A 528,041-nucleotide genomic window follows, 5' to 3' on the forward strand; every position below is an offset into this window, starting at 1 on the left:
AATACCTCTTGTTCTTGTGGCATTGAATCAATAAAGCGCATAAAAAAAAAAAAGTGTGTTGTAAAGATCGTGAGTGAAAACAAAAGAAAAAGAAAAGCTTACAGCAGCACAAGTCGTGACCGTCATGTTAGCCTGATGGGACCAAACTTCCTCTGTAAGTGATTTTAAAACATAAGACAGTACCCAGATTAAATTAAAATTGAGACAGTAACCAGCGGTTATGACCAGTATTATAACTAGCCCCCCATAGTTAATGCAACTGAGTACAACTTAACTAAAGTCAGGCAGTTAGTCAGAAATCTAGAATCTCACCTGATGTGCTCTATACTCCATCTAACCTGAGATCTAGTATGCACTTAACTCTGGACACAGATTTGCGGAAACATACGTCTTCACTTAATTTCAGAGTAAGTCAGAATAAAATCAAATGTAACAATTTATTATTAGTCAGGTAAATATGTATTATGTAAATTACATGGCCAATTCAAAGATATCAAATCATATCAATACAAAGCATCAGATTCTCAAAGATAAATCCAAGAGTAAAAATGCATACCTGACCTTAGAAAAATACATAGTAGAGTTATCACCTTTTGGGACAGAAGGTAATTTGCATGAAAGGCACTGGGAACTGACCCACCCTCTACAGTGTACAAAATATCTCTAAACTCTTTGGATCTGTATTACCTTTTAGTTTACTTCTTGTAAGAATGAGACCATTGTACCAGACACCCTGAGACAATTCAAATGATACCAAACATGACTTTTATATTCTACTATTGACCATTCTGAGTGAGCTGAGTGAAGGGACGGATGTGTGAGGGGAAGGAAAGGGATGAAAAGGAACTGATGCATATGTGAGAGAGGCATTTTCTCTCAGTGGGATGTTAATACACTGTGTGTGTGTTGTCCATCTCAGAAGTTCAAAGTGTCTGAGGTTCTGTAATTCTTACAGAGTTGTTACCTGTAGCAGAAGAACCACTTCTCAATATTATTAACTCATCGTTATCTTTAGGTCACGTCCCAAAACCATTCAAGCTGGCGGTTATTAAGCCTCTTATTAAGAAACCACTACTAGATCCTAGTGAACTGGCAAATTACAGACACATTTAAAATCTTCCGTTTATGTCTAAAATTTTAGAAAAAGTTGTCTGCTCAATTGTGCTCCTTCTTGCAAAAAAATGATCTCTGTGAAGAATTTCAGTCAGGTTTCAGGCCCCATCACAGCACAGAAACTGCACTTGTTAAAATTACAATTGACTGACTTCTTGCGTCAGACCAAGGCTGCATCTCATTGCTAGTTTTACTTGATCTTAGTGCTGCGTTCGACACTATAGATCAGGGGTCTTCAACTAAAACGGCTCAAGGTCCAGTAATGAACCCTCCCCACCAGCCGAGGTCCGAACAATTATATATAAAAAAACAATTGATGGTTTTTGCCAGGCCAGGGTATCTGCAGGATATTTAAGCTTAAATTCAAGACTTTTAAAGGCCTTTTTTTTTTTTTAAGACCTGCACAAAAAATAAAAATAAATAAAAAATTAAATGACTGTAAAAAGCACGATTTACTGTTCAGATGCAGGTTTTCACAAAAACAATCAAGTATTATATTAATTAAATAACACATAAATATATTTTACTGCCTTAATTGTTTACATTTTATAACACATCTTCTTGTTGATCCACCAGTTCACATTTACAACTCTGCGTGTTTGCTTAAAAACATGGATTGATTTTCACATTGGCCTTTGACAACAGCAGACTGTACGGGCTGATTGAAAATGGAAAATCATTCTCTTCCAGCAGGTGGCGCTTTGGGAATGGCAGTACACAAAGCCCAAGAGACAGACTCCACAAAGCAGCGAAGCAGATGACTTTGAAACGTGCAGCGCTCATATTTATTCAAAGAATAGCGCAATTCTTGTCTTTCAGTCCCCACATTTAACACCTCCTGAAATCATAATTAAGACTCTCTTGTAACATTTAAGATTTTTAAGGACCCGTCAACTTTCCTTATTTTAAAAAAAATGCCATTGCTTTTCACCCACTGAAAGTTTCATCTGTCTGCGCGCAGCGGGCAGCTCTCTGCTCTCATCACTGCACGCACGACTGCACCCAAACGGCTCTAGAGCTGACCTTGATCTGCTAGATATAAATTTGATGTACTAGAAATTAGCGTTTGGTATTTATTTCATTATGTCAAAAGCCTTCACGGATTCGGACCGGTGTCCGCTACCGTAAAGACTACAAAAGCTGCGCCAGTTGGAATAGAAGCTATGTAGGTCCAGGTCCAGATAAGACGGCTTCTGGGTCCGTACCCGGACCGCGGTCCGCCTGTTAGTGACCTATGCTATAGATCATCACATACTCATAGATCAATTACAAAACTATATGGACATTCAAGGGCAGGCTTTAAGATGGTTTAGAGATGGCCTACCTGTCAGATCGCTACCACTTTGTTTATTTAAACGGGGAGTCATCTCAATTATCACCAGTAAAGTATGGAGTACCATAAGGATCTGTCCTAGGTCCTCTGCTATTTTCAATATACTTGTTGCCCCTTGGTAATATTAGTAGAAAATACGGGATTAGTTTCCATTGTTATGCTGATGATACTCCTCTATATATGTCAACAAGACCAGATGAAACTTCTAAATTATCTAAGTTAACAGAGTGTGTTAAAAATGTGAAAGATTGGATGACCAATAATTTTCTCCTATTAAATTCAGATAAGACAGATATATTACTTATTGGACCAAGAAACAGTACACAGAATCTCTTGGATTACAATTTGCAACTAGACGGATGTACTGTCCTCTACAGTCAAAAATCTGGGTGTTATTTTAGACAGCAACTTGTCTTTTGAAAATCATATCTCCAATGTTTCAAAAACAGCATTCGGTTTCACTTTATTTTGATGGTCCCTTTAACACATTCTGTTGACTATAAGTAACATTGCACCTACATTTCTACTAACTCTCATTAGATTGTTAGTAGTGTATTAGTTGACTGGTAGGGTTAGGGTTGGAATAAGTTGACATGTAGTTGCAAAGTTACTTCCAGTCAGTAGAGTGTATGTTGAGAGACCATCACAATAAAGAGTTAGCAGTTATGAAGCAGACGGTCTACTAATAGAGAGTTTGTTGACATGTAGTTACAACATTACTTAGTGTCAACAGAATGTTCAAAATGGACCATCAAAATAAAGTGTTACCCAGCATTCTTCCATCTTAGAAACATTGCCAAGCTACGAAACATGTTACCTGTTTCCGATGCAGAAAAGCTAATTCATGCATTCATGAACTCTAGACTGGACTATTGTAATGCATTGCTAGCTGGTTGTCCTGCATCTTCAATAAACAAGCTACAGGTAGTCCAAAATGCAGCGGCTAGAGTCTTTACCAGGTCAAGAAAATATGATCATATTACCCCAATTTTACAGTCTCTGCACTGGCTACCTATTAAGTTCTGTATCAGTTACAAAATATTATTACTTCCCTATAAGGCCCTAAATGGTTTAGCTCCTGCGTACCTAACTAGTCTTCTACCACGCTACAATCCAACCCGCTCCCTAAGGTCGCAAAACTCTGGAATTTTAGTAGTACCTAGGATAGTAAAGTCCACTAAAGCAGGTACAGCTTTTTCACATTTGGCTCCCAAACTCTGGAATAGCCTTCCTGATAACGTTCGGGGTTCAGACACACACTCTCTGTTTAAATCTAGATTAAAGACGCATCTCTTTGGCCAAGCATTCACATAATGCATCATATAATCTTGTACTGCAGTTATATCTGATCAAACGCACATTATTATTTAGCTTGGGTTGAACAAATAATTTTTGCTTGGATGGAACAGCAACTATGCTAATTATGTCTCTATATGTTTCTCTGTTTAACATTCTGTGGTAACTAGGAATTACTGAAGCTTCAGTCTGGAGCCAACCCTTAAATGATCTGAGATGACCAAAAACCTGAGAAGAGACGATGCCAACTCCTCAGCGGACCTCAGAGAATGCCAACCCTCCGACAACATACAGAATTACCAAATTTTGCCACAAGTTAAATATATTAAGTTTCTACAATATATAATTATACATTTATTGTAGAAACTTAATTTCCTGTAAAGCTGCTTTGCAACGATATCGTAAAAAGCGCTAAACAAATAAACTTTAATTGAACTGAATAATTTATACTGTATATTAAATATAATTTGAAGTGGGTAAGTGACGTGACGTGGCCAAGTGACCAACTCGGAATTTGTGCTCTGCATTTAACCCATCCAAAGTGAACGCACACAGCAGTGAACACACACCCGGAGCAGTGGGCAGCCATTTTTATGCTGCGGCACCCAGGGAGCAGTTGGGGGTTCGGTGCCTTGCTCAAGGGCACCTCAGCCGTGGTATCGAAGGTGGAGAGAGCGCTATACGTTCACACCCCCCACCTACAATTCCTGCTGGACCTGAGACTCAAACTCGCAACTTTTGGGTTATGAGTCCGACTTCATTAGGCCACGACTTCCCCACATAAACGTTCAAATCTGTAATTAAAAGGCCTATAAAACATACAAAATAAAACATTTTCATGTCAATGGGATCTTCATTTTCATAAAACAAAAAGGGAAAAAGTTATATGTTGTAGGTAGGGACTAACCTTATATAAGTTTGGAAATTGGTAACTTTGGGTGGGTTCAGTCTCAAGTGGGTTCTATTTGCTGAATATCACTCGAGGCTCCTTTATGTTCAGGCTAATCGGTCACCCAGTTGTGCTTGGGAGCTGACATTATCCAGGATAAGTGTCTCGGTTTCATCTAGCTTTTTCTCGGTTGAGGAGATCTTTTTGCATAAAACGTTGACAGACGTATCAATTGCATTTACTTTCTGGTGCAGGGAAAGCGTTATGTTGTTGATAACCCCTTCACTGATTCCAGCTATCAGAGCATCTGCATCATTAGCCGATGCTATGCTAGGCCGCTTTGGTGTTGTCTTTTTCAGTATTGTTTGGAGAATTCTTGCATTACTCCATGATAGTGATCACAAATCAGACAAGAGACATGTTTGGCTTTTGTTTATTGCATCTAGTCAAAGTTTGTGGACATTATACACGAGACCTCGTCGAATACATTCAGCTTAGTCGTCTCACTGCATTACACCTCAAAGTGCATCATGACCTCACGTCGGACTGTGTCTGTTTATCTCATGTACATTTTCTACAAGCTTGGTTGGGTTTATCTTGCCAGGTAATTTCAGAAGACAAGCGTTCTCATCCACTGATCTGTAATCAATGTTCTCCACTTTATTTTCCCCCAATCGGAGACGGTGCTGGCATAGAGGAATCTCTTTTGGGACTGAGAGGATTAAACAGAGAGCGAAAAACCTGGGCCATCAATCACAGTGTCACTCCAGCATAGTTTTACGACGGATATATCCCTAAACAAGCGCAGCGGCTCGTCTGCTTAATTGCATGCCCCAGTGCTGATAGCATGGGAGTAATTGATTGGGGTATATTAGGTTGGCCTAACTTGTGTTCGCACTTGTCTCACAGTCAGTTCCTCGTCTCTCACCGTGGCCCAGCATGGTCTATTTTCTGCAGTGCATCAATATTTCATTTCAGCCCATTTTTTCTTGGAAAGGACTGTCATCTCAGGAAAAGGTTGGACCTGTTTTTGATTATCTTTCTTTTCACCTGTTTCTCAGTGAAGATTAAGATGACTTGGACTGTCACAACTATCACAAAATGTATGTTTTGTTTTACCAAAAGGCACATGGAAAGGCAGTACAAGTTTCAGTAGCATAGGCAATAGTAGCATAGGCAGCTGAACACTTTTGGTTATGTTTATTAATTGCACAGAAAATGACCTATACATTGCCATTAGAGTAAAATTGCTGAACCTAAATATAGAAGCCTGATAAAAATGCTCCTTTTCAAGGAAAATGTAATCTGAACATATAATACATGTATATTAATTTTATTATTTATAGTGTATGTGCTTATTTGTGTGTATACATATAATATTTTTAAATTATTATTTTTGAATTAATTTTTCTATATTGTAATGCATTTTAAATGAAAAATATTCTATGATTGTACTTTCTTTAAAATAAAAACAAATATTGCAATTAATTTGTTCATTTTAAACATTTTTACATATTTTAAATTCTTATTCATTTTCTAATTTTTAATTAACTTTTTATATAATTACATGTACAGTATACATATAATATACATTGTAAAAAAAAAAAAAAAATCATCAGTTAATTTGTTGCCTCTTTGGAGTATAAATCCACTATTATAACATTCCTTTGCTAATTGCAAGTGGATGAATCCAGAACATGACAAAGGAAAGTACAGTCAATGAGAAACTAAGTCAACATTCATTTAGCACAATGCAATAATGTTGCTCATGCTGTTAATTAAGAAAATCAAGCATTTTACAGTCAGGAATCCATGGTTTTGCTTAGAGTGTGAGTGGGAGATCTCTGGGTCAGAAAAGGTTCAAAACCCCCTGAGCTCACAAAGTCAACCTTGTGGCCACAGGAAGAGCAGAGCTATAATTCATGTGGTTGGAAGTAGTGCACCATACAAGCTCAAGCTCCTGTAGTGTACTGTAATTCTGAATTAACTGTGTACTAATTAGATGTGTCATCTTTATTGCAACAGGTTAAATCAGCAGTTTTGCATATGCACCCAGATAATCAGATACACTCACACGTCGCCTGCTCACAAGGTTCAGATATGAGACAGCACAACCGCTGGTGGTCTACAGAGGATACCTCATTATGTAGAACTGAGCTCGGGGTAGCAGAGCTAGCTGCAATAATCCCATGCCTCACTGCTGAGCTCATTCCAGGATAACACACCTAATGAGCTCACGTCTTCCCCCTTCGCTCATGCTGAGATTGCTGGCTGCGTGTGTGCGTAATATGTGTGTCTCGCTCTCTCTCCATGTTTCATCACAGGATCAGAGAGAGAAAGTAGGAGTCGAGCCCCCTGAAGTGAACAGCCTCAGTCTCTCGGATGCGTTTTCGCTGTGCAGTTGACACGCTAACCCAATTGTGCCTCCAGGATACGGAATCAAATGAGGCAGTCAGACACTGGCAGCAATGCAATGCAAATAGTTAGTTCTCATTTAAAGGTGCTTTTATGAACGCTAACATCAACATTTCAGTAATCTCCGCATCAGACGGCACACTAACAGTCCATTCACTGACCGACTGATGTATATTACTCTTAAAAATGGCAAGCACTGACTGAAATTGCCAGTTCCAATCTTATTGGCTGGCTTTATACAACTTCCACAGGGCTTTTTTTTTTTTTTTTTTATCAGTTTGCCTATAGAAACAAGTTAAAAAGTTACTGGGTTGATGCAATGTGCACTTTTTAGGAAAACCTAGTTTAGTTCCAGTGTCAGGTTAGCTGGACCATTTTTTTTTTTTTTTAAGATATTCAGAGTTTTGTTGAAGGCACTTAGGAATAATTAAAATGGTAAATTAGATATCCACAGGCAACCCAGAGTCAGATGATCCTTCAGAAATCATTCTAATTTGCTGATTTGGTGCTCAATAATAATTGTATGAATGTTAAAAACAGTTGTGCTGCTTAAAATTTGGTTGAAACTGATCTTTTTCAGTATTTTTTTGATAAAAAGTGCAACATAAATAGAATTTTTGTAACATTAATGTTTAAAAGTCTTTAACTTTAGATCAACGTAATGCATCCTTACTGAATTAAAAGTATCAATTTATTTAAATAATAATAATAAAAAAAATCTTTCTGATCTTTTATCTATGTGAAACAATCTGGAAAAAAATATATAATTTCTCTGTTTTATTTTTTTTGGACAGTAATTGATTTATTCATTATTAATTTATAATTAATTTGTAGTAATTTATTAATAACTTTATTAATTAATTTAACTATTTTTCAATAATTGTCTCTAAACTGCATGCGAAATCTAACTGTGGCTGACCACATTTCATTTAGGTCTTTTTCTGTCTATGTGTGTTGTTTGTTTGCCACAATAAGCTACAAGGCGAAAAACTTTTAGTTAAAAGTCTGATTACCCAAAACTAATATTTCAATAGTCCTGAAATTATAAACACGCCTCAGTTGAACTTTTATCACTTATCCCTTAAAACTTTGGCAGTCTTCTTCTGTTTCAACACCTAGCCTATATGACAATGATCAGCAGTGTTCCATCAACTTTGCTTGATGTATCACCATCTGTCTGCTTATCTCTGGTGACATGCTTGATAATTAGTAATAAACACGGCTAGATTTAGCAATGGCATTTTGAAGTGCTAACATGTGCGACAGTTCCTTTTTTAGATTGTGGCTAACATAAGCAATTCTGTACTTCATTCAGTCTATCTATCTATCTATCTATCCATCTATCCATCTATCCATCTATCTATTCGCATCTGTGTTCATTTGCTTTCCCCATCAGTGTTACAAGTCAGATTAAACCTTTAAGACAGATATAGCTACAAAAAAAGCGAAGGTGTGAAGGTTGCTTGTCCTACTCCGCAGCTGGCTTATCATTATCGCGATATTACAAACTTATCAAATCGTGATATTTAAAAAAAAAAATCTTTTAAGTAATTGTCAATTACAAAAAAATAACCGCATTTAACTACATGTTTGACTAGAAATACGTAACCATGGTTACGTGCATAGAAAGTAGTTCTTATAAGGGTGCAGGTCTCGTGCATGTGTTGTTGTTGAAGCTTTCCTATGACAAATTCTGGCAGCCTGAATGAGTATGAAGTGCTTGTATTTTGCAGATAAGAAGATCAAAGGCTGTGGAAACTGTCGCCCACTGACTTGCCGGTGGGATTTAGGAAGGGTCTCTTTTGTATCTGCTGGTCACACGTGAGATCTTCAGGTGCGTTTCGCTGCATGTTCAACCATCCATCTGTGAGCAGCTTGTTCCTGGCAGCACGAAGTCAATGGTTTTCCACAATGGTGGTGCTAAATTTTTTACACATCGCCACTGTCCGTGGTGCTGAAAGATTGATTATATGGCCACCTGACATGCCTGTTACCCAGAGCAATTTCTTTCTGGTCGATGGGTCCCATCATCAAGGTGGCTGCCGTATTGGACCGTGCCATAACGTAGCGAAATGCTTTGAACGAGGTCTGTACTTTTAAAAAGACATAAAAGGCAGTAAAGGATGGGAAACTGGCCTGGATATAATTACTTTGAACTTGGAGTTGCCACTTGGCTGCAACAAGTAATGCTGAGCTACACCAGCCTTGCATTCAAAATGAAGGTGAAGATTTTGTAACCACCATCTTTGTTTCATAATATTTGGTTTAAACAGTGTTTTTGGTATGACTCATTAAATGTGAGCATCTCTCTGTTCATTTGCCTTCCTCATCTGTGTTGCAAGACAGATCAAACCTGTAAGACAGAGTACAAACATTTGAGTCAAATATATCAGCTTCTCTGAAAGGATCATTTATGATTCGCACCTCAAGAAAATCATGTCACATTACTTACGCAAGGAAGATTTCCCTGATTGCTCTACGACCACTTTTAACTTCCATTAGCAAGTTATCACTCTTGTCAACTCGCTTGAATCATCTGACAGGGACAAAGGAAGTTGTAAAGAGATATTTAACTGAGTTTTCCTCTAGACTAGAGATTTTTAAAGACACTGCGGGCCAGTGAGGCTTTAGAAGAACATATCAGTTGAACAATCATCTCTATCCATTAAATCTATTTTGTTTTTCGTTCTTGTTCAAAAAATAAGCATGAATGGGTCTGAAATTGTCTATATTTACTGCCATTTAGGCATTTAGGAGTAAAACGTTTTTTTTTTTAATTATTTGTATTAAGAAATTCATGTTTTAATAATATTCAACAATGATGCATCGCAGCAAATAACAGTGACAGTAAAGACATTTGTAAAGTTACAGGTTAAAATTCTACTTATAAGTTTGGAAGATTAAAGAATGCTGAAAAAAAATGTAGCATAGTTGTCACTACAATATTAAGCAGAACTGCTGTTTTCAACATTGTTAAAAATAAAAATTATTAGAAATATTTTCTGAGCAGAAAATCAGCATATCAGATGGATCTCTGAGGGATCATGTGACACTGAAGCCTGGAGCAATGGCTGCTGAAAATTCAGCTTTGCCATCTCATGAATAAATTACATAAATCACATTATTTTTGCTTAGATAAATGCATATATCAAAGTTTAGACTTTCTATGAATTTGATAAATATGAATGGGTCTTTATACATGAAATTATATACAGTAGCTTTATTTATATTTAAGAAGGGGGTTGTCGCAAGGGGATCATTATATTTGGAAGTTCTTGGCATTAAAAAGTCTGAATTTCATCTCAACTCGCTGCATTGGACATTTTAATGAATGGTATTTTCTCTTGAGAAAATGATCTGATATTCTGGAAGATCTTGAGCATTTATCATTGAACATGTTTGCACAGTGGGCAGCCGGATAAAGAGTGGGGTGGTCCCGGGGTGCTGAGTGGCCCAGTTTACTGGCTTTCCATAATGATAGAGGACATGTGTTGCTTTAGAAACATTAGCGGAAACACACATCTTATGTGGTATTTTGTAATATTTATGTACTTTATTTCTTCACCATCATCCAGTTGTGAGTCTTCTCACTCCTTGGAGAAAGTGGCTTTAGTTTAGAGAGTTGTAATTGCTGATGGTGCATGTCAATAAAAACAGAAGTTACGCTTAATAGCATTTAATTCAGCTCATAGTGACAAAGAAACAAACACAAAGCACAAAACAGCTTAGAAAATCATTAAACGATGAACGAAAGTGGAGCAAATCATGTTCATGTTTGAAATTCAGGAACATTCTTTTCATATTCAGATTAGGGGCACTGCACAGCCCTCTTAATTACTTACAGCCAGATTCTCTTTTCAAGCCCCATTACCAGCAGGGGAATGAAAATCATAATGGGCCTGGAAGTAGAGTTTATCATCTCACTGCAACCTTGAGTAAGTGAGATGCACAGATAGATACGACGCTCACAGGGCAAACCTCTACGCTGGATATAGCGCACACACATCCATCTACTGTTAGCATCAGTTGCATGAGCGAAAAAAGACAAAAGTTTTCTCCAGAATGGGGTGCATCATTCATTTGCTTTTTAAAAAGTAGGGCAACCTTGACATGTTCCCTACATTAAGGAGAGATCCTGTAGTTGTCCTACTGACACTCAGGGCAATTTATTTCTATTTCATGTATGCAGAGTGGAACGAAAATAATGAGACTCATTTGAGCTGCCACTAGCCACTGCAGAGCGAGTCTCATATTTTTTTGTCATTGTTGTTATGAGGATTCTTTACATGCTTTTTGCTTTTGGCTTCAAACCTTGCTTTTGCTTTGATGTGTTTGATGCAGTTTCATATACTGTATATTTATCGTTTTAAAGGCACAGATCCTCACCTTTAAAGGTGCACTAAATAAGTAAAATGTAAATCAAACATGTAAATCATTTGCAGGGGAAGATTGGGGAAGATGTTGTGCATATTTCAGTATTTAGAATGTGCAGGATGATTATGCATCAACCAATGTGTTATTATAGGATAACATAGCACAAAATGTAAAATTATTACTGGGGTAAGATGTTCCCCAACTTATTAATTTTCTTAATAATTCTTATTAATATGTATATATTTAAGTGTATAGTGTGATTAATATAAAATACTAAATCAACTATTTTATGTCATATGTAGAAATATGTATTCTAACATGTGCTTTAATATCAACACTGTGAAAGCAAACGCAATCATTTTACTCTATTAGCCAATAGATTTTAATGAAAAGCAAAGGTGTCTGAAATTTACATCCACATTATGAAATATTAAATAATAACCCCATCAATTACAGCAAGTATTACATTTTAAAATAATAACACTAGTAACAACATACCACTTAGGGCCTATTGTGTCAATTCTGGAGGCCCGAGGGTCTAATTTTTTCAGTTCAATTTTTACTCCACAAATCTAAAACATTAATGTGCCCACAAATCCATCATTAACAAACAGAGCAAAAAAAAAAAAAAAAAAAAAAAAAACTGTGATATTCAACCTAATGCCATAGATCACTATTTTCCAGAGATCCCAAATTAAATTAATTAACCTCAAAACCGTTTCAACTGACTAAATCTCACAAATGTTCATATTCAAAAGACATGACAAAATTAAAAGTACTGAGATGAGATTTTGTGCCGTCTATGGTCTTATCCTTTTTTATGTTTGAAAATGAAATATGTTCAAAATGGTCTGTACTTCTGGGCCTGTGTGCATCGGCTAAACAACTGCTATTGTGATGAATGGAAACACTAACATATAGCTTTCTCCAGGTATTCCAGACCTCCTTGCAGCGAACCATGAATATGTAATTACTTAGTGGACCTTGAAGTTATTGATTTAGTTTGTTTGTTAAAAGTCAAACAGACTTCTGACTTAAAGCATGTGCTTTATGAATCATTGTTTGCATTAGCTGCACAGCAATGCAACTTTGCAATTGCATAAGGAATTTTTGCAAGGCTCCATATCATAATAAATAAAAGCACTGTATATTTTCATAATGCTAATTAAAATGTATTTATTTATCTAGTAGACAGTTTTCCTAACCCATTTGTTTCTTACAAATTAGGTCACCTTTTTTAACACTTAAGTTGCTATCAAGAGTGCTGAACATATGTTGTATTTGGGGGAAAAACACATTGTTTTAGGAGAAGATTTGCACCTTGATGTTCTCGCTCCTGAGTCATCAGGAACATTTCTCAGCTCCTTTGAATTGATTTGAAGAAACAGACAAAAAGAAAAGGAAAAAGTGACACAAGTTTGAGAGGCTAACTTGGTTAAACTGCTATTCAGATCAAAATTATTTTTTTAATGTATCCTTTTAGTTGATTAAAAAATGCAAACATTATATACATTGTAAATATTTAGTTTTACAGTTTAGAAGATGTTTTGCTCTTTTGATGATTTTCTCATCTGTGCTGCTTTGTCAAAGCTCAGTATAGTCACTAGTGAAGTGTATGTTTAGTCGCATGACATTTTGGACCAGAAATTTTATATTAGAAATCACCTAGGACTATCCATTTATATGATTGGGAATGTGAACAGATCACTTTCTCATGATTTCTTTGGAAAAATATTAGTTTTAAAACCTGTGAAGAATTGTAGAGATCCCAAAAGTTAGAAAACCGTTGTAATTGGACCGGATTGAGAACAGCAAGTCTATCCCAGGGCTGGGAATTATGGCTAAAAAGGTTGGGTTAGGTCACAGAAGGTTCTCTCTTGGTCAGGTCCAAAACTGGGTCACTAGTTATTTCCCCTCACTTGAGAATCTTCTCCCTGTAGAAGCAATTAGGAGAAACTCAGTGCAGAAAGACTGAACTACTAGCCACTTAAGCTGAAGTTTCTGCACCCTGCCCTTTGGCCATTATAAACAGCCATTATACAGCAATTTTACCGCGGTTAAGAAGTGCTGTTAGGTATGACGTGAAGTAATGCACCTTTGTATGTGCCTCATCCAGTCAGATGTCAAAGTTGAGCACATATACAGTAACGTACACTTTAGAGGTTACAGAGAATCACGTCCACATAAAGCCCATTTAAGAAGCGGAACTTGGCCTTGGCCCTCATGTCAACTTTAAGGCACAATTTACTACTAAATTTTACTACTGCCAAAACAATTTTTATTTTGTTTGGTTTTTAGGCACTGGTCAATTTGAGATTTTGGCCTATTCCATAATGTTTTTTTTTGTTTTGTTTTTTCAGACTAGTGGAAAGAAAACATACAAAATACACATTTGAGTGTTTCTTTTATTACCTTGTATTTGAAGATTTCAATTACAATGCACATCTTTAAAATAAAACAAGAATTTTGAACTTGGCTTGAACTAATGTCCATGATTCTGTTCTGGAAATGTATGCAAATTAGTGCATATTTAATTCAGCAAAAATAGCATATTTAGACACAACATTTCTGAAAACTTGTAATACAAAACAAGAATTTTAGTGTACTGAGATTAATCAGTTGGGCAAAGTGTAGTAATGTCTATTCATTACTTTTTTTTCTTTTTTTTTTCCTGTTCACCTGTAGAGTTGGAAATGGTTTGCAAATGGAGCTTCTCTAAGCTCCTTAAGAAAAGGAAGGAGCTTCCATTCTCTCCTGTGTGAGGTGGCATACATAGAGCTGGTTTGATGTGTCATGGGTCCGTCTCGCAGGCATTTACTTTCTCCAAACGAGACTGCTGCGTTCCCCTGTGAAGCAATTTGCAGTGGTAGCTCATCAATTACTGATCGTGCCAGGGATGTCACTTATTAGCGACGGGTCAGTCTCTGATTGAAAAGTCCAGATGTGAAATGCAAAAGGTTGGTTTGCCATGTTTTTTTTTTACCATTCAGAGACACTGCTCTGAATGCAACGATTCCCATCTGTCCTTTTTCAGCATGTCTAACTGGGGATCCTGCAGTGCTATTTAAGAGGTATTCATTTCTTCACAGTGCAATTACTCTGTATTATTCTAATGTGAGAACATTTGCTGGCAGGAACTATCTTTCTGAGAAATATTAGAATAAATGTTTTGGAATTTGAATTGAATTGGCCAGAAACAGAAAGCTGGAATTTAAAGTAGGATGACAAATGATTTTACTGAATTTATTTACTGAATATATATAAAGTTTGTCCTCTAATGTTTTTTTTTATATATATATAGTTAAAAAGGGCAGTTGACTTTTTTGTTTGTCTGTTTGAATTTCAATTCATTTCAACTCATTTAAATGGTGCACAACTCTGCTGCCCAGCACGTTGCTACAACACTATACAGTATATTTAGATTGTTATTGTATTGCTTTCACTGTAAAATGTTCAGTTCTCTTTTGACTAGGACTAGAAGTGAATCTTCCTTTCACGAAGCATTCACCTTTTCAAATAATATCAAAGAAATGGCCAGAGACAGTAAGCTTTCGGGCTGTTTCATCTGGGAAGACACATACTCTCATGCACTCAAACACAAAGACAGGCAGAAACTCAGAATGTGAATTGCTGTGTGGTATCCACACAGTCCAGTGCATCTCTTGCAATATCTCTCTGACAGCAGGTAAGATGAAAGCCATGTCTCTAGTAGTGAATCCCTAACCATGCTCAGACTTTATATGTGATGGCAGGCTACTAAAGGCCAGTGGTTCTCAAACTGGACATGACACATGGAAAATTACAATATAACTTTATCAAAATTGCCATTTTTATTTTTCATTTCTAATCAATATACGGTTTTCTATTTATTCAATTACTCAATGTGTCTTAGACTTGAATGCACTCTTCTGCAATGAAAGATTTGAATAGGAGACTTCAACATACCATCTGCATGCACATAAAAACCAGCAAAAAACAAATTATTGACAAGGTGGGACGTTATTCCATTTACGTTCAAAGAAAGAATCTATTATATAATGTCTATAAAGTAAATGTATATAAAGTAATTTAAAATTGTAATATTTCACAGTGTTACTGTATTTACTATATTTTGATCAAATAAATGTAGCCTCGAAGAGCATTATTGACTTCTTTCAAAGACATTCAAAAATCTGATGTGAAAAATGTGAGAAAATATTCAGTTTACCCACAAAGTAAGCATCTATATGCTCAATTTCATTTCAAGCTTTTAGAGAGGCCTGTTATTGACTCAAAAACTGAATGTAGCTTTTTGAGCATCATGATAAATTACCCAGCTTAACAGAAGAGTTTCAGTTGCTTCTAAAAAGATGGGAGAAGTTTAATAGGCCTTACAACTCAAAAATAGGCAAAATTAGACAATTATGCAAATTTGGGCAAAATAGCATACAAATTAAGGTAAAAAAAAAAAAAAGTTTTATTTGAAATATGGCATGTTGCTCATAATTTATTTTTGCTTGATCAATGCAGAAAAAAATAGGAACAATCGTTGATTTGACAAGGGCTTACCACTAAAGTTTAACAAAGTTTGAGAGCATCTGGTTTGAGCCATAGTTGCTTTAAAAGAAGTATCTGTATGAAGCTGATTCAAAGTCATATCTGAAGGTGTATGATTTACTGTGACATTTATATAAGGATGTATCTTGTCACATTAGGCAAAGAAAAGGTCAGTCTTTTTTAAACCTTTTAACTGAGGCCCTTGTTCTCAGCAGAGAATGAGTGTGTCGGAGTGTGTTTGCCAAGTGACACTTTGGGGATTTGATGACAGCACACATGACTCTATATGTGTCTGTGCTGTACTGAGTGTAAATGAGCTGCAGGAGCACAAAGGGAAGGTAATGCTACACTTTGAAAGTTCATGCACTAATTGGAGTACAGAGGGACAATGCAACAATGATCACAGTACGCTGTAAGCTAACTGCATTACATTGGACCAGAGGATGAAGAAAATGTTACAAACCAGGGTGTTTTTCAGTGTGCCTATGCTTTTCCTGATAATAACACAATTCAAGAAGTATGTTGGTGGCTTCTAGCGAAAAAATTGTTTTATTAAGAAATCAACCGAATAGTTCACTCAAAATAAAATATTATTACAATTTAAAATAACTATTCTATTTTATTTTCATATATTTAAAAATGCAATTTATTCATGCGATGGCAATATATATAATTATCAGTTTTGGCAACTGTTGTGCTGCTTAATGTTTTTGTGGAATATGACACTTTTTTCATGATTTTTTAATGAAGGGAAAGTTCTTCATCAAAAAGAACAGCTTTTATTTAAAATATTTTGGAATATTGCAATTGTTTTTCTTTACTGTCACTTTTGATATTCTTAATCCATCTTTCTTAAAAAAATATATTAACTCCTTCAAAATCTGGTTGTTTTCTGTTTCTTTGTATCTTGTTGATACATTTTGCTGTTTCTCTTTATCACTTTTTAGACATTTATGAGAAATAAAAGGCACCCACTGTCTCTCATAAAGCAATTTGTACATCGATGTAAACCCAGCGAACAGTAAAATGAGTAAAACGAGTCCCGGTTGGTTATTAAAATGTAGAACTTCGGTCAAAAGCGCTACAAAATCACCCACTAACCAAAGCCTATTCATCTCCACCCACCTCCAGCACACTGCATTAGGAGTCATATTTAGAAGAGGCCAGATAGGCGTAAACATCAAAGCGAAGTGAAATAATGTGTCGAATCAACACCCTGCCACTGTAGTCTGTGTAAAAGTCACTTTCACCATCAACCTTCAGAATCATATAACACTCCTGAGCCAGTCATTCATCTGCAAGCTTCAGCAGTATCAGGAAGTTCATTGTGTAACGCTCGGCGTCCCACCGGATTTTGCGGTAATTACATGAAAGGAATATCTTAATTGTATGAACGTGTCTGATAGCTGTATATTTGTCCTGGGTGTAGTTTATATTCCTGGAACTCTTTGACACTCTCTCTCTTTCTCCCCGTCTTTCCCTGTAGATAATGAAATCGAGCTTTGCGGTATCCTTGCCATATCCTTTCTATTTCCGTTGGTGGTTTTTCGCTAGGGAACTTGGAGTATTGATACGCGAACAGTCAGAGCTCAAGTGATACCCTCCAGAGGACAGTTCTTTGCATACATGTCCCTTCAGGTTATAATCTGTTATGTTAATATTACTTTAATGTGCTTTTATACCTTGGGTGCCTTTGTTGAAAACTAAAAAAAAGGACAAGCCGACCATCTGCTTGCTTCCACACGTTTGGGAGATTGCAAGGGTCCTCATCTGTCTGCAGGAAAGGGTACAGAACCCATCAGAAAAGGTCACAATTACGATGGAAGAAAGTACAAAGAGACAAATTCCCTCATGCCAGGTCTTTTCCAGCTATGAGGATAGAAAACCACTGAAGAGAAATCTGTCTCTGACTGTGAGAGTTTGTTGCTAATGATGGTTGGAATTGAAAGACAAAGAGGAAACCAGACATCTTTTCAAGAGTCTCTTTTCAAGGAATAAACCAAGGAAAGGTAGTTTCAGCAGCTGGCCTTGTGGGACGTGAGCAGGAGTTAAGTTAAAAGACTTCTTTGAAAACACAGGCCTGTTACAGCAGTATATTTACAGTATATTAGATAACACTAAAATGACTCATTGATACGCATTTAACAGTGACAACGAACAGATCAGTGTAAATACAGTATACATTTATTTCTAATTCATACAAGTGAAACAACTTCTTGTGAAATGTTTTGCTTAAAGTCAGTTTGAGCTGTATTTGCTTAAAATAATTGCCACTTAGTTTGATTATTTTGTTTCAAAATACAAACTTTTTTTTAAACGTAACCTGGTGATATTATTACATGGGTTATATTATATTATATTACAATGATATTCTTTTGTTTTTTTTAAACTTTTTTAAAAATAAGTCTCTCATGCTCACCAAGGCTGCATTTATTTGATTAGAAAATACAGGGTAACACTTTACAATAAGCTTCCATTAGTTAATGTTAATTAATGTTTTAACTAACATGAATACACAATGAACAATACATTTATTACAGTATGTATTAATCTTTGTTAATGTTAGTTGATGAAAATACAGTTGTTTATTGTTAGTTCATGTTAATTTACAGTGCATAAACTAATGTTAACAAGCACAACTTTTAATTTTAATAATGCATTAGTAAAATGTAATAATAAATTAGAAATATTGTTCATTTTTAGTTCATGTTAACTAAAGTATTTTTTTTTTTAGAATTGTACATTTTCTTTAGAATAGTATTAGAATCAGAAAATATATTTGAACTTGTAATAGAACTACAAAGGTCACATGTCTAAGGAATTATTAAATCATAAGCACCTGCAAAAAAAAAAAAAAAAAAAAAAAAATGGTTTATTTACACGGATATATTCCAAAGGGTTCAGTTTAACCTGTCTTTTGTTGTTTTGGCTGTGACTGAAAATAATACTCTTTTCACAAATAAATTTCGTGCAAAACACTGACCTCATGGCATATTTTGACACCGCAGACCTGACAGATGAAACTTAAAAATGTGCATATTAGCCTACAGTATGCGTATGGATAAGGACTAGCAAATCATTTCGACATCACAGGTAGTTCATTTAGGTGTGGATTTGAACAAACTAATCGGTTCCTCAATACAATGTGCGTGAAAATATCGTGTGAAGCAGGGGAGGGGTTTCGTTCAGTTAAGAATAGCCTACATGCGCTCTGAGAGGAGACAGGCAACAGTTCGGACAGCAGACCTCACTGTGTCTCCAGCAGACCACATCGCTCCCCACTGTCTCCATTCACGGCATTTACTGGAACCGAGCTTGATTTAAAGGTAAGGCGATCGATTTCATTACTGCAGTGTGTTTATCCAGATATAGATTATGTGTTTAGTACATCTAAATACCTGATTAACTGATGTTATGTTGTATAGTGCGCTAATACGCGCGCCACGCGTTTGCTGTGTTTTATGACTTCTATCCAGCGAATCACTTACCTGAAGGACACTTGTGTTCCTCGCGTTACTCTGTAGCGTCAAAATATCGCTCATTCAAAGATCTTGTGAATTATGAATTAGTCACGACCGAGTTCTTCATAAGTTTAAACTCGTATCTGTTTAGATTTCTTCGGTGTAGCGTTCTAAAATACACATGTGACAGAACTGCGCGTGTATCCGACCTGAAATATGCGTCGTACAGGGCGCGTTCTTGGAGCAAGACGTTTACAACGTTCTTGCGACGCGTTTTTAAAAGTTGTACTGTTTTTTAACAGTTCTGCCTTCTTAAAGAGACAGCCCATACCAAAATCATCGTTTCCTCGATCTCACGACGTTCCAAATCAGTATTACTTCAATTATGTTGTGGAACGCTCTCTCGGTCACTACTCAATTTAATTATATGGGGGAAGAAATGGACAGCTATCACCTTAAAGCTGGAATAGCGTGAGACGCGACGCATCGGCCAGAGACGTCTGTCTGACGCATGTTTCAATGATAAAAATTAGAGCAGACGGAACGCGTCCTCTGTGAACCCTAGTGCTTTATTTTGGAATATCATGGTCTTCTTCATGAGATCAGATGGACTGTTACACTTTGCCATTGAATGAAGATGTTAGAGTGATTGTTGTTACTTTTTCAAAGTCTGTTCAAATCTAATGTATAATCAGTGGAGATTTGAGACGACTATAAAGCAGTCCAGATCATGCCATAGAGGGATATATGAAGGACCATATAGTATCACATCTGTAGCTTTGTGTTTATTTGCATTATATTTCTAATCAAGTTTTATATTACCTAATGTTTCGAATTAAAGTAGTTGAACTGTGAACTTGAAACAGACAGTTTGTGTGTTAATAATTACGTTTACAAACAGAAGTGTATTCATTGTTCCATTGTGTGTAATCTTTATGTGTCCAGTTGATGTACAGTGAAAAGTGCTTCAGATGTGAAAAGTTCAAGGCCATTATATTCTAGTTAGGCGAACAGGTTGTGTGGATGTTTTTTTATCAAATTAAACAAGAGAACCTGCTGATTCAGGTGATACCAGTTCTATCATCCATTAACATGATCTCAAAATAAATAAAGCCAGATGTGACGGTATGCTTTCTTATCACAAAATAGTTTTTGTGCATGTATTAGTATTTCTATTTCCGCAAATCCTCTATATTGCTATAAAACGTTCCCTGCATTAGAGCACTTACCAATCTCCTTTAAAATTTTCAGCTCTGAATGATTCTGGGAGGATGCTTGAGATTCCCATGCGTGTAAATACCAGAAGCTGAATAAATAATGATTAGGACGAGAGTGTGTGCGCACTTGCTTTTTCTGTATGTCTGATGTCATTCTGTACGGTTGATTATTGAAGTACAGCAGCTTCTCTTGCCATGTCTCCAGATGGTGTTGAGTGTATAACCTTATGCTAACATCTGCTAATAAAGCAACTTTCCAGAGAGATAACTCTTAACGTATCATCCTCCCCCAACCAACACACACTTACCAAAGCTATGATTTTGAACTGAGAATGCACTGCACTTGCTCCTTTCTGCTGAGTATTTGATTTGTATTAATAATAATAGTGAACTGAAAATGTTGGACTAATTCACAACATGTGCATACATACGTGAATTTGTTCATTATTCTAAATGAGCGAGATCCAAACATCAATCCTCTATAGGTCTGTATAAAAGGTGTTAAACTGATTTTGAGGATGGCACTTTGCATTTTATTAATGGATCTCACTGTGTATGCTATCAGGCAAGAATGCATCCTTAGAGAGCGTCATCTGTTTGCTGTGATGTAATATTGCTTAGAGAACCCTTATATGGATATGGTTTGGGTGTGTTTTATGCAAATTCTCTTCAAATCTTAGGCATGCAGTTGCTCATTTAGAATACTCAAAATTCATTGACATTAGAATGAGGTTATGAGTAAATTCATGTTTGTACGCACATGTTGTGAATTAGGCATACATTTTCCTGAAAAGTTCTGTGCATATAAATACGAATAATCTATGCAATTATTAGTGAATGAGAGCCACTGACCCAAATTAACTCCTGCAAAGCTTTAGGGCTATGCTTTATTTGTATTACAATAACATTGTTTATTTCTTTCTTTTATATTTTAATTTAGTACATTCTGCTATTTTGCTGGATTTTTATGATGGAAAACCTGGAAAATCTGAGAATTAAAAAAAAATATTATGCTCATGCTATGCTATGCTCAGTTGTAAAATATTGAATATTTAAGTACTGAATGCCTATTTGGCTATTGGTTCACTTGTGTGACGCAAGTGACATAAGTGGAAATAGAAAACAATTTTGGCAAGTGTATAGGGTTAATTTTGAAATCATGTTAGTTTAAAAGTCCTAAAGGCTTGTCCACACCAAGGACGATTACTACAACGAAAAAGAAAACAAAATAATGAACTCCACACCACAATTTAAACAATGATGTCATGGAAGAACAATATTGTTGGAATTACTTTCAGAGCTTTTTTCCCCCCTGTTGATAAGTGATAAAAAACCTTGACAGCCAATCAGAGTCATCCAACTTTAAAGAGCTTGAGCATTTAAAGGGGACCTATTATGCTCCTTTTTACAAGATGTAAAATAACTCTCTGATGTCCCCAGAGCGTATATGTGACCCTGGACCACAAAACCAGTCTTAAGTCGCTGGGGTATATTTGTAGCAATAGCCAAAAATACATTGTATGGGTCAAAATTATCCATTTTTATTTTATGCCAAAAATCATTAGGATATTAAGTAAAGATTATGTTCCATGAAGCTATTTTATAAATTTCTTACCGTAAATATATTAAAATGTTAATTTTTGATTAGTAATATGCATTGCTAAGGACTTCATTTGGAACACTTTATAAAGGTGATTTTCTCAATATGTTGATTTTTTTGCACCCTCAGATTCCAGATTTTCAAATAGTTGTATCTCGGCCAAATATTGTTCTATCCTAACAAACCATACATCAATGGAAAGCTTATTATACAGCGTTCAGATGATGTATAAATCTCAGTTTCTAAAAATTGACACTTATGACTGGTTTTGTGGTCCAGGGTCTCATATGTGAAGTTTTAGCTCAATATACCTCACAGATAAATTTTTATAGCTTGTTAAAATTGCCACTTTTAGGGTATGAGCCAAAACGCGTTGAATTTGAGTATGTTGCTTTACATCCAAAAGAGCTGTTGCTCCTGGAGAAGAAAGCGGAGCTTCAAGAGCTCAAACTCCAGCATTAGCAGTGTTAGCGTTTGCAAATAAACATTCCAATATTAGTACAAACCTGTTATCTTTACAGAAAACATGCTCTGTCTCAAAGTCAGTCATCTGATTATACTGTGCATAATAAATTCGCATTTATGAATTACACAGATGGGGAGCACGGCAGGATAAAAATAATAACATAGCTGGTCTCATGCTGGTCACAAACTTTATAAGTCCCACTCAGAGGTTGCGTTAGACTTTAATATTATCCGTCATTTTGACTGACAGGGTCGTAAAAATTCCGTCATAATCTATTATTACCCGTCATTTTAATTTTCGTATTTTAATTATAATAACCCATTTAATTGCTTTTATTTTTGTTCACGTTTTCATTTTTAATAATGAACCTAAAGGACGAGCATATTGGCTTATGCATTTATTTATTTATGAAGAGAACAGATGAACAGAAACTGCATCAGTGACAGCGGAGGACACTTAAAACAACAAAATATGCTAGTGCTGGATAAAAAAAAATAAATAAACTAAAACCGATTTCTCTGTTTTAATAGATTCTTATTTTATGAACCAATATCGTTTCTTAACTCCCAATCGATGCTGTTTTCATTTGATGAATGCACAGTAACGTTAGGCAATCGGCTAAGGTTTGTGCGTTGTTACTTTTGATATGAAATGCAGTCTCAGGTTTCAAATTCTGTCCATTTTATTAGGAAATTCAAGCAATAAATACCGTTTTGGCGCTCTTTAATGTGGCGCGATAGATCACTGTAGACACCTTAGATCAAGCGATTCGCTTTACTATACTCGCCTGTGAGTAATCAAAGACATAGCAAAAGACCTTTATTTTTGTTCTGGAGACGATCGCGCGCTCTGCTGCCTCACTGGAGTGCACTCGCCACCAACTGGACAGGGCTGGGAATTACAGTTATAAATTACAATAGATCACCCTCAGTGTGTGTAATCTGCCAAAGTGACGGACGGCCTTCAGATTTTTCCGTCACTGCTAAAAAAAATTCTGTCAATGACGGAGAATTTTCGGTTAACGCGACCTCTGGTCCCACTTTATAGCACTTGAAGGCAGTATCAGTGAAAACAGGCAGAGACAATGATAGCTGTAGCAATTAGCCTTACAGAGTGCCAAGAAGCTCTTTCAGAAAGGCAATTTGGAAAACAAACGCGTGATACTTACTTTGTCTGGAGCTGACGTTCGTGCACAGAGCGTTGGTATTGATTCGCAAACATTTAGGGGAATTTACCGTTTTTTTCTGGGATATTTCCTTCGAAAATGAAATTTAACCACAGTGTCCTCGGCTCTGATGAGGGGAGATTATAGCGATTCCTATGTTAATTAGTGCATCCCAAAACACAACACTTGTAATGCCTCTTTGGCACTGACATATATCTCCAGTAATGGCGGACCACAGCTTCTCACTCAGGGCTGTGTTTATGCTAATAGGGTAGAGAGTGTCACAAATGGGCGGGACTTTTTCCCCTCCGTGACGTGAACGGAGGGAGAACCTGAAACAGCTCGTTTGGAGAGACTGTTCATGATTTATTGGTTTTATAAAACAATGAGTTGGTGGATTTTTAACATTATAGGCTGGTTGGTTTCACACACTGCAGTCACACAACTGTGTTCAGACACCTTATAAAAGTGATTTTTGCATAATAGGTCCCCTTTAAAGTGGTAGACAACAAAACATGAACACACAATTTTAATAAACAGAACCTTACAGTCCATTCCTGTGGATGGTAATATAATTATCACTATAGCTGTAATTATCACTATAGCTGTTGTGAATCGCAATTATAAATGACTGAAAAATCAGAGAAGATCATTGGTCAAAAGTATGGAATTGGAGATTTTAGCTCTGGAATTGTCTGCTCTTCTTGGTTATGAGTGTAGATTACAAGCCACTCCAGCTGTGGGATTGAAGTCTACAGGTCTCATCTCCAGCAAGGTGATAGTGATCTTAGTGATAGATGGTACAGCACTGTGGTTGAGCACCTCCAGCAAACCGCTGTCTGCTCATGTCACCACTCACATATCATAAGCAGCTGCCTCCAGTCGGGTGTCAGTCCACCAGTTCCCTTTGAAAACAATACATGCTTGTAATATATAACAGGATCCTTAAATGTTGGAAGGAGCAGTGATTGTGTTACATCTGATGTGACAGATGTCTTCAATGTGCAATATTAACCCTTTCATATCTTTCATATTTGATCTGTAATTTTCTAAGGCCTATAATCACATTGATCAAAATATGTTATCATGTTATTCCAGCGTGTTATCAGTGTTCAGTTCAAAAGCCAGCATCTCTGATGGTATGGGGTGCATACGGTATGGGCAGCTTGCATGTTTTGGAAGGCACTATGAATGCTGAAAGGTATATAAAGGTTTTAGAGCAACATATGCTCCCCTCCAGACGACGTGTATTTCATGGAAGGCCTTGTGTATTTCAGCAGGACAATAAAAAAAACACATACTGCAGCTATTACAACAGCATGGCTTCGTAGTAGAAGAGTGCAGATGCTGATTTGGCCTACCTGCAGTCCAGATTTTTCACTTATAGAGAACATTTGGCACATTATTAAACGAAAAATATGTCAAAGATGACCACAAACTCTTCAGCAGCTTGAAACCTATATCAGGCAAGAATGGGACCAAATTCCAACACCAAAACTCCAGAAACTCATAACCTCGATGCCCAGACGTCTTCAAACTGAGATGCTACACCATGGTAAACATGCCCCCGTCCCAACTATTTTGAGACCTGTAGCAGGTATCAAATTTGAGCTCATTTTGTGCATTCTCAGTTTAAACATTTGTTATGTTGTCTATGTTCTATTGTGATTAAAATATTGGTTTGTGTGATTTGAAATTTTTTTAGTTTTCATTTTATTCAAATTGTAAAAAAAGTCCCAACATTTCCGGAATTCGTATAAATATAAGGAACTAAAAACTGCAGATTTTTGATCATACAACATAAAGCATTTAATTAGCATCTTACCAAGACATATTATTGGGAGATACAGAGTGACAACTGATATTTATATGCATCTTCTGTTAGCATATTCTATACTGTTATAACGATCTCGTTGATTTACAATACAAGCTTTCAGAATTTCATTTTACTTTTTGGTCATGTGAATATCAGCAACTGCACAACATTGCATATTTTGCTCAGTTTGGGTCTCTGAATACATTTGAGCTCTATATTCTCCTATATCATTGTATATGAGCCATGAAAGCCTGATCTATCAAATATGTCAAAAAATCGATTTTTCAGACTTTTATTTTATATGTCAGGCCTTACATGTTTAAAATAGAAAATTATGTATTGGATCCAGACGTGGAGCCAGATATGCATGTTATGTGACATTTAACAAGCATTTCCCATGGGCGCTGATATTATATGCTTAAGGAGGACATTTGAAGGTACGTGGAGAGGACATTTAGCTAGTTTTTTTGGTTTTTTCGCAGGAGATGTGATTCTGCTGCCCTAAAAGCCAAAATATTCCAGTAGACCACTATAAACACTAAAAGGTATGATTGCTCGGTATACAAGCCCAACAAGATGATGAAATGCCCTAATAAGAACCACTCTCCTCAAAGAAACGTGTTTCTATTTCTGCTAGAACAAAGATTGGTGCTCTCCAAAGTGTTTCCCAAGGTGAGTTTTGAAGAGTGAGATGCTTTAATTGGTTCATGTTGAGACAAATAGTTTTTCCAGTAGAGTTATGGAGAGGGTGCCAGACATGCCGTGTCCACACCTTGGTTTGATTTGTTTTGAAACTGTAATTTGCTTTTCTCAGCAACTTTTTTTGGCGCCCCCCCCCCAACCCTTTCAGTCACTTGCTCCGATTTAATGCTTCTTGGCAGCATGCACAAGGTTCATGAATAAATCAGAGCCCTCACTGTCAATGCTTAGAGCAAGAGGGAATGGAATTATCATGTTCCGTACAGTTTTCATCCGAAAAGTACTTTCATCATTCTCTTCTTCCTCCCGTGCTAAAAATATTGCGAGTGGTTAATGCCACAGTACGTTAGAAAAACACGGCTTATTGGCAGCTTTATAAATATTAACCTGCATCGTATTTTTATTCATCCAAATAATAGTATTCGTTATCCATTAATAATCCAGGCTTTGAACCAAACAGCAACTTTTTGAGATGTCACACAGCTTCTTTCCTGTGAGAAGGCTTTCGAATTGTCCTCTGCCAGTGGTCTATTTTCAACTGTACATCCTTTGAGATTACTGTGGTATCATCCTTTCTGAAAAGGAAGGTTTGATTTATGGTCCTGAGGAAGAAAAGGAACTGGTGAAAGGCTTGCCATTGTTCTCCCTGAACAATAGTACTACAAAAGGACATGTTTTACAATGCATTTCCATGTTCACATTTTTAAATGGTTGCAAAATCCTCCCTGATATCTTGGAGAGTAACACCAAAAAACAATTTAATTGGAATTATTGGGAGCAGAAATGGTCTAGTAAACTATCATGGCACCAGTGAAGTATGGGTAAAGAACCATGGCACCATAATTAAGTTTACAGCTGCAGGCTCGAGTGGATTTACTGTTTTAAAATGCTTTTGAGGTCTTATAACAGATTTGGTTTGGAATTTATATCCATATTTGCCATAATTTTGGCTTTGTATGGCCATTAAAGTCAGGAGAACTTGTAACTCCTCACACACAATGGCGTCTGTTGCTTCAGGGGTCCATGAAAAAAGTTCAAATTGAAGGATATACCCACCGAGTGTTTCTAAGATTTGCATGCAAATTTCTCCCTCTAGCCTAATGATTTTGCTCTAACAACTATTCAGAGGCTTGCGAGCCTCATTTCAACCTTTAAAGAGTTTACCGGCTCATCTTTGGGATGCATAGCCAGCAGTGACAACCGGAAGAGCGCCTTTGGAATTTTTTTATAGAAAGTCTTTCTTAATTATTTGCAGTGCAAATAATGTATGTTAAGAGGATTATAAAGTTTCCTGTTTAATTTACATTGCATTATTGGTGCATTATGAGTAGAAACAAAGTTACGTTGCAAACTTAAAAAGTTTATTTTTGTTATTAAACTTTCATGTTGCATTCAAATATACTTCAGAAATGAATATAATTCATTTGTTTTATTGCTTTTAAGGAACAGTTTTTTTTTTTTTTTTAGGAATAAACATGAAGAGTTCCAGCCAGAAGCAGATACAGTTGGATTGTGTGTGTGTGTGTGTGTGTGTGTGTTCTTGGGAATGGCCTTTGGCTAATATAGTTGACTTCCATGCATGGTTTGAATCACTGTGCATCTTTATTAAACATGCAAGCGCAACAACGTAAACTCATAAATGTTTCAGTGCACCATTTCTAGTGAAGTTACTGGAACATAAAAACTGTTACTGAAATGTCCTTTGTGGCTGGGCTTTCTCACAGGGTGTCTGACCCTTTTTAAACTTTATGCATGTTTTAGATGTATAACAAACAAAGGCCATTCATAATGTAGTCCCATCAGAGCGTGCTTATCACAAACTGCATGACATTGATTTTTATTGTTCTGTTTGTGTTACGAGTTCTGACAAGTTTTATCTAAAGCATTCACGCTGCAGAATCCCTATGTCCCACTCCAATGTGCAAAAATCAAGCATGTGCCAGTCAAAATGTCATGCCAGTCAAAATGACTCATCGGGCTTAGCCGTGTTTCAGGGGATCGGAATGGATATGTGTGGACCTGCGCGCTATTTTTGTGTGTAGGTTAATTCGTCCAACCTTTTTGTAATGCAGTCATCTTCAGCACAAGTATTAACATCACATTAACTCCGAATGAAATTTCTGAGCTTCACTCCACTGCGGAGCGACGGGGATGTAATTGAGAAAAATCCCACAGGAAACGGTTGGAAAACTGCTAGTCTCGTATTAACTTTTTTCATCTCTTGCTGCAAATAGCTTAATGTACCATTGCAAAAGGGAGGCTTCATTCATTCCAGTGATTCCCCATGTTACCACTCGGTTCCAAATGTCCAAATCAATCAGTGTGGTGTGTGATGAAGACGATGAGCCTCTATTTGACATATTTTGTCGAGATAGAATCCATGTCCGTGGAGGTAAATTCCGACATCATCATGGGTTGAATTACCGAATCCATTCTGCTAAGTAGACTGATGCGAGCCTGGTCATGATTCGCTTTACTGGAACTTTTTTCTTGTCTTCACTGATGAAGTAGCCATTAGGGATGAGCAAAACTACATATTTTCAAAATCGATTAGCCAGTGGGTTGCCTGTACAATTAGTTGACTGAGGAAAACCTAGTGTATTTGACTAGTTTCAAGTTAAATCGATGCTGATCAGAGGTGTAAATATTAAACGATCAAAAATAGCATGCATGTATGCACACACACACACACACACACACACACATATATGGGTAGTTGACAAATAGGCAGTAAAAAAAGCTTCTTTTTTTTGTAAAAAAAACAAAACAACCTTTTTTGAAAAAGAAATGTATATATTTATGTAGTGTGAAGTCTGATCTTTGAGAAAATATAAAGGGTCACTAACTTTGTCAATTCTTTCACTGCTTTTTTTATTTTTACTGAACTGTACCATAAATTTGTCCTATGGTGTGACATAGCAAAAATTAATAAAAACCTCTTAATAATACATAAATAGCAAGAGAGAGATTTATCTTCATTGTTAGACACTTATTTTCATATAGTGTTACTGTTATTTATTTAATATGAAATTATAATTAACATCATTTTTTCCCCATGACTTGATGGATAATTTCAAGACAAACTTTGACAATAAGACCAACTTTGCTGTCATTCGTTCAAAACTGCTGAAAATGTATACCATTTTAAGATGAGTGATATTTGTATCTCCCCTATTGCAATCCTCAACTCTTTTTTAAGACATTTTGAGATACAAACAAATCTGTGTTTATTTGTGTCACACCATAGGACATTACGTCACACTAAAGGACAGAAATTAAATTATTTATATTTAATTTTGAACATGTCAAAGGAGAAAGAAAGTTTAATTTTGATACAAACAATATCAACATGTATTTTAAATAAAACAAAAATATTTTCATCAACAAAATTCAGTCTCATAGTCAATCAGTATGTGTCTGAAACTCTTCTAACCCCAAAAAACTTAACACTTTTGTAGTGGTTCCAAAAAAGTTAAATATTTGAAAAATTCTGAGACAAGAATTTACCATCTGCTCATGTCATTGGCTGTAATTTATTGAACCGTGCTTGAGACATGCTTGTCACACCATAGGACAATTTTGAGATTTGGCTCAAAAATAAATAAATAAATAAATAAATAAACACTGCAGCTTTTATAACAACAGGTCCATGTAGGACAAATAAATGTTTAACCATTTACTGCATTTTAAATAATGACAATATTAATTATATTCATTTTATCTTATCATTTTATCTTACAGTGTGTGTATATATATATATATATATATATATATATATATATATATATATACCGTATATGTATGATTAAAATGATTCCATTCTATAACTTAGTCTTTGTTTGGTCTATTACAGTTGCTGCGTTCAGCCAAACAAGCTGTGAACCAATTAATGTGCATTGATACTTGACATTCAGGTGTACATAATGTGACTGAAAGGAATGCTATAAACTCCATCTGTTGTATTAATTCTGATCGTATGGCTGTGACAGTCCTTTTTTCTAAAAACCCAATTGCAAATGAATGAAACATTGCACATGGAGCTCGAACAAACAGAATGCGTTAGAGACACCCGTAAAGTAGGTTAAGCATTCTCTAAAATGTGAATCTGTAAGATTAGGAAAGTGCTGCTGTCTGTAAGAAGTGGCATTATCCATGAACCAGAGCTCAAAGTTTCATTCTTATCTTCTCAGTTTTACCCTGCATTCTTATACTTTTTAAATCACATTCTGTTTTATATTTTTTGAGATCATTTATAGTTAGCTCTGCTGCTGTTGGTTTGCAGATCTCCCTGCAATAAGATGCAGTTCATAAGCTAATTATAGAGTAAAGTACAGCAGCAATCTTTGATTATGAGTAATGTATATAGCCACTGTAGGTGTGTATCACATGCATCTCTGTTTTGCACATTTATTTAAGAAAAATCCACTAGTTGATAGCACGTAAATCTGGCACTAATTCAAACCTGGACTTAAACCAAACAAAAAAAAAAAAAAAAGAAGAAGAAAAGTAAAACAAAGAACAAGTTATGATATATAATGAATAAGAAATGGTAATTAATGGTAAAATTAATAGTGAAATTCTCATTTTTGATTTTTCTTTTCTTTTTTTCTTCTTTTTTTCGGCAAAGAACTCAAAATTTTGGGACCCTAGAGGTTTGGAGGGCCCCCTGCTGGCCGCAGACCGGATCAAATGAATCATTCTGTGTTCTGATCTTTTTTTACATAGTAATTTAACACGCAAACAGCTAATCAGGACTTACAATAAATCATGTCACAAATTCCTTGGTGGTTTACAGTCTAATGCTACCAAATGACAAACAGAGAAAATACACCGGAATTGGTTAGTTTATTAAGTGATTTGGTGTTTTTGTATCCATCTTCTGTCGTGTGCTTTTTGAAAGACGAAGCAAATTAGCACTTATAGCGGTGGACGGCGCTCATGGATCAATATCCACAGCCATTAAAGAGCCCACAAGAAAGGAATTGCATGCAGCTCTGTGTACTCAAACCTGAATTTTGCTTGTGGCGTAATAATGAAATATCAACAGGAACTCATCAGATTGACTTTTGCATGATTTGTGTTTACATCACGTTGACTGGATGCAAAAATGTGTTTTGCTTGTTTAGTCGTGAAAAAATATTAGATGGTCTGATCAACTCAAATTGGGTTAGCATACGACATCTCAATCAATAGCTTAGGAAAAAGTCCTGAAACGTATGTTAGAGAGATATTTAAAAAGTCACCGTCATGATTAAAGCTGTATACACCAAATAGATTTCTAATGAGCTGTTTCTCTGATGGATTGCTTACATCTGCAATAAAGCGAAGCCTGTCCCTCTTAGTGCTAATCATTCAATCAGAGAATTTGCACACTGAAACGGCATAAGAGAGGACGGAGGTGTGTGTGTGTGTTTGTAAGGAGGAGTGTTGATTATCCATGACTATTAGTGCTGCAGCAATGGTCTTATGGTGCCATTTTACTTGACAGCTGAAAAGGGAACAGAGGACAAATTCACTAAGAATGAATTGCTGGTAGCGTTATTTATTTGCGCATGCTGTCAGTGTTAGAGTCACTAAAGGAATTGTGCAAATCATGAAACGTTGCAATCACGGCCAAAAAATATGATGCTGAATTCCATTTTGTTTATGCTACGAGTTAGCAAATTAGTTTTTATAGGGGGACGTTTAGTGAAAAATGAATGGCTAACTATACGTTATCACTGTTTTTACATGGCTATGTAACAATGTAATTGATATATGAAAATGGAAAATGGTTATTTTTCTGAAATATTTCACTATTGAATGCCACGATTGGCCAATCAGAATCAAGTATTTCAGAGAGCCATTTAATAATTCCAGTTATATTGCCATTCTCTAAACTTTAGTCATTTTGAAACACTTTCTACCAAAATTACTAGAAAATGTTCACAAATATCTTAAAATTCCTTTCCACAGATAGTATTTTTCATCTGTGGAACACACAAAAAAAGATATTCTGAAAAATGCTTATCTCCATATAATGAAAGCCATTGGGGTCCAGTGTTGTTTTGGACCCCACTGACTTTCATTATATGGAAATAACAATCTTCAAGAAATCTTTTGTGTACTACAGAAGAAAGAAAAGCATATGGTTTTGGAACAATATGAAGGTGAGTACCAGAATTTTCATTTTTGTGTGAACAATGAGTTTAAATATTCACTGTATGGCATTATCTCTCGGTAGACTCATACATTTTGAACACAAAAGTGTTGCAACTTTTTATTGAAGTACTACTACATCTCGTATTCCATATGGTCTTTGACATTTTCTCTGGCCTATCTCGAGCTGTAGTCTGCGTGCTCCATTCATCAGCACCCGCTTGTTCTATCGTCAAAACGTCTCCACTCTTTATTTTCCAAGGCAACACAATGTTCCGCCGAAGTGAAAAATAACTCATGACATCTGTGATTATTCCGAACCTTTAAACTGTCTTTTTCTATTACACTTGCATTGGTGTGATTGATTTAACTTTATCTTCAGGGCCACAACGTGCCTTCGTTTTCTCCGCAGTCGGCTTGTTTATGTTTGTAGCGGTTTGGGGAAGCCTTTTTCTCTTTCTCAGCACCGGATTGGATTCATAATGTGACCCAAAAGCATGACAGGCTTGGCTTTGCGAAAAGAAAAGGCTTTTCTTTCTCTTTCTGTTGCTGCCAGCACTTCTGGTTCAAGACCTTTGTAGTAGCCTTCATTCCTCTGATTTATGCATTGTGGTTTCATTGAGGTGTAATGAAAAAAAAGATCAACACAAAGGCTTTGAAAGCTCGCAAAAATTGTCCTCAGATAGAAACAGGCATATCTAAGCAATGCTCTGGGTTGGTAGAAAGTATGTCCTGTAAACACAGGTAATTCTGAGGATCTACCGTCCTGCCATCTGCACCTTCACGTATATAAATCACAATCTGATCTTTTTTTTTTTTTTGCTTAAGAGATAGCGGCCGTAATGCAGTCCCCAGCTGGTACTGAACCAGAACACAATGTTCTTGGCAAGGGGATCCTGATTTCCCAACATGGACCTACGATTGCAGTCCATAAATCATTTGGAGCGCCTAGTTGGAAGTGCCTCCTCCCTTTATTGGACGCATTGGTTATTGTGCACCAACTTTGTCACTGGTATTGTCCCTGCGAGAAGTTGTAACTGCTTGTGGCATTGCCTGAATATGCTCGACTATATTACATTGCAGTACGCTATTCGTCTTCGCATCGCACGTATTGACTCGTAACTTTATATTGTAACACCAAAAAAAAAACACGAGTTATGTCTGGCCAGCCTCTGGAGCTCATTTAGATTGGCTCTGGAAGAACTTAATAACTGGATTCTGGGTTGGGACCTTCTGGATCCCTGATGAGGACCACAGTCTAGTCCAATGATGAAATCTGGGAGAGTCGCTGGAACCAGGATGGATGGTCCGTGAGCACAAGGTCTTGGAGACAATGGTAGCTCACGTTCCACTGGGGTATAGAGATGATGGCTCATTTTTGGCATGGCTTCACAGAGTAGAAGCTCATTATTTTGTGCTTGAAAGAATCTCACAGATGGAGACTCATTCTCAGGTTTAATGTGGATGTACTAAAGGACGAGTCTTGTATGGGATTCCCACGGGAGAATTGTCATGGGTGAGTGGGAGTTTTTGAGAACAGGCTACAATCTACCATTATGTGGAATGTGTCCCGATGTGTGCCAATTAGACCGTAATCTACCCGTGTGAGGGGGAGAAAATTATTAAAGGAGACATTAAAGTGTCAAAGGGCCAATAAAGGAACTTGGGGCTTAACAAGTTAACAGCTGAGGGCGACAACACCACTGATAACTAGACACACCACTAGTGCACTGATACCTAGAGTGAATATATCTCTGATAATGTATGTTGAAAGTGAGATTCTCTTTTTTCTGATGAGCCACTTGCCGTTGTTTGTTTAATTCTTGACCACATTTCAAATATATGATTGCTGTGTTGCTGTGTTAATAAAAATTAACATCATTTTTTCCCCATGACTTGATGGATAATTTCAAGACAAACTTTGACAATAAGACCAACTTTGCTGTCATTCGTTCAAAACTGCTGAAAATGTATACCATTTTAAGATGAGTGATATTTGTATCTCCCCTATTGCAATCCTCAACTCTTTTTTAAGACATTTTGAGATACAAACAAATCTGTGTTTATTTGTGTCACACCATAGGACATTACGTCACACTAAAGGACAGAAATTAAATTATTTATATTTAATTTTGAACATGTCAAAGGAGAAAGAAAGTTTAATTTTGATACAAACAATATCAACATGTATTTTAAATAAAACAAAAAAATATTTTCATCAACAAAATTCAGTCTCATAGTCAATCAGTATGTGTCTGAAACTCTTCTAACCCCAAAAAACTTAACACTTTTGTAGTGGTTCCAAAAAAGTTAAATATTTGAAAAATTCTGAGACAAGAATTTACCATCTGCTCATGTCATTGGCTGTAATTTATTGAACCGTGCTTGAGACATGCTTGTCACACCATAGGACAATTTTGAGATTTGGCTCAAAAATAAAATAAATAAATAAATAAATAAACACTGCAGCTTTTATAACAACAGGTCCATGTAGGACAAATAAATGTTTAACCATTTACTGCATTTTAAATAATGACAATATTAATTATATTCATTTTATCTTATCATTTTATCTTACAGTGTGTGTATATATATATATATATATATATATATATATATATATACCGTATATGTATGATTAAAATGATTCCATTCTATAACTTAGTCTTTGTTTGGTCTATTACAGTTGCTGCGTTCAGCCAAACAAGCTGTGAACCAATTAATGTGCATTGATACTTGACATTCAGGTGTACATAATGTGACTGAAAGGAATGCTATAAACTCCATCTGTTGTATTAATTCTGATCGTATGGCTGTGACAGTCCTTTTTTCTAAAAACCCAATTGCAAATGAATGAAACATTGCACATGGAGCTCGAACAAACAGAATGCGTTAGAGACACCCGTAAAGTAGGTTAAGCATTCTCTAAAATGTGAATCTGTAAGATTAGGAAAGTGCTGCTGTCTGTAAGAAGTGGCATTATCCATGAACCAGAGCTCAAAGTTTCATTCTTATCTTCTCAGTTTTACCCTGCATTCTTATACTTTTTAAATCACATTCTGTTTTATATTTTTTGAGATCATTTATAGTTAGCTCTGCTGCTGTTGGTTTGCAGATCTCCCTGCAATAAGATGCAGTTCATAAGCTAATTATAGAGTAAAGTACAGCAGCAATCTTTGATTATGAGTAATGTATATAGCCACTGTAGGTGTGTATCACATGCATCTCTGTTTTGCACATTTATTTAAGAAAAATCCACTAGTTGATAGCACGTAAATCTGGCACTAATTCAAACCTGGACTTAAACCAAACAAAAAAAAAAAAGAAGAAGAAGAAAAGTAAAACAAAGAACAAGTTATGATATATAATGAATAAGAAATGGTAATTAATGGTAAAATTAATAGTGAAATTCTCATTTTGATTTTCTTTTCTTTTTTCTTCTTTTTCGGCAAAGAACTCAAAATTTTGGGACCCTAGAGGTTTGAGGGCCCCTGCTGGCCGCAGACCGGATCAAATGAATCATTCTGTGTTCTGATCTTTTTACATAGTAATTTAACACGCAAACAGCTAATCAGGACTTACAATAAATCATGTCACAAATTCCTTGGTGGTTTACAGTCTAATGCTACCAAATGACAAACAGAGAAAATACACCGAATTGGTTAGTTTATTAAGTGATTTGGTGTTTTGTATCCATCTTCTGTCGTGTGCTTTTTGAAAGACGAAGCAAATTAGCACTTATAGCGGTGGACGGCGCTCATGGATCAATATCCACAGCCATTAAAGAGCCCACAAGAAAGGAATTGCATGCAGCTCTGTGTACTCAAACCTGAATTTTGCTTGTGGCGTAATAATGAAATATCAACAGGAACTCATCAGATTGACTTTTGCATGATTTGTGTTTACATCACGTTGACTGGATGCAAAAATGTGTTTTGCTTGTTTAGTCGTGAAAAAATATTAGATGGTCTGATCAACTCAAATTGGGTTAGCATACGACATCTCAATCAATAGCTTAGGAAAAAGTCCTGAAACGTATGTTAGAGAGATATTTAAAAAGTCACCGTCATGATTAAAGCTGTATACACCAAATAGATTTCTAATGAGCTGTTTCTCTGATGGATTGCTTACATCTGCAATAAAGCGAAGCCTGTCCCTCTTAGTGCTAATCATTCAATCAGAGAATTTGCACACTGAAACGGCATAAGAGAGGACGGAGGTGTGTGTGTGTGTTTGTAAGGAGGAGTGTTGATTATCCATGACTATTAGTGCTGCAGCAATGGTCTTATGGTGCCATTTACTTGACAGCTGAAAAGGGAACAGAGGACAAATTCACTAAGAATGAATTGCTGGTAGCGTTATTTATTTGCGCATGCTGTCAGTGTTGTTTTAGCTCCAGAGTCACTAAAGGAATTGTGCAAATCATGAAACGTTGCAATCACGGCCAAAAAATATGATGCTGAATTCCATTTTGTTTATGCTACGAGTTAGCAAATTAGTTTTTATAGGGGACGTTTAGTGAAAAATGAATGGCTAACTATCGTTATCACTGTTTTTACATGGCTATGTAACAATGTAATTGATATATGAAAATGGAAAATGGTTATTTTTCTGAAATATTTCACTATTGAATGCCACGATTGGCCAATCAGAATCAAGTATTTCAGAGAGCCATTTAATAATTCCAGTTATATTGCCATTCTCTAAACTTTAGTCGTTTTGAAACACTTTCTACCAAAATTACTAGAAAATGTTCACAAATATCTTAAAATTCCTTTCCACAGATAGTATTTTTCATCTGTGGAACACACAAAAAAAGATATTCTGAAAAATGCTTATCTCCATATAATGAAAGCCATTGGGGTCCAGTGTTGTTTTGGACCCCACTGACTTTCATTATATGGAAATAACAATCTTCAAGAAATCTTTTGTGTACTACAGAAGAAAGAAAAGCATATGGTTTTGGAACAATATGAAGGTGAGTACCAGAATTTTCATTTTTGTGTGAACAATGAGTTTAAATATTCACTGTATGGCATTATCTCTCGGTAGACTCATACATTTTGAACACAAAAGTGTTGCAACTTTTTATTGAAGTACTACTACATCTCGTATTCCATATGGTCTTTGACATTTTCTCTGGCCTATCTCGAGCTGTAGTCTGCGTGCTCCATTCATCAGCACCCGCTTGTTCTATCGTCAAAACGTCTCCACTCTTTATTTTCCAAGGCAACACAATGTTCCGCCGAAGTGAAAAATAACTCATGACATCTGTGATTATTCCGAACCTTTAAACTGTCTTTTTCTATTACACTTGCATTGGTGTGATTGATTTAACTTTATCTTCAGGGCCACAACGTGCCTTCGTTTTCTCCGCAGTCGGCTTGTTTATGTTTGTAGCGGTTTGGGGAAGCCTTTTTCTCTTTCTCAGCACCGGATTGGATTCATAATGTGACCCAAAAGCATGACAGGCTTGGCTTTGCGAAAAGAAAAGGCTTTTCTTTCTCTTTCTGTTGCTGCCAGCACTTCTGGTTCAAGACCTTTGTAGTAGCCTTCATTCCTCTGATTTATGCATTGTGGTTTCATTGAGGTGTAATGAAAAAAAAGATCAACACAAAGGCTTTGAAAGCTCGCAAAAATTGTCCTCAGATAGAAACAGGCATATCTAAGCAATGCTCTGGGTTGGTAGAAAGTATGTCCTGTAAACACAGGTAATTCTGAGGATCTACCGTCCTGCCATCTGCACCTTCACGTATATAAATCACAATCTGATCTTTTTTTTTTTTGCTTAAGAGATAGCGGCCGTAATGCAGTCCCCAGCTGGTACTGAACCAGAACACAATGTTCTTGGCAAGGGGATCCTGATTTCCCAACATGGACCTACGATTGCAGTCCATAAATCATTTGGAGCGCCTAGTTGGAAGTGCCTCCTCCCTTTATTGGACGCATTGGTTATTGTGCACCAACTTTGTCACTGGTATTGTCCCTGCGAGAAGTTGTAACTGCTTGTGGCATTGCCTGAATATGCTCGACTATATTACATTGCAGTACGCTATTCGTCTTCGCATCGCACGTATTGACTCGTAACTTTATATTGTAACACCAAAAACACGAGTTATGTCTGGCCAGCCTCTGGAGCTCATTTAGATTGGCTCTGGAAGAACTTAATAACTGGATTCTGGGTTGGGACCTTCTGGATCCCTGATGAGGACCACAGTCTAGTCCAATGATGAAATCTGGGAGAGTCGCTGGAACCAGGATGGATGGTCCGTGAGCACAAGGTCTTGGAGACAATGGTAGCTCACGTTCCACTGGGGTATAGAGATGATGGCTCATTTTTGGCATGGCTTCACAGAGTAGAAGCTCATTATTTTGTGCTTGAAAGAATCTCACAGATGGAGACTCATTCTCAGGTTTAATGTGGATGTACTAAAGGACGAGTCTTGTATGGGATTCCCACGGGAGAATTGTCATGGGTGAGTGGGAGTTTTTGAGAACAGGCTACAATCTACCATTATGTGGAATGTGTCCCGATGTGTGCCAATTAGACCGTAATCTACCCGTGTGAGGGGGAGAAAATTATTAAAGGAGACATTAAAGTGTCAAAGGGCCAATAAAGGAACTTGGGGCTTAACAAGTTAACAGCTGAGGGCGACAACACCACTGATAACTAGACACACCACTAGTGCACTGATACCTAGAGTGAATATATCTCTGATAATGTATGTTGAAAGTGAGATTCTCTTTTTTCTGATGAGCCACTTGCCGTTGTTTGTTTAATTCTTGACCACATTTCAAATATATGATTGCTGTGCAATCATTCCAGTTCTCATATGGCCATAAACAGGTTTCCAGGACTTAAAATGGTGCTGGCAAATTTGAAAGAACTGTAATTTCAGCTGTAGCAGAAACGTAATGTTAGTGTCCTAATTTCTACTCATCACATTTCCATTTACAGACATACAATTACTCACCAGGCTTGAATCAGTCACTGAGGTAAATTGTTTATCTGGCAGAGTGTCACTTGAATATGCTTAACTGGTCACTTTAGTCAAGCGGTATGGCTGCTATTGGATTTGATATTCAAATTGATGGTGATGATGAAGAAAAAAAAAAGGCACTTTAGTTTCAAGAATATTCATAATTACTTAAATGGTTAAATGATCTAAACCCTAAAATAGACTAAAATAATTAAATATCTAAAATTGGCTGATTCTGATTCAAATAAATACATTGATGCAGATAATATTGTGCCTCCCTGCTGTTTAGTACTTCTGTGAAATATGAACACTGCAAGTATTATTTTCTATAAAAATATCTAAATATCCTAAATGCAGGATTCATTTGCTTAAGAAACAGAATGATGTAAGACAAGGGTTTGTAAACTCTAAGGATCCCCTGAGATTTTAAGTATTCAACCTAATTTAGTAATAATAATAATAACAATAATAATATGTTCTAATTACAAAAATGGAAATACAAATATTGATATAATAATATTTTATTAATATTTCAATAAATAAAAGCCACAATACTAATTTAAGTCTGAAATTCTTCGCTTTTCAAACATTCATTCCTTCAATCTTTCAACATTTCAAATTCTCAAGCTTTTATTTAGGTGGAATACTACTGAAATACTGTAAACATTTGCCCACAAAAAGATGTGTTTTTGTGGGCAGGAGTTTGCAAACCCCCATTTGGGAAACCCTGATATAAGACTTCAAGTCTTGTTTTCAGGGAAATCCCAAGCTTTTCACCATCGACTATCCTAAGCTGTGACGTCAAAGGCAGAGGACAGGGAAAAACGAAAGTCCATTTTAATGCATTTAAGTGCATTTCAAAAAGAATCAGGCAGTAGTAGAACATCTGCTATTATATAATAATATTTTGTAACAATACACAGATATGTTTGAGAGGTCATCAATGGATAAACATGCTCTTGAGTGCCAGATTGTGTAGTTCCGGCATCTACCAGCAGTGGCAAACTGGACCAGTGTTTTGTAGAGCTGTGACATTAACTAAAGGATGCTGGCTAAAAGGTCAAATCAATGTCCAGATCCAAGTTCCTGTTTCAATAGGAAATATGTCAATATAGAAAAGAAAAGTCTTGGGGTGTACAGATAGTCTGTAGTTGCTGCAACAGCACTTTTGCTTGCTCAGGAGTACTTTCTCAGATGAAAGCCAAGCTTTTAGCGAATGACTAAAGCTAGAAATAATAGCCTGTTAGATACAACTATTACATTTTATAATATTTAAGAATCATGTATTCTTCATTTTCACCATTTCTTGCTTTTTTGCGGTTTTAATTTAACTATAAAAAGCTAATGATAGCTTGAGGGACTTTAGCTGTGAGCTTAGCCTTCTTAAGATTCAGAGTTTTTAACAGCAATACACACCCTGCTGCTTTTATATGAGCATTTACATGGATTTATTAGCATGAACGTATATTCGGCGCAGTGTATCTACACATTTTTGATGTTTAAATATGCATTATGTGATTCCCAATGTGCATAAAATGCTTATGAGCTTATATCGAGCCTACATTTATAAAGAGCATATATTGCTTCCTTGTGGGCTGTTACTGACAACAAGATAATTGAGGTTTTTAGCATGGGCTAAACCCCACCGCCATTAATGGAGCAGAAACAAAAACGCCATTTCAATTATATAATCGTCTTCCACCAATAATCCTTCCTCTTTTTTAGAGTGAATGAGTCTTATATAGTGTTGATTCTAGACCTCATCTAATTCCAAGCACTAAAATCTCATTCTGCTTTTGTTGGTGTAAAACAGCAAGAGGATATGAATTATAAATACTGTCTCGGCTTGAGCGAGTGCAATTTCGTCTACACGCATATCAATCCCATGTGTCCCAAACAAATATGCTTGTCACTTTGCATAATGTATAAGTTACAGGGCAGACTGGTTGTGTCCGTTAATGTAATGAGGAGCGTTACCTGAGATCCCCCCTGCCAGCAGTGCAAAATCCGATGGTGGAAACTCAATCTAGTCGTTTGAGAATAGCAGGGTTGATTCGATTTCGGTTTATTGTCCAGAACCAGTTGGTTTCAAGGACTAATTTTAAACCTTTGGAAGTGAAGGGTGTGTGGTTTCATTCAGCAGTGTGCTGGTTATGTGTTTCTGGATGCTTTGGTTCGTTGCCTCATATTGTGGTTTACAGAGAATTAACTTTAAATTAAGTCTTTCATATCTGAAGATTCTGAGTGTTGTTTGCTTCGTTCTTGTGATTAGCTTGAAAATTGTGACAACAAAGTCTCGGCATGTGTCTACTACAGGGAGGAAATGGACCACATGTGTATATGCACAAAATTATTACACCAAAGGATGCATTAAATTTATGAAAAGTGAATCAAGAGACGTTTCCATTGTCACAAAAAATATCCAGTTCATGTAAACTCTGTTCATCTATAATCCTGAAAAAATTAAGCCGTATAACTGATTTCAACATGGATTGAGCACCAAATTATACTATCATTGTATACTGTTGCTTATTTGAAATCTTACTGTAATGTACTTTTGACCAATCATTTGGGGACTATAGAGTTTGTAGAGTGGAAATGATTTCAGTCACATTTCTTAAGGGTACTCTTTGCTCTTTTATGTGCAAAACTCTTTAATTAGTAAAAAATAAATACTGAGTGCACCTTTTACCTTTCCATTTGGGTGACATAAAATAACCCAATGTGCATTTAGAAAAACACTCTCTGTTACAGTTTCAGAGAAGCAACCTCTCTGTTTTCACCATGTAAATCTTGTGCAAACTTGTGTGATTACTCCACACAGTCAACTTGCTGTGGGAATGTAAGTCTGAATGAGTCTAAGAGCTGACCTTGCTGCTCAGATGCAGCCAGATGGTTAAGTGCAGTAAACACAGAGAGGGTCAGAGCACACAGAGACCTCTGCCACATGGTGCAGTCAACACAGCGGGATTGCACGGATCAAGGCACGCGCTGGGCTCTAATGCAGATGGTAATTCCTGTGGAAATCCACATCAGAGTTGAAGTTAAATATGGTCTGATCTGCCTGACTTTGACAGGTGTTGAAGATTTGCAAACATTTGGGTTGTACACCAGCAGAGAATGGCAATTCTTGAATTTGAAGTAGCAGAAACAGAATAATATTTTGAATTAGAATTTAAGGAATTAGAATGAATTGTCATTAAAAAATTAATTAATTAATTAATTAATTGAATCTCCAAATTATTGTAAAAACAACATAAAGACTATATATTGTAAGTATTTATACTACGGGGCCGTTGAATGCTTGAATCTGATTGGCTGCCGAACGTTCTGAGGTGTGCAATTATTTTCAGGGAAACGCATGGCGAATGTAGTTCCATGCAGCTCTTGACCGCATTACATGACCATATCACTTCGCCAAACGATTTCTGTTATTTCAAAGGTCTTTCAAACCAAAACCCACAACTACACTGGCCAAACAAATAAATATGGTAAACAAAAGGATAAAAACGACAGCCCATGCCCATGTTTTTGCCACAAAATTACGCTTTATTATGAACGGAAAGCACATACTCTATCTCTCCCGCTCTCTCTCCCTCACAGACCACACACACATAACAGTTTGCACACACTAGCATACATCACGCTAATGTTGTTAGCGCTACTCTGACGATTTTATCAGTAAACAACTTAAAAACTACATGACTTCTCACAAGTGAGGTAACAACGGCGCTGTTCGTGAACAAAAGGCACTAAGTTTCACTATAACTAGAGACATTGCTGCCGAACACTATTGAGAGACGCACAGAGGTAATCTCTCTCTCTCTCTCTCTCTCTCTCTCTCTCTCTCTCATAACTTAGTTATTAACTGTATTATTAGTCTGTTATCAACGGCTCAAGCCTCCGTTACTAGGTTTAAAATGACATTTAGGAATTAGCAACGGAGGTGTTGGATAAGATGCGGAAGAAATAATCCTACTCACAATAGCGATTTAAGTAGAAATATGGACGAATGCCTTGAAATATATCGTCTGATCGATGTCTTGAGGTGTGGCAACCGTAGTATAAGTGGAATAATTGTCTTCGGTCCGTTGAATTATTAGAAAAATAATGCACACCCGAGGTGTAACGGCCACTCCGCTTCGCATCCTGACCGCATCACCACCTCGGGTGTACATTATTTTTCTAATAATCCAACGGCCCGTCATCAATTATTCCTTACTCGTATAATGGCAAATATCAATATTAATGGCTGATGTCTCCATTAAATCTTTCCTTTATTTGACCTGGTTAGTTCCCTTTACCTAAATGGCAGCGTAAATAAACAAACAAACCAACCAAGCAACAATATGAGTAGAACCAATGCATTTGACAACTTTTCTTTTAAAAAGTCTTTGACTTCATGAAACCATTTATTAAAGGCACCAGACTTTACCCAAATTAAATTACATTTTGTTGAAGTGTATGATTAGATTGCAGTTTACAGCATTTATTTTCATTACTTGTTTCGGTACTACCTTGACAGCTGGACTGTCCCATCAGACTAGTGGAAATAGCATTCAATGCAGCACATGTACACCTGACAAAAAGGCAGATTTTTGTTTGTCATTTGTCATGAACCAAAAAAGTGTGAAGCACAGCTCTAGCACATCCAAAGCTCCGAAGATGTCACACAATAAGAAGTAAAAATTGTTTTGAGCCTGTTTTGGACCTGTGGTGGAGTGAAATGTTTAGCTGCTTTATTTAATCTCTTTTTACGTTTGATATGCTGTAGGTAGTAATCTGATTGATGTGGGTACAATACTCATTACAGTACTCATATTGTAGGCTTTTGTACACCTACTGTGCCAAAGCTTTGATGAATTGTTAAAGGATTAGTTCACCCCAAAAATTAAAATTTGCTGAAAATCTACTCACTCCCAGGCCATCCAAGATGTAAGTGAGTTTGTTTTTGTATCAGAATAGATTTAGAGAAATTTGGCATTACATCACTTACTCGCTAGTTGATACTCTACTGTGAATGGGTGCCGTCAGAATAAATGTTCAAACAGCTGAACATCACAATAATCACAGTAATCCATAATAAACCACACAATAATTCGCAAGTAATCCATACCACTCCAGTTCATCACTTAACGTTTTGAAGTGGAAATCTGAGTGTTTGTAATAAACAAATCCACCGTTAAGGTTTTTTTAACTTCAAACTGTTGCTTCCGACTAAAATACGAATCCTCTATCCATAATATAGATTTTTTTTTTTTTTTTCAATGAGAAAGTTGTCTCATCTGAATCAGGAGAGAAATATGCACAGACTTCACTGGTCATGTGGATTACTTGTGGATTATTGTGATGTTTTATCATCTGTTTGGACTCTCACCCATTCACTGCATAGGATCCATTGGTGAACAAGTGATGTAATGCTAATTTGTTTTTGTTTTTTTTTGTTTTTTTTTTCGAATCGGACAAAACAAACTCATCTACTACATCTTAAATTAGCACATTTTCACCAAATTTTGAATTTTGGGTCAACTACTCGTTTAAAAAAAAAGCGCACTTTGTCAATAACCCATTGAGGGTATTTAGACACTATTTACTCACATTAGTCATTTCATGTATTTTATGGAGCTAGCTAAACATGAAAAGACCAAGTGTAAATGCACTCCAAGACACAATGGTAATCCGAGCTCCTGAGGTGGTTTGAGTGCGTGTTGTGTGGGAATAGTAGATTGGATTTATATCTGTTTTGCAGAGATGCATTAATGTGGTCAAATGTAAATGGAATATAGGAAAGCAATGTGTAAAACTGCATAACAACATGTAAATATGTCCATTATGTTTATGTTAATTGTGTATTTTGGCAGTATATCAGCTAGTAATGATAGACCTGCTTAGTTAGCTTCGGTATCAAGTTTAGAATCTGCATAGTGTTATTTTACATCTTTTTCCAAATACACCTTTTGTCACATGATTGCCATCTGCTCCAGCTTTTTGAGCGATCCTCCCGTGCTCTCAGTGCCATCTAACAGAGCTGTCGGCTGGCTTTCCCATTGACATGACCTTGAGTGGAGGGATGCCATGCTCTTCATAAACTGGAGTTGACAGAGCATGGATCTAGAAATGGCATCCACTCAAATAATCACAGTCTCCTGTTGGACAGGTCCTAGCGGGTCCCCATAAGGACAGTGTCTCATTCACCTAGAGATAACATTTGAGTGACATTAGCTTTAACAGGAGCCAAGGCGTCTGTTCTCATAAAAGCTGGGGGAAAATCTCCAGCCATGGCAGAAGCGACTGTCCTTCAGCTTTTATCTCGCCTGGTCTTGCTGTGTGTTCTGGAAAATATTATAAGACCTGGCTTTACATTTGATGTATTTAAATGAGCATGACATCCCCAGACCAGCTAAACCTCTGCTATCCTGGTTCAGGCTTATCTTCCTATAGACAGATGAAACCACACTTGAGAGTACTATTTATGCAGTGAACATCATTGATATGGTGAGAATCTCACTTTTGCAGAGTTTAACCAAATTTTGTAAAACAAATGCTTCAGGTTGAACAGTGGCATAGATAAATTGATATTACTGATCAAATAATTATGAATCTAATTATCATAATAAAAATTATCAAAAATATTTTTATTTATTAAATATGTATATAAATTCTAATATCTATCCCGAAGACTGGAGTAATGGCTGCTGATCAGCTTTGCCATCACATAAATAAATGTATATATTTTAAAATATAAAAAGGAAAAAAAAGTTGTATTATATCATATTTTTACTATATTTTAATATGTTTTAGTTAAATAAAGCTAGTCTTGGTGAGCATATTTTCTTTCAAAAATGTTACAAATAATCATGAAGATTCTTCAAATATTTTAATTATTCCAATTTCTGTAATAAAAAAAAAAAATTGAATGAAATTAAAAATATACCAACATACAATATCTATAATTTTTCTTTGTCATCAAATGTGTGTAACAGCGTGAACGTGCAGTTCCGGTCTACATAAATTTATTAATGTATTTATGTTTTATATTTGTAGCTTTGATGTGGTTTCTTTAAAATTAAAGTTCAAAATATTCTAGATCAGGGATGGGCAACTTCGGTCCTGGAGGGCCACTGTCCTGCAGATTTTAGCTTTCTAGTGATCTTGAAGACCTTGATTAGCTGGTTCAGGTGTGCTTGATTAGGGTTGAAGCTAAACTAGATTCACTGGTAGGGTGTTCTGTATGCCTGTGAGGTTGGATAGATTACCATTCGCCTCTGTGTCTAGCGTGCACCGTCAAGGTGATAAGTTCTCCCTATTAAGGGAGATAACTTTGACTAATCATACTGAATTGCTTTCATTAGGGTGACTGAATTGGAAGCATACATATAAAAGACAGTCTCAGCATCTTCTCTTAAACACATTGCACACTGTTCGATGGTTTTGCTAACACCCATGCTGGGCATTAAAGAACTGAACATTCAGGACATCAAAGGTGGTTGTAAAAGCAAGATGAAATAGGTCAGTCATTCTGCTCAGCATTCGTGTGATTTCAGTGCAGACATGGTTACGCAACTCACCAAGACAAAGTTGTTATTATTCCTTTGAACTTAATTATGCTTGATGATATTAGGAAGCTTTCAGCTGCAAGAAATTGGTGTGTTTCATTTCATCGGATAAGGAGAAGCTACAAGTGAATGCAATATTAAAGATTAATTTCCTGAGATGGCCAAAAGCATTTCTCAGGAGTCATTATGAAATAATGCATAGAAAAAATATCACAGCAATAAGACTTTTTATTTTATTTTATTTTTTTAAAAATAGAAAATATCAAATGGTAGCAATTGTCTTTTTCCGTAAACACATTTTGGCTGGCTTACAGTGGTAATAAATTCATTCATTTGACAATATGCCAGCACTATTATTTTGTGTATATACTCATGTCACCCTCTAGCACCGTCTGTCTCTTTGCATGATAATGATTGCTGTAGAAGTCTGTATATGGTTTTATGGGAGGGAACTCTTTAATATTCATGTCTGCTCATGCTGCTCACAAAGCGTTGGAAGAATTTTGGATCCCTTTTCTTTGACTTGGCCAGACATACCAGACTTGTCAGAAGAATTTCTAAATGATGTCAGTAAAATGAAGCTGCAGGCATTTCTGATTGAATTCCAGCTTTGGGTTTTGTATCTAGTTTGTAAGTGTATTGAACTGTTTGATAGTTACCTTGTACTAATAAGCTCTTAGTAGCAGCATTTAAAGATTTAAACGGAACATTCTGTCATTAAGTTCAAAACAACATTTGACCACAGTGACCTTCATTATAAGGCAAAAAAACACACTTTCTATAAAATATGTTCTTTTGTGTTTCACAGAAAAAAGAAAATCACAGAATTTTCATGAACAGTCATATTAAGGTTGTTTTATACATTTTCTGGCCGTGATCAGATGTTGGTTCCTGAAGTTCTAACAAAGGTCAAATATTAATATTGAGGAAGAACATATTTTATTCTTGTATCTGGATTTGTGCAATTGAATATTAATATTCACAGTCACATCTGAGGCATTTTAATTATAGCAAGACGCATGCTTTGGTTTCTTTGGATTACGGATTTAATGACAAATGGTGGGATACCCCAGGGATTTGTCCTTGGAGACAGTGTCTGTGCAAATTCTCACGATGAAACAGTTTATCCAGAAATGAAAGAAATTGTCATTTCTCACCCACAATTTTGTTCCAGTCCCATATGCTGTTGTTTTTTTCCCCCTGTGAAACACGAAAAACAATTTTAAAAGAATCTTCGCACAGGTATTTTACACATATGCACTACAGTTAACTGTGATTTTACTGTGTTTTTGGTCCTTGTTGGAGCTTGACAGGCATGGTTACTGTAGACCTCAGTCAGGGTAGTGCCAGGTTTAATTTTGGACAGGACTGAAAACAAGGCTGTGAGGAATAGAAGTACAATGCATTGAACAGATTGTACTGTTGTTTAACAACATTCCAAATATTCGGCTCATGAAACGTCTTTTAGTGAAAGATTTTAGACAAAACTCCATAAAACAGATTTGAATGTTGCAAAAATTAAATGATCTAGAACCTTTTCACAATGCCTGCTGTTGTAAAGACTGTAAGTCTGTCCCTCATCCCATGTGTTAAATTCAATATGGCATCTAACCCGATTATGGTCTATGGACTGTCGTACACTCTCAGAAAAAAAAGGTAAAAAAGCTTCATTTGAGTGCTGCCTTATCAAAAGGTACATATCAGTACCTAAAGTGTACATATTAGTTCAGAAATTGTACCTTTTGAAAATGTACCTGCCCAGTGACAGCTTTTGTACCTTTTTTTTCTGAGAGTAATTGTAAAAGAGCTGCATGAAGATACTTTACAGACATACATACAACTACATGGCATTAATTAAACGACAAAATTTTCTTTTCTTTTTTTCTTGTTGTTTAGAGGGAACTGTTCCTTTAATTCACAATGTTTGTGATGGGCAATCAAACACAACTGTATTTCATGAGCATAAGCTTTGATGTTCATTGTAGTGCCGTTGCTTGCCATTCATTTCCTATGTGAAGGAGACATCAAGAGAATAACAACTGAATCTATCCAACCCTTAAAAAGCAAACTAGTAAAAAGTAAAAGCAAAGCAGTGTGCTTTGAATGCAGCGAGCACACGGTGATCTCAGACGGTCCACAGACAGTCTTTCTCGGTGTTCTCAGGTTGCCCTGTATCTCCGGATGAATAGATGTGATTGCTCGTCTGGGCTGAGAGCTCAGACTTCTCCTGAACCAGGCTCTTGATATTTATAGTATTTGTAGCTGTGCTGCAGGATGATTGAATATACTGTGGTTGTAAATAATAAAGCTCTCCTAGATGCCAAGCACATAAACAAGAGCAGAGTGCATGCACTGAACCAAAGAATGAGGTCAGGTTACTCTCACGGGTGGGGAAGGTTTTTTTTTTTCTCGAAACAGTCAATAACAGGGGCACCTTCCTTTCCTCGGGGTTTTGATGAAGATGAGTTGTTTTTTGTTTATTTTTGTTAAGTCTAGAAAGTGCTTATTTAGGTCAAGATTTGGTTGTGGTTTCTAACGTTTAATGATTGAAATGTGTATAATACCCTTCAAATGTTTTGGTTAGGTAATATTTTTTCTTATTAAAGAAATTAATACTTTTACTCTGTAAGGATGCATTAAATTGATCAAAAGTGACAGTAAATGTCAATGTAATGTGGCAAAAGATTTCTATTTTAAATAAATGCCGTTATTTTGAATTTCTATTCATCAAAGAATAGTAAAAAAAAAAAAAAAAATATATATATATATATATATATATATATATCAAAAATGTCAAGCAGAACAACTGTTTTCAACATTGACAATACTTGAGCTGCAAATCAGCATGTTAGAATGATTTCTGAATGATCATGTGACATGTGAAGCCCGGAGTAATGTAGAAAAAACCATGACTGGGACCATTTACATTGTATTAAATGTATTAAAATATAACTATTGTTGTTGTTTACTTCTAATATTTTTGTTTTGTTTATTTCTAGCTTTTCAGATTTTCAGTGTAGTGTCAGACTTTTGGACTCCACTATATCTGAAGAAATTTTCTCTCAAACCTTTACAGTGCATCTACAAAATTGAACTTCTCATTTTCACAACTATTTTGCATGTTGTTTGGTAATTTTTTTCATGTTTGTTTTCAAATTCTGAAATGTCACAATACGTAATAAATATTCGCTGATAAAGGTTAGGCAAGGATATGCATAACACTTCTGCTCTTAAAATCAAAAGATATATCCTTGATCTCTTTATTCACGAATGAATAAAGATGATATTTGCCTTTCAAAACTCTCAATTGGTTTAGCGTCTTAAACCACTATTTGAATGAAGCATCTCTTTCAGTGGAGTCTTTCCTTGATGTACACTTGATGTCCCTCTATCTCTTTTACACACAGAGACAGTTCTGATTCCTCAGAGGAAAAGCTGTTGAAGGACTGTGCAGTCGCAGTTGGATCCTGTTCTGTACTAGTAATGTCAAACACAATACTGATGTGTATTGCCCACTTCAAAAAAGAGTATTAGAGAAACAAACTGGATTAAGATGGTGACGCTTCAATCCAAATAAAGTCTGATATATTTTTAAAAGGCATTGTTTGAATAAACACAATTTATAAAATATAAAACTTTTTATATTCTAGAAAATATACATTTCATTTGTGATTTCCGTAAAAAAAAAATGCCACCATGATGCTAGTCTGATGGTTATGTTATTGATATATCATAAATAATATATTATAAATAATAAAATTGTATTTTCTTTTATTTATTTATTTTAAATACAAACAAAATACACAATATTTTGCCCAGGTTTATATATTCCAAATTCACACATTTCTAGCAGGTTTATGCATATAAAGCAATTATAAAATCTTCACATTGTGGATCTAAAGCTTTGGAATGAGTAAGTGCTTAGAGGAGCCAGGCAAAGTTATCAGTGATTTAAAGCCAGGCGGAGGTTTAATGGCCATTGAAATCCTGATCTTGGTGCATAGCTGTTTATCACGCTGGCTTTCTTTCTTGCTTTCTCTCTGTCATGCAGACCATGTGTCTTTTGCTGCAGTTTATTTATATCCGTCCATGTGCAGTTGAAATAGACAACAATATGCAAAACACTTCACAAAAATATAAATCAACGATGAGAAGATGTTAGTTTAATTTGTTTATACATATGTGTGTGTGTGTGTGTGTGTAAATACTTTTCTTAAAGGAATAGTTTACCATTTACTCTTGTTCAAGGTGAATTTTTGAGGTTAATCCTGTCTATTACTTTAAAAAAAATGAAAGTGAATGAGTAATGGGGCTGTCAAGCTTCCTAAAGCATGCAAAAAATATCATAAAACTGATTTATTTGACTTGTGTGCTATATTCTAAGTCTTCTAAAGCCATGATACGGTAACTTGCTTTAAAGAGTAAATAATGACAGAAATTTCATTTTTGGGTGAACGGTTCCTTTAAAAATTGTTTTGTCATCCAGGAAGAAGTTGCGAGCACCGCAGTCCTGAGCCATGACAAGATCACCAGAACTCTAACAGCTAATTGCTTGCCAAATCTTGCTTATATAATACATTCACCATCCTACTGTACATCCACAATGCAAATTCTTTCACTCTAATTGTCATTTTGCTGAAGCACACGGAGGATTATACCAGCCAGCAGCTGAGGAAGCATGCGTTCAGCATTAGCTGCATGGGTGGCTGTTGTTCAGCGTGCTTCAGGCAGAGCACTGCACGCACATGATTGGCATCCCTTTAGCCAGAAGCATTTTAGTGCGTGTTCAGCTTCCCGCTCTGTTCCGTCCCAACGATCTCTGTCTGAAAGCTAATTGGCCTTTGCGTGAGAGCCAGGATAAGGCTGGCAAGTCTGTCAGGCCAAAGAAAGTTATGATAATTGTTACAGTTGCATTTCTTTGTTCAAATGGTGGTTTCACTGTGCACTGTAATGAATAAAATATGATTCGGGACAGTGCATCAATCTTTGTTCGTTTCACGTCCTCTTCTTTACAGTACATACTAAGAGAGGAGCTTCTTATGCAGTGCTTCACATAATGCATCTCAGTTTGGATTTTATATATATATGTTATAATGTACACTACTGTTTAAAAGTTTGGGATCAATAAAAGAAATTAATAGGATATATTAAATTGATCAAAAGTAAGAGTAAAAAATGTTACTTTTTTAGTAAATCTGTGGAGTTTCTGTGTGTTTGGATAATTATCAAGACGATTAACAGTTATCCAAAAATATGGTCAATTAAAATTGTAAATCAAGATCCTCAGATTGGATATCATTTTTTCCTGTTTTAAATCTTTCAATTTTAGAATGTGCATGCTGCAAATTAAATATTATTTACTTGACACTTTAAGTTTTTAGTACACTTTTTTTGTTTGTCTTTCTGTCAAAAATTTGGAAATATTAGTATGAAAGCTTGTTTGGGTTTGTGTGGTACAAAATGCCAGGCAACAATAACACAAGGCACCGATAAAATCAATATTTTTTTCCTGTATGTGTTCAAAATTTAAACAATGTCACAGATTATTTGTGCATTTTTACTCCATCCCCACTTGTTAAAGTATAACCAGAGAGCCAATCACCTTCTTACAACGGTTTAAACTCGTATCTCATTAGAAATGGCTTCTCCTTCCTGCTTAATCCCATGGATTTCTGTGACCGTATAGAAGCGCTACTCCCGAGCAGAAGATAATGGAACCAAGAGCGATGCTGATGCATTATAGAGACCCGTATCAGTCCCTGACTCTTTTAGAATTAGCATGTGAAATCTTTTTCTGCTATGTATTATCTTTTTCTTAGGGCGCTGTATCATACGAGAGCTTTGCTTGCTTACAAGGCCTACAGGGTATTTACTGTGTTTACACCCTGCCACTGGATCCAAGAGATTACCAGAAGAATCCAGCAATACGACACGAGCATGCCATTGTGTGGCATAATACAGCACCTGTCTTTTTATTTCTAATACTGACATTTATTATTCAAACATTGTTCTTTTTTATAGTTTGGTTGGTTTAATGTAAAATATTTATTTATTTACTTACTTTTATTGATTGCCATTATATAGGCTACTGTATAGAACAGATGATGGGTTCCTTCATTACATTGCAATACTTTTGTTCCTAAAACTAACCCTTTCTCAGCAATGTTGTGTAGCTTTCTATAATGATGATCAATATATACTTATACAGAAGACACTAAAAAAATCTATGTTTGTATTGATATTGACCAGAATTTTCAGTCTAGCCGAATTAGCACAGATTTGCAACCAGTTGCAGCATTATTGACAGACTTTTTTCATTTAAAGATAGAGCCATAGTTTTTTTTAGTAAACTGCTGTTTAATAAATGAACTGTTATTTTTGTGTATCTTTACACAATCCCTAAGATTCTGAACTTTTTGCTTCATATCATGATTGTTATATTTTTAATGCATTTAAACTCTGAATTCCTACAATTGTATTGTAACTTGAAGGACAACATTTTCCAATAATTTAAATATAGATTTGCACGTTCGCATTTTAAATAGTTAATGTAGTTTGAAACCTTTTTTTCTTTTTTCAGAATTGAAGGTGGAAGGTAGCTGACAGTTCCAAATGGACAAAAATGCAATGAAAGTGTAGTCCAATGGCTGTTCCTCAAACAAAGCTGCCATATGGCTTTAGAAGAAATGGAATATAATCTGCGATTCTTATGGGACACTTTTATGGTACTACTTTGTCCTTTCCAGAGCCTATTACTATTCATTTTTCATTGCTGGACAAAAAAGTACAGTAACTTGGACATTAAGCTAAATAACTCCTTTGTGTTCCATGGAAAAGAAAAATATCAGGTTAAAACGACATGAGGATGAATTTTCATTTTTCCGTGAAATATCCCTCTAACAATGGACTGCAAGGAAAGAAAGAAAAAAGAAAACGAAAGAAAGAAACTAATAGCGTTCCTCACTTATAGGAGTCAGATAGTTGTAATTGAACCTTATTTTTTATGTATTAAAAGCTGCAGGCTCATTGTTATTGGCTCGCCGTTTCTTCCTGCTCTCCACACTCTGTTCAATTTAGCTGCCTTGTACTGTTCTGGTGTGATCATTCCTGGTTTGTGCAGGGTTGATAAGGGGCGCTGAGGTTCATTACAGTTTGTCACAGGCAGCAGACATCATGTTCACCATCCTACACTCTAATCCTTTGCATGCAAATCTCCGGCCATGCGGGTCTCCAGGCAACAGAGCCGACTTTGAGACAGAAAGTGTTCGGTGAGTTTATTTAGCGCAGTATAGATGACGAGACTTACCTTATAGGAGACTATAGCCACCTAAACACAAGTCAAGGTGCCCTGCAGTGTTAGTTCACCCAGAACATTTATTCAGTTACTCACCTTCATGTTGTCCCAAACCTGTACGGCTTTATTTTGTGCAAAATAAAAGGAGGTGATTAGGAAAATATCCCAGCTGTGTTTTTTTATTATTTTTTTTTTTCTCCATACAATGATAGTGGATGCAGACCTGGGACTGTAATGTCTGCCATTTAGTTTTAGTGTATGGAAAAGAGCAGCTTGGACATTGTGCTAAATAACTAACTAAATAACTTAAAAATCTGAGAATGACTTTTTAGATAAATGAGATATAATGGCAAATTGCAAGTTTCTTTAGAAGTTGAAGTTTAGAAGTTGAAATTCAAAAGTTGAATTTTAGTTTAAGCTTTAGTGGTCTTATTTGGACATTTTTGTATAATATTATGTATAATTAGCTTTTTTTATTTAGTTTCAGTCATTTTAGTACATCAACTTTTTCATCGAATATCTATATTTCAGCTTTTTTCAGTTAACAAAAAATAATTTTAATAGTAGTTATTATCACTGATAGCGCTCTTCTTTCAAATATCAAGTATAAGTATCATATATGGCTTTTGCAAGTGGTCTAAGAGTTTGTTATTGTTTTTCAATGTCATTTTTTAAGCTATACAACTATACTGATTATGCTGAAAAACAGGTGGCAATCTATTTTTGATTTATCTTCATTTGAACCTGCAAGATATTACATTGTTGCATTAATCCTTAGAAATGCAAGCTGTAAATAATATAACTGAATAAGTATGTTCACAGTTTACATGAACTTTTTGAACTAAACGTAGTCTCAATTCAGAAAAGACACTTTGAATAAACACTTAATTAGAGTCATTAATAACAAGTGTTAGAAAAGCTTCCATTTATTGTAAAGTGACCTAAATTACATTCATGCATTTTCCTGACAGCCAGGCTCATCTGCTATGAGCTTAGAATATCTGTGTGAAGTACCAAGTATAAACAGACTTGATTTTCTTTTTCGTTTTTTTAATTTTATTATTTTTTTTCCCATATAGTCAAACGTGTGATCAGAGAGCATGTTTCGGTTAATGATCACCTCTGGCTAACTGCAATCAATTAAACCACCATGTGAAGGTCCTCATGGCGCTCAGTGCGGGGGGACGTGTAAATGAGGCTTGAGACCTAAAACTGAACTAGTACTTCCACTCGTGACCAATAGTGTCATCACAATTAAAGGAGGCTTTCACTGAGAAATCACAGCGAGAGGTGCAACATGCTGCTATCGAGACTGAGAACTCCCATATCCAGAGGTATTGGCTATAGCCGAAGGCCAACAACATTGGAGTTGGAGTAAACCTTGTCTTGACGTGTAAAATTTCTGCAATGATTTCTGAATTCCAGTTTTCTCAAACACTCCTGCTGGTCAGACAAATAGATACAGATAGTCCCGTCCCAACATCACTGCTTGAGCAAATGTGTCGGTTTGAATGCATGAACAAACAGAGCACTGTTTTGATAGCGCCGGAGTCGCAGTGTTTACACTTTTTGGGGGAATCAGCATACAGATGGCTTACTTAAAGTTGTCTGCATATTAAACTGGATTTTAACATAAAAAATAACACACTCCAGCTTTAACTGATAGCGAAGAGATCAAAGCTGTAGAAGTTAAGCTGGAATAAACAGATAAATGTGTTGTAATTCCTTATATCAGAGTTTTGCTTTGAGACTTGCAGGAAATGCAAACATTCATTGGGATGAGAACAACCCATGCAAACATGCATGTGTACCAAGACGTATGCATATAATCTGCATGCCCAAGTGGTCTGGCTGTCTAGCAGGATGATATTCGACAAGATCTTTCACCCCATATTTTCTAGGAATGATGTTTGCTCTTTGGAGGACATGTTTACGTCTTTTAGGATGGTGTTTACTTTGGGTTCTGGTTTTGCATTTACATCAGTCTAACAGCAAGAGCCTAGATTGCATTCAGAGATTTTGGATCTTTCATATCCTGTCTGATAAAATAATATGAGAAGCTGTAAAGCTTTATGGTTTGTATAGTTATACCACATTGTAATAATTCTGTGTAATGTGAAAGTCAACATGAAACAGCATTCGCAAACAGTTCTACTCCCATAATGTGACATTTCAGAGTGCAATAGTATATTCAGTGAGTAAGAAAAATGGAATGGCAAGCAATTTTACTGATTAAATAGAATAAAACAAAGCCAACACTCATTTCTAAGGAGGATATCGTTTATATTAATAGTAAACATATCACTTTTCCCCTCTTATTTGGCTTAGGTGGCATCAGCAGAAAAGTAAAGGCGGATTAGAGGCGGATGCACCATAAGATCAGGTATGGAGGATGAGAAATGAATAAATACATAAATGTAGAAATACATGAAGAAATAAAAATAGAAATAAATTAATTAATTAAGAGTAAATAATTAATTAAATGCTGAAATAAATAATGTAGAAATACATAAATAATTAATTAAATGCTGAAATAAATAAATGCAGATATGCATAAATGAATGAATGAATTATTTTGTCAAGAGTGTAATTTTTAATTGTATTATTTCTGTACCATTTGTTATACTACATTTATTTCTGCATTTCTACATGTATTTATTTCTGTATTTCAAACATGCAGTAATTCTTTACAGGTTTTATGCATTCCAGTGTGCTGCTTTTCCGTTGTTATTTCTTTAAACATGCTTGCAGTGCATAAGCTTAAAGAAGTTCAACTCGCGTCTTGTAACTTTGCCTTATTTTACCATTCTGCTGCCGGAATCTCATGTTTTTCAATGCAAATACCCATGCTTTGTGATTTAGAGATATGTTTTATGTTACCGTTTTCTCTATCATTGGTGTATTGTCAACATGTCTAATTGTAATTGTAACATTTGCGAATATTTTTACCCTATAAATAGGGTCAGTTTTGTTTTAATTTTGACTCTGTGCATCCATTCAACAGACAAAACAAAAGCTATTTTTGGTGAATAATTGGTGCTGCTTGTTATATAGTGCTACCTCATAGTCATACTGTGGTTACATACAGAATCAAGACAGATAATTGTGATAGTCTTGCTGAGTTTTGATTTGAAGCAGTGCTACTCCTGTGGTTTGAGCCTGACAGGTGATCTGTATTTACTTCCACATGAGCCATACACTATTTAATTATGTTACCTTAAATTCAATCAAACAGCACTCAGATTTGACATTTAATCACTTGTTTTAAATGCTGCTCAGTGGGAACTATTTGGTTAACATTGATTTTCGCAAGTAAGGGGAGATATATCCGAACAATTCCTCCTGTTAGACAAAATAATGTTGAGAAATGCATGGTAATGGCAACATTCCAATAGGGTCCCATGCACCTTAAGGTCTCGCTGGCCAAGAATGTCTTAAACCGGTTCTAATTAAGACCTCTGAGATGGAAGGAGCTTGAGTTGGCTGTCTATGAACAGTTTCAGCATTCAACTTTTTCCATATGCAGCTGATAAATATGGATGTGCGCAGAGAGTTTGCAGTGTGCTTCCACAGCCGTAGTATTCGTATAAATGTTTTAAATCCTCACACTAGCGGGGATTCTGACTAGCCAAGCCATTTGCGGAGCAACAGCTGGTAAATGAGTTGCATAGCTATTTTATGCATGAGAACAATGTGGGAGGATATTTCATTTGTCTCTTCTCTTGACCTTCAAAGCTATCTGATTGTTGAACTTTTTACTACAAACCCTTTAACATCTAATCATGCCACTCTCGACCTTGACATGTTGAAATGAGAGCCTTTCGACTTGAATATCGAGTGCTTCTAACGTTGCCCTTTTGATGTGCTGATACGCTATAGATTCACCGTCAGGTGGGTTTGTGGGTTGGGAAAAATGTAATAAGTGGCACCCTTTTAGTTCATTCAGTTTTCTGATTTAAATTCAGCAGGAATTATATAGTGTTTAAACAAGTGATGTTTAAACATGCAATATAAGGTAACATTTAATAACGGAAAATATTCATGTTGTTTCTTAACCAGAAAATAATGCACAAGATGGTATTCCAATCCCTATAGTTATTTTCTAGAGGAGCAGAACTCATTGGACATGCTGACCCTCATTTTTTTCCCTGTGCCATATGGCTGCACTTTGTCAAAGGCTCCTGTTGTGGGGACCGGTCACAGTTCACATCTAACCTTTAGCAAGATTAGTCTCTGAGTGACCTATCCTGGATGATGGACTTCCCCTACTCTCTGAAATACCAGCCCTGTCTGTGGCATTATTCAAGTGAATGACAGCCCATATTCCCCTGAGGGACCCGCGGCCCGGCTGTGTTGACAGAGCTCGGCACCGCTTTGATGATATTCCGCAATGTGATGATGCCTGTGTTACAGCATCAGCACTTTGTGATTTGATGTTGTTTTTTCTGTTCTTCTTACAACCCTTCATCTCCACAAATACTCACAGGGTTTGATATTTGACCCGAGGCAATTCATTATTTGCTGTGCATCAGGTTCTCACCTTGAATTACTTTTTAAAGTAGTAGGGAATAATGCTGTCTGATCGCATATGATTTTGTCCTTTATCTACTTAAAATTACACATTTAGCTAAGCCTTTGCCTGTTAGGTTTTATTTCTCACATTTCAGCTCTTGTGTATGATTGTTAAAGGCATTGGACGCAATGTGCGGTAGGTGACAAGCATGCAATCTTGTCTCTCTTTTATATGTCTTGTTTTGAACACACAAAGACTATGTTGTGTGATTTGGGGAAAAATATAATGGCAATTTTTCAAATAAAGATTGCGATGCTATGCTTATCTGTTGGTATGCAACATTTGGTGATTTTGTGAATATATATATATATATACAGGTGCATCTCAATAAATTAGAATGTCGTGGAAAAGTTTATTTATTTATCTCAGTAATTCAACTCAAATTGTGAAACTCGTGTATTAAATAAATTCAATGCGCACAGACTGATGTAGTTTAAGTCTTTGGTTGTTTTAATTGTGATGATTTTGGCTCACATTTAACAAAAACCCACCAATCTCAACAAATTAGAATACTTCATAAGACCAATAAAAAACACATTTTTAGTGAATTGTTGGCCTTCTGGAAAGTATGTTAATTTACTGTATATGTACTCAATACTTGGTAGGGGCTCCTTTTGCTTTAATTACTGCCTCAATTCGGCGTGGCATGGAGGTGATCGGTTTGTGGCACTGCTGAGGTGGTATGGAAGCCCAGGTTTCTTTGACAGTGGCCTTCAGCTCATCTGCATTGTTTGGTCTCTTGTTTCTCATTTTCCTCTTGACAATACCCCATAAATTCTCTATGGGGTTCAGGTCGGGTGAGTTTGCTGGCCAGTCAAGCACATCAACTCCATGGTCATTTAACCAACTTTTGGTGCTTTTGGCAGTGTAGGCAGGTGCCAAATCCTGCTGGAAAATGAAATCAGCATCTTCAAAAAGCTGGTCAGCAGAAGGAAGCATGAAGTGCTCCAAAATTACTTGGTAAACGGGTGCAGTGACTTTGGTTTTCAAAAAACACAATGGACCAACACCAGCATATGACATTGCACACCAAATCATCACAGACTGTGGAAATTTAACACTGGACTTCAAGCAACTTGGGCTATGAACTTCTCCACCCTTCCTCCACACTCTAGGACCTTGGTTTCCAAATGAAATACAAAACTTACTCTCATCTGAAAAGAGGACTTTGGACCACTGGGCAACAGTCTAGTTCTTCTTCTCCTTAGCCCAGGTAAGATGCCTCTGATGTTGTCTGTGGTTCAGGAGTGGCTTAACAAGAGGAATGTGACAACTGTAGCCAAATTCCTTGACACGTCTGTGTGTGGTGGCTCTTTATGCCTTGACCCCAGCCTCAGTCCATTCTTTGTGAAGTTCACCCAAATTCTTGAATCGATTTTGCTTGACAATCCTCATAAGGCTGCGGTTCTCTCGGTTGGTTGTGCATCTTTTTCTTCCACACTTTTCCTTCCACTCAACTTTCTGTTAACATGCTTGGATACAGCACTCTGTGAACAGCCAGCTTCTTTGGCAATGAATGTTTGTGGTTTAACCTCCTTGTGAAGGGTGTCAATGATTGTCTTCTGGACAACTGTCAGATCAGCAGTCTTCCCCATGATTGTGTAGCCTAGTGAACCAAACCGAGAGACCATTTTGAAGGCTCAGGAAACCTTTGCAGGTGTTTTGAGTTGATTAGCTGATTGGCATGTCACCATATTCTAATTTGTTGAGATTTTTGTTCAGGTTTTAGTTAAATGTGAGCTAAAATCATCACAATTAAAAGAAGAAAGTAAAAGCAAAACATGAAATACTTCTATTATAATATTTAATCGTTAAACTGTAAAATTTAAATTTCTAATCTTTATGGCTGTCTTAATTTCTTAATTATCAAATGTTAAACCTTCAAATTGTGAAACACTTCACATCAAAACATGCAGCACATATATTTTTTTTAATTAAATCACAGTTTTTGTAATTTGCTAATCGCATAGCCTTATCGAGGGCTGCACAATTTGGAGAAAAATATAATTGAGATTTTTTTTTCCAGTAAAAATTGTAATTGCATTTTAAAATGCGCTTGAAAATCTGTGCTTGATTGTACATTTTGTGATTATATGTCAATAATAATAATAATCATCATCATCATTAATTATTATTATTATTATTAATAATAATAATTATTATTATTACTGTTATTACTAAATAAAACAAAACAAGAAATATTACTATTGTATTATATTCAATGTAAAATACAAATTTGTATTTATAAAAAATAATAATAAAACAATAGTATTAATTATTATTACTAATTAATATTGTAATTATTTTTATTATTATATTTTACATTGCATTGTTATCTGTTGTTAATTTAGGCACAATAAAAGTAAAACAATTCTACAAATGATTTCCCTTCAGGAAACCTTGTTGCTTAAAGGCCGTTTTACGAGATGCAGTGTGAGGGTTGCTGATGTATTTCGTGTACAAGGAGAATCAGCTGGGGATGGAAGGGCCAGCCATAACTCAGCTGAATATTTCGGGGTGCCATAATTTGAACGAAATAAATTATGCATGTGCGCTTGTGTAATGAATGTAAAAAGAGTTGCCCTATCATTCATAATCTGGAGGGAAGGGGAAATATGAGCGCCTGGCTTGGGCACTTAGTGGCGTTTCTAAAGGGCTGGGTGATACTTGAGCCGCGGGGGGCAGAGGAAGAGATAGAGCCCTTTCCTTTGTGCTCACAGATTACAGCTCCAAATATAACACCTCGGACACTGAGAATGCTGCATCTAATGCACGTTTAAAGTGAGACGGTGACTCGAACTGACAAGGTTTTAGATGTTGCTGGTGCCACAGGGATAAAGAGGGAAAGCCAAGGCTCCTGAGTTTGTTAAGGGGTGGCTTATATCACGTAGCCGCTAATTAGTTGTACTACAAATTTGGCAGAACAAGACTGAAGTGTGGTTGTGTTTGTGTATATGTCCGTTGTCACAATACGGTAAATCTATGATCCGGCTTCCTAGTCGTGTAACCTTGTAGAGAAGAGAGATATAGCTGGCGTTTCTGATGACCTTCAATCAGAAAAGCTGTAAAATATTACAACCATTAGTATCCAGCACCAACATATAAGTGAAAATGATACACATAAGGGTGGTAAGATGTTATTGATGGTGTTTATGAGATCCCTTGGGGAGTGTCATGAAATACCCATTCACTGTCACCAACAGACATTGAGCATTGATTAGAAAAGGATCATGTGTCCTTCGATCACAAATGCTATTACGCAGTTGCCAGCTATTTGCAGCTTGTGTAAAGCGTGTCAATAAAGCATTTTGTCACCTCGTCCCTGGTGTAGACCTTTTTAAGACTGTTATTCCTGGAAAATGAGATAATTAGCAATAAGCCACAGTAAGGATGTGCGTTACAGTGATTTTACCATTGATACTGGTTGTTCTTGGGAAGTGGAGTAACCCTTTTAAACCAAAGTGCAACCCTTAACTGTAGTAAAATCATTATAATGCCCCATTTGCACTGACAAGAGCTTTTGTAGCTGGAGGTCACAAGGTCATTAGAAGCTGTTTCTGCTGCTGGATGCCCATTAACGCTATTAGTTGGTTGCATCACATGATTTGAAAACCATAGTTGAGATGTATCGAATGTACAAATAAGATGTGTTTTCTTGCTGGTAAAAAAAGTGAATGTTTTGCAAGCAAGCTTTGTGTATATGTTTTATTATTTGATTATTTTAATTTATTATTATTTGTTATTTTTAATTACTTTTTATTCACTGCTTATTTGAAAAAAGTTAAACTTGCTTTTTTGTCTTGGTCACTGTTGCATGCAGTATGTTGGTGTAAACCGGCAGCACTTATTTAGAATCAATAACTTCATGTTATTTGATTGTTCTGTCTGTGTGAATGTCACTTAGCTTCAAGTGGCTAAATGCTGTTTAAAACCTAAAGAAATGTGATAAAAGACACCAATGTTCAATATATACTATATGTGACCCTGGCTGTGAAAACCTCTTTTTTTATGATTCACTGTTTTCTACATAAAATCATCCTTCATAAGGTAAAGAACATTCTGAGAAAATGTATCCTTGATATCTTTAGTATTGACTGAGTAAGGCCATGTCAAATATTGAAATCATGGTGAAATTAATGCTTGAAATCAAACTTTGATCATAATTATATTTTGAGACTTTAGACTGGATTTCACAGACAGGGTCACATATTTTCAAAACTAACATAAAAAATATAAACATAAATTCATGTTGTAAGCTGTTTATAGTTTCAGGACAGCATAGCAATGCGGTCCATTTACTGTATATAGAGTTCAACTGATATGCGATCACAAGTGTGCTTATATCAGCTTTTATTTATTTATTTATTTATTTATTTTTAATGCAGCTTGTCCATTCAAACATCAGATGTATTCATGTTACATTCATCATATAGTCTCTTGTTTTATATATAGAGATAAAGGTATTGAATTGTGAAAGACCAATTAAAAATAAATAAAAACAATAACTGAACTGAAAAAAAAAAAAAAAACATTTGTTAAAGTTTTGCATACTGCATATGCCCACACTTTCTGCTTTGCTAGAGATGTTATAGATGCTTAACTCAGGCTTGGTGCTTGCATTTCTGTGGCATTTATAAGGTCAGCAAAGAACCATGCTTGATGGGAATGTTTCTTGACAGAGTGGGCATGTACAGTATGAACCCTTTAATACATGTTTTTCACTTTTAAAATCAATAATTGTTGTTTTGCTAATCAATAAACCTTGTTAACTGAGCTGATTCAGAGCACTTTGCCTTCATGAATTTGAAAATTGAGGTCACGAACTTACAGTATATGGGAAAAATATGAGATTATTTTTTTCTATGAGCTATTTCGTCACCCTCCTGAGAACTGGCACGACTTCTTGGTTCCTATGTAAGCGCTCCTCCATAACATCCACAGTGTTGATGCTTTTGTTTTATTATTCATAACAAGTCAACAACTTCTTGTTTAATGGTGTTCTCTGAGAGGCTGGCGAAACTGCAGACTGCATGTTTTCTTACAAGCTTGCCAGCAGGCCCCTATTATAAGAAGGGGGGGGGCGCTATATGCAGAGTGCTTTTTTATTAGGCCACTGCAGCCTTCTCTCCATCCACCTGCTGAAATGATTCGTCTTTTTTTGATAGCCCTGCTGGAGTCTGCCTGCGCAAGGAAACCAAATTACTGTAAGTAAATGGCCTTGTTGGTGTTCGCCTAGGAATCCAGGTCATGTGTATATGTGTAAACAGTGGTCCTGAATCCACCCCTCCAGGCATTTTTATCAAGTAATCTGCCGTCGGAGTCGAGCCCTAGTGGCTAGCGGATGTGTGGCAACACTTTGAAGTCAGTTTGTGTCTGGCTTCAACATAACAGCAATATTGGCTCAACCAATGGTGCTATTTTAAGCTTTCATTATGTATTTGCAGTCAATTGTGTGTGTGTGTGTGTGTGTGTGTGTGTGTGTGTATGTATATATATATATATATATATATATATATATATATATATATATATATATTATACAGTTTTATTTAATACACATGCATGCATGTAGACATACATACATATTTAAAGCACACAATAAAGTAAATGCATAAAAATTACTAAAATGTTGTTACATTAAAATATTCAATACAAAAACTTATTGCCCATTTGACCTATATTCACCCTAAAATATTTACTTAGATATTTTTAGTTATCTTAAAAATATTTTAAAACAGATAGTGTGCATTTTCCATCTATGAGCTCCATAAATGTTGGCACTAACTCATTGAATACATTTTTGGCTTTCTTGTTGAACAATGTCAGTGATCTCTAAATGGTCAAATATCAGCCAAAATAATGATCCATAACAGCCTTTGAATAGAGTTGTGCAAATGTGCATTGCCCTGCAGTATTTTGCGAAAACAGTACATCAAAATCTTTTTTTTTTTTTTTTTAATTTGCATAATTTCAGAGCATCTAAAATTGTGTTATTTAGCATGGCACACAGAATCGAGCAGGTTGTGGGGCAATGAGCTGGCAGATTGTGTGTGGTTGAGGCTGATAGCTGGTTGGTTGGTTGGTTTGATGGAAGCTGTCTCACTGAAGCCCATGTTGAGATTCCGTTCACATCGGCTAAACCCAGCCGGCGTTTCTGCCTCTGGCTTCTGCAGGATGGTGTGAAGCTCACAAAGGCTCTTTGAGGACTCAATCTGCTGTCAGAGACCCTGTGATTTATCTAATGCTGTAAATGAAGGTGGAGGCTGGATTTTTATCAGGCCAGTGTGAGTTAAGGAAGCATGCGTCATGGCTTATTGAGAAGCACTATTACTTAGGTTTTAGGCAGCGTTTGACATGTCTGGATATTTGGGTTGGCTTTTGACTTATGACAATATTGCAATGTTTGTAAAAATATGTAAACAGAAACAGAAATTTCAGTGTAACCCCCCATTTTCTATGGAGTAAATATCCTACATTACTTTAAAATATCAATAAAAACAGCACAATTGTGAGTGTGATATTGTTATTTTACAACAGTTTAATAAACAAATGGATATTGAGTAACTGCATTTTAAACACAATATTGCCAGATTCAAACTAGTAGTGGGTTGTGAGTACTTTAAAGTTTTAAATTACCTTAGCTCAAATGAACAAAATTACTTGAATTAAGATTAGTTTAATCATTTTTGCTGAAAAAAAATTCAATGATCCAGGTCAAAATGACATGATCTACCCATAAAACATTGTGCGTTTCAATGTTGTTGTTTCATTCCTCAGTGAATCAATGTGTTTGAACGAATAACTTGAGTGAATGATTTAGTGACTCAAATCATAATAAATATATATGTATATATATATATATATATATATATATATATATATATATATATATATATATATATATATATATATATATAATACTGTATATACTTTGTGTGTAACAGTTTAGTAATAATTCACCCAAAATGAACATTTGTCATCATTTACTCACCCTCATGTCGTTCCAAACCTGTATGAGTTTCTTTCTTATGTTAAACACAAAAGAAGATATTTTGAAGAATGCTGGTAATCAAAAGATTTGATGGTCAAATCAACAACTGCTTGGTTCTTCAGAATTCTTTAAAATATGTTCTTTTGTGTTCAACATAAGAAGGTTTGAAACGACATGTGGGTGAGTAAATGATGACAAAATTTTCACTGTTGGGTGAACTGTTCCTTCAACCTGCACTGAAAAATATATAATATGTAAAATATGTTTATGTAGCCACTTATGTTATAATATCACCTATTTACTATTACTACTGCTTATAATATAATAATTTGTAAAGCCACTGCTTCCTGTACAAAAAGGACTCTTTGATCATTGTCAGACCAACCTTGGCGCAAGTATTCTTACAGTTAGAAGCACAATTTTTATGCCATTGTCACCGGAGAAGCCTTTTTTTTCTTGTACAGCTGTACATTTAGCTACAAAGTCATGAAGTATTCCTTCTAGATCACATTACACTGTGGTGTCCCATCTTTTTTCACCACTCTCGCCCACCATTTCTCCATTTTTCCAATGAGATTTGAACTAGGCTAGCTCTGCATTTATCGCTCTGGACACAGGCAGCATAGTCATGATAATTCTCATCCCATTTCATAATGTCTGCTATGCAATCTCTTCATCTGCCGCCAGTGGAAGGGGGGAAGCACATTATCTATGGCAGAGTATTATAAGAGATTATCCCTGACAGATCTTTTCCCTCGCAGGCACCATTAACCAGGCTTCGGCCCACTTGATATTTCTACCACCTGTGACCGTCATCCGCTGGGCACAAGAATTATTGCCATTGTATTTTTTTCCCCGCTCTATAAATTAATCATGTAAGGAACTACTCTGAATCTGGTTGGACAGTGACCAAGAAACTCCCTCCCTCCTTCCCCAAAGATGCCAGAGACACTATGCATCATTAAAACGCGGCATGCCATTTGACACAGAGATAACTCTCACATTTGCCCCAGTATGGTTTGATGCATATTATCATGCTGTAGGCAGAAACAGGAGGCTTTTTCCTGACTTTGAAATGTTTGAGAGCCCCGGATGGACCACAAAAAGCAAGCTGACCTCTCTCTGAAGTGAGAGGGGACTGCTGACGAGACTGAAACATAAATTAGCATTGATCATTTTTGCTCAACATGCCACATTAATGACTTGAGCCTTACAGGGCTTGTTAGACATCCTTTGGAAATAGATTATAATGGTCTTACTAGCTGTCCCAGAAGTCCACCAACTCGATTGTTTTACAAATGGCACATGGTTCTCGGTACATCCAAGGACAACATTTTTAGAGTCATTAATGTTGTATTCCCCCAGGGACCTTTTTTTTTTTTTACATAAGGACGTGTATTAACGCTGGTGGATATTCAACCATTTTTTTGTGTGTCTTAAAATAGGTGTCATTTGTATAGAAAATTTTACCCTCTTTTAAATAATGATACAGTGGAGCAGCATGTATATCAGTTATCTAATACAAGCGTATTAAACACACCTCAAAGGATGGCGGTTCAGGGAAGTAGGATTGAATGAATTGATCTGAAGAAGTACGAAAACAGGTAGCATGCAGGGTAGAGGTCTGCATTCCCGCGGCTGTCCCGCGGGAACCGACCAGATTTCTTGCAATGCGGGATTAAATTCCCGAATAAAACGCGGTTGCGGTCGGTAACTCTGGTGCAATTTGAACGGGAGCAGGCGGTCTAGCAATATCCCGTTCCCGACGTCTTTTCAGAACAACATATCTGTGCTTTATTCAAGCACCGGTACAGCCTGCACGCGACTGTTATGCACGCGCTGCACGCATGAAACAGTGCTTTGTTTTATTTGCGAGTGTCTGTGCGCAGCATGTGCATAACGATGCTCAGAGCAGGCTAGCCTACCAGTGAATATACGGCCCACAGACAGAACAGGCAGGTTGTCGATGAGTGACAGAGCAGAATAAAGATGGAGCAAAGTGTGGATGCGCTGTCCTTAAAGAGCGCTCAACTCGGTTTTGTTTATATTTTGCTTAGCCAATAATTTTAAATGACAGATGTCGAATTTATTTATTTATTTATTTTTCTTCCGCAACACTTTTCCTAGGCTAGCTACTGTGTTTACAGCAAGATGTTAAACGAATTTAGTATTTTGACAAGAGGAATAAAATTATAATAGGCCATTTTTGTACAACCTACATTTTTTTTTCTCTGCGACACTTGTTCCTATTGTGTTGTAAATGTTAAACGAATTGTATCCTGACAAGACGAATAAAAATAAGGAATACAATTTTTGTACATTTTTATTTTCTCTGTGACACTTTGTTTTCCTACTGTGTTGGCAGCAAAATGTTAAACGAATTTCGTGTCTTAAGACACAAAATTTGTTTAATATTTTGCTGTCAATAAAAAACTCTTGACGACGAATAAAATAACAAATACAATTTTGTGCAGACTACACTTTTATTTGTTAGCCTATCTGTCTTTCTTTCAATAGAGGAAATTTAAATGTGTGATTCTGGAAACGAGATCTAAATTTAGCGGGAACGGTCGGGTCGGGAAGAAAATTATTCAAAGCGGACAGCGGGTGAACAAAGAGTAAATATATCGCGGGAGCGGGCGGGTGCGGGATATAACCTCGCGGGAGCGGGACTTAAAAAACAGTCCCGCGCAGACCTCTAATGCAGGGAATCAAATGTGCAGGTCAAATTAAGTTCTTCCCCCATCGCGCAGCTATAGTTTCATCCTTTGTTTCGCATGCTCACCGGTTATAGATCACCCTCATGCATCTCATAAGGAAAGACATCAAACAAATATCCGGCTATTGACCTCTCCTCCCAGACTTGATTGAGACTCATAGCGGGCTGCAGGAGCAGAATGACAAACAAAGGAGGCAGGAGGTTAAAAAATGGAAACCAAATCGATAGAGATGACTGAAATGACGAAGGACTTGAAGGTCAGAGCTCGTGGTCCCTTAGAGTAGATAATACAGGAACATAATCAATCTCGTCTAATTTAATCTCTCCCCCCATCTCAGACCTGATCTGCACTCATTTTTTTTTCCTTCCATGATCAAGTCTTTTCATTTTCTGCCCAATGACTGAGCTGCTCTTTGATAGCAATGGTGGATCAAAGAAGTTAGTTGAATGGGTTCAAGAACAATACTGACACACAAAGACCGAAATGGTGTTTCATATGTTGATTATTTAGAAATACAATGTTGCTTTGAAAGGATATTCAGTACAGTACTTCAGAATGGACCTGACTCTTCTAAATAGTCTGATGCTTCAAAGCAATTTTGTTTCAAAATTCCAATAGCTCAGCGCAACAGTGATAATTCAAAACTGATCTTTTCTGATTCTTCCACAAATAGTGATGTTTCAAAAAATATTGATGCTTTTAAGCTGTACTGATGATTCAAAATAATTCTGAATGAACAATATTGATGTTTAAATACAGTGTTGATGCTTCAAAGCAATACAGCTTAATGCTTCAAAGAAATATTGACACTTCAAAGCAATTCTGATGGCCCAAAACAACAGTAATCATTCAAAATAGAACTGATGAACTGAAGATGATTCAAAACATTGTTGACATTTTAAAGCAATTCTGATTATTCAAAACCATTCTGAATATATAATGATCCTTCAATACAGTGTTGATAATTCAGTGCATTACTGTTTCAAAACATCTGAGGCTTCAAAGCAATTCTGGTGTCTTAAATGTTGATTGTTTCACAATAATACTGATGCTTTAAAGCAATTATAGTGGTTTCAAAACAACAGTGATAAATGAAAACAGATCTGATGCTTCAAAAACAACTGATGTTTCAAACAGATTTGATGCTTCAAAACTACTGAAACTTCTAAATGATACTGACACTTGTAAAAATTACTGATGCTTCAAAACAATATTATTTCAAAAAGACTACTTCAAAGAAACACTGATATTTCCAAACAAATGTGGTGCTTTAAAAACAATGCTGATTCTTTAAAAAACAATGATGTTTCAAGTCAGATTTGATGCTTTAAAACAATTCTGACTAAACCAGGTTTGGTATTGTTCACAGAAAATGAAGAAATGTCTGAATGTTACACATGTTATGTATCACAGTGACTTTCAAGGCTTATTCGAAATGCGATGTCCCTTGTGTTCCTATATCGCTCATAAACCACAAGCTGTTCTGAACTCAGAAATGTCAAGAATATTACGCTCATTTGCTAGACATTTGTTACAGTTTGACACTTAAACCGCACATCCCACCAGGGCCCATATTTGTAAAAGCCAACGCGGCGACGTTGACCCTCATAAATTAAAGTGTGTATTCGACAACTCTGATGTGCTTTAAAGAGTATTGAATTCCTGTGAGGTGGATGAATTGCATGCCGCTGTCTCGAAAAGAGGGAGGGCTGATGCCGTATAGCTTACTCCTCTATCATATTCACTGCCCTTTCAAAGTGTATCACCTCCCCTATCGAATCATAATCCTGTTCCTGAGATACGCTGGGCTGAAAATGAAATATGTTTGCAGGTTTGTAAATGTATCACACATTTTTCCCAGTGTAAGTGTGTAGAACCAATACTTTTAGTACAATCCAAACATTGCCTTTGGCAGCTGAATATGTGCCGAGGTTTTGCTGCCGTAAGCCACTGAGGATTTTTTCATATCTCTCTTAGGCCCTCGCTCTTCCCAGGTTTGTCTATCTCTCTCCGATTCCCTTGACTCCTGAGAGATATATTGAGGGTAGGCTTGGTATCCAGACTGCAGTTGATCAGCTGTAAACAGGCCCATAGGCATAGGATCCTGTCTGTCCTTATTTGGATGAATGAATTATTAATATTTCACTGGTTTATCTGAAGTTACAGCTCCTCTTGCTTGTGTTGTTTTGTTTTTCTAATCTTTTTTTGTCTTTCTCTCTTTCTCCCTCTCACCCTGTCCCTTGCTCATTCCGCAGCTAACAAAGCTGACTTTACATAGGAAGAACACGACTTGCTCCTCTTGCAGTTGAATGGAAATAAAAGAGATTCTGTGACCTTGGAAGATGAAGATGTTGTTGCCATGGGAACTCTTAATCCTGCTGTCACTCAAGAGCTGCCTAGCAGGTACGATATCCCCCGACTTGCCTTTGATAGCTCACCTGTTCTGCATAGTCCCCACTTCAGCAGAGAGAGTGGCTTTTCATGCCTCTGTCTAATCATTCTCATTCCTCTAGAGACAGATACATGCTGGGAACAAGCTCTCGTGGTTGCCCCAGCAGGACATTTGTCTTGACACAGTTTCTGATTTTTCTCTTCAGCAAGAACTTCACACAACTTATTTTGACACACTTTGCTTGTTCATAACAGACTAACATTGGAAACTTTATTCATGTTTATGTAGCTTTGAAGAATCTTCTAAAACAGTTTAGGTTTGATGTTATATTGGGCGTTGAGCGGCAACCCAACATTATTTTTCGATCTTACTAAAGTTTGACATTTTTACATTTGTTAATATTGCATAAGTTAGTATTTTTTTAACTTGTTTTACAGTATATAAATGTATTTGAGAAGCAACATTGCATAAGAATTTTCACTTTCATAGATTGCACTGTGAATTTAAATAGTCTTACTGCACTGGCAGTTTTTCTTTTTTTCTTTCTTCTTTTCTTTTCTTTTCTTTTCTTTTTTTATATTTATGCTTAAAACAAGTGAAAAAATCTGCCAGTGCAGTAAAAAAAGAAAAGAAAAAAAAGAAAAGAAATATAGCCTTATTAAAGAGATTCTCTGGAAAAAAAAAAGTTGTTGTTATTATTATTATTATTATTATTATAAATAATCTTAACATTTTATGTAATGTTGCTTCTCAGGTAACTTTATCTCGTTTCAAGGGTTTTTAGATATTTTATCTGAAAAATTTGACAAAAATACTTGTAAGGATGGAATTATTATTATTATTATTATAGTTAATAATTAATGTATAAAACTAACTTAAATAGATATTATACTGTTTTTGTATTTTTAAAAACCTGTTTATTTTGCTATGTACAGTATATTGCACCATTATATTTTGTTTCATTATATTATTTGCATCATCCATCACTTTGAGTTGAAGACCATTGTTTTACAGAATACCGAAAAAGTTATTGATATTATTTACATCTACTTATAGCACTTTAGAAATGCACTAAAACTCTCCATATGCATAATCAGACCCTGTCAGCAGTGAAGTGTTTCAAAAGTCATTTAAAGTTTCCATTAAAAAGTGCATATTATTTCTCCAATGGTTCATGCAACTCTCAGCACATACTGCAGCGCTGTAAGGAAGAGGCCGTCTGAAGAGGCAGGTGCCCTATTTAAACGAACCAATGTCCCCCACTCAGTGCCGGTGCTCCAGTTATTGCCGTTGTTGTGCTACAGTAACTATGCCAACTCAAACGGGCATTTGCATTCAAGCCACAGGTGCTCTTTTGATTGCACAGCTTGATATTCAGAAAGCTTAGCTGGAGAGTGGAAGTGCAGAGGCCAGACAGCCTCAGATGGAAGGGCAGCAGCTATTCAGCGCCGAGGACCTGAGGAGACCGAACCCACATATCTAACAACCTGCCATATCGTCGCTTTGAAGACAGATTTTAAGATTTTTGTCTTTTTATTGTCAGTTACGGTGCTGATGAAACACTGACAAGCTGTGCGGTAATTAACTGCAGTAAATTTCCTGTCGGTATAGAATTTGATTAGATCTCTTGAAGATAATTGGTAGTAGTGTCAAGAAATAAATAAATCTCATGTAGCCTACACATAATCAGAAATAATTCTCATTTAAGAAAATAGGTTATATTGAGGGAAAGAATAATAGTGATCTACCAAAAGTGAAATGGTTATTTAACATTCAGATACTGAAAATGAATGTAGTTAATATTTAAACAATGAATGGATCTATAAGGATGTGGTTATAATAATAAGCATAGGAAGTTATTAAACTAGGTTGGCTGCCCTCATTTTAAAGAACCCCTACTAGAAATTTGGTTCATTGTAAGTGTAAGTAAATTATTAATAACTTTAATAACATTACGATTAGAAATAAAATGTACAAATTCATTTCACATGATCTTTCAGAAATCTATCTAATATTCCGATTTGGTAACATTCAAACAAATAACAAATTGGTGATTTGGGGGTTAAAGGAACACTCCACTATTTTTGAAAATGGGCTCATTTTCCAACTCCCAAAGAGTTAAACAGTTTAGTTCCTAGCCATATCGGCCTAGAAAATCGCAACTTTTCATTGCACTTTACAGGATGTAACTACAGAAGTGTCAAGTTTTAAATAGGAAAAATATCGAAACTCTTTGGTCATTTTTGAGCGAGATGCTAACGGTCTAATCAGATTCAATGATCTATGCTAAGCTGCAGCTAAAAGTGCTCCCGCCAGACCCGGAGATCGGCTGAATGGATTCGAAAACGGTAAAACTCAACTGTTTAACTCTTGGGGAGTTGGAGAATGTAGGTATTCAGGTAACAACACAGAATTAAGAATCAAAGGGATGTAAACTTTTGAACGGAGTCATTTTTTATCAATTTCAACGATTATTTTATCTTGTGGACTATATGTAAACATAATTTTTATGTGAAATATCTTATTCAAGTCAGTACTAAATAAACAATAGCATTCTACAGATTCTGAACGGGGGTTGTAAACTTTTGACCTCAACTGTATTTATGAAGGAATTTTCCATATTGACATATTTTACAGGTGTTTTATTTTTTACAGGAATTTTGCACTTTATTGCATTTTAGGGTTCACTGTTTTAGGCTTAATGGAAATGTCCGTACAATTACTGGATAATGTCCTGGCAGAAAATGACCAGTACATTTTCCTTTTTTTTTTTTTTTATTCCCCCAGTGTGCTTGGAATGAACAGTCCTGCTGAAGAACTGTAGATGCTTCTTTGTATTATATTCATCCCTGTTTTAAATTCCATAAAGGGGTGGGGGCAAAATCATCCATGACAAAAAGTGATGGGGACGTGTCCCCTTCGTAAATGACGGCTAAATGTGGACTACTGTAAGTGCGCTACTCCTCGCTCTAAATGCTTCATTAATTCCCATCGTTCAAAGGACACACAAAAGGGAAAGTGAAAAAAGGTAGCATCTCCCACAGCGTGAGGAGACAGGGGTTCACCCCAGGCAAACACGCCCGGACACTTCCATTAGCTTGATGATGCGGGAGGGTCATTTTTTTTTTTTTTTTTGTCCTCGTCAAGGTTAGGGACCTGTAAAAATGAATTTCATTCACTCAAAGAGAACAAGGAAAAAATTACAGGTGAGTTTTATTGAGGAAAAAAAAAGCACAATTCCTTTCTCTGTGGAGAGGCAGACATGTTTCTGAGAGCTTGTTTATTCATTTAAGAAATGATACATTTCACTGGAGTAATTACCACAACATGGGGTAATTAGGGAGGTGGATTGGTGTCTTGGCAGCAGTCAACCGAAACAACAGACCTAGCCACACTGCCATGCGTGTTAGGGGCCTGCCAAAAGAAGGACGTCATGTTGATACGGTTTCTGCTACAAGAGGGGAAATGAAAGCTGTTCCTCTGGCACGTGTTTACGTTACAGATTTAATGAGCTCGGTGTGGGAAGTTGCTGAAAATAAATGAATAGTGCACATTAGACATAATGCGGACCTGATGTGTTCACACCTGTTTTATGATCCAGATTCATGTTCCAGATTGTGGATTATGAGCTTCTTGTTTTTTCTTCTAGAGAGGATTATTCGACATGGCCCAGTGTTCACCCAAGAGCCCAGTGACAGTGTTTTCCCTTTAAGCACAGAGGACAACAAGATATTCATTAACTGCAAAGCCAAGGGAAGTCCAGCACCACATTACCAGTATGACAGTTTTCCTTAATATCTTCTCAATGCAAAAGTCTGAGACCATATTGAAGATATAGTGTTTTTTGTTTGTTTGTTTTGTTGTTTTGTACTCATTTATGCCTAGAATTAAACAAAATTGGAAGACTTTGGAAACATTAACAAAAATAAATAAATAAATAAATAATGGAATGGAATTTAAAATTTGAACGTCATGCATTTAGAACAATATTAAATCATATTTGAATAAACAATTTTCTTTTTAACGAGAAATTATGACAGTTATTTAATGTTGCAGTTTATAAAAGTTTAATTTGTAATGGAACATTTTCTCAGTAGTGTCAGACTTTTGAACAATGTTATTTTGATATTATTAATGTAGTATTATTTATATTTTAAAAATAGTTTTTTATTTTCATTTTAGTTTTTGTCATTTTTGTGCTTTGTCGTTTATATATATTTCTATTTCGTTTTTAGTCATTTTATTTCAGTTTTAGTAATTTTAGTACTTTGTTTTTCAGTTATTTGCCAAGGCTACCAACATTTAGTAGCCTTGGCAACTAATTTTATTTTTCTTTTAGTTTAGTTTTTTAGTCTAATATTTATATTTTATTTAAAAATAGCTTTAAACATTTTTAGTTTTAGTTTATTTTAGTGATAACATTGCTGCTTTTGGACTCATTGTACATTTTATTCTAGATTTAAATAAAAAATTCTACAGAAAATATGTGTATATTTTAATGCTTAAATTTCTTCTCATCATCATTATCCTGTGCCCATTCCACCTGTTTTCATATTTAGGTGGAAATTCAACGGGAAAGATCTTGATATTGACATGGACTTCAACTACAGCCTTGTTGAGGGGAACCTTTTGATCAATAACCCTCAGGCAACTAAGCACGGCGGTGTTTACCAGTGTATCGCCACTAATGCATTTGGAACCATCCTGAGCCGAGAGGCTAAAGTGGAGTTTGCATGTAAGTGCGAATTAAACCATATGTATTGTATATGTGGATGTTTGAGAATAGCATCTGACAGTCTCCGCCACTCTTGATTACTATTACTTTAACTACACTGTCTGTATCCTTTGGAAGCTTTAAATGCATAATATGTCAAAATGGCCACTGTGTTATCTTTCATATTTCATGTTGTCATTTGGTCCATTAGTGGGTAAGATATACTTTCTTCCCTGATGTAACAGGCTTTTAAACTGACAACTACATTTTCCTATCTAGAAGATTCCATCAGGAGATGTCCAGTGGTGCTTAACTAAAATGCAGCCTGTCATGGAAAATTGAAAAAAAGGGCTTAAATCAACAGATAATCATAACACAGCAAGTCTGCTTCGTTCATATTGTGTGTATATCTAAAAAAACACATTGTTTATTCGAAATTTCACATTTAGATGGGATGTCTTGAGGGATGCAGGAAATTGTTGTAGGACTAATTGGTGGTGTTTCACTGGCAAAATTGGCATTTACAGAGTGGGAAAAAGCATTTTCCCGATGATTTACCTTCTCACATAGCCGTCAGTTCTGAAGTCTTGAGAAATACATTTTATTTCTTAGCTTATATTGAGAGAAGTTTTTCATTATGTGTTTTTATTTCTTCTTCTTTTTCATTTTCATGCATTTGGCAAACACTTTTATCCAAAGAAACTTATATTGCATGCACAATATACATGGAATTGAAGCCTTTTCCAAGAACGTTGTTCTTTGCTAATCTAAAAAATATAGATCTGACCATATGCAATTAACATAGTTATCATGACAACCACATGTCTACAGAAATCACCACTTTAGTCTGCATGTTAGAATGTCTAAGTGGAATTTGATACATCCAAGTTTTTTTTTTTTTTTTACCCTACTTGCAAATTCTTACCTCATTCAACTTTTTTTTTTCTTGCTTTAAGCATAAACCTCACTAAATTTTAATACATATTTTTTTTTTTTTTTTTTTGTGATGTCTGTTTTATTTGCACAAAACACAACTCATTTTACACAGGCATACATTCATGAGGCTTGAGAGCTGATATTTGAATAAACACCACATCTTTAGCCCAGTGTGGGATGTCATTTTTGCCTGTCCCTTCCTGTGCTATAGAGTGGCATTTCTAAAGGTCCCTGCTCTGTGAGTCGTCTGTTGCATGTCAGAGCGATGACAGTGCCTTTAATGAAAAGTAATGGTGATCCTATTATTTTGTTTTCGCAGACCTGCAGAATTTCAGCAGCAAGGCCAGAAGTCCAGTATTAGTGAGAGAAGGACAGGCTGTTGTGCTCCTGTGCGGTCCGCCGCCCCACTTCGGAGGTACATTTTATTGTATTCTGTATGAATCTGAATGTTATTTATTTCGTGCATCTGGGTTTTTTTTGCATACAAATACACAAGCCGCTCTTCTTTAAAGTTATCGCTACTCTTCCACTTTGCTTTGTGTGAATAGAGCCTTTCATACAAAGCAAGAGTGACAATTGTTCGTAAAACCCGTTGACCTCTTTCCACGGCACATTTTTTATCAATTCAAGCTTTGTGTTTAGCCTGTGGAATAATGCTAAGCAAATCCAAGGTCAGGAATTGACTGCAAGTGGCAAACCTCTCTCCACTCTGCTCACTTAGTATGTATGGGACATGTTGGTTCAGATTGTATCTTAATCATCTCATATTGTGAGCAAATCAAGCTTTCAAATGACCGGAGCACAATGGCACACTCTGGAGCTGGCGTTCTTGCATTCATGCACCAACCTCTTGGCATTTAGCTTCCCCTCCTCCTTCCTAATGGCACTTGTGCCCTTGTAGTCATTTGGAAAGGTTATTTTCTTAAGCCTTGGCCTTCTGTTGAAAGGTAATAAAGGCATGTGGTGGCTGGTTTAAAGCGACGTGTCTCTTTATCCTCCATTCCAGCTGTGCACCTCTTCTGTGTCTGTGTACAGCTGATTAGCAGCCCCTCAAAGAGCCACACACACATGCGCCAGAGGTGCAATTTCACGCCACTGCACCGCCGTTCTGTCATTCCGCCACATTTCCAGTCAAATCAATGGTCTTAAGTGACCCACACCTTCCCCGCTCCCCACCGCAACCCTCCAGCTTCTATTTTCCTTCCCTCGTTCTCCCGCCACACCACCCTTGACTGTTTGCCACATTCTGTAATCCAAGGCTCTTTCATATGGATAATGCTGCTTGGGAATTTATACAATGGCTAGGTACCGCAGCTCAGTCCTGGATGTGGTTTTTATCAGGGGTGAAACTATGGAGGTCTGTATATTACCTGGGGAGAGCTATCCGTTAGCATTCCTGCTAATCTCAATGGCAGTTGCTTGGCTGGTGAAAAACCACCTGGAAGTGTGCAATTTGAAATCAGACATTTTGCTTGTTGGAATTACCTATATATATGTTACATTTCTACATTTCTATGTATTTATTTATTTATTTATTTTTGAATAATGTGCACAATAAGAGGTCATTTTGGTTGATTGTTACTTCAGTATTATTTTGATGTTAAATTACCGTTGGTTGTTTTCTAGACAGTTTGGATCATTGAACTGAACCTTGTGAATTTCAGAGACAGCTCTCCAATACTGTACAGTAGTGGTCTCAAACTCAATTCCTGAACGGCCACAGCGCTGCACAGTTTAGTCAAAGCCACTAGAAGCCAAGCCTGCAACCATTAGCTGAAAACGCGTAGCGTAGCTAAAGCTTATGCTTCCGGTCTGTCAGTACGTGGGAAAGGAGACCAGAGGCCGTTGGTTTTTTTTAATGGATGTCAATGGAGGAGAGGCTCCACTACGCTGAATAAACAGCTTTTTAGGGGAAACAGCTTATCATTTAATGAATCAACAGCCTATCTGCTAATATTCAACATGTTTTACACCAAACAATACTTTTGGATTGAACTATTTTTAGAGTTTACCATGAAAAAAATGCCATTTTATAAGAGAAGTCACTAACTTTTTGCGACAGGTGGGATTCAGTTTACGGCGCTTCTCATTCATTCCTATGATATCCGTAAACGGTGATTGAGTGTCGCACAACTCTGGCTGGAATTCAATGATGTCAAGGCTGTAATGTGATTGGTTATTAAGGGACACGTGGTCCAAGTTAGCCATTACGCTTTCTCAAATAGTAAGTAATACAGACACTCTCATCTCCCTATATTAAGAAAATCTCTGGTTTAGTCACAAACAGCTCCAACTCACACCTGCTTGGAAGTTTCTAGTGATTCTGAGAGCTTGATCAGCTGGATCAGGTGTTGATTAGGGTTGGAGCTAAACTGTGCCGAGCTGTGGCCCTCCAGGAATTGAGTTTGAGACCAATGCTGTACAGTAACTACTACTTAAAGTAAAAAATAAAAATAAAAAAAGTCAGTTTTTACTCCTAAATAGCCGTGTTCATTGGTCTGCTCTGTCACATGGTTCCAGATTATAGTGGCTGTGAATTTCTTTCCTAAGAGACCAAAAGCCTTAAGCACAGTGCCCAGTAATGACGAGAGGTCCCTCACCTTGTCACCACTCCATTTATGATGGTTTTAATTCACTTTTTTCTGTCTTGAAGCCAAATGGTTCTTTTTCCTCAATGCTGTACACTCTTAGATATGCTGTTTGAACCTTAAATAGCCCTTATCAATCCACATTTCAGCCACTCTAACCCCCTGTCTGCCCTCTAATAAACGCTGCTTAATTTGATACTTTCATACTTCATTTCATACCACAGGCCTTGCTGTGTGGTCTTCCTATATTCCTGTCTCATTAAGAAAGAGAGAGAGGTGACATGAATGAATGGAGATAGAAGAAAAATGATGAAGGCTATTACAAAAGGAGCTTACGTCACAAAAAAAAAAAAAAAAAAGACTGTGAAAAGCAAAATAATTAAATCGAAAACCCATTCATTTGCTTTGGGTTGATTATAAAACATATTTGCTGAACCATAATGCTATATTTTTCTGTAAAGGTGATTCTAATTAAAATAAGCACAAACTTTTACTTTTCTTCTTTATTTATTATTGTAGATGAATAACTACAACAGTAAATGTAGATACTTCAAATCAGTTAAGGGTTGTGTTAATTAAGCCTTTAAAATCTTGTATTATTAAAAGATATTCGCATAACTTATATAGTTTTATAGAGAGTAAGAGAGAGAGAGAGAGAGAGAGAGAATAATGTGAGCACATTGTGTGACAATATTTAATTTCTCAAAATACTCTAATTTAGCCCAAACTCTTCAAAATGAAGGCAAACAGCAATATATAATAAATTCATATTTTTGATTTCAATATTTATTTTTATGAAGATGTCATTTTGTGGTGGGAAATTGAAAGTTGTTTTGATGACCGTTGTTTTTGAGAAATATGCCATTTGCCAGCATAATACAAATACATGTATTTTGCCTGTCTGAAAATAAATAGTCAAAATGAATGATTTAATTATTTATTTTGTCTTAAAACTTCCTCTTAGCATTGATTATATCAGAATGCTTTTCATATACACACACACACTTGTAACATTTCTGCGTCACAGGTTATTTGTAATCATGAAGAATGAATGCAGATTTTGAAGAGCTGTTTGTACAGCCAGAATATGCTGTTTTCATGGAACAATATTACAGTAGTTTTCAGCTCCTGTTGCTTGACTGTCAAAATCGAAACTGTATTGTTTTAACCTTGTTATATATAAACTCCCTTCCCACAGCTGAGCTCTAACAAACTGAGAACATACGCATCTAAATTTCATCCACAAATGGTTGAATTTAATTAAAAAACTATTTTAAACAGTTTTCAAATTTTCTATTTCATAATGCACCAAGCTATACACTAAGTAGGGCATGAAGTATGTTGACTATATATCTGAATACTGTCATCTAAAAATGTTTCTCCTCAGAAATCAGATACTCCTGGATATTTAATGGCCGCCCCAGCATTGTTGTTGGGGACAACCGACGATTTGTGTCTCAGAGGACTGGAAACTTGTATATTGCAAAAGTTGAGACGTCAGACGTGGGCAACTACACGTGTGTGGTAAAGAATGTGATGACCAACACGACCGTCTACAGTTCCCCAACTCCAGTGGTGCTACGTCGGGACGGTGAGTAGCCTGGAGGAGCTGCTAACAGTGATGAATCAGTAGATTTGAGCATGACAGTGTTTGGTTTGCTGCCACTCAGAGACATAGCATTTGTGTGTTCATAGTCTCTGAACCATGCTCAGCCAACTCTGTGTGTGTGTGTGTGTGTGTGTGTGAGAGAGAGTGAGGGAAGGACGGAGAAAAAATTCTACATTAAGAAAGAAGACTTCCATCCTCACACACACACACACACACACACACACATGCACGCATACCCCGGGAGGCTCAACATCACCAGTCATTAGTGTCTGTTTAATATTCACCCAGACAAGGTATATGAAGTAGGGCGGAGAGGTTTTGAATATTTTGAGTTCATGTGAATATTGAATATTTTTATCTATGAATATTTTGGGCGAAAGACCACTGCTGAACTCTTACTACTTTACTAATTCTTATTTCTTACTTTTCCTTGTGTTTGATCTACGTTCCCTGCTGAAAAGACCATTTTAGGCCGGCATAAATTTACATGATTTTCTAGTTGGTGCAAGTCGACCAGCATAGCAAAACTATCAGGATCTTTAGCTAAAGCTGGTTGACTAAGAAAGTCTTGTTGGCAAAGCAATGCGAACAAAATTAGATAATAAAAGAAATCATAATTGACCTAATAAAACACTGTTATCACATATATCTGTTTTATATAATGTATTTTATAATGTATGGTTTTTTTTTTTCATAAGTTTGGTCAGGGTTTTTTTTTTTTTTTTTTTTTTTTTAACTTTAAATAAGTATTTTTGTGTACTAAAATTATATTTAAACATATATAGGATATTTATTAACATTTTCAGAAATTTTCAGAAAAGTACTCTCAATTATTTACCTTTTTATCTGTTTTAATTTTATTCAGTTATCTATTTTTATCAATCTATTGATCAAAATTATATTTTTGTCTACTTGGTATAAAAGTGTAGTTGAGTCAAATGGACTAAAGCTAATGAATATGACATGACATGACAAAATATTGTCAAAAGACAAAACTATAACCAAAAAAAGTCAACTTTGGAAAATGAATAGAGTTGTTAACCTAGTTATAAACCTACTGAGAACATGAGCATCCAAAGAATTATACATGCTGGTGACCAGCCATTGTCTGTTCAGCAGGGTTTCTTGACAAACGGCATGTGTTGTGTCTTGTTTGCACATAAAGTGATGTATGTACTATAAATAGTATAATCATATTTGAATTGTAGTGCATTTGTTTTACCCTAAAAGACTTGTCCATCCTCATTTTCCAGCTGTGATGGGGGAGTATGAGCCAAAGATTGAAGTCCAGTTTGAAAAAATGCTTAACGTTGCCAAAGGATCATCAGTCCGGCTGGAGTGTTTCGCTTTAGGAAAGTAGGTCTCTTCTTTACTAACAGATGGACTTCTTGCCTCCAGAGGGTTGCTTTGCTAACTGGGGATTGCCACACTTGGCACATAGTACATCTTAGCAGTTTATTTAAGAGAAATGTCTCAGAAATATACAGGATCCTTTAATCTTAGTGAAGTAGTAGGAAACAGATGGAGAGGGGAAGGCATTATTTTTAAAAACAGCTGCAGACTATGATCCAGGGGTGAGACAGGGTTCTGGCCTTGGATTGTCCACAGGTAATGTGTTAAGGGATGCTGGGATTCTGGAGGGCTATCAAACATAGAATAGATATGCTGCCAGGCCATTTAATTTTTAGATTTTATTTATCATTTAGTTTAATATAAATTTAATAAAGCTTTGGAGTAATTTTTGGGGTCGGTAAAAGTTTTTAATATTTTTTAAAGTCTTTTATGAGACATAAAAGCTCTGTTTGTTTGATTAAAATACTTTAGAACATTAATATTGTGAAATATTATTACAATTAAAAATAACTATTTTCTATTTTAATATATTTTAAAAATTATTCCTGTGATGGCAAATATGAGTTTTCAGCAGCCATTACTCCAGTGATCCTTCAGAAATCATAAAATTGTCTTATGTTGGAAACAGTTGCGCTATTTAAAAAATGTATGGAAACCATGATACTTTTTTTTTTTTTTTTTTTTTTTTCAGGATTATTTGATGAATAGAAAGTTTAAAATAATAGCATTTATTTGAACTGGAAATCTTTTGTAACAATATAAATGTCTTTAGTGTCACTTTTTAATCAATTTAATGTGTCCTTTCTAAATAAAAGTATTCATTTATTTCTTCCAAATAATAATAATAATAATAATAAAATAACATACATGCAAGCGACTGGAAAATATGTCAAATTTGAATTTTAATTGTGCAGAAATTGATTGTGTGACATGTTGACTAACTAGTAACTTTAATGAATCATGTTAAGCCTCCATCTTTGCACAGTGTGATGTTAATATGGTGTCTTTTCTTGACTTTTCTCAGTCCAGTGCCTTCTATTTCCTGGAAGAGAGCGGACGGAAGCCCCTTCCCAGGAAAAATGAAGATAAATCACTCGAATGGTGTCCTAGAGATCCCATATTTTCGTCCAGAGGATTCTGGACTTTATGAATGCGTGGCCGAAAACTCCAAAGGACGTAGTATTGCAAAAGGACGTCTTGTATTTCAAAGTAAGGTCAAATACTGACTTAAATATACAGTACATAGCCAAATGGTCAAAATACTTATTGGATGATAATTTGCCCATTTTGCAAATATTTAGTCAGCTGTGTCCCAAAAATTGTGCGCAGAGTATTTTTCACAATGTTAAAAGACCTTTCCTTATCTCTCCTATCCATGCAGCGTTTTGTCGGCCATCACGATTACCGCAGGAGAATCAATAAAAGAAATTTAAATTTTTAATGAGTCAGATAACGGATCACACAGCAACCTGTGGTAAATAATAAATAATGAAAGAATAGATTTTATTGTCAATTGTCAAGGCAAGACTAATTAGAATGGCTATAGCAGGTGTTGTTTAGTCTACCCAGAGAGCCCACAATATATGCACTGCTTCTGTGCTCCTCTACAAGACAGGAAGAATCATCTAGAATTAATGTGCACAGAGTAACCTCATTTTTCGGTGGTTTATAAAACACAATGCTTTCATCATTGTTGCAATGCATTGCAAGGAGAAAGTTCAGAGAGACAGCCGTTGTGTTAAGGCAGGATGCAGACCTCTGCATTTGTATTATGGTAGTTCATTGCTGTTCACACAGATGTGGAACACCTGCAGTGGTCGCAGACTCTGTATGACGCAAACATGGCTATCGAGTCTGATCTTCACTGGGAGTGCAAGGCTAACGGAAAACCTCAACCTGTTTACCGATGGCTTAAGAATGGACAGCCTTTGGTCTCTCAGGTGATAATACTAACCACCAGAATAACACCCCTCAGTGTGAAGTACTAAGACTTGAAATATACTGGCTGAATGTATATGTTGAAATGTTTATGTGTTGGAATATTACATATCTAGGTTATTAGTGGAGCTCGCAATCTGTCCTGACAGTTTTGTTTATGCTCAGGACAGAATTCGTGTTGATGGTGGCGGGTTAACCATCTCCAACATAAACCTGATGGATTCTGGGATGTATCAGTGTTTGGCAGAGAATGATAACGGAGTCATATATGCAAGTGCTGAGCTCAAAGTTGTGGGTAAGCATCTTTCCCTGACATCAAAGAGCTAGTCTTTCCACATGGAAATTGTAGTTTTCAGACCTGGAAAAGCCTTGGAGATTAATGGAATTTGGTTCTGTGTGACCATATGAACGAAGTTATGTTCTGCTCTAAAATATATTTAATGAGGTTGACATATCTGAGAATACAAATGTACAACCACCACAGAAATGTCAATAAAATATTTTAAAACCATATTAATAATCATGAAAGTATAGTCATGATTTCAAGAAATGAACCGATCGTCCCTTCTTTTTTGTTACTAGTTAAAGCATGAAATTAACATGTATAAACATCAGAAGGTCTGCTCAAAGAAACAGTACTGAAATGTATTATGTCTCATGTAATCACTCAAATAGGGTTTCAACCGCAGAAAGATGTCAATAAAACAGCTTGTAAACATTACATTTACCTCGGGAAAGCCATTCAATTTCCATAACCTCATCAGATAACTAGGAAAAAAAAAAAAGTTTACTAAATATATACACTGTATTACATATTTGTTATATTTTTACCTAACGTGTTAGTGATATCTTCATTGTATAAATGTGTCATGGAAACAAGTTTTAATAACAGGCGCTGTTTAAACATTTTTATATTTCAGCAAAAAAACTGGAGTAGAAACATAATTATATAATTAAAATTAAATAAAAACTACCTTATGTGAAGTTTAAATCTTATTATGCAAATCTTTATATGATTAATTAATTGATTACTATTTTTTATTTTCAGTTTTGCTTTTTGGATATATGAAAACTTTAATTTTGGTTTTGTGTTTTGATTAAAAAATATATAATTTCAGTGCATCACTAAAAAGTTAAGACAATTGATTGGTCAAATGTGTGTGAACCCTGATATTCAGTATTTCTAGTGGCGAAATATGTCTGATAAAATCACAAATCCCTTGTCTTTCAGCCTCTCCTCCAGACTTCTCAAAAAACTCAGTGAAGAAGACCACGCTGATCCAGAGAGGTGGGGAAGCTATCATTGAATGCCGGCCGCACGCATCCCCCAGAGCTTCGTATTCTTGGAGGAGAGGCAACGAGTTCCTGAAAGACAGCAAGAGGTACGGGTCAGCAGACCAGTCTCTAATGAAAGGTGCGAAATGAGCCGCTTGCACTCCAGTTGTCTCCAGAGCCTTTGGGTTTGTTTGCACCGCAGTAATGCAGGGTTCTGGTGAAGCGTCTTAGGGCCTGTTCACACAGGGTGCGTTCTTGCATCCATCTGCATGGTTTTTAATAGTATAGTTAACTTTATTCCATAATATACTTTTTTCCAACAAGCAATGTGGATTGTTTCTTTATATATATAATTTATTTACTGATAAATGCAGAGATAAAAACCTCTCCTTGTTGGGTGAAATAGGGGGTATATCTATCTACAGTGCACAGGTGTTACCAAGGCTGCATTTATTAAAACAGTTATATTGTGAATATTGTGAAATATTTTTTACAATTTAAAGAAATCTTCAGAAATCATTCTAATATGCTGATTTGGTAATCAGGAACATTTCTTATTATTACTATCAATGAGGGAAAACAGTTCTGCTGTTAAAGAATTTTGTTTTAGCAGAACAAAAAAGTGCAAAAGAACAGCATTTATTTAAAGATTTATTTAGTGTGTATGTTTGAGCATAAAACGATCTACAAAGTTACAAATCTCAAAGTCCACTCCAAAGGGAGATATTTCGTTTTAAAAAAATCCCTTTTCAAGAACTACAGCGAACGGCTCGTTTGGACTACGAAGTTGTTTTCCTGTATTTGTGACATCACAGATTGTAAATCCCGCCTACGGAGATTTTAATGGTTGGCGGGTGGAGAGAAGCTTGGTTGAGCTCTGCACGTTTCAAAATCGAAACCCAGTGCGGGTGTTTTCATATCACTGTATTTCTGATGGAAACCAACTGTTTTCAGAAAATTTTGGATGTCATTTTCATTTCATCTTGCATATAATGTCTGATAAAGCAGTGTTTGTGAGCGGAGCTGCTTTGTGTACAGCGTTACCGGGGAAACATCGCTCTCTCCTGCTCTAACAGGGCCTCCTGCTGGCAGAGAATTAATTAGCATATATATGCAGCCACAAAAAGTGTAAGTCTGTGGGACTGTGGTATAAATAAATTCAACTGTATAAACATGCAGTTTCACTGCAATTCATGTTATAATGTTAGAATTAAAGAACAATAAACATAATACATTACAGTTGCACTTATCTGTACATAGTAAATGCAGTTATTTTTAAGCTGTTGTTGACATCCCATCTAAACCGTGATTTAGCCAAAAAAAACAACAACAAGAACATTACCACTTTAATATGTCTTGCAATATCCATGCGTGCAAAGGTTCTGCACGATCCTCTTGTTCAATATTCTCGAGGTCTGAATTGATATGGCAATATTGACGAACTTGCTGTTTTGGCAAGGGGCGGGGCAGTACTGAAACGTCGTCTAAGCTGTTCGCCAATCACAACGCACTGGGACAGCTAACCAATCACAACACATTTCATTTTTCGGAAGGCGGGCCTTCATCAAACCCTGAACTAATCGAGCCGTTTGTGTCGGGCTGGGGAGAAAGGTATTGTAATAATGTAAATTATGTGAAAAATAATGCGATTTTCAAACCACCAAGCATGAGAGCATGTTCTAGTACACCCCCAAAACAAAATCAAGACTTTGTAAAAGAGCATAATAGGACCCCTTTAAAATAAAAAATATTGTGTAACGTAATTGTTTACTGTCACTTTTAAACAGATTCATTGGCACAAAACTCCCAATTTTGATTTCCTGGAGATTTAAAATGTCAAAATAATGCTGATGAATGGAAGTAAATTTAAGTGCTTAAATGGAATCCAGTTGTGCTCAATTATATGTTGCAGTTACTTCCCGTAAAAAATAACAATTTATAATGAGAATGCATTTTTTTTAACTCCGTTTCCTACATTCTCTTTCTTAGCTGTCATTATTTGCAAAGCATCAGCCCACTACTGTGTGATATTTTTCTAATTTTTTTTTTCAAACATAATTGCCTTTTCTTTCTTTTTTTGTCCATACCGAACACAAGTTGCTAAGGCACAGATGTTGCACATTCAAAACCAACAACATCCTTCCTGATGGCACTTTTCACACAAGAGTGAGTGCCTAGTGGAACACTAATTAATACACCCCTGGTTCTGCCTCTTTCCTGTGGGGTTTCAATGGGACAGAATCGTTCTAGCATGGCCATGTCAGAACAGGTGGCAGGAGGGACGGGTGTATGATCTCCAGTAATGGATGGGGATGGAGTGATAACCAATGGGAGCTCGCTCTGTGCACTGTGGTCCATGTGGACCTGAGTGAGAACACACATGCCATGACTCACTGATGCTGCCCAGAGTCTCCGTGGAGTGATGTGATTATTGGATGAGGGAGAGGGGGAGCGATAGAAAGGGGGAGAGGGAGTGGAAGTTAGAGCGAACGGAGGAAATGAGACAAGAGGTGCAAGACTGTGTATCAGATAGTGTCTATCAGAGGGTCAGGGTAAGCCTGAAATGGAGTGCTAACCGACTCCTAACTCCGTACTTCACAGTAAGTACGGCACGCCGCATACTGCTGTTTTGTAGCGTATGCAACATTATGCAATATGCCGAAAAGATTTCAGTAAACGGTGAGTGCAAGTTTAATTTAGCAAGTGGCATCCAGTTATCATTTTGCAGTTATTTACCGGTTTTAAGAAGTTATGTTTTAGCTTTTGACAGTCCACTCAAATCTATCAGGAACGAAACGGACGGTCAAGTCAAGAGCACTGCATTGTGGGATACATTATTGCACATTGTACATATTATTGATTTAGAAATAGTAGCCTATATGAAACAATCTACACAAATAATCAGTGCATGTTTAATTCGGCAAATGGCATCTAGTTCATTTTGGAAATTGTTATTTTGTTGTTATTTTTAGATTTTGAGTAGCAATGTTTTTGACAGTTCACCTAAATATGTTGAAGGAAATGGAGGGTCAAGTCAAGTCCACTGCATTATGGGATACACTATTGCACATTGTGTGTGCAATAGTGTTCATACTTTTAGGAATAGTAGCCTACATGAAACAATTATGCAGTACGTACAAATAAAGAGTGCATGTCTAATTCAGCAAGTGGCATTTAGTTATTATTTTGGAAACAGTCCAGTCAAGCACACTGCATATATTGTTGTCGGAATACTGTTGTTTTAAAAATGCTTGAAGCTATATGCATAAATAAACAGCACATGTTTAATTCACCAAGTGGTATCTAGTTGTTATTTTGGAAATAGTTATTTTCAGATATTGTGTAGAAATATCTCAAAGGGATAGTTCACCCAAAAATTTAATGAAATCATCATTTACTCACCCTTAAGTTGTTCCAAACTTGTATGAGTTTCTTTCTTCTATTAAACATAAAAGAAGATATTTTTGAAAAAGTGGGTAACCAAACCGTTTCTGGTCCCGATTGACTTCCATAGTATGAAAAAAAAAAACACCATGGAAGTCAATGGGGACCAGAAATGGTTTGGTTATCCACATTTTTCAAAATATCTTTTGTGTTTAGCAGAAGAAAGAAATTCCTACAGGTTTGGAAGAGCTTGAAGTTGAGTAAATAATGACAGAATTTTCATTTTTAGGTGAACTATCTCTTTAACTTCTAACAATCCACTTTAATGCACACACACTGTGCACACTGTATAATAATGTTTTACATATAGTAGTCTTTGTGAAGTAGTATGGAATATGCGACAAATACTATTCCACACAATGTGCTCTGGTTAGTTGTGTTTGGAATGAATCATTAGTATACTGCCTGCTGCATAATGCATACCATTTAAAATATGCATTTTGTAAAACTGAAAATATGCTGCAAAATGTTTCAAACAGCATGGTTCAAGCAATATTGTTATTGTAAATTACGTTTATTTCAGCAATTGGTGTCTAGTCTGTATATTACGGGGGCCGAGGGAGCTCAACGCGCTGCAACTTCAGAAAACACATGCAAGTTGTTTTCTTAATTTGCAGGTGTTTTTTTTTCTATTTGCAGCATGTTGAGCTCTCTTAGCCACCGTAGTATATAAAAAAAAAATAAAACATTTTAATCTAATTTTGTACTCTTAACAGTCCAATCAAATAATTTTACTTCTAGTTCATTTGTTACAATGGAAACTGAATTTTATGGTGACAGTTTTCTCACACAGTGTGCTCTGCTCTATATTGCTCATTTTGACAAATGTAAAGCAGTATGGTTATATGTTTATTCCATGCATGGAGCACATTTGTATACTATGCTTACTGGAAATATAGCACCCTGCAAATTTAATGTTTACTTTTTTTTTTAGCAAGGACATACTATATTGATTAACCATGACATGAGATTAATAATAAAATGATTTCTGCTGAAAATTCAAGCTTTACCATCATAGGAATTAATTACCTTTTAAAATATGAAAATAGAAAAGTTATTTTAAATTGTAATAATATTTCACAATATTACTGTTTTTACTGTATTTGTGATCAAGTAAATGCAGCCTTGGTGAACATGAGACTTTTTTTCAAACTTAAAAAAAAAAAAATCCCAAACTTTTAAAAGGTAGTTTAGGTACTATGCCCTTCTGAGGCACACAGATAGATGCTTTGTGGATAAATATGATTGTTAAGTCTGAAATGTTCTCACGGCAATCTGATTTACTTTGAAGCAGTGCAAACACGAACATTTCAATCGTGTTTCATCTCACACTCCTAAGTTTGTATCAAGTCAATATGTGTTGCACCGTAGACTTTGTGATTGTCTGGACGTGCCTCAACATGCGAGGAGAAGCATCGATTAGTCATCGTATTCCACAGGGCGGTCAGGAGAGGAAGGATCAGAGACTGATTACAAAGCCATCATGTCTTGACGCACATATAAATGTGGCTCCTTGTGGTCAGAAGTTTCGTTCCGTAAGCAGATAGCTCTTGCCTTTTTTCCTATTGGTTTTGCAGCTCATTGCTCACGGGTCGTCTGGTCGGCACGCTTCTATCGCTCAATGTTTGATATTTTTGTCAATAAATCAGAGGAAAGCTCTCGGCGTAAAGCATGTTCTCTGAGCCATAGTAAATACATATTTATTTTAAAAAGCGGCGGCTGAAATTGTTTGATTTCTGAGCTGGCAGGTCTGCTGCGCTCGTGCTTGATTTGTTCTGGGAGAAGGTCACAGCGGATCTCAACGTTATATATTTACATTGCTCTCTTTATTTATCTATCTATCATTTCTTTCATTTTATTCCTAGTTATTAAAAGCAAAGCAGCATTGTTTGTTGATGTACATCAAGGTCGATGAAGCACTTCTGAGAATTGTTTTATGAAATCAGTTGCAGGATGTCTGACAAGTTTCCATTTAAACAAAATATGCATACATAATAAAAAAATATTATACTTTTTACAATTTCTGAAGAAAATGCACATATTTTGCATAACAACAACATAACAAATGCATAAATTATCACTTGCAATGCGCTTATCTTACACGCCTCTCCTACACAACCTACGTAATTTTAGCTATCATTCATATCTGCCAAATACACATTTAATACAGAGGGTTAGGGGAGGGTTATGAAAAATCCATAACATGCGTATGAACAAGCACCACTAATAAAAACCTGTTTGAATAGAGCAAGAGAATCTGTTTTGTTTGTGCTGTTGCAGCTCTGTTACGAAGTCAGATCTCTAGCCAGGTTTGCATTTCATTCAGACGCTATCAACATCTCCTCACATGATCCAGACAGCCTTCTGCAAGAGCTCCATAATCACATCTGCTCTTGCTGCCTTTTTGGAAACGCTTTTTAATGTGTCGATAGCATCTTACATGTGTTGGATAATGATAAGGCCGCAGGTAAGAATTCAAACCAGCTTCCCTTTTGCATCCTCTTCCCTTTCACTTTATTCTTGCCTTAATATAGCAGTATTCACTTGTGAATTTAAAGGTTTCATCTTTTAGAATCCCATTAACTGACTGTATCCTGTTGAAAACTCTGTCTATTTAAGCTGAATGATTTTCTACAGTTTTCAGACTTTAAAAAAAAATAAACAAGCATACCAAGAGAAATATACTGGTTGTTTTTGTGTTATTCTGTCTGGAATAGTTGGGCTGAGACTGTGTCTTTAAGAATTTATTTTGGGGAGGCAAGAAGGAAGGAAGGAACGAAGGAAGGAAGGTTGCTGTATCCTTGAACATTAAAGCTCTGATCCAGTACCTGAGCAGACTCTGTGTGTCAGAGAACGTGTTGGGTTAAAGACCATCTTTGCTTATTCTTTCATCTGTTCCAGTAGACTGTCAGTTTCACCACCCAAATACATTTACTCTTACTTAACACAGTTCTATAATACATAGTTGAAGATTTTGGATGCTTATATATCTCACACACCTCTCCTACATAAACTACATAATTTTAGCCATCATTCATATCAGCAAAATACACACTTAATAACAAGGGTTAGGGGTTATGAAAAATGCATAACCTGTGTATGAACAACCAGTTCTAATAAAAACCTGTTTGAGGAGAGTGAAAGAATCTGTTTTGTCTGTTTTGGTATACACACACACACACACACACACACACACTGTTCAAGAAACTGTTCAAAAGTTATTTTGTTAAATATTTTTACTGTCAAAAAATAAAATAAAATAAATAAATAAATAAAAATAAAAATATATATAATATACTATATATATTAGTGCTGTCAAACAATTAATTGTGATTAATCGCATCCAAAATAAATGTTTTTGTTTACATAATATATGAGTGTGGACTGTGTATATTTATTATGTATATATAAATACAAACACATGCATGTACTGTATATGTTTAAGAAAAATATGTAATGTTTATATATTAAATATATTTATATATATATATATATATATAATATAAGATATAATTATATAAATGTATATACATGTAAATTTTTTCAAAATATATACTGTATGTGTGTATTTATATATACATACATAATAAATAAACACAGTACACATACATATATTATGTAAACAAAACTTTTATTTTGGATGCGATTAATCGCAATGAATCGTTTGACAGCACTAATACACATATATTTTTTTTAATATAACATTTATTTATTATTTAATAAACAGCATTGTTATATGAAGATTTCATCGGTTGTTCCAACAGTTTTTATTTACTGTTGTAGGCGGACCATCTCAGAGGACGGCACCCTCAGGATCACCAATGTTACCAAATCCGACGCAGGGAGGTACACTTGTATCGCCAGAAACCCCTTCGGTACATCCAGCAGTTCTGGGACTTTAGTCGTCAAAGGTAAAGCACCTTTCACATTTCACAAACAGCACATTTCTCTTGCTTCTAAGCGGACGCCTTAAACCGGATGAGAACCAGTGGAAAAACAGTGAGCAACCCAAGCATGAAATTGATAATGAAATATATAGTTGTTTTATGTTCCTGCCGGTTTGACAGAGGTATAACTCATCCAAGCTTTTGTCATGTGTGAGTTATTGGTCCAGCCGTTGGTGTAAAAAAAAATAAAAATCTGAGCCGTCCACAGCACCGGGAGCGGATTTCATCCTCGTCTCCCCAGTCGCTTTCTGCATGTTTAATTAAAAATATGCTGCTGTTGCAAGTTTTTTTTTTCCTCAATTTACTCCTTTAATAACTTATGGCATTACATATGCATGTTTTTTGAACACTTTGTAGGGTTATTCAAATTCAGGAATGAATAAAAAAAGTATAATTTTGTTGGTGTTAAATTTAAAAATTTAAAAATTCTCAGATTATCTTTTGTGATGCCTAGTAAGTGAATCAACAAGTACCTGCTGAATAGAACAACTTCATCTATGAATTTAGCTGGTTTAAGGTGGTTTAGGCTGGTCTGGCTGTTTTCCCAGGCTGGTTTTCAGTTTGTTTAGATGGTTGGCCGTTGAGTCTCCAAACCTGAAAACTCTCATGAATTAATGCATAACTAAAGACCTTCAACAGTTCTGTCCTAGTCCTATCTTCCCTTTATCTCGCTTAAAACTTTTTTTTTTTGGCAGAACCGACCAAGATTACAGTCCCTCCTTTGAGTATGGATGCCACAGTGGGAGAGAGCATTGTCTTGCCGTGTGAAGTATCTAAAGACTCCACTCTACACCCCATCTTCAAGTGGTTCTTCAACGGCAAGCTCATCGATTTCACTCGACACGATCACTTCGGGATGATTGGAGGGGTGCGTTTCTGTCAGTCATTATAATTCAAAGCTACAAATGCTGTATTTCTGAATTACTGTAGCCTTGGATTCCTCTTTGAAATCACTCGGGGTAGAGGAATGCGAGTGAGGAATGATTGGGATCTGGTGTTTTAACATTTTTTTTAGCCCAGCTAGCAATGGGGGGAACTTGAGTACAAGGGCACCTGGCTGCTCTGTGAACATAGAGGCACAAATCTGTCTGATTACAGGATTTGCATCGTACTCTGTTTAACACACAGTGAACCTCAAATAGCAATCCACAGGACCCACTCTCTCACTGTGTAGATCATCTACAGAGCTTTTAAGTTGCCAAGTATTGCTTTTGACAACCTGGAGAGACCAATGAACAAATGCATAAATGGCGGGCTTTCACTAACAGCAGAAGGATTGCTTGTCCAACGAGTTAAAAGAACCCTATCTGAACTGAAGAGCCAAGCAAATATGAGAGCTTTTTGCTACTGCTATTTGTTTCTTGATGTTTTTCAAATGTGATGTAACTACAGAAATGAAAATGTATACTTGATTTTAGAGACTTTAAAGTTTCCCTTTAAGTACCGCAGTGATACCATAAAAATACACACTACCGTTCAAAAATTATTTTGATTTTTTTAAAGAAATTAATACTTTTTTCAGCAAGGATGTATTATATTGATCAAAAGTGACAATTAGAATTTTACAAATTTGTTTCAAATAAATGTTCTTTTGAACTTTCTATTCATCAAACAATCCTTAAAAATATACAGTTTTCACAAAAATATTAAGAAGGACAACCATTTTTAACAATGGAAATAACAAATGTTAGCAATTTAGCATATTAGAATGATTTCTGAAGGATCATGTGACACTGGAGTAATGGCTGCTAAAAATTCAGCTTTGCCATCAAATAATAAATTGCATTTTAAAATATATTGAAATACAAAAAAATACATTCACAATATTACTGGTTTTACAAATGCAACCTTGGTGAACATAAGAGACTTCTTTCAAAAACATTTCTAAATAGTAGTTTACAATAAAGTCTACTATTTGCAGGTTAATGTTTTTTTTGTTTTTATTATTATCTTAATTAGGTGGGTTATATATATATATATACATATTCCATAATACATGAATGCAGCAATCAAATTACTGGATGGATGGATGGATGGATGGATATATAGATAGATAGATAGATAGATAGATAGATAGATAGATAGATAGATAGATAGATAGATAGATAGATAGATAGATAGATAGATTTTTTCTTTACAAATGTTTTATATAATATTCTTTGTTATAGGGCTCTTCTGGGGATCTTATGATCAGGAACGTGCAGCTGAAGCACTCTGGGAAGTACGTCTGTATGGTGCATACAGCAGTGGACAGTGTGTCTGCAGCTGCAGACTTAATTGTCAGAGGTATGTGAATCTCCCCCCGCGGAGGCTGTTCAGTATTCTACACTTTTCTGAGCATTTATCAAATATAAATTAAAAAGGCCTCACAATTTGCCCCGCTATTTCTATTTTATTACGTTATTCAGCTCTTGAAGTAATGACTACAGGAGTATCTGAAATCAATGCATTAATTCCCTGCTTCGTGCTCTTTAGAACCTTTTGTATTTCCATCATCAAGTGAAGGATCTCTCTCCCTGGTTCTGAATATTAAGCATGTCGCCTTTTGTGGGCAGACTTGTCTCACATCGCAAGGTACTTGGTCACCTTGCTGTGCCCTTCTCTGATGAGGATACGCAGCAAGTTTGAGTCCTTTTTGTCTCTTTGGCGGTGATGTTGTCAGGGCCCCCTGGTGCTCCGGTGGGCGTGTTGGTGGGGGACGTCACAGACAGGACTGCTCAGCTCTCGTGGGGCCCCGGACTTGACAACCACAGTCCTGTTACCCTCTACATCGTGCAAGCCAGGACCCCTTTCTCTATCGGCTGGCAGGCAGTCAAAACTGGTATAGGACTCTACATACTTTCTTACTGAATCTGGGTTCATTATAGAATATTGTTGCAGGAAGCAACTGTTCATGTGCTTTTTACTGTAACTTACAAAAAAGTACTCTGTAAGAAATGATCTTAATTTTAATGGTAAAAACTATACAAATGCTACAATAAAAACCTGTTAATTGGTTAATGTAAATTTACTGACTGTATACGGTAAAAAAAAAAATTGAATGGCATTTCCTGTAAATGTACAATAAAATACTGTTAAATTTCATAATTTCATAAAATTTCAAGACACATTATGAATTAAATTGACAATCCCACAATTTTCACTTCACATTTGATGTAAATACAAGTTGAAATAAATATAAATTTTGTGTCTTTTTTTACAGTGTACTTTTATCAGATGACAATACCATGATACTTTGATACTTTCTATATACCATAGTGCCATATTCATATAAAATGAAATTAATTGGCACAATCATATAGGGATGAACAGACAATATTTCACCCTTTCCCAATTATTTACTCATGTGGCACAATAATGTTTCTTTATAATATAGTGCCATAGTCATATAATATGAAATTAATTGGCACAATGATATAGGAATAAACAATCAATATATCAATCTCTTTAGCAACTTTTTTCCAATTATTTACTCGTGGCATAATAATGTCTTTCAGTAAACTTAATTTGGGGGCTTTTCTTAATAATTGCATTGTTACGTGTAATTATTTGTGATTAGATAGATAGCAAACAGAAAGCAACTGTTCATATGTTTTTACTTAAATGTGATTTATGCAAATGCTTTTTTTTAATACACTGTGAAAGATAAAAACAGAAACAGGCAATTGCTAAGACAGACCGAAATATATCTGCATAAGTAAATGCAAAATAATTATGCTAGGCTACTCATTTGCGCAGATGGGCATTGATGTGTTTTTCCATTCCAAATTTTTTTTAATCCTAGTTCCTGATTCTGTGCCTGGACAGATGATTCATGCGACGGCGGTCAATCTAAATCCATGGGTAGATTATGAATTTAGAGTTGTGGCTATCAACAACGTGGGGATGGGGGAGCCCAGCGTGCCATCCAAACCTGTTCGCACCAAAGCTGCAGGTAAGCGTTCATCCCTCCCGATTCCATATCTGTCATCTCTAATACATCAGGAAGGAGAAAATGTAATTTAATTCTATAATTAGTTTAAATCACCAGGAGTGACTCCTCGTAATAGAGTTCAGGCATGAGAAATAAACACTCGAGCATTCACACTGGTTTTCCTGGGAACATCCAAATTGCAAAATAATTTACAGACAATTAGGACACAAATTAAGTGCGCCGAAATCGGAATGGCATCACAGAAGGGCTGGCATTTTTAGTTAATTAATTTAAAACCGCAAGAAATTGTGGTTGCATGGAAATTTAGAACAAAATAAAACATGTAGCTATATTCTTTAACGTTAGATCCAACCCTGCTGCGCTCAACGGCTGGACATAAGCAATCAGGAAATGCAGCTATCAATAATTCATGTCGACATCAACAAAAATTGAGTGGACTTCTCCCATATTCTGAGGCAGTAACACTTGAAAGGCTCTATTTTAAGCTCAGGTACTGTGTGCAAATGCTTCGATCACTGATTCACAAATAGGCGCAGGCTTCATCACACAATCCCGAATGAAAATGACATGCAAACAGCTGTTGTATTTCAGATCCCAATTATTCAGCAAAAAAAAAAAAAAAAAAACTTAGTTCAAAAAGAGACAGTGCATTTGCTAGGATTTTATGGTATTTAACATAAATCAAAGATATAGGTCATTTTCTGACATAATTACTGATAAATAGTTAACATATTGCACAGTGGGACAATATTGTAAATAGTTATGAAGTGTAAATAGTCATAATCATGGTTATTAGTCTTCCCTTTGGCTGGGGAATTGGCCATTATTTACTTTTAATTAATTTTCATCCAGACAGTGTAAATATGTTACAGTTTAACACTGTTCACACAATGAGAAAATAATATTTAGCAATGCTTAGTGACTGACTCCTTATTTAACTTTCAATCTACACTATATGCATATAGATGCATTATATATACTGCAAAATAAACCAGAGCATACTAAAAAAAAACAAATGCAAATACATAATTTATTCATAATTATTCAGTACTATGCACATTACATTAAACATTGCTGAGTATTAACTGATTACAGTACGTGTAATCTCTATTATGTAATCAGATTCCAAAAATTAAGACTGTAATACATCTTAAAATGCTCATCATTAAAATGCTTTTTATCAATGCACAAAGCTATTGCAGTTCTTACATTAACCCCAGTTTGGCAAACCCTTGTATAATGTAAAGTTTAATGCATCTTATGATGTTGATATAAAAAATTTGAATGTTTTATTTTTCTTTACTTTTTTATATGAATATGGTGCGTTTAATGTAAGTTTAAAACAAGTTTGACAAAAGTAATCTAAAAGTAATCTTAAAAGTAGTTGAATTGCATTACTAAAATGAGTACATTACTAACTACAGTTTTTATCATGTAATCTGTAATCAGTAACGGACTACAATTAGTAAGTAATCTACCCAGCTCTGACGTTAAAACTTCTTAAACTAGCTTGAATGTGTTAGATTTGCTGGTCTTAAATTGGTCTAACTGGTCTTCAACCCTGCCCAAGCAGGTGTTCAGCTAAAAAGTGCACAAAACCCCACTAAAACCAGGCTGAGAAACATATGCTATGACCAAACATTCATTTTCATCAAGAAACTAAAAATTCTACCTCATTCAGATTCTTTGAACCATTTTGAAAAGACCATTGAGCCGCACCTAAGGAAAAGGAAGTGTTCGGATTTGCCTCCAATCCCACAGGTATAAAGCCCGTTTCTTCTGTTCTGTTGTGTGTTCTCTGTTCTGGCTGGCAGATCCTGAAGTCGCCCCGGCTAACGTGAGTGGAGGTGGAGGAAGCCGAGGCGAACTGGTGATTGTTTGGGAGGTGAGCTCAGCATCTTTATTGTGACAGGAGCATTTTCAAACCAGTCTTCTCTTGTGAAGCGGATTCTGAGGGAATTCTCCACGGTGACGTGGTTTAAATTAGACAAGGTTTAATTAAAAGGCAACGCTGTCGTCTTTGCTCTTTGCCTCAGTGGGATTGCTCCCTCTGGTATGTAAATCATAATGAAGATGCAGATATGAGACAGCTTTCATACCAGTAAATCTGAAATGACAATGTTTATCAATGGCTTTCTCTTAATCTCACCGGCTGTCACGGCAGATATTCAGCGGCGTGTTTAAACACAGTATTACTTTCAAAATACGGCACATTTTTCACTAAGTCCAGAGGTTTCTTGACTGACACAGTAGTGCTTAAATCTGTCAACCTTATTTACTTATATTCACTGTATTTCAGATTATGTAAGCAACAATGTAAACCTACCACGGAAAATTACTTGTCAACTTGCACTAATGTAACGCCATGTCAGCTGAATGATTTTGCTTTAATGCATTTTTGAGGGACTAATATTATTGCTCACACCTTGAACAACCCTATTACCCTATGAAACTTTGCCTTGTAAATTGTCCTGCATCGTTTGTGCTACAGGCATGAGTGACACCTCAAATAACAGGACTTTGTTGAAGAGAGCAGCACTTGCTATTGTTTTTTCAAAGCGTTTGTTATTATAATGATAAAATTACTCCTACAGTTAGCTCCGGTGCTTGAATCTGATTGGTGCCCACTTTTTAAGCAGGTACAAGACTGTGTACTTAAAAACTTTAATGAAGGAAAGAACAACATTCCCATAAAGCAGAGAAGTACAATTCCATAAAACTATTCATTTAAAGTTGTTAATTATATCTATAGACACAATATATTTATTGCAAAATATGCATATATGTATACAAATATTTAAATTTTTATATAAGTCATGGGAGAAGCTTATTGGTGGAAATTTCTGCACAGCATCATAGGTAATGTAGTTTTTCATCACGCATTCCGCTGTTAAACACGATTTGATCAGGTAATAAAAATATTTGAGTAATATTTTTATCCTTGTAATATTAAATATTTGCATGCAGATTTTGCAACAAAATGCTTAATGGGATTGCAGTTCTTTCCCTCATTAAAGCCGTTAAATACGTGTAAGGCGCTTTGGATGAAAGCGTCTGCCAAATGCGTAAATGTAAAACCACAGGAACGAAACAAGTGACTTTCTTTATTGAATCACGTAACATTTTTTAATTCTCATCTTCTTTTCTCACAGCCTGTGCCAGAGGAGCTACAAAATGGAGAAAAGTTTGGCTACGTGGTGGCATTTCGTCCACTTGGCACCACAACATGGAAACAAAGCGTGTTGGCTTCAGCAGATGCATCACGATACATTTATAAAAATGATACATTTCCACCACTCACTCAGTTTGAAGTAAAAGTCGGCGTCTACAACGAGATCGGAGAGGGACCGTTTAGCCCCGTGGTCAATGTATATTCAGCAGATGAAGGTTAATATGCTTGTGTTCTGTGTTGATTGTATGCAAATTGGGCAAGGACATTATTGGACATCGCTTAGGAATGACAAAAGTTGATGGATGCGTTTTAAGTTTTAATTACACTCCCTCTACAGCTGTGTTAGTGCACTTTGATGGTAATTTCTTTATTCGCAAGTGTGCTAACAGCGCAATTAGTTCTTGCAAACAGGTGGTACATTTAAGCACCAAAGACTGATGTTGGATGAATCCTGTAAACTGTCTGTTCTCATTATCTGTTGTTTTTCACATTCTTTCCCCGTTTTTAATATGTCTGACATCAACAGAACCCTCAGTAGCTCCTCCCAGAGTCTGGGCCCGCACTCTGTCTGCATCTGAGATCGAGGTATTCTGGGAACCTGTTCACCAAAGCGGCAGCAAAGGACGGATAACAGGCTACGAGGTACATAAACACCATAAATGGAGGGAGGGAAAAAAAGAGGCTCTGACCTCACACTGCATCACCTCAATCAGATTCCTTAATGTATGCACTGATGGCAGGGTGTGCAATTTCCTGTTCCCCAACAAGAGTCTGCGATCCCCCGGCCACATTTTTCACAATCTCATCTGCAGAATGAAGAGGTCTTCTCACAGCTGGTCCTGTCTCCCGGGGAGCGCCAATACCCAGGCTTTCTGGGCACTTATATAAATCACCTTTCAGATGTGTGGACATCATACATCAATTCCCCCTCCTGCAAACACTTCAGCTGCTAGGTCGTTTCTCACTGCGTGAGAAACCCACAGGATTCTGCCCATTTCTCTCCTTCCAACCCGAACGAGCCTCCACGAGAAATCCCAGGTCATGCGGTTGTTCCGTGGTGAAACCACAAAGTCGTTCACAGCTTCGGGTAGTAAAAAAAAGCACATATGAAAATCCACAAATACTTCCAGAGTCCCTTGCTGCGGTGTGCAGATGTTTATTGAACGTAGTAAAAAAAGAAACCGAGTCACAGTGACTTTGTCACAGAGTTAGTGTATCGAACGCTAATACAGGAACAAAAATGACATTCTTCTCAAGTCGATTTCTTAGCTGCGAGGTTGGAAGCACACGTACTCAAGCAGAAACATCATGCTCATTCAAACATTAAAATGAATATGTGCGCGTGTGTGTGTGTGTGTGTGTGTTAAATTTGACATATCTTTGTTTCTTTCCTTTTCAACATGTGACTTATTTTGGGTAAAATATTCATATTTCATTAGCAATTTCTTTACCATATGATCACTTTTAAAAGTACTTCCAAAAAAGTTTTTTTTGTTTTTGTTTTGCGAGCTGCTAGATGGAGAACTTTAATTATTGTTTATTTAATTATTTATGTGTTGTAAAAAGTGAAATAACCTATTGTCTCTTTAAATGTCACCTTCACTATTACAGGTGCAGTGGTTGGAGGATGGGTTACCTGAAAGTGATGCAGAGAGAGTAAGGGTCACGGAAACCTCAGTCAACATCACGGGTCTGAAAGGAAGCACGCTTTATCTGATGTCAGTCAGAGCACACAACAGTGCAGGCACCGGACCCTCCAGCGCACCCATCAGCATCACCACCAAGAAGCCACGTAAGTCATATGGTTATTAAAAACATGATTTCTAACCAAATACAGTAAATGAGTAGATGACATGAAATTATTTTGAGCATGGCATGCTATGGCTTGGCAAACTCCATCTAAAACTTTTTAACGGCATTGTCCAAGTCCTCTGTATTTATTATGTATGTAGCCTTTATGATAGACTTATGGAAACCCCTTTTCCGCCACTGAATAAAAAATCTCACAATTCTGTGAAAAAAAAAGTCTGAATTGTGAGATAAAATGTCGCAATAACCTTTTTTTTTTAAATTCAGTGGCGGAAACGGGCTTCCATATAGACTACATGGACTATTTGCACAAAAAGTGAAAGTAAAAAGGCCATTAATAACAAAACTTGTCCAGTATAATATTCAGACTTCCAGGGACCTTAAAAACCTCAGGCTGTATTTTTAAGACTGCCAGAAGAAGCTGAACGGTGGGCGCCTCACTGCAAACAATGCAAGTTAGGGCCCTCAGGCTTCATATACAGCGTAAAGTAACAGCTATCACCCCAGGCTCATAGCCACATACAGTGTTGGTAAAACACACTAGCTATATATATAGTATGATTTTTTAAACCGCGTGTGAATTGGTTTATATCGCAGCTCAGATGTGGCATGAATGCATTAACACTTCAATTGCATTTGCATAAATAATGTCATTAAAATGAAAGTTCACCCCGTTTGAAAGTTCAAAAAAATATATATTTGTCAGTTGATGTAGATAATATTTGCCAGATTAGGGGCCCGACAGGATCATAGTCCTACCCTCTTAACGTCTTAGTGGGGTGTTCTTAACACTATTAGAGATTAAGGTGGCCTTTGTTAAACTACCGTGGCTAAATAGGCTCATTATCTGATGTCAATAATCAAGAACAAAACACTGTGTTTAACTGAGCCAGAAACTGATCTGATAAACTATGACATTACTATGGAGGGAGTCTTATGGCTATTTTCAGCTAATAGACTGAGCATACAATTAAGGGCGCTTTAAAATAAAGAGCTTGACAGATCTCTTTCTTTGTGTCGGAGCAGATAGCCGGTTGTCCTTTTTCCTTTGTACGGCAGATTCTCTGACTAAACATACTGTGATACCGCCAACCACTGTTATGATCTAGTATAGTTATCATAATAGCATGTATTGTAGACTTGGTGGGCTCGGTATCATTAGTTAAATTGCTTCAAATTACGATAGCTATTATCCTCAATTTTTTTAAACTATGAATACATGTTGCACAAAGTCCTAGCCATGAAATTTGACGAGAAAAGAGATCAGATTTTCAGTGGTTCAGTGCTCAATTACCGTTAAACTATGTATAAATTCCTCAATTACTGTGAAAAGTAGAATTGTTTGTGTGGGCACATGGCCAGGCAGTGGCAAACACAAAATTTATCAAATTGCTCCTAAGCAACCCTACATCAGGGGCAACTATTTTACTGTTAGGGAGTTATGGAAATAAAGGAAAAAAGGGCATGCTGACATTCAAGCAGCATTAAAATATGTCAGAATATCAAAAAGTGTAATACATTACAACAGCATTTTTTTTTTTTTTTTTTAAAGATGTAGATTTTTGCCTTTATTTCTATGTGAACGTCTCTGTTTGTCACCCGTAATGAATTAAAACTCATTATTTACTGTCAAAATTATGAATATATAAACAGAAATAGCTGAATCTACAATGAAAATTCAGGCATTATTTATTCATCCTCACATTGTGCCAAACCCAACATTTTGTTCTTCTAAGGAACATAAAAGGAGAGGTTTTGAAGATTGTCTACTCTATTTTGTTGTCTTACAGTGAAAGTGGATGGGGACCTGGCCCTGTCAAGCTCCAAAAAGATAAAAGCATCATAAAAGTAGTCTATACTACTCTTTCACAATATCAAAAATCTTTGGAATCCATACAATTGCGTTATATGAGAAATAGACAGAGACAGAATTATTGAGGTGGTCACCATTCAACATCACTGAATGGAAAAGATCAGCTTGGACAAGCTGATGAGGGATTTGAAAGACAAGAGTGAATAAATGATCACAGAATTTACATTTTTGGGGCGAGATATTCCTTTGATGTTCCGCACAATGTTTCTTTGTTTCATAGCAGTTTTTTGCTGCTACATAAAAATGATTCCTAAAGTTCCATTTATAGTCCAGCTAATTTAAAGTGAGAGCCAAGCTGAATTGAATCCGTGCCAGTGAGCTTTGAAAGTCTTAAATTTAAATGATACCTCAGCTGGTGCAGTGCTGATTGTTAAGATTGCAAAGGACAAAATATACGGGGGATGTTGTTCAGTCATATTACACAAGTCGGAAGTAAATTAGAGTATGATTTATGTCTTTTAGCTCCAAGTCAACCCCCGGGGAACATTGAGTGGAACCTGACAAACTCAAAGGTCTTTCTAAACTGGGAACATGTGAAGGCAATGGACAATGAATCAGAAGTAACCGGCTACAAGGTAATCTGTTTTTTTGCTCTCGTTCTTCTGTTGCTTTGCTGATAAACATGCTGTATCAGTGTGCCACATAAGCTGGTGTTTCACATAAAACAACTCAGAGATAAATGACTGAGAACATTACCTTTGAAAGCTGCATTATATACTATGTTTTTTCATTACATTTTTTATTTGAAGTGCTAGTGAAGCCTTTCCAGATATGCTCATGCAACTCCTTTGAACTTCTTAGTTGAAGTGCAAATCGTTTTGCATAGCATTGTATTTAATACTAGTTTCGTATAATTGGTTCTGTACAGTACTTTTTTGTTAAAGACATTTTTCTTAATGTCCTAATGTCCATTAAGACACTTCTTAAAAGGGAAAATCCACACCAAAATTAAAATTCGGTTATCATTTATTTATTATGTGGAACATAAAGAAAGATATGAAGAATGTTCAGTTTTGGTTCCCATTGACTTCTTTGGGAACCAAAACTGTATGGTGACCAACATTCTTGAAAATATGTTCTTTTATGTTCTGCAGAGGAAAGAAATGCATTCAGGTTTGGAACAACAGAACTACACCTTTAACGTGCAACTTACTGTAAATTCTTACTCTACAAACCTAGAAATGTTAGTTATCATCTTGAATTGGATTTGTTAAAACAAATCAAATCTCTCTTCTCAGCAAAGGCCACTCTTTCTCCTTTTTGCGAGCAAAACTTTTAGTAAAATTATGAAAAACTCTCATAGATACTGTATATGCTTTTAGCAAGACCCTTAACAAAGAATATAAATGATAAATGTTAAAAGTAATGAATTCTGAACAAATATCTGACTAGACATTAAATGAAAAGGTATTTTTAAATATATTCAATGTCCAGATTTGATTTCCCCTTTAATGTAATCTTTAACTTTTTTTTTCAAATTTCCTTTCACAAGCCGCAATAAAGCGCTTCTACACTCAAGGTCATACTTAGAGTTCAGAAACATCTGAGGCTTTTTTCCATTTCAGAACAAGCTGCTCTGATCTCCTGCTGCGCTCAAAACCCGAGTCATCTGTAGTGAGAGTTCACACAAAATGTTCAGAAAGAGGATTAAAAATTGTCCGATGTGATTCATTTCTTTTGAGCAAATTAATTTGCTGCAGCGTGCTGCCAGCTAATTGACGGCAGCCTCTCTGAAATGTAGAGGTTTGTAGGGTCGGCGAACAGCTGGACGGCTCTGATGCTATCCTCCATCTGGAGCGACGAGCTTAGCGAGGGAGAAGCACTATTCATTTGCAGTCCAAACCGTCCGCTGTGAGGCGCCTGCAGAATAATGCAATCAATAACCATACATTTTCTAGTCTGTATGAGTAAGAAAGAATATCAGTTTGGTGGCTATTTGTTTTGCATTGTCAATCTGAAAAAAAAAAATCTTTAAATGATTTATGGATTGTGAAACCTATTTATTTAATTTTTGTCACTGCAAGATATGTCAGCAAACATACTAATAATCCTCCCACTGAAAATCAATTTGAAATTTGAAATGTATAATGATTATTTAATTTGTATTCTCTCTTTTACCTGGGTTGTGAAGATTGCAAGGAGACTGTGTAAAACAGACTTTTATACACTTTTTTTTTTTCTTTCACTTTTTCTCCAGTACTGCTTTTGGTGATTTCTTTAGGGGGACATTAATATTAAATTATTTTATTAAATGTTTAATTTTTATGTTATGTCATGTGTATAAAAAATTCATATTTTGTAATAAAATAGACTAAGATTCAAATGTTTGGGATTGGTAATTTTTAATTTTTTTGAAAGAACGAAAATATTATTATTTTTCAGCAAGGATGTGTTAAATTAACAAAAACTGATGGTAAAACTTCTATTTCTATTTTGAATAAATGCTGTTCTTTTAAACTTTTTATTCATCAAAGAATCCTGAAAAAAAGTATCACAAGAGTTTCAACACTGATAATAAATCAGCATATTAGAATGATTTCTGAAGGATCATGTGACTGAAGACTGGAGTAATGCATCACAGAAATAAATTATATTTTAAAGTATATTGAAATAGGAAACCAATATTAGAAATTACAAAAACATTTCACAATATTACTGTTTTTTTTTTTCTGCATTTTTGAACAAACAGTTTATAGTTAATTAATTGTTTTCTAATGAACTGTTTTATAAACTTACAAACTTGACCTATTTTAATGAAATGTTATGCTTAAAAAAGTGTGCTATTTTTCTTCATAATAAATGCTTTTTTGTTTGATATTCTATCTAATCAAATTCCAACTTTTTATATCAAAATTAAGTGTTCAAATATGTTTTGGGGCCGCTGTACATCGTTAAATATCCTTGTTGTTGTTGTGACTTATTTATTTTTGAGTGTTTTTAGCTAATTGGCACAGACTAGCTGCATTTCACTGACCCACTTTCTCCCGCGCAGGTTGTGTATCGTCAAAACTGGCACAGAGGAAGCAGCGTCGTCGAGACCAACAGGACGTCCGTGGAGCTTCAGTTGCCGTCAGAAGAGGACCTGCTCGTTCAGATCAAAGCCCTGAGTGACGGAGGAGACGGCAGCAGCAGCAGCCCCATCCGTATTCCAAAGATGTCAAGTAAGGCTTCATGTGAGCTCATTAAGAGCAGTGCACACTGATTTCTGAGCTTGTACTCACAGAATCGAACTGCTAGCCTGGCAATTGCTTGACACTTGTAATGGCCTCCTATGTATAATCCTGTCTGTGATGTCTTTGTGTTCCTCTCCATCACAGGCCTGAACTCAAGAGGATACTTCAGTTCAGACGCAAGCAAGATGGCCCATGTTCATGGAGTTGTGTTTCTGATCTTGTCATGGTTGTTTTCATAGATCTTGGCCTTTATGTAAAGCTGAAGTGTGTCATTTCCGTGCCGCTGTTGTCACCAATATGGTTTCCCAAACAGATAAAGGCAAAATGGCTTACTTAGAATTGTTGCATACACACTTCAGCATTAATACTTTAAAAAAAAAAATCTGATTGGCTGGATATAGTTACATTTTATTTTCCTTTTTGTTTTGTTTTTTTGTTTAAAGAAGTTAAAAATTGGTGACTCAGCTCCATTGCCTTATATTGTGATGTTTTTTTTTACCTCTTTGTCAAACTATTCGTCTTTTGTATGTAGATTTTATGCAAAAAAGCAGGCTTTCTCTTGTAGCTAATAATTTTGCTTAGGTGTTCAGAACTGAGATTCAAATTGAGCACAGTATTAAGTCCTGTAATGCAGTAGTGACCTGGAATGTTGGATCTTTAAGAGAAATCCTTGAATTATGAATTATACCCATGGTGTTGTTCCTTCTACACACGTCAGTCAAGCCAGCGACGCTGTGTTTGTGTATGTAAAAAGGCCTTTAGATAGATGAAATGCATTATGTTGTTTTGCATAAGCCCTGAGAGATATTATTGTTTTGAAGAATAGCGACAGTTTCTGGATAATTACACAGATTTCTTGCTGCTAGTTAGTATGAATTATTGTTTTGGACAATTGTGAAGGTTTATCATTTGATGAGTTCTTATGAAACCCGTTTCTCGTTTCTTTAAATTCAACCCATAATTCATCAGGTCCATTATGATTTCTTCTGTCATTCACATTATGCTATGGAAGATAGTTGAACAGTTTTCCTTCCTGATATCTCTCAAAGATTCTTCATCATCTTTGTTCCTGTGATAATATTTCTTGCAAACATCTGCGGAGTTTGTACGCTTGACGATGAGACCAAAGTGTGTCATCAGAACTTAGCTTATTAATCAGATATTCCCTCTGTTGGTTTCATGTTTTCTAAATATCACAATTCATACATCTGAAAGAAATGTTTTATTATTCTCTAGTTTTTTTTTTATTCATTTTTTATTTAACTTGATTATTGCTGCTTTTGACTTTTATTTAATTTATATCATTTTTATAATTTTATTTTTTATAATTTTTATAATTTATAATTTATTTAGTTTCTTTATATTTGTGTGTTACTTTTTATCATGAACATTTGAAATAGTAAATCACCTGATAGTATCCACATTTTTGCCTTATTTAGAAATTTTGCATTTTATAAATGTAACATATTCATCTGGTGTTTTCTTTTGTCGTTATGTAATCATTTTGACCTATTTAATACCTTTGTATTAACTCTGTACAATCTCTGAGAGATAAAATAAATAAAATTTCATATTGAAATATATGTAGAGCTAATATATGATTAGCTACAGTATCAGTAATAGCCTCCAACATGCACTACAGCATTTTTGATCTGGGAGGAGACGGTTTATTCTAATTTGATGAATGGAATAGAGCTTGGCTGATCTATATGGTTGCCTGGAGACGATTCCTTCAAACACTTGCATACTGATTGGTAATTACCAATAGACTGAGATTAGTCTCTGCTGGATGAGAACATAAAGACGGCAGGCATACTTACTGACAGTTATTTAAATTACAAAAAAAAAAAAAATTATACTGTGGATCCAAAAGTCTGAGTGTGCTAGTAAAAATGCTATTACTATTTTGCATTTTTCTAATTAAATGCAACTATCTTTCGGTACAAATTAAATTATCAGAGTAGTTGAATTGAAATGTTGAAGTGCAACATAGCATGAATTTCTTCATATTTGCATGTCCCCCATTAATTGAACTGATATGAATTCAAGAAGTTTGTGTAAAACATGTTGATCATCTAATCCAGCATCCAAAAAGCATTTTGTGCTTCAATGGAAATTAAAGTAATAGTTCACCCAAACATGAAAATTGGCTGAATATTTACTTACATTCAAGTCATGCAAGATTTAGATGAGTTTGTTTCTTCATTAGAAAAGATTTGTAGAAATTTAGCATTATATCACTTGTTCACCAATGAATCCTCTGAAGTGAATGGGTGCCATCAGAATAAGAGTCAAAAACATCTGATAAAAACATCACAACAATCCACAAGTAATTCACACGACTCCATTCCATCAGCTAAGGTCTTGTGAACAAACAATCCAACCCACTATTAAATTGTTTTAACTTTAAAGTATTGCTTCTGGCCAAAATATAAGTCTACAATCCATAATATGCTTCCTTCAGTGAAAAAGTCCATCTGTTGTCCCCGTTTCAGACTGTTTTTAATTATAAATGTTTCTTGATATGTGTATTTTTTTTTTTTTTTATTGGAGAAAACAGTATTATAGCGGACTATTTTAATGAGATTTTTTTCATTTTCGGGGTGAACTATTCCTTTAAAGCATCTTAAACTTTTTTTCAAAGTTCAAAAACGTGCTGTTTATTTCTGAATATAAATGGGGGGGAATAATCCCAGATTTTGGACTCCATTATAAATCATAATCAATAAACTGTCCTTGAAAGTGCTGATATTATAATTACCATATATTCAATTATGATATTTTAACCGTTTGCAATGCCAAAATAGTGTAACCTCAGTCGCATGTTTAGTAAACCACCATAAAAAAACCAAGTAGCCACATGTCTGTATCTTTTTTGGAAGTTTCACTCAATAAGCAGCATCCTACATGTTTATTTACCAACATTTGACATTAAGTTATGAAACCGGGCTACGGCTGGGGTGTGAAATGGAGTTTGCTAAAGTAGATTTCACAGTGAAGGTGTAGGAGTTTATTCCAAGAGCTCAGAGGAATAAGCTTGTCAGGAACACTGACAGGTAAGTGTGCGAACACGGATGTAATCTCCCGAGAACCGCTCCGACTTGTTGGGCTACCAGGGGATTTAACCGTAAATACTAGTCCAGCTGAAACGGGAGCAGTCACAGAGCCTTTTGGAAGTCCTCCTTGCATGTCATTTGGTGCCCTTCAATAGTGCCTGTGAGTCTGACCAAATTTCGGTAGGTACTGATATTTCTCGCACTGATCCTCCTAAATTAATGGCTTCACTGGAGCTGTAAAGACCCATATGGAAGCGAGACATGGGAAGGCTGCTGCCTAATCACTACTTTTGCCAAGCCAATGTGTCTGCATAATCTCACAAAATGGCTGTAATAAACCCTTGTTCACTTTGCAAGGGAGTTTTACCTTATCTGATTGCAGTATGATCCCAGTATGGCATATGTCGGACACTTTGAGGCCCAGAACAAAGGCATCATTGCTCTAAAGAAAAGAAATCGTTTCAGTTTCCATTTGGATTATGTCTTTGTTTTACTTCGTGTGGGGGGGGGGGGGGGTTGATTCTTTAAAGAATCCCAGATTTTTTAATGTGGTCTCATTTGGACCCAACTGTAGACATTTTGCAGCCCTTCTCGGCCCCTTCTTATCAATCCTAGCACTGATAAATAATAACCACCTTCCTTTTTGACAATATTTTCAAGGTAGGCAGAGATGTGCTTATTGAAGTGGGGCAGATTACAAATTCTAGCCCGCAGCGATGTAATGGATCTTATGCAAAAATGAATGGAGAAAATGTGGCCCAGATTTTTCAGAGATAGCCATAGCGGTTTATAAAGGCCCTCGGATACATAAATGGAGAAATAATTGTGAGGAAACCTTTGGATATTCGAATTAATCATTTCAATGATAGAATAGGGCTGTCATAGTTCACTTGTTAGTGTGCGGCGGCACAGGGGGGAAACTGGTAAGATAATGAATGGTTTAGAAGTTCGGCATGTTAGAGGGAAAGGTTGAGAAGACGGTCGTAGTATTGAAGGGGGATGAGAGACCTGGCGGCCTATTTAGCTGGTTTCAAGTGCAAGCAGGCGAGGGCCATAAAACACAAGGGAGACAAAGACAGAAGTATATATGAGTCCGTGGGAAAACTTAATTGAGATAAGAGTGCTAATATGTTCTAATTATAATGAGGACTATTGCATCACTCTTAAAGGAATAGTACAACCAAACATTACATTCTGTAATTCCATATGAATCATGCCAGGTTAACATCGGTGATGATAAACACTATTGGTTCTCACGTTTTTTGTAATCAAAATGCATTACATATGAAGAAAAATTATACTTGAGATTTGATTTTTTTTTTTAACAAAAAAAGAAAAGTTTAAAAGTCATAAGGACTACATTTAAGATGCTTTGAAATCAGAATGAAATGGAATTGACTGACTTTATTTCTTACATTATAAAATGATACAAAAACCATTAAAAAGTTTGGGGACAGTATTAGTATTAGTATTATTAATAATAATAATTTTAAAGTAAATGAATACTTTTTTTCAGCAGTGATGCATTAAATTGATCAAAAGTTGCAGTAAAGACTTCTTCATTGTTACGAAAATGAATCTATTAATTGAAGAATCCTGAAAAAAAGAGTATCATGGTTTCCACAAAAATATCAAGCCGTTTTCAACAATGATAATTTTGATGTTTCTTGAGCATCAAATCAGCATATTAGAATGATTTCTAAATGATCATGTGACTGAAGAATGAAAATTCGGTTTTGCAATCAGGAATAAATTACATTTTAAATTGGAATGAATAGCATTTTATAATAAATGGCATTTTAATTTGCATGGATGAATCATTCACATAAAAACAAACAGCATGCATTAAGAAAATAAATAGGGTTGATTTTGATTTCAACTTTATTGCTGGTTTTTTATTTTTATTTATTTTTTTGTTATTTAGCAGCATGTGGTTACTATACTATTATGATGTATATAAATAAGCAGTGTGGACATATTGAAAAACATCCCTTTTGTGTTTACTGAAAGACATGGGGATGAGTAAATTATGACTGAAATGTCATTGCTGAATGTCAGAATTAACATATTTATATCATTCACTCATAACCACACGTCTAAGTCATAGTAAAAATGATTATTTATCATTAAGGTAACACATAAATCCTTTAATGCAATATCAAAAAAAAGAGAGGAGGTATATCAAAAGAACTCATCCAACATATGTTCTTTTAAATGATATTGTTTAATTTCAGAGGTGCCGATATCTTTGCTTTAAATGCTGTAATTCTAAATTTAAACTCTAAACTCTTTATAAAGCACCCAAGACTATATTTTGCATTTTTATTTTGTTTCTTAAAGATTTGTTCTAACTGAATTACTTATGTTCATTTTTTATTATTATTAAGTGTAAAAAATGTGTTATAATATGCTTTAAATATACAACATGCTTTCCAACATCGTAAACATGACAGATTCTATTTAAACGATATTTATGGTGTTATAAAATAGATTAATTTTCCAAAAGCGTTATTTTAGATGCATCTACAGTATAATCGCAACTTATCACGTTACCTGTGTGCCTGCAGTAATTCATAAGTGCAATCAGCTCTGTAATGGCAGTAATGTATTCACACCGAGAATTCCTCACGCTCTCCCTTATCAATTAATACGCAGATGTAAGTGGCACCTGATCTAAAGAGAGGCTGCCATCATTTGCTAATTTGCTGCATTACTTACATGTCATGCGGCAATTTAAAGACATGCGTGAACGCCAAGGAGAAACCGTCCTTTTTATTGCCCTGTGCCTTAGAATATCTCTTAATTTGTTCAACCACTTCAATCAAACTGATCACGGCCTTATTTGGTATGCAAAACCAATCATTTAATTTGACAATTGCACACCAACAGAATGTGATGACATGGCAGCATAAGAAGAGCGCTCTGTGTTTCATGGAGCTGATGTGGTCACGACGTTTCTGCATGTAAATTCACATGAAAGTGACACACGTAAAGGGGGAGGGTTAGAAAATGTGGTCCGAAGAAGATAAACTAGACGAAATTACCAAGAGGTGTGGAAAGCCAGGTTAAAGCATTCATAATCTGCAAAGTAGAGCCTTGGGCTGCTAGGCCTGTAAATTGGCGTGAATAGAGAAGGTTGCGTGTTTACAAAGCTTGTCCCCAGACTCCGAGCTGTGGAAAAGGCAGCATCCGAGGAGGAGAGTAAACAGGATTAGAAGTTAGAGGAAAGATGGGCCATTTCTTCACCTGTCAGCTGAACAGAGAAAACGGCTGAGAGAGACTCTTACTTTTGACATCATGGTGAATATTAAGAACAGGCACACAAAACCTGATCAAACAACATAGACTAACGGTAAGATCCTCTGAAGTGTTAAAAAAAAAGAAGAATAAACAGACCGGTTTTGAAACTCAGCTTAGTTTGCCTATATAATTTGAAAAACTGGCAAATCTAAACATGTTGATTTTCTTATGAGAACTTGGTTCTATTACTATTCAATATAATTTGAAATACTACAATTTGTGATTTGTCAAGGAGGGATTTCTGTGAAACTCTTTAACTGTTTTTACTGTAAATTGTAAGGTGACATGTATGAAAGACATAGCATTAACAGTATTTTATTGTACAAAAACTGCATGATTTTGTTGAGCAATAACAATTTTCACTGTATGGTTATTCACACATTTTTTACTTCACAAAAAAAAGAAAAAGTGTGGATTATTTCATTTAATCTAAAATATATTGCATTTAAAATATATTAAAAGGACTGCGTAGTAAAGATTTTCACTGTTATTCACACATTTGTCTTTTTAGAATAAAAGTGTGTATTATTATAAATCTAAAATATATTTAATTGAGAATATATTAAAAGGACTGTATTATCTTGTTGAGAAATACAAATTTCAAATTTATGGTTATTCACACATTTTTACTTCCAAAAACATATAGTGTGAGTAGAGTTTAGTGTGCATTATTCTGTTAAACCTAAAATATATTAAATATAAAATCTATTATATATATATATATATATATATATATATATATATATATATATATATATATATATATGCACACTGTAAAAAATCCGTAAAATTTACAGTAAAAACTGGCAGCTGTGGTTGCCGGAATTCTACCGTAAAATATATACGGTAGCAAGGTTTTACGGTTTTAACTTAAATTTACAGTTAAATACCATAATTTCATTAACTCATATAATGTTAATATATCAACCTATTGAAGTACTGCAATCTGTTTTGTACCTTCTGTTTTGTACACTGATAACCACCAAATGCAGAAGGTGATGAGAGAGTCACATGATGAACCAAAGCCCATCACAAACAGCTTTTAAATAATAACATATATAGAAGGTGCACAATGTCATTCACACAAGCACTAAACACCATCATGGTGAGACTCATTAAACTGAAATATGCAATAAACATTAATTTAACAACATTAGATGTAACATACAACCCTAATAAACATAACTGATTTAAAAAAATTTTTTAAAAAGAAACCTAGTTATTTCAAAGAAAAAACATCAAATTCAAACAAAATTTGAAATGCAACGCAGAGAATTCTGGGAATGTCAATTTACGGTTTTTCCCTGTAAATTTTACATTCTTTTTCACTTCCAAAAGCGGTATTTCACTATAAAATTGTCTGAAATGTCTATTACAGTTTTTCACCGTATATATTAGGGGAACTTACCGTTAACCATTTAACAGGTTTTTACCGTAGCTTTTTCACAGTTTTTTACCGAAAAAAATCACAGTTATTTTTTACAGTGCATTTTTTTTGTATTTTATGTGAATCTGTTGGCTATATTTGACATTTTAGAGGTATTCTAAGTATTTTCAACATTTGTTTTTTTACTACAGCACTTTCTAATCATGTGCCATTAAGGGAAAATTTGACAAACTGGAGTTGTTTCACCGATTGTTTCAGGTTTTTCACCTGTCATCAGTTATTGAGAGCATGTCTCAAGGAATTCATTGCAATGTGGGAATATGTTCACCCCGAGAAAAAGGTATCACTGGTTCAGTCATTTTGTTTGGTGTTTTTAGCCTGTTGTGAGCAGGTTCTTAGCCCCGCTTGACATTTGAGATAATTAAAACGGCTAATCCAAGTAGGGTGCTGTCAAAGCCCTAGAAAATGGTCATGGTTAATTTTAGGTCAAATTAAAACCTCTACATGAATTGCCTACCTGCAGCTTCCAGCCAACAGCCTAATCCATAATAATGTGTGAGGTTTATTAAAAGACTAAAATGAGGTTAAACATAACAAAAAGCTTCAAAGCCAATGTGTTAGAGCTAGTTATTTTGCCATGTAATTTCAATTCATCAAACTTGCTTGCAAAAGATTTCAGTTTTAATTTTTAAGAATTGTTCAGTGCCAGTATACAGTGAAAAGTTATTGGAGTATTTGTATGGGTTTCCTCTTTCTCTTGAGAGGAGTCGGGTGGATTCTCTCCCCCTTTTTTCTTGACAGTTTATGACGTCTCTCCATGCATAGGTGTAGTTTGTCAGGAAAGTGACAGTGCGTGAGTCTGAGCCAAGCTCTAAAGCAGGGATAAAGTGTGGTGATGGACAGAAGATTCACAGAGAATTAAAAAGACTGGGAGCCCCCTCTCCCCACAAGGAACCGGAGAAGATGACTGACAGTCTGCAGGGTTATTCTCTCTCTCTCTGTCTTCTACATTTGCCACTTTCAGACTGCCCTAACCACTCTTGTGATTTTGCAAAGACAAATATCTGAAAGCTGTCCACCTAATCAAGTAATTGTTTAAGTCATTCTGGGTGACTTCTATTGGATACAGACAGTGTGATATGATCATTGTTATTATTTATTTATTTATCAGTAAAGGATGATAGATTATCAGAGAATATATTATATTGACAATCTGTTGCTTGTAAAACTAAAATAAAAAAACAATAGCATCAAATAAAGAGTATATGACTGCATATTAATGGATGTCAATGTATACCTGCAGGTGCTAACTGGCAATATTCACCAGCCAATGCCTGATCCTGAATCCCCAATGCCTGGTTAGAAATAACAAATCATGGTTCACGACTGCAATGAAAATCAAAGACTATTGGCTATTTTAAAATGTAGGCTGGCTCTTTGCTTTGTCCCCCAAACTTTCAAATTCAGTTAGTAGGCCTATGGGATACAAAACCATGTCAGTGTTTCTAAATGTTTTTTTAAACCTACCAGTAGGCTACCATACTGAAATCTGTTTGTTTACAGATTAAAACAATGGATAAACGTATTTAATTAATAAGTGTTTCCTGGAAGAAGTTTGACATTTTTTGTATTTAGCCTACATAAAATATTGGGCCAACTTTTCAAACAAGAAAATTCATTCCAAGACAATCTCGCCGTACATATTCTTTCATCTTTCATCTCCATGTACGCTTTTTGTTAAGGTAAGTGCAACCCTCGGCTGAACCTGAAGCCATGAACTCAATTTGAACCAAAGACTGTGAATCCAATCTTCAGTTCAGACTTTACATGAACACGCACTGCTGTTCACCATTTACACTCTACTTGTGAATGAAATAATGTGAGTGGATAGGTTTATTTTCTGTAACCTGGATTCTTATTTTCATTGATATGCTCAGTGTAATCAACTCTGCTTTAGAATCTATCCTAACTAATTTTGATCTCTTTTTAAGATATGTTTGTAATAGGTAGGCAGATGGTTTTAGGAAGTCATATTTTGGTCTTTCATAACTGTCCTGTTTTGTCAATAGCCACTACTACAGAAGATGGACATTAACCTTTGGCTTATTTTCGTCATAACGTATTTGATTTTATAATAAGAGATTTTAGTTGCTCTCTTAAGTGTAGAGTTGGCAAAGGCTCGTTTGGAAAGTCCGAATCATTGCAGGGAATTGGTTCGTTCATAAAATACGATTCATTCCAATGGATTCATATTGATGGAGTGAATTGTTTTGTTTGGAAAGTCCGATGCATTCTGGTGATTTAATTTATCCAAAACAGTATTCTTTCTCATATGCTGTGTTGTAAAGTCTGATTCATAATAGTTTTTGGTTCGTTTGGACGGCTAATGAACAAATTCCAAAAAAGATTCATGAAGTCCCTGCCTGGCATTGTAGGTCATCTTTTTTCATACCGGAATATTTAAGTAGGGCCTAAATGCTGTTGTTCATCACTATGTTTTGACGTTGTGTAAATTAGGGGTGTTCTAATTTTTGTTCTCTGTTTAAGCTTGATGTTATGATATTTTTTCTCCTCTTATAGAGCTGTGTGCACACATAGTTCATTTATATAGTGTAATTATGTGTGCAGTTTGTCAGTCAGAAAAACACGGGCCTTTGATATGGCTATAGTATTGCATGAGACAAAACGTCTGAGGAACACTGATGCAACTTTTCTACCTTCAGTTTTTGGCTTTCATGTGTTATTTATTTATTCATTTATTTATTTTTTAGCAGTATATAGTGTAATTTTCAAGCATCAAGCGGATTTAAAGATTTGCATTGCATGATGAAGGACGTGTCATAAGCCTTGATGAGAACTGACAGAAACACAGTATTACAGTTATATAAAGCACCTTAGTGTACTCCAGATTAGCCCGCTGCATTTCACAACTTCCGATGTGTGTGTCCGCATTATTGTCATATTTATCAGTAGATTAAAGAATATGTATCGTGTATGTATTTCATAATAGCATAAAACTTGTTTCTTTCGTTATATTCTAAGCTTTCTGTAAAAATAGATCAAAGCTTCTTTCCAGACTCTTGAAAGAGGGAATTTTTGATGCAACAGTATATTTGTTATGATAAATGTCAAAGCATATCTTTTCAAGATGATACGATTTCATTGAAATATTTAAGATTAGATCTCACACCTAAATGTGAAAAGAGGCATAAAGCAGGCTTCAGTGTTTTGTCATTTGTATTCTTAAACATTTTTGTAACTCCAATTATCTCCATAATGCATTTTGACATCCCAGCCCTTATCGTATCTGTATTCATACCCATGCGTATGGGTTCTTTATGGAGATTAATGTATGGAAGTTGTAAGAATGGCCCCTAATCTGTACATTTCAAAAGCTGCAGCGGAAAACCAGAGACGTGACGAGGTTGAGATAGTAAAATATTCCAGCTACGACACTTGATTAAAGTAATCCTGTTTGTGCAACAAGAACAGAAAAGGTCTGAGCCCTATCTCCTCTAAGCAGCTGCCGGCTCTTCAGCAAATTCCACGTCTTATGTTGGAATCAAACGCTATTGAGAACAAACTGATTGCACTGAGCATCAATAACGTGGAATAATTTATTTGAAATGAAGCGTGGTTTATGCACTTTGTCATCATTGTGATACCTATGGCATGACGGCTTCTTGACTGGAGCTGATTGTTTACAAAATAACACCTATCTAGTAAGGGAAATGAAATTTGTGTGCGTTTCATATTAATTAGGAAACTGAATAAGCCTCATTTACATTCTCATTTACATTCAGATTTGTTATAAATCAGTTCCTCTGGCTTTATCACAGTCTGATCCTGCAAAATTCAGAATTGAAGAATTGGTCCTTGCTCGATTTATCTATAAATTTAAATTAAATCTATACTTTGTTTTTATAGTTAAAATGATGGTTTTATTTTATTTTATTTCTACTTCCTTACATTCAAAAATGTATGCATCCTGTTTCCTGTTTGCTCGCTCTATTTCAGTAATTGAATTTTAATTACACATACACACAATCTATAAAAAAGTAACTGCAATCTGATTATGAGCATTTTAAAACATAATATTATCCAATTGCATGTACTTTGCAATTGGATAATATTATGTATAATATTAATATTTTTTAATCAGATTACGTAATCCAGATTACATGTAATCAGTTACTACCCAGCATTGTGTGTTTGTTCTTAAAAGTGTAAAATGGATTTACTGTACATGCAAATTATGTGTTCAATTTTATGTGTTATCTTCTGTCCTCAGGTCCTGCATAAAACAAGATTGATAGGCCAGTCTTTTACAACTCCTTTGTCTTGTAAATAAAATAGAGGCATAAAATAAAAATTGCTAAAAGACATTATCATATAAGCAATGGGCCACGCTAATTCCTCTGGTCATTTTAAGTTAACATTGAATCATATTGGTCATGTTGCTGACTTTTTTGCCTGGACCTCATTGATGGGATCACTGTTGTAGAACATCCCCTGTGGAGATTTATGAGCATGAGCTTCATTGATTAGCTTCCAGCTGTTAGCGCTAGCATGTTAGAAACTCTCTAAAAGCTCCGCTTTATCACCGTTAATGCAATAATACCAAGAAACATCCAGATCAAATTCTACACGTCCTTTATTATTTCAGCACAGTCCGGAATCATTCAACCAATCATGGACGCTGAGGCAAACAAGTGTTGCATGCAGAGGAACATGGTGATGTATGGCTCCTCAAAGCTGCTTTGCTCTGTAAATTAAAGTGCTTAATTGCTGCCTTATTGCTCGGTGAAGATGAATAATAGTCAGGAGACTTATCATTGGCAGCAGACCGTGAACCAGCCTCCTCATACTGAGCCCGACATCCCCCCTCAGACGCTCGCTTTCAGTAGAGACTCTAGCGTGGAAATGATGTAGTGTATATATATATATATATATATATATATATAGTGAAATTATGAGAAGTGTCTACTTCCTAGAATGACAGTTTTGGGTGTAAAGTTACGAATGACTTGCAAATGTGATAATAGTTTTTGTTACTGAACTTTATTGTAGTTGCTTGCTTTCAAATCTTTGATTTGTTGCATTAATATCAATAACCTCATACAACTGGCATATGCCAGATACAGGCTCCTTGTGCACCTCTGATCACCACCTCTGCTTAAATTGTAAAAAATGGCTTGGGCCCCAAAGTGGTTTGCCTGGCAGAAACAACCTCTCAGAGGAATTAGTTTTGGGTCTTTCCTGTACCGTGCCTACATTCCGCTACCAATCAGAATGTCAGTTGAGTGACTCCAGGGAGACGTATCCAACAACATGATTGAATGAGAGTAAATTATGAGTGAACGGTGCCATCTCCCTTATGGGCCCTTCTGTTTCAATTTGGCAGATCTCTGGACAAGGATGGAGAGTGATAATGCTGAGCAGTCTCATTGGTCTCAAAGTTCATCATTTGTCAAGAACACATTCAGCTAGTTTTTTTTTTTTTAGAGAATTTGCTGCATGAGTATGCCTAGTTTTCCAAATCACTGATCTAGGATGGATCTAAGTTTAAATGATTGGACATGTTGAACTTGAACTTGATTCAAACTTGAGATTGCTCCAAGTTTACATCAGTAATACATCAGGGAATACAATGCTTTTTTTAAGCTGTTCCCAATCCAGTCTCATGAGAAAAGTGTTAGTTACTTGTCATTGATGTACTATTATAGTTTTTGTAATTATTTCAAATTTGATTATATTTTCTGTTTTAATTTTAATTTGATTTTTAATGTCGGTATTTTCAGCATGTTTTCAGGCACATTTACATCAAGAACGATAACTATAAAGATAACTATATTAGCATCCACACCAACATACAATTTTTATGGTTTTCAGTTTTAAATAATAATAACCCTGCATCAGTGGGACGGATTCACAAAATGATATGGTACAAAATCATACGAATTAGCCGCTAATTCATCAAAACAATCAAACAACAACAAAACAAAGCTATCATATAGCTTCAGAAGACTTGAAATGAAGCTCATGAAGAATATGGTCTAATTTTATGTTAATTGTATAGTGCTTTTTCTCCCATGTGGCTGAACCGTACTTTTTTCATATACTACAGAGAACTTTTTACCTGCATATGGACAAATATAGAACTGTTAAATCTAATTTTGCAATATTAATTTTGTCACCTGTATGAAATTGAATGGCCTACTGTAGTTTCACCAGAAGCCAAATAATCCCTTAAATCATGAATATTTGATGAACAAATATTAAATCATTTGGTTGACTGCTTTAACACTGGATTATCCTCATCTGTAACCCTGACAAATGGCTTAAAAATAAAAATACAGTTCACAGCTTTATGCAGACAAATAGTATAACCTCATTATATGTTGGTCTTTGTTTTACAGATGTGCACTAGTCTGGGCCTAAAGCAAAACTGCATTACTAGCATAAATGTCTGCTTGTGGTAAACAATAGGATGGAAATTAATGCTATCTCTCCCGTGGTTACTGTCTTCTACTCACGGTGCAATAAAATTACCTTTCACAAAGTTGACAAACTGCAATCTGGGCACTTTTAAACTAAAGTTATCACAAAAAATGAATTAATATCCATTTGTTTTGCCTGTGGCAAGAACAGCAAGCATCCATTTTGCCATGCAACATGTCCGTCAGTGCATCTGTTTCTCCTGAGACGTGATGTCAAGGGGCGTGTTGTGTAGTCGTGCTGATTACAGAGTTAAGGCTACACTCGTAATATCAATCTTCGCTCCTGTGAGAAAAAGACATTGATTGGGTGGAACCCACCCAAAGATTAATGACACCACATTCGTAACGTGGCATTTAGTCTTTATTATTGCCAGCAGGCATGGAGCGTCACACACAAATGTGCATGCACACACTCCAGAAGACACGCAGCATGTGCTAACACTCCTCTAATCCAATATAGCGATCTCCCTGCTCTCGCATCCAAAGGAAAGCTGCCTGGCATGACAGGCTCATTTCAAGCAGCTTTTCACCAGTTCCTGAGGGTGTGCGGCCAGTTCAGGGCAGGTCTTACTTGGGGAAATTGTGTTAAATGGAGCATTTTGACCTCAATTAATACTGTTCTCCTCAGTGTCTGAAAAGAGCACAACCTCTGCCGTCTACGAGCAGGATTTAATCTGTTGTATGTCTTGTTACCTTTGCCAGATGATAACATAATCATAACTCCAGCAAAAAAATGTTTTCCTCATTTTTTTGTTTAATTCCCCCCAATTCCTCTCACTCTAATTATGAGCTCTGCAGACTATGAACAACTAATTCTAGCTCAACATTATTCACAATTCTATAGGGGAAAGTTGAAGAATCAGTCTCTGTGTGTGTCCAGGGTGTTGATAGTTCTCTGTAGGCATTTCAAGACGGTTGAAGACTGTGATAAATCCAGTGTGGTGTTGATTGCTATCAGTAATAGAATATTCCCTGTGGGCTTAAGGGATATTTCACGTTTTGATAATTTACACACCCTAATATAGTTCTTCTGTGGCATTCTTTTTTCTTTTGGACGTCTCTGGGTAGACATTTTTTGTTGTTGTTATTTTGTTGTCTGCAAGAGCAAGTATATGGAGATAACCTGAAGAGGGAAGCTCTCCAATGGCTTTCATTCAGTCTTTAAAGCAAAGGTTCCAAATGGGGGTTTCCAAACAGATGACATAGAACCATTTTTGTTTTCACAAAGAACAGTTCTAAAAGAGCCCCCCACTCCCCCACCCCTTAGTGTGAAGAACATTTGTTGAAGTACAACAGAATATCCGGTTCAGTTTTCCGTATAATGAAAGTGAATGGCAACCAGTGATATCAAGCTGCAAAATTACTGAAGAAAAAGCGTTATGTAAAAGCGTATGCAAAACAAAAAAGTTGAACAAGTTTCGAATGACGTAAGGGTGAGTAAATGATGACACAATTTTCATTTTTTAGGTGAACTGTCTCTTTACGTTTCAAATAAACTTTTGAATTGACTGTTGTCTAAGCCTAAATATAGATAAATATAGGTTATTGAGGGGTGCGGGAGTGTTTGTGTTAAACCGCTAAGCCTGGGGCTCTTATTTTGTGCCCTGAATCATGACTAACACTTAACACGTCTGGCATTAGTGCCATAGTAAGAAGCCATGACCACCATTTGAAATTTTCCAACTGACTAACCAGAATTCCAGCAAACATTCATCTCTTCAAATCCTCTTTATACAGAGGCAAATGCAGAGATGTGTGCAAGAGCAATCTACAGCCAACTTGTCAACAGCTTTAACACATTATAGCACAGAAGAAATAGCCTTCTGTGTGTGCGAGACGTGTGACTGAGAGAAATGCATAAAGTATAGAGAGTGTAGTGTCATTGTGATTTCCCACCTTATCATTTCAGAGGCTAAATGTGTCTTACCTATTAAGAGGAAAACAATTACTCATTTTCAGTAAATCTTCAAATTATGTAGTGATGGCATATATTTTGTCTCCCACTTTTTTCCACATTGTTTTTCTGTGTTTAATGGCCCTGAATTAAACTTGAAAAATAAAACTTGTGCATTTACTGTTCAGAGATTGTAGATGTCAGTAGGCCTATTTAAAGCATAACATATCTCTTTTGCTCACCAAGGCTGTATTTATTTGATCAAAAATACAGTAATATTGTTACAATTTAAAATAACTTTATTTCATAACGCAAAGTATTCCTGTGGCAAAGCTACATTTTCAGTAGCCTTAAGTGTTCTTGAAATTTCTGAAATTATTCTAATATGCTGATGGTGCTCAAGAAACATTTCTGAATGGTTGTGCTGATCATTATTTTATTTATTGATTTTTTCTAGGATTTTTTGATGAATAGAAAGTCGAAAAGAACAGCATTTAGTGGATGCAGAAGACGTTTTTAACATTGTAACCATTATAAAATTATCTTTACTGTCTTCTTTGATCAATTTATTGCGTCCTTGGAGACCAAAAAAAATGTGTTTCCTATGCTGTGGTTTAGCCACAGTACTTCTTGTAGGGGAAGATTCAGAACTCCATTTGTCATATTCTGAGTTCGTGATTTGCGATTATTCATGTTATAATACATTTCACCACAGATAAACTGGAGAGTCCACATGCGCTGTGAAACTGACTGGTTTTCTTGTTTCCAGAGTCGGCGGACTTGCAGACTGACAGCTCAGTGGGCAGAAGAGCGAAGTCACCTCTCATACTTGATGAAGACAAATGATCTCTGCATAACACTCTTACCTCGTGGATCAAATATAAAGAAATGTGACACTGACAAATGGCTCTGACTGAAATGTGTCACTTGATTGAATGGTTCCATGTTCATTTTCTCATCTCACCCACTCAGAACTGCATTACCATTCATACAGTTGCTCATAAAGCAATTTGCATCCACCTAATTTGTGCAAATGGAGTAGGAATTATTGGGGATGGAAGTCTAAAGAAATAACACAGATGAAAAAATTGAATTCTGTGTCTTATCGTCAACTTAATCAAGGCTGTGTCATATTAGTATTTCCATCTCGTCTCTTGTAAATGCCAGAAGACGGAATTGGCCTGTTTTGTGCTTCAAGGTTTTTCTGCACCACCCCATTGTATTTGCCACAATAAAATCCAGGGACTCTCTAAGAATTATAAAGTTATTCGATTTCTTCTTCCCCTTCATAATGTATAGTTGGCACCAATTTAACAAGTGCTAACTTGATAGGCTACATTTAGATGGCTCTCAGTGCGGCAATCCTCCCTCCGGCTACGATGGCGTGTGGACTGGTGAGGCAGTAAATGCTGTTTAAGCATCACTGAGCAAATATATCCAACCAAGTCATAGCTCTTTTGTTCAAGGAAATACAATCTGTGGCCCTCTGGCAAATAACAGAGTGAAAATCAGAATAACCAGAATTGGATTTGCGATGGGTAGACATATTTTGTTGTTTATTTTGTTGAAACCATCTGCAGGAGCAAGTATATGGAGATAACCGATGGCTTTCCTACCTGGCTCAGATGAGTTGGTTTGCATGCTTAACTTCAAAAGTACTTGATACATGCTTAAACACAAATGTACACACCACTGAGGTCTTCCAAACATGAAAACTAGTGAAGACGTTGCTTATACTATGTGTATGGTGTTTTGATTGATTTAACATGGTTCAAAGATTTCAAATAGTGTGGATGGCTTAGTTCTGAAGTTGTCCCTTACATCTTGAGTAAATGTAAGCATCAATGATTGTCTGTATTGTTTTCTGTGTGACTGACAGCAGCCATTCTTGCACTTGCTTGTATATAGCTGTGTTTGTTTAGTGGAACTGATGTCCACTGACAGATACATGGCTTTGTTGCTTGCAAAATGATTTATTACATGAAGCAAATCAGCCAGAGATTCCCGGAAATGATTTTGCCTTCCATTATTTATCTTTAATCCCATGCGGTTTCAAACAACAGCTCAATATTCATCGAGCGTGTTTGGTGCTGTGAGATTGCATATTTAGATGATGAAAAATGTAGACCTATAAAACAAGCACCTACCAGCTTTAAAACAAAGATGTGCATTATATCACAGCATAGATTGATAGAAACGGGCCTGAGACTAGTTATGTCACAAATGGCCAATCTCGGCCAGGCTATTTAGCCTGTGGCGGTCGGCGCATGGCAAGGACCTGTCTGCATATCTGGATTCTGCTGTGCTGTGTGGATTGTTGCTCCTCAGAATTCTTCCCACTTGCCCATTGCAGAGAAATCACAGTCCCACAGTTATGTTGGTATGTAGAAAATTATTTGACTGCTTTGCAAGTGTTTTCTCCCCCCTCCCCCCCCCCCCCCACATTTATTCATAAACATAGTCATGTAACTTTTCCTGTACTCTTCTTTCTACAGATGAATGATGCTTCACAACATGCAGAGTCTTGAGAATGATGGGGATGGGTTCTTTTGAGTTGGGTTGGTAAGCAATCACTCACACAATCATCCACCCAGAAAACTTTAGCAAATGCATAGCAATGTCCTGGCAGCACTCATCACAGCATTGTAACAAGCAAGTTTTGACAAAAAATACAGGGCAAGACTGGGTAAGATGACCCCCAGCTTTTTTCTCTCTCTTGACCATACAGTAGATGGCATAAAAATCTCATCTCAACACAATTAATGAACTGCTATGCTCTTCTTATTTTTTTCATTTTATCTGAATATCAGTATTTGTGAAATGCAGCCAGATTAGAAGTTTATTTGTCTGATGTTTTGTCTCTTGAAAATAGGGATCTAAAAATTGGGAACATAATTTTTTTTAAATTGTTTTTTCTTTCTTTCTTTCTTTCTTTCTTTCTTTCTTTCTTTCTTTCTTTCTTTCTTTCTTTCTTTCTTTCTTTCTTTCTTTCTTTCTTGCTTTCTTTCTTTCTTTCTTTCTTTCTTCTTTCTCTTTCTGTCTTTCTCTCTTTCTTTCTATGCCCATTTTCCACAAGTTGATATGATTCTTTAGGGTCCTAATGAAAAGTATATAACATACTTTGGTAAAAATTTCTCAGTGGTAGTGTAAAACAACACCCATTTATCTGGCCAAAAACAGCTCTGCACACAGCAACCTGTTTTGTTGCATGTCTCTTTAAATACTAATGAGCTCTGCTCACCCTAACTAGCACTTTATTAGGAAAGGTGATTTGCAAAGATTCATAAAGCTTTATACTCACTTCTTCTGTAGGTGTGGCTGGATCACAAATGATTTGCGACGACTGATATGTTCATTATTACATCCAACAACAAAACACCTCAGTCACTTAGGAGTCATTCTTGTCTACCCCTGCTCCAGCATCGAAACAATGGTGGACTGTTCACAGCTCACTCAGGGCTGGTCTATGCTTGAAACGCTAGTGTGAATCAACAACATCGCGGGAGGGGCCTGGGTCTGTGTGACATCACACAGCCAAGAATCTGAGAACAGCTTGATTTGAGAAAGGGGATATTATTATAGGGATTTAAAAAAGAAAAAAGCACTGGGTGGATTTTTATCATTATGGGGTGGATGTGTAACACTGCCAACACACATTTATGTTCAAACGACATGTAAAAGTGAATTTTGCATCCGATGACCCCTTTAATAAAGATAAAACTAACCCCAGAACAGGTAATGAAGGCCCTGAGTGGTGAGTTGTTGTGTAGTGTTATTATTTGTAAATGTAATCCTAACTGTAATTATTATTCAGTTATTATTATTCAATAGGTCCATAATTTAGATGTACATTACATGTACATAGATGTAAAGACATCTTCGCTAATCATTAATACCTGTAAGTACGTTGAGTGAAATCATCAAAAAAAAATTTCACAGTGTTGCTATTGTGACATATTCTTTGTCTCTCATCTAGTTATTCGGTTGTTCCGAATAACCGATGAGTTAAATTGTTACTTGTTAAATTGTTAAAAATACAGTTTTAAATAGAAAAGTTGATTTTATGTTAGTGACACATTAAATTTTTTTAATTAAATGTGTATATAATTAAATGTGTGAATGTATTACAATTTAAAACAAAAGTGCACATTTTTCTTGTGGACAGCATCTTCCCATAGTTATAATCATTATTATACTGTAGATTTTTTTCAGAACACAGCTAATTGTATCTAGCTTCTTTTCAGTCTTAATCAAGAGAAAATTTGACATCTGATTCTGTACATTGCAATTACAATAATGAGACAGTTGAGGGGGCAGTTGTGGCCTAATGATCAGACTTGTAACCCGAAGGTTGTGGGTTCGAGTGAATAGCCAGCGCTCTGTTCCACCCTCAATACCACGACTGAGGTCAGACCCTTGAGCAAGGCACCGAACCCCCAACTGCTGTGTGTGTTCACGGTGTGTGTGTGTGTGTGTGTGTGTGTGTTCGCTACTGTGTGTGTGCACTTGCATGGGTTAAATGCAGAGCACAAATTCCGAGTATGGGTCACCATACTTGGCCACATGTCACTTGACTTTCACTTTCACTTGAGACAGTTGAGACAACATTTACTGTATAGCAATAAAAAGACAATATATTTGAGAGATTGCCATTACATTTATTCTAATTTATGTGTTTGTATTCTGTACATAGCAAAAACTGTTCAGAAGGGTCTCATTTAACTGAAAATATTTTTACACTCATAAATTCATATTGAATTCAAATGACTTTGTTACCAGGCACAACTAGTGTAAGAAAGTAAGGGTCAAATTCTGTAATAAATCGCCATTTTGCATTCAAGATTGATTCAATAAACCATGCTTTGCATTTGTATTTTAATTGTTGTTTTGCAAACAGCTGCAGTGGCGTATTACGATAGGCAACAATGCTTTCTAAATTTGAATAACTATGATTCATGTTCCTGCTGGTTGAGTTATAACCCTCTAGCAAATTAAGAGGTCTAATTAAAGCTAATAGCATTAGCATTCAAACTCTACAAACATTACTTAATGAGCTACACCTATTCTTTCAAATTAATGGGTGGCACGTACTGCAGGTTGACACAATTTAAAGAGCGAAACGCACAGCACGTCCAGTCCGATGAATATATCGCCCTAATGACTGACATCAGCATGCGCTCAGCGTTGATTAGGCCACACAAGTCTTAACGGAGTACGTGGCTGCGTGCCATCGTCCCCATTATGTCTCTCTATTACATAGTTTGAGTTCTCTGGTGAGTGTATGTGTCTTACGACAGTTTTCTCGGTTCGCTCGCACACCCCCACCTGCCGTGACAATCATCATTTGGCTTATGCCTATCAAAGCCCACTGTCACAATGCTCTGACTTTTTGCCTCAGGTGCCTTCAAACACTCACTGCTTCAGTGTCTTTCACCATGAGAAGGTTCTTATAGAAAAGCCGGTGGGCTGGTGGCACCTGGCGCATGAATTCGGTTCACACTGCGCCCAGCCGAGCTTTTCAGCCTCATTGTATTCGCTTTCTTAACACCCTGCTAACGTTGTCTCATTAACATCAGGCAGGTCGCATGGCTGCCGAAGCGATTGGTTGTGTCTTTCAGAGGTGAATGGTATCTGCCCGCCATTCCCGTTTTCTCTCGGCGTATGTGTGGGGGGGTTGGCGGCCTGCTGTCTGTATGAAAGACCGGGGCAGCCAGGTTTATAAATAAAACTGACAGTGTGCACCTTGCCCAGACCATGACCAGAATGTTTAAAGCTTAGCAGCTCTAGAAAGAGATGGAGACTTAGGGAAGGCTGAAGTCTCAGAGGCGGGGTATTTCGAGGCGGCGTGCTTGAAAGAAAATGAGTGGCGTACAATGATTCTTCACCTAAAAAAGGCCAACCGATTCAGTTCTAATCCCCTCTATCTCTTCAGCATGTGACCGATTACCCCATCGCGGACAACTAACGGCAGTCTCCGAGATGTTCGATCTGAGAGCGGAGTGAAAAAAATGGCTCGCTTGTGCCGATCAATATTTACCAGATTCTCACCTCAACCTTTGACTCTTTTCTGAAATGTGCGTGGGAGGGAGTGATCAACAGCTGAATTGAATCTGCCATCCAGGTACGATCTATCCAGGAAGTCACAACCGAGAAGACAGAGGCTGCCACCGCTTTTGACGTACACACTCTTTCACGCACACAAACGGACAGGTACACACCTACGAAATGACTCAGGGGAGATATAGCCTTGCCTCACGGAGGCGATAAATGTGGGCACATTAGGAATTGAATCTTTGTTTTGAACCTGAGCCCTGGCCTGGGCTGTTTTTGTTGTGACATCTGGAGGGCGATGGAGATAAGCTATCAATCATAGTCGAGCTGCACTCCTTTTAAAGACTACCTGAGACCAGAAAAATACACAGGCATTCCAGCAGACAATTTTACGGCGTTATGTTGGCTTAAAGGTGACCGTTAGCATTTAGCAATAACATTCACAGCGCTCTGTTGATGTGAGTTTAGACCACCAAACTGAGATAAGCTCTTGCTTTAGGCAAGGGTAAAAGAGCAAATACAAGACTGCTAATTCACTTTAGCGAATAACATTGCTGAATTGCTTTAATAAGAGCAGCCATGTGAAAAGATTTATTTTTTACTTTCCATCCTCTGCAGATTTTTTTTCCCTGAATGATTCGTGCTTTGAAGTAATCCTTTTCCACTGCTAATACACCCATCTCAGAAACTCCTCTAACTATTATATGACTGTTGGTTTGCTTTTGCCTTTTGCTATTACAAAAGGATTCCGAAGAATTAAAAGCTAATATTGTCTTATCATTATAAGAAGTCAGGTTCCTTCACAAAATATTCAAACCAAGTTTGATTTGCTTCTAGAAGTTATTTCGGAACTTGTGATGACTGGACCAGGGCAGTCACAAAAGGAGCAACACCATAGCAACCACCCCAGGTACCCTGGCAACCACCCTCGGTACTCTAGCAACCGCATAGCAACACCATAGAAATAACTTTGAGTACCCTAGCAACTGCATTAGAAACCACCCCAAGTACATAGCAACACCCTAGCAACCACCCCAGGTATCATATGAACCACATCTGTTTTTCTGATAGACTGTATTGCCAAAACATTCAAACTTTAAAACCATTTTAAATTTCAAACTACTTCAAACTGAAAACCATCAAACTTTAAGCTTTTAAAAACTTTTCTTTCTAGCTAGGCTTTTTCAAGTCAACTTAAAGTTTGTCTACAAACTTTTCAGTCTAGTTTTATCTTAAGTGTTTAATCACCAAAACTTGGAAGTGACCGTAACTGAATATGTGGATTCATTTTTTTTAGGTGCCCTGTTATATGTACCTGACAGGCTGACAGAATCCTCTGGACCAAGTTAAAAATGCCATTGTTGTGATGTTTTGGTTCAAAACTAAATCTTAAAAATGTTTATTTACAGGTTTAGAGGGACACTATGGAATTCTGGGCTCTCTGACAACATCTGTGACTGAAACATCAAATTCCAGATGATTTGCGGAGCACCATTTTTTCCACTTCAGTCATTGGATCAGTCTGATAGTTTGATCATATCATAGCAGATCTGTCTGGCTACTTGATCACAGACAGTAGGACGACTACAGACGTGTATTTAAATATGTCTCATCTGAGCAGGTAAGTATCACATCTTAGTAAAACAGCCATAGCAGTCAGACATTTTAGGACTTTATGATGAGAATGTGCAAAGCCGAACAATGTAAACCTAAACTATTAGGCTAATTTGAACTAACAGCTATTTTTAAACCAATATTGTAGATTTACCATATTTGCTTTGGGTAAAGCAAACATATGAATGTGAACATAGATTTTTGTTTACCAACTGGCTCAATTATTTATTTAATTTGATTTATTTATTGATTATTTTCCATTCATTCATTCATTCAGCTTTATTTTACAGAAGATAACAGTTGGACTCAAACCCGAGTGTGCCAATAATGAATAAAATATTCTGTTTTGTTAAAAAATATAGATGAATTAACTTTTTTCAACCTCTCTATATCAATTGAAAACTATAAAAGAGAAATATATTATTTATAATTGTACATTCTATTCTATCTTATCCGTGTAAGCACTTGAGCAAACAAATTGTGATCTATAAGGGCTATAAAAACCCAGCTGGCTACAAACCTGACCACTAAGCATTCCATATGATATATGCAAACAAAAACAGCTGCATCTTTACCCCCATTCATAACATAGAACATAGAGTCATAGAACTCCATTTCCCTGCTTTCTGAGGTTTGCAGTTCTCTGGAAGAGCAGTGTTTTTTAGGCCAGCCTTCAGACTATGTTTAACTTATCACTGCCTAAAAGTTACAGCACCTGTTCTAAAAGAGGAAGCAAACTTTCATTTCCTCAGCCCCAGAGGCCACCGATCCTTTATAAGATTTGCTGGGATCCTTGAAGAGAGTGCCGCTTCCATCTCTCACCCTCCAGGGGGCCTGCTCCACTCCACCTCGCTCCACACTCCTCCTCCCCATGTGTCAGCTGATTATAACACACTGAGTGTCATAGGCAACACATTATTGTACTCGTAAGGACATGGAGACACGCTCCAATAAGTCCTCAGTTGGGAAACAGAGCCTCTTTTGCATAATAATGACCTGGGGTCAGTTTCTTAAGATTGCGTTCCTGAGGAGGTGGAAGAAATGAGAAGGAAAAGAGAAATTGACCGAACAGTGGAATTATGAAAAAAAGGGAGCGTATGCAGGTGTGTCCAGGGTCCAAAATTAACTTTTTACTGCACCTGCCAATGGTGGATGAAATGAGAGCGTTTACTGGCTATAAGTATTTCTTACTGACCGTGAAATTGTATTTTGCATTGTTTTTTTACTTAAAGCTATATTTTTTCAGTCCATAGCAGCTGAATTATTTTGCCGTTTTTACATTATTTGTAACCAATAGTGCATCGTTTCGCTCTGAAAATACTCATATTCTTTTCAGGGTCAGTAAGATTTTTATTAAAGAAATTAGTATCTTGCATTAAAATTGCATTCATTGTTTAAAAGTGACAGAAAAGTCAAAAGTAGCAATTTTAAATTGCAATAACAATTTTACAACATTATGATGTTAGAATATTCTCAAAATTACAGTTTTTAATGTTTTATATACAGTATATATATATGCAGACTTGCTGAGAATAAGTGAATTATTTGAAAATCATTTAAAAAAAAATCTCTGACCCCAAATTAAAATAATAAATGATAAATAATTCATTCATTCATTCATTCAAAATATAATCATTATAATAATAAATTATTATTATTATTAAATTAAAACCAATTTGTAGCACCTTTTTGTAGAAGTAGATTTTGTGGCCTGTTTATTATTTAAATTGGTGGTTAATAAGTGTTCGTTTTTGTTCCTTGGGTGTGTCTAAACAGGGGTTTATGGGAAAAGAACAGGAGTGTTTTAAGGATGTAGTCTTGAATTCCAGGCATGAGATAATTTAGATGATTGACATGATACTGTAGCATGGTCATATACTCTTTCAATAAAAGCGTAATTGTATCTCTTGTTCCTTTTGTGTTGTAGCTTTGTCAATAACTCAGACATCAGCTCCCCTTCCAGAGAGGACAGACACCAACCACTTAAAACAACAGAAGTGGATAATAATACACATTATGTTCCCCATCAGCTCTTCCGATGACAAAATACTCAATGAACTCTATGAACGCCTTGAGTACCCCCACAGGAAATAGGCCCAGTCTTTGGTTCACAAGAGGAAGCTTGGGCAAAAGAGGGAAAACCTTAAAATACCAGTGTAGTTCTCGCACAGTTGAACTCAGCATAATAGCTAAATGTCAGTGTGGAGTGCTAATGCTCACACAATTGAGCAGCTCTCCCGTGAGACCTGATTAAGAGACGGTGAGAAGGCAGATAGCTTACTCTTGTCTATAATAACGGGATAAGTCACATTTGAATGTCCTCATTATCTTTTACTAAGGGGAGAGGAGTGGCTGTACCCAACTTCTAGCCGTGAAGATGGAGTGATTCAGATTTCAGGGTAAAAGGGACACAGAAAGCAATTTGTGAGGCATCACATAACTGTTTCTGAGTCAGACAACCTGAGTGTGATAGTTCGAACCATATGCCAGTTTCACACTTTGCATATGAAGTGATCTTTGAGTTCAGATCCTGCTTGCTTAAGCACTTTCCAAGAGCTTTACCTAGATAGACAGGAAGATGTATTGCTGTACTTTATTGATTGCATTGAGGAAATACAGTGCAGACGTAAAGTACACAAATACTCACAGTTCAGTTACAACAGACAGTGCAAGACTTTATTTACACTGTAAAGTCTGAACATAATATAAATAAAAATGAACACTTGTTAAATGTTATTAAAAACTGAGTAAAAACTTGCTGGTTAAACTTTTTTAGGACCTGGAGAGTTACATGGTTTAATGTGCTTAGGAGGAAAGCTAATTTGATCTTCATACAGAAGAATACAGCATTGACATTGCATTCAATTTTGGATGGAAATACAAATTGTAAAAGGTTTAAGATGGATATGTTTTGCATATAATTATATTGTATTAAAAAATTATAAAATTATTGTATTAAAGTCAAGTGACTTGTTCTAAACATAGCAGCCTGATAAAAATGCTAATTTTAGATGAAAATTTCAGATGGCACTTAGAGGCTTTTGCATCTGAACTCTTTATATATATATATATATATATATATATATATATATATATACAGTATATATATATAGTCACGAGTTGACTCCAGGGAAACGCGGAGACGAGGAACTTCGGGACGAAGACTTTATTTACAATAACCATAAGACATCTACATTGACAATAGCAACATTAGACAACTAAGACCGAACACAGAGGAGAGGGAACACAGAACTTAAGAATACTAGGGAACGAGATAATTAATGACACAGGGCTAGGGACTGATTAACTAATGAAGACAAAAACTAGGACATGGACAGGAACTCCAAATATGGTCACAAGAGGAGGGGAAACACAAGACGCTGAGACACAGTCTGACAGTACTCCCCCCTCCCAATAGGCGCGTCCCGCGCCGTACAACATCCAACGGGGAGGGGGGGTGGGCGCTCTGGAGGCCTCAAGGGGCAGGGTACCAGGATGGACGGCCTCCAGGGCAGATCAGGGGACTCAGGAGGCCATGGTGGATCAGGAGACTCGAGAGGCCATGGCGGATCAGGGGACTCTGGGGGCCAAGGCGGATCAGGGGACTCTGGAGGCCAAGGCGGATCAGGGGACTCGGGAGGCCAAGGCGGATCAGGGGACTCGGGAGGCCAAGGCGGGTCTGCCACCGAGACCTCGGCCCCAGCCCCCACCTCGGCCTCAACGGCATGGGCCCTACTAACCCTCCCCAAAATTTTCTTGGAGAAATTAGGGGTATCCTTAGGCTGACCTTCAGGGGGAGCAGGCTCTTGGGGGCGCTCTGGCAGCACGGGCTCTTGGCGGCGCTCTGGCAGCGCGGAGATAGGGAGGCGCTCTGGAAGCGTGGAGATAGGGAGGCGCCTTCGTGGCACAGGCACTGGGAGGCGCTCTGGAAGCGCGGACCCTTGGATACACTCTGGTGGCGGACTAGGGCGGGCCACAGACGGCGGCGGGCTGATTCCGACTCGGGATCAGACACTTCCCAGACACCAGTAGACCCCTTCCTGCCAGCACAATCCTGTGGTGTCTGGGAGGTCCACGGGGCGGTGGTACGAGACCCTGAGCCGGAACAGGTGGAGGATGGCCGCGTCGTCCAGCGGCATCCTCCTGGCGAGCCGAACGAACTCCGCCGCATACTTAAAGACGGGGAGATCACGTCGGGCAAAGGCGAGGATGGAAGCGGCAAGTTCCATCTCTTCAGTTTTGGTTCGGTCTTCTGTCACGAGTTGACTCCAGGAAACGCTGGAGACGAGGAACTTCGGACGAAGACTTTATTTACAATAACCATAAGACATCTACATTGACAATAGCAACATTAGACAACTAAGACCGAACACAGAGGAGAGGGAACACAGAACTTAAGAATACTAGGGAACGAGATAATTAATGACACAGGGCTAGGGACTGATTAACTAATGAAGACAAAAACTAGGACATGGACAGGAACTCCAAATATGGTCACAAGAGGAGGGGAAACACAAGACGCTGAGACACAGTCTGACAGTACTCCCCCCTCCCAATAGGCGCGTCCCGCGCCGTACAACATCCAACGGGGAGGGGGGGTGGGCGCTCTGGAGGCCTCAAGGGGCAGGGTACCAGGATGGACGGCCTCCAGGGCAGATCAGGGGACTCAGGAGGCCATGGTGGATCAGGAGACTCGAGAGGCCATGGCGGATCAGGGGACTCTGGGGGCCAAGGCGGATCAGGGGACTCTGGAGGCCAAGGCGGATCAGGGGACTCGGGAGGCCAAGGCGGATCAGGGGACTCGGGAGGCCAAGGCGGGTCTGCCACCGAGACCTCGGCCCCAGCCCCCACCTCGGCCTCAACGGCATGGGCCCTACTAACCCTCCCCAAAATTTTCTTGGAGAAATTAGGGGTATCCTTAGGCTGACCTTCAGGGGAGCAGGCTCTTGGGGCGCTCTGGCAGCACGGGTTTTGGCGGCGCCTGGCAGCTGGAGATAGGGAGGCGCCTGGAAGCGTGGAGATAGGGAGGCGCCGTGGCACAGGCACTGGGAGGCGCTCTGGGCGCGGACCCTTGGATACACTCTGGTGGCGGACTAGGGCGGGCCACAGACGGCGGCGGGCTGATTCCGACTCGGGATCAGACACTTCCCAGACACCAGTAGACCCCTTCCTGCCAGCACAATCCTGTGGTGTCTGGGAGGTCCACGGGGCGGTGGTACGAGACCCTGAGCCGGAACAGGTGGAGGATGGCCGCGTCGTCCAGCGGCATCCTCCTGGCGAGCCGAACGAACTCCGCCGCATACTTAAAGACGGGGAGATCACGTCGGGCAAAGGCGAGGATGGAAGCGGCAAGTTCCATCTCTTCAGTTTTGGTTCGGTCTTCTGTCACGAGTTGACTCCAGGGAAACGCGGAGACGAGGAACTTCGGGACGAAGACTTTATTTACAATAACCATAAGACATCTACATTGACAATAGCAACATTAGACAACTAAGACCGAACACAGAGGAGAGGGAACACAGAACTTAAGAATACTAGGGAACGAGATAATTAATGACACAGGGCTGGGGACTGATTAACTAATGAAGACAAAAACATAAATATATATATAACAAGTCACTGCATTATTCTGACTTTTTTTTAGCAATTCAGATCCAAGATATTACTATAAAGTATTTGTCTTGGAAACCTGATGTTTTTCTTCTGAACACCACGGATGCATATTTGATATTTGTTGCATAAAGCCACTAAAACATAAATATGATTAGCAAAATTCACTAAAAATAATGCAAAATATAGTTTTATTGGCTGGTAAATGTCATCCACCAGTGGAGTATTGTAAAGGCGTGAACAGAATGCATAATACCTGAAAGGAAGTAGAATGTTAAGATCCCAGTTGCGCTTGTTAGAACACTGCAGTGGATGGACCCAGTGGCTAAAGGTGATGATAAACAGAATTGTTAATGATCAACATAATTTCTGATTCTGCTGGCTCTTTATAGCTTGCCTATACTGGAAACTAGTGTGTGTGTGTGTGTGTGTGTGTGTGTGTATATATATATATATATATATATATATATATATATAATATACCTATTCAAACAGAGCGTTCCGATGAGGGGGTCAAAACAGGACAGAACATAGCCTATTAAAATTTTAAATTGTGTTTTGTTTTTTGGTAAAAATCTTGATAACATTATAAATGGACCACATAGAACAGTACAAAATAAAAAAAACAAAGGCAGTTCATGACCCCTTTCAAGTGATAGTTCACAGAGTTCTGCAATCATTTACTTACCCATGTCATTTCAAGCCTGTATTATTTTATTTTATTTCATTTTCATTTTCATTTTGGAGAAAGTCATTGGGGTCCATTGTTGTTGTTTGGACCCCACTGACTTTCACTGTATATACAAGAACAGTTGAAACATTCTTCAAAATATCTTCTTTTGATTTCTGTAGAAGAAAAACGGTCTTACAGGATTTGGTACAACATAAGGGAGAGTAAATGATGACATAGCTTTATTTATTTTATTTAATTTTTTGCATGAACTATACATTCAATAAGCAAAACTAACGATGATGCTTGTCTTAGCAATTACCACTAATATCAAAAATAATACATGAAAAAAAAATGTACTTGCTAACTGTACTTGCTTTGTTTTTTTTCTGTCATAACCATGGTCTATCAATTAGTGCACACCTGACTGTTGACATTTTCTGCCCCCACACATCTTTTGCTGTCTTCTCCCTACTGCACCATGAATAGTGGCAAAGAGTTATATGTATTCTTATTTTGGTCTAAATCATTTATAAATATGTCATGTGTCAGGTATTTATACCTTCTTAAATTGATTTGGACAGTGTCATTGTGGGCCAAAAGCTGTGACTGTCCATATCATGTGGGCACCTTTTGTCTCTGTCTGTCCTTCTCTCTCCTGCGAATCTTCTCGCTGTTTTCAGCAATAACCGAAAACTCAAGTCTGTCTCTCTTTCATTCTGTCTGTCTGACTCTGATTACAGTCTCTTGACAGGTGTTGGCTCATTGAGTGGTAGACAGGCCAATGTCAGCATCATCAGTATGGATCTCCTTTGAGATTCTGACACACAACCCCCATCTTCCACCCCGAAGCCCTGCTCTATATCTCTCTGTCTCTGTCTTGAGCGTTCTCTCGCTTTCTTTCTCCTATAGGACCTTGTCGCCTACGGCTAATCTCGCAGGCATTCTCCCACTCAGTCCAACTTGATCCACTCAACTCTGCCCTGTAGAGGTATGCCATTGCCCTGTAATTAAGACCCAGACTTTTCACCTTCCTGTCTCTGTGTAATGAACAGCTGCATTTCTGACAAATGCGCTCAATGCTTCTACTTCAGTTATGGAAAGGATTGTTATTAGCTTGGACAATGTGCATACTTTCTGAGGCACAGCTTTGACAGAAATGTCAGTCGGGTGAGAGATAATTGAGTTTGCCTCACTTCCGTTAGGGGCAGCTGGTCAAACTTTTTCCATCAAACATTTCTTGCATACTTTTGAGGAATTGTGTCTTCTATTCGGTTTGCCTGTGCTTATGAATGTGAGGTTGCAGTTCATAAACGACAAACTCACATAAAAGTTTGTGACCGGGGCTATACAAAATTTTCATAGTATGTTTGTGAGGATTTTGCTAGTGATGTAAAATTAAACTACAATGTGAATATTGTAATGATTTAATGTGCTTTTTCTGTGACCATCAAAGATGAAAAAGTCTGTAATTTTGCAAAAACAGTTGTATTCAGACAGGTTTCCCAGATACTCCCGTTGTCTGTCATTGGTCAGGCAAAAAGACCTAAACTCACGCCATTGGTTGACCAAAAGTCTTACACTTCAAAAGGCGTTAGAATTGGTAAATTAGGTTTATTTTTGGGAATCAGCTGAAACTGTTAACTTTATTGAATTGAATCAAAACTCTGCTCAGTGATTCATTTGCATTATCATCAGTCAAAAAGATTAATGAATGCACAGCATTATAATATTAAATATATATATATATATATATATATATAAAATGTGTGTGTGTGTGTGTGTGTGTGTGTGTGTGTGTGTGTGTGTGTGTGTGTGTAACCAAAGCAAATCCATAAACACCTGGATAAATAGACAATGCTGGGTAACACTTTGCAATAACCTTCCTTAATTAACCTTAGTCAACGATTTAACTAACAATGAGCAACACATTTGTTACAGTATTTATGAATATTTGTTAATATTAGTTCATAAAAACATACCTGTTATATATATAACATCCCCTAGTTTTATTTGTTTTGTTGATTTGGTGCATTTGTGGCACAGATCATTATTAGAAACAATTTATTCTGTATCCAGCCAATCAGTCTCCACCAATATGCCGCATTTCGTCTGCTCCAGGGCAAAATACTATGCCTGCAGTAAAGAATGATCTCTGTTGTTACTCAGTGAACATGCAGTACCTCATAAGCAATGCTCATTTACTGTCATATAAATGGCAAGTAATGTAATTGAATGGTATTTTGTCCTGGAAGCTTTTATTTGTGCTCTGGGGTATAAGTGAAATCTAAAAAGGCAAAAGAGCAAATCTGGTAAATGTCATTTTTCTGTATTTCCCCATTTAAGGAGTGGCTTTAGTTCAGATCCAATAAAGAAGCTCATACATATGTTCTGCCAGTAAAGCAGGTGTATTTCCTATTTCAGAGGCAAGGCATTAAACCTTCAAACCCAGTGTGTGGAACAACTGTAGACAAGGTTTGAACATCCTTGTTAAACCTGTAACCAAACAATATCTTTATTCTACCTTTCCTCTAACGTAATCTCACAGAACATAAGCAAACAGTAATATATGAGAGAAGAACCATGAAACAACTTTTTAAAATCCCAAGAGAAATGAATTCAACATTTGCATTCTGTTTTATATGCTAGAGGGCACATTATTTGTGTCAAATGATTTATGCAAGACACGTACAGTAGCTTGAAAATACAAACTCCTATAGACTGTATTTTTTCATAGACTGCAGCTTCCTATAAGTATCTCTGTTTAAAAACAGCTCATACGGTGTATATATTCTCACTTAGATTAATGCGCAATGAAAGACTTATTTGCAATTAATAAGAAGAAGATCTTTGTAATTAATTACATTGAAATGAAGAATAACATGGTCCCTTATAAATCAATATTCATAATTTTATTGTTTTCATTTTATGTGCACTGTTCTTGTATATTTACTTTGGTGATAAGCATATTTTAAATGAAACAACATCTTTTTTTGTAATTTTGCAGGAAGGTTCCCTGTGTCAACCCAAACAGAGCAGTCCTGAGGAGTTTCATTAACTCTACCATATGGAGGCTAGAGAAATTTCCACTTGGCTCAATGAGCAGAAGTCTGTGATGGATTTAATGAATCGTTACTATAAAGTGCAAGCGGTAAGTTTTGCTAATTGCTATTCAGGTTGGTTGCCACAAAATAATAATAAAAATAATAATTTTCCATTCGCTCTTGCAGTGGTGTGCAAAATGCCCACTTGAGATTGTCTTAAACCAGCTCAAGCCTTTCTAGGACCTGTTTGTGGTAAATATTCCAATATCATTTATCACATATTTTTAAAGAGACAAAAATGTAAAAATAGAAAGGAAGCAAAGAGATGCGGGACATCTTATCAGTTAAGTGTCACCTTCCAGTGTGTGTCCACTCTGTTTTTTTGTTTGTTTGTTTGTTTGTTTTATTTTATTTGTTTATTTTTTTGTTTGTTTTTTCTGTTATGTGTTGCAAAGGAATCTGATCGTGTGTCCTTTTCTCCGATCTGCAACAGGAAATTTCTCTGTTCGTCCTTCGTGCTCAGGCTGAGCATATGAGCAGATGTAATTTCCACAAAGATCTGCGATCACCAAATAACTCTGACTCCACAGAATGGCTGAAATACAATCCGTGCTATTTGTCTTTTTGACACAAAGTGACCCACACTGTAGAAAATAATTTTTAGACCAAGTAAATAATCCTGAAAAATGACCAAAGATTTACATGATAATTGTTTAGTTTATTGTTTTGAGGTTTGAGCAGTGTACAATATTCAGAAACACCTTTTCCTGTTTTGCCGTTTACAATACTGTATTTTTTTAACTGAAAATTATTAGTCACTTCAGTTCATAATAATCCAAAAATATAAATATAATTATAAAATAAAAATTCAGTTCATCATGAGGTAATTAAGTAAATTAAGGCCATGCAAACTGATGCCTGTAATTAATGAAAAATTCTACCAACACATTGTATTTATTTCTAGTGTATTCTCTCTCTCTCTCTCTTTTTCTTCTAGAAATTACTTTCAGGGTTTTAGAAATTACAGTTTGCTACTGTTGAACATACCAGTTGCAAAATAGACACGGGATTCATGACAGTGGCTTTGGATACGCTGCACTGTACTGTGGAGCAGTTTGAACGTCCGTTGCGATGCTCAGGTGGAAATGTGACACCAACTGTTAGTGGTGGCTTGGGCCTTATCTGTTGGGACAGCTGAGCTTGACACAAAGTGCTCATCACGCTCCATTACCCAGCAGCGACATGCTGCTCCATAAAGACAATTCAATGTACCTATCTAAGAGCCACACAGGAATGGACTGCATGCACATCTACACTTCGGCTGATCCTTCTCTGATCTTTTTGTTTCAGTGTAGGTGCTGGTCCAATCACGTGTGAAATCAGCGTACCGAACATCAGATGTGAACGCAATTCAACTATACTGTCGTTTCCAAACAGAAATGGTCCTTTTTCCATGCATCCATCCATCCATCTATCTATCTATCTATCTATCTATCTATCTATCTATCTATCTATCTATCTATCTATCTATCTATCTATCTATCTATCTATCTATCTATCTATCTATCTAATCTATCTATCTATCTATCTATCTATCTTTTTCATTCTTTCATTTTATGATTCTTTTGTTCTATCTATCATTCTATCATTCTCTTCTGTACTTCTTTCGTTCAATTTATTGTTCCATCCATCCATCAATTCATCATTCTATTGTTCCATCCATCCATATAGTGTTATGTTGTTCCATCAGTCAATCCATATAGTGTTCTGTCATTCCATCCATCCATATATTGTTCTGTCGTTCCATCCATCCATCCATCAATTCATCGTTCTATTGTTCCATCCATCCATATAGTGTTCTGACATTCCATCCATCCATCAATTCATCATTCTATTGTTCCATCCAGCCATTGTTCTATTGTTCCATCCATCCATCCATCCATATAGTGTTCTGTTGTTTCATCAATCCATCCATATAATGTTCTGTCATTCAATCCATCCATCCATCCATATATTGTTCTGTCTTTCCATCCATCTATCCATTGTTCTGTCGTTCCATCCATCCATCCATCCATATATTATTCTGTCATTCCATCCATCCATCCATGTATTGTTCTGTAGTTCCATCCATCTATCCATTGTTCTGTTGTTCCATCCAACCATTCATCTATTGTTCTGTCGTTCCATCCATCCATCTATTGTTCTGTCATTCCATCAATATATTGTTCTGTTGTTCCATCCATCCATATATTTTTTCTGTGGTTCTATCCAACACGTTCTCACTCCCAACTCATCATATATTGAAGCTTGGTCAGGACCACCCTGCAAGTCGAAAAATGACGCTAAAGGGGTACCTTGAGCGTCAAAAAGCAAATCCAGGTGGTCCTGACTAAGCTTCAATATGTGATGAGTTGGGAGTGAGAAGGTGTTGCAACTGCAACATTCCATCCATCCATTCACCCATCCATCCATATATTGTTGTCATTCCACCCATCCATATATTGTTCTGTCGTTCCATCCATTCATTCTTTCTTGTTTAGTCTTGCTGTTTGGCAACCATGTTGCCAAAAAAAACTAGAGTAAAAGTTTCTCATAATGCTCAGGCAACCCATCTGATCTAGCTATGCTAATAAAACATTAAAGTGAACTTAATTGTAAACTCCGTCCACCAGCATATGCTATTCACCCAGCTCAGGTAGCAGCTGCCACAGCCTGCCATCTGCTCTTTAATTGGTGAACTTGTCACTGATGTTATTTTTCAGTTTTCCTTCCTTTAAGAACAGATGGATCTTTAAATCAAGTCCCTGCAGTCCACCGTAAAAGAAAAAAAAAGTGATACGAATGCACACATCATGGTCTGCATGATCTCACTGGGACTATTAGGCTCTTTCTAGATGTTGTGCCATGTTTGTCTTTTTGCTCCAGTGTGATTGCAGGCGCAAAGGAGAAAATATTTGAGTTAAATACAACTATAGTAGATGTATTTGTTTTCTGCCATTGGGTTTTTCCATGTAATTAATTTCAAATCATGTTCCCTTGAGTCCAGCAGGTAAATCCAGCATTTGTTTTGGTGAACAAACCCCAAATCGATACTCACCATGGCCACCATCCCTTACTATAAGAGCGATGTCACTGATGGGTGGGAGCAGCCAAAAGAGGAGAGGTCGAACTCTTCTCTCTGTTTTTTTCTGCAGCCCACCACCTTATATGTTAAATGACTTGTGTATCTGGTTTGTAGAGATAGGCTCTTATCTGTTATTGAGAATGCTGGCAGCAGGTGGACTGATCTGGGTGTGTGGTGTCCAGTGGAGTGGCTCATCTAGAGGCCAAAGCTTCTCTGCATCGCTAACACTCCCCTAAGCTCTATCCACTTACCCTTTGAAAGCTCCAGCGGAGCACACCATCCTACCCGCAGTCCCAGCAGACTTCGTTATCCCGCAGAACAGACGATGTGTTTGCTTCTGCGAGAAGAGCTGTTTTTATGTGAAATGACAGCACAGGGAACTTACTGGGCTTGTAAGTGTTGTTTTTCACAATTATTAGGAATAAATGTTACATGCATTTATACTCTATAAGAACAATTGACTCAGAAAGTTTTCACCAAAATATTAAAATGAAGTTATCGGTCTAAGTGCTGATGTTATGTTTTGTATATTAAAATACTAAGCCATAGCACACATCAGCGATATTCAATATGGTAAAGTTGGTAAATGGTTGAATTAATGCAGGCATACTCAAATCTGGCTTGCGAGATCCACTTTCCTGCAGAGTTAAGCTCCAACCCTGATCAAACTCACCTACCTGTGGTTTTCTAATGATCCTGAAGACACTGATTAGCATGCTCAGGTGTGTTTGATTAGAGTATCATCACTGCATTAATGGGATAAACATTCTTCCACCTAATCATAGATTCCTCCCATTCTCCTTTGCAAGACCTCTCAAGCTCCATCAGGTTGGATGGGGAGCGTCGGCTTTCAGATCTCTCCAGAGTTGTTCAGTCAGGTTCAAGTCTGGGCTCTGGCTGGGCCACTCAAGGACATTCACAGAGTTGTCCCGTAGCCACTCCTTTGTTATCTTGGCTGTGTGCTTAGGGTTGTTGTCCTGTTGGAAGGTGAACCTTCTGCCCAGTCTGAGATTCTGAATCATTATCATTAATGCTATCTCAATATTTTGGTTCACTGAGCTTTTTTTCTACTCTGACGAGTCCCTCAGTCCCTGCCGCTGAAAAACAGCCCCACAACATGAGGCTGCTACCAGCACACTTTACTTTTGGGATGGTACTTTGCAGGTGATGAGCAGTGCCTGGTTTCCTTCAAACATGATGCTTGAAATTGAGGTTTATCAGACCAGAGAATCTTGCTTCTCATAGTCTGAGGGTTCTTTAGGCGCTTTTTTGCAAATGCCATGTGTGTTTTCATATGTCTTCACTGAGGAGAGGATTGAGTCTTGTCACATTGTCATAAAGCCCATCGGTGCAGATCGATTTTTACAGAAATTTTTCTGTACCCTTCTCCAGATCTGCGCCTCGATACAATCCTGTCTCGGAGGTCTACAGACAATTCATTGGACTTCATGGCTTGGTTTGTGCTCTGACATGCACTGTTACCTGTGGAACCTTATATAGACAGGTGTTTGCCTTTCCAAATCATGTCCAATCAACTCAATTTACCACAGGTGGACTCCAATCAAGTTGTAGAAACGTCTCAAGGATGATCAGTGGAAACAGGATGCACCTGAACTCAATTTTGAGTGTCATGGCAAAGACTGTGAATACTTATGTACATGTGATTTTTTTCGGTTTTTATTTTTAATAAATTAGCAAAGATTTCAAACAAACTTCTTTCGCATTGTCTTTATGGGGTATTGTTTTTTTTAATGAATTTAATCCATTTTGGAATAAGGCTGTAATATAACAAACTGTGGAAAAAGTGAAGCACTGTAAGAAATGATGAGGTTGCTGACCACAAAAAGTTCCATTTCAGGCTTTAGTATAGCAAAAGTGTGAGATTTTATGTGACTTTTATATTTGCAAATACTGAATTAGTGTGAGGGACATCTGATTAATAGGAAAATGTTCGTTACAAATACATTTTATGATCATATTCAAAGAGCTCCCTAGTGTCCCTAAGGGGGTTGAAGATTAATAGTGCCCGTATCTTAAAATAATGACCAATAATAATAGGAATTTGATGCCTGAGGTGGGAAAATATGTTTTTCAGGAAGTTAAATATGTCATTAATGCTGTGGGGTGTTCAGAAAAGTAATATTTTTTGGTAAAAAATCTAAAAATGTGTAAGTTCGAATCGTACTGGTTTCGTGGAATGACTCGTATATAGATCTAGGTTTTGTACAGCACTACTGGGAAAGTCAGAATTCAATACCTGTTTGTAGCTATCAAGGACATCAAGAGCATCAGTGCATGTTTTTAAAGTTCTCTGGCAGTGCTCACTATTTTCTCTGAAGGGGAAAAGCTGCTTGAAGCTGTGGAGGGTGAGCACAACTGAATATCAATCAATAAAAGATCTTACTTGGATAAATAACTCTCAAGTGCACATGAAGTACAGTTCCAGATTGTGATGGAACTGACCAGTATAATCTGAGGTTAATGGAGAGTAATTCCATTATCCTTAACAGTGTCATGCTTTGGATTTTTATGTGTTTTAAAAGGCTCACAAGATGTAACTGATCTCTGCAGCTACTGAAGTACACACTGTCATTCTCATTATATCGCACACATTATGTAAATCTAAAGCTGTTTATATTCGAAACAACTTTGTGGGCACACAATTCTCATTTTTAAATAACCATATGAATGTAGAGTTTATATGCAGCATTATATTTTTCCTTACACAGTATGCCTCATTGTATTTAAATGTCCTGTTTTAAACACATTTCCTCCAGATTAATCAGAAGACAGAGAAAGAATACAATTCTCTCTAAAAAAAGCAAAGGCAACCACTTCATCATTATATAGGAGGAGGTGGTTTTGTTTGTCCTTGAAGCTCATCCAAAGTCAGATGACTTGTGTTCTGGAGTGAGTCCTGTCTCTGTCTCTGATAGAGAGAGTGGAGGCACAGAGTGTTAGTCTGGCAAAAACCCTTGCTAAACTCCCACACATAAAAAAAAAAAAAAAAAAAAAACATCAGCGGGACTCATGAATCAGCCGACAGCTTCTCAAGTAGGTAATTGATGAAGATGAAGAAATATCACAGAACTAATCATGCTTAAGCTCAGCGTAAGACCAAGCGTAGCAGGAGAGAGCTTAAAGGAGTAGTTCACCCACAAACGAAAATTCTGCTTTTAAAATTCTCCAGAGTAAGGGAGCATTTTCAGGAGTAACAAAGTAGTATTTGAACTATTGGAGAAGTGTTTTTCCCCCTCTCTCTCTCTCTCTCTCTCTCTCTCTCTCACTCAATTCAGTTTATATACTGTAGCTTTATTGGCATGACATACTTAAGTACATATTGCCAAAGCATTGTACATAGCAAAATACAAAAAACAAAACAAAACATATAATATACATCCATAAATAAATAATAATAATAATAATAAACATAATACATGTAAAATACATCCACATAGGCTTTATATACTTATATTTATATAAACATTAATGGTACTACTAATGCAGATGTGTTCACTCTTTACTTAGTTTGTGGCATTTATAAATATGATGTGCTACCAAAGAGGAAGTAGGTCCTTCACCAAGTAATATTTTTAATTTGTCATTTTCATGAAGTGACTGGAACTCAGGAATAATCTGCTGTATTTGACTGTACAGTGCATCTCTTAAGGATGTGTATTTGTCACAGTGGAGGAGGAAGCGTTCCTCTGTCTCAACTGTTCCAGATCTACATTCGTTACTGATTCGATCTTCTTTAGGTATAACCACGCATGACATTAAAGTTGTCCCCGCAGAACACTGTTCCGTGGAAGACTATAGTTTAGCAGTTGCACAGGCTGTTGGCCACAGAAGTGTTCTGTCCGCATCTGTCCAAATGAACAGCGCAAATGTTTTGTTCTTAGATGATGTAAACAAAGTTCAGGGCTGTTTCTAGCCATTTTGACGCCCTAGGCCAGATCCCTACCCTCCACTCCCACACCCAAACAAGATAATTTAAGATTACAGGCAAAATAACATAAAACTGATTATGTAAAAACTAAAATCTTAAATAGCAACACTGATACATTTCAATGAACAATTATGGCCGATGCCGAAATTGACATTTAAAGCCAATATCGGGCGATTCCGATATCGGTCTGATAATATCGTGCATCCCTAACTCTAGAAAGATTCAGCTGAATGGAGTGACTCCTTTCTATAAAGGGGTCTTTAGAATATGGAGCCTATTCAAGAAAAGAAGAGGGGCTTCAGAGTTGTCTTTATATCGGTTATTAGAATAACTGACTGTGTTTGGAGCTAAATTTGATGTATCAAGTGAAACTGCATGGGCTTTTGAAAATGCAATGTGTAAAACAAGAAAAGTTCAATTGTCTCACATAATAGCTGCGGGAGGTCCTGAGTTTTTATATTTTCTGTTTTGATTTTAATTTTATTTAATGTTAGAGTAATTTTAGTTTTTAAAATAATTAGTTTTTAGCACAAAAAAGTCTACATAGACTTTAAAGTTTTTATGATTTTTTTTCCAGTTTATAGTTATTTTATAGATCAAGTTAAAGTACAGTACATGAAAATGTGAAATGCTGAAATAAAATACTTTTTTTTTTAAATAAAATGTTTATTTCAATTATTGTTTTTTTTTCATCTGAAATAAAATGTTTGTTTTTATATTTTATTTGATTTTATTTAAAGTAATTATTTTTTATTATTGTTATTTTTGTTTTAAATAGTTTTAGTTTACAATTACCCTCTAAGGAAGTGTAAACCCTGTAAAAAAAAATTATTATTATTTTTTTTTTTTTTGGTCATTGTTTGGATGTTTGGACACCAGAATTGTATACAGTTCATCCTCTTTAGTAATGTTTTCATAAGCCATCCTTTTTTATACAAAAATATATTTTATCAGGTATGGTCATGGTGAATTTTCTTCTATTGTGATATCAATAAATTTTACAAACCAATAATGATTATGTAATGTAATGCTATTGATAATGTAATATTTTAGAGATGCATTCTAAGAGGGGTTTTTTTTATTATTGAAAATGTTTTTTTTTTTTTTTTTCATAAATATACAGGAATAATTGACGATGGGCTGTTGAATTATTAGAAAACAATGCATACTCGAGGTGATTAACCTAACCAACTAATACCATTTTTTGGAGGGGAGAGGGGGGATATGTTAAATATAAATGCATTTTTACATTCCTGATGTGTTTTTCATCATTTGCACACTTCCGCTCCACTAACTAACAATTTCATATCCTTTCAAACGGATGTGCGCTAATCTTTTCAAACACGTAAGTACTTGTGAGAAATGAGAACAAGCTTCTTATTGTCAGACTTCTTTTAAAGCTGACGCATACTGCTAATTGGCGATCAGCCTAGTGTGACTTGAATTTGCAGCTGCCTTTCTAACTATTACTTCAAGGTTACTTTGGTTTCGTGTGGTGCTGGTCTATCCTCTGTATTCTCAAAGATTTGACTTTAGTGCAACTTTTAAAGCTGATATCTTACTTTTGTGCAAGAGGTTTTTACAAAGGAATCAGATTTCAAATTTGATCTATTTCTGATGTTGATGTATATGACTTTTTTCTCTCCCTGGAATTAGGTTACACAGTAAGATGGTGTTGTTCTCTGACCATGACTGAATATCAATTTCAGTTAAGATCTAATAATGAACAGTATTTCAATTGTGCATGACACATCTCTTATCATCTTGTCACAGAATTTCTGTTGTCCACTCCAGTCACTTCAAAATAAAATTGAAGCTGAAATGTTTCTGAAGTGTTCTCTGGGGTGGCTTTATTTGAGATTTATTTGAAGACTTTGTCATAGAACTGAATGGGTTATTATGATAATATCTGATACACTCTAAAAAGTGATTTTTCTACCCAGGGAAAAATGCGCTTTGAAAATATTTTTTTGTTGGAGTAAATTTTACAAGAAAATACAATTTCAGTACTGCTACTCTAAAATTGCACATTTCATTCAGTATGTTACTTGCCATTTCTTTGTAATTCTTTGATGAATTGTTTGTAAAAAAAATAAATAAATAAAATAAAATAATGTTTCTACACTGTTTTTTTCCATGTATAAAGGCCATGCATATCATTTTATGTTATTCATTTTAATGTTATATAATATTTCAATCAAATATTTAATAAAATATTTTTCCCAATACAGTTTATTTAGTTGGGAATAATAAAATATATTCTAGAATGAAATCTAAACAGTGTGGCATCAGCTGAGGCAATCGAGATGAATGCTATTTTTTGTTGTTAGCGTATATCGTATTATACTGTATGTACATTATTGTGGCAATCAAATGATTTATTTATACTACCAAGACTACGAATGCATAATAGGAATGCCAATGCTGCATTAACGTACATCATTCTATTATTGTGATACCCTCAGATACTCTGTAAAAAAGTAATTTTTCGAAGTTGTTTTACAAAAAAATACTACATTTGCTTAAAAATGTTGTATCCGAATCTAAACGTTCAGTTTGTAAGACTAAAGCAGCTTCACTGATGTGTGCGAAATGATTTTTGATGCACAAATGTGCTTAATGCTGCATAAGATGTAAACAAGTTTCCACTGTATAGACAGCAGCTTTCAGGAAAATGGTTTTCAAAGTTTCAAATACCTCTGACACAATGTTGATATCGTTTGATTTAAGACACTTACATCATAATCCGCTTGTGTTCACAACAAAAGCTGAAACCCCTTGTAAAGGATATGAAAGGCTTTCTCGATCTGATTTCCTGTCTCAAGGCCTCGTGTCCTTGATAGCCATATTACAAGTATGGAAAGAACTCCCTAAAACTACTCTGACTTATCTAACATTCTCAGATTTCAGCCTCCGCTGGACACAATTTCTTGCACCCATCATGCGAATGGTACAGAAATCAATACATTTGAGAAGTGGTTAGAGCTCCTTTATCTTGGGCAGCTGATGATTTGGAGGTATGAATAATTCATTCCTAGAAAGCTACGGATGCAGCCAGGGAGTAGATAGGACGAGGGAAGAGGAGGGGAAATAGTGCTTTACCTTATCACTCTTAATCTTAGAGGTTGCAGTAATGCAGTTCTGAACATTTAGCACTTAATGGTGTGTCAGTGGAGCAACATGATCTTGGACCATTAAGGCCATCTTGAACCGGCTCACAAGACGATGTCACTCATTCTTTTCCTAGGCAGGGTCATGTGAAAATGGGAACGGGGTGGTTAGTAGAAGACTGATGTCAGTGGCTTGGACGTTCAAGGCAAAACATCTTTTGATGGGTAAGTTATTTGTGTGCACTTTGTGCGTGTGTGCGCTTTAGCGTTTGCAATTAGTTTGAGCCTTGGGATAATGGTGACCCTGGGTGAGAACAATGTTGCTTCATCGCAGCAGCAGAAACAGAAATAGAAGCATATTTTAAACTTATCGTATTACACTGTAAAACTTTTTTTTTTTTTTTTTTAAGTTGTAAATAAAACAAACAGTAGTGAATTACGTTTTTCAAGGAAATGCTATTTTAGTCTTTCTACTTCTAACTTGGCATTACTTGTGAATTTTACCAGTAATTTCTGAGTGAAAATTGTTTCTACTCCATTTTTTCCCCAGTGTTGTTTTGGAAGGCATGTGAGTAATATTTTTTTAAGATGATGCATTTTAATGCATTGCCCCTGTGTTTTCAAATCAACACAAGGAATAGACAGTGCACACGTATGGTTATTAATTTAATCATATTTGTTTTATTTTGATAATATATTTTTCAATTATTGTTTTCAAACAGATTATTCAGTTGAGAATAAAAAAAATTTAAATGAGAAATGTACAATGTGGCCTCAGCTGAGATAGTATATATATACAGCATATATATATATATATATATATATATATATATATATATATGCTACAGGCACACACTGTGTTGTTCTTGCATTATTTAGAAAACAATTTTATCCAAATGAGATAATTCTCTTCAGAATAATAAAGTAAAACATAAACGATGTACATTAATGTGGCAATCAACTGAGACAGTTATTTATTCGTGCTAAGACCACAACAATAATAATTGCATAATTCAACTGCCTCAACTGATGTCGCATTAATGTACATTATTCTATAGAATATTTGTAATGTGTCATTGTCAATTTATTATTCTTGTTATTATATATATAATGGTCAGCGCAAGCTGCGAATAGCCTACTGCACAAATAACATCAGCAACAACAACATGCTTCTTGATAACAAATGTCATTTGGTTTGACATGCCCATTACGATCCTTATAAATACGGGCTGATATTGTAGTTCATGGGCACGAGTTTATTGGTCGGCCTAAAGAGGAGAGTAATGATTATTTGTGCCATTCACATTAATGGCATTGGGAAATGAATCCTGATGATACCAGTGAGCAAACTCCCTGCAGACCAATTACAAAGGTTCACAAGGTTGTTCCTCATATGCACAATGACTTTTTAATGAGGCTTTGCCGTAGCCGGCCAAAATATTGCTTTGCTTGTTTTGTTGCTGTCTGCTCGCAGAATAGAGTATAGTTTGGCCATTGGGGAAATGACTCACAAATTACTACATTTCAGCTGTCAGGAGCCTACTGTAAGTCATTAGCTCAGCATTTGTTATATTTAAATGAGAAACGCAACGCTTGTCATGCCCCTAATGTTTTCCGAGGATGGGCTGAGCGCGCATCCGGCGGGTTTTAGATGAAGTCCCCTCTTGAGGGGCAGTGGATTTAATTTCCCGCTGAGTACCCCGGATATATCTCTGCGCATTAGTGCATGTATACTCTGCGCGCGTACCCTTGTTAGCGTGTCCTCTGCCTTCGGTGTCGTACCGCTGCCTGCGTGACACCGGGGGACGAGGCAGTCGAGGCAGCACCTGGAACGGTCTGATGTGGTGAGACGTGCTACAGCGAGCAGGGAAATTAGGATCAGCGTGCAACCCGGGGGTGATGGCGAGAGCGTGGCGCGGCGCGCTCTGTTCTCTCTTTTCCCGCCGATCCCCCTCCACTTTCCCGCTTCTTTTTATAATCTCTTCAAATCTAAAAACCCATCACTGTACTCGCTGGTGCGACATGGGTTTATCCAGCACGGATCCAGCAGTCTCTACTCTCTCTCTCTCTCTCTCTCCTTGGCCCAGAGCCTTTAATCTGTGAAGCTCGGAGTGTTCATGTTTTTTTTGTTGTTTTTTTTGTAAAAGAGAGGAAAACTTGCTGTGCTGCTGTTGGCCTTACAGAAAAGCGCTTTTCCTGTTGGAGTAGTAATTGGCCTGCATTCTTTCCGCTATTTTCGCGCAGCTCCATTTGAGAAGTGACTAATAAAAGAGGATTCCTTGTTTGTCTGTTGCTCCACTCCAGGAGAAGCAGCGGCTCTGAACTCTAACTTACCAATCATGTGTTCAGAAAGGAGCTATGTGAGAGCTCTACAGAAGGCTATTTCCTCTTCAAATGCGTTTCTTTCGGAAGCAAATGGGGTGTGATCTTCCTAGGTGACAGATAACAAAATCTCTCATGCAGATTTAATAGGTTTTCCTTGGAACAAAGGAAAATAATAAGAAGGATGCAAACATCAAAGCCTTCAGCTGAGTAGAGCTGTCTAGATTGTAATCATATGATGCGCTGTTAGTGGATGCTGAATTATCATATAGCCCTGGCTTTGATGGCAGATTGTTTATTTTAGGGTAGGCGCAAGTGTCTAGAAGTGCTCAATGTCAAACTATTTCCAGGAGGAAATACATATTTGTTCTGTATACAAAAACATTTTTTAGAAACTTTTTTAAACATTAAAAAGTTTTATTGCAAGCAGGATTTATAAAAGCTACAAGGTAGAACCAGTATTCGGAATGACAATTTAGGCATAAACTGGGACATCTTTGATGTCCCAAACAACAGAACTGGTATCTTTTTTTATATGAATTTGTTCTCCAAGTGTGCTGAATGGTGCATGTCTGAGAATGAACTGAAAGCTTTGTCTTTCATGCATACAAATGCATTATATTATTTTTGTGCTCAAAGAAATTAATGTAAAATGCATTGTGTTAAAGAAATGGTTCACCCAAAATTGAAATTCCTGTCATTCCTCACTCTCATGTCATTCAAATCACTTTCCCCCTACTTTTTCAAGAAGCAGTTCACCCAAAAAGGACCATTTTTTGACAATTTGCTCACCCACAGGCCATCCGAGATGTAAATGAGTTTGTTTCTTCATCAGAACAAATTTAGCATTGCATCAGTGGATCCTCTGCAGTGAATGGGTGTCGTCAGATTTCTCCAAATCTATTCTGATGAAGAAACAAACTAATGTACACCTTGTATAGCAGGAATTTAATTTACATTATTACATTTACAATTTTAATTTCCAAGTGAACTATTGTCTTAATGTCTGTTTTAAAGTTTGATAGTCAATGATCACTGTGGACTTTTGTGCATGGTGACCATTTGTTTGAGCAATCGGACCATTGTCTTGAAGGTTTTTTATTAAATTAGAAATAATCATCTCGGGCGTATGGACCTCACTGTATGGGAATATAGTATAACATACATACTTATAAAATATTTAAAAGTTTCCCCCACTAATTTAAGTTGGGAGGGAACTTTGTATCAGCTGACATGTAGCTGGCACAGTTAGCTTAGAGAGCAGTGCAAACATCTGAACGTGATCGAGCCAGAACAGGTGTGAGTAAGACAGTTTTGCCAGCTTGTGTTGAGAAATGTTTCACCATGGATTTAGCCCAGTTTGGGTCTCGGCCAATAAAAAAAGGGCTTCCAGGAGAAACCGGGCAATATTGGACACAGGGGTCTGTGTCAACCTATAAAGCAGGCAACTTGCTAATGACTTTTTCAGAAACTAATTTTCTTCTTTGCCGCACTGGCCATAAAAGGTGGTTATCTCCTCCATCCAGGGATAGATAGAGATTTAACTGTCCTCATTGTTTATTGTTTTCCACTGCAGATTTTATGTGGTACACGGCAGGCGCACCAGGAGAAAATCTCCTCAGATTTATTTCGGTCTATGGCTTGAGCTGTTCTCAAATAGTTTCTTAATTATAGGCAATGATAATATTGCACAATAGCACTCAATGCTAATACCTCTGTGAAAAATGCCAACAAGAGTGCTCTAGTTGACAATAGATCGTTTCGCTGTGGGTCTTATTAAAGCCGATGTCTACCTGCTTAGCAGCTCAACAAGACAGCAGTTACAGTAGAATAGAGCAGCCAGGCCACTTTGTAACAGATGAATAGGTCAGGTTTTGTTAAAAATGAAATTATGAAAATGCATGACTGAAACCTCTAGTTGGTTTAAGATGGCCTTCAGATGGTTTAGCCGGTCTTGCAGCATGACCATGCCGCTGAAAAGGGCCCAAAACCCAGCAAACAATACATGACGAGACTGGAAGGCCAGTTTAAAGGCCAGCAAACCATCTTAGGCTGGTTTAGGCAGCATTTATCCAGCAGTGTAGTTTAAAAAATGGCATACCTTTAATTATGCTAAAATGTTTTTTGGTCTTAGCTGGTCTTCCAGCCTGGTCAAACTGCTCTTCTGGATTGTTCTGGAAAAGTTTCAGGGAGTTAAAACTGGTTTAGGTTGTGTTGTAGCAGTTTAGTTTAGAAGCCTAAGCTGGTTTCCTGGTTTTAGAGGGGTTTTGAGATGGGAGTTCAGCCAAGACCAGCAAACCAGTTAAGGCTGGTTTAAGCAGTGTTTTTCCAGCTGTGCAAGTTAAAATGTTGTTTAAAAAAAAAAAAATCTTTAACCAGCCTAATTTTTATTTATTTTTTTTGTCTCACAGATTGGTCTGGATTGTTATAGAAAATTGATTTTCAACTACCAGACCAGCTTGATCTGGATTAAGTCTAAACTAGTGTCCTTGTTTTAGAGGGGTTTTGGGCTTTTTGACCAGCTTGGTCAGGTTGTGAGACCAGCTAAGACAAACAGACCATCTTAGGCTGCTTTAAGTAGCAGTGTAGTTTAAAATATGAGAATATAGTACTGTGTACCCTGCTGCTGAAGAAAAATAATCTTTAACCAGCCTAAAACAGTTTCTGGTCTTAGCTGGTCTCCAAGACTGGTCTGTAGGATTGTTACAGAGATGTTTTGGGCAATTTTCCCATATAAGAAAACCAGTAGTGCAGTTTACAGTAGCAGCCTAAACTGGTTTCTTGGTGTTAAAGGGGTTTGGGGCATTTTGACCAGCATGTCCAGGCTGTGAGACTAGCTTAGGCTATTGTACTGTTGTGTTTTTAGCAGGGTTTTTTCATAGACTTCAAAAAAAGTATTTCTATCTGTATTAAATCAGGAAAGAAAATTATTACCCTAGACGTAAAATCGCAATAAAGGATGTGATTGAAATCACCCCGTGCCCGATCTGACCCCAAATAACTTTGTAGATTTGTTTCAGCTGCGCTGTCAGTCTAAACTATTGTATTACTGAATGCACGCCGTCAAGAGCCGTAATGCAATTCCGAATGGGAAGGAAACAGGGCTCATCATTCAAAACGACCCTGTGGCCATCGATAAAAAGGCCTGATAACGTCACGCTTCCTGTGTATTCCCAGCCCAAATCTGCTCTTCCTGAAGCGAGTTCAGCTAATGCTTAAAATCACTCTGTGATCTGTACGACACTTAAAAATGCACTAGAGCAGCTCTTCTCTCAACATCATTAATATTCTTTATTGCATTGCACAGTTTATAATCTCTGTTGATCAGGAGATCTCGTCTTAATCATATAAAGCCTTTAGTGGATGGGGAATATTATGTATTAATGAGCTATCAAGATCCACAAAGCCCATGCAACCTGAATATCAATACCCCTTGAATACTGCATCAGACGATAATTGATTTACCCGCGTTCAGCACGAGAAAAGTCAACATGGTGTGGAGTGCAACTTTATTTCACGGTGCAGAGGTTGTAGTTAACCGGAGCACGGACAGTTAAATGCCTCTGTCCATGAGTCATTAGCGGCTGCAGAGTGACACCAAGCAGACGAGTCCCCAAAGAGCTCGGCCCAGGAGACGCTGAGACTTTACAGAGTTGGAGGTCGGCGTGAAAATGCTTAGCCTTGAACTCTAAGAGAGATCCAAGAGAATCGGTTGCTTTCTTTGAATTAAAAAAAGCCTTTAGAGACTGACTTCAAGTCTGAGACCATATCTGCCCACATACAATACTTGTTGAGGTTTGAGTGCACTATAAATCCCTTAACAGGGATTACGGGCTAGAAACCCTTTGCAATATTAATGTTTTTTCCCCTACCCAAACTACAACTGAGGGCTTGCTATAAAACATCTTACACTACCGCTCAAAAGTTTAGGGACAGTGATTATTATTATTAACATTTTTATGCTAACCAAGGCTGTGTTTATTTGATTTACAAATATCGTAAAATGGTAATATTGTAAAATCATTACAATTTAAAATAATTGTTTTCTATTTTAATATATATTTATAATGCCACTTATTCCTGTGATGCAAAGCTAATTTTTCAGCAGCCCTTACTCCAGTCTTCAGTGTCACATGATCTTTCATAAATCATTTTGATATGCTGATTTGTTGCTCAAGAAACATTCATTATTGTTATCAATATTCAAAACAGTTGTGCTGATTAATATTTTTTGTCCTTGTTACATGTTTAAGGTGTCCTTGTTACATGTTACATGTACTTACTATTATAATAACAATTAATTATGCATAATTACATGCAATTAACCCTAACCATAACCATATGCAGTAAGTACATAGTTAATTAATATTACTCAGTACTTACATATATAATTACACTGTAACAAGGACACCTTAAAATAAAATGTAACTGAAATACCATTTATTTGAAATAGACTTTTTAAATAATGTAAAAGTCTTTATTGTTTGTTTTGATCAATTTAGTCATTATTGCTTGAAACTATTCATTCTTACTAAAAACTTGCTGACCGATCTTTTGAACAGTAGTATATATTTGTAATTATTTTATTTATTTTATATTTATCTTATGCAACCTGAATTGTGTTCATTGTCAATTTGATATATTTTAAGATAATTTATGATTTAAAAAAAAATAAATAAAAAATGATTTTTGTGATATATTGCAACATTGTGTTCTGTCTGTGTTTAGCTCAATAATGATCCAAAATGAATGGAAATTCCTTAAGTGGCCTAGTTGCTATGGTTACCATCCCAGGTGAATGATTTCTATGAGTATCAGGTGACCCTGACTAAAAAATCTTTGACTTTTAAAAATCAAACTCTTAGTGAAATGTTTGAAAATCTTATTGGAATTTGTTTATTTATATGTAGAATATATGCAATTTCTTCATTAATAAAAAATAGTGATTGTTTTCAAACAGGTTTCCCAAAGACAACCCCCATGTATTAGCGGTCAAATAAACTGGAAGCTCCACCCTCATATGGAGAATGGCTTCTTTATAACAAACAGGGGGACTGTTCTGGAAACCTGTTCGGTAATAGTCATAATGACTGCAATTCCAGGCCCATAAATTACATAGTTCATCTTTAAATAGTCACTGTAAGTAGATATGCATATTTTGTTTTGTTCACATGCAGTCAGCCTTGCTGCAGACATGGTTTTTATCTTTTTGTGATTTAGCGATTATGTATGCAGCAGGAGAAGTCAGCAAATGTGTCTGAGTGCACAAAGACAGTGGAGAAGCTGCTGTTCGCTGCTCTCCCTTCAAGGCTGTTGCTCTTTTCCTCGCTGTCTTTCCTGCAAGTTAATCCCATCAGGAATTCAATTTACTTCTCTTTTAATTATCGCCTTTCAATTGACTATTTTAAAAGGAGAAGATTTTCTCCAATCCCACTTACTATAATTAGGGCTTATGCACGGATAATGAAAATTTTAAGGGATCAAAGGTGGAATTCATTTGTCGAGGGGCCTGAATCTGTTTAATGTAGTTCTTTGCAGTGTAATCCTGAGATTGGTATGCAATACAAATTTGCACAATAATTATGTAAATAAAAAAATTAAGTGACCAACTTAAATGAATGGAGCTGTTAGCGGTAACGCTAAATTTTTCCCCCAAACAGTCAAATATGAGCAGTTTACCCGTATTTGAACAGCCAATGTTTGACAACAGGCTTGTTAGCTTGTGCCACCTAGTGGATTAGCACCTTCCGTGTGGACATGAGGTTACGTATCTAATAACAAACGATTGATTTCCCTCCCCGACAGTCTCACAAATTGGAAGCTTTACTGCATTAAAACTGCACCTGCCCTAAACACACAGCCAGAGCATCTGGATGGTCGTAGCGTGTCCGCTAACAGTCGATATGAATGCAATCTGCCTCCCTCGGTGATGATATGAGTGCTAAGGAAGATGGATTCATTGTAGACCTATTTCTCAAGCAGCTGTGCATGAGAAATCGCACTGCTAGTGCACTGCTGCTCCTGCTCCTGTCTTTGAATTGCGTGAACATATGCAAAGCAGCTATAGTTACACAGCAACACACACAGACGTGCACAGTGCACCTAACAACCCCGTCACACCAGTGTCAAAACATGTCACGCTCTCCACCTTGCCGTTCTGTCACAGCAGACAGAGGGTGCCATCGGGAGTTAAGCATGTCAATAAGCCCCTAACATTGATCAAGACACTTACTGAACAGCTTATAAACCCCCTGGCGCAGGTGTCTGGATAGATCAGTCTTCTGATCCAACTTAATTGAGGAAAATGTGATAGCATTGAGGGAAGGAGGCGGAGGAGACTAAACTCCAATCATGACATAGAGCAATGTGATCTCATTAAAAGACATATACATTATTTATCAGCTAATGCAACTGCTTCATAAGGGTTTCTCTTAGATTGTATTTGGCAACTGTGCTCTCTGCAAACCACTCATCAGGATCTGTGCACTTAATGCTGATGTTTTGTTTGGGGTCTTATAAGACATGCTTAACATCTACGAGGTTGATATTTCATGACTAATGTTATTAGGACTATTTATAAAGAATATTTTAACTTGATGCATCATCCTGTATCAAAAATGTACATTACTTCTTTTTGGGGTTGTGGAGACTGCACATATACAGTGAAACTTGAATACTCTTCTGCTAGTTGTCTAATTGGATTTGTTTTATTGTATTCTTCTAGTGTTTTTGCTAGAGCCAGATTGGGTCCAAACAGAAACAATGTTAGTCTATTGGATAAAAGTGCTTTGTGAGTTAAAGCCTTAATAGTTTCCGTTTTCTGGGTTTTGGATAGGTCAGAGCAACAAAATAAAAGAATTGAGGTTAATAAAAGAACTTGAGGTTAAGTAAATATCATTACTTCTATGTATTACTTTGGTACCTTGTTCAATAGTCATACAACTGGGAGAATAGAGTTTTGTACAATGTACAATACAATGTTTTGTAACCTCACCCAGATGACAAGGAACATTCTAGAACTTTGCTAATGTTCTGGCAAGGTTCTCTCAAGTTTATGAACAAACTTTCTACCAGTAACGTTAATAGAATGTTTGTTCAAGTGCACTGTAAAAAGTGCTAAGTTGACTTAACTTAAAAAAGTTGAGGAAACCCGTTGCCTTAAAATTTAAAAAGGATAATTTAAAAAAATAAGTTAAGTGAATTGTCAAGTTCACTTAACATTTTTTTATTTTTTTAATTATTATTTACTTAATAATTTTAAGGCAAAAGGTTTCCTAAATTTTTTTAAGGTAAGTCAACTTAGCACTTTTTACAGTGTGGTCTTTCAAAGTGTTAGAAAAACTGTATTTTTTTTTTACGTAAACACTATATAAATTCATTCATTTATTTGTACTTTATTCATGGAGCATTTTATTACTGAAATGGTTTAGTTGGACATTTCTCTAACGTTATTTAAATGTTACATTTTTAAATATATTGAATGTTTGCAAAATTATAAAATGAAATATTCCTCTTAATGTTTGAATGAATGAATGAATGAATGAATATGTATGTACAGTATGTATGTATATATGTATGTAAAAACGTTTAAAAACTAGACATTTGGATTAATTGAACATTCCAAAATAACATTTTTATAATTTAAGGGCAAATTATGCAGAACATTCTTAGAACATATTAGCTGGGCAGCTGCTTAACTGACCTTTAAAAATGCCTTTTTTGAATTTGTTTTGTTATTATGAACATTGTTATTATGAATTAGTGACAACAAATGTGGTAATATCTAAAAGAAGTAATATTTATTAAGCAGAATCAACATTCATATTTAACATCAGATTGTGTAGAAAATCAAGTACCAGCAGTCCACTGTAATATTTTGTTAATCTACCATTTTTGTTATAGTAAGTTTTTAACATCCAGACAAATGGATGGCACAAGGAATTCAGAGAATGCCAATTCGCCCAATTATTTTTACAACGTAATTTTAATATTTTACCCTACAAGTATACATATTGCCTTACTGAACATGCATAATAAGCTACACGTTTTCTCCTTAGATCATATAGTGTTTTTTAAATTTTTTATTTTTATTTTTTTCAGTAAAATTACATATATGGTAGCCTATGTATATTTATATATAGGCTATGTTAAATATATTTACAATATCTGTTATGAAACAGTTTTTTATTTTTTTTTTATTTTTTTTTTTTATTACTGACATATTTACAGGGCATATTTTTAATCTTTGCAGTACACCCAAAGCATCCCGCCCTCTTGAAAGCCAAATGAATAATAAATGGGCACATTTTACTGCAAGTTTACGTTTCTGCCATATCAGCTGTGTCCTCGTATCCCTAATGTCAAAGCCTCAGCCCTTCGTGACACAAAGATGATGTGATTTGTGTGACTCTTTGGGAGCCCTCCAGCACAGTATGTGGGAGGTGCCCACCCCGTGCCACACGAGCAGCGCGGGCTCATGTTGATCTAATGCAGGAATCAGCGGGGACCGTGTGTGGATAGCGCGATATCTCCAGCTAAGCGCTGGCGCTCACATCTTCTGCCATTAAGCGGCACTTTTTGGAGATCCGCTCCGTGTTATTCGGATGCTCGGTTCAGTGAGCGTCTCGCAGAGAGCCCGCATCACTCTGAGGAAGGGACGAGACTCGATGTATCACAGTAAGTGCGTCTTTAGTTATCAGCTGTGCATCGCTCAGTCACGCTGAACTCGCGTTTATATTGCTGCTCTATCTGCACTTTAAACATATGCGGAGAGTGAGTATGCCGTTGCACGTTTCGTCTTGTGTTTTTGGTCAGTATTCACGTATTTTCTTAGGCATTTACTTCGAGAAGGGACACATGCTCACTTTGACGACTGCTTAGACGTCTCTCCATTTATTACAAGACATTTCTACGCACGCGATAGTCGAGCAAACCACAGAAGATCAATTAATTATTATTTAGCATTATAATTGTGAGTAGTAGTCCTAGTAGTAGTAATAGCATATCTATATAGGCTACATATTTCTAGTTGGAAAGGCAAAATATACAGTAGTGAACTAAATGATTAATTGGAATGACTAGTACTAGTAGCAGCAATAGAACAGTATCAGTAGAATTGTAAACTGATTGTTAATTATCACTAGTAAATGTGTATGTGTGTGCAATTGTGCTCCAATATTGTTCCAGTGTTATGTTTACTGGGCACATTTGGTATATGGAAAATAGTTTACCTTACAATACTGTAAAGTATGTAATAACAGTAAATAAATAAATATTACAGCATTCTATAATGTTCTATAATTATTTATGTTTATTCTTTTTTTTGTCTTTATTTTTTTTAAGCTGTGATTACATGCATGAAACCAAATCTCATAACATTTTTTTTTTTAAGTTTTGCATTGCTTCAAAAGTAATTTTAGTGCAGTAGCTAGCAAGAATACTTTGTATGTTTTTATGAATTCAGACAGTTGTTTGTTGGCTATTGTCGCTAAAAGTGACCTTCTTCGGGATCATTATTCATCAAATCCTCATGAGCACTGCAGGTGTCATGATGGAGGCAGGCACAGGAGTGTACCTTTAGATTATTCGCTAAAAACTGTATCACTCACAGATCATTTTGCATTTCAAGTCATTTCAAGTTCATGACAGAAATGATATGTGAGTGGGTGAGTTGTTTACTCTGTAACGAGTCTGCCCATTTTCTCTAGTTTGACACATTTGGGCCGGTTTGTGCACCTGTTACGATAACATTATGCAGCTGACGGTGCGATCAGCCAATCACGTGGAGGCACTGCCTCATATCACGTGACTTTTCACTTGTATTTTTTTGTTGATGATGAACATGTACAGCATATATATGAACATATACAGTATATCTATTGTTATACAGTATGTATGTGTGTATGTTCATCATGTTGTTCATTATATTTTCTACATATACTAAGGCTAGTCATTTATTTCAAAAAGTAAATATTTGTTTGTCGCTTTTAATCAAGTGAAAGTGACAAGCATCTTGATGTTTGCTGTGAAAGTCATCATCACTGTTGACTTTTCAAAGCTTGCTCAAATTGATCTTACTTACTGAAACAGCTGGTGTTGGGTTGTGTACAGAGCGCATTAACGTCAGGACGGGTGTGCATTACCGATGCTTCGAGACATGTTGCGCTGGGCTTAATAATCTGATATGCTCTGGGTTTGATTCGGTTAGAGAGCGTCATGTTGGAGACTAGTGCCTCCGCAGATGTTTATTAATCCGCTCTCACTGTCCCTCCATCGCTTAATCTGGCCGGATTTACTGATTATTGCTGTCCACAAACTCCATAAACCACTCAGAATTTATTTTTTTATTTCCCTTGAAGGATTTACTTTCTGCATCACATGTTAAAAGTCATAGCTGTCTTATATTTTGCTCCTTGTTTGATTTATTTATTGATTCAGCCTCTACATGGCTCACAATATTCTTGGTTCTGTAGGCAAAGATGAGCGATCTAAATAAAACCGAAGTTATAGACCTCATTTGTATATGTGGTTGGATAGACTTATCTAGCATCTGTCGCTCAGCATCCCAGACTGCAGCTCCCTGCGTTGAGTACAATCTCATCTCGTCTGGTGGCCAAGCAGATGAGGTTTTATATGGATCATATTTAATGTTAATCACCGGTCAGGTTATAACAATGCAGGACATGTTGTATGATTATCTTTCGCTCACAGTGCAGGCTTTTCTTTCAAAGCAACCTGGTTTATGTTCATGTCGCAATACATTAGAGACAAATTCAGTGTGATTGCATGTGTGCATGCAAATGAGATTTGTATAAATCAGGCTAACATCTAATGTCAAAACACTGCTGATGGGAGAATATGTTGCATAAATATTGTTTTGGATAATAATGTTTTGGCATTAGGCGGAGAACTGAAGCCGTTTTGGATGGCCTTTTGATATACTACATGGTCACAAATAGTTACCGGCGTTATCAAGACGAAAGTATGAGAGTGAGTGTGTTCTTACGGTAAGCATGGTTGCCTGTCAGAAGTGATGTAGTGCAAGTGACATTAAAAAGATTCTGGGGTGGATGCATTTCATAAAAATTTCAATGGATGGTGTCTGCTGGTGGAAGCACTGAGAAAATCTGTCAGGAAGGCCACTTCTATATAACACATACTTTCCTTCTCGTTGCTGAGAAAAGTTAGTTATATGAGTGGTGCAGTATGTGCATGCGGATCAGGGCTGAAGAGTTTTACAGGTCGTTTTCATATTACACTTCATTTTCACTTCATTGGCAACAGACATGTGAAAGCGACTAATAAGTAAAATATGGTGACATTAATTGTAACTTTTGTGCGTAGAAGTGTTAGCAGGGATTGTGATCACTCTGTTGAAACTTGTGAAACCCTTTTTTAATAATAAAAATATTCAGCTTTTACAGGAAGCATGCGGATCTGAGATGGGTACCATAATAATCACAAGCCAGGGTGTTTGTTAATTATACAGCAGGTCAACCAGAAATTAATATTATTTCATTTAATCACTTTTTTTTTTTTTGGTTATTCCAAACCTGATGTTTTCGTTCTGTGAAACACAAAAGATTTTGAAAGTCAGTTGTCTGTTTTTACACTTTCTTCAAGATATCTCCTTTTGTGTTTATCCATCAGGTTTGTAACAACACACTGTCAAAATTATTTTCAAAGTTAATAAAACAGATTATTTGAGTAAGTTTTTCTACTTAAGCATTTTAATTTTTTTTTAGTGTGTTACTTGCTTTTTCTGAAATTTACTAGCAATTTTTGAGTGAAAATTGTTTATGCAACCAATTTTCTTCAGTGCATGACTGAGTAAATGATGTGCACTGTCCCTTTAAGTGTTTTGATTGATCTAGTATTTTGAATACTCATTGTCTTTGCTAGGAGATTTACACCATGTTGCTTCCTTCAGGGAAATGTAGAGCCCCTCGGGACTCTCCTGTTGTTACTGTATCCTCCTAGGTTTTACGTTAACATAGAGCGAATGTAGTGGGCAGCCTGAGTTAAAAAGCAACAAAGCAGTCATTTACATGTGGGCTAGGCACAGCTGGCCACTCTCACGCCAGGCAAAATAGCATTTTGGACAGTGTCCTGAGAAGTCCGTTAGCGTCTAATCTAGGGGCTCTCGTCTCCCAGCGGACTGCGCGGTAAACCAGGGTGAAGCCCGGCAAATAAAGACAAATGCTCTCTGTCACCCGCCTTGCGCCTCCAGTAAGAGACTCTCCTTTTGGCGCTGCACTCTGTAGGTTTTTAAAAGCAAACAGCGGCGTGCGATTTTTCAAAACATTATTATGCACAGAGAGGCTGTGGGCCCCTGATACTTCTTTCGCCCGTGCGCATGCTGAGACTTGTAAGCCTCTTGTGTCATATTAAGATGAATTTTTTTCCCCCTCCCCATCTAGCCGTTGTGGATTCTCAAAGTCGGTTTCTTTTTTTTCGCTCTCGCTCTCTTCCACCCCCTTCTTTCTTTTTATCGAGAGACAGCCAGTGTCTTAGCGCAAGCATATGCTGAGTGCCTTTGACACATCTCTGCTATGGAATTATTTGCATATTTGCCAAGCATTGAAATTGATCCAGCTGACATCACGGATCAAAGCCGGGTATACTGACAGCAGCGTACTAATGGATCTAAGATGGCTGTCAATTAGGAAAAACAATCCCTCTGGTGCTAGAAATTATTATTTCTCAGATACCTCTCGAGAGTGTGTGAAAAGGGTGTATTGAATGCACTTGCTCACAAAGCACTGGTTCCGATGGTTTATTAATAGCTTTCATGGTGTTTAGCACTGATGGCTAAAAGGCTAAACTGAAGACATAAACGCTACTGAGAAAAATGAAGTTTTGCTTTTGTTTTAACACCTCATGTTTTATTCCATATTGGCTCGATGTTCAGGAAAGCTGACAGTGGTGTGTAATAGTGCAGAAGACTCTTTCACACAATTGCACTTTTAAAAAAAAATAAGCGGAAACACTTTTTTAAGGGTTCAGGACCGTAGATGAGCAAGGTAAAGCTGTGTTGTTACTGGGATCAAATGGAGTTAAGGGAAACCCTCAAAAAGTGTGTTTTGTGAGAAATTGCCTTGAAGAAACTGAGTGATTTTTGAAGACAGGTGAAAATGTAAGGTTAAGGGTAGTGGAGGGGCGTCAGTGTAGTACTGTTTTCTTTTTTTTTCCACTTCCAAGCTTCCCGTCTAAAGGAATTGCTGTAAAATCAAATCTTTGGAGTAGGTTTGTTATGCTTGTTTAATGGGACTAAAGCTATTGTTTGGGCAAATATGCAAAGTATTGAGTGAGGGTGCATTCAGTATTCAGCGTGTTGAAAAAAGTTCCCATTAAAGCAGTCCTCTTCTTTTATTCTGCTGTTATCACTACCACTTAATGTCTCCAAGCTGTATTTTTAAGATCCTCAGCTTCATGTAATGATCCTCATACATGATTGCAAGTAGACCAGCCACAAACAGTGCCATCATTCATTTTAATAACACCGCCATTGTGCCTTTTTATTATGCCTTAATGTCCAGTTATGTGAATGGACTTGTGAGCTGCTTTTATTTTCAGATTTCAGGGTTACAGGCACATTAAAATGATGTGGGGTTTTTTTTCTTTTTGGATTAACGGCCTAAAAAATCTTATAAATGCTTTTTTTTTTCTGTATCACACTAGTTTTAACAATGGCAGTACCATGGAGAAGCAATGGTAATATCATGATACTTTTAATATATACTGTGATACTGAATGATTACTTAATGTGTTTACCAAAGATTAATATATAGTAAGGAAGGAATAATTAATGACGGGGTGTTGAATTATTAGAAAATTGCACACCTGAGGTGATTATTATTTTCTAATAATTCAATGGACCGGAGTCAATTATTCCACTTATACTATGTTATATTTTATATTTTATATTCTCCAGGTTTTTTTGTCCTTAAAACGCTTTTGTGTGTAGGATTAATTTCCGCATTATCGCGCATCTCATCCCACGCATCCATTGCTAATAATGAAACGTAATTTTAGACCTAGTAACGGAGATTTAAGCCATTGATAGCAAACTAATACAGTTATTAATGAAGTTATTAGAGAGAGATTTAAGTGTGTCCCTCAACAGTGTTCGGAAGCAGCATCTCTACTAATAGCAAAACTGTAAGTTTATCTTCTTCAAGAACAGCGCCGTTACTGCCTCGCTTGTGAGAAATGTCATGTAGTTTGCTAAACTATTTTACTGATAAAAATTGTGAGCACTGACAACAAGCTTCTGTGAGAGTGTGTGTCTGTACTGTATGTGTGTGCGTTTATAAGGGAGAGAGAGTGGGAAGAAGAGAATATGTGCTTTCCATACATAAAAAGGAATTTTGTGGAAAAAACGTGGAAATAATTAGTCGTTTTTTTCTTGTTGTTTACTATATTTATTTGCTTTGTCAGAGTCAATGTGGGTTTTGGTTCTTTTGCTCTTGTAAGCTGTAAGGACCTTTGAAATTACTGAAATTGTTTGGTGAAGTGATATGGACATGACTGCCTGCTTGAGCTGTGCGTTTATATAATATATATGTATATATAATGTTGATGTGTACATATTTTATGTATGTCATATGAAACATGGCAACACCATATTACTTTTTGGTTTAGTGCATCGATATTTATCTAGCACATAAAAATAAAGTGAAAATGGGTTTTGTGGGTGGTTTAATAACCAGCACATCTGTCTCTAATAATCTGTAGTTCTGAATTAGTTCAGATTCACTGAACTGTATCCCATATCTGCCATTTCTAAATGTGTTACAGACCCATTGTCTGTTGTTTCTTATGCAATCATGGTGCAACATATTCCTTTGGGAATATGGGTAATTGTGGGTTTCATTAGCAGAGCATAACATGATAAGGCATTTATGGAACTACTGGTGCTGTGATTCCGGTTTTATTATTTACCTTTAATATGCTCCCTGATAGTTCTTCCCTCTAGTAAACTTAAGACGTCAGATAGAGATGTCGTATATGATGTGCTTTAATGATGGCCATGTCGGGCAAATTGTTTAATCAGCAAAGTGCTGCCAAACCACATGGGTGTGTTTTGAAGTGCTTATGAGAAATCTAAGACAATCTTCTGGGGAGTTCAGATGGTGCTAAAAACATTCTACTACTTTATGCTTTGGAAAGCAAACGTGAGGCTTCTGTCCATGAGGAATAAAGCATACTGAGTGAGATTAAAGTTTGGTTAGATGATAAATTGGTTAACTCAAAAGTATGTGTGCCTCTGAGAGAAGTTATGATGTAATCTGTTTTAAAAAAAAGAAAACTGCTCACAAGTAAGCAGTGGTTGTGCTGGTGCATGGTTTTTACATAAAAATTATTAAAGTTGTAACACAGATTTTCATAACATTAAGGAGCCATATTGGGTATTTTTCCCCCTTAGGTCCACTTATAATGTTAATATTTCTTTTCCAGTGCTCAAAAACACTATAATTGTCCTATAATTTTATTTTTCATTACAATTTTCCACCCTCTCTCTGACCATTACACCATGTCCTAACCAGGCACAATGTAATTTGTCTATACACACTGAAAGAGAAAATGCTGTGTGATGCAGCACATTCAAAGCCACTGAGAACATATATGATATGTAAGGGATAATCAACGGCTAGCTGTACATTAAACGATTTGAATGCACGACGTGGAGGCGAAGAACCGCCCGACGCGCATTATCCTCTGCGAATTATCCCGTTTATGCCATGGTCATTTCCCAGCATTCACATATTAAAGATGTTAACAATATTTGTGCTGCAATATTTGACCGGAACGATAAAAATGACGGTTATTTTCGTCTGTATTACTATTCAACTGTAACTGTATGTTACTATGGTTACCAATGTTTATAGGAAGCGCATTAATATAGAACGTGATTAAACTGACTTGGAACGAACTGCCAGTGCCAGCCAATCAGAATCGAGTATTCAGACAGACCATGGCATAAACAGTTATAGTATGAGCAGAGGTTTTTCAAGCAATAAAAAAATAATAATTTACACACATTAGTGCTTGAGAAAGATATGTAGAGCAGCAGGCAGTCATATCTTAATGCTGACATCAGAAATCCAAGACTTTCAGAACAAACCATTTTTGCTGTTTAGGTTCTTTGGAAAGTCATTTTGTACTGTGACGTACAGTAACCATATTAAATGTTATGATTTATTTCATTCATTTTCTAGCCAATATTGGCCAATAAATATAAATCTGTGAAACATTAAATGAAAAAATCCCCATTAATATTGGTCCGTAACTATTGATATAGATATATTGTGTATCCTTAGTTTGATGATTTGATTGTGAGCACTTGCAATGTATATTTCACATTTTCACCTTGAAGAAAGGCAGACATATGCGTTTGGAGGGTAGTACTACTATAAATTACATAGAACTCGCTGTCTTCTTTGGTTATATGATACCCGTGCCATTGTGTGTCCTCACATGACTTCTCAGGTATGAGAGATTACTCCAATTTTCTGAGCACTTCTGACAAATTGTTGCACTGAAGCAAAATCCAGGCCCTCATGTCTTACCAGTGATAGAAATGTGGAGCCTTTTACTCTAAATACATAATTTTTAGCTCTCAAAAATATGTCCTGAAGGCCTGAGGCAATTCACAATATAATCATCTCCCAGTGGCTCAGGTCTGAGAAGTAGCAAAGCGATTCGCTCGCTATAAAAAAAAGCTTTGAATTATATTACCATGTTGGATTGACTGTCATCTCATCTTATCTGGTCAGATAAGTCGCCTTGATGTGAATTATGGTTGGACCGTGATAATGAATCAGCGGCTGATCTTGATTTGACAGGCTGATGGAAGGCTACTGAGCATTTCTTTGTGAAATGTGGGATCCAGGGCTGGAGTTTTCTAAAACCCACAATTTAGACAAGCTGTGCAAAAATGACATTTAAAAAATGCATTGTCTCTGAGGGGAAATATGATGGAGTGATACTTTCAAAATGTAGGCCGCTATCCTGCAGAAAGCAAGTGTGCATATCAAGACCAAGTAGCCTTTATATAACAAGTGCCCTTTTCAAAATGAGCACAAATATGAGCACTTCCTGTCTAAATGTTACAGCAGGCTACAGCATGTGTTAATGTTGCAGACGGAATGTTAGTTATTGTCCACTACAAACATCAGGTCTAATTCACTGCATACACTTATATATATATATATATATATATATATATATATATATATATATATATGAAATATTTGTATGTATGTGTGTGTGTGTGTGTGTGTGTGTGTGTCTGTCTGTCTGTCTGTCTGTCTATCATTCTATCATTCTATCTGTCATTCTATCGTTCGTTCTATTGTTCTTGTGGTCTATCATTCTATCTATTGCTTGTTCAATCATTTGTTCCATCATTTGCTCTATTTATCTATTTTTCTGTCTGTCATTCACCCATTCAGTCGTTCGTTCCATTATTCGTAACGAATGATGGAACTAATGCCTGAATGAATGAATTAAAGGTGATAATGAATTGAATGAATTAATGGTGATAAAGTTGAACTTTCTAACACTGTTTCTGATCATTTTATAGGCATCACTCATTTTTGCAGCTTAGTTTCAGCATACTTTTTGGACTAGGAAGTTTTGGGTTCTTAATGTTACAGTATGTTTTCATGGTACACAGGAAAATTTGATTTTTAATCAGTTTAATTCTAAAAATGACATGAATTTGGCCTTTGTTGGTTTACACAGTCTGGCTGGCACACATCAGCCAGAAACAAGGGTGGCTCTGTCGAGTCATTGGCTAATCCAGCTCATCATTGGCACCGTGCTAAATAGTTGGAGAGGCACAAGAATTTGTATTGTTCCTGCCATAATGGTGATGTAATGGTGGCGGTGTTATGTTGTTGATGCCATTATTGTTCAAGGCTCAGGCTGTAATACAGGACCATAGCAAAGGCCTTTATGGGGTAGCGAGTTGCAATTTGAGCAGAGTAGAATCAGTAAGCCACTGTTGCAGGGTTAGAGGTGTAACATTAAAAAGAAAGAACTATTTCAGCACTCTTCCTTTTTTTAGACATCTTATTATTTTTGGGAATAAAAAGTATTGAAAAGAATGAACTCAGTATATCCGTAACAGATATAAATCAGATGAAGCGCATTTATGACGTGGTGACATTTACATAAATCAGTAACAAGCAGATGAGTCATTAAATGAGATGTCGAGTACTGCAGATTATTAAGTGTTGGTACATTTAAATTTGAAGAAAGCATCTGAAATGGGTCCATGTATTATTAAAGCATAACAAGGCACTTGCAAATGGAAGTATCATTAATCTGAGACGTGCTGCAAAATATTTGTATCATTTAAATTCATCTAAAGGTAGTGATAACAATGTTAGCAGGGCTTTTGTGCTTTCAGGTCAAATGCTTTTTAAGTAATCTGACTTAATAGAAAACCTAATTGATTTTGGCCCTCATTTAACCCTCTATTGATGTTGGTACTGTATTTTTGTGACCTCACTAAAAGGGCAAGGTTTCATTCTGTGACCTCATCGCGTTAAGTCTGTGCGTTCATTTTTTATCGCTAATTTCTGCAGATCTCTGGTGCTAGGCATGGGTTCTGTGGACTTTGCAGCGTATTAGTTGTGGATTTATTGTTGTCAGCCTAAGATACTGCTATGGCAAAGAGTGTCCAGTGCACCAGAACTCACAGCCTTGGGCATTTGTCAGCTGTCGATGTGAGATCTTGTTTGGTAGTAAAGCTGAAGGCACACTGACTGCAATTTCACACTCCCAGCTACTGCTTATAAATCTTGTAGAACTTTCGAAAATATGACTTTGGTGCTGTATTTCGTCTTGTTTTAATGAATCTGGCATTCCTTTACTTTATAGTTGTGGTGTTCTTGCCAATTTATTCTTGCAAAATTAAAATGTGCCCATTTATATCCATGACATGTTGTTCACAACCCATTTTACCTCTGTACTGTGACTGTTTACAAATTAAACCATTTTTTCCCCACTTTGAACATTGTTCCATGTATTCAATAAGATATATTCATATATTCAAAATTTATTTGTCAGGAATTTATTTGATAGGAAAATGTGGGTATTACATACCAAAATGGAGCCATGTGCGTTGAAAAATAAGATGGCTGAAAAGCAGAACTAAGCAAGTTATTAAATTTTGATAAAGGTTTATGAGGATAGACGTTTATTTTCTTTAAAAGAACATGCACAGATGAATAATGCACAATAAAACCAGCAATGTGCATTTAAAAAGTAAATATAAGGTCAGCTGTGATTTCATGCTGACACACCATGGCTCCATTCTCATCCATTTTTGAAATTAGAATAATATTTGCGCACAGTGTGTACACAGCACGCGTAATACCTGACTGATTATATTTCAAGGATGTTGAAACCTTGATAATGATGTGTCTCGATATTTATGTATTTCTCTGAAGTGGATGGTAACTTCTTGTATTGATCAGTGAAACTATTATTTGAACTGTTGTCAAGCAGATTCAACAAAAAATAAAATACAATTATACAAATGAAAAACAAAAAAATGCTTGTTTAAATAGCCATGTTTACCACAGTGCTTTAAAAAATCAACACTGTGCAGCATGAAGTTTAATAATGTTAATTTATATGAACCTGTATTAGAATGTTTTAGTATAGCACAATAGTATAGTGTAATTGATAGCATTATATGTGTGTGTGTGTGTATATATATATATATATATATATATATATATAATACATTAAAAAGGACAGTAAACTCCATTTTGAGTTTTCTTGAATGCTTTACAAGTAGGCTATGCTTTAAACACAGCTGTGGCCTCGCTGATATTCCTTCTTCGATGTGCAAAATTCGAGCCAGCGGGCCAGCAGCCAGTTTAGGTTGTGGATGGGGAAAAGAGATTATTAAAGCTTAAAGATTATGAAGACCAAGGGTTCAAGGTTTGACTGGTTAGCATGGCTGTGGCCCCTATTCATATGTAGATGCTTTAACTGTAACTATTAACAGCCAAACAAAAGCAGCAGTGTAATTATTTTGTGATCAATGACTAACATTTCATTTCAGTTATAGTAAGTAGATGTTTTCTAGTGTCCAATTCAGCATTGCCATTATGTCATGTTCCTGCAGCTCCAAAGCAGTTTAATTAATATTGGAACGATGAACAGTTCATGATAAGAGCAAGAACCTTCATTATGAAAGCTAATAAGGTCAGTTTTGACTTCATGATGACATTTAGAGAGTATAAATAGTATTTTACCATATAGTATTTAAGGAAAGGAAGGCAAGCTGACAGAGACCGTGAAGAGAAAGTGAAAAAGCAGGCAGATCTCACTGAAACTTTGACTGTGAATCCTATTCGGCTCCCTACATTGTAATGAGATTGGCGAAGACAGAGTGGCTCAGCCATGAAGGTTACATCCAACACAAAGAGCTCAGCTTCAGAGAGAGGCAGCAGAAAGACTTTTGTGTGGCTTTGCGTTGCAAGCCATAAGAAGACATTTTAAGCCACTCTCTTTATATCAGCCATTGCCTGAAGCTCCGTGGAGCAGCGGTGACTCTTTTTTTATGCCCATGTGTTCCCTCACCCATATTTCTGAGTGCTTGTCATTGATGCACCAATGCATGCCTGACTTTCAGCACCCTGGGCTCCTCTCTGGTTTGGAGAGAGGGATTTTCTGGACCAAAAAAGCATGAAAGATGGAGGCATGTCACTTAAGCAACATATAGCCACTTTGAAAACAGATTTTAAAAAAAGAAAGCAAAAGGGAAATGCACGACCCCCCTCTGAGGCAGCTCAAAGAAAAAACAAAATACCACATGAATTTATTTTTGAGCTGTTTTTGACCGTGGCAGTTTTTGAACACCCACGCAAAGGACATTGATTGCAAGATAGATTTGCAGATAGAACTCCATGGCGCCACTAGACAATAGATGATAGCTATATATGAATTACATTAGTCATATATCAGTGAATGCGTGTCTGTATGAACGCAGTGAGAATAACAAACAAGTTTTAAAAGTTAAAGGAAAGCGTAGCAGCATTTCAGGATGCTTTTTTCCCCAAGGAGCACATGTGCTCCTATGTTGAATAATTTAGAAAACTTTAGGGATGCCACGAAAATGTGTCAAATGTGTTTTCCTTAATAAATGGATACAAGGAGATATTTATAAGTATAACATATATAATGTGTATCCATGTAATTCTTTGGATAATATATGTGAAATAATGTTATCAGCTACAAGAGTTAACAATAAATTAAATGGTTGATAACCCAAATCCAATATTAACCAAGAAAAAAAATGTGGGATTTTATCCATAATGTGGAACTGTTAATTATAAACTAGTCTGAAATACACTGGGACTCTTGTTTTGAAATTTTTGTGCTTCTGTGCTGGCTGCACATCCAAAAAGATGAGGGAGATAAAATATGGACTCTTTCAACCAATTACAATTACAACAAGTAAACATCATAATTCATCAACAGTCGATAAAATGCAATCATTTGGCATAAAAATGATCTGTATTCATTGATTATAAACTGCTCTGAAACCACAAGCCTGCAGAACGTGCAACCGCACTGCGTTTTGAATTTGAAAAGTGCAGCGATCATATTTATTTAATGAAATCATAGCATTTTGAAGTGTATTTATTAATTGTGTATTAAGTGTATTAGATGTTTGTTATACAATTTTAAGATATTTAAGACTTAAGAAAAAGGAATAAAAACCTTTTTATTCACAAGTACGCTCCAAAGTACATTTTACAGTTCGCTCACATATATTTTTAGTCGTAATTATGAGTAAAATACTTGCACAGTTGAGTACTGAGTTTGTGGAAGTCTTGTGTCGGCAAACTTCTGAAATTGTGATGTGTTTATGTGACACAAGACATATGTAGTAGATTCCGCCTTAAAGGGGTCATATGACTTTGCTAAAAATCGTTCTGAGAAGCGAGGCGTGCTCTAATTGGCCGAATACCTCAAGCGTGAGATGGAAATGTTACGTCCCTTACTGTGTTGTGATGCCGTGTCCCGGCGCAACGAGACTAAAACAATAAAACCCATTAAAAACGAGGTATTTGCTGCATCCAGTGGGGACATAATTACTGATTATAATGACTTATACTGTCTTTTTACGTGTCGCGTTGCATCACGCCACGTAAACATTACCATGTCTGCATTTGTGATCGGAGAAACGACAAACAACAAGCACTACTCTACACAGCTCAAAACTCGCGTTTATAGTCAGTGGCAAATTCTTTAAATATGAAAACATACTTACAGGCTGTGAGTCAGAAGCACCAGACTGTCCTTGCAAAGTTGGAATTGCCCCACTTTATAGAAACAGTCTTTGATCATAGCTGGCGGGCTACTCCCAGGTTCAAGAAATAGTCCTCCGTAAAATGTGCTGCACACACTCTAATATTTGGATTGAACTGTTCTAGAACAGTGTTGTAAATACAACTTAACCACTGATTTCTAGTTGTGTCCTCTTTTGGAAGCCCAAACAAAGTACTTTCGCTTTCACAACGAAACACAGTGTCTCCAGGACATGGCGCCGGCAGCAGCAACAATACTACAGCGAGAATAATAGTTTTGCCTTCTTTCTTTGCATATGCATTTGGGCGGTGTTTTGCAAATCTCCCCACACCGTGACATAAACATGTGAATGAGCCGTTTTAAGGGGGCGTGGTCGAGTCTTAACTTTTATAAAGAATATATCTTTGGTTTTGAGACTTTAGTCTTTGCAACTTCAGGGATCTTATCTATGCACAAACAGCTTGTAACACTCCAAAGAGAAAGGAAAACTTGAAATCGCACCATATGACCTATATTTTGTTGTATATACATCAGTTGCTTATCCAGACAGGCTGTGAGTTTTTGGTGAGGATTTTTTTAAGAAACAAAACATGATGTCTATATTAGTCGGTCCTTGAATCATTCACTCGGTTCGTTTAAAAACGCTGATTCATTCAGGTGTTTTGTTTACAGATGTGCAATGATTTTATACAGGCTTTGTTGGGAACTATATTTATTAGCGGTGCAAAAAGAGACTGGGAATATTGTGTCTTTATGTAAGTTATTCAATATTAACTTTATTTATTGAATTGTATACTGTAAATCAATGTCAAACTCGAAATCACGTTGTCATTTTCTTTATGTTGTTTGAAAGTCACTACAGGAAGGATTTATGAATGTGTTGCGAGATGTTCTTGACTAAAAGATTAAGCATTTAATTTGTGAACAAATTAGAGACAATAAAACAATTCACATTGTAAGTTGAGAGGCATGAGTGCACTAGATTTGATCAACACATGTCTTGAAATAGCGCATTAACCCCATCCGCTGCTGGATCAATTGTGTAGCTTGTTCTGCGGTCTGGATTCTCCACCTCATTTGTTGGCCTTCTCAGTCATGTCTGAGTATCAGCTACAAATTAAAGCTTGTGGTCGAATCAGCATGCCTGTGATGGCCAAGCTCAATGGTCCTCATCTAAATGCTGTTTTTGTCCCTTGACCCCTTGAAAAAAAGAAAGAAATGGCTCGCATTTGGAGGGTTTCAGTGCAAGCGTATCATCAGATCGTTCACATTTGTGCTTCCAATCAATCACAGCGTTAACCTGTACTTGGAAACAGTATGCTAATGGAGACATGCCGTAAGGAATATGTTCAAGAGGATTTTTTTCTGAGCAAATTGTTTAAATTGCTTGTTTTTAATGCTTTCCAAGGCTGTGTTTATTTAATTGATTAAAAACACAGTAAAAGCAGTAATATTGTGAAATATTGTTACATTTAAACAAACTGTTTTCTGTTTTAATATATTAAAAAATATAATTTATTCCTGTGACAGCAAACCTGAATTGTTAACAGCCATTACAACAGTCTTCAGTGTCTCATGACCCTTCAGAAATCATTCTAATATGCTGATTTAGTGCTCATTTAGTCTTCCATTGTAAAATATCATTGAATGTTTTGCCCAGCATCTCCTTTTTGTTCAATGGAAATTATGGAGAAACAGAATGAAAGTGAGTAAATGATGACAGAAATTTCATTTTAGGCTGAACTGTTTCTTTAAATTGTGATAAATACTAAATTACATCAAAATAGCAAGATGACAACTTGTGCCAGAAACACACATCACATTACATATATTTTACAGCAAAACTTCTCTTAAAAACGTTAAAAAAAAAAAAAATCTATCACTATTCCAAACTTTTGACTTGTAGTGCATGACATATTTTTAATGATTTTTAGCCTGTCTTATGAGAGAAATAAACCAACTTTTTATCCATTATTCACTGAAAATCTGATTTCAAATTTAATTAGTGCTTCAGTATTATTATAATATACATTTAATGGTTTATTTTTTTAATTATAGTTTTATGGTATCACTTATGGTGCCTCTTATCACTTTATAGTTCTGCTATTTTGAAGCTTGAGATCTCTTGTCCCTCTTTATTTATTTATTATTTATTCATTATTTTGTGCCAAAATTAAAAAAAAAACAACAACAAAAAAACAAAAAACAGCTAGGATATGCCAAGAAAGAGAGCCATACAGGTTTGGAACAACATGTGGGTGAGTAAATGATGACAGAATATTAGTAGTGTCATTCCTTTTAAAATGACAATAAAAATATCAAGAATGTAAATTTTACTCCTTTATCCGTTAGAACGATCCTTTGTCTTCTTCCAGGGGTAAAGGGCATTTCCAAAGGGCACAGTAGTGATAGAGGATCTGCTATTGACAGATCTTGATATAGAAAAAACCCATATCCTCACATCACATCAATGTAGATCCAGCAGATTTTGAGTCTGAAGCGTAGGCTGTACTTGGCCGCTCTGGTTTCAGATGAAAGAAAATATCCCTCTAAACCAGGTACAGAGAAAAGAGAGCTGGTATATGAGAGCAGATTAAGGTGGAGCTGGGGTTGAGGAGGAGGGGTGGAGGGTGACCTGGAGATTGGACTGATTGAAATACAGATAAGATATTAGACATGATCTGCGTCGACAAATCTTTAGCTTAAGTTGTTGACGTTACTTTTCAGGAAATAAAGTGGATTCAATCTCAGCAACACTTGTGATTTTCGATCTGGAATTCTCTTTGGAAATTATGCTTCCGGATATTTGAGTGGAAAGGTGTTAGCATCTTTTTCATTTGGGCACTGCTGAATTAATAAACTGCAAACTGCGACACTTGTCCACTGTGGCAGTTATGCTTTCAAGCCGTTTTCATTCCTGCTCTTCCTCCTTGTAAAGCAGAACTTGGCTTTTTCTCAAGGCAACTCTTGACATGTTCCCTCTCACGATTGCTCTGCTCACTCTGTAGAATGCTGCATAAATCACACCGTGTCCCATTTACATCTGTCTTTCTCAGCCGGTAGTTCAGAACCGAACGCCCCTCAATTCACCCTCCCAGACAGCCGGTCTGAACAGGAATCTGAGAGTGGTATTGAGGAGCACAGTGGAATCCATATGCACTTCAAAGATTAGATTGATCTGTGTTTTATGCTCTGATTTTTCAAGTTTATATTGCTGCCAGTGTAGCGAAGTTTACTTATTTCTTAGTTTGTTTTTGCTCACTCCAAGGTTTGGACCCAAGCTTCTTTATCAGGTAAAGTCTGGGGAATATTTCACCACAAAATCAAAAGAAAAAAAGAATATAAACAAAACAAAGCTTACTCTCTTAAGAGTTTATGCAGTGTGACATTTTGATAAAGGAACATATTCTCACCAAATTATCATTAGTGTAATGTGAAGAAAATCATATACTCATTGACTGAATCTCTTTTTTTTTTTTTTGGTAAATGATTTACACAGAATTGTGCCTTACCTATGTGTGTGTGTAGTTTTTTTTTTTAATGATTTTATTTTCACATACTGTTACAGTGCAAGAAATCTTAATGGCTTTAGTATGCATAATTTTCTTTAGGAAAAATATTTCTCATTTTGATTTTGGTGTGAAATATTCGGATGCAATCATCTCTGCTTGTTTTTGTTATATTTACTTAAAGAAATGATGAATCTTTAGATAAAAATATAAAATATGTTGTGCTCTGATTGCCTAGAATACAATACAAACACATTGAAGATGTCTCTTCATTAAAATCATCATTTGTTTCACTACATTAGGACTATTTTAAAGAAGACACAAGTCATGCTTCGGGATTCTGAGACTTTACAGTAGACTCCATTGATTTCCACTCCCTTTCCAGCAGCTTTTGTGCTTTGCACTGTCAAAGGCTTGAAACACATAGAGAATTACTCCTTTCCTAGACACAATGTGCGCTTGGTCCCGATTCCATGGTGATCCCTATGGGACTCCAACTGAGAAGTAAAAACAGAACCAAAAAACAACGCTTCCTCTCCTCGTTCTCACTACAAACATCCCTCAACCACACCAAGCACACAGTAGATATCGAAATTTGCTATGTGAAGATTCAACAAATGTATTCAACTGTACTGAGTGTGAAAGAAAGTGTTATTTAACCTGGGACTGATATAGAAAAAGCTCCACAACTTACATTAGAGAGTATTGAATCAAGACCCATAATGACACATAACTTAATGGCATTTTTGCCAGATAAGACATTCTCGTTATAATAAACTTAATGAACTTGGTGCTTTACAAGCTAGAAGAGATGAATTTGTATAGATTTATGCAAGATTAAAGGGCTAGGTTACCCAAAAATTCTGTCATTAATTACTCACCCTCATGTCATTCCAAAACTGTAAGACCTTCTTCAGAAAAAAAAATTAAGATATTTTCTATGAAATCCGAGAGCTTTCTGACCCTCCATAGAGAGCAATGCAACTGAAATGTTCCCAGGCCCAGAAAGGTAGAATTAAAATAATCCATGTGATATCAGTGGTTAAACTGTAATTTTACAATGCTACAAAAATACTTTTTGTGGGCAAAGAAAACAAAAATAACAACTTTATTCAACAATGTCATATATATATATCATATATTGTCCTACATGTAGAGACACTCTTCACAATCCAATTCCCAACCTCCTGATGTTTTTTTTTTTCTTTTGTGTTTATCCAGCTTCAAGTTGGCAGTATGTCCAGCCCGATCTCACAGCAATACGTACATATTTTATGAGGTGGTTAATTCGTACAAATTGATAAGTTTTTTGCTAAATCGTATGTATTTTATGAGTTTTGTAAGAATGACCTACACCTAACCCCACCCCTAAACCTGTCACATGTTGACCCAGTTTCCTTAGTTCTCCTCATTAGTTAATTAGCTCCTCACCTGTTTCTGTTTCCCCTTGATTACGTTTTGTATTTAAAGCCTGTGTCCATCCTTGTTTCTTTGCCTGCTATTATTTGATCAATGTGTTTTGCTACCCCTTGCTCCTGGATAGTCTCTGTTTCTTGTTTTGGAGTTTTATTAAAAGACTCTGTTTTGTTTATACTCCTTGTCGTGCGACTCCATTAGTATAGCAAACCGTAACAAAACCTACCCATCACTGGGGTTTAGACAAATCGTACAAAGTTGAGTGAGGTTGTGCGAATTCGTACGAATTAACCACCTCATAAAATACGTACGAATTGGTCGTGAGATAGCATTGGTATGTCACATTACAGAAGTTAAATACACTGTAAAACAAATGCTGTAACAGTTTTCACTCAGACGTTGCTAGTAAATTTCACAATTAAAAAGAAAACGCAAGTAACACACTGAATTAAGCCTGAAATTCTGATGTAGAAAAACTGAAATAGTACCTTCTTGTAAATGTACTCCAATAATCCAAAAATATTTTTTACAGTGTAGGTGGCGAACATAATTTTATAATGAAAAGCAAATTCAATATGTTTATTTCAGGTGCTAAAAAGAACTGAATCAGAATTTAAATACTGAGACATTATGGCAGCACTGCATTTTAACTCTGTCAACTATTACTAGAACTTTACCAGAGTGGAGGATCTTTGAATCAAACTAAGCACCTAATTTTTTGTGTTTCTTGCAGAGTGAAGAACGAGAAACCACAGAGAGGCCTCCATACCTTTGTGATTGGATGTGAGTTGACTTTGACCGTACCAAAGTGAAGATGAAGTTGCTATGGAAACTACTGGTTCTGCAGTCATTCCTGGGGTGCCTTGCAGGTAAAAGTATCTTATTAAGAACTTTTGATGCGTGCATGGCAGCTCTTCTTTTTGAAGTCTGGTTCCGTATTCCTATGTATATAGGCCAGGGGACTGTCTGAAAAGACGTCACGGAGATTGCAACCAACTCGGATGCAATTTATATTAGCGAATAATAGGCCTAATCATTAAAAAGGAGAAAGAAAAGTCCAAGTTGCAAAGAAAGGACTGTGTATTTCAGTTAATAGGAGAGCAATTGTTAAAGTAAATAACAGGATCCAGCGGGCAGATCCGAGAGGAAGGGCTGTCGGCTGTTTGCTTGATAGTTTTGAATATAAATTAGATGATCGGCTTGCAAGATAGGATACTAAGATGAAAAATATTAATTTGAATGTACTGATAGCTAAGAATGTGAGATTTAATCAAGAGGGAGAAATCCAAATCTTTATTCTTTGTCAGACTGATATAATTTATAGCAGTCTGAAATTAAATTCTGGAGAATGCTACTGACCCAGAGGTGCTCTGTGCTGCACAATTGAAAATGACTTGTTACAGAAAGCCAATTACTGAGTGTTACTTTGAGAAAAGCAGAGCTAAAGAAGTGTGATATTAAGCTCTTGTCTTATCAGTGTTACATTAAGACTGATTTGAATAATTGACTGACAAATTGATTGATTGTTTGATGGGGTTTCAATGCAATTTTTTATTTTAGTCATAGTTTTTGTATTTTAATGACAGTGTCCTTTAAAATGAGTCAAACATGTATTTAATTTAATTTAATTTAATTGGTGTGTAATTTGGTTCAATTTAACCTGTGCATTTGCTTCATTTTCTGTGCAATGTAAGTTGTAATGTTTATATTTTGTGTATATTTAATATATATATATATATATATATATATTAGTGCTGTCAACGATTAATCGCAACCAAAATAAAATTGTGTTTACATAATATATGTGTGTGCTGTGTATGTTTATTATGCATATATAAATACAAACACATGCATGTATATATTTAAGAAAAATATGTTATGTTATATATTATATATATTTATATATAATATAAAATATAATGTAAATATTTTCAAAATATATACTGTATGTGTGTGTATTTATATACAGTATATATAATAAATAAACACAGTACTCACACATATATTATGTAAACAAAAACTTTTATTTTGGATGCGATTAATCGTTTGACAGCACTAATATATATATATATATATATATATATATATATACACACAGACATATTACCATCATCGTCAACAGTGTCTTGTAATTAAGATTTTAATTCATCACAATGAAGTGTATTTTTATCTCATTCTCATATCACTGAAAAATGTTTTCATTTCTCACTTTAACAAGATTAATCTTTGTGTTTTGTGAGGTGGATGATTTGAGGGAAATACTAGGTAAATTGTTCCCCAATGACTTTTTAGTCAACACCAACTAGTTACAAACCTATAAAGTTCATACCCTGCAACGCCATTGAAGTCAATGATCCTTCCCACTCACAGTGTCTCAAAAGAGAAAATTAAGGCTGTAGGGAAGTAAAACTCACCCCCCTCATCTATCTCTAAAATCTTTGTTGTTAATTAAAGTACAAAGAGAAGAAATGGCGATACACATGTATTCAAAATCGTATCTTGAATTTATTTCATATTTCATTAAGGAACAATTAAGGTGGCTATTATCTCTATTAATACTTTCTTTTTTACCTGAGGGCTCTTTTACATCAATCATAATCTTATTTGGAGAAGCGGTCCCATTTCTCATACTTAACACTGTCTGTGTGAAATTAGCACTTTTTACCCTCTTTTAAGTATTTAATCAACTAATGAGATGACGTCCTGCTAATTATCTACTGTAGTTTACATTTAAGGAACGAAAGAGAAAGATCCACAGGTGCCACAAATGATCACTAATGTATATTTAAAGATCTTTCTTCTACCTATCTTCTACTTTAGTTTTGGTAATGCAGATGTGGCAGACTTTTTGTAAGTTTTGTAATTTTCTTTTGTTTTGTTTTGTTTTATTTTATTTCTTTTCTTTTCTTTTTTGAGGAAAAGAAGCCAGGCATCAGCCAGAGCCCAAGCATCTGAGGATCCTCATTAAGTTGGTTGAGAGAATGTCCTCAAGGAGTGTTGATTTTGAAGAAGCTAAAATTTTAAATAGTTTCATATATTATTCTAAATGAGGAAAGGAGTGAGTAGGTGTGTCTTTTAAATCTGCAGTGTATATACTAACGCATGACAGCATTGAAAATGCAGTTGCAACTTTTCAACTGCTGAAAGGAGCAGAATAAATTCCACGAAAATTCTCTGAACTTCACTTTTAATGTTGTCAAAATGTGTATTTGAAGACTGAAGTCCCCTTTCAAAGGGAAATTCACTCACCTCATGTGAGACTTCTTTTCTTCCACACTGGCCGCTCTTTTCCATGCAATTACAGTGAATGTGAATGACATGAGGTTGAGTAAATAGTGACAGAATCTTCAGTTATGGGTGAAATATTCCTTTCATCTGTTCAGTTACATTATCTCCCAACACATGCTTGGATCAGAAAAGACACTGTGTTTGGTGGTACTTGACTTTCTTGCACTGAGGGATCTTTGTTCTTGCCTTGTATTTTCAGTTACTGGTGGGTGGCACTGGTTGTTGTAGTGTTGTACTCCCTTTTAATGCTGAACTGACAGGAAAGGTCGTGCAACCTGCCGAACAGCAGAGACGAGGAAGGTTTGCCCCTGAAAAGACGAGGCTTGGCAGGGCGACTGCTCAGAATGCTGAGAGGGGACCGCAATGATCTCCATCCCCTGCTAGGCATCTTCCTTTGTTCTCTCACAGCAGTGCGTAGTGACAGGGGCGAGCTGTCTGCCACACACACACACACACACACACACATCACTCCACCCTGATCGCCCACCCTGTTAGCATGTGATTACCTTAGCATCACACACACTTCAACCAAACACACGCTGCATTCTAATTGCCTGTCTGTTTCTCTTGTTCTCATTGACTCAGAGCCAGGCTCATTATTTTAGATTTGGGTTTCTTCAACACGCTGTCATGATTCAAGGAACACTTCAAGCAACATGATTTCCCTTTCTGGCAGAAGATGTGGCCCAGAAATGAAAATTTGACTTCTCATGTCTTTCCAAACCTGTATATCTTTTTTATACAAACAATGGCAAAGTCAGTGTGGTCCAATATTGGGCAAAACATTCCTCAAAATAGCTTCTTTTGTGTTCTACAGAGGAAAGAAAGTTATACATGTTTGTAATGACATGGGGGTGAAAAAAAATCTAAAAATGGTAATTTCTGCCTAAACTATCCATTTTATTTATTTATTTATTTTTATTATTAACTCAACCTCATGTCGTTCCAAATTTGTATGATTTTTTTTTTCTCCATACAATGAGAGACAATGGGGTCCAATGTTGTGCACAACATTATTTGAAATATCTTCTTTTCCTGCAGAGGAAAAAAAAATGTTTTGGATGAACTGTCAGTTTCTCCGAATAATGGTCCATTTATATCAGGGTATTGGCATTTATGAAATAGAAAATTTATGAAAAAGAAGCGTCTCGGGTTACTTGACTGTAACCCTGTTCCCTGAAAAAGCGGGAACGAGATGCTGCGTTTCAATAACGCTAATGAGAACATTCTTTGTTCGACCGGTTGTGAAGCATGTGTGTCAAACACGCCAAGAATTGGCTTAAATAACCTCGGTGAGTGACGTCTTTGATTACGTGCACCTACAGGTTATAAATAGACGTGAGACGTACACAACTTCAGGTTAAACCTTTGTCTGAAGAGACGTCCAGGCACGCCTATAGTGCGGCATTGAGGCGCATCATCTCGTTCTCGCTTTTTCAGGGAACAGGGTTACAGTCAAGTAACCCGAGACGTTCCCTATCAAAAGCTACTCTCGATGCTGCGTTTCAATAATGCTAATGGAAACGAGAATACCAACGCCGCCGCACTGGAAGTGTCTGGACCCCCCAAGGTTGTGTAGTGTGTGCGCACAAACAATGAAGAGGTCTCAGACATGACTCTAGGATGTTGACTCAAGGACATGCGAGCCCGGAGTAGCATGGACATCCAACTATTGAGTCTGACAAATGTGTGCGGAGAGGACCAGCCTGCCGCAACACACACTTGATGTAAGGGGAATCCTCCTGCTAGAGCCTTAGGATAGGATGCAACCCAGCTTGTCGAATGGGCCCTAACTCCTAGAGGTGAAGCTAAACCGAGCGCCTCGTAGGCTAGGGCAATAGCATCCCTCACCCAATGCCATAGCATATGAAAGACTCCTCTGATTTAAGCCACTGGCTAATGTGGCGGATGTAAATCCGAAGAGCATGTACTGGATACAGTGAATTAAGTCCTTCTTGCTCCGGTGTACTAAACGGTGGAGGTCAGTGGCTTCAAGAATGACCATAAGATAATAGGGTGAGGATGCAAGATAGTTTGACCAGCCCAGGGGCAACATCTAAGCAGGATGACGAGACTGACAGAGCCTGCAAATCCCCAGTTCTCCTCAGAGAAGTATTAGCCATGAGAAAAAACATCTTTAGAGTCAGAAACCTGACAGGCGCTGACTCTAGTGGTTCATAATGGGGTCCCAACCAGACCCCTTGGGCACTAAGGCCAAGTCCGTCGACGGGACTGTTGCTCTGGTGTGCGGCCTTAACTGCTGAGCTCCATGAACGAAGCGGGCAACTAGAGGGTGCTTTCCCACAGAAACACCATCAATCAGAACACGGCAAGCCAAAATGGTGTCTGAGGACAATTTCTCTTGCAGGAACTCCAGCACTGAAGTAACCTGGCAGTGAACTGGGTCTGCATGGTGTCATACACCAACTTTTGAAAAAGCACCATCTGAGGGCATAACTTCTCCTAGTGGAAGGAGCCCTGGCAATCAGAATAGTCTGTAGTACACCTGCTGGAGTAAACCCAGTATCTCTCGAGATGAATGTTCCAGGACTCAGGCCGGGGATGAAATACTGTCCCCTGTGCCTGAGATAGAAGAACTCTCCTGACCGGAATTGCCCATAGCGAGCCGTCAAGGAGGAATATTAGATCTGAGAGCCACACTCTGGTCGTTCAAAGGGGCGCTATCAGTAAGAGGTGAGACCCACGTTGACATATCTTGGCCAGGACTCCTGGGAGCAGAGCAATCGGGGAGAATGTGAGAAAGAGAGGGGTAGTTCGCATGCCCTTCATCTCTCAGCCAGCTTGACACACGCGCCCCACAATCGCAACGAGGACGAGAGCACTCCGATCGAAGTGATTACAGTGCTTGCACTCAGCGTCCTCGAGGGCAGCAACAGCATGCTCCAAAATTCGGACAGCGAATCATTGCTCCAACATACATATGCCCCAGAATGTAAATCGTCTTGATGGACTAGAACTTGTCCCACATACAAAGCAGAACCTGCTGTGCAAGCCTTTTCCGGCGGCACGGATGCAGTTTGCCCTGTCAACCTATGTAAGTGACTATCACAGCCTTGTCCCCCCGCACTAGGACATGGTAGCCACTGCTGGAGGATGTATTTCAGGGCCTAAAATACAGCCATCATTCCGAGGCAATTGATGTGCCAATCGAGAAGATGACCTCTCCAGAACCCTTGGGCTGGACGGTTATCCAAGACCGAACCCCAGCCCGTGAGGGAAGCGTCTGTCGTTAGCATCTTGCGACGACAGCACGTGCTTAGAGTGGGACCCAAGGTCAAAAACCGGGGTCTGAACCACATAGAAAAGGGTACGTGGCCCTAGCGCGTAACCCTTATATGCCTCTGGGGATTGGCCCTTGGATTAAATCCCCTGGCTCTGAGCCACAACTGTAATGGTCTCATGTGCAAGACGTCCAAAGGTTTCACGTGGATGCAGTCGCCATGAGACCTAGAACTTTCTGAAAGTAATGTATAGTAGCTTTCTGGCCTAGCCTGAAATCCTTCAGGGTTTTCAGAATGGATTCGATACGTGTAGGAGACAGCTGTGCCCACATTATGATAGAATCCTGTTAACCCCTAAATACATTGTGCCCTGGGCAAGAGAGAAAACGCTTCCTTGGCGTTTAGTCTCAATCCCAGATAGTTAAGATGAGCAAGGATGACATCCCGATGTCGAAACGCATGCTCTTAAGACTGGGCCAAATCAGCCAGTTGCCGATGCTAAAGTTGCATCTATACATTTTGCATATGTGCGGGGTGATAAGGCTAGGCCAAATGGAAGAACCCAGGTAAGCTTAACCCCCAACAGCAAACCTCAGGAACTTCCTGCGTTGTGGCAAAATTTCTTAATGAAAGTATGCGTCCTTGAGATCATTTGTTGATAACCAATCACCTGATTGGATCGGAGAAAACAATCATAGACTGTCAGTATTGTGAACTTGTACATTCTTAGAAAGCGGTTCAGCCCTGGACGCAATTGACTGGACGCAACACCCCTCTCAAAATATTGGCTATAGCAGCTGGACTCTCTGTCTAGGAGGAGAGACGTTCTACGACCTCCTTATCCAGCAGAACTTGCATATCCTGTGTCGACGAATACACTTGTTCCGGTTTCACGGTAGTGGAGACCACGCCGTTGAAACACGAAGGATGATACACAAATCGTATCCTGTAGCCCTCTTGTGGAGTCCTTACGACCCATGGAGAGATTATTTGGCAGTAGCTTCCACGCTACCAAATTCTCTGAAAGGGAGACTGTCTGTGACACTTTGATTTGCTGGGAGGGGGGGGAATGTTGAATGTTTGGTGTCCTGAAACACGGCAGGAGACAACTGAACATGTAACATCTCCTCTAAGGGTGCCGGGAAGGAGCCCTTACTCTCTTCGTTGGAGTTTTCCATGGCACTCCCTGAGGGGACACGCCCATTGTCCTGGGCACAACCTCAGGACTTCCTTCAGGTCATAAAGACCATTTTTTATTTTTTATTTTTAGGTCCGGCTCCCTCTTGGCTGTTGAGTGCTATGAGCTGTTCCCCAGTCTTTATGAGGGGGCGCATAGCTCGCACACTCTAATTTGGGCTTCTTGCCTCAGAGGAGCTGGCCGTGTTGGGACTGGGTGGCCGACAGCCCCGACACTAGAGCACGGTGGGGGAGAAACTTATTGAAAGCTTTCTTGAGCTTCTTGCCTCCCTGCGCGCAGATCTTTATGAACGTCGGTCTGATGTGCCTGCAGAACCGCTGTGGTGTGCAGGGCAGCACCAGCATGACCTGCTGCATGAAATGCTCTCCCTACAAGTGTAGATGTTGCTCTACATAGCTTGGTAGGGAGTGTTGACTTTCGTGTGATGATGCACCCCCCGGGAAGAGATAGCTCGCTAACGTGTCTTCCACCTGGGGTATCATCATGTAGCCCCGTGCCTTTGAATCCACAATATTCGAAAAATTCAAGGACAAATAGGGCTTACTCCATGAACAAGTTCTCTCATCATGGAGGTCACCAAAGGAGGGGAGAGACCACACTGAGGTCGCTCCTCCTGACCACCTGACAGAAACCTGTCATCTAGTTTGGAGCGTCTAGGGGTATACTGCTCTTGTAGCCAACTTCCAGCTTTAAACTGATCACACTGCAGGAGTCATCACCTTGAGTGACTCCTTATTTGTTTTACAATCAACGGGAGGAGCGCTCGGGAGGTGGCGCTCTCAATTTCCATTTCAAAAGAATCAAGAACTGCAACATTCGCTGCCCAATCCGAAGAAATGCTAGGACACGCTTTGGAAATGGGCGCGAAAACTTCCCGATCTGGCGAGAGCACGAGAGAAAGGGGAGGACCCGCCTCTCGAGCCTCAGCCAGATCAAAGTGCGATCTTAACGAGGGCGCAGCGGCTCCTTCTTTGTAAAAGAAAGCGAGCTGAATGCGAAGCACGCGGATAGGAAGTGAATCGCAGTGCTCACAGTCACAGCCCTCTAACTCAAGAGCAGCATTCTCTTACCCCAAACACTCAAAACAAAGTCATGCGAGTCATCTTCAGAGATGACCCGTAAAGGAGGCATGCATCTCTTGCGGATTAACTCGACAAGCTTTAACGTTCACTTTCACTTTCACTTTCACTTTCACTTTTACTTTTACTTTTACTTTTACTTTTACTTTAATACTGCTTTCAGCATGACACACACACACAATGCAGTCTCTGAAGACAAAGAAACCTGAAGTTGTGTACGTCTCACGTCTATTTATAACCTGCAGGTGCACGTAATCAATGACGTCACTCACCGAGGTTATTTAAGCCAAATCTTGGCGTGTTTGACACACGTGCTTCACAACCGGTCGAACAAAGAATGTTCTCGTTAGCGTTATTGAAACGCAGCATCGAGAGTAGCTTTTGATAGGAAACTGTGTATTAAACAACCATGTGGTAAAGCCTTTTTTTTTTTTTGATAATCAAGTGAATTAACCACTTTAGTGCTGTCAAACGATTAATCACGATTAATCACATCCAAAATAAAAAAAATTGTTTACATAGTAAATGTGTGTGTACTGTGTATATTTATTATGTATATATCAATACACACACATGCAGTATATATTTAGAAAATATTTACATGTATTTACATATATATATATATATATATATATATATATTTATATTCATATAATTTTGTAGCAAATTAGCTTTAAAGGGAATTGTATATAAATAATTACAATTAATTATGATTAATTACAATTATTTATATCGGCTGACAGTAATAACTGTAGTAGAATTAAATTGCTATCAACTGATCTGTTCGTCCAGCGACCATTCAGTGTAAGTTCATATCAACTCTAAGAAAGGATATTTTCGTGGCCACAGAAAATACTTTCTTAAGTATTAATGCATTAGAGCATGTAGTAAGGATCAAAAATCGTAAAGGGACATTAATTTGCAAGGCAGAACCAGAAACTCATGTAATTTGTGCACACAACTTTTATTAACTAAACGCTAACACACATAACTAATCTAAACAAACAAACAAACAAACATACATACACTCACGCGTATATACAAAAGGGGAGCTAAAGTGGATGAATGAAGCCATTAGAGAAAACAGAATGCAGTTATGGAAAGAGTCAGTTAACCACCTGAGTAAAACCATCAGCGCCGTTTATATCGGGGTCTATAACTTATACTAAACCTCTGTTTAGTTTAGTTAGATGTACCATACTTGCACTTCCATGGCTGTTGGCGTATGTCTGGAATGCAGTCTCGGATGAAAAGTCTTGATGGTTTCAAGGCTTTGGACTCGCAATCACGTTCTTCCGGGTTGAAGAGTGATGAATTCCAAAGATGTTATTCTGGTTCTGAGGTCTGCGGAGCTTTGGTTGAATGGAAAGTCAAGGCTGCAAGGCCTGGCGCAAAACTTAAAGTTTCAGAAGAGTTCTAGCTCACATCCTTCTAGGATCTAACAGAACCGCAAAACTGAGATATGTTGGAGCCCACCAGGCACGCCAGTACCAGCTCAGGCTCTCCACACGGGCAGCAATCCGGAGATTTGGCAGAATAGCTTTTGCAGAAGAGCTTGCGAAGGCAGAACTGTGCGTGAGCCCTTTAAGGTCTGCAAAGAGTCACACCTCTCAGGATGGGCTTGACCAATGAGAAAGGCTGAATTTCCAAGCAGGAGTTTGCATTCCTTTGAGCAATAAAACTAGTGTTATCTGATGGGTTGCCATGGGACCGGGGGCCTGAAGTCCTTGACAGTCCTACTGGCACCGGGTATGTGTATTGGGTGAGGGGTCTGTGACCATTTGTTAATCTAATAACTAATTGATTTGTTAAATGAAATGCAAAATTGTGTGTCTGATTGGTCCAAATGCTACAATTTATATTATATATAAATATGTTTAATATATAACCGTAACACATTTTTCTTAAATGCATGCATGGGTGTGTAGTTATATATACATAATAAATATACACAGTACACACACATACAGTATCTCACAGAAGTGAGTACACCCCTCACATTTTTGTAAATATTTTATTATATCTTTTCATGTGACAACACTAAAGAAATGACACTTTGCTACAATACAGCTTGTATAACAGTGTAAATTTGCTGTCCCCTCAAAATAACTCAACACACAGCCATTAATGTCTAAACCGCTAGCTACTGGCCCTAAACCGCTGGCCCAATTTGCCATTGTCTCTCCCCGGTGTCATGTGACTCGTTAGTGTTACAAGGTCTCAGGTGTGAATGGGGAGCAGGTGTGTTAAATTTGGTGTTATCGCTCTCACGCTCTCATACTGGTCACTGGAAGTTCAACATGGCACCTCAGGGCAAAGAACTCTCTGAGGATCTGAAAAAAAGAATTGTTGCTCTACATAAAGATGGCATAGGCTATAAGAAGATTGCCAAGACCCTGAAACTGAGCTGCAACATGGTGGCCAAGACCATACAGCGGTTTAACAGGACAGGTTCCACTTAGAACAGGCCTCGCCATGGTCGACCAAAGTAGTTGAGTGCTCAGCATCATATCCAGAGGTTGTGTTTGGGAAATAGACGTATGAGTCCTGCCAGCATTGCTGCAGAGGTTGAAGGGGTCAGCCTGTCAGTGCTCAGACCATACGCCGCACACTGCATCAAATTGGTCTGCATGACTGTCATCCCAGAAGGAAGCCTCTTCTAAAGATAATGCACAAGAAAGCCCGCAAACAGTTTGCTGAAGACAAGCAGACTAAGGTCATGGATTACTGGAACCATGTCCTGTGGTCTGATGAGACCAAGATAAACTTATTTGGTTCAGATGGTGTCAAGCGTGTGTGGTGGCAACCAGGTGAGGAGTACAAAGACAAGTGTGTCTTGCCTACAGTCAAGCATGGTGGTGGGAGTGTCATGGTCTGGGGCTGCATGAGTGCTGCTGGCACTGGGAGCTACAGTTCATTGAGGGAACCATGAATGCCAACATGTACTGTGACATATTAAAGCAGAGCATGATACCCTCCCTTCAGAGACTGGGCAGTATTCCAACATGATAACAACCCCAAACACTTGCTAAAGAAGCTGATGGTAAAGGTGATGGACTGGCCAAGCATGTCTCCAGACCTAAACCCTATTGAGCATCTGTGGGGCATCCTCAAACAGAATGTGGAGGAGCGCAAGGTCTCTAACATCCACCAGCTCCGTGATGTCGTCATGGAGGAGTGGAAGAGGACTCCAGTGGCAACCTGTGAAGCTCTGGTGAACTCCATGCCCAAGAGGGTTAAGGCAGTGCTGGAAAATAAGGGTGGCCACACAAAATATTGACACTTTGGGCCCAATTTGGACATTTTCACTTAGGGGTGTACTCACTTTTGTGGCCAGCGGTTTAGACATTAATGGTTGTGTGTTGAGTTATTTTGAGGGGGACAACAAATTTACACTGTTATACAAGCTGTACACTCACTACTTCACATTGTAGCAAAGTGTCATTTCTGCAGTGTTGTCACATGAAAAGATACAATAAAATATTTACAAAAATGTGAGAGGTGTACTCGCTTCTGTGAGATACTGTATACTACGTAAACAAAAACGTTTATTTTGGATGCAATTAATCGTTTGACAGCAGTAAACCACTTTATCTCATTTGATTTATTTATTTTTTTATTGGAGCTTTTCATTGGGGAAAAAATCTGATTCATAAATGAGAAGTTTGGCATAAGTGCAAAATCATGCAACACTTCATTTAAAAACAAAATACTCAATGTAGTAAAACAAACATAAAATGAATTGCATCCTATTCTGTATTCCCAAATTACTTTTTTCTTTTCATCACTCTTACATTTTATTCTTCACTTCCCACAGATACAGTATGCTCTCTCTCTCTCTCTCTCTCTCTCTCTCTCTCTCTCAATAGCCAAAAAAAAAAATACATTGTATGGGTCAAAATGATAGATTTTTATTTTATGCCAAACATCATTAGGATATATTAAGTAAAGATATTTTATAAATTTCCTACCATAAATATATCAAAACTTCAATTTTGATTAGTAATTGCATGCATTGCTAAGAACTTTGTTTGGTCAGCTTTAAAGGTGATTTTCTCAATATTTAGATTTTTTTTGCCCCCTCAGATTCCAGATTTTCAAATAGTTGTATCTTGGCCAAATATTGTTCAATCCAAACAAACCATACATCAATGGAAAGCTCATTTATTCAGCTTTCATGTGATGTATAAATCTCAATTTCGAAAAATTGACACTTAAGACTGGTTTTGTGGTCCATGGTCACACACACACACACACACACACACACACACACACACATAAACACTGAACAAAATTATAAACACAACACTTTTGTTTTTGCACCCATTTTTCATGAGCTGAACTCAAAGATTTAAGACTTTTTCTATGTACACAAAAGGTCTATTTCTCTCAAATATTGTTCATAAATCTGTCTAAATCTGTGTTAGTAAGCACTTCTCCTTTGCCGAGATAATCCATCCACCTCACAGGTGTGGCATATCAAGATGTTGATTAGACAGCATGATTATTGCACAGGTGTGCCTAAAATGTGCAGTTTTATCACACAGCACAATGCCACAGATGTCGCAAGTTTTGAGGGAACGTGCAATTGGCATGCTGACTGCAGGAATGTCCACCAGAGCTGTTGCCCGTAAAATTGAATGTTCATTTCTCTACCATAAGCCGTCTCCAAAGGCGTTTCAGAGAATTTGGCAGTACATCCAACCGGCCTCACAACTGCAGACCACGTGTAACCACACCAGCCCAGGACCTCCACATCCAGCATCTTTACCTCCAAGATCGTCTGAGACCAGCCACCCAGACAGATGCTGCAACAAGCGGTTTGCATAACCAAAGAATTTCTGCACAAACTGTCAAAAACGTCTCAGGTAAGCTCATCTGCATGCTCGTCGTCCTCATCAGGCTCTCGACCTGACTGCACTTCGTCGTCGTAACCGATTTGAGTGGGCAAATGCTCACATTCGATGGCGTCTAGCACTTTGGAGAGGTGTTCTCTTCACGGATTAATCCCGGTTTTCACTGTACAGGGCAGATGGCAGACAGCGTGTATGGCGTCGTGTGGGTGAGCGGTTTGCTGATGTCAACGATGTGGATCGAGTGGCCCATGGTGGTGGTGGGGTTATGGTATTTGCAGGCATATGTTATGGACAACGAACACAGGTGCATTTTATTGATGGCATTTTGAATGCACAGAGATACCGTGACGAGATCCCGAGGCCCATTGTTGCGCCATTCATCCACGACCATCACCTCATGTTGCAGCATGATAGTGCACGGCCCCATGTTGTAAGGATCTGTACACAATTCCTGGAAGCTGAAAACATCCCAGTTCTTGCACGGCCAGCATACTCACCGGACATGTCACCCATTGAGCATGTTTGGGATGCTCTGGATCGGCGTATACGACAGCGTGTTCCAGATCCTGCCCATATCCAGCAACTTCGCACAGCCATTGACGAGGAGTGGACCAACATTCCACAGGCCACAATCAACAACCTGATCAACTCTATGCGAAGGAGATGTGTTGCACTGCGTGAGGCAAATGGTGGTCACACCAGATACTGACTGGTTTTCGGACCCCCCAATACATTTTAGAGTGGCCTTTTATTGTGGCCAGCCTAAGGCACACCTGTGCAATAATCATGCTGTCTAATCAGCATCTTGATATGCCACACCTGTGAGGTGGATGGAGTATCTCGGCAAAGGAGAAGTGCTCACTAACGCAGATTTAGACAGATTTGTGAACAATATTTCAGAGAAATAGGCCTTTTGTGTACATAGAAAAAGTTTTAGATATTTGAGTTCAGCTCATGAAAAATGTGGGCAAAAACAAAAGTGTTGCGTTTATAATTTTGTTCAATATATATATATATATATATATATATATATATATATATATATACAGTGAGGAAAATAAGTATTTGAACACCCTGCTATTTTGCAAGTTCTCCCACTTAGAAATCATGGAGGGGTCTGAAATTGTCATCGTAGGTGCATGTCCACTGTGAGAGACATAATCTAAAAAAAAAAATCCAGAAATCACAATGTATGATTTTTTTAACTATTTATTTGTATGATACAGCTGCAAATAAGTATTTGAACACCTGTCTATCAGCTAGAATTCTGACCTTCAAAGACCTGTTAGTCTGCCTTTAAAATGTCCACCTCCACTCCATTTATTATCCTAAATTAGATGCACCTGTTTGAGGTCGTTAGCTGCATAAAGACACCTGTCCACCCCATACAATCAGTAAGATTCCAACTACTAACATAGCCAAGACCAAAGAGCTGTCCAAAGACACTAGAGACAAAATTGTACACCTCCACAAGGCTAGAAAGGGCTACGGGGAAATTGCCAAGCAGCTTGGTGAAAAAAGGTCCACTGTTGGAGCAATCATTAGAAAATGGAAGAAGCTAAACATGACTGTCAGTCTCCCTCGGACTGGGGCTCCATGCAAGATCTCACCTCGTGGGGTCTCAATGATCCTAAGAAAGGTGAGAAATCAGCCCAGAACTACACGGGAGGAGCTGGTCAATGACCTGAAAAGAGCTGGGACCACCGTTTCCAAGGTTACTGTTGGTAATACACTAAGACGTCATGGTTTGAAATCATGCATGGCACGGAAGGTTCCCCAACAACCTCCTTCCCTCAGTTAGAGCATTGAAGATGGGTCGAGGCTGGGTCTTCCAACATGACAATGACCCGAAGCACACAGCCAGGATAACCAAGGAGTGGCTCTGTAAGAAGCATATCAAGGTTCTGGCGTGGCCTAGCCAGTCTCCAGACCTAAACCCAATAGAGAATCTTCGGAGGGAGCTCAAACTCCGTGTTTCTCAGCGACAGGCCAGAAACCTGACTGATCTAGAGAAGATCTGTGTGGAGGAGTGGGCCAAAATCCCTCCTGCAGTGTGTGCAAACCTGGTGAAAAACTACAGGAAACGTTTGACCTCTGTAATTGCAAACAAAGGCTACTGTACCAAATATTAACATTGATTTTCTCAGGTGTTCAAATACTTATTTGCAGCTGTATTATACAAATAAATAGTTAAAAAATCATACATTGTGATTTCTGGATTTTTTTTTTAGATTATGTCTCTCACAGTGGACATGCACCTACGATGACAATTTCAGACCCCTCCATGATTTCTAAGTGGGAGAACTTGCAAAATAGCAGGGTGTTCAAATACTTATTTTCCTCACTGTATATATATATATATATTCACACACAGTATATACATACATACATACATACAGACACGCACTCACATAAGAGCAGCAAAACCAGCAGAGTTTGACATATTTGAACCGTCAACCCTCGCCTTAATTCCCCTTTTCTGTGCCATTTGATTTATCCATCTGAGACACCATCTGAAAAGATACAAAGTGACATTGTAGCATTCCACTGGGGTAAATCAAAACAGAAAATGATGCAATGAAAGGAAATTGGAGAAGGCATAGGTGACTGTAGCTAAATCGTGATTTGGTTTTACATTTGAGCAGGTGAGTTGAACTTAAAATGCCTGAGATGTTTGTTTCTTGCTCTCAGTGGTTTATATGAAGCGTGCGTGTGGAAGTTCAATACTTGAGCCTTACAAACAAACCACTTGACATTTTCCCTTACCAGCTGAGCTGTTTAATTTGCCCACCTTTTTCGTCTTTGATTACAAATTTCTTCCAGACAGTGAAGTGCTCTTTGCCATCAGCTGCTACTAGGAAGCAAGATTTTTGTAAACAAAAAAGATGCAATTCCTAATTCCAAAAAAACATCTGAGCCATTGGATATTTCAGTTCTGAAAAAAAAAAATATATATAATAATAATAATACTTTGAAATAAAAATTTTATTAATTCCAGACATGTAAGACTTTCCCCACCAAAGTTTACTATTAAAAAATAAAGGTTCTTTATTGGCATCTATGGTTCCATGAAGAACCTTTAATATCCATTAAAACTTTCTTTTCCACAAAAGGTTTTTTAGTGGGAAAAGGTAGTTTAGATTTTTAAAATGTTCATCACACCAAAAATGGTTCTTCTATAGCATTGCTGTATTTCTTGTTTTGTTTTGTTTTTTTGTGCACAATGTCTCTTTTTAGACTATGAAAATAGAAAGCAACTGGTGCCATTAAGTGCTAAATTTGACAAAAAGTGTGCTATAAAATTCATCATCTTCTAAAACTTTGAGAAGGTTGAAATTAAAATAGTTTTTCACTGAAAACGTCTTAGGTTACGTATGTAACCCCAGTTCCTCGAGGGAACTAGACGCTGCGTCCGAGAATGCTAGGGGAACGCCTTCAGCGTAACCGGCTCTGAATACAAGTGAAATCCGTCCAATGAATTGGCGAGACGTCACGGGCGAGGTGACGTAATGACCAGCTGGTACAAAAGCATATGTGGTGAAACCAGCCTCAGTCTCTGGAATGAAACAAGTGCCGGCAGGGATGCCGGAAGTGTGGCATCAAGACGCAGCGTCTCGTTCGCTCGAGGAACTGGGGTTACATACGTAGCCTAAGACGTTCCTCTTCAGGAACTCGAGCTGCGTCCGAGAACGCTAGGGGAACGAGATATCCACGCTGCCAGACTTACCAGTCCCTTTCCATTGTGTATCCCTGCGGAGCACATCTAAGGCGAGAGGATGGAAGAGCCTGGAGTGGCCCGCATGTCCAGGCCATAGAACCATGGCCTGGTTGACCATCGTAGACCATCCCGCAGCGTTGCAGATGTCTTAAATTGGGACACCTGCAAGGAAGGCCTTGGAGGCCACCACACTCCTAGTGGAATGAGCCTTGACTCCCATCGGCGAGGGGAGGTCAGTGGACTCGTAGGCCGTGTTGATGGCATCCACGATCCACCGACTGAGAGTCTGCTTTGTAGCAGGCGGACCCCTCTTAGGGGGACCATAGCAAATCAGCAGTTGGCGATCAGAGATCTCCTCAATAGGCTCGAAGGGAGGCCTACAGAGAGCATCCAACTCCACAGCCAGGTCCCAAGGAGGAATCCGGGACCGTTCTGGAGGTCTTAGCCTCAGTGCACCACGGAGGAAACGTGTAACTAGGGGGTGTCTACCCACCGACTGTCCACCGAGAGAGGCATGGTAGGCCAAAATTGCCGCTACATGAACCTTCAAGGTGGAGTGGGTTAACCCTGCGGAGAGTCGAGCCTGCAAGAACTCCAGTACTGTACCAACCGGGCAGTTAACTGGGTCGAGCTGGCGATCTCCGCACCATGAAGTAAAGAGTCTCCACTTCAGGGCATACAGTTTCCTAGTTGAGGGAGCACTGGATTGGAGGATGGTCCCAACAACCTCGGCTGAGAGACAGGAAGCTATGAGCTGTGCCCCCTCAGGGGCCACAACCCCAGCTTCCATAATTCCAGGCGGGGGTGCACAAGGGTGCCTCCTGCCTGTGAGAGGAGATCCCTCCTGACGGGAATCTCCCATGGAGAGGCGTCGAGGAGAGAAATCAGGTCCGAGAACCATACTCTGCCCGGCCAGAACGTGGCTGCTAGTAGCAGTCGGACCCCGTCCCGGCGCACTCTCGCCAGAACTCCGGGAAGCAGAGCAATCGGGGGAAAGGCGTACAGACGAAGCCTCGGCCACGCCTGTACCATGGCATGCAGCCACAGTGGAGCTGGATGAACTAGAGAGTACCAGAGGGTACATTGCGCTGTCTCCTCAGTAGCGAAGAGGTCCACCTGTGCCTGGCCAAACACTCTCCAGATCTGCTTCACCACCTCAGGGTGAAGCATCCATTCCTCAGGCCACGGCCCCTGTCACGACAGGATGTCTGCTCCCACACTGAGATGCCCAGGGATGTAAACTGCTTTCAGTGAGAGGAGTTTGCCCTGGGACCACACAAGGATCTGGTGCGCCAGCCTGTACAGGGAGCGTGACCGCAGACCTCCTTGGTGGTTGATATAAGAGACCACCGCTGTGTTGTCGGTGCGCACCAACACATGGTGATTTCTTAGGTCTGGGAGAAAGTATTTCAGAGCCTGAAACACAGCCAGCATCTCCAGCTGGTTGATGTGCCAAGCGAGATGATGACCCCCTCCACAGACCGTGGGCAGGGTGGCCACTCATGACCGCTCCCCAACCGGTGAGGGACGCGTCCGTCGCTAGCTTTACACGGCGACACGGAGCTCCCAGCACCGGGCCCTGAGACAAGAACCAAGGTTGTCTCCGCATGTCTAAGGCATGTAAGGCACCGCCGCGTGACCTTGATCATGTGAAGCGGGTTTCCCCTCGGGGAGAACCCCTTGGTCTTGAGCCACCACTGTAGGGGTCTCATGTACAGCAGGCCAAGAGGTATCATGTTGGACGCAGCTGCCATCAGACCCAGCAGTCTCTGAAACTGCTTGACAGTGAGTGACTGGCCCTCCTTCACTCTCCTGACTTCCGTGAGCATCGACTCGATCCGAGCAGGGGACATATGTGCCTGCATCGTGGTCGAATCCCACACCACACCAAGATAAGTGGTTCTCTGTAATGGAGAAAGCACACTCTTCTTGGCGTTCAGTCTTAACCCCAACACTTTCATGTGAGCGAGAACAACATCTCGATGTTGAGGCGTCATCTGCTCTGAATGAGCGAGAATCAACCAATCAACCAGTCAACAGCGTCACCGAAAAGTCCAAAAGGTGACAGCGGGGCGTCCAAGAGGAAGACCCTGTTGCGGTCCTTGATATCCGACAGGGTCAACCAGAGATGCTTCTCTGCTGCCACCAGGGCTGATGGCACGGGCGGTCTCCTTGGTGGCGCGGAGAGACAAATCAGCGGTTTTGCGGAGTTCACTAATATCCTCCGCACTAAAACCCTCGCCCTCATCTAACTCCTTGAGCAGGTCAGCCTGGTATGCCTGCAACACCGCCATGGTGTGCAAACACGAGCCAGCCTGACCTGCTGCCGCTTACCTCTTGCCCACCAGCGCTGACGATGTGAGCAGCGGCTTGGAGGTGGAGTCTTAAACCGAAGAAAGCGCTCATCCAACTTGCCTCTCTGTGGCTCGACATGACACTTGGCCGGCCAGTCGAGACTTAACTTGGCCACCGCACGAGTGACCACCTCCACAAGCTCCTCATATTGGGGCAAAAAAGAGGGCGCAACGTCTTCGACTTTTCCCGTGTCAACCTCCTTGAAGGAAGATAAGCGAAACGCAGTGGCCGCTGCCCAATGGGAAGTATCCGCATGGTGGGCTTCTGATCTCGGGGAGCGGTCATCGGATCTGATGGGTGAGGATGGAGATAGAGACCCGCTCGTCTCCGATCCCTCCATCAGATCCCGCTGCGAATCCCACGAGTGCCGCTGCCGCGCCACCGCGCCGACTCGCCGCCTCGCCTTATACTGGCTTTTTGACATGATAAGACAGACAACACCAAATAAGACGCACAGAGACACAGAGCGCTAGCTGAATGACAGAAAGCTGATGCCGCTTTCACCGCACGTGCTTTTGTACCAGCTGGTCATTACGTCACCTCGCCCGTGACATCTCGCCCATCCATTGGACAGATTTCACTTGTATTCAGAGCCGGTTACGCTGAAGACTTTCCCCTAGCGTTCTCGGACGCAGCGTCTAGTTCCTGAAGAGGAACTTAACCTCTGCGTCTCTCAAATGTCATTCACACATGGATTTAAAATATACCACTCTGTTAATTAACTGTGGGGCTATCATAGTCCTTTCCTACAATTTTCGGTCTTTAACGGGCTGTCAGTAGACATTTGCTTGAACTGTGGGTGTAAAATAATTTAAGTGCATCTTCTTTTCTGATTAATTTGGGGGTTAGATCATTCCGATACAGCAATCAGCTCAGACACAGTCTTTGTTCCTATGCTTTTATTTTGTATGTCTGTTTTATATAGACCACTCACAGGTGAAAAGGCAGACAGCGGGACCCAGAAACCCATCATTTGGTGACCAAGTTATTCATGGCTTGTAAAGGCGAGGCCCAGTGGGGATTCTGTAAACAGCATTTTCACAAAACAATTTTTGCTTTCCGTGAGGTGTTATGTTCTAAGAAGCACTGTCTGCCCAACCTACCGCTGGCACGGCGCATACAAATGCTAATAGAACACCAAATGACTCGCCTCCACGACTCTCTATATTGAAAAACTATGCAATCACATTGTGTGATCTTTTTCTTCAAAGCTGTTGGTGTGCAGATGTAGAGCGTGCGTATATCCTGAGTGTTTGTCTTTCTACTAGCAAGAAATAGTGTAGTCATTGAGCTGTGTATCGTATGTTATCACATTTCACACCACATATTCCACACGCCTCTGTGCTTGTGAATATGAATTGGTAATATGAATCTTAATTGATTCGCATGCGTGTGGATGTGTATGTGTGTATCTGTGTGCGTGTGAGCTTTACCTGACTCTATACCAGGTGGAATACATGTTTGGTTTTCGTGTGTGATGAGGATTTGTAGCTTATCCATTGTCTTCATTAGTATCATAGACAAAGGCACTCTTATTATATTGCATAGTACAGACCAGAATTCATATTTTCTGCTCAAATCTGATGTTTTTTTGTGAGGTTGTGGACATGACCTTTTAAATGTGGCCCATATCAGACACCGGGCAGAACAGACAACTGTGTGACCTGCATGCATAAAGTTTAAATTTTTTATATTTGTATCATGTAATGTTTTGTTTTGTGGTCAGTAAGATGTTTTTTTTTTCTTTTTCTTTTTTTAAGAAATGTATACGTTTATTTAACAAGCATGCATCACATTGATCAAAAATTACATCAAGAAAATTTGTAATATTACCAAAAAATTTTAATTTTAAAATAAATGTTGTTCTTTTGAAAGGAAGAATTATTTTTAATCTAAGATGTTTTGCATGCTTTGATAAATTGAGTTCACATGGAATGATGAAACTATGAGTAACCACTGTACTGACATCAGTAATTTGTTCTAGTGACACTTCAGGTTTTTATGCATCAGGGGTTTGATTGCCTGTGCCCAGATTAGTGGATTGAGTCCACATGGTATAAGCTTTATTGATCTCCAAAGATAGACACTGAGAGTTACGTGAGAAAGAATAAATCCTGTGTCTATTTGATGTGAGAGTAATTTGAGATGCTGTAGCTTTTTCAAGTGGGCCTGAAACCAAGCCTGTTGGTTGGTTAGAAGTCTGGTTTGCTTTCATGTAATTGATTGATTTAGTCACTACTAGTGTAGGGGAGTTGTGATGTAGCAGTATGTAATGGTAGCAATGCTACAAATTAAAAAAAATAAAAAATAAAAGCTGTCTTCAAAATGGTGGGTTTTTTTTCAAGATGCTTTTTCTTGTGGTGTATCAAGACAAACATTTTACAAAAATTCTGTAGTCTAGTGTCTAGTATGTATAGAATTGGTTAGTTCCATATTTACAAATGAATTTGTTTAAAATTTGATTCACTGATTCATTGTGTCTGGGTTACATTTGTTTGGTTGGTTATTTATGTTTTTTTTTTTTTTTTTTTTGAAAGAGATGAATACTTTTATTCAACAAGGATGTGTTAAATTTATGAAAAGTATTAGTAAAGACTTAGTATCACAGGTCCCAAAAAATATTAAGCATCACAACTGTTTCTATCATTGATAATAAATCAACATATTATAATGATGATACTGAAGACTGAAATAATGGCTGATGAAAATTCAGCTTTGCATCACAGGAATCAAAGATATTTGAAAATATATTAAAATAGAAAACATATTTTAAATTGAAGGTATATTTCACAATATTACCTGTTTTTATGTATTTTTGATCAAATAAATGCAGCCTTGATGAGCATAAGAGGTTTATTTAAAAAACAAAACAAAACAAAAAAAAAACACTAAAAATCTTACTGATCCCAAACTTTTGAATGGCAGTGTGTGTGTAATATATGTATTATTCCTTAAATAGCTTCAGTGTACTGTTTTGTTTTTGTTTGTTTTTTTGTCCGGAACTTGAAGTGTTTCCTTTTTTAACTAAACAAACAACTAAATTTCATGTTATTTTTCATTATTTGCTTCATCCAAAAATCATTTTTTACTTTGGGAGTGTGCTGTGTATAAGATAAGCATATGGACTGTCCACCCACCAGATGACTAGACAGAGAAAGAGCGAGAGAGGGATAATGTGAGGGTGAACAAAATCAAAGGTGTCACTGTGGCATGAGAATTCTATGCAAATAAATCCCAACATTTGGCCCCATGCAAATCCCTTGTCACCCCTGAAACAAATTGAAGTCATCAAACAGATTCCTGTGCCAAGCTCCTCTGTAGTGAAAATATGCTTGTCACTCATCCAAAAAGCCCAGCTCATGTCTTTATATTTCCTGTGATTTCTTATTGTGCCTCTTTGTCATATTTTGAGGGCAGGTTTACACAGCTGCCTGTTGTGAGAGACTGGGATATGGGATCTGTGTGGTTTTGCTTGCTGATTTGCTTTACGTATTTGTTGCTGTTCTTTGAGCCTCTGGCTGGGTGATGCTGCTTTCATGCAGATCAGAGGGCCACTTTCTCCAGACAAGTTTCTGTGTCTCGTGGGAAGGCCAATAGACTTTGCCTCGGGCAAGTGTTGCTCACAGGCAGAGACCTGGAACTTCGAAACAATATCCCGACAGAGGAGAGGAAGGGGTTTTAGATGAAAAAGGGGTCAAAAAGAGCACTTTGTCATCCAGTTGGAAGATATGATGTTTGTTCTTGCTGGTATGCCAGTCTTAGAAACACACACTGAAAGGAGAGCTGTGTGTGTACTGCAGAAGTAGACCAAGATAACTTTGTGAAGAAAAGGATGGACAGCACTGGAAAAAGTTTACTTACAGTAAAAACAGGTCTAACATTTTTGCAGAAAAGAGCAAGTTCAAATGTTGAAAAAAGTCAAATTTTGCACATTTTTGCATTATTTGTGACATTTTAAAGGCAGTTACATTTTCCAATACAATTCCCATCACCATAATGTCCAAACATTTTATTTTTTTTATCAGTTTTGTGTAATTCTTATAATTTTTAATGGTGATTCTCATTATATTCTCAGTACTTTAATACAATAATAGTGTAGTACAAATAGTAATCTTAAAAGTCCAAAATATTGGCTTCATTTTAATTTCTTTAAAGCCAAATATAGTGAAATATCATGTAGTAAAATTTATTATTTTTATTCCTTTTCATTTTTTATTTTAGTATTATTTGTACTATTGCAATATCTATTCATATTTTGAATTAATTTATTTTCATATTTTCAGTTTTCATTTTAATTTAAGCTTTAGTAATTTTTTTTATTATTTGTTTTTGGAATTTTAATTTGGAAGCTTAATTTTTTTTTTTTAATTATATCATTTCAGTTTATTTCACTTAACAAAAAAAATATTTTAATAGTTCCCTCTCGCAAATCTGTTGTATGACTTCATGTTTGCTGTACTTTTTCAGTTTTGTTGAAGCTTGAAAGCCACGGGTCACCATTCACTGTTGTGTTGACAAGAGCAGTTTATTAAATATCTCTTTCCGTGTTTTAAAATGCAACTAAATTACATTTAGGATTACTGAAGAAAAAAGAAAGTCAGACTGAAATCTGAATGGTCACCTTTCCTGCAAGCAATATGCATTTATTCAAAGCATTTTTTCCACATCTCAATATTTAATATAGATCATATCCACATGTGGCTGAAGTACTCATATCTATATCTTTTTCTTTCCATTATCATTTATCAACCCAAAGATGGATATTCCCCTTTGGCGCCGGACTAGCCCCATCTCACAGAACCCCATTCACTCTAATGGCTCCCGCAGAGCATGAACAATACGGGCAGCGTTTCCATCGTTCCCTGACCTTGAACCAATTTATATAGCTTTCTGTCGCTCCCTTCCCGCAAATGCATGATCAGATGTGTTGGAGGCTTCATCGAGCATGGAGGAATGCGTTTTCTCGAAAGTTCACCAGGGCACGCCGTGTGTCGTCTGCCATGGTTGGATTTACAGATATAAAAAGATGGTACCGTATCTCGAAGTTCAGCTTTTTCCAAACCCAAGGGAGAACAAGCACACAATTGGCTTCAAGTCTGGGTTCTAAACAGACTTATCTGCCCATATCTATAAGAGCTGAGCGTGGAAAAGCTGCTCTGCCCGTGGCTTATGGTGTGCGGAAATTAATGCAATAGATTTTGGATTTTCTAAAGAAGGTTTTGCCTTGTCTGCTCGTTGTAATTTATTCTCTATTCACATTGTGGTTTGTGGTGAAATCTGTACATTCGCATGGTCACCTGGTCACAGAGATTGCGGTTTGTGTATTCGGAATGGGATTTTAAAAGTTTAAAGCTTGTAAGCACTAATGGCTTTCCTTTAAAAGACACACTGAAATCTCTAGCAATGCGTGTGTTTTCAATAAAACGGATTACATTTCCCTGCAAATCTTGAATTGTAAAGTTGACGTATACAGTAAGTAGCCTTTTGTCTTCAATACAAGAGACAAGTGCTCTCACTTTGATGTTCTCACCTTGAGACATCCCCTTTTTACCATCATACTTTCTTTTATCCTTATGAATAAGACTTGAATCTTCAAATCCACACTCAGATGAGAGAGAGCGAGAAAAGTTAACTGGAGTTTTTGACTTGGTGCTCAATTGATCAATTCCGGCTCTTTGCCAAGCCTGATTTCGAGACGTGGCATATGAGGTCACCGTCACACGCAGACTGTGTTACAATTGTAAAGGTAAAAGTACTGTATGTTGTCATGGTGACAGACACTCCAATGAATTGAATATAAAAGTGTCGCATTCTGCATTATACAAGCACTCTTAAAGTTTGACATTCTTGAGATGTCTGACACTTGTCATTTAGTGGTGGCGTGATGGACATATGAATAGAGAATGTCAGACTTAGAAATATGCATTTAAGCATGCATTTTCATGTATTTAATATATTAAACTATTTCTATTTAGCCATTCAGTTCAATCAAGGCATTTTAAAACAGATGACATAGAGTATTGCACCTGCGTGGGAAGTTGAAGCTGAACAGTTAAGGCAAATGATTACATTAATTGCAGCGTTCATTATTGTGATGATTGATATTACTAATAAATGTAAATTCTATAATGAATGTGTCATACTGCATTTATTGTCAATTTATGAATGCAATAAGCCACTCAAGGCTATGATTTACAGTGATTTTACCATAGTTAAAGGATCGCTTGCGAGTTTCATTTGAATTTTAGTAACTTTGTTTTGTGTTTTGGTCATTTTTATTAGTTTTCTATATGCCTATATTCTGTAGTTTCTGTTCATTTTTAATGTAGGTTTGTTTATTTTGGTACATTAAGTTAAACTAAGTGAAATATTGCCTTGTTAACTAGCTGAAATTTTATTTTAATTTTTAACACTTATTTTTGTCACATAAAATGTTTTTTTCAGTTAACTATAATAACCCTGTTACCAACTGATACCACAGTGTCACTCCAAGAAAACCATGGTATTGTGTATTTTGTGTCCAAGAACATGGTAGCATGCCTATAAAAGCACATCTTGGTACAGTTTTGTTAGTGTTTTGTAGCTTTTTGCATTATTTAATGTCCATTCGCATCATCAAAAATAATTGGTCTTGCTCACAAGACTCTGGATATTGGTCTTCTTGCTCCAATACATCTCTTGTCATTAATAAAAGCAGCTATAGCTGAGACTTAGAAACCTTTAATCTGATCTTTACAAAGAGTAGTGCAGTGTTAAGATTAATTAATACCTCATTAATCAAACACAAACTAGTCTTAGCAGCTGCCGCTACTGATTTTTCTCATTATCATGCATAGTTTGTTATATATTTTGGCTGTCAGAAACACTTGAGAAGTGAATTATTTCAGCTGAATTATTGACAGCCCATGATTTAGCCACACAGCGGAACTAATACTCTCAGGAGCAGATTTATGAAAGCCTTCAATACATGTTGGAATTTTTGCTCATGAATTTTCAGGGGCTTGATCAATGATTGGAGCGTGTCAAGAGCCCTGAACCAATCGCAGGTCCTCTTGCTCTGCATTGATCCAGTATTGCAGTGTGCATGCTGACAATGTCCCAGTAAATTATGTGTCATAGAACAGAACAGAGTTGAACAGGGTAGAAATGACAATGAGATATTACTATCAGAGTTTGCCATGTTATTACTATAATTATTGCCTTATTTTTTTATATTGGAAGCTGCTTTCAAAACACTAATAAATAAATGTGCTGAAAAACAAACAAACAAAAGAATATTTGGCAATAATTTTAAATAATAATAAAGTTTATAACTAAACTTTAGGAACAAAAGTGAGATTTTACAGAGACTCTCTCTGCAAATTACACTGATAGACCAGTAGGTGGCGACAAGTGACTCACTGCATCCGAACTCGAATACAGCATGCCAAAAGAATAGTATGTCCAAAAAGTATTCAAAAAAACAATAGGTGAAAAGTAACCAGATGACCTACTACATCCGTCCAGATTCTGAAGTGCACATTCGATGAATAATTTTTAGTTTCCCATGAGGCCATGGGAATGGATTTGTGAATGTCAGTAAAGCGACACAGCTGACACTGGTAGGTCACGTGACAGTAACATTGCGGATGTAGTACATCAGAATTTCAAGCATAGTACCCATATTTATAGAACATATACTGCCACTCAAGTTTTATTTTGCAAATCATTTTAGACTTAAATGTTTTATATATATTTTTTATTTTTGTGAACTTTATATTTAAGAAATTATGAAAATCTCCCGTTGTCTTCACAGAGACAGAAACTTCAGTAGTTCAGTGATGCCGTCATAGTAATATTTGCATCCTGAATTGCGATTGGTCTCATTTCGGTCCACAATTTGCATTTTGATTGTGATTGGTCTTGTTTCATTCACATTTAACTATTTATAGTCACCTTTTCACTGCACGTTGACTTTTATTCTATTTATTTGTTGTGTATTTAGAATGATTTTTGTATCTTTTTTCTGGTCCTAAGAAATGCATTTTATTTTCCCCAAACTCTGTTTTACTTTTTCCCAAATTAAATTTTTTTTTTCTGTATTCCATTTTAATAGGTACTTCAAATCCTAGTCATTAAAAAGCATGTCTAATTCATTGAAATCATGAAACGTGCACAATTTAACAGCAAGTTATTAAAAATGTAATAAAAATTACATTATTAAGGCCCTATTAAATCTTTTATTTATTCCTAAATTCCATTTTATTTTCCCCAAATTCTGTTTTGTGTAATTTTTCTGCTTTCCAAAAAAAAAAAAAAAAAGTATAATCAAAAGGCATGTCTAATCAATTGAAATCTAAAAGTTGACACAACATGAAAATCGGACTTTTTCCGTGTTTAAGTGCTATAATCGGGTACCTGGTGCATCAGCCAACCCAGAAAATGCGAAAAAAACAACAACACTGTATTTATTTTTTTTTTGGGTAAGCCTTTCTGTGCAAGCTTGTGAAAAAACAAGCTGCTTAGATTTCACTCCCCCCCGTTACATAGAAAGGGGATCTTATAATAATGATTATAATATTACCACCCCACCACTTAATCTGCACGTTTCCACCCACGGCGCGCCATTGTGTTTTGGACAACGGTATGCCAGTTCTAATGCCATGGGGAAAGTTCAAGGGAAGCATGCTAACTTTTCTGTCTTTGGCTGCACAGACGAGCACAGAACACTATTTAGATTCCCAGCCTCAGAGGAGACAAGAGAGCAGTGCATTTATGGATTTATTTACTGTATATTACGCTGCTGCCATACGGATCTAATATAAACATGCAATTTCTTTCCCAGCTGTTTACCTTCACAGACATAACCGACTGTTTTTGTAACTTGTGTGTGTTTTTAACATAAAGTTGTGTGTATTTGAAATAAGACAAGGAAGAGAATTTAGTTTAGTAGCCTACTGACATGCCATGTGATAGCCGCTTTTTGTGCGCATGCTTCAGATATGTGCCCTCAGAAAACCGTAGATCAGAAGTTTAAATTAATACAGTTTAAAATGCATGATGATGATAGACGTGATAATCAGCGCCAAACAGATGTTTTTTTTTTCTTATCTGAGATGAGAGCTGTAATGGCACAGCCCTATTCTTGAAAAGGGGGTGGGGAGCAGCAGCTCATTTGCATTTAAAGATACATGCACAAAAACGGCGTGTTTCTGCTTCCACTCAAATTAGGCATTTTCAAAATTATACAATGATCTGTGGTATTTTGAGCTGAAATTTCACAGACACATTCTGAGGACACCTGAGACTTATATTATATATTGTAAAAAAGGGCATAATAGGTCTCCTGTAAAAATTCTGCATTATATAGTAAATTCCATTTTTATGCCTGTGTTTCCCATTTCCCCCTTTTTATCTTAAATCACTGTAAACCTCCAAACAAGAGGTGAGAGGAAATGAGATAAGAGAATCTTGCAACCTTTTGTCATGTTATTGCTCTTTTTTCCCACTGCTATTTGCACCCTTGGTTGTTCGATAGATGCAATAACCTTTCTGTGGTCAACGGCATCTGGTCTACGCCACCCTGTGTCCCGTTGCCAGGCCAACACAGCCCTGCGGACTCCTCAAAAAGAGCATCTAGCGGAGTACAGCTGCGGCTGTGATACAGCGCTGTCCTGATCCTCGTCCACGTCTGCATTTCTGCAGCCTCAGCCTCAGTCTCTCCATCTGGTCTTTGAAGGAGACCAGAACCCCCAAGTAATCAATTTTTAGTGAGACACTCCAGCGCCTGTGATATTTCAAGTACCTCCTGACTTTGTGAAAAATAATCTCGCGCAGGATGACGTCTTAATACCGGGCCGCTCGGCTTCCTGCAAGTGACTGCATTAAAGGCTTTCATTAACTTTCATTGCAGTTCATTGATGACAGTATTAGCGGGGAGCTGACTTCTTGTTGATGAAAGCCAAGACTGTTTCTGAGTAACAGAAGCCCTTGTTTCGCTCCAGGTGGACTCACCTGCTCCATCTCTGGGGATGCAATTATTCTTCTCGTGGCTGCATGAAGACGCACGCATCCCTAGATGGCTGCGCAGGCAAGCCCTTGCTAATTGGTGATGTCAGCGATTCACCGCTGGCCCTGTTTTCTTTCCTACCGTTCTCGGTTCTCGTTTTTTTTTTTGTTTCCCTTTCTGGCACCTGCTTCATTTTGTTGTTGGTAGCGCTTGCTCGACATTTTCTCCTGCATATGCATACATCGATAAATGTTTTATTCATGGAAATTGCGAATGGAAGTTCCTACCTTCTCTCGCTCTCTCTGACTTTCTCCTAATGCTCATAGCATGTTTGTCAGAGCAAGCCGAGATGTTTTCAAGGAGCTAATGTAATTCAATGAGGAAAAATGTGAGTGTGACTAAAGTTTAATCCCTGTCGTGTTTCATTTGTCTTTCTTGACACTGCAGGGATCTTTTAATGAGCATGCGTTGTTAATTGACTGACTGGGATATGCGGTTGATCGCAACACATGCTGGTTGAAGAACAGGAGGTGCACTCTTGCAGTTTTGAACCCACTTTTCATCCCAAAGGATGCACGCACCTGTTCTTGAGTAATTGTGCTGGTGCCATCGTTTAATTCGACTTTAAAGATCTTGGTTTTAATTAAAATGTTAACTTTGTTTACTCTTTCATGTGTTAACCTCAGATGCAAGTTCTCATAGAAAAGTCTTGTCAGTACTAGTGGTGTTGTTATTCATTGCTGTACGTTGTCATGGAGCAAGACATGATGCAAGGCTTGTGAAATATGTCTCATGCCTTGTGTCATATGTCCTCTGGATATATTCCGTTTGTGTTTGTACAGGTGATTGGCCCCTCTGCATCCAACATCAACAGTAACATGTGACAGTATAACACTCCAGTGTCAAACATACAGGATATTTTTAGACTTCTCCCTCTGGAATTGTGTACATACTGGCTGAAGAAATCTCTTATGGATTGAAAAGTGTTTTTGATAAATACTCTCTTTTGCCCCAGTTATTAGATTTGGCCAAATAGTGTAAACATTGTGTCTGTGGTGCCTTAAAAACTCTGTTGATTTGATTGGCTTGATAGGTCAGCTTTTATCTGAACCCTTACTATGAAAACATTTATGTAAAATATGAATAGTATGTCTGATTTTTGTATAAGAAAATGAATGTTTTTTTTGTTTTTTGCAAGGATGGATTAAATTGATCAAAATGACAGCAAAACCATTTCATTTCAAATAAATGCTGTTCTTTTAAATTCATTTATTCATTGAACTTTTGAGTTCCATTTTGAGCAGTAAAAAATTAATAGTAATAAGAAATGTTTTTTTTGGGGGGGCAGAAAATCAGCATATTATAATAATTTTTGAAGGATAATGTGACACTGAAGACTGAATGACTGCTAAATATTCAGCTGCCGTCACAGCAATAAATTACATTTTTAAAATATAGAGGACAGCTATTTTAAATTGTAATATTTCACTATATTACTGTATTTTTAATCAAATAAATGCTGCCTTATTCAAAATTCCTATCAAACTTATGAATGGTAGTGTATATATTCATATTATATATTTAATAATTCTATTAGTTTTTATTATATTTCAATTTGTATTCTATTTTAGTGGATTTTTATCCTTTTTTATTTGATATCATAGTTGAGATCTGACAGAAAAAGTGGAGCTGAACCTGGATCAACACGTCCAGTATCTTTAATTGTGCACATTAAAATCAGTAATAAAGAATACATTTTGATTTCAGGTTGAATTTTATATCCTAAAAACCTACTCATATTTTGCCAAACAGGTTTTGTAAATCCAAACAGTGTTTGTGGAGCAGTGTTTATCACCGGGTACAGAGGGAATGCACCACAGTGTCTCTGACACTGAAATAAGGGGCTGTCATTGTCATGTCACAGGCAGAATTAGTGGAGATAGTTAGAGCTGCGATGAAGTATCTGTCTGCGTGATGGGAAGCAAAACAAGCCCAATTAAAGCACCCGGGACCTAGAGAGCAGCCGTACAGGTGGCAGAGATCCACACACACTCACCTTGCTCTTTTTATCTTTCAGTTTTATGCACTGTGGATGAAATTCTACTGTGTTAATGTGTAGACAACTGTTCAAGCTTGCTCACACATACACACCCAATCCAACAAAGTGAAAATGAAGGTTGCAAAATAAGGCACTTAGTACCGAATTCGCTCTTTGCCGGTGATGTAAGTATCCACTTACCCCTGAAAGACACATCAGTTCTTACAGAATGGATGGTGAATAGTGACTGACACGCAATTTTGAAATGAAACAGAACATGAGAGCTGGTTATCTTTTTGATATTTGATCAAGTTACAAAGCTTTTCATTTGAAAAATGTTTATACGTATTTTCAGATTTCCTTAGATTTTACATATGTTCTCAAATTTATGCTGATTTCAAAGCAGGTGCTCACTTGATTTCACTTAGCAAAATTGAACATATTTTTGTTTGTTCAATGATATAAATTATTTCCGGACTTTTATTTAAATCACAATTTAATACAACAAAGTCAATTAGTAATATTTTTGGAATGTATTGTATCAAGAGTGAAATTGAAATATAGGAAATAAATCAAAATAATCTGTAATCTGTTATGTTTAGAAAGATATTTGATAGAAATGTTGGAACTGACAGCCTGTTGTATGGATTTAAAGTTGTACTGTTGTTTATTTTATTTTATTTCATTTTCAATCTGAATTGTTTTTCAGATTCTTATATGGAGTGAGCTGATACCCTATTTTTAAATCAATTTTGGAACATAGGAACATATAACTGATGTGTTTCACAAAACAAATTTGTCCTTTCATTTTTGCATATCCAGAAGAAATGTAGAAATATATTTGTAATATATTAACTATTGGATTTTTGGGGAAGCTGACAAATTTTGAATATTATCTGAGGTACAAAGTACATTTACATGGCTTATGGCAAAAACATTATGCAACCAAGCTGCCTAAGATGAAATAATGTTTTAGAAAAGAAAATCCAACATTTTGCTCCTTTAAAGAAGCTTAAAGTTTATCTCTCACTTTGTCTCCTGCATGCAATACAAGCTCTCAAACCAGAAAGCATTTTTCTGTAAATGGAATTAAATGTATTTCGCAGAAAAGAACCCAAAGAAAAAGGTTAGGATTTCTGCTGCTTTTTTCCCCTATTCATTGCTTGTTTAAATAATGTTTTGAATATTTTTTAAGCTGCTCGTATTTATTTAATATGCTGACCACGATGTGCTGACACCCCCTGCCGCTAAAAAAGCTTTTTTTCCTGTTATTATGGAGCTGAACCGTGCGAATGTTCTCTGGTTTTGGTCAGAAAATGCTCACTCCTGCTGCTTGTTAGAGCATCTGATGACCTTTAGAGCTTTTTATGGCTTCAGACTAAGTTAGTCTCAGTTCTACTTCAGAGTACTTTAGTATCAGTTGGTCAGAGATCCAGCGAGGTGAAGTGCAATACTTACGTTTTCTTTGCACAGAACCAACTAACCAACAACATATAAAAAGATATAAAGCACAAATGTAATCAGCTAATGCTGTAGGTGTAAAATGATAGAAAATGATAGTTGCCACTTTATAATATTACTTCAATTCACTTGTAGATTTTGAGACGTGGGAAAAAACATGCACAAGGCAATTTACCAGGCATTGTTTTTGAGAATAGCAACATTGCTTCTATGAAAGTGATTAAAGCTGATCACTAGATTGTGTTTAATACTGTATATTTTATATTCTCTTTTACCAGAATTATTCATTTAATTAAAATGATGACGTTTTTGTTTTATAAATAATTATTTTTTTCTAATATTCAATATTTATGTATTTGACACATTATTTTTGTATCTGATGATGTTAACACGTATTGAGTGAGATTTTGTGAAAAAGTAGAAGAAGCATTAAAATGTAAATGAATATCTCTGAGTATATTTAACAGATTGATCCAAAATAATATCTTGGTGCTTCGTTTTATTTTCACACTAATCCTGTTCGGTCCCATGTTTCAAAAACCCAAAAAGAAATGCAGCTTTAACTGAGTAGGTTGCGTGAGCAATCTCAGTGTGTCACTTCACACGAAGAGCCTCAAATCACAACTGAGAGGCGTTTACCGCACGTCTAATTGCCCGAGCGTTTTCCGTTACAACTGCGCTGCCATAGCGAAGGTTAAAAACAGACCACAGGGGTGACAGAAAGTGATGAACGCGTGTCCTCAAACCCTTGTTCTATAGCAATCAACGGCGATTCCATTACAGTTGCTGTGGTGTTAGTTGAATTAATTGATATGTTTTGTCTGCTTGTGGTTTGACTCTCTAATGCCTTACTAGTGCTGGCCTGCTCAGAGCCACCAGCTAATAGCTTGTTTTGCAAGCAGGTTGGGTGTCTGTAAGTGGAGCGTGCTGATCGCTCTCTTTTTCTCCTTCTCTCTCTCTCTCTCTCTCTCTCTGTCTGTCTGTAGGCAACACGCTGCAAAGCCCTGTGTTCACAAAGCAGCCAGGCAGCATTGTGTTTCCAGTAGACTCCATGGAGAAGAACAGGGAGGTGGTTTTCAGCTGTGAGGCACAAGGTGACCCTCCTCCTTTTTACAGGTGAGTTGACTGCCAACTTGCCACCGCAAAAACACTGCTGTTTGGTCATCTGCATCACTGCTTCGGTAAATTGTACCTCAGTCCCCTTTTTTACGATTCCAGAAATACATAGGCTCTTTCGTGCCAGTGCACATTGGCATCAGTAGCTTTACACCGTGTCCTAAGCATGTGCGACGCGATAAGCGGCAAAATTTTAAAAGTTTTGTCCTTTATATTTCTGCAGCATTGCACTGGGTTGCCCCGCCCACAATGAAATCTCATTGGACCAATGTTCTGCCCGTCATAGCTGTACATTAAACATTTTTCTTAAAAATAGTGAGTGTTTTCAGACAGGTTTCCTGAATGCTGCTCACATCTGCCATTGGTTGACCATAAGATAGTCCCGCCCCAAACTCATGCCATTTGTTTGCTCAATATTCCTGTATAGAATTTTTTTTATAGAATACAAATGTTTTAGTAAAAAAAAAAAAGAAAAAAAAAAAGTAATTATTAAATTGGTGCATATAAAGGAAAATTGTGAAGAAAGATAAAAATTAAACTGATTGCAGATTCGTGTAGTGGAAATTACTTTTAATCAATAAATTATTTAAATTTTTAGAGGTACTTACATTAAACATGTTGAATCTTCTTGGCATATTTGAGCTGTTTTAAAAAAAAAAATCATAATTATTGAGATATGTTCTACCGTTCACAAGTTTGCGGTGGGTAAGATTTTAAAAGATGTCTCTTATGCTTATCAAGGCTACATTTTCTATTTGATTTTTTTTCTTTTTTCTTTGATGAATAGAAAGTTCAAAAGAACAGCACTTGTTTGAAATATTTAACATTTTCTTTTTGGTAAATACATATTTACTTTTTCTTTTGATCAATTGAATACATTACTAAATAAAAGTATTAATTTCTTTAAAAAAACAACAAACAAGCATTTTCAGGCAATACATAATTGAAATATATCTTCAAAAATATTGTCAAATGACTGAAAATAATATTTTTATAAATATTTAGTTTTTAGTAATATACCGGCCTGACCCTGTTTTCGTTCTCCTTCACATGCTGTGATTTCTCAATAGTTAAGTATGTTTTTAAGCATGTCAATGGATCGTCTGGTTCGATGGCTTCAAATTAACGTGTTCCCCTGACACATGTTCAGATGTGCTGCAGAAAGACGGATATATGTGCTGTTCTAGAATTGATCAAGCTTAATGGAAAAGCTAATCAGTAGCTTCCTCTTTCCTGTCAGGAAGCTTGAATCATGGAGCCTTTTGATGAATGTCCTTCTCTCGGCAGCTCTAGTGTCCATCACTTTCAAAGTGCATTAAGTTCAACCTCATAAACTACTCTCATCCCTCCCCCAATGCCTCCATGTCTTTCTAAACCTATATGACTTTCTTTATTCTGTGGAAATGGATAGATTTTAAAAATGTACTCGCCATGCTTTTTCATTCAAATAATGAATCTTCAAAATGAAACTTCACAAAGTATGCAGAAGCACCATAAAACTTTTGATTGTGGCAGTTCTCTAGTTAATTGCTCACAGGAGGCGGACATTTTCAGTGAATAACAACTTTTCAAATTTTTTCCACTTATAGCTATTGTATTGTATAATTGACTTTAAAGTGCACAAGTCAAACGGACCACTTTTACGATACTTTATAGTGTTTTTGTGCCATTTTTTAAAATTGAAAGCTGTCGTTATCATAGTAAATGCAAATGTTTGGTCAGTACATTCTGAAAAATTAATTTTTGTGTTCCACAAAGTCATACGCATTTGAAATGACATGAGGTTGATGGCAGAATTTTTATGCTTTTAGTTGAACTACCATTTAAGCTCATGCACAAGCTCAGAGGATAATCAAAACTGCGATTGTAGCTTTTGAGCTAAGGCATCTGGTGTGTGTCTACCTTCTTGGAAGAAGGTTTTAGTTAAGAATGTGTTACGCAGAAAGACTTAAAGTGTGCAACAGATCCTCAAACCGCCTCCTGTGTCCTGAGCCAGATGGTGTTGTATAGTCTGCTACGTAATGTCTGTTTGAGCATGAGCACGTAAAGCATGTGCTCAGCAAATGGAGCGTCTGGTTAAAGCTGTCACTGCTGCAAGGAATTTGATGTTGTGATCCTATGTAATCATACCTTAGTACTATTATTTTTATGTCAAACTACACTTAAAGTAAAAAAGTGCCTTTCTACCTGATCTGGCCCATAAAAAATACTTTTGTTTGTATAACCTAGTGCAGTCAGATTGATTCAGTCATTCAGTAAACAGAAATAAAAAATATAGAATAATATTTTTGGCTTAAGTAAGCAAGGAATAATGTGCTGTCAGCTGGTCATTATTACAAAATAAACCTTGACAGGGCAATTGCTGTATATTATTTAGTTTTTTTGTATGGCTACTTATAAATTAATGGACATAAAATATTGATTTGAGTTGCAAATATTGTGCGGTGTAACAAAAATAGTTCATTTTTTGGAATAGTCAGCCTTAAATTCGATTTTATCACTGCCACGCAACCATTGGAATCACCTATTTTCCATTTTTTTCATAGTATACATGTACTGTTAGACACATTTTAGGTTCTAGAAATTGATATTATTAATGCTTGTTTAATTTTAGCAATTTTGTGTACATGTCGTGAGCCTGAATTATATAACACTGCCAGTCAAACATTAAAAACGAAACTTTTTTAAAAAGTTTTATTTTCCAAATTTGAATTTTAGAATATTAATAAAATATTTAAAGTGTCATTTTGTAAATACGTGAATACACTACAGTTCAAAGGTTTTGGGTCATAAAGTATTTATTTATTTATTTAGGTTAAAGAAATTTAGATTTTTATTCAGCAAGTTGCATTAAATTACATAAAATGACAATGTTACAAAATATTTCTATTTCAAATAAATGCTGTTCTTTTAGACTTTCTATTCATGAAACAAATTTGTGGAACTATTTTTAACATTGATAATAAGAAGATTTATTTCTGAAGGATCATGTAACATTGAAGACTGGCGTAATGTCCGCTGAAAAGTCAAAATTTTAAATCATAGTAATATTTGTCAATAGTACTGCTTTATTGTATTTTATTTTGAATAAATGCAGAATTGGGGAGCGTAAGAAACATCTTTTGAAAAATAAAATGTAGGCAAAATTCATATCTGACTAGAAAACTAATTTTAAGCAAGCACAAGGTCAAAGGTTTTTTAGTTTGGAGTCAATTGTGTTTAAACTTTTAACTTGTATTAGATGTTGTGTGAGACATCACATGTGATGCATGGCAATGTGATTTTCCTTAAAATACCAAAAATAAAACGCTAAAAGATCATGGTATATCATTGAACAGTCTGTTAACCTTCCATGGTCTGACGCTTTGTAACACCTACTCCTTGTGGAGAAGGTTGGAGAGGCAGCATAATTGAAGTTTAACAACTTATTGTAAATGACACCGCTTGGTTCTCTTGATCTGAGACGACAGCTGCTCCTTATACTTCAGACTTCCCACCTTCTCTCTCTTAGCTTCTCATTCTAATGCACTTCTCCTCTTTTACCTCATTTCAAGAACCTCAGCTTAAAACATGAAGGAGACTAGAGAACACTATAGAGTATCCTTGCATCACCTCGTCGTGAAGTTGAGGGAGAATTGTCAATCAAAGGAGAGCCCGTAGCCATAGTTACAGCAGCAGATGGGAAGTGGCCGTTTTTTTTTAACAGTTACACAAAGTTTCTTGACATGCTGTCATATACCAGCATTCTCATTTGTGTGCTGATAATTGATCTTTTGAAATGAAGTTGTTACATTTTCTGGGAGAACACGGTGGTATTTCTGGCCCCCACGATGAAACGAGAACAAAGCATTGGCGTAGTGTGAAAATGCAAATGTGTCACAAAAACTTGGAGATAAAGAGAAAAAACACAGGCTGTCTGTGACACGAACTGGATGTTTTGTCACCCAAGATGGGAACTGTAGGTGGTGAAATCTCAATTTCTTCCAGGGACAGGGGGTTAGTAATAACTGATGACATCCATTCGTACCCTTCTCTTGTTTCAATGCCATGCTATTTTATATAATTAGATGTCTTAGAAGCGATATATCAACCGATGTTTCTTTTACAAGTTTGATCGCACTTGATGTGGTGTTGTCATTATTCCTAATTGCAAGTGTGCTTTTACACTTCACAAATGGCCAAATCAAGAATCTCAAACAATCAAACTGCTCGTCCCTTTTTCTTTTCATCAGTCTCTCTAAGATCAAACAGAGCAGAAAAGGGCACTTGGAAACTAACAGGAAGGGGAAATCATCTTATTATTGAGCCTGAGATTTGGAAACTCTCCACTCCTATCAATTACCGGCATCTCTGAAGACTGTGCAGTATCATTGGCGGTGGGCTACAAATATGAAATATTTATTGCGTTTTTGTCTTTTGAAAACACTCGGCGTGGGGACGGGAACGTGCCGGCGTCTTTTATTTAGAGGTACTAGATTCAAATTAGACACAAGAGCAGAAGTCCTGAAAGAAGCGATGTAGGGCTACACCCATATTATTTCTGAGCTTTGCATAGAATCGCAGTCGCTTCCCGGTGTGAAGAGTCTTTGTGTGTGCAAATGACCCACCTCTCAGAGGGCATTAGTGAGATTCAGTTTTTGTTTAGGAAAATAAGAAGCATCTGTATACAAATGTGAAACAGACAAAGAAAACAAGATGTCGAACTACAAACACCATTTAGAAAAGCACGTGTTAATCTACCACATGCTAAACGGAGCGATTTAACATTAGATTTCTCGCTAGTTAAAGGGATAGTCCACTCAAAAATTCTGTCATAAAATATCATATACACACCCCCAATTCAGATAATCTGAAGAATGTTGTTAACTAAACAGTTCCGGTTCCCATTGATTTCCATTGTATTTTTTTGTCCATACAATGGAAGTCAATGGGAACCGAATCTGTTTAGTCGCCAACCTTTTTTTGTGTTCCACTGAGGAAAGAAAGAATTTTTGGGTGGACTATCCCTTTAAAAAGGCACACAGCTATCATGTGGGCCACTTTTTTGACTTCATCTCAATAAACCATGAATTCAGAACTATGTTAGCTTTGAAATGAGTGTACTCCTAAATGTTTACAGGAAATAATGTTATACCAATTATGTTATGCTCTTCTGGGAAAAAAAAAATGATGAATTAACTTGCACCAGGGATATATGTACATTATACCAGTTTTAGTCCAGTAAAAATGTTGTCTACTGCAACATCTGCAGCTGAGATTGGTGGAAGGTGCCCTGCTTTGTTCCTGACAGGCGGTCGAGGACGTAACCCTAAACGTGCCGCTAACCCTAACCATATTGAGCCTGTAAGGCTAATCAGCCTGTCAGACACAAAGCAGGGGCACCTTGCGTATTTCGCAGACTACCAAAGCAAAAATGGTTTATCATGTGTCTTGAACTGAAGGTTGTTGGCTATATAGAGTCAACAAGAAATCCAAACTGACCCCATGTATGTTCTAATTTGGTTCCTGATGTTATTGTAAATGATTCAGCTGTGCGTGTTATTCCAAAGGTAAAATAGTAGTTAGTTTTCAAAATTTCTGTTTAAAATTTTGAGCTGCTGTCACCAAGCTTTAGATTTCAACCCCTCTCCACCAAGAGACCACTTTTCACGATTTAGTCAATTACTGATGGATGAAATCATCTCACACCCTACTTTTTAAACATCCTGTTTCACTCAAAAATATGTCCCATCACATTACAGACGTAAATCTGGTTGTAAGCAGTCTGGCAATGATGTAGTGATTTGATATTGGCTAAAAAAAAGGATAAGGCCTTTGATATGTCAACATGTTTAGGAAAATCTGTTTAACATATTTTATGGGTTCTTAAAATGGGGAGTAAAGATGCTGCAATGGGAGGTTTTAAGAGAAGTTATTGTTTATTGAAACAATATTAAACCTATATCACAATTTCATTTTCAACTCTCATAACACACACATATAACCTCATGAACGAAATGCAGTCATCATCCCATACCACTGTTAATGATGAAAAGACAGCGATATTTCAAAGTCTGCTTTATATGTGAGTATTTGTATTGATTTGGCAGCTTGTTTGTTTTAATAAGACTGTTTGAAAGGTAGGAGAATCCGATGATAACTTAAATGAATTCTATCCCTCAGTAATCTCAGTAAATTCCTGTAGTAATCACACTGCATGCTATAGAATATGGGGGTGCTCACTGCAAATATTAGTTTTGATTGTTGCTCTGCCAAGATAAAGCTCACATTTGATGCTGTATGACTTTGTGTTCAACAAGATGGATGGTCACAAGCCGTGCCATTCTGGGCATTAATCTTGGTATGGGGGGGGGGGGGGGAAACAGGCTTATAAATTTATCAGGACTACAGCTGGTTGCTTTTCATTTAGCAGACACTTTTTATGCAAAGCACTTTACAGTGCACTAATTGCAAGGACAATCCCTTTGGAGTTAGTGTAGTGTACTAAGTGCTTTACTCTGGAGTCTAATAATTGTGGATCTTAGTAACTCAACACAGTTCACTGGTTCTCTTTATGTGGGATCACACTTGGAGGTTTTGTTTTAACAGCCCAGATTTGTACCCAATGGTCTGATGACACTCAATAGTTGTGCAAAACAATTGGTAACACCAATTCCACCCTGCTTCCGGCGATGTGTTTTCTTATAAAACTTTATTAGATGAGATTGACTGCAATGTTTGTAACCCTGAAGATTTTCTGTATTACTTCTTATTTTTCTTCTTATTTTTTGTTTTACGTTTTATTCTGTATTTTACAAAGTGTATAAATGAATTTGCTAATGAACTACTCAGAAATACATTCAGTATGTTCATTCAATATTATATAGTTGTCCCAAAAACTTATCTCAACAATATTTCTGTTTTTGTAAATTATTTTTTGTTAAATTAAAGTGTTATGTCTTTAAAATAAATGATCCTTTTTAAGAGTGGCTTAAGTGTCCAAATAGTTTTTATAGCCACTTTATATTTACATTTACATTTACACTTAATCATTTAGCAGACGCTTTTATCCAAAGCGATTTACAAATGAGGACAATGGAAGCAATCAAAATCAGCAAAAGAGCAATGATATGCAAGTGCTATGACAAGACTCAGTTAGCTTAACGCAGTACACGTAGCAAGGATTTTTTTTTTTTATTATTTAATAAATAAATTGAAAACAGATAGAATAGAAAAACAATAGTGCAAGCTAGGTGTTAGAGGCCCTTTTTTTTTTTTGCTTTTTATTAATTGTATAATAAATAAAAAGAAAACATGTATATAATATATAATAGGTATATGTATAATATGAATAATATATTCATAACTCAATATTTAAAGTGATTTTTATTGCTCAAATGTTTATTTTTCATACTTCAGGGGACTTGAAAGAATTTGAATTGAGGAATATTTTAAGTATCAACTTTGTCTCAGATGTTTGTACTAAAATTAGAAGAACATAAAAAATAATATAAAAACATATGCTCACCAAGGCAGCAATTATTTAATCAAAATACAGTTTAAAAAAGTAATATTTTCAAATATTGTTAAAATTTTAAATAACTCTTTTTCTATTTTAATATATTTTAAAAATTAGTTTATTCCTATGAAAAATCTGTATTTTCAGCAGCCATTACTTCAGTCTTCAGCATCACATGATTCTTCAGAAATCATTCTAATATATTGATTTGGTGCTTTAAGAAGCTTTTATTAATATCCTCAATGTTGAAAACAGTTGTTCTTCTCAATATTTTTGTGGAAACATCATACATGTCTTTATTGTGACTTTTGATCAATTTAATGGGTTCCTTCTGAATAAAAGTATTAATTTCTTTTAACTTATTTAACTTATTTTTTCTTTTTTTTCATATATGCTCTTATTTTTGAGAATAAGCGAATACAGCTACAACATAAGCTTTGTTATGACATTTAGGTCATGGAAGGTCATGATGAGAAATGTATGAGTTCATATTGAAATCCCTGAACTGTGAACTCCTTTGTGTTGTAGGTGGAAGCTAAATGGCAGCCTGCTCAACCCTAAACCCGGCTCCCATCACAGCCTCTCTGGAGGCAACCTTCGCATCAACCATCTCAATAAAGACGAGGACACTGGGACGTACCAGTGCCTTGCTTCCAACTCCTTCGGGACTATTGTCAGCAGGGAGGCCAGCCTAACCTTTGCCTGTAAGTCACATTCTGATCTCTGATCAAACCACAGCAGCACACATCAGGCCCAAACAAACAGGACATTGCAGACCTGATGGCACACACTGGTACGCTGGCCCTTGTTCTCCTCGCTGATAACATGATCAAAATGGAAATGTTTTCCCTGAGGAGAGCCTGGTTTCTTTCTCACTCTCTCTCGTTCTTGTTTCTCTCTCACTCTGTCTGTATCTCACATACGCACAGGTTGTTCAGGGGCCAGATTCAGTCATGCAGTCGTCATTTATATGGGCTGATAATGAGATATCAAAAAAGGAGATTCAGTGAAACACATTCAGGCCTTGCGCTCCTTGTTATGGCTGTTTTGAAAGAGACTACTGCCAGCTAATTGGTTTAAGCTCCACCCTTTCCACACACCACAAAAAAAGCTTTATCTAGCATATAAAATAATGAGACTGAGGCTATGTTCCAAATAGCGTACTACCATACTAAGCGCATCATTTCTTCAGTGGGCACTGGACACAGTATGTGAATTTATTTTTTTATTTTTATTTTTTTAAATATATAATTTAGTTTTATTTTAATAAGAATAAATCAGTAATAAATATAATAAATAATAGTAATAATACATACTTTTTACAATTTGTTTTCTCGACTGGATTATATTGCCAGATGTTAAGCAATTTTCACTTTAACTTGGAATTTAAAACATGCTTAAGAAAGATTTTATTTCCAAGCCAATAATTGAATTCCACTGCATTTACATGCAACATAGCAAGTGTAACATGTGACAGTAATGCAGCATATGACTATGCCTTACAATGGCAAAATGCTGTGGATAAAATTCAAATTTTATATTTGAATTTGTATAGATTTTGTCAATTTTATATTTGAATTTGTATAGATTTTGTCAATTTTACACTCCTTTTTCTTTGAATTGGAATGGCACTGTTTGAAATAATGTTTTTATAATAAATACTTTTTCATATACTATGGGAAAAAAACAAATTTACACGGCAGTATACTGCACACTTACGCTAGTATGCTATTTTAGAAACGAGGCTATTGCTAATGAATAAGACATTTTTCTCTTTTGTTAAATATATCACATCTTTTATTATCAGTCAATTTTATTATATTTGGTTATACATTGGCAAGTTAATATGCATAATTTTGACAATTTTCTACATTTAGAAATAGGACAGGCCCTAAAAAATTATCATGTTTTACATATCTGTCATTATCAATGATTATCATATTATGTCATGTATTTATTTCTTTTGCGTTTAAAGCCACATTTTTGCTACTGAGTGAAAGTTGCAGAAACTAGATAGTTGATCTTTATTGCCAGAAAGTGGCAAACACTTGCCAAACAGGTGAATAAAAATGTGATACAAGCTGTAATAAAAACTTATTTTCATGACAGATATTTTTTTCAAACGTACATTAAAAAATGAAGACAACAGGTTAAGTAAAAATATAATGAATATGTAATATAGTGCATATATTTATAAAAATGTTAATTTTTAGCATTTTTTCTAGTTGACTATCAGATTAATAGTCATTTAATGGCTTTTTTGTTTGTTTTATTGACGTCCTTCCTTATTTGAAACATTGATTGAGTGATTATGTGAGACATGATACATTTCAGTAAGTTATACTGTTTCAACAGACCTTCTGATGTTCATTCTTGTTTATTTTGTGCTACAGTTTAACTGGTAGTAAAGTATTTTTGTGCACAAGATGATAATTTCAATGATTTCAGCCCTACAAAACTATTTCTGCCAAAAAATTGCTGCTTCGGACCAAAATTTCCGGTTACCAAAATTTTGGTGCATCACAAATTTGCATAGTGCAAAAACAATATATTATACTTTTGTTATAATTTCATTAAGGAAAATTGTATGGAAATAATTATTGCTATTGCTTTATTGCCCAGACCGATTTAGAAATGAAAGTGTTTTGGTGAAACTACAGAATTTCTCTTTAGCAGGACTCTGATTGGCTGACCCGTTTTTGCATGCACTGATAGCAAATGACAAACAGACTTTTCCAAATGAATTCTGATTCACCTCATTCCCAGCAAGACCACTGCCTGAAGACGATGGCACTATATGGCAGGAACAATCCAATTCTGCGGGGAGGAAGTCCGCTGTCATCGTAAGACGATTGGCTGACAGATCCATCAATCGCTGGTCTCTGACCTTACTAGGCTTCAGTTGTTGTCGTGTGGTGGGGGCACGTGTCTCTGACTGCTCCACATCCATCTTCTTTATTACTCTCTCTATAGCTTAATTAACTCCGCTGCATGATGGAGTGGTGCAGGTTCAAGAGAATAATTTAAAGGGCAGCTGATGTTATTAGATGGGATATTTTCTAATTTGGTATCTAATGCGGGAGAATTTGTAGGCGACCACGTTGTGCATGAGAATGCATAAAGGTGAAGTCGAGAAGCCACATTTCCAACTTGAATTCATCAGATGTTTTAATACTGTAAAGTAGATTAAGGAAGATGTTGAAAATTCAAGGTTTGTGGAAGTTGGTATGTATAAGCTTTGAAGTCATTTATATGCGAGCCTAAAAACTGACCAAATTAACAAACATTTGAAATCTATGTTTTAAAAATGAATTACAAATATTATAGACTCCTCTTGTACTAACAGGTATATTTAAATTTTTCTCTAAAAATGCTCCCTAAAAAAAGCTAAACATTATACCTGACGTTTTTCATGGAAATATTCTTTTACATAAATTACTCAAATTTAATTTTTCGACAAAATCTGTAAATTTAATTGAATCTTATCTCTCTTTCTGTTCTCAGGTAGTAAAAATTGATAATTATAAATCCAATTCACTATGCCTTTCAACTGGTGTTCCACAAGGGTCTATATTGGGGCCAATTCTCTTTAGCATGTGTATTAATGATTTACTCATGGTGTGTCAACAATGTAATATCATAATGTATGCTGACGATACAGTCATTTTCACGCATGGTAAAAATGCAGAAGAGGTTGCAAATAAGTTGACAGATGTTCTGGCAAAAATCATATCCTGGCTCAATCAGTGTTATCTGAAATTAAACGTGTCAAAAACAGCTTGTATGTTCTTTTCTAAAGGACATAGTATTGATATAAAACTAGATATTTTCATTTCAGGAGAGAGATTACAGGTTGTTTCAGAATATAAATACTTAGGGGTTCATTTGGACTCATGTCTTGGTTTTAAAACGCATATAAAAAAGGTATGTAAAAAGGTCAAATTCAATTTTGTTAATTTTCAGTTTATTAGAAACTCTTTATCAAATGAGGCTGCAAAGGTATATTTTCATTCTATGATTCTTTCTCATATTACTTAGTGAGTGTGTTTACATGGACCCTCTTAATGCGATTATAATGAGATTTGGCAATATTGCAAACTTTACCTCATGTAAAGGCAATACTTCGATCTAAATAATGCGATTAAGCTCATAATCGCAGCAAGCATAATCGTATTAACATAGGTGGCGTACGCCGATTTTAATTGAAATATATAGGCATTATAAGATCATGCATGGTTTAGCTCCTCCTCCTCTGGTTGATTTTATTCAATTTAAATCTATTGAAAACAGAGTAACTAGAGGTGCAGCTAAAGCTGATTGCATAATTCCACATACACTGTAAAAAAAGACCGTGATTTTAACGGTAAAAAACTGTGAAAATGCTACAGTAAAAAACTGTTAAATGGTTAACGGTAAGTTCCCCTAATATATATACTGTGAAAAAATATAAATATCTATAATAAAACACTTGACTACTAGTTATTTATTTACACTTTGCTACAATATATTAAAATATATAGAATTTTACGTAGTTTCAGAGTGTTGATAGACTAACTCAGTTACAGCATTTGCTCTTAACATTTCTCTGAAAAATCTGTTTTAGGATTATGTGTAATATACTTCATGACCACAAATTTGGCAATTAAACACTTTTTTAAATACATTTGAAATCACACTTCTGGTTTCTAAATACAGTAAGTATAGATCATTCCTTAACCTGAAATTTAGACTTCTTAGTGGTTCTTTTAATAATACATTGAAGTTATCATTAAAAACATTTCTATATGGAAAAAAAAAAGAAAGGTTTTACTTATGAAATCAGTCCCTTCGGCTGTTTTTAATTCCTGTTTCAATAAGAAATGCATTAACACAGGAAAGAAAACAACATTAATGAAGCCATTTCATTGGATTGATTTGTCTTTTTATAATTTTATACAATTTGCTCAAGTGTGGTTTTTATTCATGCAGATTTTTAGCAGCCTTCTGTCAGGACTAGCTTTAGAAATAATAGGTGGCTCGTGAAGTAGTTTGCATCTCTTAGAATGTATTTGTCTCTAAACACCTCTGCCTTTTCTTTTCAAATAACTGACTGTTGAAAATCACTTAATGTGTGAAAATACATTTATGGTTACTTTGGTGTAAGCTTGTTACAGTGCCTTTGTGTGCTTTCAAATTATCAAAAGTACAGGTTATAAAAGAGACTTTCATTGGATGTGATAAAATGGTTTTTTTTTTCATTCTCTCTGAATAGGACTGGATGAATTAGGCAGATATTGAAAGGGTTGTCAGTAGATGCATAGGAAATGAGAAAAATTGTCAGTGTCGATGCACCAATCCCTAAAGCAGTAATTGCATTCTGGGGAATTGCAGAATGTTTTTAATTAAAATGCCACTGATAGACAAGGCTGTGTGCTGCGTCTTAATCGTATTTCACATATGTACCATCTTCTCATTTTCATATTTGGGTCCTGAAAAAGATCTCGCTCTTAATGGGCAATAACAATTAAAGTTCTTTTTGACTTTGTAAGAAATTAAACTGCAGAGTTAACAGCATGTTGAACATTGTGGTGACAGGTTGAAAGAATATTTTGCAGTTCAACTGATGTTATTTGATGGGTAAGTGAATACTGAAGACATTACCTACTATATATAGTCAAGATACCAGGTCTAGTTGTCACAAGGGCTCAGAATCTCAGTAAAAGTGAGGTTTGGAGTCACAAATACTTGTTTTTGTCTATAGAAGTAGTTTCGAACGTCTAGTTTTGACCAAAATTGACTTAATTAGGCTTGTTTTTGTGAATGCGAATGTTATTAATCGTATAAGAAATCCAATATCATTTTCTTTCGAAGAAAAAGGGAACTTCACTAAACCATAGCGTTATACATTAAAGCAATGATGAACTACTATATATAATGGTGGCTGAACTGTGTTCAATATGTTTATATTGAGGCAAATTGACATTTCATTGGCTGAAACAGTGGTTTGATATTTTTTTTGTGCTGCCTTTTACATTTTTGCTGTTTTTATTAATCGTTTTGTGTTTCATAATTATTGTGAATTCATTAAATAGTCAATAATACATGGAAATAATTTTTTTTTTTGTAAATTAAACTGATTATTAGAGTATGTTTTAGAAGAAAATACTATTTCTTTCTACTTCAAGCTTTCATGTTTACATTTACATTTACATTTACATTTAGTCATTTAGCAGACGCTTTTATCCAAAGCGACTTACAATTGGGGAATACATCGAGCGATTAATCTTGAAGAGGCAATCAGACATACGAAGTGCTTGCAACACCAAGTCTCAGACATTGTTCAAATAAATACAAACTACCAAAGGAAGGAATAAGTAAAGAATTTTTTTTTTTTTTTTTTTTTTTTTTTAAGTTTAGGATGAAGTCAAGTGCTGTCGAAAGAGATGAGTTTTCAGTTGTTGCTTGAAGATTGACAGGGATCCAGCATTCCGGATAGAGGTGGGAAGATCGTTCCACCAGCCAGGAATGGTGAATGAGAATGATCTAGAGAGTGATTTTGCGCCTCTGTGATGGTATCACGAGGCGTCGCTCACTAGCAGATCTCAGATTTCTGGAGGGGATGTAGTTTGTTAATAGAGAGTGCAAGTAAACGGGTGCTGAGCCAGTGGTTGTTCTATATGCAAGCATCAGTGTCTTGAACTTGATGCGAGCCGTGATTGGTAGCCAGTGCAGGGAGATAAAGAGAGGTGTAACATGGGCTCTTTTGGGCTCGTTGAAGACCAGTCGTGCCGCTGCATTCTGAATCATTTGTAGAGGTTTGACTGTATTAGACGGAAGTCCAGCCAGAAGAGCATTGCAATAGTCCAGCCTAGAAATGACAAGGGCCTGGACAAGAAGTTGTGCAGCATGCTCTGTCAGAAAGGGCCTGATCTTTCTGATGTTATATAGTGCAAACCTGCAAGATCGAGCAGTTTTGTAATGTGGTCTTTGAAGGTCAGCTGATCATCAAAGATTACACCAAGATTTCTGACCGAAGTTGATGGGGTTATTGTTGATGAACCTAACTGGATCGTGAAGTCATGCTGTAGAGTCGGAGTGGCAGGGAGGACAAGAAGCTCAGTCTTTGCCAGGTTGAGCTGCAGGTGATGTTCTTTCATCCATGCCGAGATGTCCGCCAGGCAACCTGAGATCCTTGCAGTTACCGTTGGATCATCTGGTTGAAAAGAGAGGTAGAGCTGTGTGTCATCAGCGTAGCAATGGTATGAGAATCCATGTGCCTGTATGATGGGACCCAGTGATGTAGTGTATGTGGATGTTTAATTCAGTGTCACTTGCTGTTTTTTTTTGTTTGTTTTTTTGTGAGATTTACTAGCAATTTCTGAGTGCAAATTGTTTTTACACCTTTGTACTTATATATGATAACATTTGGTTCAGGTATAGTGTAGATACTATAGTAAAACTGGTGTTTTTCTCAAGAATAAATTGAATTGTGTCAACATGCCCCACTGCTGGTTTTCACGTTAAATGAAACATTTATCTTTTTTCCTGACCTGTAATGGTTCAATAGCTTTTTGTAGCTCAGATTTCAAGGTATGTATCTGTACAGTAATTGACTTTCAAAATTAAACCTACCCTGAGAAATATTCACAGGAGTAAAAATACGACCGCTAATAAAGAGGGAGAGAGGAAGCTGTTAATCAAGCATTTGAGGGATTTCTTTTTATTCTGTCCCAATTGACAGTGAAAAACAGCTGGAGTTCCTCTGCCAGTCTGATTTGAGTATTATATCTGCTTCCTGTGGAGGGAGGGTCACATGTATCACCAGTCTTTATAAAGACACGGCGGCTCACTAGGACTATGATAAGTTTTGCTGGCATTTACAAATCACCCACGGTGGCGGCTCTTGATAGTCAGGTTCATTTAGATTACTGTACATCCCATCAGATCAGTTTTGCATAGCTGGAAGTTCTTCAGTGGTGTCGTTTTTCTTCATTTCGAACTGTTATGAATTGCAGAATTGGAAAGTGCTCATGGGACATTGCATCACGGCAGCATCAGGTCTTCGTTTTCAGTCCAAATGCATGCCTGTCATTCAGGTAAAAACACATGTTGTTAGTGATTTGAGATTAAATAAATTCCCATTAAAGTTTTTATGAATAAAATTGAGACATTCCCCATTGGAATATAGCAACAGTTTGACACTGTAACACCATGGCTGATCAGGGAATTGAATTGCTGCTGATTTGGGAAAAGAAGTATTTCTGGGGTTTATCAAGGACATTCTGAAGTTTGAATAGTTTTATTTGTTTATTTATTCATTAAACTGTACTTTGGACAAAATTTATTTATTGATATATGTGACCCTGGACCACAAAACCAGTCTTAAGCCGCTGGGGTATATTTGTAGCAATAGCCAAAAATACATTGTATGGGTCAAAATTATCCATTTTTATTTTATGCCAAAAATCATTAGGATATTAAGTAAAGATCATGTTCCATGAAGATATTTAGAAAATTTCTTACCGTAAATATATCAAAACTTTAATTTTTGATTAGTAATATGCATTGCTAAGAACTTCATTTGGACAACTTTAAAGGTGATTTTCTCAAAATTTTGATTTTTTTGCACCCTCAGATTCCAGATATTCTAATAGTTGTATCTCGGCCAAATATTGTCCGATCCGAACAAACCATACATCAATGGAAAGCTTATTTATTCAGCTTTCAGATCATGTATCTCAATTTCAAAAAATTTACACTTAAGACTGGTTTTGTGGTCCAGGGTGACATATATATATATATATATATATATATATATTTTTTTTTTTTTTTTTTTTTTTTTTTATTCTACATTTTACATTACATTACATACATTTTATTTAGTTTTTATTTAATTGTCTAAGCTGTACTTTGAGCACAATTTATTTATTGTGTATTATTTTAATATTTTAAATGATATTTTATTTACTTATTTTTATTTTTTTAATAACCTAACTATGCTTTGGGCACAATTTGCTAAAATCAATTATCCTCAGAGGCTATAAATCTAAGAAAACCTTCTAATGACATCCTCTACATGACTTATTAAAAATTTTAAAACACACACACAAACACACATACATTTGTTTTTTATGAAAACAATTTACTTCTTATCCTTGTTACCATTTAGACCAGTGCTTCTGAACTGGTTAGTTGTGGCAGGTCTGTACGTTCTCCTATTCTTTTGCATATTTGCTGCTGCATTTACAAAATTATTAATTTGTCAAGTTTATCATTATGCATGTTATTAGTTAACTGTAATATTCATAAAATGACTAAATGTAAATGTAAATATCCACATATGATTTTAAGTACATGATCAGTTGTGTACTTTAAACAGTTCAAAACGATTTGGGTGCTACTTGATGTTTAGTGTAAAATTGGCGTCCTGAAGCCAAACCAGTTGACAAGCACTGATTTAGAGTATGCCTGAATGTGTTAAATGCGTATTTACCACATTTTTATTTGATAACACTGCATTTCCTTAGCCTGAACTGTTTAAATGAATACCATCTGGATCCCCCCCAGCCCCAACTGTTTATGGGGATGCGTGTGCGTGTATTCTTTTTAAAGCCGTCCCTTCATGTGAGTGGCTGGTGCGGGATGCTTTTATGCCACGTTTCTTCAGGGGAAATAAAAAAGTGAATGGTTTCAGCTGTGTATATTAAAAGAAGCATTTGTTTAAGTACTCCCCCCCCCCACTCTTCCTTTCTATCTATTTCACTTTCTTTTTGAAAATCCTCAGCTGTGTGCTATCCTGACGGAAACAGCCCGCTGAGTACTTTAAACAACAATAGTCTCTTTGCTCTTTTCAGTGTGTGTTTATGAAGCAGGGAGCACCACTTGTAACCTTCCCCAAAAAAAAGGCAGACAAAAAAACTATAGTGACATCAGGATTGGGATTGTCAGTAGCCCGATAAAGGTAAAACCGGCTGCGATCAAACCTGGTGTGCCCCACTCTCGCTGTGGACGACCATATGTCCCCTCTCCAAATCACTCCGGCTTTTATCTCTATCCAAAATATACCCAAAAAGACATTCTTTTCTTTTTTTCCTGCCTCAAATTAATTCAGTACCTTAGATGTTGAATGTGTTTGTCCACTTTGTTCTTGTAGGCTCTCAATTTTATGGCTTCTGTTAGTCTTTTATCTAACATCCTGTGTTTCATTGACATGAAAGTGGCAGTCCAGCCCTTTGTTGCCTTCCCATCATGTCTAGATTGAATCCAATAGGGTTATAATCATGAGTGCTCAAGCGCTCGCTGTTTGGTTTGCTTACTGGCCACACTCCAGGTACTACTCCCAGGATTTTCCGTGAAGTTTGGGTAATGTGTAGACTTAACTTTCTGTAAATATTACTAAAGTTAAAAATATACATAAAAATATAAATAATATTTAATGTTCAGTTCCAAAAAGCAAACTGGAGTCGCTTTTTGGAATTCAAAATCATTATATTGGTGAGCATTGATTGTGCATATTCATTTAATATTCTTATTCAATAAGAATAATTAATTCTGTTATTAATTCTTTTTATTTTAGTTTATTTTAACTGTTTATGAAGGTAGTAGCTTATAAAAGCTTTTTTTTTCCTTTTGTCTGTCCATCTGCCAGAGTAGTAGTGACAGAAGGACTCCATTTGTCAAGCCTGTTTTTCACAAACAGATACTGAATCAGAATTTTTGTAATTTCCTTCCAAAACAAAGACTTTAACATTGTGTCACATTAAGATGAACAAATTATGAATAATTTGCATGCCTCATTCCCAGCTATGCCCTGACATTCATATGGGTAATTAGCCTGCAAGTATTACAAGTATTAACAGTCTGTCAATAAGCTTCATACAATTCATGACACATCTGTGACTTTAATTCATTTCGGTGGCCTTTGGAAGCTGAGCATTTGGTGGGCTTTAGGGAAAAAGGCCCAGCTGTACTGATACAAATTTTTTGTTTAATTATTTATTTTTTAAATTTAACCACTTTTTTTTTTCGCACAAGGAGGCAATTTTAAAAACACAATAAGTTGGACCAGTTACTAAAATCAGTGTGAATTTCTACTTAATTTAGTGTCATTTCTAACCCATTTACCATCATCCGTTGAAAAACAAAATAACCAGCACTGATGCTGATTCTCTGTCCCAGCGAAAAAGCAATTACATAAATTACTCCTTCATTACAGACTGCTCATGTATGAGGTGTATGAGCCTTTACCTCAAAGTCACATAATAATCTGTGAAAAATGCACAGGAATTGCTTTCCCTAATAGAAGACCAGTGTTTCAAATTGCCACTGACTCCCAGGGTTAAAAAGAAATTTATGTTTTAAGAAATAATTAGCCAAAGCCTCCTAATAGGCTTGTCCTCTAGCCAACATGACACATTCTAGCTGACCTTTTAGTCATCTTCATAAACCACTGAGCGCCATAATTTCGCATTTAAATCTAACCCCGAAGCAGAACCAATCGCTGGTCTGTGTTTAGGGGGAAGTGAGGAAGATTTAGCATTGATTTAGCCTATAAAGAGCCACTTCATCTCTGCATCAGTGCTCCAGGTGACACCACAGAACCAGGATCATTGGAGATGAGGTTAATGTGGGTTAATTCTTCTGATTTGTGCAATGTGTGCCATTAAATGTCAGCGTTAGCATGTGGCGTGAGACTTAGTGCTGTCGAATACAGCTTTGTTTAGAATATCCGACCTATATAAGAGCTCCTGGTAATGATTTTGTTGGATGAGGCCAGTTGTGAGGTGTTCTTCAACGTGAGTCACTCAAGTAAAGGGGTCTCTGAACTTTGATGTACTTTTCAGCTGAGCGACTGCAGAATCCCTTTGAGGAAGATGACAGCGGGGGCTCACAAAGCTGACTTCACGCTTTCCAATTCAAAAGCGTGCTAGTCTCGCAGAAATTTTTTACATCAGCATCTATATTTTTGATCCCTGAAGTGCAACAGGGATGCCATTAAAAACTCTCTTCAGTGATTTAACGTCAAATAATTTCAAGATTATTCCAGTCATGTTGAGAGCAGAATTTAGTGGTGGGTTTTAGGTATGGGAATTAAGCAAATTAATTCATGAAGTCTCTCAATTTCTTCTTTTTTTTCAGTGCGGATGTTTTCACACTTTAATCCAGTGAATATTTCTCATGGTACTGTAGGTTTATTACTGAAAGCCAATTTCTGGATAGACACATTCCTTCACCAAAGACATGCTATTTTATTATTATAATAGTCAGGCATGTTGTCACATTACATGTGGTAAGCTGTCATACTGAGAACCTGACACTGAATAAACTATTGTAGGCTTTTCAGCTCAAATTAAACATTTCAATAATTATGAAGTAATGCAAAAAAAGGCCCTGAATTATTAAAAAATATATAATTTTCACACATATGATGACCTGCCTATATATAAATGTGACAACTTTTCTCAACCTAACAGTCTGTCTTCATTATGTTATTGACTTCCGTTGTCTTCAGTGTGTTTTTATTTGTATTTATTTATTTATTAATTTTGGAACTTTAGTTTTGTTGGACAGAATTTACAAAATGGTTTGAAACCAACATACAAAAGCAAAACTTCCCTGTGTGACAGCTAGCCCCAGTGTCTAGCCTATTGCATAGGCTCATCATCTAATTGTTCATTTTTGTTTCTGAAAAACAATAAAGGATCCTGTAACGAAGCACATTTCAACAGTTCCCACCTGAGACTTTACAAGGCACCCATCCATGCATTCGATCTGCCTGTGCGAATTACCTTTCCCAATGATTTTAGGCAACAATTGCGCAAGGGACAAGCAGGAAGCTGTTGTGGCTTGTTATTGTTTTCCGTCAATTGTCAAATCTAAATTAGTTTCAAAGGAAAGGAAATTCAGTTTCTGATGCGTTTTTGGAACGGCTTTGTAATGGTTGCCAGCACGATTTGTGATGAATACAACTCAGAAGGGGCCTGATAACTGCAGGAGCCATTAAAAGCACTCATGTGTGGTTCACGCTTAGCAAAACACCACCACAATTGGGCAAGATCACTCTTCTGTTTGGAGGGACCCATTGATTTTGTCCTCATCTTTACTCCAAATCTGTTAAATGTTGTAAAATTACATTGCTGGTGATTGTAGATTTGATGTTTTGCGATTAAGGTCTGTCAGTGAGCTTTTAAACACAATGCAATCTTTAGTAAGGAAATCCTAAAAAATAAAGTAAAACTAAGCCTGATTGTTAAGCTTGGACCACACTGTTAGTGCCACAGACATTATTGATACATCAGATCATGTGACGATGCAAAAGAAGATATTTTGGAGATCGCTTTTGTCCTTGCTCTGAAAATTTGTAGGGTCCAAAATATCTGTGGACCTATTGAATTTCATTATATTGACAAACAGACACTGAAAGACACACATAAAAATTGCGTTCCACAAAATAGAGAAAATCATACAGAATGACATGATTGCAGAATTTTCATTTTTGAGTGAACTGTCCATTTAAGAATAGCAATCTGACTTAGGACCACTAAACAGGTTTTAAGAAATGTTCTTGCCAGCTTATTGCTTCTATTGAATAACCCAGGTTCAATAGACTGGAAGGTTGGAAAAATGTGTCTGTGGCAACATTTCTGCAAGGCAATATTACGTTGCGATATTCTTGCACCTTTTCGTGACGTGTCCAGTGAGTTTGCTAAACGCAAATTCAAAACAAAGGAATGTAAATCTGCAATATTTTATTACATTGGTTGTACGAATTGCAGCAGTTTGGAACTGAAATGTCCGGCAAGTGGCACAAAAATGCTAATGCTCTTCTGTATATTTGAAAATAATGTACCAACTACACTAAACCAAACCCTAAACTTAATGCTTGTGTTAACAAAAGCAAACCATGCCTTTTTACCTTGCTTCTACAAGTCTTCTCTGAGCTTTTTATTGTGACAGTTTGCATCACAAGTGAAATGGTTTACCAGGTGGGCTACCAAGCAAGTTTACTACATCAGAAAAGCCATTCATTTAAAGCTGGTTATGTGATGCAAACATGTATTAGTTTACGATTCATTCACTATGGTATCTGACGTGGCATTAGACATGGCATTTTTTGAGTTGATATTGAAGTACCTGTCTGGGGGACGTTACCAAATGGCCACAGAGTGAAATGACTTGCTTTAAAGTGCCTTTGAAACCACCTAGAACACTCTAGCAACTGAATAGCAATGCACTATAATCCACTTTCAACACCTTAGCAACACGTGGTGGAGTATTGTATGAGAAAGAAAAATTCAGTTGCACTATAATATTCAAAACACAGCAGGATGTCATGAATGTCAGTAAAATGTGCTTGACATTCTCCCAGCCCCTCAGTCTCTTTGGCCCCTTCTTTTTGAATTTAACTTTCATCCCCAAACTTTTTTTCCCATTTATTCTAGTCTGAGTCAGCAAGAGGCTCAAACTCTCTCCATAAACAGACGCAATGGGTGGTGATTTAGCCTGCAGTCCAGCTGAAGGCTATTTACCACGTCTGTATAGACACTCCTCCAAGGCTTTAACTTTGTGTGGCTCGCTGATTGTAGCATAAAATAGTTTTTTAAGAATAAAAATACAATCGCGTTGAATGTGCTGCATATATTTTCATGAATCTACAGTCTATATTAGCATAAGTGTAATGTTTTTTCTGTTTTTTTCAGATTTGGAAAACTTCAAAACCCACAAGCGGAGTTCTGTGTCTGTCCGGGAAGGACAAGGAGTGGTACTTCTCTGCGGGCCGCCCCCTCATTCCGGAGGTCAGTACTACTTCTTGCTCGTTCATATTTCATTTACACCTCATTTTTCCAGAGGAGAGGTCTTCCAGCAGTCTCTCGGCACTCGGTTGTCCAATCTGCAGATCATATAATCCCATCAGCATCTCTCAATTCTCTGACAGCATGTGTAGGCAAGCCCAGTCGCCCTCCGGAGACGGAGCTGTTTGTGTGCAAACCCACTTCCACCCTCACCTGCCTCCCTGAAGCGTCGAGCAGCATCCTTCCCTATACCAAGCGAGGGATGTGGGTCAGAAAGCCATAAATCACGATCGCTCTCTTCCTAAGTTACACGAAGACCCTGAAGCATTGAGCATTTCATCCATGCTGGGCTGCTCCTCCCCTGTATTTCTCCCAGAGTTTCTCTGCCGAATCTCGCGTCTCTACCTCCACCGTGAAATGTTCATTAACTCTGCCATCACTTTGATGGCCTCTATCAATTAATCCAGCTGAGTGTGATTTAACTGCTTATTAATGGTGCCAACAGTGTTGCTTGTTAGAAGAAGTGCTTTGTGAGCGTTTATTGCACAATAGGTGCTTTTTCACATGGCCTTTTTGACGGGCGACATGGATCCAAAGCATTCATACTTTTGTTATGTGAGCTAATTAACATTGTGAAATGGGGGTTTCCAAAATAAAATCTGAAAAAAATTATAGAACAGCATTTATCTATCTATCTTTAAATACCCCATATGCCTAAATGTGTGATAACATTCAATCCATATAATCATATAATTATTACTTTTTAGACCCTGGTGGATAAACATCATTTACATTTAGTCATTTAGCAGACGCTTTTATCCAAAGTGACTTACAAATGAGGACAATTGAAGCAATAAAAATCAACAAAAGAGCAATGATATGCAAGTGCTATAACAAGTCTCAGTTCGCTTAACGCAGTACACATAGCAAGGTTTGTTTTTTTTGTTTTTTTAATTATATAATAAATAAAAAGAAAACAGATAGAAAAAGAGTAGAGCAAGCTAGTCTTAGAGGCCTTTTTTGCATTTCCCTCATACTTCTTTAATTCTACCTCATGAATTGTAAGTGAGGCAATCTTTAAAGTCTGAATGGTGGAGTTGCATGATAAGACTGATTTTGAACAATGGCACAGCACACATGTATTACACAGATTGGACAAAGGAAAGACACTGATATCAAAGTGATTAGCATCAAGCTCTACAGAGCGGGTAGAGCTAACATTTGTAAGAAGATTATATAGTTAGTAAAGCCTGCATTGAGATATTTTAGGATGAAATCAGTCAATAAAAAAATCAATAAATCGAATTAAATCAGGTGACCAGAACTAACTGTTATAATCTGTGCTGAAATGTAGCAGATGCGTGGGCTGTGTCACATTCAACGGGGTCTGCTTTCTAAATTTGGCAGCTACAGGAAGTGGCAAAGCAACAAAGAAATCAGATTAGACAAAGACTCTTCCAGCTATGGTATAATGGTATAATTCATTATTTTTTCTGACGAGCCATTTATTTAGATAATTATGTTTTGTGTTAATGGTGATGCTAGTTGGTCTTTTATTCACAGATGTTGATCGTTTCTTTGTCTAAGAGTTAGAAGTACTGTATGTCATTAGGTCATTTGCTGGAAAAATGTGTGGTTGTCTTGTTAAAGAAATGGAGAAATTGAACTGAGTCATTTTTAGCAGTTTTAAATAGTTTCTTTGTAGTAAAATGGTTGAAGTAACCAATAGACATAACATTTACAGTATATTAAACAGATTGTGTATTGTGTAAGCATACTATTAGTATAGAGGCTGGTTAAAAAACAACAATAACATTATAATATGATATGGAACTCTTAACTGGATCTGTTTTCTGCAGATACCGCATTTATTTATTTTTATTTTTTGGTCTGCTTTGAAATTGGTTCACGAGTTCTCTGAAGTTCAACAACTTCTTGTCTTTGGATTTGGCGAGTGTTTTCCTGACTGTGTGGCTGCTAGTTGGTTTGCCAAAGCTTCCTTTCAGCTATCCTCATAAATTAGATGAAAATTCGTTTTGGTGTTGGAGTGTGATTTTTCTTTGACTCGTAGAAGGAAGGAGTACAGGAATACGAGACTGTCTGAAAAGGAACTGTTATTCCGTGTATAACGTGTCTGGATTTAAACAGAAAGAAGCCTTTGTATGTTAACTTTTATCATGTCCTTGTCTCTGTGGCACTGTGGAAGGAAACACTCTGTGAAAGGAAGCAAGACTTTCTCTGTTAACTTTACAAAGAAAAAAAAAAAAATAACTGTAAGAGTTTGGCTGAATCTTTCGTAAGTATTTTGGAGACTATAGAGTTGTTAAAAAATGCCAAGGTACTAAGTTGCTACTAAAATAATAACAAATGTAACAACACCCGTCTTTCTGAATTATTAGTAATGACTACATTTGGTTTCTTCACATTGTCTGACTAACATTTAAACGCTCTGAAAAACCATGTATGTGCTGAAAATAATAAAATAGAAAATGTTTGTATCGTTTACAAATACGTTAAATAAGTACTGTAAAAATGTTATTTTCTTCTTTGGCAAGTGCTTGAAGGCTACATTCTGTTCTTTTAATTTAATTAGTTAATCATTTTATTTGTTTATGTACATTACATTTCAAGTTCAGGAAAAGTCAGATATTTTATTTCATTAAAAAAATCATTTCTGCTAGGATGCATCAAAAGTGACAGTAAAGACATTTATAATGTTTAAAAAGATTTCTATTTCAGATAAATGCTGTTAATTTTAACTTTCCTTTCATCAAAGGACTATAAAAAAATGTATCATGTTTTTGCTGAACTGATATTGAGAATCATGGTATTGGCGATTGAATTTTTGGTATTGTGACAGCCCTATTAGCGACTATAAAAGTGTTGTACAGCTGGACTGACTCAGTGCTCACACAAATCACCCCAGATTTTCTTGTACAAGCTGTAATAAAAAAGCGTTTAGTCATAAATAATTAATGCTGTAGTATTTCGACATCGATACACTTTAAAGACGAGTGTCTCCAGTTCGTGTCTGCTTTGGAAAAAGTGACTTCCTGTGACAGCTGATGATGACGTTGATCATTTATGCCATCCATCTCTTTCTCCCCCAAGCATCCTCCGCAGTCAAACTTGGCATAGTCAGTGGGTGGCGCAGTAACGAATGAATATCGCAGCATAGTGCTATTCATTACCTTCTGCACTCTGGGTCTGAATGACTGGCTACAGATTTGAGGACTCATATGCTGCAGAGAACCTCTCGTCAGGAGCAGGGCCCTGCCTGCCAGAGCAACTGTCAGGGGAAGCATAAGGCAGAGAAGACAGCTGGCCCCCTGTTTCCTTATGCCGCCCGCTGCATGCCGCGGATGCGCTCGCACATGCTGATTGAGCTGTATATGATCCACTGGCGAGGGAGAAGGCGAGAAGAGAGGATTGGGGTGTGATTGGAGGAGAAACTGTGTGCTGGCTCTTACGCTGCTCCAATACAAATGTGATAAGATGTGTGGCCACGTGCAACAGTGTGAGCATACATTAGCATGCCAAACCTCCCGAGTGTGTATACATGTGTAAGCTTGTGACTCAGACTATGAAATGGAAGCAGATGATCTCTTGCACATTATCTGCATTTTTGCTCGGTTAAATCAAAAGGATCTCTCATGAGGTTGAGAGCTAAATGTTTGGTAGATCATAGTTTGGTAGAAGATCAAGGGCATGGGCTGTGCTTGCTAGGGCTGGGTATCGTTCAAAAATTTTCGATATCGATACCGATACCTTCAGTTCGATATCGGTTTCTGAACAATACTTTTTTCGATATCAATTTTATGAAATCAGTTTTAACAAGATTACATTATCTCAAAAAACATTTTTTTCAGCTTGTTGATATTTATACAGACTCAAAGCCTCATCTCCTGAGCCACTGCACAAAGGAACAAAATATATCCAACACAATAAATCAGTGCAAACAGTTTTGATAAAGTTCAAATAGTTTTCAGTTTACACATCTGTTAGGCTACTTTACACTAGTGCGTGTTTGTTTTAAAACGCATAGCTCAGACAGAATCATCATTTCTATTCATTTATTCCAGGTTGTTAAAGACTTAAAGAAATTTAAAATCTTTATCCACTTTCATAAGTGGGTGTTTTATTTTCTTTCATCATATGTTTTATTGTTATTAAATTCTGTGTTGTAGTATGTCTAATTATTTGAATGCATAAAAACTTATGAAATGTTTTATTTTTCCTCAGAAATTCTGTGTTCTGTATCTGGTTTTCAAATGAAGTATTTAAATGATTGAAAATCAAACTTTATTTATTTATTTTGGCAAACAAAGGGGGTTCGCTATTAAAATTAAAACATGGAAGAAATGTTGTGTGATCATTACTTAAAAAAATAAAGTTTTAATAATTTTAATAGTAGCCTAGTAGTAGATTCTGCTGAACAAGAGTAAAATAATACTGCCACAGTGTCTTCCAAGTTAAACCGAACTTTTATATTGACGGGTTGAATACCTGTACAGTTGTGTGTGTATATGATATGACGCTAGTTTTAAGCTGACTGCACACTAGACGATTTTCAAATTTTAACACCATGGGAGACCACAGACAAGAAGACAGTTCAACCGATTTTTAGCCTTATGCTTCTGGCGCGCATTCTGTTTCACAGTGAAAAACAAAGTATAGAAAAGAATATGGGTGATATTCTCTGCTTTCATGTCATGTTTGTGGCTGCCAAGTTTCAGCCGTAGAAGCACGCAATATCCGGTGAGTGACGCTTGCTCGCTCTCATTGGCTATCGCAGGTATCACCTCAGAGGCAGCCCGATCAAGAGTCGTAAATATCAAACATGTTCAGCGATGCTCCGTCTCGATCGGGAGCAGATAAATAATCGTAATGACACCACACAATAGAGGATTTTTTGGACAGAAAATCGCTTGCGACAAGCCACACATAGATAGATTACAGTGACAAAATAAACTCTCTTATGAATCTTTTTTAAATGCCATGAAGCTCTTTTGATTGGTGATTACACTCAAGGAGTCTGAAGGCATAAGATTCTATATATGTATGATCGGTGAATAAATGAGGAGCAATCTGGCACCATGCATTATGGGGCTTAAGTCATCATTCACATGGGTATTTCATCATACCCCCTCTACTTAACATCTGGACATGCTGTGAATATATTAATTAAAGTCTGATACAGAGCAATTCAGAATGTTCAAAATCAGCCTGTTATATGAGGAGCAAATGGCTTGTTAACTGTATTTGTTTCAGTTACACAAATCAAAATTGACAAATAACATGTCACTGCCTTTTCTCCAGCATTTTAGGGTAACATTGTATACATGTTAGTGAAAAGGCCTCTATTTAATGTTTTCTCCCCATTGTAATTATACTAATAATTTGAATTAAAAGTTGAGTTGACAGTATTTTATATTTTATTTAAAACTCAATAAGTTTGTATAAAACCTAATGATCATGTTCTCCAGCATTTTAATCCAAAGTTGTCAAAGTTTCCCTGACAGTTGCTCTGTTTGGTCACCAAAACGTTGACTTGTCATAACTTTTAAAAAACAATTTTCTTGCATTTTCATGTTGCTGTTTGGTTGCTAGTGTGTTCTGGATGGTACTGTCCCATGTCAAAAGAGCCCACCTTCAATGTCTGCAAGGGTTTGCAGTAGTTTGCCAAGTGAAAAATGTAGGTGTGATCACTAGTAGTGTTCATTTTATCCTGTTTATAGTATCTGATATACAATATGTTTAGTATTTACTTCATTTGTGTAAATGTCAGCACATAAAAGCTTGCATGAAGCTTTAGTGGCGTGTCAAAAAGGCTCAAAACATTTCGACAGCTTCAAGCTGCCCCCCGTCTCTCCTTGCTGTCTAGGTGTCAGTAAACAGTGTGTCCCTCTCCACTGGACACCAGTCACACATTATGACGTCCCCAAGGCTTCCTGCTAACAAACACCCGCCCCCACACACACACACATTTCCTCACCCATACACAATCCTTTGGGAATAAATTCAACCCTGCAGGAATACACTGCCACTCATTCCTAACAACAAAACAACTGATTATGTGCTAGGCTCCTAGGCTAAGGCTTAGGAGACTCAGGAGCTGTGCTTAGCGCCGTCTGCCTCGCATTATGTCTGTAAATGAAATTTCTTAAAGCAGTCACCAAACACAAATTGTATTTAAGCAGTTTACATCTATTGCATTGGACCCTGATTGTGGAATATTGAATAGTTCAACAGCTTATTAATAAAAACAAGATTTTTGCAGGTTGCTGTTTGGTAGCTAGTGTTCTGGATAGATTCTAATAAAATAGGCATATTTTATTCAAAAAAATACTATATGACATCAACATGCTTTTATCATTCTTACAATCGCCGCCAGAATGTCCAACTTTGATGAAATTATTTTTCCTCAACAGTTCTCCTCACAAAATGAAATTCATTTAAAACACAAATTTAACAGCAAAGCTAATGTTTTCTGTTAGTTTAAGCACAAACTAAGAAAATAAAACCAAACTTTGTGGCAATAATTAAGACCAAACTGAACATGGTGTGTGTTTATGGTGCATGTCGGCAATGTTGTCTTGGAGGCGGAGGGGCGTGGTGGAGACGATATTATCGGATATCGCAATTTTTAAGGTGATTATCGATAAGATATTTTTGACATATTGCCCAGCCCTAGTCCCAAAGCAATGTTTACAGCATTTTTTAGGTTTATTTTTATTTTATTTGTTTTGAATTTTATTATTGTTTTTATAATTTAAAATATAAGGATATTTTGTCCCTACATATTTACTTCAATTATTTAGCTTTATTTTTTTAATATTATATTTCATGTTTGTTTTAGATTTTCTATTGTATTTTATTTTTGAGAATTTGTTATTTTATTTATTTTTATAATTAAACAGAGTGGTACTTTACAGCAATATAATTATTTTACTTTCTCATTCAAGATGAGACCGTTTTCCTGATCTCATGTTTTTCATGTGACAGACCACCTGTTGCAAAACGTGAAGACACATTTTGACTTTGTACGTGTTATTTTCATTTTGGTGGTTTAATATGAGAATTATTTAATACATTTGCCAACACATTTTTTTTTTTTCTGGAGAAAAAAAAACATCCTGGATAACCCTGATTATATTTTTTTTTTCACTGTTAGACATTTTCACACACAAGCAGTATGTGTTATTTTCATTTTGATGGTTTAATATGAGGATTATTTAATATATTCGCTATCACATGCTGGAGAGAAAAAACACCCTGCATAACCCTGATTATATACAGTGGGTACGGAAAGTATTCAGACCCCCTTAAATTTTTCTCTGTTATATTGCAGCCATTTGCTAAAATCACTTAAATTCATTTTTTTCCTCATTAATGTACACACAGCACCCCATATTGACAGAAAAACACAGAATTGTTGACATTTTTGCAGATTTATTATAAAAGAAAAACTGAAATATCACATGGTCCTAAGTATTCAGACCCTTTGCTCAGTATTTAGTAGAAGCACCCTTTTGATCTAATACAGCCATGAGTCTTTTTGGGAAAGATGCAACAAGTTTTTCACACCTGGATTTGGGGATCCTCTGCCATTCCTCCTTGCAGATCCTCTCCAGTTCTGTCAGGTTGGATGGTAAACGTTGGTGGACAGCCATTTTTAGGTCTCTCCAGAGATGCTCAATTGGGTTTAAGTCAGGGCTCTGGCTGGGCCATTCAAGAACAGTCACGGAGTTGTTGTGAAGCCACTCCTTCGTTATTTTAGCTGTGTGCTTAGGGTCATTGTCTTGTTGGAAGGTAAACCTTCGGCCCAGTCTGAGGTCCTGAGCACTCTGGAGAAGGTTTTCGTCCAGGATATCCCTGTACTTGGCCACATTCATCTTTCCCTCGATTGCAACCAGTTGTCCTGTCCCTGCAGCTGAAAAACACCCCCACAGCATGATGCTGCCACCACCATGCTTCACTGTTGGGACTGTATTGGACAGGTGATGAGCCTGTTTTTCTCCATACATACCGCTTAGAATTAAGGCCAAAAAGTTCTATCTTGGTCTCATCAGACCAGAGAATCTTATTTCTCACCATCTTGGAGTCCTTCAGGTGTTTTTTAGCAAATTCCATATGGGCTTTCATGTGTCTTGCACTGAGGAGAGGCTTCCGTCGGGCCACTCTGCCATAAAGCTCCACCAGTCGGGGCTTCATGGCAGAGTGGCCCGACGGAAGCCTCTCCTCAGTGCAAGACAAATGAAAGCCCGACTGCATCTCTGGAGCTCAGCCACAGTGATCTTTGGGTTCTTCTTTACATCTCTCATCAAGGCTCTTCTCCCCCGATAGCTCAGTTTGGCGGATGGCCAGCTCTAGGAAGGGTTCTGGTCGTCCCAAACGTCTTCCATTTAAGGATTATGGAGGCCACTGTGCTCTTAGGAACCTTAAGTGCAGCAGAAATTTTTTTGTAACCTTGGCCAGATCTGTGCCTTGCCACAATTCTGTCTCTGAGCTCTTCAGGCAGTTCCTTTGACCTCATGATTCTCATTTGCTCTGACATGCACTGTGAGCTGTAAGGTCTTATATAGACAGGTGTGTGGCTTTCCTAATCAAGTCCAATCAGTATAATCAAACACAGCTGGACTCAAATGAAGGTGTAGAACCATCTCAAGGATGATCAGAAGAAATGGACAGCACCTGAGTTAAATATATGAGTGTCACAGCAAAGGGTCTGAATACAGCTTTCCTGTAGCTCAAATAGTAGCGCATGGTGCTAGCAACGCCAAGATCATGGGTTCAATTCCCAGGGAAAGCAAGAGCTGATAAAATGTAAAAACTGTAACTTGAATGCAATGTAAGCCGCTTTGGATAAAAACGTCTGCTAAATGCATAAATGTACTTAGGACCATGTGATATTTCAGTTTTTCTTTTTTAATAAATCTGCAAAAATGTCAACAATTCTGTGTTTTTCTGTCAATATGAGGTGCTGTGTGTACATTAATGAGGAAAAAAAATGAACTTAAATAATTTTAGCAAATGGCTGCAATATAACAGAGTGAAAAATTTAAGGGGGTCTGAATACTTTCCATACCCACTATATATATATATATATATATATATATATTTTTTATTTTTTTTTTTTTTATTATTATTATTTTATTTATTTTTTTCACTGTTAGACATCATGTGAGATGTTCCAGATGTTTTCAGTAGAAGCCAGTTTGTTTATTTTTGAATTCAATTTAAACCTTGTGACTGTTAATTTTGTTCTTTTTCTAAGCCTAAATACGAGCAATAGTATAGCGATATGCTTCCTTTGCAGGATATCTTGTGCATGAGACACAAGTTAGCAGTCAAGCCAAGGACAAAGTATTTGTGTTAATGGAGAGATGTTAATAATAATAATAGACCATCTCTTGGCTTCTGGCTATTTTAGATTCACCGCAAAGACTCAACAAGGTGTCATCTCTTTGTCTTTTGTCCTCCATTCCTTGTTTTACCATCCAATGTCCTTGCATGTCCATAAAGCACAGAATACAAGAGAATCTTAGAGGTCGCGTCTGATCGGAGCTGTCAGCTCTCTTCTAAGATGCGTATTCCTCATCGCTAGATTTGGCATTATGGTTATGAGTAAATGTTTGTGTGTGCGACTGACTTGAGGAGTGCCCCGAAATGTGCAGCGTAGACCCAAATCGAGCCTTCCATGCTGCCACAGTCAGGTCGGATCAGTCACGCACAAGCATTTGAGCGGCTGCTACCTCCACCTCAGCCTCCGAGCCTCTCTGCATTCAGACGCCGTCTGCATCATTCAGCCTTATTCTCCGTATTACTCAATAACTATGTTTAGTGTGGGAATCTAATGCGGCTGACCTCCATTTGCTAATGGAGCTCAGCCCTTTCAGGTGTAGCGAACGCTGAAATCACTTCTTTTCTGCTCTGCCGCTAACAATGGGCATGATGGCATCTGCCCCGGAGTCGCGTGGCGGTGAGAGCACAGAGCATGTGCACTCTGTCTGGTCCTGTTAGGAGAAAAGAAGATGCGATATTCTGGAGGCCTTAAGCGAAGAGCTTCTCAGACTGCTGCTGTGTTTTCTGATTTCTCCTGCTCTTTCAGGTTCTCTCTTCTCGGTTCTTACTGCGACTGTCAACACAAGGCCAGACAGTAAATGCTGCACTCGGACAGTCCATACAGTGGATAGTTTCTCTCTAAGGAGGACATAAATGGAGATTGGAGGGTCAGTTTAAAAATGGTTAGACTAGGTCACAACATTTTAATGTCATTACTAGCAGAATTACAATGAAGTCGTGCATTTACATTTAACGTTATTCATTCATTTGGATTCTGTTATCCAAAGAGATTTACAAATGAGGAATGCAACGAGATTCATCAAAAAGTGGCAATTAAAATGAGAAGTGCTAGTAATACAAAGTTTCAGACATCATTAAGAACTCTACAAGCTAAAACAAGGAGAGATTTGGGAATAGTTAAAGCATAGTTTGTTTGTTTCTTTTTGCTCTCAGCAGGATGCAGTTAAGTGCTGACAGAAGAGATTAATTTTCAGTGGTTTCTTGAATACCAGGGATTTGGTGTTTTGGATAGAGTTGGGAAGATCATTCCACCAGCATGGAACGGTGAATGAAAATGTTCTGGAAAGTGATTTTGTGAATGTATAAATAAATTTTTTTACAAAATGTGCTGAAGATTGACTGTCTGAAGTCTTTCTTAAAAATGTTGACATAATATTAATACTGGTTATTATTAGTTTTGCTGCTTACAATTTATGTGGAAAATGATTGTTGTTGTTGGTTTATTCTTTGATGAATCGAAAATTCAAAAGAGCAGTATTTATTTAAAATCTATTGTAACATTATAAATGACTTAACTGTCATTTTTCATCACTTTATTGCTTACTTATTGAATAAAAATATTACTTTATTAAAATATCAAAAGTATTCATTTATATTTTGTTATGAAATATTTCTTGAGTACTATATCAGCATATTTTCGAAGAATTATGTGACACTGAAGGCTGTAGTAATGGCTATGGAAAATCAAGCTTTGCCATCACAGGAATAAATGGCATTTGAAAATATAATAATAAAAAAGAAAATAATTATATTTAATTGTAATAATAGTTCGCAATATTACAGTTTTACTGTATTTCTGATCAAATAATTGCAGCTTTGGTGACAATATGTGACCCTGGACCACAAAACCAGTCATAAGTCGCACAGGTATATTTGTAGCGTTAGCCAACAATACATTGTATGTGTCATGCCCCTGGACTGTTTTGTTGTGTTTTTGCTCCCCATGTGTTCCCTGTGACCCAGTTTTTCCCGTCTTGATTGTTTATTTGATTCCAGGTGTGTCCCCTTAGTTCCCTCGTTATCCTGTCATTATAAGCCCCAGTCCATTCAGTTCATGTTTGTCGGTCTTTGAGTGTCTACCCTGCCTGTGATCTGTGTTCCCCTTCGAATTAAATACTCTCCTTTTGTGAATTCCTCGTCTCCTCGTTCCCGTGCTTCCCTTGAGTTGTGACAGTATGGGTCAACATTATCAATTTTTCTCTTATGCCAAAAATCATTAGGATATAATATATAGGATAGGAAGTAAAGATCATGTTCCATGAAGATATTTTGTAAATTTCCTACCGTAAATATATAAAAACTTAATTTTTGATTAGTAATATGCATTGCTAAGGACTTCATTTGGACAACTTTATAGGCAATTTTCTCAATATTTTTTTTTTTTTTTTGCACCTACTTTAGTTGTATCTGTGCCAAAAATGTCCTATCCTAAAAACCATACATCAATGGAAAGCTTATTTATTCAGCTTTCAGGTGATGTATAAATATCAATTTCGGAAAATTTACCCTTATGGGTTTTGTGGTCCAGGGTCACATATGAGAGTTCATATGAGAGTTCTTTCAAAAACATTAAAAAAAGAGTATAATTATTCCAATCTTTTGACTCATAGTGTATGTATATTTAAACTTGATTGCAATACTGCTAGTAATTATTTTTACTTGCAGGGTGGTGATTGATTGTCATATCTTTTTTGAAGTATATTGCAGTTATTAAATGTGCTTAAATGAATAGTTGACACTTGCCATTGACTTTCATAATATGGATTAATAAATCCATAATATTCATAAAAATATTGTGGAAGTCATTGTCTATCGTAAACTGATTGTTTACCAGCATTCTTCAAAATATCTTCTTTTGTGTTCAACAGAAGAAAGAAATTCATACAGGTTTAGACCAACTTGAGAGTGAGTGAATGATGACCGAATTTTCTTTTTTTGGGTGAACTATCCCTTTAAAAAGTCCTCATTTACAAACTGGAAGCAACCTTTATTCTTTGATCACTGTTGTTTTTATGATTTATTTATTTACTTAATTATTAATTAATCAATTACAACTTTTTTCATATATTTGCCAAGCGGTAAGCTTGTGTAATCCCAGCCTCAATGATTAAATATGCATACTGTTGTCACAACAAGTCTCACATGTATTATTAACAGGCGATGATCAGGCAGCTGTGATGCTATTAAAATTCATCAAGAGCATTCGCATCGATAATGTGCGATTAAGAGGCAGATATGTGCATCTTTTCATAAAGCTTTATTTCCTGCTTGCGGCATGACAGAGCGTAAAAATAATGAATGGATCTCTTTGATTGGAACTGAGACTGGTGTTTGCGGTGATAGATGGTTTATTTTGTCTGCAGATATGTCTTTTCTTTCTGTTTCTTTACCAGTGTAATAATGGTTTCTTACCGCTAAAATGAAATATGATAGTCAGATTTTTTTTTTTTTTTCAAATACTTCCTACACCAGTGTTTTCCCCTCGTTTTCCCCCAGGCTTCCATGGCTGGTGCAAATTGGAAGGAGAGGGATTGTTGTCAGATAGACCGTTTATAGTATTCAGGCGGGCACTATGACCTAGCCTAAAGTCTAAAACATCTATTTTCTAATTGCAGTTCCAGTACTGTCACACATCAGTAGTGCTTGTGTAAGCACATTAGATCATTTGTCTTTGAGCCAGATTACACTGTCACCTTCATCATGTCCAGTTAATGGCAAGAAAAAGTACAAAACAAATTGATTTAATTTAATTTAATTTTTTGGTCATGGATATGTTAATAACTGCTTATAGTCATTGTTTTGCTAATTTATATTTAGAATTGCTTGCTCAAAAATCTGAACAAACCTCTAACCAAAAATATTTTTTTGTGTGTTTGTGCTCTCTTTGTGCTATAAACATGAATGATACCTCAAATTAAGTGGTTTTCTGAGGAGAGGTGTGTTATTTATTTATTTATTTTTTGAGTGATCAGACTTCCAGTTTTTCACTCACAGATAATCAAATGTTCAAAAGTTTGGGGTCAGTAAGATTTGTTTAATGTTTATAAATGAATTATCTTCTGCTCACTAACAGTGCATTTATATGATCAATTTTATAGTAAAAAGAGTAATATAATGAATATTATTATAATTTAAAATAATTGTCTCCTGTTTTAATACATGTACATTACTTTAATACTTTACATTGTCTATTTTAAAATGTCTAATCTAATTTGCTGATTTGATGGTCAAGAAATGAAAAAAGAAAAAAAAAACTTGCTGGCCCTGAAAGTTTTGAATGGTGGTGTACCTAAAATTTAAACAGAATTGAAGAAAAATAAATAATAGGTTTCTCATCTGTCCTGATCCCGTGTGCCATTGTAATCAGGACCTGCAATCATCAGGTAATATCACCCCAAACTCATACTAGAGCTATAGTATTACACCAATCTGCAGATGACATTTAATATATATATTAAAAAATATATGCATCAGCTGTAAAAATGTATTCCTGCAGAAGATGTTAACCCCACCATGGAAAATCTCCAGTTTTGTACAACAGACCTGCCCTTAGAAAGCAAAAATTTGTTTCCTTCATCTTTCTTAATACTCTCCACATGTCCGTACAATTTGCACAAATCTTATACGGTCTATTTTTTCCCTTTTCGTTTTATGTTGACTTCTCTGCTGACTTTCTGCAACCCCAGCATTCTTGGTATAATGCAAACTGAGTTTTGTCAGCATCTGACATTCCCCTCTAGGGACCCTTCAAAGTGAAGAGTCTTGGCTTCTTACACATCAAATTTCAGAGTGAACCTTGAACATTTCACATACTGTATGGAAGATTCTATGTAGCATTTATAATGTTTTTTTAAATCTCTTATTTTGGGGAAAAGCCCAGCTGAGAACCAAGTGCTTTATCAGCAAAGGTTTCATATCAGGGGAAAAATGTGAAAACTTTGTGCTTTGATGTTATATTTTATCTGCTTGGATTTTCTCATTTTGTTGCATTATGTACAAGTTGATTTCTTTTTAGACCTTGATATCAAACCATATGAAAAAACATAAATCTAAGGGTTTGAATAATTGAGGGAAGAAATAATTTGGGTTATGTTAGGGTTGCAACAACAGCTTTTGAGCAACCATATATGACCTTTCTTTGCTAACACAAATCTTTGTTTTGTTTTTAAAAGCAGTGTTAACGCCTGCAGCAGTAGTGGGTTAGCATTTGAAGTTTTTACCTTCGAAATTAATAAAAAATTCAGCATTGTGAGGAATGATTGATTGAATGCATGGATGGCAGGATTTAAGTCAGAAAGCAGATCCTGTTTTGCCATGTGCGATAGCACAAAATCACATTACGCTTTTCAGCTCGTCCTGAGCACCAGATGTCTGCGTGCAGGTATTATATTCCTCGCAAGCGACTTATCAGACATTTTCAAAGCACAGCACTAGCATAAACGAGATTTCAAAAAAGAAATATCAAAATTAACTTCAAGTTGGCACCCTCATGTAAGCTAGCACTGAGCCACAGCTAACTTTAGTGGCTTGTTTACATCTTGCTAGCCTTACTGTTAATTTTCCTGTTAATTAACACTTAAACGTTTAATTAAAACTAAGAGTTTAAGTGCTTAAGCTTGACCATTGCATATTTCTGAAAGTTTTGCTCATCTTTTTTTTATAGAAATACTTCCTTATATTACAGTTGTATATTACAGGAATGATGTTAGCTTAGCGCTCAGGGTTCATGGGGAAACCAAGCCGCTCAAGCCCCTTCTGTGCGCGAGATAGCCGAAGCCCACAGCTATGGATCAGATCAAACTGTGATAAATGACCAGGGCTCAGGCAGGAATCCTTCAAGACTGTTTTGTTTAATTAGCTAACGAGTGAGTGGGTTTGATTGGGCTAAGCCGGGGAGATGCTATGTGCCTGTCGATTAAATGCGCTGCTGGGGAGCCAAAAGCCTTGGCTGAGTAGAACATTACAACGTTCTGCAAATGGATTTATCATTAACGGCGCAAATGGAAAGCTCACATGCCAACATGTCTAACCTCAGAGTGGTTTGGTTGAATAAGATGTAGGTATGTGCCACAGAAACATGGTGACAGGAAATGCACATCGGTTTATTAATGCTTCAGTGCATTGTTCTTCCACAGATGCGGTTAGATGCTTATTAGATTGACAGCTGATTTCTTTATTGCTGTTTTTAGCAGCAATTAGATTTCGACTTATGCAAAGCCATTATAAAAGCACTCCTTTTAGTTTAGAGCCTTTCTCCAATTACAAACATGTACTATTCTAGCAATTTCATGTAAAAAGTCAGCAGTTGAATTACTATCAGAAAGCGCTTCCTCTGAAAGGAAAATTTCCTTTATTGTTTTGATTCACATATGGATAATAGAGAAATGTTGGGTTCACCTTGCGCTTTTTGTGGCTCATACTTGATGGTGGAACTTGGAGAATGACAGGGATTGTAGGTAATTGAATCAGCAAAAGGCAAAACAATTGTAACTCCTGGAGGTCAGCTTTGAAACTGTTTTTCTGTGCTAGTATAGAAACCGACCACTGACAGATGTGACATTAAGTGTATGCTGACATTTCGAGGAGAGGAACGGCCAATGAGAATGCTACACCTTCAAAGTCTGGTCAACAGCACTCCTCTCAGAGTTGAAACTGTTTTATTTCTTTGTCTGATATAGTGTGAAATAGTGTGTTGAAAACTATGTAACTGGAAATGACTGCATTACTATTTCCAGCTTGAGCTAGAATAAGAATAAATTTAAAAATGAATGAATAAATAATTAACAAACAAACAAACAATATTTTTCTTAAATAAAAGGAAACCTAATTTGGATTCTAATATTACTTTCATGACAATTAAGTACATTTCCATCTCAATTATAAAAATAAAAAAAATCTGTTAAATTCAAATAATATATATATTTTTTAAACTGCATCATAAATCTTAATGAAAATCATTATTTCTGGATATAAAATATTTTTAATTACAATAAACTAAATACAACAGACCTAGAATAAATAGTAATGTGATTTGTCCTTAAATTTTAAGTATTCTATACTTTAAATTTATTTTACAATGTACCATTTTTGTCATATTACTGTGATGTGAAACATATGTATTGTTCACATTATAGTGGGCTAGTAAGAATTGGATTGTCATGAAAATAATGTCAGTAGTCCTAAAAATAGGCGTCATATTATTTTGGCAGAACAAGGACATCTCTTGACAGTTTTTGTGAGATTCGCCCAATTACGATAGCTGGACATTTCCATTCATCTGTTGTTAAGATTTCTTTGTTGTTATCATTAAAAGCTCTCTGCTTTAATGAATTAGCTTACTTGTCACCTGATTATTCATTAACTGGCCAATGTCAATGAATAGCGCTCTGGATTTTTGAACATTGGTTACATACGACCACTTTCCCACTTGACTAGAGGCCAACTAATCACAGGGCACTGGTTATCCTTTCTGTCATTAATTCTCACCCCCTAAGCCACACAACCCTCCTCAGGCTGATTAATTTTCACCCTAGCATGTAGCCCCAATGCTAATTTAGTAACTCTAGGGAGGCGCAGATTCATGAGCAGAGCCCACATATGCCATTTAGGCTCTGCTGAGAGAGGAAATGTCACCGTGTACTCTAGTTATGTTTATGCAAATGTAGTTTTCGGGCAGTAGAGTGACCTCTTTCTACTCATGTGTGATGTTGACGGTCTTTTCTCCATCTTTCCTTTTGCCTCTAACAGCTTTGACGTTCTCCTGGATTTTTAATGAGTACCCGTCATTCGTGAAGCAAGATTCTCGTCGGTTCGTGTCCCAGGAGACAGGGAATCTATACATCGCTAAAGTTGAGCCATCTGATGTGGGCAACTACACCTGTGTTGTGACCAATACTGTCACCAAGACACGCGTCCAAGGGCCGCCTACTCCTCTGATACTGCGCAAGGACGGTGAGGATGCTTGTTGGTGCCTCGATATATACCATACATTCAATCCTACATGCATTTACGGAATTACGTAACTAAAAGAAATAAAAAGATGTGAAATATATGAAGAATACAAATTTTATTCAAAGGTTAATAAGCTGTTTCTCTGCAAATTTTAAGATGCTGTGGCAGCATGTTTCGGTGCCTCTAGGCTGGCATTATCAAAGGCCCTCAAACTGAAAGGTCATTTGTCTTAGGCTGATCTAATTGTTGCTTCTCTGTGGATTTACAATTTGATCACACTCATGTTCAAGGGTGATAAAAATAAATTGTCAAAGTCCTAATAGACAAACGGAATCTAATTTATCTGACTGATAGCATGAAATAAACTTCTTTCAAACCACTCTGTATTTTTTATGAGAGGTAGACCTAATGGTTTTTCGGTGATTGATTTTAAAGAAAAAAAAGGATTAACAACCATTCTAGTTTTAAAGAGTGAATTATGATAGACGTAAGTAATTGCCTTTTAATTAAGCAATAATCCTAACAATATTCTTATTTATTTTAATATTTCATTATTTTTTGCCTTGCCTCCACCTAGACTTTATATTAACTTTTACATGATTATCTAAAAAGTAGTCTTAATTGGTGTCATTAAAAAACCATATTTGAGAATTTTAAGGAAAACATGTCTTTTTGTTTTCACAATAGGCGTTAATTAACTGCTGACAAATGTATTGCTTTAGTTAGTTCAGTGTTTATTCTTTTTTTTCCTCTCCAAGATATGTGATAAATATATTAGTAAAAGTTTCATTTTTTTAGGTTTTTAAGATCAAAACTGTCCTCAATCATATTTATGTCCTTTTCACCAAAATTTTAAAGCTCATTTAAATGCAAATGCACTCACATATATAACATTTTTGTATACAGTATATACATTCAAAAGTTTGGGGTCAGCAAGTTTTTAAAGAGAGAAATTAATACATTTATTAAGCAGTGACACATTAAATGAATCAAAATTAACAATAATGCTGAACTTTCTATTCATTAAAATATGAAAAAAAATGTATCACATTTTCCAAAAACATATTAAGCAGAACAACTGTTTTCAACACTGATAATAAGAAATGTTTTTGAGCACCAAATCAGCATACTAGAATGATTTCTGAAGGGCACTGAAGATGTTGAAATATTTTTTTTATTGCAGTTTTATTATATTTGTCTCTCAAAAACATTTAAAAAATCTTACTGTCCCCAAACTTAGCCTTGTATATTCAGTATATGTACATACAGTATATACCACAATTCGAGCAAGACACCAGTTGGACCTCAAAAAGGAAACTACAGTTTTATATTTATATATTTTCCATTTTTAAGGTCCACCTGACTGAGATGCAACCGATGCCTTGTCTGAATTATGCTGTAAAACATGCTTTATAAAAGCCTGATGTTTCTATCGGTGGTGTATGACCAACATGAGCCGCTCAATGACTACTGTCACAGTGTGATCTCCAGGCACAATTTCAAACCCCATTGTACATGTCTCTTTACCTGGGATGCTACAGAAGGAGATGATTGCCTCTCTTCAACCCTTCCCATTTGGCAGCGCTGACATAAACGGCCAGCGTTAGACATTACAGATAAGCATCTCTTTGAGTCCCTCAGACAGCTTAGTCGCTAGTCCGATAGCACACCTCACAAAAACACAGAGGGAGATATCAGGGCTCCCTGCTATCCCAAAAGCCTTTCAGAAGCTACAAAATAAATCATGCAATAATAATGAAAGGGAAAATAAAAGATTGGCTGCTTTTGGAATTGCAGTTTCAGATGGAGTAATTGATACCTTTTGTTGGAAATAATTGCGATTTTTGCTTGTCGATTGAGTGTTTCTTTTTTGTAGGTGTTATGGGAGAATATGAGCCAAAGATTGAAGTGCAGTTTCCAGAGATTGTTCAAGTGGCCAAAGGTTCAACCGTGCGTCTGGAGTGTTTTGCACTGGGGAAGTAAGTATTACAAAGATCTACTCAGTAGAAAGAGAATGTAATCAGTCTTTGAATTACTTTTTGCGTTTGTGTTTGCAACTTAGTCCAGTACCGTCCATAAGTTGGCATCGGGTTGACGGAGTCCCATTCGCCCGTAAAGTGGATGTAAGGAAAACCAGCGGTGTGATGGAAATCCCTTACTTCCAGCAAGAAGACGCGGGAACGTACGAATGTGTGGCGGAAAACACCAAAGGAAGAAACTCTGTGCAGGGAAAGCTATCTTTCTTTGGTAAGTTGTCTTGAGCTGCATGAATATTTGAACACCGAAAGCTGCATGTCATGCCCATTGAAGTGAAGGACATGATGCAGGACTCTGCCTTTACAGCCGTCAACCCTGACCAGCAGAAAATCAACTTACGGCCGGATGTTGTACTTTAACAGTGCATCAAAATGATTAAAGCCTCCCGGATGTGATGGCTCTAATATTTTTATCCAGATTAAAAAGATGAGAGGGTGACCTTGAGCCTGACCTTCTGTTTGTGTGTGTGTGTGTTCCGTTCTACCAGATGGCACTGTGATTGGGATCCAATTTGACTCCAGATCAAAGCTGTTAAATTTACTATACTTAGATGAGGGGCACATATGCCAGGAAAACACTCAGCAGAGCAGCATCTGGATCTATGATGACTTCTGATTTTTTTGTGTTTATCAAAAAATTGTTGTTGATTTTAAAACATATTTGGAGACTCTGGACCCAAATGAAGATGTTCAGAATTAAAGGCTCAGTAGAGCTTGCTTGTTTTGCGTTATGGTCATGAATGATACATGACATTGTGTGGCTTATTAGGAGAAGCTATTATTTTGTAAGGAATAGGATTTATAGTTTTCACCTAACACATGATAAATGCCATAGACTTGCATTAAAGACAGGACTCGAGGCTCTTTGGACCTAAACAACTATCTAGCCTAGCAACTAGTAAGTTCAATCAAAATGGTTCATAGCAAAAGCAGTCTTAGAGTTATTTTCCATGAATGAGTTCAAAATGTTTAATTTAATTGTCTGTTGTCCTGTTTGAATTTTTAGTACAACAGTTTTTCAAAAATCTTAAAAAGATGTATTAACAAAATACAAATGAAATACTATTCTTCTTGTGTTCTTTTGGTGAAAAAATAGAATGGAAAATATGGCATAACGTTTAACAAGATTTTTATATATTTACATATTTTTAATATACTGTATATTAACATGTTTTTTTTTTTACTGTTCAAAAGTTTGGAGTCAGTTAGATTTTTTTTTAAAGATTTTTGAAAGAAGTCTCTTGTACCTTCTAAGGCTGCATTTATTTGGTCAACAAAAACAGTCATATTTTTTTTTTATATTATTAGAATATATTATTTCAATACCTTTTAAAATACAATTTATTCCTGGGATACCAAAGCTGAATTTTCAGCAGCCATTACTCCAGTCTTCATTGCCACATGTGCCTTCAAAAATCATTCTAAATATTCTATGATTTGGTGTCCAAGTAACATTTCTTAACGTTATCACAGTTGAAAATGGTTGTGCTCCATAATAAGAATTTTTGTTCATTTTTGTAGAAACAGTGATACATTTTTTAGGATTCTTTGATAAATATAAAGTTCATAAGAGTTTTTCATAACATTTTACTGTATATGTATTTACTGTCACTTGTAATCTAGTTAATACATCCTTGGTGGAAAAAAAATAATAATAATTTCCTAAAAAAAAATTCTTACCACAAATTTTTGAACAGTAATGTATATAGTATAAATCAAGTTATTCTGTCCTGATGGAAGTCTATTAGATAAAATAGTAAAATAATATACCTGCCACAGCTTTGTATTAGTCGTAAAATCAGTGAGAGAAAAAAAACAAACTTGTAAAAAAAGACATTGAATATTAAAACATGGAAATCCCTTTTACCTTCAACCCACTTCTGTTTACCAGTGCAAATTGGCATGAATTGTAAAAATGAGACCCCAATGGCTAGGCCTGGGTTTCTAGCAAGTGTATCGCGACTCAGAGGCTTATGAAGAGAAGCATATTAAATATGGACTTTAAAATGAAGGGTTCATAACCTTCTCCCTTCACCGCCGTGTTGGCTCCGCGGCATTGTTCATACAAGACAGCTACCTATTAAGTAAGTACCTGTAGGCTAGAGAGCAGTGGGATTTATCCTCCCCTTATGGGATCTTGCACTGGCTCTAATGCTGTACCTGCATGCCCAGTGGCCCATTTACAGGAATAGTCTGCAAGGAGCTCACTGAATGTTTTATTATTCTTGTTGTCTCATTGTTTATATTCCAAACAATGTGGAATATGGGGGGACAGGTTCTTAGAAAAGGGAAGTTCTCCTAATGGGCTTCCCAGATGCGCAACGTAGCGGTGATTTATAAATGTATTAATTAGATAAATAGCTTGGGCATATTGTAAAAGCTAATGTAATCCAGCCAAGGAGGCGATTCGTCGTAGGTGTGGTTGTGTTTCACTAATGCTCTCGCTCCTCAGCTCTAATGCCCCATTCTGTTTAGGAGAGACTTGATATTTATGATAATTCGCCTCGGTTTTCGCTTCGCTTCTGCTGTTCTTCAATCGTTTCCACCCCCATCTCACCTCTTCTCCTGTGTATAAGTCAACTGCAGTATAAGGAGAAGGAGACAGACCTTTAACGTCTGGTTAAACTGGATTGCCTGAGGTTACTGAATATGACGAGAAATATCTCACACTAAACCGGCATTGATCTCATCAACAAAATCATTGATGAAAATGGTTCATGAAAAGATTTTAGATTTTGTCAATGATAACAAAGACAAAATGTGCATAATAAAAAGGTCATTTTTGAATTATATTAATGTGATAATTAAATGATTTGAAGTGTTGATGAAAATATAGCATCGCAGGATATTAACAATGCACTAACAATTGCTTGACGGAGAAGAACATGGACAGTTTTTGTTAATATAGATACATTTTAAAAATAACACAGTACTGATCGAAAGTTTGGGGTCAGTAAGATTGTTTTTAAAGAAATGTATACTTTGATTCAGCAAGGACACAAAAAATTGACTAAAAGTTATGGGAAAGACTTTTAGATTGTTGCAAAAAATTATTCAAATCAAATAAAATAAATGCTGTTCTGAATTTGATATTCATTGATTCTTTGATATTCAAAGTTGAACAGCGCAACCATTTTAACACTGATAGAAATGATTAATGAGATATTACTTAAGCACCATTTCAGCATATTGTAATGATTTCTGAAGGATCATGTAACTTTTATAATATATTAAAATAGAAAATCACTCTTTTTACTGTATTTTTGATCAAATAAATGCAGACTTTGTGAGCATTCTTTCAAAAACATTTTAAAACATTTGCCGAACTCAAACGTTTAAATGGTAAATAGTTGATTTTATTTCCCAGTTTCTTGTCAACTAAATGTCATTTGAGTAATTTGTCTAAAATGAATAAATATTACATATGGCATAATGGAAAAGTGTTGACAATTTAATGGATATTTTCATTACAAAACAAAAACCGTGACTTAAAGTGTAAAATTTGGTCAAATTGAACTCTGCAAATTAAGGTTTCAGTGTGATTTGAGCCAAATATATTTTTTTTGATGGTTTGACATATCTAATTGAAAGTTTTGAGACTGTGGTCTTTCCCCATTCAAGTCAATAGGACTGTAATCCTATTAACTATATCAGGTGTCAGCTAAAATGGCCACGAGTGAACTGACTTTGGCCGCATTCATCTACCAGTTATCACTCATTCTATGCTTTAAGCTATTTGTAATTATTTACAACACATCTTAAAGCCACAGAAGGCCTGAAAAAAGCAGCGACGGGTTGACGTTTATCCTGTTCACAGCTCTGGGATTCTTCAATGGCAGGATTAGCCTACGGACAGACCTCTTGACTTACCACTCAGATCTCTCTCTCCCTTCCCCTCTATTTCTGTCTCTGTGTCTTATTCTCTTCCCCAACGTTTTTTCGTTTTGCCAGCCAGGTGATAAAAATCTGTAATCTTATTTTGAAGTCCCATGGAATTAGGCCTACGAGACATTCGTCAGCAGAGCGGGGGAATGAGGCGATCAATAAGTGTATCTCATGTTTATCACTTCCACTGGCAGCAGCAAAGCAGGAGGAGACACTCAAAGCCTTTCATTCTTTCTGCTTGCGTTGGCTTGATTAGCAATTGCCCTCAAATGTTTTTGTTGCCTTCATTAGTCCTGTTCTTTGCTAAGCTATGAAGATTGTGTATCTGGTACACATATAAAGAGATGTTTTGTGTGTATGAATGGGGTCACTTCATACATTTTAGCATTTGTTTTTCCAACGTACTGTGTTAGTCAAGGTTTTTATGCATCAAAACAGTAATTTCATTTTACTTGACCACTTTTCACCCCATATCTAATCCTTAAAATTAATTGATTGTGCTGCTGTACATTTATTAAAGAAATCATTCACCTAACATGAAAACTCAAAAACCAAACAAAAGGGGATTTCTGAAGAATATCACGGCCATATACTGAAAGGAGAATGAGTCTGTCAAGGGACAAAATGACAAAAAGTCTTACTGGACTAGAAAATTTAAGGAAAGTTTGGATTTTCTTGATATGAACACTTTAAAGAGACATAACAAATGGTTTGAATGTAGTATTTGGCAGGTAGGGTTGCGTTTAAGATCATTTAAGTTTCACAAAATGGTTCTTACATCCAGAGTTTCCCTACACAGAAAAACAGATGTTCTTCCATAGAGTACATTATGATTGCTAGGGACACAGAAAACATCTATCTATCATAATCACAGTATGCCACTGAATAAGCGTTCAGTTGGTATTAAGGATGCTGAGAGCTCGTTTTGACCTCTCTACCTCTCATTCCTCTCAAGTTTGACTTGTGGGCGTGAAATGTTGAGAGTGATTGTGTGCCCTGTGGGCAAGGCTAAGTCAGGCCCTGACTGCTTACTCTCATTTAAACAGTGGGGTTTAAAAGTCAATACTCTCCCAGTGAGTGCGAGATAGACTGAGTGGCAGTGACTAAGGGATCCAGGCAGCACTAGTGGATGGTTGACAGTTTGTTACTTAAATGTGGCTGTTTTTTTTAATAAAAAACCTACAGTTCAGCAAAAAAATTAAAACCGTTATCATTTGCTATTGTGTCGTTGTATCAAACCTGTTTGACTTTCTTTTGAAGGATTGTCGTCACTCTTTACAATGCAATTATTGCCTAAAGGATTGAGGCTTTTCAAGCTTCGAAAGGATGCAAAAGCACCACAAAAGCAGTATTGTAACCAAATATTCACAATTTGGTGGGACCCAGTGTTAAAGCGTCAGTGGAGGCTGCTTAAGATGTATTCCAAATCTTCTGGAGTCATACAATGGTTTTGATAGCAATAAAGAGACTAAATTGTAAGCTGTTTTTGCGAACAAATAATTCATTGAATAGATTTGACTCTAAAGAAGAACATCACTACTTCCCATTTCCATTTCCTATGGAAAACAGTCACACTTGTGTTTATATATTTTATTGTTTGTTTGTTTGTTTGTATGCCTTCTAGCCATTCTTATCTGTCCTTTTAGTGTCCTTTTAGGGGAAATGCTCATAAATGAATCTTTAAATGTGCTCTAAGTCAATTATTAACTAGGTTTGAGTTACATGCATTTAAAAGATAAAGATCAATACAGTTTGTTTATAATTAAGCCATAATTTACCCTAATAGTATTGGTTAAGGTAGTTTATGGTACTAGCTTTTAGACAATACTAATATACTAGATGTGCTTTCCTTTCTATACCCATCTAAGTAGAAGTGTGAATCAGTTGCACCAGACTGCTGTTGTTTTCTTATGTGCCATTATTGTGATTACATCAAACCATTTCCCACAGTTCATGGCTCTGATAATGTAAGTCCGCTTTGAAGGACACATAGCAGGTAATAATCAAGGTTAAAGTAATTCTGTGTAGTCATTACCTCTGTTGTTGGTTGTTTCAGCCTCCCCCCAGCTAATTGAGAAGCCTCAGGATGTGCAGAAGGCCATCGATGACTCTCTGGTGTGGGAATGCAAGGCCACAGGGAAACCTAAACCCTCTTACAGGTGGATGAAGAATGGAGAGAACCTGGAGCCCATTGAGGTCAGTTCACCTCTTGACTTTTGCAACAGTAGTAAAAATACTGACAATGACATAATAGAAATTGTATTAAAAATTACAGCTCACCCAAAAATGCAAATTGACTTGCTTTCTTCTGTGGAACACACAAAAAAATAGATCTTAAAGGGATATTTGTCCATGCATGTTGTTTTGGTCCCCACTGACCTTCATTGTATGGCCAAAAACAGTTGAAACATATCATATTCTTTTTTTGTTCTACAGAAAAAAAGCAAATCATAAAGATTTGGAGTAAATGGTAAACCCATATTTTGTATATCAAAATATAGGTTCAGTATTAGAAGAAAGTTAAGAAACTTGTTATTTATTGCCTTGTTTTTAGGTTATATCAGTGATTTGGTAGCAGTCATCACAGTAGATCTGCCAGCCATCTTTATTAACCTTGTGAGACCACTGCTTGAGAGCGTGTTCCTTAATGGTTTTTCTATAACCGTCTAAATCAGAGTGAATCCACTGGAGTACCTGATATGTCATTCTGTGGACCCTCTATATAGGCCACTCCAGAATTATCGAAACAATAGGAATGGACAAAATTGAGAACATAAAAGCTTCCAAATATCCACCACTTGTTCTGGCAATGAGAGGGAATAGCTCCCCAAAAATGCAATAAACTCAAGATGGCAATAGCTAGCAGAAAGCACTAGCAATTCTCTCTAACAACACATTTTAAAGATTGAACCAACATATTTTCATTTCGTACCTCTTCCTTTAGATGCGACTTCTGCAGCCCATTTTGCTTCCATTGTGTGACTTTTCAGGATGTTTAATGTGGAAAAAAGTGCTTGATTTTTATCCATCAGAAATTTATTGGAATATGAAAAATTGGCACTTCAGGTCTTTGCGGTTGAGTTTTGAAGGCTACACCTCTCCTGAAACACCGACAGCACAAAACTTCAGCAGCCTTTGTGAGGTCAAATTAAAAGTCATTTGATGTGGAGCAAGTTATGCCATTTTGATGAAACACAGCCATTTTTTCTTTGGAATAACATGCTCTTATGAATTATGCACAATAAGACCAGTAAAGTGCATTAAGTAAGTAAACAGGACAGTTTTGATTTCATGTCGGCTTTAAATAAGGTGCAGAGAGGAGCATGCTAATTACAGCTCTTCTAATCATCATTACTGCTCATCATTACATAAACATAATTACTGGTTTACAACCTACAAACATCACCAAACAACACAAGCTCAGAATATGAAGGACATTTAAAAAGTCCTTAAATAAAGTAAAACACATTTAATGAACATTAAGGCTTGATTTAACACAGTCTTTCAAAGCCGTGGACACAAGATACAAGACACTTAGCAATCTCCCATTAAATCCTCCAATCTAAAACAGCAGAATTTGAGCCTGTTTCCTTGAAGGCCATTAGGAGAAGGCTTATAAACCTTTACTGTGTACCAGACAGGCTCTTATTGTTTTGTCTTTCTCTGAAATCCATTTAAACTATAGTGAAAGAGGTGATAAACATTTATATGTCTCGACACTCTATGTAATATACAACCTGTCTCCACTGAGAGCATTTCACCCAGAATTCCAAACTCTTAAGCGCATGAAGTTATTTTTAGAGACTAGTAGCTCTTCAGCGCAACTATGGTGTGGTGAATAAACAAATCAGTAAACTTCATGTAAATTAGCCTTGCTATGCGATGCGGGTGCAAACAAGCAAAAGATATTGATCCATTTAGAGACTGTGTATGTGTTCAGAGACATGGCCACTTGTCTTTCTTCATCTGTCACTCATTCTTTTTCATCTTTCACACCACCGGATTAGAATATCTATCAGCGCTGCATAATTAGCAGTCTGTCCATTTTATTGTTTTGCACTTTATTAAAGAACGGTTCCAACAGAATATGCCGCAATCAAAAAAAAAGGTTCATTTATATGCGTTGGACCTCAGGAAATCATTGCTAATGCAGATTCTGCTGGTTAGGCTCCACGTTCGTTGAGTGAATTTGTACTAGAAATACCGAATTTGCATAATGATCAATGTTTTACAGGTATATTTGTGTGCCAAGGTAATTGCCGAAAGGTACACTTGAATTTTAAATGCAATAAAATCTTTTTATTTTGCATTTATGGTTGTAAAAATGATTTGAAAGACCTTGCGCCCTTTCTGGAAGCACGTCTCTTTGAGCATTGAACAAATACCACTTGGTTTGTACTATGACAGACTAATGTCTCAAGGGCACAACAATCTCTTGATTGAATCATAGCCCTAGCTTACATTTTGATTCCGAAATGTTGATTTTCAATGTATCCCGGTTAAATGAATTAATCAGTGCAGAATTATTACAATCTCCAAATGTCATCGTCAACATCAGAGCTTTAATCAATTGTATAACTAAAGGTCACTGATGTAGCAAAAGCATGGGTTGTTGACTTATACCATTTGTTATTTTCACTGTGCTTAATCAATGGGGACCTTTCATGTTCTTTCTGCCTTATTGGAACGCAGCATTGCTAAGGTGACCAGCTAAAAACCTCTTCTTTGTAAATCACTGTGACGCTCCAGTCGCTGAGAAAAAGGGATATGATATAAGGCACACACCGTGTCTTGGCTAATCTAGTAATAAACGTGTCAATGATCTTGTTCACCCGTATCATTGTGCGTTTTTGATACCAGCTCATACTGCTTACGCAGAACATAGCTTATGTTTGTAGTAGTTTGATTTAAAATGTACCACATAATAGAAAACGAAGTGTTTACAACTGCCACGAACTGGTAATGAGGCCTAACATGTACGGTGTTTTGAACGAAAGGTGACATTATATTATTTGTTTTTTCAAAGGCGCAGATTTAAATCAAGACTTATGAAATGAAAACGTCCATGCAGCCGTGCACACGCACTTCATATCAGGATGAGATTTGCCGTGACTGTAGTCATGCATTGCGGTTTATGTCCTGACCTGACGGATTTCGAGCAGTGACATTGCCAATCATGGCATTTCAGCGCAGACGTGCAGATGGTCCCCTCCCTTAGGACCCGCCACGTGCAAAACTGCTGATTTAAGAGGAACGTCACGGTTAATTAGTACAGTAGTAAAGTGAAGCATCGCCTCACTCCGAACTGCTATATGCCACTATGTGATTTTCTGTGCGGGCTTATATGTCCCATATTGTGCATTCGTCCCTTCCTTCTCTTTCCATTTCAAAGTACACCGATACAAATCTCATTCAAGCTCAGATTATCCTGAAGACCAACTGCTGTTTTATATGCCGTGACTACAGTAAACACTTTATTGACGTTATAGGATATTAAAAACGTATTACTTAAAAATATGAGCTCCCTCAAAAATGGAAGTTGTGTCAAGTTGTGTACAAGGAGGTACATTAGGATATACAGAAAAAAATCTAATCAAAACAAAAATAAACCAAAACATTCACATATATGAATGCATTTTACAAGGTATTGTTGAACTCTTCTGACTTCAAAATTAATTTCCGCCAATATTTACTAAATCATTCATTCAGGAACTAAATACATGACTGACTTTATGAGTCTGGAATCTTTCACTCAGCGATTCATTCAAAAAACTGAATCATTCAGAAACAAAACCCACGACTGTCTTAATGAATTAGTCATTGAATCTTTCACTCAACCAGTTTATTCAAAAACATTGATTAATTTAGGAATGCAACTACTGCGTTTTGCTTAGACATGACCAACAGTGGATTTCTCTTTGTCTTCATTATTTGGAGTTTTCATTTTCATTGTCAAAAACACACAACAGGTTACTCAGTATTAACTTGTTTATTGAGCTATTATATTAAAGAAATACCACATTCATAATTGTGCTGTTGGTCTGAATGCCAACAAGGCTGTGATGACAGGCTTCTTTTTTGTGTGTGTGAACTATTCCTTGCATACGAAGAATAAAGTTAAAGGGCAAAATGTGAGATATGAAAGGACAGAATACACTCTAAACCACAGCAGAGAGTGTTCTGCCACTTTTCATGCCAATTTTTAATATGAACCTGTCTTTTTATGAGCCTTTAAAATGTTGTTTATGCCCATTGGAAGGAAACATGAGGTGGAAACTAAATGCTCTCAAGGTGACTGAGGCTGAAGGTTTATATATTTATTTATAAATACAGTATATATACATCTTTGATTGCAGTGTACTGGTGTTTTAAGATGTCTTTGGCATTTTAAAACCTGTTTCCCTATTTTATGTTGTTTTATACACTATATTCTTCAAATAAGTTTGGTTAACATCAGAAGACATGCAAACTACATTGCATCACATATTAGAAATAGTATAAAGCTGTCAGCTTTAAAATATTAGTCCAGCTTGTTTATAATGGCAAACATCATCCAGCCTCCCAACGGCTTGTCCGCGGAATACAGAGGCTTGAGCTCTGGTTAAGAAGTAAACAAGCCAGGGCTTTATTTCCATCTCATAAACACACAGATTTATTGCTGTCGTTTTTGAGCAGCCTCCCTACGCAGTGTCTCCCATTAGTAATGAACACTCAGATTTATGATCGTTTCCATCAACCTCCAAACATAATTTACCTTCCCAGACACGTTGTGCTTTTATGCAGATTAGCAATCTCAGTAAAAGACTCTTAACGGAGATATCCTGTTTCCCACAGGAGAGGGTGCAGGTCATTAATGGCGCCCTGTCCATCACTCGCCTGACGCTCTCCGATATTGGAATGTACCAGTGTGTGGCAGGAAACAAGTATGGAGAAGTGTACTCCAATGCTGAACTGAGAGTTATCGGTAAGTGAAACCTGGTTAATTGTGTTTGACTGAAATATTAGTGTGGTTTGTAAATTTACAAAGCACAAAATAACGAGTGCATTAATATAGCTTATACTCTCTATCTCAACTACATGCTCCTGATAATGGCCACTTAACAGTCGTATAATGTAGTTAGATGTGTAATATTGTTCATGACGTGTACTTATTTTGTTCGTATTTGGAGGTGAATTTCTGTCAAGGAGATTTTTGTTGCTTAAAATTTAACGATTGGTTCAAACAGGCTTTTGAAACCCTCCCTCATCTACCATTAGTCAGATACACTAAAAGCCCCGCCCCACACTCACACCATTGGTTAAGCCAAGTAGTTAAGGATATTCTTTTAAAGTATTTTATCTTTTAAAGTATTCTCAACTACTTATTTTATTACCAACACCAAAACAGACACAATCAGTATAGCATGATTACAGAATAAGTTGCTCTTATGAGTCGTGAATTGTATATAGCAGTGTAGTCTGATTCCTTAATAAGCGATTCATATGAGATGGTACTTTTTTAAGTGAATCAAAAACATACATCTCAACCAGTATAGTATGATTTCAAAAGGAATGACTCATATGAGCTGGATCTTTTGAGTGAAGTGCAAACAGTCTAGTTCGGTTACTGAACAAATGACTCTGAGTCGAATTAGTGAATCAATCAGTTTACCAACAGTTGCTGATTGGTTGTTCTTATGACAATTTGTAGTGGTATTTTATAAACATAAATAAATAGATGTTATTACATGTTTTTGTTATTTTAGTATTGTTGTCTAGGCTAGTTATTGGATTGCATTTGTGCTGCAACATCGAAAGTCTGTGTAAACGCACATTTTCAAAGGTTTATTTTAATGTATTCATTATTGAAACATCAGTAGGCTATGTAATTACATTTTCTGTTTCCAAATATACTGTATATTCCTTAAAAGTACGAAAAAAGAATCGTTGAACCTGCACCAGCTCATGCTATTGTTTGAGCCAGAAGCTGACAGGTTGGGCTTCTCAAACACACAGAAATGTTTTGGAAGCTTTGCAGTGTTTGCGTTTATTCAGGAAGTCAACCTACAAATGGCTTACTGCAAAAGGTTTCTGCACATTAAATTGGGATTGCGATTGTTATGGCCAGTAACATGCATTACCCCGCAGAGCTGTGTTTACTTGCCGTCTACATCCACATTCTATTCACCCACGACTTTCTTTGTTTATTGTTTTGCCATTAAAATTCAACCGCCAAAGTGGCCAAGAAACTGAACTCACAAGAGAATAATTGTCAGTCCCTCACACAGATAAAATAATTGAAGTGCCTTTTAAAAGACAGAGTGTGAAGATTGTAAAGCCGGGGAAATTATCATAATAAAAACTCATTTGAGTGGAGAACGTTGAAAAAAAGAGGAAAGGACATGACATTTTCCCTTTGTTTTTCTAAGCAAAGAAACGGAGCGTGTGATAATTAAAGTGTGCTGAGCCTCTGCTCTGCCATCTCTGTTTCTGTCATACGTACCCGCGTACACGTGTCTTCCTTTGAAGTACAGTGATTAGAGAGGATGTGCTCTAAATAGTCCTTAATCCTCGCATCTGCGTACCTGTAATTATGGTCAAATATGAAGGGAAAAATTGGCCTGATGCACGATGGTCTTTGGTTGTTAAATATTATTGTTGTTAAATATTTCAACAGTTCTTCGTGTGTCCTTTATTTATTGGCACAATAAGATATAGGACAGAAAATAATGGGCATAAAAGGGGGAAATGGAAAAGTCACAAACCGGATTCAAGCAAACCGCTATGCCACAACTAAGCCTATACTGTTTGCACAGCAACATCAATAGTTATCAAATTGTTTTTTAAGTTGACTGAGATTGACATAATTAGACATGCCATTTAAGTTTTCCTGTGACACCGATTCATGACACTCGGTCAGTGCTAATTACTACGGAAGCTTATTTATCCTATGGATTCAAAAATGAAATTGGAATTTGGCAATTTTCACATCACAATTCTGACTTTTTTTCTCACAATTGTGAGTTTATATTGCTCTATTGAGATTTTTGTTAACAGAATTGAGTTGATGTTTTTTCTAAGATATAAACAAGTCAGAATGTTTCTATTCCATAGCAGAAATAATATTCCAAAGGTTTCCTTTTGAAATAAATTTATGGTTGGATTACTTTTTTTTTTTTTAAATCCCAAAACATTCCTTTATTTTTATGTATTTAAAAATAGTTGCATGATACATAGTTTCAGCTGTTATTTTTTTTCTTCTGTGTTTTCTGTTGATTTATGCTCTTACTAAAATCTAAAACTTGTCTTTCGTTTCAGCTGTCGCTCCTGATTTCTCCCAAAACCAGCTGAAGAGCCACACTTTAGTCAAAGAAGGAGGCGATGTTCTCATTGAATGCAAACCCAAGATGTCTCCTCGAGGCATGATCTCCTGGCGCAAAGGCAACGACGCCCTCCGAGAAAACAGCAGGTAACTCCCTTATCCCACTCAGATGTCATTAGTCATATCTGCGGATCCTTTCCTCTATTTCAGGCTTTTTACATAATGCTACAAAACTAGAGCTTTTCCCGTCTGATGCAGAAACAGGACTGTGGGATGATGAGCCCACAATACTGCGCTTGTGCTCCAGATCTGGTTTTTGATATAATGTCTATGTCAAATCATTTCTGTTATTCACAGCAACAAAGCACTGCCACTGACTTTGGCCATTCATCTCTGCCTGTGGAATCCCACTACAGCAGCCAGAGAAAAAGCATGTCTCAGCATGTCTCTGCTAAGGGTCGCAACAATATGTCTCTGGTGGGCTTTGTGTTTCAGTTTCAACTGCTCTTTTCTCTTTCTTTCATTCTATTTTACTATCTCTTTCTGTTATTTGCTCACTCCCCTAAACACAAGAGCCTCATAGTGGGCTATTTTCTGCAGACGTGTATTGCGGATCTCTAACGTGTGCCCTGTTTTTAAAGATACTTCCTCAAAATATTCGTAGTAAACTGTGAAATATTATATGCATATACAGATATTGTTTGTAAATGCATATAATGCAAATAACCTCATATATTTTATTACTTACACTAAGATGGTCTTTTATTAAAGCACTTTTATTAAAAATAAAAGTGCTTAAAAGGTTCACCATTTTTTTAGACAAAAAAGGTTCTTCTATGGCATCGCTGTGAAGAACCTTTTAAGCACTTTTATTTTTAAGAGTGAAGGATGCATTAAGTTGATCAAAAGTGACAGTAAAGACATATATAATGTTACAAAAGATGTTTGTTTCTAATAAATGTTGTTCTTTTGAACTTTCTGTTCATTGAAGTCACTGTTTCCAAAAAAAATATTAAGAAGCACATCTAAAATGTAACATTTATAATAATAAGACAGCACCAAGTCAGCATATTAGAATGATTTCTTAAGGATCATGTGACACTGAAGTCTAGTGTAATTACACTGAAAATTCAGCTTTGCCATTACAGAAATAAATTACATTAAAAAAAAAAATGTAAAATAGAAAAATAATAATATTTGTAGTAAATGTTATTGTTTTTACTGTATTTTTGATCAAATAAATGCAGCCGTGGTGAGCATTATGAAACTTCTTTCAGAAACATTAAAACGTCTTACCAGCCCAAATTTTTAATGGTAGTGCACTTCATACCCAGACAGCATTTCATGCATATTAAACCAGTCTAAAACCAGCCTAAAGTGGTTTATAGTGGTTCATCTGGTCTCCTGGATCAGTTCATGTTTAGTTGTTTTGACAGGTTAACCAGTTGGATTCCCAGCTTGACCAGCTGCCAAGTGGCCAAAACCTAAAACTAGCAACCAGACCAGTCTAACTATCTCAAACTGGTTTATACTTTTTTTTTTTTTTTTTCAGCAGGGCTATGATGTCCTAAAATACTTTAAAGACATTTATTTCTAATTATAAACTGACTACATTGGCATATTTGCATGCAGTGTATTTTTGCACCTAAATTTTGCCTAAAAGATGCACATTTCATGCAGAAATCAGTGAGCACACTCAATTATTCAAATGAAGCCTGATGTTCTTATTAACAGCTCCAGTATGCATCACACAGTTGCTCATAACAGGACTCTGCAGGTTTAGCAGGTGACCAGTGGTGTCCCCTCCCGAGCAAAGGCAGGGTGTTAATCAACTTCTCTGCACTCTTAGTAGGAGGTCAGCGTCCCTGCCAGACCAACCTTTATCAACAAACATATGTCCCTGTCTCAGCTGTAGAGTGGCAGCCAGACACAGCTTGATACAAGTGCAGTATGTCACCGACCTGGAGCGCTTGCGTCTGACCACATTGGGATAGGCAAAGTTCAGCGCGTCTGTGTGTGTTTGTGTATGCATCTGTCAGTGTGTGCACACCACGGTTGCCCATCGTTTACATATACAAAGTTGGTGTTGGTGCTCATCAAACAGAGTGGCGGGCCGTTTGCATAAGGGTTACGCTGCCAATGTCCTTGAGCTGTCCTGTGTGAGAGGACAGCAAAGCTGACGAATTCTTGATGTCTGCACCTTGAAGAGTCAAGGCAGGAAATTGATTTGCCATGTGACATCTTTCTTCTTTTCACTTTGTTTTGCCTCTCATCCTTATTCTTTTAAACGCTGTATTCAGGGATTTTATTCACAAACAGATTTGAATATAGAGAATATGTTTGTTATGGTTTAATTTTCGGAAATCTTGCGCACTGCTTATGGTTATAGAGAAGATAAAGTGGCCTTAAAAAGTGTTTGGCACTTAAAGTAAGTGACACTTAAAAATGCCTGAATGTGATTGCATTCAATGACAAAATATCAAGTGGCGTTTATTTTCAAGAAGGATAGAGCATGCATCCTTTTCAGTCAAAACATTAAAAAAAAGAAAAAAAAAAGAACTTTGTTAGATTTTTCATGATAAAACAAAAGCATTTGGATACTTAATAGCTGTCATACTTAATTGCTGATCACTGACTTCGTAAATCCACTAAAAGTTATAAGAAATAATTGTTCATAAAAGCTAGTTTGATAATTTGTTGTCTAATGCAATGAAATTCTGACATTTTAAGTGTGGCCTTTTTGGGGCAGCTCTGTCTTGACCTTATTATAGAAGAATTTTTTATTGTCCTACTTGGCACAAAAACGTCCTAAACCCTACCACTTTAAATAGTCTTTGCTGTGCTTTATTTGCTATAAATATGGTGTTAGGCAGTGCTTGTTTTCTTTTGGGGAACCAAGTGTTCTGTGGTTACAAAGATTGCTAAGAGCCTTATTTGAATTTTAAGGAGCCATTTAGGTGCCAAATGGGTGTTTTTGTGTTTAAGTGGTTGCAAAGAATTGTCTTTTTAAAAAATAAATACATAAAAAAGACATCATACATATCTAACTAGATATTTAAATAATAAACTTTGCCACTCTGCCTGTGTAGTCAGGAAAAAAAAATAAGACAATGACTAAGTATTCATTAATGGTAAATCTATTTATACTTGGTGCAAATAGCCCGCCTTGTTGGCAGAGGCTATTTACACTAACTCCGCCCACCAACGTGTGATTGGGATAGTCAACATAATAAAAAACAGCTATGGATCAGTAGCTCCAGTGGTGTGGAGGGTAAAGCGTGTGCCGTGGTCTTTTTGACACGATCGACCAGGGTTCGAATCCGCCTTTTGCCAAACTTTTTTTCCTCCCTTTTCAAATCTCATATCACATCGTAAAGGCATAAAGAAATAACCAAAAAGTTGAAAATAAAGTATCGGGTAGGGTTAGGGTAGGTGTAGGGAGGGCGTATAATTTGAATTAAAATTATAATTTACACTCGATACGTTATTATTGCATACTGTTTTATAATGTAATACAAAACTGAAGTGCAGATAATTGCCACTATTTGCAACAAGTAGTATAAATAGCAGAAAATCCTGCTATTTTAACATAGTGTAAACAGAATCTATAGCTATTTGCACTTAGTGTAAATAGCATATCGCTAAAAACACTGCTATTTTCACTTAGTGTAAATAGAATCCATTGCTATTTGCACTTAGTGTAAACAGCATCTATCGCTAAGAAAATATGCTTTTTTTCACTTAGTGTAAATAGCATCTATCGCGAAGAAAAGATGCTATTTTTCACTTAGTGTAAACAACATCTATCGCTAAGAAAATATGCTTTTTTTCACTTAGTGTAAATAGCATCTATCGCGAAGAAAAGATGCTATTTTTCACTTAGTGTAAACATCTATCGCTAAGAAAATATGCCTTTTTTCACTTAGTGTAAATAGCATCTATCGCTAAGAAAATATGCTTTTTTTCACTTAGTGTAAATACCATCTATCGCTAAGAAAATATGCTTTTTTTCACTTAGTGTAAATAGCATCTATCGCTAAGAAAATATGCTTTTTTTCACTTAGTGTAAATAGCATCTATCGCTAAGAAAATATGCCTTTTTTCACTTAGTGTAAATAGCATCTATCGCTAAGAAAATATGCTTTTTTTCACTTAGTGTAAATAGCATCTATCGCTAAGAAAATATGCTTTTTTCACTTAGTGTAAATAGCATCTATCGCTAAGAAAATATGCTTTTTTCACTTAGTGTAAATAGCATCTATCGCTAAGAAAATATGCTTTTTTTCACTTAGTGTAAATAGCATCTATCGCTAAGAAAATATGCTTTTTTTCACTTAGTGTAAATAGCATCTATCGCGAAGAAAAGATGCTATTTTTCACTTAGTGTAAACAGCATCTATCGCTAAGAAAATATGCTATTTTTCACTTAGTGTAAACAGCATCTATCGCTAAGAAAATATGCTATTTTTCACTTAGTGTAAACAGCATCTATCGCTAAGAAAATATGCTATTTTTCACTTAGTGTAAATAGCATCTAATTACTATTTACACTTAGTGTAAATAGCCGCTGCCTATTTTTTTAATGCCGTTTGGGCCCTCTCTGTGGTTTAGAACAAAATAATGCTCTTTTTCGCTTTTGATAGGGAATGGATTTCCACATAGACCTCCTCACCTATCTTTGACACACAGGTAATTAAAAAGAAAAATGGATAAATCACAAGTTTGCACGTACATGTCCCAGGTTGTATTGTGGCCAGCGAGGTCTGGTCAGAATGTTTGATTGCATTGTCAATAGATGGAAGCTAGCCAGGCAACTTTCTGCAGAATTGAATGTATTTCTGGAAAATGCTGACGTTCTTTCAAGCTCCTTTGGTGATGTCTTACACGCCTACGCACACTTATGTACGCACACTTCTAAACTGATATTCATTACAGTTACTTGTTATAAAAACTGCATAAGCTTCATTATGTACAAACAAATTTCACTTCCTGTGAGATGTTAGTTTTTCAAATTAAAGTACTTTCTCTAATCACTTTAGTATCCTAATAACATTTATAGCTAGATTAGCCAATAGTGTGAGTTTGGGGCGGAACTACATGTTCAATGACCCATGGAAGACAGGAGCTTAAATATATTAGCTCACATAAAATTATATATGTATTAATGGTATACAAATATTGTGTCAATAGAAAAATGCAACAATGTATATTGTGGATAGCAACAAAATTGTGTAAAGTTCACTCAAAAAAATAATGTTTAGACAGATTTATTTTTATTCACATATAAATAATAATCAAAGAGTGCATCAAATATGGTAAACCCGTAAGCTCACACATTTGAGCTTCTATGTTTATTAATTATTATTAATAAATGAAAAATAAAATACATTAATATTATACAACATTTAAAACTTCTCAAATGTATGTAGTCAGGGACAGTGCAAGCTTATGAGTCTAACATAATTCTGTATTTTTAGCTAAACAAAATCATGAATATTTATAATCTGATAAATGAACACATACATTTGCTACCTGTTTATCATGAATAATAATAATTTAAAAAATGAACGTTTTGTGAGAGTATTGATGAGTATCGAATAGATAGATATTAGGGGTGATAAACTCATACAATAAACTCATGTCACGATTATATATACTGTATGTAATTGAATTTTCTTATAATCCATTGACAGGTCAAATAAATTCAAGTCCCATCTTGTTTTCTTTTTCTATGTGATACATGTGAAATTAAAAGGATTGCACATGCGGTTTCATGTCGGCTTTAGGATGTGTTTTATTCCACTTATTTATATTGCGTCCCTGTCAGCTCTCGCTAACCTTGTAAACAGCAGCAGGTATAAAGACACCACTCTCATTAAGTGGAAATGCCATTAGAGACTAATTCATAATCAGATGTATTGTTTTATGCAAATGGGTGTTAGCGTGTGCGTGTGTGTATGTGGATGCATGCTGAGTGCAAGCACCTGTCTGGGAGCCAGACCTAATCAAAGCAGGGTGCATTTGAACTCCTTTTGTGTAAGATTAATTGGCATAATTGTGCAAGCTCTCCTTGATGGCGGAGAAGGAGAGGAGATGGTGTCACCAGCAGGATAATCCATCTTCATAGCAGCAGCCCTTTTTTTCTGCCGGAGAGGAGAGGAGAGGAGAGGAGAGAGATCGAAAGGGAGGGAGGGATGGATGCTGTTTCTGTCTTATTTGAAACTGATGCGTCTACCTGGACATTCTGTAGATCAGTGCTTCTAAACTAGCAGGTTGTGACCCTTAAATGGGTCGCAGAACTGTTCTGATAGGAACATCTACCCTCGCTGTCACAAACTAGTCATTCTTTCATGCAACAGTTTCTTTTCACAGTAACATTTTTTTTTTTTTTTTGCTTTTCAAAATTGAAATATATGTGTGTGTGTGTGTGTGTGTGTGTATATATATATATATATATATATATATATATGAATCTCACAAAAGTGATACTGCAAAATAAACATTTTAGCTTAAAGAAAATTATGCATATGTTCATGGCATATCCATACAGTGGCAATGAACATGATTTCCATTTATATTTTATATTAGTAATTAATTTTTAATTTATATATATATATTGTTATAATATTATTATATATTATATTGGGCCTATGCTGTTTATTGTCATATTAATAAATATTTGTATATGTTTTAAATATAATTTTTTTTTGTAGAATAAACAATGTTGGTACTGTGCTGGTTCATCACTTGATGTCTACTTAAATGACATCGGTGGCAAGAATGCCGCTGAAATGGCAGGATTAATTTCTTTTTTCTTTTTTTGCATAAGAAGATAGTGGCAGCTTCTGAAACGCACACCTTTTGAAAGTCATACACTGCAGTAAAATAAATAATACCCATAGGAGAAACACATAAATAAAGTAGATAGGGCAGGGGATTTGTTCTAGATATACAATCAGCTGTTTTAGGTAGGACAGGTCAGAGGATGGGCTGATGTTTTTGAGCTGACTTTGCTGCATCCGAGTGCATGTTTCCGAGGCTGATTTTGAGTTGATTGTACATGACTGCTGTGCAATAGTGTACAGTCGCGGCGGTTGAGTTGACAGCTAATTTTTGCCTGTGCTGTGCTAATGTGCACTTGTTTAACAAACAGTAAAATATAATAGGTTTGTGTGCGGCTCGGTGCAGCCCAAGGGGGGTTATTAACAGTGGCTAGTTGTTAGATACGATAGCAGCCACTATGTGTCTGTGTGGTCTGCTGGTTGTGCAGGTTTTTTTACTAATAGCAAATTATTTAATTGCATTGAACATAATATTAGACACATGTATTTGAACAAAGGGTTGCCTGTGGTTTCAGACAGGAAAGGTGATTCATTAACTGATTCATAATCTGAAATCTGTACACGTTCGGTACTAGGTGACGATATTAGATGTACGAGTTTAAGTTAACACAAAGGATCAAAGGTTTTCTGTGGAGGCATAATTTGTAAAAGACAAACTAATGGAGAGTTGACTCTCTTTTTTCACAAAGCTGTGTGTCTGAAATTGCCCTCTCTCAAAGAATAGCCTTTTGAAGAAGATGAAAGGTTGCCTGGTATATATGATGGAATGGGTTTTGGAGGAAATTTGGACTGTCTTCTTTTGATCTTCATGAAATTTCTGGTTGTGGACTATTGCGGAGGAAGTAGACAGGAAAACCAAGGCCAAATGTAAATATGGGTGAATCTCACAAAAGTAAGTGCACCCCAAAATCAGAAGAAATTTTTTTGCTTAAAGAAAATGAAGCATGTTTTATAATACAGTACATGCATTGTGACATTATTTGGATGGCAAGAAACATAATTCAACCAATTCCCATGCTAGAAATTTTATATATCAAAGTTATTTATACATTAAAGTAGTATTTTTGTACTGCCTTTAATACTGCTTTAAATGATTAATTTATATAAAAATAAGAGATAATGAGAATCAACATAATCAACCATAAAATGTCATTCATTATTTCTAACAAAAAATGGACTTTGATTGGATTGTTCCTTAACTAAACACCCAAAGAAAAAGTTTCACTTTGCACTGCCACACAAAAAGAGAAAGATAAAAACCATACAAAAGATAGATTTATTTTAAAGTTAAAAAAAAAAATAGATAGTGTTCATTTATTGAAGTTATTGTAGGTAAAACTATATCACACACACACACTATCCTAGATATATATATATATATATGTGCTTAATTGTCTAATATAAAATATAAAAACATGGCACAGTGGTTCTAAAATAGGCTTTGTTTTTTATATAATTTTTTTTCTAGTATAATTATTTTGTTTGTTTGATTTTGGCCTGTGACCTGTTTTTCGTGAACATAATTATACAAATATATAAAACCGTTTGCCGAATGTCTTGTGGTAACACACTAATGTTGAGTTAACTTCCCACTTGTAGATGCGGTCGGTGTCTTTACAGAGCGAGAGCGAAAGATGAAGCAGAAAAGCGAGGAGGAGTGGGATGAGTACACTCTATGAAGTGATTGCTTGTCAGGATGATTTCCATTTAAAAGCGCGTCTGCCACTGAAGGCTGCGGTGCAGGTGAATGAAGGGCGGCGCGCTATCAATTCAGAAAGCTCCATATAGGAGAGGTTGTGGAGGCAAGCACAGCTACTGTCATTGCTGATATAGAACACATCTGAGGGCCGGGATGCGTTTACTTATCTAATTAAGCCCACTTTCCCTTATCTTGTTATTGTAGAATTAAGCTATAACTTGATTTTCAGTCTAATGCTTAAAAGCATTTGAAGGTCTTTGACGTGTCGCCTTAACCACCCAGAACCAGGTGTTTTAAGATAATAACCAAGGTAAAAATACACAATGTAGGCAACATGCTGTTGCATTTATTAAAAAATAAACTTTTTATTATTCTTCGATGTCGCATTCAGGTTTTGTTTTTTTTTTCTCGCCGAAGCCCATTGTTCTGTTTTTTTCTCTTTTTAATCTAATTGAACACCTGTTTGGAACTTGCCTTCTCATGGACACAAAGATTGAACATGATGCCGCCGTAAAACAGAGCGTTTCTCACAGCCAAAAATAAATACCAAATACATTTTCCTCATTAGCTCACCTTAAGGCTCATCCGCCTAAACTGTTGTGTTGCCAGCTCATATGGTTCATTTTAATTTCATATTCCTCTCTCACCAGGGGAAATTAGGCGGTGTCAGTCAGCGGAATGTCATTTGAAGGGGAATGGGCCCACCAGCAGAGATCTGGAACATGCCCCAAAGCTTCACATTCTTGGTTAAAACCCAACCATAGAGGGTCTCTATCAACATATTACCCGCCCCTTTAAATAGAATGTCATTTACTTAACCTCCTATGGCTGTGTTTTGCTAATGTTGGCTAAAAGACTCTTTAACTAGCAGAGCATAATTTGATATGCCGTGTGGCGCAGCCGTGCCACAGACAATCTATAGGTATAGATTTGCACGGCAGACAATTGGTCAATCAAGATGGTGGACAGCACATCGATTGCCACTAATGTTATGTTTGCAGTCTCACACAACTGATGCACAGCTTTAATTCAATTCTCAATGGGACAATTAGTATTTTACTTTTTTCTTAAATATACATTGGGTTGCAAATGTCTGAAACCATATTTGAAAATCTGGATGTATTTCTTTACATTTAAACCCAAAAGGACATTTTAAATAGTAAATATTTAAGACTTTGCATTATTTTTCGTCACTTAACACTTTGATCGAAAAATGCAAAATATACAGTAAGAATTTTCACTTGCAGTTTCAGACTTTTGGACCATAATTTATATGAATCCTCTTCCTTTTCACCGCAGCAATAACTCTCTTCAGAAGAAATTAGTTTCATTTGGTGAATTAAAACTTGCACCAGAATGCAAATGGATGCAGAGATTTTGCCGTGATTAGTTTGGCGCGCTCTTTACTAGTCTAAGTGCCATGTTAGACTCGGCGGGATTAGTTTTATCTTGGGGGACTGGAGGCTAATATCATTTTTCAAAGAACGAATGTGCCAGCGCAGCACCAGTAATCCATCTTGGTCCCTTCGCGCATTTCGGGCTGCACATGTGTGTTGCTTTTTATTCCTAGAAGGAATTGTGTGCATATGAGTGTGAGAAAAAAGAGAGATGAATATCAGTCTGAAAGAATGAAGCTGAAGAGCCATTTGTGATTAAAGGAGCCCGGTTTGAGTACACCCACAAGCCCACCGTGTTTGGCCCTGATAAACACTGTTTCTCCGCAGCTGCTGACCCTGGGGATAGATATTGCTGAAATTAAAAGCCTCGCTTACTACTGGAAATATGCCTTGCACTGCAAACATGAAATGATACAATTTTCATGTATTTTCATTTTTGTTTCTGTTTGGGGCTTTTTGTGTTCCTCTGTGTCTGTTATTATTATATTTAATCTATTCTTGAGTACTGGGACAAAACAAGCTACTGAATTGAAAAGTGTACGTTTATGCTCTGGAATTGTTTTGGATTCATTTGTTAAACATGTCCTGCCGCTTTCATTTTCTCACCAAATGTGTTTTTCTTGTCTAATGCTCAGAATAGCTCAATATCATATAAAAATAATGTGTCAAATATTTAGCATTTAGTATGTATTGACACACTTAGCAATCAGTTGAGTCAAAAGGATAGATTCAAACTGTCACCACAGATTGAAAACACACATTTTAAATGTATCACATTTTGTTCTTTTGCTTGATACTTATAGAACCTTAAAAATACCAAACTATTTATTTACAATTTGTTTAATGGATTTAACATATACATTACTGTTTAGAGGTTGTCGGTAATATTTTTAAAAGTTTTAGAAAAAAGTCTCTCACCAAGGCTGCATTTATTTGATCAAATATACAGGAAAAATGGTAATATTGTACAACTGAAGATACTTTTTTCTGTTCTAATATATTTTAAAATGTGATTTATTCCTATGATGGCAAGGCTGAATTTTCAGCAGCCTTTAGAAACAATTCCAATTATTATTATTATCAGTGTTGGAAACAGTATTTATATGACAGAAGAGCACCATGTATTTGATATAAATATCCTTTGTAACATTATAAATGTCTTTACTGTAAGGTTTGATCAGTTTAATTTAAGTACTTGCTGGATATATATTCCAAATAAAAAACAGACCCCAAACTGGCAGTGTATAATATATATGAACATCTTTGAGATGTTTCAGGACATAATAATGTTTCTTTTAACTTGTATTTAATTTTAAAAGTGGAAATTTTAAAAAGGAAATGTTCCTTTTTTCAAAGCTAATGGCAGGTTAGTTTGTTTCCCATAAATCAGTTATTTATTTTATATGTAGAATATGAGTGGCTTAAAGCAGAGCATAACATATTTCTGTGCACATTATTTAAGTCCATTTCCCACACAACTGATTTGAAGCTAAATTATTACGCCAGCTGGTGCCGTGTTGATTTATTTCGCGTTGAGAAATGACATAGAATTATCTTGTGGAATGGCAAGAGCCGAATGTACCCATACTAAATCAGCACCTTGAATAATTGAACAGCGTTGAATGTGTTAAGAAAATTACCTCAGGATAAGTGGGAAGGCAATGCAAGCCTCCTTTTAAGGTGGGGAAAAAAGTACCGGCATACGTCGCAAATGATTCTCTACAGGGAATGTATCTTGACGTCGCCACTGACACTCAGCTCTGTGGCTCGAATATAAATTTGGCACCGGTGTATTTTGGGTTTACAAAAGTAGACATTAATACTTCTTCCTCCTTCCTCTCTTCCTTTTTCATTTTTACAAATCTCCACATTGCCATGGAAACTTAATGCTGGTCCCCCAGAGACGAGGGGTCAACGTGCCGAGCGCTCGCAGGAAATGTCACAGCCGCTTTAGCTAGCAACTCAGCCGTTCCTTTGCTATTTTAATATCGTAAGGAGGAAAACACTATTGTACACAGCTGGTTGTCTAAAACACCTCCTCTTTGAGCTCGGTTAGGTGTCCTTGGCTGGATGCTTCTGTCAATCATTTCTTATCACTCCCATTATATCAAAATTGCCAAGCCCTTTGGACACCCGCGGAGTGAGCGACACTCGCATTATTAAACCCAAGAGCCGTCTCTGACTGACAAACCAAAGAATGCCCATCACAAAGACTTAGATAAAAACCACGGGTGAATTCTATGAGCCAATTTCAGCCATTTCTCTTGTAAATACGCCCAAATTTGGAGCATATTAGAGTTGTTGAGCTCATGGCACATTGGATTTACTTCATAGTTTTGCCTTTATATATCAATGTATCTCATAGAAATCAATGTCTTTCTCCATATTTCTGATTTATTGTGAATTTAATCCATATGGCCTGTATTATAAATGCTACTATAGCACATTAAGTCAGTAAGTCAGACCGATAGATGCTGTAATTCGTAAATGTTTGACACGTTTATGTGAGTGTCAGATGCTGCAATAATGAATGTTATGTCTTAAGAACCATTGACTCGTATACACTAAAAAAAATCAATATCAATTACCTGGCTATTGGAAAAGTGTCAGAAGACAACCTTTCCATGTCCCATTTTTCCTCTCTCCTCTTTTTCCCTTGACCAACAAGTGATTGCTCTGTTGTTCTAGTGATAACGGTAAAACTCATCGGAAGGCTCTTTTTTTTTTCCTCGTGGCAGTAATTGCCGACTAACCTTGAGGTTGAGGAGTCGAAAGTAGAAGTACGCTCATCAAGGTGGCTTCCCGTAAACAGATCTCTTGACAGAGCGTGATCTGAAATGACCTGTTTCTGCCTCCCCCGGTTTATTTATCCAACTGACAAGGTCGTCAGTTTATCAAACGCGCTTCCCAGCAGAAGGCCTACTGAGATATGGACACATGATCCATCTAAGTAACGCCAGGAGCTCTCTCACACCCCTCTTTAGGGTATTAGCCCTCAACATAGATCAGCCCTTCACGTTTGGGTCAACCCTCGCGCCCCATTTGGAGGATAAAACGACCTATGGTCCTTCTGTAGACGCTGCTTTGCCCCGCTACATAACCCTCCCTCTGGGTCCTCGGTAAATGTTTTTAAAAAAACATCACTGATGGAACACAACCTCCAGGTAGGTCAAAGAAGGCCAGTTAGAGCAAGAGAGTTGCAACCCGCTTAAATGCACTGTCCTGGGTGATATCTGCGAGCTTGTACAAATGTGCAACATTATTTATGGGCTTTTGCCTTTACACTTGAGCTCCGTTCACACTGTTAGTGATTCAAATGCTGCAGGTTGGCGAGTCTCTACTGTTGGTCACTGGTTGGCAGATTCTTCTGTGCTCCCGTTGATAGTCGGCGCATCACACTGCTGCCTGTTTGCAAGAGTTTAACTCTTCTGAACTTGGAATGCCAGTGGTCACTGTCACTCATGATGCTGCCAATTGAAAATTTAATGACTTAGGTCGCTTTGTCTGCAAATCGCTGTCAGGATGAAAGCTCCTTTGCAGGAAACTCAAGAGAGATGAAGAAGCAGAGGGTGAGCGAGGGAGGGAATAGGATCAGGAGCTAAGACAATTTAGATTTTAACCTGTCAGAATATGCACTGTATATTCTCTGAGAATATTTATAACAGCATTTTTTTTTTTTTTTTTTTTGCATACTTAAAAATTTATTTTTTTTATTTATTTATTCATTCATTCATTCATTCCAGCTTTATATATTACATCAGCACACCAGTAGGTGGCAACAAGTGAATCATTCAATCAACTGAATTAATTTGCTCATAACATTGATACGTTCAGGAATGCCACTTTTATTTTATTCTAATTTATTATTTTTATTAAATGTTATTACTTTGTTGCTGTTGTTTACACTTTTTATTATTCTGGTTTATATTTAGGACATTTTTTAATTTATATTTGGCCCATATTCATATCATATATTTATATTTTATATTTACGTCATCAAATCAAACCGAAAATGACTAATTGTTTTATTTATGAAAACAGGGATGAAATTCTTGTTACTTAGAATATTTGATTATTGATAGAATCATAATTTCAGTTTCCTCATTTTTGAACGCAAATTGGTTAATAAAATATCCTGTGTAACAGGATCTTTTTATTTCACCTTGTTTAAGACTGTTCTATTTGACCTAGCGTTAAGTGGAAGAAGTTCTGAAGAGCGTGTTTAAGAGCTTGTTGAAGTTTATTAAGTGATGCGCTCAGACTGCAAATATCTCAACAAAGTCAACAGAGTTTTTATAATTCCACTCATGCTTCATTTTCAGAAGCAAATGTTTTGAAATGAAAAAGAATATACTAACAAATATTAAGGTCATGTTCCTTCACGCATTACAAGATTTTCAGAATTATGCCTTTAGTATTGTCCCATTCTTACAAAAAAAATTCAAAAGAGACCCAAGAGGGGGCCATTAACCAATTCATCAGTAAATAAATGATAATTTAGGCCAATTCACAGAGCTTTCTGGCATAGACTTTTGGCCAGAAATCAGCCAGAGGAGTCAACAAGTATTTAGCCTACACTGTCCAGTTTGTGATTTCCAGAGGAAAGCTCCTACAGGATGTCTCTAAATAATGCCTCCTATCTGTCTTCCCCAGCAAAACATAAAAGGACATAATAGCTCGCTTTTGCCTCAGTGGCATAGTTGCCTTTGTACCAACTCTAAGTACACTTCTGGGGAGATTTGAAAATTCCCTGCAACATAGTGCCTCTCTTTAAACTGCTCACCAGTGCCATGTCATACAGGCTTGTATCCTGCTAGGAGATTTACAGCTGTCCTTATTAGCTGTTACGAACAGGAGATGAGGAGACCAGCACTCAGGTTCATCTCGCTGGTGAATTATTGATAGGTTTTCGTTCGCTCAGGCTGGATGGTGGGACTGGTGTGCTTGTCCAAGAATAGACGCTTTCTAAGTATGTTGAAGACTACAGACTGCACCACCAACCTTAGGAGTCTCCTCTGTTTGAACCCATCAGTGTCAGAATGAATCTGTCAGGTTTGCTTACTCTGTTGAAAATATTAGCATAGGAATTTTCATGCTAGTTTATACTGGTTAATGCTATTGCTGGTTGATCAGCGTAGCCAAATTTTGCTGGTTAAACAAGTTAAAAAGGCTGCTGGAGACACCAGAATCCCATGATGATGGAAAGATGAAGCTCAGATGTTGCTTAAGGAACACACAAAAAAATTGGTTCTTTAATGGTTCTTTGTGGTAGTTGAGGTGCTATATAGCACTGCTAAGTGGTTCTTTGGCTTTTAATTATAGGGGAACCAGTTTAAGGGCTATATAGCACCTGTAATGGTTCTTCAGTGGTTCTTTGGGCTGGTACTATATAGCACCATCTTTAAAGATATAGGTGCTATAGCACTTAAAGTGGTTCCCCTGATTACGAGCCAAAGAACCACTTTTAGTGCTATTTGGCACCATTTTTTATTTTTGGAGTGAAATTTCAAGCCGTTTTAAATGTAGATATCAACTTTTGCTCAAATGTTTTTTCTAAAATTTCCTTGGGAGAAACAAAAATGGACTTTTAATTTGATAGATATGCTGAATATTTAGTCAACATTAGACATGTTTGCATTCATATTAAGATCTCTGTCTATTGTTTGCGGGTATCTTGGCAAACCTGAGCAGTTTAAAATATTTTTTGAGAACTCTTCAGCAATTTTATAGAAACCATGTGAGATAAAAGAAGATAAAAATGAGTCAGGGTATAAACGTTAGGTGATGAAAACCTGAGAAATCAGTGGCTTTCTCCTGGAATTGCTGTCTAGGAGAAACAATTGAGATATTGTGGTTTTTCATTGCTGGTGTCCCCACTTTGTTTTCCAACACTGGTATTTGAAATCCACACATCCATATGTCAAAGTACTTTTCTCTGTAAGAATTGTCTGAAGGTTGAAAGAGACAGGCAGAGTAGCGTTATAAAGAGATGGGCAAACAAATGTATCTCATAACTCATAAAACATTACCAACAGCTGTAAATGCCGGAGAGCTGCACAAAAGCAGGTCATTCCTTGATCTAGATAAGACAATGTGCTGGCCTATTTGTTGGTAGTCTCTGGAGGTAGGGTGCATAACAGAGGAAAGAAGGGAAAAACTTCACTGCTATCATTGATAAACTGTATTTAACCTGCTTTGTTGTGACCTGCAATTGTTGTGCGTATCAATGTCTTGATGTTCTGGTTTACTTTTTGTCTGTGATTATATATGTGCTACCATTCAAAAGTTTAGGGTCAGTTAAAAATGAATACTCTATTCAGCAGGTGTGCATTGATCAAATGGAGCATTAAAGACGTTTAGAATGTTCTGTTTCAAATAAATACTGTTCCTTTGAACTTTATATTCATCAAGGAGGCGTGAAGAAACTGTATCATGGGTTTCCTCAAAAATATTAAGGATGAGAAATTTTTCTTGAGCAGCAAATCAGCATATTAAAATGATTTTTGAAGGATCATGTGACACTGAAGAGTAATGATGCTGAAAATACAGCTTTGCCATTGCAGAAATAAATTATATTTTAAAATATACTAAAATAAAAAAACAGTCATTTTAAATTGTAAAAATATTTCACAATATTACTGTTTTTACTGTATTTTTATATTTTAAATAAATAAATAAATGAATGAAGAACTTTATTCAATATCATTAAAAATTTCTTACCAACCAAACTTTTAAACAGAAATTTTCCACTAAGATAAAAGATGTGTGACAGATGCTGAAGGCTTTCCACTAGATGTTGGAACACGGCTGCAGGGATTTTCTTGGCACTGAGGTCAGAAACTGATGTTCCAATTCATCCCAAAGGTGTTCAGTGGGGTTCATGTCTGGGCTTTGTGCAGGCTAGTCAAGTTCTTCACGCTCGGTAAACACATTTTACTAGTGCAATCCTATGACAGTGCCATGTGCAAAATTACTGAGCTGTTCGGTACACTCTATTCTACTGAAAATGTTTGTGTAAGGAGATTGCATGGGTGTATGTTTGATTTTATCTGCATGTTAGTGAAGCTCAAATCATATGTTTTGTGCATGTGTGCAGGAAACATCATATCTGACCGTTGTGTGTTTTAGCCATTTTTTCTTTTCTCTCTTTTACAATGTGTTTACCAGTTATTATTACATTTGCCACACTTCAACAGTGTTAATTAGAAATATATTATTTATTGGGGTCCCCCCCAGAGTCATTAATGAAATCCACAGTTTGTGGAAATGGATTATTTATATTCAATGTTTAGTCCACACCAATTAAACATTTCTTCCCCCAAGCTATCACAGCTTTTCAAAATAGCACCATCTATAATATGGCACCATGTTGTTGTTGTTTTTTTTTTTTTTTTTCCTCCCTCATTTTCTTTTTTTATGCACACTCATAACATTATCATGTATAACTTTCTTATGGCTCACTCCTTCTTGAGTATCGTGGATAGAATAATTAGAATGCCATCATGAATTAATGAAGCCCTCCCTATTTTTCTCCTTCATCCTCAAGGTCTCCACATCATGTGTTTTATCTTTGACGATGTGTTTTTAAGACCCTTTTATGTGCGTATACACTACATGGTTTAAAGGCCGGTATTGTGCAAAGATCATTTCGTATTTAAATTTTTGTACTGATTTTTTCATTGACCTACATAAAAACAGGTGTTAAAATGTACATTGGTTTGATTCAGATTCAAGGATAAGTATTTGAATATATAATTTTAAACGGCTTATGGAAAATATCCCAGCAGCATGAGACTTGTCCAAATACTTCTTCCAACAATTTTCATTCTTTGTGAGCAAAGCATTTAAGCATTTCAGTGCCACTCTTATTCCTCTTAAAAACATGTTGACAGCAGTTTGTTGAAGGTGAGGATTTGAGATCTGACAAGACAAAGGATTCTTAGCAATGTGCAAAGGCTGAAAAACCTTCAAAACTGTCCCGAAATTGCTCTCTTTTTCCCTGAAACGCTCTCTGTAAGAACGTCTAGATCATCTTGCATCACACACTTAAAATCTCTCCAGAAGTCTCAAGTCTTAAATAGCTGCAAAACCGGTTGTCTTACTTTTATCCTGTCAAAAAAATAAATTGTTTTTGTTGGTTGTTGGTTTGAAGTCACAGAAGCACTCTGAAGTAATATTATCATGTGTGTGTATGTTTGCTTTGCAGAATTGCTATTTTGGAGAGTGGAAGCCTTCGGATATCCAATGTCACCAAATCTGACGCTGGCACATACACGTGTGTTGCCCGTAACCAGTTTGGTGAGGCCAGCAGCTCTGGGAACATGCTTGTTAAAGGTATTTGCTTCAATTCAGTCATTTTGGAGTCTTTGAGGATAATATAGCATCTTCTGCCGTATATTTATTGGATATTTGGTTTTATACAGGACATTCTGCATCATACATCCACCTCACTTATATTATAGCTACATAGTATATACTTTCCAAAGCTATCCGATCTTAGCCAAGTGGAATCCTTTTATTTCCCAATGAGATGAAGGAGTGTAGTGCCAGAACAGCAGCATGGGGAACCCGGAGGGACCCAGATCACACTTGTGTTGAGTCACTGGAGCAGTGAGTTATTATGCTGTATTAAATATGAATGAGAGGTGGGTGTGCGGTGCCGAGCATGTTCACTTAGGAGTGTTCTAAGGCTGGGGGGATTTTCGGGATGTAAGCACAACTCAGTGGAGGTCTCCATACCCTCTGCGACGTGTGTTTTACCTCCCTCATCGCTCTCTTTCTTCCTCTTTCCTTTGAGCAATATGTGGGCAGATTAGTTTTCTAAACAGCATTTGAGTTACAGTTAATAAGACACGATGATTCTTATTCCATGTAGAGATTCGGATGGAATTGGAGTCTGTAATGATGTGCAGGGCTTTGTGAGAATTGCAAGGTTGTGTCAGAATTGAAATTTTTGTTTGAATTTAGGTGTCAAACAGGATGCATACTTGCAAGTCGAATTTGAATTAAAACTACTGTATATAAAATCCAAACTAGTGCTGTCAAACGATTAATCGCGATTAATCGCTTCCAAAATAAAGGTTTGTCTACATCATATACAGTATGTGTGTATACTGTGTATATTTATTATGTATATATAAATACACACACATACAGTATATATATTGAAAATATTTACATGTATTTATTTACATGTATATACAAATATATTTAATATATAAACATATTAATATATACATGCATGTGGGTGTATTTATATATACATAATAAATATGCACAGTGCACACACATATATTATGTAAACAAAAACTTTTATTTTGGATGCGATTAATCGTTTGATGGCACTAAAATATATACATGTATGTGTAGGCATTTATATAACAACAAATTTATACATGTATGTGTGTGCATTTATATATACATAATAAATATACACAGTACACACACATATATTATGTAAACACATTTTGTTTTGGATGCAATTAATTGCGATTAATCATGTGACAGCACTAATTCAAAGACATTCTGAAGTTAAGTACATTAGCTGCAGTTTTTAAGTTGAGAAAAGCTTAAATCTTGGCTGGACATCCTTCAGTTTCAGATGCAATTCAAATTCTGATTCAACTTCCCGTGGGGTTTTGCCAATTCATTTCCAGCTGATTAATTTAAGAGACTAATTCTTCATATCTGAATTTTGCACAAACCTGAAGATGGGAGTGTTTGGGCATTACAGAAGGTTGTAAACCCACTGAAACATTCTGAATTAAATCACATATTTGATTAATTGTAACCTTATGCATTAAGGGAAGAAATTAATTAAGGCCGTATTGAGCAGTCCGGATTCTCCTTTTTGATTTAATTCTGTTTTTAAATTGGATGGGATGCCAGCAGTACTTGAACCACCAACTGTTAGTTGCCCAGAAAGTTGGCAAAAATTCATAATGAAGGTAAAGCAGGCAGCACGATGACAAATTTAGCTTTAGTTACAGTATTTGGTGAAGGTCAAAATAAATGAGGAGAAGGGCTGTGAAAAAATAATATACCAAAATCACAGATATTTCTATCTGGTCAGGATTAGATTTTTAAGAGGTCGCCCAAGGTGGCTGAAGAACAGCGGCTAATTTGCTCTGTAATTTTTTACTAAGGAATAAAATCAAAAGTGCAACTGTGAAACACGATTTTACCTAAACTCCTCAGGGAAAATTAATTTTGTCCTAATAGTGCTTTTCCTTCGTATTATAGTTTATTTATTTAAGATAAGTAGCATTCTGGCCATCACCACATATTACTGTATCTTTACAGATCATACACAAAAATAATTCAACTCCTTACTGATATGCAACAATTTTTTATACCAGCCTTTTCCATCACAGCTATCAGAAGCACTTAGTAAAAGTGGTTTCCTACCATTTTAAATAGAAGTCCTCAACAAACATTCAGAAGGTTCATTTTAATGTGATCCTGCAGAAAGCAAAGTTACGGGTCTATAAAAACCTCTGTTTATCACCTCACTCACATAAAGTTCTATTAAAAGTGAACAATTTCTCAAACCGCAGGGTTCTTGTGCCTTAAGTGTGACGTTTTAGTCTACTTCATTAACCTTTGTCAACCATTGAAACCCTAAATCATTGTGTGTCAAGGGGAGATCCATCAAAAACTCAATAAATATTGAATTTCCTTCATTTTATATTCGTATGTGTTATGTTATCAAGATATTGACATGACGCAGGGCAACATGGTGTGAGTAAATGGCATTTATAGATAGATGGACTGGGGCAGAGGACCTTAAACACGATTGATAGATAGATTCAATGACGCTGGGCGCTTTTCACTTGCCAAACATGTCAACTGAAGTGATACGCCACTGGCAGCTATATGTCAACCTCCATTTTATCTCCATTAGTATGTCAGATGGGTGTACACATGCTGCATCAGCAAGGAAAAAACATAATTATACCATACAGTCAAAACTACTGTAGACAACTTTTGAGGGAAGCAGAAACCTTACTAAACCTATTTCTTTAGTACTTGTTGTTTTGTCTTGTTTGTTTTTTGGTTTTTTTGTACACACATAAATGTAATCAAATCTTTTTTCTTTTCTTTTATATATATATATATATATATATATATATATATATATATATGAAAATTGAGATTAATTCAGTTTAATTCATTTTAAGGTTGTTTACCTCCTTGGACATTTAAGCTATTTCTTTTTTCTCTGTAAAAATAAATTGGAGAGTTAATTTAAATTAATAAATGTAAATGTTTGTAGAGTAAAACATACGTGTACGTGTATGTGTGTGTATGTGTGTGTGTGTGTATACATTTTTACTACATATTATTATTCATGAATGCAATCATTTTAAAATCTTTTTTTTAATATATATAATTCCAGGTTTTTTACAAAGGGTTTACATTTTACATACATTGTTGTTATACGAATCAGTATCTGGCCAAACAAAAACAAAAAAGCATGTGTACGTTTGAACACCTGCGAATAATAATGAGATCACGTAGTCCACAATCCACGTGTTTGTTCTTGTTCTAAGTTTAATGTAGTTTTCTCCCCCCAAAAACCAGTCCGACATAAAAACAAATCTGTTGTGACTGAGCTCACTGTCATGTTTACTTAAAGGTTCAATCCATTTTTGTTTTCCGTCCGCACACGTGAGTCATCTCTAAGGCCTTCAGACACAAGCTCAACAGCTCTCTAATAAAGCACCTTGGAGGTAGTTCTCCTTTTAGTGGTTGCTATAGTGACCGCTTTGATTGTTGCATTTGCCCTTTTTTAAGATGCAAATGCAAATGTCTTTTGCATGAGTCATATCATAATTCTTTAACGCCGCTGATTCCTCTATATTTAGCGATGATCCATAAGGCCACCTGGTGTAAATGTTTTCCATAGGGGAAAACGGTGAACACATTTTGTGTTGTAACACAATGTCTGTGTCTCGATTTCAGATTCCCTAATGTAATAGGAATGTGATAAATTGGTTTAAAAATGTACGATGCATAATTAATTAGTAATATAGTAGAAATATATATTGTTTATTGTTATGTTTAAAATATATATACTTCTATTTAAACATAAACATTTTTTATCATTTGCAGTACACATTTATACCACTGTATAATTTTATAATGTGTATTGTTTACATTTACCACTTGTGTTGCCACTAATATATATATATATATATATATATATATATATATATTAAAATGATATAATATAAACACCTGGTATAAACAACTACTGTAAATAATAAAAATAAATTATGTTGATAAGTACAGTATATAATGAGTATATAATAATATGATATTTAGGGGCTAAAGATTTGTAAACAAATTTATTATAGTGTATATATATATATATATATATATATATATACACACTCTAAAAAAAAAATGGTGTTATATAGCACTAAAAGTGGTTCTTTGGCTCGTAATCATAGAGGGAACCACTTTTGGTGCTTTGGTGCAAATCTTGGTGCTTCAGTGGTTCTTCAGTGGTTCTTCACCGGTTCTTTGGCATAGCTGAGGGGCTATATAGCACCGCCACCATATACAGAACCTGTTAAGCTCCTGTATGGTTCTTCAGCGGATCTTCAGTGGTTCTTTGGGGTGATTAAGTTGCTATATAGCACCACTGCCGTACAAAGAACCTATTAAGCCCCTTTAAAGGTTCTTTACGAGCCAGAAAACCACTGTTGGTGCTGTTTAGCATCATTTTTGTTGAAGAAATACAATGCAATATGACACCTCTTCTACATAGCACCATTTGACAAAGGCACATATAGCACCAAAAGTGGTTCCCATATGACTGCGAGCCAAGAACCACTTTTAGTGCTATATAGCACCATTTTTTTTACAATATATATATATATATATATATATATATAATTTTAATATTTACATTTTTTATATTTTAGTTAATTTTTTATTAAAAGTTTAGTAATTGATACTGATCTGTTACAACTAACATTTTCTGGTCAGATATGATATTTTTTAATATGTAGATGAAAAGCTTGCATGTTATACACTATATGAAATCCATTAACATGATCACAAATCCAATTATAGTTAACAGTAAGCTCAAAACTGTTTTTATGATAGCGATTTCATCCCTGTAGCTCATTTTTAATTAGTTAAACTGATGGCAGTATTACATTCCCGTTACCAAAATGCCTATTTAGTCTATCATAAATCAAATATTTGTTAATGCAAACAAATCGTTTGTTTTCTCTGCCAGTTACTTGTAAAATCTTTATTTGTCTGTGTTCACAAAGACTGGTTAATAATTTAAAAATGAATTACTTTCATTATAGATGATATACGGTTGCGGTCAGAGTAGCTTAGACAGAGAGAGAGATGGATGAGTATCTTATAAGTCTGTTATGTTGAGTCTCCACTCCATGCTTTCATCGAGAGACCCTCTTTTTTTCTCACCAGCGCGAGTGTTGTACAGTCACGCGGTTTTTCACTTTCTAACACTGACATATTTAATTAATCAAGAGTGAAATTCTTTAATCTGGAGATATTTAATTTAAGAATGAAACTCCACAGATCATTTCCCATCGTAAAGGTTGAAAAGCTGGCTCATAATTATTATTATCCGTCTCTAAAAACAGAATTATCTCTTGAAAGGATGTTTTATTTCTCATTTGCGGGACTTGGATTTCACACGCAAGCAATAACTGCTCTTTCAACTCAAACCCGAGTCAAAAAAGAGCCTAACAGGATGGCGATTGGCTCTCAGCCTGCCTCATTACTTCGAGTCACCGTCTGCCCCGTGCATGTTGTTTGTGCATCGTGTCATCTCGCACCTTTTATTCCATTATTTCTCTTCATTAACGCAGTCCTCAAACATGTCCGCTCTGTCATTATTGATGACATTTCTCCAGACACTTTGTAATGTGTCTGAGGATGGGGAGCGGCCCATTAAATTGGTTATCAATCAGCCTGCGGAGAAAGATGCATCTTTTTTCTATCTGGATGAATTGTACGATTATCTTCAGATTTATTTTTGAGAGAGAGCATCACCGGCGTCTATTTGACACCCACCCTGAGCGTTTACTCTGGATTGTGCGTCGCTGCATCCTTGCTGACGTACAAATGTTCCCCCTATATGATCTAGCACCTAACTGTCACTATCAATAAGGCTCTGAGACTAAGACAGGGACATTTACATCTGCAATTTCATTTAGGAGTGGAAACCTGGTTTGCCCGTGTACATCAGCGTCTGCCGTAGCCCTTATGGGAGATGACAGTGGTTTATTTAAATTGACTGCGGTGATATGAGGACTGAAAAATACCTGTCACATTAGATTCCCACTGGATAAGTGGCACGTAAACCTCCCAGCAAACAGCGGTTGGAAACCAAGCATTGTGTCAGCCCTGGTGATGTCCCAATCATCAGAACGCTGAGAGGATATTACCCAGATTAATTAGTCGTAATTAGAAATTGGTTTTGCTAGACAGAGATTAACTGAGGATCAAATCATGTGTTTGGATGTTGGACAATGATATCAGAGCTGTTGAGAGATCATTCTCGTAATGAGTTCCCTCGCTGTTGCGTGCGATGTTCACAATTATCCCACCAGCACCTTGACATTTAAAGCTGCAGTGCACGCACTGACACATAATCAAAAAATAAATATGTTTAACCATTTTTTAACACATAAACAGTTGTAGTATGGTATAACATATTGCTTATATTTTAAAATAAATAATAATTCATATTTTATAAACATTATAAAGTTTATATTATTTTTTAGTTTTTAAGCAAAAAATATGCATTAAGAGCCGGGGGGTGAAAACTTTTTGAATTTGAAGATCGGGGTAAATTTAACTTATTTAGTCTTCTGGGAAACATGTACCCATCTTCTGTAGCCTCTGAAGGGCAGTACTAAATGAAAAAATATGATTTTTAGACAAAATAAGAAAAATGTACACATCTCCATTATGTTCAAAAGTTTTCACCCCCTGGCTCTTAATGCATGGTTTTTCCTTCTGGAGCATCAGCGAGCGTTTGAATCTTCTGTAATAGTTGCATATGAGTCCCTCAGTTGTCCTCAGTGTGAAAAGACGGATCTCAAAATCATACAGTCATTGTTGGAAAAAGTTCAAATACACCAAAATGCTGGAAAACCAAAGAATTTGTGGGACCTGAAGGATTTTTCTGAAGAACAGCAGGCAGTTTAGCTATTCGGGACAAACAAGGGACTCATGAACAACTATCACAAAACAGAAAAACAGTCATGGATCATTCAGGAAACGACACACAGTATTAAGATTCAAGGGTTTGTAGACTTTTGAACGGGGTCATTTTTATAAATTCAGTTAATTTTTCTTCTTGTGGAGTATATATAAACATCTGTTACATGAAATAGCTTATTCAGGTCAGTACTAAATAAAAATAATATTCAAGTTTCATGATCTCTCTTATTTTGTTATTAACATATTTGCATATTCTGCAAGGGGTATGTACACTTATGAGCACAGCTCAATTTGACAATTAAATTCATTTTGACTGAAATAATTTTAGTTAGTTAAGGCTTTTATAATTGTTATGTTATATTATATTATATTATTAAGATTAAATAATATTATTATATTATATTGATATTAAAGTTTTTAATATTGATTTTACTTTCAGTGGTGTTCAGTAGTTTCATTGTCAGCTAGTACTGTTTTGCTGTGTTGTTGCACATTTGACAAGTAAATGTTCATTTTGACTGAAGTCATTTTCATTAAAGGCTTTTATAATTGTGATTTGATGGAATTTCGCCCAAGGCTCTTTTGAAAAAGGACTAAATCTTTCTCAGATTGCGCACATATCCAAGAGGCTCTATTTCAATTATTACTTTGTGATGTTTTCGACCCGTGTTGTCTGAGTACAAGCTTCAAAAAAGGGGATTGCAAGATCCGCAAGGTTATCGCGGAGGGTGGAAACTCAATTGGAAGAGGTTGCAGTGGTCAGGTCTTTTGTCAGCTTTCTTTTGGTGCTTTTCTTTTGGTGCAGAGGTATTGGAGTGAAGATAAGGAGCCCTGGTCATTTCTAAATTGCCTTTGGAGTGTGCATGAAGAGAGGAAAAACGCATGGAGAATGGAGACAGATATATAACAAATTTTAGTATGGTATAGATTTTATTTGTTGGTCAAGAATCATGTCAAGTACTCTTATATTTTTTCGTAGGCGATTTGGTAATCATGTAGACGAATCTCGTGACATTTCCTGATCCTTTTCCCTGCTTTTCTCTCCATTGTTCTCTCCACTGAGTCTCTAAAAACTAAAAAAACGGAAAAATGGCCAAAATAAAAATGCTTATCTATATTATATATAGGTAGTCAATTGTCATCTTCAGTGATGCAGTTTTGTCCTATTTTGTGTCTTTTGAGTTTTATTATTCCTCCTGTGGAACAAAATGTTGTGATGGAAGCTTAAAATTTTCCATAAAACACACAGAAATCATTCACTTTTAGTTGTTTTATCTAGTTTTACTCAACCTCAGTTCTGCATGACAATATTTTCTTGGACGTTTTGAGGAAATGTTTTTAGTTTGCTTCAGTGGTGGCTTTTTTATTGCAGATGAAGAGCAAGTTGAACAAGTTCAATATAATTTCATATATTTATTCCTAATTATGAATTTTACAGAACCACTGTAAAACCACTCATACTGAAAAAATATTGCCTTTCCTATGTTATGCTATTTGTTGCTATACAGTATAAACAATGATACTGGTAATGTATTATTATTATTATTATTATATAATATATGTGACCAAGGACCACAAAACCAGTCATAAGGGTCCATTTTTTTTAAATTGAGATTTATACATTAAGCTGAATAAATAAGCTTTCCATTGATGTATGGTTTGTTAGGATAGGACAATATTTGGTCAAGATGCAACTATTTGAAAATCTGGAATCTGAGGGTGCAAAAAAATCCAAATATTGAGAAAATTGCCCTTAAAGTTGTCCAAATGAAGTCCTTAGCAATGCATATTACTAAGCAAAAATTAAGTTTTGATATAATTACGGTAGGAAATTAGGAAATGCAACATGATCTTTACTTAATATCCTAATGACTGACATGAAGGAAAAATCGATAATTTTGACCCATACGATGTATTGGTGGCTAAAATATACCTGTGCGACTGGTTTTGTGGTCCAGGGTCACATATGTACTATGGCTTTATTGTTTTATGTAATATAGTATATGTCATTAATTTGTACAGCTTCTTGTAAACATTATTTACTGAGAAAAAAAAAAAAAAGTCATACTTCAATGACAAGGTCACAGGTGTTTTTTGCTAATAGTCTGACCTTGTTTGAGTTTGATTTCTTGACTCCAGCCTCAGCAGGGGCCTGTCGCACAGATCTGTGCATTGGCTTTGCTCAATTGCTTTTGTGCCAGATCATTGTGAGCCTCCCAGAACACTTGACCCGTATGAGACTGCAATATTCAAGTAGAAATATTAGAGACAGACGAATACCTTGTAGTCTAGCTCTAGGATACTTCCACAGACCATTTAACCATGCTCGGTCGTTCTATAGTAGTGTTTTTCTGTTCCTGTCACCTTCCTTCTATCACTATGAAGCGCGGTGTTAGCAATATAGAGGATGCTGCATTCATTCAAATCTGTGAAACATCACTTTTGAGGTCATTGATGTTTCTCTTCAAGAGCAATTCGGTCTGAAAGCTTCCACAGGTTGCCCTGTTAACGCATAGGCTCTCGTCCTCTCTCGACAGCTTTAAAGACAGACGGTAACAGTAACAAGGTATTATGCAAGATGGATATCACTCAGATTATGCCAATGAGAGCTTGAGGGCGTCAGGTCTTTAAACGAGGTTATCTATGCAATCTGTCACAAATGATGATGGAGCAGGGTAATAAGAGGCATTTTCTCCAGTTCTACAACCTCAAGAGTCAGACAGCAGTGTCAGCTTTGTCTTGAATGAATTCTCAGGTTTCACTTCAGAGATTTTCTTGCCACCATTCAGGGCTGCGGAGACCAGCTTCGCCCAGCTCTGGCCCGAAGTGCAAATTTGCGCTTTCCCTCATTGAGGCGCATTTCATCCATTACGACTACAATAGGAGGTATTAATAGCTTCTCGTTGGCTTACAATGGTAATTTTTCACCTGTTCGGTTCAGGCTGATGCTTGTTTAAATATAGACCGTAGAGGAATCCACCTTGTTTGGAGACCCCAAGCCACTTCCACGCAAAAGAACAAAGGGAGCCGAGGGACAGACAGCAAACAATAACATGAGAACATTACAAGGAGAACAGCATGAAAGTGGCGAAGGTATCGGGGATGGAAAAGAGGTACATTATTCAACGAATCCTCCAACAAGTGTCGTTCCTGCAGGAGAAGAGCGAGTAACATGCACTCTTCTGGGCTTCAAGGCGAGTGCTGTTGAATTCTGAATTAAATTGCCAGGCTAAGAGTTGACAGTAGAATACCAGTCAGTGCCGTATTGTCATCCCATTGTGTGAATCTGACAGACAGTCGGAGAGGGATCTCATCCAAACAATAAAAGAAGCGGGCCTCATCCGACGGCCCCTCATTGTGTTCCACACAAAACCCATAGCAGTGCACCTGTTAGCTTTGCCTTTCCAGTTTGATATCAGTCGAGATGGGGAAAGGTTGTTTCTTGTGTCGTAGACCTGTAATTCTAGAATCGAATCCTCACACATAGATTGGAGCTCGTGCCGGGCGCTTTCTGCATAAATTTGCACTCGTCTGGGGTATCGTTCACCGTGCTTAATTTAGTCCGACAGATGCTTCAGTGGAATACACACAGCGCCCTCAAGAGGCGCTAAAGTGAACTGCAGCTGATTTTTTGCACCTGTTCTGCACAAGGCCGCTGCTCTTTGAAAGTGGAGGAGCAGGCGTGCTTGTCGTGTTCCCTAGTGCAATGGCATCAGTGTCTGTGTGAACCGAGACTTGGAAAGAAAGTGAGCTGGGCGCTGGCCCTGCCACGGCTGCTGGTGTGTTATCTGTTTTTCGGAGTAGTGCATTCTGGGAGAGCAGATGGGACTTTAGGGGCTTAGCAGAGATCAGACAGTGACACATCGTGGAGCTCATGGACCGTTCATGGGATATTCACCTCTCAGTCCATCCTCAGATATTGGCCTGTAAGCTTTCCGCCGTCTGTCATGGAGCTCTGAACTATCTTACTTTTAAGCAATGTTCATTTGTAGTTTAAAAAAGGTTGTTATTTTTTAATAAAATAATTACACGATATGCTAGTTGATTAACTGAAGTTTATTTTCAAAAGTTCAAAAGTTTGGGTTTGGTAAGATGTTCTTGAAAGAAGTCTCTTGTACTCACCAAATATTAATACAGTTTAAAGAAGCTGTTTTGTATTTTTTTATATATTTGAAAATGTAATGGTTTTTTCTGAATTTTCAGCTTCATTACTCCAGTCTTCAGTGTCACATGATCTTTCAGAACTCATTCTAATATAATGATGTCCTCCTCAAGCAACATTTGTTTTTTGTTTTTATTATCAATGTTGAAACAGTTGTGCTGCTTTTTTAGGATTCTTTGATGAATAGAAAGTTGGATAGAGCAGTATCTATTTGAAATATAAATCTTTTGTAACATTGTAATTGTCTTTACTGTCACTTCTTGACCAATTAAATGCATCCTTGCTATATAAAAGTATTAATTTCTAGAAATAAAAATCTTACTGACCCTAAACTTGTGAATGGTAGTGGCTTTAGAAGTTGTTAACAGTACCTTTTGAAACCTTTTCATGTGTAACCATTAATATATTGTTTTCCAGAGCCAACAATCATTACAACTGCTCCCAACACGCTGGACGTGACCGTCGGTGAGAGCATCATTCTTCCCTGCCAGGTGTCCTACGATCCCTCGCTGGAGCTCAAGTTCACCTGGTTTTTCAACGAGCAGCTCATCCACTTCGGCAGTCACGGAGGATACTTTGAAAAAGTTGGCGGAGTAAGAAGAAAATTATTACAAATACCCTATTCAGTGGTTTATATATTTATACCACATCCAAAAGTAATACTGGGACTACCAAGATAAAGTGAATAGTTTTTGGCTGGTCATGTGATCTCATCATGGCAGTCACCATAAAGTGTGACAACCCTTATGTAGAATAAAACAACATAAAAATCTAGATTACTAAACAGAGCCATAGTTTATTTTTAATTAGTTTTAAAATTTTAGTTTATTTTTACACTTTTTTTAAATACTACAAACTAATGCAGTATCTGTTAGCAGGGAGCCACACAGTATTCACTTCACATACATATATGCAAATATATAGAAACTGTAATTGGTCATGTATTATACTTAAGGTATTCATATTGAGTACTTTCAACTGAATTCTGGCGGGGGGGGGGATAATCCTTTCATTAAATTCCACAGTTTTGAGTTTGTGAATTTATGATAAGAGATTTTCCCATTATATGTGCAGCCACTGACAACCCATTCTGTAATAATATAGAGTATAATTAGGCTTCCCTCTCAGTGATATGAATTACAGCACTTGTACAGTCACATGCGTTTCTTTTCTTTTCATTAAATGTTCATGATTTTTTTTTTCTTTTTTGGGGGGTGAGGGGCTGATTCTCGTCATCTAGTTCATCATTTCATCCATAGGAGCCCCGTCGCCAAAGAAACAAGCGATGGAGAACGTTCTAGATGAAAGTGCTCTATTTTAAGAGCGACAACTGCCACTCTTATATTATTTAACATGATTACTATGATTTAATATGAGCGGTGCATCTTAATAGTAGCGCTTTGAGTGAAGAATGTGGGGAAAGTACATACCCTGAAAAAAGGAAAAATTGTAATTATTAATTCCGTATATCCGACCTTTGCTCAAGTCATTTAAACCGTTCAAAGTACTCATAGAGACCCATACCAAAATAGATAACACTCTGGGCCAGAAATCTTTGATTCATCATAAAGTCTAGTCCAATTTTTAGCATATTCTGATTAAATTTAAAAAACACCTTGACAGAAAGAGATTTTGTTTGACTTAAATGTATTACACGTCTTTTAAGGCAATAGTAAGTCATGGTAGGAAAAAAACTATATATATATATATATATAATGCTTCATTAATCTTAGTTTGTGAACAACTGTACAGAAAGCTGGGGAAAAAAAGTGTATATTTTTATTTAGCAAGGATGCATTAAACTGATCAAAACTTACAGTGAATACATTTATAATGTAGTGTTACAAAAAAAGTTATATTTCAAATAAATGCTGTTCTTTTTAACTTTCTAGTCATCAAAGAATCCTTAAAAACAAAAAAAAACATTATCACAGTTTCCGCAAATCAGCACGAAATCAACATATTGGAATGATTTCTGAAGGATAATGTGACACTGAAATCTGGAGTAATGATGCTGAAAATTCAGTTTTGCCATCACAGGAATAAATTACATTTTAAGACATTAAAATTAAAACATTTACAATTTTTCTTGCTGTATTTAATAAAATAAATGTAGCCTTAGTGAGGATTAAAGACATCTTTAAAAATAAAAATCTTATCAATACTTTTGAACAGTACATTTTAAAACAATTCAAAACAAGCTAATTGTACAGATAAATAAGCATAAGAGAAATAAATATAATTGAATAAAAATTAAAAAGTCCTTTCTTTACCCAAACTGTGAATCCTCACCATGACTTTGATCTTTCTCTTTTAGCAGCACTCGGCAGGTGACATCATGATCCGGAACATTCAGCTGAGGCATGCTGGGAAATACACGTGTGCTGTGCAGACCAAGGTGGACAGCAGCTCCATCGCAACCGATCTGATTGTCAGAGGTGAAAATGCTTTAAAACCCATACAGCCCATTCACATTGTACATATTATATCTTATATATATATATATATATATATATATGCACACTGTGACTATTGAATATTAAATTTCGATCATAAAAACAAACTGAATACAGTGTTACAGACAGTTAAACAAGCCCTTGAAGCATTGTAAGTATTTACCAAATGGAGGAAAGATATGCTGGTTTTCCTGCTTTAGCAAAAATTACCCATAAAAAATGAGACATAATCTAATTAGGGCTTTTAAGTCAGTGAAAACATGTAGCTCAGAGTTAACAGCTGCACTGCTGTGCTTTAGGCGCCCGCTTATATGCAGCCTACAAGCGTGACAATGTGTGTGTGTGTGTGTGTGTGTGTGTTTCTGGTTTGCATGGCTGTCTTCTGTCTCAGGTCCCCCCGGCCCCCCTACCAGCATCCATGTGGAAGAAATCACAGATACCACTGCCACTCTCTCCTGGAGGCCTGGTCCTGATAATCACAGTCCAATTACTGCCTACACCATCCAGGCTAGAACCCCTTTCTCCCTCGGCTGGCAAGCTGTTAGCACAGGTGGGGCTTCTAACCAGCCTTCACTGATCAAAACATTTGCTGCATAGTTTCCTTTTTTCGTCCCCCTGCTTTTTCCTCTCCTATTTTGTAGTGAGATTTTCATCTTGTGTTTTTGTGTGTTTGTTTGTTTTTGCATTTTATGCCTTGCTAAACTACATTTGTAAAATGACAGTTTTTTTTGTCATTGTCAGATGTAGTTTGCTTGAAACAGAGAATCCAAAGATGTTTAGCGAAATGTTGAAGCTGCTCTTTTCCATACCATAAAAGTGAAGGGTGTCCATGGGCCATCAGGCTAAATAAAAGACTAAAAGTATCATGACAGTACCATAAAATTCCATATGACTCATGTTCCAAACTTTTGAAGGCTTTTGATAAATTTATGCAAGGAAAAAACTCAAATCTAATTCATATATATCAGTCCCTTTCACTCGGCCGCCATATTTGCAATGCCTCCGGACAGCTCAAACAAGACCAAGTTCTATCTAAATGAATGGGGGAATCCTGAAATCTCAAAAACTGCTCACTGAACTCGCAATTAAATTACATATTTTAAATCAGCAACAAAATCTGAAATGAACTGCCCCATGAATGTTGTTTCTTATGCTCAAATGGCAATTAAAAAGCTTATTTTTCAGGCTAGACCAGCCAATGCGCATGCAGAGTCACAACACGCTTATAACTGTGCATGCACATTGGCTGGTCCAGCCTCAGGTTTCTATGGGAACTGGATCTTCTAACTGCCACTGCAGTGACGCTATGACTTTACCAATCAGCGATTGGCTCTTTCATTTAGAAGGCGGGACTATTTCGCCATGTTGTGTGTTGTCACAAGTATAGGAGTGAACCGTCTTTATATTTCTGTAATCTTTGTATATATTCATTATTAATTTAAATAATATATGTGACCCTGGAACACCAAACCAGTCATAACTGTCAATTTTTTTTTCGAAATTGAGATGTATACATCATATAAAAGCTGAATAATAAGCTTTCCATTGATGTATGGTTTGTTAGGATCGGACAATATTTGGCCGAGATACAAGTATTTGAAAATCTGGAATCTGAGGGTGCAAAAAAATCAAAATATTGAGAAAATCACCTTTAAAGTTGTCCAAATGAAGTTCAAGTTGTCCAAGAATTAAGTTTTAATATATTTAATATGTAGGAAATTTACAAAATATCTTCACAGAACATGATCTTTACTTAATATCCTGATGATTTTTGGCATAAAAGAAAAATAGATAATTTTGACCCATACAATGTATAATTGGCCATTGCTACAAATATACCTCAGCGGTATATCTGTATATCTGTATGTTGTCTTTTATGGTCACCAAGGCAGCATTTATTTGATGAGAAATACAGTAAAAATGGTAATATTGTGAAATATTGTTACTATTTAAAATAACAATTTTCTATTTTAAAATATTATTTTAAAACACTAATTAAAAAAAAAACACTTTCAATTTGAGGCATCCTTGCTGAATTAAAGAATTAATTTCTTTAAGAAAAATCTTACTGACTGGAAACCTTTGAACATATGATAGATAGATAGATAGATAGATAGATAGATAGATAGATAGATAGACCATATCTGTGCACCATATACAGTGATATAATATAATGTAGCACAATATAGCAAAAATTAAGCCGCATTATATCTCTTGACCTCTTTGCTCTTGATTGTACTTTATAATTTGAACTGTAGGGTGTTATTTTTATCTCTGCTTTCACAGCACCTGTCGATAAGCCCATTTTTTTGTATCTTACCTACAGAGCCTATTATCTCCCCGAGCCGGAGAGATGTGTGCTGTGCGTGGTGTTTGTATGAGCGTGCGGGGGGCTTGCACCAGCTCACGAGGGGGCTCGTCTCACAGTGTGTGTGTGTTTTGTTTTGTTCCAGTGCCGGAGGTGGTCGGGGGCTCGCATCTGACTGCTACAGTCATCGAGCTTAACCCCTGGGTGGAGTATGAGTTCAGAGTGTTGGCAAGCAATGCAGTGGGCACAGGAGAGCCCAGCAAACCGTCGAAGAAAGCCAGGACGAAAGAAACAGGTGAGTGCTTCTGTCACATTAGTCTGCATGTGGCTCTTTCAATTAGCATCCTGTGGTGTGATGCACTATCTTTCGTTACTTACGTTGAAGGAGGGACCCAAAGCAGAATATCATAGAGACTTGGAGGCAGTGCATAGCAAAAAGCTAAAAAGCACTTTAGCAACCACACAGCAATAGCCTGCAATGCTTAAACATCCTGGCGGCTCATTTTGCATGGGCAAAAACCACTCACATTTCTTAAAAAATGTACAAATGTAGTTATACATGCAGTTTTATAGCCTCACATAAATTACTAAAAGCCTAAATGCAGTATTTGTAAATGGAGTATCTTTAAAAAATTAATTTCTCACACAGCAGGGCCATTTAAGTGAACTGTAAAAGACAAAAAGGTGATTAAAATTTGTGAAAATGTCTAAAAATATACACTTGTCCTCATACATCCATGGTAATATATAAATAAATACACACTAATGTTTTTTAAAGATGTTTCTTATGCTCACCAAGGCTGCATTTTTTTATCAAAAATATTTATTTCAATGTAAATAACTATTTTAAATTTTAATAGATTTTTAAATGTAATTTATTCTTGTGATGCAAAGCTGAATTTTCAGCAGACATTACTCCAATCTTCAATGTCGATCCTTCAGAAATCATTTTAATATGCTGATTTGTTGCTTAAGATACATTTCTTCATATTATCAGCATTGAAAAAAGCGATGTTGCTTAATATTTTTATCCAAACCATGATTTTTATTTTAGGATTCTTTGATGAATAGAACATTCAAAAGAACAGCATTTATTTGAAACATTATGAATGTTTTACAGTCACTTTTGATTAATACAGTACATCCCAGAAGAATAAAAGTATTAATTTATTCAAAAATAATTACAGACCCCAAACTTTGAACAGTATTTAAAATATAATTTTAACTATCAGGAACTGCAAAAGGAAAAAGGAGTGATTTAAAAATGGTGAAAAACAAATGGTGACCAGCATCTAAAAATATACACTTGTTCTTATACCTTCAAATATTTTTTAACTTTAATCATATCAGTTTTAATTGTCAGCTCATATTCAAACTTCTAAATTATACTATTTAAATGTTCAAATAGAAATAGTCACCAGCATCTAAAAATATAAACATGTCCTTGTACATTAAAACTTCATTTAACATAACTGAACTCAAATCATATCCATATTATTTGTTGAACTTTCAATTCATATGTGAGAATTGAAGTTATAAATGGTCAGACCTGAGCCGGACTGAAGAAATCTTTTCCATCCTCCAGTTCCCAAGGTCACCCCAGCCAACGTGAGCGGAGGAGGTGGCAGTCGATCAGAGTTAGTCATCACTTGGGAGGTAAGATGGTCAGTGCACTTCACTCGCCCGTCTGGCGGTGTGTGTGTGTGTGTGTGTGTGTTTGTGTTTCTCTCCCTTAGTGAGTCTTTTGTATACAGTCTCCTTTTGCAAACTGGCTAGACACTATTGTTCCCTTTATGAGAAGTTTTCATTAATCATAGTAAAGCGGATACACATAACACTTCATTTTCTGTAAGAGCTGCACAGCAATAACTGCCGCTGTCATACAAGAGAAGCAGCGAAGATAATTAAATGGAGTTACCCTCCAATTTTTGCAAGGAACTTTTCAAAGATTATGTTCTCTCTCTCTGTATCTCCTTTCATGAGACGTGTTCTATTGTTCAGGTTTGAGAGTCAGCTGGTGTTATCTATTGAGCTAGAAGTTTGTCACAGGGAGCTTGAAACTTGACTTCGAGAGTTTCTTGTTGTATTGTCTTTGAAATAAAAATGACAGATACCACAGAACACCATCTATTGTACTAGAGAATTTCATGTCTTCTTTTATTCCAAAACCACCATGTCCCACTAATGCAAGAAGTACAGGTGGATTTTACTGTACAAAACCTTGAGGTATAATAGGCATTCGTCTAAAGCAAAGGCAATTGCATAATGTTGATTTAAGTTATTTTTTTCTAAAGTATAAGACAACAACAAGCTCAGATTTCAATTTTGATAAATATTATTTTATAATTAAATCATATTTTATGTGAAAATATTTAAATGTTGCACTTCATGAATAGAAATGCAGTCACTAGTTTTAATAAAAATAATATATAAAAAAATTAAATACATTTATACGTTGAATACAAATGTAATTTATTTTTTAATGCGAGAATTATATATATATATATATATATACTAATACTTTTAAATAATACTACTATAACATTTTATTTATTCTATAAAATAAAATGTTTAATATTAGTGACTGCATTTCCATTCCATTTCCATTCATGAAGTACAATGCTTATTTACTTAAATAGGGAAAGACCAAAATGTCAAAATTCAAACCAAGAATGAAATCTGACAATAATGGTATTATATATTGTGCTTCTATAGCTGAGATCACATTAAAAATCAAATAAAATGGGCCATAAGTGTTACAAAAAAAAATACCCTTTAAATGCATCTACATTGTTAGCTTAGTAACATGCACCAAACTTGTTGAAATCAGTTGTCAGTCAAATGCTTTTTGTAGAGTTTCTAGAGTTTTTGCAGCTCCAAATCAGCCGTGTATAATGTTTAATTTCAGCCACAGTGCAGTCTTAGAAAGCAGCTGACTGTGTTGGTTCTATACAGTAAGGCAGCTCATAGGTTTTGGAACACATCCCATTAGTTTTGGTCTCTCCATAGCAAATTGTTATTTTCACAGCAGACACTGGAGAGAGCGCTTGATTACAGGTGCATTTTTATTTAGCCATTAAGCTCTCCCGCACAAGTGTGCGAGCGTGAAAACATAATCTCTCCCTCTTCTTGGAGTCACATGCCATGGTTTGGGACTAATGGATGCTATTTTCTAGTGGTCTCAGCGTTACCACACCGCATTACTACATGGTCAGTGGCAGAACGATACTTCAAACAAAACCACCATGATATCATTACCTGGCAAAACGATTTCCTGGGAGATGGAATCCCTCTCTTGCTGAAGAGGCTGGGATGACAGCTATCGCCTCAGACCGCGCCGCAGCACAGATTAGTGCAGATGTGCCATCTGATGCCTGACAGGTGTCAGAGAAGTCATACGTCCTGTCGTCTGTATGAAAGATGGGAGTGTTTGTGCGTAAACCCTTGAGTTAATAGAAAACACACCTTACAAACAAGTTTCATGATTATAGAAAAACCATGACATTTAGATGACATTACCATTGGTTGCTTTTGTCTGTTATGTGCATATGTATAGATAACATTTTGAATAGGATTCATAATAAAGGTTATGTCGTGTATTTTAGATGTATGTGCTTTATTTGTGGGTTGCAGCCCGTTCCCGAAGAGCTCCAGAACGGAGCAGGGTTTGGCTACGTTGTTGCTTTCCGGCCCTTTGGTGCCACCGGGTGGATGCAGGCGGCAGTTCCCTCTCCTGAAGCCTCCAAATACATCTTCAAAAACGAGACCATTTTACCCTTTTCTCCATTTCAAGTCAAAGTGGGGGTGTATAATAACAAGGGGGAAGGACCTTTTGGACCCGTGGTCACCATCTACTCTGCTGAGGAGGGTCAGTCACATTAACCGTAGAGTTTGGTTGCGTGCAACAGAGAAATTAAAGTCGAATGTACCTTTTGACATTTCACTGTGGAACGCTTAGCAGGCAGTTAATAGGAGCCAAGTTAACTGAAGTGTGTTGTGCCAGAACCCATTAATCATGGTCTGCCTTGTTTTTCAAAAAGAGTTGGACTTTGAAGACATTTTTTGAATGAAACGGTCTAATCGAAGAATTTCTCCTTCGAATCCAGAGCCTGGAAGGGCACCCAGTCGACTGAGAGCCAAGAGTCTTTCAGCGTTTGACGTTGAAGTGTCCTGGAAGGCCCTTCCCTGGAGCACAAGCAAGAAACGTGTTCTCGGCTATGAGGTACCCTAAATACTGTTAAATTAAAGTTGCATTAATTTTTTGCTGTTATATCATCATTATTTAAAAAAAAATCTAAATATTAAAATCATTACAAACATGAGCATGAATAAAACTTCAAAATGTGTACTTTTTAATTATGCTTTTAAAAAATTGAAGGAATCACTTACATTTTCTTCAAATGTAAATATCAGTGTTCTAATTACTGAGCTATAAACAAGATTTGTTTTATTTCCCTTTAAATCCTACATAATAAATCTGTTGTTAACAAGTGCATAATTAACATTTATTAGCTCATAATGTCGTAAAATAATGGCTTAATTAAAAAAATCTGATACAGTTTAAAACTACTGATTTTTTCAGTTTTGAATAAAAACAGTATATTTAAAATTTAGTTGAAAATATACAATTACACTTCTGCTCAAAAGTGTTTTTAAAGAATTTATTCAGCACAGCAACAGCACATTAAATTGTTTAAAGGTAGCAGTAAAGACATGTAATTTTAAAAAAATGGTTGTGTATGTACAGTATGTATATATATATATACAGTATATATATATATATATATATATATATATATATATATATATATATATATTAGTACTCTCAAATGATTAATCGTGATTAATCGCATCCAAAATAAAAGTTATTGTTTACATAATATATATGTGTGCAGACTGCACTGTGTATATTTGTATATTTATTTTGTATATATATAAATAAATACAGTATATATTTTGAAAATATTTACATGTATTTAAATGTATATATTTATATTAATATAATTTATATATACCAATCTAATTTATAAACATAAAATATTTTTCTGAAATATATACATGAATGTGTGTGTTTGTATATACATAAAAATATACACAGCAAAAACGTTTGTTTTGGATGCGATTAATCGTTTGACAGCACTAATATATATATATATATATATATATATATATATATATATATATATATGACCCTGGGCCACAAAACCAGTCATAAGTCGCACAATTATATTTGTAGCAATAGCCAAAAATACATTGTGTGGGTCAAAATTATCGATCTGTCGTTTATGACAAAAATCATTTTATATTATTTATATTATTATATTAAGTAAAGATCATGTTCCATGAAGATATTTTGTAAATTTCCTACTGTAAATATATCAAAACTTAACTTTTAATTAGTAATATGCATTGCTAAGGACTTCATTTGGACAACTTCAATGGCGATTTTTCTCAATATTTAGATTTTTTTGCACCCTCAGATTCCAGATTTTCAAATAGTTGTATCTCAGCCAGATATTGTCCTGACTCTGAAGACTAATGATGCCGAAAATTCAGCTTTGCCATCACAGGAATAAATTACATTTAATTATAATATTTCACATTTAATTATAATAATATTTATTTTTTTAATCAAATAAATGCAGCCTTGGTGAACATAGCCTTTTAAAAACAATTCAAATTTGTACCGACCTCAAACATGTGAACAATATTAAACATTAATAATACATTTGTGAGCTTAGGGAGGTTTTGTGTGATTCTTTTCTGTGATTCACCACTTAGTGTTGTGCCATTCTATGTTTTTTGCAAAAATCATAAATATAAAGCACTGAGACCTTTTGTCCTCTGCTAACAGTTGTGGAACAAATACAAATTAGGTTTATATCATCATCCATCTCTGACTCTTCAGCTTAGACTGTCCAGAGACTTTTGGAGGGAAAAGGAAAATCAGTCAACCTGACAGCTGGGAAGCATTGCTCATGATGATTTGCCTATGACAGGTTAATTTCAATACGGCCACACTTCAGTGGCTGAGTAACCAAAGCACCTATAAGCAGATAGCCTGGAATTCAGATACGCCACAAAGAAAATTACAAATGAATTATTTCTCCTGCTAGTTTTAAATGATATTGCTCTGAGTTTATTAAAGTTTTATGTTGAGCGGTTCTGTTTTGTCTTTCTCTGTAGTTGAGATACTGGGAGAAGAATGAGAAAGAAGACACAGCTAGTGTGCTAAGGACAGTAGGAAACCGGACAATGGCCATTATTCAGGGCTTAAAAGGAAGTAGCACCTATTACATAACGGTGAGGGCCTACAACACAGCAGGAACAGGACCACCAAGTCCAGCAGTCAATGTTACAACCAAAAAGCCTCGTAAGTAACCTTTTTTCTTTTTAAAAAAGATTAAGCATTGAAGTTTAACGGTAATTACACTTATTAGATTGAAACACACGTATTAGATTACTGTTTTAAAGTTTCTGTCTTCATCCAGCCCCCAGCCAGCCGCCCTCAAAAGTCATGTGGAATGCATCAAACTCCAAAATCATTCTCAACTGGGAACAGGTGAAACCTCTGGAAAATGAATCCGAGGTCATGGGATACAAGGTAAGCCAGATCTTCTTGCAGAACCGAAGAACTTTGTCTGCCATTTAGCATGCCTAATAACTCTCTAATGTGACACAGCACCTTATTGCTCAATGATTAAACAGCTTTCAGTGCTTTAGCGCCACCAAATGCTCTGATAAGTGTATGACAATGACTCCAGACATGTCGCAAAGCATCTATTGGTTTGCTTATATTGTTTTAGTGGAATTTCATTGCAAAAAAAATCCTGGCTTAAAAGCTGTTCGATATCTTTCATGTCAAATATTCATATTAAATATTTGCGAGCTGATGTAAAAAAACCTTTTTTGCTTACAGAGTTCAAAATATATTGATTGCCCATTGGTTCTTAAAGAACCATATCTTCCTGACCTTTTATACTCTGAAGAACGTTCTTTTGCCACAAAGAACCTTTTTTGAAACATAAAGGTTCCTCAGATGTTAAAGGTTTTTTATGGAACCATTTAGACATAAAGGTTCTTCTATGGCATCGTGAAGCCCCTTTATTTTTAGGAGTGTATCAGGCCATTAAAAATCCTATATCATTCTGATAACAAGTGGAACAATTTAAATTTTAAAATTGTTTTGTAGGTACTGTATAAGCGGAACCAATTCAGCAGGCCCAACATTATGGAGACCAACACCACCTCAGTGGAGCTCTCGCTGCCCATGGGTGAGGAGTACATCATCCAGATCAGGCCTTTTGGAGAAGGAGGGGAAGGCAGCAGCAGCCGACAGATCACTATTCCCAAAATATCTGGTAGATCGACTTATTTTTAATTCCTTTTTGATTTTATTTAAGAGGGAAAAAGGTTGAAGCTTACAATTTTAGAAATAGAATGCATTATAAATAAATATAATATTTAAGAGATGATGTACAATCAGCAGGTCATTATCACATAATTAAATTCAACAGGGCGATCAGACATGAATTAGCCTGAAGGGATTTATTTTGCACTAATGACTGGCTGACTGTACATTATCCTGATGATTGCATTACTGCTCATCAAATAAATTAATAAATGGACATGAAATATTCATTCAATTCATTCATTCAAGTGATTTTCCTATGTGAGCAGAATTATATGAATATGAGAGACTTGAATATGAAATGCACCACTGTTCAAAACTTTTTAAATGATTAAAAATCTCTTATGCTCACCAAGGCTGCATTAAAAATGCTATTAAAGTACAATAAAAAAGTAATATTGTAAAATATAATCACAATTTAAAGTGTTTCATTTATTTTAAAATGATATTCCTGTGATGCAAAGCTGAATTTTCAGCATCTTTACTCCAGTCTTTAGTGTCACATGATCCATCAGAAATCATTCTAATATGCTGATTTGATGCTTAAGAAACATTTATTATTACTATTATTTATCAATGTTGAAAACACTTGTAGTAAATTTGTGGAAACTGCGATGCTTTTTTTATTTGATGAATAAAAAGTTTAAAAGAACATTATTTATCTGATTTTTAGCAATGAAGATGTCTTTACTGTTACTTATTATCGATTTAATGCGTCATGCTGAATAATAAATCTTTGAGATAACATCCTAATATAATATAATTTGACCTCCTAAAAATTGTTCCTCTGAAACTAAATCATGTGCTTGTTTATTTTAGCACTGCACCATTTTGTCTTCATTCATTCATTTGCCAATTCATTCTATTTCAGGTCCCAATGCCATCGGCTCGGCTTCCAGTGTGTCCACTCTCTCTGCTCTCAGTACAATAGCTCTCTCCCTCACAGCTCGCACATCTTTATGACAGAACACAGCGCGGGCCGCTGACTTCAGATGAAACGTTCTTCCTCGAGAGGAGACTGAGAAAAGTGACTCAGACAGATCGATGAAAACCCATTCATACAAACCAGAGGACCTACGTGAACCATAATGCTGGGATAAAGATAAAAAAAAAAAAAAAGATAGAAGGTTGATGGGATTGAATTTGATGTTACCAAAGCAGCTTTAAAGAAAAAAAAAAAAAAAAAAAAAAAAATGAGGAAAATGTCACATGCTTCTTTTGTATGTACGACATAGCTTTTTTACTTTTTTGTTTGATCCAGTTGGTCTGTCTGTTCCTATTACAATACGCCGGGTGTGTAGGAACTGCTTTAGATGCATGTCATGTACAATGTTTTGTAAGAGAATGCAGGTGTCTGAAACTTAATCATTTAGAGCGAGACATATTTGGCTGAAAACCAACTAATCATCACAATATGACGGTCCTCTGAGGGTCACGCGCACTTACAAGCTAAGAATCTCCAAGGACTTCTTACTGTTTACGACACGGGAATACTTGCACTGAAACCACGTTTGGAAGAAAGTGAACAACAACAAAAAGCATCCTGACCAGAAACTCGAGAGAATGCTGCTACAAGGCCAAGTTGGACTTTTGCGTCTTTGTCACCTCCCTCCTTACTGGTCAGCAGCAAACGGACACCAGGCGTTGGCGTTGGCCGTCTCTTTTTTCTGTCATCTTCCGCTTATCTGTTTGTGTGTTACGTCTAGAGCTCTTCTTTGCCTTTTGTGTGCCTCATTGTGTGTTTTTGAAATCCTCAGGTCCTCAGAAAAGCCTTAATACATATTTCTTAGCGTTACCTACTTAGATAAGTGCTGGACGCCAGGGCTGTGAGCGGTTAGTGAAGCGGGATGCTGGGGTTTGGGTAGCTGGTGCGAGTTTATTGCTTCCATGTTCCATATTATAACAGCCGTATGCTGTTCCTCATTGTTTCAAGGCAATACGGTGTGTGTGTGTGTGTGTGTGCGCGCGCGTGCGTGTGCGTGACCTCTGCTAAAGTAGGGGCTACGAGCTCTGCATTTTTTTTAAATGCCATGTGGGATTGGTGCGATGAAAGTAGCTTGTCATTTCTTGAGGTGCAAATAGATGTAGTGCTTAAAGGGACACGTGGAGCTCTGAGACTGAGTGAAAACAAATGTATATGTAAATGCTTTTTTGTATATTCCAGATAATTTATATTTAAGTGGACAACATCAAAGTTTCCTACAAAAGTCATCTCGGTTTTTATCTAACAAACAGAATAGACGTTTCTTAGCTTACTGTGGCTCTGCATGTGGATGTATTCATTCCATTCTTGATTCATTAGGTACTAACTGATGAACTTTTGACGAAAGGATACAAATACAGTCATCCATTTCTGAAGATTTATGTATCGGTGTGTCTGAACGCTCTTTCTCTAAGCAGTGCTCTCCACCAAACTTCTTTGGCTTTATCGGAACTCCATTTATTGAACCGTATAACTTTTTCCTCCAAGGTTCTCTGTTTATACTGGATCACAAAATAAATGACATTTATAAAAATGATCACACAAATGTTTTGATTGGGTGCATTATATGTGGTTATAAGATGCTTAATAACAGTTCCTCCAATAATTATCATTTGCACGCCCTCTTATCATTCCAAACCTATATTACTATTGTGTATCTTCACTAAGGACAAGTAAAGCTCATTAAAAGGTATCCACATTACTGTTACGCTATGTTCCAAATCTTTTGAAGCTTTCTATGAGAAATAGAGCTTAAGGCCGTTGTTCCAAACCTGTATGACATTTTTTCTTCTGTGGAACAAAAAGAAGATATTTTGAAGGTTGCTTTTTTTCTTTTTGGTTTGGAACAGTGTGAGAATGAGTAGGCTAAATGACAGAGGTTTTATTTTGGACAAACTGTTGCTTTAAAACTTTAAAATTTTCATTTCCATATGCACAAACAATGTACACTTTTGGAAACTCAATTCCACCTCAAAGCATTTTGATAGTGAGTTGCAGCCATGTTTTAAGTTATATGGTCACAATTGGGAGATATACATTTTCTCTGTAACCATTTACAAAGTTAGCAAGTGTATGATGCCTAGTGGTGTAAAATCTGCTCACGTTGTGTAGTGTATTCCAGCCTTTAACCATATGGGTTTAGAATGAGATGAGGGTAAGGACAAATGAAAATGAAGACAGAATTTGCATTTCTGGATAAACAAACCCTTTAACAAAACAGAAAACAAATGATCAAGCAAATCAGAAGTTTCAAAACAGATAATATTACAGGCTGATTTGAAAGCACATGATGTCATGCAGTTGTGATGCAGTACACTAGAATGTCCACTATGTGGTGTGTAAGGCATCTGTGTAGACCAAGACTGTTTTGACCTCGACTGTACAAACAGCACATTTTACAAAGTGAGGTTTCTAGTGTAATTAATACCCTAAGATAGGAACATTTCCAGACAAAATTATTTGTCACATCAATAAATACAGTATGATCCCAAAAATATGAAAGCAGTTGTCATTTCTTGAATACAACAATAACCAGTGTCAAGATTGAGAAGACACACTGGAAAAGACTGCAAAAAAACTGATTTTACATTATTCTTAGTCAGGAACAGACTACAATAGATATGTTGTGTCATAAAATGATGTTGAAGGAAACATTTCCAGTTGATATTTTGGTCAATCACTATCGTTATTCAATGTCAGCCATGTTGCAGCAGAATATGAAAGGTCTCGGCCCTCCGTGACGATTAAAAACAGCTAAAGCAAACGTGGCATTTGGGCATCTTTTCAAAAGGACTCCGTCGTCGAGTTCACCTTCAGCCAAAGTTGGTCTGCGGGGAGACGCTGTGTTTAATACATTGACAGCAATAACAGAGATGATGTATGAGCATATAATAAAAAGCTAATTGGGAGCATCTGGGGCCAAAAGGAAGAATTCCTGAAGAGACCGTGAAGCAGCTGTTTAAGACGGAGTCATAATAGAGATAAATGGAGTTCCGCTGGATGATTTACTTTCTTATTGATGCTGGAGGTGACTGACGGCTGCTATTCACTCCCCGTCTTCCTCCCCGACCTCCATCTGCTCCAAGATTCCCTCTAACACCTCCGCCTTCCTCCGCTTCTTAGGAGCATCTGAGAGAGTTGATGAGAGGACAGATTTGTGCACAGATTTGTTTTAATTCAATTAAAAAAGGGAAATGACTAGAATTGCAACCAGTGTTGGGGAAACTACTTCAAATTAGAAGTAGCTTGTGCTTTGGCAAGCTGTAGTTTCCAAGCAGTTAAGCAACAGTCAAACTACAATTTGGAAAAAGTATAGAAAAAGTTAGCTTAATTGTTTTAAATTGTCAGACTATTTAGGGGGGGGGGGATCGTTAAAATTATATATAAAATGCTGAATACATCAATACTGATTTTGGAAGTATTTATCTGGCACTAAAACTATGAATGGACTATAAATAAAATCAGGCATTGGATTAATTGACAAATAATAAAATGAAAGGCTGTAACAAGTGACTATAATTATTTATTTGATTATTCATTTTAAATTTCTGGAAGCAACAGGACTAAATTTAACAGTCACTAAATTATTCAATAAATTAAGTTAAAGAACAAAACCACATATTATAAATGTAATTACAGATAATAAGGGGTTATATAGAACATTTACATACAGAACAATAATTTTCAGTAATTTTTTTTTTTTTTTAATCAAATAAACCTAATTTATAAAGATGACTTGAAAACAGGGATTAAACAGTAGAATTTGGGGGGAAAGAAAGGCACACATGGGAATTCTGAGAAAACTACTCTTAGTTTTCTGTTGAAAAACTGAATAACTAGCAATTAGTAAATCTGTTTTATGAAGTTCAGTTCATTGAAATCACCCATCTAACAAATGGACTCATTAAAGTGCCACAAAACTGAAACCTGTTTCATATTGCAATGTTACCAAAAATATCTTGTTACTGAGAAAACTTGAGCTCCAAATCAGCACATTAAAAGTATTTCTAAAGGATCATGTGACACTGAAGGCTGGGGTAATGGCTGTTGAAAATTTAGCTTTGCCATCACAAGAATAATTACATTTTTAAATTTATTAAAAGAGAAAAGGGTCATTTCAAGTTGCAGTTTTATTTCAAAATATTTCCTTTTTCTGTTTGTTTGTTTTTTCTTTTTCTTTTTGAAAAGGTCTGAGCAATTGTCTGGCTATTCTACTTAAAATAAGGTTAATGTGGCAAATTTTTAAAAGTTCCTTATCAATAGTCTATGCTCAATAACTGTGTATAAAGCAGAGATTTTACCATGAAAGTGTTGTGCGGTTTTCCGACGCAGGTCGTCCACAGTCTCCTCTGCATCCGCCCACTCCAACACCAGCCTCCTGCCGTAAAGATGGGTACTGTGACACAGCGCTGTGAACGCTTTCTGTAAGAAACACGCACGAAATCAAAGCTTGTGTTAGATGTATGCACATATTGGACAGGATCAGTGTTGATTAGTTGTTTAACAAGAGACTACCTGACTGTGAAAAGAGACAGAAAGATACAGAGACAGATGCACCCACCTTGGCATCCTGTTTAGTGAGGAAGTCAATGAAGCCAAAACCACGGTGGGCTCCACCGATCCCTTTCTTTGGCAGGCGGACTGTCTTCAGTTCTCCAAACGTACTGAAAAAAAAACACATGAATCCAACATCACATAGTGGACCTGCACTTCAAAACTCAAATCTCACATGACTGACTATTTTACATGAATTACCAGGGTACCATGTCCGTATTATTATCATAGTCATTTTTGTTAGTGAAAAATACTCACCAATAATTTCCAAAGGCATAAATCTTATGTGTGATGCACACATGAAACACAATACAAAATGCCCATTAAATGTGAAACAAGACTCACCAGAAGAGTTCTCGCAGTTCTTTGACTGTGGCCTGGAAGGGGACGTTTCGCACCAGGATCTTCGAGGTCGTCTGTTTCCTGGTGGTTTGCTTTTTCCTCTTGGCTTGCGCCACACCTGACCTGCAAAAACAACAGGAGGAAAACAAATGTCACTCATGAGTGTGACTAGTGTCACTGTGCCTGTTATTCAAACGGCACATTAAAAAAAACATTTACAAACAGTGACAAAATAATCTAAAAAAAAAAAAATGCAATTTTTTTAAACGGTACATAATCTTGTTTACCATAACTACCTAAATTCAACATAAAATGGCACAATTTCAGCAAAAGCACACTGGATTAATTTTTTTTTAATTATTATTATTATTATTTTTTTTTTTTATTTCTTAAGTAAACCATTTATATAATAAGAACAGGTGAATAGGGTATATGCAACCTATATGCAGTATATAAATGATACTCCTATGAAACTTTGCAAAGTTTCTCATCACTTCCATTACAATATCTTTTATATTAGAAGTTGCCCCCAAAAACACATTAATGTGCAAATTAGGCATCGCTTTTGTATGCATCCTGAAAATATATACATTTTCAGCAATGTTAAACCTATTCCATGAGGTTTTTACATAACAGATTGTTAATATAATCTTTCACAACCCTTTCAAAACACTAATTTTAAAGAAAACAATATAAACAGATCCTTTTATAAGATCATGTAACAGTTGAGAGTAGTATTTGGCTATAATAATGTACAGCTTCAGCACTAGTATTTTCTGCACTGCATCACTTACACCTGCATCTCCTGCTTAAGCATCAGCACCAAAGCAAAGGAAATCATATTTTACTTAAGTATTACATGTGAATTTGAAGTCTGAATTAAACATAATGAGATAAAAAATAAAAAAAACAATCTTCACATGCTTGACTAGTGTGGTCTGATTCATGATAAGCAAATGACTCATGAGCTGATTCCTGAATCATTCAAAAACTGATGAATTCTTCACTGAATGAACTAAATTCATAATCAGTTCCCTTAAAAAGTACCCAAGAGAGCTTGAGGTTTGTGGAACCCTGCTCTACACAGCACTTAAAGTTGTAAGACACAAAAGATGCCTCCACTTACTTGAGTTCTCTTTCTGATATTTTCAGCTCAAGCTGGTGTTCATCTACTTTACAGTGCTACAAGAAAAATGAAAGAAGTAGTGAAAAAAGATGCCTGAATCCATTTCATCACATGAATACTGTGCATAATAAGAGTACATAAATACAGTAATGAAACAGCAGCAGATGGTCATTTACCTGCAGCTGTCTCATGGCTTTCTGTGCTGCCTCTGGAGTTTTGTACTGCACAAAGCCATAACCCATCGATGATAATTTACCTGAGAGAGTGACAGAGAGAGACGAAGAGATCAAGGTGAGATTCACGCAGTGAGGAAACAAGATGTGAGAAATGAGAAAAAAAAAAAAAACAACAACTTAAATACACAAATGAAATCGATATGGTAAATATGTGTGATTGTGAAAACAAACCTGCTTTATCTCTTCTTTGATATTGTGCAGCTTTTCACCACACCACATTTAGAAAACATCTGTCAAAAGAACACAATGAAAGCCATATGGTGAGAAATAGGCCGTGTTTACACCTGTTATTAACATAACATCCGTTTTGGGTGATCTGATCTCCGTTGTGGCCTCTGCGCTCACCTCACGCAATGTTTCCTCTGATGTTTTAAAATTGAGGTTTTTAATGAAGAGAGTCGAGCCGGGCAAAACCTGCTCTTCCTCCTCATCCTCCTCCTCCTCTTCCTCCTCCTTCTCTTCTTCCTTTTTGGCCAAGTCATTGTTCTCAACAGATGCATCTTTTGTTTGAGGCTCTGGGAGAAGGATGGACATGAATGACAAAAATGACAGTAATCAAGTATGCCAAATAAATGCTTCTGATCTTTCCATTCATCAAAGAATCCTGAAAAAACTGAATCACGCTTCCCACAAAAATATTAAGCAGTACAGCTGATTTTGTCACTGATAATAAGAAATGATTCTTGAGCACCAAATCAGCATATTAATAATTGATAAGTTCTGAGGGATTATGTGAAACTGAAGACTGTAGTAATGGCTGCTGAAAATACAGCTTTGCCTTTGCAGGAATATTGCCTCGGTGAACAAAAATACATATATTAAAAAAAAAACTTGACTGCTATATTATTTCACAATATTATAGTTTTTACAGTTTTTTTTGTTTTTTAAATGCAGTATTGGTGAGCATATTATATATAAAAATTAACATTAAACAAATAAATAATTAATACCAGTTTATGTTACCAGTTAGTATATGATATTATCACATTAGCCAAAATATTTACATGCCATGGGCAGGGCTTGTGTTTGATTACTCCTAAAATGTAGAGCTTTCCATGGAATTCTGACGCAGATTTCGAATTTGAATAACTGGAATTCTCTGCAGATTCCCAGCAGGTATGATTATGAATTCTCATGTTAACATTTTAATAAATGGCTCGGTTATGAACATTTGAGTCTTTAAGCATGCACACCCTTCATAGAAAGATGAACTGCTGGTCAAAGCACCAGCAGGCTGATATGTCAGGATTAAAGGATTACCTGGTTTAGGTGCTGAGGGAGTTGTAAAGACCGCTACAGGAGCCCACTCCAGATACAACGGAACATGCTGGAACTGAAGAGGCAGATCGTATGATATCATATCATATTGCAAGTTTTATTAAACTAATCAAAGACACAAATTTCTTTTTATGTCTCAGCACTTTTTTAGCAGTAAAAACAGTAGCTCCCCGCTGACCTTGGTGTATGCAAGTTTCATGAAGGCCCGTTTGGCTTCAGTAGGCTCCAGGAACTCCACTATAGCAGTGAGGCCAGATGGGGGCAGCAGAACTCTTCCCAGAGACCCATGGGGCGAGAACAGAGTCTCCAGCTCTGCGACCTGCACTCCGGAGGGCAAGTTCTTCACCAAAATCACAGCGTTACTGCGCTGACCTGATGCCTAAACAGATGGAAATCACAGACACACATACACATTATTCATGCTGATAGAAACATAAATGATAGATTTGCACACAGCAAATTGAGCGAACTGTGAAATTTTTGATAAAGAATTGGAATTCAGGTGATCAGAATGCCATGCAGATTCCATGCATGCCTAATTATGAATTGTTCTCACATTCTCATTTAATAGATGGCTTAGTAATAACAACATCAGTGTGGAATACACAATATATTTGTATTATATCAGCAATAAGGCGATATTAGAGGTTTTTTCTAATGTATTGATCTCAGTTGATATTGGATATTCACCATATTTTTACATTTAGATTACCTTAAATTATCTCAATTTGCCTAAATTAACTTGTAGCATTTAAAATGACTGATTTTAATTGTTTGATTTTACATTTATTTTGCACACAGTATAAAACATTAATATTTTCTAAAATATGAAAATAAATTAGTTAAATCTCTTCAGCCAGAATTTTAATATTGGTGCATGCCTAATGAAAAAAACATATTTAAAAAAAATAATAATAATCTATTACAGAAAAATATAAATTGATAGTTTAAACACACTGATGTCAGTACTACCACTTCTATCACTTTTTGAAAGTCTCTTATTTTCACCATAGCTGCATTTATTTTATCATTATTACAAAAAAAAGAAATATCATTACTAAATAAATCACTAATCAATGATCATTATTACAATTTAAAATAACTATTTTCTATTTTAATATATTATAAAATTTAATTTATTCCTGTGATGCAAAGCTGAATTTTCAGCATCATTAATCAAGTCTTCAGTGTCTCATGTTCTAATATCCTGATTTTGGCCCAAGAAGCATTTCTTATTTTTACCAATTGTTTAAAAAAACAAAAACAGCTTTGCTGCGTAATACTGGGAACAGTGATAAATTTTTTCAGGATTCTTTGATGAGTAGAAGGTTCAAAAGAAAAGCATTTATTTGAAATAGAAATATCTTGTAACTTTATAAAATGCTTTAACTGTCCTTGCTGAATAATACAATTAATTTCTGAGAAACCCCAAACCTTTGACTTTAACTACACATGAGAATAAAGCACACATACTATACCTGACTGAATGAGTCCAGAGACACTCCATTGCCCAGGAGAAACTGTCTGGTCTCTTGTACGATTTGTGTCTCTCCGAGGGCCATCCTCACAGCCAGACTGCCATCAGACTCCTGAAAACAAACCCAAATCCAGTGTCACCTATGGTGATCCTCTACAGAACCAGAGAGACAATTTTTAGATCGACAGGGTTCCTACCCTATTCACATAGGAATTTTTTTTGCACGTTTATGCATTAAAATTTCTAGTTTTATATAACCTATTTCCTTTGTGCATCACTGTGAAAAAAAAAATGAAAGCATGGATGCACATGAATTAACAGAGATCTACTTGCTCAAAATTCGGCTTTTCTTATTGTATTACGTCTACACTGTAAAAAGTCAAAAGTTGAGAGAACTTAAAAGTTTAAGGCAACCAGCTTCAGCAGATTTTTGAGTTTTCTCAACTTTTTGTTGTATAAGCTGAATACAAGAAGTTGAGAAAACTCAAAAATCTGCTGAAGCTGCTTGCCTTAAACTTTTAAGTTTTCTCAACTTTTGATTTTTTACAGTGTAATATCAAGGCATAATGTCTAATTTAAAATCCTCTGAGGCGGCGCAGAAACCATGACACGAAATGGGCTGATGTTCAAGGGTCTACAAAAAAAAAAGTGTTTCAAATTTAGCTTTCATTAGGGCAGTATGCCATATTTCAAGGCCTTAGGTGTCTTTAACACATACTCTGTGGAGGCCAAGAAACCACACTGCAAAATGGGCTGATGTCACAATAGGTGGCTCAGTGTGCGTTGTCCTATATGCCAAGTTTAATGGTTTCTCATGCGCACATAAGAGTCTGTATATTTTTATTTTGCTAAGGTCCTTGAGGCTATGTAATACGGTGCTAAGAATATTGTGAGAAGAAACCCAAAATGCTTATAACCTGCATTTAGCATAATCAAAATGCACATATTTGACAATCACTAAAAAAATCACTTACCAGCTGCCATGAAATCTCACTTCTTGTACAATGAATTTATTTTCATTAAATTCTTAATTTTCTATTTAAAGAAAACTAAATGGGGGGGGAAAGTCTGGGAACACAAATATTTTTCCAAACTCTGCTTTCTTTTTTCCATACTTTTCCAGACCTGGAAAATACTTAAATCAAATTCCATACTTTTCCAAACCCCGTAGGAACCCTGGATCCCAAATACTCACGTGATCTAACACTTGGCTCTTGGTTGTGTTGTATTTCTGAGCGATGGCATCAGCTACTGCACTCGTGCCCAAAAACAGTGTATTCCAGTTATGGGAACTGGGTAAGAAACACAACAGAAAAAGGATGAACACAACTGAAAATTTTCCAATAAATGTTTTAAGCTCTAGATCAGGGGTGTCAAACTCAGTTCCTGCAGAGCTTAGTTCCTACCCTGCCCCAACACACATACCATGTAGTTTTCAAATAAGCCTTAATGACTTGATAAGCTGGATCAGATGCGTTTAATTAGGGCTGAACCTAACTGTGCAGGGCTGTGGCCCTCCAGGAACTGAGTTTGACGCCCCTGCGCTAGATGGTTCATCAAATGCTGACCTGCTACTGGCGGCTTTGTCTTTGGCATCTTTCTGCCTCTTATATGAGGAGCTGCCTGGAGCGTTGGGCCCTTGATCGGGCTTTTCCTTCTTTAGTCTTGAAGCCATGACGTGCAGAACCCGTCCCTACAGGATCCAGACAGTTATAAGCAAGCAAATATAACCACACAGGAACAAATGAAGGAAAGGATTGGATCAGTACCTGGTATACGTGGCCATCCAGTTGAGCCAAGGCTGAGACTGCATTCTCTGGAATCATGTATGTCACAAAGGCAAAGCCCTTGGGCTTCTTAGTCAGACTGTCTATGGGGAAAAGCACCTCAGAAAGAGGACCTGATAGAGACACAAGAATAAGTGGTTTTTAAACATTGATTGAGAAATGATGTGTGACTGACTTTAACTCCGATTTCCCACATTGTTTAGTGCTGATAATAAGGTGTGTCATGTGACTCACCATATTTAATGAAGACTTCTTTCAGTTCTTCTTCAGTGCACGTGTAGGGCAGGTTCCTGACAAAAAGTCTTCCCGATTCTGCCACGTCTTCCTCTTCCTCGTCATCCCTCAGCTCGTGAACAAAATTTCTTTCCCTCTCGCTTCTTTTTGCAGACCCTCTATCATTTTTAAAGTTGTTGACCCTGAACACTTCAATATAGCGCTTCCCTGTGGGTTTACACAGATAACGCACATGCACTGAGATCCTGAAACCAGCCTTATTTGGAGTACTTGTTTTCAAACTTGTCATGCTCATAAATCAAAACACACAGAATCTTTTGGTCACAGTCTTTTGGTACTTGTCAAAGAGACTGAACAACTGCTTACCCATGTAGTCTTTGTTAAAGCGCAGGGCCCTCTCGACCTCTGCCTCTGTGCGCAGGTCCACATACACATAACCTTATCACAGGACATTTGACATCAATCCAGCGGCACATGAGTGACATCTCTAAATCATCTACAGACAGTAAACAACAGATGCTCTTACCTGATTTGCGCCCATCGTTGTTTTTGCCAAATCGGATGTCAACAGGTTTCAAAGGTACCATAAATTCTCTCACTTGTTGCTACAATGAAGTGGTAGACCAGAAAGATTGGACAAATAAAAAAATGACTGTCATCACTGACTGAAAAGTTTTAATAAAATAAAATAATAATGAAATTTTGATATGCTTACATTTAAAGCCAGCTCTCTTTTTCAAAAAAGATATTAGAGCAGAATCAATTTGTTTTATAATTAGGGGTGTACAAATATTGCAAGTAGCTGTTGAACAGTACGAAGAAATGTAAATTTCTCTCTATTAAAAATGTAAAGAGGTTTGGGGTCAGCATAATAAAAAAAAAAAAAAAAAAAAGTGACATTAAAGACATTTATAATATTACAAAAGCTTTCTATTTCAACAAATGCTGTTCTTTTGAAAACTCCATTCATCAAACAATAATTTAAAATGTATCAGTTTCCAACAAAAATATTCAGCAGCACAACTTTCAACATTCATTTTTCAACATATTAGAATGCTTCAGTCATGTGACACTGAAGACTGGAGTAATGGCTGCTAAAAAAGTAGCTTTGTCATTGTTGGAATAAGTTACATTTTAAAATATATTAAAATAGAAAACGGTTATTTTAAACTGCAATAATATTCCCCAATATTAGTTTTTTTCTGTATTTTTGATCAAATAAATGCAGTGTTAATGAGCATGAGAGACTACCAATACCAAACTTTTGAATAGTAGTGTATATTGTTACTATTAGGAATTTAATAAACATAAAACTAAAATGAAACGTAAATTAAACCGAAATTGCAAAAAAAATAAATAGAGGAGGGACCAGATAACAGTAAACTCAAGTCAGACCATAAAAATCAGGGTTATAATTAATGGATTAGAATGATTATTTTGATGCTATACTGTGAGGTTATGTGTGTCTGAAATAGTTTATTGTGCATATCACTGTAACGTTAATAAAGGCTTATGAAAACAATGAAAAGTTCAGAATCGATCAATAACCAATATCTCACCTCTGTGACGTTGAATGGAGCACCTCGTAGCTTGACTGTGAACTCTGTGCTTGGCTCAATCTATAATAGTGTATGAACAGCATAAACAAATGAGCCTCTAATAGCCAAACTCTTCCATATTAAACCTCATGTTTTATCACACTGACCGTGTTCTGAGCTGCTGGTTTTGTGTTTTTCTGGCTGCTTGTCTTGTCACCACTCTCATAAGCACTGTCTGTGTTTTGGACCGGGGACTCTTCCTCTTCTTCTTCTTCTTCCTCTTCCTCTTCCTCCTCCTCATTCTTATCAGCAGCATTAGCACTGTCACCCTCTTCTTCTTCATCCTCATCTGCTTCCATCTCTTTCTCATCCACCATGTCTGATTTCTCCACAATTTTGGAGCGAAGATAATCCATATCAGACAGATCTTTCTTCATTGCTTCCTTATCTGTCTCTGGTGAAAAAACACATTTGGAGAGAATGAGAAATCACAATTATGCACTCAGAAAGTCAGAGGGGGATCATCTGGGATTGTCTAGAAGTAAGCACAAAGTTCTTACCTTGTTTGCCCTCTTCACCAGCATCTTCATCATCCTCAGCCTCACTAAATTCCTCCGATTCATCAGAGTCAAAGTTTAGGTAATCATCCCTAACAGCCGCCTTCTGCTTCTTCTTCTCCTCCTCCTTCTTCTTCTTTTCAACTCCAACAGAAGTCACTTCTGCAGTGTCATTGGCCCAAGTGGGCACCTGTGTGCGTTTCTGGTGCACAGCGAGGAACTCCTGGAAGCTCTGCTCTTTTTCAAGCTGAGGATTACAAATGACATTTTATACAATGTCATTTTATACAATGTATCGGAGTATGATTTGTTTCATGCAAAGAGAGGCATACTTACATCTCCAAGAACATTCAAAGGCTTCTTCTGCTTCTGTGGAGATGGAGTGACAGCATAAATTCAGTTTGATTTATTTATATTGCACTTTTTACAATACACATTGTTCCAAAGCAGTTTAATGAAAACAGACAAATGAATAAAAGGAAAAGAAATATCAATGAGACCATCCAATAAAACTGTTCGTAAATAAAAGGGAATAGATCAGTGCAAACATAGAAAAAGTGACAGAGCAGAGCTGAATAACCTTTTCATGTTTTTCTGCTAGTTCACATGATTTTTGTTCTTCTGTAACTCTGTTAGATGATGGCTGACGTGTGTGTTTGCTCCAAGGTCTGGCTTTGTTTGGGTCTCCAATATCTGTGCAGAATTCCACCTTATTCAGACAGATAATGAACAAGAATTAGAAGGCAAATGTTTAAATATACAGTGGTGACCAAAATGATTAGAACACTAGTATTTTCAGCAGCTAAAAATGGTTTTAAGTCAGTTATTTCTATCTTTTGCTGTAGTGTGTCAGTAGGAAATATTAGTTTACATTTCCAAACATTCATTTTTCCATTAATTGTAGTAATCCAGTGAGATTTTTGTTTGCACAAGGAGTCTGACAACAGCCAGTGCTCCACACAGAGATGTGATCTGATCATCATCCGGTTTGTCTGGAATGACATGAAGAAACAGAACAAACTGAGACAGACTAAATTCAGAAGAACTGTGGCAACGTCTCCAGGATGCTTCAAGAAACCTACAGTACTGTTAAAAGTTTTAGGCACTTGTGTAAAAATGCTTTAAAATGAGGATGCTGTCAAAAATAAATATCATAAATAGATTTTCTTTATCAATTAACTTCTATTAACTAAACTAAATCAACATTTGGTGTGACCATCCTTTGCGTTTAAAGCAGCTTTTGCCCTTGGTGCACTTGTGCATAGTTTTTCAGGTAGCTTTGCAAGTAGGTTTCTTGAAGCATCTTGGAGACGTTGCCACAGTTCTTCTGGATTTAGTCTGTCTCAGTTTGTTCTGTTTCTTCTTATCACTGAAGATGATGATCAGATCGGATCTCTGCGTGGAGCACTGGCTGTTGTCAGACTCCTTGTGCAAACTAAAATCTCACTGGATTACTACAATTAATGGAAAAATGAATGTTTGGAAATGTAAACTAATATTTCCTACTGACACACTACAGCAAAATACAGAAATAACTGACTTAAAACCATTTTTAGCTGCTGAAAATACTAGTGTTCCAATAATTTTGGCCACCACTGTATGTATATATACACACACACACACACACACACACACAGTCACTTACAGTAACTCTAGCAGTGTCCACAAAGCTCTTGTTGAAATGTTTCATAGCTTTCTTTGCATCCTCCTCTGTCTTGAAGCCTACAAATCCAAATTTGCGAAATCTACCATCTTTGGTGAATTTCAAAGTACAATCTGTAAGCGTCCCAAAATCCGCAAACATCTTACGGAAACGTTCATCCTTCATCTGAGGACACAGAATAAATAAAATGACTTTCAACTTTTCATTTTAAATTAGACCTCACACACAGTTCAAGCCCACAATGCATTTTAATCAGTGCCTAAGGGCGCTTATAAGAATTAAATAAACTCTTTTTAATTATATTAATTACTCCTATAAGAAAGTACAGTGGTGGTACCATGTTACACTGAGCCTATCAAATAATAATAATAATAATAATAATATCATCGTACTTTAAGATATACACACCATGGCATTTAAATTGTACTCAAAAAAGCATGGCAGCACCATGGTATCGTGTTCAAAAACTATGGTAACTCCACGACACCACTTCAAACAAAAACGTTGTACCGTGCTACTTTTTTTGTTAGTGAATAAACGTGCTTAATATTTGACCACATCTTTGTAGACGCATGCATCTTTGACAGCGGACTTACATCATATTCCAATATCATTACAGATACTCACCCCATTTGGGAGATTCTTGACTATTAACCTTGACATGTTTTCCGATCCCGGTGTGAGTTTATCCAGTAAAATAACAATATATTGTTTTATCAACAATAAAGCATGGAGCGCTTCAGTGAGTCGCCATCTTTACTCTATGACGTAAAGCACGTCACCAAAGGGGCTTGATTGTGGCGCCCTCTTCTGGACATCAGTGGAATGATCGAAGGCATATTAAAATACACATAAAACTATATTTTTGGAAACCTTTGAAATATGTAAATTAAGTATCGTCTTTTAAAAATGTAGCTTTTTCTTTTACATTTACTTAATAGTTAAGGCTATCTCTATTAGGCAAGTCTGTATCTATTACCTAACATAACAGAACTATTGTGTATTTTTTTTTAACTCAAAATCAACAAAAGATTATATGAAATGTTTAAAATGCTGCCCTGTCGGCTATTATCTTGTATGTAATTTTATCTAAATAACATCAGTCTTTTCAAAGTCATAATTAATGTCTGTAATAAGTTTGTTCATTGTGCTATAAGGTGTCCTCTTTATATGAACAGTCAGGTAAGTATAGAAAAAATGAGCCTGTCCCACACCGGACCCGAATAGACAAGCTTTTGCACAATTAAGAGCTTAAATTCTGTTTGATTTTGTATTAAACACACCCGAGACCACAGTCAGCATTCATTCATCAAGCATTTTCATTCTACCACTGCCTGCACCTCTTCATCTACAGAAGTAGCTAATTCATGATTATTATGATTCATTGGTCTTCGCAAACATTCATCAGTGAAGGACCGAAGTGAGTCAGGACTATTACAGACACTTTGGCTCCACTACAGTGAATGGCTTTCCAAACTGCATTTGTGGAGAGATTTAGAGCTTACGGACTACCGGATTTGTCTTCCTCAAGATTATCTAAAACTAATTTTGGGCATGTTAGTGCATGAAGTTTATGTGAAGTGCATGAAGGTAAAGAAATGACTTAGGATGAGACTTACAAAATATTTTAATTCTTTACAGTACATTATTTTCTTCACAAACACAGACAATAAATAAAAAAATAAATATTAAATAAAAAGAGCTGAAATAAGACATGTAAACATTCATCCTATCTTTCAAAATGGGAGGATGTCTGTCAACAATTGAACAACATATAACATTTACTACTAAACTTTTTACATTTGTATTGTACAACCTTATATCAGACTTCAACCCCTCAGATTTGGCAACTCTGTTTAATATGTGGAATATTATGGCAATATATGGGCACTACAGTAATAAAAGGTTACCATCGTTGTACCCTTGATAGTACCCTAATCATCAGACCTGAGGCAGTAGTCACAATATATCAAAACAGACCATCATGTCCACCGTGTGCTTAATATGGCTTAAGTTAAAACAGAATCACAAAGAGTATAAGGGTCCATCTGACATGTAAAATATTATAAAAAGCTTAAATAAAAAAAAAAAAAAAAAAAAAAAAAAGGGAAAAACAAAATATCAAAACAGTAAAGTGATTATATTCCCAAAGTGAGTCCGTTTCATTTAAGGAGGGCATTCTGGTCTTTATTCAGCCAGCTTTTTAAAGTTCAGTCCAGAACAGTGCTGCTTCAATCAACAACCTCTTTCACACTGCAAACAGATCCAGGGCCGTCGTCGGGTCTTGCAGGCCCAGAATGCTGTAGGCTATTCTCTTCTGATGACCTGGCAGTCGTACTCCAATGTTCCTAATGTCCCTTTTTGAAAAAGAAAATAGAGAACGGGTTAGATGAGGACATAGAAATCATTTATAACCTCTTGTAATTGGTTCATTTTGTGATTCGTTTACGCATGTAAGTAGGCATGCTTACTCAATTTTCAAGCGCAGAACCTGTTCCATCGTTTTAATTCCAGCAAGGGCAAATGTTTCTCTGTATTGGGCCATCTTGATGGATTCCAGCCATTCGTCCACTGACCTGAAGGGGGCGCCATCACTACCACTAGTGCTGGGTAGACGAATAGAGACACTGTGGGGAAAAATATATATTTATTAAAAATCTCAATATATAGCATTGTAGATTTCTGCAATAACATTTATGATCAGCAGTCTGTTAACCGTTTCTTACCGTGGGTCGATACTAGCAATGGCAGAGAGTGACTCTGGGTTGCGAAGCAGCTTTTCGAGCAAGTTGACGATATCAACAAAGCGCGGCCGTTTGGAGCGGTCCTGCATCCAGCACTGCAGCATGAGCTGATTGACCGCAGACGGACAGCCCATCGGTGCCGGCAATCTGAAGCCTTCATTTATGGATTTCATCACCTGTGATCAAATATACAAATAAGAAGGTGAAACTCATGTTCATGGAGGACTGAAAACTTCATTGATATTTAGAACATTGCTAAGTGGTTATTTCCTGGCCCAAGTGGGGGGGAAAAGCCCACAAAATTAATGGCAATGATCCCTAGATATGGTGATTTTGTAAATCACCCGATTTAGGTTAAACTCCTAAAGTATGAGAAATTAGCCAAAAAATTAAATAAATTTCCCATACCTCATGGTTGCTCATGTCCCAGTAGGGTCTTTCTCCAAATGACATCACTTCCCACATGACTATGCCGAAACTCCACACATCACTGGCTGAAGTGAACTTCCTGTACGCTATTGCCTCGGGCGCCGTCCAACGAATAGGAATCTTTCCTCCCTAAAAGAGTAAGAGTTAAGGTTAACTCAGTATTTTGTTATGTTGAATTTTATATTTAAAAAAAATAAAAATACCTATATTAAATCATTTTAGAAAAAAAAATAGAAATATTCATTTTCAGAATCATGAAAATAATGTTAATGAATTTATATAATTATTTTGTCATGATTCTATGCATTCATATAACTTACAGTAGTCGTGTAGGTTCCCTCAGGATAGTCCTCCAGCACTCGTGACAGGCCGAAATCTGAGACTTTACACTCCAAGTTGCTGTTGACCAGGACATTGCGAGCCGCGAGGTCCCGATGGACGTAATTCATGTCTGAGAGGTACTTCATTCCTGCCGCTATGCCATTGAGCATTCCCACAAGCTGGTATGAGGAAAAGTCCCCATCATGGTCCTATGGAGCAAAAAGAAACAGATTAGTGATTCTGCTCTATCTTAGCAAAGGTATTCAGATATTAAACATTTGCTGACAGAAACATACCCTTAAATATTGATCCAGAGCTCCATTCTCCATGTACTCTGTGATAATCATGGCGTCTTTGACTGAAATAATAGGTAGAAGAGAACATCCTGTTAAAACATGTACCGTTTTGTGGAATGGTATTCTAAAGTACTGGAAACTATGATTTGACAGTATGATTCTTACATTTAGTGACAACACCCTCCAGACGGATAATGTTCTTATGGGAAAACTGGCCCATAATACTGGCTTCACTAAGGAAGTCCTGCCTTTGCTTCTCAGTGTAGCCTGGTTTCAGGGTCTTTATGGCCACTGCGACCTCACAGCGTCCTGGTATCTTCAGAGAACCACGGTACACCTCACCAAATTCACCTGTAGAACAGTATGGAAACACATTTGTTAATTAAAAAAAATTTAAATTAGGATGCAGAAAAGCCACTTCAAACGGTAAAACATGGCAAGTGACTATTTTTAAAATACCTGCACCAGAGCTGTTAATGTTAACTAAAACTGAATCTATAACTAACTGAAATAAAGCTAAATTAAAATAAATCTAAATATTACATTTAGAAACTTTGAAAATGAGAAATGTTGCCTTGGCAATTAATAAAAAATGTTTGCATTGAAGTAGAATTAATTTAAAAAGGGAAATAAACCCACTTATAAATATTTTTTTTAAAAAAGAAGAAAAAAGCATATAACCATAAATTACAAAAGAATAAAATACTAAAATGAATAAAAAAACAGAAAAAATAAAAATATTATAATAGGATATAATTAATACTAAAATAACACTGACCTGCACCAATGACTTTCTGCTTGGTGATATGACTAGGGTGAATTTCACTGGCAAACTTGAGGACAGCCGCACAGGGGTCTTCATATGTATGGGGATCAATGTAGGTCTTCAAAGGCAGGAGTTTTTCTGTAAAATAAATAGGTAGAGTTAAACCTTGATTACATGACTCCCACCAGCTTTGAAGATTGATATATATAGGGATTTTCGTGCAAAGCTACTGCTGATAGCATCAAACATGACATCTTAACGCCAAACACATGAATGCAAAAGGGATTCAATCCATTTCTTACCTGGACATGAAAAGTAATCTCCATCTACCCTCCGTCGGACATGGGAATTCAGCCTTCTGATGAAAGAACATTCAAGATCACATTAGCGAGTTAATTTAAGCTCCTATCTTGATGATATCTAAAATGAGAATGATTGCGCATCAAAGCTGGAATGTAAACAGTGTGGGTGAAGCGACTAAGGCAAAGTTGGGAAATCCTGCTTTGTGGTTGGAAAAGAGATAAAGAAGAGAATAGAATGGAAAAAGTGGGACCAGAGAAACATCCTCTAACCTTTTGTGCAGGAGCAAAATAACCACCACAATCAGCAACATGACTCCGCCCCCAGCGATGGCTCCCATGACAACCATGGAACTATTCTGTCTCTGAGATTCCGCTGTTGAAAATAGAACAAAAAGAGTTCCCTTTACTCATACTGACAAACATTGGCACACCACCCACAGCCTATCACAAACACATCTAAGTTACGCACTTTTAGACATGAAAGCATTAAAAGACTAAAACGTAACACCCACACGCGCGTTCGCACGCACTCACCGAGAGCCAATGTCTCAAATTCAAGTTCGGCGCTGTGGCTGCTGGGATGGCCTTCTGCCGTCAGGGTGTGAACGCGGAACACATACTTTGTTCCTGGTAAGAGGTCATTAATCTGCACAGAGTTCTTCTCCAGAACCAGAACGGTGTAGGTGGTGACGTCCAACTCTCCAGGATCCTCCTATGAAACAATGAGGAGAGGAAATTGAATGTTTATTCCAAAATGGTAAAGGCCAAAACATGGAAAGGCCATGGAGAGTCAACTATATTTTCTGAAGAAATGGCTAAGGTTCCACACTGCCAAGGCTTTGCTATGCTGTTGCTGAGGTGGTCTGTATTACTGGGGCATTTTTAAGTGTTTGCCAATCAAGTCTATATATCACTCAAGTCTGTATGATATTCTTATAAAAAAAAAAATAAAATAAAAAAAAAAGTTACTTAAGATATCATAGTCACCTTCTTGCGGTACATGAGCTCATAGCGGGGGGAGATGTTATTCTGCACATGGTGGTCCACGACCCAGGATAGAGTCAGACTGCTGGTGGTCCGATCTTCAACTCTCAAGTACAGCACCCTCGGGCCATCTAAATAAAGAGGCACAATTCATCAGTATTTTGGCTAACCATCAATGTCTCAATTTACATGTAAATGCCATTTGATACACCATGTTTAAAGCAGGCATGACATGTGATCAGTTCTCCTTCATGTTAATCTGTTAATCTTATCGAGCCGTGAAAGGCAATGGAGGTAGCTCCACCCACAAAGAAACCTCATTGGTTCAGAATTCAGCAATACATTAAATGCAAATGGATGTGATTTTTGCTGCATTTTCACTGTGGACAGAATTATTGCTTGTACCTCATAGTGCAATTTAAACTTAAATTCTTAATATCTAACCTGTGAAGTGAAGCACTGTTGTAATGCTAGCCGTGGCTCTCTTTCGACTGAACTGGGACACGCCACTTTGGGCCTCGACTGTAAATGTGTAGTTCACATGAGGCTCCAGCTCGCTAACCACAATCTCGGGGTCTTTCAAGGCCATCTGCGCAGGCTCAAATCGCACCCTCCCACCACACAGCGAACACAGACCACCCTCACAGCGCTCGCACACCACACTATATGTGATATCGCTTCTGCCGCCAGTGTCTGCCGGTGGGCGCCAAGTCAGCTGCAAACTCCCCGCAGTCAGGAGGGGCGTGTATATTAGGTTTTGGGGTGGACTAGGCAGAGCTAGAAGAGCAAAACATAGTATGTTTAGAAATTAGATTAAAACGCAGAGAATAAAAAAAAAAAAAAAAAGGTTTCTTAAGATCTTAAACTTTGTAGAGGAGCAAAAAATGTCTATTCGCACTTACAAGAGCAAGGAGCAGAGTTAGGGTCCGTAGGGGCCCGGAAGAATCCCTCCATGCAGGGGCACAGCAGTGCTCCATGACCCGAGCGCTTGGTGTTTTCTGGACACACGTCACATGGCTGGCTGGAATCTGTGCTCTTGTAGTAACCCGGTTCACAAGCTTTGAAAAAGACAGAAAAAACAGGTGAACATGAGACATTTATCAACTAAAAGGACAGTCGCATCAGTTTCTTTATTTTTGGGCCAAACCACAACTGCACACAAAAAGAGACAATCAAGATGGTGCAACCGACAGGCAACGTACAACAGGCATTCAAACATTCAACAAACAAAAAAAAAAAAAAAACTGATCACACTTCACAATGCAACCGGAAGATGCTTTTAAATAAAACCAGTCAAACTGGTCACCAACTTTTGTGTAGTCCCTTTATGACTAATTATGTCTGCACTGTCAATTTTAGTGGCGAAATACTGAAAGAAAGAGATTTGAAAAGTGCAATGAAGCACATCTGGATGTCCGTTGGACAAAACAGGATGTCGGAACTGCAAGCGTCAATATAAGCCCTCTGGTCTCCTCTTCTCCTCCTTTCCTTCCTCTGCCGAAGGATGAGGACATGCTATAACAAACACAAAGGGAAGAAACTCCGGAAACAAGGAATGGAGTCTGGGGGTGGGGGGGGATAACAATTATTAACAAAAGGCGGCCAAGAGCAATGATTCAGAATCACATGCACGGACTTCAGAAGAGGCCGGTTCTGATAGGTGTACTTTTAATGGGCATGAGAAACTTACTGGCTTGCAAAATCACTGTGAATATAGATTCCACAGAGCTGAGGAACTTCCTTTGAGGGGAGTTTGTCCCCCCTGGGGCCCGTCTCTCAGTGCTCACCTCGAACAAAGGGCCGAGTTTCAGATTGACGATCGGTGGGAGGTGTGCGAGTGTGAGCGTGAATGGGTGCGTGAGGATTGCTGACAGAAGTTCTCCCGTTGGGATTTTGTGTATTTGCTCTGTGTATAAGGGTGGACGTCTATAGGAGGGGGTCCGCATAAGAAAAGCAGCCCTTCTTTGTGCATTTTATTTGAAGCCAGAACAAGAGCGGGAAACTCCCACTCTATTCCTCTAATCTTCATGTTGGTGTCTACTGAGAGTGGCAAACGTGAAATCGGTCTGAATTAATCCAAATTTCACCAAACGCCAAGATGCTTGTCAGCCATGAGTAATAAGTCTGATTCAATATGTTAATGCTGTTTCCATGGGAACTTTGTGTGAAATATGTTTAGAAAGTGTTTTATAATGCGTGACTTGCTCATGGCACCACTGACGAGTCAGGATGACCGATTTCACCAAGAATCTATTTAGGGCAGTGTTGTGTTGGTGGACAGTCAAGGAGCCATCAGAACCAGTATGTGTGGAAAAATGACCATTTTGCGTACTTGTGCCACGTTTATGTTCCCACAACCACTTAAATATGCATGACACAAATGATTGGCAGGGTTGATAAGACTCCAAGTCTTTGGCTGGTGAACACAATACACAAAGGGAATAGTTAATGCCCTTTGGGTAAAAAGGTCAACAGTTAGAATAGCAGTTTCGCCGACACCGTAGTCCTCAACGTGTGAGAGCAATCCAGTGGCTTTTAAAGAAAACGAATGGTTTAACGCCAAGAAATGTTTCCTAATAAACAATATTTAATAATTATTTTCATGTTGTGGCATATAAATAAAATTATATTTTAATTACCACTTTGAATAAAAAAAATATATATATATATATATATATATATATAAAAAGTGTGAATTTAGGAATCACAACATTAAACATGTACACTAAGAAAACTAGATATTTATTTTGAGTTTTAATGATTAACTTTACCTTTAACACACACTCATGTACATGCTAAAATAGGGGAAAATAGAAAGCACAATTAAATATGCAATATTGGCCAATACTGCTAAATAAAAAATTTTTTAAAAAGTAAATTAAATTAAAAAAAATAATATATTAATGATATAACATTTATACTTTTGTTCATGTAAAATATAGCCCACACTGCTCTAAGTATTAGTAGCAGCAGCACTGAACCACTACATAACCACTAAATAAAGTTTCCACCCTCTAATTAAACTGGATTAAACGTCTATTAAACCGGAGCTAATTTTAAAAATGATTATGGCCACTTCATGTGACAATGCAATTAACCGTATACTCTTATATAACATTATAAAAATAAAACATGACATTATAGTCAGCTACTATCCAACATCTCTGGTAGACTGGTATCAAATTCACAAGCGGTGGAACACTTGTGATCTCCCCCGAAACTTCTCAATTCCACATTTCTTTGGCTAACCATTCAAACGAGACCCCTTCCCCCCCATCGCAGCTCGGCAACCAACCACAATTGTCCCCAACAAACACTGGCAGGTGGCGATAAGCTGAACAGAACAGCAGTCACGTAGAAAACCACTCGTAAAACTCCCATGAAAACAATGACAACAGCAACTTCATTGTTTTAACGGTTGTTTGGGGTTAAGAACCATCTTTTACATTGAATGCTTTGAGCCATATTTTCACTCTGTGGAGAAAAAAACCAAACCAAGTTGAATCAAGAGGTATGGGGAAAGGTTGGTAATTACTACAGTCTTGGGTTGATGAACAAATTACAGTGTGAAACAATCATTTACAGAAGAAGAAAAAAGGCTTTGTCAGAATCAGAACGGAAAGAACCGCAGGTTGGGATGTCTGGACATGTACTCCTCATTCCTGAAACATGTCATCACAAAGTCAACAAGATACCAGTCTCCATTACATCTCCCCCATGAGCGGTTTCATCGGGTCATCATTCATCACACTTCTTCCAAGGGTGTCAAAACATTTAGCATGTCTCTTGGAAACTACATTATGAAGGAAATGTGTGGAATCTGCCCTTTTGCCAATAACCCTGAATGCCTTCAGATATTCTGTTCTTCAACGTCCGTTTCAGGTGCAGGTTCCTGTAGGGCTGCCAGAGGCCAAGGTCTTTAAAACATGCTTTCCTGAGATTGCCCTTCCTATATGGCTCTTTGGAAAACTTTTTTCCAGTGATATCCTTTTTTACTGCATGTTCAACAAACGTGCCCTGCAGTTGGTCTGCAATGTGTTTACCAATGGATAGATTTTAATTCCTTTGGTTTTACGTTTTACAGTAACGTATGAATAGCGTGTCTACACAAAACCACATTTTCCCACAAATACAAAAGGTGTCCAGAGAAGTCCAGCCCAACCTTTAATTATACGATGACTACCCTAGACAGACCTTGGGCATGCCAAACCTTCTCTGTAATCTGCGGTGAGCTGTTGTCATGGTAACACACTTACACATACAATGTAACACAGGTAATGGTAGCTCTGCCCATTGAGTCATATCAGCTGGTGGAGGGTATGGGAAAAGTGTAATATGACCTTGGGGGAATTCCTTGAAACTAGTTGGGAAAGCCTTAAAACAAAACTTAAAAATAATACTTTTTTGTTGTAACTTGTTATAGTGGACCAATACTTAATGTATGAATGTAGCTATGTTAGAAAACACCCTAAACCAAACTTGAGGGGAAATGACTTCATATATCCACTAAAAAGAAAAACTTTGGGACCAGTTGGTTAAGTCCCTGGCTGATAAAAAGTCAAATTAGTTCTTTGTTTGCATATCTTATTATCTAATGAAAAGCATTATAGCTCATTATTGAAGACTAGCCCTTTCACCCAAACACCTTAAGTTCTATTCAAATGCAAGATATTTGTGAATGTCCAAAGGTTAAAAACCTATGAATGCAAATCATACCACTGTAACCATGTACATACACTCCTTAACAATAGTACCCTGGTATCTTCACGCTTCCTTCCCGAAGCACTAAGCACACATGTAGAAATAATACACCAGCAGGTGAAAGGGTGTGGAGACGGCTGACATTCCATTTGACTTGAGTCATATTTCTGGCCTCTCACAAACTTCTCAGACAGCTCTGTGGCAACCACAAAAATCTTGCGAGCTTCCCAGAACACACCCTCATCCAACAACACACTTACCATCTGCCCACCCACAAAGACCTGCAGTTGTTCCCAAATTGTCTTCAACTTGTGCAGAGTTATTGGCTCAAACAATGAAATAATGTAAAGTATATTATAGCGACGGAGCGATTCCAATTGTGTCAATCTACATTTAAATATTTTTGTCTAACCACTTTTGGGATAATGACAATATGATTGTATATTCGATATTGGCAACCAATTGGCCATTAAAGGGATAGTTCACACAAAAATGAAAATTCTGTCATTAGTTACTCACCCTCGTGTCGTTCCGAACCCATGAGACCTTCGTTCATCTTTGGAACACAAATGAAGATATTTTTTGATGAAATCTGAGAGCTTTCTGACCCTGCATAGACAGCAATGGAACTACCACTTTCAAGGCCCAGAAATGTTGTAAGGACATCATTAAAATAGTGACATCAGTGGTTCAACCGTAATTTTACGAAGCTATGAGAATACTTCATGTGTGCAAAGAAAACAAAAATAACTTTTTTCCTCGAAGACTGACACGGAAGAGAAGAAATTGGTGAATAAAGTTGTTATTTTTGTTTTCTTTGTGCACAAAAAGTATTCTTGTAGCTTCGGAAAATTGCAATTGAACCACTTGTCACATGGACTATTTTAATGATGTCCTTACAACATTTCTGGGCTTTGAACATGGTCGTTCTGTTCCGTCTATGCAGGGTCAGAAAGCTCTTGGATTTCATCAAAAATATCTTAATTTGTGTTCCAAAGATGAACGAAGGTCTTATGGGTTTGGAGTAATTAATGACAATTTTCATTTTTGAGTGAACTATCCCTTTAAGTAAAAACCCGTATCAAATAACCACTGTTAAATAAGCATAAGTTCAACATATCACTGAAGCACAGAACCCTACTAAACAATAAACATCAGAACTCACCTTTGCAAGCATCTCCAACAGCTTGGTATCCCGCTCGGCAGAGACACTGGCCCACAGGAACGACCCACTCTCCCTCAGCGGTGCAGTACATCCGAGGAGCAGCTTCTCCAACCACCACTGCGTCCTTCACACAGGTGCCCTCCACCTCCGCCAGCGCTCCTGATGCCACCTGCTCGGGAAAGGCAGCCAGGCTTCTCATCGTGGCTGGGCAGGTGGTGTAGAACACCCTCAGCCCCAGAAGAGCAACACAGCCCCCTAAATCCTGGAAGGCAAGGTAGAAGCCCCTTCTGGAGAGTGGCACGATGCTCTTCGTCTCAATGTTCACTCGCAGATCAGCTCGGCCCCCTCCACGATTAGCTGTTACCTCGTCTGGGGCTACGGTGGCTATCTTTCGAAACTGGCTCTTGCGAAATTTGTGCCAACATCTGTGTCCGTTTCGCTTAGATAGAGGCCAAAAGTCTCACGACAGGAAGGTGACGAGCCACCAAATGAGTTGCAGTCCCGTACGATAAAGCGGAGCTCTACGAATGCACGAGAGACGTCGGGCCTGCGCTGGATAAAGGTCGTACGAAGCCAGTTGTCTTGTTCTGTGTCACTGGCAACATTGCACACACTGTAGGTGTAAAGAAGAGAGCCATTCACCACCGTCTGGACAACTTCCCACTAAGAAAGATGGAAAAAGAGAAAATGTTAAACAAATTTAATTTTTTTAAGGGTGAAGCATTTTATTTCTGCATTGCAAAATTAATTTGTACTGGTTTCAGTCTCATCCCAAACTCATGCCACCGGTTAAGTCAGGCTTCTCAACAAATACCTGACATATCCCAATATCCTCTATTCCAAATGTTAGACTAAAACATGACATTCTGAATTTGGGAATCACACCTTTGTAAAACTATCTCATTAGAAGGGTGTGGGAGACAAAAAGTAGGCCTCTCGTCTTTCCCACCACGCTCTGCCTTGATACAACTCCCTTTTGACTCGACTCTTCAAAAAGTACTGAAATAGCTGGCAAAATAAGTGTGACCTCAAAGGGTTTTTGTGGATCCAGCAGCTGAGTAGAGCTGATAGAAGCCTTCACGACATCAGGGAATGAAGATGACAGGACTAGCTTCGAAAAGACTAATTAAACACTTTAGCGTGTGAGCATGCACGGTCAAGGGAAGTGGTGGAACCCTCGCGGTACATCTCTTGAGAGGTCTTTGTGCGGCTGAAGAGGAATTCACAGTGAATTCTTATAAACCAAAGCTTAAAAGAAAAAAAGTGGGTTGCGTACTCTACAGCCTATAACCGGAACTTATTCCTCTTCAATTCTTCAGAAAGAAAATATTTATACACTCTGGTGCAAAACAAATATGGTACACATAAAAATGTATGAACTTCATTGCAATGAACAGCAAAATCTATAAAAGAAGAGGCATCTGCAAACAACGAAATATATAGTGATTATCAATATGACTCAGAAATGTATGTATATATATATATGAAATTTTGTTTAAAAAGTGATTGTCTAATAGGCTTGTGGCATCTGGCAAAAAAAAAAAAAAAAACTTGAGAAAAGCCTTAAAAATTGTTTTAATTTTTTGATTTATAAAAAAAAAAAAAAAAAAAAAAAAAAAAAAAAATTAAAAAAAAAATTAAAACAATTTTTAAGGCTTTTCTCAATTTTTTTTTTTTTTATAAATCAAAAAATTAAAACAATTTTTAAGGCTTTTCTCAAGTTTTTTTTTTTTTTTTATAAATCAAATGAAAACCAAACATCCCTGCAAACAATAAACTATATGATAGGTTTGGATGTTTAGAAAAAACGACTGATTACTTAGGTGTCAACTTTAATAGCAGGAAAAAGCTTTTTAATGGATTTGAGGATATGACTCATTTTGATTGGTGTTTTAGTGCTCGAAATTACACTGACTCATGCATCCATGTAACTTCTTTAAGACGTACTAAACCAAACTGGACTGAAGGGAATCTATTCATGGATCGTAATGTCGGGTATGGTGAATATACAGGGAACAGATAAATTAATAAGACTCACCCCTTCTTCGTTCGGCCAGGTTAACCAACCTAATTCACTTCCGGCAGCCTTCATATCAAGTAGCACATCTAAGAATCATATAATATTTTGTTACAGTCAAAGAAAAAAAATAATAATAATAATTTACTTATTTAAATGTCGATTTGTAGAGGGAAAAATATAATCAGAGAGCCTAAATATGTTTCGAAATATTATATAAAATCCAACCATTACGATTTTGTCCACAAATAATGTGTTTCATTCACACATCATACAGCAATTATAAATAGAAACGTGAACTAGGAGTAGAAAGATTCAATCAAATGAAGAAAATCCCGGTCTGTAGGCTACTTACGTTCTTTTGACTGGATCCCAGTTAATACGTTGTTAACAAATAAATACAAAAACAAAAAATGAAACGGAGTGCGTGTGTATTCCATTGCGTTTGTCAAATGAAACTTTTTGGTCCATGCGAAACTCCTACGATTCCGGCATGTAGGAACTTACTTACTAAGTGGTGTTGAGGATTCATTCATGGATATGGGAAGTGAAATGACTCCGCCCCTTGGAATGCGTTCCAAATATGGCGCTGGTGGGCGTGTCCTGGGACGCGTGGGTGCTTTGAGTGACGGCCCCCACACCTGTTCAATGAGTTTCGGATGTTTGACCACGTTCATTTGCACAATAGTAATTTTAGACGATTGGGTACGGTATCAGTTCAAAGTGAGGGCTTTTAGTATTCCTCTCCTTTGAAGCTAATATCCAGGTATTTCTTTTGCAGACTGCAATTAGTTTCGTGTTTTTATGCGGTTCACCAGGAATTTCAATTGGCTTAAACGATAAAAAAAAAAAAAATGTTAGTAATGGTTATTAACAGTGACAAATTATTATACCTGTATATTGAAAATACGCTTTTCTAGTTGCAGTTGTCAGGATAGAGTTTTACACACTCTCAGAAATAAAGGTACAAAAGCTGTCACTGGGGCGGTACCTTTTCAAAAGGTACACTTTTGTACCTATTAAGTTCAAATATGTACACTTTAAGTACTAATATGTACCTTTAAGGACCTTTTAGGTACAAACATGTACCTTTTGAAAAGGTACCGCCCCAGTGACAGCTTTTGTACCTTTATTTCTGAGAGTGTATAGGAATGCTTTTATGGATTTGTAAAGATTTTTTCAGCACATGTGGGTAAAGTGAAAAATGCTTTAAAGCATGAACTGAAACTAAAGCTATAGGTTGATGTGGTATAGGGCATACTAAAGCACACTTAATATATTTGGCAAACCAACCATCCCTATTTTATTCCCATGACAAGTTAGAGAAGGGGTCAAGTGGGCATGCCTCAATGAATGAATAACTGCTAATGAGTTGAAGAAGTATGAATATGTAGACAGCGAAATAGGACAAACAAAAGCATCACCAGGCAACGCAAAGGAATGTTTGAGTCAAGTCTCCTTTGTGCGGCAGTCTGTCAGAGTTCCTTGACCTGGGAGTCAAACACAAGCTGACTTCTTCTCAAGAGCTTTGGAGGCTGCCTGCATTGTGAGAGCAGCTATAAATATTCATTAGACAGACAATGAACGAAAGACCTCAGCTTTAATTCTAGACAAACTCAAGCAGGGATTTATGTGGCAGGGCTCTGAACAAAATCAAGACTCAGAGAGTTTTTACTGGCATTAATATGAAGACTAGACTTAAACTCTGATCTATCAGTTAAACATCCCCAAAGCAATTTAAATATATTTAAATGCACTGTAAAAATGTTAATAAAGATTATTGTAGACTGTTTTAGTCTTTCTACTACTTTAATGTGTCATTTTGTTTCTTTGTAATTATTTGTGAAATTTACTGAGTGATAATTGTCACCAGCAAAGTTTTTTTTTTTTTTTTTTGCAGTGCAGAGCAAAATTAGGCCTATACTGACTATAAAAATCCAGAAAGAACTACATGCGCATATAAAATTTACATTTGTCAGAGCAACATCCAGACCCTTCATTCCAAAGCCCTTTCTAAGAGATGATTCAAGAAAGGAATATTCTCAGTCAGCTGGTTTTAGGGTTGTGTTCACACATGATGTGTCTGCCAAACATGCCTGGCAGAGCCCCAGGTTAAATAACCAACTAAACCAAAATTATTATTAAGGCATGACACTACAGGCAAAAACACAAATTTTTCATGTAATGGTCAGTTTCGAGGTTTTGGGCTATATGGCTTTATATTACATGTTGTTTCAGACTACTGGAAAGAAAACATCCAAAATACACTTTTAAGTGTTCGATTTATAGCATTTTATCTATTTGCATCTGTAGATTTTAATTACAACACATATCTCTAAAGGCCACAAATCTCCAATTCAGTAGCACTTACATATACATAAACGTTACAGTTTTATTTCCATATATATTCTGAAGGTTTGATCAAAGATCATCTATGTGTGTATTTACTTATTTATTTAGACAGTTTTTTTCTGATTTATGAGTGATAAAAACAACCAAAATCCGCTCTAAAAAACTTTGATTCTAATATCAACAAAACGTTTTGGAAATGTATTCAAATTAGTGCGTTTAATTAAAAAGGGCATAATTTGCATATTTAAACATTACATTTCAGAAAAAGTGTAATACAAAATTAGTTTTTTTTTATGTAATCAGTCAGCTGGGGAGACATTAGATTATCTATTAGGTACTCTTTTTTTTTTTACCCTATTCACCTGGGGTGTCACCTTAAATTATTAAAATGAATTAAGAAAATACTTAGTTATGCAAGTAAATACAATACAGTTACTGTGAATTAGAATGCCTTTAAAGCTGTCCAAATGAAGTTCTGAGCAATGCATATTACTAATCAAAAATTAAGTTTTAATATATTTACGGTAGGAAATTGACTAAATATCTTCATGGAAAATTATCTTTACTTAATATCCTAATGATTTTTAATCATTTTGACCCATACAATGTATTTTTGGCTATTGCTACAAACATACCCCTGCTACGTATGACTGGTTTTGTGGTCCAGGGTCACAAATAGCATTCTGACATTTGTAGCGGTATATTGTACATACCTACAAAGCTCACTAAAGTCTAACATGCATATAAACTAGTCCAAACTAGTCCAAAAAAGTGCAGGGCGATTAAAAATGGCAAGCAGTTGGTCACAAAGGCCAAACTGAATGTGATCTGCTTATTAATAGCATTCCTTTATGTATTTATGTGTGCAACATTTATTAACGCTTTAACAAAGTAATTCTTTGTTTTTCACGCCAGCTTCTATGAATGTTGAGTACGACTCTTAATTTTTTTGGAGCAAGTGCTCGGCCACACAAAATGGATGATTAATGACTTCGCTCTGTTTGGTGTTTAAGCACAAGACACTTATGTTCAGAGGGACATTTGTCTTCAACAAATGAGGAGCTAGAGCCATTGAGATGCCCTCACAATGCCGAGCTCCCTTTTCATTCAAGGGCCATGTGTGTTGCAGGAGGCCTGAATTATCTGCTGCACTCCCATCAGCCCCCCTTCACCTCTCCACCCTGTTCCACACAACCGCCAATACAAAGCACTTCACGCCAGGAGGTTGGCCCGTTACTCCGGGGGTCACGGATCTGCAGTGGGACCACTGCTGCAGGGTCATTCAACTCTTCCACCCCTCGACTCCCTCTTGTCACCCTCGTCACCACCTCTCGCCAAAAAACGCAAATACAGAGGCGGCCTTCTATTGTAGGCTGCGTCGAGACTGTCTGCCCCTCAAAAGCTTTGTTAACGCTCCTGATACTACACTGATCCCTTTACTGGGGGCGAAGGGAGTGCTCTTGCGGGATATGTGCCAGTGACATATGGCGTGATGTTAACACATTATTAACGCAAAGTTAACAAAATTATTTCTGTAAGTGAGTCATAAATGGACTTTGGATATAAAGTGACTAAAAAGTATTTAGTCACTTAAGCTGTACTTAAAAATGAATGAATGTCTTTTCATAAGATTAAGAAATATCAAAGCAAGTGACATTTCATTTATAATAAGCTAATGCAAGAACAAGATACTTTTGTTCAATTATAGAACAATGTCTACACTTGTATGGTTGTCAAACATAAATGGTATGTCTAGTTAAAGTTAAAGTGATTTGTGTGACTTGGTTTTAAATAATGACAAAAATGTATGAGAAAGAGAAAAGTTCAATTAAAAGAATACTTTTATACATCAAGGACGCATTAAATTAACCAAAAGTGTCAGGAAAGACTTATTTATTTTAAATAAATGCTATTGTTTCAAACTTTCTAATCATCAAAGAATCTTTTTTCCTGAAATCCTGAAATGTATCATGGCATCCTCAAAAAATATGTAGCTGCACAACTGTTTTCCATATTGATAATAAGAGATATTTCTTTAAACACACCAAATCTGCATATTAGAATGATTTCTGAAGGATCACGTGACACTGAATACTGGAGTAATGATGCTGAAAATTCAGCTTTGCATCACACAAATAAATTACATTTTAAAATACTCATTTACAATTGTAATATATTATTATATAGTATTATAATTATATTTATATATTCATTAAGTTGATTAATAACTAGTTGAACATTAAAAATGTAATTAAATGCTAGCTTAAAAAGATAAAAATGAAATGTTGATTATTTTAAAGTGAAAAATTCAAATGAAACCACGAGAGACATGCATGCTACGTGGGAAATCAATTACGTGTAACATTAGTTAATTACACACGTAGCAGTAATTATACAATTACACGTGACCAATCAGAGTCATTCCAGAAAACAGATGAAAACAAAAAATAAATGAATAAATCATTTAAAAAAAAAAAAAAAGAGTTCCAGAAAACGGAAATATAATTGTGAATGTTTATGTGCCATACAATTAGTACATAAACACCATCAGCATATATTTTATTCTAAAGAAATGCTGTTTCTTTGATCCACCGCCTTACAGCAATCATTCACTTCTTAATCTGGGAATATTGAGCTCTTAAGTAGCAGGCAGAGCTTTAAATTAGTCAGTGCTTAGACACAGGGATGATAAATGTAATGTGTGTTGGTGAAGAGGCCCAATAAAGAGGATGGCACACATTCATATGCATGTGTTTGTGTGCTCAGCTTGATTGGAATGTTGTGCCGGAGGAAGAACAAAGGACTTCAGGAGGAACAAAGCACTTGAATCTAAAGGAAGGAAGGCAAGTGGCAGGGTGGCAGTGGGAAGGGGGTGATGGGAAGAACATGGACAGAACATGGACGGTTGTAAGAAGTGTGGGAGATCTTACACACAATGAGCCCCCTGGTGCCATAGCCATTCTTACCTCCAGCTCCCTTTAGCACACACACACACACTCAAATCACACGTAGCCCCATTGGCTGCACGTTAAAGACGGTGACAGCTGAGCTCCCTGATTTTTTCCTGCATGACACACATGCACACGCACTTGCAAACTTGCTCCACCAGAGACACTTGTCACACAAACAGGAACTTCTGTCACCTAGTTTACAGTTTACATCTCACTTTGACCTTAACTTGTGATCTAGCTGGGAGGCCTACACTAGTGTGGTCCCAGCTGAAAGTACATGTGCATCTGGGTATAAAATCTCTCATGCATCTGGCAACACTGATAAGCCCAATGCAATGCTCCTCACTGTTCTGAATGGCATGGAAATACAACCATCTTCACGAAAAGACTAAAAATGGTTGACGAAGGTTTGTGTGACTCCAACATTATTACATATATTTAATGATAATAATATTTCAGACACTTGTCCAAAGTGTAAGACTTGTAATGGTACTCTATATCATAGTGTGTGGGAGTGTGAAGCGATTTTGCAATTCTGGAAAGAAGTACAGAGTAACAAAAATGTGTATTTTTATATATGCCCTTATGATCTCAGATTGAAAAGAATGGAATATACATTTATAGATATGACTATTAGTCACCAAATACAGGGAAAATGGCACTAAAAAAATAACATATATTTAAAGACAGATATTAAGTTTTGAGATTTTATTTTTCCATTTTAATTTTAGTTCAATTATTAGTAATTCAGGTGTGTTTTTCCTGTTTTTATTATTTTTAATAGGTCTGTGTAGTTTCTATTACTTTTTATTTCAGATTTTTAGATCTTATTTTAATGTTTATTCTATTTCAATTTAGTTTTAGTTTACTCAGTTCTAGTTAACTGTAATAATGATTGACGATACCTAAGAAAAGAAGAAATATTAGGAAGGCCTTTTTGTTTATATGTGACTGCATATATGTGTTATAAGTTTTTGTTAGCAGAAGTGTCTTTTGTTGTCTAAAAACCAATAAAAATATTAAAAATATAAATATTACCAAGAAAAGCTAATACGTTTTTTATTAATTCATTTCTCTGACATGTAGCTACATTTGCAGACACGCTAAACACTTAGCTGCAGGAAATGTTTTGGATTCAAACAGTAATTTAACAAGTATTCAAACAATAATAGCCATAGGAGATGATATTAAATGATGCAACAGAAAGTTAACATCAAAAAAATGCTTTTGATTTTACCAATGTGTGTAATCTAAATTTATATAATGTTTGCGGTACTAGCATCACCAAATAGAACTGCAATAATAGTTATGTTCAGACTATCATGCTAACACACTCTTAATATTTCTGCAACATATACACTAGTCAACATTTAAAGTGGATCAAAACCTTTCATCAAAGTTGTCCTAAAACCTAAAACCAAAATGCGTTCTTGTCTTCAACTTTGATGAGCTTTTCTGATCCACTTCAAATGTTGACTACTATAGTTTGTATAATAAGCAGATTTTCAGATTTTGCTCTGCACATGACTTGACTTTCCACTTCCTGTATAACAAGTTAACCGGACTTATTGTTTGAGCATAATATGTGATACAGTTTTACACTGATTTTTTTTTTTTAAAGTCACAAACTCGACACTGAAGCATTTGCTATTAGAGAACATTAGAGAAGCTATTAGAGAAGCTTGCCTCACTTACATTAAATAATAAAAATAATAATAAAACAGGCAGTACATGGTGCACATTGTGCAATATTTAGCAAGCTAGTATTCATTCCGAACAATAGATTGTTTTCAAACAGCTTTCCTAAATGCTCCCCCATCTGCCATTGGTTGAATACCCCTACCCCAAACTCACACCATTAGCATGTGCTATGTTAGGCTGCTAGGGATCAAGGGGTCAAGGTTTGACTGGTTAACATAGCCTCATTAGCCTCTGGTTGTAGATGTCGTCTACACCATCTGGCTTCAAAGAACATCTTTCTCTTTTGACGGACACCCACAAATGTTGGCGTATTCTGACAAAATACTTTTCTTTTTGCAAGCATTCATTACAGAATAATAGATGACTGATTTTTTGTTGCACATTTAAAGTATTAATGGTGCTTACTAGCAGGTTTAAAGCAGGTTGGATGACTTTACATGTTTCCTGAGGTGAATGGTTCTTGTTTGAATACACTTTGCCTAAGACTCTTTTTCTCTCTAAAGGAAATGTGCAAAAGAGGAATACACACACGTGTTCACAAAGATAAGAATATTGTTTTAAAGATCACACTTATGAAAACGTATTGCTCAATACGTTGTGAAATAAAGTGTAAGAACGCCTAACCTCCATTATCTGTAGGTTTGTGACTCTTGAGTTTTTGAAAAACGTTTGATATGTCTTTTTAATTTACCCGTAGCATTCTATTTACCTGCAGCATAGCATTTTTTAAAAATAAATATTGTAACTTGAAAAGGGGAATCTGTTTATTGAAAGCCTCACTTGGAGTCATTTATAAAGCACCTATTGGCAAATATCGCCCTCCTTTGGGCAACACACGATCTGCATAACACAAACACTAGTGGATTTACATTTTCGCTAAATTTTTGGATATTCAATTAATAAATAATAAAAATATAAATTAAACAAAAACAATAAAAATTTTCCAAGCCTCAAAACGGATGCATTTCCAATGCGCAGACAACCTACCTGGCTTCTCAACGCGGACTTTAAACCGGTACTGTCAGAGAATGCCATTGATTTAATTGTTTGTTTCACATCACACGCTCGTTTTTAAATATCCCCTTGGTATATACCTCTGTTATGATATTACACTTAAATAATAGGTGTTTTAATTTCTCAACAAGCACTTTACAGGCTTATGAGTCCCCGTGTTCTGTCAACGTATTTGAAGAAAAAAAAAAACTCGAATGTTTGGTACTTAAACCACATGATTAACCAGCGGCGCGATCACGTGACCATCTACTGGAAACGCTTGTTTGTAGTATGTTACCACGCCGCTCGAGCTGTCACCATACTGTCCAGAGGTGAATCAGGTATGTCCTCACAGTCTCTCTTTGTAAAACCCATCTTTGTCATTATGTATGTGTCACTCCGCCTGCAGACGTTATATCTACGTTACCATTTAAAATGTTAGCTTTTTATTTGCCTGCCTGTGTCAGTTAGCTATAACAGGTGCTGTCAGGATCTGTTTATGTATGATAGTATACTCACGTTCGCCTCTAAAACAATGTATTTTCATGTTTAAAATGTAATAAACGTACCTTCAAATCAGAAACTAATATATGGTCACATTAAATTGGATCAATATGAATAATTCCCACAATTTAAATATTTAGTATAAAAGTATATGGTCTCCATCATATACTGGATAAAATAGCCCTTAATGAGGTTAAGTGACATGATTTTGATGGGGCGTAATTCATTTTCATGTCAGTGTAAGTTATAAAGTTATAATTATTCAAATGTAATCATGTAAGTGCTTGAATTTATCAAAGCTTATTTTGACACAAGTTCACGTTGATGTTTTTATTGTTTAATAGATAATATGAATGGGAGGAATGACCCGAGTATGTGCTGAATTACACGAGTTCTGCGCAGCAGCTGTTTAACTGCATCCTGTTATGTTAATTTTATAGTCTTGATTGTTTCAAGGAATTTTTTTTTATTTATTTAAAGTCTACATAGTGCCTCTATGTTTAACAATTTGCAACACCCAAATGTGCAAACAGTGCTTGCTCTGTCTGAGCATTGGGGTTGCGTCTACACTGTCATCTTTGGCCTTCACACAAGCTTATCATGAGTTACCATGAAATCAGAATCATCCTGGTTGACAGTTTAATGTAAGATATGTCAGAATGATTCCAGCATTTCTCAACTCAGACGTAGTCACCTTACATATTGGATTCTCTCTGTTTGCCCAAGTTGTGTGACCTTTCATTTCATTCAGGTCTTTTACCGTAAATGTAGTCTTGTTTGTTCTGGGGCCGTTGGCTTAACCTTGATTCTGAGGGTGAATACTCAGCTAGAGATTTCATTTTGCATTACCGTGCTTCTTGCTTTTACTCATTATTCCAAATCAGTCCAGGTATAGTATGTCACCCTCTTCTTGACTTGGGCCTATCATAGACCATACTGTACAGGCCTATGTATCACAATAAAACTATTATCAATAAAGATCCACACACCTAATGTGCTGAGTGATTTTAAAATAAGAAAGAAAAGTAAAGAAAATATGGACTTTGGTACATTAAAAGACACAGTGACTTGCAGACATGACTCATTATTACTGTTTATTAACGGTTTTTGTGTTGAAACATCACATAGTGATTATGCAGTGTTGTAATGATGATACGTTTTATGTTGATGAAAGATGAATGATACTGAATTACAGGTAAACAGTATACTGAATATTTTATGTATCGGCAAATATTAAGATAACATTTGTAAAAATGGCTAAAATATTGACGTAAACGTTATTTAATTTAACACTAAAAAGTAATTTTTCCCTACTTTTAATTTTTCGTTCCAGTGGCAATTCTTAATACTTCTGAAATGTTTATTTAGGGACTAAAGTCTTATCTTGTTGCAGTGCTGACATTTCCATTTACTTTATGTGAGGACTGAGGCTAGTTTGTATTCATCAGCCAAATGTTTGCAAAAGGTGTTCACTTTATACTGAGTTATAGATGAGAAATAAAGCCATCAATAAGCCAATGAAGCAAACTTCAAAATCCAGCTTCTGAATACATTCCTTTAAGTTCATGCTTAACCATTCACAGTTTTCATAGTTTGGATTTCTTTTGTTTTTTATTCATATGTGTGAAATCTTTTCATAATATGCATTAATAGATTTTTTTTTTTACAAACATTCTAAAATCCTGTTATTTTTATTTCTTTTTAAAGGGTGGGTGTGTGATATTACAATGGTTAGGATCAAATGGGAACTGCTGCTAATGGCCATCATATGCTGGCAGAGAGGCCACACAGGTAATCATGAGGATAAGAAGAGTCTTGGGCATGTGACTGTGGTAGTTGTGGGTGGAACAGGTGACTTGGCCAGGAAGTACCTGTGGCAAGGCTTTTTCCAGCTCTATGCTGACCAGGTAGGCAAAGGACACACCTTCTCATTTTACGGTGGGGGCCTTTTGCCGACCGAGAAGGGGACACCGCTGCTGTTTGGGATCTTGAAGGAGCTGGCTTGTCCTCCGGAGCTCTCTGCAGAGCGCTGTACTTTGGTCAAAGACCAGTTCCTGCATCTTTCCAAATATCACCAGCTGAAGACTACTGAGGACTACGAGAAGCTCAGCCAAGACATCAAACAGCAAGTAGGACAGGAGGGTATGGTCGAAGCTGGGAGGCTCTTCTACCTGTCTGTTCCAGCTTTCGCATATGCAGACATTGCAGAGAAGATCAACAACACCTGCCGCCCCGCATCTGACGCATGGCTCAGGGTGGTACTGGAGAAGCCATTTGGTCACAACCTTTACAGTGCTCAGGCCCTTGACAAAAAACTGTCAGACCAGCTGAAAGAAAAGGAGATGTACAGGATTGACCACTATTTAGGGAAGCAGGTACAATGTTATTTCATTAGCATATACTGTTGTTCAAAAGTTTGGCGTTGACAAGATTTTTATGTTTTTTGAAAAAAAGTCTCCTATTCTCACCGAAGCTCAATTTATTTAATCAAAATATAGTAAAAATCACTAATATTGTGAAACACTGTGAATTTTTGATGAATGAAGAGAGGTAAAAGACATCATTTACTTGAAATAGAAATCTTTTGTAACATATCCTTTTGTGTCCTTTATGTATCAAGTATTGATATCTTTCAAAGAAAAAATAACTTTCTGAACTCAAACCTTTGAATGGTAGCGTACTTTCACATGAATAACAGGATCGGCATCAGCTTTAAAAGTTTTTTTTTTTTTTTCTGTCCCAAAGGTTGTCTCTAAAATACTGCCATTTAGGAAAGAGAATAAGAAACTTCTGGACCCTATCTGGAACAAGCATCATATCGAAAGAATAGAAATTGTATTGAAGGAAACCCTGGATGCCAAAGGTACTGGTTTTTTAGTTGCTTATAAATGCAAGTTCACATTATCAAAAAGTTCCTTTCTCCATTTATCTTCTCAGTGATTACTTCAGCACTTATTATCTATCATTCATGTACAGGCCGGATTCAGTTTTATGATCAATACGGCGTCATCAGAGACGTGCTCCAAAACCACCTCACAGAGGTCATGACCCTTATGTTGATGAACCTTCCTGCAAACCTGTCCAACAGCAAGGAGATTCTACAAAACAAGCTTAATTTCTTGGCTTCCCTTCAACACGTAGATAACAGTAATGCGGTTGTAGGTCAGTACCAAGCTTACAATGGAGAGGTTCAGGAAGAGCTAAATAAAACAAAGGACTACTTCAGCTTGACCCCCACATTTGCTGGTGAGTGGAAGAGCTTTGTAGCTACATAATTCAGTATGTTTACATGCACAAAAGAAAAATGCTTATAGCAGGAAAGCTGTTTTCCTAAGTGCATGTAAATATGGGCATTGATTCATAGCAGTGTGAGTGTGGAAAATCACCCTAACCATGCTTATGTTGACAATAATTGTCTTTACAGGTGTGATCATTCATGTCGACAATGTGCAATATGAGGGTATCCCCATATTAATGACCTCAGGCAAGGCACTTGATGAACGGGTTTCTTATGCACGTGTGCTTTTCAAAAATGATGTCTTTTGCGTCCAGGATACCAACAATGTTCAGTGCAAATCCAAACAGATCATATTTTATCTGGGTCACGGAAACCTGCAGTACCCTGCGATTCTTGTCAGCAAGAACTTGTTCAAGCCCGAACTGGTAAGCAGCGGTGACTGGAAGGAGGTCACCGAATACAAAGATGTGAATGTCCTGGGGTTACCACCTAGTGACTATTACATCCAGTCACCAGTCACACCCAGAGAAGCTTACTGCGAACTGATTTCGCATGTCTTCTTTGGACGCAAGGATAGCTTTATTAGTGCAGAGGGACTCCTTGCTTCCTGGGCGTTTTGGACTCCCCTCCTTGAAGGCCTGAGTCGGGTCTTTCCGCGGGTGTATCCAGGTGGCGTAGCCAATGGAAACCTGCTGAACTTTCAGCTGCAGGGCCATCAGGTTGCTTTTAGCCATGAAGCCGTGGTCAACGTTATCAATCCCGGTGCCGAAGATAACTTCCAGGTAATGCAAGGGAAGTACCGTAGTTCTGAAATGGTTTCTGCCTGGGCACAGGAACTGGTGGAGCGCTTGGCTTCTGATCTTCTCCTGGCTGCTGAGGAGGCCATTCGTGAAGAAGGTCAGTTTCACCTGGCATTGTCTGGTGGCTCCAGCCCAGTGGCACTGCTTCGTGCGCTGGCCCTGAATCTATACACCTTTCCTTGGCGCAACACTCACATATGGCAAGTGGACGAGCGTTGTGTGCCACATACAGAAACAGGCTCCAGCTTCCGGTCCATTCACGATCTCCTGCTTCAGCATATCCGCATACCCTACTTCAACATCCACCCCATGCCTGTGCATCTCACCCAACGGTTATGTGTGGAAGAGGACGGTGGACCAACATTATATGAGAAGGAAATCAATAAACATGTCAACGGCTCCAGCTTCCACTACATCCTGCTCGGCGTAGGCCAGGACGGCCACACTGCCTCGATATTCCAGGACACCAAATTGGAAAATGATGAGGAACGGTTGGTAATTCTGACAGAAAGCCCCATTAAACCACACCAGAGGATGAGTCTCACATTCACAGCTATCAATAGGGCTCGAAGAGTAGGTGTTTTAATTATGGGCAAGAGCAAGCACGAACTTGTCAGTCAACTCAGCCGAATTAAGGGCGAATCATCCAAGTATCCCATTACCAAAGTACAGCCAAAGACCGGTACTCTTATATGGTACATTGACTATGATGCATTGTTAGGATAAATGGCCTAAAGACCAGTACAAATTGGTCAGTGAAGCCACCCGCCAGGGCTTATAGCTCAAATTGAATGCTGTATTGTGAATGATTGAAGTGTAATTTTCACACCAAATTGAGGTGTGATATATTTGAGAGTTATTTTAATGCTGTGATAAGGATTTTGCAATTTGACTGTTCTACGGAATCATTGCATTATTGACCACTTCAAATCTCAGGAACTCTAGTAGCTTACAATAACTTTTTTCATCGAATTAATCTTATAATGTTGCTTAAATACTTATTTCACAAGATCAGATGGTTTAGAAGCAGTTAAGAAGATATGATGAAAGATTTAATTCCATATTCTCTTTCCACATTTGTGACCAAGCAGTGATCAGATAAAACATATATTTGAATGCTCTATAATTTGACTTTTTTACTTTTACATAGCTGCAATTATTCATCAGACTGCCAAGATAAAATTGAGATGAAGAACCAACTCTTTGTTTTTCAGAGGAAACAAACAGATGTATTTAGTTTCTTTTTCCCTCTTCTTTATTGAAAGACTTAAATTAAATGGTAAAATCCTGTTCTAGGCATAATCACAAACCTCAGGTTAGGAAATAATACTAATAAAATGTACACAAAACTTGCCTTAGATAGCATATCCAGTGTTTTTAGGATGGAACAAATGTTAATTTACTGTTTCATCTTTAGACTGAATTGAGTTTCTATTGTTGGCCTTATTGATGAAACCATTCCAGAACTACATTGTTGACAAAGTATTAGTGTCAAAGATTTTTGTCATACCTCAGAAAACAAAGGTGTTGAGCAGTTCAAAAGGCACAACACCACCTTACAATAGTTTTATATCTAAACATGAATGCCTTTGTAAAGTCTGTTTTTACACTGTGCAGTTTAAAATCTAAGTAGTGCATTTTAGTCAGCATTGCATCCTTTATGAAACGCTAAAGGAGTTGTTTCTGAACAGCTGGACAGCATTGTCTGATTCATAGCCACCAATTTAACATTTTGAAGTGAAGCAAAACAGCATTACATTCCACAGGGAAATCTAATCATCTAATGTGAAAATGTTAATAAAACATTAAAATAAATGCACACATATTAAAGAAATAGATTCCTATGTTTTTAAGGTGCCTATAAAAACAAAATGTTTAACATTGTCAAGATCCTATTATGTGTATTTCAACAAAGTATGTGCCTTGCTGGCTGGTTTAACATTTGAATTGACACTTTTAAATAAAGTGTATTGCTCTTCCATTATGTTTTGAGGAACCTTTGTTACGGTATTCAGCTGTATTACATGGAATCACATACATCATTTTATATTTTGCAGTGGTTCTACTACCTAGCAAATAAAATATATTTTTGAAATCATCTGTTTTTTTTTTTTCTTCCCCCTCTTTCCAAATATGACCCAGCCATGTAGACTACAAACACAATGTGTTTATATATAGTTTTTACAAAAATTCAAAGTACAATTTGTATATATGCAATCTCTCCCTTACACGGTAATATTAGTGAAAAGGTGCCTCACAACTGTCTGAAAAAACACCGAAACCATGTAAATAATAGATGCACCTGTATTAAGTGTCAGTAGAAGGCCATACTGCAGAAGTGGCTCATTTTCAACCCCAGAGGCAGGCATCTCTTAACCAATGAGGAAACAGTCTGTGGATCAGGCAAAGACCTCCTCTAACCAGAAAGAAAGCTGGATAGAGGCCCAAGAACAATAGTTATTTTTTCTACACTTATTATTACTCTGGAATTGGAACTGACCAAAAACCAAATATATCATCTTACCTGTTGAGAGTATGCAGGCCCAAGAGACTACCAATGAAAATATGTACAATTCCGTGGTGGTCTTTGCCTGAGAAAAGCAAAAAGTGACATATAAGCAAATTATTACTCATAAAATCATATTACCATAATTCATACTTACACACTGTGGTGCAGACAGGGTAAGAATGACTGTACAGAGTCCCTGGACAAATGTGAGCAGCCCAAATGAATGAAAAGCTGCCCTGATGCTCTTGGGAACTGGGTCAGTGAGTGTAAGCGCTACAGCCAAACCTTCAGTGGCGAATAAAAAGGGCTGATAATTAGTATTTTAAATGAAAAATAAACCATTAATAAATATCAAAATCAGATTACCTGTTGCTATGAAGGAGAACACAATGAAGGCTATGAGATTGTTCAACAGTGGCTTTTCACAATAACGAGACGTTTTTGGCCTGTGAGAACATTACTGCAGAATATTAGACATATCACATGATAACAAGCATGCGCATGTTAGCATTTTTATCTGCGAAACGTTATATAGCTCACTTACCTTGACAAAACATAAAACTGTGGTGCCAGGAAAAGCACCACAAAAATAAAAAGAACAATCTGACTGCCAAAGAGAAAAATTTTGACAATTTTGATTTGAACATTTTTATGTTAACTTATATGTGTCACACTCAAGCTTTACAACAGAGAAATAAAACATGTTTATCATCTGATTAGCACTTGTTTTCTAGATAGATAGATAGATATGAAGAGTTCAGATGCAAAAGCCTCTAAATGCCATCTGAAATTTTCTTCTAAAATTAGCATTTTTTTATCAGGCTCCTATATTTATGTTCAGTTATTTCACTTTAATTGCGTAGAAAAGGACCAATATATTGCTATTAGAGAAAGATTACTGAACCTAAACATAGCAGCCTAATAAAAATGCTCATTTTAGAAGAAAATTTCAGATGGCATTTACAGGCTTTTCCATCTGAACTCTTCATATGTTGTTACCTTACAATTTTAACCTTTGATCTCTTGGAAGCCACCTGCTGGTCTGAAAAGCTGCATGAACTAAGAAGTGGTGAAGCATTGTACCGTCACCTCAGATGATCCATACAGCAGAAAACACTTTTATTAGCAGGATGTACCGCTATAATGAAAGAATGTTTTAATACTCTTAAATTACATCTTACTGAAAATTGTTAAGTATTTACATAGTGAAATATGTCTGAGGGAAGAACATTCGTAGAAGAATTACAGGACTTACCAGAAAGGTCTCATGCTAGTCAGCATAGCAGGTTAGTATCTCTGGGGAGGGTTGGGTAATATCAAATGACACCCTCTAGTGGTTTGTCTGAGTATAGTTTTAGAGATTTCAAATTTTGGATTAGAGTCATTTATGTGACAGGTTTAAGGCAGCGATCAGCATATTGTGTAAAAAAAAAATAAAACATTTTTACATGAAGCACCACAATGAATTTACATACTTTATTTCTCACTTCAAAGCCTTTAAAATAATCATGGTATGAAAGAATGAGGACTAATAACAGCATGATTCTTTTAAGTGTTGTGTGTTAATGGCTTTTTCATTAACATAATTATTATTATTGTACTGTTATTAGAAACCCATCTTTTCAGAAAATAATGACTTTTGATCATTTTGATTTTGGTCCGCTCATTGCAGAAGACTTACGGTTCATTTTGAACCTTTACTGCCCACGTTCACACTGAATAGGCTAAATGATGAACTTAAAATGGATGAATTACAAAACCCACCTCAATGCAGCCTCAAGACAACCTCATCTCCCAGAACAGAGGGTCAAGAAAAGATACCCGCCTGTATGAAAGTTAAAGAAATCTGTCATTTCCACAGCATTTTGAAAGAAACTAATTTATCTGGCTTTATAGAAAATAGAAAAAGAGAGTTAAAAACACCAACCGGTGTCGTCATACCTCAGACATTCTTTAAAGCCATCGCCACATTGTTAACGAAAGATAATGAAACGACCTCAAACCTACTGGGCATCTCTGACATTGCTAAATTCTTGCCAAACTGTTGTACCAGTTCAATCCACTGCCAAAGCGACATGTGTCTTTCGAATTACATTGTTCTCTTTGAGTTCCCACGGGACACATACGCAATTAGTGTGTAAAAGTTATGTTCCGCCTCAGAGAACAACCCCTCTGACCAAGCCTCTAAAATAGCTTTTGTGTCCTAGGAATCACCCCTGCCCCATATTACTACACACAGACCTGCTGTGAAATACGACACAGCACATCTGCTTCTCTCATTTCCACACATGAACCTTTAAATTCCAGCTTCTAGGTTCAAACGCTTCAGAAGCGCTTCAGGATCAACATCAAGAATGCCTGCAAACTACAGTGGAACCTGGGACATAGTGGACAATCAAAACTTTGAAGGTTACATGGTGGCTCTTGGTGAGTATATCATTCATTGCATCTCTCAGGGTTTTCATATTTTATAAATTAGGTATTTTACACACACACACATATATGTATAGTAGGCATTTTATTTTTTAGATTTTAAATATATATATTTTTATATTTATTTATTTTAGTTGGAAGAACAAGAATATGAATTTAACCTTCTGCAATGTAATATATGTAATACAGGAATTGATTTCGCCACCCGAAAGGTGGCGAGGATGCTAAAGCCACAGAAAGTTTTTGAGCAAGACGGAGACTCTTTCATCATTAAAACTTTTACAACTTTCCGAAACTACTCCAGTTCATTCAAAATCGGTGAAGAATTTGAGGAAATCACCAAAGGACTGGACAACAGAAAATGCCAGGTTGAAAACACGCACACAAACTCACACAGTCACAAGAGAGAGTGGCAGTGAAATGGTGTGTGGTCATAGTCTAGAGTTTTCTGTGCCAGAATTGAGAAATACTGCATTTCTTTTCTACAGACAACAATCAACTGGGACAACGACAAACTTGTGTGTGTGCAGAAAGGAGAAAAGAAGAACAGAGGATGGACACACTGGATGGAGGGAGACACTCTTTACCTTGTGAGTCAAACATAGGCCTTAAAATTGTCATTTTCAAATAAAATGTATAAAAATACCAGAAAAAAAACGTAAGAAACTTTTTTTCTCTTAAAGGAACTTAGATGTGAAGACCAGATCTGCAAGCAAACCTACAAAAGAACTGCTTGAACCATTGTGTTTTTAACTGAAATTCTAACATGAAGAGTAATAACATAAGATTTCAGGATTAAACAGTTCCTAATCAAGTGAAGATAACATTACAAAAAGTGGGGAAAGCATACTAAACAACTGAGAAAGCATAGGCCTGCAATCAAGAGGAACGCAACAGTGTCTCCAAAATATTTTTGTGAGGAATCAAATATCTGTCACTTTTCTTATTTGTAGCTGCAACTTTGTTTCAATTAAATAAAAATTGTTTCAATAAAAAGATACCACCGAGAATGGCATACATTTGATGCATTTATTATAATTGCTATAAAGCAATTTGCCTAATTATTGCTTTGAGATCAAAAGGCTGATGTTGTCATGTAACGCATGAGACGTTTTTACTTTGATTCAGAGATCTGGTTGGCGCAGTTTCGTACATTTTGATAATTCATGGCTCAAATGTTGTGCAATTGTGTCAACTAACCCCAACACAGCAATGCTTTCCACAGTAGCCTATTGAATGCTTTACTTTTAAGGAAGCAACAAACGGAAATATTCACTTGTAACTTCCCCGTCTGACATTATCATTTAATGAAGACCTACCTATAAAAGAAACATTTTCTTATTTCTATATTTTTCATCTTGACTGACATTCGCTCCACATCAGTAGGAGGCGCTGATGCGGCGATAATAAACACTGACGCCGTCACTACGACGCGAAGAACACACAATTCGCGCAATTTTTGTAATGGCTAAAAGCACACAGTTGAGCTTCAGCTTATTTACCTACTGAAAATGGATGAGGACGCGGCACAAAAACAGGTTATAATAACATTAAACATAATGAATAATATCTATGGTATACTTCGCTACTTTCTGTCATATACACGTTATAAAGAACCTTTCGGGGTTTTCTCTCACATTGCCAGTATTTATATGCTTTTAGAGGCTTAAAGCTGCTGTGCACTACACTGTCGGCCGTCTCTGTCAAGATATCTCTGCAGACTGCGAGAAACAAATCACCAAACAGACAATAGCAGCTATTGCAGAGACTGCGTTCAGACAGTGCGGTAAGATTTGATTCTGTGACATTTACGTTATATTTGATGAGATTAAACGATCATTTTTCACACTCCTCCTCTTTCTTGCGTCTAGATATATTTGCCAAGGACTTAGAAGCGTTTGCGAGGTAAACTTCACCCTCAAAAGTTTCTCCTCAGGAATTAATCACGCAATGAAGATGCTTTATTTGTACTGATGGTTCTCTACAATGTTTACAGGCATGCTAAAAGACACACAGTTACAGTGGATGATGTGAAGCTAACAGCGAGGAGAACCACTGCATTGGTAGGATGATTTCAGAAATCAAATGTTAAAACATGTTTTTGCAATCCGTGTGCAAAATCCTAGCCTTTTTATTTTTTTTTATTTTACAATTAAGGTAATTGTGTTCAGAGGTCTTGTCATAGAAAGTTGCAAAAAAAAAACATGAAATGTTAATATTTAAATTCATATAAAATTTGTTGATGTGTTGTAACTGTCAATGCAAACGTTAACTTTCTAAATTTGTTAGCAGGATCTTTTTAAAGGTTCTCACGTAATTACATTATTTAATATAAAAAAAAATCTATATATTGAAATATATTAAATATTTGTAAGATAAGGAAATTTTGCCATTTGTTTAAATACTTTTATATTTTACAGTTCTATCAAATGAGTGAAAAACATTGTGCCCTTGCTATACCTTCACAGTACAACTACATTCAGCAGAAAAGTGAAGAACTGGCTTTAAACAACCAAGAACTGAAGGAGAAGAGGAAGAAGAATGCTGCCAAGAGGAAGAGTAAAGACATGGAAGTGGAGGAGAATGAGCTTGAAGACTAAAAAATAAATGTACAAATCCTCATTATTGACATTTGAGTTTTACAGATTTTGCATTTAGTAATACAACAGCTGTACAAATATCTGTACATAAATCACATTCAATACTAAAGACCAATAATTTTTTTACTCAAACATGGGTTCATTTGTGTTTTATTGTAATAAAAAAAATTTGTAAACATCTTTGTTGGGAATATTAAGCTCTATGAAACAATACAGATTTTTAAATCATACATTTTAAAAACATGGAAAAAACAAGACTTTAACCTGCATATGGCTGCATTTTAATACAATGAGCTGCTTTCTCGAAACCAGTTCAAGCCTAATACAGATTGAAATGTATTGGACTTGAACGGTTCTGAGAAAAGTGCTTATCCTGAAGCATCAATCAAATTCTGCTAGAGTCTACCGTGTCCATGGCCGTTACCAGAGATGCAGAACCACAGCATCCTCCATCTTCCTCCATCCCCAAACGGACTTCCCGCCTGGGGTTCAGTTGCGGCCAGCCATATTCCAGGCCCCTAAATGTGTGAATTCAATTAGTTGTGTGGTATTTGCTCTCAAACATCACGTGACAAACCAGTATGAGAAAAGAGCAATCTATTCAAATTAAGTTTTATTGAAGCACTCCCTTCATTTGACAAGTCATATAAAATGCCTTTGAAAACACTGAGCGACGTTATCTAGAGGGAAACTCCACAGACATCCACAGCACTCAACATACAGGTCGCACTTACACCATCACTCATGTTTTCCCCCCTCAGTGTCCACTGAAGATGTCATCCACATCAAAGTTCACACTTACAGGTCAAGTTACAAGGAAATAAAGCACACACACCATACAGCATTCAGATGGGATTATAGAAGCAAGACAAATTATGCATCATCACAACATTCCACTAACTATATAAGCACATTGTCAGTATACTAAAGGAGAAAAGCAAAACGGGGGATCTAGGGATACCAAAAAAAAAAAATCCATGAGGTACATGTACTAAATGTCCATCAATTTGGGCTCAATTAAGGGGGAAGCTGGGAAGTATCAGCAGCTCTCATTCACACGCTCACCAAACCCACCCACTGCAGTCACATTTCGGCTCGTTCATCGCACTCGCAAGTCTTTTCGTTCGTGCGCTCCACACTTTCTTCGCTCACTCGCAGCCTTCTCACTCTTCGCCATCATCACCAATCGCACTCAAGGGTTGTTTAAAAAAACGTCACTTTCTGCGCACTTGTTGTCTTAAAAAGTGGATTAAAAAAAGGAGACACCCACCGTGTCGAGCCGTGCGATGAGAGCATATAGACATGGGAGGAAGGTGACATAATGACCTCAGCCACACTGTGCTGCCATAGAGGGCGCTCTTCCCAGGCAAACCCCACAGATGTCAACTGCAGAAGAGATTTTGATGAAGGCTTTGTTTTAAAGGGTTTCCATAAAACTGGACTGAAATAAAGCTGAACTTATAACATGTTCAGGTTTCAACCAGATTCTTTCCAATGCAAGTTTGTTTTTTGTTTTTTTTGTCCCATGTAATGATAAATGTACTTAAAATATGATGCAATTCTCATGCGTTTTCAGATATCCACAGATTGAACAACATGCATTATAAGAATCCAGTTGAAATGCTTCATTTGCATCGATCAAGACAATACAACATTGGGGGGGGGGGGGGAACAACACCAAAGGATGGTACATTAACGTAGCACCCTGGTTAACATCTCACTCCAAACACTAACTCAAATCTCATTCAGTGTACAAAACATTCTTTTTTTTTTTTTTTGTCCCCAGATTCCCTTTTCACCCATCCCCAATCCCAAACACACGTGATCATTTAAGTCTCTCGGAAAATACTTACCAAACACACTAGAAATACCAACACTTCAAACACAAACCGGCTTACATACCCCACCCTGACGACTTTGACTCCATACTAGAGCCAAAGCTGGAGTTAAACCCACTACCGCTAGAGTTAGAGCCGGAGCCCCAGCCGAGAGCGGCTGAGCTGCTGCCGTAGTTGCTGTTGCCCGAGCTGTATGTTTGGGTCTGGTCCCGAGTGGAACTCGTGCCGCTTGTGCTCGTGCCAGATGTTGTCGACTGACCCTGCTGCGCTAACATTCCCATCATACCCCAACTGCTCTGCAGGGCGGCCTGGGCGGCAGCCATCATGGCTGGGTTGAGGTTGAAATTGCCGAAATTTCCCAAGCTGCTGGAGCTACCCCCCATGGCGCTACGGTTGCCTCCAAAACCCTGACCTCCGAACCCGTTTCCAAAGCGCCCTGCCCGCTCCATCATCTGCCTAGTGTTGTTGTGCTTTGGCTCAGCGTTGGAGATGTGCACGCTAACGCCCTTGATGATCAGATCTTCTCCGCAAAGGGAGGCAGCAACCTGGGGAAACATAAAATCTTAATTATGCATGAACAGCTGATTTTTCCATCCAGAGTAGATTATTAACCCTTGTGTTGTGTTCGGATTCCTGTTATACTTGTGATGTTGGATTCAATCTTTTTGTCAACTTGTTTTCTTTCATTTAGGACTAGTTTTGTGTTTCTATGTGCATCTGATTAACCGTAGGCCTCATTTATCTGAGAGTAGGTACCACGTTTTTGAGTGAAAAAAATTTATGAATAATTTTCACAATACTGAAAAAAAAATTATAAAGATTTGCACTGTTTATCACACTAGTGTGCTTTAATGTTTAATCAGGAAGTTTGTTTTGAAAGGCTTTTATTTTGTACAAAATTGCACAAAGTCAAACTTGTCAAAAATGGCCGGCCATTGAAAGTGAATGCGGAAGAATGAAAGTAAGAGAAACAACTAGTGTTCAGGAGTATGTTGTGAAGATCGCTCCTCTTCAGTTGTTGCAAGGTTTTCAGCTTGTTCAGTGATGTTTTCCTCTTCCAATATACAGTATCTCACAGAAGTGAGTACACCCCTCACATTTTTGTAAATATTTTATTATATCTTTTCATGTGACAACACTGAAGAAATGACACTTTGCTAAAATGTAAAGTAGTGAGTGTACAGCTTGTATAACAGTGTAAATTTGCTGTCCCCTCAAAATAACTCAACACACAGCCATTAATGTCTAAACCGCTGGCCACAAAAGGGAGTACACCCCTAAGTGAAAATGTCCAAATTGGGCCCAATTAGCCATTTTCTCTCCCCGGTGTCATGTGACTCGTTAGTGTTACAAGGTCCCAGGTGTGAATGGGAAGCAGGTGTGTTAAATTTGGTGTTATCACTCTCACTCTCTCATACTGGTCACTGGAAGTTCAACATGGCACCTCGTGGCAAAGAACTCTCTGAGGATCTGAAAAAAAGAATTGCTGCGCTACATAAAGATGGCGTAGGCTATAAGAAGATTGCCAAGACCCTGAAACTGAGCTGCAGCATGGTGGCCAAGACCATACAGAGGTTTAACAGGACAGGTTCCACTCAGAACAGGCCTCGCAATGATCGACAAAATAAGTTGAGTACACGTGCTCAGCATCATATTCAGAGGTTGTGTTTGGGAAATAGACGTATGAGTGCTGCCAGCATTGCTGCAGAGGTTGAAGGGGTCGGGGGTCAGCCTGTCAGTGCTCAGACCATACGCCGCACACTGCATCAAATTGGTCTGCATGGCTGTCGTCCCAGAAGGAAGCCTCTTCTAAAGATGATGCACAAGAAAGCCCGCAAACAGTTTGCTGAAGACAAGCAGACTAAGGACATGGATTACTGGAACCATGTCCTGTGGTCTGATGAGACCAAGATAAACTTATTTGGTTCAGATGGTGTCAAGCGTGTGTGGCGGCAACCAGGTGTGGAGTACAAAGACAAGCGTGTCTTGCCTACAGTAAAGCATGGTAGGGCTGCAACAAACGATCATTTTGATAATCTATTAATCGACTAATCGTCGATTATTCCACTGATTAATCAGTAGACTTTGATTATTCAGCTTTTGCAATTAGTTAAAATATTAAGTTATACATATTCTAACATAAATAAAGGTCACTTCAGCTTTAGAAAAGCATATTATGTAATTACAATTATTATACAATTAACTGGTAACACTTCACAATAAGGTTCATTGGTTAACATTACTTAACATGAACTAAGAATGAACAATACTTCTACAGCAATTATTAATCTTGGTTAATGTTAATTTCAGCATTTACTAATGCATTTATAAAAATCACAAGTTGTGTTTTTTTAACATTGGTAAATGCACTGTGAACTAACATGAACAAACAATAAATAACTGTATTTTTATTAACCAACATTAGCAAAGATTAATACATTACAATAAGGTATCATTTGTTAACATTAGTTAAAGTGTTACCAATTCATTATACAAATAGATGTATTTGGCACACAAAATGAGATGACAGACAGAGACACTCTCTCACCATTTAATTAGCTACATGGAAAAGTAACACATTATTCTGCCTAACATCTCCTTTTGTAAGTGATAAGAATCAAAATAAAGGTAAGTGATGAGATGCTTTGGATAAACTATTTTATTCAAAACATAATGTCTTAAAATAGCCTACCTTATAGGGTTATGATAACCAAAACAGTCCTGAACTAGATCAAGCTTTGATCTCTGTAAAACAAACTATCACTTTAATTAAATATTTTTTTCCCCACTAATAAAAACATTTTATCATTAGCTAGCTCCACACTGGAGAGCTGCTTTATTTCAGAAAATCAAGATGTAATTCTAATCGAAAGCGACACTGACTCTGGTTTTTCATACCTTTAATACCGTAAAGATGCTTGATTTAAAGCTATTGCATAAAGTACTATATAAATAAACATGATGTGAACGGACTTTACTTGAGTACTGAACTGCAGAGCTCATGCAAACATCCACATCGTTGTAATCACATGCATTTTTAACTGCTGCTTTCACACTGCTGTCAGTTTTTGTTGTGTTTATTTTGTTACTGAGAGGAAAGTGCGCAATATATTTTTACATATTTATCAAACGCCGCTCAGGTTTGGGTGTGTCTTCTTCTCTTGAATTGCATCCAGGAGGGCTGAATTACATTCTTGCGCTACAGCGCCACACTGCTCGAACCGCAGTATTGCAGGCTCTTGCATTAGGTCATGTGAGATCAAACGATTACTCGACAACAAAAATATTTGTCGACAATTTCGACTAATCGTTTCAGCCCTAAAGCATGGTGGTGGGAGTGTCATGGTCTGGGGCTGCATGAGTGCTGCCGTCACTGGGGAGCTATAGTTCGAGGGAACCATGAATTCTAACATGTACTGTGACATACTGAAGCGGAGCTTGATCCCCTCCCTTCTATTCCAACATGATAATGACCCCAAACACACCTCCAAGACGACCACTGCCTTGCTAAAGAAGCTGAGGGTAAAGGTGATGGACTGGCCAAGCATGTCTCCAGACCTAAACCCTATTGAGCATCTGTGGGGCATCCTCAAATGGAAGGTGGAGGAGTGCAAGGTCTCTAACATCCACCAGCTCCGTGATGTCGTCATGGAGGAGTGGAAGAGGACTCCAGTGGCAACCTGTGAAGCTCTGGTGAACTCCATGCCCAAGAGGGTTAAGGCAGTGCTGGAAAATAATGATGGCCAATGTTCCCTCTAAGCTCACCGCAGCCGCGCAGAGAAATAATGTGCTGCGCACACGCTAAAATGAGTTGGGAAACCCATTTGATTGCACTCTAGTTAAAACGAAAAAATTGCAATGCTCGGGTAAACCGCTATAGAGCTGGTGCCGCTATAGCGTTAGAACCGGTGAATGCGGTGTACAAGTTTCATAGAAAGAGAATGGTGTGCGCCGAATGAGTCGCTGTAGAAACCGAATACTTCAATGGTTGCGGATGAAATAGTTCAAATCGAGAGGCAACGCAAACACCGTGACATGTGAAATAAAACATCCTCATGTATTAAAGAAGAGTGGCTTGATTAACGTTAAGTGCTGGAAATAGCGGATGATTAACAGAACGGTAACAAAACGCTGAGACATTTACAGTCACACACAGGTGTATTGTGCAAACTGTACTTCTTAGCGATGTTTAGATAACTATATAAGAATTCACTTTTTTTTTTTATATTTAACTTACAGATCTCAGTTTAAATGCTTCAGTTTGTTTTCTATTCTCTTTTGTCAGTTTAAATGCTTCAGTTGTTTTGATATATTATATTATGTTCAGCCTATATTATAAACCTAATAAATAATTGACCTTGTTTTTTAATCGAGTCACTTATGCTCATCAAGGCTGTATTTATTTGATCAAAATACAGAAAAATAAAACCAGTAATATTGTGAACTCTTAGGCTATTGCAATTTCTAATATTGGTTTTCTATTTTAATATATTTTAAAATATAGTGTATTCCTGTAAAGCAAAGCTGCATTTTCAGCATCATTACTCCACTCTTCAGTCTTCAGTGTCACATGATCCTTCAGAAATCATTCTAATATTCTGATTTATTATCAGTGTTGTGCTGCTTAATATTTTTTGGAACATTTTTTTCTTTGGTTCTTTGATTAGGCTAATAAAAAGTTAAAAAGAACAGCATTAATTAAAAATATAAATATTTTCTAACAATATAAGTCTTTGTTATCGCTCTTCATCCATTTAACACATCCTTGCTGAATAAAAGTATTAATAAAAAATAAAAACATAAATAAGAAAGAAAAAATTGACTGACCCCAAACTTTTGAATAGTAGTGTATACTGTAACACAAAATTTCTATTTTGAATAACTGTTCTTTTTAACTTTTTATTTCTCAAAGAATCCTGAAAAGTATCACAGGTCCCAAAAAATATTAAGCAGCACAACTTTTTCCAACATTTATTATAAATTAGCATATTAGAATGATTTCTGAAAATTCAACTTTGCTTCACAGGAATAAATTATATGTTAAAGTATATTCAAATAGAAAACTTTTATTTAAAATTGCAATAATATTTCACAATATTATTTTGTGAAATAATATTCAGTATTTTTTATCAAATATATACAGCCTTGATGAGCCTCAGAAACTTCTTTAAAAAAAATGTACTGACCCCAAACTTTTGAACGGCAGTGTATTGTACTGTAAAAATGTTTTCTCAGGTAACCTAAAATGTACATCATTTAGTTACATCAAGGGTCAAATCAAATATAAATAGCACATTAAAGTTAAAAGTTACACACTTTTTTGTGCGCGCGCTGTACAGGTCTGGTATAAAGAATGTTTTTGCTCAGGTGGCTGAAATGTCCGCCCAATAGAGAAAAGTTTTGCTCAGCAAGAAAAAAAATTAGAGGGAACATTGATGGTGGCCACACAAAATATTGACACTTTGGGCCCAATTTGGACATTTTCACTTAGGGGTGTACTCACTTCTGTGGCCAGCGGTTTAGACATTAATGGCTGTGTGTTGAGTTATTTTGAGGGGACAGTAAATTTACACACAGTTATTCAACTTTACATTATAGCAAAGTGTCATTTCTTCAGTGTTGTCACATGAAAAGATAAAATAAAATATTTACAAAAATGTGAGGGGTGTACTCACTTCTGTGAGACACTGTATCTTGCAATGCATCTTCACTGTAAGATTCATCTTCAGTTGTCTCTTCTTCACTATTTTCTTGATCAGTAATATGATCAAGAATCTCTTGTAAAGACAGCTTCTTTGCCATTGCGCTAACACTAGCCGGGTTTCCATCACCCTATTTTAATGCGCATTTTGAAGTATTGTATGAAAAATGAGTGATGGAAACACAAAATTTTTAAGAAAAACCCCTTAATTCACAAAAAAAGTTTTTAAGCTCACTTGAGGTGGTTTTTGACTTGTGCGAAAAAGGGTTGATGCGAATAATGGGAGATGGAAATGCATTTTGCGAATAAATTCGTCCAAGCGCATCAAACAAGTCATGTGACTTTGTGCTATGAGACGGCAAAACCTGACTAACCAGCAGACCGATGTCATTCCACAACATCTGAAATGTTGTTATGGTCATTCTCAAATGCCCGAGCAAAGTCTGTCCAAGTATTTCTCTAATTACCTCCAAGAAATGTCTTGACATGACTGCATTCCCAAACAGCAGCATCCACCTCTGAAAGCAATGACCGCATTCATTGTGTTTCATCTGCTCGCTCTGAGGTACAAATAATTTATTATAAATTAAAATTATTATATTCTTCTAGGTTTCTTAGTGATTTATAGTGCAGGTTTATCAGGAAGTGACGATTTTGTTCTCTTTGACTCGTATGGAAACGGTGCTTGTTCACAAATGTTTTATGCGATATTCCAGTTTTGCGCATAAGTTAAATTCACAACTTTGTATGGAAATCCGGTTTGACTGAATGACAAGCAAGGGTGATAGCGAATATAAATGATAGCGTGAGTATACATGCATCCACGCACGCACTGGTCCAAGGCCTTTATGTTTGCATGCACAACAAGCTCCTGAACACTAGTTGTTTCTCTTACTTTCATTCTTCCCCATTCACTTTCAATGGCCGACCATTTTTGACAAGTGTGAATTTGTGCAATTTTGTACAAAATAAAAACCTTTCAAAACAAACTTCCTGATTGAACATTAAAGCACACTCGTGTGATAAACAAATTTTCATAATATTTTATCTCACATTGTGCAAATTATTCATAAAAAATGCTTTTTTCACAAAGAGGTGCCTACTTTCAGATAAATGAGGCCTACGGTTAATCAGATGCACATAGAAACACAAAACCAGTCCTAAATGAAAGAAAATAAGTTAACAAAAAGATTTAATCCAATCTTTGGTGATAATATAGCATAATGAGTGATTTATAAGCAATTGTTTGAGGCCGGGTCATTTTTGTCCAGGAACACAAGCGTAACAACTAACAAGGTGAAAAATCTCCCCGAAAATGATAAATAAAAATAAATAAATTGAGAAGTAGTTATACCCTATGTGAACAAAGTCACTAAATTTCAGTCCAATGCGATAACATTAACTAGTATTTTCAACAATAAATTTAAACAATAAATTCCTGAAAGCTGCAAATTTAAAGGCAAATTCTCGTATCAAGACCACAAACAAGACCTTTAATTGAGCATATTCAAGCATATTTAAAAAGTAAATGAAACTTGTCATATTGGCTGTATCCTGCATTAAAGCATGCAAATTTTTATTTAATTTTTGTTAAGAAAAGAACTTCCATTGTCAATTTGTTGCAGTTGTTTTTTTATTGTGAACAGGGTTTTATTCCTGGTTTATCACCTTAAAATTGATGTGAAAACAACAATAGCTTACCTGGTCATCTGCAAAGGTGACGAAAGCGAATGCTCTGAAGGGTTTAGGAATGAAAACATCTGTGACCTCCCCATACTGCATGAAGAACTGACGCAGCTCATCAGCGGTCATGTCCTCCGTGCAACGGCCCACAAACACTTTCCTGCTCCTCATTGGTTCATCTGGACCTTGCTGTTAAATATTCAGACAGATCACTCAGTTTAGCACCCCAAAAAGAGAAAACCTGACATTTCTTTCATAAATGGCCAACTGATTTAAAGTATCATATATAATTTATCATATAAACTACTGATCAAAAGTTTGAGGTCAGTAAGACTTTATTTTTATTCAGCTAGGATGCATTAAACTAATCAAAAGTAACAAAAACACATTTATAATGTTACAAAACTACATTTTGAAATTATCATGGTTTCCAAAAGCAATATTGAGCAGCGCAACCGTTGATAATAAATTACTAAAAATAAGAAATGATTCTTGAGCATCGAATCAGCATATTAGATTGATTTCTAATAGGGATTTTTTTCAGATCCGATCCAAAAAATTCAGATACCGATCCGAGCACTGTTTTTTATTTTATTTTTTATAATCAATGTAGAATTTCTATACCTCAGTGTGTTGACCTGATCATCACTGTTTTGTGTTAAACACAATCTACTAAATATAGATAAATATAGATACCATAAATATTAAAACTTCATTTTAAACAAAAAAAGAAAAAGAAAAAATATATAATCAATCTATGACAAAAATACTATTATAAACTAGGTTAGCGGATAATTTAGCAGCAAAAGTTATTCTAGAAAAATCATGAGTTCACAATAATTTGATAAAATCTAAACATTTAGTGAAATAACATTATTTAGTGGGAAACAAATAAAAGTGAATAAGTGTAGGACTGAATCTGGTAAAATGTTACACATTGCTCTTTGTATTGTTGTAAAATACATTCAAGAAAAACAAGTAAATTTATACTATAAAATTAAAAGACATTTCTGTAATGGAGGCAGCAACATATGATAGACAGGACAGAACAAGAAAGGCTATTAATAATCTTTCATTGTGCAAAAGTATTATAATACAAAAGGCTCCAATACAGAGTGGCACAAAGCACTTATGTGCATCCCGTGCGCAGAATGATGCGCTTGAAGCAACACGCAGTCACAGCGCGCAGCATAGAAAAGTTCAAAGCAAGAGATATTGATGCACAGTGTATTAAATCTGTGCAATAGTTTACTGAGCCTTTTCTTTTAACAGTTTTAAATTTCAGTTACTGCGCTCTTGGAAAGAGTTTCATTGTTTTGACTGTAGTAACCGAACGCGGCACGCAGTTTGAATACTGAATGGAAGATGACTGACAGCCGCAGCAGCGAGAAGAGTTTACATGAACTTGACTTAAATATTCATCTCTACCTCACATTAAACTATGTAACGGCTTCAGAACACTTGGAATATAGTGCACGAAAACTTTATGGTGCTTTATAATGTTTTTGTGCCTTTCGTGGGGCTTAACAATAACACAGAATACTATACGCACAATATCGAATTTGGATCGGTCTTATCTGACCGATACCCGATCCGGCAGAAAATGACCATATCGGAGCCGATACCGATACTGACTATTGGATCGGTGTATCCCTAATTTCTAAAGGATCGTGTGACACTGAAGACTGGAGAAATGGCTGCTAACAATTCAGCTTTGCCAATACAGGAATAAATTACATTTGAAAATATAATAGGTTTTTTACATTGTAATAATATTTCACAATACTACTGTTTTACTGTAATTTTGATCAAACAAATGCAACCTTTGTAGGCATTAGAGACTTCTTTCAAAAATATATTTAAAAAAAAAATCTTACTCATACCAAACTTTTAAATGGTAGTTTAAAAAAAAAAAACACTGACCTTTGAGTTTGGTAGTTTGCAGTCACACCACCTGCCATCAATCATGTGCCGCTGTGACATCACCTTACCCTGAGACTCCCACTCTGCAAACCTCACAAACCCAAATCCTTTTGAATTTCCTGTCTTCACGTCCCGCTTGACCTAATGTAACAGAATCAAATCAAGAGCTGCGTTCATACCAGATCTAATCTGACTTCATGATTGACAGCTGAGCCCAGTTCTATTTTTAAAAGCCACATAAAAAATTAAAAACATTAGACATGGAGAAATAAATCACGGATAGCTTTCACCAAAATATGGCAGTACAAAGACAATCACAGCTGGAGTATTACATTTATGTCAGTATATCTTACCTGCACCATGATGACTTCCCCAAACGTACTGAAGTAGTCTTTCAAGTCTTGTTCTGTAGTTTTCCACGGCAGACCCAGCACAATCAGATCTGAAGTCTTCTGATCTCCTGATCTCTTGATCTTCGTTGCAGATGAAGCATCGATCTCATCCATCTTCCTCTTATTATCCGGCAGAACCGTTTCTAGAACAGAAAACTTCACTTGTTACAAGTTCACACATTCTGCAACAAAAAAAACCCCATTAAATTAAGATGAACCGGATTTTTTTTTTTTTAACAGCTAAAGATAGAAATACTGAAGAACAAATGTTTTCATCACCTAACTGTGCTCCTCAACTTTGGTTATTATGACATATAACCTCAATGTTAAAGTACAATGTTAACCACATGCCTAAAATAACCCTAAAATGCATACAAAAATTACCCCTATTCTTGACTCATGTTTCTAGGGGGAGAAGTTAGGGTTAGTAATGTTATTTCATGTTATAAAACGTGCTTTTGACAATTATTAGGAACTTTTTCATATTTATATTCTAAATTGAGACAGAGGCTTATTCGTAATGACCATACCTTTGGGGTAATTCACCACATAGACCAGGTTTCCCCAGCCGTTCTCGGGGGCGTGTAGGATTCCGTCCACAAGGCGAACTCCCCTCATGCACTGAGACACCGGACTCCGGTAACGCAGGCCACAAGCCCCTGGAAACTGAGCGGCCACCGTGGACAGCAGCACCGTGCCGTCGTCCTCCGAAGGGATCTCCATCGGCTCCTCGTTCTCCTCCTCCGCGACGCGAATGTACATCTCGGCCATCTCTCCTGAATCGAGCTGTTGGTGAATCAATGGTATAATGAGTGGCGCTTCCTTCGTGAAAGAATCAGCGTTTTTGAGCGAATCTATCTCGGTCACTTTGATTCATAAATCTGACTGTTTTCCTGTAATCAAACACTGGCAATAGCGAACCAATAGCAATCGAGTGCAGGCTGTAAAGGAGCTGTATCATTGGTTGGAAGTGCACAACAACCACGCCCCCTTCACTAAACGAGTCGGTGTTTTATGAATGAGAGTCAAAATAGCACTGATTCTCCTTCGTGAACGAAATATGTTATTGACACTCACAATTCAACTCACTGTTATTGTTAAAAAAAACATGTGTGCGTTGTGGTCAATTGTTTGGAAATGTGTTATACTTGGTAGATGTAGATATGTCGAAACGAATTTTAACATAATAATAACAACAACAACAACAACTACTATAGTAGTAGTAGCGGCGTATTTCAGTTTCGTTAAGCGAATAATTCAATGACTTGTCACCACCATGAAAATATCAAAAAGTGTCACTGAATGAATCTTTTTAGTGAACCGATAAAGGATTCGAATCGCCGAAGTGAATCAAAACCCTTCCACTAGTTGTAATGTGAGCTGGCCGTGCGCGCGACTCCAGTACTTAACGTAGCGCGTGCAAACAACTCGCGAATCCATATTGCTTAGCAACATTAAATTACGGCATCAGCAGACCACTAATAGGTCGCTATGAGGTCTAGATACACATTAATGTATGTGTTATAGTGAAACAATTCAAATAACATTACCAATAAACAACTGCTCGGGTCCAGATATTCCTTTGTTAGCGCCACCAGCAGCAGCGCTCCTCGTTCAGAAAAATGTGACTACCAGGAATGAATGAGCCACTTAACACAACTCTCAAGGAAAATGACACTCTCAACAGTGTCCGTTTCTATTTAGAATAAAGCAAAATAATGCAATATCTGTATATAATATTAAGACGATAATATTCCGTTTTGTACAACTCATGCGACACTATTTTCGTATCAAGATGGCATTACCTAAGTCATGAAGGAAATACGTCACACGTGGGCGAGCTCATTTTTACATGTGCACGGGTGGAGAAAAGGGAAAACAAACACTGTTGGTGTGAATTCATGTTTGCTTTGCTGGTGATATATATACATAAAATGTAATTAAATGGTGTTATTTCTGAACAATTTAAGTGCAACAAAGATTCCTGTGTCATTTATGCATCAGAACACTTTACTGATGAAAGCAGAAGCACCTCTCCCTGTGTAATAGTGGACTGCTCTCAGAGATATAGTGCTCCTAGTGGCAGATATGCGTAAAACATCCGTGTTATTTACTCGAGATGTCAAGTGATGGGGAAAGCAGGAGTTAAAAATACTAAAATAGTTTTTGTCTAAATGTGTCTTTTACATTTTAACAATAAAACTTCCCGTATTAGCGCCTCCTAAATGATTACATGTAAAAAACGACTTACCATGTTAAGGCAGCAATCACAGCTTTTTTTCCCCCAAATGAAATTATTTTAAGATTTTTTTATTTATTTTTTTGCTTCTCCCGTTCGCTTAATAGTAATATCGTGATATAAGCATTATTATAAAACATATAATAATGCTAATTTGACTACATTGTAAAACACCCGTTATAAAAGTCCAATATAGTAAAACACAAAATATATGATGTGGACATTAAAATGTATTGCATTGTTGGAAAATCTGATATACCTTTACATTTTTTATTGGTAATGTCTCTCTCTTTTTTTTTTTTTTAAATACAAAACATTAAAGAGTTGCAATATACATTCAATCATACTGGTTAATATCCATAGCCAAAAAAACAAACAAACAAAACGTTTCCAAATGTTGATCCTGATTGTTCAGTGCTTATATCCATCTGTGTATCAGTAAATATCTTCATCAGAGTCGTTTCATCGACTAGACGTGATCATTTTAGATTTAAGAGGTTGTTTAACCTTTTCAGGTAGTTTAAGTAGTTTTACTTCAGCGTATGAATTCTCAGTTTTAAGTTCAAATATGTTAGGTGATGATTTAACTTAGAACAGTTACCATTCCAAGAAAAAGTCAACTTTAATAAAAAGTACCCAAAGTGGTAATTGAAAATATAACTCAATTAAAGGAAACAAGACACATTTTTTGATCAATATCTTTATATATTACAAAACAATAGAAATGCTACTGATAACAATATATGTTCACAGTTGCTGTTATGATACCACACTGAAATAATGTATATAAGTTAGACATAAAATGGCATATCTTAATAAATAAAAAAAGAACATTAATCTAACAAGTCACAATGCTTGACGGTTAAAAGTCGCATCATTATGAGCATTAAGTTGGAATTTTTCTTGTGTACAGTTTTCATGGGTATGAGGCTGATGTGTGTGTTAATGTGCTGTCGCTGATCACCCTCACAAGTCTGCAGACTTTATCAGCAACAATAAAGTGATACTCAGAAACGTTTTCAACACAATTATCAATAATCAGCTAATCAAGTAGTAACACTGACAGTGTAGTGCAAAGTAGACTGTGTGTGTGTGTCTGTGTCTGTGTGCGTGTGTTTTGGAGAGCAGGTTGTGTCGCTCAGCAGGATAACAAAAAGCAGCAAAAATAAATATCAAAAGAATTTATTTTTATCAGTATATAAAAGCTCTTTTTTGTTCTTGTTGTTTTTTTTTTCATTTCACCAAGAGTCTGGGGAAAAAAGGCCTCATGGAAAGTTCAAGGAACCACTTTGTTCCACCTCATTTTCCGGAAACTTCACACCAAGGACTCCATGCTCTCAGCCTGGTTGGATTCATCTGTTACCACTATCCCAGCAATTTTGTCCATGTAGTTGAAGCAAAGTCTGAAGTCTTTACTGCTGACAAGGCTGAGCATAGCCTTGTAAAGGTAGTGATAGTGCTCCTAAAAGAGGTAGAGAGAAATAGCGAAAAAAAGGAAATAAACACAATGAAGGAAAATAACATTTTGGAACTCCAACCGTACTGCGTCAAACTTCTACACAAAACCCCAATGACCTCTCTTTAATTTAATTCATCATCAAGCAGACTTGTAACTTGCAACTTACAATTTCAGTGAAGACACCAGGCCTCATGAGGTTAATCATTTTGGCGACCTGATAGACATCCACAGCACTCTCGTTCTCCAGTTGTTGGGAAAGTGTGGTCAAAGCACAGAACATCCCGGCAGAGACGGCTCCAAACCTAAAACACACAATCCATGAGGCTCACTCTCCCTCTGGTTACATGCACTGCTACTCATGGTTCATGCACTCACTCATCATGCACGATGGTGGGACCATCCCTTGTCATGGCCTCTTCTTTGATTATGTTGATAAGCTCAAATGTGCTGCTGATGGACGCATCAGGATCTGGCCAGTTTGGGCACTGGATATGTCGGACTTCTAGAACATAGTCGTCCTGCACAGCAAAGATAAACAGTTATGCAACCAACAAGTGCAGCTAAAATGGGAAGTAAAATGGGTTGGTTGCTTTCAATTTTAAATGGTAAAGCAAAACGTTCTTTCTTTCTTTCTTTCTTTCTTTCTATCTATACATCTATACATCTATCCATCCATCTCTTTTAATGTTTTTGAAAGAAGTTTCTTAATCTCGCTAAGATTGCATTTATTTAATCTAAATGCAGTTAAAAATAGTAATACTGTGAAATTTGGAAATTCAAAATAACAGTTTTCTATTTTAATATATTAAAATGTAATTTATTCCTGTGATGCAAAGCTGAATTTTCAGCATCATTACTCCAGTCTTCAGTGTCACATGATCCTTCAGAAATCATTCTAATATGTTGAATTGGTGCTCAATAAATATTTCTTCTTATTATTAAATGTTAAAAACATTCAACATTAAAAAAAAAAAAAACCTTATAAATGTCTTTTCGGTCTCTTTTGAAAAATTTATTGGATCCTTGCACTATATATTAAATACTTACATATTTTGTAGGTTATTTACTTTCCTGCTTAATAATACTATGATTGAATTAATAAGAAAATGAAGAAATAAAATCAACAAAAATCAAAAAGAAAAACTACAAAAAAGTAAATAAATTTTTTTTTAATAATAATAAATAATTGATTTATTTATAAGATTTAATCACTTTACTTTTAATGTTACATTTGTGCATCAATTGTTAAAGTCAACATTAAACGTAAACTAACTTCATGTGAATTTTCAATTTAAGAGTGATGTTTGTGTGGTGACTGAGGTACCTGTGTGGCTTCCAGGATGAAGTCGTGGATGACGAGCTGCTCCTCATTAGACAAACAGAGTCTGTCAGTATTAATGAGGGTGACAGTGAAGGCCACGCAGTTCATGGGCTCCTCTCTGCTGGGCCAGTACACAAATTCATCCTCAGCCTATAAAAAGAAGAGAAGGGCATATCATATCATATCATATCATATCATATCATATCATATCATATCATATCATATCATATACTTATACACAGTAACACTAACATATTTAACTAATTTATAAATATTGAGCATGTTTCCACATTTAATATTTACAAATTTACAAGCAAATAGAAGTGATTTTATAATAAATGTTAAACAAATTTATTGTAAACCAAAAATGACCAATTTCCTTATAATTTGTCTTTAATAAAGGGTGCTCTTTAGACATTTTTTTAAGTTAACTCAGTATTATATAATGTAATAATTCAATTGAACTCAAATATAAGTGCCATGATAACCTGCTGGTATGAAACCATTGAGAAGGCATTAACACAAGCCGCTGAACATTTATAAAAAGAACATAAGTTATATAACGCAGTATGAATCCACTTAAAAACACATGTTCATGAGTAGCTCTTCAACGCTGTACTCACGAGGCTGAGGTTGTCTGGCAACATCACAATAACTTGAGCATTATGGTCCCAGATCATCCTCCAGAAGTCTGTGGTTGTGTGGGGCAGAGGATGCTGGGTAATGATGAACTCGTTGCTCCTGTAATAGCCCTGTGAGTGGATAAACATTGATTTCATTCTAAAAGAAAATCACAGCTAATGTTGAGACGAGCAGATAAGGAGCTGGAACGCAAGTTACACAAATAATTAATGTTCCATGCATTATTAAATATGATCAAAAATAATGTATAATGTTCCAGTAAAGTCTTGTTGCTGTACCATAATGTAGGAGGCATTGATGTAGTCTGTTCCTTTTACTCCTGGGAGGGGAGCTAGTGCAACCCGAGCCCGCTCCGCTGAGGGGCAAAACATCAATGATAAACAACTCACTATAACAGTCACAGCAAACCAAACCTTGAACTCTATCATTCATTGAGTCATTGTGTTTTAAATTGGCATTCTTTGTCACCTTCATGTTTTTTAGTCAATAATACGCACAGTAATATGTACAGATGAAGACTGTAGTCATATATCAGAAGCATATCTATTTTATACTACATAATGCAGGTCATCCTCTTGTCAACTTGTACTAGCTGTGTGCCTTTTCTTTTCTTTTAATAAAAACATTGCCAACCCTATTGGATATTTATACTGGATATTTATGTCATTTTCCCATTAAAACAAATTGGTAACAATGGTTATCAGGCAGAGTTGGCAGAGTTGTTATTGCTAACAAAATTACAAATTAAAAAAATAAAAATCAATAAAATAAGTAAATAAATTCAAATCAAGAAAAAAATAAATATTAAATGAAGAATTTTAAAAAAAAAAATTAAATGCTGTCTTGCCAACTAACTGAATTAAATAAGTACTGCTTAAATAAAATAAGTGATATTTAAATAGAAATATAAAAATGACAGAAACATAAAAACATTAACATTTAAACTAAAATTAAAATGAAGTCTGAAAATATGAAAAATATGGATAATTCAAAATATTAATAATTACTATAATAGTACATAAATAATACTAAAATACCACTGAGGATTTTTTTTTACTATGGTACACATACCTATATCTATCTATCTATCTATCTATCTTTTTTTTTTAAATGGTGCTACCACACTGTGCTACACTATATACTGAGAATACAGCAAAATCCATATTGGCAACAGCAGGATTGTTGATTTTGATATATGGGTTTGGAAGGTTTAGCGACTCACTTGGCAAGACCGACGAGGTGCGGTTCTTCTCTTTGTTGCAGTCTTTCTGGGCACTGAAACACTCAATGAGGTGAGAATTGCATTGCGTCAACAACTGGAGGAACAACAACAAGAGCGTCCACAAGGAGGAGCAGGTTAGTTGTCTAACTGAGAAAACGAACATCTCAATACAATTGCATAGAGCCACAACACAGTCATCAAGTCCAGACCTTAAACTGTTTGTCCATGCGTGTTTGTCCCATGGGGCTCGGGGTGAGAATGCTGTTGACATAACTATGGAGTTGCCAGGCAGGCACCTCGGTGTCTTTGCTAAGCACAGCTTCCATTAATGCATCATGGATAAAGATATACTGCTCCTGTAGGTCACACATGCACAGTCATTAAAACAAACAATGTTGCATTAGGTATGTGACATCTCAACATTATATTTGCAAATAAATAACAAAATACAGTTATGTTTAGAATGGCATACTGCAATTCTACTCGTACTATTTTTTTCAGTATGCAGAGTGCGAATAGTATGTAAATGTTCTATATGCTTGTCATAGCCAAATGACCTTCTACATTTGCCAACATGTGTAGTATACAATCAGAAAACACTGCATGCTGTATCCCACAATGCAATGCACTTGTATTGACCTTACATGTCCACTATAGTGAAATTAAAGCAATTTGACTGGACTGCCAAAAGTAAATAAATCTTACACAAAATGGGATTTAACAAATGCAAAATAACCATTAACTGGAAGCTACATATGCAACAGTGTTATTTTAGTATTATTAGTAAAATGAATAAATTTGAATTAAAACCTTAATGATTAGTATCATTAGCTCTTATTTTTATATTTTCAGCTTAATTCCTAATTTTAATTTAATGTTTATTCATTTTGTTATGTGCTTTGAACTTTAATCAGCCAAGGCAGCATTTCTAATTTGTATTTAATTTGTTTTTCATCTAATATTTATATTTAATTTTAAAACATTTATTTTTAATAGTTTTAGCTTTACTTCTAGTTAACAAAAGTAACCCTGATATGCAACATGCAAAAACAATGAGGTCATGTGACAAAATGCAGTGTGATACATTTGGAATTGTTTTTTAATTGCATGTTACACAGTTCCACGTAAAATTTGAACAAAGAGTCTGGAGTATATACTATATACAGCACAGTATGCAGTGAGCAGTACACTAATATCACCTCAAGAAACAGCAACAGCCAGTGATTTGAGTGTGCGTTTTGAGTATGTGGAAACAGTGTGTTAAATCAAACAGGTAATAACCTCGGTCTGGACCAAGTAGTTACGCTGAGCTCGGATGTGTTTGAGGTATCCCAGGACGCTGACAGTGCCTTTGTCCTTTATCTGCTGCAGCATGCTGTCTATGACTATGTATGTGCCTGTCCTGCCCACTCCAGCACTGCAGGACACAGAGAAAGAGATGGTTTGATAAAAATGACATCTCATTTTGTTACAAAGCAAAGAGGCTCACACTTTCAACCACTGAATATGATGTAGGGATGGGAAAGCTTGCACAGTTGGAAAGTACGACACTGGAACTGACGTGTCACATGCTAGTGGGTGGAGCTTATATTTCCATAACAGTCCGTACCTGCAGTGAACTAGAACGGGGCCTGTGCCCGGCGTGCGTGCCGCTGAAGATCGAGAGATGAATTTGAGGACTGGTAGTGCATACTCAGGTACGCCCATGTCTGGCCACTGCGTGTAATGGTACTGGACAACCAGCCGTTCATTATGCCTTCCCTTCTGACCCTGAGAAAGAAAGACAAACCAGAGGTCAAAATGCATGTCATTGCTATATAAACACGGTACAAATGCTCAAACGCACCTTTTTCAGTTTGGTGTTGCGTATGATGAAATGGCGGAGAGTGTAGTAAGCGTAAACTTTAGTACTCTTCAGAATTACCATTATGTTCCCATAAAGCTCACTGTTCTCTGATGGCCAATACTGATCACATTTCCTCTGTAAAAACAACAAAAGCATCTTCTGTTTTGCTTTTTAAAACATCAGCGTCACCATTAACAGATTAACATTAACATTCAACCAAAATGAAAATTTACTCACCCTCAGGGCATCCAAGATGTAGATGCATTTGTTTCTGCATTGAAACAGATTTGGAGAAAGTAACCATTACATAACTTGCTCACCAATGGATCCTCTGCAGTGAATGGGTGCCGTCAGAATGAGTGTCCAAAAACATCACAATAATCCACAAGTAATGACTCCAGTCCATCACTTATCACAATGTGAAGTGAAAAACTGCTTGTTTGCAAGAAACAAATCCAACATTAAGACATTTTAACTTTAAACGGCCACTTCTGGCCAAAATTTGAATCTATAATCCATAATAACACTTCCTCCAGTGAAAAAGTCAATCTCCTGTTGTGCTCTCACATCAAAATCCACCAACATATTTGTTTTCACTTTTAAACGGTGCTTAATCTGTGCATATTTCTCTCCTGATTTAGACGACCTTTTCACTGACAAAAATAAATATTATGGATAGAGGACTCTTATATTTGCAGAAAGTAATGGTTTGAAGTTGAATGGTTTGACTAGTAGTCCTGTTGATTACTTGTGGACTTTGTGATGGTTTTATCAGCTGTTTGGACTCTCATTCTGGCGGCACCCATTCACTGCAGAGGATCCATTTGGAGAACAAGTGATATAATGCTAAAAATGTCTTAAAAGTCCTGCTGAAGGAACAAACTCATCTACATCATGGATGGCCTGAGGGTGAGTAAGTTTTCAGCAATTTTGATTTTTGAGTTCTATTCCTTAGAACTATTCCTTTAAATTCTTACCTTCCACCATAGCTCTCAAATTGTTTTTATGCTAATGCATATTAAATAAACTGTGTAAGCAAGGTCTATTTTTTTTTTTTTTTTTAAATGAAGTGGTTATTAGTCACTCACCCTGCCTTTCTCCACCAAGTTGGTGATCATGACAATCACAGTGGTGTTCTGCTCCCAAATCATTCTCCAAAAGTCCTCAAACGTGGACTTGAGAGGGCCCTGAGCGGCTATATAAGCCCTGGGTCTTTTATAACCCTGAGAGGGAGAATATTTAATTACAAAACAAACATTAAAGCAACAAGCATGCACTTAGTAATAAAATACCTACGTCTACATAGTTGGCATTGATGTAATCACTGTGCTTGGAGTCTTTCCCAGACAGTTGCTGCAATTTCACTCTGCTGTGATCATCTGGATATTAAAAAGCAATAAATGATGTATCATTCAAATCAGTCTTTGAGATACGTAAACTATTTAGAAATACTAGCAGTGCAAGTAAGAGTGAAAAATGGATATTAATATCTTTTATCTTCATCGTGCATGCACTGATAGCACTTCATCACAGATAAATTCACAGTATGTTTAAGAAAGTAAATGTTCATGCTTGCCACATAATAATCAACTCACAGGCAACAATGTTGATGTATCTGTTTTTGTGCTTGTTGTCTGGGTGATTTGAATGTTCTGCAGTAATCTTCATTTCAGATGTGCAGTGTTGAACCTCCTGCAGGGAAAGTATGATTTCAAATAATTAGTTGCAGGTATTGTAATTCACAGACTACACTATGTTGAAAATAGCATACTACTATGCTACACTTCTTATTTCTGCGTACAGAGCATGTATATTATGTACAATGTACATAATTTGTGTGTGCATGGACTATATAGAAGTAAAGTGCAGTAAACAACACACCAATTCAACATCTATTTCTCATGTGACAAACTGTAAACAGTATCAGCAATTAAAAAAAGATTCAATGTGTAATTCGACTGTCAATACACCAATTTGGATTAAAAAAAAAACATCTTTAATATGATAACTGGATTTCACATGGGTTATCCTTGAGGTTGTAACAATTGTACATTTTTTTAACAGTAATGAATACTTAGATTATTTAATTCTGAATGAAGTCCTGTCAGAACTGCTTTGATGAAATTTTGTTGACCATATTATCGGTAAATTATTTAAGACTCATTTCCAAAATAATTAGTTAATTATTCCAGTAATTAGCCAAACTTTGATTAGAACTTACATAAATTGCCCCATTTGTCCAAATCATTTAATTATTGTCACATCAATGCAATTTGAAATAAATTTTATACAGCAGCATAATAATTAGCTCCCCAGTGAGCCGTAATGAAGCAGACATTAATCTGCCGTGCAGATTTCGTCTTTCAATATCTGTAAAACAAAGCACCTCTGTAACGAACTGATACCTGCTGCATTGCTGATACTGTTAAGAATCAAAGTTTTTAAGTAAATTTTCTTCAGGAGACCCAGTTCTTGCTTTTGGATGTGTCCATATTGGATTGTGATGTTTGCTGTGGGCATGAACCAGACTCAAGCTTCCCTACATTCCTGCATAGATTCCTCCAGCGAGAGGAGTGATTTTAATGAGGCTCTCCTCTTTAATTAGTCCTTTTCCCATAGCCATCTGTGCCTCTGTGCTACTGGGAGCACCGGTACATGTACAGAGCACATACACACACATTCTCACACGCTCCAACTACAAAGACCATACTCACATCAAACTCCTGAGAAAAGCCATGTTGGTTGTTGGAGTACAGCTCCATGATGCGTTTGATGAACTGCCTGACTGGCACAGCCTCCAGGTCATCTGAAACACAAACCATACATGCATCATACTACACCTGCCTATTCAAAGCCAAACATTTTGATACAAATTGTTGATAAATGCACACTAGAAACATTTTTCCCCTCATATTTAGGAATAAGGGTTTATAAAAAAAAAAAAATTATATATATATATATATATATATATATATATATATATATATATATATATATATATACACACACACACACAATAAATAAATAAACAGCATTTATTTGAAACTATGTAAAAAATCTATGAAATGTGACCCTGGACCACAAAACCAGTCTTAAGTCGCTGGGGTATATTTGTAGCAGTAGCCAAAAATACATTGTATGGGTCAAAATTCTTGATTTTTCTTTCATGCCAAAGGTCATTAGGATATTAAGTAAAGATCATGTTCCATGAAGGTATTTTGTCAATTTCATACTGCAAGTATATCAAAAATTTATTTTTGATTTTGATTAATTTTCAAATCAATTTTAATTTTGTATCTCGGCCAAATATTGTCCTATCATAACAAACCATACATCAATGGAAAGCTTATTTATGCTTATTTATGATGTACAAATCTCAGTTTCGAAAAATTTACCCTTAAGACTGGTTTTGTGGTCCAGGGTCACAAATATAAAAATGTAATAAAAGTAATAAACATTTACTTTTCCAAACTTGTACATTTTCATTAAAATACACCAAATTATCTCACAGAACATTTAATAACACACCAAAAAACATCAGATCACTGCAACTGACATAGGCTACATTTCACAACACATACATTATTTAGTGACTGCATACGATAATATATGCTGCTTTTTTCCATAAATAGTTAAACTATTAATTAATTAAATTAAATCTAATTAATATTTGTAATTTCAAAATATCTATTGTCACTTGTAAGGAGCAAACCCCTGTGGAAAATAAAAGTTTAAATAAATAAATAAAACACATCCTTGTTCCAAATGACAAAAGACTTTGAACCAAAATCCATCCGCCCTACTTGTTTGGCCTGCCTTCCTGAGTGATGATATTTGGTCACATCTGTGTCATATAAAGCTCATCAGTTATCTATCAAAGAAAGGGACTGGACCGATGGTCTATTGTCATGTAGCATGGCCATATAAAGGTATGGTTCATTACTGCCTAGGGAAGCACACAGCTGGGACCATATTTAAAAAAGACCAGAATCCCCTGGAGCATCTACTGCTTCGCCATTGTGAAGGATGATCAAACACACATCAATTCAACCCCCACTCTGTATTCAGTGTCTATGCAATTAACAGAAAAGATTCTGTCTTATTAAATCACTAAGACATGCACACACACAGACGACTTCTTCAATTTAACAGGGCTTGTTGATGACTTCTCTATTACAGCAGAGACATTAAACTATCACCTCAAACGGAGTTCTCATAAACATTAATGGCTAGTTTTACTTCTTTTGGCTTACAGTTATATAGACCTGTCAGTCAATAGCTGGACTGCATCACATGAGGAGAGAGAAGGAGAGGCAAGAAACCAAGGGAAAGCAAGAGAGAAAAGAGTGGTAATACTGAAAGCAGTTCATGCAATTTTAGAAAATCATGCACAATACCCAAAGTGAGCAATAAGACTCACTTTGGGTATTGTGACAAACAGACACACATAGAACATAAAATACGCATCCACTCAACAACCCAGAAAACCGCAAGATAGGAATCCTGATCATTAAAAGAAATAGTCCAGCCAAAATGAAAATTATGTCGTTATTTACACATCCTCACATAGTGCGAAATCAATAGGACTTTAATTTTGCAATGGAACACAAAAGAGATATTCTTCTCACTCAAAGCATCAGAGACAAGAGCATTGTGAACATTCAGCAAAGCACAACCTTTTGTACTCTATGGAATGAAAGTACACTGTTCCAAAGTTCAGGGTCTGTAAGATTTTTTTAATGTGTTTGAAAGAAGTCTCTTATGCTCACCAAAGCTATATCAAAAGTCTCTACTAAGAGAAATATTGTCAAATGTTCTTACAAAAATGGATGTTTTCTTTTTGAATATACTTTACTGTCACACGATCCTTCAGAAATCATTCTAATATGCTGATCTGCTGCTCAAGTAACATTATTATTACATCATTATTATCAGTGTTAAAACAGTTGTGCGGCTTCATATTTTGTGGAAAAGCATACTTTTTTAGGATTCTTAGATGAATAGAAAAAAAGAAAGAAAAAAAACAGCATTTGTATGAAATTCAAAATACAAAATAAATCTTTCGTAACATTAGAAATTCTTTACTGTCATTTTGATCAATTTACTGTGTCCTTGCTGAATAAAATTAACTTCTTTCAAAAATAAAATGAATATTATTATACTAACCCCAAACTTTTGAATGGCTGAATGGTAGTAAGGGTGTGGGTTTTAATATCATTTCATCAATTATTTTACTATTTAGTGTATAAACAACATTCTGTAATAACTACTTGTCAGCAGGTCTGGTATATTTATGAACTGTCATTTCACTATACTTTCTTATATCTTATTGATCCATTTCAGATTCAGAATGTAGCCATGTCAAAACCTATTGAGCTGCTTTGCTTCCTAAATAGACAGCTGCCTCCCATTTTAGGATCACCTTTGGGAACCTGTGTTGAAATCAAAACTAAAAGAACTCCTATGAAATGACGTAAAATAAAAGCTATCACAGCACAATGTATTTTCATTTGTTTGTTTAGGTACTCACCCGCTGTAGACAGGACGGGGAAACTGTCATTGCGGATCACTCTGGGAGAGTTCCTGTCTTCAATATACAAATGTGCAGTCTGGAAGTATCTTCTATGAACAGAAACGGTCTCAGTTAGTGGAATGCAGGTAATCAGGAGGATTTTAGATAGCTCCTTAATTCGAAGGAAGCCTGAGAATTGTTGTTAGGTGATCACTTAACGTCAGAGTCTAATTTACAAACCACTTTAGATGTCAAGCTGTATACTCTTGTTTGTGCTGTTTTGACCCATGTTTCGTTTCAATAGCCTGCAACTCTAATATCAGTCCATTACTACAAACATATTGCCTAAATATACTGTACATATATGCATGACATAATACAACTGACTCTATCTATCTATCTATCTATCTATCTATCTATCTATCTATCTCATAATTATTCCATGTAACTTATTATTAATATAATATAATATAAATATAAAGTATTAATTTTCATAAAATAACATTAACTTAAATTCTGTTGTACAAATTGTACAATTGTGTATGGTATCGGCTGAGGCTAAAAAAAACAACAAAAAAATGTTTTTTAAAAATCACAAAAAAGCTAAATATCAGATGAATGAATCAGCTCGGTAGATATCAGTTTATCATTATTAATATAAACCATGCATGAAATGATAAATCCATTCAACTACTCTTTTATATTGCATAAAACCCTGTCTTTAATAATTGGCAACAAATTAAGATTATAACAGCATGACAGTAATTACATTCAAGATCTTTAAAATAAAGTTAGGCAAACTCATAATGCATAATAATGTCTATCCCCGACATATTTATTCTAATTAAAATGCATTAGCTAATACAGACACCCACAGACGTCTAGTTCTCACTGTGGGTTTCATAAAATATACATGAACAGCAAAGTGATGATACCAAATATCCCGCCAAACTTTGCACACGCAACTCCTGCTACCTCGGGATTGATCTTTTAAAAATCTATGTCTTTTATTTCATTTTCAGTGCACAAAAACAGACCCCTCCCACCCCTCATCGAAGACTTACTTTCATGCAATTCCCATGAAGCATTTGTATAAGCATGCCCCTACCTGTACTTTATGCAGAGCAATGAGCAGATGCTAGTCATCCTTGGGATGTGAGATAAAAAGAAAGAAAGACGGTCTGAATGTTCGCTGAGCTCTGATGAAGGAGGGGGGCTGGGGGACTGAGGAGAGAGGACGAGGGGGGACAGGAACCCTACACTAATGACCTTTTTATGATGGGGGATCTCTCGTGTGTTTAGAGATTTTGGACTAATGGTGTAGAAGGGTCCTTCAGCGAAGTTTTGGACCCTGCGGTCTAATCCTTGAGAATGCAAAACAGGAGAATGGTAAAAAGATAAATATAACCTCTTATCGTACCCCATCTGCGTCAGCTCTGAAATTTCTTTAAGTCATAGGCGATCTCATGCGTACGTGTAGAAATGTACCATGGAGACAAGTGCAGCATCTTTGGTCTTTAATGGGCATCTGTGAGTCTGAGCAGACTGAAAGCCTCTGAGCCATCCAGATGGAACCCTGCCTACATAAACCTCTCATTAGCCTATCGCCTTGGCAACATCGTAACTTCATTTTAAGCAAATAATAGCATACTTTCTGGTAAACACTCGCGTGAACTCCAGCTATATACGCAAACGAGAATGGAATATCTTTTGAATGGCTTTTGTTCGCTCTGTAGCTTTGTTCTACACGTTCTTGGAATTTGACAACGGTGATGTCTTGACAAAGACGTTTGCCGTCATGTTCTCGGGGGAACGGTTGCGTCTCGTCACTTGTCTTCCTTCCACTCGCTTAACAGATTGATTACCGTGCAAACAGTCTTTCATTCACTTTAACTGTCACTGATCAACCTCTTATAAAGCCATCAAGTGATCAAATCAAACTGCTATTATCTTTTCCTTTCAAGATGCATGATTTGTCGGCTGACGTAATTGCTTTGCAATTAGAAAAATTGCAGGCAAAAATGTGTCGAAATTTGCCGTGATTTATAAGGCCATGTGAGGTTGGTGCTGTTATTGTTAAATAAATCTAAAACCTTTAAAAAAATCATTTTAGGTAATTAAATCTGACGTAAAATAGAAATATTAGATGAAAAACTTTCCAAGATTTCCAATTTTCCTTCATGTTTAAAGGGATTGTTCATCCAAATTGAAAATTCTGTCATCATTTCTTAACCCTGAAGTTGTTCCAAACCTGTATGGCTTTTCATGAACACAAAAATAAGATATTTTGAAAAATATTGGGAACTAAACTGTTGATGGTAGCCATTGACTTCCATGGTATTTTTTTTCCCATACTATGGAAGTTAATGGCTACCATCATTCTTCAGTTTTGGTTGAACTATCCCTTTAACTAAAATGACTAAAAATAATACCATGATTGTTTTCGATAAGTCAAATAAAGCTGAAATAAAATATTCATCTAATATTAGATGAAAAACTTGTACTTAAAAAAACAAAAATTAGAACTGTTGCCTGGGCAACTACTTGAAATAAACAAAAATAAGCTTATTCAAAATATCAATAAATACTATAATAATATATAAAAGACAACTAAAAGTAATACTTAATATAACATGTCATACAATGTCATACAAACATTTTAAATATAAAATTGGTTTTAAATATTAATGTTTTAATGTAACATTACTGATTGTACTGTGTGTTCACATTTTAAATGATACGCTCAAAGAGTCAGCTTCACAGATTGGAGCACAGCTGGGTCCCTCCGCACAAGGCTCATGGTCCCTAGGGGGCCCGCAACCTCTTAGCTCACATACAGACACAAGACTGAACAGGAGGATGGTGGTATTTGGCAGGAAGCTCCATAGGAGGATTTTAATTCGGTTACCATGGGGCTGAGAGCGGTCCGGGAGAGGGCGGGCAGATGGGGCTGGGACTCTCCAGGGAGCTGAGCCAGGTTTATAAAGGCCAGTAGATGGAGTAGAAAGAGGTAGATGAGGTGTGGATTCAGGGGTCAGAGTGACCTTACACTGTTTACAAACCAGCCACAACCATGACCAGACGGATCTACTCCACAAAACATGTTGTCATGAATATTAATTAGGTGATGCAGTCGTTCACAAAAAATAAAAAATAAAAAAAAACCTCAAAGCTCCAAAAAAACGAGACGGATGAATGTAGAAGCTGTTACAAGATAAGGAAATTAGATGAAGAAAACTGATTCTAGATGCTATATTCTCAGTTCGGAACCCGATAAAGGTCCAAGATGATCTAAGACCAGTGTGCTGGTCAATAGCCGATTCACCTCTGCCTTATGAACTATGGTTTTCAACAGCGTCTTACCTCCAGTAGACCAGGACAGCCAGCAGCATGATCAGACAGAGCAGCGTGAGGGCAGAGACCACCATCAGGGGGATGATCCAGTCCATCCGGCTGGATGCTGACACCGGATCTCGGGTGACAGAGGAGATGCTGTTCCTCTCTGCATGATGGTCAAAGGAGACCACAGCAAGGTAACAAATACAAAGGCAGAGTTTTAAACCATTTTATATTAGATTATATTAGAGTCTATTTTGGCATTCGTGCATATTCAACACAGCTATTTTTGTACAATGATCTTCCTTTGCAAAGCTTATTTCAACTATAAATTTGCATGTAATATATTTTACAATAATCCATATACAGCAGTCTTTATTACATTACATAGAACTTTATATTTAGTTTCTGATTATTTATTTGTTTATTACATTATAAAATATTTATTATATATTTTATATTATTTAATTACATTTTATTATATATTTTAATACAATTTTAATGAATATATATTTCACAATAATACTTACATCCACTACCATTCACAAGTTTTGGGTTGGTAAGCTATATATATTTTTTTTTAATACAAGTCTCATCAAGCCTGTATTTATTTAATTAAAAATACAAGAAGAACAGTAATATTGTAAAATATGATTACAATTTAAAATAATTGTTTTCTATTTTAATATATTTCAACATTTTATTTATTCCTGTGATAGCAAAGCTGAATTTTCAACAGTCATTGCTCCTGTTTTTAGTGTCCTTTAGGAATCATTTAAATATGCCAATTTGGTGCTCAAGAAACATCTCTTATTATCAATGCCAAAAACAGTTGTGCCGCTTCTTATTTTTATGGAAATCACAATAGTTGTTTTAGGATTCTTTTTCAAATAAAGAATAGCATTGATTTTAAATAGTTTTTTTTGTAGCAACGTAAAATTTTACTGTCACTTTAACTCAGTTTAATGCATCCTTAATAAATAAAAGTATTCATTTCTTTCATAAAAAAATTTCCCCCACAAATTTTTCAACATTATGTATTTATTCATTTTAACATTTTATATTTCAATATATTTATATACATTAATATATATTTTAATATTATTTCAAGTTTTTTGACACCACTTATTAATTTGAATAGTACTGTCTTTTGTGTATATTATTGCTGTTGCCTTGAGCTGCAAGCCTATAGCTCACCTACCAGTGTGAATGAAGTGCGGCCAGTGCGCCTTCTCCTCATTGGTGAGTTCGGTGGTCTCAGTTGAGCTGGAGGGAAGTTGCATGTCTACAGTGTTATTCTCTACCAGCCATGTTGGTTTTGATGAATCCTCACCAGAAGGCCTCTCTGTGGCACGAGGAACCTGCTCTTCCACTGTTCTAGGGGCCAATGTGGAGTTCTCAGTGTTAACATCAGCCCTCTCTCGACCCCTCTCTCTGTGTTTTGAAGTTGGGACGGGGGCAGTTGGTTTTTGGGGCACCGTCTTGTCCTGCTTTTTGTCCTTGACTGTCACATCTTTCCCCTTTTTTTTCTTCTCCTCTTCTCCCTGCTCCTCCTCCTCCTCCTCCTCCTCTTCTTCTTCTTCCTTTTTCTCCTCTCTTTCACCGTCTTCTTCCTGTTTGTTATTAGCTTCAGTGCTGTCCTCAGAGGTCAGGATGTTGCTGTCAGATGGGGTGTTTTTAGCTGTGGGAGTGGCTGGATGTTGAGTGGGCGTGGGGCCTGAGTTTGTAGAGTGGCTCGGCCAAAAGGATCCTGGGAGGGAAGAAATCACACTGCCACTGAAACCCAGTCCTGCCAACAGAGTGCTGGTCACCACAGATGCTACAGTGGCTTGTCCACCACTGGATGGAGGTCCCATTCCCGTAGCCATTGAAACAAAGGAAAAGGGGAGGCCAGCGGACGTCCAAGTAGAGGAGCCTGAGCTTATAGGAGCCATGTCTGCCGAAGAGGCGGGGGAAACCGTGGGCTAGAACGGGGCGGAAGAAGAAAAGAAATGATCTTTTAGTTGATAACTATAAAGATAACTATATTAGATCCACACCATCGCATGATAACGTCTGATATTATAAGCATGCGCTGCCATGCTGTAATCTGCCGCTTTAAATGCTCAAGCTCTTTAAAGCTGGACAGATTCTGATAGGCTGTCAATGTTTTTGTGAAAGTGTTTCCTTTTCATTAGACAAACATTTGTACTAAACCTTGAGCAAAGAGATGACGGCATTAATATTTTAGTCCATTTTCCAGTATGAGATGGTACATTTTCAAAGCATATATATCTGCTAAATGTTTTTGGTTAATCTATGCTATTCTTTGAAATTTAGAATGATTTTTTAAAACGATATCTTTACCATTATTGTTATAGTTATCGTCCTTGGTATGAACACTTAATTTCTAGCGATTATCGCCGATTTGATTGCACAAATACTATTTAAACTAAACTGAGCTAGACAATGACATCTCTGAATTCAATAATGAAATGCCTTTTAACTGAAAATTGAAAATTGAGTGTTTAATCTTATCATTATACATTACTGACACTCTATCCTCCAATTTGATACTGTTAAGTGCTTTGACACAATCTGTATTGTAAAAGCACTATATAAATAAAGGTGACTTGACTTGACTTTAGAAATGATTAAACCAGTTACCCACCATTCCAGTTTTCACAATCCTTGTGCCCTCGAATATCCTTGTGGTGTTCGCTTGAAGAATAAATCACACAGTATGATAATCAATACTAATGAATTGTTTGAATGGCAGCAGCATTTTGTATTTTTAGGACCTGAAAGCCACTTGAAATCAGACGAACCTTTGAATATAAGTGTTTGGCTGAAGTCACTGCGCTGGTCTCTCTGACATACAGCTTGCACTCTGAACAGATACAGGACATCTGGAGACACGAGTGTGATGACTGCCCTCTGCAGGAAACATATGACACACCATACATTTTAATAACAGTACAACACATAGACGGCAGTAATAGAAACTGGATACCTTCAAAATAACTCATACTACCTTTGCAGTAATGTACAGTATGCACATTTTCAGTATGCAAGGTAAACGCAGATAAGCGCGTTTAATAATAATACTTTTTTCTTCAAAAAGAATGCATTAAATTGATCCAAATTAACAGTAAAGACAATGCTTTCTATTCATCGAAAAACCTCAAAAACAATGCATCATGATTTCTACAAAAACGTTAAGCAGCACAACTGTTTTCAACACTGATAATAATAATGTGTTTCTTGAGTGCCAAATTAGCATATTAGAATGATTTCTGAAGGATCATGTGACACTCAAGACTGGAGTAATGGATGCAAATTACATTTTAATTACATTTACATCAAAATAGAATACGGCTATTTTAAATTGTAAGAATTTTTCACAATATTACTGTTTTTTCCCCCATTTTTTTAATGAAATGAATTTAGTTTTGATGAGCATAAGAAACATTAAATAATTTTATCAACCCCAAACCTTTGAATGGTACTAGTGTACATTTGACAATGTGCACTTTACACAGTACAGAACAGTATAGAACAAAATAACCATTGTTTTATAATGGGGAGCAATGGCTGTAGTGAATCATGAAAATAAATGTACTAAACCTTGAGCAAAAGAGATGGTACATTTTCAATGCGTATATATCTGCCTACATACGTTTTTGTTGTACAGTCATATATAGACAGCCTCCAAGCAAACAGACACAGATTAAACACCACAAAACTCTAATTTTGATTTCAAGCTGTCTTCAGTTGACCAAAATTAAGTCTAATTTATGCATTTCTGAATGTTGGACGCAGTCAGAGTGTCCCTTCAACAGCTACACACAAATCCAAAAAACCTCATTACACAACACAGAGTGAGCAGATGTAAATCTGACAAGATCTTATTTTCCAAAACCGAAATGTCAAAGCAAATTTGACATCTGCCATTATTATTTGTATAAATTGACACTCATTTATTGCAATGTCCTGCTCCGTCTTTCAGCGATCCTCAGTGTCCCAGAAATAGATAGATATTGATTACAATTTCATATACCCAAAGTTGGTCTTGATTCGCTGGCACAACCTGTGACTGGGCTCAAAATTGAAATAAAAATGTAAATGTAGAGGCAAAAAAAGATGAGGGAGTCATGATGGGATGTAGAGTGAAAGAAAGTAATTGGACTTTAACCGTGGCAGTTATATCCCTCAACTAAATCCAAATCTAATTTGACCGAGGCTAAAAAAGACTGACAGCGCTCATCAGAAAAAGTTCCTTCAACTGGCTGGACACTGTCTTGTTGTCATGGATACTGTGTGTGTAAGGCTGCTCCAATAAGTTGACTGACAGACATGGGTGTAAGTCATTCATTAGACTTGAGGGAAGAAAGACAAAATGCTGTCCAAGTCCATCAAATCGATGAGAGCAGTCCATCCATCAGAATTATGAGGGAATGCTGGGGTCCAGAAGACAAGGCTCTGGCAACAGGTTCTGACATCATGCTTAAGTGGCTGTATCAAGGGTAACAATTCTATATTTTTTCAAATGTTCAAATTCAGTCAATTAATTGGCTCTTGACACTAATCGGGCCACCCTGCCGTCCTCACATCTGTCACATACAACAGTGTTTTAAGTCTTATTAATCTCTTTCATTCCAGATTACTCCCAACAAGTCTGGGCACTACATGTCTCGAGATCTTGGGTTTGTAATAGCAGAGGTGTTTCATTACATCTTACACTCCTGTCTAGCTCAAGAGTCTTCAACAGGGGGTCTGTGACCCCTAAAGGGTCCATTGTAGTACTGCAATTGATATTTTTTCCAACTTATTTGGGATGCCAATACAAAAATACATCCATGGAAAAAAAAAATTGAATATTAGTTATTTTCAACATAAACTAAAAGACATTAAAATTCATAAAACATAAAATTACACATTTGAATATAAAGAGACACATTTTATTACACTCGTATTTAATAATATTTAATATACAAAGTCTTCTGCTCACCAAGGCTGCATTTATTTGTTCAAAAATACAGTAAAAAATAAATGTTGTTACATATTGTTTCTAATTATTTAAATATTACTTTAAATGACTGTTTTTCATTTTAATACATATTCAAATTTAATTTATTCCAGTGATGGCAAAGCTGAATTATTACTCCAGTCTTTAGCGTCGCAATGATCCTTCAGACATCAAACTAATATGCTGATTTGCTGCTCAAGAAACATTTCTTATTATTATCAATGTTGAAAACAGTTGTGCTGCTTAATTTATTTTGTGGAAACAATGATATGTTTTGTCAGGATCCTTTGATGTATAGAAAGTTCTAAAACAAAGCATTTTCGAATAGAACTCTTTTGTAACAAATAGCATCTTTTTGCAAAATAAAAGTATTAATTCTTAAAAAAGTCTTACTGACCCCAAATGTTTTGAACAGTAATATATAATACACTAATGTTACACCATGTTATTGACACGACACGATCTTTATCTTTATCGACCAAACTTAGATGGTCTAGCAGTTATGTCACTTGCGCCTTCAGCCCAATGTAACCTCAAGACAGTGATTGAATACATGGTTGAGATAAAACCAGGACTAAAAGAATTACAGCAGAGGGAATGAGGTTTGCGGTGGTTGACACTTTGAATGTGCTCTGCCTTTCATTGTCAGGAGGCTTACCGTGCTGTGTTCGCCGCGCTGCGTGAAGGTCTTCTCAAAAGGCATTTCATCCTTCACCCAGCTGTAGGAGACAAGGAAGCCCACTATAGGCGGGTGGTAGACAGCTGACGGTCTGTCCCAGGTCAACACAAGAGCAGTTCTGTTCAGAGGGTGGGCCTTCATGTTGTCAGGGATGCTGCTGCAGACTGGATGGAGAGAGGAGAAGCAGAGCGATGAGATAAGACTGATAAAAACAAGGAGGAAGAAGGTACAGTACAGTTGTTCTCATTTGATTAGGGATGTGTGACTGGAGATAAACGGGTGGAATTACGGCTCTTCGGCAGTGGGAGCGGAGCCAGATCTCAGCCGCACAGGTCCACGACTGCAGCCCCCAGGTGAAGCTAAATCTTTTATTGCTGTCTGACTCACCAAAGCGTTCTCACTAGAAACTGCTTCAAAGTGGAAAATAATACATGAGTTCATCTCAATCTGCCTCCAGGCTTTCAAACAGCCTTGCAGTGAGCACACGCATGCGTGGCTGTGGCTGTGGCTGTGTGCGCTACTGTGGACACAGTAGGAAGTCTGAGTGTGTGTGTGTGCGTAATTCTCAGTGGTGGAAGAAGTACACCAATCATGCACGTCAGTTAAAATGCAGATACGATGATGAAAATTAATGCAAAAGTACACTAGCATTTAAAAGTTTGGGGCTGGAAAGATTTTTTAAAATGTTTTTGAAAGACGTCTCTTGTGCTAACAAAGGCTGCACTTATTTGATCAAAATGCAGTACAAACAGTAATATTGTAAAATATTATTACATTTGAAAATAGCTGTCTTCTATTTTAACAATTTAAACTGCAATTTATTAATGTGATGGCAAAGCTGAATTTTTAGTTACATGACCCTTTAGAAATCATTGTCATCTGATTTGTTGCTCATTAAATATTTCTTATTGTTATGAATGAGAGAACAGCTGAAAACAGCGCTGTTTAATATTTTTGTGGAAACCTGATTTTCAGGGTTCTTTGATGAACAGAAAGTTAAAAAGAGAACAGCATTTATTTTAAAATAGAAATATTTTGTAACAAACGTTTTTATTGTTACTTTTGACCAATTTAATGCATTCTTGCTGAATAAAAAAAGTAACTTTTAAATAGAAGTGTAGTCCTGCTTTTTACATATCTACTTGAACAAATGCACAAGTGTGATATGATAAATAAATTAAAAAAAAAAACATTTAATTACATGATTTTCAGATCAATTAAATCACAATTGACTACATATATCAATATTTACTAAGAAAAGGCCCATTCCATGTTACATAACTTAAAATATAAAAATACTTTATGTAAGGTAAAGCAGGTATGATTAAATGCATAAACTTGCTATTTTTTAGTTAAATGTAATTAATATGTTCAATTGACAGCCCTAGAACTGCTAATTAAGGTCTACACATTTTATAAATAGTAACTGGGTAAATATAATTTGCTAATGTTGATTAATAGTGGTAGTACTATTGATCTAATTCATGTTTTTGAGTGTAGGGATATCTATCTGAGGACCGTTAGGAGTGTTATCACACACTTACACACACACAAAAACACATCTCATCATGTTGTTTCAATGGCTATTGTTTTCAACTTCCTTGTTACAGTGACCTCATTGTTGGTGCTTTTTTGATGTCACAGACATTACAAACATGAACTAGGTTAGTTTTGCAGCTAAAAATAATCTTTACCAAATGTGCCCTGATCAGGCTTTCAAGCAGGTTTTTAGCTACCGAGCCCCACAGAAAGTAACACTGCTGTGTGATGTGACATAAATCACTGCCAATCAGAATATATTTAAATTGTTGCAGGTCAGATCTGAACCAGTGGCACCCATCAAGATGACCTGGAGTGCATGCATCAATCTAACTCATGCTTTTCCTATTAAATGAATATATTTTAACCTGATAAACAGTAAAAAAAAGTTGTTTTTAATGACTATAGAAGCCCTGAAAAGGCGAACAGACGTAATTGCACGATTGACGTCACTTATCACACAAATCATTTGGTGGGACGTGTTTTTATCAAGCTGGGCGGACTGCATAAGTGGTGCTTGATAAGGTCATTATGCCTAAAGCCTCTACTCTTAATGTGTGTGTATCAGCATTAGTGACCTGTCAACAAGCCTGTGATAAACACGTCTGTGAAACGAGAGGCAGATCGCAAGAACACAAGAAGTGAAACGAGGACGAGGGGGTGATTAGTGAAAGGGCATCTGCTGTGGAAGTCGGCCTCAAGAGCTCTGTTAGCACGGGTGACTCAGCGAGAGCCCATTATTTTCATCAGTTCAATCATCAGCATGCTAATGACTGCCGCCATTACTGTCCGGCAGAGATAACACAGAGTCTGATGATTCAAATTGACTCTATTCTCATGGCGGTTCTTTGGGTTATATAGTCAACAAGCTAAGATGTCAGTACTGGGTAAAGTGCAAGTAACGCTCTGTGCTTGACAGGTACGTATATTACATAGCACTTTCCGCAATTAGGGTATAAAACAAGGCTGTGGAATTATTTAAAATGAACTATTTATTATTTCTTTATCAACAAATAGTAAGTAAAAGGACATGTTTGTCCTCCAGAAAATTTTAAAATTCTGTGTTCTACATTTGTAATATTTTGTATAAGTTTTATTTGAGCTTTGTATCTTTTCACAACCCAGTTAGCCAAATGCATACAATTTAAAGCCCAGAATGTGTGTGCTATTGTTATTTTTTTAAGCTGAATTTACACATCAAATGAAATATTAAATTAAATGATGTTTTATATATATATATATATATATATATGAGAGAGAGAGCTGGGTAGTAAACAGATTCCAAATTACGTAATTACATTCCAAAAATTAAGCATGTGTAATCTGAGTAAGTTACATTTTAAAATACTCGTAATCAGACTACAGTTACTTTTTTATGGATTACATGATTACATATTATTCACACAATAGCAATAAATTATAAACTATAATAAATTATTATATAAAAATTTAAACATTGGATTGGTTCTGTTGATTGCTAAATAACATATCATATCAAACTAAGCTGAGCATATCTAATAATTCTCACAACAAAAACATCGCATTTGTGCTAATTCTTTAAAAAAGAAGCAGACAAAAGTGTACCGAACTCAAGGAAAATGCCATGGAAGAAAGCATTTGAAACTGAATGAAAAAGATAAACAGAAAAACACTATGATAAAAATATGTATTATTGCAAAGGGTTTTCACAACTGCTTGCTTGGAAAATGCCAGAACTGCTGTTTGGCCACACAGTGTTCATTTGTATACGAGTTTATTTTTAGAGGGAATATTAATGATGATTATTCCGCCTTTCGGCTGTGTTGCATCACTCCCGACTTCATCACAACCAATAGCAATCAATTCCCTCAGCCGGAGAGGAAAACAACGCTATCATTAACGCACACAGTACAGCGTCCCCCAGTTGCTGGCTTGGCTCAGCGTTGCGCTGCTGTAGTCACTGCATTAATAAATCCTATTTATTCAGTCTGTCTCAAGAGCAATGGATATCCCAAAAACAACCAGCTTTGCACTTTATGCATGAGACGAATGAAAAGAAACCCAAACAAGACGTCTATGAAGTACAAAACTGAACTACAGTTTTAGCCAAGAGAAATAAACACAGTTCCAGTGGTAAATGTACAGATGTTTCATTCATAAAGACGGTTTCCTGAAATAGGATCCTTTTGAAGGCTATAATGTCTCTTACTTAAGAATTAAAAGCATGCATCCTTCTTTCTTCATTGGTCAGGCCAGTTTTGGGAAGAAATCATACCTCGAGAAGTTTCTGAGTCTGCAGCACTGGCCATGTTGTCTGTCATGAGGTCGGGAATCCACGCATCCATCAGAGCCGATTTGAAGATCTGCCGGCTGTCGAGATCTTGAGTGGGCCGATGGTTATTCCTCAGGTAATCCACGGACTTCACATGATCCTGCTGCTCTGTGGTGAAGATGGAGTAGAATGCCTCCAGCTGCAGTGAAGGAGAGAGATAGAGAGGCAGAAAGACAAAGAACAACATTATCCACGAGTTTAATCATGATTTTCTGTTTCATTTCATCATTTTTAGGTTGGCTTTGCAAGGGAATGTATGAATTTATTTTCCATTTATTTTGGCAAAAAGGGTGTAGAAAGGAGAGAAGAGTATGATGGGTATGAATTTGTGGCTTTACTCTGTGTGATGCTGAATAAAGCAGGTAGAAAAAGATTGGAACAGATAAGTTAATCCATGTTAGCTGTTTCCAGAGTGAGATTTGGGAGTGAGGTTGATTTATTCAGAGTGAAGTTAACCATTCATGCATACATCAATATAAAAGTGTATAAATTATTATACATTTTCAATGGTTGCTAGGGTGTTTTGGAAGGTTGCTAGGCCATAGATGTGGTTAAGAGGACATTATCATTCACGTAAACAAAATCTGATTGAAGTAGTATGGTTATACATTTTGATTAATGATATTTCGATTATATAATTCTGTATAATTATTACAATAAAAGTATGACTATTACTACTACTACTACTGCTATCAACATCAAAATGACTTGCATTACTTAACATTATGTAAATAAGTAAATAATGAAAACAATATATGTATTGTTATTATACATAATTAAAATAATATTAATGTTAATGTTAAATAGATAACACTAATACTGGACAATACTGATATGGTCACAAATATATTGTGCAACCTTAGAATAATTTTAGAAAGAACATTATTCTGGTGAAGATCAGCACCACTTCATTATATGTGATGTAATGATACTATATATCTACAACACACATATACATATACATGCATGAATTTGTTTAGTAAATCTTCTGCACCATCTCATTTCCAGGAACATTTGAGCGCACAGCAGATGAGTCACACTGCTAGTGTAATATTGTCTGTTTGTGTGCTTGCTTGCAGATGGTACGAATGTGATACAGGAGAATGAACGCAGACCAATTTCAAGCATAGTGCACACAGCTGGAGGTGATACATGATCATATGAATGTAAAGTGCATGTAAGCATGATTATGTGTGTGTGTTTTTGCCAACCTGATGGTAGGACAGGTAAACAGGTCGACTGAAGATGATCCACTCCACAACTTTACTGCAGGGAGGTGTCGTCAGCGAGCCGGTGTAGCGGTAATAACTTCCCAAGGATGATGGCAACAGATCCCTCAGTATGAATGGACCAAGGTTTGTTTCCTTCTCTGTTAAATAAAAGACACAGAATAAACACTCCAAGGCTGAAGGAGATCTTATGAAGACTGCGTGAAGCACTATGAGGCAGCAAGATGTCATGCACATGTGGCATATACACAGGTTTTGGTGATTATGTTACAAAATATTGTCTTTTAAATCAATGCTATTCTGAACTATATCTATTTTGAACTTTCAAAAAGTCCTGAAAAACGTATCATTGTTTCTACACAGTTGTTTCATTGTTTCTTGTTTCTTGTTTTTAGCACTGATAATAGTTAAATATTTATTGAGCAGCAAATCAGCATATTAGAATGATTTCTGAAGGATCATGTGACACTGATGATGGGAGTAATGATGCTATATTTTAAAATATTTTAAAAATATAAAATATATTTTAAATTGCATTAATATTTCAAATATCATTTTTGCAGTCTATATATACAGTCATGGCCAAAAATATTGCCACCCTTGGTAAATATGATCAAAGAAGGCTGTGAAAATGTATCTGCATTAATCCTTTTGATCTTTTATTTAAAAAAAATTCACAAAAATCTAACCTTTCATTGGATAATAAGAATTTAAAATGGAGGGAAATATCATTATGAAATAAAGGTTTTTCTCAAATACACATTGGACACAATTATTGGCACCCCTAGAAATTCTTATGAGTAAAATATCTCTGAAGTATATTCCCATTCATATTCACAATTTTGAGCACTCCAGGGTGATTATGAACATGAAATTATCCAGCCATGGCTTCCTGTTTCACAGAAATATAAATAGGAGGGAAAACAAAGGCCAAATTCCCTTAATCATCCATCACAATGACAAAAACTAAAGAATATATTTCTAATGTGCAGCAAAAGATAATTGAGCTTCCAAAATTAGTGAAATGGCTTTAAGAAAAGAGCTCGAGCAGTGAAAATTCCCATTTCCACCATCAGGACAATAATTAAGAATTTCCAATCAACATAAAATGTTACGAAACTGCCTGGAAGAGGACGTGTGTCTGTATCGTCCTAATGCACGGTGAGGAGGAGAGTTTGAGTGGCTAAAGACTCTCCAAGGATCACAGCTGGAGAATTGCAGAAAATAGCTGAGTCTCAGGGTCAGAAAACCTTTTAAAAAAAATTGTCAAACAGCACCTACATCACAACATGTTGTTTGGGAGGGTTTCAAGAAAAATTCTCCTCGCTCATCCAAAAAAAAAACTCCCACATATCCAGCTTCTATGGTCAGATGAAACTAAAACACTCAAGATGGGTTTGGTGAACACAGGGATAAAAAGTACCCCATGTGTACAATGAAATATACTGCTGTATTTTTGATGTTGTGGGCCTATATTTCTGCTGGAGGTCCTGGACATCTTGTTTAGACACATGGCATCATGGATTCTATCAAATACCAACAGATAAAAAAATCAATAAGTGACTGACTCTGTTAGAAATCTTATAATGGGCCATGTTTGGATCTTCCAACCGTACAATAATCCAAACACAAACCTCAAAAACAACACAAAAATGGGTCACTGACTGACTCTGTTAGGGCCATGTTTGGATCTTCCAACTTAGAAAACACAAAAATGGGTCACTGAGCACAAAATCAAGCTTCTGCTGGCCATTCCAGTCCTCTGACCTGAACCCTATAGAAAATGAGTGGGTGAACTGAAGAGAAGAAGCACCAACATGGAGCTGGGAATCTAAAGGGTCTGGAGTGATTCTGGATGAAGGAATGGTCTCTGATCTCTTGTCAGGTGTTCTCTAACCTCATCAGGCATTATAGGAGAAAATTTAGAGCTGTTAAACTGGCAAATGGAGGTTTCAAAAAGTATTGAATAAAAGGGTGCCGTTAATTGTGGCCAATGTGTATTAGAGAAAAACATTTATTTCATAATGATATGTCTCCCCATTTTAAATTCTTATTATCCAATGAAAGGTTAGATTTTTGTGAATTTTTAAAATAAAACATCAAAAGGATTAACAATGCAGATTAATTTTCACAGCCTTCTTTGATCATATTTACCAAGGGTGCCGATATTATGACTGCATATATATAAATTATAAAAAATATCACCGACCCCAAACATTTGAACAGTAGTGTATGTTTTCGTAGTAGTTAACTTTTATTTAAAACAAAAAAAAATACAATTCAAAATTTATATTTAGTTTCTCATTATATTAACTCCATGCTCTTAATTCCAAAAGAGAACATTTATCCATCTATCTGCTTCCAAGAACCTAGAAAAGCTTCATTTTTCCTCTATTAGAACCAATATGTTGTTCTGAAGAAGCTATATTTGCAACAGCTTGACTTTTTAATCTCCAAAGAGCCATATAACCAACATAAGAACTGTATATACAGCAAAAATAGTCTGTTGTGCTAATGCTTAGGAACTCAGTATTTTTACATTTATTTATTTTTATTTCATTTTATTATAATTGTGCACTCTGAAAGCTGTTTATATAGCAACATTTACCGTGATGGACTACCCGTTTGAGACCTGTGATGATGGGCTCAGCTGCAATGTTGTCTTTCTTCGCCACCTGGAAAAAAAACACAGAAAAATGCAGCATGAAATTAGCGATTATTCTGTTTCTCTATGTTAAAGAAACACAAAAAGAATGCGCTGCATTTAAATTCTGCTATTATCGAACATAAGTTTCCCATGTTCTCTGCTTATGCAACATTAAAAACTAGAGCACGCTGACATAAGCACCTTTTATTCAGGTTGATGGAGAAGCTCATTCAGGTCAGAGATGAAATATACTCACTTGTGCTCTCTGAGGATTCATTTGGTTGAACTAGGTGGCAATAAAAGAGCCCAAGGGAACCACCAATACAGGAGCTCCACATCGATTAACTATATAAAACCCCCAGGAACGGACATGTCACACTCCACATGACACCATTCGTCTAAGCACTAATAGCGGTAAGCCATAACGCTGTCACATGTGGGCGAAAGAGTTTAAGTACGCCGACGTAGGTTATTCTTTCACCATTTGACAACGGATAAACATAGGACACACCTGTGTTCCACTTTCAGCGTGAAGAATAGGCCTGTCACATTAGTTAAGGTGTGTAAAAACCTACTGTATGCGAGTGTGCGAAGAATGTTGTGAAGGGGAATGAATGCGGTGCCGCACTGCAAAAAAGCTTATGTTATTTTCACGGATCATCACGCTGACCTGTTAAGCCTGTTTTTCTCTATACATCCATGTGACATCCCTGAATACTGAGGCTGTGCACCACAAATCTTCCTTTTTAGCTCAAGTCATTAAGAAAAGCGTGGAAAATGTGCCATTTTCACCCTTGATAAGAACATTTGTCACAGTTAAAGAAGGAGGAAAAGTAAAAATAAATAGGAGACAATGCTGGTTGGAGCATAATGGTGTATGTTTTTGCTCTGTTATGTCACTTCCTTCAACTCGTCCCTCAGTTTGTTAAAACAAAAGAATAAAATATTCGTAGCAATGCAATTACAATGGAGGTGGCTGATGCAAGGCATTTCAGTACGCTTTCTGCAAAATCAGAAATATGAAGCTTGCATTTCCATTTAAACACTTAAATGCCATTTTTCTACATTATCGCTTAAATGTGTCGGGGTCAGTGGTATACAAGAAATTAATACTGTTATTCACATTATATGTGTGACAAAAGATTTCTATTTCATATAAATGCTGTACATTTGAACTTTCACAAAACACACAAAAAAAATCAGTTTTCAACACTGACAATAATAATAAATGTTTCTTCAGCAGAAAATCAGCATATTAGAAAGATTTTTAAGGATCATGTGACATTGAAGACTGGAGTAACGATGCTGAATATTCAGCTTTGCCATCACAGGAATAAATAAAATTGTAATACATAAAATCTTGACCTCTTGGTTATGTCATGCCATTGTTTACATGTTCATACATGATTGCATGGACCTTTGAACAGACAAGGTTAGAAGGCCACTGCATCATGCTAGTCACAAAGTCTTGCAGCTACACTTCTGAAGCAGTTTAGTCGTACTATAACTTTTATCCCATTGCAATGCCTTGCCCCATGGACTTTCATTATTCTTTGAAACTGAAGTTAGAAGCAAGTTTATTCTATTATACTTTGAGAGAAAGTTGGCTAGAGGGCAGCAGAAGACGTCTGGGCTTTCTTCTACCTGTTGCTAATGGTGAAAATAAGCCTTGAGGCTACATGGGCCCAACCCAAATCTATCTGATGTTTTTAGTCTCTTTCTCTCAGTCTCTGGTACCATGAGCTATAAAGCCCTATTTCACAGGCTGGTAAACATTCGAAAATCCCCAAAAAATCAAAGATGATCTTCACCTGAAAGAAGACAGCCATGGCGGCGATGATTCGTCTCTCCTTTATCGCGGAGCTCAGACTGTCGAAATCATCCGAATTGTAGAAATAAATCTGCATCTATGAGGCAAAGAGATGAGAACATGGTTTTATAACTACATTCTTATTTGACAGGGTATGAAACGGCTCATACTAATGTTCTGCTTTGACTTTCCTGTTTGGTAAACACAATGCATTGTGGTATCAAAATCGGTACAGTAGCGCTGTCAAATCCTCACGAATTGATATTCCTCTCATCGTCTTCACACGCACAATAACGGCATATCTGTCATATCCTACTTCTCTCATCACTCCACATTTTGACATCTGAGACAACCAAGGATTATACGCTTTCTCTCTGAGGACGGATTTAGGAAGAAAGCGAACCTCAGAAGCAAATCCCCTCGGCGCGGCGCAATAAACAACATGTCTTTGTTGCCTTAAACATTGTCTCTGAACAAACGCACAAAGTGCCATGTGTCAAATAAATGCTAAATCTACTATTACAGAAAAAACAGGGGCGATCTTACAAAGAGAGAGAGGGAGAGAAAGGAAAGCGGGATGAATGGCATGTCAAAGCTCAAAGCAGCTGAGCAATCGTGAAAGAGATCGTTGAAATGCAGGGAATAAGATTAAGCCTCGCTATGACAATCACGTTCCAATTCAGCTTATTCTCTGGCAGCCTTTCGTGCGCCGACGTTATTTGCTCACCGATGTTTTTCTCTCTTCATTTTATATTGTAGACTTCACTTTAGCACATTTCCCTGGTCATTTAATGGTGCATGTAAGAAAAATAGCAAGCTCTCATTTTGTTAGACCAGTGCTTCTCAAATAACGGGGCGGCAGCTTGTTTTGATAAGGTTGCGGACAGGAGATGAGAAAATAATGCTAAATACAAGGAATAAAATGCGGCTAACCATATAATCTTACACTCGGGAAAGGAAAATTATTTTTTTAAAGAAAAAAAAACAGAGGCTTTGTGTCGAATCAAATTCAACCTTTTAGGAGCTACTGTAGACAAATTTGCTATGGTAAAATAAGCATTGCAAAGAGTATGACCCAAACTACATTAAAAACAGGTTACAGGGCTAGTATTGGCTTGTAAAAGATACTATGATTTTGTTATGTAGTTACTAAGGCATTCGGAGTGGTGTTTAGCACTTTCGTAGTATGTAGTTGCATACTAACACTCTGGTCCCTAGATAAGAATTTATAGTAGGTAAATGGATTTGTTCATTCAATCAGCCAGACAAAGTCTGATCCCTTAAAAAACATTCTCTCAAAAAGCTGCATAATTTAAGATATGATTTAACCTTATGAAGCCTACTATATCATATCTGATATATGCATCTAAGGCCTCTGAATTATCAACATGATCAGCAAAAGTTTGCTGAAAAACCTGTTGCATAAAATCTTTTGAATGCAATCTGCCCTCTGATTGAAAATTCATACTTTTTTAACAAGTAAAAAGCCTTTTAACATACTTTTAAAAATGTCCACCTTCAGGTTGTGGTGCACAAGTATTTTTGTTGTGAAACCTTTAATGATTATGAAGTAAACATAAGAAGAACATTTACTGGACTGAAACAACTAGCGTTACTTGATTATCCATTCATAATTTTTGTATAAAAATCTTGCTATAATGTGAACAGAGGTTTGATCATAAAAATAAGAATTTAAATATCATCTTAAGATATTTTGGGGAAATAAACAACTGTGACAAGTGTTTTATATATTTTATCTAAAGTTTCAGTAAACTGTTCCAACTATTCCAAAAAAAAAAAAAAAAGCCTATAATTTCATGCCAGACTTTACAGGGTTAACATATGTAATGCAAACAGTATGTGCCTAAGTTTAACACTTTGGGTTAAGAGTTCATTTAAATACTAATGCTGATGCTTGCCTTGGCAAGAAACACTAAAAATAGTGGCAAAAAGGCCAAAAAATAAAATTAACATTATTGCTGTTGTAGTTTAATTTACTGTGCCAGATTTGAGACAGAGGTCAACAGAAGTCGTCAAGAGATAATTGGATGCCTCTCTTCTCACTCGCTGGCTTCAGTGCATTTGGGTTTTAAATCGCTAGATAATGCTTAGCGGCTATCCAGCGGCGTGCGGATACACATCAATTGTATTTCTGTGTAAAATGGGATTTATGGAGCGAAGTCGATTCGTCTAATGAGAAAGTGCTGCCAGAGAGGTGGAGCCAGCCCAGGTCGTCTGACCTCTGTGCCAGCTAATTTCCAACAAACTTAGACTGATGAATACAAATGATTCCGCTTTCCCATCCTCTAAAATGTTGTTGTGTAGGCACTGCATTGATAGAAAAGAAATACTGCTAGATCATGGATAAATGCCAGTAGGGTTTGGCTCAAGAATTTAGGATTCATATCTACTCTGAGTATATTCTGACCTTGTTTGAACACTAAAATGAAGTAAAGAGCAATTTCTGTAAAGGAGACTGGTATGCCCTTGGCAAGGCAACAGACATATCAAAGGAACCCATGGCATTTCAGGCAAAAGCTAGGCAACTGAAAACTAACCTCCAAACAAAGTAATTAAGACCAGACAATGTCAGAAGGGGTGGACAATGAATTAAACCACTAATAAAGAGAAGAAAGAACAAAGTTAAAGTCTTAATGAAAACCAATCAGTCTCCTTCAGGCCTCTTTTAAATCACAGACTTTAATGGTGTCCATTTGTGTCTTCAGAGGGGGAAATATATTACTCATTTATCACTAAACCTCATTAGCCAATTAGCTTCCTCAAAGAGCCAATACAGAGTTTATGGTGACTGAAAGTAAAGCACAGCACAAACATGTTTAGTTAATGAATCAAAATGGGACAGAAACCATGTGCGGAAACAAAAAAAGGCCAGCATACACTTGACTTCACAAGTTAGCTTATAATGTGCGATTGCATAACGATATTTAACTTGAATGCAGTGGTGTGTCCATCCAGAATTCTCTGGCTTTGCACCATTTTCTCAGATATTCTCAAAATGAAAATTGATTGCAGTGTACACTGCACCTAACTTTGTCTCACACAGCTCTCAAACTTGAATGTGCATCCAGTGTTTTCAAGGGCAAATGGAGAAGGTTTACAAGCAAGAGCTAATACTAATTTGTGCGCAAAATAATATCTGTAAGGCAAAAGAGACACTTTTTGAACTGAAAGGTTGTTGAAAACAAGTAGAAGCACCCTGTAAGGCATGGGAAGGAATTACAGTTAATTAAAAATTAAGGCTTTTCGTCATTGTTGACTGAGATGAGTACTGGGGCTCATTACTTCATTTCTCATATCCACAAAATTCATTTATAAAACAAAACAAATTAATAATACTACTAATAAAAAGATAGATAAACAAAAAATAAATAATAAATATAATATATATATGTACATACACACACACAGCATACACATACATTTATTATGTCTTATTAGTATTATCATAACAATAATTGAGATAATACTGAATAGAAATAAATCGCCATTTACACACCAAGATCAACTGGTGAAGAATACCAGAACTCAAATCATTTTTAAAGACAACAATTAAGGAAGCCAAATATCCTTGCTCTTCAGTGAAATGTAGCGGCCGCACCATCAAGTCGATAAAACGTATCGATCCCGGTTTCATTGAGAGGTTCTTCAATTAGTGCAGATTAGTACACCACTTTCAACCTACTCAAGTCAAGGTGGAATCCTTGAACTTTATTGAAGAAACTCATTTAGTAACGTTATCCTCCTCGCCTAAAATCCATTCCTAATAAGATTTTTTAAATGTGAAAGTGGGTGGTTTAAGGACTATTCACAAGGACTGCTGTGAACAAGGATTTTGTAAAGAAACAATGGATTCCTTTAGGCCTTTTGGCATCAGGCACAAACCTTTTCTTTGTCGACGAGAGATTTGAGATTTTGAGGTTTCCAGAGCTGTACTGAGCTCAGCACTAACATACCGAAAGGCACTTAAATGGAAGTGGAACTGATGTGGTTTCTTTGAGTGTAGTTGACGTACTTAAAGGGATAGTTCACCCAAAAATTAAAATTCTGTCTATAATTATTTACCCTCATGTCGTTCATCTTCTGAACACAAATTAAGATATTTTTGATGAAATCTGAGAGTTTTCTGACCCTGCATAGACAGCAAGGGAACGATCAGATTTCCGAAACTACCAGAACTTGGATTTCATCAAAAATATCTTAATTTGGGTTCCGAAGATGAACAAAGGTCATATGGGATTGGAACGACATGAGGGTGAGTAATTAATGACAGAATTTTCATTTTTGAGTGAACTATCCCTTTGACATTACAGACATAATGTGACACTCACCTCTACTGGAAACTTCTTTCCATTGATACTGTGCTCAGAACCAGCTGATCCATTGGTGCTGCCCCAGTGAAACTCCACCTTCTCTGCTTTGAAGCGTCCAGGTAGGCCGGCCCCTCTCACAAAGTAATCATTCTTCAGAACAATAGACACTGGAATGGAAAAAGAAGACCAAATGAAAGAGTTAAATAGTTTTAAAAATAATGTGCAGTATATGTAAAACCAAGGCTGCCAAGTATATGTACTTTTTAAGCTGTGTAATTAAACAACACATAATGCAGGCAGATATATATATACATTTTATTATCCCACTCTTCTTCATACTGTAAAATGCTCCAGGGGAATTGTGTCTTTTTTTATGTTGACAAAGGACCTTTAAAACAAATAATGATGCAGAAGAAACTGAGTATGCACTCAGCAGGCCAAAGCGGACACATCAAAATGAGCTCCATGGGCTCTCCTGGCACAGACAGTCACATTATACCGCATTAAGAGTTGACCTCTTGACTCTTTAAAGCCTGGATTGGTAAACAAATTGAAATATCTTCCATTTCTTCTGCTTGGTAGACTCTGCAGAAACAGTATAACTACTTTAGACAACTTGTTTTTCCATGGCCAATTAATGAACTTGGTCAAATTCAATGCTGTTCTAAAACATTCTGGACATTTGAATCCATTTAACTGCAAGTGAAGTCAAATACATCCATCATCTGCATCATTACTGACACATCACAGTCAGATCATAAAAACATTAACTTTACAATGCATTTATTGAATGTTCAACTTAACGAATATAATTGTCTCTGTATTTTGTGATTGGATAGGAGAATGCAGAAATTACAGTTAGAATTATAATACAACTACAAATTTCACTTTAAATCAGCTTTAAATGGTCACTTTAATTCAGAGCTCTACCACATACTCTCTTAGAATTGGTCAAGGCCCGTTCATGTCCTTTGTTGAGTGTAAAAAAAAACTAGGATGAACTACAAGGAACCACTCAAGAATCTCACATCAGAAAAGCTCTCGTGTGGAGATCTCTGTTTAATTCTTAAGTAAACTAAAGCACTGGGGTGAGAACAAACAAACTGATTTAGGCGGATATGAGGAATGTTTGTGGAGAGATGGGATCTTTTGGTGAACACACACTGGGCTAAAGACTCGTGGTACTCAGGAGACGCTCGTGATGCTGAGGTTTTAAAGGATCTAACGCTGTGCTCTGTAAACAGTAGAAAAAGCTCCTATGGTAATTATACCACAGCGTGTTTATGGTCCTGGCGAGCGTTCCCAAAAACCTTCTCAGGAGTAAATATAGCGCTCTACAGTGTGCCATTCTCAAAATCACTCCTAATTAAAACCACCATAAAGCAACATTTGAAATGCGCAAAAGTATGCTGTTGCACCATCATTCTTGGCTAGTTATTGGTTTGTAGGCAAAAGGGATGATTTTCCTACAAATGACTGCAAAATATGCAAAAGGTTTGGAAATGGAATGGAAAATGTTTCTATTACAATAATTAAAGCTTTTTTGATGATGATGATTACAATATAGATTTCAGTCAAATTATTCATATGCAAAAAATCTTCAAACCTCAATTTTTTTTATGGAAGTTTTAGTCTTCAAAACACACAAAAAAAACCCTGCAATTAACACTGCTAATTTTTCCACATCTGCAAGGCATCACAACAGATCTTATAGAAAATTTGTGAGGGCAGTGAGCATGTCTGAGATTTGCTTGGGCTTTGACTTTCAAACTCTCTCAGACCTGATGCAACTGTCTGTCATGATGGGGCGCCTGCAAACTCTTCTAATATTGCAATTATTTGGAAATATTTTAAACATTTAAGTGGCCTTAAGCTAAGAGTGCAGTGATGGTCAAAGTCCCAAAACAAGAGCAGTTTCATTCTTTGGCGAACCTGTTTTGCCTGTGTTCTTCATAGTGGTCCTGTTTGACGATTTGGTTTCAAAGCCATTCAAGGTGAGCTCCTGGCACTCCTGAGAGACCTGGGTGTCTAGATCTGGGATATCCACTGGAGACTGATTCCTTTCCCCGCATTCTGAATAAGCAGAGGCCCACCTTCTTGGTCCGTAAGTGCCTGTGAAAGAAAATAAGAATAAACAAGAAACTTTACATTTACACATTAGCAAATGCTTGATAAATTATAAGTATGTACATAGCACCATTAATTTAACCTCAACATAAACAACATCCCCTCTGTAGTTGATATAAAATGTCCTTTTTAAAATCATTTTATGTAATGGAAAGTATATGTTTTACTGCATTTTTCCCCCACAATTTTTAATCATATTTTTCCTTCACTAGGTTATTTTAAAAGGTCCTGCGGGGGTGGCAAATTACTTTTTAAAAGTGAAAATATTTCAAGTAGTCTCTCAGTTAACATGAGGCCTCTTAATACATAAATACAGCATGCCTAATCATTTAAACTTAAAAAAAACAAAACTGAATTTACAAAATGCTGTTTTAGATGGATCATGTCACACACCAGGACAGAATTAAATGATTCTCTGTTGACTAAACATTGACTCATCTCTGTCTAGCAGTTGAGGAAAAGTACACATTTGCAATGTAAATCTGAATTAGCAAAACACAAATGCAATGCAAACTTTTTCAGCACATAAATCCCTCTTCTCGTGATGTTGTTGAGCTATCATTTGATACTCATCAGCCATCTGTATTAGTCTAAGACAGAGAAATATGAGCACACATGTTCTGCAAACATACAGCGCTAAACTGATGAATGGTTTCATTACCGGTGGTGGCAGACGTATCAGAGTCCATGTCATAGTGGTGTATGTAAATTGCCTCCTAATAGTTAATGCTTTGCGAATCAAATTAAGTCTCCCACACAGTATATGAATAATAATCTGTGACATGTAGAGGGTTGCTGTAAACAGCTATATATCTGGATGGGACTCTTAGGAGCAGTAAAAGCAACTGTGTTTCTCTTTAATCTGTGCAAACTATCTAAGGAAAACTGTCATTTTAATCACCATTTTTCAGCTTCCTGCAAGGACAAATGTACACAGCGATATATTATTATAATTTCTGAAGAGCAGTTATGGGGCGCCTGAAGCTAATCACTCCAATTTCGGACCTGCTTTTCCAGAGTCAGATTAAACAGACTTTGCTATGGCAACCTGAATACTCTTAGTCACAAGAAGGTACGAAATTTAACTAACCACTATAATTTTATCATCAGCACTGCTCTGCTGGATTCTTTCCAGCCTAGATAGTCAAAAGTAGGAGGAGAGGAAAAAAAACTCATGGGATTGGTTCATAAATTGCACGGCTGCCATCGCAACGCTATCTTGTGTACACACTGACCTCATGCCAATCAAATACATAGTTAAAAATGGGCTTGCGCTTCGAAGCAATTTTTGAGTTATAACCAAAGTATCTTATGCCGGAGGTTCAAAGACAGCACATCAGATTTGCCCTCGGGCTTGAGGGTCTGATCGTGGTGTCAAGAATGATGTTGTCTCTAATCTTCTGCGCTAAAAGTCTGTCGACTCCCAACTGAGCTCAGTCATGCTTATTTTCCCTGTCGATAGACTGTATGACATCCTGATGATATTCTGAGACACAAGTCTGACAGAGTTTGGCTTGTATGACTGGCGTGGGTCACTGGTGCACAGCAAAGTACGGAAACCAAACAAATCAAATGCTGTCAAACAGACTTGGGTCCACAACAAATCCTCTAGAAGTCCACACTTTTACTTTTTTTTTTTTTTTTTACAAAGTAATACAAAAACAATAAGTTAATATTGAGTACCTTATATTTTATACACTAATATTGCCAGTTTCCCAATGTTGTTTTTTGCTCTGTTAACAAAAATCAGCACTTTTTAACTAATTGGTTCAGTGAATGATTCAATGCTCAAAACTCACTGACAGTCACTTGTTGCTTTACTGAATGAATTGATGCTTTTGAAGGACGTGATTGGGTTGCCTGAATGACTCAATGATTCACTTATAAAGACAGTCACTTGTTGCCACCTACTGGTGTATGGATGTAACTTGCAGAAAGAGTCACTGAATCAATGCCTAAATGTACAGATAAATAAATTGGACCAAGCAAGTGAACACTGAAAACAGCCTGATATGCCCTGACCAGTTTCAACCTTTCACCTAGGTCACTGGAACAGGAACATTGAGACCACGAGAGAATGGGGGAGCTCTCTTTTCCATGTGACAGATTAAGGTCAGATCACTTTCCATTGGGACAGAAGAAGTCATGCTTCTCCTCTTTTAAGGAAAGGTTACTCCTCTTACCCAGTTAATGAGGGGACAAGTAGGTCATTCCAAAGTTCTTGGCCCGCTGCTTCGGTGCAGAAATCTCCTCGGAGCTCTGCTAATTGACATCAATTTTCCAGCAACGAAAACGCAACTGGTTTTTCAGCTGTGAATATTTTTGCATTCAGACAAAATGGTTGTCCAAGTCCAAAATGATGAATTGATTCTACAATCTGACGCTGTTTTTCCCCCAATGTCAGAAGCCAATTAAACACATCCTGAGGGTTATCCTGGCTTTCACTGTATCTCCTCAGGGTTCTGCGTCTATGCTTTTAGTCTGGCAGCTCAGCCACTTGTTTTTTTCCGCCCAGGCATAGAGTCTCGGTGATAATATGATTCTTAGATGGATGCTGGATTACCCCTTTCCACCTCCCCATTGATTTCTCTTTGGGCCAGACTCCTCTATTCTGATTTGTTAAGTGCTGGCACGGTGAGCCCGAACCAGCTGTCGGTTTTTGTCCCAGCAGGGGTTGGATATCCGCACAAAGACACTTCACCTGGAATACTCAATCTCTCCTCCAGATTCAGCCGCTTTGACATAAGCCCCCCACAGCAATACAGGTCACCATCTTCTCTGAAATAGATTTAAAACACCTGCGCAAAGCTGAGACGAATTTTCTCCACTTTCTTATCTCCTAATTAATTAGTCATCCAGGTTCCTTTGTGAAAAGATCAAGATGCGGTTCTCATCCTAAGCTATCGGCCTACGGTATTTCCTGCACACCGTCCACGTCCGTCCAACTGACAGTCCACAAATCTTCATTGAACCATTTAATCTCTCCGTGTCAGACTAAACAATTGGCTCTGCCGGCATCTTCAATTGTGACAGTGACACTACATCCACCCTGCCAGGGTGATCGTTGGATCGCTCTCTCTTAAAAGTCGCTCAACATCTCCCTCACTTCGACACTTTGTTCGTCCTTAAGGACTGCATACATAACTGACGACTGGTCACCTCAGACGATGTGGCTCACGAGCTGCGAGATGCAACAGATTTCATCGCGTCACGCTGAGAGATGTGTTGAGGGAAGGTGATAGCTGACAGTTTTGTCGTGTCTTGCTCTCTCAAACGCAACAAATTTGCAGCAACACAGAGAGGAAACCTATCAACTCGGCTTCACAGGCTGTGAAAAAAAACATCCGAGGAGATATGACAAGATAATTAATGAGACTTACATGGATAGTTCCCCCCAAAATTAAAATTCTGCCATCATTTACTCACCCTTATTGTTATAATATTCATTATGCAGATTAAAACAGTTGAAAAAATTCTTCAAAATATCTTAGTTTGTGCTGCATAGAAGAAAGAGAGTTTGAAAACACATGAGGGTGACTGAAGAGTAATAGAATAGTTTTAGCCCAAGCAATTCCTTTAAAAGAATAGTATGTCATTATTTACTCTCACCTTGTTCCAAACCCATATCATTTGATTTTATTTATTTATTTATTTTTGCAGACTGTACAATGCAAGCATACTTTGACCAACTGCTGTCAAGCTCAGTTTCGGGTTAGCACTTTTTTTAAAATAAGAAAATAATATTTTTATTCAGCAAGGATGCATTAAATTGATCAAAAGTGACAGTAAAGAGTTTTTTAACTTAACAAAAAGATTTTAATTTCAAATAAATGCTATTCTTTTGAATTTTTGAATGCTATTCTTTTAAAACTTTCTATTTTCTATTCATCGAAGAATCCTGACAAATACTGAGCAGCACAACTGTCTGTCTTCAACACTGATAAAAATAAGAAATGTTTCTTGAGCACCAAATCAGAATATTAGATCAATTTCTGAAGGATCATGTGACACTGAAGACCGAAGTAACGGCTGCTGTATATTCAGCTTTTTAACAGGATTTAAGATTTTAAATATATTAAAAGAAAACATTTTAAATTGCACAGAGTCTCTTACAGCCTTGGTAAGAGACTTATTTCAAAAACATTAAAACATACCGACCCAAAAGTTGGAAGGGTAGTGTATCATTGAAGTGAGGAACAGAATGAAATATGAACTTAATGAAATCTTAATTTATTAACTGAAAAAAAAAAAATGCATATTCGCCTCTGAATATGCATAAGTGCGAATGACATTTGAGAGCTACAAAAAAGACTTTTATGCTGCTTTTTTTTACTCACTCTCAGAGTAAATGAATGAATTTACTCTAATGGCTTCATTACCTTTCACTCATTGTTGAGAATTTCTGCTGAAATACATTTCAGAGCATTTAAGGGCATCGGTATGGATCATAAGATGATATTATATGCCTTGAAGCCCTTTTGAATTTTTCATTGACACTCCAACATCAAGGCAGTGTGAGATGCAAGCGCTACATATGTGTATTTTCAAACAGTTCCCTGAGAGATGCAATTACGCTGCAATACTTTCACTCTTATTGGTGCTCCACAAGCTTGAGATTTGCCTGAATTTAAATGTGAATTTGCATCAAATAAACTCACTAATATATACAGGTACATACAAACTAATTCATACAGGTGTGACTAGTCCATGCAATACACCTCATGTAGCAAGCCATTGTGTTTGCTGACGTCTTTCACCCCATCAAATGCACAAAATTCCTTTATAAAAACAGTTTTATGCAGCAATATATAAAAGTTATGGCAGAACAAACTGACTTGGATTATTACATGTTGTACAAGTCATCATCCTTTTCAGATATATTACCGTTTATCAGCCATTACACTCCTCATGGCCTTTCTGTATATAACAGAAATATCAATAAACCTATAACAGCCTCATCTACATAAAAGACTGCTTCTGATTCCGACTTGAATTACTTGCAATCTTGCAGCTGTGTGTTAAATCTGACTACTTTCCTAACTTCTTTCTTTCGTTCGGCCAAGAAATAACTCATCTTTTATGTCCTGCCAATTCATATAATTCACACTGCATTTTAATTAGTGTTCAGAACAATCTCACCAAACAATTTGAAAGCTCTAATTTATATCTCAGTCTTGGAATAGCAGGCTAATTAACAGAGACACTAATTGGATTAATTCTGCGTGATCTGATTCCCAGAAAGAGACAGGAGGAGCGAGATAATGATAATGAGAACGAAACGACATTTTTTCCCCGTCTATCTCAGGCCTGGCAATGCAAAGAGATACACAACTATATCATCATCTGATTTATTTTTAATCCAACTTTAATTGAAAACAACTAGGGGTTAAAACAAGAAGTGGCTCTATGTAACTTATTTTATTGATGACAGATGTCGTCATAAAAACACATTTTGGATTATTATGCTGTTTGTGTTGCCCTAAGGCCTAAATTTATGAATGAATGAAGGGATTGTGGGACTGGATAGTGTAAAAATACTTATAATTGCAACACAAGGCCCTAGATGCAAATTCAAAAATCAAAAAAAGATTTACAGATGCAAGAAATTAGAAATCCCCAACAGAATTATTTGGATTTCTTCATGCATAATCTTGTAAAATGATATCTGATCATCATCTAAGTTTTATTTAACAAGCATCACACTAATTAAATGTTGCAAAACATTGTTCATGCGGTTGCTAAGGTATTCTGTGTGGTTGCTAGGGTAGTTACAGGCCCTAGTCAAAAAAGTCTCTATAATATTCTAGCCCTTGCCAAGGATGATAATGCTTGCCTTAGCAAACGCCTCTAAATATCAAATCGCTGATGGAAAAAGTAAGTGCATATCTGTGATAATGGTCTCTTGAAAAGACAGTAATTGGAATTCAGGTGGGTTTGATTTGACCTGCTTTACTGTAAAAAAAAAGGGGAGGAAAAAAGTTTTGGTTGCACGCACTTTGCTCTAGCAGAAATTTCAATTCAATTTCAGAAGACATTTGGCTGTTTTTCGTAGGAGTGGGTTCCCTGTAGAGATAGGTGCAAAGGCACTCTGTTGGATCCCTGAAAAGTGACTATGAACTACAAGACGACAGCTACAACATCTGTGTTCAATAGTCTAACATTACAAAAACATGAAGCCACAAGTGAAAACAGTTTTTCAGTCCACAGCACAAGTAATTTTCTAAATCAGTAGTTTCATCTTCTTATATATACTGTATGTATATGTGTATTAGGGCTGTCAGTTTAACTTAATTAATTAGTTATGAAAAATAACGGATTAAAATATTTGAACGCTGTTAATACCAATACAGCATGTCAATCTTACATTTCATACAGTTGACTGTTGACAAATATGATGCAGGGTAACAACTCCATAAATGCAGTTATGCCCAAAAATTCAGGATATTATGGCAAAAAAAGCCCCTGTACGTCATATGATAAGCGATATCACACAGGCAGCGAGAGCTATATCACACCTGTGCTGAATATCATGAGTTTAAATGTGATTTTATACAACAGTTCAGTTGTATAAAACTGGTCATGTTAATAATGTGTTTTTGCTCATTCTTGCAGAGAAATTATTACCTTTAAACTTTAAAGCCATAACAGAATTATTGTGTGATTCAAAATGATTCAATGATTCAAAAGCCTATTCATAAAGTGAGCCGTTTACTTCATTCCTGAATAAATCAGCAGTTTAAACTATCGATTGAATGACTCAAAAACACATTTACCACCACCTGCTGGCAGTTTTAGTTTCTTATTTAGAGTATCATTTAAAAAAAAAAAAAAACATTAATAGTTTTTTTTATTGTCATCAATTATGTCGTTTCAAACCTGTATGACTTTCTTTTGCACAACAAGGTATTTTGAAGACTGTTGGTAACTAAGGTATTTTGGTTACCAATGACTTTTGTTGTATGAACAATAAATACTGAGATGCTTCTCAGATTATCTTCTTTTATGTTCCATAGTTTATGTTAGGCCGTTGTGGCCTAAACGTTTGTGTGTAATAAATTTTTTTGAATCAAAGTATTTGATACCAATTGAAATCTTTTAATTCCACAGCCAAATTTAATTTGCGATTAATTAGATTAATTTGACACATCATGTAATTAATTAGATTAAAAGTTTTAATCAACTGACAGCCCTAATATATATATTATTATATATATCAGGGCTGTCAATGCATGTGTGTGTGTGTTGTCTGTGTTTGTTTTCTTTCTTTTTTCTATTCAACTGGACTGGAAAATATAAAGTGATATGTATTTGTTATTTTTAAAAATACATATGTATACCTAGCACACACACATATACACATCATCTGCAATTGTTTTGATCTTGCTGAAAATAAATTAGCAAAAAGAAAAGAATGTATTTCTCTGAATAGTATTAGACTATTACTAAAGTAGGCAGTGGTCATTTTCTTGATATATCAAACTGTTCAAGATATTAGAGAATATATAATTGGCAAATTTTTTTAATCTTGTCGAGCATAAACCTAGCTAAATTTAAATAGACTTGTGCTTAAAATAAGGCAAAAGAAAACATAACTGTCAACGCCTTAATGTCTTTTGCAAGTAATTTTAAAAGTAATTTCATCTTCTATGTTCAGATACTTTTTTATTTTACTGGGAAGAGAGTCTCAAGTTTGCTAATGAATACCCAGATGTACTTCTGGAACAATGTTCTTCGGATAAATGAGACAAAAACTGAACTTTCTGGCACATGCTTGCAGCGTTACATAACAGAAGTAGAACAAAGAAATGAAAATCGAAATCAACTGAGTAAAACACGCACAGGCAAGATGATGCAAATGCTTCCAAATATGCGGTGCCACATTCAGATCTCTTTTGGAGGGAAAAACCAGGAACGCTGGCCATAAAACTGTTTTATGACTCGTGTATGTATTGAGCACCATCTGTTTGGGCTAGCTGAGTCATTTAGCTCAACAGCTACCACTCTCTGTCACATTCCCTTCAGTCCGACGGGCACATGTTTGTCTCAATCCACTATCTTTGTTACCAGCTGTAATCCCATTAACCTTGCAGATAAATAACCTGACCGGCGTTGCCACGGGAACGCTGACTGTGTGGAGATTGCCTTGTCATGTCTGTTTTGTCCCCCCTGAGAAAATGGGACACGCGGCGCACACTTTGGCAGCCGTCACACTTTTTGGCACGGCTCCGCTCACCAGTCGTGTTCAATCTAACCCTCTGTGGTCTGTAGACCGCGCACGGTCGACAGGAAACAAACATGCGACGCTGATGCGATTGATAGTGACAGTGGAGCTGGTTGGGGTTTGGACAGGAGACCTGCGGTTATTGCCACTTTTCCAGGGTCATTGATAGCTGCAAGCGATGCGAAAAACAGGCCGGATCGGATCTGAATCTGGACAAATATAGCTACAACAAAGTTACAAATCAACGAGATGCGAATTATGCAGATTCGGTCACCGATAACTAAAGCGGTATTTGCCGAAAGAGGCTTGTTGTTCGAAAGACTTAGAGCTTCACTGCAGGAGTGACTCATAAATGAACAAGCAAATGATTGTTAGGCTTCAAAAAGAATTAAACATGTTGGTCATGGGAAATGAGGAATTCGGAAAGTGTCTTTGTGTGCAGATTATAGATATGCATATTCAATGGGTGAATAGAACTAGAAGTATTAATATTCATGGGAAAATATGCTAAATGTCCTTAATTCAAAGAGAAATGAGAAGCAATAAACAATCTGTCTTAAAGGATTAGTTCAAAAATATATATAAAAGCTGCTATTATTTTGGCACCATTTCAAGCATGCAAGTCTTTCCTCTATGGAACATAAAAAGAAAAACTGTATTATTCTGAAAAGTATCAGAAGTAGTAAATACGACTCTAAAGATGAAGGCATGTGAAATGATTCGTTCATGAATTGGACTGATCCAGTTCTCAAGTTCAACTCATTGATTCAGTGATCCGGTTGCAGCAAGTTTATAGGCACACAAGCCTATTTACATGAATCTCTCACATGGAAGACTTAAAATATAACTCATGAATTGTATTTTATGATACTTTGATGGTGCTTTCTGCATCCTTGAGACTTGAAAGCCTTAGTATTCATTCAGTGTAACTGCATGGCAAAGAGTGACTAATACAATTCATTAAAATTTCTCCTTTTCCACGGCTGAAGGAAAGTCGTGCGTGTTTGGAGCAGCATGAGTGCGAGTAATTATTCAATTTAAATGTTTTAATCAGTTTGATGGACTCTACAAAAATCAAGAGAAGTCTAGTTATTCGAAACACAATTTATGCAGATACAGTGCCTTGCGAAAGTATTCATACCCCTTCATTTTTTTCACATTTTGTAATGTTGCTGCCTTATGTTAAACTGCTTTAAATTACTTTTTTCCCCACATCAATCTACACTCCATACACCATGATTGTAAAGCAAAAAACAGGTTTTTAACATCTTTACAAATTTATTAAAAATAAAAAAATAAAATGATTCCATTGCATAAGTATTCATACCCTTATTCTGGGACAGTTGAACTTTAGCTCAGGAGCATTCATATTGCTTGTATGTGTTACTACACTTCGAGTGAAGTTAACCTGTGGCAAATTCAATTGAATGGGTATGATTTGGAAAGGCACACACGTCTTAATAAAAGGTCTAACAGCTGATAATGCAAATCAGAGCAAAAGCCAAGCCCTGAAGTCCAAAGAACTGCCTGTAGAGCTCAGAAACATGTTTGCGTCAAGCCACAGATCTGAGGAAAAGTTCAGAAAAAATTCTGCTTCGTTGAAGTTTCACAGAAGCATGTAGTCTCTGTTACCCTTAATGGAAGAAGTTTGAAACAACCAGGACTCTTCCTAGAGCTGGACTCCTGGCCAAACTGAGACAATTCTGTTTTTGCTTTGTCAGTATGGTGTATGGAGTGTAGATTGATGTGGGGGGAAAAAAGTAATTTAAAACAGTTTAACATAAGGCAGCAACATAACAAAATGTGAAAAAAATGAAGGGGTATGAATACTTTCGCAAGGCACTGTAATTTGCATCTTAAAGAGTTAGGGTGCTTTCACATTTGATTCGATTGCCTGGTCCGAACCCGAGTTCGATTGCTCCCCCCTGCCCCCTCTGGACTGCATTCATATCATTTTATTTGAGTCCGAACCGTGGTTCGTTTGCATCATCAAGCCAGCAGCTGTTTACCCCGTTGCTTAGTAACGACGGCGCAGGAGAAGGCGGCAAAATGCATAAGATTGCTCTCTGCACTTATATATATATTTACGTTTTTGAACCATTCGTTTTGTTTGCTTCAGTGCATAAAGCACTTACGTCTGTCTCACGAATGTACTGTAAATGCTCTAAAGAACGCTGAAGGCGAACAGAAATGAGACATACAGCTTTCTGCTTTCAGCACGTCAGTCACGCTCGTCAGGAAAGTGAGTGAAACACACATTTTTTATCAAATAATACGGCATTAATAGCAGTTCACTTCCGTGATTTGGTACGATTGCGTTCACATCAGCAGCGAACCGTACCGGAGTTCACTTGAACCGCACCCCAGACCACTGTTTTTAAGCGGACTCGGGTACGGTTCGCGGGTGCGCACCTGAGGTCGGAAGACAGCGTTCACATCATCTAAACGAACCGAACTCTGACGTCAATCGAACCCGGGTGCGCACCAAAAGTGCTAGCGTGAAAGCATCCTTAAAATACAATTGCTGCTTGGATGCATTATGACAGCTTTTGTAACCACGCCAATTTTCTTTAATTTTCTCACATTTACCTCAAAACGTCTTCAGTAATTCAAAGAAAATGGAAAATGCACAATAATGCCTGTTTTCTTGTCATTATTTTTTGAAAGAGGAATATAGTTTTAACTACTCAAAGCTGTTCAGTCAGAAAATTATTAAAGCTTTTAATCTTTCTGGAATGAAAAACACTTTCAGAGTATCACCAGCATTTAAACAAACTGCCAAACTGCCAGATGACATTTCATATTTGAGGCAAGTTAATCCAAGGAAAAATCTGAAGGCCCTGCTACTAAATTAATCTCAGGGCAATAAAAAAGGAATAAATGATACCTCAAACCCTGTGGCTTGAGGAAAGATGTATTATTGCATTTCTGAGCAATCAGATCCATGATTTTTAACTAGTGGAAAGTAAACATCTTACACAGAGACTCTTATGACATGAACTGCATAGAAACATCAACAAAACATTGTTCTGAACCATTCACATCATTAGCATCTGATTTCAGCTTAAAGAACCTGCTTTGAATTCAGAAGCCTTTCCATATTTAAAGCTTTGTGTCTGAATCATTTTTCAAAAATTGTGTAAGCTTCATTAGAGTAAAAAAATGTGTAACAGGAAAATGGGTTTTGCCGCTGTTTGGCGAGATATAACTGAACTCATTAATTGATACCTTTCAGACTGAATTACACCATTTATCTCACCGTCTCCACCCACTTCCTTTGGAATGTGTACTAGGATTAACAGTATTTTGCCCACGATAATGAGTCTAGAACACAAACTATACCTCAAGTCCCTACAAATGACTCTTTAAAAAAAATTTAAAATCTAACGACCAACAAGATACATAAGAACTGAAATGCACTATTCAAAAAAAAATTTTTAAGTGATACTTTTATTCAGCAAGAACATGTTAAACTGATTAAAAGTAACAGTAAAGACTCTTATGTTGTTACAAATAAATGCTGCTTGTGTCATGGTTTCCACAAAAATATTAAGCAGCACAACTGTGTTCAACATTGCTAATTAGCACCAGATCTGCATATAAAAATGTTTTCTGAAGGATGATATGGCACTGAAAACTGGAGTAAACTGGCTGCTGGCAGCTTTGTCATCACAGGAATAAAACATATTTTAAAATATATTAAAATAGAAAACGGTTATTTTAAATTTTTGATCAATAAATGTTGCCTTGGAGAGCATAAGAGAGTTCTTTAAAAAAATAAAATAAAATTAATACAGCCCTCCAACTGTTGAACAGTACTGCAGTTTTTCTCTTGAGATGTGAGGTATATTATACATAACGCGTCTAAAAGCTTCCTTTATATCAAGAATGGCATGTTCTAGAACACTTATCTTTGACCCATTCTTCTAAAGTTTCTCGGCTGCGTTCCACTTGCGTGGTGAAACAGGACAAGTAAGGAAATGATAAATCAAAGGTCTATTTGCGTCTAATTAGCTGGCGAGTGGCGTTCCAGACAAAACAAGGTCCGCCTCCAGTATTATCAGCCTCCATCTTAAGGTACTTTGCTACGTAAAAAAAAAGTTATTTCCTGTTCTGAGTAGTTATATGGAGAGTTCAAGTGAACTGGATGTTGTTCCACACCCTGGGAAACTTAATTTAGGAGGCTGAAAAAAAATATTTGGGTTTCTGTGCCAAGATGTTTAATGGTTTGGAACATTCTGTTTTAATTTCATATACATCTCTTTACTGATTTTACAACATAGTATTTTATGGATCCTGTAATAAAAAAAAAAACCCTGTCACATAAATTTCACACAGAGCTATGAATACTTTTTTTTTTTTTTTAATGACAAAAAGCATAAAAAGTATTTGGAAGTAAACAGAAGCAGTGATTTTTCAGGGCGTCTATAATAAATAATATATTCTTATGTATTCTTCTATTATTCCGGTGAGCATATCATAAATTATGAATGGCTGAGGATATGGCTGTAGCCACGGGCGCTGTGAGAAAGATTCACACGGAAGAAAAACTACAACAAGAAAATTAACTGTGAATTAAAATTAAAAGGTCAAATAATTATCTGGTATTTTCTGGAAGATAACTATCTAGCATGTAGCTGCATGTCTGCAGTCCACCCTCCAATGTGTTCATTTCCTCTCCTCCTGTTCAGACACAGAGATATGATCACTTCCATTGTATGCAGAGGCGATGTTATGGGTGGGGAGGAAAGTTTCACCAAACAAACCCCTCCTCACACAGGGTCATGATTACAAAACCTACATGTTGGCAGGGAGGGTAACCTTAGATTTCTCTAAGCCTGCCAGGCTGCACATAACTGCCTAAACTCAAATGCCAATGTGAGCTTTTTTCTAGCACTTATGTGGCTACAAACAATAAAATGTGAAAATCTTTTTTTTTTTACTAGTAAAACTCAGAGATCTTAACAAATGACCCAAACTGTGTTCAGATTTCACAGAACTATGCATCACTGAAAGCGGTGTCCTGAGAAAATGTATTTGTTTCTGTGACATTCCCAGGCTCTGTAAATAACCAGAAACAGTCAAGGGGCTTGCCTGCGCTTTTTATACCCAATCAGAAATTCTCTATACCTGTCACTTTGCACTCTCAGAAATAAAAGGTACAAAAGCTGTCACTGGGGCGGTACCTTTTCAAAAGGTACATGTTTGTACCTAAAGGGTCCATTTTGGTACCTTAACGATACATATTAGTACTAATATAATAGTACCTAATAGGTACAAAAGTGTACCTTTTGAAAAGGTACCGCCCCAGTGACAGCTTTTGTACCTTTATTTCTGAGTGTGTGCACAAAAAAAAAAAAAAAAAGTGTTTACCTATTAATAAACTGCATTCTCAGTTCTGCATTAAAGTTCATCTCAAATGACTTGAGAAAAATTACAGGTTTGACAAATCTTTTACTTAAGGTACTGAAATGTGCTTTTAATGCTGACAAACTTTCGAATTATTTCATTATTTACTATATAAAACCATAAAATAAAAGAATAAACTTTAATTTGCCTTGAAGAGCTTAGACAGGGATGATGCAACTTGCATTTCACTTTCAATTTTTTTTATTTTATTTTTCTTTAATTAAATTTTGAATTAAATAAAATAAAAGTTACTGGATGTTTGCTAATATGTTTAGAAAATTTTGTGAAAAAGAGAAAATATATTTATGTAAAAATGAAACGACATACTTTACCTGTATTTTTTTTTCAAGGGATCATACAAATTTTAAATGATTCAAAACATCTTGCTGCCAAACGGGTAAAACCAAGTGTTGAAAGAATGACAAAGATTGGTAACGATTTATAATTACAATTAATTAGTGTTTTAGGGCTGCACTGTGATCCCTAAATAGACTCTTTTATGAGTCTGGTTCTAAATATGCTGAGATTTTGCATATATAAACTATTGTTAAACTGAAATGACATTTTAGTGGGTGTCTTCCACATCATGGATAAAATTTATGAGTCATTTTTTCCTGCTCAGAAAAGAGGACAACAGGATGCATTCTAATTTACAAAAAGAGAAGAGAGTACTTCCTAAAACCTATATATAGTATATGATATCTTCACAATTATGCATACACTCATTGCCAAAAATATCGGCACCCTTGGTAAATTTGATCAAAGAAGGCTGTGAAAATTAATCTGTATTGTTGATCCTTTTGATCTTTTATTTTAAAAAATTCACAAAAATCTAACCTTTCATTGGATAAGAATTTAAAATGGGGGGAAATATCATTATGAAATAAAGGTTTTTCTCAAATACACATTGGACACAATTATTGGCACCCCTAGAAATTCTTATGAGTAAAATATCTCTGAAGTATATTCCCATTCATATTCACAATTTTGAGCACTCCAGGGTGATTATGAACATGAAATTATCCAGCCATGGCTTCCTGTTTCACAGAAATATAAACAGGAGGGAAAACAAAGCCCAAATTCCCTTAATCATCCATCACAATGAGAAAAACCAAAGAATACATTTCTGATGTGCAGCAAAAGATAATCGAGCTTCACAAATTAGTGAAGTGGCTTTAAGAAAAGAGCTAGAGCAGTGAAAATTCCCATTTCCACCATCAGGACAATAATTAAGAATTTCCAATCAACATAAAATGTTACGAAACTGCCTGGAAGAGGACGTGTGTCTATATCGTCCTAATGCACGGTGAGGAGGAGAGTTTGAGTGGCTAAAGACTCTCCAAGGACCACAGCTGGAGAATTGCAGAAAATAGTTGAGTCTCGGGGTCAGAAAACCTTTAAAAAAAATTATCAAACAGCACATGTTGTTTGGGAGGGTTTCAAGAAAAATTCTCCTAGCTCATCCAAAAACAAACTCCAGCATATTCAGCTATCAGACACGACTGGAACTTCAAATGGGACTGGCTTCTATGGTCAGATGAAACTAATAAACTTTTTAGCAGCAAACACTCAAGATGGGTTTGGTGAACACAGGGATAAAAAGTACCCCATGTGTACAATGAAATATACTGCTGTATTTTTGATGTTGTGGGCCTATATTTCTGCTGGAGGTCCTGGACATCTTGTTTAGACACATGGCATCATGGATTCTATCAAATACCAACAGATAAAAAATCAATAAGTGACTGACTCTGTTAGAAATCTTATAATGGGCCATGTTTGGATCTTCCAACCGTACAATAATCCAAACACAAACCTCAAAAACAACACAAAAATGGGTCACTGAGCACAAAACCAAGCTTCTGCTATGGCCATTCCAGTCCTCTGACCTGAACCCTATAGAAAATGAGTGGGTGAACTGAAGAGAAGAAGCACCAACATGGAGCTGGGAATATAAAGGGTCTGGAGTGATTCTGGATGAAGGAATGGTCTCTGATCTCTTGTCAGGTGTTCTCTAACCTCATCAGGCATTATAGGAGAAAATTTAGAGCTGTTAAACTGACAAATGGACAAATGGAGGTTTCAAAAAGTATTGAATAAAAGGGTGCCGTTAATTGTGGCCAATGTGTGTTTGAGAAAAACATTTATTTCATAATGATATTTCCCCCATTTTAAATTCTTATTATCCAATGAAAGGTTAGATTTTTGTGAATTTTTTTAATAAAAGATCAAAAGGATCAACAATACAGATTAATTTTCACAGCCTTCTTTGATCATATTTACCAAGGGTGCCGATATTTTTGGCAATGAGTGTATATGATACAGCTTTCTTCAGAATCACTGCATCTTTTCTCCAAACATTTATCCACTTCACTCCACATATAAACAGCCCGGAATACAAATCCTCTTTTGGATGCTGTACGTGCTCCTTTCTCCGAGTTACCACAGAACATCTGAGATCATTCTAAGCATTTCCTTCTGTTGTGCTATATTCCATTATGTTAAACAGATCCTATCTAATTTGAATTCTTAATAAAACTTGTTTTTTTCAGCAAGGACAGGCACTTTGCCACAAAAAGCTTCGAGGATGATATAGAAGCCGGATTTCTCACACAAATTGGTTCCTGTCTTAGCGATTTATCATAGCAAATTATGAGAGCTCGTCTTGCATAACCATCTAGGTTGGCCATCTTGACCCATCAATCACAGAGGGTTGCCAGGGACACAGAAAAATGATGCTGGGGAACGTCGATCTGACTTATTTTAGCATCCAACCACAACAGGCTGTCATGGTGCTGCATTTACATCACATAAATGACTGGGAACGACCATTAAAATCCTTAGCAGTCTCATAATCCTAAATTTCAAAGTTATGAACAGTTATGTGGTTAAAAATGGAACCCAAATGACCCAGAATTCACCGCTCGTGTAAACAAAATACGCAAACTGCTCCTGTAATAACAGCATGCTGGGACGACGAAGGCTGTCAAACACTGATACTCTCTTTTTAGCACAAAGTGAATATTTGCTCAGATATAGAGAGAGGAAAGGGGAGGGAAAGAGAGAGGGAGGGGGAATGAGAGAATACTGGCAGAAGAAAATGAAAACCTGGCAGAATATGAGAGGAAAAATATGAGTAATGATGCGTGCCCGCACCTCCTGGGGGAGACCCTGCAGTGTGGCATATTATCTGTCCCTTTTGAAAAATACCTCCACACACACGCACATTTTAAATAAACCATAATCAAATCTCACCTTGCAAGCTCTACAGTCATTTCCTGGGCTCCTTCCTCAGCCGAATCCACATCTAGCTGTGCATATAGAGTCTTTTTGTCTTCTTAAAGAAACCTAATTACGTTTAACAACTACTTTTACATACATCTGCATTTATGAACAGAATGAAAAGAGTTTAATTATGAAGTCATTTACAAATGCAGCTGCAAAGGTGGGTCGCATTATGTTGACAGGCAATTAGCGGTGTGTCTCAGCAATTAAAGAGACCTGACAATTAGCACTTCGATATGTCATTTTTCTAAAGCAACACATGGTACTGAACCGAGTTCCAAAAAGATCATATTGCCAGTGCCAGAATTGCAGGCACATCTGTCACAAAAATAGCAACATTATTTGTCGTGTCACATGGGAGAGAGCAGAAAATTATAACAGCATATGCAGAGCATGGACAAATTGCATCAGCAAAAAGGGGAAAAGTGATCCAAGCTCACATGTAGAGACCATTTAGTTGCTAAATGTAAATAAATAAATAAAGTTCTTAGCGGTAGTTTATGCTCATGTGGGGATTGTTTAACTCTGTACTGTAAAAAATTATTTTGGAGTATGTTTTACAGGAAAATACTATTTCAGTTTTTCTACTAAAAAATGTCATGTTTAATTCAACGTGTTACTTGCCGTTTCTTTGTAACTGTTTGTTTGTAAGATTTACCAGCAATTTCTGAGTGAAAACTGTTTCTCCACAAATTTTGTGTCTCAAAACAGAAAAATGTGATCGTTTTTATCTCAATTTTTGACAGCAGTCAGACTAACTAGTGTGCAGATTGTGACTTCTGCTAAAGATTCTTGTTTTTAGATGTTTCTCCTGAGAAAAAGACCCCAGCAATCTTACATTGCATCTAGAGTTTCAAAACATATATTTCAATTCATCAAATTCTTCTATGATTAAATTATTTTTGTCTTCAAAAGTCATTTTGGTAGAAACTTCTGAGAAGAAAAAAACTGACACTCTGGCAATTTTCTCTTCATCACTTCCTGACCTTTCTATATGTTATCTCAGCAAATAAAAGTGGCAAAAGACCAAAATTAAGTAAAAACGTAGTCTCAGAGATTACCACCAAACTTTTATGAAACCTTTATGAAAAAATAAACCTCTATATTAAGAGCTTCACAAAGCTGAAATTTATTACAGTGCTGCTATACAGGAACTCTCTTTATCCAAGGTCAACACAAAGACATATAACCTGGTGTAGGAATAAATTCTAGAAACCTGAGCAATGGCAAAAGTAATGAAATATACATAATGAATATGGTTTCCCTCAATCTGACGCAATTAAGTTTTAAGGAAGTCAAAAGATGTGCTCAAACCTAAATGGTTGAATAACTATGATGAGTAATGTGTCACATTACATAATTACTCCTAAATTTTGGTGCTGCTAGTGATGCTGAAAATGACACACTTAACTTTTCAATAAAAAGAAAAGAAACATGCATTATACACATTTGAAAAAGGTAACAAGTTTGGGGACGGAAATATATATTTTTAATGTTTTTGAAAGAAGACAGCATTTATTTGATCAAAAATACTGTAAAACCGTGATATTCAGAAATATTATTACAATTTTAAATAACATTACTCCAGTCTTCAGTGTCACATGATCCTTCAGAAATCACTCTAATATGATTTGGTGCTGTAGAAACATTTCTTATTATCAATGCTGAAAACAGGCAATTAATATGTTTATAGAAACCATGATACATATTTTTATGATTCTTTGATAAACAGAAATGCCAACAAAAAAAACACACCATTCATTTGAAACTATAAAAGTCTTTTGGTCAATTTAATGCCTCCTTCCAAAATAAAAGTAACAATTTCTTAATAAATAAATAGCTGTCCCCAAACTTTTGAACAGTTTTGAACAGTTTTACCTAAAAAGTACACTTTACAGGTCCAGGTTCTATACAGTGTTTTTATGCTATATAGAGCTTTATATAGAGAATCACTTCTTGGAAATGAAGTTCTGGAGCACAAAGCAAGAAATAGACTCCTTCATCCCTCATAGAACTGGAGGCTTTTTTCATGTGAAGGATTGTGCAATATTCTTCTTGAGATTGTTGGAAGCTGTTCTGAAGGCAAAGGCTGGATCTGCTCCTTATTAGGTTCTTCTTGAGATCAATATATTGTAAGAGGGGGTTCTGTTATTTCATCCACTCTACGATAAAGTTGGCGGGATCCTTTATACATCATTGGCATGCACATAAACAATGCTGATTTGCACATTACACGCCTAAATTTGGAAAATTATCAACAAAGGCCTACTTATCTGGTTTCCAAACTGAATAATGTCAAGCTAGAAAATATGGGCTACAAAATAAATGTTGGATGACCATCCTTTTTCCAAGCAGAAAGCAATCTATAGCATTGGCTAATCATTACCAGGGTCTCCTGCACATTTTTGAAGCTTATTTTTCATAATTATTGCATTATCTTACTGCATATAAACGCAAAGGTTTAAATCCTGAAATAGAGTTTAGATGGGCTTTTTGGGCAATCTGTAATTGTTCCCGCTCCTGTCAAGCTTTGATTTGCTTTTGCTCTGAAAATGGATTTAAAGGAGGGAAAAGGTAAATAGGTAAAGCCTGCAGAATGCTTCTGGCACAGAAATTAGTGTGAGAGCATGAAAGGTTCGAGTGCATTCTGGCTCTACTCAAAAGAGGCACAAACATACAGATTAAAAAGAAGAAGAAAAAAAAACACTTGCAATGCTTCAAATGTCACCAAATTTTAAATGAACACTAAAGATTCAGCTAAGAAAAGCTACTGAACTGCTTTCATGAACGTCCTAAAGATGACTTGTTGGTTAACCATTTCAACTGAGAAACTGTTAAGAAAAGCTTAACACAGAAATCATTACAAGCCACAGATTTTGGTCCAGAAGCCTGAGAGACTTCTATGTTTTGCATTCTTTACAAATTATTCTAACAGCATAAATATTTAAGTGAAAAATCTAACTTAAAAAATGTACATTACATTTTCTCAGTCTCTTCTTACTTTAGTATTTGAAATTAAATTATTACATTTTTTTCTTCATTTTATGCCATCACCTTTTTTTTTTTTTTTTGATAATTTCCTGTTTAATCTTACATTTTAACATGGTCTCGAATATTTGAATTCAACTGCATTTTAATTAATGATGCAAATTTTATATTTTAGTAGTAAAACAATGGTTTAAACAACATAAGATGCATTTTGTGGTCAACCCGTGACAATAAAGAACTTAGATGATACCATGGCAAGCAAAACACCATGGTTCTTTGGTACTGAAATATCATGTGCCATAGTATTTACACCATACTCCAAAGTATTTCAAAGAATACAATGGTACATGTCTAAAAATAGTATTGCATTAGCACCATGTCCAAAAACCATGACAGTACCATTCGTACAGTATTTTCTCTTCCAAAGCTAACTAAAACTTTACTGTAAAAACAACACTGGTTTCCTGCAGACAGATCCATAAAAACTTCTGTAACATTTGTAATGCTCTTTAATATAGCTCATAAAACTACTTGAGAATTGGAAACAGAAAAAGCTTTGATCCCCAGAACAGTTCCAAAAATCCAGACTGTGCTCTCTTTAGTCCACAGAACCACATCAGCTATTGTGGCTTCAAACCACCTGACACTAGCAGGGGGTTTAACTTGACAGTGAACATACAACACAGTACTCTGACACGGACAAGCTGCAAAACAATGAAATTGAACCAAAAAGCGACAAAAATGACAGTTAAAGTGTCTGATGAGAAAATAAATCCTTTGTAAGAGGGAAAAATGTGCGAAAGACAAGCAAAATGCACAAACAAGCGCAGCAGACAGCTATTGCTTGTGAATTGAATCATAAACCCTTCATGCTGACTAGCCTCATTAATACTTTCAGAGAAACTGCTCTGGAACCACAGCTATACCTGAGAAACAAAAACATCTGTTCAAAGCACTCAAAAAAAAATCATGGAAACTCGTACAAGGTCTACAGAAAGTCTAACGTTTCACAGGCTACTTCGCTCAGAAACCAAACCTAGAGGAAAACTGAATTGCTTATAGGTTGCCTTTTCATATTTCTGGAGTTATGTTGAGTCTCAGATGTTTCTCTTAAAATCTGTTAGAGGAGGTCTAAAAATAGAAAAAAAATGAAGGAAGTATTGACACAGCAGCTCAGATAATTTGAGTTCATATTGAGATCTCTGACTCTTCTTCTATGGACTTTTAGTATCTTGTGAGGTTAGTTAGCAATTGAATTAATAGCCTATTAAATTCCAATTCAATTTCTGCAATAATAATTTGTCAAGATGAATGTCAAAATAATTTTTTTAGAACGTTCTAAAAAAAGTTTTAAAAGTCTTGAAGTTTTGAAAGTTAGTTAAACAACAGAACAATAGATAGAACAAAAGATAGAATCATATTATATACAGATAGATAGATAGGTATATAGGTAGATAGATAACTATAGTAGCTATAGTAACTCAACTCTGGTTTCTTGACAAATCTTGTAGCTGCATGTGAGACTACTGTGTTTTTATTCTCATGAGAATAAAATAGCAACATGAGAGAAAGAAACATGATACTTTAAGAAATATCTCCATTCACGTTCCACTCAAACACAAACCAGATATTGAGACATTAACATTATCATTTGGGGTTTTCTTTCCTACAGGGAGATATGAAAAGCAACCACAAAAAAATTCAGAATCTCAGGAAACAGTATCTTTTGACATAGATCGTTGGATCGTGGAAACGACATTTGGAAAACGCTGCATCGTCTATTAGAGCGGGCACACACTGAGGGAGAAAGCCTCGCAGGGCTTATCGCACGACTTCACATGGTAAATACACATATATGGCTGCCAGCAAGTCAAAAGAAAGGAAAAAGCACCATTTAAAGATCATTCCATGCTAGAGGACTGCTGGAACCATGGGCATAAATGTTCCTCATCCCTCTGAGCACTGACACAAGTCAGAATGCTGGCAAAGAACAAGCCGGCACTGGTCTGTCAGAGCCTCAGAGCTGATGAAGCGAACAGTTCAGATGCCCAGAGGAACGAGAGAAGAAAAACGTCTGAAATAAAAAGACAAAAGAACAGCTGGAAATACGAGGGGGGAAAAAAGAGAGTTTGAAATGAGATAAGAGCAGCTGCTGTTCACGATTATTGACCGTATGTCCGCCAGAGGCCATTGATTGATTCATTTTCATAACTCTCAATAAGTACGAAATAGGAACAATCCAGCAATCGCTCGCAGATTCTGCTGAGTCAGATGAGTTATAGATTATGCAAAAAAAAATTCTCTCTCCGAGACAAAGCTTTCAGTATTTTCAATTGATTTTGCAAAGAGGCTCCAAATTAGTCTTTTCCTGCTGCAAAACATGTAAAACTAATAGACCAAACCCACCTGCCGCTTTTCGAAAGGAAATATACTCATTAAATTTCCCAATTGGGTTGATTCCCCACAGACACACAGGCTTATGCTGAGTAAACATTGTTGCTATTGCTTTCTGATGCTGTGCACACATTTGCATTGTTTATTGGTCGAGGAGAGAGTGACTCACCTGAATACGCCCAATAGGGTTCCCCAGACGCCCTCCGCTCTCTTTGAGTGGCTGAGCTCCCACGACGCTCTGTTTCCACATGAGAAGCTGTTGGAGATAAATCAGATGACACTATAACGACTTTCCATTAGCAGTCAATGCAAGACATGATCAATATTGGAATATGGTCCACCTTAGAAAACACTCTGCCTATAATGCAACTCCTAATGCTTTCACCTCCATTGCTAGAACTGCATACATGCCGTGTCTCTCGACAAAGTAATCAAAAGTAATAATAACACTCAAAGAGTACTCAGCGGGGCCTCCAAACCTGTGAAAAACCTGGCACTTTGCTCCTCTCATTAGAAACACTCACACCAGCTCAAGTTCCGGTCGCAATAATTACTAAAGAACAGCATGATTTACAATTCTGAAAGAGTAGTGGGAGGTCATGCTTAACAAACAGAAAGTTTCTTTTTGATCATCAGGCTTCTTTTACTCTCACTTGTCAAGTCTGAGCTTATGAATTGATCGACTAAGAAATTGAACCAACAGAGCAGAAATAATAGTTTCTAACAACAAAAACAGCTTCTACATTTAAAATTCACATGCATGAGGGCTTATAGTACAGAGCTTTGGAAAAAGTACAATTGGTCTTTTACTTTAATGAAGTGAGTGAAATGAAACAAGTCGCATTTTAAAATCACATTAACAAAGGACGTGTGACATTTGACAACCGGAAAGTGTTTAAATACTTTTTGTCTTCATTCTTAACAGTCTACACAAAATTTTTAGGGGTTAGTAAGATTAATTAATACGAAATTAATAGGTTTATTCAGCAAGGACACATTAAAGTGACAGTTAATATATTCACATAGTTACAAAAACTCATTAAATTCTATTGTTAATATGCTGTTCTTTAAAAAGGTTAGCCTATTTGGCTATACTTTTCAACACTGATAATAATAATAATAATAATAATAATAATAATAATAATAATAATTCCATAGATAGATAAATAAATAAATCTATTTACTAAATTTATTTTTGAGCACCAAATCAGCATATTAGAATGATTTCTGAAGGATCATGTGACACTGAATGATGCTTAAAATTCAGCTTTGCCATCAGAGGAATACATTTTAAAATACAGATTTAAACAGAAAACCTTATTTTTAAATTGTAATATTATTTCACAATATTACTATTTTAATTTTAATATTTTTTATCAAATAAATGCAGCCTTGGTGAGCATTAGAGACTTTTAAAATAATTTTAAAAATATTAACAACCCTGAACTTCTGAATGATATTTATCCATTTCAAAAAAGCTATTTTGTTAATTCATTTCCTTGACAAATATGCTTATACTATAATTCTTTAAAATTAAATATCACTTTCTTTAAAATTCTGTTACAAAATATATTTTATACGCACATTATTTAAGCATTCATGCATTAATACTAAATACATTTTTGGGCCACTGCACAGGAAATGACAGTTTAAATATTTCAAAGCACAGAAGTTCAAAGTGTAAAATTTTGTCATCGCAAATATTGGTCTTTATGAATAACCGCTTGGCTCTGGATGACAGCATCTGTCAAATGAGTTAAATAACAACAGACATTCTGTAGAAGTATTCATTTTCACCATTCTGATTTTTTAATCAATGGCAGCTTTTCATCTTTTGTGGCAAATATATACTTACACAGGTTGTTAAACATTTCAATGCTTTCACTTGGACAATGTAGGACCGCAATATTAATTTGGTCTAATATCTGAGATCACTGTACTGCTGAAATATGAATGATTTTTTTAGCAGACAACTTTCCTTGCAGTATTTTCCCCAAACCATTCATTCACCTGTGCCAACCTCCAATATAGGCCAGCGCTATACAGAGCTCTTTATATGGTTGACTAGTGCACTTTTATTTGGTTCTCAGCTACTGAACTCTGTAGCCGCTTCAAAGTGATTATTAGGCTCTTTGTGGCTTCTTTCATAAGTATCCTTCTGCATGCAGGCTTTTGAGGGACAGTCTTTTCTAAGCAGAAGCTGGATAGCTGACTTTGTGATAACTGAACAAAAAGTGCTCTCTGGGGCATCTAATCGACATGGAGATATAGGGACATTTTTTTCTCATTTATGCCTTTGTTTAACTTTAACTTTCTCTGAATAGTCTTTAGTCTTCATTTTCACAGCTGTCTTACAAATTCACACCCCGAGCAATGACTGCTTAACTGAAAATGCGGTAGTTATTTTAATGATGCACGGGTCATTAGGGCTATTCTTTTTTTACCAGAGTAAAATCAGCTGTAACAAGGATAAATAATTGTAAATGACAACATAATCGTAAATAATATGTAAATGTAAATCTGTATACAGTACACACACACACACATATATACAGGTGCATCTCAATAAATTAGAATGTCGTGAAAAAGTTCACTTTTTCTTGTAAGTTATTTCAAAAAGTGAAACTTTCATATATTTTAGATTCATTGCATGTAAAGTAAAACATTTCAAAAGTTTTTTTTTGTTTGTATTAATTTTGATGATTAGAGCTTACAGCTCATGAAAGTCAAAAATCAGTATCTCAAAATATTAGAATATTTACATTTGAGTTTAAATAAATGACCATCCCTACAGAATAAATTCTGGGTATCTCTGGTTCTTTGAAACCACAATAATGGAGAAGACTGCTGACTTGGCAATGATCCAGAAGACGAACATTGACGCCCTCCACAAAGAGGGTAAGTCACAGAGGTCATTACTGAAAGGTGTGGCTGTTTACAGAGTGCTGTATCAAAGCATGTTAAATGCAAAGTTGACTGGAAGGAAGAATTTGGGTAGGAAAAGGTGCACAAGCAACAGGGATGACTGCACGCTTGAGAATACAGTCAAGCAAAGCTGATTCAAACACTTGTGAGAGCTTCACAAGGAGTGGACTGAAGCTGGAGTCAGTGCATCAAGAGTCACCACGCACACCACAACGTCAGAAGCATCTGAAGCACGATTCACTAAAAATGTTTTTTTTATTGGTCTTATGAAGTATTATAATTTGTTGAGATAGTGAATTGGTGGGTTTTTGTTAAATATGAGCCTAAATCATCACAATGAAAAGAACCAAAGACTTAAACTACTTCAGTCTATGCGCATTGAATTTATTTAATACACGAGTTTCACAATTTGAGTTAAATTACTGAAATAAATGAACTTTTCCACATTCTAATATATTGAGATGCACCTGTATATGCATATGGGTCATTCTGTATCAACTCATCCAGAGGAAAATGGCAGCTTCATTATGTTATTTTTACACAAAGATGGGTCTATTAGCAAAATCTGTTGACTTTAGCAATACTTGTTGCATTATATGACATTGGTGGCAGTTCAAAAATGGGAAAATGGGTGTTTTTTTCCAGATTTTGAATGCCTGTAACTCAAGAAATATTAAAGATATCTTAATATTCTTTTAGATTTCGATTCTTAACAACCTTTTCTTTTGGTATCTTCATTTTAAAGGTCCTACAGAGTTTATTTCCAGAGATATTGGGATTCCACTGTGGCTCCATGAGTAAATTGTTAAATTCTACACATTCTCAGTGGTCAAGAAACAAGTGAGAGCCACTTTGTACACAGCTGATATTTTTTCATTTAAAGAGGAATGTCTGAAGAACAAATAATGTTTAAACAAGAAATCTTGTTTCCTCAAAACAGAACCTACCTGTCCGAGTGACATAAATATTCTTTTTCCAATGTTTGCATGCCTATAACTAAAGAAGTATTAAAGATATCTTGACATCCTTTTAAATTCTGGTCCTTAACAAACTTTTCTTCTCCGATCTTCATTGTTAAGGCCCTATATGGTTCACACTCAGAAATATGGGAATCTCAATGCAGCTCACAGTCCAAATTGTTGAATTTTACTAATTTCCTCAAATACCAAAAGTGGTCAGCTACGCCTTTAACGGTGTACAGGTTCCTACAAGTTCAAAACGGATCACGTTATTCAATAAATTATGGAAATATGTAACTTACAGTAAAAAACTTAAATGTAATATACACGTTTTCACTTTTAAGATGAAACATGAGCAGAGTTCACTATACCAGGGACCGCTGGGGATGACGGGATGGAATCAAAAGTATTGAAGTGTACGCTTCCTGGTGTGAATCAGAAAGATGCATGCTGGGGTGTGTAGGATATGATTTCTCCTCGAGACATATTAATATTTCAAGCAGCAGTACCCTAAAAGTACAAGTTTTCTCAGCTGTGCCTGGTATACTCTGCTATTCTCCCTTTGGCTTTGTAAAGACCCTGCTTATCTTGCTCTGTGTGTTTCAAAGCTTCCTGCTGAGAGACCCCTATGTCTATTCAAGACAATTAGAGAAACTCTCAACAACACTTTTTATGCTCAGCTTTAGAGGGCTGTGTTTTTCCTGCATTTTTGAAGCATATGGCAGATCATATGTGAGGGAGAGACTAGTGATCTAGTGCATTTATAAGTATATCAAGTAGTGGTTCAATGCATAAAAAATGAGAGGAAATATACATTAAATTGTGCAGTTATTGCATTAAGGAGTTATAACAGTCTTGATTTTAAGAACATTTCTGTACTAGTGTCGATGTAATCTAATGTAGTCAATTTGATTTACTTGTAATGAATTAAACCATATATAAAATTAAATTGTCTTTTGAATAAAACATTTAACAAAACAATTTAATTTAAATTTTATAAAATGACGCACATTTTACTGTGCTGTGCTGCCTACTTCATCTAGCAAACTGTGCATATATTTTTTTTCACATCATATATTTATTAAGAAAGCTACCATCGTATATGGCTGCATGCACATGGAGATTGTTTTTTTTTTTTGTTTTTATATGTCCAAAAAATGTTTACATGGTGTACATTTATGGTGAAATAAATTTTGTATCAAAGCAAAGTCATCCAGGTCTAAAAATATATAAATCATACAAGCATCAAAATAAGAAGTATCCTCTGTTCACCAAAATACAGTAAAAACAACAGTAATATTGTGAAATACTATTACAATTTAAAATAATCTGAATTTTGAGCAGCCATTATCCAGTCTTCGGTGTCACATACTCCTTCAGAAATTATTTTAATATGCTGATTTGGTGCTCAAGAAGCATTGTTATTTTTTTTTACACATTTGCTGCTTAATATGTTTGTGAAAACTGTAATGCTTGTTTTTTTCAGGATTCTTTGATGAAAAGATAATGTAACAATTTTGCAACAATGTAAAAGTCTTTAAAGCAAAGCATGCCGTTTTTGTTTTACTTAATGCATCTTTAAAAGTGTTAATTTCTTTCAAAATTTTTTTTTTTGAATGGCATTCTATATTCATAAAAAGTGTTCATCAGTGATTTAACATCCTGAGACATCTTTACTTTGACAATTTTTTATTTTTTTACCTGTCATCTAGAAATCTGGCACCAAGGTGAGCAAATGACAAAATGTTCATTTTCAAGTGAACTACAGCTTTATCAAACCATTCCCTGATGTATAGAGCAACACATCACGTGCACACATGTTGTGAGCACTTAAACAGAGCACCTTGTCAGGAAGTCATCAGATCTCAAAACCGAAGTGCAATTCCTCATTTTATCTCACTTCAAAGTGTCTTAAAGTGACTCAGTCTCCGGGGGTGCAGACACCCTGGTGCTGCTACTCTTGCATAAACAGATTTTCCAATCCTTCTCTGCGCTCTTGCCCTCACTTGCATCATTACTTTGGAGATTAATTAGTGGCTGCACTAAGTCGATTCCCTCCATTGCAGCAATTACGTCCACTCTTATTGGTTAGTAAGCAATTAGAACTGCTCTCATTGGTTAGCGACCTGTCTGGGTCTGTTTATTGTTTAATCCCTGACGGACAGCAACAGACTACGTAGAGCGTTGTACTAGCATGGCAGACAATTAGCATCTGTGAAAGCTATCAGAAAGCATTCAAAGGTTATGAATGGGGTTCACTAACTTGTAATGATTTTCCTATCACTCGTTACAAAGGGTAAGCATTAGGTTCTGACCTAAAATAAAGGACTCAATACCTTAGTGCCTACGCAAGGCTTGTTTGAAGTCTTCTCCCGTGGGCTTTTAAAACAGTAGCTACCAGCCGGCAGGCGCCACATCAGCAAACCAGTCCTCTGAGGGAATATGTTTGCATGTCTGCCGTTTGACGCGGTAAGGAGATCACGAATAAAGTAAATGAAGGATGGCTTGCTAAAGGTGAGCTGTGCGTGTGTGCGTGTGTGTGTGTGTGTGTCTGTAGCTGGCTTGTTGTTATGAGGCAGGAGGGATACAAGCGACAGGCAATATGTGCGCTGGCAGATTGTGATGCCAGGTGCATTTACGCAGTTCAGTGCAGCTAAACATGACATTAAACAGGAACTGCTGCCTCTGAACTCACAAACATCAACATAACGGGTAACCTGGGCAACCTACACATGGGTAAACACGTATACGCAGGTGTTGGCAGATGTTAAGTGTCCTCTCTAACACACAATCATACAACTCTGTTACATCTGTTTAACAATGTCGTTTACAGATGAAGTAACATGCTTAACTATAAGTTTTACATTTTATGCAGAAAAGCCGCTGAAACTCGCTAGTTTCTAAGGTGCTTAACAGGTTGTTTATTGGAAAAGGTCAAAAAGGCCTAACCTCAAGTGTCTATGCTATTCTGATCATTAGATGCACCTCAAATCCCCTTCAATGCAAGTTTTTTGTTTGCCAATCAAAAATCTGAAAAATAACAGAACACTTCACTTCTGTGTCACAAACAGTGTAATGAACGCCATCTAAAATATTGGGGTCAGTATCATTTTTTATGTCTCCTTTGCTACTGCATTTATTTGACAAAAAATATATAGTAAAAATAGTAATATTGTGAAATATTTTTACTATTTAAAATAACTGTTTTTTGTATAAATACATTTTAAAATGTAATTTATTCCTGTGATGCAAAGCTGAATTTTCAGCAGCCAATTCTCCAGTCTTAAGTGTCTCATGATCCTTTAGAAATCAGGATTTTGTGATGCATAGAAAGTTAAAAGGAAAAGGATTTATTTGAAATAGAAATAATTTGTACCATTATAAATGTATTTACTGTTACTTCTGATCATTTTAATGCATCCTTTCCTTACTGAATAAAAAGTAGTAATTCTTTAAAAAAAGAAAAAACTAAACCCTAATTTTTGAACAGTAGGGTGTATAATAGTGTACTAATAAAATGTAAAAATAATAGTGAACCACTAATAATCTACTGACGAACCTGACAGGGCATAGAATTTATCTGTGAAACAAAATATCCTCGTTAGAGAGGACAAAATCAATTAAGATAATACTAAGAACTAATACTGCAGTTAGTTTTGGTAATTTGTGCCACAAACCACATATAAATATAACAATATAAAGCTACTGTTACCATGCTCACATAAGCTTCTCAGCGGACTTCTCAGCATAATGCATAAACAACCCATACTCCCACTAGGCATGCTGAAAATAGACCATCACACTTTAACATGAGAACTCAGAGGTTTAATTAAGCCAAAACACCCACTATGGCCCTTTTTTGACAAATAAACATGGTTAAAGTAAAGACACGCTAAAATGCTGATGCTGTCATGACACAGTTCTCATCAACCATAATGTTTTGCAATGGCTAAGTGATAATTCACATCAAGAATTCTTTCATCAGGCTGTGCAGTTTTGAATAGCTGCTATAATAACTACATGCAACCTTTACAGCACCCAAATGGAAACAAACTGTTCACATGAATTAGCATCAAACACAGATAAGGGTTTGTTTATCATTGCTGATCAAATTCTGGTTTGCACACACGTATAATCGAACAATTTGTTGTGTCATTTGTTCATAAGTTCATAATTGCACAAAGTGGGCTGTATAATTGATGCGTTTTAAAGGAATAGTTCATCTACCAATCAAAATTAGCTGAAAATTTACTCACCCTCAGGTCATCCAAGATGAGTTTGTTTCTTAATCAGAACAGATTTGGAGAAATTTATCACTACATCACTTGCTCACCAATGGATCCTCTGCAGTGGATGGGTGCCGTCAGAATGAGATTCCAAACAGATCAATATCAATAAACATCACAATAATACACAAGTAATCCCCTCCAGTCCGTCAATTCACATCTCATGAAGTGAAAAATTGTGTTTGTAAGAAACTAATCAATCAAAACATTTGTAACTTTTGGCCAAAATACCAGTCCATAATGCATAATAACGCTTCCTCCAGTGAAAAAGTCTATCCCCATTGTCCTCTCACATCAAAATTCACCAACATAACAGAACTGTTTTGAATTGTTTTTGCTAGTAAACCGTGCTAGATCTGTGCATATTTCTATCCTGATTCAGATAATATGACTTTTTCACTGGAGAAAGCAACATTATGGAGAAAGCAATATTATGGATAAAAGATTTGCATTTTAGCTGAAAGCAATGGTTTAAAGACAAAAACAACACAGCTTTTCACTTCACAAAATGTTAACTGATGGACTGGAGTCATATGGATTGGAATCATATGGATTACTTGTGGATTATTGTGATGGTTTTTAACAGCCGTTTCAACTCTAACGGCACCCATTCACTGCATTCACTCATCTATTTATGAGCAAGTGATGTAATGCAAATTTCTCTTCCGATGAAGAAACAAACTCATCTACATCTTGGATGGCCTGAGAGCAAGTAAAATTTTCTTTATTTTTGGTGAACAATTCCACTGAAACGCATCAATTTATAATGGACTTTCAGTACAAACAATCATGTGCTTTCAAGTGCAATCAATTTTAAGAGGCTTTAAAAGAGTGAAAAAGGAAAAACGAATGCACTAATGAAAGCATGATGAAAATACTGCGCTCTAAACAACATATGAATACACGGATGGATAGGCAAAGAGTAAATAAACAAGAGTGGGCTGCAATTCAGGGTCCAGGCACATCCTAATTCAACACGCGGGTCACAGCAGGTGAGTCTATCATCTGCACTACTCAACTTCCTTAACAATACCTCTCTTTGTCGACCTTTACTGAAAGCTCTAAATCCATGGCACAAACATCCTTAAATGGCACAGCGGACATTTACACTGTGTTCCAAAGCAAGTCCTCAAAGGGCAAACATGGCACGCACAGACCTAGAAGCGGAAAAGGTCAGGAAAGCATAATGGATGCACGGCTCCTCCCTCCTACCTAAAGCACCTGACGTGTATGGAGATATAAATGCGAGCGATAAACCTCCATCGGTGGTTTGGTTAGTGCAGACAATCCTTTGATAAATGATTCGGCATGTGAGTGATTTTTCTTTGTGTCCACAAAGAAATTTAATCTACTTTCGTTACAGAGGCTCTTCAAAAGGAAGAATCCAGAGCCGACCGTGAAGCTCTCTTGAGTTATATTTAACTGGGCCTCTGCTTCCCGCTCTGGCTTCATAATCTATTTTTGCGGATAGTGTTTACATTTGCCTGTTGACCCAGTGGAGATCGTCTAAAAAGAGATGTCAGGTTAAAGAGCTGACCCGAGATTATGTGTCTTTGTGTGTGAAACCAGCTTACAAACTGTGAAATCGCTAAAATGGGAAGATCCTAATTACTAAACTTTGTATGGCAATAGTCAAGTGTATAAATTGCATCAGTGACATCTACAATGTGCTTATTTCTTATAATTAGACTACCCAGTTCCTTTCACCAAACACTGTCATCATTAAACAAAAGTACAATAAAAAATAGGTTTTAGAAGAAAAATGTAACAGTAAAGTGGTGCTTGCACATGCAAAACTTCACCACAGTATCTGACAACTTTTACTCTATTTGCTAAGTAATTGCTAATATGTTCCGAATGGTTTCTAGGGTGTTGCTAGGTGTTCAGACTGATGTTGGCTTATTGCTTCAAAATCAAGAGTCCACTCCAAAGACTGTATGATATTGTGGTCCCTAGATACGGCTAAAGGCCCTCTGTCCATGCAAGTCTGACAGACAAAAGTAAAAAAAAAAAAAAAAAGTCAAAATTTAAAAGAGTGAAAATCAGTGAAAATATCTTAGAGAAGAATATAATAAATAAGCAAAGTCAATGCAAATAAATAGTTCTGAGAGGTTCCTATGGTATTGATAAGGAATTACAATTGGTTGCTAGGCAGTTTCCAAAATTCTCTGACTGATTACCAAAAATAAATAAACAAATTTTACAGTATGCAAATCCATTGGTAAGGGATTATCTGTGATTTCAAGGAAGTTTCTAGGCTATTATGCCTTGTTGCTAGGTTGTTGCTAAGGTGTTGCTAGGTGGTTGCTAGACAGTTTATAATCACCCCAATTCAAAAGAGCTCAAACCTAAGTCTCTATGATATTCATGACATTCTGATTACCAAGATATGGCTGAACGCCTTATATCAGTGTTTTTTTTTTTGCCAGCAGTTTTGTAAAAATTAAAGAAAGTGAAAGACATACTGAAAATATGAGTGAAAAATATAATATGCAAGTCTATAGGAGTGTTTTACTTGTTTGTTTGTTTGTCAGCCAGATGAAAAACATAAATCTGATCACTTCTAAATAAAATAATAGCACATCTGTTCTCAAAAAAAAAAAAAAAAAGTGATGAGTTGCCAAGTAGCAATACAAAAAGAGAAGAGAGGGAATGGCTTCCTCTGCCTCAGCATTTACAGAGATGGCCTATTGTAACTTAATCACTAACATCTCACATGTAAGTACTAAACATTTATCCTCATTCATTCAATCAATGAGGATAAATCAATGCCCAAAAGGAAGAAAAGATCCTATCTATAGTATTAAAGCAAAAGGCAGGGGACAAGGTGGACCCGCACCATGAGTCCGGAGTCAAAGCAAGCCAGCCCACATTGTGTTTGCAAACCACTAACATCCTGGCTTTATCCTGTATTTATGGAACAAGTGATGGCCTATTGTTTCATTGTTTAGTAAGAAGACTAACCTATTTTAAACAGCAATACAGTACGACTTCCTGCATGGAAAAGCCAACGGTTAAACAGCCGCCGCAGACCGAGAAAGCTCTGTTTTATAGAGTCCACCATTGGGTTCCGCTGGAGTATTACGTGATCATTCATGAATAAAATGAAAATGGCAAAGTAGACTGCATAATGTAAAATTCCATTGAGGCTATTAAGAGCAGAGAATGCCTTAACATCTACCCGGTGTGAGAGATAATTACGGTGTAATTAAGATCCCTATAGACGGAGTCTCTTAGACCAGTAGCCATCACTAAAGCTGCCAAAGCTAACACTAAGGACTTACCAGCTACAGTAGCTGAATGCTCTGCTGACTGAATCCATCAAAAGCTTGGGCAAATCCATTAGCTGGATTAATCATATGTTATAGGTTTGAGGAAAGGGCAAACACATTTTCGCTATTAATTATCAAGCAATTGGATGAGAGTGTAACAACCTTTAGAAGGACAATCATAATCACAGAACCACAAAGGGTCTGAAAATCTACTGATCTCGGTTTTTAATCCGAGTTCAAAAGGTTACTTTAAAACATTTGAGATATTCATAAGAAAAATATACTTTCATGTACAAATTTAATTTTTTTTTCTTACTAAAAAAGCAACACCTTAGACCCTTACCATTCAAAAAAGAAAATTCTGTCATTTACTTTCCCTCAAGTTGTTCCAAACCTGTATGAATTTCTTTCTTCGGCTGAAACCTAAAGAAGATATTTTGAAGAATGAGTTAGGCAGTTTTGATTTTACTTTTTTCCATACTATGGAAGTCAATGGGCACCAACAGCTGTTTGGGCATCCACATTTCTCAAAATCTCTTATTTTATGAGAAAATGATGACAGAATGTTTTTGGGGTGGTGTACTATTCCTTCAATAATGTACACTACAGGCACCTGTGATTAAAACATATACTGTAATTTGAAGTTAATTGCATGCAAGGACAAAATGACGTAAACCTGAAATTTTCCACAAAATAGGTTTGAGTGGTCAGAATATAAATCGTTTGTTTACTTAGTAAAACAGGTTAAGGCAAGAACACTGATTTCATGTACTTGCTCAATGCAATTATGGGTTCACTTTTACCCAGGAAAATCTTAACTAATTTATCTATTTACACAATTAGATAAATTACACATTATTAAAATGACCAAAACAATGATCTAGTGTCAGATTCGCATAATTTTCTCATTCCTTCCCTTCTCTATGATTGTCTGTTCTCTCTCTCTATATATATATAGACTGAATCACAATAAATAAATAAACAAACAATTAAGTCGCTCTGAGAAAACACAGGTTAAGTATTTTGTTTGTTCTGCCATTTTTAAACATATTCTTCGTGGTTTGTTGCTTTTACAAAAAATGTCAATAGAATATCAATGTGATGCTTGTTGAGACTGAATGTGTGTTTATCCCCTTAGAGAAGCTATAATCTTGTAATTTGTTTTCTAAACTCTCTTAATCAAATTTAAAGGATACCCAACAAGCGGCTCTTAAATCGCATGATGTGCCTGATCTAAATAATAATCACTGTAAAAAAAACAAAAGGTGGACTGCTATATATATACACACATATGTGCTGTCAAAGTGACCCCCCCCCACCCCTTCAAAAAAGTGCCTAGCGACAACTCTTTAGGGTTTGCCCAAACCATATTTAGTTTGAGACTCGCTGGTACTTCCGCGTGAGCACGAGGTCTTGCTGTCCCAGCGCGCGCACACACGTCTCTCTCTCTCTCTGTGCGTCTGCTCTGTTCAGCGAGCGGCGGAGAGGAGCAGGGCTTTCAGTTAAACACAGATATTATGTTGCTTCTCTAATTTTACATGCAAGTATAGCCGAAATCACAGCACAGCTATTGTCTTTATCTCATGTGTATTTGATTTTATCAGACGACGGCTCGATTATCAGGATTTTTGTGCAGATTAACATCTTGGAAAGGAGAGCTGGTTATGTAGCCTAGTCTTAATGGGTCGCGTTTTCATATTCATATTCACCATTTCATATTCATTATGTTGTCTGACAACAGAAACAGTAAAATATACCAATGAAAACAGTTTTATTGAGAATTTAGCTGCAACAAAATACAGTATGTGGGAACAGAGAGGCAAACAAATCTAATAATAAATGTACATTTTGCATTTTCAGAAGAAGTGAGCTGCCCTGTCCTGCAAAAATGTAAACAGGTTTGTGTCAGTAAATTGCTCAGTGCAAAGAAAGAGAAGTAATGGGAACCTGGAATTTCTTTGTTCATGTGTCTAATAGACATGAACAAGTTCTTTGAAAAACATCTATGATCTTTGAAACATGTCTACTCTTCATGCTCTATGTTGACTATGCTTTCAATAATAAGAAACATACATTTGCATAAAGCATCCATATTTGTCCATGCCCATGTTGATTAGAATATTCAAAACTTGAAAAGTATTAATTTAATGTACATTTAGAACAAACAAAAATGTGAGATTAATCACGAATTAACTCATGACAATCATGTGATTAATCGCGATTAAAAATGTTAATCGATTGACAGCCCTAATACATACATAGACACTTTTTCCCCCATTTTTCAATTCATGGCTTCTTTTTTTTTTTTTATGTGGATGTTAACAGGCAGGACACTTGGAGCAAAGTGTGTCTGTGTGTGTGTGTGTGTGTTTGTGCACATGTCCATCCACCTCAGCACTATCTGTAATACATCTGAGAGAAGGAAATTACCACTTCTCTGAGCGTTTTGAATGGGCTTGCAACAAGTTGAGGGGTGTGATAACTCTCTCGTACTTCTGTATCTCAAACAGTATTAGGGTCAGGAAAGAGAGTGAGTGAGAAGAAAAAAGAAGGACAAAGTGACTGTGTGAGAGAGAGCGAGAAAAATATCCACTCCAAGGCTTCAGAAGCTGTCAGGCTATTAAGGGCACAAATCAATCATTATATTAAGATAATATAACCTCTCTCTTAAAATAACGTATAATTAGCAAAATCATTTGTGAGAGGCTACATGAACTGACATCCAATTACTGCCATTGGATTGTTATCTCTGGATATTTCAGGGCTTATAAAACATAGCTATTAACTCATAGCCGCATGTCGTTTTAATATGTCTGCACAGAACTGAATATACATGTAATTAGATTCTATACAAGTATCATGCACATAAAAACACTGGAGACCGACCTTCCAGCTAAGCAGCTAGCTCATGTGCAACAGTATCATCAAAGGCGCCTGTGAACCAGCAGAACCAAACAGTCTTTCATTCCAAACATCCTAAGCCTTTTTAACGTGGTTCACAGTGTCACTGGTGTGGGTGATTGGACAGTCGGCTTGGAATCGATACGAGGATGTGGCAGGTCAAGGCCCTTCATCAACCACACAGGAGATCCAAAGCTCAGCATGTGGCAATTGGAAGCATATGATAAAAGACTCATAGAGAGTTTGTGGCTAAAGAATCTCTGACCCGATCCCTGGCCTCCAGTTGTGTGCTGCTGCACCTCAATAAAAATGTAAATACCTCATCTGCTCTGGGCGACTACTCACTCAGCTGCGAAAGAAGTCAAGAAAAAATCTCAAATAGGGAGCTGGTTACACAATTTCACATTCCCTCTTCTTTTAAAGCACTAATTAAAACAAAATTTGCAATATTGCTTTAGATAACAGAATACCGAAGATACTTCATGAGAAAATGCAGGACATCTTCAAAAACGCAATATTGCAATCATTAAAAAGTCGTGTCTTCAAAACCACACTAATTTATGCACTGGAAGATTCTGATTTTCAGAAAATGATACTGAAGAACTCGCCGCCATGATACTAAGGTGCTATGCCATTGCTAAGGTGTTCTGGGTGGTTGCTAGGTGGCCACTTATTAGTAGAACTAAAAAGAGCTACCTGCAAGTCTCTATGATATTCTGGTCACTAGAGTTCCTCTTTCAGTGCAAGTTGAAGGGATTTTATCATCCAGCAGGTGAAAATCGTCGAATAGCTTATAAATGTGATCACACATAATTAGCACTTCAACTACCTACACATTTGGAGTATCTCTCAATGGTACAGAACAAGTTATGTTAATATTTTTTAAACCTACAGTAAATGTCAATATTTTAATATTTTTCAAATTTACAATATATTTAAAAAATAACAATAAATAAATCACACAAATAAGTATGCACAATACAGTACTGTTCAAAAGTTTGGGGTCAGTAAGATTTTTTTAACGTTTCTGAAAGTCTCTTACGCTCACCAAGGCTGTAATTATTTACATTTAAAATAACTGGGGGTTTTTTCAGTCTTTGCTGTCACTTTTGAACAAATTAATGCATCCTTGCTGAATAGAAGTATAAATATTTTCTGAAAAATAAATTTTGTAATAAAAATCAATTAATTAGAGATGCTTTTGATTTAAATGAAACCATTCAAATGGAACCCAGAAAATTAAAGGAAAAAAATGAATTTGGCAAGAAAAAAAATACATATTTCATAGGGCCTTAAAAATGTAATACCAAACTGTTGTTGATTTGTGTGTATTTCATGATTTCAATTAATTAGACATGCTTGTGATTAATAACATTTAGTTTAACCATTAAAAATTAATACGGAAAAAATGGAATCCAGAAAAATTTTAACGGAAAAACCTGAATTTTGAAAAGAAAAAAAAAAAAAACTGAATTTGGGGAAAAAAAATAAAAGGGATTTCATGGCCCTACTTAAGGAGCCCAAACTTTGTAAATGGATACTGTAATATTTAATAATTATCTACTTATCTGCAAAAATGTATATTGTCCATTCCTACAAGTTGAGTATATCATGTAGACATTTTAGAATTGTTTGGATTTTAATGCCAGATGTCACGGTCATGATCAAACAGAAATAAATGGCAAAAATGGCTATGCAAAATAAGGCCCAAGATGGGAGGAGACGTCCCTCCTGAATCTTCTCCCTGCTGACAACATACTGCTGATGAAGCAGAAACAAGCCCACACACATCTCAGAATCCTAGAATAAGACACAACAGGACGCAGAATCATTCCATATCCTCATCTTAAGGCATCTCGTCAAATCATCACTGCTTTATACTTGAAATACAAAGAGTTGGGGCGAAATGCCAGTGTTTTATTAGCATAACAAGCCATATCTGAGTCTAAAATGCGTGTTACAACAGGAGTGATCTTTTTCAGGGAGCTAAAACTTTAAACCACTCTATTAAAGCACTTGCCTACAGTCATACTCCAATCCTATTTAAAAAAGACTGTAAAATGCACGCTAAAGCGAGCAAGTGACATATGTAAAAGTCACACCCATCTGTGGCTATGAAATATGGATCTGGATCACTGCTTCCCATTATTTTTAATGCTTCCTGCGTATTGATTTTTTACTCTCTGCTTTCAATTAAACGCTTTACAGGCTCTTTGTATGCAGGTCAGGATTTTGGTGATGGGTGGATAAGAATGGCAGAGGAGTAGAGGGCTTCTTTTCTGATTTTATTGCTTCGACTGCCTTTCAATCACACAGGAAAGGACTCCTCATTAGGGGAGAGCGGGAGTGAGGCAACAGAGACTGAAGGGCAAGGTAGAGCATTAAAAATCCAGTGTCTTTTGACAAGAGGCCCTTGATGGATACTGGTGTCAAGCAGAAGCTTCCTGTGGTGTCGGCCAGAGGAGATGATAGATGCTCCCCACAGGGTTGGGAGATCTTTGACCTTCTTTTGCAAGCACGAAAGAACACAAATGAAAAGTTTAAACTATGCATTTGATATAAGTTTAAAGACATCTACAAACGCACAGGAGCAGGTAGTAGCTCAAGGGTGCACATTAAATTTTACACAAAACTTGCTCGGATGTGAACTGGGGATTGTGATTGACAGTGGACATGTCCAGTAATACTGTGAAATGTTATTATCATTTAAAATAATTGCTATCTTTTTTAATATATTTTGAAATGTAATTTATCCCCGTGATGCAAAGCTGAATTTTCAGGATCATTACTCCAGCCTTCAGTGCCACATGATCCTTCAGAAAACATTCTAACATGCTAATATTATTGGAGATCTATTATTAATAGTGGTTATTATTATCAATATTGAACAATTTTTGTGGAAAGCATGATACGTTTTTTCAAGATTTCTTGATCAATAGAAAGTTTAAAAAAGCATTTATTTGAAATAAATGTTTTGTAAAATTATAAATGTCTTTACAGTCACTTTTGATCAACTGAATGCATGCTTTATCTTACATAAGCCAAACTTTTGAATGGTAGTGTATCACAAAAATATTAAGCAGCAAAAAAATATATATATATATATATATATATATATTTTCATTATTAATAATAAAAATAAATCAGCATATTAAAATGATTTCTGAACGATTATGTGACACTGAAAACTGGAGTAATGGCTGCTGAAAATTCAGCTTTGCATCAAAGGAATATATTATATTTTAAAATATATTAAAATAGAAAAGTCATTTTAAATTTTAATAATATTTCACAATATTACTGAATTGTTCATCAAATAAATACAGCCTTGGCGAGCATAAAAGACATCTTTAAAAAACAAAACAAAAATCATAATTATTTCAATCATTTGACCAGGAGTTTATGTTTTAATCTGCCACATATATTTGGTCTCCACAATGTAAGTAAATTCAGAGCCACACAAACAATATATAATTCAAATGGAATTCCGAAACAAAAAGAATTATATAATCGGAAGTCCCAGCCCTTCCTGAACCAAATAATGAAGTGCCCTTTCATTTCTGAGAAGCTCAGGGTGAAGACAATGGGGAACGGTCTTGGGTCAGAAAGTTCTATCACTGAATGCCGATGCCCAGTGGCCAGCCTGGCTTCAATAAGAATAAAACATCTGTTCTGATTTTGATGTCAAATGTAACCTCTCCCCATAAACCATTACGCAAGCTGATGTAACAGGCTGTTACCATCAGAAGTTATCTAAACTTGCAGTTTAACCATTGCCCTACATACAGACCATCTCAGCTCATAGAAATATGATACCACTAATAGAAATACAGGGACGAGATCTGTGACAGTGTACAAAGGGAGTGTCTGTACTCAAATAAAAGCTAATGAGGGCTGGGACAGGAAAAGGAAGCACTGAGTTGCGATGTCCACCATGTTCCGTTCATCTGCTCAGGCTATTATCTATGAGTAATAAAGGCCCGAAACATTTCCAAGCTTATATTTCTATTCATTTCAGTGCCGCCTCGGCAGTGCCGAAAAGGTCTGGTTTGTTCAATTTGTGATCATGTTCCACATTTCCAGCCAGACTTTTTTTTAACCATGCTCATTAAGCTCACATGATGTCAAGAGTGTTCATGAGACACAGTTTGAAAGGGAAATTTGGCATATGTGAAGCTCAAAGAGAACTGCTATGTCTTGGCTGTAATTGCTGACATGATTCATAATGACTCTGTACAGTGGTAATGTGATGATAATGATAATGATTATGCACACAATTAAAGTCATATTCTCAAATCACATGACCAGACGTGGTTAGGAATGAGAATATATGCACATATTAATGGGCACCAAATGTGATACTGGTCAGCCACTAATAAGAGCATTCAATTTGGTGGGTGGGTACGGGCATAGTTAGGAAAACCCATGGTAATTAAACCAGATTTACACTAAACATGACAGTTACGTTTGATCAAAGGGTCCATAAGATGGTTTAGCTGGTCTTTCCATCTGGTCAAGATGTTGTTTTGGCTGGTATTTTTCAGATGGTCAAGCTGGCAGCTAAATACCAGCTTGGCCAGGTTGGGAGACCAGCTTAAACCACATAAGACTAGCAAACCAACTTATGCTGGTTTAAGCTGCTTTTTTCATCACTCTTAAAAATATCCAACCAATGAAAATTAAGAACTTAAGGGCAGCAATTAAACTGAAGTAAAATCTAAGTGGTACCAAATTCACAGAAATCACAGAAATTACTGTAACAGGTTAAATGGATGGAAAATAAAGATGCTTTTGTAACAATGAAAACCTTTCACAGTACATCTGCTCACAAGCTGGAGGAACATCTTAAAAAATTAAGCATTTTTCTTCAATTCAGAATAATTTCATATGCATTTCTGAAAGTCAATCTTGCAGCCTGATCCAAGGAAGCCATAAATTAAAAAGTCAAAATTTAATTAAAATTCGATTTAAAAAACCTGAATAATAGAATAAGTGCATTTTATTTATAAAGCTCATTCAGCATTTGCATTTGTACTATACAAAACAATTATAAATAAATACAATAAAAATAGAACAATAAATTGTTATATAAAATAAAAAAGAATACAAATAAATTACATAAAAATGCATTAAATAATAATAAATAATTCCTCATTGGAAGTCAAATCTACAAGTTTCTGGATACCCTCCACACAGCCTGGATGACATCACCTTGGGAACAATCAAGTCCGAGAGACCATCCGAGCTCTTGATTTTAGCCTTTACTTCTGTCACGGAGCAGAGGACTGCGAAACTGACCTTCATGAATCATATGCACCTTTTTAAATACTGAATTATAGCATCTACAGTTAAAATCCTTTTGCTTTGCAAGGCACATATTTGCCTTTAACATACACGATCACTCTTAATGCCTTCTGATCTGTGATGCTGATCGACACGAACGCACCTGCTCATTCAACACAACAACTTTTTGCAGAGAAATATCCCACAATCACCGTTCTTATCCTAAAATATTAAGCACAAAGGCCTGTCTTACCGGGATGACAGATGATGGGTTGGATGAGAAGGGCTGATAAAGTCAAACACAACATCCCCACACGACAGGATCCTCGCAGTCTCCACATGTCCAAATGCGCAATTAGAGCAACACGGAATGGCGGATCAAATTGAGCGTCAATGAAGGAAACACGCTAACTTGACTAACCAAAATAATTACAAGTGATCGAGGCAATTTTAATGACCGGCGACAAATCTTGTGCCTGTTTCGTGGGGCATTTCGGACAGCCCACAATCCGCGCACACTTCTGCTCTCTGAGGCGTCCTTTACATTCTCTTTACATTCTCAAGTTAATCCCAACCGGACACACTTTGAGACGCTCGCGCTCGTTCAGTTCCTCTTCTGTACGGCGGCTCTCGCTCTCGAGCATCTACCAAGTCAGTCGCTTCGATCACATTCGGCGCGGTCCGCTTCTCTATCCAGGAAGTTGTGCATATGAGCGTTTCGTGTCTTGCCAGAGGAATTAGTTGAGAAATCAAAGCCCTGCCCTCTGGATCCTAGCGCCGAAGGCTGTGGTTCTGCGCGCCTGCCGAAGAAAGATGAGGATTGGCTACTGGACAACTGAGGCACAAGACTGTTCTCATAGCGTGTCTTTCTAAAACAGTTAGTTCCGCTCCTGCAATCTGATTGGTCAAAGCGGCGTTCCAAACATACATATTAAGCAGAGCCGATGACGTGTCGCTTTTTTGTCCGGATTAGTAATTCATAAAAAAAAAAAAAAACTTTTTCTGTAATGAAAATTACGTATTTTTGAAATTTTTGCAAGGTTTGGAGTAAAAAAAAAAAAAAGATAATATATATATATATTTTTTTAACTTTAAATATATATATTATTAAACATACATATAATCCTTATTAGTCAAATTTTAAAACCGTTTTGTCGTATGGAATAACCCTTAAAAACGTCTTAATAAACATCTTGAAAATCATATTTCAAAATTCATGATATTTTTATACTTAATTTATTTAATTAATTAATCTTATACTAAAGGGTATAAGAACAGCTTTGTCCCAGTTGTGATTAATCATATGAACAGTAATAAGATGAAGTAATGGGTTTATTATGATGTTTTAGTGTTTGGTGTTGTTTTTATAGTGTTGTTTATTGTATTGTCTATGGTATGTATGAGAAACAGTCTGAACTTGCTCACTGAAACCTAATTTACCTACAAGTATAAAATAAAGAAACCTGAACCTAATTTGTGTTATTATTTATTTGATAAACATATACTATATTTATATTTTATTTTAGATATCATTTGTTTATACAAATATATTCCATAGTTTCACCCCTTTACATTTATAGTTACTAAATATGTTAAAAATGGTACCAAAATGTATGAAAGCAATATAAATACAGGTTTATAAGAACTTGTATGAGTGTTATAAGGATTTCACATTCTTACTAGTACTTCTCTGGAGCTGAAGCCATAATTATAGAGCGTTTTGAGCAGAAAATCTTTGTCATTCCACTCATATGCTGTTTAAGGCCAGCTTTCAGTCTTTGTGATGTTAGTAACCGCAGCCTGCATCCCATTTCAGTGCAACAACACTCTTGCTAGTGTGATATTGTTTAATTATACACTACTGTACTGTTGGGACAGCTCTTTATTTGTATACTGAAAACAAAAGACAAAATCTACAACAATGATATATCTCATCAAGCTATGTGTGTTTCCATCTAATTTCATGAACCAAATGATTTTGGGATATTCTTTTATATCATCATGCCACCATCAGCAGAACTCAATAGGCATTGCATTGTCATTCAGCCCTCACTCTTCACTGGAAGACGGGAGAGTCAAAATTACCCTGCAATGTTGACAGAAGGTTTACACGGCATATTCTGTGCTTCTCAGATTTCAGCGGTGCTCAAATTTCCCACTTGCCAACAGTTCAGTTAAAACAACGTATAGCTACATTCAGTTATCCTGTCAGAAAAGCCATAGCTTCTATCCCTGCTTCAAATTCTAGCCTCAGACACTGTCGCTCTCCAAGGTGCTGAAAGTTTGCCAAGCTGTCATGCATTATCCATGGTGCTGACGACTCCTGTTTCACGACAGTGTCACTTATTAAGAGACTGTATGTATAATCTTTTGTAAATCACTGTGCAGTTGTTACTTTAAAGAGACGTTTTTAGTTCGGCAGACAATTAGAGGAAGAGCTCACCCAAAAATGTCAATTTGCTTAAAATTTACTCACCCTCAGGCCATCCATTTCTTCATCGGAATGAAATTTGGATAAATTTAGCATTACATCACATGCTCACCAGTGGATCTTCTAGAGTGAATGTGTGCCGTCAGAATGAGAGCTGATAAAAACCTTACAATAATTCACAAGTAATCCACACGAATCCCGCTGCATCACTTCTGGCCAACAGTTCTTAATAACAAATCCTGCAGTAAAAAGATCATCCTCTGCTGTTCTTTCATATCAAATAGTTCTGGACTGTTCTGTGCATACTTTTTTACTTGAGAAAGCAATAGGCTGTAAACTGGAAGTTAAAAATCGACTTGATGGATTTGTTTATACAAACGTGCAGCTATTCATAAGATTATAAGATTATTGTGATTTTTTTTTTAATCAGCTGTTTGGATTCTCATTCTGACGGCACCCATTCACTGCAGAAGATCCATTGGTGAGCAAGAGATGTAATGCTAAATGTCTCCAAATCTGTTCTGATAAAGAAACAAACTCATCTGCATCTTGGATGACCTGAGAGTGAGTTAATTTTCATTTTTGAGTGAACTATTCTTTTAATTTATTCTTTCATTGGTATAATTTAATGTTTATAATATTTGACAAAAAACTGTTCATTTGTATGTTAACACATGTAACACAATTTAAATGTTACATAAAACAGTCTAGCTCTACATTTGAGTGTTAGATAAGGATATTTAGATATTTAATTACACATTTAAAAAAAAAATACAGAGTTACAGTATCTCAGCTTAAAAAAATTCATATGAGAATGAATTAATGTTATCATCCTTGTTGTGAGGTCAAGATCTGAGAAGGCTCTCATGGGCCAATGGTTCTCCATCACCCTGTCAGAGCTGTGAGTTGAATACTTTATCGCTAATTATCACTCCAAGGTTTTCTCACCAGTGCTCAAAGCCTGTGTGTTTGTGTGAAACTCTGGTTTTCTCCGAAGACAGCCACAAAAACGGCTATGGGACAGGGAACAGCAGGGGAGTTTGGGAGAGCTGCCCAGCTGGACTTTAATTTGAAGAATCTGATTAAATTCGGTATTTAATTACCCTTCTCTCAGAGGAGCTGTTGGGGATTGTCACAGTGTTTTGAGCGTGTAGGGTGTGAGCCATCTGCCTGTACTTCTGGAGCGCTCTCTGGTGACCCCTGCAAAAAAGAGAAGAAATCATTTTCTCTTTCACTTCTTAGCACTCTATCTCTCTCTCACGCACACACACACTGTCCTTTATATAGCAACTCTTTATTATTTTTTCAGTTGATTTCACATGTTGACAGTTGCTGCATAATATATGGAAGAGTGCATCAATTATGTAGCATTTATTCAGACAACAACTATACAGTATGTGAAATTCATTGAATCAGTGCAACCCTGCGCATTGTAAATCTCAGACATAGTCATAATTCACTGTAATGTATTGCAAATAATTCTTCCCAAAGGGGTCCTGTGCACATAGTTTATGCCACAGAGCATGGAAAGCATATAAAAGGATATAGAAAGTGCTTCTCTGGATTTGGTGACGTTCATAAAAATTTTACGACTGAGGTCAAACAGGAAGTGCTAAAAAAAAAAATCAAGGGCCTACTGGAATGCAATGACACCTCATCGCCTCATACACCTAATATAATGGCATTTATTGATAAAAATTTCTGGTAGACACATACCTTTGTTTATCGGAGTGGTATGGCGCAAAAGAAACTGCGTGCGACAATGGCTTTGAGAAAAAGAAAAGAGCTTGGCCATGAAAAGAAAGAAGTGGTTTGTCTGTTCACCTTGACAGCAATGTGGCCTGCAATTAAAATGCTAAAAAAGCAGAGAGAACCTTTTGAAGATGAGTATTTTATAAGGATCAGCGCAGCGATTCAACACTAAGGTCATTATACAATTGGGAATGGCTCAAGTCACCCTAATAGAAAGGCACGTTAGAAAATTCTTAATGATGTTCAGATGATTCTGAAACCAAAGGGGGGCGGCTTGCTTTTTTTTCTCTTTCCATGAATTATTATCTTGCCTTTCCCTCAGTGCTGATACTAATCAAAAACAGACGTGAAACCCTTATTAAAGACTTATCTGAATGTATCTTGGCAATCAGTCTGCCTCAACTCCGAGAGGGATATTTATGCAAATTGGATGCTTTGTCACCACGGTTTGTCATACATTATTTGCGAACTTCATAAAGAGCGTGGTTGCAGATGAAAATGTCTACAGCTTCTGGTCGGCTGCATAAAAATGCAGCCTATTTGTGAAGCCTAAGGTATCACAGCCACAATATGCATTTCTTCTGGTCTGAGATATGCACACATATCAGCTTGTACAATAAATGCTCCATTTGCATATATATGCAATTTAACGTATTACATCATCACACCAGCACATTCAATCCGCAGGAAAATCTACTTATCAGAACGGCATCCACAACCCGAGACACTAACCTGAGGAGGCTTGTCAAAATAAGTAGGAGATAAGAATAGGAGCTTTTCCTCTGCTTTCACAAGCCATAGCCCATAATTAGGCCATTTTGGGATTAGGGAATTTGAATTTCAGCAAAAATCTGCTGCGCCACTGCTGTTCCAAGACTGTTTTACATTTCTGCTTCAATGTGCCAATAGCCCTAGGTGGTGTGAGTTAAACATTTAGAAGGTACCGATTCCCAGGCTTAGTCGAAGTTGTGATATCATATAGAGAGACTCTGACCCAAAGAAGAAAGCATGGCTTGTAAATTGAATGGCTAATATATTGTGTCAGTTTTGAAGCTGTGTGTTGGCATGTCTCTCTCTAGCATTGCAGCAAGAATTGCAGAAAAACATTTTTGTAGTCCAAACAATAGAGAACAGCACTAGCAAAGCCAAGGTCACATGGGTTTGATTTTAGTGAATGCGTGGACTAATACAACATTTACCTGAAAAGCACCACAAGTCTTTTTGAATAAAATGGGCCATTGACACTCTATCTACATTGGTCCATTTGAGAGATAGGTAGCGGTAATGCACTTATAAGTCTGCGATCTGCCGTAATGCAAGAAGGAGAAGAAGACATGTCATGCGCCAGCTGTTGTGAACGCGCTCAGGACAGTTGGACAGTGCAGTGTATCAGAGGTAAAAAATGATATAAATACTGTTCAGTTTCTTGCACAGACCGATCGTTTCGTGTCTTTAGACCTCAATGTATCATCAAGAGCCGCAGGGTTTAACTTGGTTTTGTCTGTGTATGTTTTTTTTCTCTTAAAGCCGTGAGTCCCATTGACTGCCATTATATGACTGACAGACTGCAACGGTTTGAGTTAAAAATCTTCGTTTGTGTTCTACTGAAGAAACAAAGGCACCTACATCTTGGATGCCCTTGGGGTAAGCAGATAAACATCAAATTTATTTTTGGGTGAACTATCCCTTTAAATTCCTCTGTTTTACACTAACAGCTACAGTTATTTCCCTGGCAGCCTCTACGATTAAGAGGAAGAGTGGAAGAACTGGCCAACCAAATAATTTAAAGTAGTGAGTAGTAGTTTATCGCTCCAAATGGTTCAAACTCAAACTTACAAACTGACAACCAGACCAGTTCACCTGAATTACTAAAAGAACCGGTTCAAAAGACTCATTCATTCCCAAATCGGACATTGTACGCTCTAAACAGCTGCCAGAGAATACTGTATACACATCTTCATTGCTAAAATATAGTCAAGAAAATGTAATGTTTATGTGTTTCACAACACTATCCCACTACTTAATCAATACAATAGCTTAATTCCTGAAAAGATACATGATGTAATGATACTGCTGATTACGTCACTGCTGCCAAATGCGTAAATGTACAAAGCATTTGGCATTCCGCCATGGATAAGTTCAAATTGCTTTAGCAAACTGTGATAAAGAAACTAAAAATAGAACTATGTGTATTTTATTCTTTGCTCACACAGAACAAATTTAGCCCGATTTTAAAAGGTCAGAGGTTTCATGAGCGGAGGGACATCAATGAATCTATAATCTCTGTCAGTGTCATCTTTTCCAAACACCCTTTCCTCTCTTTTCTCACCCCTCGCCACCCCTAAAGCAATCTCTCTGTTTGTCAATATCTTTAACCATCAGTTCTCCCAAGGACATGCGAATAGGAGGGTCAAATGCTGCCGCTCAACCTAATTATGCTGATGGCGGCAGGCAGCTAAAAGCCGGAAGGTTGTTAGCTTCCAGAAAAGTCCCTTTACTGTCCTCTGAACGGACACTCAGTGTTGAGATTTCAATAAGTTTGCTGTGCCAAATGGGCCCGCTGGGGCTGATACCATTTGAGACAACATCAGAATCATCAAAGGAAATGTCTGTTGAATGCATAATCAAAAATGCTGAGCTGATTTCATTTTATTAACTTGAAATGCTGTGATATACAAAAAAAAAAAAAATCAATATGCATGTAAATGGAGAAGTACGTTTACACTTGTACATTTTGAAAGCTGCAGCTCACACATTCTGATGAAAAATGGCCCATTTAAAGAATCAGAGGCATATGATACCACGCCACAATAAATCAGTTTAATAGCATGTGACTGCTTGACCAAGCCTTTGATATATGACAACGGGGCCTTAGCCGCAACCCAGAAAGCCTCGAGTTCTCTGCGTATACAATGGGGTCAGTTTTCTAGATCTGTGGAACTGCACCATGACGCACTCATTTTTGCATGTTAACATTAGAACAATAGCCTGAAATGAGAAAATAAATAATTCAGTGAATTACAGTGAATCTAAAATTGAAATTAGGTCAAAATGTTACAAAAGACTATAATGTCCCAGTCTACAGTCTATCATGACAGACATCATTTTGTAAAGTAGCATGACTATATTCACCAGAACATAATTTATAGAAAAATGAATAATGAAGATGAATCATTCATTTGAATAATTCACTTTTCATTCACTGAACCCAGTTTCTGCAATGGTGTGATGTTATGTGATTTGCCCGACTGAATTGGATCTTGTATCTGTAAAACTCTTCCATTTTGCCAAGCCTTTTCCACTTTATCAGCGTATTAAGCCGAACTGATTGGAACACCTGCTAACGTCACCCTGACCCGAAAAACAAGGTCAGATCAAACCGTCAGAACTTTTTCCTCCAAACACAACTAAAAGAAAGTTTAGGAAAGCCATTTTTATGATATTTTGGAATCTAGGACATTATGCATTGTTAATGTGCAATCTATATTTGTTTATGACTGCACTTGGAGGAAATGAATAATGGATGTTGTACTTGCATCCCTCATTGGAAATAAACGGCACAAAAACAATTAACACCTCAAGCAGAGATGAGAATAAAATAGCCTGAAGGATAGTCGTCACTCACCACTAATTTTTATAAACACTTCTTCACTTTAGCTTATATGCTTACTGTTATTTGACTGTGACCAACATCCTTCTTTTTCCTGGAAAGACATTAATCAGTAAGATTTTATGGTTAGGGAGAGACTTGAAGAAATGAACAACTGAACAACACATCTTAACAAGTATGTCCCTCCCTATTTTCTTGTATAAAATTTGCCTAATCCATCTCCATTACATTTCAAACGGGTTTTAAATTTAAATTATAAATATGGAATGATTTTTAAAATTCTATCTTTATCATTATTGTCCTCATTGTGAACGAGCCTTAAAAGCCTCAGTTTTATGCTAATAGTGACAGTTATATCCCAGGCAGTGTCGGCGATTAAGAGGAAGATTGGAAGACTTGCTCAACTGAATCATTTAAATTAGTGAGTTTTTTTACCACTCCAACTGGTTCTAACTCGATAACCTGTTTGCAGTGATGGGCAGTAGCGTCGCTACAAGTAGTGACGCTACTAGTTTAACTACATTTCTCAGTAGCGTGTCGGTAGCGTCACTGCTTTCTGAATCAAATAGCTTTTCTGTAGTTAAGCTCTTTTTTTGATCAAGTAGCGTGGTAGCGTCAACAAAAGCTAACGTTACATTTTCCAAAGAAAGCATTCTGAAACTCGAGCTCAAATCATGAATATAACTGCTACGGATCACTGATCCTGGATCAGTAAGTGACGCCACAGACACTGAAGCTCGTAACGCCATTGGCTCCTCAAACTGTCAGTCAAACCTCATTATTCCTCCCGCCTCTCTCGTCAATGAAGTGCGGCGCACATTTTGGAGCATCTCAGCTTGTTTGCAGTCTGAAGGTAAATAAAGAACTGTTGATTTAATAAGTACAGCGGTTTCTTTACTCAAACACTTATAAAGGCTAATGCTTTTTTTTTTTTTTTTTTTGAGGAGCGGAGAAGAGTTTCTAGTTTTAGTCTAGCATTTGTTGTCAAGTCACAGCCAAATAGCTCGTGCACAGCGCTGAATCTTTCATAATATGATACTTTGGCCAAATAACAGAAAAAAAAACTGAACGCCCACATAATGACAGAAAACTGGGGAAAATGGGACACAAGTCAGAAAAAAAAAAAAAAAACCTTTGCTGGTCAAAAGCTTTGTATTTGAACTTGATCTTGGTGAAATGTTTATATTAATATCTAATGACACATGCAACAATGCAAATAAACGTAGCCTATCTGTAGGCCTAAACATCTATATGGTAACACTATACAATACGATTTCATTAAAATACATTTGTTACAGTATTTATTAATCTTTGTTAATGTTAATGAAAATACAGTCGTTCATTGGTAGTTCACAGTGCATTAACAAATGTTAACAAACAACTTTTGACTTTAATAATGCGTTAGTAAATGTGGAAATTAACATTAAGATAAATGCTGCAGAAGTATTGTTCGTTCTTAGTTCATGTTAACTACACTAGTTAACTAATGTTAACTACTGAACCTTATTGTGAAGTGTTGCCATTTATATAAGTGTATCTGTATACAATAAAGCCACAATACCAACTGCCAATAGGAGGTTTCTGGCCGGCAGAAAAAATGTATTTTGCCTATGTCACAATTTGAGGTCAATCCGGCCCTTGATTTTGCCCCACTGATTGTGTTGCCAAATTGGTTTGGAACAGTTGTTGAATAAACAATTAAACTGAGCTCTTATGCCTGTCTATCTGCCTGACCGTTTTATTGATCACTGAGAGAGCATTGACTTGGTATGATGTTGGTTCAATAGAATTTTTTTTATTTTTTTTTAAATAGCTTGGATGTAGTAAACTACTTTTGCCATGCTGCCGTAGCTTAGCTTGCTACATTTCCCAGGGCTGTAGCTTTAGTGTAGTTAAGCTTCATTTAAAGAAGAGTAACTGTTAGCTTAGCTCACTACATTTTCCAAGTAGCTTGCCCAACACTGCCTGTTTGTTAACGATTAAGACCTGTTCAACTGAATCCCTAAACAAACCGATTTCCTGTTTTAATGTCTACCCGGCTAGAATAACTTATACTATAACATACTAATATAATTCCCCATTCACCATGACATGTAAGTGTAAGTGGCCAAATTTGAAGATCCTACATTCTCTAGGATAAGCGACTTGGAAAATGGATGGATGGACTTTAAACATCTGCAAAACTGAACTTTTTGGCCCCATTACATGGCACTTATGCAGTCAGCAATAACTATTTTCTACCTACCATCCACTTTATTAATTATAAAACTCTCTGCCTGTATACTTTGAGAAAAAGCACCACCTGTTCCAATAGGATTTTTTTTGTGGGCCAACACATTCAAGACAAACTGTTCATCTCTGAACATTAGCCATGACAGTTCTTCAATAAGCTTATAATTATAATGGATGGTGTTTGTCTCTTCTGAATCAATTGATTAGTGAATTGTGGCATATTGTATTAACGCAGGCGTATGGCAGATGATAAATCACTGAAACCAGATCACACTTCAAGTTTTGCAGCCATATTTCCTCTGCTTCAATCCAAGGCGATGCTTAACAGAAATTCCAGCTTTTTAATATCAGTGCTGCATGGTTAAATATGAACGATTACATCTAGCATTTTAATATTGCTGTTAGAATGTGATATCGTTATCCTGCCATTAAGATGATGAAATTAAGGATCTTTACTTTTGATGCGGTGCAAATACACCGTTTCATTTCTGATCTGACGTTTTACTTGTGTTGTAAAGCAGCTGCTGAAATTTAGCCACCTATAAATGAAGAATGAAGTGAAGGAGCAAATGGGTGAGAGAGAAAAGAAAACCTATACATTTCCCTCTAGCTTTAAACTGACAGAAGAGCGCTTCCCTTCTACCCCCATCTTTTAATCATCTAATTTCTGCCAGACTCTCAATTACATATGACAGTTGGCTTTCTGTTTGAACGAGGGCCACTTTATCTTTGTATGTCATGGTTTGTTAATCACATCTTTCTTCTATTCATGTCCAACCAGTTGAACAAAATCAAGAGGGAGGTCTACACAATCAAGAAAGCTATTTTAATATTTAAATGGATTGTTAAACCTTATTTTTCTGGCTGCTTCTTTTGCCCTGTTTGAGTCCGTGACACTGCTAAAGCAGTAGAGCATTCGAATACACGAACTGTGAGTGCAGCAACAGCAAATACACTGTGCATTTATTTTATTTCTATTACTTTTCTACAATAGTTCAATAAACAAGGAGTTAATCAGAAGAAACTTACACATTAAGATTACCAGTTATTTTGACTATTTTGCTATGTCAACAAAAATATCCAAACAAAGCCACAGCAGAAATAACTATTTCTATAAACATTCACATGTACAGTATATTCACGCTTGGATGAAAACAATTAAATTAAATGTCCTAAATCCCAGACAATGTTTTGACGATTAAAATGTGCTTATGGAAGTTTATATCTAACAGCACATCTCTAAAACTTCTGTTCATTTTTTGAGTCAAATCAAATTCATGATATCATTACAAAAAATCTCAATTTTAGTCTATATTTCTTACTGTTGCAATATATTCCTAACAACACAAAAACAGTTGATTCACACAATGAATCAGTGTGTTTGACAGAATCAGCTCATTCATAAAACAGTTTTTATATAAATCAGCATTTCTCAAAGAATCAATTGAGTGAATGATTCACTGACCGACACAATGTTTCATTCTTGAATAAATCAGTGCACTTGAACAAATTTGACTCAATAATGATTATTTGACTCATTAAGATGACTCATTAGACTTGTCGTCACCTACTGTATTATGTTTGAATGAATCGGTTGAGTGATTCAATAACTCATGCCCCCCCGAGTTAAGTTATTAAATGACTCACTCATGTTTTGTTCCTTGAATGAATCGGCTCATTCATAAAACAGTCACTTGTTTTGTTTCTGTATAAATCAGAAACAATCAACTGAGTGAATGATTCACTGACTCACTCATAATGTTTCATTCTTGAATAAATCAGTGCAGTTGAACAAATCGACTCGATGGTTATTTGACTCATTAAGACGATCACTTGTCGCTACCAACTGCATCGTGTTTGAACAAATCAATTGAGTGATTCAATAACTCATGTATAAAACAGTCACTTGTTTTGTTCCTGAGTAAATCAGTTTCTGAAAGAATCTATTTGAGTGACTGATTCACTAACTCAAAATATTACGTTCTTAAATGAATCAGCATGTTTGATCAAATTGACTCAATGACTCACTCATTACGACAGTCACGTTTCACCACCTGAACCACCTGAAAAGCTCTAGTCTCTAGCTCAAGAACCATTATATATTTAATACTTGAACACATTCTTGAATATATATTTGTCACGAATCCGGTTTGTGGCCTTCTGTCCGACTGTCACAAGAGGTTGCCTCTCCATCATATTGACTCTCACACCACACAGACTGTTACATGTCACTCCGGACTACAGTTCCCATCATCCATTGCACTGATTACACATACACAGCTGAATCCAATCAGACATGCTTTATAAGCCTTGGACTTCCTTTTTCAGATCGTCGAGTATTGTTTAGCATATATCTCTCTCCTAGCGATAGCTACTTTATGGAGCCAGTTTTCTACCCTAGTTTCTTGTTCATAGTTATAGTTTAAGTCTAGTCTTGCCTTGTGTTGCCTGTTACCTGATTCTTGCCTGCGTATCTTGGATTTACCCTTTGCCTTGCTGTTTCTGACTGTGTTTGCACCTCGCCTGGACTACTGCTTATGTTATTGGACTACCCCTCTTCTCAAGCCCTCTGGATATTGTTCACCGATCGAAGACCCACGCTTGCCTTAGGATTACTCTTTGTCTTGCCTGTGTTATATCTGTTTGCCATTGTTTGACTCTAAAGCTTAGAAATGGATCTGGACGTCTCACATCTCGTTCGCCCACTAACAATATTATATAAAAATACTCACAAAAGAGCACTGCTCAATTATTGAGCTAAGCAGAACATATTTCTTGGATAATGTAAAAGTGTCACAACAGACATTAATTGTACATGAGGAAGCATGCACAGATTTCTGGAAGCTTTATTGGAGCTGAGCTTGTCCATGTCAGCTGGATAGTGGTCTATAGACCTCTGTATCTAATCTCCCCAAAGCTTTTTTAAATGTCCTTGCACCTCAGTCACCAGCTCATGCTAATCTAATTCTACAAGCTCAATGTCTTCGCTGAAGTTTGTGATATGCTGACACAGCACGCTGGTAATGATTTATGAACATGCCTTAATTGGAACCTTTGCTTACTCTGAATGTGCCAGGAATTTTTCCAGCATAAGCACATTTTAATCATCAAAACACGTATAAGTTATCTGGAACATTTGATTTAATTATTAAAGCGAAATATACTGTACATGAGAATGTATATTAAAATGACAAAAATTGAAATGCTATGGTTTAGAAAATGTTTTTACTTGACATGAAAACCATTCAGTTTTGCCAGTCTGTGTGCTGCATTTGTTAACTCTAGCATAAAATCAATATTTACGGCTGATCTGATATGTATATTGTATTTTGAAACACCTGACCTTTGGGCTTATGAAAGATGTAAGATGCAAGCCAGTTCTTTGTCTGAAGAGGAGACTGAAGCATGACACGTTTATGGTCTTTCCTAAACACATGATGGATTGATATGTAATGTTTCTGTTCACTTTATGCATGGCCTAAATTCATAAAATGTATGTTATCGTAATAACATCTTATTTTAGTCTATATTTCTTACCATTGCAATATATGTCTAACTTTTAACGGAACTTTTCTATCTAAACCCCACTTGTGTTTATCACCATGGCTGAAATGTTGGGCATCTTGTCCAGTTCTGATACTGATTGATGGCATTCAAAGTTATTCGGCAGTAAAATTGGTTTCCAAGATTACATCATCATTCTTAATTACACAGAGTCGTTCATGTGAGGTGGCAACAGTTAATTGAAAACTAATTCCCTTAAGTGGACAAGACTGATTGCTGCCGAAAGTGTAGGTCAGCAAAGTTCTAAAACCCTCACTGAGTACAGCTGCCTTTGCCTTCTCAACTCACTTTCTAAACCTGATTCCTGAAATATAGGAGTGGAACTGGTTTCTACAGAAGCTTTGGTTGTTGGCCAAATGTAGATTATTTGTGATGATGTTTTTGCTGCACAACAACCGTTAAACCACAAAAGCAAAATTTGTCAAGAAGACAAACTTTCACGTTAGCTTGATAAAGCTGAAAATTATGGGGTGGTTGTTAGGGATGTCACTGAGAGTGTGTTTACATGACAACCATGGACTAAAAACAGAAAAGTGATTCCTTTGCATTTTTGACACGTTTTGCATACAGACGACAACGTTGTCAAAACAATCCTCGCTCACGTCTAACGAAAATGTCTAGAAATGCTGCATTATGCATGCCAGGCCAGTAGTTGGCGATGTCATTTTGTAAACATTACTCATCTGTGCACATACGTACTGTATAGCCTAAAACACAATTTGTTTTAACAAATTTGTATTTTTGTAGTTTACACAGAGACAAATAGCAAGCAACATAATTTTCAAGTTTGCCCCAAAAACACATTTTGCCTATTAAGCGATTGCAGATAGATAGGGTCAGCGCGATTTTTTTTCCTTGAAAGAAATGAATACTTTAATTTGACATTTAACTGATCAAAAGTCACTTTAAAGAAGATTTCTTCTTCAAATAAATGGTTTTCTTTTGAATTTTCTATTCATCAAAGAATCCTAAAAAATGTTTTGCAATTTCCACAAAAATATGAAGCAGCACAAATGATAGATAGATAGATAGATAGATAGATAGATAGGTGTGGGCTAGTGGAGGGATGAGGGTTTGGGCTTAAAATGGACTGCAGCGATGGACAGAGGTGATCTATAGTCCTGCCTGTTTGAATTTATGAGCATTAAGTATAGAACTGTCATATTTGTCATTTCAAATTCCTTAAGATATATGCAGGGAACTATAATCCTGCTCTAAGTGATGGATTTTAATGGTCATTCCAGGATTAGAAAGAAGCAATTTATTTTCAAGGATATGAATAACAGAAATGTTCACCCATAGAGAGGCAGCGAGACATAATTGGTGTCTTGTTTTCACGGCTAAGCTTGTGAGCAACCAAAGCTGAGCTTGAGGACATTAAACACGGCGAGGAAGGGTAATAAATGAGACCGTGTTACAAACGTACAGGTACATTTTTATGCTTTATCGACAATTTGACTTGGAGGCTTCTCTTACACGGGGCGGAATTAATTGCATGGATTATATCAAGACCAGAGTTAATTGAGGACGTATGAATGTGACTTATCTTTTTCTGATGCAGAAGAAACAAAGCCCTCTATCTGCAAACAAGTCATGAATTGTTAGTTTGAGAAACAACTGCGTGGATTTAGAGGGCAAAAGTGCAGATCTCCCTAGTACATAATAATAATAAAATAAGATAAATAGAAAAAAAATGCACGAGTATCAAAGTGTGTAATTAGACAATTCTTAAAATAACAAAGAGAGTCCATCATCATCTCGTCTTCAGCCTGTCCTCTGTTCTGCATCGGCAAGGCAGCTAATGTGGGAGTATTTGTTCTGTTGTCCGTTTAGATTTTCACAGTGAGCACTTGGTGATGAGATGTTTGCTCTGCCTCAAGTCAGTGTGGCAATTATGAGGTTGTCACACAGAAAAACTGAAGGCGGTTCGAGAAGAAACTTTACTTTCTTAGACGTGGAGCCGCAGCAAAAAAGCCTATAGCAGAAGATTGTTTTCCAGATCTTCTGTGTCAAATATATGTTAACAAGTGGAACTGAGACTGCGATATGGTTATTGAATGCCTCATTGTACACTTTTCTTCACATTAGATGCTTATTTATGATGACTGATCACAGAACATATGTCTCAGCTCTTAATGATCTGTAAAATGCATGCAGGCAGAATATTATGACATACTGTCAAGATCTGTAAAATATGGAATTGTAATCAGGATTGTGTAAGGAGAGGTTGTGCATCCCTGTGGTCATATTAACACGCTGAGTATAAATTACTTTAACAAGCTTCACAAATAACTACCATTTTAAAATGGGTCAAAGAACAAAGTGTTTGATGTAAAAATAACTGTTCAGGATGAGGAGCTCATTAAAACAGGTGTGCTGATAAATTACAGTTATGCCTTTTTCGATATCCAGCACATTAAGCGAGGTAATGCACAAGACACTTTTCCCACCTTGGGTTTATTCCCAAAATACCCTTCGAAAATTAAAGGTAATATAAGGGGTTAGTTATTTTCCATTTAGTAACGAGAACTTGACCACCATGAATGCAGAATATTGCTAGAATTAAAGCAAAAATAACAGATGTGCAAACATTGGTACGTTTTAACCATCATTAATCCTGTTAAAGGAATAGCTCATCCAAAAAATAACTCGCCCTCAGGCCATCCAAGATGTAAATGAGCTTGTTTCTTGATTTGAACAGATTTGGAAATCACTTGCTCACCAATGGATCCTCTGCAGTGAATGGGTGCCGTCAGAATTAGAGTCCAAACAGCTGATAAAAACATTACATTAATCCATAAGAAATCCACACCACTCCAGTTCATCAATTAACATATCGTGAAGCAAAAAGCTGTGTAATAAACAAATCCATCAAGATGCTTTTAACCTTAAACCTTTGACTTTGGCTAAAAAAAACAGTCCTCAGTAAACAAATATGTCGGTGGATTTTGATGTCAGACAGCAACCCGGGGATGGACTTTTCCATTCAAGGAAGTGTTATTAAGGATTGTGAATATTTTGGCCAGAAGTGATGGTTTAAAGTTAAAACATATTAATGATGGATTTGTTTCTTACAAACTGTTTGAACTCTCATTCTGACGACACCCATTTGCTGCAGAGGATCCACTGGTGAACAAGTGATATAATGCTACATTTCTCCAAATCTGTTCCAATAAAGAAACAAACTCATCTACATCTCAGATGGCCTGAGTACATTTTCAGCAAATTTTTATTTTTGGAATCTATTCCTTAAGATTTTGACCAATCCACTGTTGTGTGGTCTTTTCTCAAAAAGCCCTGAATTAGAACAGCACAGTTAATTCACAGTTATTTATAGCAGAAAATGACACATAATAAGTCTTGCCCCCTAAAAATTATGCATTTTTTACATTTTTGCATTCCTTTTGTAAAGTAATTACTAAAAAGATTGTTGTGAGGTACTTTAACACATTGTCATGTAACAGACTGCAAAGGTATTGGTTTTTTGGTGCTGTGGGAAATGGAAAAGATCTTTAATATGCAGTTGGATTTTGACCCAGTCTCATTGGTACAGTGTATACCTAATAAATGCATTGTTTCATCTGCTAACAAGAAATTGTATAATATTCTCTCCTTTGCTGCCAGAAAAAATATTTTACTTAATTGGATTAGTGATAAATCTCCATCACTTAAAGGATGGCATAAGATAATTTTTCAGCTGATTCCCCTGGAGCATCTTACCTATGTATTACATCAAAAAACAGGCCAGTTTTATAAAGTCTGGACTCCATATCTGGACTATATGGAACCTCATCTTCGCCCTATTATACTACAAGGAATATTGTAATTGTGTAACTTTCTGGACATTTAACTTTTCTGCTCTACACATTTTTTTCCCCTCTTCCCCTGATCTGTTATATATGGGGTAGTCCTGTTTTATTTAAAATCTGAGCTTTTTTGTGTGTGTGTGTGATGTCTTGTTATTTTTGTATTACATTGAAAATTCAATAAAAAATAATTATAAAAAAATTAAAAAGATTGTTGTTGGTTATCTTTTGTGCCACAGAAAAAAATACACATCTTCCATCTTGAAGAATATCCTGGTCATGTAATAAAAGTGAAAGGACACTAGGACTGCCAAGCTCTAAAAATCACAAGGAATGCACCATGACAGTACCATAAAATAGTCCAAACATCTTGTGTGCAAAATTCCATATCTTCTAAAGCCATACAATAGCTTTGTATGATACTTCTATTGTGCCTTTGTTGTCACTTGCAAGCTTGACAGCCTTAGTCTCCGTTTCCTTACATTATATCAAAAAGAGCTGCCAAGATATTTAAAAAAAATAAATAAATAAAACACAATGTCAGGACTTCCATACAATGATGGATGGAGTCTATCAAAAATTTGCTTTTTAGGTTACTTTTGAAGATCATGCATTAGAAGAGTCTATGAAATGATATGCTCTTAAATCAAAGTAATCAAAGAGGGGTTCAAAGATTACAGGTCAACAAAATTGTTATCAGTATCGTAATTTAAAACTTCATTTCTCTTTTTTTTGTGTTAAATTTATGTTTATAGAACTATCACTAAATGAATTTATCTTAATTTTCTAGTCAAGGCTGAAAACACAATATGTCTTCATTTAAAGCATAATTATTTTTCTCAAAAACAACACTGATGTATGACTCAGGGTTTAACAAGGTGTGTATTTTTACACTTGCGTACAGCTGGAAAAAATTAAGCAAAAGAGGACTCTCATTACGGAATGACCATGAGCTGTGTGAGCTTTGTGTTAAAGCCGATCAAATGCTTTAGTGAAGAAATCCAAAGGCAGTATATGGGTCATCAGCAAAGCAATTAGAGTGTGAAACATTCCCTGAAAACAAATAAGGACTCTTGATCCTGTTCTTTGCAGAGCTGCATTCCCAAACCAAGGTCTTCATAATTATGTTCTTATGAAAGGAACGTCATGTTATTGTTTGATCGGAAAGCAGTAATAACATGTTTTTTTTTTTTATGAACTAGAATTGAATGGCTTGAATTCATATATCAGACTGCACGAAAACAAAATATTGAAAACTTAGTTGAGGTTGACTGAATTGTCCCAAAATTTTAAAAAGTGCTTCACCCAAAAATGAAAATTGTGTCATGTTGTTCCAAAACCCGTGACTTACTTTCTTCTGTGGAACACAAAAGACTATTTTCTACACAATTACAAAGAATGAGGACTGCCTAGAGGAAAAATGTATTGCTCAGTGGTTGCTCTTCCTAAGCTCAGTTGACTTCATATATATATCTCATATATCTCTCATTTTTGCACATTTCACATCTTTCTCCTAAAATTCCTTAGCAGTGGGATATGAGAAAAAATGATACGAGACAAAATGAGTCCAAACTGAGAATGTGGTGGAAGAAACATAGAATATCTCTGTATTGCCTTGTTGCAATCTATATCAAGACTCAATTAATATTTTTTTTGCTCAGTGGTTGCTCATTCTAAGCTCAGAAGACTTAGTTGTGATTCTCATGTATTTATCATTTTAGTCTCAAAAGTGTCTCAGATGTTTCTTCTAAAAATAACCAATAATACATTTCTGTGCCATGACGAGGGGGGTTGTTCTAATTAAATCTGAATATGGATAATGCAAATGATCCTGTGCATTGAGATCTTGTTTGAAACATTGTAGGAGACAAATATGAGACCACCAGAGTCTTTAGTTTAGGAGTCAAATCTGAGAACAGTGTGTGATGTTGTTGAGATCTCTTCTAAAGCTTTAAAGGAGACAAATGTGTGAGCATCAGAGTCTCTACCTAAGGAGAAAAATCTGATCACAGGGTGTGATGATGATGAGATCTCTTCTAAAACTTTAAAAGACAACATTGTGAGAGTGTTAGTGTTTTTGTCTCAGCAGACAAGTTTGAGAAGCAGGAGACTCAAGCAAATATCTCCATTCGATCTTAAAGTAACCTCATTTGTGTCTAGGATAAATATTTGAGATGTTAAAGAGATCTCACCTTTGATTTTTATTTCCTCTGGGTGAGACTTTTAAGCCTCAAAAAAGATGCAAAAGCACCATAAAAGTATCCAAGTCATCTGAAGTCACACATACCTCTGTGTAAGAATCCACCCGCCAGCCCAAAAGCGGAATCCAGCGGCCTGGTCGAAGGTTTAATGTGTGTTCGGTCTTTTACTTGCGCCTCTTTGTTACGAGGCGACAGGGACTAGAGACATGCGGATCCATCTGCAAGGCTTTTATTCAGAGACGTGGTCAAAAACACAGGCAGGGTCGAAACACCAGCAAGCAGGTATAACAAAAGCAGGACAAAGAGTATTCCTAGGGCAAGCGTGGGTCTTAGATCAGAAAACGATATCCAAAGGGCTTGACAAGAGGGGTAATCCAAATAACACGAGCAAAGTCCAGGTGAGGTGTAAACACAATCTGAAACAGCAAGGCAAAGGGTTAAATCCAAGATACACAGGCAAGAAGATAACAGGCAATACAAGACAAGACTAGACTAGACTAGACTAGACTAAGAACTGAGACTGGGAAAACTTGACTGTCTCCGTAATGTAGCTATCACTTACTCGGTAACAATACTTACTAGTAAACAATACTCGGCAGTGAGAAAGAGGAAGTGTATGGCTTATGTAGAGAGTGTGATTGGCTGCAGCTGTGTGCGTAATCAGAGTGAAATGGATTGTGGGAACTGAAGTCCAGTGTAAGTGTAACAGTTTGTGTAGTGTGAGAGTCAATATGATCGAAGGGTGACATCTGGTGACAATCGGACAGAAAGCCACGGACAAGATTCATGACATAGGGACAGAGGGTCAGGTCCACGTGGAAGTGGAGAGAGTGGGGACTGAGGCAGAGCCGGCAAAGCAGGGAAGCCAGGGCGGAGCAGAGAACCAGGGTGGAGCCGGCGAAGCAGGAAGCCAGGGCGGAGCAGAGACCCACCAGGGCGGGGCAGACGGAGCTGAAGACAACCAGGCTGCAGCAGACGGAGCAGAAGACAACCAGAGTGGGACAGAAGACCACCAGGCTGGAGCAGATGGCGCAGAAGACCACCAGAGCGGGACAGAAGACCACCAGGCTGGAGCAGACGGAGCAAGAGACCACCACTGAAAGCCTGGCGAATCAGGGAACCCTGGCAGAAAATGGGACCTAGGAAAAACCGAGACACAAGAGACAGGCAGAGCATTCACAGCATCAAGGATCGAAGCAGGAAACACAAAAAGTTTCTCAATATGCTCACTGATTGAGACTGGACAGGCAGACAGTTCATAAACAGGTTCACTGACTGAAACTAGACAGGCAGGCAGTTCGTAAACAGGTTCACTGACTGAAACTGGTGGACCAGATGATTCTGAGTTAGACATTTCGGATAACACAACAGGCTGATAGTTCATGAGTGATCTCTATGGCAGTGACAAGGCCACCGGGGCAAGGATGGGGTGCATCTCAATTCTCTGATCTCATGACAGACAGGATCGAGCGTTCAGAGCCGGGTTCCCTGGATGTGACAGACAGTTCAAGCTCTGAGACATTTGGAGAAATTGGACAGACTGATGGTTCGTAATTCAACTCACAGACTGAATCCGGCAGAACAGACACTTTGAAATCAGACACACTTGGCAAGACTAAACAGACAGATGATTCAACATTAAGCTCACGGACTGAACTGATAGACATTTCATTAACAAAATCTGAAACTGGAATGGCTAACAGTTCACACACAGGGTCATTGGCGGAAACTGGACAGACAGGAACATCATCATCATCAGACACATTGACACACACTTCAGAATCATGAGCATTGATTGGAACTGGACTGGCTAGACAGACAGACGGTTCAAAATCAATATTGGCCGGAGTAGAACTGGTAGGTAGCTTAAAACCAAGGGCATTGACAGAAGCAGAAGCAGACAGTTCAATGACAGAAACTTGACAGGAAGATAAATCATACTCAGGCTCATTCTCAGGCTTATTGGTCGAAACTGGACACACAGATAGCTCAGGATTAAACTCATTGACTGGAAATGGACAGACAGACTGTTCACTAATGTTCTCTTTGGCATTGACAGGGTGAACAGGGCATACAAAAAGTTCACTTAAGGTTTCCATGGCAGTAAAAGGTAGGGATGAGAGTTCCTGAACGGCCCTTGTAGCCGCAGAAAAACAGTCAGGAAATTCACAGACAGCATCCTCGGATGTAACAGACGAGTCTGAGACTTCAGAAGCAGCCTCCTTGGCTGGGTTGGGACAGGACAATAGTTCATAATTGGCCTCCATGGCTGGTTCAGAGCAGGACAATAGTTCATAAGTGGCCTCCGTAGCCATGACAAGACAAACAGGGAGTTCACAGACGGCCTCCATAGCCATGACAGGACAAGCAGAGAGTTCACAGACGGCCTCCATAGCTGTGACAGGACAGACTGAAGGTTCACAGACGGCCTCCTTACCCATGACAGGACAGGCAGAGTGATTACAGACGGCCTCCATAGCTGTGACAGGACAGGACGAGTGTTCATAAGTGGGTACCACTGACACCTATGGAGGTTCTACAGTAATACCATCAAGATACAGGGAGAGTCCAGCAACGGTTCCTTCGACCGTGACATGGCAGGCTGAAAGTGCATTGGTGGGCGCCGCCACCACCACGCAAGGAGTTGAAGCGAGCGCCGCCATCTCGGGAGGCTTTGCAGCGTCAGCCACCACCTCTGGAGATGTCTCAGTGGCCACCGCCATCTCTAGAGTTTCAGTAGTGGTATACAGTGGTATACAGCCCAAACACACCATAAAGCGATCCCCCATATGGGAAATGCTGCAGACAGGAATCAGTTCAAGAACTGGAGGGCTCAAATGAGTAGGTTTGGGAATACCAGCTGTGCGTGCAGACACCAGCGGTGCATCCCTCACACTGGATACCAGACTGGGATACTGAAGGACTGACCTTTGACGATCTGGATGCAACAGACAGGATGTGACAAGACTCTAGACAATCAGCTGTGACGTGACGTGACGAGACTCTGGAAGGTCAGCTGAGACGTGACGAGACTCTGGAAGATCAGCTGAGACGTGATGAGACTCTGGACGATCAGCTACGATGTGACGAGACTCTGGAAGATGAACTGCGACTTGACTTGACTCGTGACGATCACCTGCGACTTGACTGGACTCATGATGAGCAGCAGTGACTTGACTTGACTCATGACGATCAACTGCGACTTGACTTGACTCATGACGAGCAGCTGTGACTTGACTGGACTCATGAAGATCAACTGCGACTTGACTGGACTCATGACGATCAACTGTGACTTGACTTGACTCATGACGATCAGCTGGGACTTGGCTTGACTCATGAAGACCCATTATGTGAGCGCACTCCGGTGCGGCCGCCATTTCACAAGTGGACGCAGTGTCGTATTCCTCCACAACACCCACAGTGAATGCTGATCTGACAGTACACAAAACATAATCCAAAAAACTGCTCAGTTATGAACGCGGACCCTCATGAATGAGCTTAGATTTCAGCGGTTGATTAACGCCTCACAGAAAAAGTCTATCAAAACACAGTCCGGCAGATCAGAATAATAAGCAATGTTCAAATACTCTTGAATATAGTCCTCAAGCGATCGTGTGCCCTGTTCATGGGCTAATAACAGTCTTGCAATGTCCATACCTGGCCAGTGTCCACTTGGAAAGCCACTGGATCCTTGTGTGGCCGAGTATTCTGTTACAAGGCGACAGGGACAAGAGACATGCAGATCCATCTGCAACGCTTTTATTCAGAGACTGATGGGATTTGGTCGAAACACCAGCAAACAGGTATAACACAGGCAAGACAAAGAGTATTCCTAGGGCAAGCGTGGGTCTTAGATCAGCAAACAATATCCAGAGGGCTTGACAAGAGAGGTAATCCAAATAACATGAGCAAAGTCCAGGTGAGGTGCTGTGACGATCCCTGTCGTCTTTTCATGGAACTGCCGCTGAGTCCGCAAATTACCTTGATTGGCAGTCGTTTGAAACACCTGTTTGCTATCAGGCACTCTGTTAAAAGAGGCCTCCGCTTGGGTCTGAGAGCTGACTTTGGTTTTGGACTTTTGGTTTGGTTGGCTTTTGTTTTGGCACCTTCAACACTGCAGCACACTACATTCCCTTACATTCATGCATCTTACATTACACCCTGACATTACTGACGTTTTCCAATTCATGATTGTTTCTTTATAGTTTCTTTATTTTTCTATGTGGTTTCAGTCCTTAAATAAATTATATTTTGAGTCAACATTTTGGTTTCGCGTGTGTCTGTTGCTTCCCTTGAGCCATGGGTCGTAACAAATTGGGGGCTCGTCCGTTTGTTTAAATTATTTCGTTAAGCGTGTTTGGTTTTGAGTATTGTTTGATAATGTGAGACACACGTGAGTTAGTTTGTGCCAAAGTAAATTAGTCGCCATGGAATGTCGCCAGGTGGTGAGTAATTATGTTGTGCAATGTTGTTTGGAGGAGATTTTCCCTGTTAGGCATAGCGGCACGTTTCTTTTGAGATGTGTCGAGTTTGTTGTTTTTCTGTAGTGTTGCGGTGAACGTGGGTAGTAGTATTTATCTCGGGAGCACATCCGTGGTGTTGAAGGCGTCGCTGGTGTTACCAGTTGCGTTTTTCACCCAGCGGGCTACAGTGCGTAAGTACCCCCCACAAATAATCGCATGAAGACTAGGGTTGAGGTAGGTAGTTGTTGGAATATAGGTAGAGGGAAAATTCTCGTTATTTAATTGCACATTATAATTGATTTTTGGCGATTGTTTTCATGGCTGATGTTGATTTCTTTAATTCGCCTTCTTGTAATCTTTTGGAAAAATGCACAAAAGAACAATTATTAAAAATTGCGGATAGGTATGAAATCGTAATTTCTGATAAGAGACTCAAAGAAAATATTAAAGTAATTTTAAGGACAAATTTGATTGAAAAAGGTATTTTGAAAATGGAAGAGTCTGGATCGGTTGTATCTTCCTTGCAGACTAATCTGTCATTTGAACAACAAAAGGAATTATTGCTTTTACAGATGGAGCATGAGAGATTGAAACATCGTTCTGAACAGGGTAAAATCGAGTTGGAAAAGGCAAAGTTGGAATTAGAAGCTCTCAAATTGAATGTGATGAAGGAGGGTAAATTTTCTAACTGCACGGAAGAACAAGGTATGTCTTTTTCACTCGTTTCAAGTTTAAAACTTGTTCCGAAATTTAATGAAGAAGATCCTGACACTTTTTTCACTCTTTTTGAACGTGTGGCAGAATTAAGAAACTGGTCAGATGAGAATCGTGTTGCGCTGTTACAGTGTGTTTTGATTGGGAAAGCGCAAGTTGCTTTTTCTTCTTTGTCACTTGACGATTGTAAGGATTATGACAGAGTTAAAACTGCAGTTTTAAAATTATATGAGTGTGTTCCTGAAGCATATAGACAGCGTTTTCGATTACAGAAGAAAGAAGAGTGGCAGTCTCATCTGGAATTTGTGCGTGACCTTAGAAAACACTTTAATCGTTGGTGCACAGCAGTAGGTGTTAAAACACTAGATGATTTAAGTCACTTAATGATTTTAGAGCAACTTAAAAATTCAGTTCCTGGTCGAGTTGCGACATACATTTGTGAGCATAACATTGAAACGCCCGAGGAAGCGGCTGCATTGGCAGACGATTTTGTATTGACGCACAAAACTGTTTTTCTGATTGGCGTGCTCATGAGATGCAGGGTGCTGTGCCTGTAAGGTCTTCGCCTAAAGGCAGTCGTGTTTTTATGGGGAAGTTTGATCGAGATAAAATATGTAATTATTGTCATGAGAAAGGACATTGGAAGGCAGACTGTTTTGTTCTTAAAATAAATCTAAACATCTTGCACAGGGTTCACACGTGAAGCCCACAGTTCTCGTGGCACCAGTGCAGGTTGGGAAAAGTCAATTTATGGAGAAGGAAGAACCTGTTGATTTTATTTCTTCTTACACTCCTTTTGTTACTGAAGGGTTTGTGTCTCTTGTTGGAGGAAGAGGTCCCAATTAAGATATTAAGGGACACTGGAGCAATAGATTCGTTCATCTTGGAATCCGTTTTGCCTTTTTCCTCGCACTCCTATATTGGGGAGAATGTATTAATTCGGGGAATAGGATTAAATACTTTGTCTGTGCCACTCCATAAGGTAGAGATCCAGTCTGATTTGGTTCAAGGACAGGTGTTAGTGGGAGTACGACCTGCTTTGCCAGTGGACGAATTCATTTGATTCTGGGAAATGGATTAGTAGGTGAGCGTGTGTGGGCTAATAGTTCAGGGTTTCCTATTGTTAATTCTAAAATTACAACCACTAAGGAGTTGGCTCTTTTGGGCCAGGATTCTGTGTGTGTTGTGACTCGGGCAAGGAAATATGAAAATGCTGAATTGTGTGGTGAAAAGACGCGTACTCAAAAGGATGGCCAATCTGGAATGTGTACTAATGTGTCAATACCTGATTTGTCTGCCTTGTCTTTTCCTGTCTCTGCAGTGGAATTGGGGAAGGAACAGCGCAGTGACTCTTCTTTGGATGACTTGTTTCAAAGTGTTGTTTCTCCTATGGAAGTGGATAACGTGGCTCGTGGCTATCTTGTTCACGATGGGGTATTGTTAAGGAAATATATTCCTCACAAGGATGATTTTGTTGGGGACCCGGTGTTCCAAGTGGTCGTTCCTGCTAAGTATCGGTCAATGATGATTGATATTGCGCATGATCAATTAGGCCATCAAGGGGTGCGTAAAACTTACGATCGCTTGTTGCGATATCTTTTTTGGCCGCGTTTGAAGCGAGACATTTCTGCTTATATTAAAAGTTGTAAGACCTGCCAACTAACCAGCAAACCGAATCAGGTGTTGAAACCTTTCCCTTTGCGACCAATTGAAGCTACTGGTGAACCTTTTGAACATCTCATTGTGGATTGCGTAGGGCCACTACCTCGTTCCAGGACTGGGAGTATTTATTTGTTTACGGTTATGTGCCTAAATACACGTTTCCCTGCGGCATATCCATTGCGCAGTATTACTTCTCGTTCTATTGTCAAAGCTTTAACCCAATTTATGTCAGTCTTTGGAATTCCAAAGATCATTCAAAGCGACCAAGGCTCTAACCTTACTTCCCACTTTTTCCAGCAAGTGATGAAACAGTTGCGCATCAAACACAATCAGTCTACCGCGTATCACGCTCAAAGCCAAGGTGCTTTAGAGAGATTCCACCAGTCGTTAAAGTCACTACTTCGGGCGTACTGTGTGCAGCTGGATAGGGACTGGGAGGAGGGTTTGCCATGGATGATGCTAGCAGCACGTGAAGTGGTGCAGGAAAGTATGGGTTTTAGCCCTAATGACTTGGTCTTCGGCCATAAAGTGCGTGGGTTATTGTCCACATTTCAGGAGGCTGGTAGAGTTGCCAAACCTCCTGAAAACTTGGCGTCGTATGTTTTGGGTTTTAAGAACCGACTTCTCCAAGTGAGGGAGCGAGCTAAGGAGAATCTTAAGAAACATCAGGTTATACGATTATACGACCGCACAGTTGAGCAGCGAATTTTTAATCCAGGCGATCAAGTGCTTGTTTTACGACCTATTGTATCTTCTCCTTTTGAGGCTAAATTTGATGGTCCTTTCGTAGTACAGCGTAAATTGAGTGACACAAATTATGAAGTTATAATGCCATCACGAAGAAAATCTGTTAAACGTTGTCATGTAAATATATTAAAACCTTATTATGAAGTCGAAAGGAAGCCTTTTGGAGAGTTAATATCTTCGCATCCCGCCCTTTCTGTTGTTTCTGTGGGTAGGGGTAGTGCGAGTTTAGTGGGAGAGGAAGAGGAGACCCTCTCGCCGGATGATTGCGTGTTTCGTGGTCGGTTACAAAATTTACAGTCATTACAGAATTTAGAATTCACTCTTCGTCATCTGCCTTCTGAAAGAGGTCAGGAGCTATGTGAATTATTACGTAGTTTTCCTGAATTGTTTGGTGATGTGCCCTCTCGTACTGATTGGGTTGAACACGATATTGATGTGGGGGATGCAAAGCCAGTTAAACAACGTTTTTATCGTGTTTCACCGGAGAAACGGGAATTAATGGAAAGAGAAATTAGGTACATGCAGGACCATAATATTGCGGTGCCTTCGTCTTCCGATTGGGCCTCCCCGTGCCTTTTAGTAGGGAAGGCAGATGGTAGCGTTCGATTCTGTACAGATTTTCGTAAAGTAAATAATTTAACTAAACCAGATTGCTTTCCTTTACCTCGTATAGAAGATTGTGTAGATCAGGTTGGTTCTGCCAAGTTCGTCAGCAAGTTTGACTTGCTGAAGGGCTATTGGCAAGTGCCTCTTACCAAGCGAGCACAAGAAATATCATCTTTTGTTATTCCGTCTGGGCTATACTCCTACCAGGTCATGAGTTTCGGCCTGCGGAATGCTCCAGCGACGTTTCAGCGCCTTATGAACCGAGTGGTGTCCGGTCTCGAGGGGTGTGCTGTTTACTTGGATGACTTGGTTGTCTTTAGTGACAGCTGGGCGTCTCACTTAAAACGGTTACGTTCCGTGTTAGAACGCTTGTCTGAAGCTCAGCTTACGGTGAACTTGGGAAAATGTGAGTTTGCCAAGGCATCGGTGACTTATCTTGGGAAGATAGTGGGGAGTGGGGAAGTGCGACCAGTGCATGCAAAGGTCCAAGCTATCCAGAACTTTCCTTTTCCCACAACCAAGAAAGAACTTATGCGGTTCTTGGGATTGGTAGGGTACTACCGATCTTTTTGTCGTAATTTCTCTACTGTAGTCGCACCACTCACAGATCTGTTGAAGGGCAAGGTAAAGTTTATTTGGTCTCCTAGTTGTGAGGCGGCTTTTAAAAATGTTAAGTCTCTGCTGTGTTCGAGCCTGTGCTTGGGCTCCGTCCTTTGATAAGTCTTTACGCTACATGTTGATGCCAGCAACGTTGGAGCTGGAGCGGTCCTTCAGCAGTGTGATGATGATGGAGTAGATCATCCAGTTAGTTTTTTTTCAAGAAAGTTTACTTCCTATCAGTGTCATTATTCTGTGGTTGAAAAGGAAGCGTTGGCCCTTATTTGGGCATTACAGCATTTTGCCGTGTATCTAAACTCAAGTGCCCCTATTGTGATATACACGGATCATAATCCATTGACTTTTCTGAATTCTTTACAGTGTCCGAATCAGCGGCTGATCCGTTGGTCTCTGTTTTTACAGTCCTTCTGCCTGGATATCCGTCACGTCCGAGGTTTGGACAATGTGGTAGCCGATGCGCTGTCTCGCGCTCCGGATGTATAATGTAGCCATGATTTTGTGCTAATTTGGATGTTTTCTTTTGGTGTTTTTGTAGGAGCTGTCCTTGGTTCTGATTCATGTATGCTGTTTGGCTGATTTGTTTTGATATTCCGTTACAGGGATCTTGTGGGAGTCCCTGTCGTATGGGGAGGGGTGTGACGACCCCTGTCGTCTTTTCATGGAACTGCCGCTGAGTCCGCAAATTACCTTGATTGGCAGTCGTTTGAAACACCTGTTTGCTATCAGGCACTCTGTTAAAAGAGGCCTCCGCTTGGGTCTGAGAGCTGACTTTGGTTTTGGACTTTTGGTTTGGTTGGCTTTTGTTTTGGCACCTTCAACACTGCAGCACACTACATTCCCTTACATTCATGCATCTTACATTACACCCTGACATTACTGACGTTTTCCAATTCATGATTGTTTCTTTATAGTTTCTTTATTTTTCTATGTGGTTTCAGTCCTTAAATAAATTATATTTTGAGTCAACATTTTGGTTTCGCGTGTGTCCTCTGTTTGTTGCTTCCCTTGAGCCATGGGTCGTAACACAATCACAATCCGAAACAGCAAGGCAAAGGGTTAAATCCAAGATACACAGGCAAGAATCAGGTAACAGGCAATACAAGACAAGACTAGACTAGACTAGACTAGACTAAGAACTAAGACTGGGAAAACTAGACTGGCTCCGTAATGTAGCTATCACTAGGTGAGCGATAAACGATAAACAATACTCGGAAGCAGGCCCGGCCCAAGCCCTTATGGGGCCCTAAGCAGAATTTTATTTGGGGGCCCCTCGGTGCCGCCAATATGACTGGTTTTTGTCAAAGCTTGATTATTCACTCACTATAAATCTAACACACCCATTACCAGTTTTGTTTGTTGATGTGTCTTATAAGAAACTTACAAGAGTGGTTAGGTGTTAATTTGCATTTTAACATTCAAAGTCTTAAAGTATTAAGTGGCATACTTAATGTGGTGTGCTGAAAAGTAGCTAAATAAACCAGCAGACAATGCATTTACAGAACAGAATGTTATTTTAACAAGATAAATATTAATCAAAGATGTACTTTTATTACAAGTAATACTTTTTTATAATAAATAGGCCTATTAAACACAGCAGAGAGCATCTGTACATATAAAACAACAACTCTTAATCTATATTTTACAGTGGCCGAGAGAGCTCAACACGCTGCAACTTCAGAAAACATGCAAATAGAAAAAGTACCAGCAAATCAAGAAAACATCTTCATCAACTTGACAGGTGCTGCAAATGCTAACAAACAAAGAAACGCACTGCAAATGCTCACAACACAACCAAATAAAGATTTTTATTTGCAGCGCGTGTGTTGTCAAATTGACGAAGTTGTTTTCTTAATTTGCAGGTGTTTTTTCTATTTGCAGCGCGTTGAGCTCTCTCGGCCACCGTAATATCTAGCTAACTGAGGCATAACGATATTGGAATATAATAGCAAAGACCCCAAATGTAGGCTAAGGTAAATAATGTTAAGCTGTTATCAGTTTATGAAACAAAAGCTTATTTTTATTACAAAAATATATACCCAGGAAAGTTATTTTTACGCAGAAGACTATCTAAAACTAAGTAAAATGTTATATATATTAAGATGTCTATTTGCTGATGTTTTGATGTTCAAACATGAACTTCCCTAAAACAAGAGAGATACCCTACCTAGGGTAGTCTGATCTGATCAGGGGTGCGTTTCCCAAAAGCAACTAAGTTCTGTCGTTACCAATAACGTTAGAATTTAATGGCAATAACGACCATAGTTAGCTAACGATGGTTTTGTAAAACGCACCCCTGATTTGTGCCACAAAACCCCCATGTTGAATTTGTCCCCCCTCCACCCCTCAAAACGCAATCGATTTTAACCCTTTGATGCGCCACGCTTTGTTGGCTCTGAGCCAGAAAAAGATGAGCTCAGAGAGAAAAAAAAAAGAAAGATGCGCTGAGTGCTTTTCATATTTCATAACTGTTCAGTGTTTTCAACCAAATAAAGTTTATTTTAGGTTTCAGACATTTGAATACACTTCAATTCAGTAAAAAAAAATACATTTAGTTTGTTAAATAGGCTACACACTAATTTCTATGGAAAGCAGCAATAATAATCTGTGATGTTAATCCGACAGATCCACATGGCAGTGTCCAGCGCATATTATCAACATGGTCATTATTGTGCCTGCATGACACATCGCTATGGAAATAATAAAATATGTACAGATTATTTAATTATTGAATATTGCACTTTCGTATAATTACCACTGTCCATTGACATAATATAGCCTATCACGAATTTAAATAAAATAAACTCATATCATGTAGGCTACTCTTGGGGGCCCTCTGGTGGCCACGGGGGCCCTAAGCAGCCTCTTAGTTCGCTTATGCCTTGGGCCGGCTCTGCTCAGCAGTGAGAAAGAGGAAGTCCATGGCTTATAAAGAGAGTGTGATTGGCTGCAGCCGTGTGCGTAATCAGAGTGAAATGGATTGTGGGAACTGAAGTCCAGTGTAAGTCCAGTCCAGTGTAGTGTGAGAGTCAATATGATGGAAGGGCGACCTCTGGTGACAATAGGACAGAAAGCCATGGACCAGATTCGTGACACTCTTAATTGATTAGGATTTAGTTTCAATTTTGGCCTAGCTCCGTGTTCAATCTGACTCCAATTTCAAGTGATCGTTAAATTTAGACAATATTCTTAATTAGAAACTGATCACAGATATCGATTGTACATTAATTTAGATATTTGATTATTCTGGAAATCCCATACTTTCGATTCTTACTTTATTAGGGATCAGGTATAGCACAGGAATTGCACTCGGCCCAGGAATTGAACCCACAGACACAAACTCGTAAGTTCTGAACTTACTCAGAGGATGCAGAGTGGTTATAATACTTTTAAGTGAGCTGCACCCTGCATACTCATAACATAAAGTGTATTTTATCCTATAACCATGAGAGCTACACTGAATTAAGCCAGTGACAGTCAGAAATCAGAAGCCTCTAATGGTGTTCCCCATGGTTCATCCATTGGTGCTTCAGTATGACCTGTCCTGAACGCAGATTTGTGGAAATACCACTACACATTAATCTACTTGAAAAATGATTTCAGAAACGATCAGAATAAGTCAAATATAACAATTTATTATTAGTTAGGTAAAGTTGTATCATGCCAATTACATAATTAAACAATAAGAAGCCAATTCAAAAATAAAAAAAAATACATAACATCAGTTGTTCAAAGATGAATCTAAGAGTAAAAATATATACCTGACTTCAGGAAGATACATAGTATGGAGCATATGAAATACACTCCACACTACGGGCTGATCTGGCTACAAAATCTCCATGACTGATTTGCAACTTTCCCTTAAATACTACCAGAACAAAAGGGCCATAAACATTTATTCTCAGCCCCAAACAGATTACATCTGTGTATGGGGGATGAGAAGTCTCTGTAGAAGCTGTTCTCGCGCTCAAATGGTCACCTGGTTTACAGCAATGTTTATCAGATTTTGAAAGGAGACCGCCCACAACAGAAGTACAGAATTCACTTAAGTTTTCAATATTTCTCATAATTTAAGTGACTACTGTAAAATCGAAAGTTCCTGAGTGTTTGGCTTCACGAGGAGATCAAAGCCCCCCTACATCTGTGTGAGAAACGGATCAAAATTTGTGAAATTTGTAAATAACTCATTTTGGGGTGAACTATTCTGTCAGTTCTTTTGCTTCACTAATTTAAAGTGACAAAGCACGCAGTTTACATTGCTACTGCAAACAGATCCAAGGACAACTTCTGCACAGATTTTACAATAAGCCTCAAAGAGAGGTGGTCAGATACTCTCAAACCACTCTAGCTGCCAGTCGTCTACAGATTACTCTCAATAAAGCATTTCCAAATACCCTGAGCTGCAGTTGTGTCTTTGTTCAAGTACTCTGGTTCTTTGAAAGTGTTTTATACCCAGCCAAATGTACTGTTAATTTTTCGTTAATCTTGTTCAGTCTGTTTCCATATTCCAGTCTGAGTTATTTTCTGAAATGAATCATAATCTTGCGCAAGTCTGGCATAGAGCATTGAATCTAAGAGCATTATCTCCTTAGGTGCATACAAAGTGTGAGGAAATATTCAAATGTTTTCACAAGACAAAATATTGCAAATATAAATCACAAGTTCACTGAGATCCACATACGGCTCAAAATAAAGCAAATGAGTGACATAATGAGACCATCAATAATATATCTGGCAGCAGTAAACACACTGACCTATATATATCGCACATTGAAAAGTGATAAGGCAGAGACGGAAATAACAGACCATGAACATCTCATTCCCTGGAACCCCATGAGATTGAATTTGCAGTTCAAAATGTCAGTTTATAAAATCTATCACACCTCAGCAGCAAGTCTACTATAAAACATTGCCAACAAGACCACGCAAGAGAAATTTGGATATATATATGGCAACAAATGCAAGGTTATGCTAAGCATTGTCTGCTAAGGCTATGCAGAAATCATTAAGGAACAAATTTTTACAGGAGGCCAGAGGTCAAATGGACCGAAATGTTGCCGTGCTGGCATCAAGTAAAGCAGCTGGCTGGAACAGAAGGTATCTGAGGTCAGAAACATTTTGTTCTTTCATTTCTGCTTAAACAAGACCACAAAATGCTGGTAAGCATCATCTACACCGGAAGCCAGAAATGAAGAGTTTGAAAACAGGCTGGGACATACAGTCCCAGAATGCACAGGGTCAGTTGCATTATCCTTATTCAGATTTAATTAGAACAATCCCCTCGTTATGGTACAGAAATGTATTATTGGCCGTTGACTGATGTAATCGGCCTATTTGAATGCAGCTTCTGCTGAATTCTACACATTCTACACCCTCTCAAATGGACTGATGGGATGTTTTAGAGCCTGAAGGGATAGCTCATAAAATCCAATTAAGGCCATGCCTTAAGGAGGCGGGCCGGGGGAGTGGTGGTCACGCTCCAATCACTTTCAGCCGCTTAATGTGTGTTTTTCTAGAATAAATGTCTGCAGGTGGTGAGACAAGACTTCCCTTGTGTTTAGTAGAAATGGCGAGGTTGGTTCAAGCACGCCCATGGGCAAATATGCAACAGTTCATTTATAAGCTGCCGATCCTAAGAACATGGGAGACTTCAACCGCATTCATTGTTTGTTATATTCACAAATCTTCACCTGCTGAAATATGACTGAATTGATCAAATATGACCGATGTAAAATCATACAAAGGTGAAAAAATATTCAGTAATATTCTTAAGTATTAAAGTAATGATATTATTTCTCTGAGCTGTGCTCTTATTTTAAATATAGTAAATTCATTTTCAAGTTGTAATATTGCTCTCTTAAGTACTCTACTCTTAAGTATTGTATTAAATTCAATACTATGAACTATAGCCTAATTTTGCTAATAATTTTACCACATATAATTGTTTTATATTGCAAAACAAGGCAGTTTAATTGGTAGTAATCTGTAAAATTTGAAAGAAAATGTTTAAAATGGGATACAAATAAAAAATACGCAGCAATACGGATCTCTTGCAATATGGAGTTTAAATCTTACAATTGTGACTTTTTCTTGTGACTCTTTTCTTTTTCTTCTGAATATTTTGGAAAAAAAGCCAGAATTGTGAGACATAAAGTGGCAGTTTTGTGCAAAATATCAGAATTGTCAAAAGTCAAGTCACCATCAGCGCTTTTTACAAAGCAGATTGTGTAAAAGCAGCTTAACAGTATTCAATAGGGGAAATAGTGTGCCGTTCTCCTCTGGCCAGATGAAACCAGCAGTTTATTTCTAGGCTGCAACAATGTCAGATTGTGCAGAGGATTCATTGTGACATGTTAACTCGCAATTCTGAGAAGAAAAAGTTGGAACTATCAGATATAAACTCATAATTGCAAGAAAAGTCACAAGTGTGATATAAAAAGTCGCAATTACTATTTTGTCACAAAAAAAAAACCTGAATTGCAAGATCCTCCAACTCAGAATTCAGGAAAAAATAGAACTATAAGATATAAACTCAAAAATTGTGAGATGTAAAATTCTGAGTTCATCTCTCAATTCTGACTTTTTTCTCACAATTCTGAATTTAAATCTCACAATTTTGAGAAAAAGTCAAAATTGTGAGATTTAAGCTCAGAATTGCAAGAGGAAAAGTCAGAATTATGAGTAAAAAAAAAGTCACAATTACATTATTATTTTTATACCATTTTAAACATTTTCTTTCAAAATTTACAGATTAATACCTTCTTTTGAATTATGAAAAAATTATATGTGGTAAAATTAAATGCAGTTTTTACATAATGAGTCACAATTAGCTTTTTAATTTTTTTTTAAATTGATTATCCCATTTCGGAAACAGGTTTCCATAGGTTGTGGTACATGTGTTGTTTTGTGGTGAAATCTTTAATGATTTAAATGCAACATTTAAAAGACAAGCAAAAAATGCTGCCGATGCCAACAACACAGAGACTTCATCTACATTCGTTGTTAGGTACATTTGCAATTTTGCAAATGTTCACCTGTTGCCTCAGAATCAACATATTCAGATTAGCTGCCTCGCTCCTAGCAACAACACTTTTTAGAAGCATATGGCTGCATACTGATTGACCCCCTGTGCTGTGCTTACTTTAGGTGTGTGTATATTTGAGAGGCCTAAGAAAGGGATGCGATTTGCATGTGCGGGCCATCCTCAGCCAGACTCTAAAGACAGGTGCTCCACTGGCTGCTTTTCTATTACTACAACAATATAGCACTCCCCCATGGCGTCAGCTTCTGAAGACTATTCATCTGTGCCTTACAACCCTGCATTTTGTCAACAACACTTAGCAGTCAGCTCCCAAAGGGCTTTCTAGCATCAAGCTATTATTAATCTTGTTTGTTTCATTCTTTCTTTTTTTTTCACTCCCTTCCTGGTACCACTGACACTCAATCCCCAGAGGTCCCAGCGATCCATGGATCAGTGTAATCAATGATTTATCTGCATGCAGATGGTGACTGCGGCCCATGTAAGGACATGCAACAGAGGGCTGCGCTGATGTGCTTTAGCTCTAATGGGATTCTTGTTGTCTGTGATCCTTGTAACATTCAAAGATAAAGTATGAGAAACTGGGGCAATCTGTAACACTACATTCCTTTAATCATGGATATAAGTAATACTTAGAGTTCAAATTAATCTTTATTTAATTTTTGGGAAATTGGTAAAATTAATTGAAGATTCTAACACTGATGCACATTGCTGGTTGATACGATACTAAAGTGATGTTTTTTTTTTGTTTTGCTTACTAATATATATATTATAAATTACAACAATAAAAATGAAACTTTATATAAAAAAGAAATATACCCTTTGTTTATGTGCATGTCATGTGACTGTGATTAATCTAATCAATAAAAAAAAAAGTCACTGTAGTCTGATTAAGAGTATTTTAAAATGTACAATTTTCAAGTACCCAATCAAGATTACATGTAATCAGTTTCTACCCAGTGGCCAGCACTGGTTATTAAATATGACTTGATAAAATATGACTAAAATAAATGTGATGGCTTTAAACAGACATAAAACCAATATAAAAGGTGAAAAACTATTCAGTAAGTATTAAAGCAATAACATTTCAAATGGAAGTCATCAATATAATTTATTTTCAAGTGTTAAATTGCCCTCTTAACTCTCTAAAGTTTTGTATTAAATTCATTACTATGACCTACAGTCTGGTTCTGAATATAACTTTGCCACATATAATTTTTTCATATTTCAAAAGAAGACAGTTTTGTTGTCGTCTGAATTTTTAAGAAAAATATTTAAAAAGGATGCTATTTTCCTTTTTTTTCTACTCAAATTTAACCCTATAAATCATAATGTATTGTATTTGATATGAACAATTCAATTCCTGTTGTACACATGCCTTCTTCTACATGCCTTCTGATTGATAGTTTATAGCAACTATCATCTTACTAAGACATATTATTGGAAGTGATATTTATGATCACCATATTTGATGAACTGATATTCATAAGCATTTTATGCAAGTAGTCTGCTATACTATTATATTGGATCTTAATGATTTACATTATAAGCTAACAGGATCTCATCTTACTTTTTGGACATGTAAATATCAGCAACTGCACCAAACTGCTGCACAGTTTGAGCCTCTGAATAAGAAAATGTGCGTTGGGCATGAAGAAAAAACTCCTCATTCTCAATAAACTGTTATATTTCTAAAAAAAATAAATAAAATAAACATTTTAAAGTCAGACTTTACAGGGTTAAAAGAAACCCAGTGCACTAGCATATTTACAGTGTTTGGTATTTCTATATAATAAAATTGACTAAAAGCTGATACATTTACATGATAACACATTGTGGACATTCTAAAGTGATCAGTTATTTTCTGGAATCTGTCTAATGTGAAACATTCCAAGACAACATGTTGGATGGCTGAATATGTGTATTCATTTTTTCAGCATTCATCGCAACAAGAAAAGTAAGCTATACCTCAGCACATAATGCAGTCAGCGTTACCCACCCGTTGCTGTTGCCATTTGAATACACTGACTTAATTTAAATATATTTGAATAATACATTCCATGTACACATTTGATTTGCTGCTTTAACAGTGGGAGAAAAAACGGAATTCACAAGCTCATGGATAAAATTGGTTTTCGGGTTCATTATAGTTTGCCTGTCACACCATTGTAAAATTAATAACGTGCATAATGTAGTTTGCTTATTGTTTATTATTCTGAACCGGCAAGACTAACAAAACACTAAGGAGGAAATGATAAAATGTGAGAAAACAGGTTGATTAAACTTAATTTTACAGCTAACACAGAATGAAGGTGTGATTCTAAAAGCATTTTTATGTATAGAAAACTCCAACGAAGCCTGAAAATGTGTGAAAAAATAAGCAACAAATACAGTATAACTCTCTGCAAGAAGCAGACTTTGCATTAGATTATTCAGATTGTTCTATATCAATATTCCCAGTGTCTTCAATGCAAAACAAATGAAGAAAAAATGAAAGTCACCTTAATTTAATTCCAAACCAGTATGACTGAGTTGTAGCAGGATGTTAATGCTGCTTTTATACACAAAATAATCAAAAACAGTGAATAATGGCTTCACTTTTGGGCTTTTCTTCACATAAAGCTATCATATGGGTTAAAATAAATAAATAAATAGAATTAGTTGTATGGACTACTATGATCATTTTATTGTTTTTTTTTGTTGTTGTTGTTGTTGTTGTTGTTTTTTCTGTCTGACTTTTGAAGTTTAACACAACTTGTTCACCATCCACTTTCACTGTTTGAAAAAGACAAACATCCTGCCTGAAATCTCATGTTCTGTTCCACAAAGTAATATATTGAAATCATATGAGGGTGTGTAATGATGGTATGCTTTTAATTTTGGGTTAAACTATCCCTTTAAGTTAAGACTCCAACATGAAGGACATAAGCTACTTTACTAATGTATTAAAAACTATATTGACAATTATCATCAGTGCTTTTCCTATTACAGCAATCCACATATCATAAACAAACTGAATACTAATTGCAAATTCACAAGAAAGATAAAAGCTATTGCAATGTTCCAATAAACTCTAAGCACATCAAGGCACAAGGTTGTCTATGAGTCAGTACTTCTAGTAAGGGCTTTAATCATAGTATTATGGGGTAAAGCGGTTATGTCGGTCTGATCAGAACATGACAAAAAGCACACAATTATTAAAAATTGTCTGGCCCCAGAGAGAGAACTTGTGCATGTACATTTATGTTCTTGACAGATGCTGTCTTCTAAGCTTAATGATTTAATTGAATTGTAGAAATACTGTAAAGTTGTAGTACTACATACAAGTACCTCCACTGAAATAAAAGCAATTAGCAGGGATGTGGCTGTCATTATCTTAAATGGTCACGATAACAACCATCAAGAGGCTTTTCATTATAATCAAAATCACAGAAAAGCAAACGCAAATAAACTCAGCGCATAATAGTACATGTCCAATGGCATGGACTTTCATGTCCTTCTGTTCTTAGTTTTTATCATAGACCATTAATGATAGAAATTTTAATTCTAAATTCTAATAATCTATATTTTAAAAATAGATTAAATACATGATACAGACTAATTATTCAAATGACGGTAATGATAATATTCAATCTGTTATTATTGCAGAATATGTATAGGACAGAGTGAATGGTTCATTATTTCCTATCACATTACTTTTTATCATGTTTTTGTAATCAGTGACACTAAATTAACATGTTAAAACCCTAATCTTCACAAAAATATCTGAGTGTATTTATCTTTATCAAGATTTTGTGTCATTCCAGGTTGGGGAACATTCCCGGCTGACCCTACACCTCTTACTGGGCTGCTAAATAAAAACCAAAGGCTCGTTATCAATCTGCACTTAATTAGTCTCCTTCACACAAAATCTGGCATGACAGATTGTGATGGGTAATTATGCATGCTGATGAACAAATATCACGCATGCCAAGATATGAAGAGACAGAGGAGCATGTCTATGTATGAGACAACTCAATGAGAGAGTGACACGACACAAGGATCTCACAACGGCCTGTTCTCACAGTTTGCTTCTCGAGCACTCTGAACACTATTCCAAAGGGGAAAAAAAGTCTTCATAAGCTTTCATCAAAATATAATAACTCGCTTCACCTCTGAAAATATCTTCCATTTGGATGATATCACCCAGGCCACATGATATAATGAATAGTGTTACAACAAACTAAATAACAGCAGAAGTGACATCATTGGGATACATCACAATGCTCAAGGATGAACTTGAACGTGGCTTTCAACCATCGCATTCTGGAAAAAAAGGCTATTGCACCGGAACAAAAGTGCTTCTCAAAGACATGTTTCAAAAATTCACTTCAGGCAAAGTTATTTATTAAATGTCAACTCACACCAACATGGCAGCAACCCACATCTTTATCTTTTCTACATGAAAAGGTTATTAGAAATATACAAAAAATGTTCAACCTCGACTAGATGAACAATACAAGGAACTGCTTTTAATTTCTTAATTAATACTGCTTTTCATTCTTTCAAATAATAATATACAATTGCATAAATTATTCTTGAGAATACCAAAGTATTTAAAGGGATAAGGTTAGTTAAAAAACATAGGTTACACTTTATTAATTTTCATTAATTTGCAACTACATGTCTACTAACTCTCAGAGTAGACTGTTAGGGTAGGTTTAGGGTTAGTAGAATAAGTTGACATATACTTGCAAAGTCTCTCATACTCAGTATGTTGTATGTTGTGGACCCATCGAAATAAAGTGTTAGAAGTTATTAAGAAGACAGTCTACTAATACTCTAATGACTGCTAGTTGACATGTAGTTAGTTGCAAAGTTACTTACTGTTAGCAGAATGTCTAAAGTGGACTTTCGGAATAAAGTTTTACCAAAACATACATTTTAACATTAAATGTAACATTTTGTTGGTAAATCCAGTATACTTTATGTAGAATTGTTCTATAGTCTATACAGTATTTAATATATCAGATGTACAGTAACTGTAATTAAATTACAGAAAAATGAAGAGTAATCCTTTACTCTTACTCAAGGGAAAAGTAATTCAATTAATTAATGACTTAGTAATGCATTACACCCAACACCGTCACTGTGTGTGTGTGTGTGTGTGTGAATGTACGTGTAAACGTAAGCACATGCAACCTAATATCTCAATGCTCATTCAGAAAATGTGACATTTAAATGCTACAAGTATTATTGTTCTTTAATTGAAGCTTGCAAAAAATTGCACAAAAGAGAAACACGTGGATTAGGAAGTGAAAAGTTCATTTGCTGAAACCTGGCATCCTTTTGTGAAAGCAGTTGATTTTCTTTGATGATATATTCCCTAAACAATATAATTGTTCTGCACCTATCACCAACACAAAGAGCTTTTTGCAGAGCTAAATACTGGCTTTCCATTGAATTATATTGTTGTTCTCGTAACTCATTGTCAATTAATGAAGAACACATAATAGCTGCCAGCACGTTTTCTCTGCGTAAATGTTTTGCTTCAGCCCAATTTTGTAGCAATTGCATGAACAATCAACTGTGGCCTTCAAATGGCATTTAGAGCTGGCTTTTATTTACCTCATACATAAACAGTAATTACACCTCACCACTTCTTCAAACAACAGCGTGGGCGAAGATTCAATACCAAGTAAATAAATAAATATTATTAGATAAATAATAACTCTAACTCAGAACGAAACAGAATACTGAATAAAGAGATGTATTTATTAGTGAGTTTTAACATCTTAGTCAAACAAGCAGACAATTATTTTGCCATTCATTTGATCATATTATATTTTCTGTCCAAAAAAAACACACATTAATCATGGATGTTGTAAATCTGACAGAGATGCACAGCATAGATGTATGTAGGAGGACTTCACACAGCTTGTGTTTCAGCTGAGTGCTCAAAGTTGCCAACATGTTATTCATGAGATCTACAGCTCACAGTGCACTGAATTGCACGCACGGCAGCCTTGCGGCAGATAACTCTTATTGATAATGTAATCCTTTAGAGGTCAGAAACATGTATCATGGCTAAGAGAGCTGGTGTATTCATCATGCGTGTTCCTCAGATAAATGATCTAACAGAGAAGCGCACTCTAATGACTGCTTTTAATGGGAGTTCCTGGTACAGAACAGAACATGGGTTGACTTTTACATTTCAGTTACATTTACAAAAACACAACTTTAAATGAATGTCTCAGGCTAAATACAATTTAACGTGATTTCAATAGTAATCGTGTATGATTAATCGTTTACCATTTTGTATGCAAGACACTGAAACATTACAATATTAACATATTGACTTTAGAGAAAATGTTTACGAATCCTTCAATTATTGAAATTAATATGTTGATTTCACCGTTTTTAATTTGAACGACTGGATGAAATGAATTAATGACCCATTTGTAAACAGTCACTTGATTTGATCCTGAATAAATCAATCTGGTCTCACAAAAATACATACATCTGTGCACTTTTTGTACAACACCGTTTTTACATACCTTACTTCACATTTCACCGCAGTTTCAAAGAGAAATGTCCAGTGAGTGGCGCTAAAACACGTATTGCTGTGTTTTTATTACGTTACTGGCACTCCTCGCCTCTCAAGTTCATCTCCGTACTCAACAAACCTACCGTCTATGAAAACCCATAGATATGAAGCTGGATATGTGTGATGCTAACATTCACAAGCATCAGTTTTCAAATCTCCCAGCATATTAATATCGTTTTGAAGTCATAACATGATATTCTAAAGTAATTGTGCGAAAATTTACACCCAGGTAGGAATAAATAACCGTTTTTGAACAAATTGGTTGAATGAATAATTCAATGACTCACTCATAAAGTTGATCATTTGTTTCATTGCTGAATGAATCAGTGAATCATTTGAGTGAATGATTCAATGAGTCACTCATAAAGACTTTCACTTGCTGCCCCCTACTGGCATATTAATGTAATCTGCAGAAAGAAACGCTGAAAGCTCCTCACCAATACACAGACTGACAGTCTAAAATACTAATGTTTCAATTTTTTACGGACAGCATCCCTGACATGCTGTCAGTCACTACAGAAAATGCTTTCCACTTGTCCTTCAGTTTGAAAAATAAACAGATATGTGCTTATAATGGAAGTTCCTATCGCTTTGACTCATAGAATTCCAATGTCAAATGCTTTTTTATTTGTTTGCTGCTTTATGAAGTGAAAACGGGATATGAATGCTGTTTCATGTTGAATTGAAATAATTTTCACTTTAAGGATTGTAAGCTGCATATAGGATGGCTATTACAGTAATGTCATTCCCATTCCTTTTGTGGAGATAAATAATTAAACACACCACCCTGTACTCCAAACTCCAAAGAAGTTTTTGCATCTTACAAATGTTTTGTTTGCTTCTTCACCTTTATATTCCATCACCAACTTACTGGGAAACACAAGCGGAACTCATTAACTGTGAAGCCAAAGGTCCTAGAGCAGTCGGCACTCTCTTACTCTTCTGTTTTGTACAGTAATCTAAAAGTGTACAGTAATCCAGGGGAGCGGGAAAAGGTCAGTATGTGAGCGGGAGCTGTCGGAAAGCCTGAGGCTCCAGACAGAGGGATTAGTCATCGCTATATGAGAGCGAAAACGAGTGAGGCAGACAGATTCGGCAGCTTGTTTAAGATGAGTGGGGGGGTTTGGGGACATGGGAGATAGCAGTGAGAGCGAGACAGAGAATGGAAGAGAATTAGAGTGATGGACTTGCCGGCCTGCTTAATTAAGGTGGACGAGTGCAGAGATATGATACAAGCCTCCAGCAAACTGAAATCCTATTTCACACAACTACAAAACAATTCACTCACTTTTTCTTTGACTTACTGGTACTTTAAAAAAAGCTTTTTTTAAGGCTATGCATTATTGCATTTTTGACTGACACTTTTCCATAGGTAATAAAAACAACAGTTGACTTTACTATTTTAATACATTTTCCATCTCATATCACCCTCATTTAATCAATGTTCATTATTCAGAAGGAAATAAATATTTGCTTTCATAATCTTTTAACATAATGTAGTAAATTATAAATACTCCGCCTCAAACCAGAGACTAAAGAGACGGTGGGTAAAAACTGCAGTTATTTCAGGCATTCTTTTGAGTTTCATTTGCCTTCTAATATCTACTATAACTATTAATATTTTTTGTTAACTGACATAAAACTTAAATAAATCAATATATAAATATTAGATGGAAAAACATACACATTTACAAAGAAATGTTGCCTGTGCAACAAACTGAATAAAAGTTTATGCAGAAGTACTAAAACTAAAACATAAATATAATAAAATAATAAAATATAAAAAATAAATAGAAATAAAAGCTAAATAGAAATGTTAAAACAAAACTACATACATTGATAAAACTAAAATGAAAATGTCCAAACATTAAAAAAAAAAAAATAATAATAATCATTAATATATAAATAAGACTAAAATAACACTTTTCTCAAAAAAAAGCTAGGCCACTGTCTTGCTTCAGCTACTGAGAAATATTTTTGGTTTATTGCTCCCAAACACTGCAAAAGACAAAGTGAAAAATGGTTATAATTCTCTAGTCTATTCCCGAGTGCATTGGCAAATCAGGGTCAATCATATTGTTAAAACGCTGTATAACAATATCCTTGAGTAAATTCCACCATTTATGTTCCCTCTGAGAGAACAGTGAGAGCTGTGTTTGTTACTGCAGCATATTTCATGTGAGTGAGCAAGAGTTTCAGTGTGTTCCTGGCCTGCCAAAAGGTCAGTTTAATTCTCCTTGAGAAATCTGTGATTAATGTCCTCTTCCCCGTATTGGTTTTTCTGCGACCTTTCCTGTCCTATTTCAGGAACTTACAAAACGAATCCTATATTTAGTGGCCTATTAATAAAGAACAATATCTTGCAACATTTATGTGCTTTGGTAAAGTTACTTATGCACATGACTGGCGTTTTAACCAATGGAAAATACATTTGCATTTTCTGTGCAACAACACAAACACAGTTTGCATTGATATTTCAATAGGAAAGTTAAGTAAGATGAATAACAAGAGGCTCCAAACCATTATATTGTTGAAATAATAGCAGCTTAACCTGCTGGATGTATGAATTGGTGTAAAAATTTTTTAAAAATTGCCACTGCTTCTGTGTTTCCAAGAACTGTTGCGTGAGCAATTCAAATAGTCTCATAGCGCCTACCTCAGATTTCGTGTACCATGTTCAATAATACATCAAATTCCTCTGAAATGGAGAAACATTCTTGTAGTTCTAGTTTTCCATTCGGAAGGATGAGTTATTTTAGGATGCTACTACGAGGTGAAATCTCAGTTCTAAACTGTTCCCTTTGTATTTATTGTTCTTTTTTTGCATATAAGTGTCTTTATAATTCGGAATTTTAAAATCCCATTATTTCTTGTACAAAAATATTCTTCTATACAAGGTTACTCTGCCATCTGTCAAGCAGCTACACTGCTTCTCAATTCACAGAAACACACACACACACACACACACACACGTATATATATATATATATATATATATATATATATATATATATATATATATACGTGTGTGTGTGTGTGTGTGTGTGTGTGTGTGTGTGTGTGTGTGTGTGTGTAGTGAATCATTACAGAAACATAAAATAGAGAAAATGTTACCCATGAAGAAAAAACCTTTTCTGCTTTAAAATTATATTATAGAACTGTACAAAACTAAGTAAATAAAGGCAACACACACACAATTAAATTTGGACTGAAGGTGCATTGCTAGTAACTCTCTAATAAAGTTTTCAAGGCATGTATTTGTGCACAACCCACCAATTTTTGTGCCAAGATCAGTCTCTGTGTTCTATTATCACCCACAGCTATGTTAACATCACATATAGTTAAAATGTGAAGAGATTTTAATGCATCTAATGAACAGAAACGAACATAATGTCTATACTAAATGACTGTAAACTGAAGTGGAAGCTGTTTATTGATTTTCTGTGCTTGGCAAACCACGCTAACACGAGGCAATCCAGAGCACTTTACTCCGCTGGCTGAAGCACTGAATATTCACTTAATAGATTCCAGGTAAAACACTTTTTATGTCTTCTAAAAGACATTTTAAGACATTTAAAAACATTTTTAAGGAGAGTAAATGTGTACAATAACAAATGCTAATTATTCATTTTATTTCATTCCCCCGAAAACACATAGCAATCCCCTGTAAAATAAAATGCCATGTTCCTATGTGTCATTTCGGATTTATTCATATTCGTTATAGCAACCTATCAGTCTGTAACAACCCTTAGGCTGTGTAAAAGACATCCATAGAAATATCAGAACATTTTTCCATAAGCCCTCCACAGCTCATGCTTTTGGACATGCGGTAATGGTATTGTCATAACAAAGAAATATCACACACTCACTCAGTGAGCAACAATGTCCACGGCATGTGTCACAATTCATGGCAGGGCCACTAACATTGCATGTCAAGACAGATTGCTTGGAGAGCTTTCTAATGTATTTGGGCCTCTGAGTTTCACTCCACTAGACTGAACCTTTGACATTTGCAGAAAAAAAAGATCTGCAGCTCCCCTACCAGTAGGAGTACCAACACATGCTCATATTTATTTAAAGAAGACCAAGAATAAGGATATTACAAATTAATGGGGTTTCACAATGCATTTTCTGCTGTAATATTAGACCTTTTATCTAGTGCTTTTAATCTGAATTTAGAACAAAGATAAATCTATATGAGCAAATCACATGCCATATAAAACAGAGTATCCTGATTATCTTTTCCTCTTTAAGACATCCAGACATAACTAGGTCGTTTTTGATAAAGAGGAACATTGTATGCTTGAGGAATCAGAAGAGATGTGATTTAGAAGAACGTCTCATTAATACTAGTTAGCAGCAGCACAACTTGAGTCTAAAGACGAGTTTCCTTTATCTCAGTTTTCAACTAAACTTCTACACTTGGAAACAAATTAGTACAATAAAAGTGCGGTCACACACATTTACATTGGTGTGGTGTGGCAAATATACGCAGGTGAAATACAAATCTTCGAATGAACAGGTTGAGTGAACGATTCAAAAATTCATTGAATCAGGTGGCTTTTCCTGAATAAATTGGTGTTTGAGAGTGAATCGGTTGAAATAATGATTCAGTGATTGACTCAATAGGCAGTCCTTTGCTCACCACCTACGGTCCAAACTATAACTTATGGAACGGTATGCCATAAATTGTTGAGATACTATCGAACTTAAATAAACTAAAGTTAACTAAACTTATAATTTCAAGTCACGCATGAACACTCACTGGAGCAGACACATGAAATTGCAAATCAGCATAATTCTGAATACATTTTAAGATATATAAGAAAATATACTGTAAAAGACTTATATGGTACTTTCTATGTACAGGTCCAGGACCAGATGTCTGAAATAAGTTTCTCATCATTTAATTAGAGAAAAATTTCACACCTCAGTCAGAAAAACAAGACAATCATTAATTGTTCAAAGGGACTTGTTTCCCTGTTGAGCCAATCTCCTTTTGCCTTTCTGTCAGTGAATAATTCGCAGTTTATTAGCAGCTTGTTTACATGTGCATGGCACATGAAAAAACTCTACACCAGGGAAGGACAATCTAAAATAGTTTTACAGCACAATTATTTTCCCTATAATTGGTTTACTTGGGGGAGGTGGGGGCTGTTACATGTATACTCAGAAAAGTTGTCAAGTTGTTGTCACACAAAGAAATCTTGGGGTTCCTGTCACATTTGCGTGACGGTGGAATGATGGTTACAAAGTCTATGGTTTATAGGTTAATTGCTGAGGCCATTCTCTAGAGCAAAGACAATATTTCATAGTCCAATATATTTATACAGTTTGCATCTCAGGCAGCCAACTGAACCTCAAGAGACATGTTTAAATAGATACAAAGATAAAACAACAGATGCTTAAGTGCAATATAATAGCAAATAGACTGGATTCATCACCATTATAGTGAATGAGATATTTAAAGTCCATTTGTTAGCTTTGTCTTCTGTGGTACTGAAATTTATACATTAATGTATTAAACCAATAATAACCCCGACATAGAAACATTTTGGCCTTCTGAGACATTTCAGCTTAATCAGAGTACTAAAATCAACCTTACACTGAACAGAGTAAATATAACTACTAGAAAGCCTCTGTGCTCTCTGGAGGTTGGTCTTTACATTCCTATCGATATGAAAATAGTTTTTTTGCATAGTAGACAGTTTCTCTTATAAGTGTTATATTAAAAATAGCTTCATTAAATGAAAAAGGCATGCATGTGTTTAAAATAGTTATTTTTAAAGGTATAGCTCATAAAAATGAAATTTGAATAATATTAAAAAAAAAAAAAAAATCAATATGCAAAAATTCATTACAGAATAAACAACTCAACATTATGTAAACACATCTACACCAAAACAAGCTGATAAGTCACTCAGTGCACAATATCATTTACTGTATGTATACATTGGGAAAAAAAAGTATTTAGTCAGCTACCAATTGTGCAAGTTCTCCCACTTAAAAAGATGAGGCCTGTAATTTTCATCATAGGTATACCTCAACTATGAGAGACAAAATGAGAAAAAAGAATCCAGAAAATCACATTGTAGGATTTTTAAAGAATTTATTTGCAAATTATGGTGGAAAATAAGCATTTGGTCAATAAAATTTCATCTAAATACTTTGTTATATACCCTTTGTTGGCAATGACAGAGGTCAAATGTTTTCACACACTGTTGGTGGTATTTTGGCCCATTCCTCCATGCAGATCTCCTCTTGAGCAGTAATGTTTTGGGGCTGTCGCTGGGCGACACGGACTCCAAAGATTTTCGATGGGGTTGAGATCTGGAGACTGGCTAGGCCACTCCAGGACCTTGAAATGCTTCTTATGAAGCCACTCCTTCGTTGCCCGGGCGGTGTGTTTGGGATCATTGTCATGCTGAAAGACCCAGCCACGTTTCATCTTCAATGCCCTTGGAAGGAGGTTTTCACTCAAAATCTCATGATACATGGCCCCAATCATTCTTTCGTTTACACGGATCAGTCGTCCTGGTCCCTTTGCAGAAAAACAGCCCCAAAGCATGATGTTTCCACCCCCATGCTTCACAGTAGGTATGGTGTTCTTTGGATGCAACTCAGCATTCTTTCTCCTCCAAACACGACAAGTTGAGTTTTTACCAAAAAGTTCTATTTTGTGATCATTTTGACCCCACGGGGTGAGATCTTGCGTGGAGCCCCAGATCGAGGGAGATTATCAGTGGTCTTGTATGTCTTCCATTTTCTAATAATTGCTCCCACAGTTGATTTCTTCACACCAAGCTGCTTACCTATTGCAGATTCAGTCTTCCCAGCCTGGTGCAGGTCTACAATTTTGTTTCTGGTGTCCTTTGACAGCTCTTTGGTCTTGGCCATGGTGGAGTTTGGAGTTGGACTGTTTGAGGTTGTGGACAGGTGTCTTTTATACCGATAACGAGTTCAAACAGATGCCATTAATACAGGTAACGAGTGGAGGACAGAGGAGCCTCTTAAAGAAGAAGTTACAGGTCTGTGAGAGCCAGAAATCTTGCTTGTTTGTAGGTGAACAAATACTTATTTTACAGAGGAATTTACCAATTAATTCTTTAAAAATCCTACAATGTGATTTTCAGGATTTTTTTTTTCTCATTTTGTCTCTCATAGTTGAGGTATACCTATGATGAAAATTACAGGCCTCTCTCATCTTTTTAAGTGGGAGAACTTGCACAATTGGTGGCTGACTAAAAACTTTTTTGCCCCACTGTATATGCTGATGAAAATTAACATTGGCAACAACAGTAATAGGTGCATAGTTTATTATACAGTATGCACTCAATAAAAATATTCAAATGAACTCTGCAAATGTATTTAGACAGAAGAAGATGTAAATGTCTGTTTGCATCCATAGGGCTATATAATGCATTTCTGTTCGATCTGAAATGACAGCTCAGCGGTCACCTGTCACTGAGGGAATTACAGAAAACTGGGGTAATCATTTTCAATATTCAACAGATTGCCTGCATTTATTATGAAGTGGCACCCTTTCGAATAGTGTTGCTAGCTTATGGATTGTATGAGTGTGTCTATTCAGGTATGTTCCAAGCTGCCATCAAATTACATATTTGACCTTCAGTGACAATGGCCTTAATTTACATTGCTTAGTAATAGACTTATTAAAAACCTTCCAAAATCCAATTTGGGGAGCAGTTTGCAGTTGCTGCATCATTAGTATTGAAATGCATGTAAAGACCCACCATCTGCTCAAAGTAGTTAAACCTTTGTCACACACAAACGCAAGACACGCTTCTCTCTCCAAATTATCATGGATAGGAACTCAACAGATAATATTTCATTTTTTTGCACATTGCACAATGAATACTAATTCTCTGTTGATGCCGGTCTCCAGAGTCACAAGGTAAAATACTTAAAGTTTAATCTCTGACTTACAAAAACGTATGAATTTGACATTCACCATTCAACGGTGATGAATGATTCACAATGCACTTAAAACAGTGGGTCTACGGTGTTGCAAGACTTTGAGGGAGATGTTATTTCTAACACATGCAATTGCACTGTCATTCAAAATGCACTAGTCCGCATTCTGTGTCTACAATATTAAGACATTCTGAGTGAAGAGAGGCTTATTCACCATGAAATAGTTCCGAAAAAATCATCAAGTTAATTAACAGCACAGGTCATGGTACCATGACACAAGGTATACATAAATAAATAAATAAATGTTATTGGCAACTCATGCTTAAATAAATATATTAATAAAACTACACATTGCAATTACAGGAATTGCTTTTAATTTAATTCTGTTCAAGTTCTACTTCCATTTTATTTCAATTCGCCCTACGGTTTGCTTGAACTGGAATGCCACTGCCAAGGTGATAGCGTCCCGTTCCCATAGCAACGACCTACTGCCGTACTTGACTGTGTATTAGCTATCAGCTAACCAACTTAGGTGCTTTAATTAATAAAGCGCTCTTAAAACTAATATATGACTGAATAGACCAAGACTTTTGGATTTGCGTTCTGCTGAACGTGGTTTGTTAGTTAACATTATGAAAGCAACTGCTACAGTAGGCTATAGCTAGTTCCATAGCCGTCATTGTGCGGCAGTGGTTATGAATCATCTTTTGATCGTTTCGAATTCGACAGAATAAAGCAGCCTTCATATTTCAATCTTTTTCATATCTCAATCGTTTGGAAGCATGTTCAGGAACGATTATCAGGTACAGTAAGCATTAAACATTCGCTAAGTAAGTTATCTCCAGTTGCAACTCTTCTCATTGTGTGTGTGTGTCTGTCTGTGTGTGTGTCTGTGTGTGTAGGGTGGTCTCACGGTTGACATCTTCAGCGCACAAGGAAAAGACCCTGTGGCAAAATGGAAACTATATGGCAGGAAATCTTCAATAACTAAAGTATGTTTCAGCAGATTTTACCATAACGAAAAAGGGACGTTGTTGTTTTGAATTGGTCTTAGAAAAAATATTCAATATATTTCAGCATAAATTTCAATACCGTCATATTTCTCTATGTTTCATAATAGTTTTACTCTAAATTTAGCTTAAAAGACTATAATAGACAATTTAATGAAAGCCTCCCATTTGACAACTTGCCTCAGAGTGTCACAACATGCTGCACTAATGGGGCATGTTGTCACAAAGTCAGCATGTTCAATGAACTGTATCTTTTTTTCCTGGGCAATAATGGTGAAACTATTCAATTGCTTTTTGTAGCCAAGACTCTAAGGCATGTCATAAAGAAATTGGCCTTCAGAAATAAATGTCAAAAGAAAAGAAAAACCTTTGGAGATAATAATAAGACATACCGTATTCACTGGCTTAAAAGGAACAGATTCTTAGAGACACAGTTTGTATAGCAGAATCTGCCCTCTAAATAATCTCAGATAGAACTGGATGATGGTGATCATTTTCCATTTTCCTCTATGAAACATAATATAACTAGCAGCAAAAAAAAAAAAAAAACCAACACGAACGCCATTAAAGAATGCAACCCGCATAGCTTGTTACTTTAACACAGCAGTATCTGCAGAAGAGCAATGTTTGTCCAAATGCAAGTCCAGGTTTTATTGATTTTGTTTTCTCTTTTTAACAGCTGTTTGATAAAGAAGTGAAGGGCTTTGTATACAGTCTTGAAGGCAGCAGTCAAACTCACAAGATGCAGTTACCTAAGGATAGCAAGATGACTCGTAAGTGCTAATAAAACCAGAATAAATCCAATATGGCAAAAATATATATTTTCAAAAATATTTCAAAATATACAAAAATGGCCAAAAATGTATTTGCTAAATAATATTTCAAAATGTATGTAAATATGTCTTCTACCAATATGTTGTTATTTTTGAGAATATGTTAAAAATTCAAATCTATTTTTAAAAGCGTTTAAAAATATATATTATGGCCTCCATATATTTCAATCCAAGAAAATGTGAACATATATTTGAATAAAAATCAACAATGTTCCAAAAAAATCACTATATTACCATATATTAAAAAAAGTTAACATTATTGAATAACGTTAAATATCTAGGTTTGATCTCAAGTAGGCTAAATGTAGCCTAGAAATCTATTCTATTGCCCATGAAATACATTTTGAAATACATATATTTCATTAAGCTTCATATATATTCAAATATATTTTTGGCCAGAATTCTTTTTTTAATTTTTTTATTTGCTGCCTTATGATCAAATGTAGTGCACTTACATTTTATCTTTCATAGCTAATAAATGGTTCACTTTTTTGTCAAAAGATTACTTAAATTGTATATTTTGCTTATAGGCCTATAGATTGTTGTTGTTGTGTGGATATGTACAAAGCCAGATTAATCACACAAAAAAAAACATTGAGTATCAGGTTGAATCCACCATTTATATGTGCCTGCTTTTGTGTATCTTCTAATCTCATGTTTCTTGTTCCAACAGTTGGTCTGATTCAGAGGTTTCTGATTCTACAGGTCAACGTTCCTTTGGGAAGAGATTTTTCCACTGAGTTTTTGTAAGTCCCAGGTTTTTTTTTTTTTTTTTTTTAATTCATTGTTAACAGGTTCCTTCCAACATCTATTTTCAAACGGCTTGTTGTGCTGCTATAATATAGATGAAATTCAGAGAAAGTGTAGAGGGTTTATTACCATGGCGGGTGAATTAATTCACACTTTCACTCATGCAGATACCACTCCTACACATTCTTCTACACACACATATACACACACAAGAAAATGATTAAAAATCTTTCCGTCTGCCTTACAGAGCAAGCAATTTGGTTAACTTTTCAATGCTGTCTTCTAGAGTGACTGATGAAGAGCATCTAAAGAAGAGACTCTACCTGTCTACTGTGCACAAAGAGCTCTCAGCAACCCCTTTGCATGCGAGAATACCTCTAACGTGCCTCAAACGCAATACTGTAAGTCCCGACTGCTGTATTCTCTGTCACTATCTGCAAATGAGCCGTCAGATCAATGATCTTAGCTCAGTGAGACACTTTGTAACATGACCACAAAAATGACCTGAAAAATTTTCTTGAGCTGTATGATAAGGTACTACTGTCTGTGTGCAGTGGTGTAATCTGTGTATCGATCTGGACTCTCTCACCGCTGAGATATTCAGAGGGACACGCTTCCTGTCTCTGGATGGCATCATCATCTCCGCCTGCTGTAAGGTCCGCCGCATCTTCACAATGAAGAATGAACCTGCAGACTGCATGGATGGAGGTTAGGGAAAAATGCATCCTGTGCTTTACTTTATGAATACTATTTTGTGGCCCACTTTTGGGTTCACTTTGTTGTCCCATTACTTTAATTAGAGCATTAGAGGCACAAACTGTTTTTAGTGAGATAATTGGATATGTTAGATAAACTATTATCTAATGATCATAGATGAAATGTAATGTTTAATTGTGTCCTACATTTTGTGTCCTGCTAGTGCATGATTTTCCTCTTAATGTAAAAAAAAAAAAAAAAAATCCATAAAATTGTGAAACCTAACAAATGAAATCAGTTTCTGCAGCATGGCAAATAAAAAACTCATTCCTTTTTTTCAAAGCTTGTAGTATTGACTACATTTGTCAAGCTCAGCTTTTCAAACCAGTTGTTATTGTAATAAAAAATATAAATATACAATGTGACAAATATATAGCTTGCAAATATAGACAAACAACGTTTGATCCCAATATACAATGAATGCTAATAACATTTAAAATATATTAATTAAATGAATTAAACTGTATTCAAACATTCATAAAATGAAATTTGAAAAGAAAACTGCAACTCTCACAGAAAACACAAAAGCTTATGAAATGTATTGTTTGACCTTGGTTGAATGTCTAAAAGTTAAGCACGTCTTTTCTGACCATTTGTTGAAAAGGATAAACAATTCATGCAAAGTGCCAAATGCTTCACGTTAATATTCTATTTTTGACATTTTAGCTTAGATCTGTTTCTTTACTTGGTGAAGCAACATTGATTTCTCATTGTCTGAAAACCTTCTACTTTTTGTATTTTACTCAAGGTTTAGAAATAAATAATGGTCCAAAAGAAGAGATTCCGAGGAACTGTCAGTTTCCTAGTGAAGTTCAGCATGTTGTCCAGCTGGTGAACATGAAAACACTGGGACAGATTGATTTAAAGAGCGGACCTACAAACTCAGATGCCGGTCAGTTACTTTATAGTTCAACACCAATCTTTTCTTTGCTTAGTTACTATTAGTAGTTTTACATTTCTTTAACTGAACTGAGTCAAAGTTTTGTGTTTTTCCTCTTGTTCTTTGCTAAACAGAAGGTCAGACCCTCTGCAGAACTCTCCTGTTATTTGCTGTCTGTTAGTTTGCTGACAAGAGACACCTCTTGCCAAGAGAGCTCTAATCATCTCTCTTTAGTCACATACCTGTCCACTCTGCCAGCCCAGTGAGACCTTCATAGCTGTTCTTACAGTTTTTATTCATCCAGACATCTGTTGGCCTCATATCACAGTGCCAGACTGCTGTCACCTCACCCTTAGATTCTCGAAAAAGACTCAAATAATGCCCTAGCAAGATATTAATATAACAGGAGGTCAGTCACTGACAAGAGGTATTGGACTATAATGAGATCATATAAAATGTTTCTACATATACAAATATTGCAACAAAAGACCGCAGTCTCTTTCTACATTAATCATTTTTCCCTGTTTCATCACCTAGCAACAATGTATCAAAACACCGTGGGCCTTGTGTATGAAACCGTGTAGATGTAGCTTACAGCCTTGGATCCTGAGCTGGCTGTTATATTGAAATGACAAATGGCAGTATTTTGTGTTTTGTTGCCAGGTTGCCATGACCTTAACACTGCTTTTTCTTGCAGCACTGCGCTAAATAACAATTGAAAATATGCCAATTGCAAACCAACAGATGGCAAGGGCCTTACAATTACAAGGATTATGGATATGAAAACAGTCTATTGTCATAGAGGGTGTCATGACATTGTTAGTCTAAATACAAACAATATTATATTATCTATTTTAATACATCATCACTCCACTTGAATGGCAGATGTTAGAATACTCAGGTGTTCATTTGGGCTGAATCAATCAATCTCTTTCTTTGCCTTTCTTTCTTTATTTCTTTCTTACCTCTAATTCTTTTTAACTCTTTTAAGACTTTAAGAACCTTTAAGAACTAAATTTTTTATTGGAAGAGTTTTTTTAAACCTCTACACAAAACTGTTTTTTAAAAAAAAAAATTTTTCAAGCATCATATATGACACATCAGACTTTTAATGGCTCATGATATAGTTAGACTATGGAGCTCATACTCAAAGAAGAAAAAAACACCTCAAATTTATACAGAGACCCAAACTGAGCAAAAATATGCAATTTGGTAGTTGTTGTTTGTTATTTATATGGCCAAGAAGTAAAATAAAATTTTGATAACTTGTAAATCAGAGAAATCTTTAAGAGTATAGCAGACTACCTATATAAAAACCATGTAAATATTAGTAAGCGCTTTATTTCTCCCAATAATATGTCTTAGTAAGATGATATTTAAATGCTAAGTTTTATGACCAAAGCTCTGCAGCGTTCATCTTGAAATATTACTGTAAACGTGAGGTTGAAGATTGCAGTTAAGGATTTATTAAAACAAAAACACAAAGTACATCCATGCATGTTAATGGCAATGGCAATGGCACAAGGGCACACGAAACAGCCTTTACAAGACAACATCAGACAAAGTACTATGGCAACAAGAGGGCTACTATATCAAACATTAAGGGTCACATGACAAGAACCAACCAATGAGCAAACAGAACTGAGAACCACATGACAGAACAATAACCAATGAGGAGCAAGACACATGACTAGAACAACCAATCACAACATGACACATACACAAGGCATAAATACATGAGGGCAAGGGAAGCATGACACTAACAGCATGAATCAAATTACAAAATAAGACCCAAGCTCCTGCGGATGCAGAGCTTGGGCCAGGACTTAAAAGACTGATTACTAGTGTGTTGGACCCACCACTGATGTCAGTGTGAGCGGCTGACATTCCAGTGGTCTCTTCGCTCTCAAACCCAGCAGGCATCCCACTGTCTGCTGCACTGCACGTAATGGCGGTCGCCATTTTGAGCGTATGGGCTGCACACTGCACTCCTGAGGTCTCTCCTGTCCACGAGTCTGTTCTTGAGGCCTCTTCTGTCCATAAGTCTGCTCCAGAGGCCTCTCTTGTCCAAGAATCTGCTGCTGAGACCTTTCCTGTCCACAAATCTGCCTCAGAGGCCTCTCCTGTCCATGTATCCACTCCAGTGCCTCCAGAGGTGGCAGCTTCTGCTGCAGAACCTCCAGAGGAGGCGGCATCCACTGCAGAACCTCGCGAGGTGGTGGTGCCCACTTTTGAACTTGATGTCTGTCATGTCATGGCCATAGAGGCCGCTCATGAACTCACTGTCTGTCCTGTCATGGCCACGGAGGCCGTCCATGAATTCCCTGGTCTGCCTGCTCCGCCATGGCTCCCTGCTCCACCTGTTCCGCTTTATGGGCCTGGCCCTCCATCCCACCCCCTGGACCACCTCCAGTCCTCCACCTTCCTGGACGTTTTGTTGTTTTGGTTGGGGTGGATGTTGCATTAGGGCGTCAGGAGCCGCCCTTAGAGGGGGGGATCTGTAAGGTCTGTTTTGGTGTTCGGTTTCATGTTCTGTTTTCATGTCTTTTTATTTTGCAATTGTTTCATGCTGTTAGTGTCATGCTTCCCTTGCCCTCATGTCTTCATGCTATTGGTTCCTCTGTTCATTGTGTCATGTTCTGATTGGTTGTTCAGGTCATGTGTCTTGTTTTGCATTGGTTTGTTCATGTCATGTAACCCTCTATGTTTGCTATAACTAGCCATGTCGTTGCCTTTGTTCCTTGTCGTATATTGAAGTTGTAACCCGCTGTCGGTGAGTCTAGTTTGTCTATGCCAAGTCAAGTCTGTTCAAGTCAAGTCAAGTCTCGGATTATGTTTGTATTTTGGATCACTTTGTAAATAAACTGCACTTGATTTCTCACTACGCTCGCCTCCAGTTGATGAATCGTTACAATTACTTACAGTATAAAAGTTATTGTATGTTATTGTATTATATTTTATATAATTTAGAAGCCTTTAGTTGGAAATATGCATATCAAATATAAATGTGGGCTTTATAGAGTTACATAAGCTAAGCTTTGGTAATCATTTTGTGCATTTCTGTTTACCAGAAGAGACAGGTGGTGCCAAAGCATCCATCACAAGGGGTCCTACACCACGGGACTCCTCCCATATTGCTTTCGGGTCAAAAGTTATTGGACCCCCTCCGCTCACTGCCAGGAAGAGCAGCACATCTACAAACAGGAAAGAGGAAAGAGCTAAATCTGAACTGAGCCTCAACATACAGTCAGGCAAATACACATTTGTTTATTTCCTTGACATATAACAATATGTAGTATACTGTGAGGTTAATGAAAATTTTGGTACAAAAATTTGATTTTAGTAAGAATGTAGTTTGGGTAAAACAATCTTTTTAGTACTGTATTATGTTTCCGAATATAGGCAGAACTGAAAATGTACAGCCGCGACCGCCACTTGAAAGGCCATACGCTGAGAAAATGGGCTCTAGGAGACCACAGAGAATCCTGAATGTGAGGAGAGAAAAATCAAACTTGGGTGAGTTTATTAAATACACTTCATATATTTTACACTATTGTTCAAAGGTTTGGTGTCGGTAGGATTTAAAAAATGTCTTTGAAAGTCTCTTATGCTCATTAATGCTGCATTTATATGATCAAAAATACAATAAAACAGTAATATTGTGAAATATTATTGCTATTGCAAATAATTGTTTTCAGCATCCATTACCCCAGTCTTTGAAGTCACATGATCCTTCAGAAATCATTCTAAAATGCTATTAAAGTTGTGCTTCTTAGAATTTTCATGGAAACTGATATATTTTCAAGATACTTTGATGAACAGAAAGTAAAAAAAAAAAACAGCATTCATTTGAAATAGAAATCTGCATTATAAATACTGTCACCTTTAATCAAATTATCTTTCCAATTTTTTTTTTTTAAATCCCACTGACCCCAAACTTTTGAATGGTAGTGTATATTTTCAGTAAATGATAAGATATAGTTATGTCAGTCAGTTTAAGTATGTTTATATTGTCATTTTACAAAATATTTTTATTTTTATTTCGTAAATTTTTTTTTATGTTGATTCAAACAGAACTTTTCATGTGCTCAGTATTGATATTTTGGCTTTGGCCATCAAAATTAGCACTTGTTTTTTAGAAATGTTAATCAGACAGATGATTTTCCCCCTAGAGATTCATGCCACGAGTTCTCTTGAAATTAATTCCTTGTTGACTTTAGAAGTCTGCTGCTACTACAAAGTCATTGTATTTTATTTTGGTCTCATATGTACTCTCTAAGATAAAGAAGGTGGCAAAATTAGCCTGAACCCAGAGGGACCTGAGCTTCAAGGAAAAATTGCATTATCCTCATTTCAAACTCTGGGCTCTGACTTACCGATTGAAGACAAATTAACCGATCCAATTCTACGAGGTGAGTAATTAATATATGTTGTTCACATGTTATAGTGGGGATCCTTAAACGTCTGGTTTCACCTGACACCCAACTAAAATAAAATAAAATATTTTTTAAATAAAATTAGTCTTACTGGTGGTTCTTTCTATAGCAACCACCACTATTATTAAACTGTTTTGCTACAGACATACTGTAATGATACCTCAAATTGTGCAACTTGTGCTGTGGTCCATTTATATTTTAATGATCACACATATGATTTTCATGTGATGGGCAATACAATCAGATAAGAACAAACAGCCTGAACTGGGCTGAAAAATGACACTATTGTCTCCTGTAGAGCTGCTTCATAAAATGTGCAACATTGACAGTTAATGAACTAAACTGAATCAACACTGAACTGACAGGAAAATTACACTTTTGTCTTTAGCTGAATTTTAGCAGAATTTTAATTTGTCCCATATTTTACGAATTTGGCATCAATGATTCTTTTGCTTTTCTGTTTAATTCTGTATGTAAAGCTGCTTGGAAACAAGCTCTATTAAAGCTTTATATAAATAAAGGTGATTTGACCAAAGGTCTAGCAAACCAAACATACCATGTGAGCGATACTGGAATCTGTCTCGACGCCGACACAGAGGCCACAAGCAGTTGTTACACGTTAACAATCCTTTCCTGCGGAGTAGGTCTAACTCGAACTTCCCTTTAGCAGAGGAAAGAGAGTTCATTAGTGGTAATGGGACATTAAGTACACTGTGTAGGTCAGAAAGAAGTCTCTGGGGTTCAGGCAAGCTTGCACCGTGGGCAATTAGAAAAGGTGATTACAATATAAGCCTGTTCAAAAACGTGCCAGGAATCGAAATATGCTAAACCCCTCGGAATGGCAAGAGTGAAGGCAGCTCTTGAGAGGTGCTCTGTGAGCGTGCATGCTTTAATTAGATGAAACGCTACTCTGTGAAGAGCTTAATAGAGCCTTTACATCACTTTATCTGACATGGCTATTATGTTGCTGTTTTCATATTTCATTTTAATATGTAATCAGTTGTTTAGCCGATAATGTCTTTATGATCCATGCATGTGAGCAAAACAAACAGAACAAAACACAGGCTGTTCAAAACAACCCATAGTAAAGGAAATCACAAATGAGATCTCTGTATCTCAGTTGGACAGCAATGAGATTAAATAGGGGGGAAAATGGAGATGGGTGAAGTATTTAGCTTGTGATGAGAAAAAGACTTTAGTGATCTCAAAGTCTTTTTACAGTTTATCCAAAAATAAAAAATTGCTGAAAATGTACTCACCCTTTGGCCATCTATGATGTAGATGAGTTTGTTTCTTCGTTGGAACAGATATGGAAAAATGTATCATTACACTACTTCCTCATCCAGTGGATCAGATGCAGTGAATGGGTGCCGTCAGAATGAGAGTCCAAACATCACGATAATCCACAAGCAATCCACAAGAAGTTAATGTCTTGTAAAGCAAAAAGATGAGTGTTTGTAGTAAACAAATCCATCATTAAGATGCTTTTAACTTCAAACTGTTGCTTCCAGCTAAAATATGAGTCCACTATCCATAACATTGCTTTGTCCAGTGAAAAAGTCATCTCATCTGAATCATGTGGATGGATTTGGACATGAGAGTGCAACAAAGGATGGACTTTTTCACTGGAGGAAGCATTGTTATGGATTATGGCCTGGTATTTTGGCCATAAATTATATGGACTGGTATTTTGGCCATAAATTATGAAGTTTAAAGTTAAAACACCAAATGATGAATTTTTTCCTTACAAACACACAGCTGTTGGACTCTCATTCTGATGGCACCCATTCACTGCAAAGGATCCATTGGTGAGCAAGTGATAAACTGCAAAATTTTTCCAGATCTGCTCCAATAAAGAAACAAACTCATCTGTATCTTGAATGGCCTGAGGCTGAGTGTATTTCATTAATTTTTTTAGAAAATTAGAACTATTCCTTTAAATGAAGCATAGCTGAGAAGTGTTGTGAGCTATAAAAGAGCAACCACCGAGCAATAAAAAATAGTTTGCTGTAATATTACAACATTAATCTAAATGCATTAATCTAGTCCACATGACATTATGACAAATGTAGTGTCATCAAAATGCCCTGTGCATTTGTGGTGGACGATGACAGTCATAAGCCAGAGCAATTTAAATTGCAAAACAATTTGTTCAGGTCTCCAATGCCCTTTCTTTGTCCTTGTCTCTGAGTACGAGAAAGTACAGCTTAGGTTCACAGTTCACACAACTTCACAGCAGTTTAGACTTTTTGCTGCTGTGCATTTTGCTGAAGTAGATCAAAGCGCTGTACACTCACACGGCAAATTCATCACTTGGTCTCTGCGGTGTCTTTTGCTCCCTGCTCTCTGGGTGTCTTCTCTTTAGTATGAGGGCATGCAGACCCCACAGGCACACATCGCCCCGTCTGAATTATGATCTTACTGTACCATTGCTCCCTATCTACTAATGATGCTGTTTTTGTGTCAGTGGGAAAGCCAGAATGTCCCCCCCCCCCCACCCTCTCCCCCATTCCTGAACCCATACACACACACACACACAGCAAGTTAATGCTATTATTCCATTATTCTCTTAGGACCGCAGATGTAAATTCCTTCCATCTACATCTTTAAAATATCGTTTCAATGCTTCTCCCCCATTTATGTATATTTTAAGGCGTAATTAAAGCATAATGCTGCAGTTATCAAATGAAAGAGGTTGGACGAATCCTATAAATTCCTACTCGCCCTCAGTTGGCAAGCGTAGTAGAATTCATCTCAATCTTCAAGGATTCTACTTCTGCACTTATTTGCATATGCTCATTAAAATGAACGCAGGCGAGAAACACGAGTGCCGCTATAAAAAATGAGAGACAAAACATTATGTTTAGTAATTAGATCTCTATTATTGATCTTTATAGAAACAGTAAGTCAGTGGAAGAAAGAGAAACAAGTAGAAATAGTTTTCTCAACATTATTACCATCAGGCCTTGTTTTCAACAGAGCTTTTTTTCACAGAAACTGTGCACTTTGGCAAATAAGCAAAAGCAAAATCTCTCTCCTTAAATGATTTTATGTATCCTCTCTACTGTTATTGCCTCTGTAAGTGTTAAAAAAAATCCAAAAATTATATTTACACTCCCATTTAAAGTTTTGGTCTCTGATTTTTTAAAATGTTTTTAAAAGAAGTATTTCTTTTCTCACCTAGGCTGCTTAAATTTTAGTTGATCAAAATGCAGTAAAACAATGTTTTTGTGAAATATTGTTACAATTTAAATAATGGTTTAATATTTTAATATATTTTAAAATCGAATTTATTCTTGAGATGACAAAGCTGAATTTTTAGCATCATTACTCCAGTCTTCAGTGTCACATGATCCTGTAGAAATCATTCTAAATGCTGATTTGTTGCTTAAATAACATTTCTTATTATCAATGTTGAAAACAGTCATGCCACTTAATATTTTTGTGGAAACAATGTGAAAGTTCAAAAGAACAACATTTATTCATTTTTAATAACAATGTAAACATATTTACTGTCATTTTTGATCATTTTAATGTGTTCTTAATGAATAAAAGTAGTAATTTCTTAAAAATAAATAAATTACTGACCCCTAAACTTTTGAATGGTGGTGAATACAGTTGCCAAAAAAGTATTGGGACAATTTTTGATACTTAGGCACACAGATATATGAATTTCAGTGCATTATACTTGCCTTTACAACTAGACAGTATCCAAATAATTTTGTAAAATTGTTGATTAAACATTTTTTCAAATTTCATTTAAATACTGTAAATGGCACCTTATCTTTGTTATATAGTACACAAATATCCATACATGTGTATGTGTGGCCTAAGACTTGTCAATCAGTCGAAATAAACTCAGCATTTAAAAACAAGACAAAATACTAACATATACAAAGTACAGCACATTTTAAATGGCAACAAATGGTGATATTACCTGAAAATCTCCCTGTCATATTTCTGCAGACTGTGCTTCTAGTGCGGATACATCTGGGTCAGCCTTCAAGCCTCCATGTGCTGCTTCACCTCCAGAGCGTCTGCTGACTACAGATGATGCTGACCTTTGTGACACAGAAACTGAGCTCTCTCTCTGCGATGAGGAATACGAAGAGGAAGTCTTCACTTTCTCCTCATGCCCTCACTCAGCCAGACGGAATCAGACTAGCAGCAACCCTGTTGAGGATTTGACCTTTGGCCTTAAAGGTCACAAGCTGGTAACAGAAGGAGAGCGCAAAGATGCACGTCTGGAGGATGATTTTGTCGGTAGTGAGAGTGAAGAGGTATGACACGCAGACAACATACACACACTTTAACATGCAGAGACAGCAATACATTTGTGGCTTTGACATTAATTGATTTAACAGGACTTCTCACATCCAGAATCACATTTTACTAAAGTAATTTGAGCGTGTACTCTATTGGGCTATCAAGTGGCTAGTAGAGTTGCACAACAGATAATTAGAGCTAAATTGTGATAAACTGTGTACAAAATAGACATAAAAAATCTAATTAAGCTCGTAGTCTTGTCCTGCTGTAGACAGATCTTCAAATGAAATCACTAAGAGAAAATGCACAGTTTCTGTCAGATTGGATAAGTCGGACGGTATTACTATTTCATCATGAGGAATATAAGTTGGTGTAATTAAAGCATAATGCTGCTGTTATCAAATGAAAGAGGTTGGACGAGTCCTATAAATTCCTACTCACCCTCAATTGGCAAGCGTATTAGAATTAATCTCAATCTTTAAGGATTCTACTTCTGCACTTATTTGCATATGCTCATTAAAATGAACGCAGGCGAGAAACACGAGTGCCGCTATAAAAAATGAAAGACGAAACATTATGTTTAGTAATTAGATCTCTATTATTGATCTTTATAGAACCAGTAAGTCAGTGGAAGAAAGAGAAACAAGTAGAAATTGTTTTCTCAACATTATTACCATCAGGCCTTATTTTTAGTTGTGCTTTTTTTTTTTTTTACAGTATGAGGTGCACTTTGGCATGGCTGATGCCTTATTTTCTTTTTTTAAGTTGGGATTGTTAGCATTCATTTATTTTATAATAATAATAATAATAATACATTTAATTGAAATAATTTTAATGAAATTATATTTCATCCATCTATCCATTTTCTAAACTGCATTTCTATGCTGGGTCACAGTAATAATGAAGATTTTTATTTTCAATGACATCAAAACAAAACATATTTTCAATGTCATGAACATAAAAAAAATAAAATAAATGACAATGCTGTCATTGTTTACTCATTCTCATGTTGTTTTAAACCAGAATGCATTTTTTTTCTTCTGTAAAACAAAAAAAGAAGATATTTCAAAACATTACAATGAAAGTAATTTTTAAAGAGTTTAATATAAAATATATTTTTATTATTGTTTACTGACCCTGATGTTTTTCCAAACCAGCATGCACCTCTTTCTTCTTTGGAACATAAAAGATATTTTGAAAATGTCCTCACAATGAAAGTAAAAGAATAAAAAAAAATAAATAAAATATCCTTACAACAAAAGTCATTTTTAGCAATAAAATAAAATTGAATTAAATAATCAATGTGTATACCCAAAGGTTATTTGTTAATCCTTTATTTTTGTTAAAATTATACACTTTTGTTGAGACACCTGTCGAAATAATCAATTCCTCCTTTATTGCTACAGATGCATGTACTGTAGAAATATGCAAACAATTCCCCATCTCCTTAACACATGTTGCCTGCATTGTATTCTTTCCAAGTTCCCTCTCAAGGAAATACGATCTAGTGGAGTCATCTGTTAATGATACCAACACAACCTGGTTGAGCCCTCCAGGGGCCCTGCCATTCAACTAAATCCATGAAGAAAACCATCAGTTTTATTCAGTTCAGTTCATTTCTGACGAGACGGCATTGAGCTCCACGGTGCTCTTGGGTTCTGCGTCCACTGAGAGAAACATCATTCATTTATTTGCAGTCTGTTTCGTCTCCTCCTGGGAAATCAGTCTCATCTTTGGCATACATATGTTCTGCTGCACTTAATTAGAGAATTTTGATTGATACCGCTGACAGTTTTATTTGTTGTTTATTTCCCCTTCCATCCCCGCCCTTGATAAATTCCCTTTTCAAGTAATTTTTTTCTTTGTTTTTCATCTGCATTCTCTTTAGTGGCAAAAAAGTAGACGTCGGCATTTGTCTTCTTATTACTAATGGGAGACGAAAAAAAATAATGACTTGTTTGAGTATTCTGAACGTTATGTTTATGTTGTACCTCTATAACTTGCACCTGTGTAAATCATTTCCAGTAGAAGCAGAGGTGATTATATTCGCCTAATGACTTTCATTAATGCCACAGAGTTGTCATCGGAAGACAGATGAAGCAGTAACATATTGAAATTCATGTAACATAGCTTAATAACCACTAAACACATTCAGTTTCGTAGATAACCTACCCAGTTTAAATAAATTCATTGCAAATAGATATAGGGCTGCGCCAGACTGATGTGTGTTTACAGAATGTCAGCATTTCTCATAGTGAGAGGAGATGACACTTTTTTTTTTTTTTTTTTTTTTTTATTAAAAAAAAATAAAAAAGCTGAAATATTAAAACTGGTCCCTTCAGGGGATATGAAGATGGAAAGAAAGGAGACAAAAACTCTGGCTGATCTGATGGCTGGCTGGCCGTGCCCTTTTAGTGAGGTTGTCATCATTAGTGTGAAGCTTGCTGTTTAAGACCATTAGTGTAGATCAAAGCCTCACTAGTTTAAAGACCTTATCTTTTCCAAAACAGAGCAGAGACAGACAACTTTCTGGGCACAGTGTCGCCCTGATTAATTACAGGTAACTCTGATGTTACTCCGCCCGCGCCAGACTGTCTCGCATCGTGGCTATTAATGCGTTTCATCTGTGACAGCGTTGGCGTTTGTGGCTCCGAGACCCTTGCAAGAGATTTCATCATTCTCTTTATGACTCCATCACAAGTTTGTTGATAAATTTAATATTTGTAGTTTTAGGGGGAATTTTGATATATTAACAGATTTCCTTCCTTGTGTTAATGGCCCAGGCCGAAAGAAAATAATTGAGCGTAGTGGCATTATTAATTTCGATATGTCATAATTAGTGATGCTTGCTAAGGAAGAAAAAAGAGAGGCTTAAAGGAATAGTTCACCCAAAAATCTAAGTTTGCTGAGAATTTACTCACCTTCAAGCCATAAAATATGTAGATGAGTTTGTATCTTCATCAGAACAGATTGAGAAATTTTACATTATTTGGCTGTGAATGGGTGCCGTCAGAGAGTTTAAACGGCTGATAAAAATAACTCAACTCACACAACTTCCATCTAAAATACAAATCTTACATCCATAAAATTGCTTTCTCAAATGAAAAAGACGTCACATCTGAATCAGGAGAGAAATATGCACAGATCAAGCACTGTTTACAAATGAAAGCAGTCCAAAATAATTTTAAACAAATATGTTGTTGGATTTGATGTGAGAAGACAACAGAGGATGTACGTTTTCACTGGAAGAAGCGTTATTATGGACTTGTATTTTGGACAGAAGCAACAGCATCTTAATGGTGTGTTTTGTTTTGTACAAACATGCAGCTTTTCACTTCACAAGACATTAATGACTGGTGTCATGTGGATTACTTGTGGATTATTGTTGTGTTTTTATCAGCTGTTTGGACTCATTGTCTGTTTGTCTCTCTGTTTGGACATTCTGACGGCACCCATTCACTGCACAGGATCCATTTGGTGAGCAAGTGATGTAGATGAGTCTGTTTCTTCGTCAGAACAGATTTAATAGCATTACATCTCGGCATGAGGGTGAGAAAATCTTTACTAAATTTTCATTTTTGAGTGAACAAAGTCCTTTGTGTTACAGCCATAAACAAGCATTTGAAGGCAACTAGAATATAATAAAGACTAATAAGCTATCACCTAGTAACAACCCACAACACATCAACCATTTCATGACTTTGCTCCAAAAAAGTAAAAATTTAGTTATTTCATACAAACCATTTCTATCACCAATTACTTTTTGCTTTTCAGGATGAAATGCATAACGAGTTCCTTGAGAGATGTGCAGTCCATTCCATTACTGCTCCCCCACCACCTCCTTCAGTACAAAAATACACAGTCCTACCCAAGTTCTCTTCTGAGCCAATTAAGACTCAGGCCTCCACAGTCCAGCATGTCTCTGAAGGACCAAAAAGGCATGAACCCATGCGAATAGCACCAACCCGCTGCCTCTCACCCAATACCAGACAAGGGAGCAGACTGGATCGGTCTGAAGCTGGCAGAGCATTGCCTGATGGAGATACCAGGATATCTATCAACAGAGCATCTGTGCGAGAGATTTCACTGAAGAATTCTAGTCTCCAAAAGGTGAGCCCGTTTACCTTTCGAAGGGATAAAAAAAAGAAAATTAAATTATCATTTAATTACCCTCATGTCCTTTTAAGCCTGTGTGGATTTCTTCTGTTTTTTAAAATTGTCTTATTGTTTTTGTCCATACAATGAAAGTCAAAGGGGTAAATTAAAATAAAATAATTTTAATTAAATTAAATAAGTAATTAACATGCATGCAAGCAAAAATCAAGACAAAATAAGATTTTTAAAGAAATTATTAATCTCCATACAATGAAAGTCAATGGGGTTCAATGTTGTTTGCATGCCAACATTTTTCCAAACATTTTCTTATGTGTTCAGCAGAAGAAAGAAAGTCATGCAGGTTTGAAACAACATCAAGGCAAGTAAACGATCACAGAATTATCCCTTAGAGTAATCAGCTCAAAGTTGCAAGCATCATTTATGCAAGATATATATAAATATAAATATATAGAAAGCACTTAGGTTTTGTGGAGTGAATCCACACCAATCACATGGCCTTGTGTTCATGTGGATGAAATGTTTTTAACCATAGCAAGCATGCAGGGTTATAGGGGATCAAATCAAGCACATACTTCAGCTGAATTGGTGCACTCCAGCAGAGTGGGTTGTTTATGAGGGCCTCTGTTCTTATTGTAATTTCAGAACTGGTGTGGTTCTTATCTTCCCCAGAGGCTGGATATTTTAATCTGAATCCATTCAGATTGAGGGGAGTGGGTTGTGCCCTTGCATCTCTGATGCATTCGGAAATTGCAAATGGAAAAATATTGCAAATGGCTTGGACATAGTGTTCTTTTGTCTTCGTGATTTATAAAACATTTTCTGGGGTTTTAAACTCCCAGCTGAAAATTCTATTGATCAGAGGTCGCTCTTTCTTAGTTTAGGAGTTACATTACAATATCATTATTTTGTCTTGTACATTTGTCCTATATAGACACAAATTAGATAATTCTTCACGCAAAATCAAAACCTAAAGGGATGCTAACATTGCAAAGACAATGAAAAAACATTGTAAATAAAGCAAAGATTATTGGAGTATGTTTTACAGGAAACTACTATTTCTGTCTTTTAACTTCTACATTTCATGTTTAAATGTGTGTTGCCATTGTTTTGTAATTATTTGTGAAATTTAATAGCAATTTTTGAATAAAAATGGTTTCAAAGTAAATCCTACTCCAAATCTTTTTCAGTGTGTACACAATCATGTACATTGCATTTTAGTTTTATGTAAAAGGGATAGTTCACCCGAAAATGAAAATGTACATTTAATCATTTACTCACCTGATATGTCTTTCCAAAGCTGTATGAATTTCTTTCTTCTGCAAGATGCAAAAGATGATATTGGTTTTGACTTCAACTGTATGGACAAAAACAGCTGAAACATTTTTCAAAATATTAGAATATCAAAATGACAATTGTTCGGTAGACTTCAAAGCAAAGTCTCCATTTGCTCTCCGTTTCTTCTCATTGTTGCCTAAAAGAAACAACTGGGATATCAAAGACAACTCATTAGTGTTATTTCCTCTCTTAGAGGTTGGAACATGTTTGGACTAAAACGGGTCCAAGCATTTAGCACAACTACCGCAGACTTTCACCACAGGTCTGAAACAGTCATTAACTAAATGTTTTAAATGGAGTTTGATGTGGGAATTACTGAGGATCATTACGGATGCCCCATAACACTACTTTCCCCCATTTAAACATGGCACATATCTTTGATGCTGCTGACGTTTGTTGAGCTTATCTGGAAGGTTACTAGTAGATCCAAGTAGGACTTCATATAAGTGGATTTCTAAGCAGCAGGCAACCATCCCTGCTGATGTCTTGGCCTTAATGGGGGTGCCAATTAGCTTCCAAGCTTTGATTGATTGCTTGCTAATTAGCTATACCCAGTAACGATCGGTCTCATTACAAAGTGGCACTGATGAAGTAATGAGATTTTTGGGCTTTACAGGTGAGTGTCGATGAGAGAGTTCAGCCTTTGGGCTCCAGCAGGTGTGATCTGAGGAGAAGTCAAGACGAAGAGGATGAGGAAGATGAGCTACGAATGTTGGCCGGTTTGAAGAGAGAGCAGGAGGAAGAAGGAGATGGAGACATTGGTGGCCCGTGCCTAAGTGCATCACAGGCAGGAAAAGCATATTCATATTTTAGCCTATAATCAAAACAAGAAAGCATTGAAAAAATTGTATACCGTATATATATATATATATATATATATATATATATATATATATATATATATAACATAGATAATAAAGTATTTCTAACTTCATCCATATGACACATATGTTCTTTCCAGGTGTTGTGAGAGTCACAAGATAATACCTGTAACTTAACTCTATTTTATCTTCTGTCAGGTTCACCACTGCAACATAAGTCTGAGTGCAAGTAGCGATGACACCTCAACCTGGACTCAGTGTATTCCTTTGGTGGGCTTACAAACCACACACACATACACTACAGACATTTACGGCAGTTATAATTACAGAAGTCAAGCGCATTGCCTCACTTGAGCACAGCGCAGGAAGGCCTGAATTCCTTCTTCATTATTAGGCTCCTCAGTTGTACAGAGTGCTTTGTATGGATGAACTGTAGCTGGCAGGCAAATAATAAAGTGAATATTAAAACTGTTTTCCTAAAAAGAAGGGCAATCAAACAGTTTATATAAAAAAACCCACTAATTAGAGTGAAATAAACTCCCATGGCATTTCAATATCAGACCCTATCCATCAGTTGATGCTGTTGTTGTCTGTTGATTAGAAAGATATGCTGAAACTGCTAATCATGCCTAGTATTGAGAAACTGCAAATTAGTGGACTGTAAGATTGTGAAAACATAGCAATACTGCCACCATCAGGCTAGAGGAACATGCACAATAATCAAGTGCTTGTGGTTTTGCCTCAGGAACCAGATTTTACATTAGACATCAAGTGGCGAAACGGCACTGTAACAAACCATTTATCATTCAGAAGTAAAATAAAAATGTTCAATTTTATATTCAAAGATATAGTTTTAAAAATCATTCTAAATTTAAAAATTATCTAAAAATATTAAAAATAAATAGCACAATCCACACCACAACTATAACAATAACGTCACTGAGGAATGATATCGGTGGAATCGCTTTCTAAACATATATTTTTCCAGCTGATGGAACAGCATTAGTATTAGACTCTATCAGAACAGACCTGCAACTCAGTTTTGATTCACGGCCCACCGATTGAGAACCACTTCTCCAAACTATAAAAGTTTAAATCATTATTTTACAGTAAGGAATGCAGTTATCCAGAACATATTATTTTTTCCCTACTAGACTGGAGCTAACAGTGGGCAGATATGGCCCCTGAACCAGATTATAAATATACAGTGCTTATTCTCTGTGCTTCACAGCCAATGGATCAAGGCCAGCACTATCAGAAAGAAATGAACCCTCTTCTTCACTCTAATCCCAGGTAAGAGAAAAATACAGTATTTTTAGCCTCTCTAAGTCTGTGAGGCATAACTCTAAGCCATTATGCTAAGCCTGTCAGTATCTTAAGTGTTGAGGCTCAGACGTGAATGAGTCATTTCAGAAATTTATCATGCGAGCTCATAAGAGAACTCTTGTCAGCCCTCAGGCTCATGCACGTTCAATAATTTGGACTTCTGAAAAGTGGTAAGAAAATGTGATAGGGATAGCTTTTTTGGGCACTGAACATTTTGAAGTTTCCATTGACAATTGTATCCAATGGTTCCAGGATACTAAAAAGAACTTTTGAACATCAAAGCATAAAAAAGAGAGCAGGTGGTGTGCTCGACAAAATTTTATGCCAGCCTTCAAAAGATTTGTCTGCCATTCATTTCATGACAAACCTTACAGACTGTCTACATAACAGAGCACCTTATTTCTTTTTGTCTCCTCATTCTTTTCCTTAGTTTTTGACTTTAGTAATGTATTAAATATAATAATAATAATAATCATCAGCATTATTTAATAACTATTTTGTTTATATAATATTTATATACACTTATTATTATTATTAAAAATATAGTTTAATCATAATAACAATAATTAGTAGTAGCAGCAGACAGCAGTATATGAATAAATAAGATAAAAATCAACAATAAGTTAAAATGTTTAATAAATATTGGTTATTAAATATAACTATTTTGTTTATATAATATTTATATACTGCTGCTACTACTACTAATAATAATAGCTGTATGACAAATGATCGTGATAATGCTAAAAATATTTATTATAAAAATAAAATATATTATTATTAATAGTAGTAGTAGTAGTAGTAAAAATATAATGATAATAATAACCATAATTAAACAATAATAATAATTATTATTGTATTTTTAGTATCAGTAATTAATAAATTGCATAAACAGAATTATTATAACATTATTATTATTATAGTAGTAGTAGTAGTAGCAGCAGTATATAAATAAATAATGCATTAAGAAGATGCAAATAAATAAATAAAATCTACACTGCAATAATTAAACATTGTTTAGGAAGAAACTGATTCTGCATAATGACTGTTTATAAGTAGACCTTTAAATATAAATTAACCAATCAAAAATCATTTGTCATCAATGGAGCTGTGTTAATATGTTAATGTTTTTGTACACACAGCATAACTATGGCTAGTTTCCTACACAGAACTTTTCCTGTCAAGGGAAGCTGCCCACACTGCCACGCCTCGGTGATTAATTAAGCATGGTTGTCAGGGACAATGAATAAGCAGGAGTTATGCATGTGCTCAGAGGCTTGCATGTGTCACCTAGCTGTCACCGCTGCAGCAGAGCTCGCTGGGAGGTCATCATCCACCTCCCTCCCATCTCACCAGGGAGCCCGTCCATCAACTCCACATGGTGCCTTAAAAAGTGTCATGTAAATGAGAGAATATGAAAGAGAGAGACATGCAGAAGGGGGGTCTTTTATTCACAACAAGAGGTAACATGTTAGCGACAGAGCAGGAATTTCGAAAATGGGCTTTGATGCAGCTTCGTATGATTCCAAAAGCTTCAGTATAATCAAACTATAAATCATGGTTTAAGGCAGAAGAAAGTATTATTTTAGGGCCATTAAAATGCTGGCTCCAAATTAAAAAATAAAAAATAAAATAATTATACACTATATTTGAATGACTATACGGTTTAACCCTTCCATTTGTAGAGAATGGATGGATGTCCTCAGCCCGCCGATAGTTCATCCAAATCAACAGATGGCAGATGGGAAAGGAGACCACGGCAAGGTCTCACCCAGAGGTATGACACCAGAAAAATCCCCATCCTGGGCTCATATTCTCAGCCCTTTGTTGCTAAAAATAAATCATGATCTAGATTTCTCTTGGACGGAGAAGAACTGGTACAGTTACATTCATGATTGATTTTTCCTTCTTCATCTAAAACCCACAGTGATATTTCTGTGACAAGACTCTTAAACTCTAGGCAAGACAGGGGCAAGTTATCAGGGTTTTTAGGATATAGAATATTTCTAAAGGCAGGTTTATTTTTGAAAGTCAGTTTTTGTCTTTGTTAGATAACATATGAACTGTTACTGCAAGATTCTATGAACAATTTACTATATGGGGTAAATTGTCACTGCGAAATGCAAACCTTTGATTAAAGGGATACTCCACCCCAAAATGAAAATTTTGTCATTAATCACTTACCCCCATGTCGTTCCAAACCCACAAAAGCTTCGTTCGTCCTCGGAACACAATTTAAGATATTTTGGATGAAAACCGGGAGGTTTGTGACTGTCCCACTGACTGGCAAATAAATTACACTGTCAAGGCACAGAAAAGTATAAAAAGCATTGTTAAAATAGTCCATCTGCCATCAGTGGTTCAATCTGAATTTTATTAAGCGATGAGAATACTTTTTGTACACAAAATAAAATAAAAATAATGACATTTATTCAACAATTCGTCTCCTCTCTGTGTCAGCGTAGCGCCATTTTGGAGAGCATCCGATGGACGCAAAGTGCATATGCTATTCTCTGTCATAACACATAGATACGCTGTTTTCGTTCAAATTAAAGCGTAAATAAACGTACAATACGTATCCATGCGTTACTGATGACAGAGAATAGCGTACGCACTTTGTGTCCATCGGATGCTCTCCAAAATGGCGCTACGCTGACACAGAGAGACAGAGAGGAGACAAATTGTTGAATAAATGTCGTTATTTTTATTTTCTTTGCGTACAAAAAGTATTCTCGTCGCTTCATAAAATTCAGATTGAACCACTGATGGCAGATGTCACAAACCTCCCGGTTTTCATCCAAAATATCTTAAATTGTGTTCCGAGGACAAACGAAAGCTTTTGGGGGTTTGGAACGACATGGGGGTAAGTGATTAATGACCAAATTTTCATTTTGGGGTGGAGTATCCCTTTAAATGGCCTATTAGAAGCTACTGAATGGCTTTTACTGAAATTAGTTTTGAAACACAAAACAATTGCAATATAGCCTATATATCATAACTATTTTTCTATGCTATCCACAGGGTCTACGTTGCACAACAACAGTGGAGAAGAAGAGTTTCTCAATTTAATGTATGATCCCTGCCTCAACTGTTACTTTGATCCACAATCTGGGAAATATTACGAACTGCTCTGATCCCGAGATGAGTTACATCTGCAACCAAGTTGTTCAATACTGCCATTTATATGTATGGATTAGTTGAAGCATGTTGTCCTTCATAACATTTAATGGTTTTAATGGAAATCTGGGATTTAAAGTGTATTTTTTTGTAACCGTTTCTAATGTAATGTTAGTTTTTTTGTACTAAATTCACATTCAAGCTTGTTTGAGCTTATAACAGAAGTTAAGTTTTCAGTAAGCAAGAAATAAACTTATATTGTTGAATCCATTTCAGTGTCCTCCTAACTTTTTTTTTATTCAAACTTATAAAATTGTTCCTAGACAATATTATGTAAAACGAACTAAAATTATAGAATGCCTGCTATAATTCAATTCACAGGTTTTAAATAATCTCACTTTTTAAAGTGATCCTACTACAGTAGCCTATACTGTTGACGGAAGTCATCGCGTTGCCACACGATCGGCCAATCATACACCAGTTACTCCTTTACGTCATTTGACAGGTAGAATCACATAGGAAGTAAACATCTCTAATGGCGAGAAAGTCGTTCAAGTTAAGCCACTACTCGAATATGTTACTAAATGTGATTTTATATAGTATTTTTCATGAGTTCGCCTTCGCCTTTCCGTCAAGTCGCGAATCCAGACAGTCAGAAGGTTTGGAGAAACCCACCTCAGCACAAAATGTTCAACAGGTTCGTTGTCGACTTTCTTGCGTCAGTCTCTTCTGTATTTGTTTTCATACTTACTATCCACGGTATGTTGTTTCGCAGGTTGCAAGACTCCATTTTGGAGTAATCGCGTCTGTTGTGATCGTTATTGTAGCTGCAATAGTAGCTGCTGTCTTCATCATACGGAAATACTGCTGTCTGCAGAGGTATATGCAACATGTGCTTTATTTGACACATTGACAGCACAACCTAACCTTACATTCCTGTTGTACTTTGCAATAACTTATAAGAAAGTGAATAACTTTAAACCAATATGTGTTGCCAAATTAAGTGACAACTAAATTGAGACTATTTTATTTCAGTAATATAACATATAGATACTCAGAGCTGCGACAAATGGAAGAACAGAATGCAGACAGAGAAGAGGAGAATGATTCAGATGAGGTTAGTATGTATGGCACTTTAAAATGAGAAATAATAGCCTTCAAAACTATATATACTTAATTAGGCTACTTTTTATTCTTACTCTGGATGTTCTTTCCACAGGACATTTTGGAGTGAATCACGTACCATAATTTATCCTTGACGCTTCTCTTCCTTTTTAATGCTGTGACATTATATGGCCAAAAGCATCACATGGGTCATTTAAAAACCACCAGGAGTTTCTGAAATATTTATATCTGCTCCACCATTTTTCAGCACGGATATGTCTACCAACCAGTTAAAATTAGCTGGTTAAATTTGGCAGGATTGGAAGGCTAAAATCCCCTACATGAAAGAACTGTGGGGAAATGGTTTAAGATGCTCATTAGAGATAAAAGTTACTATGATTTATTTGCAGGCAAATAATTATGAAAAGAGCTGTTATGGTTACTGTGCCCATTGCTTAATACTTGGTCAATATTGGAACTACCTTTTAAATGCACTCCTTGAAGAACTTGTTTATTATTTTCTTGAACTTCTCAATGCAAGACACATTGTACCAAAGACTGTTGAAATGATTGTTCCTCTATTTATTGTGCCTGACCTTTTCTTGATTTTAAAACAGCTTTACAATCTCAGGGTTGTTACCACTGGATACTGTGAACAGTGCCACCAATACCAGAAGCACATCTGAATAAGCATTTAACTGTAAACC

The 528,041-nt window shown here is 36.5% G+C and overlaps 11 protein-coding genes across 24 annotated transcripts; 6 read left to right on the forward strand and 5 right to left on the reverse strand.

The window, feature by feature from the left end:
- Positions 1-19,187: 19,187 nt before the first annotated feature.
- Positions 19,188-108,191, forward strand: LOC131542258 (contactin-4). 5 transcript variants are annotated; one of them, XM_058778751.1, is made up of 25 exons: positions 19,188-19,282; positions 56,677-56,731; positions 70,888-71,035; positions 74,674-74,800; positions 75,584-75,759; positions 76,994-77,089; positions 80,650-80,853; positions 82,125-82,227; positions 83,249-83,433; positions 84,022-84,164; positions 84,328-84,457; positions 85,394-85,544; positions 92,665-92,792; positions 93,524-93,696; positions 94,997-95,114; positions 95,304-95,402; positions 95,491-95,649; positions 96,613-96,762; positions 98,577-98,647; positions 99,915-100,149; positions 100,461-100,576; positions 101,546-101,726; positions 104,079-104,191; positions 106,609-106,777; positions 106,934-108,191. In XM_058778751.1, the coding sequence occupies exons 3-25, from the start codon at positions 70,975-70,977 to the stop codon at positions 107,026-107,028; spliced, it is 3,183 nt and encodes a 1,060-aa protein (XP_058634734.1). In that variant the 5' UTR covers positions 19,188-19,282; positions 56,677-56,731; positions 70,888-70,974; the 3' UTR covers positions 107,029-108,191. The 5 variants fall into 5 exon arrangements, with proteins under 5 accessions (XP_058634734.1, XP_058634738.1, XP_058634735.1 ...); XM_058778755.1 differs by lacking the exon at positions 95,304-95,402; XM_058778752.1 differs by lacking the exon at positions 56,677-56,731.
- A 52,690-nt stretch (positions 108,192-160,881) lies between these two features.
- cntn4 (contactin 4) lies at positions 160,882-312,704 on the forward strand. 5 transcript variants are annotated; one of them, XM_058779014.1, is made up of 23 exons: positions 160,882-161,096; positions 180,420-180,555; positions 213,896-214,025; positions 222,052-222,227; positions 236,202-236,297; positions 253,407-253,610; positions 255,487-255,589; positions 255,673-255,857; positions 261,588-261,727; positions 266,366-266,495; positions 268,829-268,979; positions 286,977-287,104; positions 298,569-298,744; positions 300,472-300,589; positions 300,999-301,157; positions 303,061-303,210; positions 304,501-304,571; positions 306,549-306,783; positions 307,022-307,137; positions 309,102-309,288; positions 309,407-309,519; positions 310,108-310,276; positions 311,198-312,704. In XM_058779014.1, the coding sequence occupies exons 2-23, from the start codon at positions 180,501-180,503 to the stop codon at positions 311,287-311,289; spliced, it is 3,084 nt and encodes a 1,027-aa protein (XP_058634997.1). In that variant the 5' UTR covers positions 160,882-161,096; positions 180,420-180,500; the 3' UTR covers positions 311,290-312,704. The 5 variants fall into 5 exon arrangements, with proteins under 5 accessions (XP_058634997.1, XP_058634992.1, XP_058634994.1 ...); XM_058779009.1 differs by having other exon boundaries at positions 160,883-161,096; positions 300,469-300,589; XM_058779011.1 differs by lacking the exon at positions 160,882-161,096 and adding an exon at positions 161,323-161,391 and having other exon boundaries at positions 300,469-300,589.
- A 152-nt stretch (positions 312,705-312,856) lies between these two features.
- rbm19 (RNA binding motif protein 19) lies at positions 312,857-326,885 on the reverse strand. The gene is made up of 24 exons (XM_058779015.1): positions 326,728-326,885; positions 326,083-326,265; positions 325,018-325,146; positions 324,774-324,806; positions 324,441-324,684; positions 324,048-324,334; positions 323,902-323,961; positions 322,869-322,947; positions 322,709-322,780; positions 322,343-322,549; positions 322,091-322,221; positions 321,890-322,014; positions 321,517-321,613; positions 320,323-320,433; positions 319,023-319,223; positions 318,827-318,899; positions 317,912-318,081; positions 317,745-317,796; positions 317,507-317,595; positions 317,331-317,386; positions 316,208-316,327; positions 315,870-315,972; positions 315,610-315,730; positions 312,857-314,437 (listed from the first exon to the last, which is right to left on the reverse strand). Exons 1-24 carry the CDS (start codon positions 326,761-326,763, stop codon positions 314,355-314,357), a joined length of 2,862 nt encoding a protein of 953 aa, XP_058634998.1. The 5' UTR covers positions 326,764-326,885; the 3' UTR covers positions 312,857-314,354.
- An 824-nt stretch (positions 326,886-327,709) lies between these two features.
- On the reverse strand, positions 327,710-340,388 carry epha2a (eph receptor A2 a). The gene is given in 18 exon segments (XM_058780118.1): positions 327,710-328,457; positions 328,572-328,727; positions 328,827-329,020; positions 329,253-329,402; positions 329,594-329,803; positions 329,891-329,952; positions 330,056-330,241; positions 330,669-330,794; positions 330,959-331,014; positions 331,229-331,331; positions 331,493-331,670; positions 331,946-332,073; positions 332,387-332,719; positions 332,845-333,000; positions 337,809-338,216; positions 338,219-338,471; positions 339,847-339,914; positions 340,181-340,388. Coding segments are annotated over 18 exon segments (2,961 nt in total). The 5' UTR covers positions 340,266-340,388; the 3' UTR covers positions 327,710-328,348.
- A 7,683-nt stretch (positions 340,389-348,071) lies between these two features.
- h6pd (hexose-6-phosphate dehydrogenase (glucose 1-dehydrogenase)) lies at positions 348,072-354,462 on the forward strand. The gene is made up of 5 exons (XM_058780120.1): positions 348,072-348,163; positions 350,034-350,701; positions 351,072-351,189; positions 351,303-351,572; positions 351,751-354,462. Exons 2-5 carry the CDS (start codon positions 350,054-350,056, stop codon positions 353,088-353,090), a joined length of 2,376 nt encoding a protein of 791 aa, XP_058636103.1. The 5' UTR covers positions 348,072-348,163; positions 350,034-350,053; the 3' UTR covers positions 353,091-354,462.
- Positions 350,518-356,772, reverse strand: LOC131542981 (uncharacterized). Its single transcript, XM_058780122.1, has 9 exons — positions 356,638-356,772; positions 356,129-356,215; positions 355,878-356,011; positions 355,418-355,480; positions 355,240-355,319; positions 355,028-355,158; positions 354,889-354,955; positions 354,667-354,796; positions 350,518-350,653 (listed from the first exon to the last, which is right to left on the reverse strand). Exons 3-8 carry the CDS (start codon positions 355,949-355,951, stop codon positions 354,714-354,716), a joined length of 498 nt encoding a protein of 165 aa, XP_058636105.1. The 5' UTR covers positions 355,952-356,011; positions 356,129-356,215; positions 356,638-356,772; the 3' UTR covers positions 350,518-350,653; positions 354,667-354,713.
- Positions 356,773-357,161: 389 nt separating this feature from the next.
- rbp7b (retinol binding protein 7b, cellular) lies at positions 357,162-358,321 on the forward strand. The gene is made up of 4 exons (XM_058780123.1): positions 357,162-357,300; positions 357,496-357,674; positions 357,795-357,896; positions 357,990-358,321. The coding sequence occupies exons 1-4, from the start codon at positions 357,228-357,230 to the stop codon at positions 358,041-358,043; spliced, it is 408 nt and encodes a 135-aa protein (XP_058636106.1). The 5' UTR covers positions 357,162-357,227; the 3' UTR covers positions 358,044-358,321.
- A 139-nt stretch (positions 358,322-358,460) lies between these two features.
- On the forward strand, positions 358,461-359,915 carry cenps (centromere protein S). The gene is made up of 5 exons (XM_058780124.1): positions 358,461-358,844; positions 358,969-359,092; positions 359,178-359,211; positions 359,303-359,369; positions 359,775-359,915. Exons 1-5 carry the CDS (start codon positions 358,818-358,820, stop codon positions 359,904-359,906), a joined length of 384 nt encoding a protein of 127 aa, XP_058636107.1. The 5' UTR covers positions 358,461-358,817; the 3' UTR covers positions 359,907-359,915.
- Positions 359,916-360,040: 125 nt separating this feature from the next.
- tardbpb (TAR DNA binding protein b) lies at positions 360,041-373,254 on the reverse strand. 2 transcript variants are annotated; one of them, XR_009271835.1, is made up of 7 exons: positions 372,994-373,254; positions 371,974-372,229; positions 371,405-371,586; positions 371,052-371,192; positions 369,147-369,317; positions 361,177-362,289; positions 360,041-360,424 (listed from the first exon to the last, which is right to left on the reverse strand). XR_009271835.1 is itself a non-coding variant. In XM_058780121.1 (6 exons), exons 2-6 carry the CDS (start codon positions 372,212-372,214, stop codon positions 361,801-361,803), a joined length of 1,224 nt encoding a protein of 407 aa, XP_058636104.1. In that variant the 5' UTR covers positions 372,215-372,229; positions 372,994-373,254; the 3' UTR covers positions 360,502-361,800. The 2 variants fall into 2 exon arrangements, 1 of the variants encoding a protein (XP_058636104.1); XM_058780121.1 differs by lacking the exon at positions 360,041-360,424 and having other exon boundaries at positions 360,502-362,289.
- Positions 373,255-374,357: 1,103 nt separating this feature from the next.
- Positions 374,358-453,506, reverse strand: ca16b (carbonic anhydrase XVI b). Of its 2 annotated transcripts, none has more exons than XM_058779911.1 (29): positions 452,878-453,506; positions 433,168-433,254; positions 410,507-410,686; positions 408,593-408,741; positions 404,245-404,340; positions 402,395-402,461; positions 399,769-399,926; positions 398,501-398,696; positions 394,687-394,871; positions 391,828-391,936; positions 391,671-391,720; positions 390,222-390,984; positions 389,048-389,186; positions 385,703-385,791; positions 382,887-382,978; positions 381,768-381,864; positions 381,469-381,551; positions 381,261-381,395; positions 380,173-380,307; positions 379,936-380,096; positions 379,608-379,743; positions 378,536-378,682; positions 378,327-378,420; positions 377,383-377,459; positions 377,086-377,214; positions 376,466-376,612; positions 375,517-375,659; positions 375,308-375,443; positions 374,358-375,144 (listed from the first exon to the last, which is right to left on the reverse strand). In XM_058779911.1, the coding sequence occupies exons 1-29, from the start codon at positions 452,963-452,965 to the stop codon at positions 374,998-375,000; spliced, it is 4,215 nt and encodes a 1,404-aa protein (XP_058635894.1). In that variant the 5' UTR covers positions 452,966-453,506; the 3' UTR covers positions 374,358-374,997. The 2 variants fall into 2 exon arrangements, with proteins under 2 accessions (XP_058635894.1, XP_058635893.1); XM_058779910.1 differs by having other exon boundaries at positions 385,703-385,794; positions 452,878-453,505.
- Positions 453,507-503,081: 49,575 nt separating this feature from the next.
- On the forward strand, positions 503,082-526,500 carry cfap20dc (CFAP20 domain containing). 4 transcript variants are annotated; one of them, XM_058777755.1, is made up of 17 exons: positions 503,082-503,390; positions 503,490-503,579; positions 504,277-504,370; positions 505,104-505,176; positions 505,467-505,581; positions 505,735-505,888; positions 506,685-506,828; positions 509,888-510,067; positions 510,219-510,332; positions 511,097-511,228; positions 515,219-515,532; positions 519,293-519,628; positions 521,586-521,756; positions 521,989-522,060; positions 523,022-523,083; positions 524,799-524,890; positions 526,135-526,500. In XM_058777755.1, exons 1-17 carry the CDS (start codon positions 503,370-503,372, stop codon positions 526,245-526,247), a joined length of 2,277 nt encoding a protein of 758 aa, XP_058633738.1. In that variant the 5' UTR covers positions 503,082-503,369; the 3' UTR covers positions 526,248-526,500. The 4 variants fall into 4 exon arrangements, 3 of the variants coding, with proteins under 3 accessions (XP_058633738.1, XP_058633740.1, XP_058633739.1); XM_058777757.1 differs by lacking the exon at positions 511,097-511,228; XM_058777756.1 differs by lacking the exons at positions 503,082-503,390; positions 503,490-503,579 and adding an exon at positions 503,859-503,870.
- The last annotated feature ends 1,541 nt before the right edge of the window (positions 526,501-528,041 follow it).

Source organism: Onychostoma macrolepis, chromosome 06 (genome assembly GCF_012432095.1).
Source record: "Onychostoma macrolepis isolate SWU-2019 chromosome 06, ASM1243209v1, whole genome shotgun sequence".
Classification (NCBI taxonomy): Eukaryota; Metazoa; Chordata; class Actinopteri; order Cypriniformes; family Cyprinidae; genus Onychostoma; species Onychostoma macrolepis.

Bases quoted from the DNA above. Each gene is read 5' to 3' on its own strand.
- LOC131542981 (XM_058780122.1), bottom strand. From the start codon at position 355,951: ATGCTTCACCACTTCTTAGTTCATGCAGCTTTTCAGACCAGCAGGTGG. The intron at 354,956-355,027 runs GTAAGTATGAAT...TGCTTTTCTCAG, and splicing joins CCCTGTCTGCACCACAGTGT to GCAAAGACCACCACGGAATT. The intron at 354,797-354,888 runs GTAAGATGATAT...GCCTCTATCCAG, and splicing joins GGCCTGCATACTCTCAACAG to CTTTCTTTCTGGTTAGAGGA.
- LOC131542258 (XM_058778751.1), top strand. From the start codon at position 70,975: ATGAAGATGTTGTTGCCATGGGAACTCTTAATCCTGCTGTCACTCAAG. The intron at 96,763-98,576 runs GTAAGCGTTCAT...TCTGGCTGGCAG, and splicing joins TGTTCGCACCAAAGCTGCAG to ATCCTGAAGTCGCCCCGGCT. The intron at 100,150-100,460 runs GTTAATATGCTT...TGACATCAACAG, and splicing joins TGTATATTCAGCAGATGAAG to AACCCTCAGTAGCTCCTCCC.
- cntn4 (XM_058779009.1), top strand. From the start codon at position 180,501: ATGAAGTTGCTATGGAAACTACTGGTTCTGCAGTCATTCCTGGGGTGC. The intron at 287,105-298,568 runs GTATTTGCTTCA...ATTGTTTTCCAG, and splicing joins TGGGAACATGCTTGTTAAAG to AGCCAACAATCATTACAACT. The intron at 300,590-300,998 runs GTGAAAATGCTT...CTTCTGTCTCAG, and splicing joins AACCGATCTGATTGTCAGAG to GTCCCCCCGGCCCCCCTACC.
- cenps (XM_058780124.1), top strand. From the start codon at position 358,818: ATGGATGAGGACGCGGCACAAAAACAG. The intron at 358,845-358,968 runs GTTATAATAACA...ATATGCTTTTAG, and splicing joins AGGACGCGGCACAAAAACAG to AGGCTTAAAGCTGCTGTGCA. The intron at 359,212-359,302 runs GTAAACTTCACC...CAATGTTTACAG, and splicing joins GACTTAGAAGCGTTTGCGAG to GCATGCTAAAAGACACACAG.
- rbp7b (XM_058780123.1), top strand. From the start codon at position 357,228: ATGCCTGCAAACTACAGTGGAACCTGGGACATAGTGGACAATCAAAAC. The intron at 357,301-357,495 runs GTGAGTATATCA...TATGTAATACAG, and splicing joins AGGTTACATGGTGGCTCTTG to GAATTGATTTCGCCACCCGA. The intron at 357,897-357,989 runs GTGAGTCAAACA...TTTCTCTTAAAG, and splicing joins AGGGAGACACTCTTTACCTT to GAACTTAGATGTGAAGACCA.
- cfap20dc (XM_058777755.1), top strand. From the start codon at position 503,370: ATGTTCAGGAACGATTATCAG. The intron at 503,580-504,276 runs GTATGTTTCAGC...TCTTTTTAACAG, and splicing joins GGAAATCTTCAATAACTAAA to CTGTTTGATAAAGAAGTGAA. The intron at 511,229-515,218 runs GTGAGTAATTAA...ATATTTCTGCAG, and splicing joins AACCGATCCAATTCTACGAG to ACTGTGCTTCTAGTGCGGAT.
- ca16b (XM_058779910.1), bottom strand. From the start codon at position 452,965: ATGTGGAGACTGCGAGGATCCTGTCGTGTGGGGATGTTGTGTTTGACT. The intron at 390,985-391,670 runs GTGGGTAACTGG...GCCCCGTTCTAG, and splicing joins GGATTGTGAAAACTGGAATG to CCCACGGTTTCCCCCGCCTC. The intron at 381,865-382,886 runs GTGAGTATGGTC...CTTTCCCTGCAG, and splicing joins GCTTTTCTCAGGAGTTTGAT to GAGGTTCAACACTGCACATC.
- rbm19 (XM_058779015.1), bottom strand. From the start codon at position 326,763: ATGTCAAGGTTAATAGTCAAGAATCTCCCAAATGGG. The intron at 325,147-326,082 runs GTAAGTGACTGT...TGTCTGAATAAG, and splicing joins TGGACACTGCTAGAGTTACT to GTGGAATTCTGCACAGATAT. The intron at 324,685-324,773 runs GTAAGTATGCCT...TGTAATCCTCAG, and splicing joins CTTTGAATGTTCTTGGAGAT to CTTGAAAAAGAGCAGAGCTT.
- h6pd (XM_058780120.1), top strand. From the start codon at position 350,054: ATGGTTAGGATCAAATGGGAACTGCTGCTAATGGCCATCATATGCTGG. The intron at 351,190-351,302 runs GTACTGGTTTTT...ATTCATGTACAG, and splicing joins GGAAACCCTGGATGCCAAAG to GCCGGATTCAGTTTTATGAT. The intron at 351,573-351,750 runs GTGAGTGGAAGA...TTGTCTTTACAG, and splicing joins CTTGACCCCCACATTTGCTG to GTGTGATCATTCATGTCGAC.
- tardbpb (XM_058780121.1), bottom strand. From the start codon at position 372,214: ATGGCCGAGATGTACATTCGCGTCGCGGAGGAGGAGAACGAGGAGCCG. The intron at 371,193-371,404 runs GTAAGATATACT...CTGTTACATTAG, and splicing joins GGGAAGTCATCATGGTGCAG to GTCAAGCGGGACGTGAAGAC. The intron at 362,290-369,146 runs GTAAGCTATTGT...ATGTTTCCCCAG, and splicing joins TCACCTTTGCAGATGACCAG to GTTGCTGCCTCCCTTTGCGG.